This window comes from Osmia bicornis, chromosome 11, assembly GCF_907164935.1.
Source record: "Osmia bicornis bicornis chromosome 11, iOsmBic2.1, whole genome shotgun sequence".
Taxonomy (NCBI): Eukaryota; Metazoa; Arthropoda; class Insecta; order Hymenoptera; family Megachilidae; genus Osmia; species Osmia bicornis.
Window position 1 is genome coordinate 6384213 of NC_060226.1, and position 487587 is coordinate 6871799.

Genomic DNA, 487587 nt, shown 5'->3' on the forward strand with positions numbered 1-487587 from the left:
CCTTGCCGGGACTCGTTCCTCACACCGGCGAACCATTGACTTCTTCACCCGACGAACAGGCTGGTAACCTTTCCGGGACGAGGTTGTTCCACGATAAAAGTCGAAGGGACGTTGGACGTCGATACAGGGCTGAATGCGGACAATAGGGAGACGGTTCGTGGCAGCAGCTAACTCTTCGTACAGATGTAATCGCCTGGGAATCCGCGAGCGACCGTCGCACCGCTTCTTCTTCGACTTTTTATCCCGCACGGGGGTGGAATGTGGAAGAAATCGAAGAAGGGGGCGTACAATGCGCGTGTCCAACCCCGTCGCGGCGGCCACGTTTAGTGATCTATCATACGACTGCGTGAAGAAGAAAAGAAATGGGAAGCCTGCTAACTTTTTCGTCGACCTCGATCCCACATTAATCTGTCTGGAAAACACCTCGTCGGATAAGAATTTTTCGTCGAGCGTTGAAAATGTGCGCAAGAAGGTGATAGAATGTAAATGACTTTTTCCAATCGATCGATAGAAGAATCTTTCTATATATTTGGTATTTATAATAAGGCATTTAATCAACGTGGACGTAATTGTCTCGACCGGACGCTTGTCCAGTCACGGTGATCAATAAAGAGGCGGAGGAGCTTGTTCCGTGGAAGGAAGAATACGATTATCTCCGTGATTCCCGATGCTCGTAAGATTAACGTCTTTGAGAATCAAGGACTCATGTGCGACCTTCGCTTTTGCAGTTGATTTTTTCGAAGAAAATTTTAATAATGTCCAGGTTTTTAATTCCTTAGACATCAGTATTAAAATTTAATCCTCAACGTCGTTTATATACAAAACATTTTCTTCTCTCTGGAATTCATCGAAATAATCGATATTCCTCTCGAAAGCTGTCGATTTCTCTCCCACCCTTCTGTCGAACCCTCATGCCCTTAGAAAGCGACACGCGTTCCTCGAGTGTCCCGAGATCTTAATTGCGATCAGACATGCCGCAACGCTCGAAAAACAGCCTATTGTCCGTCTCGCTGCTGCTGGCTCTAAAAGGATTTTCATTGCCTTCCAAAAGGGTTTCCCGAATTTCGAGACGTCAAACCCATTGTGACCAGGCCTTAATGTCGTTACGTGGCTTCACATTTTCGGAACAACGGGCCGGATTACAATACCTATTGCATCGATATTCATGCGAATCTGTCCTTCCTTTCGGCTGGCGGGATCAGAGGCGCGTGCTCTTCGTCCAGGTGATGCCAGACTCACTGTCTGCCTGCTCGTCCATTCGTTTTCCTTCGACCTGGTTCGTGCTCTTTCTCTCTTCCTCTTGACGCACGCCCACCAGAACATATGTTTACGAACAATGGTGCGGTACGCTGTCGAAAAACCAACAAACATAAAGGAACAGCGACTCCGCGATTCGACAGACTCCTCTGACCCAGGATCCGTTCGAGGATTTCTGTAGAGTCCTTGCGTCAATCGATATGCGATTCGGTTTCCCTCATTGTCGATGTTCCTCTGCTCTGGTTGCTTGCCGATTCTTCACGAATTAATTATAATTCAGGCGACCATTTATATATTTCCCCAGAAACACGCGCGACTCGGAAAATCCAGAAGCTTCGTTATCTCGTGATGTCCCAAAGAACGATCAACGAGGTCTCGCAGGTTTATCAGGAACCGTTCACCTCTTATCGAGGCGGCAATGATCCTCAGGGTCAGCCAATAGCTTTTCATTCCTCACGGTTAATCCCCTCTTAAGCCACGATAAAGACCGCCCTCGGGGATCGAAAGGTTCGTGGGTGTTCTCGACGCCTGGTCGCTTAATTATTGCAACCCCAAATTGTCTCCCCCGCTAAGTAGAGTATAATCTTGTGCCTCTCCCTTTGTATACGTTGCTAAACGAAGAAACGTTGAATTTCTTTTTTTTCTTATTTTCAAAATATTATTCCTATCCTATGTTGAGACATTGTAAAGAGAAAAGGATATTATTTGAATTTTCATTTTATTTATTTATTTTCTAAATTATTAAATCGATCGAGAAAAAAATGCAGACGATTGGTAAAGTTGTTCGCGGGGTGAAAGGTGAGTCAGGGATAAGGTAGCAATCTACCGATTGAAAGGCAGCGGTTGTAATCCTTCTAGGCGGGGAACGTTGAAGCGGAAAGCAGTGAGAAAGGTAGGAGACACGCGAAAAAGAATCGCACATCTCATCGAGGAAGCATCTGCTCGGCTCGGAATCGCGAAAAATCCGCGAGTAAAAATCCGGCAGCTGCAAACTGTCCCGTCACGCGACACGCGCCAAAGAAATTTTTCAAACACCGCCTCGTCTGGCAGTTACCAAGTGAATGTTACTACCTCGGGATCAATGTTAACACGTTCAGAAGGGTACATTTTATTGGCAATCGTATCCAGTAGCCAGCTATTACTTTCCATGAGATAGATATGTAAAATACTTATCGTTTTTCATTTCAATAAATATTTCAAGGAAAGATCGATCGTTTTAATTAATCGATATCTGGTCGTGTTAAAGAAATTCTTCTTATGATTTTGGTATTATTCTTCGTGTGCCTCTGATTTACATAGAAATTATTTGTCGATTCTTATCGATCGCTAGATTTACTTCTGAAACGTGCAAGTTACCTGCTGTTGCAATTGACAATGGATTAATGCGCACCGTTGTGCACTGAGTTCAAGTCGGTATATAAATCTCTTTCACTTCTGGCGCAAACCTTGAGAAAAAAAGAAAAAAGAAAAACAGTTTTGCAGTGTCTGTAAACGAAGGAACGGATACCGAAGAAGCCAGTGATGTTCATGGAATAATTTACGAAATGTCGATGGTTAATCAATCACCTGGAATTGGAGGTAATAGAAACAATGAAGTATCGTGAAAATAATAGAGAAGATTGATTAGAAATGCAACGAGATTTTCAGTGAACGTGTTAACGGTGAAATGTATAAAAGCGAGTGTTAGAAAGACATTAGAAAAATTAGAGGGGAATTTGTGGAAGAAAAACTGATGACCAAATTATCGAGATTGCAATAATTCCTCTCAGCTGGTTTCTTTTTTTCTTTAACACAAAGAATCTAAGATGACGTTCGCTCGATTCAGTGGTCAAAGATGAATAATTCAAGAAGGCTTTATAAACTGCGTCGTTTTATCAGGATGATGGCCGCCGGAATCGAGTAATTTGAAAGCAAACGACATGAGCCAAGGCCTATTTCACGATTCTCGTTATCAGTGTTTTTCACTAAAACGAGACACTTATTATTAAATTGATAGAGGTTACTTTAGACGTTCTACACGTCTGTTTAACTTATTTGCAATAGGAAAAGGAGGTGAAAAATTCGTCGAATGCATTGCGTTTCGAGTGCTAATATTTCCGAATGCTGACCAGGGGATGTCGAAAGGAAAAGTGGAGTACGCGCGTGGCAAGCAGCTCAAACGAAGAGTCGCGCGCGTCAAAGATACCGCGTTTGAGATCTCTATCGAAGCTGTCCTCCTCGATGGCCGAGCGTAAAAAGGATCCGCGAGGAGAGGCAAGGCGAGAACGACGTCGACCTTCTGCGAGCATCAGAAGCGTGTCGGGAAATAACAGGTTGTTGGTTTCCATTTAATTGGCAGTCGATCGGCAGACCAGTCGGTCTGGTATAACTGACCTACACTTAAGAAACTGGACACGCCTGCAGCATGTTTCACTCTTCTCCAGGATGGCGCGCGATCTCGTCGAAAAGTTGTTCGATCAAGGCGACACGATCTATGTACAATTAGTTTTGGAAACGTAGCGCGATTCGGGAAGTAGCCTTTTAGCTTCGGCTCCAAAATTTCGAGTCTTTCTATCAGGTCCGCGCTTATATGGTCCTGGGTATAAGATAAGCGCTTTTTTTTCCAATTTTTATTCATTACCTTACTATATTTTCGAGGGCAACTATACCTTTGTACTTTATCAGAAACAGCCACCGAATCAGAGATCAACGAACCTGTTCGATTGGTTCGATCGGGCTCGTTTGCCGTCCTTGTTGTTACTTCTTTTTCTCCCTTTCTCTTGTTACTTTTATTTTCACTCTTTTCCTGTAGTTTTCGTCATGTTCTCTTTTCCACGCCGCGGATAGGATCCTTGAGAAAATACTTAAGGTGCAACCGATAGCTGGCTCGGACTAGTTGGAGGTCTTGGCCCGAGATGTTGCTCTGTTATTAAGGATTCCTTGGCTTAAAGGGTACCGCAGAGTGGTCGTTAAGTGATTATGACCGAAAGTTCGATCAAATTGCCGTGAATCGTTCCGAGGTTTATCGGGTGCGAACGTTCCGGACATGATTGCCTCGTTGTTGCTTCATTAACCTCTCGCGAGCGAAACGATTCGAAAATGAAGCGAGCCGTAAAATCGAAGCAGAGATGATCAATTGAAGAGAGATATCGATTAATTATTCGGTAAATTATATATTCATTTATGCTCGAGTATTTATTAATATCTGTAACTGGTTTGTCGTGGGTCTGGGGATTGTGCATGTTCGTCGGGTAAATGGAATAATGATAATCATGATGATATTAATAACGATATCCGTATTGATAATCGATGAGATAATTATCCAACATCTTCTGCCTCGGGAAATTTACCGTTTAAGGTGACAGATTTTCCCAAGCTCACGATTCTTCTCAACCACTCGGCGACACACCCTCTGTGCGAACACAGCGGTAGCTACAATAACATCCCTCGGTCCCCTCAGAATTATGTTCAAGTGACCCAGATAAGTGCACTTGGGGAATTTCGTCGAACAACCGATTTCGACCGCGCGCTGTCGAGAAAATTAGGGAATCCGCACTTCGAACGAGTCGAAAAGTCGAGTCCCATCTATCGCGTTGCTACAGTCAAGTTAGAGTTGGAATATTTTCAATCGTCGAATAATTACCTCGTGAATTTTTTTATTTAATGAAATATTTACAAGAGAGCCCCTATAGAAACCGATCGTTTCCTGTCGAAACGTAAATTCAATCGCGAAAGGAAAAATTTGCGAAAGCAAACGGAAATTTACCGTTTGAAAATTTTTATGCAAGAAAAAGAGAATCGGTTATAAATACATGATTAATTTCTTCGCGTCAGCGAGCAATGTTCAACGACGAGAGGCTCGCGTTTCTTTATCCCGGGTACGTTATGCAACCCCTGCGTCTTCGGCTGCAACCCCCACTGTTTGGACAAATTCGATGTTATCTGTTTTCACCTTATGAGGCAGGAGAAACTGCGTGCGATCGAAGCGGTTCAGATTCGAATCTGAACGAAACGACGCGACAGATTCACAAAAGATCGATCGTCGAATTTAACGCAGCGTTTCTTTTCTACTCGTCTATTTGCCATTTTTATTATTTTCCAAAAATACTTGAAAATATGTTAAGCCAAATTTCTCGAGAAACAATTCGACGCCTTTGATTAACAACCGTCTGTCTCTAAAAGGGTTTGAAAAGAAAATGCTTAACCTTGAAGCGAGTTGATCTAAAACTTGTGGCAGGTAGTGTATCTCTCGAGCTGTTACAAATTTATTCGTCAACAACACGCCAGATTTTTCCTTTCTTTTCTCTTTTTTCTTTGCTCTTGGACACGCTAAAATATTCCCCCGGTTCCGTCGCGATTGTGTGTAACCATCGTCGTGTTCGTCGTCGCCGTGCGCAGACGAATATTTTTGACGGATTTGACGGATCGTGGTGAATCGGACAGGTACCTCGTCATTCATCGTGGCTCGATCATGCGGACAGGGATGTTTGAATGCGATCAGAAGGCAAAGCGTTCGATTTACCGAGGATTAAGCACAGGTATTTCCATAGGGTTGCTTTCGGTAAGCCACGATTATTCCGTTTTTAAGCAAAATAGCTGGATCCAGTTACGAATTCTCTGCCACCGGAAGCGGAGAAAAGAAGGGCAACCGAAATTCACGCGTTCCATCGATGTGTCGTACAAGGAATTATATTCGTTGAATGTCACGGGATTTATAAGATGTTTTCTTCTTCTTTTTTTTCTCCTTCCGATCTTCCAAGCTCGATTATAACCGATATTTTGAGGAGGACTCGGTTCGCATATACGGGCTATTTGAGGGTTGAAGAGCACATTCTCAGGGTTGTTTCTCGAACGCACTCGTTGCACAATGTAACACTATCCCCTTCTGGAGGAACACAGTCCTTGGAGTGTCTTTACCGCGAAACCGAGCTTCGTTCCTCTATTATTTTGTCGTGAGTGATCCCTTTATTCTCGTTAAAGAGGCCGATCGCTGCCCTTAGGTATTTCTCCGTTTGCTCGGTCGCCCGGATAAGCACGCGAATGATTCTACAGCCCCGAGTTACCGCAATGTGTATACATATGCATTTCGAACTTCTACAACTCCTTATCCATTACCCTATGAGCGATTTATTATTCGATCCATCTATTTGGAAATTCAATTCCTCTTCTTTATTTTGCATTTCAATTGTCCTTGGAAAGAAACTTCGCTCCATAATTGTGTACCGAAATAAAAAGGATAATGAATGTGATTTTTTGCGATATCACGCGAACCAACCATAAATTTCATAGATATTCATAGATACTTTCAGGGCGAGGGATGCTTTCGGTCACCCTAAAATGTTTTGGCACGCGTCGCAAACATCGATGGTCGCTCGTTAGTATTCATTGTCCCTTCAAGTCCGTTTTCGGACGAACAGTTAGGATATTTATTTCCGCATCTGCGAAAGTATCCGCATTCTTTTTCGAGCCGATTTTTCGAAGTTCGACAAATTTGTTTATCGAGCATCGCGTTGGTTTGCAGCGGGACTAACGGGATCCCCGACGAATTTCGTTACAATCGAGCGTTTTGCAACTTGGCCCAGTGTTTTGTGCCGTACAATGAGGTCCTCAAGTGTCTTTTAGTGCGTTCGGTAGCGCGGCGTTCAATGCTCGCCGCTCACAAATGCGCAGCGGGGTGTCCGGCTCACTCGAGATTCGCTACTCGATACGAACGTCGTTCGACCGCCGGGAAAATCATTGTCGATTATCCGGCAACCAGTTCAACTAGCCAACGATCAATATTTCTCCGTTCGCTGTGCAGCTTAATATGTTTATTGCTGTGAGAATGTTACGTTCGGAGATTTTTATCTAGCCTCGTTGCCTTCTAAGCTTCGAACGATCGAACATGCCAACTCTTGGATCGTTATCCATCTTTTTCACTTTTTATATCGGCCTACTTCTTTTATATTGAAGCCTCATTTTCTTTTTAACGTAAATATTGGATTATTTGAAGATTTCAGAGAATTGAAAAAACTGGATTCTTCTTTCCAATTTTTCGTTCACATTTTGGATTGACAACGTTTAAAATACTTTTTTCAATTCTATCTCATTTCGCGCTTTGATCACTCTGCCACCATCTGGCGGTGAATATCAAAACTGATGAAATAGAAAATTGCTTTTTTTAAATAAAATAAGCAAATCCTGATATTGTCGAAGGAAGTGAAACATTCTCTGGTGTTATCTTGCTTCAAATAATGGTGTAAGTTATTAAATTCTGTTATTTAAGAAATTGCGCCCAGTGGATACTGAAACTTTATAACCATCTATCGGTAACACCTCAGAACTGACGAAACTAAACCTTATTGATCGTTTTTAGACTTGTTAAATCATCTTTGCCGATAATATTCTTCAAATAAAGGCATTAAAGTGTACTCAACATGTTAAAAATAATATAATAGAAAAATGAATTAGAGTTTGAATATCGTTTTAATTATAGTTCAATGATTTACCGTCAGATACCGTTTGTTTGGCGCTTTTTTTTTAAAGAGAACCAGGTGGCGCTAGCAGTACCATTTTTATAGCGGTATGTTTAAATTCTTCGTACATAAAAATTCATAATTTCAGAAAGGATATCAAGAATTATTAAGAAATATGAACGGAGAGGAATACAGATTGCCAAAGGGTATATCAAAGAATAAAGAAATAAAAATTGATATACCTGTAGTGGACAATACAGAATCAAGGTGAATATTGTATCACCTACAAAATCATTCTGGAAAAGTGATATAGTGTAGCTGAATCATTTGTAATTGTCCTTAGGGCACGATTAATATCTCGCATTGAAAGTGTAACGTCGACCATCATCCAACAAATATGTTCTGGTCAATTACCAAAAATTTCCTATTCGGAACCACAAAATTTTGCAAGAATGGACACTCAGACATCATCGCAAAATGAGTCGTCAAACGCCGAATTACGTTCCTCCTCTGAGGAGCAAAGCGACGAAGAAACAGAACCGACTGAGAAAAAAGTGGTAACGAACTTCGCTGCGAGTCGAAGCAAAGAGAAATTCGCCTTGATGATGACGGTGATGGCAACTGCCCATCGTTTGTTAATTACCAACACCACAGCCACGAGAAGGTCCCTTTACTACGGTTTAAAAACGAGGAAGACGTCAAGTTTGTCTTTGGGACAAGGACACGTGGACCGAGCTGTGAACCATGTTGCTAATTTGCTAAATTGCGCCCCGTGGGAACTCAGTGAGTCATTTTCGTCGAACAAATTTTCAAGAAATTTCCTTTATGAAGCTCAGCCCCTTAATATCAAATATTCACGTGAGAAACACTTATCCAGATATTTTGCCAACATCGAAAGGATTAGCGGCAGGTGAATTGACCCTCACGCTAATCGATAATCGTAGCATCGATTGCTCGGTACCAGGTGGTGCTCTCATCCCTCAGATCGTATCAAACGTAACTTCCGTTCGCACCACTGCGAAGATGGTGTTGGTCGTCGAAAAGGATGCCGTCTTTCAAAAGTTGTTGGAAGATGATTGCACCGGTTCGTTGAATTGTATTCTGTTAACGGGAAAGGGATATCCGGACGTGGCCACGAGAATGCTGGTCAAACTGTTGGCCGAGAAATTAGGACTTCCGGTTTACGTGGTCGTCGATGCTGACCCTTTTGGCGTGGACATCATGTGTGTTTATCGGTAAACAAATAATACAAACAAAATACATTTTTTTTTCTTAATAATAATAATCAGAGATTTTAATAATCCTTGAATTGGTGTTTCATTTGATGATTAGATATTAATTTGGTGATGCATCGATAGAAACATTTTAGATTCATTTAATTTCATTTCAATGATTTATTTATTCGTGTATGCTTTGATGGATTAAATTTTAGTTTATATATGGTATTGTACGATATACGAGGGGAAATTGGCAATTTCCACAGTGTAATTAGTACGTGTTGCGGTTGATACGAATAGGATGGTGGTGACGTAAAAAGCCACATATCAGTGTCACCGGTGAGTTATACCAAGCCCTCGTATTTATCATTCAGTATGAATTTATGACAGAAATTTGTAATCTGAATGAAATTGAAGCTTACTAAGATCGTGGAAGTTATTCATCAGAATTTAATAATAAATAAATGTCTATTATCAAAAGATTCAGTTGAGATATAAAATGTAATAAAAAGAGGGAATATTATATTTTCATTTATAAAAATTGAACCAATTATTAAATTATTAAAAAAGAATTACCATAAGTAATAATCCAAAAAAAAATCGTTAACAAGAAAATAAACAGTAATAAAACGGAATTTCTTTCGTTTGTTTGATTCAGCTTTGGCTCAGCAACGTTGTCCAAAGAAAATGAGAGTCTGGTATGTTCAAACGTGCGCTGGTTAGGAATTCTTCCGTCGGAATTGCACTGTTTAGGGGTGAACACCCTTCCTCTCACCGAATTCGATCGATCGAAATTGGCGTCCATTGAAACTCGACCTTATATGACCGATGCTTTTCTCAAAGAACTTGAAATCATGCGTAAAGGAAAAGCTGAGATCGAGAGCGTGTCTTCGTTCTCAAGGAAATTTCTAACTTCTACCTATTTGCCTTGCAAGATCAAAGGTCACGATTACATTTAATCATCGATATTGAATACAAAAAATAATAAGTACCTGTTAAGTATCGGATGAATTATTCATTTGTCATGGATTGTTTCTGTAAAAAAATCATACATTTCCTGTGTCAATCAGTTACAAATAAAAGTTAATTAATTTTTTGTTACCGCAAACCTCTTCAAATTTCGGAGATTTCGTTTTTAGTTTCTCTTCGTAACTATCGCAGCTATCCTCCAAATCGATCAATTCAGGGATCTTACGATAAGATCCTAAATAAACAACACTGCTATCGGAGGACCGTCGGGATAAAACGATCGGTTCCTTTAAATCTTCCGCCGATGCCGCATTTCGTACGGTTTTTGATCGAGTTCTATAAAAATAATAATATAACCTTAAACCAAAAAATTAGCCGTCATCATTTACCGAAAAATTCATGCAGTTTTCAATTTATCGTTACCGAGTAACTGTGATCGATGGAAGGGACTTCCGTTTACCATTTCCTCCTACATTTAATATTTTCGGGAAGGATTTCTTCCTTCGCGATCGACGTAGAGACATAATTTAAATAAAATAAATCTTCGATATGAAATTATCACTGTCAACGGAGATTTTGTTTTTCTATTATTATCGATTTGGAGAATCGCATCAAGTTGCTCTTATGTTTCTCTTGAAAATATTAATCGTGTTCTTATTTACAGGTAACAAGGAGACGAGATGATGTACAGAGGGTCAGGAAAACAGCTGAACTTCAGGTAATGTAACAGTTTATTGAAAACACTTTTTGTCCGACCGTGGTACGGGTCGAAGTCTCGCTGATATTAAAAAACGCAGAGTCTTAGTAACATGATTATCTCGTGGGTGTTACGTGGAATTAGAACTTTGAACGATATCCACGAAATCATCGGTTTCGTGACAATGGTGTTCATTTGTTAATCAATGTTAAAGTTAGAGAGCTGTTCAAAATAGATATACACTATATTAAATTAAAAGTACTACGCTTAACAAAATGGATCATCTAATTTGTTTCATACTTTGATGGGAAAAAATAATGTTTCGATACAGAGCTGTTGAAAACGTATGGATATTATATGAAATTTTTTAAAGATCGTGTCATTTTTTGAAACAATCGCTCGTCACGACAGCTGATTTCGTGGATGTTCGGTCTCCAGGTCCGTGCGAATATCGTAAAAAACCGAGTGGAAACAATCCGCGTGTCCTTGTTTCCCCACGAGACGCTATCGAGAACGCCTGTCTTTCGAACGATAATTCGCGCCACTCGAGCGAATAATTATTATAAAAAACAATTGTCCGAGCGTGTCGAGCACGCCCGCGGAACACGATCGAATCAACGAGTTATCGGGCAATCTTCGATACAACGTTTCACGTCGATTCACACGCGTCGTATCGAATCCGCCACGACGTTCTTTCAATTTTCTTTAAACGATACCTTATCTTAAATATAATAGCCTCGATGTTCGAGTGTACAGCGCCGAGCATGGTGGGCTTCGCCAGGGAAAACGGCGATAACTGTACATATTCATTTACGTTAAAAACAACACACCGTGTCCCGGATAAATCCGCCAAATAATCGATAATAATCGTCAATCTGAATATCACAGATTATTCAAAGAATTTTCAAACAGACGCATTATCGTTATTAATGATTCATCGTACCCCCTCATTCGTCGTTGATAATTATAAATGCTCGTGATTTAATCGTCTCTTTCTCTCTCGTTTGGAAAAACGTTCGGAACTAAAACGAATCTCGTCGACAATTATTCGCGCGAATTTTTTTCGAAATTTTTCATTTTATCTTTTTTTTTTCTTTTTCTTTTCGCACGGGCCCGATTCGTGAACTCGATGTCCGCGTGAATTCGCATCTTCTGATGTGTCTTCTCCCTTTTCTCCCTTCTGTGTATCGCGTTATTTTCTCTTTATTGTATAATATATATATATATATCTTTTTTTTATTTTCTTATTATAATTCTCTTTAGCCTAGCGGCGATAATACGTTTACCAAAAGCTTATAAGATACCCTTATGCGCTTCTACCAAGGTTTCTTTTATTTTATTTTAATTTTTTTTTTTCTGTTACGATTAATTTCTCGTAATTTGCATGCTTGTATTTTGTTGTTGTTATTGTTGTTCTTGTTGTTGTTACTGTCTGCGTGCCTGCCGTTCGAGATCTATGCCTATAGTTTAAATTCGCCGCACTTTCTGCCGTTTCGTTTTTTTTTCATTAATTTTTTTTTTTTTTTTTTTTTTAATTATAATTAATAATTGATTGCGATTGCACACTTACGCGCGCTCACACTCTTGTTCGCACTTGTTTCAACACACGCATTCATACGACTTTCGCTTTGATTCATTCATTCTCTTCGATTCGTTCGTTTCTTACGAAAGAAAGGTGTTTCCGATAACACCAACGAAGATGAACAACTTTTTTCCTCTTTATTTTGCACAAACGTGAAACAACAACGTGTCCGTCCTTGTCACGAGGCTAAAGAATCGAGGCTACGGGGATACCGGGGATATTTTCTCTCGTTCCACGACCAGTTAGTGAACGTTGAACCGAGGCACGATAATTTTATTACAAGGTTTTCACTTCCGTGGAAAAACGCCGAGACAACGTTGATTCGAATTGATTGATCCGGCTGAAACGAGGTCAAACATACCCTAGGAATCCGCGAACTCGGATAAATAATTCTGCTGGACGATTCTTTGGCCACGTGATTCGCCTTTGTACTCTCTACAAATCGACATCAAGCACGTAATCATCGGTCTAACGATTCTATGTATTCGTCCATGTGTCAACGATACCCATTAGAATTATTCCATAGAAGTGGACCAACCCTTCGTGTATAAAACTGTTCTTACTTTTTGTCCCTCGAGAAACTCGACGTTTCCAACATAAACCGTGACAGCGAAAATGTTGGAATCTAATTAATGATAAACTAATCAAAGGATGGATCAGAAGCGTGTTTATCGCAGTCCAACATGGACGAACCGCAACGATCGTTCAACTAAGGTTCATTAATATTATTAGGTAATATCTTCATCCTCTCCGTTCTATTTATTATCGTTTGATTAGTTGCACTAGCCTTGATTGTCGGCATTTAAGGGCTGCTGGGCAGGCAGCGTTTATGGCGACGTGCGACTCTATTCCGTTCGTTCGATCGATCGAGCCGAAAATTGTTGAACGCAACAATTTTCGAACTCTTTTCATCCCTCTCGTTACCTCGATAATGTAGAATTTTCCCATGAACGCAATCGTTCTCATCATGATCGTCATTGGGCGAAAGGATGAAGAGTTCGCAGGCTCGATCGATCTCGAACGATTCTTCAACATCGTCTGAACGAACGTCGATCATCAGAAATATCTAAAATCGCTCTTACACCGTATCGTCAACTTCTCCAGGACGTTGAACGCGATGGTTGATGGTGAAAAGGTGTTCGTTGCCCGCGACGAGGTCCGTTCATTTCGAACTTCGCTCTAAGCTGAATCCCGAAGGTTATCCTAAAGCCTCGAGCTGCTTGCTTAATCAATTATTTAATCTGAAAATCTGTGTGTCTGTGTGTGTATATGTGTGTATAGTACAACTTAGCGATATATAGGTACAACAAACGATCAACGACAAACGGGAACACATGGTAACCTCGTCGAGGGTGGGCACCCTTTGATCAAGGTTGCGTACAGATATATACAAATATCGAAAAGGATCGTAAATGGGGTGAATTCGGGTGGAGGGAATAAGGGTTGAGAAAAATCTGTTATTCCGTTTCTTTACGTGTAAACATTACGGTACACATACTAGGCGCCAAGCTGTACAACACAAAACCTTAAAACTAGGCGTCCGTTTCTAAAACGTTCAGTGTATTGATAATCCTGGACGAACCTCATCGCATAGGCGTAGCCGTTTTTGGTTGTCGAGAAAATCAGAGAGGCACCGATATAGCGTAGCTGCAATTACTTGTAATTAGCAGAAATGAAGCGACGAGATCATTAAGTCCGGCCTTGTCAGCTCGGACGGTCCATGGATCATGGCTCGATCTCTGATAGAAAGAGCAGAAAGAGAGAGAGAGAGAGAGAGAGAGAGAGAGAGTTGTAAGCTTCGAAAAGCTTGATACTTTTGAAAGCGGAACGCGGCCTATGAACGACTAGTGCGTGCAAGTTCGATATAAAAAAGAGGGAAGGCGAACCTGCAAGCTCGCGCTAAGCTCGATGCGTTGGATCGTCGCTCGCGGTTCTCCATCTTCTCCTCTCACTCATCTCTATCGGATTCTCAAGGTGTATAAAAAGTGGTGAGAGCTTGCAAGCTCGCCAAATCCAACGAGCTCGTTCGTCGATAGGCTATGGGAGGGCAAGAAACGAGAGCTTGCGAAGCTGCTTGAACACGATTCCGTCGACTAGACACTACGCCTCGGGATGTTGGAGTAAATCTACCACGAGCTCTATCGGTGAACCAGTTTCTTCGTAGCAAAGAGGAATCCGCTTGATATACAACGTTATCAACGATATTTACTTATACAAACGCTAGCTTTACCTCATCCCTGTCATCACCGTTTTTGTTTTTCTTTATTTTTATTCTACTCGCTTCCCGATAAGACCGTAGCAGATGCGCGTTCTTCATCTTCGAGTCTTCTTTCGTAACGAGAAGGTGCTTCCGAGAATACGTTCGAAGAACTAGTCTAAAATGCTGAACGGTGAGCCTCGTCGACGACGATTATCCAGGCCCATCCGGGATGTATCAGAAGTAGGCGAACTAGAGAGAACGAGGGAGTGTTCGGCTTGAGGCACTAGGACGCGTCCAGGGAGAGGCACTCGGCGAGGAAGTCCTCCATGGAACGATAAACGTGCTCCAACACGCCCGATAAGGCGTGGTCTTCGTCCGCGTAGCTCTGTCAAAGCGAAACGATCGTTAAATTATTGATAAGGAGAGGAATTAAGGAAGAGGGAAAAAGGAACCACGTACCTGGTACCTAAAAATGATACCCGCTTCGGACAGAGCCTTGGCGAAGGCGACGCTGTGCGTGAAAGGTGCTGTCAGGTCAGCCATACCATGAAGAAGATAAAGACTGTGACTCGGCACCAACCTTGCCCTTTGGGTTAGGTCAGCCTCCACGTAACCTTTGTAGTTCTCAGCTGGAGCACCGAGTACCCGTTCCGTGAACGCGGAATCTACGTAAGGAAAAATGAATTTCTCCTCAAGTTTAGAGAAAGGATTCGTTCACTTACTGTAATACAACCAATCAGCGATGGGATTCACAGCGACTCCGCACTTGAACACGTTCTCCTGGCTACCCAACACCATGGCTGTCACGTAGCCACCGTATCCCCAACCCCACACACCGACCCTCGTCACGTCGAGGTACTTCAAGGTCTTCAACAGATGCCTCAACACGGTCAGTTGATCTTGAACCTCGACACCGCCGATCCTCCTGAACAAGTCTCTCTTCCCCTGACCTCTCGCCCCGCGAACGTCCAATCTGACGTACACCACGTCGTTGTGACTGGACATGTAGGTGCCCCAGTCGATCTTGAATCGATCGGTGACCGCTTCGCTTCCGGGACGACCGTTCACCTCGACCAGTACCGGGAAAGCCGCGTCTCTGAGCTCCTCTCGCCACGAGGGGGGCAATAGAAGTTGCACCTGGGCTTTCCAGCCTTGAGGCAAAGGTACCTGAAGAATTTTCATCGCTTAGTTAGTTACGAGCGAATCCCGTTGATTCGGGATGAAAATCTGATTAGAATAATCAAGTAACCTCGAAACTCCTTCGTGTCGGTAGAGCTAACTGCGATAGCTTATCCCCTCGCTGGATTCTGGTGTCGTACAGTACACGGATCATCTTGTGGGAGCCCATCAGATGCACACCGGCCAACGGAAGACCCGGACCTTCGCAGTAAAGAACGTAGTAACCCTGAGTTTCGTCGTTGATCGCTGGACTGACGGATGCGCCAAAGTGCGTGCAGTTGGTGTAATAAAACCTGCCACGATATTCGTAGGAACGTAAAGTTCACAAAGATGATTGAGCCTCGTGTAAACGTTACTTACCTACTGCTCCATAGAACCTCGCCGAGGTCACACGTGACGCAGAGCGGTTCCAATCGTCGTGGATCATCGGCAGTGGGATCGCGCACCATGTACAAGTGTCTCTGTCCTGGCCTTCTCTCTCTGGTACCCAAGTAATACACCTGGTGTGCCTTGGTGTCCCACGCTAAGATCTCGCTCACCTAACGATCAATCATTGCATATAAAATGAATCCAAATTGAAAATTGAAAATTCCGAGTGTAAGTCGTGTCCAACAAAAAGCATCTTCCAGTTGAACACGGTTTACCATCCGAAAGCCTCGAACAGCAAAATGAATGGAACAGTAACAGAAACAATTCGTTCAGTTGCTCACCTCGTAACGACCATGCGAAAGAACCGCTATCCTCTGCTGAGTCAACGTCACATGCTTGATGTGGGTGAAATGTTCCTTGTCACCTTCCTGAACGGTAGCCAACAACAAGAAACTGTCGCCGTCAGGCGCGAACAGAGGATGAGGCTGCGCGTCCAGCCATTGTCCCTCCGGTGCTCGTTCCGAATGAGTCTCTTCGCACTCCCATAGGGGTGCGCGACACGCCGAGACCACTGACAGATTCTGCGACCTCGTCATCCACACGATGGCAACGTGGCTGGAATCGTCGCCCACCCAACCGGCCGATATCAGATAATACTCCCTAGAATAATAAAGGAACACCCTAATCTTCGTACCTGGATCAACCTAAACAAAAGGATAGCTAATCGGATAGCTAACTTCTATTATGATTCTCCCACTTACTGCCCGTCCAAAGCTGGCGGTGGTTTCAGCTTGGTCCTGGAGACGATGGTGCTATTCGCGGTACCGTTCCCATTCGTAGGGTTGGTCACGTTAGCGAGTTCCAAGAGCCATAGATCGACCTCTGGGTTAGGGGAACCAGGAGTTGGATATCTGACCGATTTTGAACGCGGAAAGGAACCTCTCCTGGTCGCGGTCAGCGGACTCGAACTGGCTCCGTCTTGACCAGGCTGCGTGCTGAACCAGGGAAACTCGAGGGCAGTGACTTTGGTATCGTTGAAGGTAGCGAAAAGAAGATGAGTGCCATCGGGGCTGGGCCAGGCTGCCTCCGGTCGAGGTAACACTTCCTCCTGGTACAGCCAGTCGGGCACACCGTTGTAGATCACCCCCGGTACACCCGTGTCGGTCAGTCGGGCATCCTCGGGAGCAGATGGTGCCATTCTCACGAAGATGTCGTTATCGGATACCATCAGGAGACCCGAGGTGTTACCCAACCAGGCGGCGTGTTGCAGTCGCGTTTGCTGCATCCTTCGCGACGTGTGCAGACGAAGAGGAGTGTGATGACTGGAAACACGGAAGAGGTAGCCTTTGCGATAACCCAATTACCATTAAACCATGGAGGATTTTTATTTTCCAAGAGAAATTTACTCACTCGTTCGTGACGTCGTAGACGGTATAGTAAGCTGTGAAGGTGTTTCTGAATACCTGAAAGGATCGAATTGATCGCATAAATAATTCGAGGCTATAAGTTTAAATAATATAATGAAAAGTATAACGAGAAATTGTTTAACGAACGTTCTTCTATCGCGAACGTTTCTTTTTACCTGTTATTGCGATCATCGATTAGTTCTTTTAAACGACTCGCACGAAGGCCGACGAAAATTGTTTTCACCCTCGTATTACTCACCGGCTTGACATTGTGCTTGAACAACACGTAACGTAGATCGGCGCTGCACTGGTAGCCTTGAACATTCAGCTGCCTCTGAAAATAAAGCCCGGCAAAGATTTACGGTTTTATGTATTTTCTATTTCCCGGCTGCAAACTTTACGGCCCCGTAAAACCTATCCCCGTGGAATTTTCGAGGTTTCGACGCGTCGAGTTTTCAACGGACACGTTTACGACACGCTCGTCCGCGTATAATATTCACGACATTGCAGTATCATTGGGAGAATCGATCCCGACGCTTTTTATCACTCGCTGCTTTAATGGACGATCATGATTATGACGTACTTACGAATCACCGTGAGTGCGTCGGGTTTTGATTAAATTTTCGAGACCGCACAGGTTTTGACAAAACAAGAGGGTTGATATCGAGAGAGATAATTATTCAATTCCGTCTATTACCGTCTTCTGAGGATACTAACACAAATTATTCATGAATTCCTAAGGTTCTACCGTCGCTACGGTTCACGTTATCAGCCGGGTACTCATTTATTCTGTACATATAATCTTTTCTGACACGTACGAGCGTGTGATTGGAGACCAGAAGAGACACGGAATTGTTGCTGGTGTCCAGGAGGGTGAGGGATCCGTCGTCAGCCTGGTAGATAAACTTGTCGTGTGAAATCCAGGTCGGTGTTAGCCTGTGAGGCGTCAGATCATCGCGAAGGCACTCGTCTAACGTCAGCCGTCTGCCGCTCCAGTACAACAACTCGTCGACGTACCTGTAAATTGTTACACCGTGTCCATCGAAATTTAATAACAACCACTATGCTTGAAATTTGTAAAAGAAATGCCGGCGAAGCCTCGTAAGAAAGCTCGCAGACATTCTCGGTTCCGAGGTGGATTTAAACCGCGATAAAAGGCGGGATTTTCTGGCGCAGTGAAAGCCGAGAGGATTTCTCGTAAAAACGAGCGTGCTCGAAAGTAAAAAGCGAAAGTCAGACTCGTAGACGTTGTAAGCTCGATGTTTCTAAAGTCCGATCAAAGTTCGTGCTCAGCTTGCCGACGCGATCGTAAACTGAAGAATCAATCGCTATCTATTGATCTCGTTAACAAGTTGGCTATTAAAAAAAATCTAACAATACGCGCGAAATGCACGATGGACGAAGAGAAATCTTTCTTATCGAATTGCTCCATTTTATCCTGGAGAAATGAAGGCTGATAAAGGGAGCAGTGAAAGAGGGTTGAAGAGGGTTGAATACTCACCCGAGGAGGTAAATGGCCGTAACGATGCCGGCGATAACAAAACCGATGACCAGCAGCGAGAAGATTATGCTGCGCCAATTGTGGCCGCTCTCCGCGTACGTTAGATCCTGTGGACGAAGCAGATACCCTTTTGTGAGTAATCGATCGATCGGTCGAAATCGTGGATCTACGATGCAGAAGCTCGGCATGCAATTCGCGATTTCCTCGAGGGTAACATCGAACGGGTATTCGCGACAGATACACTCATGCTGCTTCGTCGTTTCTTCGTCTCGCTCGATCCTATTCAATGCGTTACGGTGTTTGTACGTCGTGTAACCGTTTCTCTGATCGGTAATTGAATTTTTAACGCGTCTCTCGTGCCAGCTGGGCTAATCAACGAGCTGATAAACTCGTATGTTTATCGGGAACAGAGCCGAGTAGAAAGGAGTGGAATATCAAAACGTTTCCGACCCAATGACCGCATGCATATTGCATTCAGCTTGCGAATCCTATTCTGTTCGGAGGGCTAAGCCGGATAACACGTCCCCGAGCGTGTAATACACGGGAGGCGAACGGATTTTCCAGACCTGTTAGAATTCGCCACGCACACCACCGACAGCGCAACCCTTTCCACGCTAAGGGCGCACGCAAACTTCCGCCAAGCGTATCGATTCAGCGCGTAAACGCCGGCTGATCCGCTCGTTGTTTGCTCAACGCCAACTACACCGACCAGTGATCGTGTTACCCGGGTCGTATCCATGATCCTGGTGTCCCTTCTATTTCACCGGAATATTGTTGCGATACCGATGATCATCGAGCGTATCGCTTTCAAGATAAACTCCCCTCGACATTCCTTCGAACGAGGGTTCATTTTTTAAACATACAGAAGGTACCCTTAACACCGTGGAAGCATCGTCGTCATCCGTCGATTGTGGTTCGACGTTGCTCGTAGGAATTAGGATACTCCTAATATTTTCGAGCTACTAGCAAACGTGTTAACTCGAGTATTCTACTTTTACGAAAGTATCATCTTCTCGACTCCCACCTAGCTTTTTTTTTGTCGCGTTATTCGGCCAGGGGTGGCACCCTACTCGCTAAAAGCTCGCACCTAGTTCCTCCTAACGCGATGAAAGAATCAAGTTCACAGGGGTTACAACTTCTTTTATTTACTCGAACGAACAGTCCGACTATTTCGGGATCGAACAGCATCCCTTTGATACTCGAAGCTCTTGAAAGTTCCTCGACCGCGAACGTGGTGTGTTTAAAACACCATTGGAATGCGGTAACAGCGTACAAATCGATCGACGTCACGATCCTCTCCGCGTCGATTAATGGACATCGTAGAGTTGACAATCGCTTCTGAACTTGTTCGTCGTGACAAACAATCGTCAATCTCCTTCTGGCCTCGTTCTATGCTACCTACTCCGTCCGTTCGCGCCACGTCTCTTTCCAATCGGCCGGCTTGATCGATTCGTCGCCTTTGAATTCCAACCGCGTAACGCGGCGCACGTGCGCCTCCATCAGGATGTATAATGTTTCAGATAACGGGAAGAACGGGCACGCGGGATACATAGGGGATGCGACGGGATCTCGTGCACGCTTGTTTCGTCCTAGCCAGTTGTCTAGCTGATTTTCAGGAAAATCCGAGTGGAATTCAAAGCTTTCGAGGGTGGTTCGTCGCGTTCGAACGCTAAACTGATCGACCGTTCACGCGAGCGGCTGGCTTAACGATGCTTGTATATCTCGTTGTGTATCGAACGATTTTCTCTGTCGATTGTATCCTTTTTACGTCGATGGAACACGCTTTTCAATGTTTCACCACGGTCATTTACTTTCGCACCTTTTTCAATTTCCATGGTAATTTTGAATTTGTTTCATTCGTGAATTTATCGTTTTTTGAAGATTTAGAAAATGAACCCTCCTGTGCATTTTACAAGGAGAATATTCTAAGGGTCTCTCTACCCAACGAGCGATGTTTCGAAACATGTTTCGAAGTTCTTGTTAGACGATTCGGAACACGCTTCACGACGATGCTTCTGCCTTGCGGAATAGTAAAATAGCGGTGTTACAATGCCGCGCTACGATGGTATTAGTACGATAGGGGATGCCGCGAACACGGAGGGTAGGTTGCGAGGAAAATATAATATTCTCTATAGGATGATCGTGGGAGGAAAGTATCAGCTACACCACTTCGTTCCACAGAGTTTCAGACTTTTTTTCGGTCTACAAATAACATGAAAAAGAAAGTCTGATTTTTGTATAAAAAATTTCAACTAACGCTGAAACGTGACGCTACATTTTACGATTATTAAAAATGTCTGAAACGACGATGCATTAAGATACTATTTTCCCTTCGTTTTCGTTCCATCGATTCTCGATACCCGTTCCGTCTCCGAGACGACTCTTCCAGAGGATTTCGAACGTTTCCCACGTAGGAAACGTTGCACTGGAGACCGTCGGCGTCGGCTGGTTTATATTCCAGCAACAATGCCCTTCCTGCGGGGGCCTTCGAATGGAAATTGCCGACTCGGCAATGGAATATCTGGTTGCGTTGCGACGGATTCAACCCTATTGTGCCGGTTCGCGTGAATCGAACGTTGGAAAAGTGAGCGAGCAAAATCGAGCTTACAGTCGATCAGCTCGATTGATGTATCGGTTAGAAATTAATCGAGCGTGGAGATAATGGGCCGGTGTTTCGGTACCGGATCGGGTGTTTCGATAATGAAACGCGGAATAATTCTGCCGTGATTACAGCCCCGCAACGGCATCGTGTCTTCGATAATGAATTCTTTAATTCCGATGAATCGTCGATGAGAAAATAAAAATTGATATTTTTTTCTGTTACAAAATATATGGGTTAATCTCTTTGACCACATTTCTGGTAAATGTTAATATTTGTTGGAGCCTTCGAATCGCATGACCCGTGATGTTACTGTGAATCGCAAGTTGCATTAGAGCGTGGGTGGTTTGAATGGGCGTAGGAGTACGGTTACTGGCAAACGTTCTCGCGACCAAGAAAATTGAGCAATAATACGAGGCGAGAATCTTGGAAGGTTTTCCTCTTTGCCACGTTTCACGACCTCGCAGGTGTGTTTCCAACTCGAATCCGGAATAACAGATTTGAGGCTTTCGCGGCCTCGTTTCCGCTAACCAAGAAACAACCTTTCAACCTTTTGTCAGCTTTTTCTTGGCTAGCTTTATCGAGAGCACCTCTGATACGTACACGTGTTCCTTTTTATTCACTTCTTCGAGAAGGTGTTCGTTAAGATTTCATTGAATGCCGCCAGTGCAAATGAGCATCTTTAGTAGAACGCATCAAAGCACTAATTATTCAAATTATTTTCCCTTTCATATCTTTCAGAAGGTATGATTTAAATCACGATGCATTGTGCATGTCGGTTATAAGGGTTAGAATAAAAAGAACATGGCGACAGTTGTAAGGGTGAGGGGAAATACGACAGAGAAACACATCGGTATAATTAACTGTACAGAGGTCGGTGTAAAAATCACAAAGGGCTTTGAAAAATAAAACGATCGCATTCCGAATAATTGAAATTACTATGCGCTCGATTACACAGGGAGGTTTCCACTGCACCAGTCAAGGCGTTCGATGATAAAGAAGTAATAGTATTATTTGAAATCCCTCTGGTGGTTTTTACACGGGTAAAATTAATCGCGGAAGAAACGTTTCAACTTCAAAGTTTGCTTATCTTCTGACACATTCATCGGCGTATTGGCCATCGCAGCGGTTCGTTTAGCTCAACCTTCCAGAAATAGCAATATGCGACGATGCTCTTCACCGTGTTTCGCCGTCGAACACATCACATTTTCGCGCACCGCTGACACTGTATTCGTCACGTATCTCTGTTAATTTCGCGAACATCGAAGAACGAGCGTAATCCTTCGTCAACGACCAGCTAGCCTCGACTGAACAAGAGAGAGAGAGAGTAATCTTTCTGCCAGACTTTCTGGCTCATTGCCCTCCACACCTCAGTGTTCTCTTTGTACCTTGGCGTGCCTCTATCTCTCTCTTAACGTGTTATAAATTATTTAGCCGCGCGATAGGTCGTGTAGTGTAAATCGTTGACAGCGAACGCGTCCCCCCTTTGTACTCGCTGATGAATGCAGAGGGTAGACAGAAAGAAAGAGAGAGGGATATAAATCGATTCGTTTACGTACCATGATCGCGCTTTACTTTGATAGAATGCAGTTCCGAGCTATGCATTTAACGAAGAATAACGATGATGTCATTGTTTCTTATTGAATCTGTATCCGATGCACATTCGTGTAACTAGACAGGGAACGGAGGGTGCATAGATCATCCTCGATAAATCTTATCTTTATAAAAATGAATATTCGGAAGAAAATTCGATATGAAACATACAATGATATGCTTCGAACAAAATTATCACCGTCAACAGAGTTACTGATACAAATGATCAGATATTTATCAAATCAATAATCGCATTCGGAGAAATGAGCTTACCAGAGTTCCTTTAATTCGCGCGCAAGTTTTCATTTCCGCGAAAGGAAGAAAGAAAAAAAAAAAGATGAACAAAGCTGTCTCTGATAACTCGGATCAGGACCGTTCAACACGAAAGACAATGTCTAACTGGCTTGCCTTTTCGTGCCTCGAGAAGACCCTTCTTCTCCGCTCTATCGCGCCACTCTTTTCGTCACAGTAGAAAATTCAAAGGGGTAACATATGCCGATTCGTCGCTCGCGCGGCTGACCCTTCAGGGGTCAGGAGAGCACTTGGTGAAAGGGGTCGATAATCGAAGAGAGGAAGCTTCATCGCGACGCGAAAAAAATACTTACACGTTCATTTTATACAGACAGAATATATCGTGAAACTTTGAATCGCAATTTGGATCCTTGATTAAATTATTTAATCGAAGATTCGATTAATAATTAACTATCGAAATTCTATTTTCGTCTTGGAATCAATCGAAGAAAATTAAAGGGGGTTAATTGCAATTTTTCAATAATAAACGTATGAAAAGTATTTTTAGAAATACTCTGTAGAGAAGCAAACTGTTTCGTCGAGTTTTCATCGTCTCGCCGCTGATATCGAATAATTTAAACTTTCAAGCGGTTCCAAATTTATCCAGACAAGCAGTGTCCCGGGTTTGTCCTCGAATCAGAGATTATCCCGTGGATAATGTGCCGAAGAAACGGCGGTAGAATATCTTGGACAGGCATTATCGACCAAAACAGAGGGCAGCACCGTGGCCGTTTGTTAAGGTAGACATTTGTTATCCAGAAGAAAGGTGGCAAGGGTTCCTTGTATCCTGTTAGACGCGTGTTCGACGTTTCCATGAAACTAGAGCAGAGAAGGCTTCCGTTCCCACTGTTTCGTCGTCCTCCCTTGATTATCCGGCCTTCAATTATCCCGTGGATGTTCAAAGTGGACATCAAAGTGTTCACGGAGGCTCCTCATCAACGAAAGCCGCAGATAACACGCAACAGAGACGATGTGAAACGAACAGGATGACGGCCATTGTTGCTTTTGCGGTGCCAGTTTGACCAGAGCGAAAGGGCTCTTCAATCTCAAAGGGATCGCACGTAAACTAACCCCTGAAAATATTTCATCAAACGTCAGATCAGCTAAATAATTATTTGTTTGAAATGAAACAAGACAGTAATCGAACCACGTCGAGGAGAGATGGAGAAATCGACGAAAATCAAGGACAAAGACCAGCCCTGTTACTCTAATTGGTCGACGGCTGCAATCACTTCGAGTTTTCTTTTCTCATCGAAAACCTAACGACTGGCAACTCGCGACAACCCATTAATGACGATACAATCACCTCCCCTCGAAACATCTTTTTCGCCAACTTTCGCCAACCAGTCGATCCTTCCGCGATAATGAGAATCCTCGCCTTACTCGAAACTGTCATCGAATGCCGGAGCAAACTTGCCTGGAGAAAATGTACCTGACACCAGGGAATTGTTATCCTGTCGATAAGAGGAGCTCGATGCAGCGAGACGATAGTCCACTGGGAGATCGGTCTCTACAGAAGATTAAGATAGCTTCTTGTAGACTGATTTTACCGAACAAAGGATTCAGATGATTTCGCTGTTGTTATCGACAGAAGTTTCCGAGTGGAGATGATAGCTAGATTAAATGCTGACGAAGATTCGGAGAACGACGTCGACCGATGAATTTTTGAAATTTCGAATAAAACTTGAAAGAAGATTGGTACTTTTGCACGAAGTAATCATCCGACGCTAGGCGGTAACATCGTTGCGGTTACACGCCAGGTCTGAAACAATCCGGGCAGAGGAAACCGATGAAAATTATTTTGGCTAACCGGCCCCTCCGATTATGGGCACAGTTTGCGGCCTACAAAGTGCGGTGGCGGTCCGCTCGAGCCGTGACTGGCGAGCTTTCATGAATAAATCTGCATGCGTCTGAAAATTTACACGCTCGCAGGACACACTTGCTGCTGTGTCGCGCGGCATGTAAATGTTATCCAAACACGCGGCTGTATATCCGACAGTCGGTATAAATTTAGACTTTCCCTGGCCGCGGAGGCTTCGCTTCTATCGATCCGGACATTCCAACGCCTCGGATACTCGTCTATGGGAATCGCACCACCTTCGCGACACTTCGTTTTTTGTAAATAATGTCATCGACGAGAGTTATATACCGTTTCAACGTCCAGGACATTCCACCCCTATCAAGTATTTCCTAACTTCTCCTTTCGTGATAGGAATTTCTCGTTGGGCATCCCTTAAAGGCATTCTTCTTGGCGCTTGACTTCGGGTTGAGCTGCGTCATTTAATAAGCGTGTAGATGCCACGACAGTAGATGTACCATATTGATTTCTTTTATCCCTTTCAACATTTATACGAGTCCATGTTTCACTGACCATTTTAATTTTACTCTTTGATCGTGAACTTACCAGAGGTTCATTAATTTATAAATAAAGGATAATGTTCATCGTTCTAAGTTTATTAAAAAATGTTTTTCAATACGATCTAATTGGTAATTAAATGGTGAGCTCGAATAGCTACTTGTTGGAAGGAATGCGTGGCACCCATCGCTGATCCGACAAGTGGTACAGGTCAACGGGAGTCAGACTCGACGAGTCGAACGTTACTTTCGAACGGACACATTTATCGGCACGCTAGGATCTTATTTCACATTGGTATTCATGAATTTTCATAGAAACGTTCGCTGTTGCTCGTCTTTACTTCCTGCTCATCCACTTACTCGCGGCTCTTTAAACGCAAGGAGTTACAATCCTCCCCAAGAAGCAATCAACGAACGAATACTCCTGCGCGAGAATGGAAAGGAACCTAAGAGTGAACGCGCGTCCCGACGATACTCGATTACCAGCGAGAATTACGACGAGAAAATCGGTTCTCGCTTATCAGCAGCTCGCACTCCTTTTCGAACGCAACTGTTCTCCATCTCGAGATGGCGCGGCTAGGTCCGTTCGATGGTACCTTCTTCTCTCGGCTTTGCATAATTAAATCGAAGCCATTTTCGCTGAATACATCCGAGAATCGATCGCTAACAAAGACGAAATCGTTGAAATTTTTATTAATTCCCAATGGGTTCGGTAGAACCAATCGAAGAGCTTAAAGTTTCAAGCTTTGGTAATTAATAAGTTTATTATGAAATTCGGTAACATTTATCGATCAGATCAGCCTAGCTCCTCTGCTCGTTTAACGCCCTTTACTACTTGTCTGACCATTCGCGTACCTGTTCCACTAGCCTGAACAGCCACGATCCAATTCCACTTGTCTGACCACTTATGGACCTCTGCCATTTGTCTGACTGTTCGCGATCCTATTTCAGTTATCTGACCAATTACCGGTCCATTGTACTTGCCTAACCGCGTACGATCCTATTTCATTTGCCCGATCACTTACACGTCTATTCCACTTGTCCGCGTACCTACAGACCTTATTATATTAATTAGAACCGTCTCACCGCTAATTGACCTATTCTACTTACTGTCCCTGTTTGTTGATCTACAGCAGTGTTCCATTTGTCTGACTAGTTATGAACCTGTACTACTTGTCTAACAATCTATCATTCCATTCCACTTGTCAGATCGCTTATTAACAAGACGCGTCTGACCACCCATTGACCTACTCTACTTCGGTTAATAATATCGTTACTTCTTTAGCCATTTGCGAACTTCCAATGTAACTAATTAACGATCTCAATTGTTCAAACTATTCAGCGACTATCTGGAAGACTCGAGAGCGAATTTTTGCGGTGTCAGGCAAAGTGACGAAACAAAGGGAAGAAAGGTGATCTGCATAATGAATCGAAGTCTTCTGACGATTCGGCTCTAATTAACTCGTCTTTGGACCCTCTAAACGAGACGGTCTTTCAAATCTTCGTTTCAAGTTTCTGGTCATTCCTTTAGTTGTAAAAAATATTTGTTCGTTCTTTAAGAAATTCATGGATTCATAATCCTCTCGCTACCATAGTTTCTACAGACTAGTTCCTAACGAATCGTGTAATTAACAGCGAAACTTAATTCTCGGTATCGTCCGAGAAGAAGGACCGACTCGCGTTCGTTCGCGCTCGTTTACTTTAATTGCATTAATCGTTCCGTTAATTCGAAGTTAAAGAATCCAGCGTTCTATCTCGAAAACCTTACAGTGGACCGCGTTCGAAGCGGAAAAGTGCTCGTATAAACTGAAGTCAGATCACGGAGACAAAGTAGGTAATGAAACTCGGTTAAAGACTCGTGCCTTTTAACTCCCCGGTGTTACGATCTATTTAAAATGATCTTAAAACGTAATTCGATTGTTTTAATCCAGCTGAAAGTGTCCCTGCAAAATTTTACGATCGATCCTTACTTTGCCGATCGCTCTTCGAAAACTTTTAATCGAACCTGCTATCACCAGATAGCTGTGCAACAATGATTCATCGGTGGTTGGTGAAATTTCACCAGATGTCAATGTATCAATCTATAATGTGTTCGGAGTGTTCGGATGTCACGAATCAATTCTGTACAGTGTTCTATGTAATGTAACGCTATATTCCATACCGATTAATTTCTGTGAAACGTAAACTCCCTCGTATCAACATGCTGTTCCATTATCAATCCGATACAACGCGAATCGGTTCCAATAATTACATTACAATAAACATCGTATCCGTGTGTAGAGAGGTACGCTAAACCCTTTCTCTCCTATCGTAATTACACTTCATGCAAGGTTACACAGGATAACGATCTATACGTTTTAAAAAAACATTCAACACCCAGCATAAACCATCCTCCATGCGCAGACACACGGACACCGTGTCACCGTGCACTATCCTAGGTGTCATGGATCACAGAAAGACACCGACGACAGCAGTGAGAAACGAATACGAACGGGAGACACGAGACAACAGAGATTTCATGCTTCGATATCTCACGGATTAAATCGTTTTCTCGACGAGACGCTGATTTAATCGACGGGGGATTAGACGCACGATGGTCCGCTGGAGCGATTTACCTCTTTTACCTGGGCTGACTTTGAACGGGGATCGGCGACCTGGACGGTCTCGTCGGGAGGCAGCCGCCAGGAGTTCCTCTCGATGTTGACGCTGGCGTTCATAGCGGCCTCCTCCGCCTCCCGTATCCTTCGTCCTTCTCAGCAGCCTCGTCGTCGCTCGTACAGCTCCCCGAGGTCCCCAGGGTAACCCCCGGGCCACTCCTGGGGCCGAACTCCTACACCGGCAATCCACAATTCTTCACCTGAAACGTGATTCGTACATTATTAAACCTCTGCAAACGAAACTACTTCCCTTCTAAGGGAGAAACAACATTCCCCATTGGAAATATCAATCGGACGTAGAAGCAAGGATTCTTAATTAATTGAAAAGGAATCAGTTGATTCCGTGTTTAAACAAACGCAGGGATTGAACCAATTACGCTTTCGAAAGGAGGATAAAGAAACAGTTTCCAAGTGGTTGAAGATTCCAGTGCGAGGAAGAGGAGACGGAAGTCGAAGGATAACAGGAAACAGTGGAAATTCAGTCCGACTGCGGCAATCGTTAACTCAAACACGCTAAACGAACGTAAACGACGAATCGAAGCATCGTTGATCAGATTCCAGCTGAACCTTTCTAAACATTCGTTTCTACGATGGTTAATTATTTCGATTAATTGATTAGAGTTCGGTACAGTTGCAAGTAAAAAGGTTAAGGGTGAATTTCCCGTAATGGATTCTAATTAAAGCTTCCCGACGTACGCGACGATCGAAATGTTAATAGCTTCTTAAATTCGTAGACAAAGGGGTGAATAGATTGTCGAGTCGTCGTTAGCGAAGGGACGAAGGATAATTACGAATTCCACGAGAAATTAATCCCGAATAAAGGATTACACAGCCCTTACGTTCGAGTCGTCGCTCTTTCTCTATGAATAATTTAATTAAAGTCCGAAATTCTTGGTCCCAGTGAACGCGACAGGGTAGGCCATCAGTTTATTTTTCATTTAAATTTCAAATTCGTCCCTTGTCCAGACATGCAAATTCAAAACGTACACGGGAGGCCGGTGAATGATTTACGCGACAATTAACAAATTTAAAAATGATTTATTCTGAAGAAAAAAAAAATATGAAATGCTAAAGAGACGAACACATCGTTTAAATGGATTGAATATTTAAAATCAAACGTGATCTTCGTTTCATATAGGGTTTGAAGGATTAAGGACTGTTCCACGTTTATAGCTGAACCATGCATGCTTCAAAATTGACCCAAAACGGATCAGCATTAATATACGATCCTTCACGAACCGAATCTTCAGTCAATTTCCCAGTTTCTTGTCGCACGGTTACGTCTTGCGGTTAATCGAATGCAACCTCACGAACCCTTGGAAACTTTGAGGTACACCTCGAGGAGAAACGCTTGCGAAGCAGCTAACCGAGATTTTGATGAAACTTCGGGGTTATACGAAAACTGTTGGGTCATAGCACCCGGTTTAACCGTAGCGACCCTGAAGTTATGAGTCCTGAAAAGACGAGATATTAGATTATTTTCAAAAAATCGCTACAATAAACCTGAAGGAAATTTTAAACAACGAAGAGCAAATGCAGCGATTAACCCAAGAATATATTTCCTCTCTGTACGATAGCATTTTTTCTTTGCCTTGAAAAACGGAAAAATCAGAAAAATGAAAATTTGATGAACCTGAAATCCGGACGGATACTCCCACGGCGGGGAATATGAAAAATGCGATTGGTATGTAGCTGCACGCCTCGGTATGGTGTCAGATCGAGGCTCGCGATGGGGGGTTGAAAGTCACGAAACAGCAGTAACGCGTATTTGAGGGTTGCGAGGGGGGTGAATATATCGGTGGAAACGGGGCAGAAACGGAATTACCGTGAAATATGCAGCAGACTGTAGTGCACGCGATATTCTTCGGCCCGGTGATAAATCATCCGCGTCGAAAACGCGAATCGTTTCGAGTCGTGTACCTAGCTGCTGGGTTAACTCGGTTACATACAGGCCTGGCTAGAATGTTACGTGGCACGATAAAACCTGTGTAATCGTTAATTTCCTGCTGTGTACAGCGTAGATAAAATTTCACCCGATATCGTGTACTTAAACGGGAGTTGTGCATAACGAGAATTGTTGCCCGTTCGTTTCCAGATGTTACAGGAAAAGGCGAATAAAGGAATAACATTTAATTTTATTTTTAATACGTCCAATACATCGTCCAATAATTATATGGTACATATACAGTCGAAGAAACAAGTAGAATATCTAGTTTTTTAAAAATTCAGGCTTTGTCTGACCATACGTCGACTCGTACTACTTGTACTCCTTTCATTCGCTTTCGAATCGTTTATCGAACGCGAGTAGATACTTAACACCATTTTTTTTCGATAAATGCAAGATTCTTCGCAAGAATAAATTTACAGAAACGATTTAACGCTAGATGATTGGCGAACGAAAGAAAATCTACGGAGTTCCGGGTAAAAAAGAAAAGCTGATCTTGAAGAAACCATTCGCGACGCCGCCGCGCCCGCGTGAAAATTCGATTACCGTAAGAAGCTTTCGTTTCTTCCTCGTTCCGTTGTAAATGTTTTTCCTGGGGACGTTTAACGAAGGCTCGATGCAAGAACCGTGAACCGCAGCTGAGAAATCTCGATTTAAGAGATTCCATCGTTGAATCCGAAACCGATGCCAAAGAAATAATACGAGAATCATGGCAAAGAACGAAGCGTTGGATTTTCCCGAGTACATCTTTCTATCTTTCCTTTTTTAAGAAAGAATTTTATGGTATCGGTGCAATAGTGTTATTCAATCTTCCAAAATTCTTATTTTATATAACGTCCTTTTTTTCATTTCAACCCCTAAGATTAATTATCCCGATTCATCAAGTCGAATCTATAGTACTGTTTTCTAAACTAGCATTTTAAGCAACACGCATTCGAATTTTCGATTTTGTAGTTCGGACAGGCTTGACAACTGCGAAGGATTAAAGCAGTTAGCCCGTGAACCACCGTGGACGGTGACTGATGAATGAAATCCGGGGTGGCCGACCTTATTTCGCGTCGACCCTTGCCTCAACCCCTCTCCAGACCTCCTGCATTCCCTTTGCAACCCTCCACCGCCCAACCCCATCGAAGCTTCGGGTCCACACAGTCTGCCGCACTACTGACGTAACATACCCCTCTTCTGACGTCACGAGCGAGGGAGTAACGTGGTAACTCTTCCACGAGGACAACGTCCTGTTTCCCCTCTTCCGCTCGTGGCCCGCTTCCATCCTATTTTATGCTGCTTCTTTCTTCCTCACGAGTTAGGTGCTTTCGACAATTTTCCAGGATTATTAGATCAACATGGCTCAAATTGCTTTAATTATTCCTCTTTTATTTTCTACGATGACGAGGCTAATTATTCCTTTGCTTAAGTCAATCATGCCCTAAAGTTAGAAAAAATATACAATTACCAATCTAAAGGGTTTAATATATTGAAAAAATAATTTTTAAAGGGGCAGTGTAAAATTTAGAAATGAAATTGTGCCTCTCTCCATGGTCCGTCATCGGAAGGTTAAGCAGGACATACACAATTTTTTCGAAAAAGGAGCGACTTGTGATTCTTTTACAAAATCATTAAACTTTCCGTTGAAGGTTAATATTTGCGGACTCGAAGCAGCTACGGTTCGTTGCTCGTTTAAGCTAGAAACAAGACGATACCGCGAGTATTTAAAGCGGAATCAAAGGAATAATCGAGGAACTTTAATTAAGGTTAATTCGCGTTGAAGCAGGAGAGACAGGCTGGTTTGCCTCGCGAACGTTGGAAACTTCAAAGTGCCTCGCGCCGACCTCGTCCACCTTTATCGACTTCCTGACGAATGAAAAGAACCTTGGCTCTGATGTAATTAAACGATTCCTTCGGGCAATATAGCTTTCGGCCACCCATTCTCATTATCTGACTCCCTCCCTCCGAAGGCACAATCCCTTTCGTCACGAGGAGAGATCTTCAAGCGATTCAGTTTAAAGAGGATGAATCTCTCTTAAGTTTTCCAACAGTCTCAGGGAACATACATCGCTCTGCGATGGAAACTTTCTTCGGTTCGAAAGCGTTTTAAAATGTTGAACGACAAAATGGTGGAATAGAAACTGATAAATAATTTAAAAATTATTAAAAATTCTTCTTTCAATTTAACACGAAATCGACGAAAATTTGTCAAAGTATCGAAAGAGGGTAAAAACAGAGGAGTTCCAATATCAAGATCTTATTTCATTTTCAACGATTGGAAATCTGTCAAATCTAATAGCGAGCGCAATTTTTCAAACGATATTTGACATCGATTCTAACGCGTCTATCTCGATATAGCTCGTAGCAACGGCGTCTGTTTTCGTTTCCACGGTATCGAGTTCGTCGGTTCCTGTCGAGCACCGGAAGCGAGGTTAGCGTAAACGGATATTAAGGCACTTGGTTCCGTGGCTTGGTTCGACTGTTTATTGGAGGGCACGTCGCGGAACGCGCGATAATATTTCTCATGAAACTCGATAAATACGCGCGAGACATTTATACGGGAATAATCGTGCCCGAAACGTTACTGTGTTATATTTTCTCAGTGTTCGCCATTGTTTGTTAACCTTTCATCGAGTCAGTTTATCGCAACATTTCTGAAACCGTGTTCAGTTCGTTAATGATAGAATCACTGTTGGAAAATACGAAAGGGATGAAATTGCAAAAGAATCCCAGAGAAATTATTTCTGTTTATATCGAAACGGCGTGTTGCTAAATATACAAAACGGTTGTTCCAACGATCCGTTCGCAATTCAAAGAAGATTCATCGTGGCATTTCCAGCACGATGCAGCTACTTTATCAGCGCGAGTAAGCCGATTATAGTTTCCACTAACTCGACCTGTACCAGTTTACGTTAGGATGCTCACAGAACCGACATGTCGTTTCAGTTGCCGGAAGTTTTCACGAGCATTTCTACGAGCTCGTTTCGCAGTTTACACGTTCAATGATATTCCTAGTACGACGATTTCCGTTCCACTTATCTTTTCAATAAAATTGATCGTTCCACTCCTCGGTCTTACACTGTGCAAAACGAATTTATAATCTTACGTTCTGATCGTTATTTTAATTCGTATTCGTAGACGAAAGGGTTCGAGCACACGCGGCGTCAGGTGTGTACAGTTTTAAACGGGTTGAACGGATGTTCTCTTTTCCGGAAACGAAACGGTTGTGCCATTTAATGCCACTCTAAACGCAACACGCCGGCTGACGAACAATAGAGAGGCGGAGATGCCCGATTCGATTGCGATCCGTAAAATTGCGATCGCTGACGCGGCTGGGATCGTTAAATCCGCTTTGCTCGTCAGCAAACGGGAAAGGTGGAAAAAGCGACGAGGGTGATCCGCGACGAAACGATCCTCCGCAAGTTGGCTGATTCAGCTCGTTCGCCGCATCCGTCATCGTTTTTCATCCAGCGGACACGTTGGGCTTCCTACTTCAGACAAATGAGTTTGTTTTCCTCGTACGTACAGGAACAATTGATTGGCGGCCCATTGATTGGAAGGGGTTAACTTCGCGGACAACTATTTACGGCGTTGATCGCGTCGGGATATTTTTTCAAGCAAAACGGCCAATGAAATTCCGTTTCGACACGGATGAGCAAAGTTCTCGTAATTCTAGCAGGAAGAAACTTCTTGGGTATCCCCTTTGTGGTCGTTAAACGTGCCGGAGCGTGCGGTATTCCTTTTAATTAGAAGGGCACTGAGGAGGGAGAGAGCGTGGTAAGGTGTTGGGATACGATAATGGACGATAATTTAATGTAATAGCTGGTGTTGGTGAAAAAAGAGAGGAAATTGCGGCTATAGATCGTTCGAAGGCTTTGAAAATCTCTTCCGCTGTAGTATTATATATTGCTGTTGTACCGTAATGATTGAAATTGATTTCCAATAGCGTTACAGAGAAGAGATTGATGAAACAGGAGTTAGGGATCTTAAGTACCGTGCGTCGCCGACTTTCCGGACGGATCCTTGGTACTTATAGGAAAGTATAGTCTTAAGAAATGAGCTGACATGATTCCACAACGCCGTAATTGAATAAAGAGTAGAAAATTTTAAAACTATTATATCTTTTGCCAAGGGATCACAGTACATAGATGTGATTCCAGATTATCCGGAAAGTTCATCCACGAACCATCGTAAAACGATTTTATGTCCTGTCACGAAAACTTGCCCCGTTGAAAAACTTCGTAACTTCTAAACACTTTTCTTTCGGAGAGCGTCGCTTAAAATTTGAAATCTATAGAGTCCAACATCCGTTCCAAGACGAGAACAATGGAGTTTCTTCATCTTTTCCGGTATACAAATGATGTTGTCTATCGTAGGACACAATAGTTGAACTTTTCACTGTTTTTCTTTCGATGAAATTCCTTTCGCAGAATGCATTTCATCTGGAAGAAAATTCCAGTGCAGGGGGATCGTGTTCGGTGTCGTGGCGTCTTAATTAATCCATAAAGCTCCTGTTTTCATTAGCTTCGTAAGGTCTGGTTTAGCGGTGTCGTTCGTCGCGTTGCTTTTAATTACGAGCAAGCCCGACTGCTTTCGAGTTTCCCGTGCTTATTTCACCATCAAAATGTCAAGTAAATACTGACTGAACGAATTTTCTTCGAAATTAGAGGACGGTAATGTATGCTGTTCGTCGTAATTGTACAAGTAACGGATAGACTGAAAGATGACGATGTGGTTTGTCTTTCAAGCAGGATATCTTCTCACGCTTCTCTTCGGTGTCTCGCGAGTATTTCTAGAAAATCAGCTACTCGTTTCGTGCGATGCACTCGACTAGTATGTCGGAGTCTCGATCGAATTAGTTCCCTGTGAATCCGGGACGATCGTCAGCTTGCACGGTCTAATCGGTTTATTAATTCGCAGAGCTACCTGTTGTTCCATTCACCGACGATTCAGTACCTTATCTCGAGGATTAATCGATGGAACGCGATTCGTTCTGTCGCGACAATCCGCTTCGTTCCTCGTCCCATGTGTCATGGGATGATTTGAATTTTAATAAATAGGTGTTCTTGGAAAAAGCCGGTGTGAACGAACAGCTGTGAGTTAATTAAACTGTCCTTTCATCGATAAAACTGGAGAACAATGTTCCAGCTAATATTCTTTTGCTTCTATTTCAGTTTAGGTATTCAAAGATTTTCAATTTCATTAAATTATAAATAAAATCAGCAATTATTATTTAACAATTCTTTTCAAATGAATAATTCGTAAAAAAAAATCTCTACGAAAATAAACCCGTCAGTGTATTTGGCCTGAAGAAAGAATGACCCATTTCTTTCTCGACCATCCAGCAGTCGAAACGACATCCGTCATGGACGAGGCTCGTCCGGGAGAACGATGCTTCGTCACGCTCGCGTAATTATGGCTTCTTAACCGGGCGAAATTTAATCCGGGAATGTGGGACGGCCGGAAGTACACCGGTTTCGTTTCCAGACGAACGGGAAAATTTGGTCGAACGACGGCTTATTTCGCCGAAGCGAAATGCACTGGAATTCCATGAATTCTTCAACGATTCGCTTCGTCAGAATTCAACGTTGAATCTCGCGGATCCTCGTTGAAGCGAGGCTTTTTCAACGCACAGCGAAACATTCTTCCGATTCAGATGGAAATCGAGCGGAACGGAATAAGAAGCTCTCGTTGCTGTCTCGAAACAATTTTCAAATGAAAACTAGAAATTTCAATGATCGCGTTGAATAAAGTATGCGTGAGACACCTGGGACGTTTGTCCGGCAACAACTTCCTGGTTACCTGCGCGTATCCTGTCCCGAATTATCTCGAAAGGCTTCCGATTTCACTCGACAGCAATCGATGCGCCGCTGGTTCTTCTTTGATTCATCGCTGTCTGCCGTCGCCGGATTAATTTGTTACCGTGAAAATGACTTGAATGGAAGAAGGGAAACGTCGAACGCGGCTGACTTGACGAATTTCGGGCTAGTTTGACCGAACGACGCCGTCGATCGGATTTCCCCGCATTGTTCGAGAACCTAGTTCCGCGTTTGTTCGATGAATATGAACGTAGATGGGGTGGAATTTTATCCGCGATGGCGTGGAACAATTTAGCCGATGGATGGATCGAAGGGACAGCTTTCATGAAACTCGGATTACGATGGGAATTATTTATGCTGTCAGAAATCTTGAATTTCTTTTTAACGCGCGTTATTCGTAGACAAGATTTTATTTGAAAAACTCGCTGATGTTTGAAATCTATATATAACTTTCGACAGACGTTTATCCAACGATTCATTTGCGATTCTGAAACTGGCGCAGTTGCAAAGTGGACAGCAGGTGTTCGATGTGTCAACGATATTGCAAAGCGAAGCATGCGCAACAGTTCATCGGTGCAAATTAACCGGTGCGATGTTGTAAGTTACGCCACAAGAGGATGCGGGAGATGCATCGTAGCCACGGGGATGAAAATTACAGGCTAATAATTGGGTGATTAACGAGAAAGTGTGAAAAGCGAAAGCGATTGCGGTCTCGCTGGTGCATTCGACGAATCGCGTGTAATCCGAGGGACCGAGGGAAATTGAAATGCATCTATCCATCGATCTCGTTAATCGATTGCAATTATGCCAGTTGTATCAGAATTGAAAAATCGAATTCAAAATTCCATGCATTTTCAAACTGGACCACTAGGGAAACTTAAAAACATGATATGCAATTTGGATAATTTTTTCAAATAATCAACAATGACGCATTTAGTAGCAAAAGTGTCACATAATAAAAAGGATTGTAGAAAAGGTGTTTTCCCTAGAAACAAGAAATATGTAGACGAAGTCGGAGTTCACCTAGCTGGAGAATGTTCACCTAGCCAGTGCTGGCAATGCGATAAAACAAGAGGAGGTCGAGGCAACGGTGGGACAACGAAGCCAATAAACGGGGCCGCGCGATGAAAGAAAGATTAACGATCGAGCGAAGCGAGGCGAAGTTCGCTCGTTCGGCGGGACGCTGTTTTCCTCCGCCATCCAGTCCGACGTCGAACAGACAGAAAGAGGAGGAGCTGGCGCGAGTTAGCCAGGGCGTATGGATCCCTCCGCTTTGGCAGAAGGCCATTTCACCGAGGAAAATCGAAGTAACACCGCCCTCGGTGCATCCATCCTGGTTTCGCGCGCCAGAAACGCGTAAACATACGAGGATGCTCCCTTGAGGTATGGAAGGAAGAAGCTGCTTTTGCTCGTGAAAGGATAGGTCAAATATACCAACGAATTGATGAAACATTACGTTTCTGTATCGCGAGAGAGCTTGTTGAAACGCGGAGAGAATTCTTCCGACCGGCTGACTTTACGTAAACTATATCACTTTTTCCCTTGAAAGGAGTACAGCTTTTCGGTTTCCAGAAAAAACAACCAGACAAATGAAAAAATAGCTACTATATTTAAAATAATATTTTTTGAATAGTGAAAATAATTTTCTTATCGTGCTTAGTTCTGAAAATTTCGAGGAGAATCGTACGATTCTTCCGTGCGGCTGACTATACGCAAACTCTACTACTTTGATCTGAAATAAGAACACCGTTTGGGTATCTAAAGAAGAAATCCACAAGGGATCGTGGTATCCGTTTGATGTCGAATGTTTGCTTTCCGATTACCGATGTTTATCTGACTCCAGACATGACGGGTGTTTACATTGTAGTACACTTCATTTTGCAATTTTATGATGCGCTTCCGCTTTGCACTCCGCGTACGCGGGCTCCGGTGGATTTTATTCTTATTTAAGAGGGAGAGGCGATGCAGTGTATGCTCGTTCGAAAGAAATCTTTGATAAGTTTAGAAAATACACGTTCGTGCTCGATATTTTTTTCAATAAATTCTGCGCGTTTGAAAGGTACAAAGGGGATACCTTTATAAAGACGTAAAGTGTATTCGAGAGTATTCCTCGTGATGCGTTTTAGCGGCAAGGAAACGAAGTTTTACGCGTCGATAAAACCTGACGCCCGATAAAATATGAAGAACAGAGTCTAATGGAGACGTACACCATCGTGAAAGAAGGCTAACGCGTACAATAGATGGCGATAAGTTTGTTTAGCCCGGCGACGCGGTGAGCTTGTTAAAAAAAAAAATATGCTCCGGGGTTGGTGCGCTGTTTTATTCCGTTCCTCGGTGAACATTCCACCCTGCCATCCCCGATAATTGAATTCCGTCGTAGTCATTTTATTAAGCGCCACGCTGAAACGTGACCGACCGTACGACGAAAAAAAAAGAGAGACACTTTCGAAGTCGTCCTAAAAAATATCGGCAAACGCATCGAAACGATCGAACGGTATCGGTGATTTTCCTTGAAAAATTATTCTCCACGTTTTATCGGTACTAATTCAATTCGAAATTGATAAAGCCACCCTGTAAATCTTGAAGGGGTCATTAACAATTTTCATTGAAAATTTAAAGGCAATTCGAAATTGCTGGACACACCGAACGCTCATTAATGTAATCTCCAAACGCTCGTTAATACTTTCTAATGAGCCTTTGAAACCAATTCGAAACTGCTAGGACAATTTACTAGTCTCCAAACGCTCGTTAATACTTTCCAATGAAATTTGATCTACTCCGAATAAGCGGTTAACAAGACGAGTTTCTCTTTCTTTTCTTGGTTGTTTTTTAAAAACAAAGCCACCGCCGGTACGTCTACTTTCTTCAAAGCCACTCGTTGGAAATTGTTTCGTAAACACCTGAACGTTAAGAACACTCTACAATTGTTCTTTCAACAATTTCAATTAACAATATTGAAACAGTTTCTCTTCTTCCGAAACGTTATATTTCGAAGGCGGATCGTTACGCGTAAAAACCAAGAGAACACGCATGAACTCTATGTTTGTCGACGTTTCGAGTTCGGCTCGTTCATCTTTTCTTCGCCTTCTTCTTTCCCGTCGTAAAACGAGCAAGGAGGCGGTGAGGAGCACTCGAGTTCTCAACGAGCGTCAGTTCTGTCGCGTGCACACGTGCTCCACTTCTCTGCTTGTTTCTGCGACGACGACGTGGGACAATCGACTTCCGGCGGAGGATTTTTTTTTTTTTTCTTCTCTAGCCTCCTTCTATATTTTTTTTCTTCTTCGCTCCTCTCCTTTTCTTTGCGTTCCTCAACGAGAATGAAACGAGGATAATTATCGCGCGGCTTGGAAACGTTTAGCTTGGCCTCGCTCGTTTCTGAAGCCACCCCCTCCTACTCGTTTCCGCTTTTGTCGAGCTTCAATTTGCGGAAGGTTTCGTCGCCGAGATGAAATATGTGCGTTTCTGTTTAAAATGACGAGCAGTTTTGTTTGAAATAGAGAGTCGATACTGGAACGATATTGAAACCATTCAAAGTTCTGAGACGTTCAATTAAAATGTGAAAAAAATAATTGATCATTCTCGCTAGTTTAAGGATGGAATCGGTGTCAGATTTCCTTGTTCATAGAAAATCGCTGACGCGGTTTCTCGACAGATGACGATGAAAGACGGTGAAAAGGCAGCCGGTTGGCCATCCGCCTCTCCTCGAATGCCTCTTTTTACGCGGCTTCGTTATTAATATCGTGGTTTCGAGCCTAGCGGGCTGACGCGACTGCTAGGCACATCCCTTTAGTCAGCGTTTCGAGGGAATCGAGCAATTAATCACGTGCTCGACCGTGCTCGAATCTACGTCGGATACGACGATATTCGAGTTCCTCTTGCTCGAGAGATCCCTTTTGTCATCGATACGACGCTTCAATTAAGAGGTATCGGTGCTTAGAGGCACTTGGGACACTTCTGTCGCACGTTGAAGCAAATCCCCTTTGCTATATCACCTGAACTAGATCGTTATTTCCGGCTTAAATTTGTGTATTCGAACGAAGAATAATTTCTCTAAGATTTATTCTCGATCGAATTTCAATGGGGCCAATAAGGGAGACTCGCAGAAATCCGGCAGTTCGTTACACATCATCGGGAATTCAGGGAATTCAATTCACGTTTCGGTGTCGAGAGGAAGTAGTGAAGTCGGCGAATGCCGCGACGACGGTGCATTTTATTGCAAGGCACGCGTGTATACCGAGATTCCGAGGTAACACGTGACCGTCAGCCTATCTGGAACACCATAATTCATTTTTCCTGCCTGGCAGATGGCCAGAGGTAGCTCGGAAAGAAATTTCATCAGCCTTCCTACTAAATCGTTTTTTACTTTGCTGTCGCTGTGCAATCGGCAACTATCGCGGCTCCTAAACGATGTACCATTCGCATATTTACGAATTCTGTTCACTGGTATGTGTATTTTATTTCTGGACGTATCGATATGTAAATGGAATTCGATTTTTGTTCCTTCCAAAGATGAAGTACCCACGCGTTATGGTGGCTGGTCGTCGTAGAGTCAACCGATCGCGGTGGAAAAAGAATAAGAGAAGGAAAAACGATCAAAAGCGTTTCGTTTTCAAAGAACTATTTCCTCGAGGCGCATTTAATGGGAAGAGTTTCGAGCTGCCTCTTTTGCGAGGACGTCGAGAGGGGTTGAAAGGAAGCGAGGGTAGGAGAAAAAAATGGATGGGAATTGGAATGAAAAGGGGACGGTGGAACGATAAACGGCGAAAGCGATCGTGCCGTATAGGAAGCCAGTAATCCTCCATTTCGAATTTCGATCCCTCTTCTTGCGATACTTATATCGCAGAAATGTTCGACGAATCTTTTTTCTATCGTCGAATATCGTCTGGACTTTTCCTCGACGTATGGAATAAAAGAAGAGACACTCGGTTTATCCAGTTTCCTAGAAACGATCATACGTGTACCGAAATGATACGAAGATGGTATCCTTCTCTATTTTCAGCGTAATTTTTTATATAATCGAATAATTTCACTGGCGCAAGTAACTAATCGAACCATATCAATCTTCGCGCGATTTCGAGCCGAGAATTTTCACCTGGAGGAAATCGCTTTTCAACCGGTGTTCCGTTGCTCGTTTATACTCGGATGGAATTGCTTTCATCGTCGCCGCTCTCCGGCCGCGATAATAGAGATTTTCAGCTGGTCTTTGCGCCGGTTTTTATCCGCGAAAGTATTTGTTTCTGTTCCCTGGATCGGTGCTGGTGGCCAGAGTATTCGTTGCCAACTGAAAAGTACTTTTTATTTCACCGACATCGTCGCAGGCGTTCGTTTCGCGACCAGGGACTTGGCAACGCTCGCCGTCGTTGAAATTTGCTCGCCAGATAGAGGGAAAGAAAGGACGGACGAACGGGGGAAAAAAAGAAAAGGGAAAGAGAGAGAGAGAAGGAAAGAAAATTAACGGCGAGTTACAACCGCTCTCGACGTCGCTGAAAGTTTTCCCATTTTGTTGGAAATCGCGCTTCCGTTTCTGTCCGATGCCGTTCGAAATCGACGCGGAAAATGGGTCGCGTAAATAAGTTAACGCGATAACCCGTGGATTTCCCGCCGATATTCATCGTTCAACAACAACGAAACGTCGCACGGAATTTCGTTAGAAAGTTTACGAGTCGACTACGGCTTTTCGTCTGTCCATCGAAACGATTCTTTCCTTTTTATTATCAGAAAAGCAGAGAATCAAAGCGTGCAATTTTTTTCCTCGAAAATCCTTTTCGAGATGAGAAAACTGCCTGTAACCGTGTCGCTGGTAAATTGACAGGGAACAGCGGAAAATTGCGAGTGCGGATCGAAAACTCGCGACGAGTGTGAAATTTCACGGTGAATAATGGAAACACGCTCGGACCGCGAGCTTGAGTCCGCATTCTCCACCAGACCAGGCTGTATCGTTCGCCTTTTTTTCCACTCTCCGCCACGTGGCATTCTCGGCAAAAACAGAGCGACGAGATATCGCGTGAAAGCATGTGTTCCACTCGACTTCCATCCCCTTGTTCACCCTCTCGCATCCCCTGTTTCGAGAGCTCGATTCTTCCGCGCTGGTCGAGCCACGACACAAACGGGCTGTCGGCTTGAATGCCGTTTCTGCTGCTCGTCTCGCTGACAATTCTGCCTTTTACCGGTGGTTCGTGGCTCGATATGACCGCCCGCTTTTCTACGCACGCAACGAAAAGAGCCACGATTTTTCATTGGAAACATTTGAATTCCTCGCTGAATCAAAGAGGAATAAAATGGGTAAAATAAATTTCATTTCAGATGATAATTTAAAAAAACAGAAATCGAAATGTTTCGTTAATCGTACACGTGTTTTACCATCGCGATTGGTTATTAATAACCAAGATCAGATTCGCCATCGCGTGCCTTCTATTAATATCCCGGCTATATCTATTTCCGGGTCTTTGGAGGAACGTTTCTATGTGTAACCAGTAGTTGAACGGCTCGATTCAATGGTAACTTTATCTTTGTTGAAAATTCCTTTAGCCGGGAGAATTTCAATTTCTCTTCGACGGAGCCTCATTTTTCCCACCGTTCACCTCGAACTTTGCTTTCTCCGCTTCGTTTCGCTTCGCGATCGCGAGCTTCCCAGGCGGAACAAGTTTTCCACCGACGACGACCCCGTTCGACGCGAACTTTCCGAAAAATCTGACCCGTAAGTCAAATTTCGAAACGGTGAAATCCGACGTGCCGCTTGTCCCGAAACAACGAGGGGACGGCCTCGAAACTGGGCTACGAAGTTGGAGATTATATTACGGCGAACAGGAAAACTGATTCCGTTTCGTGGCTTTTTCAATCCTTGTTACCCGTTTAGCTGCGCGCAATTAGCGAATTGCAACTCGCGACAAATTACTTTTTCCTTGAATTTTGAATTCAATTCTCCGCGCTTATTCTTTTGTCAAGGATTCCTCGTATCCGGAAAAGGCTTGACGTCTTCTTTTTTTCTAAGAAAAATTTGCAAAAACGTTGAGAATCGACGAGATTCGTTGATGGCAAAGCTCGATTAATAGACTGGAGGTTCGGTAACGATCATTTCCAACGGAATCGCGAGGTAATTGGCGAGTTCTAACCGAGGCCAGCAAGGAAGAGGGCTCCGCGGGTATTTATGCAAATGTGTCGCGTTCTATCTTCGGCCAGCAGCAAGTGGTGGCTCGATAACGACTGTTATAGCCGTAGCTCTTCGTGCAACGTATTCGTTCCACTGGTGAACGTAATTTACGAGCGAAAACTTGGACAAAAACCTTGGATAGAGAAAGCGTATGCAGATAAACCATCCACACGATCGTCCAACGTTTCTTGTATATTAATTCAGCGTTAAAAATGTTCGCATCGATGAGAAAATTGGAAGAATCAAGGAAGAATATTTCAAAAACCGCAGGTAGACCTGTTATCGATAAGAAAGCTGAGAGTTCTTTGAAACGCTTCGATTTGCGGCAAGGATTCGAAAGTTCCTCTAAATATACACGCTCGATCTATCTCTGTCGGAATGGCACAGAGGGACACGTGTTAGCGAGCAAAGCGGACCGAGTATTTTCTCCATTGAGAAAAGAAACGTGGAAAAATTACAGCGGAATACGGTTCTGTAGTTCGGCTCGTGTCTGCTCGTTTAGCCGTGACATTCTTGGCACCGTGGACCTATCAATATTTCCGTCGCGACTGTCGTTCTATTCTAAACTCGACTGCTTTTAGATGAATAGAGGGGAAAAATGAAACAATCGAATTAGAAACGTATGTTCGTATTAATAATAATAAAATGATCGAGATCACTTACTTCTGGTTCAATGATAAATTCAAGTGAAAAATTGATCCCGCTGGAACATCTGAATCGAAAATAGATGTTCGGAAAAGCGATATCATCGGATAGAGTCGTGTCTTTTCATTCCTCATTGGAAGGTTCGCCTCCGCACGGAAACTCGAGACACGCGTTTCTCGCGGCTACATTTTTCACTGTCACCCCGATCTTAACGCGCGACACGGCAGCCGAGAAATAAAACAAGGGGATGCCGTGCGGGCGAATAAAGACGAACGAGGACGGCGAAGAGAGAGAGAAAAAAAGGTAACGATAGCCTCGGGAGAAAAATTGTTTTCCGCGTCAGCGAGCTGGCGGAATTAAAAGCAACGTTCCTCGATTTTCCACCGTGGAAATACTGTTTCGTTTCGACGGTTGCTTGCTCTCGAACCGTAGCGGACCGTACCGTGCTCGTGACTGAATAAACAGCCGTCCACTGTCTCATTCTGCTCTTCTCCTTCATCCCTTCTCTTCGTCACCGTTTCCTTAGATAAACTGTGACCAGCACGCTTTTGGTCGTCTTATTTCACAAGGAACCGAGGGAAATTAGCGAGCAGCCAAGACGGACGGAGAATTATTACGATACGCCTCGACGTTTCTTGGCCGGTCTATTAATTGTCGCGAGCACCTTTATAGCCGGTATTTCGAGAACGAAATTAAACCAATATCGTGATTATTCAGTTGAGAGAGCCTCGAGAAGCTGGCAGCTTCTTTGAATTCCTTATTTTTTACTTGGAATTTATCGCGAGCAATGTAATGAAGCTTGATGATGCGGAAAGTGGAATGGAAATGCGGTTTCAACGCTCGTTTGGCATTTAAGTGAAACAACGGTAGGTAAAATTAAGATGAAATCAAGAAACCTGTTATCGTGAAATCTTGCACACTGTTCGAAATCGTAAAAGGCAAACATTTCGCGAATCGTAACCGTTTGGAAAACGTAACCGAGTTCTCTAACGTTGTTTCGTAAGTCGAATGGATTCGAAAACGTTTATCTGGTCGCGTTAAACGGCACAATTCGATTTTCCTTCTTGTTTACCTTTGTTATCCAGCAACGTCGAATTTAATCGGTCAGCAGTATGTATGGTCTCGAGGCAAACAGACGAGCCCCGAAGCGGCATATTAATATGCTAATTACCGTGTCGTTAAGGATAGGAAAGTCGAGTTATCTAATTAATATTCGCGAATTCGGTAGAGCAAGGGCGGCCGAGTGGATGCTTCGTGGTCGACGATAATGCTGAAGTTAATTATACTCCTGTTCTACTCGCTGTTTCCTCAAATAATTCATCCCCCCCCACTGACGAGGGATGGTTCGTAGGGTGGAAATGATCCATAGAGTCGATCGAAATTTTGTTATGCTGGCTTGCAATATTTTCCCTTCCAATTAATTACACGGAAAATATACGATTTCATCTTAAATTGAAACACGCCGTTAACCTTTGACGGTAATCTAATAACGCCAGAATAATAATGGGAATTCAGAACGCCTGGTGTTGTCTCATTCTCTAATTACTTGTCCGGATGAAATACGTGGCGTTATGGTGACCACGGAAACACTCAACGTGTTACGAGCCGCAGGTCTGTTACGTCTGTCGCAGTGAAAATTGTCATGTGCATTCCGGTGCATCGCGATGACGATGATTAAGGGTGAAATAGAAGGACGAAACGAGTAAAAAAGAAAAAATCAATGAGTTGGTTCAATCAGGAAACGATGAATGGATCGACATGCACCATTCAATCAAGTGCACCAGGTGTCACCGGGTCAAAGATCGATGCCCGGTGTACATTGATGATGCGGCGCAGCAGGAAATCGTCTTCCAGGTGAGGGTTCCCGGTTCCCATGGAAACCGGGCTTGTCCCGGTTCTCCCCTAGGTCAGGGCCAGCCTCGACCCTTCGTGTTGCATGCTGTCTCGTGAATCTCCTGCTCGTATAACAGGTGTGTGTTTGTTTACCTTTCTATTTTTACCCGCTCATTAACGATGCAATTAAAAAATAAAAAAAAAAAAAAGAAAAAGAAATTATCATTAATCATGAAACATAAAGAATGTTTATACTGTTCTCGTGCTAGATAAATAATTTATCAAAGAATTAATGCGATACCAATATCTGGAAAGGGAATTTACAGTAACGAAAAGTTATTGATTACTTTATTCCTCAAAGACGAGAGAAATCCGACACCAGGCACGTAGCCAGAACGTAATAGTTCGAGGGAAAGGTGGTCTCTTCGATATTTCAATATACCAGGAAAAATGGAACTTCCAGCGATGCTACTTTTAGTGGATATAGTAACAAGAAACATGTACAGTTTTTGGCAACGGTGAAGTTTGAAATATAATACTTGCCGTAAAAAGGAGATACCGCAGACGGGGAATGAAAATGTTATTACACGCAAAGATAATAAAACAAGAAAGTTCAATTTCAACAGAAGCGTCCGTCTTTTAGGAAAATAATACGTTCCAAAGAAATACCGAAAAGGGTAAATGGAATGAAAATCTTTATGACCCATCCAGAGGGGTAATTCACGTAGCGATTTCAAACGTTCCATCGTGATAAGTATCGGATTAATTGGAAAGCCGCGCCACTTAACGCCGTGGTTATCTGCTAATTAAACATCTTCGAGCCTCCGGACATGCCGAGACTCTCGACATTAACGAGTTCCTTCGAAAAACACTGCCAATAAACAGCGTCAAGATCATCGAGTCGAATTAGCTACCAGGTAGCTCGTTTGCCTATCCGACCGAAAGTCACCCTCGATTTACGAAGTTCCCAAGGGTGAACTTTCTCAGTCACGATGCCTGATTCATTAGGGCTTTAATGGTACTTAGAGCCCGTTATGCACGGACTCGTAATAATTTTCGTTTGAAGATTTACGATCGTTGGGAATGTTTAATAGAAAATGATTAAATATGTTCCAAGTATACCATGAAAAATTGAAGATATAAAATAACAACGTACAGTGAAGAATTTAAGACTAGTTAAACATATTTTTTAACGTATCCATTATAAACGACAAGGGATGAAAAAGCGACAAGGATTCGAACCGTCCAGCAGGAAAACGGGTAGAACGGACATTCCTTTTCCAGCTTGCGCCAAGTATCTCCGTCGTAAAAGTCCCGTGCAATATTCGTAGCTGACTGTAGCCAGCAATCCGTCCCTTTACGAGCAACTCTAGACCCTGGCCAACATCCGCGACGCCGTAACTCATGGTTTCCCGTCTCGTGTCGCTGAGACGCTAATTTCGCGAGCTGCCACTTTCCTCGGCTACCATTTCGCCACCATCGGTAACGCAACACCGGTACTCCGATAAGCGTTGCTTCGAGTACCTAATTCGCGACGGTAAGGTGTGTAGAAGAGGTCACCGGGTCGTGGGAGTTAAAGGGAACGAGAAGTCGTTTCGCGATACGAGCTGGTAATCCTCATGGTCATTAAGCGAGTAACGTCGTCTCTGCTGGTGACGCGAGCGGAAATCCTTTTTTCGTTTCGACTAACCTCTCGACCAGACCTTATCTGCGCTCTTTCTCTTTCCCTCGATTGGCTGCTGACTTTAAAGAGTAGCTGAGTTCGCCGTTTCGCTCTTCGTGTTACAACTGCGATCTGAGATGTTTCGCTATCGCTCTAGATGTTCTGTAGATGGAAAGAGCTGCGAAGGAGATGAAAAGTAAAAGCCAATGGGAAGAGATTGGTAGGATGATTGGGTGAAACGTGGTCGAGGCAGAAGTTATATCGAACGGAGGATGAGTGGTATTTCGTTTAAATATTCATCTGGTTGCGGACTGTCGAGCTTTGAGAATCTACTCGAAACACGCGACGAGATATGAATATTAATGGGGGGATAGGTAAAAAGTGTCGTCGGTGTACGTGTCGATTTTCATTTCTGTTAGTTATGCTTCTCGTTACGATACCGTTGATTCGGATACGGCAATTTCGTTTTATTATTCCGTTAGTTGGGACATGGTTCTCAGTCGTTCGGGAAACATGCGCTGTTTCCGTTCGAACGAAACTGTCAATTGGTGCGAGCTTGTTTTTAACCGTGAATAATTTGTCTTATTTATCTAGTGAATGTTAGTAGAGATAAAACAGACCCCTGAGATTGTGATCGATTATATATTGGAAATTTCAAAACCGATCAGACCGATGGCTTTAGGATTCGGATCAGTGTAATAGTCGATATGCGATAAAACTAGTAGTATAGGTCTATAAACAGTCAGACGAGCGCGTCGGAGCCGTGGACGGCTAGACAAGTAGAGAAGGACTATAGATAATCAGACAAGTAGACTATGGAATGACTCCATACTATTTTATTTAATACGGAGTTTTATTGATTTAAAATTAGAAAATATAAATAATTATCACAGGGATCGTGCAAAATTTTAAAAATGAAAATAATATGAAGTACAGAATTAATTTGGAATTGTGACAAGAGAGGGGATCTCTCCATGGTCCGCCGAAATATGTTACATTTCTTACATTTTTAGAAAAACGGTCAATCATTTTGTAGAGGTCAATAATTGTATAGTATAAAATAAATGATACCGCAGCTTTCTAATGAAGGCTAAAACAATACACTGAAACATATGACGTGCGGGTTGAAAATTAGCGTTAATGTTGTAGCAACATTAACGAGAACGAGTCTGCCACTAGGGAGAGATCGCAGGTCTCGAAGATGGTAATGTCGAAAGAGGGATTGTTCGAAGTTACGAGTGAAAGGCGAGAGGGAAGTGGAAATGAGAGAGGTTGCACCTGAATGTGGAATGTATGTAAATCAGGGAGGCGCGGTGATAAAAATTCACCGCTGGAAACGGCGAGTTTCTGTAATCAGCGTTATGAATCTTCATGGCAAGGTCGAAAAACCGGCTTCCCAACAGTCTTTTGAAAGCTCGAAACTTCCGTCGTTTGCATATATTAAAACGACCTCCTCGAATCACTGTTATTATTTGCTTCGAAGAAAGAAAGGAATCCCGTCGCGTTTTAATCAATGTCGAATTCTTCTAGAAATTCCAAATATTCACCACCGATAGAAAGTTGAGACTCGTTAACATTACATCAAACTTTCTTTCTTCCAATTATCATTCAGTTTCGTATCTTTGTAAAATAAAACTCCGCGCACAATCAACCACCCGTAGCTATTTTCCAATTTTCGTTTCATTTATACGATATTCACTTTCAGCTGTTGAAATTCTTCGAGGAAGTATGAACTTTCACTGAACTTCGAAATGAAGAACAGAGTTGGCTAGGAAGATTGTTTGAAAACTCAACACGACTGCGAATTAAAGAGTTTCGAGAGAAACGCTTCAAGTCAAAATGAAAATTTCAATTGAAATTTAAAAGTAGTAACGATAACACTTACGAAGGAAAGTCTGAAAATTTTTAGAATTTCCGGGAAACTGGTATGTATATTTCGACTCAGGTTTTGTTCCACCGGTACTATTAATAAACTGGGACGAAGCAATATCCATAAATTAGCATGGCCAGCGATTTTCGGCGACGATTCTTCTCTGGAGATGTGATAACAGTAGGGAGGATTGAATGGTCTCTCGGCATTTGAAACGAGGCACGAAGAACGGTGAAGGAAAGAGTGGCTTTTAGTCCGGCATAGAATCGGGGGTTGAAAAGGGGACTCGGCCAACAGAGGGCTACCAATTGAATATTCCAAGCTAGTAGATGGATGCAGGAATCGGGCTGTGCACTCCGATTGGCCGGAATTCTCGCCACCCTTGCGTTCGACCCTCCTAATCTGCATATCGAGATTTCCGTCTTGGCGAAAAGGGGGGGAGGCACCGTTCTGCCAACCCCCTCGGTACGCGTCTTTCGTGAATTGTGGAGAATCCTCGGTGGAATTACCAAGCTGGGAAAAGCGTTTCCACGGTGTTACGTTAACCTATTTGCATGAATCGCTAAAATAGTTCAACGTCGACGATTAGGTAACGATCGTTTCTTGTAGTCACTTCTAAATGGCCAAACAGATTGAGAAAAACGATATTAAAAACCGTAATAGATTTGTACAAATTTATGACTCGGTCGAATACAAGTTTTAAACAAGCGAAAACCACCCTAAGTTCACATGATGATTATTTAGGGTTCAGCTACCCTATTGAACGTTTCTGTCTACCGTGATTTATAGTTCACAGTATTGATAACATTACTTCATAAACACATCCCTATAAACCATCCCCACTTTATGTATACACAATATTGCCAATATAGATTTACCAAACTACCCTCTTAAGAATCATTGCCCGAATGCCACTTTTCAACCGCAAGGGGTAGCTCTTCGATAGTTTACGAGTTGCACAACGATGGTCAAATGATTTTCCTTATACCCTGGCAAGATTGATAAAAGGAAGTTCTATGTTGTGTTTGAATTCAAGGAACATAAACAATTGTTTTCATTTTTTATTTTTATTTTATTTTCAGACTCTGCGTAATTATTCTAAAATATACAAACTAAGGAAGACAAGTTAACTCGTGAACCCATCCAATTTACGATGAAATCACGAACTCCTGTCACGTAGTTGAAAACGTTCCCCCATGGTTTCTGTCCCCTGCCTGTACAGAATTCGTCGATTCCCTTGAATTTCTAGGTGATCGTTCTTTGCGTATGTATGAACGTAGGCCGGCTATATTTCTCCAGCCTCCACGGGATTTTAAAGATGCAGAATATCCTTCTTTCCCCGGAGCGTACGTGGTTTCACGTCGAACGTGAATATCCATCGGATAACGCCCCTTTTCAATTTCTTTTTTCTTATCATTCGTAGCAGATGTCTGATTCGATGTGTCTTTCAACCGTAGGTAACGAATCATTATATTGGAAAAAAAAGGGGTACAAAATATTTTTGTAAGTTTCTACAGATTTGCAAAGTATTTTCTCTACGTTTTCTCCTCTAAATTAATCATTTTCACATAGCTCGTTTATAACGACCCACGCTTCATTTAATTGGTTTGATATTTTCTAAAAACGAGAACGAGAATACCTTTTTACTCGAATTTCCGCAGACAGGGTCGTTCGTTTTCCATCGGACGACGGCAGTATTTCCAGCCAACTTTTCCAGGAATTCATTTTTCGTCGCATCAAAATTTTAAAGAATCCCCCGACCAGTGAACACTCCCTGCCGAAAGCTGTACGTTCCCGTAGGGATTTCTGTCCTTCGCGTCGAAGCGTCAAACCTCTCGTCAATTTGTCCCTGACTCTTCCTGCAAGGACGTCCTTCGGTTTACCACCGTGGAAGGTTGAGCTGGAAGAGCGAGATAGGAGAAAACTGCTTTCACGTGTAACGAGCTTCTCAGACGTTTCCTCCACGAGTCCCTCGTTGACCACCAGATGAAGGATAGCATTATACTTTGATCGGGCTGCTCCTCGAACACGTTTACTGTAAACGTTTCGCAACATTGGCCGCCATAAATCTTTCTTGAAATATCTCGATACGTTGACAATATTTTCGCAAAGTATTCCTCTTATATTTGCAATTAATAATTCAACCTCGGAGAGGCCGAATTTTAATTTAATTTTACATTTCATATTGTTCCCATTTTCTAAATTTTACATTGACATCAGCAATTAATTTCAAGATTCGGATTAATTACAAATTTCCACCCGTAAAACGATCGCGTTGAAGGGAAACCGGAAGTAAAATGAGACCGTTTCAAATCGACTGGATCGCGATCTCATTTCCCTTACTCGATAGGAGGGCATATCGAGGAGAGGAAAAAAAAAAAGATATTATCTTCACGAGAGGCGATGAAAACGGACAAGCGAAGGTGAGGGATGCTGAAATTGGTCCCGTGTCCTCTTCCGGTTTCAAGTATTCCACGTAATTACGAGAGCAACCTGTTCCCTTTGACGGCGCCAGTTCCCTGCCCATTCATCCTGTATGCTTTTCAATTCTCGTCACGAGGCCACTCATTTTCCTCCGTTCCTCGCTCGCCTCGCCTCGCTTCGGTTCCGCTTCCCTTTTTCGCCGGGGCTATTTTCGAACCAACCGATCCGTTCCATGGAGAACGACGATGCACGTTGGTTTCATCGAAAACGGGGCGATCGAGCATTTTTCGTACGCCTTCGTTCGAAGCAAACCCCTTTGTTGCAGTATTTTACAATCGTACAGGAAACGGTGAATTTATTTTCTCCCTTCTCTTCAATTTCGATCAGTAGCTTTTTCCATATCGATACTTTATTTCCTATCAATTTTCATTACTCGTACGCGTAAAGAACGATTCAATTATTTCCATCGAACGCGTAAATTTCGAATACAAAATGAACCTTTATCACCCTCGTTGGATGGTTTAATTAGGAAAATTTATTCAATACCTTTATATTAAATTTAATAATATTACAATGTAGAACCCAGCGTGTTCTGTACTGTACACAGAGGCGAATCGAGTAACGCGGGCACGTCGCAGCGTAGCAAGAACGCGGAAGCGGGATTGGTATACTAAATTCCCTCGGGTTGACACGTCTCGTCTTGGCCTGGTGGTGTTGGTTGCCGCATTAGCCGCGGGGGTGGAGCGTAAGCATCGCTGGGAAATGCGGCAACGTTTCTGCATTAACACACACGTACGTGTGTAGAAGCGCGCGTGATGCTTACACCGGCCGGCACCATTCTTGCGCTGCTAGCCAGTGTCCACGGTGTTCGGCGTTTTGTGGGATTAAGCTGAAGAGCTATAGGGGTCGGAATAAGCCGATTTCGAGCGCGATTGCGTATATCCTTCTTTTTCCCTCCCTCTCTGTGGGAAATTGCGAGCCAAAAGGGGTCTATTCTCTTTTTTTTTTTTTTTTATTTTGTATGGAAACTCGTACGTTCGCATCGTATATATTTTCGAACGCTTCGTATATTACCCCTGCGAATGCTCAGGAATGTTTTTGAAACAACAGTTAACTGCGATTTATGGAAGCAAACGGTCGGAATTTTTCCACGAATTATCGCCTTTCTTTTCTGCCAAGCGCAGCGAGTTAATTTCAATCCCCTGTGGATTCAGCGCGGACACGAAACCGGAGATGAGGGTTGCGGTTCGCGGATCGATCGAGAATTGTTTGCCGAATACTCGCGCGAGCCCAGTCGCGGGCTTCATTCGCTCTCTAAATATGTTGGCTAATATCGTACCCCCGTGTACCCACCATTCGCTGACTCGACCGCGAGATAGCTTGCACTTCGTTAACGTATTCACTTTTACAATTCATTTTCACAAATTGCCCCGAAACATTCGTGATTTTTCAATGAAACGTTTCGAGAGAAACGAATCAGGGTGGAAACGTTTAGTTTCTATTAGCTCGGCTGTAGAATATTACAACTACGGTCATTTACCTTCTGCAGGAAGCAACGGCTGGTTCTACTAACGCGATCCTGTTAATCAAACCTCGTTTAACTTGTATAGGTGCTCAGAAATTGAGTATCTTCGTCGCAGGCCGTTCCAACTGCATCCGCGTCTGACTTTCCGTCTTACTCTACTCGCTTGAGCGGGCGCGAGATGCCGTTTCCACCGTACTCGTCTGACAGGGCACGGTCTCGTTTCACTTAACCGAGGAAGGATCACCGCGCTACGCTTGTCTGACTAACCATTGTCTCATTCTCCTTCGCTGATCGTATTATTGTCCTCTTCCGCTTGTCTGGCCATGAATTGTCTCGTTCCACTTGATTAATTACCAATTGCCTGCTTCTACCTGATTAATCGCGCCGTTGTCTTCGACCACGATCGAAACTATTCAACTATCTTTTCAACCGGAACTGGTGTAAGTTAAATCGTATAACGAATCAACGGGAATTTCGTGAAAAGCAATTCGTCAAGCTGTACGTGTTACAACCCTGTTCTCGAAGGAGAACTCATTTCAACAAATTGCACGCTGTTATTAGAGAAACGCAGAAGTCGTTCATCACAGGATGAAGAAGGTTTAATGGCTGCTGGACGCCGGCCGCTGCCGTAATCGTCTCTTCCTGTTAACACTGCAGGGGGGTGGGCACCTCCTCCTCAGCCGGGGGCTGTTTTCTCTGGCAAAGTTTCCAGAAAGCCTGGCCACCCGTTTATATCGCGTTTGCGGTCCACCGTTGACCCCGGAACGCAGGGATGCAAAGGGCGTAAACTTAGAACCGTCAAAGTTTAACGAAGGTATTTGATAGAGCTACCGGGTCAAAATAAGCCGTTCCTCCCCTCTAATTAAGCCACGAGTGATTCGGTGCAGGATAGCCAACCCTGGGTAATTATCATTATTACCAGCCACGGAGATCTTCGAAGGGTTAAAGCTGTTTTCTAAAAAAATAATTCTTCACTCCGATACAATATATTGAAATCTTTCGAATTTCAAATGCAAATTTAGTTCTCCATGGGTGTTCGTAGAATTTTTAGTTCACCATGTGTCTGACTTAACTCGTAGACTTTAATTTCACGCTCTTGAATGTTCCTGGAAAATAGGAGGGACCAGGAAGATTCTCTTGGATAACACGCTGAATTTTACATGTAATCCACCGCAAGATTACACGCTTCTTTAACTCTAACGAAGATGGCTGACTGTTTTACATTCGAAACACTAAGAAAGTCATTTAGACGTTGAAAATCCTGATACAAGTAAATTATGTAAATGACTGTATGACTGGCTCGAGGGTAACTAAAAAGACGAATTCTTTTATCATTTTTATGCTGAAGATTCAAATTGAAGGGTGCCAATTCGTGTACGAAAAGACGATGTATATCTGGGGCCATTAGGCTACCTGAGAAACCGTTACAGTCGATGCCGCGCTCAAGAGAAAGATAATCCCTTTTGATAAACACTCGGATTATCGGCGAGCGCCGACAGACGTGTCGAAGCGCAACCTCGTCTTCAGTCGTTCTTGAGCCTTCCTCAAGACAGCACACGATCGGAAAGCCATCTAAACGGGGTTTATTATATTCTAGGAGTTTAATTACAGAATTTATTATACGTATACTGCAAATCGATTGGATATATAACGTATTCATCTCCCCCTGACACACATAGACTAAAAAATTTACCACCAAAAAGAAGAAAGAGTTTCCTATGTTCTCGCGTTAAATAATTATTTATAAAATCAAACGAGAAACAATATTTCTTACGCGAGTTAATGAAGCTTGTATTTGTTCGTTAGAGGCGCGAGGGTTGGGAAAAAGTAATAATAATAATAAAAAAAAAAGAAAGCGAAAACTGTTTTCAGCAGCTGCGCCTGTGGACGTTGGCGAGGTTCGTTGGTACGAGGGGGCGTCAGGGTAAATCACCCTCTCCTAATTAACCTTTTCACTCGACGATGAGCACTCGACTTCGAACGGTGGTGAAACAGTGAAATTCCTCGGCGAAAAATTCACTCGTCGGCCAGGCTGTTATTCAAATGAGAAGGGTCGGAATTAAGCTAACCCCCGGCTGCCACCCCTCGTAATTAACCCTTCCACCGTGCTACGAAGAAGAAAGTTCTTACCTTCAAAGGGAAACCGGTGAGTTTGCCTCGATACATATGCATCAGCGGGTGAACTTCACGTGTTTCAGTCAATTTTTAACAGAAAATAAAAAAAGAAATAAAAACACCATCCCCTACCGAGGGGGTTTTAAAGCAGGTTTAAAAAGGCGGCTAAGAAAATTCGCACAGAGAGAGAAACGAGTTTTCTCGCGTTGCATTTGAAATTAGGACTGTAAACTCGCGGAATTAACGCCTTTGTAAACTAGCAACACCATTCTTCCTATTGTCCGTGTCTCTTTCTTTTCGTACGGGGGTGTGATTGCGATGCTTTATTCCCGGTCGGTAGAAAGAATATCAACGAAGGATTTTCTTTTTCTGGTAACAGCTTCGCGTCGCTAGAATTATTATTTCTCATTTTTTCCCCCCTCTACCTTGACAATTTATCACGTAACATCGTATCCACAGCATCAGTTTCATACGTTCAGTGAGTAATTTCAGGTGGTTCTCGTTACATCGATCATCGTCTATAATATCTCAAATTCAATGACGATGTGAAAATTTCAGTATTTTCTTATTAATCCCTCAGACAGTTAAGTCGGATGAATCGTAATGTGAATCGGTATCTCAATTAAAGTTTGATCTACCGGTGTTTAATTGAAAAGAATTTGATACGCTAGAAAATAATATTTAAAGAAATACTGTAAATATATAATAATTGTCGCAGTGATCGAAGGTTAAATAATGTCAGATTAAATTCAATATTATTTCACTCGTTTACTCTGATCTCATCCCAGTTATTTGTTTGCTTACAAGCGACTATACTCTACTTCCGTGGAAAGTGTTTCAACCTTCCTGTCTGATTCTACTTATCAGATCACCCCTCGCTGTTGCTTCTTGGCGGGCCTGTTGCAATCCTCTCCTATTTCCAAGGATCCAATTATCCATTTCATAATATCCTTTATCATCGAATCGTATAAATGACGAATAAAATCTGAGCTACATTGACGATACAAAAATTTCACTTCACTGTTAGGCCGCGTCTGATTTGATTCGTTCTTATTACGCTCGTTTAGCTGAGAATCAACTCAGCCGGTTCTCTGCTTATATTCAGTTATGCTCTACTTCCTTGGAAAGTTTTCCAACCTTCCTGCCAGGCAAATACTATCTAATTCTAGTTATCAGATCAGCAAGCTCGTTAATGTTTCTTGACGAACAAATTGCAGACCCGTATTAGCTTCTGTAGATTTCGTTTAATTTTATCATCAAATTAATCTTCGTATCAACGATTCGTCGAAACGTTATCCTCACCTTTTCTACGACCGTCTAGACTAATTATCGACACGAAAATTCCGCTTGCGAGGTGGCAAACGAATGCAAGACGTTGCGCAAACTTAAAAAGCAGTTCGCCAGCCGAGAAACCTTGCCAATCTAAATAACCACAATGGTGGCGCGACAAGTTTCCCATCAGATTCAATTATTTGCGTTATGCCGATGTATTCTAGAGCGGCTGTGTACCCTGCTATGCAAATGCGTAACTCGTGGGAGCATGCAGGGTAAACGGAATTACGTCTTCGGCTCGGATTAGCACACGCGTTCTCTGTTACGGGATTGCTTTCGGTTACTCGCATTTCGCTACCCGATTAAAAAGTAATCAAAATTTTGGTCCGCCGGAATTTTCGTAGTCGTCAAATAGTTGCTGCCCCTATCCTCAAATTTTGAAAAGAGAAGAATGTCAATTGGAACGATGGATTCATTTAACGATAGCCGTAAAGAGTGTGGAATGCCAGAATGATGTCGCAGGCGAGAGACACTAATTCCTGGTGAAATTCAGGGCGTTCCTTCTGCGACTACGACGACGACGGCTGGGCTGGGGTATAAGTAAATTACAGGCTTACAATTAGTGTTAGAATTAGAGTTGTACCGGGGTGAAACAACAAAGTCGACACCCTAAGTCACGTGTTTTCCCCGAAATGAACAACTACATTTCTTATCTTTAGCTGAAATACGATGGGAGATTTATTTTTCTTTGAAAAAAAAATTGTTTTCATAAAAGTCTGTTTAATTCACTGACGAAACATGATGAATCTCAATGAAATTGAGCTTTAGTATCCGTGGATTTTGTAGAGTAGACGGGATATCCGTGAGGGAAATTAATTTTATACCCTCAAGCTTTTTCCAACCCCTATCGTTCCGACACGACCGACCATCAACCCTCTAATTTCTCCGTTCATCTGGGCCGCTGCACCTTGCTGAAGATTCTTAAGAAATATCGGAACTTATTAAGCGAAAAGCTCCTCGGTATGAATCTGATACAGAGCCCCCGACGAAGATTATAAACCGAGAACTGGCGAAAAAAATGTGCGACAAAAAAGTGAAAGACGAGATAAAAGTTCGTTTCATCTTTGTCGTACATTCAAGAGGGGGGTACTTTAATATAAATTCAAATATTGATTCGAACAGGGAGGATTCGAGATTAAAAGAGGTTTCTCTGTGAGAAATAAAGATGACGACTTCCGGTACCTGGGGGCTCGGGGGAGAAGGAATTTCAGGTAAGAAACAAGCGTTCCAGAAATGGGTGCTTGATACCGCCTTCGGTTAGTCGAGTAATTCCAGCGTTATTTAAATCAGGAAGGTGCAAAATAGAGAGAACGGAAGAGCCATTTCCCAGGATACGGAAGAGCGTTTCTTTCGACGAAAGAAAAAATTAATGAGACTTTCTTCTTCCTCTCCTCGACGACTTACCTTTTTCATTCGTTAAAACGTAACGAAGAAGGTAGAATTATTGATTACGATTTTGTTCGACTAATAAATCTTTGGGAAAGTTGGAAATTAGACCGGGGGGTTAGAAGGTCTCCGCTCGATTTCGTGTCCGGTGAGAATCGTTAGGTGATAAATCAGAAATAAGAAGAGGAAGAGGAAAATGTGGATGCGGCCAAGGAGAACATAGGCGTGTAATAGGATTTGTGGTTAGCCTGGTCGGCTTGTGGCCACACACCGACCGGCACACAGGGACAAAGTTAGCCCTGTTTTAACCGCAACAATCTACCTTCCTTCCCTTTTCCGCCCAGTAATTGCTTGAACAATAATAATTCTCTCCTTAAACGTCGTCACGCCTCTCTTTAACGAATGTCATCTACTTTCCTTCGAAAAACGATCGTTCCGTTTGTTGCGGCTCGAACGAGTGAAAATAAGGAAGATTTATCAGAGGGTGAACCTGTCGCAGTAGTAATACTCGTTTTTGCTCGGGCAAGCAGAATTTTGATTTTTCCCGTGTTCGAAATTGAAATCGAACGATTTCTGAAGTCGACTGGCTAGGTTTCGCTGACGAGTCCTATTTCATGCTAGAACGTCTAACGTGTCTGACCAAGCATCGATGTATTCCACTCGAACTGCAACACTTGAGAGTTCTCCAAGAAAACTAGCCAAGTGCTTTCGCCTTTTGGCTGTTGACTAAGCTTCGAGCAACATCTTGACAGCGACAGAAGTGTGTCACGTTTATGGAATCAGCATCGAATCGATGCAACCAGACGATTGCCTTCGAAGTTGTTGGTATTTCTTAGAAGGAAACTGTCGAGCACGATTTCAACGAAATAATATTTTAATAATTATTAATACTCTTGGAGAATAAAGCTTTCCATTCCTTTATCATTACAGTGAGGAAATTTTCAATCCGTTATTTTGATAAAATTTCGACGGAAATTGTCGGTGAACGAAAGAGGGAGTGAAATGAAAAACGTGTACAGAAAATTTCTATAGAAAAGCGTACATAGCCGGCAACTGGTGGTCCGTAATCCGGGTCGCGATATAATCCTTTGAAAAACAGGTGGACGAATTGCAAATTGCAATAGAAAGGTGATCAGCAGGATGAGTCACGGGAATTTTACTGATTTTTTGTACGCGGACAGACGTGTCCCTTGATGAATGCGTTCAATCGTGTCCGATTCAGGTGCAACGGACTCATTTCACACGCGTTCCATTCGATCGTTAATTAAACATGAACAATTCGCTTCGTTTAACACCTTTTGTTCTATTTTCAAACGAATCATTTCGCGACTCGCCATGGAAAATATCTCTTTAAATTTTGCAACTTTTGAAGAAATCTAGAAATCGGTAAAAAAGTTAGAGATTCAATCACTGTAGAAAGTGAGGAAAGGAGAAAGTTAGATTGTCCTGGAACCACCGGCTGCACGTTTAAGCTAATCGGATCATCCGCGATAAAACCATTCGAATAACTCCTATCTTCATTAGAAATCTGTCTAATGTAATTAGAAAAAGAACAATCAATTTGAATGCAGATTTCCAAAAATAATGGAAACCAGAAATTTGATTCGCTGTTCATGAAACATAGATTTTTAACAAACTCGCGGACTCTGCTTCGGATCGTTGGATTTGTGGAAATAGGTTCCCCGACAATTTTGAGCTCGATAAAGGAGCAGTGGAATGCGATTAATACCGCGCCGATTAAAAGAGACGAAACACGAGTCAGAGGAGTAATAGATCACGCACGGTTGGCCAATTTTAATAACCGGTGCACCGCCGTTTGAGGTGTTCCATGGAAATATCCCCTTGGCACCGATTAAAATTGTCCACGAGTCAGCTCGAAAATCGTCGAGTTTTCGATGGGTGAAGAGCGCCGGTCTCTTTGGAAGACGAGTTTATTGGACAACGCGTGGCAGACTCGAAATATTAAATCGAAATTCGATTATCAAACCGGCGTCGTTCGGCTTCCGGTCTTCCCTCGATCGGTTCCATTGTCCAAAACAGCAGGAGGAGAGCATACTTTCTTTCTTCTTTTTATTCGATTCTTCCGGGAGGCTCCAGCTCCTTTGTACCCGTGTTTACGTTTGTTCGAGCCTTTGTACGATCCTCGGTGGGCCACTTTTTCATAGTACCCATGTTTGAGAGTAATTTATTTTTGAATTGGTTAAATTTGCAGTTCAAAGAAGGAGGGTTGTCGCTTTCGAAGAGATGCTGCAGGTGGTCGATGTACTTCGTAGAATTTGGTCAGACGTACAAACAAGGGTGGATCGGTACGATTAAAAAAACTGGGATGGAAATAAAAATGGAAGGGGGTTGAAATTCTAGTCCGAGGAGAGAATGGATGGTCGCGTTATTGTTGACCGACTAAAAAATGACCACCTCGTGTTTTCGGTAATAATGCGCGATGCCGCCGTGTCAATTTGCAGTAAATCATCGTTAATTAAATCGTATCGTGGTTCGGTAATTAACGAAGCTACGACTGTACGGTTAACTTGAACGAAGTTTTCCAATACATTGTTCCTTTCCTCGAAAAAGAAGTAACAAATATGTAGAAGGGAATGTTAAGAAAAATTTCAATTGATAAACAAAATCATTGGGTGAGCCACACCCAGTGAAATTATGAATGATTTTTCTCAACGAACATGAAGAATAACGATATAAGGGGGGAGGAGTAAAATAAAAGGTATAGACAACGTTGGCCTCGGATAAGATTTTCCTGCGGGAAAAATTGAATCGTTATCATGAAACCGCAACCGGCTAAGGCTGACGCGTGCGGTTTTGTTGCTCGTGCTGGCTTATGACAGAACTATCGATCCCACTACTGGTCCAACTCGAACTTTTCCTCTTCGTATTCACCCCCTCTGGCCCCCTTCCTCTATCCTAAATTCCACCCTCTCCCTTGTTCCACCCTGATCTCGTGCGTGAAATACACTCGGAAAGGATGGAAAGGGATTTCGTTACGCGGCTGAAACCGCGTCTCTCTCCGATGAATCGCGTTATTTCGATAATCGATTCCCTTCTCCCGCGACGACCTATTATTTCGAAGTTTGATCGAGTTCGGGATTAATGATTTCATCGATGGCCGGGGGTGCACGGGTGGCCGAAAAATCGAACATTCATTAAACTTACATCGTCGCGCGATTCAAAATGATAATCCCGTTTCGAAGGAACTAGCTGAAAATTGTACATTAGGAAAATGGTTCGCCAGTTAGCGAGATTCATCGCTTTGCGAGGTGTACTTGAAGACTGTACGTGAGATACATAAATGTTTCGATACGCCGGATGCATTGAAACTAATGAAGCGACGGTACGTTAACGTTAATTGCCTTGCATCGATGATACTGCAATCGGTGTGGAATAAATTAACACCTTCTCTAACGGTGTCACGCGTGGATCACGATGATATGATTTCTGATCTGTGACAACCGTTTCACCTAGAAAGGGGTGAAAATTGAACTGAAATCACCGTACGATTTTCTATTATAATTTATTAGAAAATGGTGTTGTTAAGTTTCACGAATTTTTCATCTGGTAACAGCGAAAAATTATTCAGATCTGAAGTAATTTTTTGGAACATCGATCGGATCAGTGATATCGGGCAAAATGCCTGATCGCTTTTGCATCCGCGGTGAAACGAACGAAATCAACATAGCCCAGCTCTCTCTCTCCGCCAGATAACACCGCGTTAACGAGCTCTAATTCGCTGTAATCCTGAAAGCAGCAAATTGAAAGCGAGCAGAGACGGCTATCTTCTATTCAGGAGCTTTTCCACCCAGGATTCTCGGCTAGGGCACCCGGACAATGAGGACAAGGCGGAAAAAGTAAAACGAGAAATGGAATCGAGCTAGGGTATGCAAAAAAACGCACGGCTAATTTGCAAAACAGTCAGCAACCGTCTCATTCCGACGGTAAAATAAATTCCTTTTTCAATTCTGAAACGACGACAAGAAACTTGATCATATTTTAAACTGCAACCTATGATACCCGGGTCTCGGTTTTGTTTCCTTGACAATTTTTACAAACATTTCAACCTTACCCTGAATACATTTTCAAATATATTTATAATGGATTAAGTCGAAATTGAATTTGAGGAATGAATAACCCGATGTTGTTAGTCGAACAGAAACTTGGTTAATTTTTCATTTCCTGATCGCAGGGATAGCTCGTTAAGGTTCGATCTTATTTCTGAAGCGCAGAGGAGCTTGGAAAATGACTATGGTGTTCGATTAATCGACGTACTTGTACGACTAATCGAATGAAACCATCGATAGATGCAACCTTGTTATCCCCTTGTTTCCCTCATTTTTATCCTCGCCTCGTTATAAAGTAAGTGTTATCAGGAAATTTTCGAGCGATTATAATATCGTTCGAAGCTATGGTATTTACTAAATAACATTTATTTTTTATTTTCAACTATTTCAAACGAAATTGACGAATCGTATCGTCGTTCGGTTGGGGAGCGATTCGTCGCGGGTTTCTTTAAATTCACGAATTAACCTGGCTACCGTTGCCTACGGCCTCAAATTTAATTAGAGTTTTACTTGGTCGCCGACTTTAAATTCCATTCGAATTCCATTAGCCGCTTGAAAACAACTTTACGCGCTATTGTCGTTGTGTTTGGTTGTATTAAATTCCACGGGTTCCGACTCGAAACTTTGCGCGAATTGTGTATGAATTTGTTGTTATTCGTTGGATACGAGGAATCCTTTCGAGCTCGAAACTTCAACCTAGGAAAATATTATTTCTCGAAGAAGAAACTCGCCGAACTTTTTCTCGTTTGATCCATTCGAGTGCAGGAATCGTTGAGGATACTAAGGCAAAGAAACATCGAAAGCCTAAACGCGGTGCGTTGTACGAGATACAATTCTCAAGATCGTGAACGGCAAATCGGGCGTAAAATTAGCACGGAACACGCTCGGTTCATTCGCTAAAAACCTTTTAAACACCGGCTGGATACCGAGAATGCTTTTCTCCGCCGACTGAATCGATCCCTGGCCTCTGTTGAATGGCCGCGAAACGGTAATCTGCTCGTAAATGCTGGAAGTTCGCGATCAAAACAGAAAAGGGATAGCAGCGTGAACGGAAATGCTGGAACTTCTGTTACCAGAACAAAGAGAGAGAAAATGTATACGGGGATGAAAAGGGGTGGATGCGTATAAAGCTGCTGCTTCGGTTCGGTTTTTATACCTCCGTATAAAAGAATAATTTATCGATAAAACGATAATTCGTGACACAATGGATCGTTCGATCAAAAACGTCGGAAAACAAATTCCTGATTCCTGAAATATATATTCGGTGACTTATAAATAGCAACGTCTCCTCGTGTGTATCTTGATCGTAGGACACAAACACGATGAGTCGTTAAAAATAAATTCACGGTCTGTTGCGTGAACGAGGAGGATTTTCGTTAGGGCCGCGAGTAGGTCGACCGGAAGCGATTTTTCCATGCTCATCGCCGACTCTTCCGCTTCGAAATCCCTTACGAAATCGCTTCGTAAACTGGCTAACCTGCTTACGTGTCCCTCGAGAATCTAAAACTAAAATCTACATTTCGTATCATTCTTCTGTTATGTAAACTCGGATCCGGGAAATGTGTCACTCGAACGCGATTGAAAAATGTTTGAAATATAATTAGAGGATTCTTCCTGTTATATAAACGTGGATCGAAGAAATTTTCGTTTAAGAGCCACGGAAGGATGTTTGAATACGGGGAAATCAATAACCGAGTTCATTGTCGATAGATTTTGTTTACTATTGATGATTTTTCAAGACAGCTATCTTCACTGTGGAACTTCGGTCATTACGAATCACTTTGTTACCACGTCGGAATATAAAAATTCTACGCGTGTCTCGCTGTAAAAGGGAAGCGAGTATATCCACTTGAAGCGTGAGATCCTGAAGTCTTAACAGAGCAACGAATACTCTTGATGGTATTCAGTGAAATTCAGTCTGCGATGTCGCGTTGATTCCAGGTTAAAAAGTAATCGAATTTTCCAAACAACACAGTCATTGGAAAGGCACACGTGTTTGAAAATAGATACATCGATAGAAGGAGAAAGGTAGAGAAAGGTAGACCGAAAGGTTCGAGATCCTTCAAGAACCTTTGAAGAAACTCTAACCTCGCACGAGGACATCAGGAACGTTTCATCGATCTTATTAATTATCTTCGAGCGGTCATCTTCTGCATTGTCGAAGCAGATCGACCGTGTCCTGTAGGAGGCGTAACGAAAACACTGACCCAGGATACCCATTCGTACATCGGTATCCATCGAGATGGGTGGGTAGAGGAAGTGAAATAAGAAAATTGCTTCTCTTACCTCAACAGAGGCGACCAGAAGGACAGGGATGCTGGACGATCCTGGCTACCTCGAGGGAAGCTCGCCCGGGCGGCATGGCTCCCACCTCTTCGCTCTGTGATCCTCCCGGTTGCTGCCCGGCAGGGTGTCCTTCCTCTTCCGTTCGTCCTGTCTGTTTCCCGCTCGATTCACACCTTAGTCACGATCAAAAATAACGATCGTCCACGTGAAATGGGTACACCAGTTGGATAAGTCGCACCAATTGAGAGGTCCTACGCGGCAGGACCTCGCCGAGTGTCACGACAACGCATCACATCCGTCGAGGACGATTCTCATCCCGAGTCAACGATCACTTGGGTCGAACGAAGGCTTTCGGTGAGGTCGTTGGGATTACCGGGTCGGTGACTAGTACACTGCTGGATCGTGGATAGAGAGAGAGAGAGAGAGAGAGAGAAAAAAAAGGACGATGGTCTCTGGGGGATATCGTGGTCGACTGTCGAACAGGATCGGAGAAAAGAGAGCAGAGAAAGCTAGGCACAGGACACGATGGCCCGGCCACTGCGCCGGCACTGAGGCTACGCCGCAGCCTCGCTCTCCTGCTACCCTCCCGAACCCCTCTTCCGCTATCTCTCTCGCTCCAACCCCTTCTGCTGCCTTTTCTTTCTTACTCCTCGCGATCGAATCTCTCTTTCTCTTTCCAATCGCCCTGTACGCATCTGTCTCACCCGTTACACCCCTCCGACCGTACCTTTCTCTTTCTCTCTCTCTGTTTTGGGACCTCCGCTGGCAACCACCTAACCTCTCCCTCTCGTGACACGCGCCCTCTTCGTCGACGCAGTTTCACATCCTTCTCTTTCCGCCCGTTGCATCCCTCTCGCTTTCTCGATGCTTCTTTCTTGATCGGGATAGAGGTGCTCGTGTTTTCGAACACCCTCCTCTACCACCTCTCCTCTGCCCTTTTCTTGAGTACTCCGCTTTCTATTCCAAATACTGCGCTACTTTCATCTGGTGGTGGGGGTGCTTTCTTTGATCGTCATCTCCCTTGTTCTTTGGTATTCCGTTTGGGTTGTCGGTTTCGAAGGACTGTTTCTAATTCCGTTCCTTCGCGAGAGTCTGATTTTCTCCAACGGTGTTTGCTTACGTTGAATGGGGTGTAATGGTCCCACGCGAAACCCTGCGACCCCCTATCAACCATCGAGCGAAGAAGGGTAGTTAACATTTGAACCAGTTAAAAGGATCAAGTATTTAGAATTTAAAAGAAAATACATTTTCCTTCTCTTTTCTTTCTTTTTTAATCAAATCCTGAAAGTTCAGTACTGAATCATCCCCCTCGCAGCATAATTCCATTTCTCAATGTCGACTGTTATTGACTTAATTTTTCCTTATTAATGCTCCACATATTGTTCATTGTCAGTGGGAATATTAAAATTTACATACTCGGTAATGTATTCGGTGGACCTTGAGGTTGCGACAGAGTCTCATTTTCATTTTCTTATATTCTTCTTTGGATACTGAATTTTCTTTCCACAAAGTGTACCCGCTTTTTCAACAATTTCCAAAATGCGTCCTTCACCCTTCAGCCATTGCTGCCTCCCCTTTCCTTTCCGTCTTCCTCCCATCTTTGATCTCTGTTCCTTTCTTTTTGTATTCAAACTGTTCGCGATTTCTTCCCGATATGTACTCGGCACACAACTGCCACCGTTTATTTCTGCGTTTCAACGTTCCTTCGAATTTTATTTTTACCCCGGCTTCTCGATTTCGCTCGACACTCGAACGGTTGACCACACTGTTTACAATGGAACAAGGTATTTCTGTCCGACGATTTTCTCCTTGTTTTTGATCGGACCTCTTTTTTATCACCGCACTCGTGATGTTTATGCGAATGGACGCGAATGCTGAAAGAGAAAATACTCTCCGGTTGACATTCCGATGTTCATATAACTGAAGCAGATCGATTGAGATCGTGGACGATGAAAAATAAAATAAAATAAAATAGAAGAAGAATGGAAGAAAAAAAATAGAAGGATGTAGTCAAAAAAGGGGTGGCCTTCGGGGGGTGGCGATATACACGTAGCATAGAAATCTTGATTTGCGGCACGGTCGCATTGTTATGCTAATAATATTCCGCCGCGGGCTGCGATAAAGGTTTTCACGAGTCGAGCCGCGAGTTTCCTGGCAATCGCATCACAGATGACAATAAAGATAGACGATGGGCGAAAATAGGGAATCCGTGCTTCATCGAAACAGCTAGCAACCGAAATGTCGGGCCCAACAGTCACGTAAATCGAACTTGAACCCTCTCTGCCAGTGCAATTTATGGTGATTCGAAGTGGTATCTGTCCGTCAATTTCCACGGTTAAATTGTCCCCTTCGTTCGTCGTAATTACATTCCTTTTTATCCTCGAGGATCAAAAAATACCGATTTTCGAAGGAAACATTTTCATTCGCCTTTCTAACTTGCGAGCCTCGAACTCGATTGCCCACGCGTGAGAATATCAATTTATTCATGAACTTTTGAATACGAGCGTCGGAGCTTGGACGTTTTCACCGGTTCGCTTGTTCGGTCACGCAAAATGAAAAGTCGAGGCATCGATTCCTGTACACCGGCAATCTGGAGACGTTGCATGCGAATCCTTGACTCCGACGACCTTTCCGCTTCCGAGGTCAAGGACGTCAGGTGCGAAGGATTAATCGCGCGCGAAAGTTCGCGGCCGAAGGTTCCAGCGATATCGCTGGAAGGTTGTAGATCGAGCAACGAGATCAAGGAAAAAGGTCTCGATGATAATTATTCTGCGAAAGTTTTCTTTTATTCGGAGAGAAGATAGAAAGAGTTTCAAATGACTTTGGCAACTTTTTCTTTTTTTTTCCAACGATCCATTTTTCACCAGCGGAAATCGAACGGGGCGTCGAATTTCCGTGACGAGGATCGAGCCTCGATTCTCCATGGGATTAAATTTCAATGGGATCCGTGTCGCGGTTATTCGAAACTCGCGTGTGTTTTCGCGAGAACGGAAAGCCAACCCTGGAATTTCACTCCCTTAACGCTCGGAGAATTCGCCAATGGAACGGCTGCTTCGTTAACCCAAAAGTTGTATATTCGAAAAAAATTTATAACGGAATTATTCAACTAAGACAGAAAACATCTTACGCTTTGAAAATTATTAATGTTAAAGAGGCTGTAGTGAGAAATAGTTGACTGTAAGTCTGCCACGTTTAAGATATTTCGCGACGCTCTTTTCGGGGAAGAAAATAACATCTTCAAGGGGTTGAATTCCCGCACGAAGATGGAAATAGGTAGAAATATTTGCGGGGAGAGAAAAGATGAAAGCGCAGAAAGCAGAGAAACGGTGAAACAAAGAACCTCATCTTTCTTTCCCCGGTTGCTCGCCTTATTTTATTTTCGCCTGAAACAAGGTACACGAAGGTTTAGCGAGGAAACGTCTAATCCGTCTTTTTTCTCTTCGTCGACGGCCGTTTTTGACGATGGACGGCGTGCAGGCAAGTGGAAGTAAATTTGCAAAAATCGCTGGGTAAACCACACCGGAAATGCGATTTCGTTGCTGCGAATCTACGGGGTTTAACGATGACAAAAAAAAAAGATAATGGAGGTCAGTGAGAAATTAACGAGAACAATAGAATGGGTGGATTCGCGTTACGAGATCGTCCTGTCGAAGCTGACTGTAAAATATATATTTTACAATCGGCCGCTAAAATGTTCGCCCCGAACGATTTTTCAATTAATCCGTCGACCGTTGTCGGCGTTGACCTTTTCCGCTATCTCCAGCCAGCGATGAAAAAAAAAAGAATTCATGCACTGAATTCGACAAAATTTTTTCGACTGCTTTTCATACCGTGACGAACATTTTTGAGTGAATTTCGTATATGGAGATGTTGCTCGTGGAAAAAATAACTTTTCTCCCATACACGCCTGTGAACCCTCCGTTTTCGTTTCAATCTATATTTTGTAATAAATACGTTAGATCAATAATTTCATTAATTACAATGGTTCGCTCGGAGTCTTTAAATCTTAATGGCGAACGTGTATCTTCTAAACTGGATCGACCTTTATTTTCCAATGGAATAAATCGAGCACGGTCTCTCAAGATAAAATGTTTCCATTCCGCTCGGGATCGTAGTTCGTATTCCGAAGAAAAGGAAAAAAATAAAGGAAAGAAAGAAACTCTCGTTCTGTGGCCAGATCGATCTTTCGGTCCAGACAAATTCGGTCAAGAAACGCGGAGGTCAACGACGAGGAACGATTCGCGGAAAGTTTTTCCTGGAATTTCACCCCCGTAGTTCGGCCAGAAAGAACGTAATTTAAGAATCGAACGATATCTGGCCGGGTATTTTGTCACGGCCGATAATTTACAACGATTAAGGTTAGAAGGAGAATTTATTAGATACCGATATTTTGCGGGGTAAATCGAAATTTAAAGGGGAATCGTTTGTACATCATGAGAATTAATGAAGAACGTTTAAAGTGGATGAGACGTAGGAAAATTATCGAGTAGCAGTCGAGAGGCGTCGTTAAATCGCGTTACCAAATTTCTTTTTCTTTTTTTTTTTCTTTAATCTCCTGAGTGGCTCCACCCAGATGGTTTTCAATCTTGCGAAACTTTCGAACCCGTTCAACTTTATTCCACCCTTTCAAAACAGTCGAACTCTTCGACATTGATCCCGGAACAAACAACGTTCGATGATTAGCTTTGGAACGTTCAGCATCGAGCTACTTTTCGACATTTGCCAACTAATTTAATTAAGAATTTCACCAGTTACGAATTACAATCATAAGTAATGATGCGAGGTAATTAACACTTAAGGATTCCTTAACACTTTGATGGGAAATTTAGAAAAGATAAGAAAGTAATCTTTTTTCAATTTTATTTATTACGTGAAAGTTACACAAGTGAAGTGTTAATTAGTAAAGGGTAAAAAATTCTTCCTCTTCGAAAGTGGAAATCACGAAGGAGGAACGCGTGTTCTTCGAGGGTTGCACGGAAGTCTAAGCCGTAGGGTTTATAGTTCAAGGTTGGCTATCTCTGTTCCAGGATAAAGGAATCGTTGTAATTGATGGCTCGCTATCACGCCATTCGCGATAATTCGTGATCCAGGTGAATTTTACTCGTCACCTAGATCCCCTTCGGTGTGTTCGCTCGGGCTGGAACAGGAACTTCCGGTCTGTCACGCGATCTCCTTTCTTCCCCGATCGACGATCTTCAAGAAAATAATCAAAAGCATTCTTCTGAAATTTTTTTGAAATTAATTATTTTTCAGAAATTAAAATTTCTAGAATTAATTAATATTTGAGGACGTCTAAAAGCCTTGAAGCATCATTTTTAAATTCCCCCTAACTCTGTAACCACGAAATCTCATTAAAATTTATTAAAATCGTACAAAAATCCAGTTATATTTCCTCGCGGACGCAATCAGGACATAAAATATAAAAATTCGATAGCGAGAAACGGAACGAAGAGTAATATATAAAGGAGAGCCGAAAACTCGTACAAAAAGCGCTCTATTAAAACGAAAAGAAATAGCATAGAGGTTGACAATGTGATAGGGGGTTTGGGGGGCAAGGATGAAAAGGTACGAGTTAACAGAGACTGTAGGAACTAGACAAAAGGGAGCCGAGTCTATTTCCCGCGTGGAAAGTGTTCCTGTTGGAGTCGGCCAGTAACGCGGCGACACAGGGTGCGAGCTATTGTCATACCCTCAGCCCAGGGGGTTGTTTAACAATAGCCCTCCACTGTCGGCGATGCTTTTCATCGCGCGTAAACGCTATCGGTGACGCGAATACCGATCTTCGTGTTCCGTGAAATGAGAGAAAGAGAGTGGCTACCGGATACCATCTCTGGTTTCCTTCCACCCTTACCCGTGCACCAAGAGGGATGACAAATCGTTGCTTGTTTCGTTGATCGTTCAGATTTGCATGAGACTGGATTGTTTAACGCGGCTGCTCGACGTTAGAAAAGTGAGACACATTTGGGAGGAATTTTTCTACTCCTCCTTTCTTGTCCCTTGTCGAATGATTCTTCGAACATCGGGGATGTATTTGTTATTGAAAAATGGTTAAGGAGTGCGTTCGAGTTATCGTATGAATTTGTAGCTCAGAAGTTTTCCAAGCTGTTCGATGAATCTTTATAAAATGATTTATTTTCCACAAACAAAAATTATGTTTGTACCATAAATAGCACACCGTGCGACGAAGAGTTAATTACAAAGTAAAACGATCAATTTTCTACGAGGGTTGACATTTCAAAGTAGCTCCCATTTAATGACAAAATTTACGATTGCCCTCGTATTCAGAGCACAGACGGATTTATATTCGTCGTTATAAACGTGTTACACCGAACCGCGTGGAAACGTTAAATGTAAGTGGACTTAACGCGTTCCAAGTCGTTCGTTCCCATTGGACGACGGTCAAAGAATTTTTGAATCGGCCTCGACAATCTCGCGGAACAATTCACGTCCGTAAATCAGTCGGAACGTTAGCGATCGCGTGCCAACTCGTCCTTTGCGATGTTCGCCGGTTATTAAAGCAGCGTTCGAGCCGTCAGGATGTAGAGGGATAACAAGCAGTCCTTAGCCCAGTTCACCCAGGGATCGTTGGATAACCTCGCGTGGGTAAAACGATGTTGTCCGGCGATAAAAACGTCGAGAAACACTCGGCAATTTTGATGATCGACCAATTTCTCGTTCGTTTTAACACTTTGACCGTCGCGTCGTGTCATCAAATATCTGGGGAACCATCGGTTATTGTTACAAATTTTTTTCAATTAATTTTATATCCTTGAAATTTAAAATAATAAAAATATCGTGATATTGCGAAGCGCACTGAATGCGATTTTATTTTCAAAGAAGACAAATTTCTTTGTGGCCACGCTCGGCTGGTGTTGAACCCCCTTTCGATGTATCAAACCCTCGTACCCGTCTATTGCATGCAAGAGAAACTAGAATCGCGAAGGAATTCGGGAGAAACTTTCCACGGTGTAACACGCGTTCTTCGTCCGTTGAATTTTTCTTCCCTCGGGCTCGAGATTCCAGGTCAGCGAGCTAGAGGACCGTGGGGACAGGGTCGGTGGACGTTCGCCAGTGCCGGAAACCAGCGTTCACCGGATGCGGAGGAACGACACGGACCAGCTGATTAAATTTCACAAAAGTCCCTTTGACCGGAACGGCTGATCGAGCTGGCATCGAACGCGTAGACTGGCCATGCGGAAGGCTAACAAATTGACGGAGAAAGGAAAATATAAAAGCAATATGGAATCTTTTGAATATCTATACCTTGTTTCGCCTTTACGAGAAATTGAATGAAATTAGATTTTTTAGAAACTAGAAATATGATACAAAAATCCGTTAAAGGATTTATAGAAGAAATTTATTAAATGGAAATGAGTAATGATCGTTCAGCTAAATTGAACATAAAAGCAAAACAAATTTTCAATTTATTTTCTCTTTCTTTCTTTCAATTTTTTATTTCGTATATATTCCGAAGGGGTAATTGAAAGAAATTCCAGTTGAAAATTCACGGTATCGCGAAAACAAAAATGGTCCCCCGAGCGTTGAATTTTCGATGATAGTTCTGTCCGACGAACGGCTGCTAACGGGTTTTGCGTTTCGTTTTCGATGTTAACTCAATTCGACCAAAAAATGCGGACAACTGCTGTTGGCGGATGCGAAAATACTGTTGGAAAGAGAGCAGGTCGAATCAGCAATCGTGAAATCTGCTGTTTAATCGTTGCCCGATGTATTATTCGATACGAACCGATAAAAATTCGCATCGTTGAGTAATTTCATTTTTGCATACAGTAGCATAGCATTAACTCTCGACAACTTCGATTTCATTTCGCACTTCTTTATTTTCACATTCGAATTTCGTTAACTGTTTATTTTTAATAAATTACATCGTGGTAATTTCAGGTACAATTTACAACAACCGTGTTTACTTTAACAACGAAGTGAAATTTAACGAGCCGTGGGCAATTTCACTGGTGTTTAAACTGCATTAAAATGAACCTCACTGTTTTCAGAAACAACTTGGGAGTTTAGAGAGGTTCTGAACAACCGAACAACTCGTAGGGATGTTTCGAAAATTAAATTTATCAAAAATATGAGTCGTTTGGTAAGTGGAACACGAATTAACCCTCTTAGACGAGTACGACAGACGACTCGATTTTTATTCAACGTCTGCGATTGCTCGAATATCCCAGACACTTGCTAAGAAAACGATCTATAGTGTGATAAAGATGAGGAGTGACACTGGCTAAATCGTGCGCCTGGTCAGGGTAACTCTGCTGTTCGAACATAATATCCTTCTCCTCCAGCACTTTGGCTAAGGCCATCGATTGTTGATAGTGGACGTTATCGTCCCCGGTTCCATGTATCAGCATGTATTTCTTCCCTCGCATTCCTTCCACCTTCTTTGTCACATCCGAATAATTAAAATAACCTTCCTGATTGTCTTCGAGGGTGGGCAAACCCATGAATCGTTCGGTATAAATAGAATCTGTGATCAGAAAATCGCGATGCTCTAGATTAAGAGGGATTCAATTATTCTCCAAGGTGTCAGAAGAATCAAAATTACCATAATAGATCCAAGAAGTGACGGGTGCGACTGATATACCGCACTTGAACACCGATTGTTCGTCAGTGGCCATCGCCATGGCGGTGGCAAAACCACCGTAGCTCCACCCCCATATCGCTGTTTTGTTCCCGTCGAGCCATGGGTAGACTGCCAACAGCGTCCTATCCGTCGATGGATTAAAATTTTTATTTTTAACTTTGATAAAAAAACAAATACCAAGTCTTGAAAAAAAATTAACAAAAGACACAATACTCAGTGACTTCGATCTGGTCGTCGATCTCCGCGGTCCCCAGTCGTCGGTAAACTGCATGCAGCATTTTACTTCCCTTATTAGCCGATCCTCTGCCATCGATGTAACCGTAGACGACGCTTCTGTTGGTCGCCATATACGCCTCGAATCCGTACGAGAATTCGTCCGTGTATTTCGCTGTATTCGGTCCTGCATAACTACGAGAAAAGGAGGGAAAACCTTTCGGGATCATTGCAAACGTCGATTTAAGGGCATCCAGATAGTATTCGATTCCGGTCGAAAATTTGATTTCAAGATTAAAAGAAACACTTACACGTTTATTAACAGAGGATACGATTTCGATTCGTCGAAATCAGCTGGCAAGACTAATTTCACCCTATTCTCACCCTTCACAACGAGCATCTTGACGATCGGTCGGAGACGCGTGGCGAGTTTCCCTCTGAGATACCGATTTTCTTCCCAGGGATACAGGAACTTGTGGTCTGCGTTGAAGATCCGTACTGTCAACGGATCTGGTCCCGAACAAGACAACGCGTAGTTCGAAGCGCTTGTAGAAAAATACGCGTACGCGTAGCGGCAGAGGTTTCCTGATCGAAAATACGCTCGTTATAATTTTCATATTCTAATTGGTTCGATTTGCAATCTGAAGAAACTCACCTTCGGGAGAAAATTGAGTACAAGACACGCAAAATGGTTCTCCAGTACCGTCTATTTGCACCGAATACAAATGTCTTTGCGAAGGTGTATCCTGCATCGTCGTTAAATAATAAAGTCTCCCTCTGATATGATCGACGGCTAACATAGCATTAACCTCGCCGCTTTTAGGGGTTAAATCTTTCTCATCGGTCAATATTCCATTATTATACACGTATCTGGTCGGATGAAGAAATCGTCCAGCCTGTGTTCCGATATCCTGGGGCTTCAGGATGATAACGTACTCGTTGTGGTAGAGAGGTGAGTGAACGCGAATCCAACCCTCGGTTTCTTCTTCGTAGTGGATGTGACTAGCTTTACCCTGAGTATCGTACAACACCAAGACTGCCTTGTTTTGTACACGGTTTGTCCAAGTAGCTACCACCTGCTCCTTGTTCCTCCAATTTACCGTGTAGATAATATTGTCTCTGTTAAACAGAGGTCTTCTTTAATGCTTGCAATTGGTTCCCAACATTTTTTTATTTTAATGATAATTTGTCTCTTTTTGAATAACTATTACATAAAAATTATCATAGAAAAAAAAAAAATTTTTTTTGGGAACCAAGGATTTGAACCGAGGACCTTCAGATTGCGAGTCATAGATCCGCTCCGTGGTTAAACACACGACTCGCAATCTAAAGGTCCTCGGTTCAAATCCTTGGTTCCCATTTTTTTTTTTTTTTTTTAAATGATAATTTGTCTCTTTTTGAATAACTAAAATTCTATATAATTCTAAACTGAAATTCTGTATTCTATTTTGAATAACTTTAATTCTATAAAAATTGCAGTAACACTTGGGTAGTTCTCCGTATTAGACCTCCGATCTTTGATTGTTTCGTTTGAAAATTATAATAAGAAAAGTCTGAATCGTCAGAGATACTCACACGCCAACAGTGTCGATAGGTGGTTGAAGATTAATTAATTCAGAGGATGGATCAGTCAGATCAACGAGTGTTAATGATACTACTGGATTCGGACTGCCAGCCTGTGAAATGATAATTGATTCTTCATTTTCCATCATTTCAAACCATTAAGGATTTTCATGCAAGTTGAGAAATTCAATTGCTTCGATTGCAAATGGATAGCTTCGTGAAAGGGTTGAAATTTAAAGACGAATGTATCGAATAAAGATATCAGTGATCGTGTCGATAGAAGAAAATGGCTATTCGACGAGAAAGACTGAGGTTAAACGCGAGATAACCTTTTCCATCCCCCATTTAAAACCGCAACAGTGCCATAAGGGTAGGTTTCCTAATCTGTTCCTTTAACGACTCTGCCGTCGGACAAATTGGTTAAAGCAAAGAAACCCTCTTTTATCGTTTTATTTTTTTATCACCTTTGGATACTTGATCTTCTGTTCCGAAGGATACTGGTTCTCGATGCTTCCCGGTGTCCCATATTTCGGGATTACAATTTCCTTCACATTCGTGTCGTTGAAAGTAGCAAAAGCAAGATGTTTGCCATCGGGTGAGAACCACATAGCCCAAGGGGAAGCTAATACCTCCTCTACAAATATAAGTTTTCGTATTTTAATAAGGGTGCGCGGGTACCTGAAGATTTGCTTCCAAAATCTTTTTCGAGTTAGGGCAGATCTCGAAATTACGGGTATCCGAATAATTTTAATTAATTTAACTTTTGGGGTCCCAATCCGACTCACCTTCGTAAACCCAATCAGGTATACCATTAAACACAACACCAGGTATACCAGTATACGTCAATCTACGTTCGATGCTACCCGTGTCAGAGAATATTTTATAATAAATATCATTCTCACGAACGTAAACTAAAGCGTTCTCGGCTGGCGACCATTTGGCCAGGTGTAATCGTTCACCATTTGAAATTCTCGTGAAACTCCTACGAACGATAAGTCGATAAATGTTAATTCGATTGAAAATTAATCTTCAATTAAAGATAGAAAAAGAAACTCACCTGCTTGCGATGTCGTACACGTCAAACCTCTGGTACATGGAGTACCTGAACCCCTAGAAATCATCTCTCTTTTACAAATCTGTTCGAAGAACATGGCGGTGCTTGTTATAAATTGATACTTACTTTGACGTAATCATAACCGATCAGAACTAGAGAATTATCGTAGGAGAAGACAACCGTAGGTTTGGTATAGTCGCTCTGGAAAGAACATTGTTTCAGATCCAAATGAAATTACGAGCGAGCGGATTACTTTCTATCGCAGTTGAATAGATTTAGGGATTACGTAGGTGATAAAGGAGACATTTTGTGAGTCAAATACAGATCAAGCGCGCGATGTATTACTACGAAAGATAAGAAACTCGATTCGATTTGATATCAATTGATACTTTTGATAACATACGTTGTATCTATGCGTTCACCAATTTCCAAATATTTATTCGAAGAAAATTCTATACCATTTGTCTCTTACCATCAATGATGAGTCAAGAAGGAGTCTGCTTTCGTTCGTCCTGACATCGAACAGATAGACGTCACCGGTATAGTTATCTGCATAAAGGATGCCATTGTCCGTCTTCCAGGTACCGTTGAAGTTGTACGGACGGAAACTTTGATCGTACGTCTCTTCCAAAGCTGCTGGAACTTCTGCGTTCGAAAAACGATCGTGTTTTCAATGATGAACGCGACAGAGAGAGTAAATTAAGACGAATTTTCCCCCCGTGTAGACGGATCTCGTCGCTCCTTCGATCGTTTATCCGAAAATCGCAGTTGGTACGATCTTATCGATCAGAAACGATGGAAGGAGATCCAAAGTACAATTAAACTTATCTCGAGGAGGGCGAACAACGGACAATCGTCGAACAGTATTAGCCTGGTTCCCCTAGATCTCGACAAGGTCCACCCTCTAAGCAGCTTAACCTAAGCACGATTATCTCTTCCGAGACAAAGAGAGAGATAGAGAAAAATAAAGGAGGAAAAAACTCAGCTTACTTACTGGATTTCTGAGCAACAAGGACGATGAAGGATCCATGCAGCAGCAACAGCAGCTGTAGTAGTAGCTGAAAAAGATTTCGTTGGCGTTGAAAAGCGACGCGTAAAGAAAAACAAATTCTTCACGTGTCTAGAATTCTATCCCTCTTCGTTTATTTTATTTTATTTTTTTTTCCTTAAACCATCCAGAGAAAGAGGAGGGCACAAGAAACGTTTCTAGAAAGGTACGTTCCTTTTTCAACGGATGAAAGAAGAGAACACGTGAGAGGCATAAAAGTTTTGCAGAATCGCGATGGTAATTCCTTTGGCCGGCTGTAAAATCCTCGGGAATTGCTGTCGCGAAATTACCAGCTGACTCCTGACCAGCCTCGTTAAGATTGCGTCGGGTCTGGGAAAATCGCCGCGTGCCAGGGAAACTTTACGCTGTTTCAGCGCTGAAAAACTGGCATTTCTCAAGCTACCAGAGTTCGAGAGGCTGCAGGGAGGAGATCAACGACTCTCGGATTCGTAAATTAAGGAACTGCTCCCTAGCGTTCGTGAGAAATGGAGAATTCTCGATGGATCGAGAGTCCAAGTTGGATCTGACACGGTTTTCGTTTGAATCTTTTGAATGATAACTTGGTGAACTAGGATCGAGCTTGGGTGAACGAATTTATGTGCAAAAGTGTCTTATGAATGGTACAAGGTTCCCCTCTATTTTAATATCCCCTTTGGATAAACTATCTGCATTATCAGTCTTCTCTTTTTTTATGAAATTATTAAAATCTACAAGAAAAATTCACCCATGCCATTTACTTTGCAATTAAAATTTCTAAATGCATTTGAAAATATTTGCAAACGAAATCGATAATGCAAATTTTGTTTGTGCATCCTGAAGTGCAATCCGCAAGAAAACGTACGTTTTATGGAGGTTAATTGAAGAGTAAATTTTTGTTCAAAATTTTGAGGGAAGACAACGATCAGGATTTATTTTGAAAGAAATTCGTTTCTATTGATTCGTTGTTCTACTAATTGCAGGTGGTTTGACGATCAATTAAACGACTTAATCTCCTAAACGTTTTCACCTGGATTTTCCGCACACATTGAAACGATGAAATTCCTCGAAAACTTTTCGAAAGTTTCCTGGACAGGGTCATTAGAGTCGCTGCGATAGAAACAATTTAGTGGTCGTGGAACAATTACGAGGCAACGTTTTCGATTTACCGCTGCTTCTTCTCACGAATTCCTCGTATTTTCGCGTTTCACGGGCCGGTTCTTTGCCGAGTTTTCCTCGACGTGTGCATTGTCGGCGATAAATCGACGCGCTTCGAACCTTCGAAACTTCTCCATCGGCGAGGAAGCGCACCGGAAAACTTGTCGAATCGATACCAGCTACCGATCGTACGAAATGAAAGAGCCTCCAAGATGAAAAAAGATACGATTCAGTGCATTATCGTGTTAACTTCCGAAATATTACGTCAAACGTTAATCCAACTGTTACGAAATGTTCGCTGTTGAAACACATTTACACCTTTTATTATTAGAACACGAGCGATTGGCGTAAACGCGTTTGCGTGCTGAATTTACAACACGATAAATAGATTATCACCCAAAAAGAGTATAATTTTGGAATACTTTTAGGCAGTAAAAGAGTTGAAACAAAAAGTTGCAGTTCTTCAAATTTAAAATTCCAAAGAAACAAATAATAAATTCGAAGGAATTTTCTTTTGTCGCTTTGAAAAATCCTCGGTTAAGTGTAAATAACTGAGAAAACAAAGAAAAGTAACTTAGAGCAAGAAATAGGTAGAATGGTACAGTGATCCGGTGACATAAGATCGCGAGGGGTGAATTCATTCTCCATCCAGTGACCTCTGAAAGATCAATTTTGTACCAGTGAAAGAAATTAAATGAAAAATAAAATAGGCTGTTATTGTGATAACCTACCGCGATCCCCGGCATGGCGTTCACGTGGCAGCCTCCGTCGACGATGATCCCGTGTTCTGATTCAGTGACGATCGAAAGATCGACGGGACCCGATTGATATCGCGGCTACGTCGCACGTCGACTGATCCATCACGTACTTTTCCGACGTGCTGGAAGCGACCAACACTCCCACCTCTTACGACGACCACGGGACATACCCGTATCTCATCGTTTTCCTCATTTCTAGCTTGATTCATACCATGCGGACGATAAGACGCGAAGAAACGATCCCGGGGATCCCGGTCCCCTATAAACAATCCACCTGAAATGAGCGCGAAAATAGTGGGTGTGATTTTTGTCTGTGCTGTGCAGGCTGTTTCCTCTTTCGCATTGTCGAACAATTGTGTCAATTCGTTTCTTTCCGAGGTGTTTCGAGGGTGGTAGGCATTCGTAGAGAAAAAATGTTGAGAAAAGTAACGAAATTATTTATTTACAAATACATTGTAACGATAACGTACAATAATTTGTAAATAAATAGAGTCCGAGGTGTGACACAGAAAAACGATAAGAAGATAACGAAAGAGAATCTTTTATTATTCCGATCCTGTTTATCTCGCTGTTATCACCCTTCTTGTTCTCTATTTGCCACTTTTTATCGTATCGACGCGTTTAATTACGATCCGATTATCGAATAATCCGTGATAACGTAAAAGTAATAAAAAGTAAACGTTTCGTATCAACGGAGAAAGAAAGATGAATGAGATTTTGAGTACACGTGTGCGGGGCAAGGTCGTAAAATTTTCAGAGAGATTACCTACTTTGGTAGATATATTTTATAGCTAATTATTTATGCAAAGAGAGATGAGGTTTCGTCGCGTGTAGGTGGAGCGAAGGACGCATCATTGATAACTGGTTTGGGTCAATGTCGCGTGAACCTTTGTACGTAAGAGTACGTGGAGCAAAGTCGAGTCGCGAAATGTTGAGACGATTGCACGAAACCTGCTGGGTACACATCATCATCTTTTCTGTAACACGACACGTGACGTGACTCCGGAGAGGATACAAAACGTGACGCTCGCATCGTTAACCACGACCAGTCCGAAACCAATCAGGAAATCATCGTTGAATGCCCACTGTTCCGGTATTCTAAACCCGGTCGCGATAACAGACAGCCGGGGAATATTGCTAATAGAGATCGTTCGAACGTTTCTGCGAAGAGGTCGAACGCAATGACGAACTTGTTTTCACCGGCATATCAGTTCGGACGTTGAATCAGGAAGCAGGAAGTTGGATGTTGCCCGTAGAAAGTTATGGCAATTGACAATTGGCAACTTTGGTAAAGAATTAAGAATTGACGATTAATTGTTGGCAGCTCAAACTTGGAAATTGAATCCTGGAAGTGAAATGGCAAAGGATTTGAAAATATTAGATGAATAATATTTATCTCTCAGATTTGACGGAATGACGTCACAACTGCACCTGCAACAGCTGCAGTAAGCTAAACAAGCTCCGATAGCACTTTGTTTCCTTAATCAGTAGTGTCACCTTTCGTTGATAGCGTAGGGCTTGATAAGTTCTAAAATAGGGGAATTCCAGAGCGCCTACAAGTATGCAACCAAGCCATCTTTGTTGTTTATCTCACTAGATGGCAGTAGTATGATATTCACTAGGGAGGATAGGAAAAACTTACCAGCGATCGTGTTTATCATTTATTCAAAACTTTCGAAACAACATTGTTCGAGTCAATTATTTCTTTTTCATCTAAATTATCTCGATTAATATTGAATTAAACCTCGATACAATATATTAATATATTGTTCGATTAATTGAATTTTGAGATGGAGTCCTAAAGAAAGTCCACAAGATGGCCGTACCTTTACCATTCCCAACGAGTCAAGGTAATTTTTAAAAACGATTTACATCTGTAAATCAATTAAGAATATTGAATCTACAAATAAGTAGAGAAAAAGGCAGCATCAATTCTTCTAGTACTTGGTTTTCAAATACTGTTCAAATTCTTCGCGCTTAATTAATTGTCTTGGTATAAACGAATAGAGGCATGTGGTATAAACAAATGTATTTTAAAATTAATTTAACGACCTTACGTTTGCAATAAGTAAATTATTACTAAATTCACTTCAAGGAAGGTTTAACCGATTTATCCTCAATATATAACGGATAGACGAACGATAAGCTTATCAAATTAGATTTATGGATTAAGGAAGTTTTGGTTAAACTGTTATTTTAGTTAGGATTTAAAAAACGTAAAGTTTCAGAGTTGCAACATTGAAAATTTACCTATCTATTTTATCACGATTTCTCGTGACATTTATCATGAACGTGCCCTTTGGCGCCCTGATCCAAAGGCGCCCCAGTTCTGTTGTGTTCGTAATCCAGAATATTTCAGCCCTTTCGTCGGCGCCTTAACTATCGATCGATAACTCGTTGCCACGAGTCGCGAAATCGCTAAGCGAAAGAGAGAGAGAGAGAAAGAGAGAGAGAAAAAGGGAGAAAGAGAGAGGGTGCAAAAACCCACCACCCTCGCGACCAAGCTATAAGTACCGGACACGAAGCGAGCACAAGCTTATAGGTCCCGTTGCGGTCTTCATCGTTCGGTACTCTAGATCGCCATCTTTTTCGTTTGATCTATGAATAGATTCCCGGATCTTCGACTGCCATTTTGATTTCGTCTCGTCAATCGATCGCGACCGTTTCATTGACGGCTCGCGACAACACGTGGAAATTTCGTACAGGACAGATAGTATGATAAAGTCGACGATCGATCGGGGATTCAGGCAACCGGAAGTTAAACCTCGCTGCTCGAATAGACGGGGTTGGGATCCGTGCTGATCGTGATGCCGATCGATGATCATGATGTTGAAGAACAGCAAATCGTTGATGGACATCGAGGACATCTGCGGATGCTCGATAATCCCGAAAAAAGAACTACCGCATCTGAAGTCCACTTCCGGTAAGTTTGAAACCTTACACTGTGGACTTGTTTCTTTTACTTTCGAGTTTTTTCATGGATTTTCTTGATACTCGAGTGATTTCTTCTTTTTTTTTTTCTATTGTTGTTATTAAATTCATTTAATTGGACGGGAAAGTGTCCTTTCCACTTTTCCTTCGAAAATTTCCCAATTACCAAACTTGTTGAACTCTATGCACCTAAGTAAAATTAACGAAGTGAAACTTTCCTCTTCTCGTTCCAACGAATTATCCTGAAAATTAGTTTTCCTTAACTTGAACGAAACTCCATCAAGCCTCGCAAATTCTTAGCAAATTCTTTTCACCGTTTCCACAAATTGTTCGAAAAATTTCTTTCACCTTGATTCTCGATGAAGAAGCTTCATTGAGAATATTGATTCGATCTTTTCAAACCAACATTCACCGGTGAACTTTTCGTTCTCCACGAGTTTCGTTCAACCTTTTCCTGAAGATACTTACCTGTAGGTGGTTGTGATCTTGTTAAATTTAACGTGATTTCTGCGGAAGCACCTTCGATGCTGTCTCACGTTCTAATTTCCGCTTCGTGGTTGGGACACGTGTTAGAACGAGTCTCCGATGGAATATGATTAACTCGATGTCTACACCTGTTCGTGGCAATATTTTCATCTCGAACATCACCTTTTAAATGGCTTCGCGTTAATTAATTTCTTACAGAAATTTTGGAAATTCTTTCAAAATAATATTCACCTTCTGCGTTCAATTTTCACGTTATGGAAAAAGTCGTCGTTGAAAAAAGGATCGATATTATTACAGGTACTAGGGAAACTCGAGCGATCGATTCAACTTGTAACAAATACTGTACATCTTTCGACGTTGAGTGCAAAATGGAAGAAAATCTTGTAATATTCGAATATCTAAAATCAAAAAACTTAACACCACTGATTTGATTATGGTCTTAATTTTCAAATTAAAATCTTCCATTTCGCTAGCTCAATATTTTGCAAGTTTTCCCTTCTCTTCTTCGACTACCAACTCGAGGATTCCATTCTATTTTATTTCGTTTCAAAATTTGAAGAAATTCCCAATCTTCGACGATGGTTCTTTTAAAAAATTTCTTATTCATACCGTCGTAATTTCCTTTCCGAAATAACTTCCATATCTCCGTAGAATTATTTTCCTTAACGTTATTACTTTCCTCGTAAAGCAAATTCCGCTCATCCTTCTCAAATGATTATTTTTCCTTTCTTTTTTTTTCACTAACAACTTTCACCTTCGTTCGCATCCTCCTTCCTCGGAACTGAACCTCTTTTATATCAAGCTTTTACTACTTTTCTTCCGAAACGGTTGATGAAGAATCGTCGGAACTGCCAGTCACTCGTTTCAGCTATTTCTTCGTTCTTGGACGTGGAACAGATGTTTCGCGTCAGAATTTTACGACTGGTCCGATAAGAAGCAGTTTCTCCTCTTCGAAACGGCGAGCCATCGTTAAAGGAGTGTATTTAAAAAAAAGAAAAAGAATTACTCTTAAACGTCCCGGGACCGTATGTTTCTCTGATGAACGACAAAATAAACGTCGATTAAATCGTCGTTTTTTATGTGCTTGGACCAACGATCATCGGCTGTCGACGATCATTTCTATTGGATGTTGATTAACTTCCGTGAAAATGATCCAAACTGTATAGATGATTCTAACGATATTGCTCTTTTGATGCATCGATTTATTTTACCCGTTGGAACTTCAAACGCGATGCTATTTTTATTATATTAAGGGTAGAAAGCAATGATCTTCAAATTAAACTAGGATATTAGTAAAATAGTAACGCAAAATAGTTACAATTACAGCAGCAATTTAAAGTGTTAATAGAGTTTCTACATGTCTGACTATGCGCGTCCTTTTTCACTGCACCAATCAACCCGTTAAGTGAACATACATATTTCGGCGTAAACGAACGTTTTTCGTTATTAACATTTGAAATTTTCCCGACAATAAATATATGCAAGTTAGTATTCTCTTCTTTGCTTCACTGCTACCTTCTTCACCCTTCTTCTGGTACCAACTGCTATATTTCTGAACCCTTCAGATTCTGGTGGGCAGTTCTTAGTCGGTGATGCTTACGTTTCCTCGTGCTCTTCTTTCTCTTTCTCCCTCGTTCGGCTGTCTGGAAAAAATAAGAATAGCTCTCCTCTCCCTTTGATCAGCGTTCCGCGACGAAATCTCTCGTGAACGCCAGTTACGATCACTCCACGGCGAGGACAGCACGCGTTTTCGTCGAATTTCGGTGAAAAATTAATTTCCACGAATTTACATTGCACGTTTTTCATCTGCGTCCAACAGTCATACAAGATTTTTTCTTTTTTAATTTTAACTTCGAGGGCAATTTTCACACCCCTTCATAGACGTTTGATGATAAAAATAACAAGAATCAAATATTTTTTTTCGAATTTTATATAATAAACTAAAGTTGTACAAAAAGAACAAAGAAAAATTTATACGAGCCTGTAATCATTAAAACGCGCTATTCTTGATGTCATTGAATTTCGTTAAAAATTTTCCGAAAACGATTCAATACAATTTTCTCGTCGATGAAAAGTCAGAGTGTGGACGTGTAAAGCCTGTTGTTCCGTCACCTCCACAGGGTGTCGCTTTCAGTCCCCGAACAAGGCCCACGGGACAGGTGTAAGACAACACGTTTCCATTCACCACTGCGTGGTGTCGTCGAACGCATCGCGCTCGCGTTCGTTTCCACCGCAAAACCTTTCCGATACGTGAAATGACGAACAGTGCGAAGAAAATTAGCGAAAATCGAAGTAGAATTAGTGTCATGTGATGAGAGTAGAGGAAAGGAAAACTGGGACAGTGAAAAATGTGAATACTATTGGTGAAACAATATTATGCAATTATATTTGCAGTTAATTGAATAGATAAATATCAAGGGTAAAAAAAACTTAACAAAACAAGGTGAAATATTGTAGGAAAAGAAACGGTGAAGAATGTGCATTTTATCGATGAAATGATACTGTAAATCGAGGATCGGGTAATTGGTGAGCTAATTGGTGGAAGAAATAAATTGAGACCGTGAAAATGGTTTTCTTCGGAAGAAAAGAGAAACTGGAAGATCGTCGTCTGCTGGAGAGCATCGACGCGATGAACGGTGCAAAGATATATCAAATAGAAAACGGTAAACTATTCTACTTCTATTTTTAATCGAATATCCTTGTAGACAATGAAAAACAAAAGACGACGTATGTAAATGATTCGTGTCGAGGTTTCTTCTTCGAGCATCAATCGTCGAAAGAATTTCAAGAATTTCTTCAAATTAACCCTTTCAATGTTTAATCACTGGAGAAATGCTTCTTTCGGATAAATATTATTACAACGGTTTGCCATTGTCTTTGCTTTTCTATTCTTCGCGCGTAAACGATGGGTGCAGCTTGCAACGAGGAGAAAGGAAAAAGGAAATAAAAAACAGCAATACAGTGCGTTCCTTTCTTAATACGATTTTTATTTAATACCAGCAACAACGTGACATTTTATTTTTCGTTATTTAAAGAACATTTCCGTCGAGTTTAAACACGTGAGAAAATAGGTCGAGGCGTACTGGAAACACGATATGACATGATCGCTATAATGCTCGTTGCAAGTCTATGCACCGTGGCTCGGTGCATCGATATCTTGGTAAAGTGCACGCATTTATCATTCAACCATTCCATCGTCGACGTCGCTTATGGTCGATTATGTTTATCGAGACCACTCGAAACTCGAGAGCTGTGTGCCATAGATAATTATTAACCCCTTTGGTTACGAATGGTGTACATACAGGGGGTTTCAAAAAAAATTACACTTCGTATCATTTCCTGCAATCCGACTTCGTTTTCGAAATACAAATGATTAGAAATTGGTCGCTCGACTTCTAGAGTGATCTGTTTAAATATAAAACAATTAAATTATAACTGTTCAAATTGTCCACTGCCAAAATTGAATTGCAGTTAAATTTCAAATTTTTCTAAAATCTAGTAACTAGGTAACTCGGCCAGCTGAGATTGAAAACACGAAACAAAGCGTGGCAATGGTGTTCTAATTAGTCCTATGACTTGTGAATAGATTCAATGTTAATTGGCACAGCTTAGACACTGTCGTTAGCACTGTTCTTAAGACTCTTTAGTCCTTGAGTGTATACTCCTCATTATTGTTTAGGATAATTTTTCCCCCACTGGTCGAATAGTTTACCGACCGTTGTATTTTCGATTATTCCCACGGAAATGTCCTCGTGCTCCTGTCAGCCACCTGTAGCTGGCCGAATATTGATCCACCCGGAAGATGGCCACACCCGGCTTCCCCTCGTCGCTCGGTTCCCACCTCTTTTACACCCTCGTCCCGACGCTTCGTACGATCTAGTGTCGTTGCCCTACCCGATCGTCGAGCTTGCACAGTGTAATGGAAAAGTGCGTGATCGCTGTTCCAGCTGCCTTCATGCACGTTCGCGACAACCTGGAGGAGTTGGGCAACGTGGCCGATGATACGGACCTGCTGTTCCTCAAGGGTCTGCTGGACAGTCCTGTTGTCACGTCTCTGGTCAAGGTGAGTGAACATTTCTACGTTTCTCATAAAAAAAAAAAAATAAAAATTCGACAAATGACATACACTAATTTTCATGTAACTTTGCATAATTATTTATGGAATTAATTTTAAATTGTTAACTATAGTATTTGATTAGTGCTACTTTGATACTTGAACTCTTTAACGAATTATCGATGTCGCCGAAAATTTGTTAATTGGGCCTGGGTCAGATGGTACCCAGACGATATTTTTCGATAGCGTATATCTACCCAGTAAAGGTTGATTAATTGCAAGTACTTACTGGAGGTCTTCTTGTGTATTGTTTTTGGCCGAGATGAAACAAATAATGGTCAGAGTCGTCGAATGGCCCACGTGTTTCCTACGATCGTTCGATTTTACGAGGGAAAAAGAGCCCCATCGTCATCATTTCATCGTTTCGTAAAATAGAAATTCGAAATCGAAACACGGAGATATGACATCAATTTTCAATAGAAATCTGTTCGGTGCCGTTGAACCCGTTTTCTCTTGCTTCTTTCCAATTCTATCAGGGGTCAGTTTCGAAATGGCTCGCTTTTAAAAATAGAAGATATACAATTGGAGCAACCGTTTATTACGATTTTGCATTTTATCGACGGTCTGTTTATTTGATACCCGTCGAGATAGAATTTTTATTTTGTCTACTCGGTTGATCAGGCCGTTTTTTTAATGAAACTATTTATCATTGTTTATTCGAATCGAAATATCGAGGATTCCCGCGAAGCAGGAATGCAGGACGCACTTCTGCAGAAAACGGCTCCTGCAGAAATTTTCAAAAGATGAGCTATTTTTGTATGTTATTTTTTTTAAGCACCGCTTGCATCACAGTCTCCGTGTAAAACGCCCACGTTATTTTCGTCACGACACACATTTTAAACGAACGTCTTCGTTCTCGACCTTCGGTGAAAAGATTACGCTATAGTTTCGTGACGCAACGCGTGCGTCACGCTTTCGTCGATTCTTACGCAACCAAGTGATAACACGTGTGTATATAGACATTTTGATTTTAAACAATTGTGAAATTTAAATCTAGGAAAAAGGAAGGAAAAATACTTTTGGTGGTTGAACCGTTTTACAATGAAAGAAGTGCCTCGAATATCCGGTTTTCTTTTATCTGAAGACGCCTGACTTTGTGACCTAAAACGGTTCCAAATTATCTTGTCCCGATCACCGAGCAAGCATATACGTGCCTTCCTGTGAGACTTTAGGGCCCACTTGCTCGTTCCCCTCACCTGGCAGCAGCCACATTCCATCCCTGCTGTTCGGGGCCAACAGGTAGAAAACGCGTCTGGTGTCGAAAAGTCGTTGAGAAGCCGGTGTACGTTTCCTGTTTCGAAGGTAACAATGGAGATCGCTGATAAATGCGGGGAGGTGTTTGTCGAAAAGCTTCGCAAACGAGCGTGAAAAGCCACCGTGGTAACCTTGGAAAATTAGCCGATTGATTTAGGTCAACGTGTCGAAAGAGAAACAGCGTGGAAATTTCAGGATCTGTTTGACTTTCCACGCTGATTGTTTTTTTCTTTCCACACCTTTTCAGAATAACGAAAAGAAATTTAATTGCTTGGATTAGGAGAACACGTGCGAGAAATTAAAATAAAATCATGTCTTCTTAAACCGAGTTCTAGGAAGGTTGTGAGAAAGTAAACAAAAGAAGAATTAATTAAATTTTACTTCTGATGAGATCTCGCTAATTTGGATTAATTGTCTCGTGGGGATCAAAAATTCAGGGCGGAAGATCTCGTGATGCTATCAATCTTTCCAGCACGTGGAATTCGTTCATCAGGAATTAACGTTTTAACCTAAACACTTAACCACTTGAGTCTCGTTTAAAAGAAAAACAACTAATTTTCTGAAAAGTAAGCAAATCTAACCATTGAAGAAAGACCATTTTTACTTTTTCTTCGCTTTCACACTACCTTGCCAGCCATCCATCACTTTCTCATCCGCTTTTATTCCTCGCTATTGACCAAATATGACCACACCATCCCCGAAGAACCGGAAATCCCAGAGAGTCTCTCCCGGAGAGAACAAAGGCGTTTCCTGCGGTGGGGGATGAATCAAGCGAGTGAATCAGGCGGTGGCGCGCGACCGACACAGGAAGTCAGTGACAAATGGCATTCTGAGTTTTTATGAATAATTCTGGAGCCGGTTAATTGACAAATCATTGTCGCACGACTCCTCTGATATCTTGGTTAATTGGCGCTGACCTCAGGGAACCCGGCCAATTGACTCGAGGTCAGCAGCGTTGTCTCGCTTGTCTCGGCCAGAATTATGGGGATTGTTATGTTGCAAAAGATGGACAAAGTAAGAATGAATTTATCGATTTTCGGTTTTTGAAACATTCGCGAGTACTTGCGAGAAAGTAGGGTTAATATAAAATGGTAAATCTAACCATTGACTGTCGTCATAAGATGGCAAATCCGACGACCGGCTGTCGTCATAAGACGTCACGCTCGACGCGACGAAATCGTGATCGATTAATTGTTCAATTTAACCAGCTTAGCATCGAAAGATCGATCGGCACAGCTTTTGAACGCTTCAATTTACGATCTCACGGTATCGTGATCGCGAAAAATTTGTCACTCGGTTTCTTTTACCGGTCCTCAAAGATAATTAACGTCCCTCTGGTGACGAGAGGTAAGAGGTAAAAGTCAGAGTCATCGGCACTGTCTCAGAAATCGCGAAGCCTCGTCGCGTGTAGCCGTGTACACGGCACGATGTAATTTCAACCGGCTTTGTAATCGCGCGCAGGAACGAGGAGGTGGAGTACGCGTGTGCGACATCCGCGCACGTGTATGTGACAGTGACGTAGCTATCTCGAGAGGGTGCCACGCGTTTCTCGGATACGAAATTCGTAACCCTTTCGCATTCCAAGTACATCCGCCCGAAATTATGCCCTGATTTTCAAACGGCCCTTCACTTGCCTGTCATTATCATTGATCGGTAATAAAACGAAGGCTAACGATTCTCTTCTGATTATACTTAACACCGGAGCCATACGATCCCGTTGTATCGCGTAACGGATTATCGTGTATCTTGAGAAGGCTGGTCTACCCGAGATCGCGAGATCGACAAACGGATCGGTGTCGACGACTGGGAGTATTTTTCCATCTCAACTTATTTCCAATGGATAACGGAATGAAAGTCCTATTCGCGAGCGTGCGGGCACAGACATTCGGTACGCGAGAATAGTGTGCGCAATCGGAATGCTAAGTACTAAAAGAAACACCCCCTCCTTTCTTATAAATACTTGAGATATTCAACATTCCTTGCCAGAAGGCATGCTCGTATTTACACGTTCAAATCATCGTTACTTTCCTCGATGCAAGTCGACACCTTTTCGGGTCCCTTCTCTTTCCACAGAAGTTTCTTCTTTTTCACATGAAATACAACGAAATACAATGGCACGAAAATTTAAATTTAAAAAGAAAAGGTGCCATTTGCGTCATAAAATGAAAAATTGTACCCCTCATAAGTGTACAAAGCTGGATAGCGAAGGTGTTATATTTATACATCCGACTGGGTCAAAATGACCCCGAATCGGTTGAAAGGTACACGTCCCTGCAACTGAACGTAGCGTAGCGTCGAAGAAGGGCCCCCACCTGTTTCGTTTGAAACAGCCTGAACGGAGCGTGTCCACGAAGAGGTGGGGACGAAAGAAACGTCAGTAGGCGCGGCAGTTTTCTGACGCCGCTTACCTAAGCAACACGCACCGTGTACCCTGTGTTCCTCTATATTTTAATCAATTCCCTCAGTCGATTTTCATTTCTCCCCCCGTGTATTCCCTTTGACCCCGAGTTTCCCGTACAATCGACGGCCCTGCGGTGTTACCTCGGCGCTGATCGATACACCAAGACCACTCGAGCCAGCAGGCCATAGTTGCAGCAGTTCCACAGGACTTCTCTCCAAGGTTCCATTTAATTCGTTCTCCAGAACAGGGTCCCAGAGAGACGGGCGACCTCTGCTTCAGCGTTTCTTCAGCCACGAAGTAAGTCACTCTCTTCTGTTTTTCTTCGATGGGTGTACCTGGGAGATAACGTTTCCTCGATTAGACACCGTTCCTCTCCATCGGGAGATCACTTTTTCTAATCTCTGCACTTTAGATCCTTCGAATCCGATAGTCAGGATCTTCGAATATTTATCAATTAAATGGATTTGGGAATTTATTGGCGCCACTGTTGCACTGGCTACACGTGAGCTACGGAGAAAGCGCGAATTCCTCAGCATGGATCTTCATGGCGTCCATCGATGCTTGATCTCTGTTTAAACGTACCTTTATAGGTTTTCCGCGGGTGGTCGAGTGGTTTATGGAACAGGTCACTGCACCTCTGTCTACAGTTTCTGTAATTCATCGTCGATACGATCATGGTATTCAAATTTCGTATGGTTAACACCATGAGGATCCATGAACACCATGGATATAGATCATCGTACGTGTAATTAATATGAAATTATCAATTTTTCTTCAATTTCAATTGGTATCTTCTACGGGCGTTGAAAATTCATTGGACACACTGTATAAATTATATACACCACGGTCGATCGATCTTGTAAATATCGTTTGATCGACGCGTAACGAACGAGAACCTGGTTGTTCTTCGAATGTAACAATCTTCGTACGGTTGGTGTGTTTCGTGAGAGCTTTTCAGGGACGTCACGGAAGAACGAGGGAATTTATTATACACCACGGATACGTACATACGTTGAACGCCAGCTGTTCTAGCATTGTCGTTTTCCGTGACAAATGAGGTGCAATTAATGCGTACGATAATGTGCTGAAATACCTGGATATTCGTTATCTGTTTCAGCTTTCACATTTTATCCTACGAAATCTATACGATATTTACATTCATCCGAAATAAAAATTTAAGTTAAACGAACCTTTCGATCGTCAGCCAAAACCAGCTGACGAATTTCAACATCTGCGGTAGATTTTCATAAATTCATTTTCGCGTTTGATACGACCGGAAATGCGGATCCTCGATGTTTCGCGAGGAAAATATCAAACGTGTCGCAATCGGTGGGATCGATGTTGCAACCTGGAATCATGAAAATTGCTGTTGCATCTGCGATGCACGTGTATCGAATTGAATGATTCAAAGTTGAGTCATCTTCCGTCGTATGTCGTATAATTTCGATAATTTTTAAATGTTTCTTCTTATGAATTATTTTCAACGTTGTTCGAATCGTTGTTCCCGATCGACGCGTTCAGGTATCGGCGTTCTCGAAGGTGGCTCTGAAACGCCGAGAATGACCCACTTTCGTAATTACTCCCTCATTGTTGTAGCATTGCATTCGCTGATTCAACGTAGCGTACGCTGGCCTTACGTGCTCGGCTAATCGAATCAGACCTCGTTGACGCCGGGTCATCGTTGCTCAATGATAATTCGACACTTGGTAGCCGATGAATCGACGAAAATTTTGCTCCAAAGAAACGATCGATAGATTTTGTCAACTCTGCGTCGAAAGTTTTTCAAACGTCCCAAAAGCGATCGGAAATTTCTTCATAGACAGTAAACTAATCCATCGTGTAACGATGTACGAGGTTGTGAAATCGTTGCTTCGAGTAGGTTGAAAGATTCTGTTTCTCTCGAGTTCTTCGAGGAAGACAAAGAACAAATAAGGTTCCTCGTGCGGTGAATTTAATGCGGAAACCCGTTTCGACTTTCACAAGCAACGACTGCTAAGCCGTTCGCTGTTGATGGCTTTGAACAGCTTCTACTTTGATCAATGGAAATCAATGAATTAATTGTAAAGGAAATTAGAAAATCTGAAAACCTTAGAAATCGTGAATCTTTTTCGTGATAAATAAATAATTTCATTATCGAGTTTGCCGAAAATGTCGAAAAGAGAACCCTTTAACGGAATCTGGAAACAAAATCGGATACTCGAAACGTTATCCAGTGAAAGGATCCGAGGGAAGATGTTCCAAACGAAAACCTGTTTCCGATGAATCCTCTCGACTGACAGAGGTGTTTAATTATTTTCCAGGTGCAAGAGCGTCTGGAGGATCCGCCGGTGCACGTGGAACCGGTATGCTCGTCCGTTTGTGACATCGTTGACGAGGTTTGCTACGTTCTCCGCTCCTGCAGGGACGAGAACGCTCGCGAGCTCGTTCGATTGTTGAGGAGTTCTCACCTGAAGGCGCTTCTCGAGACCCACGACGCGGTTGTCGAACGAAAGGAAGCACCTCCGAAGCTCGAACCGTCGCCGACGACGATGCCCACCAACGAGAGGACAGAGGCCGTCAGGATGGTTGGCCTAAGACGACAACCCGACGAACCTTTGGTAAGATTCAAGATTTAATAACTCCGGGTATATTGGAATATTTTTCAGGCGGATAAATAATAATTTTCCACTGGTGTTCTCGGAATAACAATTTAGAAATTCCTGTGCTCGAAAACATTTTGTATCTTTCTTACCGAAGATATTTTTACATCCCTGATGGTTTGCTCCCGTTCGCTCTTGACTGACGAAGAAAGTGGCAAACAAGAGTCGGAGGCACGTTCTTCGCGGTTCAACAAAGATGTAAAACCGTTCGTTGCCCGATGCTGGATCTACTTTTAGAGGTTTACCATTCCGTCACGCGAGAGAGAATTCCCATTCTGAAATCGCTGCGAGCAAGCTGACTGAAAGGAAAGACGGAAATGCCACTCGCAGTTCATAAATAATTCGGAACGTTTATTATCGTCGCGATCGCCACGTGGCCTCTTCGACTAATCCTCGGGAAATCTCGAATCTCGAAAAAGATTGATGGCTCTCGAACAGCAAACGTTTGGATAATTATCATTTAATAGCGTAACGTGTCGCTTCCAGTAATCGTATGTTTCTTCTTTCCATTTCATTTAGAAGTTTCGGCAGATTAATTTCAAAATACCTTGTCCTTTTGCCGATAAACAAAGCGTCCGAGGCTTACGATTTCGACCATACCGCGTGTCTTAACTGTTCCTTCGCGATTGCACAAAGAACAGCGGGGTTTTCTTTGGCCCGGAGCAAGAAGAACAAACAGCGAGATTCAAAGACAGATGGTGTCAAAGAAACGCGCGTTGCAACGAGAATCGTTCGTTCATCACCGGAGTTAAACAGGGATAATGGAGATCCCGGTTGTCCGAATCGTAAAACACGATTTGTTTTCACTTTTCACGATTTCATTGTTCGCAGGGCTTAACGGTGCAAGTCGACGAATCTGGTAATTTGATAATCGCCAGGATCCTCGGTGGTAGCACAGCAGCGCGTCAAGGATTGTTGAGAACCGGCGAGGTGATCCTCGAAGTGAACGGAAAGGAAGTTCATAATCCGGAGGAGCTTCAGGAAGCCATTCACGAGGCGAAGGAGAATCTGACGCTGAAATTGGCCCCGGGTATTGCGAGTGACGGCAATCGACCTCTGAAATCCACGGTGAGTAGAACAGAAATTCTTTAAACAAAGATGGATAAGTTCAGAAAACGCGATCTTGTCTTTTTTTCTTCTTTCGAAATGGATCTTTACGCGAGCGATCACTTGGCAAGACTCGTTTAAAATATTATTTCCTTATTTTCTGAGTGTCCAATGTTCAACGATGCTTAGCATCTGTTTTCACAAGTGATTCTTTCCGATTCATCTCATTTTTTTTGGTGAACTTTTATCAGGAAAGTTGTAAAATTTTTATAGTTCCGATTCTGGTAGCGTTAAGAGCTGAACGGCGAATATAACCGCGTGTGTTCTAGACAGGCGTCATTAAAAGTAGTCGTAAAAACTTGAAGAGGATAGAACAGATTCCATTAATCCCCGATCAGAGTCTATCCAAACATACAATATCGAGAGTATCTTCCGAGCCATTACTATTTATATATTTGACCATGGGTCAAAAGTGAGTCAGTATCGACTAGACGAAAATGAAGAAACGAATGCCTCAAAAATTAACTACAATCTTGAAAACTACTGTTCGGTTCCAGTGTTACATGAGAGCGTTGTTCGACTACGACCCCTCGGAGGACAGTCTGCTACCATGCAGAGAGATAGGACTTCCGTTCCAGAAGGGCGACGTGTTACAAATCGTGGACCAAGCTGACCCGAATTGGTGGCAAGCCCGTCGCGTGGAGGGCGAAGGTCTCAGTCAACCCGGTTTGATCCCTTCGTTGGAACTCGAGGAACGTAGGAAGGCGTTCGTTCCGCCGGAAGCTGACTTCGTGCACAAGATCAGCATCTGCGGCACCAGGATCTCGAAGAAGAAGAAGAGGAAGATGTACCAGTCGAAATCGAACGGCGAGTTCGACGGTGCTGAATTGCTTTTGTACGAAGAAGTTGCCAGGATGCCACCGTTCAGACGTAAAACACTGGCCTTCGTTGGTCCCAGAGGCGTTGGTCGAAGGACCCTGAAGAACAGGTTGATAAACAGCGATCCAGAGAAATTCGGTACCATCGTTCCGTGTAAGTGTTTCTCATTTTTGTATGAAAATAAAAGTAATTTCCTGAAAAATTTTCAGAAATGTTATCTTTATTTCTTCAGTTACTTCGCGACCGCCAAGGGTGCTCGAAGAAGATGGTAAAAGTTACTGGTTCACCGAACGGGAAATGATGGAAACCGATATCAGAGAGCACCGATATCTCGAATACGGAGAACACGGGGGGCATTTGTACGGTACGAAGCTCGATTCTGTACGAGAATTGATAAGAGCTGGTAAAATGTGCGTGCTGGACTGCAGCCCGGCTGCTCTGAAGATCCTCCACAACAGCACGGAATTCATGCCGTATGTGATCTTCATCGCAGCACCGGGAATGGAACAGTTGAAGTGTTTGTACGACCTGGGAAGGTCTACCGGCGCGAGCAGTCGAAACTTGACGGTAATTTTCTACGCTCCTCGAACTCCTCTTTTCCCCATTTTTATTTAACGCTTTCACTGTCACGCAAAGAATAGTTTCCTAACGAACCGGTGCCTGTTATGAAATTAATTAATATATGAAAATATAGAAATTACTTGGAAGTGAATTTAACGTGGCAGTCAAAGTGAAAGTTATTTCTTTCTTTTTTTATACGAATTACGTGAACAATGATATGGAGAATGCTTTGATGTTCTATGAATGAAAATTTCTGTTACGTGGTTTCAATTGCGGTGTTCGTAACAGCCCTAATTTTAATATCGCTTCCATAGAAGTTACATTCCCAGTTCCAACGATTCTATTTAAAGAATGATTTATTATTGCAAAATGTATCCTTTCGATACTTTGACACTTTTGAAGTTTGCAGCTGCAAAGCTTTGCGGTCAAAGAAGAAAAAAAAGATGAGTTCTGTAAATTTGTTTTCCAAGATCATACGCTATCGCCTCTGCCCGTCAATAAACGTAAACGCGAGAAATTAGAAATTTCTAAAATAAAATTTGAAGAATTCCGAGCCGACTTAAGGATTTTACGTGCACGCCAATGTTTCTTTCATCCATTATAATTTGAAATATCATTGTTGGTTCGTAGCAAATTTATAATATCCAACGAATGGCTAAACATGTATTGTATATATAAAAGAGGGAAAAGAAAAATTGAATTAAACGAAGGCTTCGAAACACATTGATTCGAAGAATCAACGCTCGTATAATCGGAATCACCGCAACGAGTTGAACGAAGAATAAAACATGCCTGCTTGATTGAAAGTAGCCCAAACAAACAATCACCGTTGTGTAACTAAAAGCCTCGATTCGATAATTTAAGTTATTATTACGAGAAACTCATGGATATACTTCGAAAAACGATATTTAAATTCGTTCGCGCGAATTGTTATATTCGGAATTTAGTTTTCAACAAAAAAGAATTAAAGTATCTCTTTTTTAACATTCACCCAAAAAAGAAAAAAGAAATGGAGTCCATTCGCGATGAAACGATTCGAAATTTTTGCGTGAAGAAGATACACGAGTACAGACGTCGAAATTGAAAACAAACACAGCCATGAAATCTTTTACGATTCGCAGCCTTTCGAACCCCTGCCTGCCAGTCTCTGTTTACCCTTTTCATGTAAATGCGTATATAAATTGCCTACTGTAAATGTATCGCATGCACTTTCGTTCGAATTACAACAGGACCGATGCATTAGTTTGCCCCGTGAAATTCATCGTACCTTGCATAACGTTGTTTTCGTTTTATCCAGACCATCTACGTTGATACTGAATATTCATATGAGCCTTATTTTTCTTTTTACAAGCGATCCAAGTCGGCTTTATTTGCAAACGTATTGCAACTCAAATAAAAAAGAAACTGGTTTATAGTAGTTTTAAAAGAAAAAGAAAAAATGGCTCGTATATTGCTGTTATAAAGGTGTCTCAGGTTTTTGATATAATTCACTGGGCGCTTAAGTTTACCAAGAAAAACCCGGGACACCGTATATATTCACCCTATCCCTCATAATTTACGTAGTACTGTTTATTTAATCTTTTGTATTTGTATTTGATGTTGGCTTTGCTAGTTTGACCGCCAGAGTTCCATCAGGTACAGCTCGAGAAGAGCCAGGACGCTGGAGTCCCTTGCTTCCTTATACGAGGTTTGTATCGCATGCCCTTTCGATGTTGTAGCGTAGTAAATTTGCTAGCAGTCTCTTACCTGACCATTATTGTCTATAAAAGCAATTAGCTAAATATAATACCTAAGGAGGTCCAAAGGTGTCTTTGTAAAAAAATAAAACATAGACAGTATTGTTCAGAAATTTTATTTTCTTCATTTATTACATTTAAAATTTTAATGAGTAAAATTTATTTAGTATATTTAGAGATTATAGGTGAATCTATCCCAAAGATAGCACTGAAGAACACCCAGAGTTTTACTTGAAAATTAAATCTTATGTATTGTCGAATAACAGGAGGACGATCTGAAGTCGACGTTAGAGGAATCGGCGGCTCTGCAACGTGCCTACGAGAAGTACATCGACCTGGTGATCGTGAACGAGGACTTTGACAATACATTCAGACAAGTTGTCGCCGCGTTGGACGCGTTAGCCACCGAGCACCAATGGGTACCAGTGAACTGGATCTACTGAACACGATTCGCGCCAAATCGTGTGGAGTTCAAATATCGCGACGGGAACTCGATGTTCCGATCGAAAAACGAAACCGCGTTTAATATCTGGGGAACACGCGCGATGTCAACTCTTTGTAGACGTCGCAGAACGTGCTCGTCAGAAATCGACCATCGTCGAGCGTGTCGTTATTACGTTTCCATTCGTATCATTGTATCGTCGTGCAATATACAGCAATCTTGAGCTATTGCTACATGTATCATAAAGTTCTTTTAGCGTACAAGGACGCGCTCGACCCCGGTAAAACGGCTATGCAAGGTATTCTATTTTATTGAACGAACAGAAGGAGCTTAGTGATTTTTAAAAAGGATAATGTATCTTTTATTTTGAGAAACACACGAACAACGATGGTCGACAGAGGAAACTGTCCGGTGAAACGGCCTCGCGTTTCAGTGCGCCCTTTATTCTAGCAAGTACAATCGTAGCATTTATGTTCTATCGTTTTAAGTTTACACAAGGAGCCGTTCTCTCTCCAAATTTTCACTAACCAGAGGTAAACACATTGTAACAATGAATCAGGTAGGATCTTTATAATTTCATCGGTGATCCTTTCGTTACATTCCCTCGAACAGCTCAAGGCCAACGATGAAGAACGGGCTCGATTAATGTTGTAAGCGTTAAACACCGCCGTCCAATTGCGTACTTTTTATTAGAGTTAGCCGTCTAGGTTTTTCATTTTCTTCGAACCACGAGCCTGTAATCACGCGTATACATACATTTCTTTATTTTATGATAACACTTATCGTAAGAATGTACTTTTCGTTCTTTTATTAATATATTATTGTGTACACTCGAGTGCAGCATAGGCCTTATTTAGTTAAGAGTGAGCGTAGGGGACTAAAGAATGTGAAGAAATCAGGGGAGTGATAAAACACTCCTTCCCCTAAAATTCTTTTTAATTAAAATTAGTCTAAATTGCACGCGACTGTACTTCCGTTTGTATCGCTCGTGCACGCTGAACGTATTCCTGGCATAGAGTGCCTTATAAGCGCAAGCCTGCACCTCTTAAATCGGCTTGCGGGTGAAGACCTACTATGTCGAGACGAGATTTTCTCTTATGCTCGAGAGTTTTACGTAAGACACGTATTTTCTAATGATCTGAAACACATGTGCACGTGGAAACATGATGGGCACGTGGAAATAAAGTTTATCGAGCGTTTGTTACGAAGCTGAATTATCGCTACCCTCGTTTCCATTATCCTTGTTCTTCTTTCGTATAGTTTTCAGAAATTGAAGCTTTATCTGTTGTTGATAAAGAAGTATTGAGAAATAATAGTTTCTGAGACATTCGTTCCAAAATTATTGGCAGTTTAAATGTCATTATAAAAGGGAATTTTTTACCGATATATTAGAAGCCATAAATAATAAGATTCTATCCTTGTATTTCATTCAATTCTAACCATTTCATGTATACACGTCCGCTTAGTTTTATAAGGATCTTCCAGGAATGAAATTCGAATGCATTTAATGAATAAACTCGCAAGCTGATTGGTCAACGGATGCATCTGATGCACCGGGAGCAACCAATCGTGTTCTGCGGTCTGCCACGTTTCCGGGTTTGTCGCGTTGTCACATATGAGTTGCGGGAAAAGTTAGCACGCCGTGCACAGTTCGGTCACGGTTCCATCCGTGTTAGAAAGTTTATTTCGTTGATCAAGTATGCAAATATTGCGGCAATTAGATGTGCACCCGAAGGTGCGCGAAGAAGCTGATATTCTCGTGCGAACTTTCAGTGGTGCCATCGGTAATGTGTTTCACTTGTCAAAATTAACACAAGTACCGCCTTCCCGTTTTGTTGCGAACAGCTTGTAATAAATTCTTTCACAAGTAGACTGGCTTCCCGAGGATTCTTTTTATGCTGTAAAAAATTTCACATAATTTCATTGATTATGTTCTCGGTCGTTTTTGTTGAGAACGAGTTGACTAGACCCGATTAACCTCAATTCTCGACGATAATTCAAGGAATTGAGTATCGCTCGTTATTTCTTTTTATTTTTTTATTCAAACAATATCGTTTATTAGTATTTGACGAGGTATCATTTAAATTTTTTCACATATCACAAATTGATTGGTAGAATTTGTGACTACTTCATACCTATTGTTTACATTTGACATCAATGGTAAATAAAAGTTCATAACCTATGCTCAGTATTTGTGAACGCTTGTGTATGTGATTTCAGTGACGATTATTAGTACCATTATCATGGCCATTTTGTTTCTAACTGAACTGAATTATTATCTTACACCAACCCTTAGTGAAGAACTGTTTGTAGACACGTCAAGGGGTTCTAAATTGAGAATTAACTTGGACATAGTGGTTCCTACAATATCCTGTGATCGTAAGTGCATTTTGTCTTGTGTATACAATTATTAATACTAAACAGGTATTACATTGCGTGTACTTCAGTTCTATCAATAGATGCAATGGACACAACAGGTGAACAACATTTGCAAATAGAACATAATATATTTAAAAGACGGTTAGACTTGCATGGTAAACCTATAGAAGATCCACAAAGAACAGGTGTGTGCTAAGGACATATAATAGTTGAAGCAAATAACAAAATCATTTCATTTTCTGTCTATTTTATTATAGATATTACTGACACTAAAGCACTTAGCAAAACAACAACAAAGGTAATTAAACTAAGTACTATTTTTATACATAATACTTTGTACCTTAATTTGTAAAAACTATTCTTTAAAAAAAAAAATCTAATTTTACACAGTCAGTGGAAAGTACTACTGTTGAAACATGTGGGGATTGCTATGGAGCTGCTACTGATAAACTCAAGTACTATATTACAAATATTTATGTATCATTTTATAGAAAACTTTCATACATTTGAATTAACCCTGTAGGTGTTGTAATACTTGTGATGATGTAAGAGAAGCTTATAGTCATAAGAATTGGGCTTTTCCTGATCCAGCAACAATTAAACAATGTCAGAATGATAAATCAGTAGAGAAAATGAAAACTGCCTTTACTCAAGGGTGTCAGATCTACGGTTATATGGAAGTAAATAGAGTAGGAGGAAGCTTCCACATTGCACCAGGCAGTAGTTTCTCTGTTAACCATGTACATGGTAAATTAAAAACATGTCTTCCTTCCTCCTACATGAACTAAATTTATAAAAAACAGTATATGATAATATGTTTTAAATTGTGCTTACAGTCCATGATGTTCAGCCATATACATCAACTCAATTCAATATGACCCATAAAATTCGCCACTTAAGCTTTGGGCTAAACATTCCAGGAAAAACAAATCCCATAGATGATACCACTGTAGTTGCAATGGAAGGTATGCCCTTATTCTATAGAAACATTTTATTAACAAATTAACAGAATTCTCTTGCATTATACAATCCATTGTGTCCTAAATTTGAAGCACAAGTCTTCAAGTACTAGCATCGTATTCCAGTTCCTATAGCCATAAATGTACCAAATGTTCCGCCACCTTGGAGCATCACTTTTCCAACGTTGTTTATCAGTTCCCTCCCTCTTAATCCATATCTAACAATAAATATTCCGTTATAATTTCGACCAAAGATATCCTGTGATATTACTTATGATGAATAAATTTATACCTAAGTGCAGAAAATCCCCCGAACAAAGCACCAGATGCCATGCCAACACAAAATCCAATCATGAAACCCAATTTCATCCTATCCCAGCACGAAGGAGCTTGTTGATACATACCTCCCGATACGACCGGCATTTTCTTCTACGAATATAATTTCCGATAAGGACATACAATTTTAACCTATTTAGTATACATATCGTACACTTAAAACTTACGATTCTTTTGCATGAATATAAAACATAAAATTAAATTTTGTTGATAATTTAATAGAAAATGTGTTAATTTAACTTCAACATACTGTAAAATTGCTTCATTAATGTGCTCCCGGTATAATCAGAAACTGTTTTATTCGTAAAGGAATATGTAAATATGTTTTTTTAGTTATTGTTACTCACAATTTATTTATCCGTCGTTGAAAATTATATTTCACTTTTGTATCGTTCTTTCTTTTTTTATATTACAACTTATAAATCTCTTGCACGATACATTCAACACATCGCACCATTGAATAAGAAGGACGCCATGTTTCTTCATATGTATATGATAAAAAACTACTGCTTCGACGCTTCCGTTTGTTCTGAATGGCGGAACATTCAATTTACGCTAAAGTATTTCTATTCAATAACGTTTGAATGCCTTATCGAAAGAACATTCACTTTCAATTTTAAAATACTAAATCGTTAGGTCAGTCTCATGCAATCCTCGTGATACCACGTGTCACTGCAGTTGAAGCTCTACATTAATGTTTCATTGTTTTTTTTTTTGTTTCAGGTGCGATGATGTTTTATCATTACATCAAAATTGTGCCTACAACTTATGTGCGTGCCGATGGTTCCACGTTATTAACAAATCAGTTCTCGGTAACTCGACACGCCAGACAAGTGCCCCTATTCAGTGGTGAATCTGGTATGCCCGGAATATTCTTTAGCTATGAACTAAGCCCGTTGATGGTAAAATATACGGAAAAAGCAAAATCATTCGGTCATTTCGCCACAAACTTGTGTGCGATTATTGGCGGTGTATTCACTGTTGCTGGGTTGATCGATTCGTTGTTGTATCACTCGGTTAGAGCGATACAAAAGAAAATAGAACTAGGAAAGTACAGTTAAAACTTAGATCGATTTGCTAATATGAAAAGTATTGTAAAATTTCTAATGATATTTTTCATAACGACGGATAATTTAAGCGATGAATACCTGCTGTAAAGTAGCATGATCTTTTTATTCAGTAATCGGGCGTATTGACAAGAAAAAAAGACTAATGTAATAACATAAGATTTATTGATCTTTTGTATTACCTCAAATAATACTGGCACATTTCTGTGTAAAATATGTAATGCTGTACATAAAGATTTATAGAAGTATTTAAGAGTCTTTAATATTTAAGTAAAAATGACAAATACAATAAAGATTATGTTATTACTTTAAAAGAAAACTATAATACAACTGTATATGCATTACTATTTCTTTATATATTAAAAGCTTTTTAAGAACAAATTGTAAGTATCAATAGAACATTTTGCAACATTATTACAAAAATCAACATCTGTACCAGTAACCAAGACCTTAGGTGAAACATACAATGGTTTCAAAGGATCATATTGATCTTTTTGTAAGTGTACTAAAAATTCATGCCTCCGTTGAAGTCTATGTTGTCTACATAGTAAGATTATTGGCTGTACAGCAATAGTTTTGTGGGACAATTTCATTTTGTTATGAGCATAATCAAAAGTTTTTACCACTTCAACCTTAGCTGCAATTAAAATGAAAAATCATATAAAACAAACAATGGATCACTGAGATATTTTCAATTTGTTTTTATCTTATTTACCTCGAATCCACACTCTAGGTGTTTGGAGTAAAATAAGTTGTGCTTCAATCAAATTAAAACCCATTTCTTCTTTAACAGCAAAACTACTATTTCTTATTCTATTCATATCATATGTTATAAGTTTTGGACATGTTACAGTTAAATGTCTTACTTGTTCTCCTGATAGTTTATAAGCATTCTGGAAATGACCTAATCTGTAATCTATAATCTTTGTTTTAAAAGACAACCAAGGAGGATGTTTGTTTACTATCGATTTTATCATGTCAGGTGAAAACTTATGAGCTCTTAAGTATCTTATTCTTGTATGAAGATCATCCATATTTTCCTTGAAGATTTTAGGATTTCTGGTAATGAAGTAACCAAGTCTTTCTGGCATTACACCACAGTCATGTAAAAACTGTATGTATGGTTTGATGTCTTTCTCAAAATCTAAAGTCAGCAACATTTCTGTTACATCTCTATCACTTTCTAATTTATATAATTCAACACCTAATTTAACTAACTGCTGAAGTGTATATGAATTATCTGCAAATTTTGCAAGATTGTAAGTTGCTGTAATATGAGGTCCAATATGAGAAAGATCTTCATTACAAGGATCCAATGGTCCTGATAGTTTTTCATCTATATCCTCTAAAGCATCAGTCAATTTATGTTTATGTGTATCTAACAAATTAACGTTATGAGCATCATATTTATTATCCTCGTTGTTTTTCTCAGAAATGTCACTCGTTAACCCTCTAACATAACTTTTACCATTAGACGTAATATTTTCCGCGAAGCGACAATCATTAGGAATTTTATTAGGAGCTTTATCCTTTAAATTATCAATTGAAGAGCACAGAGTAAGTTTAGAACTTGTTGAAATATTTCGAAAAATAAAATTGGTTACTTCACTGGTCTTGCAGCGCGCAAGCCGTAAAATAGTATATGAATGTAAAAATACCATGTTAAATAAGAAAATGCAATTATATAATTATGTAAGTACAATAAAATTTTGATAACAAATCATAAAGTAAACTTTTCATTACTCACAATGTTAAACAACATTGTAATATGTTCGTCCAGTGACTACAGATGTAGAAAACTGGACATGCCTTTGTTTTCATTATTAATGGGGTTCCAGACACCCCAGATGACAACGGGTCGGTATGTAGAGCGCAACGGGGTCCCTGACACCCCAGTACGAAATCAGGTCGGTATGCAGAGAGGGTCATCTATCTACAGGGGTCCTTGGTACCCCAAGATGATAACACGTCGGTATGTAAATAGGGTCATCGCGGGGTCCCTGACACCCCGGATGCCGTGCAAAGAGCGTTTTCGGCGTTGAGGGGTTCCTAACACCCCAAGATAATATCCAACGCATCGCTGCAGCGGGGTCCCTGACACCCCAGATGCTGTAAGGTCGGTATGCAGAGTGCCGCCACCGGTTCGAAGGGGTCTCTAACACCCCAGCATGAAATCAGGTCCATATGCTGGGAGCGTTACATCCCTACATCGCTTCTTCCCTTACATCCCTACATTGTTTCCATCCCTACATTCCTTATATTGCTTCTTCCCTTACATCCCTACATTCTTTTCATCCCTACATTCTTTTCATCCCTACATTCTTTTCATCCCTACATTCCTTTCATCCCTACATCCCTTTCATCCCTACATCCCTTTCATCCCTACATCCCTTTCATCCCTACATCCCTTTCATCCCTCCATTCCTTACATTTCTGCATCCCTTATAATAAATATATTATCAAGACTGCTTCGAGTAAAGGTAAGTACAGGTAAGTTCGAGAATTTGGCGAAAATTTCGAAAAAACAGCGCCCCCTAGCGGCAAAAATGCGAACTAAAATTTAAATGTCGAATCAGCGCCCTCTGGTTTTTGAAAAAGGAACTATATCATGCTCAATTTCTGGCCCTCTGGCGGGAAAAATGCGAACTAAAATTTCGATGTTGAATCAGCGCCCTCTGGTTTTTGAAAAAGGAACTAAATCAAGCAGAGATTTTGGCCCTCTAGCGGCAAAAATGTGAACTAAAATCTCGACCTCGAATCAGCGCCATCTGGTTTCTGAAAAAGGAACTAAATCAAGCAGAGATTTTGGCCCTCTAGCGGCAAAAATGTGAACTAAAATCTCGACCTCGAATCAGCGCCATCTGGTTTCTGAAAAAGGAACTAAATCAAGCAGAGATTTTGGCCCTCTAGCGGGAAAAATGTGGACTAAAATTTCAATGTCGGGCCAGCGCCCTCTGGCGGTGAAAAAAGGAACTAACTTACCTTTACTTACCTTTGCTCGAAGACGCCTTTATACTATATTTATTATAAGGAATGTAGGGATTAAAAGAAGGCAGGTATGAAAGGAATGTAGGGATGATAAGAATGTAGGGATGATAAGAATGTAGGGATGATAAGAATGCAGGGATTTAAGGGATGAAGTGATGTAAGGAATGTAGGGATGAAAAGAATGTTGCGATGAAAAGAATGTAGGGGTGAAAAGAATGCAGGGATGTAAGGGATGAAGAGATGTAAGGAATGTTCGGATGTATGGGATAAAGATATGTAAGGAATGTTGGGATATAAGGGATGAAGCGATGTAAGGAATGTAGGGATGAAAAGAATGTAGGAATGAAAAGAGTGCAGAGATGTAAGGGATGCAGAGATGTTAGGAATACCGAGATGTAAGGGGTGCTGGGATGTAAGGAATGCAGTGATATAAGGATGCACAGATATAATGGAATCAGAGATATAAAGGGTGCAGGCGGAAGTAATAAAATCAACACGTTCGTCCTCCTAAGGAGTTTATTCAATAAGCCGCCGGAGGGTCAAAATTTTTGCAAAATTTAATTCCTCTTTTACCGACAGAGATTGTCAATACATACTACTACGAATTTTCTCTAGATGGCAACAATGTATGTTTTACAGTTAAATTATCGATAAAAAGGGGACACAATAATGAACTCAGTTTTGACGGATGATTTTGGATTATACTTACAGCAACAGCTGGGCGTGATTATCGTAATATAGATGACCGGTACTATTATCTGGATCATAGTTCATTTATTGTAATGTGCAACTATGGCTCGAGTGATATTTAATACATCAAACAACCGTAAGTTCGTTAATTATACCATTGTTTAAGGTAATATTGTATGTTTTATTTAATAAAGATTGTTTTAAGTGTTTGGAGAAATAATAAGTAAGTTTAGGTATTTAACTCTTAAACAACTGATTTGTATGTTCAATCGAAGAATGACAAGTTTCTTTATTATAATTTATAACATTAATAAAAGTGTTTTATATGTTGAGTATAGTCTATATTAATTTAGTAATGAATTAAATGATTCAAATGAAGTGTACACCTTTTCTTTTTAATGCAAATTTTATATAATGTACATTGAGTTTAGAAGAAAAAATTCTACTAAATGTTTTTACAACGTTAAAGCATTTATAAACGCATTATAATATTGGAATGATTATATCATGTATATAGAAGATACATATTGCACCATCACTTTTGTATGGAAGTGAACTTTACTCTCATAATATACATATATACACATACATAGCGATAAAAATAAACTTTATTTCGATGGACCAATTACCGACTTATGATATGCGACATAGGGTTTTTAGAGCGTGACGTACTTACGAAAACACAAGTAGAAATGTATTGTTTTAATCAGACAAATTCATAAGAATTATATTGATAGGCTAGATTCATTTCTTCACTAATATCTTTATCTTTCGATTTGACAAGATTGTAATTACGCAAGACGAATAAAAAATTAAACAGATTCATTATATTCTTGTTATATTTACCTATCTGTTAATATTCATTGTAATCCATCAGAAATATTTTAAAATTTTCAAATATGAGAATGATTTATGTCATTTATAAATTGTAAAAAATTATATGTTAAGTACTAATATTCTCCTTTAATCATGTCTCTTGATAGTACAGAAATTGAAATGGACTTTTCAAAGAGCCTATTCACAAGAAAAGTTTCCAAAAATCACAACTCATTACACTATTGTACCCAGGGAAACAGATCCAAGATGGAAAGGTATGTGATCCATGAATATTAATCTAACATACAGGTATATTAACAAATTTGAGAAGATATATTCATTAATTTTATTTATAAACACATGTTACAGGTATGAACATGGAAAGATATGTAGATGAAACTGATATTTTAATTGTGGGAGCTGGTCCAGCTGGGCTATCTGCTGCAATCCAAGCACGTAAATTAGCAGAAAAGCATGGAAAAGAACTCAGAGTTACAGTCGTTGAAAAGGCTGCTACTATTGGTGGTCATATCCTTAGTGGAGCTTGTATAGACCCTATTGCTTTGAATGAATTAATTCCAAATTGGAAGGAATTGGGTGCACCATTAAAAACTCCTGTTACAAAAGATAAATTTGCATTTCTCACTGAAAAAGGCAGAATATCAGTACCTATTTTGAAAGGAATGCCAATGCATAATCATGGAAATTATATTGTTAGGTAATAAATTAAATGTACACATTTTTGTTTATATATTGAAAATAATTTTTTTTTTTGTTTAATTGCTATCTTTTGTAGATTAGGTCACGTTGTAACTTGGCTTGGAGAACAAGCAGAAGCTGCAGGAGTAGAATTATATCCTGGATATGCTGCAGCAGAAGTACTTTATCATGAGGATGGATCTGTTAAGGGAATTGCTACAAATGATGTTGGTATTGCTAAGGATGGTTCTCCAAAGGAAACCTTTGAACGTGGAATGGAACTGCATGCAAAATGTACGATTTTTGCAGAAGGATGCCATGGTCACCTTACAAAACAAGTATCAAAGAAACTAAATCTTAGAAAGGATTGCGAACCTCAAACTTATGGCATAGGATTGAAAGAGGTAATTAGCATAAGATTTTCATGTACTTACTTTTAATCGGAGCGATAAATGTGAGACAAAAAGCATTGTTAATAGATCTGGGAAATTAGTCCGGAGAAACATGCGCCTGGAACTATCGAGCATACTGTTGGCTGGCCACTGAAAAAAGATACTTATGGCGGTTCCTTTTTGTATCACCTCAACGAAGATACACCTCTTATAGCCATTGGTTTTGTTATTGGCTTAGATTATGCTAACCCTTACTTACATCCATTTAAAGAATTTCAAAGATTTAAACATCATCCAAGTATTAGATCGGTACTCGAAGGAGGAAAGAGGTGAATTTGAATACAAGTACTTTTATAATTATGAAAGTCTAGTCATTGGTTTTGCAAATCTTTAATTGCTATTTTAGAATTGCGTATGGGGCAAGAGCATTAGTAGAAGGTGGTTTTCAATCTATTCCTAAACTTCAGTTTCCTGGCGGCTGCCTTATTGGTTGTACGGCGGGATTTCTTAACGTTCCCAAAATTAAAGGAACGCATAATGCCATGAAAAGTGGAATGCTTGCAGCAGAAAGTGTAATTGAATCTATTATAGACGCGGAAAATAATCCCTCACCGACAAAAGGTTTAGAACCAAAAACTTATACTGAAAAAGTCAAGAATAGTTGGATTTATAAGGAATTAAAAGCTGTAAGAAATATAAGACCAAGTTTTCACACGAGTCTTGGTCTTTACGGTGGTTTGTTATATTCTGGATTTTCGATGTTAGTTGGTGGACGAGAGCCATGGACCTTCTCTCACGGGGGTACAACAGCTTATAGATCAATTAATTGATAAAATATAAGAAATGTATTCGTTACTATCAACGGCAATTTTTTAGGTCTCGATTGCAAAAGATTAAAACCAGCTGCTGAGTGTACACCAATTGAGTATCCAAAACCAGATAATGTAATATCTTTTGATTTACTATCTTCTGTGGCTCTCACTGGTACAAATCATGAAGATGATCAACCTCCTCATCTTACCTTGGCAGATGATACTATACCAGTGAAAAGAAATTTAGAAATATTTGCTGGACCAGAAAGTCGATTTTGTCCTGCAGGTAAGTCATAAATGTATTTAATACCTGTACATATAGTTGATTATAAGCTTTTTGTCCATTTCTCAGACTTAGGAAGAATGCTTTTGCAGAAGGTGATAGTGGATTATGAACTTAATACTTTTTACTTTTACAGAAATATAAAAATAAATTCATAATTCATATTAAACTGTTTGTGATTTTAAATATAGTAATCAAGTAGCTGAATCTGCATTTAATAACTAAAATATTATCTAGGTTCCTTTCTCTTACTTATTTCTTATAAAAATATGCTTTTGCACGAACATCTGTAGCCTGATAATAATTTCATCATTCCCAATTTTTTTTTTTCTATATACTTATGCATTTACCTTATGATAAAAATTGCTTCCTTTTCTCCACATTTTTTTCTCTTCTTTTCTTTCCGTTTCCAATCTTTCATCTCTGTTTTCTCCCTCTCTGAGTTTCGTCTGGGTTTATCGAGCGATGTGTCCTTGAACTTGGGCCATCCGGGCACCCCTCACGGCTAGACTACCCTCAACCAAGCTCACTTCTCGAATTCAAAGTGCTGCGGCCAACAACCTTGCCATAGAATACCATTTTGTTCGTGCCTATAAATTCAGACATTGATTTTGATACACACATGAATCACTCACAAATCATAAATCAATTAATTTGAATTTTTTTTAAATTTTAGAGCTAAAGCACTTGATTTATGTTTAACTTTTTATATTTTATCAATTTTTCTACTTATCGCATTATAAACTTTGGAACCTTGAAATTTTGAAACACTAATTTAAAGTAGCAGTATTTTATAATTTTTATTTTTACTTTCTTCTTGATAGGAACAGGAAGTTCGAATAACATTTACTTGAATAACGTTATCTAGTTCTTTGTAGAGAAACTATAATTTTAACAGAATCAAATCTGATCCTATCATGGTACTTAAGGGTTGAATAAAATTATTAGGATTTGTAAGAGAAAAAATATAAAGTTTCAATGTGCCTGTTGCTCTCATACTCAGTATTTTTTCTTTCTCTGTTACGAACCGAGTTTTCATTTCCCTAAATGGTAGTCGGGGAAATAGGGAGGAGTCTGATAGGGAGTTGTTTTCCTACAGGATACGGCTAGAACGTCTGGATTATGGTGGGGGCAGTTTATCGACTGTCTGGCGGAGGGTATGGATTTGACCTTCGAAATGAAACTCTTGGTGGGTTTTCTTTGGGGTCATTCCATGTTAAATCGATCATTTTTTGACTATGATGTCGCAGGTTTTTTTCCCAATGAAATATGAAAAGATAAAAGTTAGGGAAGGCTTAAGTCAACATTTTAGAACATGTTCCATTTGTTGTTTTTTTCTAGGTGTATATGAATTCGTACCACTAGAATCTGGAGATGGAGAACGGCTACAAATCAACGCTCAAAATTGTATTCATTGCAAAACGTGTGACATTAAGGATCCAAGTCAAAATATTAACTGGGTTGTACCGGAAGGTGGGGGTGGTCCAGCTTATAACGGAATGTAAATAACACTTACATAGTCAATTGTTATAGTTTGTATGATCTTATATGCGCAAACTATATTTTTTTACGGTAAATAAAACTAAATCGTAACAGATACTGAAAAGTTCAACAATGAAATCATTAGCCCGTACAATTAAGTTTTTTACTTTGCACTGTATCAAATTATAAAAAAATTTACAAACAACGAGAAATTATTTAATGCGTGAAAAATATAAGGAAAATATTTTTGTATCGTGATAAAGCAGGATATTAGAAGTGATTTCCTTTGATTTTATAACTACGTTCACTGCCATTATGTAATTTGCGCTATTTGTTATTTAATTTATTCACTCATGTGAAAAGTATAACACAAGACGAAGTCAGTTTTAAAAATATATATCTTCCATGCGATTTATAGAAATATTTTTTATACAATTTTTCTGAATGGGAAAGAAATTGTTATGTACATGTGTCGACAAATTTATAAGATTATTGCTTGAAATTAAAGATTTTTACATGTAACAACGTTTTATAACAAATAAATAATATGTCTGTTATTTTAATGATAGTGTATGTTACAACAAATTTCAATAAATGTATTTATTGATACTACCTCGAAACGAAATCTTATTTCAATTTCCTTTTCTTCTTTTTCAACGTAAGTTTAATGTCACCTACAGCTGCCATCATTTTCTAGTATAATATAGAGTTCCTGGATTAATTTGATTAGTCGATTACTCATGTTTTTATTTTTAGTTGTCACTTTTTCGATTTGCTCTCTTTTTATTATTTAAAAAATTTTTTATATCCGTTTCTGCAGTAAGAAATTCTAAATGGATGTGCAGACTAAACTATTGATTTACCATTTTGTCAATCCTTATCACGTGCCAATAATTTAATACTACATTCATAGTAGTTGCATCTCACGTATGTTAGCTTATTCGATTCGTAAGTATTGCGGACTTGATTTTAAGTTTTCTTCGAGTTTTATGGAAGAAAGAACATTTTATCTGTTAATAATAATTTCTTTTAAAACAATTGAATAAATGCCTCATAAAAATTTAAAATTATGGTAACCCGTGTCGCTACAATCTCCTCTGAGACTTAGAAACCCTAACAATGATGGACGTAAGAAGTTGTACTACGCGTATAAATTTTGTTATACGAAAGACTGTTCGTTTGAAAAAGTGTCTTTCCAAAGGGAGCAAATAAATATAGATATACCAACTATCATTGTAACCTATCAGTTTGTATTTTTAATGTAAATAGCTCATAATATGGCCTGTGGGAAGGTCTACAATGCCACCTTTACTTCTTCTTCTTCTTTTTCTTCTTTTGTTAGCAGTGTAATTGCTAAGATAACTATAAATTGTGTGAGCATTAAGCACTTTATGATACAGCACAGATAATTGTATTCGATCGATAAAGGATGTTTTATTTCTATGAAAGTTCAGTCTTTATTTCCAGCAAAATGTTCTCCAGTACGCAGTAAACTGTCGAATATGATTCAATTCAACTAAGACAAATTTTCGTGTAAGTAGACTCATAAATTTAACACGTTGGATGCCACAGTGAAAACTACTTAATTTTAATATTTCTTCATTTTTTATTCATAATGTCAATAAGGACATTAGCTTCAATAAATATTATTATCGTACGTTTTGGTTTCAATTGTATTGCACATTGCGTTTTGAGTGAAATATTTATTTCTATTGATATAAAATTTTACGAGAGACGTTTAGAATTTTAGAATCTCAGTCTAAAAATTTTAGAATGATTAAGGGGTCAGTCTACATTTTTAGAGGACCAGGCCCAACCTGACACCTACATAATTACAATAAATTAAATTAATTTTACTTCCATAAATTACTAAGTTTCCTAATAACTGAAACGAGTATAAGTGAGGTTTCATTAGTCGAATTTAACAAGATTTTACTTCCTACAAGGTACACCTAAATCTTTGAGTGGCAGTGTAGGATAAAAATCAAATATTTATGACGGCGAAAAGTATGATCACTCACCCGGTTGAATTCAGCCTACGTTTGATTGGGGCCTGGCCAAATTCTTCCTATCCAATTTTAAAACATATCGTTTGGTCAGCAACGATGACAACGATCTTGATATTTCAATATTGGTACTGCATTACCCATGTCAAAACAGATTCCTTAACGGACCTATTGGATGGCTTAAGCATCACTTTTTCGAACACTCTTCTTCTTCTGAAGTTTATTATTATTTGGTCCCACCGACGGTAAGACATACATTTCGATTTCTTTTCCTGATTAATTACCGAATTAAAATTACATATTTCAATTTGAATTTGAAATTCAAACACCTTCCTCGAATAGATACTTTCTATTTTTCTTATTATTTCTCTTTTAAACAAATAAAAATTGCAAGAAGAAACTGATTCTAGTTTAATATCCCCTTCACAGATTATTCAACATCTATTTATAAATGTACGAAAACTATATGACTGTGGATATTATTTTATGCAGAGTTTTTTCGGAAACTTTGACAATAATGGCAGAAGATTGGGATAATTGTAAATCTGAATGGAATATGGAAGTAATGATAAACAAAGCCACGTTATCGTATCGTATTACGAAGATTATGATTGTATCATTCACATTCAGCATCACTTTATATTCTATAAGTGTATTTTTTGGTCCCGACGACAACGATGGAACGTTACGTCCCAACGAAAGGAAATTCTTATTAAGAATGGAACTTCCTTTTGAAGCAAGCGTCTCACCAATTTACGAAATTATTGTTACGCTGCAAATCATCGCACAGTCAACATTTACCCTAATGGCAGGAATGTTAATGACTCTTATTGCAACCCTTGTGAGTTGATTTTTGTATTTTATGAAGTTCTGTTACCACAAAAATAGCAAAATATAAAAATGAATTGAATTTTAAATAGTAACAATAATATGATAAATTGTAACATAAAGAAACAATTATTTAAGATGCGACCGGTGGCGCTAGGATGCCTTAAGCCACTGCCACGGGGGTTGATTTAAAGAAGTTCTGCAGAAAACAATTAGAACTTCTTATAAATTTTTAAAATTTTATTTCACTGGTTATAGGTACTTCATCTAGCCAGTCAAATCGAGATGGTATGCGAAAGATTGACGAAAATACTGAACGATGATAATGAAGAAGAATCACGTGTACCTGTAATTAATAATATCATTATGAAACACCAGAGAATTTTAAATTTATCCGACAATATAGATGATGTGTTCACGTTCATATCAATGATACAATTTTTCTTTAACACCGTGGTCATTTGTTTCGTAAGCTTCATTCTTGTAACTGTTAGTATATTCAATTATTGTATAATTATATCATACCCCGTGAAAGTTCATATCTATAACATTTTTCTATTATTTTAGTCATTAGATACCGATGAAGCAGCAACAACCATATCAAAATGTTTTCCTTACTACGTTATCGTTCATTTGGAGGCACTTATTCTTTGTTACACTGGCGAATACCTTACCACGAAAGTAAGATAATATTTTTAATAACAATGTTTCACCGTTATTATCATTTAAGATTATTGTTTCTTCTTATAGAGTAAGAACATAGGTTGGATCGCATACAATTCTAACTGGTATCGGTTAAGCATTCGTGAATGCCGTACTCTTTTATTATTAATATTACGTTCTCAGAGGCCTTTAACCCTAACCATTGGAAAATTCATCAATCTTTCCTTAGAGACTTTTGCTAATGTAAGTAAATTTGTCTCCTGTATGTAATGCCACATCCACGCTGGCGTTCGCCAACATACTAGTGTGGAGGTGGCTCTAGAATCTAGAGTCTAGATGGGAGAATAAGTGAAGATAACAATGAGAAGATCTATTTTCCTTATTTCACTTATGTATCTTTGATTCTAATTACCTCGTGTCTCTTCAATGTCCACTGAACACAATCCTCTGAAAAATATCTTATTTATTGTTACATACTCTATTTTGTTTTATAGATGTTGAAAACTTCTGCCTCGTACGTTTCGGTACTTTACGCAATGGAATAAAATCCGAAGGAAAGTATTTCCTAGTTGCAGCAATAGATATAGCACGAATTTGCAACTCAACAATAGTGTAAATAAAATATTACCAAAGAGAAATCCCCGAAGAGAGAATTCATTTTTGAAAACCTAAAGTGTATGTTTCAGTTGCATGCACTTTAACTCACTATGCACTTATGAAACTAGTATTTCCAAGCTTCCAAAACTTTGAAACCTCCAACCTGTGATTCGAGTATCTATTATGCACTCGCGTGTCGTATATGTACCATGTATTATTAATAGAAATTATACATGATTGTCGGAAGTAGTAGTAACATTGTCTTCGAGTGTTTCTATTTCCTACAACCCGATGATCATTGCATAATATTATTTATAATGTTCATGTGAGCTTAGATTTTCGATACAGGATATTTTTTTAACAGTTCAGTATCTTGTAAGGTATTAACCAAGCATTTCTTCTGGCGACAGTGGTGAAACAATTAACGCGACGATTTAGGTTTAACGCTATTTTCTTAAACAAAACGAAAATTTTTACAGCAAATTAATACGAAATGACGTTTCCGAGTACGCTTAGCCCATCAGTTAGATATGGTCTTCATTTTGTTGGTGTTTGGCCTGGAACTCCGTTGCCAGGGCTGCGTAAAATGTGTTGGGTAATAGCCATGGGTTTACTTCAAACTTACCAATACAAATACATTATCCAACATTACTATACCGACAGTCTTTTGGAAATGATAGATAACTTAAGCATCACTATGCCATTCAGTCTTGTGTGCATTAAACTGATTGTTGCTTGGACCAATCAGGAGTGAGTTATATTCTTCTGAAAAAAAAAATATATAATTAGTAACGAATTTTATAAATTCAACAATAGGCACTTGACGCGTTTAGTAAAGCTAGGGAACCCTAGCCGAAAGTCCTAGTTACCTGAATACTGATAGCTTGAAAATATTATTTCACAGTCTACTTCGCGACATTTTATCAACAATGGACGAAGATTGCCAAAAATACGCTGCTATCGATACGAATAATCTGATATCGAAAACTGCGCGTATTTCTTTATATTTTACAACTATAGTTATGTCAGCTTACGTTTTTTCTGCAATTTTGTACCTAACGGGAACATTGACAATGAACGTTGGTGACAATTCAACACGACGGCTTCTCTTCCAAATGGATTTACCTTTTGAGACCAACGAATCACCCGCTTACGAGCTCGTGGTATCCGCACAAATTCTTCATCTTGTAACATCGGGATTTACGTTTGGCCTGTTTAACGCTGTTCTCTTAATGGTGGTGGGTATAAATATAATTCTGTACAAAGGTAATCCTGACCGGAGTACCTTTCTCCTTTGATTTTAGAAAAGCTTACTTATCAAAGAAGAAAGAAATTTCATCTTAACATTGTTTAGAATTAAATTTATCATTTGCAGATACTTCATCTAGATTGTCATATCGACGTTATGTGTAAAGTGATATTGGATGATCCTCTCAAAAATAAGGAACAAATAAACTTTTTTATCAGCAGGCATAAAGAAATTATTCTATTTGCAGACAGAATTGAGAAACTTTTTACATATATAACTCTTAGCCAACTTACGTCGAACACTCTGATCACTTGCTGTTTGGGATACCTTATTGTAATGGTAAATAATCTCTATAAAGTGCATATTCCGGTCTAGCACGGTCGAGTCTGGGGTAACAGGTGCACCTCGGCTGAGATAAGGAGAGGTTGTAAATTAAACTTCGGCACTCTTTTGATGACGCTGGTGCTCAGTTTCGCCATACTGTTTTATAGTTACATTTTGATATACTGTATAGAGCACGCTGACACTTTACTCGGTATTTGTTTATACGGTACTGATCTGGTGGTCCGGATCCCTATCTTCCCTTTGGGGATCGAATTTTGTATTTTGTCACGCTTGTGCGATTTTACAACCCCATTTAATCTCGTTGCCTCTCCGGTATGGATAGATTTACCTAACCCGACCTGAACGTATTAAGTGCATACGTGTTAGGGATATCAATATTTTTCTGGTTATTGATAAGCTTTTCGAATCTTTAATAGTTTCCAAAGATAATTCTACCAGACACTTTATATTTCATTGTATAAATATAAATAAGTTACTTTTGTGTTCTAATTTGTGTAAAATTCGTATTACAGTCGGTACATACTGAGAACGGACTGTTTCTACTAATTAGATCTGTATTTTTCTACGTTGTTATTTGTTTGGAAATATTCATATACTGTTTTTCTGGAGAACATCTGAATACGAAGGTAATTCAATCATGCATACATATTACGAAAAAATATAACTACCGAAAGAGTCGGATTATTCGAATGTATGTATGTGTCGGGTACCCGTCCGAACCCGACCCGACACGTTCGATTGTCCGCACAACCCTGGCGAATAAGCAGATGCGCCGGGTACTCGAGCTTCGGGTAAGATCGGAGAATTTCGGGTAGGTTTGGGTGAAAGTCCGAAGGATACCGAATATTCGGCCGATTTCGCCCGACTTTCTCCGACTCGACCCGACCCGAGTTCGTAATCTCGGGTACCCGCCCATCCCTAATATATATATAATATTTGATTTACCTAATGTCAAAATTAAAATTCTCTTCATTTTTAGAGTAAACTAATTGGGGATACAATATACGAAACTGACTGGTATGATTTGCATCCGAGTGAAAGGCGACTTTTGGTACTTTTGATTTTAAGATCTCAAAAAGGATTTATGTTTACTTGTGGAAAATTTACCACTCTTTCATTGGAAAGCTTTACGAGCGTAAGCTACTTACATTGTCATTTAATAATTTTAATCATTTATATCTATAACAGTTTTTCACGAGTAAGTACTAAACATATCGCTGAAATATTTAAAGAATTTCTTTTTATGTACTGATACATAAAACATCGAATATGTGAAATCAGTACCTATATTATTGATATTTTATACATAGAATATAAATACAGTAAAATAAATAATAGTACCATTTTTTTGTTTATAGATTATGAAAATTTCGGCATCCTATGTGTCATTTCTTCTTGCAATGTCCTGAAATGTGAAATTCACAAATAGTATATGCATAGTTTTCTTTCATATAGATAAATCTATAAATACTTCACCTGGTAAAATTTCATTTAATAAACATTTACTATGATGTAAATCCACTTACATATAAATGAAACTAAGCTTATCATCTGTAAGACGATAATTAACCACAATAAACTACACACGCGCATATATCAAACAGATAGACGTTTCACTGTCTTCAGTTTGGTAAAGTATTAAGTGACACTTAGGTATTCAAGTTTAAGTTTCCTAATACGACGTTTCCACTAGCGATCTAATAAATTGTTGATCCCTCTGATTTACTATGCAGTTGCGTGTCGTATGCACATGGTACCCTATATTTTTCACGGAAATCATTTATCATTGCAACAAAGTTCAAATTGTGATTTCAACAATTCAGCCCTCGATTTCTGCTGTACCCACGGAATCGGTACTTTATTATTTGCAAAATTTATGTGGAAAATGCAATTGCAACGCGACAGCTGCCATAAGCATGTGCATCACGCAATAAGTTTTTTCGAAGCGTTCAGTTTATCGCAGATCGTTGTTCAAGCACGTTGATCGTTCAAGAATCCGCTACTGGTGACAGTAGTGATACCAGTGAAAGAAAAACAGAAGATGGTTCGTGTTTAATATGGGCCAGTGAATTGTAAAGGAAAATTTGAGAGGATAAAGGCAACGTAAGAACAGTTTTGTGTAAAATGAAAGTAACGAGTACAATTAGCCCGTCTGTTAAATATGGTCTTCACTTCATCGGTGTCTGGCCAGGAACACCATTTCCAATGTTTCATAAAATTTACTGGATATTATTCTTGTCTTTGTTTCAAACGTATGCGTACAAATATATTATCCAGCATTTTCAATCTGCAAGCCTTATAGAAACGATTGACAATATCTGTATCACCCTGGCGTTTACTCAGACGAATATCAAATTGATTATTGCATGGATAAATCAAGAGTGAGTTTTTTTGGTTTTATTAATTTAAATAAAATTAATATTATATTTTATATGCTTTGATACATAGAGAACCTATATTTTTATTTATAAAATGTATTTCATTTGTTTACTCGTTTTCTAAATACCTTAAATTAAGTGAACCATCAATCCGAAGCCGTCAGATCCATTTACTGTCATAAGAATACGAAAAAGAAAATAAGATTATCTTGAATAATATTTTATAGTGTACTTTGTAAACTTTTATCAACTATGGAAGAGGGATGTAAGAAATATGCTTCTATGGATACTAATAATTTGCTGTTGAAGACAGCTGGTTTCTCTTATCGTTTGACAACTACAATAGTTACTCTCTACGCGCTGTCTGTAGTTTTTTATGTTGCTGGTACTGCGGCAAGTTTTAGCAGTATCGAAGGGAACGAATCGCTACCTTTGTTATTGAAAATGGATTTGCCTTTCGAAACCAACACGTCACCAACTTACGAGCTCTTGTTAATTGCACAATTTCTTCATCAAACGTCTTGCGCCTTTTCGTTTGGTGTTTTCAATGCCCTCGTTTTAATGGTGGTGAGTGTAAAATAAATCTGATTCGTTTCTAAAATTTTGTATCTAATAAAATTACTAATTGCAGGTACTTCATGCCGGCTACCAAATCGACATCATGTGCCAGACGATAATGGATGTTTCTCTCCAAGATAAAAAACAATTAAAGCTTTTTATTATCCGTCATCAGGATGTCATCGTATTTACCGAAAGAATAGAAAAATACTTTACTTACATAGCACTCAGCCAACTTCTATTCAATACGCTGACTACTTGCTGTTTGGGCTTTCTTATCGTAATTGTAAGTAAAAATATGTATTTATAATTTGTCAGTTTATGAACAATTAATTATTCGTTTAGTTATATTACAGTCGGTCAGTGCTGGTGGAGGAGTTCCTTTATTAATTAAATCCCTCTTGTTCTACGTTGTTATGTGGATGGAAGCGTACACATATTGCTTTGCTGGAGAATATCTCAGCGCCAAGGTTAATAAGTAACATATTACCTATGTAAAATAGTATGGTTTATCGCTTGATAATTTTCAAACTGGAATTTTTCTACTTTGTAATGCATCAATCGAAGCGTTTCTTAATTCCTTACAAAAAACTATGAAGATACTTGAGTGGAAAATTGATTAGTTCAAAAGATATCTTAAGTAGAGACCACTAGGCTTTTTCTGTCTCTCTCTTTAGAAATAATCCATTTTTTATCCAAGTGTTACATATTTTTTTGTAGAGAATAAAAAGACGCTTCGTTTGATGTATCACGAAGTGCGCAACTCCATTTAAAGAAATGAAGATGATTCTGAAGAGTGAAACGCCTCCACTTCCGGTGTCTACATATTACATCACTTGGTGCTCCAATCGACACTATTTAATTCTTTTCAATCACGTTTTTCTTCTGTCGTCTTAAAGCTATTTCTTTCTATTTTTAGAGTCAAATGATTTGTGAAACAGCATACAAATGTCTTTGGTACAATTTACATCCGAACGATAGCCAACTTTTAATACCTGTGATATTAAGATCTCAAAAGGGGTTCACGTTCACTTTTGGTAAATTTTCACGTCTCTCCTTCGAGAACTTTACGAGCGTAAGTTTCTCTTGTTCTATGTTTAATCACCTGCATTATTTATCTAACAATATGACTTCCAATGAAGTTTTATGAATTTGTTGTATCAATATTATCACAACATGTTTGCGATCAATTTTTTAATAATAATATTAAATTAACAATTTTATCATTCCATTTGTAGATCATAAGAGCTTCAGCATCGTATATGTCAGTTCTCCTTGCGATGTCTTAATAAGCGAAAAGTCGTGAGTATGAAAACACAAGTTGGTAAATATATTTACAGGTTTTGGATTAAGTACTACTTTTTTACTGGCACCAAAATATAGTTCAATATGTAGTTCTTTTACTCAATTTAATAATTAGCAAAAAAAAAAAAAATAGTGAAAACTGAGTTACGAGGCTTTTCAAGTGATGCTACAAAGATATGAGATATAGGGTTTATAATCGTTTCCCTAGTGATAATGGTTCCTTATTAAGATCCATCGATTATTCGTCATTCTTTCGTCGATAATCTTCATATGGCACGAATTGCAACACTGTGCCATTATAATGATAAACATTTGCTGTTGACACATGCATATTGATGATAGGATTGACGCAAATTCCATATTTTACGCTCAATGAACATCAACATCACGCTCAATCAACGTCAACATTGCCATCATTCGATAACTTAGTCTCATTCAGTGTACTTTGGTATTATGCACCCCTTTAAAACTCGGAGCACGGTTATGTGCATGGAAATGAAATTGGAAGATTACAGAATTAATATTATCTAATAATTTCGTACTTTCCATACTGCAAAATTAGCTCATTCGGTTGAAATGTAACTGCTTTTACATGTACGTAGTAGGATCAATAGAAAAAATGCTTGTGAAAGAGGATCGTGATGCACTTTTACAGGTTTCGCGCATCCAATTCCCGGTAGACGGTGGTTAACGTTTTAAAAATTAAAAGTTAAACGCCCTTGAGAATCCATTATCTCTGGTTCGTTAGTGGTGCTTCAGCAGGAAATAAACCGCACGAGCGACAGCAACGGGAATAAAACATTCAGAAAACGAACACTTGTTATATCTGACGACAGAACGGTACCACATCTATTGCAATTATGCATATTTAGCGTTCTTTCCCCTGTGCCAATTTATTTGCAAATCACTTTAGATAAACATTTATTTATAAAATGAAGAAAGAATTGAATCGTTTTTATTATCAAATAATTTATTTATAATTTGGTAGTCCAATGATAAAAAAATAAATGCAGTTGAAGATCTCATTGTTTTTTTATTTATTTATAATCGTGTCAATTAGATTAATTTTTAATATAAATGTTGAAAATAAATAAAAGAAACAATGTGATTCATAACTATTTTTGTTTCCTTATAATTGGATCTAAGAATTATAAGTCAAATTGCTGTCGATTAATTAATGCTTAATCAACATAAAATCAAAATGACATTTTAATGGAAAAAGAAATTCTTCGTTAAATCAGCTTCTATTTATATCGGTATTGAGATAAATCTCATTAGGGCGAGCCTTTTCAAAGCGACGTCTATTCGAAACCCTTACCTCTCTTTCTTTGCTGAGTAGTTTAGAACCAATAAATTCAGGAATAAAACATTCTTTCAGTAACAAAGCGTCAGTACTTAAAAACCCTCGAGACGTCGGTGACAAAAGAGCGCAATCGGACGGAGGGTTATTCAATAACAAGATTCAACTTTCCATGAAATAGCAGAGACTTAGATTGCTTGTTCGCTCATTGTCAAGAAAAAGCAGATAAATTACTAAGACAAAGAGTTTACACCTATTTCGTGAGTCGGGAATAAAGCGATTAATGTGCTTAACCTGTGTGTGTTTTGTGTACGATTCAATTAAAGAAGTTTTTCACGCTGTGAATAACGAGTTTCATGAAAAGAAACTTTTCAATTTTAGAATTTTTGTTCTGGAACACGAATCTCGTTTCTATTCCAAAATACGGTGATATTTTATTATTAGAGAAAACTAAAATAATCTTTCTCAAATTATATTATAAATCAGTCAATTTTCCTGGAAAATCTCAGGAAACAGAGAAAGTGATATACTAGTCAAGGTAGAAGGCTGTTTCATCTTTTGAGGATGGAATTATCGAGGAGAAAAACGAAACGGATACATTTCCGAAAAAAAAAAGAAATAAAATGAAAGTGACGGGTTTATCAAATGTGATAGAAGCCATTTTCGGCGTCAGTCTCTCGATTAAACGCTCGGCGTCGAGCAATCAGACACGCAACAGCGTCTGTAAGGCTGCATCGTGCCAGGCAATCCGCTCGACGCCAATAAGGCGTCCCCGGCGTCAGAAATTGGTGAAAAAGAAGAAATGAACGGCATAGACACCGAAGTGAGAAAAGAAGTTGCAAGAAAAAAGTATGTGAAAGAAGTCGATTGGTGAAAATTGAGAACAGCAAATGAGACTAAAAAAAAAAAAAAATGAAAAGCAATTGTTATTAACAATGTTTCCAATTGATGTGACACTGATACATAAACGAAAAAAAGGACAGATATTTATAGCTCGCCATTTTTTTTTTTATGGATCTCTTTATTCTCCATCGAAAATAGCGATTTATGTCACTTTAGACCTGTCACTAGCAGAAACACTCTATCGAGTGAATGTACGGTTGCTAACTTTGAAATATTTGAAAATTGGATTTGTATCACCTTACAAATGTGGTTCGTTAAAATTTTCGGTACATTTCTACTGCAAATATTATACAATATATTAAGAATGAAACGGAAGGGTAATAACAATGTAAAACAAGGAGTGGAAGGGAGAATATGGAAATGAGCGCTGGCTGTATTTAAAGTAGCAGAAGGAACAGAACTAAAATAAAAAAGAGTGAATGTATATTAGTATACGTATAAAAGGAAGTACAGAAATTTCTATGTAGTTCGTTCTGTTTTCGGTTAGAATAATTTTTTAGAAAGGTTTTAAAAGATAAATCATTACGCTTTGAATAGGGGTTGAAAATACAAAGAAAGTTAGGAATATAGGCCATGATAAAAAGAATCCAGACGAATTAAATGGAAAACGAAAAAGAATGTTAAAAAACGATCCCCTAAAAATTAAATTGAAACTGAAAGACAAATGGAAGATAAAGGTTCTCTTTGGATCGTGTGAAGAATAGAAAAGTTACGAGAGCGAAGATATCGAATATGAGAATTATAGCGAGAAGAAGAGAGAGACGTAAGGAAGAAATGAAATAAAATGAAAAAAAAGGGGGGAATAAGGTGGTGAATATCAAAGAGGAAAAGATAGCTCGAGACGAACAGAAGGGGAACAATACGGAAGAGATGAGAGTAGGAGAGGTAGGGGTAGCAAGTTTGCGAAGAGAGAAGGGAATGAGGGAGGGGTGCTGCAGACGCACCTCGACAAGGGTAAATGTACGTACGAATGCACCCCGGATTGGCTTTGGGGTGGTTTCCATGGAGACCAATTCGCTCAGCCCGGGGAAGTTGGCGTCGCCGTCACGGCTTTCCTGGAAAATCGCATTGCGTTCAAACTCCAAAAAGTTTCAACCACCCATTCGGCGCGTGTATTCGCCTTGATTTAACCCTCTCTCTTTCCCTGCCACCCCATCCCCTTAACCGACCAATAATCCACGTAAATACAAATATTTAACGAGACGGATCGGTAAATAGTAAACAGAAGAAAACGAGTATCCGAGTTGAAATTTAAATCCTGGTTTCGATTCATCAATTGCAGACGAGATGCTGCTATCGATAATTCAATAGATCGATAATATCGTTAAGATGAATGGGAGCATTGTTGTTTCGGACTGGGCGATTTATAGAAATTTCTGCAGTTTTTTTATTTTTGTTTTTCAAAGACATCACAAGTTGCAAATTGGACGATTCAGAATTTTCAATACTCTCGATTATTTATATTGGTAGCAGAATTTGTAAGATTTATGAAAAGGTACAGCATGGAGCAAAAGTACTCGTTGTACATCGTAGGGAAAAGAGGGCAAGAAAAAGTTACCTCAGAATATTATATTTATCGATAATACTAGATGTACTATCAATACTACCAAAGTACACTGAAATAAACTGCCTAAGTTGAACACAGAATAAAAAAAAAATGATCTTTGAAATATTTCTTATCGTCCAATGTATGGGGTAAGATCTCGTTTTCTTAGCAGTGAAAGGACGAATGACTATTGTGGCAAAAATTTGGTTACAATTTCTTGAATGCTTATGAAAAATTCAAGCACACATTTGCAAGTTAACCCCTCGACCAGTTGCAAGCTGGGGAGCAAGATAAGGGAGGGGATGATGAAGAATAACTTTTCTTGACAACGTCCACAGCTACGGCTGAGAACAGTTGAATGGGAATTAGTGATCCATCTATTGTTGCAACTCCTATGTCGCGTGCCGGCTGCGTGCCCTAAACCCCTAACTCTCACTACGTCCAATGCCTGTTATGGAAATTTTTGTGCAACTCCCGTGACAAGATTGTAAGTGAAGTTCGTTGCGTAAAAATGATCACAATGAATACGATTTTCAGCTGCTATTGTCATAGATTGAACAACCGTGAATGCATTAAAATTTGCGATGAATACGCTTGTTAGGCTAGTTCTGGACTTAAAAAACGGGGTTCATTTCAACATGTTGACCGCTGCAGTGGAAAAGTACATTTGTTACAAGACGTAGTGAAATTTTAACTAGTAAAAATACAAGTATAACCAATTCTCAAACTTCAAGCTTTCAGTTTGCTGCCTTACATTACCAGTGGATATTGAAAACCATTTTTCTATTGTTTGCTTTTAATTAATTGGAAATTTGCTATCTATTTTTTATGCTATCGGGTGTTTAAAATGTTCAGCTAGTTCTCCTGTTCTCGCACAGATGGCACGTATAATAATTCAAGAAGGAATCCTACTATGACATATTTTCATTTCATCATAGCAGTTAAAGGTTAATGATATTAACTATTAATAACACGAAATCGTTCCTACTAGTAAACACCATGTGATTAGGTAGATAAGATAAAAACAGTTGACCTTCCTTAAGAACATGATGAAAGATCTATCAGGAATATAATATTTGCTTAATAATTTATAAATATTTATAATCAATATTTATATAATATTTTTAAAATTTTTATCTGCAGATTATACTTCACCCTGTCAAACAAATAATAAGCAGGATTATTGGTAAAGATAATGTGATGTAAACAATTTATAATAGAAGTGGCGTAACAAATTTAAGAACCTCTTATGCAGATACCCTAATTTGCATACACTTCGTACCTTTACAAATAGGATCGAATAACAGATAAGAACGAAAGTACACGTGTAATTTCAGCAGTGTGTTAACTTTCAAATACCCTCGCATTACTACCTTAAGTACTGTGGGGGTTCATACCTGTGGTGTTAATTTTTATAAATAAATATTGGTGAAAATTTTGGTACACCCAGTATTGCAAAGCCATTACGAATCTTGGGGTCTTGTTAGAGGCGCGTGTGCATGTGTAGCCTTTAATGGCAGATGGCGTGGGGCCCGTGTGCCAAGCAGCTGCAGCTGAAAAAGAGGGTAAACGCCAGACGAACTGGAGGGAAGAAGATAGAATGGGGCGAAAGGCCATGGAACGTACTACTCGTGTCGCGAGGACCACCCAACCCTTTTGATTCAGCAGAAAGAAAGCCCCCATGCGTAGCTTTTATCGTTGGGGAAGTCCTACGAAAAGGAACCTGTCCATAACAAAACTCGTATTATAATTTTAATGATGATCCTGCGCCCCAAAAGTTTTGAGGAAAACAGAAATGAGCTATCGTTTCACGTGAAAAAAGATCTCTACTTCTGATCAAAAACTTAAGTAATTGGAGTGGGCATAGAAAATAATTAACTTGACGAAAAGGACGTTACCTTTTTTACATTTTTCAGAAAATTTAGAAAAATATGAAAAATGGAAAAATTCAGAACAGTTTAATAATACTTTGAAGAAAAATTGATAATACCGATTCATTTTATTCGAAAGCAGTAAGAGTTACCTGAACTTGAAATATCGACGTTGTCAGTTTTATTTTACCGTTATGGAGAACCGTTCAAGACAAACCTTACGGGTGGTTATATTTTATTTTGAGAATGCGTTTCCTGGAACGTATATACGAGGCCACTCAAAAAGAGTCCATCCATATGGTGCAAGAGACACGAAAAGCAGAACCTGAACCAGAACTCGAATCGTGATTCGGAAGCGGCAAAAGAGAACAGCTGCTCTCACTTCGATCGAGGAGAGTCCTGCAGCTGCTGTCACTGTTGTTGCTACTGCTATAACCACTTCAACCTTTGAAGATACCAAATGACGTGGATAAACGTATATGTACGCTTGTAACTTTACCAGGCCCCGTTATGTAATAGAGCATTGTTTTATCAGCTGTATGCATTTGTGTAACTAGGACTTTTGTCTGGAATGGGGTAGGTATCTTAGCTTTACTGAAAGTGTCAAGTGTCTAATGTTGCTTAACGCGTCGAGACCGTATACGGTAGATTTACCCCCTGCAAGACGAACCGTAAGTCCTGATAACGTAGATTCACCACCTTAGACACTGTACAAATAATGAAGTTGTTGACCAATCTAGTGGACAGACAGCGAAGGGATTAACAGGTTTACCCTGGATGACATCACAAGATGCCAAGCTCATCGAATCTTATTTGTATCTTATCATGGCATCGCTTAATACGCAGAAGTTCAGTAAAAGTATCGACAATCTGTTGTACCCATCTCTCCTGGATTAGGACAACACAGGAGTTAAGGACCTGCAGGGTCTTAAGGACCTATAGCTGCAAAAATTTTGTCACTCACTTTTCCTCAGGACGCCAGGGGAGGGTGCAATTTTTTTGCCGAATTGAAAGTGTTAACCCTCGAACGGCAGACCATAAATTAAGCCACAATTTTAATTTAATTTTGCATTTCATATTATTTTCTTTTGCTTAAAAATTATACATTTAGATTTAGGTTAACGTCTTTGTACGTGTTTTGTAAATGTGGGTTGATCCAGGTTCCGGTGTTCAAGGGTTAAGCGAGGTAATACCTTCCTGTGAGACAGACAATTAACTCCATCTCCATCTCTCCGTTCCTTCCCGTAGCAGAAGACTAGTTTGAATCATTCTCGATGCGTCGGTTTCATTGAAAAGGGGCGTCATTAACGATATTCCACCCCTCCGACACAAGTGGTCCCCGATTATATAATATAGCTGGATAATCGCAATGCGAACGCGTGCACGCCATGTGTCGATTGGAACGCGTCAGTACAGAGGCACGGGGCAAAGAAGGGTGATTTTAGCCCCCTGTATCGAGCTCTCATTGTGCTCGTCGCTCGATTCTCGTCCCGGTGCCAGCTGTTGCTATTTTTTTTTTCTTCTTCCTTCTCATTCTTGCCCATCCCACGGACAAAGCTTTTTCCCGATGCTTTCCTTTGTCGAGCATCATCCATGTTCGTGCCAGTCGATCCGTACCGAAATTAATCAAAAGGGAACGATCGCGAGCACGTGGGCAAACCACCCTGCTGCTCAAACGAAACGCAGACGCTTCTCCACGATCAAAATATTAAATAGCGCGACCAACCCTCGGGGCCATCGGATCCCCGACAATAAGAGGTGGCAGGGTTTTTCGTTATAAAGGGGGATTCGGCTGTATATACCGTCGTAAGGCCACGTGCCAGCCATGGGAATATAACGCCATGATGGCCACGTGCCCACCACCTAACGGGTGTACGTTGAGAAAACGACCACCGGTTGCTTTTTCAACCACACAGATGTATCATACATACGTGTCGTCGTTCCCTCCCATTTCTTTCTCTCCTTCGTTCACACGTTCTCGGTTAATGGTTTTATTTGGAATTTATTATGGACAATACTCTCTGCATTATTTGTATGATACGTAGTTTGATTTAGTTTATACAAGATGTAATATTCAAAATAATTCCCTTTTGGAAACTGAACATTTTAATATTAAAGGGTTAAAACGAACATTTCAATCGATATTGGTTATTTGTAAAAAGTAACGTACGTAGGTGTAAGTGTTTAGAAAATTTTAGTCGATCAATTAGCGTTGGAAATAAAATTCGACACAGTCGCTGACAATCTTGTACGGGTACAGTATAATGTACCGCAGTTAGGGTCGAATGATGAAAAGAGGGAGACCACACTAGGTAGTCATCTGGTGGATAGGGTGGCTACAAAACCCAAACTCCCTTCACCCCTCGTTGCGTTAACGAACTGCCGATAAATTACTTTTCTTTGCATACTAATCGAGTTTTCGGAGCATAGATAACAAAGCGTTTGTTAAACTTCCTTGCCAAATTACTGTTAAAGCCTATTTTATGGAATCACGTTTCCGGAATTAAATGTGGTATGCTAATTAGAAAAGTTGAACAATTTTTTTTAACGATGAACTTTAAAGAAAAAAGAAGTTAAATTGCTTGTTGTAAGGAAAGTTGATTAGTTTGATTTAAAAAGGCAACTGATACGGATTGTTAAATCTCAAAAATTAAGTTATCAGATTTCTACTATGTGATTAGCATCAATTGTAATAGTAATGCTAACCAATTTTTTTTACTTTTATTTTCTTTCCTACATTATTTAAATACAATTACATCTGAGGTACCGCGATGTATCAGCTATCATGTAATCGGAACTTTAATACGTTTTACCACGTGTCTATTTCCACTATGAAATATGTGAAGGGTGCGAACGGAAGCTAGGTTGGCCGAGCGGTCTAAGGCGCCAGATTTAAGCTCTGGTTCCCGTCTGGGAGCGTGGGTTCGAACCCCACACTTAGCAAAACTTTTTTTCAATTTTCCATTTCTTACACTCCTTTCAATTGATAGACATAGTGCTTTGTCTTATGCAAAAAGATTTACTTTTCCATGAACATTTGCTTACTTCATCTGACATACCCCATAATAAGTAATATTAATTTTTTATTTTAAAGGGCAAATAATTTTTAATATTTCAAAAAGTATTTTACCCAGAATTTTTCAACTGATAGGTCGATGTGAGTTATGATTAAAAGGGCACGCTTTTCTATTCCCCTAATTCTATCGATATATACCGTCGACAAATAAATTATTAGAAGCGAGCTGGCAGGATGTGTAATTAACCCTGGTCACGCCTGATCGCAGAACAACAGAGAAATTAATTTGGACGAGTATGATCGAGTGTATTACATGGCAAATAAGGGGCAGCTAACATTGGATCGTTCGCACGTGAAGAATGATAGCAATCGATATCGAAACGACGATAAAAGGGAGAAAAAGGGTCAGTGGAATATCATTTTTATTCCCTACGATGTTACATGAAAAATGAATTCGAATAGAAGATAACACTTTACGTTTTTTGGTACACGATGGCTATACAGGGTGACTTCTAAGATGATAGAAGATAGAGAAAAATTTCATTAAGTAAATGTCTATCAGTACCGGAAGTGGAGATGTTTTAACAATTTCAAGGTCGCCTTCACTTTATCAAATCGAACTATATACCTTTTTACACGTCAATCGAAGTGCTTTTTTTTATTCTCTATAAAAAAGTATTAAGGTTCTTGGATCGAAAATTGATTAGTTCAGAATATATTTTAGGGAGCCGATGATGTTTCACTCAGAAAAAGAAAATCTTTTTGGAATATTGAACATTGACTCGCTGTCACTCAATAATTGTTTTTGCAGCTTGCAATTATCCACCAAACACGGTGTTTTTGCTCATTTAAGAGGGCTTCATTTTCTACCTATCTACGTTCGCGTTATGCACTTGACATTACATTACCGCTGCGTGAACTGTTATTCTATATTAAATCCGGAATGTATGAAATATTTGGAACAATCTGAAATTCAAACAATTTAAATACTCGGATTATCCAAATACAGAATTATCATTCCTGATGGCAATTATAATTAAAATTAAAATCAAAAAACATAGAAGTATGCATCCTAAAATTATTAAAAACTTGCAATATTCTTTGGATCCCATCTTTAACTATAGTTACACTATGCAGTGTATTAAAATGAAACTTCAAATACTAGAAACCCATCAGTGTCCCCGAAGTCTGTGCATGATATTTAGTTTGAAGTAGGATGATTCATCACTTTCTGCTAGGATGTACCGAACAGAGGGGGATGATATTGCTAAGGGAGTAGAGAGACATTGAACCGGGCATCATGGAAAAGACAAACGTGACATCTTTGGTTTGACGTAGTCCTCTTGAACGAAGGCGAAAGGATAGAAAAGAAAGTGGTCGACGTGGATGAAACAAAGGGAAAAGTAGCTGAAGATTCGTCTGTGTGTTTCTCTTGTTCGAGTATGCCCGCCACGCGGCACGCCGCGCGGCGTGACGTCCCGAAGTTTCTGGCACGTTGGAGGGGTTTGAATCCGGCATGGCGATGGATCGATACAGCACCAAGGGGTAGCGTTATGGGGGTGGCTTGCTCGTAATACACGGGGGTTGCTGCCATTGCCCTGATGGTGGAGAGAATGTACGTGTATTCTGCTCCACCCCAATGTTAGAGCTAACGGTAGCACCCTATTCGTCAATCCTCGTCCCTCGTTCTAGAGGCCCTTTTTCTTTGTTCGAGTTCGTTAAACTTCCAGCCGGTCGACGGAACCCTCCAGACTTCGCCGTCGTTTTCTCTTTTCACCGATGTCTTACTTCTTCTCGCGAATTACTGTTTTTCTTATTCTTCTTTATATACCCTTTTTGGTAACACCGATGCCTTATCTTTGTCCGCCGCTTCAACTACTTGCCTTATGATTTTTCTTGCCCGTTGCATCCGACAGAGCGTTGCAATATTTGTAAGAACGAAGAAAGTTCAAATATTATGCGTACCTTGACAAATATCATGCAATGTATTAGAGAATGGGAGAAAATTCTATGATAATTTTCAGTAATTAATCAAAGACGATTGCGGGATTTAATTGAATCCTTTAAAAAGAAGCAATGTTGAGTGAACCGAGTTCAGGACTCGCATATTCTCATCGTTTCTAGTGATCATTACTTCCATTTCTTTCGTACCGTGAAGTTCTATTGTTCTTTGAGGTGACTAACAAAGAGAAGAACCGACGTTCTGGTACACTTACCTCAAAGTGCGCTCTAACAATAGAATAAACTCGAAGCGATAAAAGAGGAGGAGTAAGTGAGCGAGACTTCGAGAAAGGTGCATGACGCCGTAACGATGAATATTTTTTATACTTCTTTAACTGCGAAATTAGAAAATTACCATCTTTACAAGCGTTACAAACTCTTCTTCCTTCTTCCACTTGTTGGCGTTTGATATCATTTATAAACGCATCAATAAGTCTAAATGTAAGTATTTCTGTCTTTTTCAGAGAACTTTCCTTTCTTAAAACTTTTTCTGTAGTGATCCTATTCCAATTTCCTAAATTACTAAAAGTTACTTTTATCTACAAGAAATAGAATCTTGGAATTTTAGAATGGTGAGAGACGTTCACATTTGGGATCAAACTTTTCTCACTTTGAAAAAGTAATTACAGGCAAAAGTGGAGGTAGTATCTTTAATTTGAACTCCGTTGTAATTATTGAAATAGATACATCTAGGCGACTTAATTACTCGAGGGGACTGGAGAACTGTTAATGTACTGGTGGTATTAACTATGCAGCAGGAACTTAGATTACTGCTATTAAAATGTTAGATGTAATCTGATGGTGATGTGAAAAAATTGCTGAAACTTGCTGAAACTTACACGTTTCTTGGCATTGTGTTCAACTTTTAATAAGAGATCTAGATCAGAACATAGTATAACATTACTAGGAAGATTTTTTTGCAAATAAACAAAGCAAGAAATCTCAATAAAAAGTTTGGAAATTATTTCTTTTTCGATCGTTAGCCAAGAAACTCTGTCGTTGAGAAGTAGAAATCCTCTAACTGTGGCCATTGGTGCGAAATTTCATTAATTAATGTACAACGTTCTTCGATAAACATGGAGTTACTTAAAAGGCAAATAAATACATAAATCAGATGTTTTCCTTGGAAGCATTCCATTAACCGAAAGAGAAGATTTTATTGACTCTAACAGGCTGCGCGGGTAAAGGTAGCTTGGCACCGAAGACGTCGGCAAAGCAGTTAAGGAGAGGAGGAAGAAACGAGGAGAATAATTCTGGTGAACGCCCTCACTGCCTTGACCTCGATGACCTCTGCTTCCACTCACAAGCCTGAGACCAGATTCCTTCGAAGCTCCGAGAAGGTGTACGTATCCATGGATGCATGCACTTACTTCTTCGTACAATATTCAGATAACAAACTAACCCTTTGAACATCATGCTTTAGCATGAATTTTTCATCATTGATATCTTTATTTTATGACATTTTCTACATAACTGTTATCATTTAAAATATTCTCTATAGATAACTTCAAATAGCCATTTTGTATTTTATATTTATCAAATATTTGCATAGTAATTTTCATCAAATTTTAAATTATAATATTGATACACCACAAGAGTTATTTTAAAATACTTTTATGCCACGAAATCATTTCAGACATAATTTTAGTATATTAATTTAGAACCTACAATGTATCAAAAGACCTTCGGGTTGATAACGACCAACGTTCGAATAGATTGTCAGTATGCACGTAATACCGATTTGTGTGTATCTCAGGTGGTGCGTGAGGAGTCTAATTAGATCGTCGAATGATGCATGATGGAGTGACCGCTATTAGATCATGCCTCATGGGATGTCCTCTAATCCTATGAAATCACCCCTTACTAGACCAGAACGCTCTATTGCGTTACTGTTACAATTATTCTGTCCTCGCTATACTATGAACCCTTATCACAACCCGTTTGTAAAGAAAATTCTGCGAAGACTAATCTAGAGCCACAAATTTCGCTGGGCGTTAAAGGAGCGCCACTTTATTATTCGGAGAGATGGCATTTGAATGAAAAAGAAAGCGGCGGAAGGCTGGTGCATACAGAAGAAGATGGCAACAGAAGTAGATTGAAGCAGAGGAGTAGAAAAAAGAAAAAGTAAATGCAAGGAGAGAAAAGTTAGGGTACATAAACATCTGTCTCAGCAATATGCAAATTAGTTGAACCTGCCTCCAGAAGTTTTACTTCCTTTTTTTCTTTTTCATTTATGAATTATGCCAGGAGAGATTCTAGATTAGCGATTTCGAAAAATTGCTTCTTTTATTTTTCAAGAGAGTTCTTTCAGAAGACTTTGCGAAATTTGAAAAAAGCTTTCATAGTTTTTACGTTTCATAATTTCTATTTTCAAAGAAATTGTTTATGATAAAAATAGTTAATAAAAATAGGTATACGCATGGAGTAATAATTATTTGAATATCACAGCGTCGAAATATTAATGCGGCACACTGTATTATATGTATTATAGTTTCAAGTGAAAATGTCATGCTGCGATGTTTCGTGCTGTTGGCGATAATCCCCCCTAAGCTTCTGCTCGCACCCTCGGAACCCTCGTAGCCAACTTACAGTAGATGCCGACCCCATCATGAAACCAATAAATCCGTTCGAAATTGTATCCTGTATCTTCGGGCTCATTGATGCGGCCAAAAACGGGGGAATACTTTGACCTGGGGGGAGAAATCATGGCGCGTGAAATTTTCTAAAATCATCCCGCTTTTACGATACCCCATATGCTATAGAAAAATGTGCCATATTTAACTATTTTAAGGGGAAATTCTATTATAACACATTTTTTTCTTCAATTCTATTACCGTACATTCTATTTTAACTTATTTTGAACAAATCAACTTTAATTAGATAAAAATATAATGTACATGTAAATAATTTATCGTTTAAAAGCGTACAACGTAAAGGATATTATTTTAACACCTTTTACGTGCAAGATACTTATTTAGAAGATCGAAATATCCGCTGATATTGCTTTAAATAGAGTTTGACGTTTAATATAAACTTAACGAAGATACATTAACGCCCGAGGAAATTTCAAGCTATCGTGCCGAGGAAATTCTTTCAGTGCTAGACTGAAACTGTAGAAATAAATCACCGGTTGTTTAAAATAGCCTTATAATTCACTCTTGTTGCTTTCAGTGCACGGCAAATTGCCGTGGAAACTTCCAAATTACTTCGATCGGATGAGCCGTTGTTCGACTGTTCTCTTCATTTTACGTCTATACAACGATACCTTAGGAAAAAAGGTACACGAAGAAATTGAGATTGCAATTTTTCCGTCGGAGCTTTCTTCTTAAGGAAGAAAATTAAAGACACAATTAAAGTAAGCTGCAGTCATTTTTGACCTAGACCGATTTCCCCAATTCAATTGAATCGTTTGGATAATTACTTATTTCGATTGATAACACTGACGGAAAAAATGTAACTCATCTTAATGAGTGTCCTTAATAAGCCCTAACATTTATCCCAGGAACAAATGGTACAACATAAACACGATGTGCCTGGGTTAGGTTACGTGAAACTGGTGGAGAGTGAAAGTCTCGTCTGAACCGGTTAAATGCGATACCGATGGTGCCTAAGAGATCGAATGCTCCAGTCTTGCTCGATCTTACGGAATACTTCTGCACGCCTACAAAAACAAAGTCTTATTGTACCTTTCCGATCAATAGGAATTTCGTAGGTTGCAGTGAACCGTTGTGTTCGATTGGCTACCCTAATTTAGAAATCAACGCGTTGATTATATCGAAGGTCTGATACTTTCTGAATCTACTTGGGCAACCGTGTGAGGTCTACCTTAACCATCGAACAGCTGACCATCAAACAGCGACGCGGGCGGTCGATACAGGATCAATTTTGACCCATACCAAAATTTGTATTGTACGAAGAATAACACAGTATCTAGTATGCAATTTTCGTTTGATACTTTGAGCATCTTAGATTAGATATACTCTTTCATTTGAATTAAAATTTTCATTCACTTTAAAACAAGTTGATTCCACGTCTTCTCAGTGGCAAAAAGAAGACGAGCACTCTACATTGCGAAAATTATTAATGCCCCGATTAAAATATCTCTGTAAAATGACACGTTACTTTTTCGTGGGCGACGTGAAATTTCTGAAGTGCATGACTGAAAAAATAGGAGAAGAAAAGAGGACAAGGAACGGTCACTTTTATCCTCTCCTGGTGATTACCAGCGAAGGGTTCCGACTCACACGCTCCCTCTGTTCATCTTCCTTCCTCTTTGTCCGTCGATATTGCACTACACTGTGCCACTTTACAGGGAATATGCTCTTAAAGATAATGGCGCCACACTGTCCCTCTGGATATTATTAAGTCTTTCTTCCTTCCTTTTCTTGCGACATACGCTTCCGTCTGGACATCGACGACCTGATATCGCGTTATCAGGAAATTTATCAAATTTCAAGCTAGTAATTATCTGAGACAAATGTGAGGGAAATGACCCCTTTAGAAAATTAATACCTATAGGTATTAACACGTTCGGTGTACTATTTAATTTTAATTTTAATTTTTCGAAAGAAAAGCATAATGTATTGTTCAGTAAAAAATTACTCTTTGAATCTTTTTTTTTTTTAATAAAATTAACTGACAACGAGTGATAGAATTGCTTCAATTTTAGTGTAACGGGTAAATGCGTGTACCATTTTGCTGTTCAGAATGAAAATTGCATGGTTCTGTAATTATATTATACATGATAGAATTACATTGGAATGCTACGAATTACGCAAATTGAAAGCTAACGGGTTATAGATTCTTGAAATTGAAGGGTTTAAATTCAGAGAATTGATGGTGGATTATTAATGGCGCGTATCGACCACAGAAACCAATTCATAACACTTTTTTATCGAACTCCAATGTCACAGCCTTCAATTATGTATCGTTTCAAAATTATGAAATATTTCCATAATGTAAAATGGTAAACTAATGCGAGAGGATTTTATTTGTTTCATTTAATTTCATAGTTTTTCTTCAAATAAGCTTTCTAGTTGGTAACTTTTGAATCGTAAGGATCATAACCATTATCCGTTCCAATTAAAAGAAACAGAAAACGTAGGACAAAAATTCTCGTTAGAGTTGGGAATAGCTGGTTAAATTAACGCGATCTAAACTACGGAAATGTTCTGTTTAAGTTCCTTAAGACTCTTAAAATTTTTTATCAACATTGATATATCCTCTGTTATCGTATTTGCAAACGTGTTGAATCATAGCCGAATTTTGCAATCGATAAGTAAATGAAATGTTTCTTAATCAGTGAATAAACAGAAAGATCCATCGAATCTTTCAAAACATCAAAGTAATCTGGTAAACAAGATTTAGTGATTTACAGGTACTTTTATATGTTTATACAAAAAAAAAAATATTTTAGTTTAATGGAAATTCAAACATTAAATGAAACATTTAAAAATTTTCTCATCAGTTTATACAAAATTTCATTATAAAGGATAAAATAGCAATGAGAGACAGACGGAAAATTTTTGTTCAGTTTTCTCATTTTCATGATTAAACAGAAATGGATTTGAATTAAAGGCGGTGTATTTTACTTTTTAATGCCGGCTCTCGTTAAGTCGGCCAATGCATTCAAGGCAAAAATCAGAAATGCAGGTGATATCGAACGAAATGCAGTTCTTTCCGCAGTACAACGATAACTATGTGGATCCATGTATTCATGACATACACAAATGAGCGTCATCACTGGAAACGCTTTTCAGGTGGTTACCTAAGATTAAAAAATTGTATGACCACTTCTTCTTTCTGTCAGCCTTCATATTTTTCTCTATTTACGTGATTAAAACCTTTTTAACGTACTTGTGCAACAAAAACCCTGCCATTACTTTAATATCAGGTCATCCCGTAAAGTAATGTCGTTACTCATCTTGGATAAAGTAAACGTCCACATACAATATCACTTATCAAAAAATTTTTTTAATTAAATTTCATGCAATAATTATTTATGTAAATATAAATATTAATTTATACAAGTAGCTATATAGAAATATATATTATATAACTCACAACGATTCATAGTGGCATAGAGGATGTGAATATTACATAATAATTCATTGTCTTAATTTGGTCGCATTAACAAAAGAATTTTTAGCGACCACTCGACCCAATGAACAAGTTCGCGAATTTGTAGGTCAAGGTTCAAATGGTTGTTTCTTACTTCGGTAGATTAAACGATTGAATAATTTCAAGAAAATTTCTTCTACTAAATACATCTCAACTCTTAGAATAGAGGGTGAATTTTTCTGTTTTTTAACAAGATGATCACCTGTTTTCTCATAGAAATTCAGGCAACAAAACCTTGTAAGTAGATAAAGGTTTGAGATACCTAGATGTTGTCCTCTGTAGGATCCCTTTTGCAAAACGTAGCCGATCTCAGTACAACGCACGAGAATCGGCTCAATTAATGGTGTAACCATGCTCCATTGTCTGTGTAGCCTATGCTACTTTAGTACAGGGTGCATGGAGTATTCTCTATGTTCACGGTGGTATGTACTCTGTACTGGACCGCCATGAGAGAACACGCGTCGTGCCAATAGGGTGCCCTCTAATTTCTAATACGCTATTTGACGATGGTATTTTAGCTAACAAGAGAAACAATTTATTTCCGAATTTTTAATATTACACTACCCTTTATTTTGAAATAATCTGTTGCTAATATAGTCTCAGAAAGAAGTGCAAGAAAATTTCTATTATAATTACTAAACGAATCCCTTGAAAATCTTTCGTAGCTCAGAAAATTGAAAATTGACTAATTTTTACCACTATTTCTTTCGTGAAAAATCATTGCTAATAATTCGTCAAATATTTAACAAAAGTCCGTGTACTTTTCCATTCGTTGGAAGAAATTCTTGCCCTCACCGGTACGAGTAATTCAATTCAATTCGGTCTGTGTCGGTCGGATTCGAAGGGTGGCCTGATTAAATTCCTTCCGGAACAAGAGCACAGCGATAGAACGAGGGAGGAGCGTGAAAAGATGGCCAACGAACCCTCGAAATCACCAGAACAACCGGCTCTTTTTGACTCGTGGCTTGTTCGATCGATTCGTTCGCGACGAACGGACCAGCGTCGTTTCCGGCTTTTCATTATGTTTCCGCGATTTAAACTACCTTTCCGTTATAATTAGACCGCGGAAGTTTGTACAAGTGTGCACTGAACGATTGAGACATTTGACAGAAATAGAAAATTTGTTTAATTAGAACTTAATTGGGTATCTCATTTGAAGATTTAATTGTAACGAAAATATAATTATTGAAGTCTAGAACGTTTTGACTATTCGTTTAAATCGTATTCAAGTTTTTTTCGCGTTAAATTCTTGGAATCTAAAAGTGCCTAAACGTGCAGTTTGAAACGGCGCAAAATCTAATTTACGTTCACCACCGCCATAGGAGTTTTCAAATTGCAATATTTGCTGGATTTTTCGTGGCTCTTCCGACCCCGATGGGATTCGAATGAAATTTCGTTGGGTAATTGCGAATCTTCGATGCTCTCATTTCGTGCAAACTGCGCTTTAAATCAATTTCACTGATGATTCGGTGTAGGACCACTTCTAAACAGGGAATCTCTTCAAATACGTTTCTCAAAATAGAAAAAAAAATCAAACCCGAGATTTCTCGAACAAAAATCTTCTACACAATTTATCGTTATTGATACTTCAATATTCTATTTTTTACTTGACGCGAGAGGGTATAATTAAATGTACACAGAATGGCTGCAATTACTAACCGTTATCTTTCCCAGATTAATTATGTTAGTTATCGTAAAACATGTAAATTGTCGTTTTAAATTAGCAACTACGTACAGATTGCATACAACAATTCATTACTATTGCTTCATGAATTTAACATCCATATAGCTCTTTAATTTTGATAGAATTGTAATTGCAGCTGTTGGTAGTTACAACAACTTTAACGTTATCCAACTATTTCTCCCACCATAAAATTAAAATTTATTTTAATAAAAGCTTGCTTAACAAGAAAAGAAGCACATTACCCTAATTAATTACATTCATAAATCTATTTTATACAACTGCTTACTTCATTAATACAGTATCTGTATTTAAATGATTGCACATAATCCGTTAAATTGCCTATGACACTGCTTTAATTTATACAATGTTCGTTGTACGTTCGAAATAACGACAGTTTAATATTATACCATACATAATCCATGCATAGCTAATTGTTATATGCATTACGTAATTAAATATTATTAGACGAAATTATATGTACACAGTACGATCTGTTGCATTAAATACGCGGAATTGATCGTGGGTGTACAATGAACGAATAAATATGCATTTCACATATAAAATAGTTGAAAAATGTAGACAGTATTGGTCAAGTGAAATTGATAAAGTTAACCTTTAAAGTTCTTCTTTCTGAACGAATATAACGGATCGCATATAATAATTACACAAATCATAAATTAAATATGATTCGTTAGTTAAGCGCATGAAAATGTAAATGTCTCATTTGCTATTCCATGTTCTAAATCCTTGTCATGTTGTATGGTACAATAATGCGCAACTATGCAGTATGTGCATATAGAATTACGCGTCTGGCTTATTCCATGCTGCGTTAACCCGAGCTTTTGAAGTTGCGTTTCATTCGCTAGTGCCGCAATAATTTAACTGTTTAACGCAGCATCAGATGCAACACGTAACCAGCAAATGTTTAAGTACCAGAAGAATTAGCAAAAGTGGATACCGTGTACATTAAATGAATTTAACGATTTAACAAATTATTTTCATTTTTATCGATTCTAACTGATGATAATTGAAATTTAAAAAATAGTAATTTCTCAAGTTCGATGAGATAATTGTGTCGATAATTTTGATTAAAATAGTAGAATTGTAAGACACCCTGTATGTACGCACGTGTACGGTATAGGTGTATATACACATGTATATTTTCAGCAGGGTGAATTTGATCTTGACGTATTCTCGAGGGTATGGCCGGTAAAATTCGATAAACCACCCCACCGAATACGAATCTTCGATCTCATGGGAATCGATGTCGTTTGGTACACCCTCAGAGCACTTCTAATTGCTTTATCGAATATCGATCGATGTTAGCGAAATCAAGATTTTTTCCGTATCCCCCCCTGTGTGTTTTATTACCATCAATCTACGTTCATCACAGAGAATTCAATATTTGTTCTGCTGCAATTGTTCCTTCGTTTAATCATAAGTAATACGTTGATTCTCCATAAACTTGATTATATTTGTATCAAATTAGGGAGAATTTCAGAAAATAATCAAAGTATAATAGATTTTTGTCACTGGATTTTGGAATAGTTCCAAAAATTCGAAGTATTTTCCACGATTTTACTTATTCACTTTTCAATCGTGCAGTCCGCTCGAGGATTCGAACACCAAAGAAAATCTTCTTTCCTTTCAAAACCAACCCCGCCGTTCTCCGTGGGGAGTTAAATCCATTAGACGTTCATCTTTTTTTTCTGGAGAAAAACGAGGCATAGGTAGGAAAGAATCGAAAGAAGCAGTAGGTCGTTGACGAAAAGGAAAAGGGGAAGTGTAATCTATCCGTTTTCCGGTCGAAAGCATATCTCTCTATAAATGTGCCATCGGTCTCGCTTATATTGAAAAATTCTGCAATACTTAAGTGAGAAGGATTGTGCCTGTTTCGCTTTGCACTTCAAAGATGCGAAATTTATCATAGTGATACTGTATTTATCGAGGAAAATGAATAGTAATGTCCCGGGTTCCCGCCTTTCATCTTAGGCGTTCCTAAGGAAAATGATGATGTGGAGATTGAAGCCCTTATGTTATTATTGGTACAGTAACAATTTTATTCAAAATAATATTTTTCTATTGGTTTCTTTTAATTATTTGGGCACAATTCACGATGCAAATCACCAGTGACCCCCACAGTGTTCAACTTTTTAATGAATATTTTCATGAAACATCATCGATTCGAGTAAATGCACAGTCGAGTGTAAGTTGTTCGTGTAACAGGTTCGCTTTAGATCACGATAAGGGCGGTCTGATAATTTCACCCTTGCGCCACTTTGGCCAAGGTCATTGTCTCCAAAAGATCGTCACGGAGAGATTCGACGACCTTGCAATGCTCGGTGCCTGCAAAACCTCGAGTTCGATGTCCTCCCCTTCCTGACCTACGCCGTCCATGTACGCGTGCGCGATGCTCGATCATGCACCATAATATCGTCAATTATGCTAATTAAACTGTCGTGGTAACTCTGTCGTTAAAATCGATCATCTGCTTTTAAGAGAAGCCTGCTCTTATACCTTCGTTTCAACCTTCGGACAGCGAATAGCCTGATAATTGCTGGCACCACGGATGTCGGGTCAAGCATGGTTAATAGGAATTATGCATAATTGAATTATTTAGATCTTTTATATTAAATATGTTTTTTCTGATTTCCTTCGAAATGAACGTTCCGGATTCTATGGACATATCTTGACCCTCCCTTAAACGTCCTACGATTCATAAACGTAGAAATCATCATTCACGCGAAACCTTAAGCTTCGAATTGATGTAATATTAGTGCTATTGTACGACTTCGAGCGAAGACACATCAACGTTATATAATCGTGAGGTAATTCGTACAAATTAACGTTTAGTTTCGAAGAAAACGAAGGAGAAGATGAGAACGGAAATGCGGAGGACTAGGGTCGTTGAATGTGGAAACAAGAAAAGGGTCGACATCGATCATGGTCGGATGATTTGCTCGAGCTATATTCGTGTGCGTATACTGCACACGTTGAATTTTTCGGAGGGTGGCTTTCTGCGAGTGACAGCTCGTTACGAGAATTCGGGCTTGTCCACTGCGCCAACGGATCATTTTCGCACGTATTTTGTAAGGTCGATGGTAAACTACCAACCGTCCAAAGATAACATCTTTCTACTTTCTAAAAATATTTTCTCCCCTTGTATAGCAACCCTTTCTTCGAAGCTGGTAAAAAAATTAATTTCTACTTTTCAAGCGCTTAACATAGAATGTCTATTTTTCGGAAACCCTGTAACCGTATTTATTTCTTACTTCTTTGGAGAGATTATATCTTTGCTGAGATTGACGTGAGAATCTCGGCGAGAGGAGAGTTGATCGGTCGATCTCAGAATGGTAATCGAGCTTTGAGTTTCTCAAAGGCACGAAAGGGTAAGGTACGAGAAGAAGAATCCACTTTCTGCGGATATCAACACGTGTACAGATCAGAGTATATGAGACATATGCTCTTCCGCAATCTGCATCCACCAATCTGATATATCGTTGAACAACGTAATTCCATCGGCAAAATACATAAACGTAATATCAATAAAACCGATTCGTTCATTCGTACGAATTAACAGTTTATATTTTCCTATAGAAATCTAATTCCAGTTACGGATACCGCGAGCGCAATTGTACTAATAATAATTAATGATTACCGTCACACTGCTTGCATCTACAGAGTATTTTAAGGACGTATCCTGGTAATGTATAAATATTAATTTCATGAATTCTGTTTACAACAACAAATCTGTTATTTATTTTTCAAAATAATTATTGATAGAATAAACCAGTTGGAAAATGTTTCTTATCAAATTTTGAAACCTTATATTTTCATGCTAAATGAACATTTCATGTGTAATTATAGAGAAACATGATTTAATCATTTATTATTATTTTGTAATAGCATTAAGAGATTTGCAAGCAAACAGGAAAGAGGAAACTCTTCATAATAACGGTAGATACATGTTTTTCATAATATTAATTTTGCAGAGAGCACGAGTCATAAATTAATAAAACTGTGATATATCGTTCAATATATCTTGTACCTTAAGTACACAGTGAAATTAATCCAAGCGCGCCACTTGGAGCTAATAGGTTCGGAATGGAAACTCGACGTTTAATAACATTTTAATAAAACAATCAGTTTACATGAAATTTCCTGAATCTTACTGAAAGTATTGAATTGGTAGATGAAAACATACTTGTCCTGCAGCGTTTCGAAACTCGATAAGATAATAGAAGAATACAAGAATCTTTGAATAATTACATTAGCCCGGTTTAAGCGATGCTTCGTTTAAAGATTTTCAAAGGCCATAATCCATAGCAGGGTAAAAGGGGATTCTTTCATGGCTTGTATTCAACCCCGTTAGCGGTGGTAAAATCGAACGGGAAGAAAAGGTAAGATTGAGGAACATCCGGAATGCTTTGTAGAGGAAGAAAATAGTGGTAATGTGGAGTGGAGTTAGGTCGAGGAGATGATAGGGCGCTTGCGCAGGATTTCGCACGGGGTTGCACCAGGGAGGTCGTATTTGGAGGGTGGTCGGCGAATATTGACGCGTCGCAGGCGAGCCAGGGGTTAGCAGGTGGCAGGAGCTTGCCGAGGCCAAGGGCTCCTGTGGGAGGGGTCAGGAGGGGAATCACCCACGGGATTGAAACACGCTCGAGGAAGCTGTGCTTCTTCTTCTCGATAGGACTAAATCCCTTTTCCATTTTCCTACACGAACATGGGACAAGATCAAAGTTTCAAGATCGTTCAAGTTGTCACTCTTATTTTATCATTCGCATACACCCACCTCAGGGTTATTTTGACCCAGTACATATATCGACTAAAAATTTCATAAGCTTCATCCTGATATATCATGGGTGCGATTTTGCAATACCTTTATGTCATCGAATCATGTCAGACTTTCTATGCTTCAAGATTAGCTGTTTGATATTCAACAACCTAATATTAAACTGTAAGTTCTAGTTTAAGAAAACATTATTTTTTCTTTTTGTGAAACTACATCTCCAACACTTTGCGCTGTCAGTATCAGGCACGACTAGTTATTAACGCGTTGACAGCCAGAATGAAAAAGAACGTGTCTAGTAAGACACGTTGAAGATTATTAACACGTTGAACGTCATAGTGAAAACGAACGTACATGTGTAATATGGCACGCTGTAATTATAATTATTCAGCACTCAACAGTTTCACTTTTCAATTTAAAATTTTCACTTGTCATCTTGCAAAATTAATGCATATACCTAATATTGATACTACTTACAATTTTTTTAAACGATTAATTTAGTGTCTGTATTTTATTGATTAAAATAAGATTTTATAATTTCAGTGACCTTAAGTAATCCGATGTGTGTATTAATTCTCAGACTCGTTATATAAATCAGAGTGGATGATAAGAATAAAAAAAATCTCAAGTTTCCCTTTTTACTAGTGTAAGAATAATAAAAGGGGAGAAAGAAAGATCGTTACGGTGTGTTATTAGCTAAAAACATCGCGATGGCGACGCCGTAAAAACAAATTAAGGAAGTTGCTACAATATTGCGATGTACACTCGATGTTACGCCGTGACGCTTGCGTAATCTTTTACGCTTAAACGGAAGTACTTCCGGAAAATTGTTTAAAAGCGCGACGCCGCGCCGTCGACAGAAATTCTTCCGTAGAAATTGTTCGTCCCGTGAAAGAAAACTTTCAAATTCTTTTGTAACGAAACTGAATAAAGTGTCGTACAAACGACAAGATCAACTTGTTTAATGACTTTAAATTGCATTTGTTGCATTCGCGCATATTTCTTATCCTTCAACAATAAACGACAAACTTTATAGCCGTTGGTGTTCGTTTAATAAACGCGATCATTTCATATTTCCTCTGATGAGATCAGATTCAACCAAGTATTTAACAGAACCTCTTCATAAAACAATCTCGTATAATTTGCATGGAGGAAAAACGAAGCAACACGTTTCTGTTGTTGCAAACATATACCCGTACCACAAGAAGGTATATTCGATAGACAAGTGTACAGTACTTGAGCGTACGAACCTGCGCTTAGGTTCACGACACTTCGAACCCCCTCTTCGACGTTTCCACCATCCCCTAGGTTCACCCTCCTCAGAGTCCTCTAGCCCTGCCGAGCATCCGCGCTTCGTCGGTTGGCGTCGTCAGCATCGTCGTTGACACGATACCGCTTCGGCAAAAGAAAAAAGAAGGGAAATAAAGTTTAACAGTTAACGAATCTGGATGTTAAAAACGTGGTCAGTGACGTTTGCCTTTGGAATAAAAAAAGGCACCTGTGCCCGTGGTTAAACGATTCGAGTACCTTGCGCGTGTTCTAAAGAAGTATTTTTTTAAATTTCCACGTTATTGTTGAACGAGCCAGTATATCTCTTGTTCCCCAGATATTTTTCTAGTGCGTCCATTGTTTTCATCTGGTCAAATCTGACTTGATCGTGATCGGTGCCTCGATCCTTCCGGTTACAACGTTCGTACACCGAATTTTTCTAAACACCACTTCTTGGACTATCGTCACGTGGCGAATGTGAAGAAGAAAGATCATCGCATGGCCAGGCCGAGGTAAGCAAGTTCAAGGTCCTTTTAAAATCGTCCGATCAATTTTTGAAACTTTCTGACTGACGCTTGCTTCGAAGATTTATTTTGATCGGTTTAATTTTCTTCTTATCCGATCGATGGATGATTTTGTCAGATTATTGTAGTAATAGAAATTCAATTGAATTTTATTTAAGAATCAATATTACGTTGGGAATATTATCTAATATTAAGTAATATTTCAGTATTACTAAGATTTGAAAGGGACAATTTGAGGGGTTTCCTTTTTAGTTTATGTAGTTACTTTAACAATACGACCTCGTAACTTGTTATTTCGCTTGAGAAGGTTTGAATAGCGACATATCAATATAGATTACCCGCGGCGACGGTAGATAATTGCTTGTTTTCGAACGTTAATTCGGTTAATTGTTTCTTTACAATTATTCAATGAAAGTTTGATCAAAACTTCGTGAATCTGAATTGTTATTGCAATATGATCTTACATAAACATTAATATAATGAGGCTTACGTAAAATTTATATAATGATTTATATTTGCGATAAGAGATCTTTTACTCCATTGGAGTTTTATGTATATCCTGTTCATTCTGAGATTCTAAAGAGTGCACCCTTTCAAATTATTCTAATTATATTTGAAAAATAATAATCTGTGAAAACGAACTTAATACCATAAATAAATAGCAATTTTAATTATAATATTGAATTTGTTAACTAGCTAGAAATTTTTCCTTTCCACGTTTCCCTTATCAAATTATAGTAACTTCTACGAAATTAGAAACTTAAATCATTCCCAGAAGCCTTGCTTAAAAGGAAGTAAAATATACAAAATTATAATTTTGAATCCTTTGAGCACTATTTGAAATGTCTTCCAAAGAAAATACTAACAAAAACAATTTTACTTCAGAACATAAATTAAACTTCTATTAAATTCCATAACTTCTGCAATAGCCCCCCTCCCCCCATTTGCCCTCATCTAGATACGCCACTGCTGGGTTTCTGATCCAACTTAAGGTGCTCCTTCTCGTAGTTTGCCCACTTTCCTCTAGATGCATCTTGGGACGAGCTATTAATATGTAAACCCTATTTCGGTCCGTGATGTGTTTACAAGTTCGAACTGTACATATGCACGGTTAATGGAAGTACGATGAATCACCAGTACTTCCAGCTGGACCGTGCACCCTATGAAAGTCAAAATACTTTGATCAAAGTATACGTTGTTCCGACTTCATTGAATATTACGATATGTGACACAGTGAAACCATTTCTACTTTGATAAAATCGTTTGACATTCCTAAAGAGACACCTTTATGAGATACCCCACTGTGATAGTGAATTTATTCTCACCGAAATCGATGGTTAATTAGTTTCACCACCGTAACGGTAGCTCGGGACCAAATGTAATTACATATCACCTATCTCATAAAAGCGATCATTAACGTTATTTAGCCGTTAAAAGTACTCTAAAGTTGTAGTATGAAAAATTTGTTCTATAAATAGATAAAATAAAAATAAACATAGATAGTAGCTATTTTCCAAGGTAAATTCAACCCTAGGCTCTTCTTAATTTTTCCCCGGATTTTCCCAAATCAAGGGGTGGAAATCTCCTTTCCCCAGTGTTTGTTCTTCTTAATAGAAAGTCTGCATCGCATTCGAATATATCATCCCTAGCCATCTCTACTCGCGATTGCACGAACCCTAATTGTGCACGAGGCTGTACATTTCGCAGTGCAAGCGTGAGCGAACACGAGCGTGGATGATGAAAACAGGCCTGACCAACGGCTCTCCGTGTTTGCAGCAGAGTAAAAGGTACGAAGAGCGTGGTTGCGTAATGCCGCCTTATTGCTCGCCGGAGGAGAAAGTCGGCCTTATGTCTGCAACTCTTTATGCACACACACATGTACGTGAACTTACACGGGAACCAGTCAGATCGTACCGATCACGATCCAACCGAGTCCGACTGTTCTGCGAACAAGAGATCATTGAATCATTACGGGGATACTTGAATTTCCATCTTGACACGAATTTCCTGTCGTAAGAATGTTGAAAAAGTTGATAAGGCTTTCGTGTTTAACCTTTGCACTGCGAAATTCTATTATAGTCAAATACCACTGCGCACCCCTCCACTGATGGGACCATTTTACCGAATCGATAAGTATAAATTAATTCGTTTCACAAATTATAAAGACTAAATGATACGAATTCTCATATGATTATATCGACGCAACGTTAAATTTTGATAGAGTTATGCATATTCATAATTATTTTTCATTGTGAAAATGAACTAGACCAATACCTCTGTATTATTAGAGTAGATAAATAAATTTCAAAGTACACTCGCGATCAAATCAGACTTCCTCAGGATAAAATGATATCCCGGGCTCTCGCCCTTCCTCATTTACATCCCCGGGGAAAATGACGTAGGGAAAGAGCCCCTGTATATAGGAGTCCGACAAATTTGATTTGATACTTATTTATATACTAAATTTCATAATATCTAAATTATTTTTAATATTAATTTGAGAATCCCTGCTTCATCGCCGAACGTAATAAATTCCGCGAAAAAATTGACACGAATTAGAACGCAGATCACTTTCATTCGTGGTCATCTAGAAGATTATGACATGTTGCAATAGTGAATGTAGCATATTTCCTTCCTAAGTTCGCAGCTGCATAAGAAAGTGAAACAACATCGATCTCTGTGCAAGTTAACCTTATTCCATGCCACGAGATGTGAGCCATAGAAGCGCATCTGCATTCCAACCGTAACAAATCACGTTAGAAAGATCTTGAATCCTCCATAGAATACATACCAACGTTTCACATGTAGCAACAGATGAAACGATCAATTCACCGCCGAAGGAATTCAAGACGCAATGCGGGTTAGTTGAAACCACTTACATTCGATGTAACATCACTCAGACCGCTTAAAATTAATACTATACATCATTCTAAGTGAGACGTTTAAATATCTTCAGAATATTCGTGAGAATTTTAGTTAATCGATTTTAAACACTGTACCATATTAAATGAAGTATTTCGAAATCACATCTATGAAGTATCAATTTTAAGCTTATACTTTGATTAAAATGACAGTATAAACGTTTTATTATTATTTTGAAATAAACGATTGAAAATTGAATATTAACCAATACTGACGATCAAAAATAAATTGGATGATTTATTGTTTATTCCAACGAAGAATCAGCTATTTCAAATTAAAAATATTAATAAAACGTTTATGTAGTCGTTAAATTGATATGCTACCACAGTTATTTTAAGATACTTTTATGTCACGAATCTCTATCAGATTTTTTCCAATTTATTTCGAAATTCGCTATTCGATATGCAACAATGTAATGGATAATTAGAATTACGTTTGCCAAATACTATCGATCAAATGAGAAGAGCAAGCAGTTTAAAATCTCTCTATTCGATACATAGCATTTAGTTGAAAGACAAAGGATGCTTTCTCATGCTGTAATTAGTGTATATTCAGCTTCTTGTGTAGACAATTACAGAAGCTGTCGTCACTGCACGAGAAAACTGTCCTTTCCCACGAAACTGACTCATTAAACGTCTTTTTCTCTGTTGACCGGAATTCTGGAATTCATAGTAGAGAAATTAATCTTATTACCGTGAAATATGACGCTAACTTCACTTGAAAATTGTTTATACGATTTCAAACGTAGTTGACAATGAAACGATAGAAGATTTTGCTTTATTTCCTGTTTAGAATTCTCATATGATTCGAAATATTTATACAAATGGGTGTAGAATGTAAATAATTATCCAACGTCAGTTCATTATTCGCATGGAAGTACAATTGCTGTTAGTTCTTAGATCCTTATCGTACTGAAAATTTCTACTTTCACATTCATTTCGTAATACGAAACGCACAGTTACGATAGAAAAGTTTTATGTTATTCTAATGGAAATATAAAGAGACAAATATTACTTTCGCGTTTTAAATTGAGATAGAAAAATTAGGCAATATTTATAAATAACATTTCATTGTAAAAATAACGTATATTATTAAAATTTTTCAATTTTAACATTTTAATATACGAAAGTAATTAACATGATTTGAAATGAACTACACCTATTTTTCATTTCAACTTTTCCTACCCTACGTCTCGTTGATTTTGCAAGTAATATACGATAATGTAGCCATCGGTGCCCATAAGAAAGAGCAACTGGTTGGCTTTGTCTCAGCGACGCGACGTCTAGATAAGACGGTCGTAATAGCCTCTGTTGTAGCGCATGACATAAGGCCGTGGATGGATTCGCCGTAAAAATGGCATTTTCTCATGAAAGCCGAATGAATCATGGTACTGGAGTAAGAGTACGCATACAACGGCTCTTCTCGTCTCCGCGTACTTGCAGTTACTACTTTCCGTTCAGCTCCATACCGGCACGTTTTGTTGCAGAACGTAATAAGGTTTCGCTGTTACGTTTACAAGCGATCCTCCGAAAGAAAAGATAGCTATATCGTGAGAAAGGAACTGCCACGGTTTTTTACGAATCCGATCCAGTCACTTGTAATTTTGACATTTCATCGTCGTTCGTTCGTTTTCAACGATCGTGGTGAAAAATATTTTTGCTTTTAGAAATACATATTCTTTGAGTACTATTATTGAAACACCGTGGATTTCTTATAAATAGAAGGTTTTGTTGAGAAATTATTATATTGGAGCAAGCGTATAGTTTCGATTTAAAGTCGACGCGGTCTACTGATCAAAAGTTGCTTAATGTAAACGGCCGCTTTACCGTGACAGTGAAATTTTACATAAATTGTTCCAGAATTTAGCCGCTTTTTATTTCAATTACGAATAAGAAATAACGTTGTTTTTAATAAAAATATTTCTTATTCACCGGAACATTGCGATTTCTGATTAAAGCATTGTAAACTGAAGTTTCTTCTTTTTACAACCCCCACACTAGGGATATGCGGGTACCCGATATATGTGTGCAGTCGGGAATTCGACATTAATAATTTTAATTTTAAGTTTATAAATTTCTTATGGGTAATGAATTTGAAAACACTGACGAAACTACGGATAGCTAACACAAAGTTGGCATCAAGTAAGAATAATTAAAAATATGTTTTTCACACATCCTTGCGGTTATGTTACTCATCATCTTGTACGAAGTATAATAAGGTTTCGTTGTTATAAATGATCCTTCAACAGAAAAGGCGAGTGCATCGTGAGAAAAGAGCTGCAAGTATTCTGAAATTAACTTCTCAAGGAAACAGTAAACTGACCTTATTTCATGAATTCTTTTTCCGAGAACAAAATCTAAAAGCACGAAGTAAGAATATACCTTCACAGGTTCCAAGGAAACTTTTTCCTTTTTTTTCTTAACTTTTAGAGCGAATTTCTATGAAATATGCTTTGGAAAGTTCCTACTATTGAACCAAAAATGAGGTAATTTTAGATAAACTAAGACCAGACACGCATTTAACTAATAAATTGTAATTTTGCAGTTGTGTCATTGTTCTTCCGGAGTTACGATACTTATATCAAAGACTCGTTAAATTCTTCTCGATTTAATGTTAGGTCATATTATTAATCGATACGATACGAAATGGAGTAAGATTTTCCTGTTACGCTTTCAATAGATTGCTGCGAAACGATTGCATGAATATTACACAAAAGGAGTCAGATTTGCTGAAAGTAACATTTCACGTACAGCAGTTACAAAACTGACCTAGTTCTACAAATGACTGCTTTCAATTTAATTTATCCTGCAATTACATCATACATTTTTTTAATTCATCATCAACTTTCAATTTAATTATTCAAAGTTACATGAATCCACATAACTTTGAAACAAAGATGTCACAAATTTGTAAATCTGAAAAATAATTAAATTTGTGTTTAATTATATCAGTAGAATTGCTCTGAAAAAAATTTTAGTTTCAGTAAAAAGATATGAAAAGGCATTACTCTTTACGGTGAGAAATATTTGAGAAGTACACATTTTCGTTTTTCTACAGCAAAGTTTTTATGAAAGCTGTAAATTCCTACTAGAACTTTGCTATGACTTATGGAAAGATTTCTTCTAAAGTAAACGTAGAAGCGTGGGAAACAAGAAGCTCCTTCAGGAAGTTAGCTTTCCGAAAGGTTTAACAAATATTTACTAATGCTCTGAAGATTACACAACGAAGAAATATAAGTATCTCGATTTGAATCAAGTAATTTTTTTTCAAAAATGAAAATATATTTTAAATTTTGTACAAAAAATATTTAATTTAAATTTCGTACAATTAATATTTGCTTGGACCAACCGAAATAAAATAAATATTAGGATAATTCCATTTTTCATTTTCACAAATGAAATATACCTTTCATTTGCTTATATAACATAACATGATGCAACTGCGTTTTTATATTCATTCACGTTCTTTTATTAAAATCAATATATCGTTCCTCCGGTATTCTGCATTTTCTACATTCGTACATATCTTCAACAATGCTCAATATTCGAGATTTATAACAGTCCGAGAATTTGTTACGTAAGATATGGAATTGTCACGAAGAAAATGCTCGTAACGGAGTGTGTATGACAATTGAAAACTTCTTTCAAAGAGCTTTTCAAATAGATATTACTAGTTACCCCAGTAAGTTCGTTCGGTTTTCCCTACGGTTACTTGATCCTTTAGGGTAAAGGTGAGTTTATTGTTTCAAATATAATACTCCTATGTAGAGTCTGTCACGAGAAAGTGAAGAAAGTTTCTTTGAAATTATCATAAAAGATTTTGTCGTTTCAAAATTATTGGAAAATAATAGAAAATTAATGTACTGCATTTGCAACAATATAAAGTGTTTAGTGTTAAATTTCAAGTGAAATTGTAAAAGGTTGATTTAACGTAGCTTTCTGTTCTGTGTCGCATTATCTTCGAAACTACAACAAAGAAACATTGGAAAGGAGACAACCGGAATGAACAGATTCCTAGAGAAACTACCCCAGCGAGATGAGACATCTTTGTTAGCTTTCATAAACTAAATTTGTCCCACGAGGGGATGTCAGGTATGCTTATATTTGGAAGGTTCGCTCAGCTTTGTCATTTCGTTTCTAGGAATCTTCTAAGAAATGTCAATCGTTACACAACACCTTCGTTCGATCAAACAAGGGATACTTATGTGTGTTTTCATTTACAACGTTGTTCATGTTATTTAATAATTTTTTCGATACCTTTGGACGATTTGAAATTTTGAAAAATTAATTTTTTGAAATTTAGTCATTAGAGCAGAGGTCTTTACGCGAACAGCTAAGATTAAAAGGTAGGTAAACGCTCTCATAAATCTAAGGAATATGAAAGCTCATAAATAGCTCGTAATTTTCATGTATTTGGTTTTTTATTTTTGCAAGATGGAGTGAACTAGCTCGACAGACGTTTCGCTACGATTCTGGTCGTAATTGTAACAATGAAACGCAAAGATTCATAATAAATCGTGTCAGTAGTAAAACAGCGTTATGTGTAATGCGCGAAGGCGAAAACACACGTTTCCCTTTGTGTTTCATAAACGGTGTTGAACTCGGCCAGGGAAACCAACGACTTCAAGAACCACGAGGAAGTTTGAATTAATAAAGCAAAGCTTATGCCAGCGGCTCGTATTTATAGATCGACTTGCAAGTAAGCCTTGTTGGTCGCACTCAATTACTCTCCTTCCGCGTTGTTCCGATTATGTTCGTTTAATCTTTGCTTTTCCTAACCATCACTGTTTAACTCGATTCTACATACTAAATCTGAAATTTATTAATCACATCAGTCTATCAGACCCCAAATATCTTTACTTTTCCGGTTTTTACATAAAGTAATAATAAATAAAAACCCATTCTTAGTTGAAGTGTAAACATATATTTTTTACTTCTAAAATAAAATTAATTAGGATAATTAATTAATAAGCTAATAAGCTCAGACGTTCAATAATAATTATTGACGGTAATCAAAAGTGGTCTCCTAATTATAAAACAATAGAAATAATATAACAAAATAGATGATAATTATTTCGTAATGAAAAAACAAATGTAAAATTGTAAGTGTGTATAGAAAAGCAACGATCAACTTAACAATAGAGATTTTCGATGATAAAGGAACAAAGAGTTGTCATGTTGTAATCCCATCTGAAAATCCTCTTGTGGCAAATACCAAAGTCTAATGCACTTGACGAGCAACCGATGGTGGTTGGAGAAATAACGGCATGCTCGTTCATCCGCATGCTAGTAGCTACTTGTATAGTAGCCGATGTTCAAACTATCCGCTCTCTGAACTCTCGAGCATCGAGTCAAGTACCATACACGTGTATCGTTAAGTGTGCTTGCATAGTTATGTACATGAAAACTGAAAGAAACCTGAGAAACGATCAAGACGTGAAACAGATGAACACGAAGCTCAGGGAAAAGGAAAAGAGTAGTTTGTACGGGAAGAGGAAACATCGTTGTTGATGGAAAAATTGTGTAACTCGATCCATTTTACACGGAGCTTTAAATTAACAAGAAACAAAAGTATTTGAAATATTGGTATTTAGTATTCGAACATCCAAATAATACTAAATATTCGAATTTTTCCAACAGTTCTACTCGGAAACGTTAATTTCTCTCAGAAATAATGAGAAGGAAGAAGAAATGATGTAACGTAACTCGGTAATATGACTGTAAGGGGCTGGAAATTGAAACGAGGCCAATGACGGTGTTCGATTGGCAAGTTGTGTCGAAGGCACCGGAAATGCAATTAGAGAGCCATGAAATTCTGGTAGAAGGGAAGCTGTAAGAATGAAAGGCGATGCTTAGTGAGAAGCCTGGCAAGGCCGGAGGTGGCGACAGGATTTTTCAAAGACTTTCCTGCGAAAAGGAAGCGGGGAACACGTTTCGAGCAATAGGTTCGGCTTAACCGCAACCGGAAGAAATGGTTACATGTGATGTAGAGGTTTGCTACGCATGGTCAGAATCGAACGTAATCCGATACTTTAGTTTCCTGGCCCCCTGTCAGGTCACTTCCTTTTTCATTCCCTAGATTCTTGTGGAAAGTCACCAGGGAGTATGCAAAAAATTAATTTCCTTTTTTTTCCCTGCTTTTTACATCCAATGCGCTATATACTATTACTTTTTATTTCCTGTTGAATAAATTTTGTGCCTCGTTAAAATGATACGAAGTCTTTAAACTAGCATACTAGAATGAAAAAAATTATTCCGCGAAACGAACGAATACCCATTTATTTAAATGTCAAGGCTGTGAAAGAGTTCTCAAGCTTTATACCGAAATAAAGTTGATAATGAAACAATTTCAGGAAAGTTCTAATCCAGTGCCTCGTAAAAGAAATTAAGTAGAAGTTTCTATTGAATAATGCTATTTAAACCATTATACTTGTTAGATTTTTATATAGTTTCGAAGGTAATATAGTGTGGCCGTAACAACTCTTTTACTCGGTTAACATTTCAATATTCTTTCTTTATGGGCTACAGAAATAATTATTTTGTTTATCATGTATTCCATAAAAATTTGAAAGGTACCTCCTTTTTATTAATTGTTCATTAAAATGTACGAATATTATATTTACATATTTGCACAATTTTCACGTAGTACGTTTATATCCAATCCTGCGTACTGATCCAAATAGTGAGCGCTGACACAGCGCAGGTAGAAGTATCATCGAACCATGAATAAATACATACAATGGCTATGGAACACAAATTCGATGAAATCTACACGACAAAGTGCATCAGAAGAGTAACGTAAACGTCGTTTAAAGTGCAGTATGTACGTCATAGACGATGTGCAAACATGGTGCCAAGTGTGATGCAGGTGTACCATAGTTGGTGCACGTGCACCACGATGATATCATTACCGGTACTTATCTTTCCACTGATATTTCCATGTATGGTACTCTATCACGATGTATTTACTTATATCGACATGTTGTGACTTACTATACATTTTTTAATTGAATTTGTACCAAGAAAATTTTATTTTCATAAAAAAATTCAACGGCATAAATAAGCATACTGTGAAATATTAATAGAAATTTTCAGGGATCGAATGTTAATTTAATAACTGCAATGGAGTTATTGTTACTTTTCGGATTGAAATATTTTCTGAGAAGAGAATTTGTAAATTTGAAAATTTATAGAATTATTTCGAAGAAAAGAATTGTTACGTCTGACACTTATTATTCCTCGATTATCTCGCGACGATAATGGTAACCTTCAGAAATAAATCCGCATTAGAAGAAACTATGCCAAGGTTTCACAGCGATTTATGATTAATCCAGACAGATTTCTTTGTCGATACATCCGAAAGAGTTTGATTTATTCTGTTTGCATGGCGGTCGTCTAGCATACCCGTTGAAACACAACGTTGTCGTCCTGGACACGTTCGAATTACCCGAACCACCAGCCGGAATGCCGTCCACGCCTCTTGAGATTCCAGTCTAAACAATCGGCCACCCTCGTCGAGCTACGAAAACGAAACGGTACCGTTCCATTCGGCTCTCGGACCTGGCCAAGGATTTAACCCACGATAAGAATTTCCTTTCCAAGAAGATTGTTGCTCTCGAAAAGGCTTAAGGATTTACCGGTAATACGTGTCAAAGATGACAAACACGTCTTCCCAAAAGATCCGAAACTTCAATACAGGGGTTTCTCGAAATTAATTCAAGAAAAAACAGAATTCATTTTATATCTTCAACTCTACCATCAATTATGGAACGCCCTATATAACTCGTTCAATTTCCTCAAAATTCCATCCTTCGTTTTATAAAAGCCTCGACAACCTTCGGAGAAAACTGCTTCGGTAAAAAGAAAAAAACGTGTTTCGAGCCAGACAAAGAGCGTAGTTGGCCGAAGGAAATGGCCAATTTTTACGGGCATTCCAGTTGAAACAGGTGAAAACGGCATAAGGTGAGAATAAAAGGGAATAACCGGTGGTAAAATGGAAATGTCAGCGTCGTGTAATATTAAAAATGGCAATGGAACGGTTAATTGTTTGGATATCCCATAGACTGTTGGACGGTCTGTCCGTGGCACGTACACCTGTTCGAAACGGAAACGAAGCGAAGGGAAGAATCTCGAAGAAGCCTTCGAAACACGGTTCGCTGTTGGCGCGGACCTCGACAGTCGGTTGGCAGACTGTCGCGGCCAGGGTCAACCACTTGTAGGATCGTGGCAATTGCACCGGCAAACTACAACCGCAAAACGTCTAGCTCGGAATACCAGCCACGTCGTCCGCATAGAAGAGAACACCGAGACCCCGGACACGTATACAACTACATACACGCGTCCACCAAACAGACTCGGAGCAAAGATAACCTCGAATCGAAATTCCTCTAGCGGCGTGCCAAAATTCCTGACGATTCCGAGCTTTTGTTTCACCGTCGATGACCCGTCGCCTCTGTTCCCCCTGTTACCATGCTCCCTCATTTACTCCTCTTGCACTGTTCAAATTTTTATCAACCCCTTCGTTACTACAGACGATTATAGTTCTTCGATGAACGTGTAAATACCATACAGGGTGTTATGCAAACTGCAATAAAATGAATATGCCATTCGTTATACTAGTTGGCTACTTCAGAGAGAAGCTTGTATTACACGGAAATCCGAAACCGAGAAATTTCAACCTGATGGTCGATGTATGTTCCATTGACGAAACTAAGGATCAAAGGTGGTTGAACGAAGAACAGAGAAAGATAAAACCGGAAAATACGTACACGCGTGGTTGAACGCGGCTTACAGCTGACGCTCTGAAAATGACCTCGAAATTCGTCTGCTCTTCATTCAAGTTTTCATTAATCCTCGACCGGGTGAATGCACGGACATTTTCACTCGCCCGTAAGAGTAAAAAATATATTAATATATATTATAGTGAATCCACGTGAATAAACTAAATAATTTTCACGATTAATTAAATATTCCGAATAATTGATAAACCGGCGCAATTATGTCGAAATAAATTAAACATAGAGTCAATAAACTGCACTATCCATCGCATAGGTACAAAATCAAACTGCAGTTTTTATTAACCAAGAAACCTTCCCTCGTTTTTTTTGCTGTTACACGTTTAATCGTAGGTGACGAAGCGAGAAGAGAAAAGAAGAGGAAAGAAGAAGGTAAACCAGTTCTTTCTTGCACAGAGGACCCGATGGTCCTCTGCCTGGGTCGTGGTTCTTCGCGTCTACCCTCAGGTTCAGGGATTCCCATGGTTCGTTCGAGCCTCTAGCCTTAACCCATGGCACGTCTAACGGTCTTCTATTGTCCATGGCGGGAGCTCAATAGCGATCAGGAGGGGCTTCAAGGCCCACCGTTAGCGGTGTTCTGGTGTTCTTTTCCAATCAAGGGGGGTCCGGACCGGCTACCGCCTCGAAAAACCTCGAGGAACCTTCCTCGAATCGTTACCTTCTACTTTGTGACAAACTACGTCCTCTATGGTGCAAGTAGAAACGGGGAAGCCTGATCTCACGATCTCGCGATTCGCCGCCATGGGGTGTCGATGGAACTTTTTGTAACATTCCACAGAAGAATCGAACTAATAAATTACTATTGTGATGATTATCGCTAGGAAAATTTGTACTTTCAGATCCTACGAGGGGACGAAAATCGATAGATATCTTTGTGTATTATTGAGGGGTTTTATAATTTTCGTCATTTTATATCCTAATCCCTTTCGAAGAACGAGCAAAGTCAGTATATGGACGACTGGCAAGAAGCACGAAAGAGAAGGTCGGGAGAAAGAAAGAAAGAATAATATCCAGAGAAGAGTGAAAAGAAACGAAAGGGAATCGGAGGGACGCGGTGACCGAAGGAGATCACCGACGTAAAGGAATACACATCCGAAGAGAGATAGGGAACAAACGCGAAGAAAAGGAAATGAAACGAAACGAGAAAAGAGATCACCGAGAAACGAGAAAGAAAGGAAATGGGATAAAAGGAAGGAAAAGAAAGAAGAAACATGAACCTACGGGTTAGTGCGATGAGGATACCCGCTGAAGAAGAATATTCGCGAGAGGAAACAGAAGAAGAATGGCGAAAAGAAAGATGAAAGACAAGGATGAGAAAGAGATGAAGATGAGTTGAGGATGGGGAATGGGAAGAAACGGATTACTTGCTACTCTTCTACTGCAGCGGTGCGGGTCTTCCACGAACCGGGACCTCCGCGGTCATCTTCTTTTACCCCATCGAAAGAGCTCAGAGTACAAATCTGAATTCCAAGACATTATGATGGTTTCATTTCTTAATATCGAGGAACCAAAGGTAAATTCCTCCATTTCATTACACGATTAGTATCTGGGGAGGGAGAAGGGCACCCTATCTAGGTTACACCAATGTAGATAAAATATTGAATTTTAAATTAATGATAATTAATATCATTAGCTCAAAAGACTTTTCGCCAGTATGTATTGCATCAACCATAAATTTTGTTTAATAAAAAATATTTGATGAATTTTTGTCTTTGAGCTCGATCTGAAATATGGTTATAAATTGAAACCTGGATAATTTCTATGGTGTAAAAAATGTGATCAGAAATTAACGTTAGATCGCAGATCTGCACCAAGGGTAAATCCCTGACAAGGTCAAAACCAGTTTGGTCATCTTCCAAAAGAAAAGCAGCCACGTTGGGGCAAGGCTTTTCCATAACCAGTTTTACTTGGCCCAGATACTCTGCTGATATATTAGTCTTTGCACCTAAATGTACAACATTCTCAAAGTTGATACATTTTTATAAACTTTAGTTGTTTTCATTCTTACAAAAATTTCGCTCATTTTTGTAAAAATTTTTTTATTTGATAATTCATTCGATCATTAAATGTAATTAGTCTCTCAACTAACGTTCACTTGCTTTAATAATACAAAGTGGTGGTACATTGATGGATTTCATTCCGAAACTTATCGACGCGAAGATATTTTAATGAATCAAATGTATTTCAGGCGATTTTCATTAGTTTCTTATTACACCAAGTGGTAGAAATTCCGGTATGACGTTGCAGAGATTGCATAACGACCTTGGATCATAAATTCCATCATACTCAAAGGGTTAAAAGGACTAGAGTGTCAGCTCGTGACCTCCTTTACAACCACCGGTTGCTTCTATCTATCTATCTATCTAGATATGTACCTATATACACTTTGAGCATTCGTACTGAACTCGAGCAGCAGTTTGCAAATTGAAAGAAAATTTCTGGTCATATTTTAAACGTGTTTGAATTAACCAAATTTCTTCTATGCAAACTAGACTTAGGTACAGTGAATTAATAACACTATCTTGGAAGATGATCTCAGCTTAATAAATAATTAATGCTTGAAATTTATTATTTTCAGTTTGTTAGTTATGATAAATATGTTATAAATATTATATAAATTATATTTTAGCAAAAAGTGTAAAAAAGTTAATTAATGAACATCTTAAGTTGAATTTAATTCACAATCCTACAACTACATTTTAAAATTAAAAAATTAGAGTTACGTTGGTTGAAGACTGAATTAGAGTGAACATTGAAATATCTACTTCCCCGATCCCAGTCGTTTCACTTCTGTCATTTCCGGGGATAGAAATTTTACGTATCTACTGAACAACTTCCGGCTTCTTACGTAGCCGATGCATTAGACGATATACTAATACACCTCCATCAAGGAAATTATTAAACCAGAATACAGGTTACACCGTGGTAACCTGCTTCCGTAAGTTTTTAACATTGATACCCGAACGATTGATGACTAAAACGTGATTTATGTTCAATTCATAAATGCTTTAACACTTCAGCTACGAAATGCCATTTATTATGGCTTCCTTATAAGCGACTTTCTACAGAAATTATTCACTGTTATAGTACTAACATTTTCTAAACTCCAAATAGTTTTCATATTATAAGAAGAAATATTTATTTCTTCATCTTCAAATATCTCCATATTTCTATTAAGATAAAATTTCCTAAATTCACTTACTTGGTACAATATTTCTTATTGTGTAGGATGTAGTCAACATTTTAGGTCACCGGATCCATTTTGGTTCCTACGTGGTTGCACCAATGGCGGCCACAGCTATCCCACAGTTCCTTTCAGAATCACACTAAAACAGAAAAAAGGTGTTTATTATTACAGTAATATTCGCGTGAACACCTTTTATATGATCAATTAAGGTCTCGATTGAAACGCTATATTATCTTCTGTCGTATCTATAAGGGTTCACTTTCGTATCTCGTGGTACTAACCTCTTTTCTTGATCGAAACCTTTCACCACGAGAACACTGATTCGGATTACGATACAAGAGTTATATTTATGACATCACGAGGCCGAACGAGTGCAAATGAAAGTTGCAGGATTACCCTTACTCTCGCTGAGTATGAAAGTAAAACCCGTTTGTCCCGTGTATTATACTAACGTTGATCAAAAATTCTTTTACTCCAAAATTTCGTTTCACTTTTTCTTATTTATATGTAGGATGTTTGGAAAAATTGACTCACGTATTTTTATTTTGAAGAGTGGAGATGACCCTGAAATGTTTGAAACGCCTTCGTTTTCGGAGCCGATACATAAATATGTACTATCCTATTTCCGTACATCATATACATAATTGTTTGTCAATCTTATAGAGTTATAGGTTAACTCGTTTGTATGGTATTTTGTTGTTTTAAAAATAATTAAGAGTGTATAGAACATTAAAATTAGGACGCGATTTTAATAGATTACTAATTTCAACGACACATGAAAACGTAAGTAAATATTTACTTATTTACTATTTACGAGTTATTTGTAGAAAGTACAATAATCATGGCGTTCGACCAACCGTTAAATCGTTGCAATCTTGACAAAGAGTCCTTGAAAGGTTTGATTAAAGTGAAACGACCCGACCCATAATACACGACGGATTAATATTATCCAACATTTTGCATAAAATTATATAATATCGTAACGTTAATATCACTTCTTATAACCTATTATAATAACAAATTCACAGTCTCAAAATGATACATACCTGTCTGCCGCTACAACTTATGATTCACTGTGTGTGTAATGTGTGTGTTCGCGAAGGTACGATCGTGCCCGAGACGCGACGAAGTTACACGAGTCTGGCACGAGAGCTTGTAACATCGAGTGGTACGTAGTACGAATCAAACTCTTATATTTACATATTTTTATAATTAAAGTGAATATTACTTGTATACAACACCACTATCGGTTTGTCCAGTGAGTTCAGTGAACAATTTGTGACATAGTAAATTAGTAAAACGTGAACTGAAAGAAATATTCGCTTGTACATACGAACCGGCAAAAACCTAACCTTCAAACACATCAAATGCGAGTTTGGCAATTGTTGCAACGCACATGAGGTAAGAAATAAATTCTTCCCTATGATAAAAACCTAGGGTAATAATGTACAATAACGTGAATTTCAATTAATTTGTAATTCATAAGTTAAAGACTTCCATCAAGTTCATGTATTTCTTTCGTGATTCTTTAAAATGTGATTTTAGACCGCGAAAAAAAAGTAGATTCAAATAGGTCCATTTGACGTAATGTACATTTCGCCATTTTCGAAACAATCTGGTGCTCGCATCTCTTGTTAAAGTCCGCTGATCGAGTAATTGAAGAGCGGAAGTGCATCGACGGTTAAGGCGTGATTGGGCGATTGTTTTCGGCCCGGAAATACGTCAATTGCAATTCTCCGGGAAAACCGCGATTTATTGTTTCGTACTTTATGTTCGTGAAATGTGTAACGCGTTTCTGTCGCATTGGTCTGAAATTATTTAAAAGCGAAACGAATTTATGAAGTTAGATTCGCTTGTGCAACCATTTCATAGTTTAGACTTTACCTATATATTTATATAACGATGAAACTTCGTTTTTATGAGTACATTTATTTCTATGATTGTACGAGACGTAATTTGAATTTCCAAACTTTAACATATTTCCTGTTTGCTTGCAGGTACGTATACACTGCATGTGCCGTCATTCCAATTTCCGGTAATAAAGAGAAATGGTGGTCGGATACAGCGATTCCGGTGAGTAGAATTTTCGTTAAAGAATTTTTGAGAGGATCATCGCGCGTCCAACGTATCTGGCGTCGAACGTCTTCTCGTTTTCGAATTTTTTTGCTCTCTTTTTGTCGGGCTCCCACGACTGCCTGCCGCGGATGGTGACTGGTAGTTCGTTCGAGGAAATGGGCAAAAAATTTTAATTTCTTCAGCATGTGCGCGAGAGGTGACGGATCGGGGCGATAAACGTTGCTCTCGTTATTCTTGTCAGCTTTTGACCTCGTGTGCATGTCCGAAGGCAAAAACGTTCGATTCTCTGAAACTGTATCTCACAGTTCATTCTTCTTCTAAATTGAAGAATTTTATAAATATTATTTATATTAAAAACAGCTAGGTATTAATCCATTTAGAATCAGATTTTTATTTGACACCGTATGTCTCATGGTGCATTTGAAACGATACAAGAAACTGGAATGGTATAATAATATAGTTAGTTAAATTAGTTTGTTTTTCGAAATTACGTAAAATCTGTCCAATGGCAGTTGCACAAGAAATCGTGAACGAATGACAGAGCAGTAAAGCGTTATAACCTTGGCTTGTTTTCACCATCAGAAAAATCGTCAAAGCGACACGGCCACTCTCACTCTCACTACCGGTAGTCCCACTTCCTTTTTATCTCTTTTTCTTGTGCCTCTTCTTTGCAAGCATAACAGCCTTGACAGCTGGGAAATAAGCTTATGTATACCTATCTAACCGTCCATACGGAACGGTCGTAAGATCAGTGAAATTGCAATTGATTAAAGTGCTCTGCAAAGAAGAGCGCATCGAAAATAAGATTTGCTATGAGAAGAATATTGCAATAATGCCCAAATCTGTTCTAATTTCTGTAATGTATAAAATGAACTTTTCTAATTTTTGGGGGATGTGTTAAATCAAAATGGTTCTGTATAAAACAGTTTGAGGAAATTGAGCGTCAGGTGTTGCATTAGCATGTCGTAACAATACAGCGGATTTTCAAATTTCATTTCCTCGGAAACTAAGCCGTAAATCAATAAATTTTATTCTATATTTTTTTCTCATTTTTTCATAAAAAATCAGGCACACGACTAAGTGCCGTAATTGTTTCTTACCGCATATATTTTTCTAACACCCACGCGCGTTAACGTCATTCACGTTTTGATGTATCATTATCCTCCTGCTCTTCGTTCCTACAGCCAATGATTTGCAACTAAACAAGACAGTAATTTCTTTTTCTCCGTTGTGCATATTCCGCCTACTTACTTCCCCTTGGTCCTCGGTAAATACCGAGTCCCTTAAACCCAGTAAAAAGAAAAGAAAATCCCTTTCCAACGTTCTTAGATGCCTTTTTGAAGGTCCTTATTTACAGTGGTCCCTGCAAGGTTTTTATTATCTTTACCTCTGTCCTTCAAGAACTAAGTAAATAAAATAATTCTGATAGCTTGGAAGATTACGATAATACTGACAAATAAACAGCACAGCTTCGCAAGTTTTTATAAGCTAAAAATTGTACTTTGTATTTAATTTTATTTTTTTGCCGTTGTAATTTTTTCGTTTCAGCAGAATGTCCCCTGTTTAATTCTTTTTCATCCCTTTTCGCCTGTATCGTAATTCCACTCCACTTCTGTTTTACTTCTTTGAATTTTTTATCAGAGAGTGGAACGCAGCCGTTTAAATTTCATGCAATACAGAAAGTATTAACTTTCAGTATATAGATATGTATAAAAAATATACAAAATCAGTTTTAATTTTTGCTATTTATGCTATTCAATTTTTGGAAGTTTTTGCCAAGAAGGAGAGGGTAGTTTATAAGTGGGCATGATCAGTGGATAAGTTTATTGCCTGATTTTTATTACCCGGTAAAATCGCAACGAATCGTAACATTCATTACCTGCGGATGACTATAAATCTTGCATGGTCAAAGTTGTCCCATTAGGGATTTCCAAAACCTAAGGTATCGATATACAGTTATACCGACGTTACAACCATAGTCATAAACGAAATTGACGTATAAAACTATTTTAGAAGATCCTGATTTATTGATGCACGATGAGTCGAAATGAAACTGAAATTTTTATTTCTAACTCCAATGCGCTGTGTAAATGTAACGAAAATCTTTTTCTCATTTATGATATAAAATTAATCTGTTTGTGCAGAAAATTTCGTTTTTAAGGAAATTAATTTTGCACGTGTACTTTTAATTAAATTTTTGCATAACCAAATGAATTGAAATATTTTTCCACTTTTAAGTTAAAAAAAATATGAAAGAACTTTTGCATACCCTTAATATCAAATGTATTCGTGACTGAATACAGAAAAATGAAAGTTGGTAAACGAAGAAATAGTAGTAAAACGAAATTACGAGAGAACCTGTAATTTATCATTCATTTTTATGATACGTTATGCATGCAATTGCAACAGTGTACTTCTTTATATTAATTCAGGTCGTAATTATACTTTCTCGTTCGGCTTAACGCGCGTGAAGTCGATCATGTAATAGCGAATTCCCTATCGATGTCTTCTCTTCGCACTTAAACAGACCTCGAGGAGAATAAGTAAAAGGTTTCCGTGCACAGAAGTAAGGATTGGAAGTGTGAAACTTCTGTAATTACCGGCAAGCCAAACGGTACTTTTATTGCTTCCCCCTTTCCTTTCTATGCACACAAAGTTTTCAACTTTTCGCTATGGGAATAATAGGTAACTTGAACGTTCAAATTGAGTGGGTAGGTTTCTAGTTGCATTTGAATAACGGTACGTCCACCCTCCTACGGTGTTATATCACGTTACTTGCCTAATAATTCAATAGAATTTAAATTACAAGCAAAATCTTCACTTCGTTAACTCTACGAGATCAAAATACGAAATTCCTTTAATACGAAAATACACATTTTACAGCCGTATCTGTAATATTTATCAATCGGTATATCGATAAATATCGATAAATTCCACTGTCAACTAGAGGAGCACCCGGTATAAGGAACGCAGACGGCTCTTGGCCCACGGGCCGGGAGGCCAGCTGCTTCTCTAACGAAAAAGTACAAGTCAGCTGTTTTCCGGCGTGGCACACGCCGACACGATTGCTCGCCTCCAGACGTCCCGATCGATCAGAAAGCCCACCAAAGGGATGACTGGAGTGTATATCGTGGATCAAGGTACCGAGCGGAAGAGAGAATCTTTGATGGATCAATGAGTCGCGCGATCGACGATTTCGATAAGCTGTAGCTATGAATATTAAGCTGATTGTACCGTGAAAGTGAAATTCCAAAGTTTGGGCCTTAGTTGATACGACAAATGATATAATCGCGTTTCAACGTTGGGAAATTCCAAAAATATTTAAAATTATAGCTATTAACGTTTTATGGAAATTTGGAAATATTTCAATCGGGAAATAAATAATTACATTTTGGAAAACAGTCCTGGTGTGCTTTATAGTTTTTCGATAACGGGTACTTGCGTCATTCACTTTTCTTATCGGGGAATGTCAATAAATGGCCGGGAACATATGTCCGTACTAAAAACGCCTGGATCACCGTTTCATACATTTTTACAGTTTAAAATTATCGCTAATGTAAATTTTATTGAATGCGTGTAATATATGAATGTATCTTTGCCATGTGTAGTAAGCATGATATAAATCTAGATATATGATATGAGTACAGTGAATGAAGAAAGTATAGGCACACCCGAGTACATTGTAACATTTAAAATGGGGGTTTAGTGCGGTTTTACGATGTTCTCCTAAAAACATAAAGTATTATGAAAAAGAAATGGGTGCTCAGGTATGTACCCGGTTGCCCACCTGAGGATTAAAGGGGTAAACTACCTTGAAACATCTGAAAATAGCTAAAATTTCCCAATTTCTCCTAGTTATTTCGTGGTAGGGAATACATTCATATCCGTTTTATGATTCGATTTCTTGATATTTTTCGATCGACTGATAATTGAGAACCTCTGGCCTTTGTATTCGGTTGGCCGGAACGAAACGGAACGTAACCGACCAGAGAAAATACACAGGGTACGTTGGTTGCATGTAACGTCTCTTGGTCTGGGAGCAGGTGCTCCTTGTTGGGTCGGTTGTGGTTCAGGACCGTCGTATTTCCTTTGGCAGCCTTAAAATTTTCGTAAACCTTTTCATCGTATCGTCGACGAGTAGTGTCGAAGAAAACGTTAATAATTCTTCTTCTTCTTCGAATGCCCCGGGTGTCCATAAAAGTTTGAGTCAAACTTCGGGAGGCATGTAATACCTTAAAACGGAGATAATAGAAACACTTGTTATTCTGAATGTCTTCAATTCTTAATCTATTCTGTTTAATGGCACAACTTTTTAACTTAACTTTATATTTGTGTACTTTTTCTCTGAATTTTTTAGACACCCTATATTATTCGTATGAAGTAAGGTAGTATAGAGTTTTGAAATATTGAAAACAGGTGAAAGTAGAGTGGTGCAAAGTGGAATAAACTTAATGGCGATTTTTTCAAGAAAATAAGCTGTTAGGTAACTACCCTTCGTAAAGTAAAATAAAATATCTTCGTAGATACCTACTTATACATGCGATGGAAAAAATATTTAAAATTCAATACATGAAACTTAGGTCTATAGGAATATGTGCGTGAAAGGAAGACAAGTCCGACGTACATATAGCTTAGAGGAAAGAAGTTGCTTAAAATATCGAATTTTACAAAATCATCTATAAGTTAACCATTAATTTGCATTTTATGAAAGTTTCCGTTTAATTAATGATTGAAATTATACAAAATGCCATTAGAGTACTCTTTCCTTGTAAATTAATTCAATGGCCGGTGTTTCATTTTTTGAATAAAATTAAACATTTTTTGTAAATAAATTAGGTTTACGAAAGTATAGGAGGCTATATTTTTAGACGATTTGATCATAGATCGTTATCAATATCCTCGAGAATAGTAGATATAAGAATTTAAAAAAAAGCGGTTTTATTTCGTCTTTCCAAGATAAATGAATTGCGACGAATTTTTAGTTATTAATTTCGACATAATTATTACTTTCAATTGCATACGGACAGTTTCAGGATCATTTATCTTAGTCGCTTTAACGAATGCGTTCATGTAATTTGTATACGAAGCAATTAAGGAGAAGAGACGGTGTTATACTCTCAATGAAATTAAAAAGCATACATTTAAAATGTTAGCCAGAAAAGTGTCTGCTCGTTAGAGCGGACTTATTACTTTTGATATACAATTTTTTCAGTCTTCTAAATCCTTCATACGAATAACCATTTTGGAGACATTCTTCTCAAAAGAATATTTAAATAAAGGATTTCATCCTTTGACCCGCAAAGCCCTACAAAACGTATAATATTTAACCCTTTACAAAAAAGGAAGATTCGCATTCTACTGATCCAATCGATAACATTTAAAGTTTTATAAAAAGCATCCAATTGCATTCAAGTCGAATGACTAACTTTCAACCAATTTCTTCGGATTCACGCATTCATTACGAGAACGAGCCGCCATTGGACGGGTAGGGTGACGCGCGAGGGAAAAGTATCGGCAGGGTGCAGAGGATGCCGGATGGCATCCCGAAGGGCGACACGAGGGGAATAGTAACCAGTGGTGGTGGTTACGTTTGTATATCCCCCCCACCAAGGTTCGTTGCGACGAGGAGGGACGCCGCCGACGCCGCCGACGCCGTCGCCGCCGACGCCATCACCCACCACCGCAGCCATCGTCACCGACGTCAGGATACCGTGTGTGAATTCACTTTCCACCGTCGTCTCTATCTCAGTTACCAACAGACCGTGCGATCGTTCGCATCGGAGACTTTGTGAAACGAGCGAGAGAGAAAGAGACAAAAAGGGAACTAGGCAGTGTGTGTATGAATGTGCGGGAGAGAAAGAGAGATTGAAATAAAAGTGGAGAAAAAGGAAAAGAACGTGAAAAAGAGAAAGAGAGAGAAAGAGAGAAACGTTACAAGCCATGCCGCACAGTCTCGCCTGAACAAAGGAAGGCTCCCTCAACCGAGGGTCGTTTCCGATCGACGAACCGTCGGTTCCCCTTCGTTCGCCTTCGGCGCGCCTCGTGCGGCACAAGCGTTTACGAAGCGGTCAGTCACGTAGCAGCGGCCGAGCTGTGAGGAACAAAGAACGGAAGGAACAGAAAGAGAGAGAGAGTACGTCAAAAGAGCGAAAAGGAAGCGTACGTCTGTGAACCGGCTCGCCGGCGAATAAAAAAAAAAAAAGAACACAAAACAAAGGAAAAAAGAAGAGGCAAATTGACCAGTATTATTGTCCTTGTTTCACGGAGTTTCGTTCGTCAAAGAATACGATAGTCGACTGTCATATATCAAATTTTTCCATCGAAAGAGGCTCAGTTTGTACACGATACACATCGTTCCGTTTCGCGTTGTGTCGTGCAAGAATACGTTACAAACCGAAGTTGACTGGAATACCGAAGAGGCGCCCTTCTCGCGTGTGTGCTTTCATTTTCGTGTTCCGCGAGCCCTCTTCGTGGATTGAAGCAAGTCACCGAAAGCGGCATACACAAGTTGGATTTTTAATTGGCAGTCCTGTGCGTGCGTGTGCGAGTAATATTCGACGAACCGGCGACCTAACCTCCAACGACCGCTCTCCAAAGGGTAGACGCATAATAACCGACGGTGATCATTGTGCGGACGCGTTATAAACCGATCTTCACGTGCGTGGTAAAACAACGTCCACAGTGACACGTAGCAGCCAAATAAAGACATATAAGTGACTAGAAGACACGATCTCTGTTCAATCAACTACATAAGATATCTTTTTCTACTCGCCTTTACTTTTACTCTTCGATTCGCTTTAATGTGACATGTTGTGCTACAAATACACAGTGTACGCTTGAATACTAGAGGATTGTTTGATCGAAAAGCAGCGTTCTTCCGTTCGACTACGTACGGATTATCCTCGTATTTACGGTGAGTTTATATACAATTTGTTTTTCTTTTAACTACGAAGAACCAGTCGTAAACAAAGAAAGAAACCTATGTGTAATGAAAAGTTTATAAAAATAACTTACGTTAAGGAAGCGAGAATTTCAAAGGTTCTAGAATAATCTTGTACGGTAGACGATTATTATGGGAAACGTGACTTATTTCAGGCTCGTTAGGTAGGAGTGGTTCTGTTTATTGTCCTTCTGACATTTCGTGTGTCAATAACAAAATTATGTTTCTCAAACGTGTAATAGACTTTGATTTTGAATTTTTTTTTTAAACTATAATAATATTAAACAATTTTAACGTAATTTACGAGCGCTAGAGTTTGACACGTTTAGAAATAAAATTTCACTCTACAAATTCTTATTTATTATTTTCATAAATGGTTACAAGTATTGTTTTGTAAAACGATCTCCAACTGTTAACCGTTCTATCTGCAACTGATTCATAAAACTGATGCTTTTGTTGTTTTGAAAGCTACGTATATATCGCTAAGTTGCTTATACATACCAACGGATAAGTCCGTCGTGTTGCGAGAAGAGGTTAATTAGACGTCGTTCGAGTAATTCGAGAGTACGTGACGTTTACCGCCTGTCGGTGACAGCAGATAATTACTCAAAAGCGTAGCTGTTAATTATACACTTTGACGCGATAATACAAAATTTCAGGTGATCCCGTGATTTCGTCAATCTAATTACTCCAAGTTTAATTAATATCAGACAGATTAATTTTTAATTATATTATACACGACGCACACTGTCGAAATAAAATTCGTTCAATAGTTCACCCTAGGAAGGTGGATTATTTGATTAAAAACAGAGGAGAGTGGCCCTAATAAATTCATTACAAAAACCTTCTTTTAGTTATCACAATTTATCTGATGAATTTTTCAAGCGTTTCTAATTGTTATTTTCTATCTTTTTAATTATACAGAGAAATTTTATTCTCTTATTGCATGCATGTCAGATACAAATGCACGTCGCACAGCAGTAAAAATCCTGGAAATGCGGCAGATCATTTCTGGGAAAATTATTTCACAAATAGCTTATCCGTGCCTAATAAAACCATCCGTAAGCGGATGAAAGTACAAGCAAATAACTTGTTTTAATCTAAAGATTAAACACACGCGAACAAGGATTTGATTAAAAAGAATTTCCCTGCTGTGCAGCAGGAAAAATTGAGATTTTATATTTTCACGTTTCTCTATTATATTCTCTTAATTATTCGAGTATATCTAATGCGCAGTGCCGGTGATTAATGACCCCCGAAATTTAAAACGTTAATACAATTTTTTCTCACAAAAATTCATACATTTGTAAATTGATTTGTTTAAAAAACTAGAAGGATTATTAGATAAATATTCACAACGCTTGGAACTCGATATAAGAAAGATTCAAGACCGGGTCTTAAGCGACCCAGCATCCGTGGTTCGAGGATTAATCGACCTGTTGTGCGCTCGGACTCCGCGTTTATGCATTCTGCTCGGAAGTAAATCGGATTTCAGTATAAACGGGTTGAAGAGAAGCGGCAATAAAGATCCATCGAGATCAAGAGGGTTTTGGTGAAACTGATTTTATACCTACAAACTGTCGAGTGTCTTCCACTCGCGTCGATGATTCATTCTCCAATGAAATAATGCGCATTCGTCGACAAAGGTCGCGCATTGATTTCTCCGGCAACGAGATTCCCAACAGTGTACGGTAGCTCGTTAAAAAAGATTAGGTGAAGGATTGAAATGAAAGGGAATAAGGGAAGAATCTCTAAGCCTTGAATAACTTCAATTTCTGTACGATCAGAGTTCGATTGAAATTGATATTACATTAATTTTGTAAGATGGTAAATGAACAATTTAAATTTGAAACTAAAATTAAATACAGTAATGCTTCGAAATAAGCAAGTGGCTCGGGACCGAACAGTTGCTTATTTCGAAGCAGGTTGCTATTCGGCTTGACTTTGTTCTCGAAACGGGACGATAGAGAACGCGAGAAACGAGTGAGAGATCCGAGGTAGCGGCAAATCATAAAGTGATCGGCCGAGCAGCGATGTTATTTTTTGAACAAGGATAGAAAGCATTATATACATATATTCCATCCTTCTTCTACTAACCGATGTCACTGCTCAGTCGAGCGTGAAATTTATTACCCTAAACATCGGCTTCGCGCTTTCATGGACCTCTCCCTCATTTCTCGTACCTCTCACTTTGCGGGCGACTTCAAACAAAGAAGAGGGGATAGCGAGTTGCTTATTTCGAAGCAGAGACCACTTGCTTATTTCGAAGCATTACTGTATAATTTCAATCGTCTTCAATTTCGATTCAGGAAATTGCAGTTTGTTTTCTTCTTATCAGATCCCACTGGTATGTTCTTCTTATTGTCATATTGTTCTTGATCATCTGGATATAATAGTGGTATTGTAATCTTCCATTTCATTTCCCATATCGTTGTTACAGTTAACCCTTTTAAAGTGTTATAAACGTGTTTACGCGTCCAATAAATGACACAGTATGAACGATATGGACATGGTTACATGTTCGGTGCGTTCACCCGTTAAGTCAATGTGTATTTATGTATATGTTTTTCGAGATGTTCCTCGAGCTTTGAAATTCAGCTGCCTAGGATTACTAACAAGGCTGTTCGAATGTAATGTTTGGAGACCTTTACAGAGGAAATCAAAGTCGGCGAAACCTGAACGCGTTTCGGCTCGAGCGAGATTTAATGCTTACATTAATTATAAGTCATTTCGATTACACTATACATGAGTATCGTTTCAAAGTTCCACCGAAAAATACTTCTTTCCTACTTTATTAAACACTCTGGGTCACCGGTACGTGTTAACACTCGACGTGTTAATTTTGTAGGAATTTGACACGTGTTGTGTCACCATACACAGCCACTGGTGAAATATACTCTGTACTAAAAGGATTAATTAAACGCTTGATTAATATTAAGCTATTGCATGGTGGATTATACATATAGTAGATTTTGGAACATAGGAAATTGAACCTGATTTGATGACATAAAACTATCATAAAATATCACTTATGATATATCAATTTAAAGCTTTTAATCTAAAAAAAAAAAAAAGAATGATTGTACAATCGTTTCATCGATGGAACATTTGTTATTTTCCTGAAATCTTAAGCTTTAAATTAATATACTATAAGTACTATTTTATGGTACTTTTTTGTCATGAAATTGTTTTATTATTAGACTCGGCACGTTTTGAAATCTGGCACTGTTTGCTGCAATTAATAATCAACTATTTTATATTTAAAATGTTAATGAAGAGTTTGTTTATTCATGTTAATGAAATTTTAATTTCCGGATTTTATTAGTATTTTTTCAACGTGTCGTCCCGATTAATTTATTGTCGCTACGGTGTTATGTAAGCCCGTTCAATCAGTTTCCATTACATTAAAGATTCGTTGAACCACCAGCCGGGGGAATGTTTAATCGATCCATGAATGTGTGATAATTGGAATATCGGTATTTAGTTTTTATCGAGTTCCTTTTAAAAATTGATTTCCATTTAATTTATTCGTATGTTTAACGGATCTTCAATTGCGCAGACCTTTCCATCCATCGTTTCTGTTTCGTTTAGCAATTAAGTCATTAAACCGTAATTTGCATGTGCTTCTATCGCTATTTCATAATGTTCTTAATGAGATAAGTAAAGCACACTGTAATTATTGACACTACTCAAATGAATTTCAGTTATTTTAAACAGGACTGAACATACTGTTTAACAGGTTTGCTATCGTTCTATTGAAAAATATTTCTTTTTTATCTAAAATATACCTTTATGTCTGCATTTTTGATATCTTTTCTCGTGAATGAATTTTCTGTATTTTACACTTTGTACTTCTACGTATTATTGCATCCGCTATGCAAGGTTCGAGCATGATAAACTTTTAAATGTTAGTATAATTTCATGGCCACAACATTGAAACTCCATTGCAGCGATAAAGAAAGTAATAACGAAGCTGTTATCGATTTAATTTCCATATGTAAATCATAATAGTTGTTTGGAAAATGATTTCATCGTTGAAAGGTGTTAGTTAATGAAGATACAAGATAATATCGTAAATCCTGGAAATGTTACTTGGCGCTAGTTCACCGTCGAAATTCTTCTGGAAATTCGAAGAAATGTTTTATAACAGCCCTTCCCAACTTTTTCTGTACCTTTTCCCTCGGGGTAGGGCCTCGCATTCCTCGGTGACGCGCAGAATACTCGTGCCTAAGTTTCCAGGCTTCTTCTATTACGAGAGAAACCGGTTTTTCTCGGAACTGAAACAGCCAGTTTTCCAAAATGCATCAGCTGCATTAGAAGTGGCTTACTCGAAAGCCAGTATTCTTTTCTGTATCATGTATCGGTTCTACTTTAAGACTAATCCGCTCTCTTTTTCATCAAATATTATTCCATTTCGTTGAGATTTTACATTCGCGATTGATATATTAAAAGTAAGTTTAGAAACAAGATAAGATAAGTGAGAAATACGAATTCAAATTTTCCTGCTTAAACGGTCGCTAGTGATAGGGCCACCCAAGGGCGCCCAGGAGGAAGGACAAGAATCCAGAACGTTACCATTTTTCTTGCATTTTATTATATTTCATAGTTAAATTAAAAAAGCAAATGCAATCAAATTCTATAAATCTGTAGTCACTTTATATGAAAATATGAACGTGCTTCGAAAATTGATGTCGGTAGTATACAATCTGAAGTAAATAGTAGAATATGTAATACTTATCGAGCACTTATAATTTACCATTTCTATGCTTCGAATGCTGTTGAATTCTTTTTTCTTTTTATCAAACAGACAAATACCGTGGTGTCGGACGAAAATGTTTGTACTATGTAAATCGTATGATTGTTTTGAAGCGAGAAGAAAATAAGAGAAAGTAGGATGAAAATGTATAACCGTAGGAGAAGGAGAACACATCGACGAAGCGATCTAGAAAGAGTTACCGAAGAAGCGAAATCACATTCTTGTCCTTACATAAGCGGCTGAAATTCATAATCCTTTCGCCGTTGAGCAAAGCATACAGTGCTTTACAAAATTATACATCGTGGCTGAAAAATCGTGTTACAGTTGATAAGAAAGATAAAAGAAAATTTTCGCTTGCAAGTTTGGAAAAATTCACCGATTTTATGAACGTACAATTTTATTGATCACTATTCTATTATACCTGTCGCTCGAATTACATTTCTTGCGTGTTTCATAAACGTCTGATCAATTTGTTCCTATCCATTCGTTTGAAAATCGTGCTGGTTACGCAATCTCTGCAGAATTGTTCCCTTTTGAATCGTAGAAATTCAATCAATTGCTACGCGTTTTACCCTTGAAGATGAAAAAAGAATGGTCAGAAGAAGAAAAGCCGACAGGAACAGAATGACACGATACCACGTGCACAGATACGAGCCATGGCATATTTAATTAACGAGATTACTTTGCGGGAAACCCGTTTCTCTACCGATCGCGCCTTATTTAGAAACAGAGTAGCATACACGGATCTTAAGCAATGAAAGTAAACGGTTGTCAGCGAAGAGTTGTTGCTTCGGGTTATCTGCTCGCAGAAACGAAAGTGTCTCACGATTCTGCTTCAAAATCCAGTTACCGGTTCCCTTCGCGTCTTACATAATCGCACGTTGGCGGTAAGAAAGGTAATTACGTATCATTTTAACCCGATACAAGTGGCATCATTTACTTACCACTTACGCGTGGGATCCAAGTATAAAGGGTGGTCCAGAAAAGAAGTCATACGAAAGAATGAACCAAAGAATCTATCTGCATTTTTACCTTTTTTTTTGTACTTTCAAATGTATTTTGTACTTACGTTTAACGCTGGTTCTGATGTTATAATCGCGATCCGATCCAATTTGATACGACTGTGAGAAAGTTACCACGGTTACGTACTCCGTCTATCTTTTACGCTGATCATGTATGCTCGAAAACGCGTCGTCATACAAGTGTTTCGAATTTCACATATTGCCAGATTTATATTGAATATGTTTAATATTGAAAGTTCGCCTGTACCGGCATTGAACGGTTTTATCTTCCCTCGGAATAATACTTGAAAGGAATAAGTCTTTAATTACCTTTCGTCAATTATAATAACCCTTCTTTTGATTAATTTTTCTGTGGGTTCAGAAAGTGGTTGAAATTTTTAATATTTAACGTAAGAATTATTTTTAACTATATACCTATGATAAATAACTGAAATATAGTTGATTGTCAGGTATTTACGGTTAAGAATAATAATCTTATATGATTAAGAATAAAATTTCTGATCCGCAGAGATAATTGGTATAAGATTGTTGAAAAATTGTACGCGTTAAAGATGTTCAGGTACCTGGTTACAGCTTGTGTTCCGTAATCACTTTTTACACTTTCGCTGGTTGTCAGCTCGTGCCATCTCAGCAGCCTCTCTCGGTTTTTGCGAGAGTGAAATGCCAAAGTGAAAGGGTATGTCTTCCCATGCGTGCTGTTACCTCATAACTTGTGTTGCTTGTAACGCGACTTGGGACTCAAGTAAAGTTATGCTCACAGCAAGACCTTACTATCAAATTTATTTGCCACTTACAATTTATATCAAACTAACTTTTTTGTTTTATGAACCAAACGCGTGCTCATTGTGTAACGTTATAAGTATTAAAATAATTATTCGCAGATTATTAAAAAAATTTTCAATCAATTTTTAATCGACTAGTAATTATAAGATTTCTCAAATATCGTTCGTAATTAATTATACATCTTTTTATTTATTTTCCTTGTAATTGATCGAGAAACAAAAAAGAGAACGGATAATAAAAAAGAAAGAAGAAAATGAAAGAAACCTTCATAATCACGCGTGATATACCCACGTATCAGCTTGAACTTTTCCATCGCCCTAGATAAAGTAGAAATAAAGTTTAACCGCGCGTTCTTTCACACTGGGAACGTGTGTAACGCCGTGATTATTTTCTTTTTTTTCTATCGCGAAAAGTATTACGTGTGAAAACGTTACGATTCGCCATATGCAACGATTCGTTTTCAACTTCCGTATGATTGATGCACCGTAAGTCAACTATATTGCAGAGATTTTCGTGTATCTCTTAGGAGGGATTTGCAATTAAAGGCGTACTGTGTCGATAACGCATCCTATATTCGTTAACAAATATCATGCATAAATTCTGTTTGTAGAGTCTTACAGAGCTCTTTCCATTCGTATTTGAAACTTTCACGATAATTTGAATTAGTCATTAGAATGAAAATTCCAGCGAACCTAATATTCAATAATAGCGCGTGATTACATCGAAATTATATTGTTACGATGAAAAAAAAGTAATTCGTGTTATTTCGAAATACTTATTTAAACGTTTCGAAGAAAGGAAATGGTCTTTCGAGCGATTACGATAGACGGTGGGTTTCATGTTTTACGTATGTCCGTGGCAGCACCGAATCCCTTTCCTTCCGTCAAAATTTCTACGAACATTTACGTGATCCCGCGACGTTTAACTTTAACTTTCATTTCCTCTTGCCAGCGTAATCTTGGAATTCGACGGTAACCGCGTGGCTCCGTTAAAAAGTGAAAGTATATACCTGTGCTACGATTAAGAAGTTTCCGATTTATTCCCCGCTTTCCATGCCCGGTAACCACCGCGCGTTCCCGTCTAATTTTATCATTCACGCGGAATCGTGCCGGATCAACGACGGAGAAACGTAATTTTATGAGTGACGGCGACGAGAATGTAGGTTAAGGACGGCACACGAACTCCAGTTTAGTGGATCGATTAATTGCGAACCGGTCCTTTTTGATCGGACAACCTGTGGCGACCATTGCTATATGTAATACACTACCGGTCAAAAGTTTCGGTACACCAATCGCCCTTGTGTCGTTACATTTCCATATAAACACCAATATTCCATTATATCTTGATTTTTGCATATTTTTATAAAAATGCATAACCTTTCAATTGCAAGTAGCCAATTTTTATACCATTTGGTCCTCTAGGACTGGCCTTGTGAATATTTTTTTCCAAACTTCGCGTTCTGAAATTTCAAAATTTTGAAATTTGAGTTTAGAACTTTCTTTGTCGTTTTCCCTCGGGAATACGACTTATTAATTAAAGCTTTGTTTCTCCTTTCTTGGCAATACGAGTAGGAATCCGTCGCCTTCCATGGCTCGTTTTTATGCTTCTGACGCAGATGAAAAGTTCTGAACGATAACTACAGATGCCAGAAGGATGCCAGATGTGGACTTAAAATGCTATCTTGTCAAGATTATCAAATGCCACAAAAACGGATCTTCGTGGAACCCGAGTTCCTCTTTCGTTTAAGCATTTTCACAGTGAGAGAATTTCTGTTTCTTCGATACTGTACATTTAAGAGTACATTTAATTAAGGACGGTATTTTTACTTTCTGTTCGATTCAATTGATTCACCTGCTTATCCTCGTAATACTTTGTCAACCTTTGTTTCCAAATTTGTGGCCTTGACACGCTTTCTCTTCATTATCGTTTGTCTCTTCGTTCCTGTCGCATTACTCGCATCAAGTACATAACGTAATGTCTATTTTGTTTACACAAATTTTTCGTAAAAGTTATTCTATATTATAAAAATATATATAAAGTTTCGTTAAAAATAGAATTAAAAAAAAAAAGATCAAAGTTGATGGTGTAATCCGTCCCATTTAATACCCTTCAACTTTCTCTTGAAATATTTGTATTTTTTATATTTTCCGAAATATTTCCCCGAGGAAATTGAAATAGAACCATCCTGCATATGGAACCGAGTCTATCAAACGATCAATGCCAATTTGTTTCAACACCGGCGTTGAAAAGATGAAAGAAAATGCAGAAATGATCCATTCATCGCAGCGTATATCCGTTTTATTCGTGCCCGATACCTTGCGTCACGTTCGTAGGCATTTACAATTGTATTATTGGATTTAGACCGACAAGATCGCGATGTTTGTTCGCAGAAAAAATCATACGTCACGAGTTTGAATTGCCACGATAATGCGGGTCAAAACGAGATCGCAAACAACCGTAGCTTGATGATCGTTTCTTTCGTAAAAAGCAACTTGAACGGATACAAATGGGTCTAGTTAGTCTCTCGTATTTGACGATCGAATCTCTGGTGTTATATGTATATATGTTTTTTTTTTTTTTCGTTCTAGTTTCACCCAGATAACGTAGCTATCTGTGAAACGAATCGGATGATCCTTGAAAATGAAAAATTAAGAAAGACAATAACGCTATCTGTTTGCCGGTGATAACTCGGAGAGAATAATAATTGAAAATACAGCGGGTGAACAGAGCATTTGTAGATCGATTGATTTTAGTTTATTAAATAATTTTTATGCACTTTTAGAGATTGTATGCAAAATCGGACGAACTTAATGAAAAACAAATTGAAGAATCGATGGAAATATACTAGCAATCAATATTTGTGCCATGGTTGCGAATGTACGTTAAACGGAAACTCACAGCTTGAAATTGTTGCTAAACAATGAACTGTCATGATAAATACGCGAAGCTACGTAAATACGATTCGTGTTAATGATTAATGAACTAAATAGAAGCTACGGTTGACTGATAATGAGTCAGTGCATTGTTTCGGAATAAGTAACACAGTTGTGTGTGTTTTGCATTTCGCGATGCAATGATAAAAGGATAATTGCAGGGTCAGATTTGAGCTTGCAAAAAAATATGCAAACTAAAGGATACTTAGAAAAGGAAACTAAGAAATGAAGTTGTATATGTAGGGTTCATCTGTGTCCAAGGAGGTGCGGCGTCGGAACATGAGCGACATTATCACCGGAAGTGGCCTGCGCGTTTCCCAAGTCCTTACTTGGTTATTATCAATTAGGCCATACACGCAACCATGATACGTATCGTTTGTTATTCCACTATCTTCGTTTCTTTGACAGTTTCACGTGATATTTCAAACGAGCTATTTACGAAAATTATTATTTAACATACAAATTAACAAATTGGAGACAGAATAACAAGAAATCTTTTTTTTTAAATTGGTCTGCAAATCATTTTAAAAATGTACACAGTTCTTTTCTCTTCCTGGCCTTCACTGTTATGTTTATCATAATAAAGCCTTGATGAATGAAGCAATTAGAACATAGGAATTTTACGTAGATAACAAATTTTTAATCGCAGCTTGCAAACAAATTCTTGTAAACAAAGAGACATTATTTCTGTCTTTTTATGAACATTTACTGTGTTTACTTGGGTCTTTGAGTTATTTATCTTCAAGATTTTTCTTATATTCTTGGTAAAACAAGATAGGTGTTTTGTAATATTGAATTAGAATATAGTAGGGAATTAATAAATTAGGCATGTTTCATACCTATATTGAAATACAAAGTTTCAACACATATTTTTAAGCAAAACGATTGTTTTGATGTAAAAGTTATTATATAGCGTCTTTAGTTACTTATCCTTATTTTTTACGAATCGAAAGGCAAAACACAAGTTATCTCGTGATTCACTCGCGGCGTGTTAATATTTGGTTAATTACTTTGTAAAAAACACGAGTTCGGATATATCTTGTCACACGATGGTCTCGCGCTTAGTTACTTTTTGTTCGTTGATTAAATAACTTTCAGTTTTTAGTTCGTATACGAATAGCCTTTGGAAATCAATAGATCGTTTCGACGCCAATTTCAACGTGGGAAAGTTGATAAAAACGTGCGTTTTAAAATTGCCCATATTTCCTGTTTGAAATTTACCGTGAAAATGGTTTTGCTTCAAAATTACCAACATCGATCAGTGTTTTGTTTTCGGTGGTCCTTGCGCATACAGCTCTCCGCTATTTGCTCGAAATCTAATATTAGATGAGAATCTAACAGCCCGTAGGAAAATTAAACGCTAGAATAGATTCTCGAATTATGTTTCAAAAATCTATTCTCCTTCACTCACGGTAATATTACTATATAAATCAGAGGTGTTTAGGTTGTTGTTTCGCGAGAGTAAATTTCGAAAGTTGGCTAGATATGACAGATAACCTTTTAATATAATTTCACGAGGTTTATTGTTTTGATAATTAAAAAAAACATTGTATGCTATGTTATTTCAAGAAGAATTGAAAACATGCAACGGTATATTATCATCGCTTGTCAAGCAATTAGACGCGGCATATTTCTAGCTGTTTATCGTTCATTCATCTGTCGTGTAAGAAATTGCTGGTACGTGAGTGGTCATCGCTTCAAATACATACAGTGTATTCATTAGAGTCACGGTTATCACGAACTCACCTATTTTCTTTGTTTACTTAAATCTTTCATTCGTATTGCGAAGATTTAAGTTCAAGGATATTTCAAGCTAATAAAGTAGTATACGCATTACTGAACTTGTGTGTTTTGGCAATTAGACAGAATAAGACATTTAAAACGTTCGGTTGAATAACCCTGACATAGCAGACAGGTGATATATTTTGAAATTTTTTACTCAATTATGTGATCCAGTCCATATGTTTATCTTAACAAAAAAAAGAAATTGGACGGGATTTGAACTCGAGGCAAAAAAATTTTAGAGCTAAACTTGCTAACTATAATTGTTTCATATTTAAATTTAAACTTTCCATGTATTATCTTATCAAATTAATATAATATTGATCTCCCTGGTCCTTGAAATTTAATGTGTTGAAGGATAAATGTAAAAAAGAAAGAAGGATCCCAGTGTCCTACGATCATTCTTGCGTCTAACATAGAACTTAATAAGTTAACAATAAATTATCCGTATGCCATCGAATTTCTTGAAAACATACAAAATATAATTCTACACAAATAATACGTAATATAAATGTGCTGTATAAGTTGTAAAACCTAAGAGATGACACATCGTGTCGTATAAATTCATTGTTGGATTCATTCGGATAACCGGAAATGTAGAGCGAAGCGAAACTTCCTGCGAAGCGACCACCTACTGGTAACTACGAATGAATTTCGATTATGTTACGGCCTTGTTATCATTTTTGTCGTAAGGAAAAAAGGCAAAAAGATTAAATAAACGTGGTGTATCATTTATCAACGATACAAATAAAAGTCGCAATATTTATGCACAGTTATATTGATATTTTATTATTTTTCAATTAAATCAGTTATTTTTATTCGAAAAATGTTCGTTGATCTTTTCTCTGCGCGGTATCAGAATACCCTTATCGTTTCGAAGACTCCTTTGCCGTTCGATGAAACGTTTCGAATGAACCGAGAGATAACGATAACTTCACGAGGAAGGAACACAATGTATAGTATTCGTAAGAATAGACCACCGTCACCTTCCGCTTCCTGTTGCGATATCGCGAGAAACTTGCCTGTTTCTCGTGTCATTGGCCAATTAACCGGTTTAAGGGTTACTATCTGAACGCCTCGTTAATTTGTAACTTCGAGCCTGTTTAATTCTTACAAAGCGTATCCTCAAAGATCCTTCAAAAATTCAAACGCGACACGAATTAACTATTTCAGAATGAATAATAGAAAATGATAGAGTTTGTCTTTTGATTACAGGTGAGTCCTGTGGTATTTTCGAGTGGTGCTGCATCGAAACGATAAATCTGTGAGAGGCCATTGCAAGGTTTACCAGAATTACACATTGAGGGTAAAGTATAGGCCTTTTCGATATGTTTATGTACATCGTCAGTCAAAAGTATGGAACCATTAATATTTTTTTATGATATATGAATGTAAATTTGTAAATATTAGGCTAATTTATTAATGAGCATGACAGAATTATGAAACGCGATGCTGTAAAACGAAACGAATTGCCGGTAAATTATTAACACAAAAAACAGCTGTACAAAACACTCATTAAATGAAATACGACATAATTACACGTCGACTAATCAACAGGTGTATAAAAATGGAACTTGGTACGCGTTAAATATGTGCCTACCTTTGTTAATGTAATCGGATAAGAACGGTTGATTTTTCTTAATCTGCATATTTATGTACTAACCCTTGTACACTGTTCTAATGTTTAAATAGAGTCAAATAATATATTTTATTTTGATTTAAAGTTACATTTTTAACAACATTTGGTTCCATACTTTTGAACGATAGTGTATATTGAAAATATATCGATTAACAAATCACAGCAGATTTTTCTGAAATAAAAAAAAAACTATGCTACTGTTTTTTTCCCCTCTTAAAATACACAGTAGATCTATTACGTGAATCAATCGATGAACTTACCGTTTTCCGACAATGCGAGCAATTTCCTTTTCAAATCATTTCCTTCGTTAGTAAATAGATAATGGTTAAGAACGGTTGAAAACAAAGAAGCTGAAATTCAATGAAACCCTTCGTGCCGACTATGTTAATCGTAGTGGCACATCCTCCAGGATGGTCAACCACGCGTTCCTTTTTGCATCGTAGCACAATGACCCATTGTGTTCCGTTTCATCGACCAGGCAAAACAGAGTTTCGCGAAACCGTGTGCATTTTTCAAGGGAGAAAAGCAATAGTCGCCGCTTGTACACGCGGACGTTTTATTACGTCAGGGGTACGTGCGTGGCATGTTGGGTGTTTTCGACCAGGCGCCTTAGGGTTCATTCACACTATAATTCAGTGATAAAACGTACCGTGTCACGGAACAATGTAATGGGTACTGTAATCCAAATAAATCAGGTCAATCACGCGATGTGTTGATTTAAGGATACGTTTTTCCTGTGACGGTAAATCACGATTTTTACCGACACGACACGATATATCATTACTTCAATTTGTGATAGTATCAGTTTTCATTTTATAGTACTCCTATTATGTCCGTGAAATTTTATATCTTGGATTCGTTACGACATTGTAGCGTCAGTGTGAAAGGAGCTTAACACTCCCGTATACGTGTACTGCAGCAGCAATTATTCGATGCGCGTTGTGCACTCTCCCGCCTGCATTTCTCACCGTGCGCATTTCTTACTCTCCTTAATCACTGTAGGGCGGGTCAGTGCACCTGGCGAAGATTTTACGACCTTGCCTGACATGCTATTTAATCGACGCTACTTTACGCACATCTCGAACCCCATAAACCGGAAGATTGATTAATCTCCCGACTAAAACCAGATGATGGTTACCTTTGATGACAAAGACAAAGCATCGCTTTCAATACAATAGGTAGATGTCACATTGTTACGATCAAAGTGTTATTTCTCAAAACATCTTAACAAATTCTGTAACTTTAAGATTAAGGAACTTGATGCTTCAGTTTAATTGACGTTTAGTAAATTTACGGTCAATTAAAATCCAGTTTGGTTGATTTTTTTGCGGATAAAAGTTAGACGTTCCCGTTTGATCGGTACTTGACAAATTAAGAGATAAATATAGCATCGACGAGGGTGAAGTGTTAAAATGAGAATAGCCTAGTATGGCTTGACATTTAATTGGGAGTTTCTGTAAAACTTATTTACGACGATGGTGCAACGGTAGCGCCCGGCTATACGATGCACCGATGCTGAAACTTCTATGGAAGAATTAGAGTGGAAGAAATTCCCTTGTGAAACGGACCAGCCCTTTCGTATATTCTCGTGAACGATATCCGGCAAATGGTATGTAACTTTGCACATTTGAATGTCGAATTTTCATCTTGCTTTGTCGCGTCGACCCGGTGTTTTTATTATGATAAATCATTTTTTATCGATTAATCGATTCGAATGCTATAAATTTGTTTACGTCGCATACAATAAAAAGTCACAAAATATGCATATTTAAGGAGTTATAATAATTTCTTAATAATTTGTTTTGAACAAAATTTCGAGTGCTGCTGATGAATGTATTAAATTTTTTTTAAAAAAAGGCAAAAATTGTTTCCTTTGTAAGGAATATAGAATCGTATAGCTAGACATAATGGGTCACCGATGACCCAGTATTATATATATTTAACGCATTAACTATCGTCAGACAAGATCTAACTTCGAAAAAGAATCGTGTAGGTCGCCGAGTCTGCGTTCTCAGGGCTCGAGGAATGCAAAACGTTAGAAAAGAGGATGACCGAGGGTTCGCAGGGCAACAACCAAGTTTCCATGAGGCGAAACAGGATGAGAAGCAGAAGAGGTAGAGGAGAAAAGCAAAGTAAAAGAGCTAGTCTTGCTATAGTGGGTAGGGAAGGGTCAGGGGCGTCCCTAGAAATCGTTACTTCTTTTACTATATAAAAAATTTGATTTTTCCGAAAATTTTTTTTCAATTAGATTGTTGCATATCAAATGGTAGATTTCGGAACGTAGAAATTCAATGACATAGAAGTACTGCAAAATAGTTGTCAAGTGTAACGATTTTTAGATATCATTGATATTTGCATCCAATTAAATATTAAAACAATTTGATAACCAAGTATGTTTGCCTTAACGATACACACTTCTTTGTCTATCGAAGCTCTTGAGCTGTTTAGCAATCTCCATCAATAATGTTGAAGTACGTAAGGATGTTTGGAGCACTTTGCGAAACGAGAGATGGTGTTTGCAAGTGGACAAAGTAAGAAAGATCGAAGGTCGAAGGTAAGGTGAATATACCTCCAGACGCGTCGCGTGCAAAGAGATAAAGCAGCACCTACGCGATACACGCGGCTATTCTAAAAATACGGGTTTATTTTAGCCGCAACGATATGCGCCACAGTCTATCACGAAAACGAGATACACACCGACCAAACGTTCTAACGTCTGTGTGCTTCGCGATCGAGTGTTGGTTGCTTTTCGAAATTTTATCATTGAAAGTTAGGATGTCCAAAATCACAGATAATATTAATATTACAGTAGACTCTCGTTATATTGCCGCGGTTTCTCTTTAATTCGGTTCTTACAACACCGATGACGAGCCTTCGTTTGACAATAGGCTAGAATCAAATTCTGAATCGAAAAGTTTCTTTCATTGAACTTTAAATTTCAAATTGATATGACGTAAGCGCTATTTTGCAGTACTTTTATGTCATGAAATCGTGACAGAGTTTCACCGTTTCGAAATCGACCATTTGATATGATACAACCTAATACAAACTGTGTTTCTGTGACCTACATACCAGCCATGTCCACATTCAGTGTCCTACCAGTTCTACACACATCGACGAATTTTTTATATTAGAAGAACGTATATACAGGGTGTCTCATGTAACTGGGTTGTTGCTCTAAAATGATCTAACACAGAAAGAAATGTCATTAGAAAATTAAATGGTATCGAATGGAGCATCATCTGAGAGAGACTTCAGCTATCATAATTTGAACAGAATTTAGTCGAATTTTATATTTTCTTCAATGTTATTTGGTACATCTTGTTATTCTCCACAAAAAAGTATGAAAGTACTTGGATGGAAAATTGATTAGTTCAAGAGATATCTTAGGGAGAGACAAGGAGAACCTAAAGAACTCTCCCCAAGATATCTTCTGAACTAATCAATTTTCGACACAAGTGCTTCAGTACTTGTTTGTAAAGAATTAAAAGACGCTTCGATTGATATGTCGCTAAAATTCCAACATTGATCATTTTTTTGCCATAGACTCTACCAGAGTCAGTTAAGCACGCGAAATTGCGTGGGCGGAACCTTAACGGTGAACCACATCGAATCGTGCGACAGTATTAAGATATTGATAAAAAAAGTCCGATTATTGAATATAAAATTGATTAAGTACAACGCGTATAGTACGCATAGATAGATGATAGCGCAATAAGTCACGTTCTTGTTGGGTTTGTACGAACGACATTCATAGGGGGATTGAAGAAGGGGTAGATAGCGACGCAAAAAGGAAAGTATACTTATTCATAGCGTATATGCAGATACCTCGGGTTAAGTAGAGTCGAGGTGAATAACGGAGGGGGAAGTAGTTCTCATGACTAAAGTTGATGCTGTACTGTGACGTAGACACAAATGTGCCAAGCATGCTTAACTCACCGTACCTAAGAAATCTACTTAACACGTTCGTTACCATACTGGATTAGAGAAAAACATTCATCAGAGATCATAGATACTTGCAGCTTTTCATTTGTATGTACTTACATGAAAGCATATTTGTTAATACGACCTCAAACTGTGTGAAAAATTATTTTTGTTCTCTCAATCAATCGAATCTTAATTATACACGAGTACATCCATTATTCCAAATTCGCTTTGAAAAAATTGTTCTTCTGCATAATAATTTGATAGGGTGGTTATTATCACTGTTGTGACTTCTTTTTCCCTGTGTTTCTTTCTCTTTGTCGTATGCCATCGTTCACACATAACTCGCGTAAAACGTCGGTGCGTGCGGCGCCAAGCGTCGAGACGCTCTTTGCAAAGGAAGAAAAAAAAGAGGAACGAATGCGATTCAATTAGCTCGAAATTACAGTGTTCACAGTTCTTAGAATTGTCAGTTGTTGCCAATCGAATCCATGAATAAAATGACCCTAGTGTAAAACCCTTGTTCTACACAGTGTCAGACATAATGCATAGATGATATTTTAATTCAGAAACTTTTCAAAATAATAATAATATTTTAATAAGAATCCTTGGAGTGCTTACTAAGTTTTACAATCTTTCCACCCTGTAAGTTGGTCTTTCTGCCTTCAAAGTTTGTTCTCTTGGTAACTTTGCACTTTACTTTATCTTGCACGTTTGTACCATCTCTGTAATACTGTACTTTGATGAAATTAAAATAGCAAAGAAATATCAAAATTTGAAAAGAACCATATTCTAAATGATTATTAAAATCGTTTACAGAAGAATTTGTCTTAGAACATTTCAAGATTTTACATAATTTTTTTTGGTCCTTGTATAAAATTGAACAGATTTAATGGACACTGATATCATAATTAAATTACTCATAAATAAGTAAATTGCCACGACTGATTGCAACAATAGCAGGCTGCTATCTTTGGAAGACGTCAGACACATCTTTTCAATTTCTGTTGACGTATATCAACATAATGGATATCAAAAACGAACATCCATTTCCTGATACAGGAATACATTTCGTTATTGTTCAGATTTACAATACATCTAACAAAATTAATATGTCCTTTACGAACAGTAAACCTAGCCGATACTTGCTTACTTTTGACCCATATCTTAACACGTTGAGCTAGAAAATTTTTGTCTCAGGAAGTAATTAGAATCTATGAGTCGAAGTTAAATAATATGTTAAAGAAAAAATTAATTCTATGATCTGAAACATGAGATCCACTAATTAATATTGTTTCGCAATTAAATTGGAAAGAGCAGCTGATTCATATGAAAAGTAAAATCGTCTTAACTGCAATACATCTAAATTTTATTAGTTCGATTAAATTAACGATCAAAGAGTTATAAATTGATTCTCAGTCAATAACCGCAAGCATCAAAAAGACTATTAATAGACTTACCATGGTCGATAAGGTATTAAAACGGTAAAAGCAGCTTGGAGGCTTCGACAGAATATTATTATGTAATTAAATTTACAAAATACGAATGTTTTATTCAACATGATTATTCATTGAATTATGAAAAATACCATGCTGTTTGTGAAGTTAGTTACAGTCAATTAATATTCAATATTTAAATGAAACACAAATAATTGCCTTCTTAAGAATATTTTTCAGAAACAGCTGTGTGTATTTGTTTAATATAATCATTTAGTAATTTAAATTAACCTGATATTTATCTTTTATAAAGGAGCAAATGATTTTATTTACATTATATGGAAATAAGAGATAAAATAGAGCTGTTATCTTCGAAAATTTTAATTACTCGGATAATTTGCATATTTAAAACTTATTCATATTCAAATAGTTCAACTATTCGAAGCTTCGTGGTCTTGAGATATAAGCATATTGACGTCATTTTGGAAAAAAAAATTGCACTGCATGTAAAAGGGTGATACAGGAGGGTGAGCTGTAGAGATCTCTTCTTGTAAGAGAAGAGGGCGTTCAGGCCTCCTCCATGCCGGAAGTAGGATGGTCTTTAACGTCGACGAGAGTGCATATATGGTCGGAAAGCTTCTTCCATAATTTTCCAGATTTCAAGTTTTTTTAAAAACAAATTACACCCATTAAGATTAAATAGTTGTAAAATATAAATCTACCAATAGTAATATCAAATTACAAGAGTAATAAATATTATGAAATATGTAATCGTGAAAATGTTACAGAAAATAATTAAGCGGTCTATTTGAGCGTGTAACGAAAAAGAAAGTAAAACTACGATACCCTTTGTAAGAGTATTACCACACTTGAGATGCGTCGTGAGAAAGCATTCTTATGACGAACCGCATCGTAATCAGAAATTAGCTTCGGCAGACGATGTGTACGTTAATTAGTGATCGTAATGAGACGAGAACTCGTAAAGTCAAAGTAAACCGCGGCGTTTCGAAGGATTGAAAAAGCGCGGCGGTCTCCAAAGCGGATCGTTAACCGTGGATGGAATAAGAAAATGAAATAGCTTTGCCTGGTGTTCGCGAATTCATTAATATTAATGTTCACGAGAAAAACATGGTCAAAGGATAATCACCAGATCTGATTGCATCGTATGTTTAGTAGGTATATTGCGGAAGAGGGTTCGTTATTTCCTTGTCAATTAATGCAATAATTTGATCATTAAAACAAATGGATCGCTGATTTTTTATTTGTTATTACTCTGTGAATGAAATTGAATATGTCATTAGATTAAAATTTAGTAAATTGACAAATTTTAATTGAAGTAAAAATTAGAATAAAATATTTTTATTGGAACAATGATCAACTCATTATCAGCTAATTGATAACGATGGAGATGAAAGTTTTTTGAGAGAATTGCTAGGAGAAGTTTAACGGACGATGATATTATCGATTTGCCAACGAAGTCGAGGGTTAAGCCTGAGGATTCAGTTTCTATGACACCTTCGTAACCGGCTGAAGTAATTTGTATTATCCACCCTCGCTTTCTCCTATATCTTCTTACATTTCCACTCGCCTGAACTCCTCCTGTGTCTATTTTATTTGCTCACTGTGGCAGCAATAAAGTTAATACAAATTTACGAAAATGAAAATAATCAATTTGTTACGTGATACCTTTATCCAAACCCACGAACCCGCATTGTTTCTTAATTACTGTCAATATAAGTGTGCATCTATTTCAACTACTCTAACTCTTTTCTTCTTTTATGGATTCAAGTTTTTACGCATCTCTGCCTTTTCAATAGCCACTTTTTTTTAATTTTATTGTTCTGTTACCTACTCGTTTTGTATATACATTATCATTGAAGTTCATGCGCCCGTGAACAAGTGCGTAAGAAAGAACACACATGCGGGTGCACCAACAATGTTCCCTCATGTTTCCGTATTACGTTTCTCCCGCCATTAAACGGGCCAATGTTCTTTGCAGTGCTCTTGTCTCTTCTTTCGTTTCAGTAAGAAGCAGGAGACATTTGACCTTTGCAAAGAATAAGTATGTGTAGTATACTAAGCGATCTTAGAAATGGCAACTAATGCCAAAATAAAACAATTAGGATTGTAGAATTTGAAAATTTTGTAATTTGAGAATTTTTAGAATTTTAAAAGTTTAGAATCTTAGAATTTTAGAAATTGAAATTTTTTAACCTTAGACCCTTCTAATGGACACGACCTAACGCTGACAAATGCGTCCGAATATACAGACGATTCTTACTCGGAATAATTGAAATAAAAAATATTATACAACTTCCTCGTTACAAGCGAATAGCTACTTCTTTGTAAGCATTGTTTCATTGTGGAATAAATGAGGGTACCTTGAGCGATATATCGCGTTTCTGTCGAGACACAAACTGTAGAGGCTTCTTGTAAAGCCTCTTTTGTCGGTATACGTATAATCGTTAGGCGCGCTACAGGTGTGCGCTTTTCGTCAATGCCTCTTATAAAACTTACCGCTCCTAACCCTTTCTACTGGCTCTTTTGTATCCAGACGACTAAAGACACACCACGGTATGTTCTTTGACACAATCCTTTTCACGTTGCTAGGACGTGAAAACCTAATGTCAGATCGTACCAGGTTCTTTTCTTTTTTATCATCTCTTTGACGTACGGTACAAAGGAAAGTTACATTGAAATTTTTTCTTTTTTTCTCCTTTCAAATCCGTACACGATATTTTGGTTATGAGAAATTAAAGAAATAAATTTATGTATAAAAATTTTATTGCCATTTAGGTACAATTACATATTTCAAAATTTAATGTAATTTGAATTAATGTATGTTACATCAATTTAAAGTTTCATAAAAATGATTATATAAGTGTATCATTAATATTTTCATTACAAAATGATTAAGGACTCTTCCTTTGGGTCAAAGAAATATAAGAGTGAAAATCTTGTAACAAGTGAGTCATACGACGAAATTTTTCGGAACGATGAACTCGTGTCAAAGGAACATCAATTAATTGATCTTAATTGAAATTCTACTCGAGTAGGCAATTCCAAGCTTGTTTCTGAAATTAATCATTTCCGCTCTTCTCCCTACTGTATCCTCGCGTGCCCCATTGACACGCGTCTTTATGCACCGCAATTGATTCGACCGAAGGAATTGTATGTTACAAGAATTCTTGTGAAAATTACACACCGATTATGTTAATACGAAAATTTCCATACTTACACAAAATATCGTGTACCATGAATAACGTATATTGTTATCTACTTTTCTTGAACATATTTATTTTATTGAAAATTCTTTAGATTTTTGTTGATAACAATCCTCGCGTCGTAGGTCGCCCGTGCAATTCTTACAAACAATTCTCCAAAAGTATTGTTCTAACCGTGCGAATCATCTGACCCACCCACATTACGATACGATTTAACGAGCCGTCGTGTAACGGTCGCTTAACGATGATTCAGAGACTGGTCAAATGGTGCTTGAACCTTTCTCTTCTTTTTCTTTTCCTCTCTTCTCTTCTACTACTTCTCTCAATAATACTTTTCTCGATAGCTCTCTTTTCATTTCTCTCTTTTATACTATCAGCCTTGCTCCATAGAACGTTCTCATTATATTGTTTATTTATTTATATAGTCGGTAATAAATTGAATAAAAAGGAGGAAAAATAGGAATTGTGCTTCCCTCCTTTAGTATTTTCAGGCTTAAACCCTTCAAAGATAGCAAATGATAGCAATCACCCCCATTAGTCAGCATCTTAATTAATGATTAAGGTGACCATACTTTTCCCTTGAAAATGTAATATACGAAATGAAAGTTGGTTTTGAAAAGGATTAGAATTATTAAAATATTTTTTACATTATAGCTTTAATATTGACAGGGTCAAATTTGTCCGTACCATGGTACCATGATCAATGAAGTCTGTGGAAAAATTATAGAATTTAAAGTACGAGTCAATATTTTCCTTGTTATTTTCATGAAAATCGTAATGTACGAGGAGCATCGGAGCGGAACGACTGGTTGGTTGCTCAGAGATGGTTGCGCACGAGTTATCGAGAGAGAATCGGAGCCTAGAATCGATTTTCCGTATCGCGTGGTGTGTTACAGCGACCTTCCGGCATCGCGAAGTTCATCGGGTACAGTGACCTCCGGAATACGTTCAGCTCACAGCCGGTGCTCTCAGCGTCGTAACAGCGTCGCTCGTAAACCGTTCCACGGTTCAAACGAGCGCCACTTCCGGAAAGACGTGCTCTCGCGAGCGATATATCGGCGTCATGCTCGCGCGAGTTCGACGACGCGGAAAGCATGCACCCGGACTCGGAGATCTTATCTTCGACAGTTCTCACGGTTAAGAAATCTTTACAGCTTACCGACCAGTCATTTTCAAATTCCTCGAACGTTCTATATTAACCCTTGAAGGCTACCACGGGTGAAATTTCACCTTAAGCTAATTTGATTTTACGGGACTATTAAAAGAAATTAAGAAAATTATTTAGATATTTGTTTAGAGTAGCACGAGTGATACTGTGTTATCAGAAAATTAATAATTCTCTCGTGTGCTTTATGTATTGCTAAATAATTATTTCAAGTTTTTGCTGAAAATACACAGACGTTTCGCAATTAATATGAAAATAATTAATTACTTCTTAATAATGATTAAAAATTAATCAATGTAACAGAATTTGGAAAATAATCTCTGCAAGTATTTTATTTATTGGGAGTGAAATAATGGTAAAACAAAGTCGAGCAGCGTAATATACGCGGTGATATTTTTTTATCACCCTGTAAACGAGAAATACGCATTGCCGTGTTGCGTCGAAGGACGATGCACCGGCAGTTACCGTCCTCCAGGGGCGGTTACTCCTTCCTCGACAGTTCCACCACCATCGGTGACGGACTCGACCCTCGTCGGAATACAGCTCGAAGGGTTGGGGTGGTCGATGCAGTGTTTCCATAGAAACCAGACGCGCCGTCCGCCACCCCTTCCTACAGTGCATTCAACCGACGACGGTTGCAGTCTTCCCTCGAAAACATATCGTTCCCGGCAACTATAATCATCGATAAAAATTGATCATCTGTCTCTTTCTTTATGTCAAACATATTTCTAAAAATTCTCCTGACTAATGTAATTTATTCTGGCAAAAGTAAAATCATCCCTTAAAGTTTGCCAAATTTTTCATTTATATATTTGATTAAGAAGGATAATACTGTTTAACATAAAGTTAAGTCAATCATTCAAATGCTTCATACTAATCTTTACAGTTCGTTTAAATCCTGTAATTGAACCGTTACGAGGGTCATCGATGACCTACACTTCATGCAATTGAATAATTAACTTTTGCAGTCGAAGATTCTTTGATCGAAAATTAATTAGCACACATTTAATTAATTTCCACTGTTACAGAATTTGTAACATTTATTCGATTCAAATGATTTTCTGCAATTTAGTGAAATATAACGAGACTGGTCTAATATGTGGTAATTTAATAAAATTAATTAGGTCATTGCATATTAAATGATAGATTTCGAAGTTTAGAAATTTAGTGAGATAAAAGTATCAATAAAAAAGGGTATCTATGGCATATCAATTAGAAGCATAAAATATAATAAAAATGATGCAGGTATTGGAAAAAGATTTATGCAGTCATTTTCATAAAACCTTAAGCTTCCAATCGATATTCCATAAGTGCCATTTTACGCTATATACTTTTATATACAACCACCTAATATGAATCATTTTGTCTCCTCCCACAATTTTCTCGATGCAGTTAGCCGTGATTGGTTGGCATACAAAGGTGACCTGGCAAGGAACGACAAGATTTATGAATCGCCCTTGAGTTTTTTCTTTTCTTTTTTTTTAGAGGATCCGGTCTTCTAGCCGGTAGGATTAATGTTGTTACCGTGCATATAAGCACTGGTTTGTACCTTTATAAAAACCTTCGAGGTAGAATGCAAGACTATTTTCTTGGTTGCAAGGAAGAGGGAATAAAAAGAAATTTCACTTACTACATTTTTCAGGATCTTGCATCCACTTACCTTTCGTTAACAAAAAAATAAAAAATAAAAGATAAATAATTTTTCTTTCAAAAAGTTACTATCCTTATGGAATAAATTATAAAATAAATTTACAATTGGTCATTTTATCGACCAAACGAAGGGTTAATCGAACGTCGTTAAATTATAAAAATAGAAGCAATTGTTAAATTGACGGTAAAGAAGGTAGTCATCGTTGACGAGTAAGGGATTTTCCCCTTACTTTGCGGACCGATTCGAGACCTTTCTCGTCCAAGGTCGTAGTTCGTAGCGGATGTGCTATAGGTATACTCTTTTCGTCTCTGTCCCCTCTTTCGTTTTCAAGTTGGCAGGCTGTGGACGAGGAACGTAGTGGGGAGGAACAGCGTGACCCCTGAACGACGTTCATCGATCGGGGTGCACGCACTCTACCTTCGGCACCGCGTTCTTCTGTCTCCACTTCCCTCTCTTCTTCTTCGTCTCTCCCGAGTCTCTCCCACCACTTCCTCGCTCCTCTCTCTCTCTCTCTCTCTTCTTCTCTTCGTCTTCTCCCTGTTGTTACCCTGCCACTTCCTCTCGTTCCCATAACAATTTCTCATCGTTATTCCCTTCAAATCTTTTGCATTCTCGGATATCAAGATGATTTTATTAGAAATTATGTTTCCCCGAAAATATTTGTATCCTAACTCTTTGCACTTGGTCGCTGTTACCAGAAAATTTAAAAATTCTAATCCATTTCAATATCCTCAAATGGTGCATCGTATGATATTCGCCATGTTAAATGTAAGGTAGCTTCCTTGCGGCCTCGAACCTGCAAGTCCTTAGAAGCATTCACCTTTTATCTCGGGGCTCGATCGAAATTCCTACACGAAGGTATATACCGCGTACCAAAGAGAAGAGTAACTTAGCCTGACTTCAAGAACGTTTCCTAGACCGATAAGACTCTCCTTATTCTACCCTTACAGTTATTCTCTTTTCTCCTTTATTATTCGCTTTCCTATGTTTTCCTCTATCCTTCGTTCTGTTAGCATATCATTGTACTTTATTGTGTCGTTTTAATGAATATTTAGAAAAACAAACATTCTGTCGCTAAAGGAATTTTTTTCACGTAACGAAAAGAATCATAACTTCGGTATTAGTGACCTTGGAATCACAAGATGGCAGTATTTTTTCTGTCTGGGAGTTGGTTCTTTATCCTCCTTCCTCTATCTGTGTCCATCTGCTGGAGAACCCTCAGATGAAACACTACCGTCCAATCGAGACGATTTAATTAGAGGGATCACTTCCTTTCGTCGTGAACTGTCCACGAGCACTGAAAGAGAAGGTCATGCTAGTCCCGCGTGGGTGTTAAGTCGTAAGGACAGTTCTACGTTAACATGAAAACAGTTTCCGGCATGTATCACTGTGGGCGAAGTGTTAGCGAGTAACAGACGGCCACACCGATCGTCGTTCCTGACTATCGTTCAGGAGAAATAGGACGTTAAACTTTTGTCCGCTTTAAACGAATTTCCATTTCAATGCATTTCAGTTATACGGTCAATTGCAATCCATTCGACGATATCTGATTTTGGAAAAGAAACTTGCTCATCCGTTATTATATTTATCGTGTAAAGAAAAAGTAAGTAACCTATCCACGGAGAGCAGTTACTAAGAGTAGTTGTTTTTTTGTTAACAGGGATGCCGGTTGACTGAAGATGGCCTCGCCGACACTCTCGCTGGAATCGCGCGCGAATTCCATCGGATCCCTGGCCTCGCTGTCCCCGGTTACAGTGAGCGGCAGTTCTCCGCCTGCGAGCGACTCGGCGATCTGCGACGTCGACAGCTGCGATCTTTGCCTGGATTCACAGAAACCTGGAGAGGCGCCCTGCCCACGGTGCCGATTAGGAAGCGCCGGGGGCGTACGCTGCACCGGCTGCAAATCCACCGAATCCGACGCTGTAGCACGTTGTTTCGATTGCGCGAACTTTCTCTGTCCTAACTGCGTAATGGCACATCAATTCATGCACTGTTTCGAGGGCCATCGGGTCCTCAATTTGGGGGATTCGAAGCTGGAGACGGTCACCAGTTCAACCAGCAACAACGAGATCCCGAAGAACAACTTGGTGGTTAACGGTGGCGGCAACAACGGCGAGAAAGTCCTTTTCTGTTCTCGTCACAAACAAGAACTACTGAAATACTTTTGTCGCACTTGTACCGTACTAGTCTGCAAGGAGTGCACCATTACCGATCATCCAGGCCCGTTGCACGATTGCGCGCACATATCCGAGGTAGGAAACCAGCAGCTCGAAGCGATGGCAAGAGTGGTCCAAGAGTGCAGAGCCAAAGCGGCGGATGTTAGAGCCGCAGTGAAGGCGGCCGATCACGGGGCCGCACGGCTGCAAGTGCAATATCACAAAGCGCAGAACGAAATCAACGACACGTTCCAGTTTTACAGATCCATGCTCGAAGAGCGCAAGCAAGAATTGTTGAAAGAGCTCGAATCGGTATTCTCTACTAAACAAATATCATTGGGCGTGTTGACGCAAAAGGCAAACGACATGGCCGATAAGATGCTTCAGACATGTGAATGTGTTGAGCGACTGACCAAATACACAACTGTCACCGAAGTACTAATGGTTAAAAAGCTTCTCGACTCAAAGCTTCAGTTACTGTTGAATTACACACCGGATATCGCTAATCAAACCGTCGACCTTGAGTTTGTCAGTAATTATCAAGCTATTCAAGTAGGCGTGCGAAACACGTTCGGCTATGTCCGAAGCAACAACGAGAACAACGCAGGACCGATCGGGAAACAGCCGCCCATTGCTCGACCAACGGCACTCACGAGTAATGGCAATGGCGGAAACAATGTTAACAATGGACCAACTAACGCCGGCTCTTTGGGCGGTCTTCTTTTAGACCGACCCTATAGCAACGGCTTGATATCATCTAACTCGACCTGCACCTCCACTTCGCCTTCGTCGTTTGACACCAACAGCAGTGTCATCACGAAACGTTTTAGTTCGGCCAACAGCCTTGGCCCGTTTTCGACGACGATTAGCGATCTTAATTTGAACGGCATGAACGCGAATCCTTACGAAAAATGGAGCAACGGAGGTAGCGACGCTTATCCGGTCGTTACCACGAACGATCACTTTCCGATGCCAGCATCCGTCGCTGTTGCAGCAAACGCCGCGTCCGGCGATTCCGTTCTCGATCTGACCTCGAAATTAATGTCCGCCGCCGCGATATTTCCACCTAAATCACAGATCAAACGGCAAAAAATGATCTATCATTGTAAATTCGGGGAGTTTGGTGTCATGGAGGGTCAATTTACCGAACCATCGGGAGTCGCTGTGAATGCACAGAACGACATCATCGTCGCGGACACGAACAATCATCGCATTCAGATCTTTGATAAAGAAGGCAGGTTTAAGTTCCAGTTCGGAGAGTGCGGCAAACGAGACGGCCAGCTGCTCTATCCGAACCGAGTAGCTGTGGTGAAAACGTCTGGCGACATAATCGTTACCGAACGTTCGCCGACTCATCAGATACAAATCTACAACCAGTACGGTCAATTTGTGCGTAAATTTGGAGCGAACATTCTGCAGCATCCACGAGGTGTGACGGTCGACTCGAAGGGGCGCATCGTCGTCGTCGAGTGTAAAGTGATGCGCGTGATCATCTTCGACCAAGCCGGCAACGTGCTTCAGAAATTCGGATGCTCGAAGCATCTCGAGTTCCCGAACGGTGTGGTCGTGAACGACAAACAGGAGATATTCATCAGCGACAATCGTGCCCACTGCGTGAAAGTGTTCAACTACGAAGGCGCCTATCTTCGGCAGATCGGCGGGGAAGGGATCACGAACTACCCGATCGGGGTAGGGATTAACGCAGTTGGCGAGATACTGATAGCAGACAATCACAACAACTTTAATCTGACGATCTTCACGCAAGACGGTCAACTGGTATCGGCTCTTGAGAGCAAGGTCAAGCACGCCCAGTGCTTCGACGTAGCTTTGATGGACGATGGATCGGTCGTGTTGGCCAGCAAGGATTACCGACTTTACATTTATCGTTACGTACAAGTACCGCCGATCGGCATGTAGAGCATCGACAAACCGCGACGCCGACGATGATCGTCGATCGTCGTTAGCATCGGTGTCGTTGTTGCCAGAGTTACAACGGCCACCAGACCAGGATCTCATCGATCATTTTTAATATTACACTTGCCTATCTTCTTCTTTGCCCACCTACCATCACCGCTCGTGCTCACTTTACCTATCTACCTTCGCCCGCTCGACCCACCTTACTCCCGTTTAACGAGACGCCGATTACGAGGACCGATCTGTAAGCGCACACGAGCGAAACCAAGTGTTAATCGAGTTATCGAGACTCCATACGACAGGTTTTACACGGATACGCCCGCGTCTGTAGAAAATGCGCGGCAAGGAGGTAAAACAGGTTGCTACCTTAACGATTGGAAGACCTGCGAGAAGGGTCTGGCAACCGGTGATCCGGACTTATCGGTTAATTTCGCGCACTTGGCTTTGTCGCGAGTCCTCGGCAGGAGGATGCATTGCGTTGAACGATTTCCTGGAACAACGGAGAAACAAATATGAGGGAAAAAAGGAGAGAAAAGGAAAGTACCCGATGGTGAATTAACGCTCGCGTGACTCGTACGCATGCGTACGTGCACGCGCGTGCGCACGATAAGTTTATAGAGAAAAAGGATAAAAAAGTACCAGGCGATTTCGGGAACGCCAATTTTGTTGCGTGCGTTGGACGTACGGTCGCACGCGCCAATACTGAAAGCCACACGAGACGCGTAAGCGCGTACACGCGGAAAAACTTACTTGTTAATGTTGTTATATCTGAAAATACTGTTGTTGTTGTTTAGTTGTAGAGCTCGCCGCCGCTAGTCACTCCACCCTATCCTCCTTACCTCTCTCGTGCCTCCGTCCCCGTCCCTCGACAATCCTTTCCTAATCCGACCATTTTTCCACCCAGTTTTTTCTTTTTTACTTTCGTGCAAAACCTTCCTTTTTTTCCTTTTCGATCGAAAGCAAACCGCGAGGGGCGTATATACACATATATTTTTCTTCTCATACGTCTCGGATGTATCACGTTCCTACACGTATTTTCCTGAAGTCGTGAAAACGAATGTATACCCGTCCGCTTCTGACACGGTTCTTCTGACTGTCGATTCTTTCGATTTGGCTTGGGACTTAAACTCGGCTTACTTATCGCTCGAACAAGAACAGCCTTCGTTCGTTTAACTCTGATCCAAAGCGAAAGAATTTTACCAATTTGACGTCGCTGGATCGCAGAGAAACGAGGCGCGCGAGAGCTTGTTTCGTCGCTCTCTCTCTGTCTCTTCCTCTCACGTACGAGTATACGAGTTCGAACAAACAAAAATAAAGATAGCACGAAGTAAGTACTCGATCGAACGACGGTGGTCATTTTTCAGGAACAGTATCTATCGGCGTCGTCCGTTTCACGACGTTTGTTTCAGATTCTCGAAGGATATTTCCAGTTAACGGACATCGGTGGTCCTTTCTCCTGAATCCTTTTCCTTTCTCCTCACACGTCGTTTTATTATTATTATTATTATTATTTCTTTTTTAAGTGGTTAAGCGAATATACATATACGTACGTGTTTTTTTCTTCTTAAGAATCAATGGAGATCCTTCTTGACGAAGCGTTTAGAAACTATGACAGTGACACAACAGTCCAGCATCGTTTTGTCCGTTTACTTTGACCTCTTCTTAGTTTCCTTTCATTTCATTTTCTTTTGTTTTGTCTTTGACAGATGCTTAAGTTTGTTTCTATCTTCGTACGCGCGTGATTTTTTTAATACGCCTGTTGTTTGTTCCGTTTCCTTGACGATCGGTGACACAGAGACTTGTAGTCCTCGTCACGAGAGAATGTTATATTTATTAATTATAAGAGGATCTTTACCACTTTGTGGTGCCCTTTGACCACTCCGTTGATCATATATAGGGTAGAAAAAGATACATGAATAACGAAAAGAAAGCCTATAAAATGAAAGGATTATTGTATACGCATGCTTGGTTTCCCGAACATCGTTAGAACGCATGCGCGAGTCAGAGCCAATCAGAGCTAGCATACGCGTGTTTGAGCCAATCAGCGCCACTCTGCGCGGAACGAACGAAAACTCGTCCTTCGAGTAATACATTCTCTCGTAGTGAGGATTATATATGCCGTGAAGACTGATGAGAAACACAAACACGTTGATTTTTTATTCAAATATGAATCTTTCTTATAGGAGTTGACTTTCTCTTCTTTTGCTCATCTTCTTCGACCGATCTTCGGGGTAACTTAACAAAAATGTTTGATCGATGATTTAAAAAAAAGGATCAACCTCGCTCATCGATCAAACATTTTGTTTCTATTATTCCTTTGATCCGATCTTTAATCGTAGTGGTGTTAACGTAGCGAGTAGTCGTAGTGAGTTACAGTAACGACGTAAGGAATTTTAGTTTTCCTGTGCCTGCTCTCTTCATTCTTTATTTTTTTTTTTTTTTTTTTTAATTTGCATATCTACTGTAATTTTGAGTACCATCTTGCCCTGTCAAAATTACATCAACACTACCACCACCACCATCTCCGCCTTCATCCAAATTGTCACTATTATTATTTACTTTGCTATTTTAAATATCCAAAATTGTGTATAATTTCTTTAGTACCATTGAGTAAAAACAATTTGTGTTAGGATCTTTTTGAATTTGATTGTATATTATTAATATATATTTTGTTGGATGAGTCGACGATGAAAGGAGCCACGATAGCTCCATGCATGTTTGCTATTAAATTTTTTTAATAGTAAAATTTATTATTATATTATATTATTATTTTTTATTATTATCATCGTCATTATCATCATTACCATCAACGACATTATTATTATTGTATGTATGTGTGTATGTATGTAGGTATTATTATGATTTTTATATATTCATTTATTAAGTGCCTCGTCACCAGGGGTCACAGAAGCGTTACAATGTTTTTTAAAGCATATCTCTGATAAAACCAGAACTATTCTGAAGAAAGTGTTGTTTGGTATATAACAAGGCTAGCTGGCGTTCGTTCGTGTTAACAAACTAAATTCGCGAATTATACGAGGATGTTTCAGGATAGTAGAAAGTTTTCTAGCAAGTCGAAATTTAACCCTTGAACGACGGCTCACCGAGTCACTGACAATCCAAGGACGGATTCTAGAAACTTTGCTTGGAGGAGAGGGCAAAATATTTGAAATTTATTTATAACTTATTTAGTAACATTATCTGATAGTAGAAATTTGGAATTTTAGGAAGCGTGGAAATTGTAAATTATATTTGCAATGTTTTCACAAAAGTGTGAGAAATTGTTAAAAGCAAATTTGAAAATTATTCATGGGTCACGATTGACCCGGCTCCGTCGTTCGAAGGTTAACTAACGTACCTTTGGACTACCCGGAAGTTCTGGAAAGTCTTCCAGCCGGTCCACAACTTCCGGGTGACAGAAGTAATATTTGATATCAAATTCATTGGATTGTTGAATCGACAGTTGCTGTTACAGTTTACGAACCGTTGTTATATTTTTTCCTCTTTTCGACGCCTTTTATTTTTTATCCCGTTTAACGATAATAGATGTTTTATTTGTTGAAATGGCGAGTCGCTCATAAACTGAATCGGCAACTATCTTTTCCGACAAAACGAATTGAACAGGATTAAATAAAAATATATATATTTTGTACAAATACTTCGAGAAGATAAATCAACGATTAGGAAAGATTTTTGACGAGGTTTCATTCGTGGAATTTAGATCGTTCGCATTAGATATTAATAAATTAAATTAGGGTAGGTGATTAATAAACGAAAGATCGAGCCTCAGTCTGATAATTGACTGATTCTATTACATACTCTTTACAAGTAAACATTCTAATTGAAAAAAAAAAAATGGACTAATGCTATATGGAGTGACAAGGAAATAGATATCCAAACTTTGGTAGTGTATTAGAACCTCCTGAGAATGGGAAAAGCTCTATATAAACGTGCATTTAATCCAAGGGTAATGAAACTCTCTATCTTCTCAAAAGTGATCTTCAAAGTAGTTTCATTGAAAAAAGAATTCAGAATCCCTTGTGACTTTCATTCCATCTAAACGACCAGTTTTCATTCTTAGAAGAAAACTACACTACCAAAATTTACTCACCCCTTTTCTTGTCATTCTATGTACTTCCGTGCTGTGAAATAAGTTTTAAGCTAATTTTTTTTACACTCTACCCACTCTCACAAGGCAAACATGAAAATCGTAGAAAGATCCTCGATAATTCATCGTTAATTAAAAATATTTAATCGAGGTTCTCAAATATCATTTGTCATAATCTTTCGCTTATTCATTCGAAACTAGGAGACAATGATACTGGTTTCTTTCGTTGTTTCTTCTTGAGAAAAAAAATATGGAATCGTTCGGTTAAACGATGCCAATTTGATTCTTCAGAAAGCAACGAAGATATCAGTTCATTAACATCAAGGAGATTACAATTAAGATCCTGTAATCTTGTAGTAATTATGTAGTAATATGCAGTATTCTAGCTAGATTTCGAAAGAACGTCAGAAAGAATGATCGAGGAAAGGGATCATCCACTGGAAACTCATTTTTGGAAACAATTTCACTGCCAACTATAATACTTAATTTTTTCGTCGGTCCTAGTAAATTTTTCTGTATCTAGAGAATGATAGAAAATTTCGAACCCTCTCCTCCGAATAATGTACATAATCGCATCACGACGTATCTGTCCATTAGTATTTAAAAATCGCGTATTGCTGTGTTGATTCAGTTATTAATATTATTATTCGTATTATTATTAGTATTTTATTTTTATTAACTTCACTATTATTATTATTACTTACTATTACTATTATTAAGGATTAATTACTGTATTATTAATATTATTTACGTTCAGTATAATTTTATATCGTTAGGACAAGTGAAGAAGAAGCTGAAGAGAAATGATGATGATGCTACCTTGCCAGCTAGCCAATCAATTACATTGTTGACAGAAAATTTGGGAGCATTTTGTCAAAATTTAATATTTATCATACACTGCTGCTCGAAAATCATTTCAATATTAGTTGAATAAATCAAATGCTTTAATGAAAAACATATTTAATAGAGAAATTATAAAGAAGGTAGTTGCTAGAATGCCAAAATTAATAGAAGCTTTAATTATTATTAACAATTTTGGTAACGTTTTGAATAAATTATTGCATATGAGTAATTGTGCAAAATATATATGAAAAAGACTGTTTCCTTTTAAATATTTTCAATTCTTTTAGCCTTTATGAAATTTTAACAACTGTTATATGATTTTTGAGCTGAAGTGTATTCTTTTTGGTAAAATTTCAACTATCTTTTTAATTTCTTGCTGTAATGTACAAATCCATAGACTCAAATTTTCGTTAAAATAACAATAGATCATAATTTAATTTCGCTTCCATTGCAATGTCTGAATGTTAAGAGCCTAGCCCGCGATATCGCGTGATGGCGTACTGATGATCGAATCAGCAACAAACCTGCAGTTGCTTTATCTGAAAATAATATGGAGGTGCTTCTAAAATTTCTGTCCATATTGTACATCGCTACCATCTTTTTTTTTATTTTCTTTGCCACTCGCAGTGTTTATTTTTTTTTCTCAAGAGACGCGCAAAGAAAATGAACAAACGGTACCACTTTGATATGCATTATTTCCAAAGTAAGGAACGAGGTGTACATGTGTGTGTCTGAGTGTTTCTTTATTTTTTTCTTGATATGCGCGCGCTCGAAACACAAAATGAAACGAACATGCGACTATCTCTCTCCTCTATTATTTTTTTTATACTGGTTTGTTATGTTATTATTTTTAGACGATACAACCCAATTGTTCTTAATTTAAATGTAAATCGTATTTTTGTTTGTTTTTTTAGTTATTTTTTGTTGTAAAATGCTTTTTAATAATATTTTCAGTTCACACTATATTACATCGTTTGGTTTTCGTCTTGTTTTATTTATTTCTTTTCTTCTGTTTCTTTCTTTATTTTGCTTTCTTCTCTCATCCGTCATTCGTCCTCTTCCATAAGCCTTAAAGTTCCTATTCTGAATGTTTGTTACCATAGTTAAATTTGGAAATATTTTTTTTTTTACAGATCAAATAGTGAATAATTATGCAGCTCTGAAATTCAAATAGAATTTTGAAAATTCGTTGTTTCATAAATTTAATTACAGGGTTTTAATTACTTTTAAAGCATCGAATTAGAATTTTTCGCACGATCTAGAAATTTAATTAGTGCTATGTTTTGTTTTATCATAGTTTGTTAATTAATGCATTGACTGTCATGAAGAGAATTGTAATATTTAGAATATATTTGAAGGAATAGTGTACAATTTTGCAAAAGAACAGAAAATTAAATTTCAATGCATGTGTCTCGTTATCAGTGATTCAAGAGTTAAAATTTAGTTTTAATTCTATCATTCTCATGGCAGTCAGTGTATTATAATAACAGCCTTCCGACTTATTGTTTGTAACACCTTTCTTGTAAATTGGATTGCCATTGTTCAAATGTTACATTCTTGTTTTGACTTTTTCAGTGTAGAATAGTACTACAAAACCTCGAATGTTGCAACTGAAAATACATGTTACGGGTATGCAAAAGTTTCCATTGTATTCAGAATACAAGTGTTTTATTCTGTAATTTAAACTTTCCACTCGATTCTTTTGTTTTATTGATGAAAGAATTACAGATTTTTTTGAAAATATAAGAAATTGAAAACTGTACCAACGAACCCCTACCCCTTCAGGGTTCTATCTAAGCCTCAACATAAACATAGTAAAGTGAGTTGAAATGAGTTAATAATGTGGAAACTTCTTCATACCTATAATTTTGTGTAAAAGCATCACGAATGACTTAAATAGCGAGAAAGGGAACGTAAAGAATTCGTTTTGATGCTTATTACGATAGTTGAGACCCTTTGGAATTTCAAATGGACACGTCGCTGAGCTCTCACAGTCAGCCTTATTTCACGCTTGGTTACCATTGGTTGGATCTCCCAGGAAAAGGAATGCACGTCGTGAACGGAGAACAACGACGATCCAGAAACGCGAAATGAGACACTAGAATGCTTCCAAAAAGAATCATTTGTTCCCTTTCAATTTTTCATTTTTTTTCCTAATTGACAGACTGATTCATTTAAATAGTATCAACGCGTTAACCCTTTCAGGGATGTAACATAAGCATATACAATCACCTATTATGCTTCCATTATTATTTCTCCAAGACATTAAATCTCATTCCTACCCAGTCAAGTTTACCCGTATAATTTATAAAATACAAAAGGCAGAAAAAAATGTTTCGAATAAAAGTTTGCAGAAATTTTTATTCCAAATATTTCTTCACTTATTAGAAGTTATGTATCCGCAATAAGGTACGATAAACGTTCACTGGAATTTGAGGGTAGTTTTTATAAAAATTTACTCCTCAAGACTTACAAAAATTGTTCATCGCTGAAAGGGTTAAATACTGCATTGGAAAAATAACTTTTCCAGTTTTATTTGTTCAATTGAAACTATAGTCGAATCGAAAAAAGATAAGCAATTTGCCCGAAATTTCACGACGCTCGGTGTCAATTGCCGGAGAATTAATGATAACGAAAAAAAGAAAAAGAAAAAAGACGAGTTTTTAGAAACCTATAGCGGATTATAGATGTTGCATAATATATTTTTGTACATTCGCAATGTGCGTTATTTATGGCGGCGTCATTGAGTGTCGTCGAAGATCGGGCAACGTACCGAACCGGAAACGGAGGGAAGAGAAAGAGGGACGCGACGAAGGGTGACACAAAAGAACATTTTTTTCTGCGATAACGAAACAAGGAACTTGCCATACGAACGAGATACCATCCGATAAAAAACCATCTTTCAATTTTCCAAGAAAGAAATTAATTTTCGCTTTTTGAATGATATTAGCGGCGCGCGGCGACTCTGTATGTAATCAAGAAGAAAAAAAAAATGAAAACAATGAAAGCAAAAAGTTAATACTATCCCCGGGCCCAAGTAATGTTACTTTATGAAGAAAAAAAAAAACGAACAACAGAGAGACGATTAAAGTGAGATGATGTGGAAGAGACATTGTCGAATGAAAGAAACGCGTGTCTGTCGGGTGCATGTGTTAATAATTAAACGAATGAATGAGTGAAAGAACGACTGTGCATAAATAAAAGAAAAAAAAACGGAAGAAAAAGGAAGGGAATATCAGAAAGTCAGATTGTGTGATTGCAAGACGCTATTTTTAACTTGGAAACGAACAAAAAAAAAAAATAATCATTCCAGATATTGTTGCATGCCTAGTTATCGTATTATATAGTCGATGAACGACATTTTAAACACTGGTGAAATATTACACGATTGTAACGAACTAATGATTAAAAAATAATAAAGAAAGAACCGACGAAGCCCTTCGTGTTACAAGTACGGTTTCAACGGTGCCAATCGGTTGTTTCTTAGGACGTTAAGTGGTATACACGTATTAATTACTATTGTACACGTATATCATTGTGATTGTCATTATTATTATTATTGCTCTCGCAATTAAAATTAATACGATGATATATGAATACACATACACACAGACACGTACACAGGAAGTGTATTGATTAAAAATAACCGAGGTAGAGATTGAGGAAGTTTCGAAATGATCAGTCCTGCTCTTTGATTCTGTGAATCTTTCTAATTGAATGATCACGATAGTCATCTTTGTTAATATTGATCCTTACTATGTAAACGTGGGTCATACGTGTTTGACGAAAAAATTCTAATTAAAATTTGTAATAGCATTGGCGTAATTAGAGTGGGTGTAATCAAAGGAGACCCAATCCCATCTTTCTTATCAGAGATCATTAGAATATGTAATAAAACAGTCAGTTCTTCAAATAAAATTTTAAATTAATAGAAATGGATGTCTGGGTCAAAATACGATATGCAATGTAATTATGTGATAAACATAATATCTTTGGGATTAACTTAGACAAAATTGACCCCCGTTTACAGACGGATTTCCGAGGAAATCGTGAAACTGATCATCTATTCTAACAATAAGACAAGTTGCGTACCATTCCAAACGATCGATGGGATATTTTTTATTATGTCGAACTACCGAGCTAAAAACGGTATCACGACGATGCAGGATACATTTCTTGTGTGTTTTGCACGTTTTAGTAAGTACATTTTACGTTCTGAACGATCGTGAAATCGTTGCAAAATACATTTCGTTGAAAATATTGCATTCTTGTACATAGAAATATCAGATGACGTTCGTTGATTGGTAAATAGAATAAGATTCGCGGATAAATAGGATGTTTTAAAAGACATACCGAGTTGAAATTTAAACTTTTACACCTTGCTAGATTTTCTTAATTGTCTTCATGACCTCAAGAATTAACAAATTGATTTATCCTCCAAAGCGCTTATATTTGAAAATAAAAAGTATGCAATGAAAATTTTCATATGGCAATTAGAAAATTATATAAAATTTTACTTCGAGTTTTAACTCATTCAGAGCGAACGCAAACCCTTGAGATCATAACGAAATTTAAATCTCTAAAAATTTCACTCTATATCTAAAACATTTCATCTGCAATTTACAGATTCAAACTAAAATGTGTAATTTAAATTTCGACTCGATAAGGATCAGAGAAAACGTACAGCGATCTGTTTTTTCTCGATAAATCTGCCTATCTGCCTGTCTGTGTCTGTCTGTTTGTCCATCTGTCAGACAGTGTGACAAGAGTATAAATCTTTCCTTTTTTTTTTTATACATATATATTCTTTCCCGTTGAAAATCAAACTCGTATTGACCGAGATTGCTCGACTGAGCAGCGAACAATACGATCGCTATTTTCTTGGAACAAAACACGTTGGGATCCTGACGTCCAGGGAATTTAACGATGATGGCTCCTGGTTTCGATTAAGATTAAACTATTCGCTGAGAGCACGCAGCGTTATTTTTCTCAAGCTCGAGTTGAGAAAATTTGTCTGCTTTTCGGCGGACGGAAGTGAAAGATAAAGGCGACGACTCTCGTTTTTAGTGGTACGTTCGTCTTTTAACTCGGTCCTTTCTCGTAAACAGGATGCGTGTAACAGAGATGAAAGGGTTGTAAGAAGGGTCGAATAGGGTTTTATCGTAAGATCCGTTGATTTGTATAGCCACGTAGCACGGTGTGTGTCGTAAGTTAAGGTAATATTTCGTAGTTATAATGTCCGTTTTTAATACGTAGCTTACGAAAGTGGGGATGAAAGAGTGTTAATAAGGGTTTAATTGGCTCTCGTTTCTGAGCAAATGTACGAAACGCGTTATACACACGTTATTAATTACGGTAGTCATAATCAGTCTCCAGTATTCCATGATGTTTATATGATATCGTAATCGTTAATCGCATCACCCCTCTCCCCCTAACCCCCCCCCGCCCCACGTGACGATTTTTTATTTTTATCAAAAAGGGTAAAGAAAAAAAACGGAGAAGGCTAGTTGTAGGTGTATCGAAGTTTATAATTGAAAGTAAGGTAGACACGACATTAAGGAGGGGCTTTCGGCCGATTTTTTATGACGTCGCTCTATCGTCTTGTTATTTATTATGCCATAAGTCGTGAATAAGGGAAAAGGTAAAAAAACATTGTACGCGCTGTATCTGATATACGATTTCAAACATCTAGTCATGGCCTCTTTATAATTTAAATATTGATTCGCGTTGAACGCTGTGGTTGAACGTCTTAAGTCATCGAATAATAGGACGTTTCCATGCGGAATGAATAGTTTATCGACGGGGAGCAATTCTGTTAAAAGTTGATGCACCGTTTTTTAAACATTTCGCGCATCGTTGTCACGTCATCGTTCTCACTGATATAACTATTATTTATTTATTTATTTATTTATTTATTAAGGTCTGTGCTAAAGTTCTACACGCTTTCGTCTTAGTACTTAATCCGGTTACCCATTGATATTTTATTTTGAAAACGTATGTAGTACAAGAGTGAGGATCTCGCAATATTTTTACAAAAATATGAAAAATTGTTGAACGAATTATAGAAATGGGTAGCCGGGTAATCACGTAAGGATAACATATCTTTTTTTGTGTGATAATGTTTGTTTTGACGTCATTGGTCATTGTTTCGTTTGTTTTTCCGGCTTTCTTTGACGAGACGCACGTGGTGTGTCAAGGGACTTGGCTGTCGACGCAGCACGTGCGTCACTGAGTAATGTGTATTTATTTCATAAATGAGGATAATATTTAAATAAATTTTAGTTTATTGATATACTATATTAACAGTATTAACAGAGAGGAAACCAAATTAATGGAATAAATAACATGACATTGTTAACATTGTTTTACATAATTACCATTAGTATCTATGACATCTTGCCATCTTCCATTTTCTAGTCAAAAAATTCTTTTTAAGGCAAAAAGCACAGAATGTCTAATGTTAGCCATATTGCTTGCCATATTATTCGTTTACTTGGTGCTCTTTTATTTTATTTACTTCTCAAAACATTTAAGACATCGCATTGTCATCTGTTATTGCACTAATTATTATTGATAATTTTTATTTGGAATTTCCATAATGAAAAAACGGGTAGAACTTATGCACACACCTCCTACTATTATTAAGTTATCAAGTTACTTTTATTGTCATTATTGTCATTCTCATTTTTATACTCATTATTATTATTATTGCTATTACTATTTAATATAATCGTATGACAAGAAGAAGTCAGCAATGATATTTGCCAAATGCTATTTTAATATTTTATTATTATCGTGATTATTATTGCTTGTATTACAAATATTATTATTATTAATATAATATTTATGAATTTCTATTTATTTAGTAATAACTTGGGGTAATGTTTTTAATAATACCTCGCGATTGTACTTATTTACCTTATAATGTATATTTATTATTGATTATTGGTGATTATTATTGCTATTACTATTACTATTATTATTATATGATTATCATAATTCATCGTCGTGGTCGTCATTATTGCTACTACTACTATCATTATCATTACTATTGCTACTACTATTATTGCTACAACTATCATCATTAATACTATTATTATTACAGGGATGGATCGAGAAACTTTGAAATTTCTTTATGGTTTGTTCTATTAACAATTTTAATAAAAACTGATCACTTACAGTGGGTAAGATTAAATAATTAATTTTATTTCAAAAACAAAAAATAATTGTACAAATTATATAGGTACTGCATTAAGGGGTGTAATTTTCTGTTCTTTTATAAATTAATTTTGTTAAAATTTCACAACTCCCTGGATCTGTCCTTGTATTATTATTAATTACCATTGTGATCACATCAAGTTGCTATCATGATTGCAGTTGCCAGTCATTCTCATTAATGTCGCCATATATCAAATATTTACTTATATGTATATATATACATTTGCTGATTGACATAAAGCAGCTATAACTACAATGTATGATATATAATATCATGTATATAATGTGTATGCTCGTGCATCCGCATACCTATTATATAAAAATCTTCATTAATTAGTATTATACATATACATATATACGTACGTACATGAATAATATTATTAATATTGCTATTATTTTATCATTATCATCATCATTCGTCATTATTATTACTAATATTACAACTACTATCATTATTATTAATTATTATCATTAACGCATTGATGTCGTATTTTATCAAGAAAGTTGAATGCGAGAGGCACATGTGGAAGGTGATGCATTGTTTAATAAGTTACATAAAAAACTGATATAAAAAAATGAAAAATACCAAAAAATTACGATTAAGAAGCGGAACAAAGTAAGAAATAATAGTTAGGGTCGTTTAAACGCGGTTCGGTTGAGAAGATATATATGTATTTTTTTAAATTTTAACGCTAATTAATGTATAGGAATGAGAAACGTGAGCTGTGCGGGAATCGAGTGTAAGGTGTAATTAGGGGAGGGGGGTCGGGGAGGGGGAGGGCAGGATAATTTATTTATAAACAAATATTAAAGTCTGGGAACAGAAATCTATTTGTAGGTTATACATATATGTTTTTCTTTTATTTTTTCTACAATTACTATTACCATTCTTATTATCGTTATTAAACTGAGGTATTTTTTACCGTGTATCGACGATGTTGCATGCGAAAGAGTTGATGACACAAACGTTTCAATAAAACAGCCAATGATATTTGGCGTCCTCCTACTGTCTTCAACGTGCTAGTCCACCGATGATGCGATATCGAATTTATTTCTTTCCAAAATATTGGACAGTTGTGATCGTAGAGATACATATAAGAATAGAGTACGTGAGCCAACTGCAAAAGCGATATACAGATAAAAAGAGAATGTCCAGCATTCTTTTTCTATTCCTCTGTCGAATGCTTCAAATGGATAACGAATTTATATTTGCATCCTTCAAATGTACCGTCTCAAAAATCGTCTCTATTCCCATCTGAAAGAACTTCCCACAAGAAACTTATTAATTAAGTCGATTCTAAGCACAACAATTTTTGGGTCGGTATTCCTTATCATATTTTGTGTAGAGTTACTAACAATAAAAGGATTTATTTTCTAAAAATTATTCATATTAATTGTTTCTTTCTTTTCGTTTTCATTCGAATTGTTTCACTTTAATTATTCATATCAATATCGACAATTAACCCTTCATCAGCTGTAATAATCTGTTGGACCAATTATTAAGATGGACCAAATATAACTTGTGGGTGACATGACAGATTTTGTTAAAAATTTATTTTGCAGATTATTCAAGTGCGCTCATAATGAAAATATCTGTTGTAAATTTCTTTTCTCTTAATTTATCGCTTCCACGATTGAAAGATCAAATCTGAATTGAAAAATGGTTCAAATTATTTATATATTTTTCCATATTTCGTTCTATTTTATCTATCTATCGTCATGGTTAATAAAATAGACTGACAAGCAAAGAAATTTTTTAAAAAGTTTCTTTTATTACAATCAACTGCCATAAAAATAAACAATCAAAAAATTGTTGAACCATTTATAGAACATTTGTATTCGTTTGATAAAAGAATTATCGGTGGACGTTTTGGTAGAAGAACGGAAGGAGGGCATAAACGAATCGAAAAATGAAAAAAAAAGAAAGACACAAGTACTATTATACATGGTAAACGGTGTGGAGGCCAATTTTTTCGACTAAGAAGGACGATTGTTGTTAAGATTCATTCTTCTTTCATAAAAGTAATCTTTCAGGATTACTGCGACTTGACCTCCTGTTGTACTCGATCTCTGCTTCTTTCGATTGTTCTTCTGCATTTTTATTTGTAAATTCATCCAGAAGAAATCGTGAGGTTTGTCGTAGTAAAGAGAGAGAGAAGGTGTAAGGTATAAGTATCTTCATGTCAATTACTCTAGGGAACATCAAAGACAAAGGTAACACTTGCATACCTTTGCACCACTGAGATAACATTTTATTCCAGAAGTGTTTTTTCTACCACCTTAAACGTACTTTCTAACTTACAAAAATCATTCGTCCACTGCTTCTGCTTCTTCTTGGCAGAGAGTGAATACACGAGAGCAAGAAAACTTAAAAGAATGTATGCATTTGTGTACGTCTATATATACATGTATGTATTATGCACAAGTGTGTATGTCGTGCGTCCATTTTGTGAGAAAGAGGAAAAACGAACGAGAAAGATTGTTTGTACGAGGAGAGTGACCTTTTAATTCCATGGTATACTGGTTTGAATTTACACATTGAGAAATAACGAGGTGATCTGAAATGTCTAAACCCTCATAGAAACTTGAAACATATTTTTTGAAGAAACTTTATGAATAAATTATTTTACCTTAGCTTCTTTTCTTCTAATTATAATTTAAGAAATTCTGAGGAAATAGGAAGAATTTTCTTTATTAAGAAATAAGAAACATTCGTATCAATTAATGCGTTGAGCTTCTACAAAATAGAATTATTTTTTATAAGTGTGACAAATAAAATTTGTTTTCCAATATTGTAATTTGTTTAACCTTTTTTTATTTATGAATGTATACATTTACTAATCTGGCAAGCAATAAAATTTCAAATTTTATTAGTACAAAAATAGATTGTTACATCTGGTTTAGTAAAAGCGTGTCATTTTTAAATATCGAAATTATTTATATTTTCAATATTTATTTATTTTGTTTTTTATGTAAGCAATTGAAGTGTATACATTTATTAAATTTCACGATTTTATTATAACTTATACATAATTCAGGCATACACACAAAATAAATTGGGTCATTTTATACCCAGAGCACATTCTTATGAGGGTTAACAGCTATAAATTTGTAAAAATAAATCATTTTACGATCCTTTAAAATTATGCAAAATTGAATCCAAATCTTTCAATCTTAATTCTTACATTTTCATTATGATCCAATAATGAAGATATCCCAAAGAACATTTTTATTTCAATAACACCATTTGTTATTTCCTTGGCGTATTTAATTTTTTGTGTTTCTCTAATAAACTTAGTGATGTGTGTGCGTTGTAAAAGACATTTAAGTTTGAATCAAAACTTTGAGATCATACCTAAACTATGGAAAAACCTATTGACATCCTTGAAGGATACAAATTGTCCGTGTCGATACATTTAACACGAAGATAAACCATTTATAATGAACTTACAAAATTTCTTTCATTTCTTACATTTACAAATACTTAAACTAGTGTAAGGAAAATGAAAAGAAAAAAAAAAAATCCCATAAAAATCTAAACTGTTATTATACAACATTCTTTTTACTAGAAATCACGAGAGAAAAAGTTTGTCTTTACTGTTTACGATGTTGTAAAATTAATGTTGTGCAAATTATATATTTTCTTTTTCAATTAAACCATCGACAGTGTTAATACCGTGAACCTTTAACATTTTCCTACAAAATTTTATTTCCGACATTTCTACCCTATTGTGTGCTTCTGAAAATTCATCCAACTTGCAATTTGACTGTAAATGTAAATAACTGCATTCTTAATAGACTGTTAGAATTAATATGAATGTTAGGTGTTCAAACTGTATAAATAAAAACGCATTCAGATGGCATCGTTACTTGTGTCCCCATAATATTGTTCCAATGAAAATACAATTTTTTAAATCATTATTAACAGAATAATAATGATAATTTATTGTTAGACAAAAATAACAATAAAAATGTAATAATATTAAGATAACGATAATATGGGGACACAAGAAAAAAAGAAACAAAATTGCTGAATAACTTAATAGGTATAGATCCTAATATTTGAATAGACAGTAGTAGATATATAAAGCTTTAAAATATGCAATGAAACGTTACAAATAATATAAGTGAACAACAAAATGAAAGAAGTTCTGTGTTGAAAATTTTTAGAAACATTTAAAGATTTGTTTAAATTCCAAAAAGTGAAATCCTACAAAATTCTTTTTTTTGGGATTTGAATGTAACTATTCTTTTTTTCAATGCAACATTTATAACTGCAATAATTAGGTATCAGTGTACTGTAAAATTTCTTCTAGAAGAACAGAAGGGTGTTGAGCTTCGAGGATTCTCTTATGGAAATTTCAGTCACGAAATAGTCTTGGTGAAGCAACAACCGCTAGGTTTCTAGTGCACTACAAGTTCTTTAATAGGCCTAAAAATTCTTCAGTGAACCTCAAGGGTTCTAGTAGGTTGTAAGGAGTTCTAGTGGCTTTTAATGGATCATAAAAAGTTGCGGTGAATCATGAAAGTTCGTCTGATGAATCACGAGGCAACATCTTGGCGATTCTTTAGAATTCTTCTGAAATAAGCTGCATCAGTTTTAATAGTGGACCATACGAAACCTCCGTCAGGTTATTGCACACTCAAATGGTAGATTTCGAGATGTAGAATGTCTGAGGCGAATTGATGACATAAAAGTTATTCTCAAAATACCACTTATGGTATATCAATTTAAAGCTAATCAATTAATAAAAATGATTATGCAAACGTTTTATCATTTTAATGAAATCGTATTGGACTTGATGTGTTTCGAGGGTTGTTGCTTGATGTAATTAGCTACCAGCTATTGCATAAAATTTCAAGCTTCAAATTAATACGTTGTTAACACCATTTTACATCACTTTTATGTCATCAAATAATATCCAACAAATCTAATCTATAAATTAAGAAAAATTTCCAGTGCTATGAAATCATTATTGCTATGCAAAAACAATTAGAACTATATGTTTCTTAGTAATCCAGCAATATTTATTAATAATTGACACAATTTATATTCTTCAGGCGATCTGATCGCTAAGCACAAAATATGTAACTGGCTATTAATTTGATCATAAAGTGATCATAAATAACTTACATTAATCAATCTTAAATGTAAACAATAATCGTAACAATAACAATAGTAACGTCAACAATAATGATAATATAGTGTGACAAGTAGTGTGAAGATAATAGTAATAGTAATAAGAACAATAATAATAATTTATAAATGCACGAATTACATGTATTTTTCAAAATACATGATTTTGTATCATCTTGAAAATTACATAAGCATGGTGTTCCAATTCAAGGTGCCATATGAAACGACTTAAACTTATTCATTTTTCAAGCTGTTAATATATAAATTGAATTACAATCTAGGTTTTAAAATGATTTTAAAAAATTGTTACTATGGATAGGACTCTTCAATTTTTGATAACACTTCCAGCAAAAATCTTTACATACCTTATAACAATTTCAAATATTATTTCATAGATTTTTTCGATAATCGTTTTGGGCTAGACTTAGAGGAGGTGGTAGTAGTATGCAGTAACTGAGGGCCAGGGTAGACCTGATAAAATAAATAAATATTTGATCCAAATTCAGTATGTAATGCAATTAAAAATAAAATACACGACAGTAAATTTAGCGAATGTGTCTCATCCCAGAAAAAAGTTCTGATTACGCCAATGTAAATCACTGTTGAAGAGAAGCGTTGACAAACTTTTCATTGCAGTAGCAAAAACAGGCATTAATCACGCGACAGAACTCTAACGTAAATGGCGTCAGTTGTTTTAAAATGTCGTAAACATAACAAGTGCTTCCCAAAAGTTTTCATATCTGTCACTATTGCTGGTAGCTGAAAGTGATGAGCCATGTTGCTACCATCTTCTCTGTAACGCATCCATTCAATTCTCAAAATTAACACTTTTCATCCCTTTCCTCTTCTAGAAGATATTCTGCATACCCCCCAGGTTGAATATTTGCTGAATTTATAATCCTGCTGCAACATTATTGCAATAAGATATTTGCGCCTTAAAATTTAATCGACCGTATGAATAATCTGTACACGTATATCATTAATAAGCAGTAATCATTACAAGCTGACAATTAATCTCATTGATCATTGACATTAAGCATTACAATTTCTATTTAAAAGTAAATATTATTATGTGTTTCTATATACAATTAATATTAGTGTTTTTAAATAAACATATATAATCATTCTAATAATGGATAGATATGTACTCGGATCAGCATGCACGATCAAATCAATTTAACGATTAATTGTTAAGTAAATATAGTTAAAAGATGAAAATTTTGTCGGGATTATAAAATACAAATGTAAATATTCAGAAGAATGAAAGTAACACCATACGATATTCACGATTCGTATTCGTCTCCGTTGATGTACATTCAGGTGCAATGTGGACCTTCCTTGTTTAGGGGACATGAAGGTGATGGAAATCCTAAAGTTAAGAAAATCCTAACTGTAGAAGAAAAATTGGAAAATTGAAAATTTGAAAACTTGGAAATATAACAATTTGGAAACTTGAAAACTTGAAGAACCTCCTGTAGAATCGGGCACCTTCTAAACAAGGCAAGCCTACGTTGCGCACAGCTGTACAATAAATTAATACTTTTACAGAAATTTGCAATTTTTAACGGCATAAAATACAACCGAGAAAAGAAAAGAATTACAATAACTGGACAACCTTTCCATTTATTTGTTGTTAAAAATTTCAATTTCTGAAAAGACAATTCTAAAAACTACAGTTAACTGACATTGATTAGGAATGTGTTTTAGTGGTAAAAGACCGAATTAATCAGCCACATTAATTAATTGAATAGAGACAAAGGAAGTCAGGTAACGAAGAACGAATGAAAAAAGTTTTGAACTGTAATTGAACACCAATATTAATAATAATACAAAATCTTGTTGACCGTAATCATAAAGCCATATTCATAGGCGAATAAAACCCGATCGTTATGACTGTTCGATGAGATTAAATTGCACTGTTAATGTTGCACGAACATCTGGTAATCGTATCTTTTGTGAGGGTTGCGCGTTGTATACCTTCCAAGCCTGTAATTATTCATCTGATAAATTCAAATTGAGACTAATCGAGTAAGTCGGTAAATTAAAATTAATGGAATAGTATCGAATCAAGAGAAATCTGTCTTAGGAAAAGTATAATATTCGAAGAATACATTTCTTTAGGTATTTACTATTTCTTATAGAAACTATTCTCCATAGTTTTTTCTATACCTAATATGAAATTAATATTTCCACTTATATTTAACACTTTAATGGCCGTACATTTTGTCAAGTTTATCATTTTTGTAATTTCAAAGAATTGTTAATAGAAAATTATTTTTGACTGCTTCGTTTAATATACACTGGAAAATTGCTCATTTTCAAATTTCAATTTTCATATAATGGAGTTGATAGAATTCGTGACAGCGGTGATTAAAGTGTTAATATAAATAAAATACACAACTACAGCTCTTATAATTGTGTATCAAACAATTCTTATTACTAATAATTAACACATTGATTAATAGAAATTACATGACCAACGCTATAAATGTAATTCAGTCAAATAATTAAGCAAATTAATAATAATTGACAGTACTATGTCCTCTATTGAATATAGGAATTTTTATTCTATCAATCAACGTGTTAATTACAATACATTTCACGATACACATTCATTATCCTTCCATCGCTATAGATCGTTTAGTAAATAATTGAAATGCAACGCACAGCTTTCAAAGATCTACCTTCCATATTTAAAATGCACTTTGTCATACCGATTACATCTTGAAATCGTTTGTCATCGTTACCGATATTTTTATTCTTCAATTTAATCGTAAGTGAAGAGGAACGATGATATCGGTATTGATTAAATATTTCATGATGATCGTTGTGTATGTTATATTGTTACACGAAATTGCACACATGCACCCTTTAAAAGAGGTTCGTAATACTAATGTAACAAAAATTTGAGCTGAATATTTAATTTAACCCCTTTGAAAAAATTAATTAAGTATTTTAATCATTCGTTGCTGTAATTACTCCATCTAATTAAATCTCTAGTTTCATTAATCAGTGGAATTTTAAAGGATGTACGGCGAACCTCTTTTAAATTCGAGCCAACATGTATGAAGTGCTCGATATTTTATTAACAGACGCAGTAAAATATAACCAATTAGATACGTGATAGTTAATTGTTCGATTTCTTCTTGATTTTAGGTGGTTTCACCCTTAGGACGACCACAGTCACGTGTGTAGATTAGCAATAGTGAGTCGTAGTATTAGGATCTTATATTTGGAAACCCTACAGTTGAACAAGAAAGAAATTTTCTCGATTCTATTCGTGTATATTTCAAACGAATTTCCAACATATACGCATGAAGAGTCGAATCGCGAAACGAGAAATACATTTCTCTAGAATTACGAGTAATCGTAGTAAGAATATTTTTGAAAGAAATAAAAAGAATAACATCATTTGCATCGTTGATTGTTATCGTGTTGTCGCGTTGTTAAGATTACTATTTATACAAATAGCAGAACACAGTTCCACAAAAAAAAAAATGGATTAAAACAATGAAATTGTAATGCAGTTCCGGTGAAAGAGCTGTTATCGGGATTGACGGATAGTGTTTTAATTAATTGCTCGCTAATTACTTATTAATTAAAATATTTATGATATTGCGTTTCAATAATCCTACGGATTTACTGCTTAATATGCAAAGAAATAATTAATCACTTAAAGACTTTTCTACAATTAAAATAACATTTCATCGCTAATTGAAACAAGTTATTACAAAGTATTAATTAATATCATTAGATTTTCTGCTAAAGCAAACAATTAAGGAAAGTAGCAATCTGTTCTTTAAAAAAATAGTATATTCCTCGCACAACAGAAACAAATTTTTGAAATAATTTCTCTCGTCTTTCGTGCAATTCCCATGAAATAATTCAAACGGTATGCGAATAATATTGTTAATACATCAGAAAAGGAGTTTGTTAATATGTAACAACGCGTGTTAACCTTGCGAAATATTTTATAACTCTCGTCCTCGATTAACAGTTGGAAATGCTCTGAAAACTTTGTAAACTTTCTTGTTTTTCACGTTTCTTCGCTCAACGCACAATATCCTATCAATTTAAATACTAACTTGTAATTATATTTCTTGCTGATTCACTTGTTGCTTACTCGGTCTGTTTTCTTTTCTATTTATTATACCATCAAATAAATGAATAATTTCATTCGAAAGATTGTAAATTCAAATAACAATTTTTATATTTAACCCTTGCACGGTGGATGCAGAGTTATTTTGAAATGATGAAAAATTGTCAATAGTCACAGGACAATGACTAAACTCACAAAATATCAAATCACAAAATTTTGTAATGCAAAGGTACTTCTGTTCAATAATTTGTCAAAAAGATTATTTTTATTATCATATGAATCTTTATGAACTTTTTCAAAAAATCCTTACTATGGGGCAAAATAACTCAGTATCCCTCTTTCAAGGGTGATTAAATAAAATGTTGAGAAATTAATAATTGGGAAAAATTTGAATAGAATTACTAAACTGTTAATGCTCTGCGTTAAATAAATTTCATTCAAAAACGCCATAATGTATATCAGAATGAGCAACGAATGAATTTTGGTTGAAATTCTTTATCCGTATATAGTACAAACATGTTTGTTAAACGCAATATAAACAACAAAATGTTAACACAGTACAAAAACGAGGGCTAGTTAGTCGTCAAGTGTATTCATTGAATTTTTTTTTTAAGCGGTGTGTTAATATGGTTAATATTGTTGCTCGACATATTTTTAACTAACACTTTTTTCGTTTTCTGTTATTTTTCTCTCGGTTTGTTAATAACAAACATGTATGAACAATCATATTACTGTCTGACGAAACTGTTAAAATATCCATGCCTGTTATTATAGTATTAAAGAAAAAGAGAAAACAATCACGTATCCAAAATACAATGAGAATATTATAACCTGTTGAAAAAGAAAAGTTGAATTTCACAGAAAATTGAAAATTAATCTCTGTTGAATTCGTGAAAATATAACAACGTGTTTCAGTTCTGTTTGAAACTGACGAGGGAAAATTTTAAAGGCGAAAATTTCAAAAATTATGAAATTTTGAACATGTAGATGTATTCCTGAGTAAAACAGAAGTTTTCAAAAGTTGGAGTTTTTCTTGTAAAAAACGAATAAAAATATTTTCAAATTAACATCCGACCACGCAGTATCGCGTACTCAATTATCAATGTATAAACCTTACAGAAGCGAACATGTTAAGGCAAACAAGTATCTATTTATAATACTAAATTAAATTATGTTTTAATCAGAACATCTTATAGAGGTTCACAAAATTTCATAATTTTTGAAATTTCGGGATTCCGAGTAACGTAAGAAAATCGTCAACAATTCGAAAAAGGATATTGTTAAAAATATTGTTGTACGTTGACAATTAATTATTTTCTATCGACAGCGCAAATGATTTACATCCTTCCGTTAATTATCTGAGAGTAATCTAACCCAGATAAAAAGAAGTCCAAAGAAATTTTCGATTTTCTTTTTCACTTTATTTCTTTTTTTATATTGAAGAAAAGTGACCTTCGACTTTACTCATAATTAAAGAAATTCACTAGTTAATAATTTTTTTAACTAAAGTGTAATTTCTGATTTTCTGATAAATATCTGGCCAGGGTTTGAATATCGAATAAATCATATAAATTATCTTAACATCTTTAGTGAAACAATTGTTTATCATATTAAATTAAAAAGGAGACGAAATTGGATTTTAATCACCAGCTTCCATATAATATACACAGTTACGAGTAATGAAAATATTTAAATGAAAAGTTGAATTAACAATTGAAATTGCACGATTATTAATGAAGATTAAAAATGAAGATAATTGTTTATACCCTTTCAATTCTTCCACACAATAATTTTACAACTGAACAAAATAAAACGATGAAATGTATATTTTTTACATGTCAAATGATCCTGAGAAAATATTGAAATCGTGTGAATTCAGATGGCTTAAGAAAACAATCTTTTTTTACCGCAAAAAACATCAAAATTTGATTGATCTATAAAACGAGTAGCAACGAGTGATACGCGTTTTTAAATGTTCGTATGTTCCATCAAAAAAGAAAAAAGAGAAGAATGAAATAGAAGGGATAAAAATAAAAGAAAGAACATTGTAAAAAATTCATTTGAGTGAGAGTCAACGTGTGAATGTTATAGGTATTAACGTGTACACTTAATTACCACGTAGTTTAATAATTTTTTTAAGACAAGACTTAGACATTCCAGTGAAAACGTAGTAGGTGAAAGGGGTTGGGGGTGGAGAGATATTGATACTTAATCAATAACAAAAAAAAAAAATCATTAATTCTAACTCTATTCTATCTCTATATTCTTCTACCGATTATATTTTTCTAATTATATTTGTACGTTGAATTGTAAGCTCTAATTGACCAAACGCTGTTTCATGTTTGCAGAAGAAAAAACAGAAACCAAAAATCCAAAAAAAAAGAGAAAAAAATCATAAAGGTTGTCAACGAGAAAATAAACGGTAAACAGTGACACATACGTGCGTACGTTCAAAATACAAAAAAGAAAAAAAAGAGAGAAATGAAGAGATCCAATAAAAAAAAAAGATTGATCTGGGTTATTTTTTTAACGTTGGAATTACGTTGCTCGTTTTTCCATGAAATATCTAGTCTATTTTTTTATTGATCTTAATTTGTCGAGTTTTTCACGCTCGTGTACGAGAGTGCGTGTATTACTTAAAAAGGTAAAAAGAGAAATTTAAAAAAAAAAAAGAGGAGAGGAAAAGAACTATGAGAATGGGAGGTTACATAGAGAAAAGATTTTCATAAAAAAAAAAGTGAGGAAATAGAAAAATATTGCGTTTCCATAAATCTAACTGCGATACTCGTGCATGATAGAAGCGTAAGGTTATACAATATCGAGTTATTAATTAATGTCTCGTACACGGCATGTTATGGATGTACTTTTATATATTAACTTATACTGTGTATGCACAAAACTCCAACTCGAAATCGAATTTATCAGGCCCATTTCGAAAACGTGAGCGCTATACTTTGCTCTCGGTGTTCCAAGTGAAATGACGTTACACGGTTCGTTCCCCTATTACTTGGTCAATCTACTTGCAGTAGTGGTTCTCAGCGAATACGTCGACATCACTAATAGCATTCTCCTTTTACTTTCCATAGTACAGAAACTTCAATGTAACAATAGTAAAATTTACACTAAATTTTTGCTAAATTTTATTACTTTAGTGTGTAATAGTGATAATAAAATTTAGTGTAAGTTTAGTGTAAATGTTACTACTTTTATATTGAAGTTTACATAAATTTTATTATTCTATTTTCACTATTTTTAGTGTTTAATGGTAATAATAAAATTTGTTCCAAATTAACGCTAAATTTTACTAATTCAAACCTTATATTAAAATAGTGATTCTCCGATAGAAAAATGATGCTAATAGATAAATTGTCAATGAGAACCATTATGAATAAATAAAAAGATAACCGTTCCGTGTCCAGATTCAGAATCTCAGATCTCGCAGTTTTAGACGAATCGGAATGGGTAAACGATTACTATTAATATTTTCTGAAATAATATTTGCGATACACTCGTTACGACTAAACGTTCCACAATAAATGATGTTGCACGTAGAACTTCGTCAATTAGCGGACATAGAAAGCAAAGATAGTATTCAAACAGGGGCACAAAGGGAGGAAAACCGATCGATTAGCCACTTCAAAACGATATACAAGGTTTTAAAAGACACTAATCATTGGGGCATCACTGTCCCGAGTAATTAGTCGAAAGCACAGACAATTCTTTTGTATCGTGTTTATCTAACGTTGTTAAGCCTTAGCGTTAAAATATCGGCCGGAAATGATGCACACACATCACTATACAAACACTATCAGGCGTGTAAACCTATTTTATATACACGTAAACATAGAAATTAATGACACATACATACAGAATGTTACACATTAAATTATACAGTATTGGGTGTCGTAGCTGCAGACATTTTTCAAATTTTAAAGGAGCCTTTCATAGGAAAAATAGGATTCGCTAAAAATCCTTAGAATTCCTTAATTCTATTTTTACAACAATAATAATAAATTGAAAGACCTACAAACTTTAACACACTTCGGTTGATATGTACTTAAAACAATAAGGTTGAAACGATTATGTGTCGACCTCTTTTCACCTGTTCTCACAAAACTTAAACGTTTAATAATTTATGAAGTACTTAACCCAGGAACGTAAGCTCGAAAAAACAAAGTCCGTAACTCGGAAATCCAATATTGTATAATGTAACGTGGAATGACCCATACGTTCATACGACACAGAGCATAAACACTTTCAGTCTTGTCTCAGAACTTAAACGAATTTGACGTTTAATAAAGCAATTACGCATACATACCGTGCGCTGATGAAGCGCACGAAAAAATAATCAAAACGAGTTAAACACACTGAATAAAATACATATACATAACATCGATATCTACATGAACCTATATAAAGTATCTACATAATATTTACTTAATTATTTTACATAATCATGGGACACATGCATGTGTACGCGTTCAAACGTACATACCATACATACATAAATGCAGACACACATAATTGCATATATGTAAATGTACAGGGTGTATCATTTTAATCTATCAGCATAAGTATCTTTTAAACCATTCTCTTTTCAAAAGATCTGTCAATGAACATATTACCATGGTTACGAGTCTTCTTTTTGACTTACTGTTTGAAATATTTTGTGAAGGGGGAATCATTTGAAAGATACATATGGACACTCTGTATACAGGTACATTATCAAAAGAAAACAATGACAGAAGTAGATTGTAAGTTGATTGTGACTACTTCAAGGAATCAAACTTGCATGTTACGACGATAAACAAGAATGAAGGGATTTAAAAAAAAAAAAGATTGATCGAAGAGAAAGAGAATGAATAAAAAGAAAAGATAAACATGAAAAGAAAGTGAAAGAAGGAAGTTACGAGTAATAATAACGATGATATACTATAGGGGGTTAAGAAAGCGTTAAAGGGGTGCGAATCGATACGCGTGCAGTATTAACGTTAGCTCAAAGCTAATCACTTTGAATAATAAATAAATTCGTGACATTCGAAATGCCAGTAATATGTATTCGAATCTTACGAAAATTTTGGATAAATGAGAGAACTCGGAGGATGAAATTGAAGCGGTTACTTCGAAATACATACAGTAGCTCTCGTTAATATTTCGACATCATGATATTTAAATAAATATTCCTCGATTTATTGATTTATAATTATGCTGAAACAATGATTGTTAGTTTGAATTTACAGAAAATCCTCGGATTAAATGCTTTTGTAAGTTACAAACAATTTATTTCTTTAACATAATAAATATAAAAATATCGAACGACGATTAGTTAAATATCATGATATCAAAATATTAATACGAACCACTATAGATAAACTTTTCTATTTCGATAAAAAAAAAATGATCTCCAAAGTGCACGTCTACGAAACGTTCACCCCTTTGATCGCAGATTCACGTTTGTTTGGTTTTTATTGTCAGAAGTTTCTATTTTTCCATAATACGATAAGGAACGATAATATTTACTATTAAATATGTGTAAGCATATAGGTGTGCGAGAGAAAAAGTGTTGGATGCATGAATGAAGGAAATAAAAAACCGTAAGACAGGGATGAAAAATCAATGAGGAAGGGTGGGAAGGAAGAGGAGAGTGAACGATAACGAAAGAAAAATGTTGAAGTTGAGAAAGCTTAGGAATAATTGTTTTCCATGTTAAGTACGTTAAATGGTGTACGTGATATCGATAATTATTAATTAATATTATTAGTTACTAATGCTCGAATAGAAGAAATAGCGACAGAAAAAAAAAATGGCAAATTTGTATTGAAATTACAAGTCCATAGAAGGGGATGGATCTTGCTTGGGGATCATAATATTTTTCGCATGATTAGTCTATTATAATAAACAAAAAATTCAATAAAATTAATTCATTCTTTGTCATTTGAAAATCTAAATGCTTAACAAAATATCGATCAATAATCAGCTAAGATATCAGCAGAAATAATTATCTTTTTAATTTTATAATTCACCCCTTGTGGATCCACCCCTTGTCCATATGATGTGCAAAAATACGAAAAGAGAAAGGGACGTGTATTTCCATACATACATCAATATAAGCGCTAAAAAAGTTGAAAGAGAGAAAGAAACAATTTTTTTCTTGTTATAACTAAGTGTGCCTAGTCAATAGAATATATCTGGTCAATTTTAATATTATATATATTATATATTATATATTATTTAAACTTGATACCGTAATTATAATGTAAAACCTTATGGACATGACAAAATCATACGACAATGATTGTGCTGTGTTGTATTACGAAATGTTGGCCTGTGACTATATTTGTAGCTATTATACATACACGTATTAAAAGAAACACATACACACAAGTTACACATGCGTACATATGTAGAGTGGATCGAAAAAGTATTGGCACCCATTACTTTATTGCGATCATTTATTCAGAAGATATGTACATCGTATTTTATTGCATTTGTTATTTATTACATTATTTATTATTATATCATAGGTATTGCTCATGCGTTTTATAATAATATTTATGCCAATACTTTTTCATTCATTATATATAATTATTTATATATGTAGGATGTGAAACTTTTGTGAACCGTCGTGAAACATAATAAAACCGCCGAAGATTATGAAAATGCCGAAGAATTGTATCGTAAATTGTACACAATAGCGTTATCATTTTTAATTATTTATCAATTAATAATTTCATCGCAAAAATTTAATCACGATACTTGCTTATTTAGCGAGCTGTGATCCCATAATTTGAAGAAGCCTTTATTTCTTTTAATGAAGAAATTAAACTTCATCTAATTATTTTATTAAAGAAAAATTAATTGTTTACCCGATTTCATTGCTTATGATCGTTAATTTTACTACATTATATATTTCATTGCAAGTGTAGAATTTACGATCAAAAATCAAAACGACATAAGCGAGGGAAGAAAAAGGGTGGAGAACAAAATTTCAGCAGATAACTAAATCAATTACTTTTCGTTACCGTCCTTCGGACACGTTTTCTAAAAAGCATGCACAAATACCAGAATTTTCCGAACGACGATAAAATGATTTGATAGTAGATTGAATTTCAAATGACATCAAATAAAGTCGTGGAATTTTACTTTAAATCGAATCGTTTTTACCGCCGTTCCATCTTCACGAATCTTTTCGACGACGCTCCCTTTCTACTTACGAAAAAAGCGCTTTTGAAAATATAACGACACGATGAAACGTATCGTAGAACGTGTGAGAGTGATAAAGAGAAGGAAAAGAAAACAAAAAAAAAGCGTACCGAACGAAAATTATTTTTTCTAACGAAAACTCGTCCCACCCTCCCCTGACCCTGTTGCACATGAGTTCATGCTGTTAACAATTGGCTTGGTAACAGTGTTTTAGAAAGCGAGGAGGTAAAGGCGGGATTTGAGAGATAACATAGGGATACGAAATGGAATGAAAGAAAGAGAAGTTAATGGGTCATATCATGGTTGGTTATAAAGCAAGAAGGCTATTTATTTAGAATATAACTAAATAGTCTGTTTTAATGTGCGACGGGCTACACGTATTGTAACATAATATCTAACAATAAAGTATTTTGTTTGCTTCAAAAATACATATATTTATTAAATATCAATAATTCATTTAACAGACTATTATATTATGTGGAAGGAAGGGAGAATAATACTGTATTTTCTTCTTATCTTAATATTTTATTTTTTCATACTATTACTTACAATTTATTTGTTTTAACTCATCTTTCCTTTACTTTATCTCTTTTTATCATATCTATCTCTGTTACTCTTCATTTCCCCCTGTTGAACATAAAATACACCCTCTAAGAGCAACCATTGCAGGGTTGAACCTCGACATGGGGCAACTTCTCTGTCTGGCTTTAGTGTTCTTTCTTCCTCTATCATTGTCTCTGCCCATGGTTCCACTGGTCGCAAGCAACGCGATCGATGGAGCGTCATCCGCGGTGAGTAACCCATCAATGGGTTCCCTTGCTTGTCGGTTAACACGCACGTACGGACCAAATAAAAATTCACTAACGAAAATAGAAGATAGGTTTCCTGTGAGTCAATTTCACGCAAAAGATTGTTCTATTTCCTGTTTATTTCATTCAAGAAACTCGATGATTTGTCATTATTTCCGCCCTTTGAAATGAGTCATAATTAACTTCATCACGGTAGAAAATCAATTTCACTTATTCTGGAATTATACATACATACTATCTACTAGTATTCTTATATTTGTACTGTATCGAGCATGGTAGGCTTTCCCAGGCTCTCCCGGGTTCTCGAACTTTCCAGGGGTTCCCGGCCACCCTTGAAGGCCTCCCCCAGGGATCCCGGCCTTCTTTGAAGGCCTTCACCCGGGTTCTCGGATTCCCGGCCATCCCCGGAAGCCTCCCCGGTTCCCGGGTTTCCGCTACTCTACATAGGCGGTCCCATAGAGAATGACAATAACAGGGGAGGCGCTTACCCACGAAAATTTTATTTGATATTTATTTTATTATCTATATTTCTTAATTATGTACTAAACCTTATATATATATAAAACGCAAAGACATCCGTCCGTGTCACTTTTCAACTTGTACGTCTAAGAGGTTCAATTTTTCTATAGGAAATCTATGGGTTGTACATTTTAGCTTTCGGGGTCCCTGACACCCCGGATGCCATAATGTGAATATGTAGAATATTGCCGGTGCTTCGGGGTCCTGGATACCCCAATACGTATCTGGTCGGTATGCAGAGAGCGCCACCGAATGCATCGGGGTCCCTGACACCCCGATGCCATAATGTCAGTATGCAAAGAGTGTCGTCAATACTACGGGGTCCCTAACACCCCAAGATGATTGCTTCGGGGTCTCTGACACCCCACAGTGATATGTTGATATACAGTGTTATCGGTGCCTCGGGGTCCTGAACACCCCAATATGATTTCCGATCGGTATTGAGAAAGCGCCACCTATGCATTGGGGTCCCTGACGCCCCGGATGCCATAATGTCGGTATACAAAGAGTGTTACCCGTGCTTCGGGGTCCCCGACACCCCAAGATGAAGTCATGTCGGTATTTAGAGGGCGCCATTGGTGCCGCGGGGTCCCTGATACCCCTGGATGAACTCAGGTCCACATGAAGAGGGCACAACCAGTATAATAATCGTCCTTTAATTTTTTTCCGGAGTTTATTTAATTTACTTTATTTATTTTCTTTGCTTATTAAATAAGCTCATCGAAGAGGATTATGATTGTATCCCTCTTCTGGGCCTCGGCCGAGGACCCCTTTTATTTCCCTTTTTCCAATTATCTCTCTTTATAGGCCAAGGCCACCCCTTTCAGTTATTAATTATTTTATGCTTCTTTATGGGCGAAGACCTACGCTCCCTAACTATTTATTATCCTACGCCTCTTTATGGACCAGGACCTCCCTTGGCAGATTTTCTACATTACTTTTAACATTAATATCGTCAAAATTAATACAATAAAATACTTTCAGTATTTTGCATAACATTGCTTTAAATAGTGTATACAATATCATAGAATCCGTTCTTATTTATTTAAAGTATTTATTGAAATATTTAAAGTATTGTACTTAATCTTTTCTAAGAGTTAAATGATTATACATCAGGAGCGTTTAAAAATAATATTTTTATATATATAAATGTATTTCTTATGTTCTTCATTCACGTGGATAACCTCAGTTTTACAACAGGAACTCGAGTTTATCCTGTTCTTCACCGAATAACATAAAAATGTATAGTAATATGAGATGTATATTTTAAATGATATTGTGTTTATTTTGAGTTTGTTATACTAACTTTGATCAACATGAATTACGTTAAATTCATCCAGTTTCGGAATTATAAATTTACATCAAAAATAGTAAACAAAACTAATGATATTTTGTATAAAGTTCAGAATTTTGAAACACCAGAAAAATTAAAAGGGACATTTGTCGAACGATGGGGTAAATTGACAACTGTAATTATATTAGATCAAGTATTTTCATTTGAATTTATTTGTTGTTTCTATTTACAGGTAAATATTGGAAGAATCTTTTCACAGATTACAAGGAAGTAGCAGTGAGTGTTGTGAATGATTGTAAAGAACGTCCAATAAAAGCTTCCGTATATGCTTCAGGTATATTTGTATTTAATTAAATAAAAATTGATACTTTATAATTTTATATTTTTCATAACTGTTAAAAATTTTCTTTACTTAGTTCTAGCATTCTGTATATATTTAAACAAACATAATCCAGATGAAAGTTCCTTCAGGGAACAGTTATTACAAAACACTATAAAGATAATGCAAGTGGGAGAAACTGTACGTAATCCAGTATCTGAATATCATGTGAAATGGTTAGGACAATGCTACAATGAAGGAATTGTACGAAGAATGAACTTGGGTATAGTTTCTTTGATTTGGTTAGATGACTATGATGAAACATGTTCTTTGTATAAAGCTGCTTGTCCTTATTTAGATGTACAATATGCAACATTTTACCAAAGAATAGTAGATTTTGGAATATTAGATAAGTGGTGGGTTTTAGAAAGTAAAATGAAAGACTATGATGTAAATGAAACAGAATTTAGTGATTTGAAAACTGAATAAACTATTTAATTTAGGAAGAATTAAAAAAATACTTGTCCTATTTCCATAGATTAACAATTACTTTCATATATTTAATAATAGCAATTATATTAAATTCAAAATCACTTTAATATTTTCGAAAGTACAAGTTACATAAAGAAACAAATACTTCCTTCAAAAGAAGTTTTTGAAACCTTTCTGTATAGTACAAATATCTTCTTTTAAAATCTAACAAACAAGTACTATCCTTAGTAATATTTATAGCTTAAGTATTTATATTTTTTCGACCTCACAAAATAATTACTACTTAAAGTAGAAAACATGCTTTTATTTCAAATATGTGTAGATTCCTAAAATATAGTATCAAAACATATATCAACCGAGTGTAGCTGCTAATACAAACATTATTTAATATACATATATCAAATATATAATTATTTTAACATTTAAATATCATTTGGTAATGTACAAAAATTGATTTTTTTTAAATTTCACATATGAATATTTTATTAATTTCTTTCTTTTCTTTTCTTTATATAGGATACATTAAAATCAGTCCTTATTTTGGCCATGTCCATGACTCATGTTTCTAAAATTAAAAAACTGTTAGCTATCTAACAACCATAAGAAATATAAAGTAACAAGTTAATGTAATAATCTTACCTCGAACATAGATAATAGCTGTGCGACAGGGAATATAAATCAACATTTTATTTGAGTAGTTGGAAAATGACTCTGGTATGGTAAAATGTTGTACACTGGTATCAACACGATTTTCTCCACCAAAATCCTTGTTATCGCTACATAAAAGGATTTTATAAGTTCCTGGAGTCTTTACTCCGACAGGATAATCCGGAAATGACTTTACCGGATGAAAATTAAAAACAAATATAAGCTCTGCTCGGTCAAAAACAACTACTTTGTCATCCTCGTGCTTCCAACTTACATATGCCTGTAAAAACCCCATATCTTTATTAATTACAGTACACAGTATGTAAACGAATTTCAAATATAAATTTAAGTATATAAGTACAGGAGGAGCATGTAGCCATCCATATTTTTCTTCGAGGGTATTTACAGCACGATCCCAATTATTCATGAATTTATATTTTAGTAATTCATCGTCTACTAAATTCCATTGCCTTCTGGCATAATGGTAGCTATCTCCATTGCCAGCTCGAGGAAAATCCAACCATTCAGGATGACCGAATTCATTACCTAAGTTTATATGTATATCAACAAATATATTTAAAATTCTATAAGAAAGTAATTTAGTAACTAACCCATAAAATTTAAATACGCTTCTCCTCCTAATACATGTGTAATTAACGTAATAAGATTATGAAGAGCAATTCCACGATTTATGATTGGATTTGGCGGACTTATTACGCTCATGTGAGTATACATTTCCTTGTCCATAAGCCAAAATGCAATTGTTTTATCACCTACGAGAGCCTGGTCGTGAGATTCTGAATAAGCTACCGTTTTCTCCATCCATCTTCGATTACTTAATGTCCAACAAATTTCTCCGACTTTCCAATCTTCATCTTTTACTTCTTTTAAAAGTTTAATCCACTTATCAGGAATAGACATAGCTAATCGGTAATCAAATCCTATACCACCTTCAAAAACAGGCCTTAAAGATCCATACAAAGAAATTAATAATTTTAATTTGTACTTAAATATATGATTACGAAAACGATTTATGACGATATTTTTTTTTCAAAATCATACCTGCAAGCTGCAGGCATTCCACTAACATCTTCCGCTATTGTAATAATTTCTGGATATAAATGATGCAACATATAGTTTGCAAGCATCAAATATACCACACCTTCAACATCAACATTCAGACCGAAATATTCATCATAATGACCAGTGAAACCTTGTCCAGCTCCTCTTGAATGATACAACATTGATGTAACACCATCAAATCTGTATAAATATATTATATGTAAGTAAACGATGTAAATTTTGCATTTTGATACACATTTTGGTATATAAATACCTAAATCCATCAAAGCCATATTCTTCGATATACCAACGTAAATTCGAAAGTAAAAATCGCAATACTTCGTATTCTCCGTAATTAAAAAGTCGACTGTCCCAAAGAGGATGTTGGCCGCGATTACCAGAATGGAAGAAACAACTATCGGTACCATCGAACATATTTAATCCATCCAAAGTATTCTTTGATGCATGCGAATGCACCATATCCAATAAAACATATAGACCATGTTGATGCGCTACATCTATTAACTGTTTTAGTTCTTCTGGCGTACCATAACGGGATGAAACCGCATAAAAGGAAGTCACCTTAATGAGTTTAATTATACGAGATATTGAAATATTTTTTGCTATTGTTGAGATACATATGCATACTATTAATTCTGACAATAAGTATTTTCAAATCATCTGTTCTAGATACATACCTGATACCCAAAACTGGCATAATAAGCATGTTCCATAATAGCCATTAATTGTATCGCATTGTAACCCTGTTTTACAATGCGAGGGATTATATTTGTAGCAAATTCTAAATATGTACCAACTTTGAATTCTTGAGTTGCAATACCCACATGACATTCATAAATTCTAAGACTGTCTGGTTTCTTTGGTTTTGGATACTTAAATTTATAAATCTGAACAAGAATATATTACCTTACATTATTAACAATTACTGTGAAACAAAATTAATTCAAGCTAGTATACATATGCTTCAATATGATTATATACATATATATACATTTTTAGATAATGGATACCATATACGTTGCTTGTATGTAGCACTTTCAGAACGATTTTGTGTAACATAGCTAGCCCAAGGACTTAACCGTTCTAGCAATTCATTATTATGGTCTTTTACAATTACTTTAACTTCTGAAAGATGTTTTATTGGACAAGTGCCATCAGCATTGGGAGGTAAATGTAATTCCCATTTTCCATAATCTAATCTTTTATAAGAGTTAGCTGTTGTATTCCAATTGTCTATTAATAAAAATGAGGAATAAAATTAAAATATTTATGTTTAAAAATATATAATATTATATGTATCTCTATAATAAACAATTGTAATTTACTTACTAAAATCTCCTGTTAAAAATAATTCTTGTGCACCAGGTGCCCATTCTTTTGCAGTAACACTATTATCTTCATTTATATGAATTCCAAAAGTTTTATATCCTGTTGAAAATTTTTCTAAACTGCCATCACCAGTTTCTAATCTTTCCAAATAATCCTTGTATAATGCGTACCTAATAAACAAAACGATTATGGAAAATGATGGTTTATTGAAACTGAGGATACGTACATTTGTATATACAATTTTGTAACAAAATAAATGGCAACTGATTACAGAAAAAGAACTTTAGATAACTATGCATTAAGTTATACTATTAAAGGAATTATAAATTATTAATGATGACTGAATTAAATAACATATTTTTACATATTGCATATAAAATACCTTTTACGAATTTCATTTTCATAAGGTTTCAAATACGGATCTCTTTCTAATAAAACATTTATTTCTGGTACTTCAACTTGAGAAGGATCCATGCTTGACCATTTCCCCCCCATATTTATTTCTTTGTTCACTTACAATCAAAAACACCTTAAAATTATAACTTTATTAAATTTTATATGACATTTCAAGGTGACCTCCTTTAGTATTTGCGGTATCAATGACCACAGATACAAAAAGACTGAACATACTTTTGTCTTTGAAGGGTCATGATTTTAGGGGATCCCAGGTACCCTCTGTCGAGAAACAAAGGCATGTCTAGTCTTTTGCATTTGTAGTCACTGGTCATATGAACTTATACAGTATTTTTATGATTCCACAAGATGGTCAGGTTAGGACGTGTTTACTTGTCAGATGCTTTAAAGCAAAGGATGAAACGTAAAGACTGTTTAAACATAACAGGAATGTGTACATAAAAAGTGGATAATCTTAAGAAGAAATCATGTTTTTCCCTATTGGATGGCCCCGGGTTCTAAACACAATCGAACCGGAAAACATAACGGCCGTTGTTTGCAATAGGGATAAAATACTTTTCGCTATTTTGACAACGGATGCTCTAACCATCTGGTATTGCAAGGCACGTGTTATAATTATAACATTGTTATTATATGTTTAAGTGAAGTTTAGTATTCACTAATGAAATAAAACCAATTCCTTTCCCTGTTTAGTACTTTCCCAGATGTTAAGGATGTTATCGATTCAGATTTAAATAATAGTTTTACTTTATTCATATTCCTAATATTTTCCTTTCAAATGATATTGTTTCTTATGCTATTACATGAATTTATAAAAAGCAACTTTTGTTATAGCCATGTGTACCTATTGTATTCATCAGAAGAACACCAGATTCATTAAGAAAGCATGGAGACAATATTTTATTACAGTGGAGACCAGATTCCAGTATGCTGGTTATTGGGGTATAACAGATCATATATTATATTAAATTATAACAAAACACATTAAAATTACTACATTAATTTTAATGTTTTCAGACATCAGATAGCTACCTTCTATTTTATAAATTATCGGATACTAGTCCAGAAGAAAGAGGACTTTATGAACAAAGAGACTCCCCAGTTACTAGTTTAAAAAGAGATAGTGCTGAACTATTTATTAAGGAAGTTATCCCTTCTTTAGTTTTAACATTTGTAAGTTAATGTTGAAAATACATTCTTGAAAGTTATGCAAACTAATGGAAATTGCAAGTTTTCAAACAATTTAAACACGCCCGAGCTTCGAATTACTTGGAATTTTATTTGAACCCTAAAAGTCTTGAAACTAAGGCTCTGTTGATAATACCGCTGCTAACATCACTTAATTTGTTTTTTTAGGAGAAATCAGTATGGATAGATGATGGTATTAGTTCTTTGGTTTGTATACGCGATGAACTTATGGTCGCTACAAAAACCAGTCATGTAATACGCCAAAAATGGGACGGTACGGCAAATAGAGATTACTCTCTTGACTTAAGGAGAATACCATTTAGTATAGATCAACAGATATCTACCGTAGCTGTACCATTAACTGAGAATAATGTATATATTACCGACATTGAATATTCTCCCTTAGTCGGTGGATTTGCAATTGTACTCAACACCGGCAAAGCAGCATTCCTCACAGCTCAGTCACTGAAATTTGATCCTAATGTATGTCAATTTATTTTCCTTTATGTAGATAACAAATTTATAGCAATCATATTTTTCAGCAAGTTCAAGGAATTTGGGCTAAAGATATTGAAGATGCTACGTGTGCAGCTGTAAATCACAAATATCGTCTTATTGCGATTGGAAGACAAAAGTATACTACACGTTTTATAAATCTATATGGGAACATAGTTTTATACGAGTCTATAATATATATTTTATTACTAGTTCTGAAGGGGTAGTATACTATGTCGACGAAACAACAGGAGGGCTAGAGATGTCACATACGTTGAGTTTATCTTCGAAAGATTATCCAGGAAGACCAGGTCGTGTAAGATGTTTAAAATGGACTCCCGATAGCTGTGCTATTGCATTGGCTTGGGAAGGTGGTGGCCTAGCGATATGGAGTACATTCGGTGCTCTTTTACTTTGTACTTTAAAGTGGGATTATGGTTTAAGAGTAGACCTGGCGCGTGATAATCCTTTGCATATTCATACGATGGTTGGTAGATTTATTAATATCGATTTTATTTCTAGTCCACCTCACCTTTTATATATTCCAGGAATGGTCTGCAGAAGGTTATCAGCTTTGGATGTTAAGAGAATCTCCAGATCCTTCCTTGATTGAAGAAAACGGAAACGAAAAAACTAATTTAAGGCGATCTTTGATACAATTAGATTTTGTAAAAAGTCCTTTAACTATCAATCCTTGCATGGTAACTATAAAAACAAGTATATAGATAACGATTTGTTATACTTATTACTGACCATGAGTTGGTATGTAGGGTCATCATGGACATTTGTATTTGCAAGGTGAAGACAGATTATATTTAAATCTTGGTGGTGGAGTTTCTACAAATGCTCCGACCTTTCATCTTGGTAGTGAAATTCCTAATGATTCTATCACGCAAACACTTGCGAGTTCCAAACAATGGCTAGTTGTTCCTATTCCCAGCGTGTATAGCGGTTCCAATTGGCCCATAAGAGTACGTGATGTTTGCTGTATTACATAAAATTTTACACCAGAATAATATGATGAAACAAATCTTTTTTTTTAGTACACTGCTATTGATAACGAAGGTATGAGTATAGCTGTAGCCGGGAGGACAGGATTGGCCCATTATTCTTTGCCTTCGCGTAAATGGAAATTGTTTGGTAATGAAACTCAAGAGCGGGATTTTATCGTTACTGGAGGACTATTATGGCATAAGGGTTTCTTGATAGCTAGCAGCTATTCAATATTAGACGACAAGGATGAAGTTAGAATATATCCTCGGGATACTCGTCTGGATAATAATTACGTTAGAACCGTTAGAATGCCATCCCAGGTATTATTGCTCAATACACTAAAAGACAGGCTCTTAACATTTTGTGCCAATGCACAAATAAGCATTTATGATATGATATTAGAAAGCAATAATGGTAAGTAAATGAAGGAAGCTAGTTTATTAAGTGTATAGAATCGCGCTTAAAATGTTTTTATTTCAGACGCAGGAAATGTAGAATTAACAAGATTGCAAACTGTAGATATTAGTGGACTTTGTGTTCATCCTGCTTGCGTTGTAAGTGCCACCTTGACTACTATACGTGCAGAAACGGCCGGAAGTCATCCGCATCCTGAAAGTCTTCTGTTAAATGTATCCGGACGTCTTCTTATGGTTCAACGAGAACATTGCACCGATAATCCAGAGGTGGTATGTAAATAATATCTTTATTGTTAATATAAATTAATCTAATATTCGTTATATTTTACAGCTATTTACATGTAGCGCTCCAACAGTATTAGCTTCTTACGTAGAAAATGTTTGGGTACCTTGGAGATCGAGGCGAGATAAACCTCATTTAACAGAAGCCTTATGGTTATTTTGTGGTGCTCACGGCATGCGTGTTTGGCTACCATTGTTTCCCAGAAATCATCAAGAGAAAACACATACATTTATGAGCAAGAGAATAATGTTGCCTTTTCATTTACGCATTTATCCCTTAGCTATACTGTTTGAGGATGCTATTCTACTCGGGGCAGAAAATGACACCGTACTTTTTACATCGGACACTAATTCCCCGTTCTCATTGCCATTTAGTTTACTAGAACTTACAGTAAGTATTTTTGTGAAATGTTAAGATGTTTCGTTAAACAATTGAAAATTTATTTATATTACTTCTAGAGTCAAGTTTACCTTCATCAAATATTACGGCAACTTATTCACCGTAATTTAGGATATCATGCTTGGGAAATAGCTCGCTCGTGTTCCGCATTGCCATATTTTCCCCATTCGTTAGAACTTTTGTTACACGAGGTACTAGAGGAAGAAGCAACTAGCAAAGAACCAATTCCAGATGCTCAGTTACCTTCCGTGGTGGAATTCATCCGTGAATTTCCAGGAGTTTGGGCTAGAGCAGTTGTACAGTGCGCTAGGAAGACTGAAATAGCACTTTGGCCTTATTTATTCTCTGTTGCTGGACCACCGAAAAAGCTGTTGCAGGATTGTTTACAACGCCAGGAACTCGATACTGCTGCTAGTTACTTAATAATTTTACAGAATTTAGAACCCTCTTCCGTTAGCCGGCAACATGCTACTTTATTACTAGACGCCGCTCTCGAACAAGGAAGATGGGAATTGTCAAAGGATCTTGTTCGTTTTCTTAGAGCAATTGGTAACATATAAAATACTTTTAAATACATTTTGCTTACACCATTTTCATATGTTTTCTTTTCCATAAGATCCAAACGACGTGGAATCGCCAAGAACATCTTGGGGTGGAACATCAAAATTAGGAGGACCTACGCAAACACCACCGCTTTCACCTCACGAAGATGACTTATCTCTGGTGTTAGGAACTATGCAAGTTTCACGAAGTCGAAGTTACAGTACTACAGTAACGCCTAAAGTACAATCTGATTCAGTGGCCAAAGATATAGCTCCGTCTTCAATGTTAGAGAAAACTAGAAATGTAGTTATGAGACGAAAGAAGTCTGTACCGACAAACACTTCTAAAATCGAGAAACCTGACAGCAAGTAAGTTCAGATTAACATTCATAAAAATGAATGAAGTGGTGTTCTTTAAAATTAAAATGAAATATTTATATTTTTCAGGGAGGGTTCGGCTGAAGAATTCTTTATCGACGTGATACTACAACGTCACGCTCGTCGGCTACTTTCGGCAAAGAGACTTGCCGATTTAGGCAGATTTGCTGCTCGATTAGATTTTCATTTAGTTACATGGTTCGGAAGAGAACGCGATAGAGCAGCGAAAATAGATGATTATATCGCAGCATTGAAAGCAGTACACGAAGATTTTGCATTTGCTTACCCCGTGTTATCACTTCCAACTTTACAAAAGTATCGAAGATCTAGCCTTACCTCTCTGCGTTCTATAAAATCAATTAGTTTAGAAACCCCGGAGGATGAACCAGTGCAATCCAATTTTGCCGTTGATTTACCTGATAGCGGTTATACTAGTTTACCAAGTGGAAGACCACCTTACACTACATTAGTTTCTCCTGTTGCGAGTTTAGAAACACAGTTCCCTGCTGTTGAAACCAAATTAACGACAAATATGTTACATGGTATTTATATCTCCTTACTATACGCAAGGAATATAACGAGTGATTATATTAATTGAAATTGTATAAGTATATTGTTATTGTATTTTCAGATGCTAATAGTATTCTTAGTGATAGCAGTACTATTTGGAGAGATGATACTGAATCCATTGTTGGAACTGGAGTCGGAACAGTGTGTTGGGTTTCACCAGAGCCGGTGGAACAAACAGAGGTCCATAATGCTTCGCCCTGTGCACCGATAAGTCGTGCAGAAGTACAACTTAGATATCTTTTACAATTATTTTTGGAGGGTGGTTGCTTAGGGTGGGCTGCGGTACTGGCAACAGTTCTATGCGATGCACCTGCTATGGCTAGAACTATTCGAGCTGCACATGCTCCCATGCAGACTTTTGATTCTGTAATTAATTTAAGAGATGGTCTCCTTACGTTAACCAGATGGTCGCATTCTGAATGGTACGTATTAAAAAGAAAGTAAAATATAAATTGTATAAAAGTAATTTATTTGTATTTCAGTTTGGGATATAGACCATTTATGTCAGGAATCCAGGGTCAAATTTCTTTGTTGAACAGGCTAATTGTAACTAAGCAACAACAAGAACAAGAGCAGATACCGGAGAGTCCTTCTCCCAGTCCAGCTCCATCAGCTAATAGTAATCAACGGGGAAATTTATCTAGATCTCGACATTCGTCCATTAGTCATACTTCAACAACTACACCATTAGAGGAAGAACGATCCCATGAACTATCTTTAAATGCTGAACAGACTTTCCGAGGTAACTATAGCAATCTCAATACCGTGGAGAATACTAATTCACAGTCTTCGTGTATCATCTCCTAAAACAATACTGTCTTCATGAAATTGGAATACATTGTATTATTATGCTGTTGAGTAGGTACAAAAATTTTTCTAGAATTTTTCAGCTTTTTATGGAACATGTTTAAGTACTGTTGGCTGAAAACGAAACTCGTCAAATTACTATTTGATATTAAGTATCTCTTAAAGTAACGTGAGATAGATGTGATTAGCATCAAACCCCACTGTTAAAGAGATAAGTGACAATGAAAGCTAATAATTTTCATATTTTCAATCGTGATAACAAATATATTGGTTGATCGTTGTACCATAATTATGTATACAGTAATATCTTTGAAAATTTTAATATATAAGAAACAAATGTTACAAAATTAATATTTCTCATTTTTTAAGCATTTCTACGCATGTAAATATGTTATTCAAATCGTAGAAAGAGTGTTGTTGAAATATTTTTAGAGTCATTCTAATAACAAGCAAGCAATTCTGTACAAGAAACAATATAGTTTAATGATACTGCAATACGTGACTGATATCACTTCTTCCTCTACTCATAGACAATATATATTAAATAATGAATATTGACATATATGCAATTGATGTTAGTAGATTCCGAACTTAATTGTGAAGAAAATAAAAAAAAAATGTACTCTGATATTTTATGTATTACGGTATCATATTGACTGAATTGTGATTATTATTAAAAAAAAAAAAAAAAATTGCACTAACTGTCATCTATTTCAATATTAATCATACATTTCAGAAGAGTTATACAAAATTAATGTTGGTAATATATTGTGTTTGAATAGTAGTGAGCTAAACAAAATGACCGTCCTGTAATCCAAATTTCTTTAACATAGACAAAGAACTGAATTTTATATAATCAAATTAAAAGGATAACTATATAAATTTGATGTAACTCTACCTAACTTTATAATCGATATTATTATAGATATCGATTTTCTATTAAAAGAACTGGTGTGTCAAATAATATATATACGAAGATGGATAACGTTTAACGAATTGTAATTTATATAATATACATTTTTTATTGAACGAATTAATAATTAATACTTCGATTCAACGATAATTGTAAATAATGCAAAACGGTTTAGTGGTGATCTGTATCGTTTAAGAATTAATCACTCTTACAGAAGACACTAATACTCATGTAAATTGGGCAAGGAAAGTAGTGGATTTATATTACAAGCAATTAAGAAAAATAATTTAATTATTTCATTTACAAATTCAAGTTTTTATTGAAATAATTTTTAATAATAAAACGATATTATATCTTTTAATAGTATAAGTTTTACTAAAGAATAGAAATAGACCAATATACTGATGTATGTAATATTTTATTCATAAAAAGATGGAACTAATATTTATTTTGTTTTCTTATAGGCAGTAACATAATTTTTCAATTATAATTATGTTTACTAAGTCTTTAATTTCAGTTGATAAATACACAGGATGTCCCATATAACTGAATCAAGCTTAAACCGGGTAGTAGATAGATCAAAATTTCATTAAACAAAATTAAATAGCATGGAATGGAGCATCTCGTTATTTCCTACAAAAAAGTATTAAGGTACTTGGATTGAAAATTAATTAGTTCAAAAGATATCTGAGGGAGAAATAGGGAGATCTTGATGGTCATTCCCGAAGATTGAAACATCTCCACTTCCGGTTCTGGCGCATGCTATTTAATTTTTCCTAATATTTTGTTCAATATCTTACCTTGCTAGAGTTATAGCTTGGTCCAGTTGCATGAGATACCCGTACTGTAAACATATTAATACTACGTATTATAATTTTGCAATGCAAATACTGAAAAACAATTTTACTCGTTACAAACAGTCAAAAAACAATAATCAAAATTATTTGTAAGCCTCCATGTAAAATTAATGTAAACCTGCTATTGGGAAATGATTAATTGATAAAAATAATTCATATCTAAGTAAAAATAATTGTAGATTGATTGTTTCACAGTTTTTATAATTGAAAAATATACTTCGTTTTACTCGATGTGCAACACAATAGCATGATTTTCTTTAATCTAGTTGCTGATTAACCACGGGACTTAGTTTTACTATCACATTAAGTAATATATGAAAAAACTGTGAAACAGTAATAACAAACGGTTTATATACATACATACACACGTACATACTGTAACATAGATATTCAGAAATATATATTTTCCCATAAGTTATGTGATTTTCTAAAATTTATAAACGTGGCACAGCGTATTTCTAAACAACATATAAAAAATATCAAGGGTTCTTCTAAGCATAAGAGTTCAGATACTACATTCTTATATTTATTTATACTAATTTAAAAGCATGTATAATTTCATATATAATTCGGTAAGCATGTATAAATTCAGATTCAATATACTTCAATAATGTAAACGCTGACTTTATACTGATTCTTTTATAAATTGACTGTCTTAGGTTTACTCAGATATTTTTCTTTAACACTAGGTATATTTCTTCTTAAATATAAAAAGAGTTTAAGTTTTATCAAAACGATATGGCAACAATTTTATTTTGATGCTGAACATGTAAAAAATTAAATTAAGTTCTCTTAAGTGTATTCAAAAAGAAGTTATACAAATTCAAAGGATCCACATAGTAGAATTTGATGTTACAAAATAAAAATGTGTACCCAATATCTAAACGTATTTTCTCAATATAAAATTGGTTTTGCATCCATGGATAATAATTTACTAATTTAAATAAAGTTAAAATTTGAGCATAGTGTGCTTTTTCGTCATTATGTAAAAAACGTCATTGTAAACACGCGACTTCGAGTTTCTAACATTCACTGAACGGAAGACGTTCGTTTGTAATAACTAAGCTTCTTAACGGAAGCTCCAAAATGCAGGCACCGTTAGGAACAAAATAAAAAAGAGAACAAGAGTATAATAGTATTGGAACTTTCATAAACTATCAATATCATTCAACATCGTTACTGTTGGTGTGAAGTAACGTAAGTTGGATTGTACGCTGCCTGTTTTTCGTACACAACTTCCGCATATGGTGGTGGTTGTGACATTTCTGAAAAAGATAGTAATATTAATTTTAACAATAAAAAATGTCCATTTTCACAGTGGCGTTCAACGTGTTAATATTGAACTATAATATTTGCAATAATCACCTGCTGAACTTGTAGCATTCATAGCAGTTACATGAGGTTGAGTCGATTGTGGGACACTCGCGGGTGATTGAATTACATGTACGACAGTAGGTACCTGTACTTCTGGAACAAATGTACCCACAAAAAAGGCTTAACTCTTGAGAGACAATAAATTAACATTTCAAGGAGTTCAATCAAGGAAATAATATTTATGCACTTATGATTAACATCAATATAGTATTTCCTGGGAAAGTGTTATTAGTTTAAGACTTGACGGTGATCTTGCAAAAGAGAAAGATATTATGTGACTCGATCTTGTTCATTTTTAAATGCGTCAGGAAAAGGGGTAAGATGAACTACGAAACGTTTCTTCCTGCGGCCCTGGAAGAAGTTTCAGATTTCAGTTCTTATCTCTTCTAAACTATTGTTACGTCGATCGGATTGTATGTATTTTGGTTTCTAAAATATTTTGCGACTTCGCTACATCCCCTACTTCCTTCGACATCTCTCTTCCGGTTTCTTTATCACGCTGTTTGCGGCTACGCATTGGAAACCGCATTCTCGTTTACCACCGCCACACATGCATCTTTTTTGGAACATTCTACGTATCACTTGTAAAATTGCTAATTGTAATTACTTACTAGTAACTAAACGGTTAAAAAATGAAAGAAGAAAATTAGAATCGTGTTAATGTTATATTAAAAATATAAACTTACTGTCTTAATAATGAAACAAAAATATAAAATTCAATTGTCTTTGATGTGATAGTGGAAGGAAAGTGTTTGTTCACACTGATAGATCACAAAAATATTTATTATATAACGTTACAATGAGAAGCGCTTATCTATATGTCATATTGTGCACCTTAAGTTTATATTATTACATAAATTTGTCAGTAGCTGAATCGGCGATGTAAAATAGATCACAAATATAATTAACAAAATACTTTCTGTGCGTTATGTTAATATAAAAATATAAATTAGCTGCCTTGTTTTATTTGCACTGACAAAATAGACTCTATTAATTCGCAGGTATAAAATTTCAATATGATATATAACAAGTAACCATCATACGTTGTTTCTACACATTCCAGCGCGTGTGTAAATCTTGAAATTTTTAATTGAACGCAAAATATATTAAGTATTTTTTTCCGAATCGCTTTAACTTAATGATATATATTTCTTATTACAATATAAATAAAATAAAAAAAATAAAGCACTAATGGAATGTTAATGATCCTTTGCTCAATTGAGAACTTTATTTTGCAACTAAATTCTAATTATTTTTGCAAAGGATTAAATGCAAGCACGCGAGAGCTATAAAAATATTGTTTCTTTTTATAATACAAAATACTGACATTTTAGTAAACAACCTATTACTACTGATCTATCGATCGTATTATATTTTTAAATAACAAAATGCCGAAGCTTTCATATGATTCTCAATTCGTTACTTTTAGAAAAATTGAACACTAGTTCATTATTGAACTGCTGATATAGCTTACGCGTTTGTATATATTAAAAATGTTTTTAGTGTTGTTTAGTAGTATATAACACTAGAAGCAGTAATGTATGATGCAAAAATATTATATAGAATATATAGAAAAATATGTATAGAGTAATATATAAAAAGCAAAGTAAGAATTAATAATTTAAAAAATACTTATTCCCTGACACACATAAGTTTCATTTCATGTGTAATACAATGTCAGGAAGTAAGAAGATGTGATGAAATGGATTCAGGCCATGGCTGGTCCTATAAAAAATTACACCTAATTAAGTCCTGCAAACTTACGTATTTCCATAAGCTTCCACTCTAATAATGAATAGGGATGTAATCAACCCACTGGTAAATTTTCAAAATTTTTAATCAGGTAATTAAATTTTTAATGCTACCAATTTCCTCCGTAGAAATTCAGATAATTTGAACGGAAACGATAAAGTGTGCGTGACGTGAACTGTATCTGCAGCAAAATGCAGACACAATTCATTCTTTCATAAAGCGGTAGCGGTATTTGATCAGCTTTGTCATTGCCAAACGATTAATTACAGTTGTCTTCAAGAATTATGACTCATTCACAGATAAGCGTACTAAACGTGCAACGGTTAAATGCATAATCAATCTTTTGGCAATCTAACAAAATTTCTAATAAAATGTATATTTTTTGTTCCAAAGTACTTCCACTCGTGATAAAAGGTACAATCAAACTTACATTACGAGTACTCTTTTGATAATTGTATCATGTAAATCATTATCAAATACTTCTGATTAAATTCTTCGTTGTATGATAAATTATTAGATGGTCGATGAAAAAAAATGAAGTAAACTTAAATTCATGATATCTATGAAAATGTTCTGACATTGTTAAACGAAGGGGTTATAGAAAAATATTCTTACTTCCATAAACTGTTCCTCGATGACGTCTGCGATACCATGGACAGCAACTACAGCATAAACATGATATGCAACATACTATCAATGAAACTCCAATCACTGCTGCCGCAATCACTGTGAGAAGAAGCCTGTAATAGAATGACACACATTTTAAATTAATCACTGCTTCCTGTCGCCAAAATTCACTGTAAAATTAAGATGCGTAACAAGATCGTTCTTTTATTTTTCTTCAAATTTTCATCTAGATTCAACATTCGAAAATGTGCTGTTTAATATTTGTTCTAGTTATATGATATGAAAGTACAAAGTTATAACTTAAGTGAAGTATCGATAATATAATCTATCGGTAGAATCAGATAGCGTTGTCTGAGCTATTATATTACACTAATACCTAATGCTATTTTAAATGCTGTTTAATTTTATATTAAATAAATTTCAGTTATCGAACCAAGGGGTACCACGAATATCCGCGGTGAAATTATTATAAATAAATATTGTAATGTACTACCATGTTGTTTTCGTCATGAATTCCGCCGCGTCGCAACAATACATTCGGTTATTCTCAATATCCACGCAGCAATAGGATTTGTCTGAGGAGTCCAATAATCCTGGACAAGAATCTAGTATTTCTGACAGAACATTTTTGTGTCCGTACGAGCATTGCATTCCTAAAAACATAATGAACATCAATCTTATTAACAGAAATGTACAGTGCAAGATAGTACAGGCATCGTCCGAACGTTTACACGGCAGGGGTTAAATAATGAAACAAAACGTATCCGAATAAAATGACCTTGAAATCCAAAAAAAGAACAGTCTCCGAAGAGTTGATCTTCACCGTGATATTTGTATCCTTGAATCAGATATTGACACGGACTGTTGGGAGGATGTAAATCACCAGTGAATGGTCCACGACGAGACGTTTTATAAAATGTTGTCAAGGTTTGCAGACCCACCGGTGGGTCAAGGCGAACCGTGAATATGCGTGAACTCGATGAAGGTGTTTTGTTAAAGGTGACGTTGGTTTCTATTTTTTCGAATGGATAGAGGTGTCCAGATATAGAGCGGACCATCTAATCCTAATTTTTTTTTTTTAATTAAACGAGATAAGGGGGCAAACTATTTGGTACGTAATGTAAGAAGAGTCAAAGGTGCGGTTTTAAATAAAACTCAGCCCGGAGATTTAAATAAATCTCAAACGTATATTTGAGTCGCGATCGACTAATAGGGCAGCCCAAACAGGACTTTCCTGGCTCGGAAAAGTCCTCTTGTTCCGAAGAACCCAAAATCCTTCCGTACCACTTGGGACTCTGTCCTGTAAAATCGGCCAACATCGGCCGTGCAATTAGGCGTTGGGTCGTTTAGCCTTCGGTCGTCGTCACCGGATTTCCTAACAGTAACTGAAAAGTTTGGGGATTTTCTGTGGTCGTTAAGTTCCCTGCATGCAAAGTTCAACGCAGGTGTCGATCCAAAGTCCCTTTCAATTTCGACATTTGAATCAACTCGGATTACGTCTTTAAGAGTTAAGGCTTAAACGATTACTTTATCGGGTTTATACTGTGATGAATTTATAATTTATAATTTATAATTTCTAGATAATATTGTTAAAAAATTTCTTTGCATCGACTACGTCAGTTCGTGCTTAATTGTATAGACATAACAGTGATTCTAGATAATCAGTTTCCGCTTCTAGATTTGAACGACGTTGAACTTACAACGTCGCCATTGTCAGATAAATCAAACGGAAGTTTCATCTTACATTGTAGATAAAACAAATTTGAATGAGGAAACTGTTAGCTAGCTATTTCGTAGAAATGAACGAAATTCGTGTATGTAGAAATACGTTTTAATAATGAAGTTTTTAATTAATTCCATTGAATCATTGTTACTTATACAATATTGAAAAGTAATCACCGGTTATTTAAAATATTACTTTGTGAATTTGTATTTCTATCCCTTTACGATCAGTAAATCTACGTGTGATTTCGATGTAAACGTGTATCGGTATAGATGATAAATTCAGATATGCGTTCGGCGAAAACAGTCATCGTTAAGCTAACTCTGCCGACAGACGCAGCAATTATAAAGTCTGCAATAGATATATGTATGTAAAATAATATTCAGATTAATTTTTGATTTATTATAAAATCAAGTCAACAATTAATAAGAAATAAGTTTTTATTGATAAACTTATATTTTAATATAGGATTCCCTTTTTTTTTTGTACTAATAAAATTCATTTCACATTTATATATTCACTTAATGCAATAGAAATTTAACGATTACCTATTAGCTTAAAAAAATAATTCCAAGTATCGATGACACTTGGTGTTTATGATCTCTATGAAAGGTAAGCACGAGGGAGTTAAGTAAACATAATCTAAGCTTGTTTATACACACAGTAAATGTGTGAAAATCGGCGACTTATATGACGTAACGAACCAATGAACGATTAAAAACAGCCGGAAATACCGGAAAAGATTGTAAATTATTTGCATTTATCAGCTATTGTTCGCAAATATTATGCAAAGGCAGAACTTAATCCTTATTTAGATCAATGTAATAGCAATATATTAATTAGAGTTAAATAGAAATTATTTTATTGCCCATAATTACTTATTTCATTTGGGAAATCAATCTATGTAGCAAATCATGATTATTATTATAATAAAATACGAGATTTATTGAATAACGATTAGATACTTACCGTAGGATAACCCCATGTTCAGGCAAAGAAGTGCCAGCAAGGTGGTAGCACGCAACATTTTAAAAGACTTCAAAGTATCAAAGTAAAAATCTCAAAAATATTAAGTATTAAAGTATTAAACACAGCTTCTAACACTTAATAAATATGAATATAATTAATACACAAATTCAATATTCAAACACGTCGAACAGAGCCTGAAAGCTGCAGGTTGAAGACTGAAATATTGTCAAGTATTAGTATGACTCAAAAGATGTCATCCACATCGTTTACGTTAGTCGATCAGTAACGAAAAAAGCCGAAGATTTGGCGGTTAATTTAATTCAACCGTTATTTTAGTAACTTGCATTAGTATTCGAAAGTTGTACTTGTACTTTGTGGTTATTCATTTGATTTGTGTATAATTCAGGTATAGTAAAGAACAACTGTTAGTTTATTCTCAACAAGGTTAAACATTTTACTATTTATTTAATACAATATTAAAAGCCATAAAAAAATAAACAAATATTTGTATTGCTTGTAACTTGTACATTATCATCTATATTTCTAAAACAAATTAAAAAACATTGTGGTTTATTAGTGTTTAGTATGATAATCTAAAACATTCCTATAACAGTTAGTTTAAACAGCTACCATAACCTATTAAGTTCATAAACTTAGTATTGCATATAGATAACCTTTTTTATTCATGCAGATCATGTACTGATCTTGAAGCAATGTTAATTATTAGTATATCAATATAAGCACTAATAAATTGCAGAATCCTAATAAAAAAATTATTTTAAAGAACATCTAAAATTAAAGATTAGTTACCATTTAGGATTATGATATATTCTCATTGATTGCATCTCCAACAATGTGACCCATTTCTTTATCATATTGTAAAACAAAACTGTGGTGATAACCACGTTTACATAGAATCGCATCGACAGAAGGATGCGTAAATTTCAAATGATTGAAATATTTAACTGGAGCCCAGCCATCACAATTACCATAATAGAACCATAATTTATCACCATACTTGGAAATTATATCATCGTCTCGATCTTTCACAACTTCCATTTCTTCTTCTGCCATTTTAATTACTTTTTTCAAACTATGAGGGTTTAACAATTGAAGTGTTGCCTTATTATACTTTCCGGGAATGCTGTATGCCATCACACTAATTATAAAAAGTTGTAAAAACTGTGGAAGGCAGAACAAAATCCAACAAAGGAAAATCAATAAACTTTGAATTTTTGTAATCTGAAAGAAGAGAACAATGATATAATTGACATCTTATGGTACTATATATGGTTCAATGTTAATAGAACTTACAAATTTAGTAAAGAATTGTCCATTTCGACTTTTGGCCATGTGTTCTATAGTTGGAAACAATAGATAACATTTAGCTACTTTTTTAGCAATGAGATCATCTTTTAACATATTCAAAATCATCCAACAGCCTATGGAATGACCAACAAGATGCAATCTTGCGTCTTCTGGTACATACTTTCTAATAAATTCTTTCTGTAATGAAATTATAGCAAATAACAGGGTCTTGTTTCTTGAAAGAGGACTAACATTTAATAAATAAAAGGAACCTTATGCTGCAACTGTGCCATTAAACTATAATGTTCATTCCAGGTTGAATCATTTGGCATTGTAACACTTAAGTTGCTTGGTGGTTGTACATGTCCTGCGTGTCCAATTACCCAAACTGGCACTTCAGTTGGAAGCCTTAACTTTAAAGTTCTTGCAAATCCTTCATAAAATTCTGGAATGCCAGGATTCCCTGGAATAACAACTACCACATCTTTTTTACCATTTTCTGCAACACCTTCTTCTACCCAACGACCTTCTGCAATAACTTGGGTAGGCACGCTACTCCATCTTAGCATGGCACGCTGCATATTGTATTTTACTGTAATCAATTTGAACAGCATATTGGAATTACAATCACAATTATAGACCAGAGCTAATGATATGGATTCCTAACCATTAAATACGGTTAAAATATTGTAAAGTACTATAAATTTTAATATAAAATTTCTTATTGTTACCTTTTAATATTACAAATTTATCATTTAAATATATCACATATATGATAAATGTTTAATAATTTTATGAATAATAATTATTTCAACAGCGTACGAACCTGCTTGAAGTACGAATTACAATTGCTGCTTTAATTAAGAAAAATGAATGAATTAATGCTATTAATTAAGTAATAAGTCTAATAAATATAGAGAAACATTTACTGTATTACTGTTGCATCCAATGCTGCTTTGAATGTGTATTACATTCAAAGTACTTTAACGGTAATGCATTTCATATGACAAATAAACCTTATGACACTTACATATAGACTTTATTACAAACATAAGAAGTTTTATATTAACAACATAGATAATATAATCATAATACAATATAGATTATATTTTGAAGAGTTTTGTAAAAATTTGAAATTGTGGAACTACCATTATGGCAGACCTTACCGACACGTGCCGAAATAGCTCAGCTGGGAGAGCGTTAGACTGAAGATCTAAAGGTCCCTGGTTCGATCCCGGGTTTCGGCAGGGTTTAATTTTTATTTTTATTAACATATGTATTAAATACGATCCATACTTAATTTTGTTCTATAAATCATTTAAAGCAATATTTATCATAGTATCTCTAATAAGCAAGCAATTACTACATCTAAAATTTGACACGATTGATTGAAATATTAATCATATACATGTATTTTATGATTTATATTCTGTGCCTTTTAATAACAAACATGTTTACTTTATATCAATAGGAAAAATGAATTATATCAATTTTTCATATAATAATTGACCGTAATTCTAAGTCGAGTCAATAATTATATTGTATTGAAAGAAAAAGGTTTAATGACATTTCAGTTATTAATAAAGTAAATTAACTTTTACGAATTTAACAATAATGTATACAAATATTTTGCAAGTCTTTATCTTTTCAACAAATATCCAAGTATATGCAATTACAGCAATCTAAATCTTAAGAATCGCATAAAACATTATTGAGTGTTTCAGTAGATAACCATCACAGAGTTTTGAAGTTTATACTTAAAGAATTAATTCATTTTTCCTCAAATTGAGGAATTCCACAATGAGTTTGAAATCCCTTTTCATCGCTTATTTGTATTATTTTCAATTTGCGCTTAATCACAATTGATTGACTATTTCTCTTATGACGCAGTCAGCGAAAGTATCATCAAGTAGGGACCGGAATTGGACGCTTAAACGCAGCAACAACCATTATTTTGCTATAAAAATTCGTTTTAAATTTTGATAGGCGGCCGAAGTTGGTGGTCCGCCATTTTGGTAGCTCCTCTGGCACAATATTTCCCACGGTACGGGCAAGTGATCGAGAGAAAGAGAGAGGCGTTGAGTTGTACCACTGATTCTGGCTCATGGAAAGATGGCGGAAGGTAATTTGGATACGCGTCATATTGCCTCTTGTTTAGGGCGCATGCGCAAACCAAGTGTGTGTGGCTGCGATGGTGTCGGTAGGCGGAGCGATATCCAGAAGCAGCTTGTACCGGGTGGTACCGCATCACTGTCAGCAAAAACCGCATAAAACGGTACCACTCGCTCCTCTGCTATACCAGGCGGCAAGAGGAGGTTTGAGTGGTTCGTGGGGCAGGGCGGAAGTTCAAGGTAGTCACCGAGCCACAAGGGAAACGCCATATTGACGATGACGCGTACGCATCGTCAGGTATGATCAAATGACTGTTTTTCCGTATCGTTTCGAACTCGATCGCTGCAAAAACATTTGTATTTTATTCGATCATTGTCTATTACGCTCCTGCAGTGTGAGCAATTCCTCCTTTTATATAGAAATGATCAGTATTCATGTCTATACGACTGATCTTCGCGCGATGACGATACGGTAGGGTACTCGATAATTTTGGGCATTTAAGGCTTTGAGAGCGGGCACTTCCAAGAAACAGGGCATCATTGAGTATCGATGGCTGTGTGCATTCTTCACAGTCCATTTTTGTACGTAGGACAGCTATTAATTTATTGGCTATTTGTTTGTTTCAGATGACAGCTATATATTCATTGACTGTCTGGGCGAGGGAGTCGACTGCACGAACGTACGTGAGTGATGCGTGTGACCAAAAGGCGTTTTTAACAGGTAATTAACGAGTACCTACCGTAATATTCACGCATTGAAGTATATTTTGAAAGTCCGTTTTCCGAGGTTTAAATGGAAGACAATTAATGCTCCATCTTCATAAGCACATTATTACACTTTCACTATCATAACACCACTGTTAGCAATTAGAATATCATATCCAGTCTTCAGCTCATGGCTCCCCATATAGGGTTTTACTAACGGTCCAGTTTGGTCCCAAACTGATTACCAAGTCACCAAGTTATTAGCGCAATAATGGTGTCTACAGTAATAACTAGCATAATAGTGGGACTTTTCTGGAATGATAATTTTGGTCCAGTTGTGGCTATGGGCCATGAATGCTTAATCTATCCTTCCAATACTGGACCATTACTATCTTAATTATTACGCCAATATTAATGGCGTTTTACGATGTCGGGCTTGGCCGAATTATTCTTTCAGCCATGTTCACATTTTTATCATACTATTACGATTCGGAAAAGGAAATAAACACACAAGTATTTAATCATGTTTTTACAATTGTAATGTTACAAATATGGACATGAGTACATATAAAGGCTTCTCGTTCAAGTCTATATTTTTTGCCGTTGTTTCCGATCGTCTTCTCTATCAACATCTTGGGACATCCAATCTTAATTGATTTATTACATAACACTGATATTGTGAGTACATAATATTGCTGATGGCGCGCACTTATATGCTAAGTATAGGTCAGTATAGAGGTTAGGTTGACATTCATACAGGGTTACCTCCACTTTTAGAGCCGACTAATGCAATTGGTAATGTACCAATTGAAATTATCTAATGAAATTTTTTTCTAATCAAACGTCTCCTGTAGATATCTTACCATCTTTGAGGTATCTATAACAGGCCATTTGAATATCTCGGCAGTTATTAATGATAGAAAAGAATTGCATTAGGGCATAAGTGGACATTGTAGGGAACATCGGAAGGTACTGTGCGTTTCTGACAAAGTGCGTGTGGCCATTCCAAGGTAAGGGGGGAAATATGATCGCTCCGCCCAGATCGATCGATTTCCAGTAGATGTGCGTTGGTTTATTAGTAAATGTGATCATTTTGACAAATGACAAAATAGCGTGAATCATGTTGCTGCAGTTGTATTAGAGAAAGGTGGGTTCTACGGCAAGCCAATAGAACCCGCATTTCTTTTGCGCGACTTTGTCAGCGGTGCACAGTATGTGGGACATCCTGTATACGAGCTGTGTTCGCTTGGACATCTGAAAAGGGATAAAGCATTTGCTCCATAAATCCCCGCTTTCGAGGCTTCAAAGGTGTGCCGTTCTAAGAAACGGGGAGTTATCGAGCGTTAGTGGCATGCGTGCTTTTTTCATAGTCTTCACGTGACGTAGGTGTATATTCATTAGGTGTTGAGTACTTTGCCCGGAAAATAAAATAACACTTAAGCGATTGTAAAAATTTTCAACATTTTTTATTTACTGTAAGTTTTATATTACATTTGCAAGCAGTAGATAACTAAAAAAGTTAGGTTCTTCCTCGATGTAAGTCCTCAAATACGTTTATCACAAAGGTTTCATTCACTCCATCAATCAAACGTTATCTAGATGTTGAGATATCACACGTTGCATGCAAAAAGTTAAATAAAGATTGTCTGATAACAGATTTATATTAATAGAAAATCTCTAAACATCAACAAAATTTATTGATGATGTTTATTCCTTATAAAATATTAACGCTTGAGAAGATAAACCGAAAATATCTTTTCTTGTATATTTATCATTAGTTTATGTAACGTGTTGGATATCTAATTCAGCGATAAAGCAGTGGTTTCAATTTCCCGCGCGAATGGCGATATAAAGATCGATTGATCGATACGATATAACTAACCTAATTTCTTCTTGAGTATTTTCGTACTCTTATGGTGTCACAAATAATAAGACGTATATCGTATATAATTTATCAAAAAGTGTCTTTATTATACCAAAAATTACAAAATTTATAATCAGTATTTGACAAAACAAACAAATATAATAACGTCGTAGAGAGTTAAACGTCAAAATCACGAGTACCTACCTGATACTTACCGTCAAACTGTTAAGTTTAATCCCTCTCTTCCCCGCAAAGTACATTACACTTTGAGAAAACGCGGGAAAAGATTCAAGTTTCATGATAGGTTCCGTGGGAGTAACGACGGTAGGTGTTATTCACGGGGTAGGATGTGTTCGAGGGCGTGGCTTCCGCGAGATTCTCAACCCCGGTTGGGCGTTTCCTCGGTTAACCGGTAATGCCGGTAGTGGGGGTGACTTCATCGAACCCCGTCAGCCGCAGTCACAATTCAACCGTTCGATGGTGAGCATGCTATAATGTGACGCGTTACGGGTGGATCTCTTTTTACCGGAAGTAAAGATTATTCACTCGTCTATTGAATCTCAACGTACACACAGTATTTCGAAACAAGTTGTTTCTCGTTTGACTCGTATAAAAACATTGTTCAGTGATAACTTTACCCAGTGAGCGATTGATACGAATCAAAGACGCTCGGATACAAACTCCTGCTGAATACGAGTGGATTAAACGTTCGTAAAAGTGATCCAGTGTTTCCGTGTGAAAAGTAAATCGTTTTATTTATGTTCATAAAGTTCTCTGGTTATTCGATCGGTTACAAACGTTTCGTTTGTTGCATCGTACCTTTAAGCCGGCCGGCACCCGCATTAAAGGGAATATAGCGGAAGCGTTCAAGTCACGTACACCATTTCTGACTCTATCCCCGGCGTGATTTTCTTTTCATATTTAATTCCTCGATCGATTTCTGAGTTAAATTGTCAAATACTGACTCGACGATCAATCTTGTTTCCGTGAAACTTCTAAAAACTCCATAACGTCGAGATGAACGCTTATTTGCTACGATACCGTCAGAAATACTCTGAAAAACTGTAGAAATTATTATCCACTGGATATTTCAAGATACTCGTTGAAAATGTAGCTTATTACTACCCGTACTTCGAGTACCTTCCTTCTGAAGAAGGACGTTATGGTAAACGGAATTCATCGTCCATCGATTTCGTTCTGTATTCCGTTTTACTGAACGAGAATCGGTTGAAGCTCCGCTTTTCGCTTTAAAGAAAGGAACATTTTTTTCTTATTGTTTGGTTGTAACGGTTCAGTGCCCTCGGGAAGCCATGAGCGATATACCGCGTTTCGGAGTGAATATTATTCAACGTTTCGCGAACTTTGTTCAACAGTTTTAAAGTGATCTCTCTATTGTGTGTATTTCTTAGTGAAATTTAACGTTTCACGGTGGATAAGTGAAGAAACAAGTGGATTATTGTGGCATGGAGTAACTATCCGACGGCTAGTTGTCGTTTCTTCGCCCCCATCAAAGGATTATGATTCTGTGAACGGATATTTATCAGCCGCTTGGAGAATTTCCTCCAGGATGATCGAAACTTATCTTCACGTCGGATTCGCATAGTCGCCACAGTGGAGTTCTGCTTAATCGCAGGTAAATATTGTCATGCCTTAAGACCGCGTACACGCAAAACGGGTCCGTGAATCGAGCTTGTCCATTCGTGCTTGCCTCGTTTTTCTGAACGCAAAAACATACATATTTACGTTTGCAATTCGTGGTGTCGAGAACGTTCGACATTGCAGGAGAATGCGTTTCTACGCGTCTCGGGTAATTGGAATTATTGCAATTTTTCGAAAAGCATTCTTTCATATTCTTCGCATTCTTTTAATTATAATATTTCTTTGCTATTTACTAAAGCCTTATCGCACTTTCGCGCCTTCTCGTAATATATTACCATTCCGTAGAGTTTTAAGTATTTTTAGTTCAATCACCTTATCAACGGATTATGCAACACGAAGTTGCCGTTTCTTTTTAAATCATCGACGGCTGAACTGTTTACAATTGAGATTGTTATTTCGCTTCCAACAATAGGCGTATATAACACTATCAGAATTGTTTGTGTACTGGACGTAATAAGCTGATTGTAACAAACAGTCAAACGGTATTCTTGATCGTCGACCCAACGCGGTTGCCTTCAGAAATTGTACAAAAGGCATTGTCTTAATTTGGAACAGTTACTTTTGCTATATCTCGTTACGGTATTCATCGCGGTAGCACTCCGATTAATTTAACTTAACATTGGTTAGTTACGCATGTTTTTTTATGGAAGATTATAAAATAAGAAGTCTTGATTATCAAACTATGTTTATGTATAAAAATATTTACTTCATACCTTATCAAGTGTATCGTTCGTCCGATACGTTTGTTTTGAGGTTAATAGTGGTTTTATCGTATCAGAATTTGAACGCCTTCGAAAAGCAGCAAAATCATTTGGTATGCGTGCCATGCGTTTTACCGATAAACAGAAGAGTGTCATACAACTTGATCGTACATTGTCACGTGTACCCCCGGACAAAAAAGATCGCACAATGTAGGGGTGATACAACAAAAGTACTTTTCCAATGAAAAAAAATCAACTTATTCACCCTTTACACTTCAAATGACGATCTAACTGTTCTTGGAAGGGTTCTATTGTTTTATACTTTCACACAGTTGGTATTAATTATAAAATGCACAATGTTAGATCACATATAGTAGTCTGTAGTAAATGTATTGCATAAATAGCATCAGAGGGATAGAAAGAACTAAAGCTTCGAGGAATATTCTTTAATTTGAAAATTATTCTAAGTTTAAGACAGTTTTCACGCATACGTATGAGAATTAAAACAGTCTGTTAAGAATGGGCAGAATTGAAAATCCAAACAAATGATAATTACAATGAAAGAAGGATGAAACGCTCCACAAAATATTAACCCTTTGCATTCTTTACATTTCTTTGTATTCGCTCAACAAAAACTCTTGTGTTTCATTATTTTCCTGTTAGAAATAATATATGTTAAAGCATTCATGAGAAATAAACTATATTTGTTTTTGTTTACTACATACATATGTTTACTATGATAAGAAAATGTCAAGCCAACTTGACACAGAAGTTCAAAGGTTTAAATATTAATTTATGTTTATAAATGAGGAAAACTTTGATTTTTTCTTAGTAAAACTGAACTTCTGTAAATGTAACAGAACACTTGTATTTTTAAAGTGTTTGATTTAATATTTAGAAACAGTTATATGCGATACATTATTCTTTTCTCTTGTACTTTTGTTTATTATTGATCAACATAGTAATAGACACACCCCATGCATTAATTGCATAGGGAGTTCAGTTTTTTCATATAAAATACGAGTAATAGTAATAGTCTATTACTCAGGATTTTGTGATAATTCTGCCCATACTTATAAACAGATGAATTATTCGCAATATATAACATCTTTCTTGCTAATCTTCGTTAAGTACTCATCTGAAAACGTGTACATAACCTAACTTCAACTACCTTAGACACAGACCCCTTAAATATTATAGTCGAATTTTAATGATAAATTTTTAATCAGGCTCAAGTTGAATGGCGCTTTTTTCTGTTTCTTTTCTTTTGCAATATTAATATTTACAACAAATTTATTGCGATAAGCAATAGCTGATCTTATCTCATGGGGGGTTCCATGTGCAAAAAATGAAAGCGTTATTTCAATCTTCTAAATTATTTCTAATAGGATGGAAACTTGAATAGAATCGGTATGTGTAATTTTTGTGGAGCACAGTTGTTGTTTTCTGTAACGATAGAATTTCGTAACAGGCACAGAAATATAAAAGATTACACTCGATCGTATAGACGTAATATCTAACAAACACGTTTATTTTCTACCGTATCTCGTGAAATCGCTCGTTTCTTATATACGAATAACGTTTCGTGTATCGATCATGGATTTCTTTCACATTTTTCACCACATTTAGTGGATTCCCTGCGCTCTCCTGTTGTAACATTTCTGTCGGTATGATTTCATGATTGCTCGTATTACCGACAACGACAAATCGAAAAATGGCGCTTTTTATTCGGATATTAAAATACGTCCTCCGTCGATAAGAACTACGTTAGCAGTTTAGTTTTTCCAACATCAAATTCCGGAAATTCGTTTTATTTTTTGTTATTTCACTCTTTTTTGCAAGCTAAGATTATTTAAAACGAAATTTCTCTAAAATATTCGTTTTGGTAAATTACGTAAGTTTCAATTAATTTCAAGAAAAAATCCGAAGGCTTATGTTAAATTTTGAATTAAATAAAATGTGGTGGCGCCCTATTCGCATCGTACCCTATGTACAGTCAGTTTAATTTCCGGTCATAAAGCACAAAGTTGTATACTTGAAGCGTGGGATTAAGATTAAAATAACAGTATAAATGTATTCCGTACAACGGAATAAACGAAGTTCTCGTTTCGCAGAAGATAGAACCGCACACCTCGCAGGTCAGTTTTCTCAAACTTTCTCTTACACGGTTTAGTCTCGGCTGACCCTTTTCCTAAATGCATTCTATTGCCCATCTTTTATGAGCACGTACAGAGGCAAACCATAGTTTCTACAAACTAGAATTAACGTACAGTTCGAACGTTTAGAACCAAGCAGTGTAAGTTTGAAATTACTGGTTTAGAATTATATCTTCAATTGTTAATAAATTTGTATAATCAATTAAATTTATTTAGTATTTTATATGCATCTTTATTTCGGTTTGTTTTCACGTTGCAATTTTTATGGAAAAAAAAAATTAAAATTATTCAGAAACCATATACAATAATTATGCCATCTGCTAGTAAGAAATAAATTTATGGAAATAAGTTATTTGGTTTTTCAACGATCGAGTACTTATCAGGTGTCCAAATAATGAAATTAAAAAAATTGATTAAAAGTTGAGTTGATCAGGGTAGTTACTGAGTAAATCAAATTAAACCTATACAAAATCGTGAGAATGCATAAAACACGTCGAAGTGAATAATAAACAATTCTCGCGTAGCAATTTAAAGCCTTTTCTCTGTTTTCTCTGATCTAATAAACAATACATAACAGAGAGTATTCGGTTCTTTTATTCGACGGGAACTGGCGTCTCTCGGAAGCGACGGTGCCAAACGTACGGTCGAAATATTTAGCGTTATGGGCAAACGAATCTCGTTTATTCTATAGATTACGAATTCCGGTACTTATTCCAATCGATTTAGGCAGTTTTTCAAGCGTTAAACGATCGTTGCTTCCTAAAGTTATCGTTGAATAGACGACGTTTAGTTACCATCATTCAAACCGGAAACTGTACGATCTACCCAAGTATAAAAAATACATATATTTTACAGTAACGTGGTAAAAATTGGGTAATATTTTCCGATCAATCTTGTTCTCCATGGAAGATCATTTTACCGATTAATCCGTTACTCGTTAACTTTAATCGCTTTCATTTTAGTGTCGCCCTAGTAGTTGTAGGTTAAGCAAGCGTTAAGTGATAATTTTTGGTGGAGGATCGGTAGGTTAATGTAACGCGGGGGAATATTTAACGAATTTTCGTTTGGTGCAGCTGGGAGTTGGAAGTGAGGTTAGGTTAGATGAAGCTAGGCGAGGCGTGGTAAGGTGAGGCGAGACGAAGCGAGCCAACATCGAACGTGTGTTCCAAAGGTTATAAAAACCGGTCCTTGGTTTTGCCAGACGAAACATCGTGGCGAGCAAAGGCGGGTAGAAGCGAGCAGAGGCAATGTTCCGGCTGCTTCGCCAAAGGAACGCTCGGAAATGACGAGGTTTAGCAAAGTCGCCTGCGAATCACACGTGTTTAACCATATTTACCCTTTTCTCCGTGGTGACAGTTTCGATAGGGAGGTGCAAGACTTTTCCAAAGATTCTCCTTAAGTTCTTCCAAGACCAAAAGCAAGTGGTAGGCAATTCCTTCCCTTTAACCTCTTCCTTAACCAAGAGAAGCCTTCGTTGCACCCAGGTGTACAATCTACGGTAGAATATTAGCGATATCCATCGATAACCCATCACTGTTGTGTACCAAGGTGGGTGGAGGGGCTGTAGTGACTTGGTACTTGGTACTAGAGGCGCGGTTGATATTTTATTGATACATAACGATAAATCGCTAATATAATTAAGATATACTTAAGGCTAATGGAAATGGACCGAGGTAGAATATAACGAATAATTTTATCATTGAAATTTATTTTTATTCGAGCTTCAAGGAAGTGTTCGTTCGAACGTGTACAACATCGAAGTTCATATTTAAAAACTCGATAAGATAATAGCGGATTACATACATTTTCAAATAATTATATAAACACGTGTTAAAGCACGGTTAATTAAAAATTTAGAAGGCCACCGCGGCCTCCGTAATCCGAACAAGGATTAATAATCCACGCTCGCTAAATTTATAATTGAAAATCACTAAATTAAATAACGATTGCGAAAGAGAGTTTAATAAACGCAAGATACACTATTATCAGTAGCATAAACCAGTATGTTCATCGTGATTCTGACAAAATAGTCGGGGTCAGAGTTGAGTTGGCTCCGCTGGCAGATTGTTAACCTTTCTGATACGGCGATGTAACGTTACGCGGAAATCACAGACATTTTTGTGTAATGAGTGGTCCCTGATAAAATTAGTATTGATCTTCGTACAAACGGAGGAAAAGAGCATGAATGAAAAATCAAAATATATATTTTTTTTTAATTTATTTATTGGTCTGTCGTTTTTCTTCATTTTGCATAAGATACCGCTTGGTGTTACAATTGGAACAGTATTACGATTAAATACTGTATGTCCAGCGATTATAACGATACGGTAACACGAATATGTTGGTAAAAAAATGCCTGTCGACGAAAGTCGACGCTGGTACACCGAGAAGGTTAACGCCTGCCTGTGCACGTTGTTGAAGCTTTGTGAAATACGAGAATAAGGGGCGTCCGAGGTGGAGACCGACCGATTACTCCGTCGATTAATGACGAATGGTTAACGAACCATGAAAATCATTCGACGCGTGTACGGGCAACTTGCCTGGAAAAGATGAGGCTTCGCTTTTCGTCGATACGTATTTTTCCCGTGCTTTTAACACACTTTTTTCTCTGACAAGCTCATTCGTAGATTAAGATCTTTAGCGAAATGACGATGAAAAAATAATCCACCCCTTTGCTGCTTACATTTGGGTAAATAGGTAAGGGTCGAAGGGGGAGGGGGGTTGGCTCTTCAAAAAGAAAGACTGGAATTCCTATATTATCAGAAATAAAAGAATTTAGACTGAAATGCACCATTTAATGCAATAGATTATTGATATAGTTTTAGAGAAAAGCTAGAGGATTCATCTTATTGTTAGTCGAAGGTTTCAGTTTCATGACATAAAAGTGCAGCAAAGTAGCATTCATGGCATACCAATTTAAAGCTTAAGATTTGACGAAAATGACTACATCAATTTTTCATTAATATTTTTCATACAGAATGGCTGGGTCTTCATTGGAACACGTAATGGATTAACAAATTTATGATTTATCATTAGTGTTGCCAATTAGCGTTTCGACAAATGATTAGCTTATGTACATCAAGAATATTGACGAAACTCTTTTATGCTCATTTTCATGAAATCTCAAGCTTTAATTCGATATGTCACAAGTGTTATTCTGCAATACTTTTATGTCATCAAATTGTGTCAGACTTTCTGCATTTCGAAATTTCTATGATACAATCTAATAATCACCTAAATTTGTTTCTTTCATTTTTCATGTCTCAAAAAAAAAAAAAGAAAAGGATAAATAGATAGAATTTTGAAACGTTTAAATACTATTTCAGAGGAACCATATTTTATACGAAACTCATTCCTCTTTATTACGAATGATATTTTTGAATCAGACTAAAAACGCGGAAATGCACGAAGTGTGCACATGCAGATAATTTTTCGAGCCTCTCCGTTCGATAATTAAAATGGAAGGCAACGTTGTACGCAATACCACGTTGAAACAATGGAAAGTGTGCGTTACAAAAGAAACAGTATGCGTGAGTTATATCCTTTCGACGATCTAAACGTTGTACATGCTCTGGAAACTTGGCACATTTTTTAATTTCAAATAAGCTAATTTGTGTTAGACCGTTATGAAACTTCTGTCTGCTGATAAACATAGAATAGAAATTTAATTTTTGAGAGAATCTACCGTAATGAATAACGTGTAACCGTGTCCCATGAACTATGGAAAGAACGCTCGATAATTCCTCGCCTCTAGTTGCCGAAAAGGCGGGAAATTATCGTATGGCCACTGTACAAGGTTTTACTGTATTATCAGTATCGTGCAGTTTCGCAGTGACGTAAATAAATGAATAAATCATGTTCGTAAAGAACGGCCGAGGAGGAAGAGCCGCGATGTTGATTGGACAAAATTTCGCAATACGGCGCTAAGATTGACGGGGAACCGGTTCCCCTTTGGCGCGAAGGAAAGAAGAGGATCCTTTATGTCCTTTTCATCCTCTTTCTATCTTTGGCGCGCGCGCACGCGCAACCTCTCATTGGTCTGTTTTCGTACGCTTCGCTCCGACCGTTTGTTTTCTCTCTTTTCGTCGTCTTCCCTTTGGCTTTTACCAGTCACGTCCTCCAACAGGTACCAGCACGTAAAATGTACTCACGACATTAGTCCTACGCGAAACATGATTCGTGCTAGCCAACGAGGTTCTACCGTATTCTATGCACACGTGTACGCTTCATTCCGTTTTCGCAGGATACATAATTTTTCTTGTGAAAATCGTGTGTGCGTATCGAATAATAGAAGATTACTTCCTCGTCCAATAAGGAAACCGTACCAAGTGTTCTTAGATTTTAATGAGCATTTTCATATCGGTAGATGATACGAGTTTCCTTGTGTATGGTTTTGAGCATACAGGTGCATCTCAACCGAAATAAGACGAATTGGTTAATTAAATCATTAAGAGGTAGCATAATTGATGCCGCGACGCTTAGGGATAATTTGCGTCGCAACATCAATCGCTGCTAATTTCGTGTATTTTCACAGAGAAAAGTGTAAAAGTAACAGAATATAAAATTGCAAAGTCGTTTTAACCACGGTTGTACCGGAGACCGTGACGTAAGTCCCGTTTCCTGTTTGGCCGGTATGACCCGACCCTGCTACGACCGTCGACCTGAGGTCTTTTTCTTCCATCGATATCGTCTCCTGGCATATACCGTAGCTATAATTAAATTTACCCTATTTAACTACCTTTACACGGATAACTATTGATCCTCGAGTGACCTGAATGTGCGAACATTTTGGAGAATGCATAAAAGAGAAATAATCAACAGGCAATTCTGGTCGAACGTTTTTCTAACGTTTATTGCTGATAAATTAGAGTTGAATTGTTATTGGATGTTGTTAAACCTTCTTTATTATTATGGTAATATAGTTTCATTGACATAGAATGATGACAAGTGTTATTCATTTTACGACTTCTGCAATTTTATCTTCCTTTTTCTACTCAATTGAAAGTTATTAATTGAATTATATTTAAGTGCTTCGTAATATAGGCTGCAAAACGACTATTTTTCAAATTGTAATTAGCAGTTAATAAAATAGATAAAAAAACTTAGGCTTCCACTACCTGCCTTGTTTCTCTTGTTTCTCCCGACTTTCCCGACTCTTCTTAGATTTTTCTGAAATCTCCCCGCTTTCTTCCAAGATCGAAGGCAAGTGGTGGAAATCTCCTCCCTTAACCAAGGGAGCCTATGTTGCACCCAGGTGTACATACAGTTGTCCTAAGTCTTAAAATAAAGAAAAAAGACTATGCACATTTGGGGTGCACGACGACTGCTGAGGACACATATTTCTATGACCTGAATAGACAATTAAAAATGCTCGTGTATCAATGCTCGAATCGAAGAAAATTAACGTTTAACCCTTTGACCGCGTACAGCGCCTGAAGGCGTCTAACGAGAAGTGCTCGTTTAGGGCGCACGATGCCGAAGGGCGTCCAACACGAGGTGCTCACTTGGGTGCCTACAGGCGGTTTTCGTTTGTTACCAAAAATTACTCCTTCTTCAATTCGCCTTTCTTCTACTCAATAATACTCCCACTGGTATTTCGTATAATCAATGAGAAACTAATTAAACAAGGAACCACGTTGCCACCGCTCCACAATGAAAGGGTTAATGAATGATTCATAGAATTTTTTTTCGTTTCGTTCGCTTGTCTGTAGACGTACTTACGTAAACAGAAAGTGTAAAAGCACCTTCAAGGCTCGTAGCAGCACTGAGTCATAACAGTGCTGTCCAGGAGAGGAATCCCTGAAGTTTAGTCTGACCATCGCTTTCTAACACAGTAACAGCATCCATACACTTATCGAACCTACTCTTTGACTTAGAGGCAAGTGCGTAACGTATACTCGCATAAGAAGACAGCGAGTGTAGTGTTCATTCGGCCCCGAAAATTTTTTCACTCTGTCGAGGTCTCTTCCTTCCCTACAGTTTAGTCTCCCATCACTCGTCTCTTCCTGTGTTTTCGTAACACACAGACAATCTAATACACAGAAGAAGCGTGGAGCTGTGCGGCTCCGAAATCGGCTCTGCTGGACAGAGCACCGCTCTGACCTCCCTCTTGTCAGAGGGAGGAGCCTCTAATGCGCTATGCTCTGCCACTATTCCTGCTGTCTCTCTTCGGTCTAACACAGTTACACCCTTGCGGGGTAGCGATGGATATTTTGAAGCTTCTTCTTACAACTTTCCAAGCAAACTTTACATATTACAATAGCTACCCCTTATACGATAGCGATCCCTTCGAGGTATCGTCGAACATCGATTCTAACAGGGAATTCTGTGGTAAGAAAATTATCGTGTGACTCTACTGCGTCAACGGATAACTGGGAAAATTATTGTTCGTAAGGCTACTAAATTGTACGCGTAGTCTTTGGTGCGTCGCGAGACGACGCGTTAGCGTGATGCCAAGAATCTAAATGCGTATTCCGAGTGTGTTCGTATGTCGTTGTATGGCCTTGACCCTCACAGACACGGAAGAGACACGCGACGCAATGCCGGAATGTTCTCCACTTTTACGCGCTGGTAGATTTATATTAGCCGCGCGGACACGGAACTTATCCGTTCGGACAAGTATTCTTTAAACCTTTCATAAAGGATGCGCAATCGTTCCGATAATTTAAACCTTCTCCCTTCGACGGACGGATATATACCCTCTCTAAAAATGATCCGTCATTCAAGGGAGGCGTATATATACGCCCATTACAAGTAGTCAGTCGTTTACGGAAGGCGTATACATATATCCGCCCATTACAAGCAGTCAGTCATTTACGAAAGGCTGGTTCACTAACTTTATTTTATAATAAAGATAAAAAAGGCAAAGAACATAACGTAGCAGAGATCTCAGAGAATTCCAAGTCCACTCTGTTTTTTGTCTATCTGAGAATGATAGATCTTTAGGCGATTTCAATGACCTATTACAGAAGGTCATTCCATCTTAAATAAAGGATTAAAACGACGACTATTACGTCATAAGAGATCCTCGAATTGACGTAACATTGCAATCGTTGAACTCCTGGTCATCGGTTTAGGATATTGTTTCTTGGAAGAGTCCCAAACTGAGGACATCATCGAGTGGCTACTTGTAGATGGGACCGTCCTGGCAAATGATAAGAATACCTGTATCTTATCTCTACGACAATATTATAGAAAGTATCTAGTCTAAACTAGTCTACAATTTCTCCTTCAATCACAATTATCAGCTTTATCTCGGTAATCCTAACGCTATAGAGAACATTTGGGAACCACTGGCCCATCTCCTGACCGCTTGTGGCCTAACCGTCCGTCAATCATTTAAGGGACATCCTTCTGCCATCCCCAACCTTAACTTCTCCCTCGCTTCTATTCTACGTACGGCCCTTGACGCGGATTTTTTCCTTGAAAAATTTCGGAGCCGCGTTTGCCAGGGTCGAAGCACGTGTCATCCATAAGTAATTTGGTTGTAGCCATATTTGACAGATTCAACGATACCCAGGCGTACGTCGCCGAGTTCATTAGGGGATTTGCGCTGGATCGAACAGATACGTTCATAATAACGGATGTACCGAGTAGTAATTTCTCAGTGGTTGACTGAAACTTTTGGATCCTTATGTAAGAAGACGAGTCTAGCAGGTTGGCAGATCCTCAGCGAATCTACTGCAAGATAGTTCAGTACCAAGACACCGTATTGCCTCTCTATGTGGCAAGATTCCTGCCTCTCCGAGTAATAGGTCGTCATCCCCCGCCAGTCCATAAAGGCAGTATCACGCTATTTCTCACTCAGCGACGTGGAAGGGGATAGATAACAGCGTGAAATCCTAAAACGAGTAGTTTTGCCAAGCTAGAACGAAGGCTGAAGGCGGAGCCTCGTATGGTAGAGGTGAATCGGTGGGGATAAAGTGGGGGGATAGAGAAATCATCACCAACACAACTGTAACCACACTTCGGCTTTACTTAATAGTGGAAAACACACCAGCCAGAGACGCGACAAAACACCGACTACCGTGCCACGTTTGTCGCGCTTAACAAAATGTGGCTAACCTGAAACGGGCTTAAAATTGCATGCTATATAAACTCTAAACAGAGAAGTGGTAGGGGAATACCCCTACGCGTTCTTTCTCCCCACTACTCTGCACGCGCATGCGCGTTGCGAGCGTCGCTCTTGCCCGGTACAGCTATGCACTGTAAAAAGGCATTTATTTTTATACAGATTAATGAATTGCGGCTCGTTTCGCTCCAGAAACCTAGGCGGGAAAGGGATGATTCTTGATGGTTATTTTGTAGGAGATGACATTTGTAACTTTGCTTGATTATTATATAATCAACAGATACAAATTCATTTTTTATTTCGCAGGAATTCGCATTATGATTTTGCAAAAATTATTCATTTTGAAAGTCAATATAATTTAAAAAAAAAGTCAAATTGGTGAGTTTCATAATATTGTGCTCTTCTTGTAAAGAAGATGCACTCTGGACTGCATTGTAGGCATTTCAAAGCGGACCTGTAGACGTATTTTTTTTTCGCGTAGAACCGTTGCTTTTATTTCGCAGAATCAAACTTTATAATCATCTTTCTCACGAGATACCAGACTGACGCGTATCGGTTGAACCTTGCGAACTCTAGAACACATTTAAGTCTCTCTACCTCTTTCTTCCTCTTCGCTATTCGAACGTGTTCGCGCGAAGTAACGAGCGTTTTTAAATTCAGGAAGGAGATTGTTGGAAGATTGCGAGAGAAGACAAGAAATATGGTTTTCTTCTTTTCACTTCCTGTCGGAGTGATACAGCGAGTTTTTCCTCTATCGACGGATATTAAGACGATGATATACGCGCCATAGTTACGGTAGTAATTTAACAATTTCCTACCTCCGGAGCCACGAAAGCGCGAAATTATCGAGCAGCTACTGTATTAACGTTGCGTTACGTCCCTCTCGATGTATATTTCGCTATCGTCAGAAACGAGCAAGTTATTCAGGTAGCCTGTGTCAGATGTCCCATCTCGGCTAGTGATAACATGGAAGGAACGTAAAGGTCTGAAACGTTGGACGGAGCCAACCCAACAGGCTCCTCGCAGAGAGCCACAAGAAAAGCATCGCGTTACTTTCGGTTCTGCGGTAGCATTATCCTAGTAAAACAAGTTCGACAAAGTGTTGTCTGGCCAGTGTTAGCCGTCACATTGTATCACTACGTATCGAATTTCTAAAGAAGTAGCGAGGACTCAAAGAAGAAGTTGGATCACAAGATGATCGGGCACTGTCCCTAGACTTCTCTTTGCAAATCGTTTCTTTCGATTGTTTATTGAATTATTCCTGAATATTCTCAGAATGACTCGATAACACACCAATCGTAAATCGTTTCTTTTATATCCGATCGTTAGTTTCTATCAAGAATTCGATATTCCGAACGTTATCGTTCACGACGATCGGTGAACGATGCTCGAAAGATCGTTCCGTGGAATCTTGAGGAGATAGAAATTTGGGACATCGCTGTGTGTGTGGCGAAACGGGCCACAGACATTCAACGACCGTTGAAAATCGATCGAGATTGGCATAGCAATTACCGCCTCGATTGCGCTTCCATTCGTGATAGCGATCACGCGCAGAATGCCGTCAGCTAACCCTTCAAACAGAGGGTGGCCGGCTCGTTCTTGACCCATACTAAGGTTTCACCAACACGTATTCCGAGTTAGTTTCATTATTTAGAGGAATTTCCATATTTCCTAGATGGCAGATTTTTATTTCTCCTGTGGTTTGCCTTCATTCCTTGCATCGTCATTTTCTCTAGAGGAAGTTAGTAGTACATCCTACGCCGGTATTCCTGCGATAACCCCAAAGGTTGAAAGGGTACCGGCGGCCCACACTGGGGAGGGGTTTTAGCGGGTAGGGTGCGACTCCGAATTTTTTTCGCGTGGGCGCTACGAGTCCCATACTGCCCGGGCGCTCCCTAGCCGAATAGTGCAACGGGGGTCAACCTGCGCGTACGTAACAGTATTTCTCCTCCAGCATTACAAAAAAAAGTTAGTAGTACATCCCTTCCCGAAGATGCGAAGAATGCGAAGAGGGTGAATGATGGATCGAGTTAACAAAAGAGTACTAAACGGGAAAGAAGCAGCACGAGTGGGTAAATGACTTGAGCAAAGAAAGGAAGAATGTGCGAAATAGGGGGGATATTTATGAAGGGTAAGAGAAATTAGAGCGTGCACGATGTGCTCCAGTCAGTCTCCCATAGCGTCGCGTAATCATTCCCAGCATTTCCTAGAATCATTGATAAACAAAGCAACGAGGTGCAGAAACTAGATCCCTAGGAGTCATCGCTGCTCGGCGGTGTACAATAAAATGGTAACAATTTAAAATATAAAATTATCCTTCGAATCTAATTTCATAACCATTACATCATCTATAAAATGGCATGGATCTCTGATTATGACAGTTTGCAAGGGAATATCGTGGAATAGAGGGAAAGACCGAGGTTGATAGAGCGAGGAAGAACGACGAGGGAAACGGTACGTGACCGAGTAAGATAAAGCGTTCAGAGAGGCGCAAGATACGACGTAAACGACACAGAGAAAGATCCCCGTATGTGTGACATGTGTGCTTGTGACCGCGTGGGTGCGTACATTGCCGTCCAGAAGTATAAGGACACTTGCAACTTTTCTTGATTATGTAATAATTTGTCTGAGTTATTGGAACAAGTACACTCTTCATCTTTCGTACATATATTGGTAATCGGGGAACATTATCGCGAAATGATGAATTAATTTGATCAACGTCCGAGTAATTAGAAAGGATATATTCGTTGTTCCATTTATAACCGACTGGAAGAATACGAAAGGGTACCATCGAATTTGGTGACAAATTTTCTACGCGCCCTAATACTTATGGAGGACAGTGTACGCGTACACGCCCGCGGTGAATTCTTCGCTCGCCGCTTTCTTAAGTGTAGGAGGGCTCGGATTCAAGCGTCACCTACCATATACGACACGCTACTCGTGTACAAAACGAGCGCGCACGGTACGTGCGTGGATACACTCCTCCTACTCTTGCTCTCCCTTCCTTCGTCTTTTCACTCTTTCCTCCCCCTCCTTGTTTTTTCAGCAACACTCTTTTCCACTTTTTTCCCCCTCTACATATTTCGCTCTTTTTTCCCGCCTTTTTTCTTCGCTCCGCCGTGCCTCACGCTGAGGCAGAATTTTAAGAAATAATCGAAAAAAGAAGGGAATCAAAATTTAAAGGTAATAGAATCTTGAATGTATATACTAGATTCCAAGATTTTCTGATAAAAACTTAGTACCCTAAGTCATAGGGGAACGCTAAAGGTCTGACCGATCGCACACTATTTTTCTAAAGTAGTTCAATAAGATTCGATATTTCGAGTGGATAAAAAAATGGCACGTTGAATTTTTTCCCCATTGGGATTTTCTGGCGCACGGTGGCGATGTATGCCCGCGTATTCGGTTCCACGGACTCGCTTCCAAGCGCATGCGTGTACACGTTTGCGCGCGCATACAAAGACGCGATATCGTACTATGGTATCTCTGCTTTAGCTGCATGCCTGCGCTATCTCCCTCTTCTTTCTTCCTCTTCATCCTACTCTACGCTTTTTCTTCTCGCCACTTTTTACTCCACCTCTTCCCCGTGGTCTTTTCATTTCCCTGTCTCTTTGTAACTCTTGTTGTGCAGTTTCTCCCTCCCTTTCCCGTCCGCGAAAGCGCGACAACGATACTTATCGTTTTAATTCAATTCCATCCCACCGCGTACCCTTAGAATCAGAGAAACAGGGGGGAGAGAATGTTTGACGATCTTTGTTTTTATTTCTCTATGGATAAAATAAGGGAAAGGTGGGCGGGTGAGGTAGTAAAGTTGTAGAATTATTTGTCGGAGCTATGATGGAAAGATAATGACGTTTCATACGATTCAATTTTGGTAGGATTAGTGGCGAGTGCTGCTTAAGGAAGTACTTGGGCTAAAATTGATCTCATGTGCAGGGAGCATAGGATTATAAGGGAGACAAAGTTTTCAAACCGTCTGAGCATTATTGGATTATCAGAGTAAACGTTACTGAGGGAATTTAGCCTCTCTACGTTCGCTTCTCTCTTCTTTGCACATTTATTTCAGCAATGTAGCGTAATCCTCTCTTCTCGTCTTAAAATGTTAGTGTTTAACAATTTTATTCATTATTTGACACCCTTATTTCCCTCGTATTCGGGAAAAATAGTCGATATCGATGACACGAATTCTTGGGGCTGTTGCATTTTTCTTTGACAATAATTAATCTAATAAATAAAATTAACAGCGTTTTGCAATGAAATCGAACGAAGAAATTCTTGTTCTGTTCCATAATTTGATGGCGCGCCATCAAAGTGCGATACAGGTCGCGTACAGAATGAAATAGTAGCAGCCCCATAAGGTTCATCAATTAACGAAGCTAACTAGTCTGCTACGAGGCGTCATCGATACCTTTTCGCCGACAAATTTTTTGTCCGGCCAGATAAATACTAGCCACGACCGACCAAAGGACTGAGTCCTTTCGAAGCGACACTAACGAACGTTTGTAGGCTACTAACGAAGGTAGAAAGGAGCCTAATCGACGAGGATCTTTACTACTGCCTTCCCTCTCTCTTTCGCCCTCTTACCAGTTTGATTTCTTTGTGAAGAGTACCGAAAGATAGACCGTACCACCTTCGTTCGCGTTGCAAAAGGCAATAATCCTATTATGGCGAAGGCTAGAGCGAGGTAAAATAAAAAAAAAAAAATGGCGAGTACTTCTTCAGGGCCTGTGAAATTACCTAGCAGGCCTCTTAGAAGGAAAGGGTTGGTGTCAGGTCAGGGGGTGTAGATGGTCACTGTAGTAATGAAACTTCTAGGGGTACATGGGTATTTTGGGACTAAAAGAAAGGGTTTCTTTTGAACTACGTTAACACGTTCAGGTCGTCTTGGGTAGATTTATTCGTTGCACTGGGATAAGTAGCTTTAAAAGGCTCGAAGGTGCTGAAATATGATTAATAACTTAAGATGTCTCTAGTTTGTATGACGTGTCATAAAATCACAACCCTAAAATTATTAGAAATTTAATGAAACAGAACGCGTTGAAGCGAACGCTGCAGGTGGTGAACACCATTCCGATCGAATGACGCATTAGAAAGTAAAACCATCAGAATCGAGTACTCTTCAACTAAAAATGTACAGAGCGAAGGTTGAAAGTTAGTTCTATTAAAAATTTACGAAATTCTATAAAAAAAATTTTAACTCCTTAGCATTCTATGCAACTTTAACGGTGTTTAGATGTGTTTACCGAAAAAGAAACGCTGAAAACTTCTTTGCGTACACCTGATATTAAAAATTCCGCCAATACACAGTCAAATTGATTTCTTTTTCCTCTCGTGACACATGTCTGTTGGCCTGAATGTGTGGCTGGTAAATATTTCACGCGCGTTTTATCATTATCTTTTCTCATGGCAGATGTACGAGTTACGCGATCAGTATTTTTTACATGTCGCGGCTGTATAATCATGGCTTTCAATGGGATCGTTTGTTCTCGTGATACTCGATTCCTAGGAACCAATTGCGTTATTTCTTTCGTAATGTTCTTAGAAGAGGTGCTGGTTAGTTTAATCACTGCCTGCCGTTTCTACGTCGCTCCTTTACTTTGTTCTGCATCCTGTTATCCCGGAATTTTTCTGGACATACTCCGCTCCGCGCAAGCGCTCAATTCTTTTACACGTTTTGGAATTCATTTCGTACGAGGTACAAAAGGCATGTAATTTAAAACTGAACTCTGATTTCTTTGCTCGTGTATCTCGTTCCTGAGCCACACTGTCACAGAGTTCCAAATGTTCGGGAAAACATTCAGTCGTCGAACCTCGAATGAAATTTTAGCGAGTAGAAAGTCTATAAGAAGATGAAGTGTTATGAATAATTTAGGAAATCTTCGTTATTTGAAATTGTTATCGATTACCAAGGTATGAGTTAGCCCCTTACTTCACCCTATTTTTACTTCCAACTGTATTAATTATGCAGAGGTGTCCTAATTCACGTCCATATCCGTTTTTATCCTCGACGAAAGAACTGAAGTTCCTGAATTTAGGTAATTTATTTAAACTAATTTTAAAACAAATTATAAGGTCATCCTAAGAGATCTCTGCTCTATTTTAACACTAGAACTACCAAACCGGTTAAAATGAGTGGCTTCAAGTTTCTTATTTTAAATTATAAGTTTTACCAAGGTATTTAATTTTCTGCATCAAACGTTGGTAGTTCTAGTGCTACCACCTTTTCTGCATAAATAACGACAGAAAACGCAGGCAAATAGATATGCTTGCAAAGTTAAATTTAAAAATTGTATAAATAAATGTCTTCAAAAAGAAAAAAAAACATTTTCCCCCAAAGGGGTTGCATCGGCCGGGAATCGAACCCGGGTCGCCCGCGTGGCAGGCGAGCATTCTACCACTGAACCACCGATGCTGGTAACATACCACTAATAGGAAGGCTTCGAGCGAAATATTCTAATCTCAACCCTTTCGTATCTAACGAAGCACTTGTAACATAAAAAAGCCTATTACAGGAAAAGTTGGATATATGCAACAGAGATTGGGATCCAAACGTTGCAGAGAGTGCGCCCTGTACAGGATGTCTTATGCGATTGGACTACTTTAGAGTTCCATAACAATAGAAGATAAAAGACGATGTCAAAATTAAGAAAGAAAATGAAAAATGAAAAAAAGAGCATTGTCTTCAAATTAGAATTAAATGTGCACCAAGATTATGAAGGATTAATTAAGGACTTAGATGATTTTTCAGTTTTTTTATCTTTCCGAATTTGTCATTCTTTCATTTTTGATTTTACCTCACGAACCGAGATTCGATAAAATTCTGGAAATAAAATCGATTTCAGAATTGACCGATGGCATTGTTGATAATCGTTAACGAATGCCATTCAACCGGGCGGTATCAACGAAAGAGACGTTAGCTGGGACGTGAAATTCTCATTGAACGCATTATGCATGTGCTCGTTGAAGTGAATTAAGAACGAAGCTGATTGTTATCTGTCGTCAATTATTCATCCACTTTTAATGCATATGGAACGGCGTGTGCCCTTTGTTCCCTTCGAAAGTCCAACAACTTGAAACGAGATCACGTTATGTGACACGCTCGTTCTCAATCATTTTTGAACGACGTTAACGATCTTCTTTTCTTTTTATCTGAAAATATTTGACGATAATATTATCGTCATTATAATAATACGAGATTAGATAATCCGTTGCTTTTGGTTATTATCAGAAAAATTAGCGGATTTGTGAAAAAATCACATCGTCTTAACTGACCATGGTATTCCTTTATCTTTTTCTTTAATTTTCTTTCGATAATTTTCGACCTCACCGCGCAGGGGTGTACCGTATGAACGTTTCTCGCACCTGTGCTTAACCGGTGATCTGATAACGACTAACCACCCCGTGGCAAGGGCGTCAGATAGGGTGGTAATGCGCGTGGCTGGATGCTCCTTTAGAGGCGACCCTAAAGGCGCCTTTCCGTTTCGTCGACACGACACACGAGCTGCCTCGTTTCGAGGAAGCATCGCGGGTGGAGTTGTTTCCTATTCGAGCGTGATAAAGGCATCGGTATGCCGACTGTTAACTTTAGAATCAGAAGATCTTGAACTGTTACAAGAAAGTCTGACATTTACTGAATCCACCAAAATTTGTCATATTTTCATTTGAAAAAGATTTCGACTCTTAATCCTCGGACTCTTTTATGTATGATCTTTATTTTTAAAATTTTACACTGTTCCTTTAAAAATTATATAAATTGTAATAAGTACAGGGAAAAGAATAAAAGTAATGGTCCTCCGATCTTAGGTCCTCCGTCCTGGTTGATCGATCACTTCCAAGAAAGCTCGAATTATTTAACTGGCGATCTCGAGATGTAGAGAGTCTGCGAATGCTGCCAACTAGCCTTCTCGAAAATCCTCGAAATAGATTGCCGTTTTTCTTCTGGTGCAGCTCGTTTTCGCGAGCACCGTAGCAGAAGTGGAGGGAAAAGAGCTCACCTTTCCTTGGACACCCTCTTTGTTTCCCTTCGGCTCCTATCTGCGTGAAATCGTGCGGGATCAAAGCGTATTTTACGTATTTCGTATCCAGAAGAAGTTGAAAATTAAAAAGAAGGAAAAAAAAGAAGAACCATCGCGAAACTGCATTATTGTATTTCAAGAGAATTTTAAATTATGTTAGTTTTTATAACGAGTTTTAAAACGAATTTCTCTTTCTTTTGTTTCAGGTAAGACAGATCCCTTGGCAAGTACCTGAAAGTTAATTAAATTTTGGAGAACAAGGTTGACAGAGGTAGAATTATAAAATATACTAACTTCTAATTAACAGCCGAATGGTAAAATTGAAATTCAATTATTTTTATCTTATGAAATCGTGTCAGAAGTTAACGATTAAATTATGACACGATTGTGACGAACTCCTTTTTTGCTTTGGTTTGAATTCATAAAATCTCACGGCGAATTCGCGTTTCTGCGTCGAATTAGACCCAGCGTGATTCGAAAATCGTCAAAGACGGGTTTCGCTAGTTTCGAAGGGGTGCGTCGCGAGAAACGCGCGTGGGATAGATAAAATTTTGAACAAGAGTTACCATGAGGGACGTTTGACGAGTGGTCGACCTTCGCTGTCTGCTTCCCTCTCTCTTCTTCTCTTTATTTAACAGTCAGACGGCTGAAGGTTCAATAGTTAGGCGATGCTCTATCTTGGCCATGAGTGAAACTTTTTATTTATATAATACATCAAAAGATAAACTTCTTTACGGTATTACAATCCCACTGTTTTAACAAAAAAGGGATTGTTATAATACACAAAAATAAATCATCATAGTAATAATAAAACAAAATTTGAACTATATACAGGATGTTCAGTGAAACGGGGTTCATTTTCAATTTTCTCGACTGATATATAATTTTTTACAAGTTCTTCAAGTTGTATTTCAATTCAGATAAAATCATTGCAAAATGATGTCACTGTAAACAAAAAATAAATTAGTACAGTGTATAAAAAGTTAATTCCCAGGTGTTTCTTCTAGTATATTCTCTTCTTTTTGCTTCAGTTTGAATTCACGAAATTTCCTGGTGAAATTATCTCGTATTCGGGATTATCCAGTTTATAGTTCGATACAATAACATTATTTTTGTATAATAATCGAAAAATAGAAAGAATCGAAGTAAATGAAAGGAAGAGGTGGTATAGGAGAAGAGAAAAAATCAGAGTACGGAGATACAGGAGGAGACGAGTGGAGCGTGGCGTAAAAGGAGTAATAAGAGAAAGATGAGAGGGAAAAGAGGAATAAGAAGAATAAGAGTATCCAACCCTGCCGAGAGACCCTCCAAGCGAAGGCATACAAAAAACTTTGTCTCTCTTCTTCTTTTCTTTCTTACGTATTTACTCGCTCGCTCAGTCACTTAGCGAGTCTCGTTCCTCAACTTCTTTCTTTTTTCTTTTTTTTTTCTTCATCTTCTTCTTCTTCCTCTTCAGAGCCTCGATAGTGACGTACATAGGAAGAAGTTAAGCGCAAATCGTCGACAGATGATCGCGGCGCCGGTAAAAACGATGCTTACCGCGAAAGAAACACCCTGATAGCTTCTCAGACAATCTCCACTTCCGGTTTCGATCACTGTCAGCGTAATATGAAAACCTCTTTCCCTTTCTTTCTTTATCTTGCTTATCGTCCGTCACTGTTCCGTCTTTGATACGGCGATAAATTATAAATTAAATAAATTCGTAAGGGGATGGGGTAGGTCGAGTCGTACGTAAAATGCTTTTAACTTTATCCCGGCGATGAGACGAGATCTTGATACCGCGTTAAACGCGACGTACGTATAGGTAGCACACGTTGATGAGAATTAAAAGTAAATTGTGCAGCGGCTCGGCGATGACTGTCGGCGACTATTGTAAGTGGAAGCACGTCTAGACGTGAAAATGCGATGGGAAAGAGAGAGTTTTTTGATGTACACGAAAACTCGTGTACCCGCGAGCGAACGCGAAAGAACGTTTGCGAATTTCCCTGCACGGAGACCACGGTCTGCGAACTCTCAAAGAATTACGGGAAACGTGAATTTCGAAAAAAATAAAAGAACACTTGAATCCATCGACTCGCGATACGATCGATGAATTTCATTTCAATACGAAATTTTCCTTGTTTTCTGATGCCTTGTCGCGAGGTTCGTTGCAAAATCGATGGACACCGGAGAGATATTCCACGTGGCAAAGACAGAATACGCTTAACGATTATTTTTTTCACTGTCACAAATTTTGCTGCACCCCGTGCATTAACGAGAATTTGTGGTTTGAAAGTGGAAGATTTGAAGAAAGGTGGAAGGAAAGTCACGCGAATGGCATTTCTCGACGTTATTTATCGGTGAGGCGTGCTGGAAATTCGACGATAACTCGAACTCCTGATTATAAAGGACAACAAGGCATTAAGGTGGAAACTATCGTAATCACTGGACCCCTTGTAATTACCGTACTTCCACTTCCGTGCAATGACACGCACGATTCAGGCATTCCTGAAGCATGGAATCATTGAAACCGCGCTAGCCTGACTTTCAACGCGGACATTGTTTCGTTTTCAGTACGGTGAAAAGTCATCCTATTATACAGGGTGCTTCTAAACTAACCACCCGTTTCAGTAGAATACCGAAAAATATCCGATAGAATAATATTAAAGAAAACGGAACCCTTTTTCTTGTCGCAAATTTTCAGGGATGATTTTACCCCTTAAATTAGAATTTTTAATTTAGAAAGATTTTCCATTTTTTAATTTTGGAATTTCGAATAGTACCCTGAATCTCTACGGTAACGTGACGAATTGAGTTATAGCGTTACTTTATGGAATGATCCAATACACGACTTTAGCCATTTTCATAATCACCGACACGGATAAAGTTTGAAGGAAACGACCAACGGATAAGAAAATGAAGGAGCGAGAGGGTGGAGGGACGGGATAGAGAGGTAGCGAGGAAAACAGACGTGGAGCATCGAGCGAGAAAGGAAAAAGGAGGGAGAACACCGGTTTAAAGGGGGAGATGAGTGAAAAATTCGGAAAGACCCCGAAGAGGTGGCTGAGAAGACGAGGCAAAAGCACAAGGCGGAGGTGGAGATAGAGGCAGAGCGACGAAGAAACTAGAGGTGGAAAAGAAGGAGGTGGATAAGGAGGAGGAGAAAGCGCCTCTCGCGCTCTGAAACTCGTCGTTAAAGCGGATAGAATACTGCCACGACCACGTCTCTTCCTTTCCTCTGCCTCTGTTCGCTTACCTCGCCGTCTATCCCCTTTATACTCGTTGGAACAGCTCTTTCTTTTTCATTTTCTATACAGGGTGTTACAGAAATAACAGGTCGAACATTGTTTTGTCTCATAATTCACCGGTGTCCATGGGTATGTCCCCCTGGCGATAGTCCAGATATGAAAAGTTGGCTAGCAGAAGAAATGCGGGCTCGATTACTTATAGAGAGCGTTAGGTTCGCCTTTTTCGATAAAAATATATGAACAGGGTACGCGTTAATAAGTTCGAGTCTAGGGTAGCAGGTGCAGCACGCCGGTGATAAGGCGAAGTCGTAAATCGAACCGTGGAGAAATGACACGATTGATGCATTTAAGAATGCATATTATTGCTACATTAATCGGCATCGTGTAACAAAGAATTTTTTATTTCTAACAATTAACCCTTGAACAGCGGAGTCTGGGTCAATCGAGAGCGAAACTTGGGATTGGGAAATTGAAATCGGGTCTCTCTCCATGGTCCGCCGCGCCGTCCGAGGATTAAAGCACTAGCGTAGGGCTTTAAATCATTAAATCCTTACGAGTTTATCAAGAAATCAAAATGCAACCCATTAGTTTTTCTAATGGAATCGAAAAGTGTGCGTTTCGCGTTTGTTGGTTCATCGCTGATAGTTTCTTACCTCTCGTTCCCGGTGCGTACCATGAAAAAGTATCGAAGGCAGCTAGTTCTAAGCTGGTTATACATTACCGTTCGTCATCTATATGCAAATGCGAGGACTAGCCGATTAAGAAGGCGGAATTCGTAATGGTTTGGTGAGCAGAGGCCGAAAATGGGCGACCGGTCATTCGTTAGCTAACGATAAACAGGTAGATTTGTTGCTACTCTTTTCTTCTTTTCTTTTTTTCAACGCGCAAATTGCGTCGAGCTTGATACTACATTCGAGTCCATCCTTTTTTTTTCTTTTCTTTTTCATGTCATTCATTCCCGACACATATTTTTAGCTACCTATTTCTTATTTGTCTGTGTAATCGATCATTCATCATTTTTCTACCGAATTAAGATCGCATAGCATTTAATAAAAATAGAATTCTCGAGTTAATGACTATACCGAGCGATAAAAGTCACTCAAAGTTCATCACTTATGTAAAATTCAAATATTCCAACACTTTTTATATGGCAAATAACATATGATTTCCAGGCTTTTTTCTTGTTGCCGATCGTTGGAGGAAAAAACAAAAATGATTTATTATGTGAAACCGGTAAGGTGACGCATTTCCGCACGGTAATCAATGCAACGCGAATGAAATCGTGATTTGAAGTCAATCGAGCGGAACGAGTTACGCGATTGAAACTGCTTATCTAAAAGCGATAAAGCCTTTGAAACATTTATAATTCAACGTGCAAAACTTTGCGCGGTTTGATCGCGCTATTGAAAAGGAAGTTTTTCGTTTCTTCCGCAACTTTGTGTTTCGTTTAACAATTTCTAGTCTCTTCTGTGTAGGTTCTGACAAGTTAACTCGTCATTTGTACTACTGGCGTACTACTAGTTAAAAGTATAGAACTATGCCATTTAAAATAGTTCAAGTTAATAATTTTGTTGGTTAAAAAAATATTTAAAAACGGTGGAATTAGACACCCTCTACATTGAGCGACCCAAGAGGCAGATTTGACCATTTTTCAATTCGTAGCTTTGTTTTCGAAATATAAGCGATTGAAAATTCAGTGTTTTACTATTGGATGTGTATGCCATTCAACTGGCAAATGGTTGAGAGAAAAGCACACATGAGGCCACGTACACACACCGAATATCCACTTTTCAATCGCTTTCATTTCGAAAACGGAGCTGCAGATCGGAAAATGGTCAAGGATTTTTCCATTTATTTTATCGCAGAGAAGCTGCGGTTGTCGGTCATGGTATACTTTTAATTTTTCTTAAAATGAAAAAAAAAGAAATGCTGGGAAAACGTTCTACGTTTCAAATAAATCTAAAATCGGGATTCGTGAAAGGAAACCGCCTGCGAAGAAGGACCCGTTAACGAGCAACAATAACAATCAATGATTTCCTTGAAGTCCTTCAATCATCATTTAACGAAAACCTTCTAATTAACTTTGGTTACCTATTTTTCTCAGAATTTCTCCACAACATTCTCTCCTCGTGTCACTTATCTTCATTTTACCGACCAGCGAATATCATCCCGCGGGTATTACGTTGATAAGGTACTATAATTGAAGGGGATTAGATAAGAGGAAAGTGCAGTAGGCGTGTGGGCAATGTTTAATTAAATAGTAAGGAAAAGTTGCTGTTTCACGTTCCCTAATGAAATTTAACTCTTTAATCGGATGTAAACACGCTTTTCCACGAGTTACACGATCATTTTTCTTTTACCATAAATAGGAATAACTGAAAGGAAAAAAGTACAGGACATTTTAACGTGTTAATTGCAAAGGACTTTTCAGTTTCTTTTCCTCTCTATAATTTATCAGTTTCTCTGCGTGCATTTCCTTTGAGACAACCTGTACAAGCGAAATTGTGTTAGAAGCTTCAGTCTGGACTAAAGCGAGCACAAGTGTGCTTTTTCCAAATTAATGAACCTAAACATTGGACGTCGGTTCGTTACACGATTCGAATGGCACGAAGCGTCGTTCTGTGCTGAGTTCATCGTATAATAGCGATGATGTAATTCTCAGATGCGTGCGTATCTCTGATCCAGGGGGATATGCGTTGTTTTTCCGCTGTTAAATTGTTTAACAAATAAATTTGTATTTTTCATTTAGAAATTTTTGCTGAAATTTTAGTTAACAGGATCAATACCATATTCTTTTCAAACAGCCACGATGGGTCTGCAACTTTGTGAAAATTTTTAACGTCTCACAGGGTTATTATTAAGAACACGTACTACCCTGTAAAGAACACAAAATTTAGCGCAAATGATTTATTGCGGTATAAGAAAATTTCGTATATGGCCGGTTAATGTCATCTGCACGACCACTGTAGGGTTTAGCCGTGTAATTACGGAAGCCCCCCGATAATTCGCCGAATTCGGGGCTTTAGAGGTAGGGCCTTTCTAAGAAATGGGAAATTATCGTGTTCTCTTCGTAGTTTGTACGTGAAACGACGACGGTGTGACATTTTTCTCGCAACTACCCCGGCATTGCATTTGACGTTAAATTCTTTTTTGTAATCAACCCGATACAAACGTTTGTAAATATAAACTTTCTGACTGAAAGCTATACTGTAGCAACGAGAGGTGTAGGTGAAAGAAAAAATTTCAGTCTTCCGCGAGAAAGGGCTCGTAGGGATTAATGAATCGTGGGGAGGATCAGTAAAACGAGTGGACGCTGTCAAAGTTCTGGGGGGTGATTTTGACTAGTGTGCGGATGCACGCGAAACAGCGGGGGTGTTGCAGCAGCGATTATAAGAATCGTGAGCGATGGATATAAGGGTGGGGACCGGTGAGAAAGAAAGAAAGAGCAAAGGGGTGGGGAGAACGGTGAAGGTGAATGCGAATGGGCAGCACAGGGTGTGACGCGAATGAATGCGAACCAGCGCCATTTTGAAAGGTTACACGGTAGGAAAAGTGGTTTGCAAAAATATACCTAGGGATCGGTCGTATCCGTAAAAGGGGCGATCCTTTTTGCTCAAATAAATTGAAAATTAACATATATTTTTATATCGGACGAAATTTCGCGACTTCTCCCTGTCGGGGAAAACGGTGACGAACACATTTGTATGTCTAGGCTACAACTTTTCCAGCCAGACTTTAGACAGATTTTACTGTCGTTGTTATTCGAGACGGCGTGCGAACGGCGACGACTAAAAATGGCGAGAAACGTAAACGCAGCTACGATACAAATGCAAAACGAACTCGATTTACATAATGAGCAATGTAATTAGCGCGTGTCGGTGAATACGGTAAGATGACCAGTGTAAACGGGAAGATGTTCCACCGTTTTCCTTGATGAAACTTTCGGCGTTTTCCATGATACATGGTGTCGATTATAGATTTCAAGTATCCATTAACCCTTTTGCTTATTCAGCTTTTCAGTTATTTCACTTCGTAGGTTTATTCTTAGTTGTTTGAAGAATATTGCGTTTTTGTAAGGGGTAGTAGCAGATCTCTCAGACTCGTTTGAACTAAACAGCTTTTTAAAACATATTTAAACGACAAATTGAATAAATGTTTATTGCATATCAGATAACGGTAAAAACTAGCCTTGCATGAAAAACGCGACTTCCTGGTTGAGAGGATCCGGGTCAAGTGGCCATTTTGAAACAGAAAAAGAGAAAATCTGTCGATCGATCAAGAGTTTATAACAGTCGTGCGATTTTTTTGAATTTTTTTTGAAAATTGACAGAGGATATTAAAGTAAAAAATTCCTGATCTTTTGAAAATTTTCAACAAACAAATAATGTCAGATTTTAGATATTTCGAAATTTTTCATTTAATAATGTAACAACCTCTAACAGTTTCCTGTGTGAAATCTTTGGGAAATTCGTAGGAAAGACGCAAAAAATTCTGGTTGCAATTTAATTGCAACGCGGAGTAGGTGGTGGTGTTACAACTAGTTAATTGGTACTTCGCTGAGAAAAGGAAGGTATTTCGCTGGTATGAATGAAAACAAGGAGAGTTCGTTGTTCTCAGACTTTCTCTGAATCTAACAGCTATTCGTTTAAGTAATCGAAATGTATTAACGAGCGAAATTGAAACCATTTATTTAGGGCATTCGTGAAATTTCATGAAATCTCTTCTCTCGATGCATACTATTTTCTCAAACGTGAAAATACTTCGTGATAGTTCTAGAAGCTTATCAATACAATTACATTTGTCGGAAATATATGCAGCATTCTGTAAACGTTTGTCTATTATTTGCAAAATATGAGCTATCTGAAAGTCAGTAGCAGTTTTTCCTTCCACCTCGCTGGAAAACACCCTTAAGCGGCAATAGAATGTTCCATCGACGATCAAACTTGCTTTTCAAACTTCTTTGTATTGTAAAGGACCATAAAAAAGTGGTTTTTCCTTCAAGGAGAAGAAAATTGATCGTAAATTGAAAATCGTTCGCGTTTGACGAGGAATAAAGACCTGAAAAACGTGCCTTTGAATTTGGATCATTTTGCATAAAAAAAAAATCAAAAAAATTCAACAAATCATGAGATGTTCTCAATTTTTTTATGAAACATTTCACCACGTAGTAAAAGGGAAAATAATGCAGACCATAATCTGATAACATTATATTTCGTACTTATCATATCGTGTTCTTATAAAACATTGAGAATGTTTGTCACGTGGGCGATGAAATCGTAAGAAAAAAAGATAGTATTTTTGACGAATCACCCCGTAGACAAGGGTAGCATGGAAACGCACGTTGTCCTTAGAGGGTTGGGGCGCCAGTTGCCTAGCGACCGCTTCTGGGAACCCCCGTAATCCCCTCGGGGCGTACCCTGTGCAACAACCGTCAAGCATTTACTCGAAAACGCTTCGAGTCGAATCTTTTCCACTCATACGACAAAACGTTACTCTAAATCCAGCCTAATTGACCTAATTTTTTACACGATAAATCGCTTGAAACATTTCGAGCTGTGGAAATCTTTATCTACGCCCAGACGTTCCAGTGGAGTACTTAAAACCGAAAAGCTGGCTAAAAGTTTGTTGAAATTAAAACCAGTTTTCATAACAGTTTAAGATTCAGTCTTTTTTTTTTTTTAATAAAATTATAAACAAAAATCAGTCTTATTATTTTTGTATATCATCTCTGTTTCGAGGCAAAGCGGTTTTATAAAATAGCACAAATCGTTCTTTACGTAATCTTGATTAGAACTTTTCGTTCGTGATAGGGTCACTGTGATAACGTTAGTCAACCACCCACCGGTTGACCCAGAAATGACCCCTGACCGGTGGTTAAATAACGAACGAGCACTGCAGCGAGTATAATATCTGTTACCTTTATGTATAATCTGAACATTCATTACGAACATTCTCTGTAGATGAAATTTGACCATACTAGAGACCACTGTACTTAAGAGTTAGATCACCAATGTGTGACATTGACAATCAATGTGTTAAAAAAATGATTTTTACACTTGGGTAAGAATTGCCACTGCAATTCATTGGCTTGCATTTGAATAATGATGTGTCGGTGTTCAAACGCACGATCACGACTTTTCCATTCACATTGTACCTGTTTTCTTGCTGGCTGAGACCTTTCAAGGATCAAGGATCAAGGATACAGCTGCCTGGTTTTCCTTAGGGAAACTTTCACTTGGCCAGGCGGAAAAAGGAACGGCCAGATAGCTCGAGCTATCGCCCCTGATCGTTGTCCAATAATTATCTTTATCTTGCTCGATCCTTGTCATTATCGTTGCTAGGCGCGATCGTCGAAGCAGCACACCTAGTCTCTCTTTCGCTGTCTGGAACGTCGATAAGATCTTGTTTATCGCTTGTTGGAAAACAGCCGGCTGAAAATCCTCTGACAACGCCTCAAACGTTGATGGAAGAAGAATTATCGCGAATACACACGGTGTATTAGAAAATGAAATTGAATTTGAATTCTTCTGTCGAACCTAGTAGAGCCATTTCAGGTTTCAACGTTCACTCGAGTATCGAAACTCTAATTATTAACAATAATTAAATTTCCAATCTCAAATTTCAAGTAAACGAAGGCATATTGATTGCTTTCGTGGAATATTTTGATGATCTTTTGAGCGCACCGTCGTACTCGTATCAAAGCTTAACAGTTTTTCTCTTTTTTAGAAAACTCCACTCGAGGTGCAACGTGTTTCGTTATCGAGAACTCGTAACCAAGGTTTGCCGTAAAGCGATATACATCCTGGCAATAGAACCGCGTTTTATATCCGAACTTCCTGAACATGAAATTATATTGTTCGCAGTTTCGTTTTCAGTAAGGGTATCTAGTAAAGCAAGTAGAAAGTTTAAAATATAAATTAAATAATTATATTTTTAATAATCAGCACTTGAACAGAGGAGTCTGAATTAACCGAGATCGAAATTTACAAAATTAAATTAAAATTTAGTCTTTCTCCATGGTCCGCCGTTCGAGGGTTAAAATTATAACGCGTCATATTAACATACATTTATTATACTAGAAACGTATATCGAATCGTGGCAAAATAAAATATTTGCTGAAATCGTAGAAATGGAATTGGACCCGCATCGGGCTATTTGTATGGTCGATGCAGCCGCGAGGGGGATGCTTAAAGGTTCGCCTGTCCATTGAACGATCCTGATGTTGACCCTGATCCTGGCAAAGGGATAAACAGAGGACTGGGTCCAGGAATGCTGTATCCATATAGGGTGTCCCATGCAATTGGACCAAGTTACATCTCTAAAACGTTTTATAGTTACAGCTTGGCCGAAGTAGATGAGACACCCTGTATACCTTCGAACAGCTATCTCCCTCTCTTCTTCTCTTTTGCTTTCGTTCTATTCATTCATTTCTATCTCTTTCCCTCCCACTCGTTTTCTTTGTCCCTTTTTATCTTACGTTTTCATCCCTCGTTCTTTATCTCTCTCATTCTTCCGCTGCCTTATCAGTGAATCTTACAAGGGAAGCTCATAAACTTTAGGACCCCCATTAGCTGTAAACTTTGCGCAATTATAAGGTCACAGGAAAGTAATAATTCCACGGGATCATAGGGTGCGTTTTTTTGAAATAAGGGCGAAATTTACGTCTCGTTAACTGGTTTGATATAAAGAAAAATTTTGTTTCGCCTTTGAATTCGCTGATTCGCGTAGAGAGGAGGAATGAGCACCCCTGATGGACACAGGAACCGTGACCACGGGGCGAGTAAACAGGCAAGATGGAGAGAGTAGCCAAGGGTAAAAGCGAGAAACAGGATAAGCAGTTAGAGAGAAATGGAGAATGGTGTTTCGGTGGATAGGTAGGTACAGCGGACCTGGTCTGGGTCCCTGTAGGCCCCTGGTTAGGTCTCGGCTTAAGGACCGACCATTCCAGCAACGTGTTCCCTCCTCGTCAGTGGCAGACCACGTATTTTCTGACCAGTCTCTTTGTCCACGGAGGAAAAATTCCTCGAGTGGTTTTCCATTATTGAGACGTAATCGGATTTCTTTGGGGCGTGGAAGGTCGTTCCAGTGTACCTCGTACGAATGCTTCCCTTCGCGTTTCTTAACGCATTCCTGTGCGAGCCATTCCGCGTCAAAACGCCCCGACCGTCGCGGTCATTGTCACCGATTTTCTTCCAACTCCTAGCGTTTCGTTTGAAAATCATATTTCAATCGTTTTTAATCATTTTAGCACGAAGAACGACTATCGAATTGAGAATCTGCCTGCTACATCGACTGTATATCGTTATTAGATTACACTGGCCTAATTATGTTAAAAGGTACTCTCTCCTTCGTTAACGAAGGGAAGGTAAACATTAAAGCAATTTTAATGAGATTTTCTTGCACCCAATTCCCTTATTAAAGTAATAATTTTATTATGCTACGTGGACTATCTATAGTTTCCTATAGTTCGAAACTTAAGCGTATTACAAGTTACATTCATTTACTCTGTTTTTCTCAAAAAAGAAAGTAAAAATAAGAATTTAATAAGAGTTTATTTCTCGTAAAATTTGTCTGTTCAAGTAATATAAACATGAGTTGATTAAATGATTAGATTAATTTGTGTGAATTTCGAGCGTTAGTCGTTGTTTGGACACTCGTACTTTGCATAAATTTCTCGATTGTTTCTCGATAATTTATCGAGCGGACAGGGGATTCGACTAGTGTTCCGGATTTATCGTTCAACCGATAAGAGAATCGATGGTTGAATTTGCTGTGTGGTAGAGAAAAAATTTCTGCCTGGACTGCCCTTTTTAAAAATTAATGTAAACAAGATACGTATCAATTGGTTGCATGCAAATGTCAGAGCTGGAAGTACAGAAGGTCTGACATAATTTTATGAAATAAAAATACCTAATGACCTAACACTTTCGAAAACTGACCAGAGTTTCTTCGAGTCATTTGACGATAAGGCTGGTGGATGATCCACGAAGGGAGACACCCAAAGATAGAAGAGACTCGTAGGATCGTGGCAGTGTATGTTTGCCTTAACAATCAGTCGTCTGTTGACTCAAGTGGACTGTTAGCGAGACATCGCTAACATAGCAACGTGCCAACATTACGAGAACCGTCGACCATTTTCCCTTTCTCGATCATACAACGCCGTTGGCAAAGACCGCGACGACTGGAATGTAATAACTAGACTGTAGTTTCGTACAGGTTGTATCACAATGCAAGGGCAAAAGCAATCCAGCTATTGGCAACACTTAATCCACAAAATTTAATTGCTCCCAGTTTAGGGAACAAGTTGTATTACCCGTCGTAAATAAAAATAGAGGTATCCTCTTTACGAGCCAGGCTCTCTTCACAAAGAAAAGTTGACCTTCTTGAAACAATAGCTAACTGTACAACAGAAGAAATGTCGATTTCTTGAATTTAGTGGTCTGTCCGCATTTCGAAGAGCCCAGTACCACCCTGGCTCCTATTTAGTTAGGGTGCGACCATCGGAGTATTAATTTTCGGGAACACCCCAAATTTCTTCAGCATCGCAATCGAATTACTATCGAACAACGCCATCTGGAATAATCCCGTGTCAGTACCACCTGTTCTCTCGTGAAGAGCCAGGAGAATCCATGGTCGAAGAGGAAGACAGTCAGAACTTTGGCCACGATCGATTTCGTTGCAGCCGCGTGACTCATCTTCCTAGCAGCGAATCGTCAGTCAAGGTTCTTCCTCGTAAGGAACTTCTTCTGGCCAAGGTCTCTTCTAACCGCAACAATGAACGAAGAGAAAGAAAGAGATCCTTGAACGTTTTTACGCTTGTTCTCCAAGAGGTATTCGTCTATTTTGTACGCCGACAGAAAATGGAATGGTTTCCTCAATTTTATTACCGTCATTCGGGTCGCGTATACTTCGGCACAGTGGGAGGGTTTAATTATTAAGTATAATTTGGAATACTTTTACGAAACTCTGAACCCACTCGCCCTCTTCATAATTTGCTTGATCGCGATCTCACGGAAGGTTCATAATCCAGTCGCTTTTATTTCTTCCGGAGTTGCTTGTTTTCTTCTCTCTCTCTCCTCTCATAGTCCGTCTTTCCATCTCATTGACACTATTCATTAGGTTTCCTTCTTTCGCGTCTCATCTTTTATTCATACCCCCGCGTGTACAGGAAGTTCAAAAAATGGTCGCGCCAAACTTTTCAGGCGTACTGCATTCGTCAGAATTCCATTTATACGTTTAAATATCTTATAAATATAATTTTTGTATCAGTTTAACCCTTTCCCTCCGATCCACCGAGGCGACATCGCGTGATTCATTGTCAACGCTTCATTTTTATTTCAATCCCCGAATGGCGGACCATGGAGAGAGCCCCTTGGCACAAGTTAGCGAGTTTGTAATTTAGTTCCTTCTCCAAACTATTGAAATACACTTTATATAAAATGCAGTTTAACCTCGTCTCATTATTCAAATTCCACGTTTAATGGTGTCTGTATCACATTTCGTTTCTTCTCACTCTTTCCCTCGAAAAATTGAATACTTCAAATAGAAATATCGGGGAAATATGTACGTTCAAATACTGGAGTTTGATTTATCGTTACCTGATACCTTTTATAGAAGTTTTCTTTTTATTTTTTTGTTTGCCAGTTTCCTCCGGTTATTTAGTATCCGTAGCAGTTCGTGTTGGACCATTTTTCCGGACAACTGTGGTTCGGTAGTTTAAAACTGATCTGTCGGAAACTTTTTATTCGGAATGCACTGTTGTACTCCTTTTCTCTTTGCAATCGATTCGATAATACCGTATTATTCCCTTGCTTTCAGATTTTATGCACGTTCCATTGGGTCCAGTGCATTTTTATTGAGAATTCTTTTCGAAAGCAATCGGTTATCTTATATATCGTAATAATTTTAATCAATCGTTTCGGTGATTTTTTTAAACAAATATCCTAGATTTGAAAATGACACCGTCGAAATAATGCCAGATGATTTTACTAGTAATTTATATGTTTCACTGACCTTCTCTTCCAAAATCACCCTATTTCGTGTTATATTAGTCGTTTCGGGACATTGTATATTGCACATAGAGAAATGCTGGGACATTCAGCGCAGAGGGTGGCGGTGGCAGGGAATAGAATATCATTCGGTGCACACCAAGGGGTGGCTGGAAGTTTATCGAGATAGACTCTCTCTTTCCAGGACACCGTTCCCCGGGGACGTTTCTTTTCGGAACGGGGAATAAAATGAAAAGGTTTCGTTGATAAAGGAAAGAAGAAAAAAAGAAACAGTGTCATCGAACTGGTAATTTCTGTTCAAAAATAAAAAGCAATATTTATTACATTTCTAAAATTCCTCTTAAAAGTTTGACAACAATTCTGTTCTAACCCTTCTCGATCGAGTAATGTCGACTACGACATCCACGTGTGCGTATACGTGTACTCACCGTGTTAATTAAATGTAAATGCGGGTTATTTGCTCTGCGTTACCTGGTATTTGTACATTTTCACGTCTACTTAAAAAAGTGGAGTATTTTTCTTTTTCTGTAAAAAATTCATTTACATCAGAGTTTCGTTCGTATGTAAATGCGATCGTTGAAACCGGATGTATCAGTGCTGATCTAGCTTTCATTTGAAAATTTTATTTCTAATGAAATTATGTTACTTATAAAGTAGATGCTATACAGGGTGTTCAGAATCATCCTAGCTACTCTCCCTTCAAAGGATGCTCAACCCTAGCCGAACACCCTGTATATTATATTTCTAAGTCATGATAATTAAAAATAATGTCCATTTACATTTTTAACCAGAAACTCGCAAGGCAAAGAGAGAGAGAGGAACGGGGAGCATAAAATATAATCGGAGGTGCAGTACCGTCTCCATCAGATCGGTGGGAATTTAAAGAATCTTGGGAAAAAGGAAAGAAAGATCGTTTCTGATCGATTTTCTGATTTCTGGTGAGTCCATTTTACTATCAACGGTTTGCGCATCGTTGCTAGCTGAAGAAACGCGACGCTTTTCATCATCTTCTTTTTCTTTTTCTTTTTTTTTTTTTCTTTCAAAGTTCCTTAGCCATTTGCGTGTTTCTTTTCAGCGGTTAAAAAAGTTCATGAGAACGTAGCAGCTTGTCTTTTACACGCTAACAAGATTTTTGCACGTTTGCACGATCGTCCGCAGCATTATTATATCTATTTTTCGTTTTTACTTTCTAGAAATTGCGATCTGTGTCTGTGTGTGTTTGCATTTTTATTTCTCTTAGAATTTCTTACAAAAGTTTGTCCTCTGTTATAGAATAGTTGAACGATGGAACGAGTAGTACAACGAGACGATTAATTATGAAATTTCAGAGAAATTGATTCGATTAAATTTCTATAGCTTCCGGATCGATGATATGATTAGGTTAATGAGGGGATACGCATCATTCGAGCCGCACCGTTTTCACTATTTCCAATTTAGGATAATATAATGATCATCGACGCTAATTCTAGCTTCGATCGTTACGAGTAGCGTTGAAACGTTTAATGTTTCTTCTGTCGCGAATCGAATTCTATATTTTTGGACCATTTTTTTACGTAAAGACACATTTATCCCCATTTCCATACGATGTACGTTTTGAAAGAACTGGCATCTTGCGACAGGATCGAGCAAATCGCGAGCATCTACACCGTCTGTTTTATTGCGGATGCAATAAAAGTTTGCTGCACCCTCCCACGGTTGCAACGTTGCAACCGCCTTCCTTTCCTATCGGTCGTTTCACAAACGGTATCTTTTATGCTAAGGAAAACACTCGTTTCCGGGATGTTTGGCGAATCGTATTCCTCCAGTAACGGAAGTTGATACCGCAATAATGACATAAAATATTTGTCATTTGTTATTTCAGTTACTAGGATGGTAAAAATATCCTCTTCCCATTGGATAAACGTTGAAATACACTTGTCGCTTGTTGTGCGATAATTTGTTTTTTTTTGTTTAAAAATTGTGGGAAGTAAGAGGAATAAATTGGTACGGTGGAGGCAGCCCAGAGCCTGTATACACAATCGATAGCGGAGGAAATTGGCCAGGTGCGCGAGGTACAGGGAAATTGTGCCAAAAATTTCAATCGTATTCCATTAAACAGCGTCCAATAGGGAGCAATTATTCATCGACGCGGGATATAATGAAACGAGGCTCGGAAAGAAACAATCTAGTCTGCGGTAATTAAAAATCGAAACGCCATTTCGTCCTACACACGAACCTACCGCTCCTTGCTTTTTGTGTCGATCAAAAGGAAACGAAGAGGCAGAATTAGCGTGATAAGTAGGTAAATGCTAAAAATACATTTATATTTTTTTCCAAAATTTGTTGCATACAAAGCTCGCGCGTTCCGTGCTCTCCATCTAATTTATTCCAATAAGCAAAAGTCAGAGGTCTCGTTTTTCTTCTCCTTAGATTCCTTAGATTTCAAATTCACCCTTGTCACGCAAGTATTTTTCACGCGAAGGATTTTCAAACATCGTTTGATCTTAATTCCTCCGGCTATGCGAGAAACGCGACGAAGGTTCGCATTTTTTTTTTTTTTCAAACCGTATGCTATTTTTTCATACCGTTTATCTGATCGACTGAAAATATGTCATCAAACATCACGCGAGAACCTACCTAGTCGGCCAAAGGCATAAAACCACTTCTTCGATAAAGGTATAAAGTGATTATTTTATAAACGAGCAATAATCAGTACTATAGATACATGTTTGAAAATAAAGCGAAGGTTACAATATTGAGAAAAAAAAGAAAAGAAGAAGAAACGTGCTTTACAGAGAAAAGGTGTGGTTTTTCCTGAAGATAATGCTCGTTCGCGTACGGTATAGTTAATTCTTGAAAGTTCTTGAAGAATTATTATTTATTAATTTGATCTTCTAACTTATCGTAAACTTCGTTTGAGCTACCTGTAACTTATCTATTACCTAACGGGTTAAGTGCATCCCTTTGCTCTGGATTATTAACGTTTCGAGTCAAGTACTCACAATTTTCCTTTTCACTCGCAGAAAGCGAATCAAGTATCTGTAATCGGAAGCTTTTGATCTATGAAGAGTGTCAACACATTTCCTCGATTTCGTCGATTCTGCGTGTATCGTTGCTCGACGGCCTCTTTATGATCGAAGAAAGAGAAACGTAGTCGAGTCTTTGCCGCCGTAGATGGAGAACGGTCTTTGGATCTGAAGTAGGAGGAAAGAGAAGGAGAAGAGAGACAACTGTCTAAGCGAGTCTATTGTTGTGTCGGGGACTTAATGTGCATTTCTCTCAGGGGCGGACCACGGTTCTCCAAGGCTCTCCGCCTCCAGTCTTTCCTTTCAAACGAGGAATAAACGTGAAAACTTAGCGTTTCTTTATCACTTGATACCTTCTCTACTTTACCGAACCTGGATATATAATAATCATTAAGGATACAATCATTTAATCTCGGAGCACACATATTAGGATGAAAACTACCCCCCATACGAATCAGAGAAAATATTGAAATAATTTCCTCTGTTTATAAAAAAAAACAATTTAGCACCAGTCGTTCTAAAATGGTATAAAATGGAATTAATCAGTGAAGTCGATAGGAACAACCCTCTTCCCTATTCCTCTCTCTCTCTCTCTCGATAAGTTAACCCCGTTTCTGCCGAAATTTCAGCCGAAGCACCGCTGCTCTACCAAAAATCGATATGTGTGTACACACAGGCACACGTATAGCCGTATGTGGAACTCGGTATTGGTGAGTATACAGAGCCGGGTGGAGGCACGTGTTTGAGAATAGGGTTGCACAGGATTGCGCAAGCGACGCGACCTGGCAAATTGAGCAAAAGGGAGCATACGAAGTCAGAAAGTCTGAATTAGGGGAAAGAAGTAGGTATACCGGGTCATTTTTACACAGTCTTACCGATCACTGACACTTTTCATTCTTATTGTTGAAGAGATTTGGAAAAAAAAGGAAAGAAAGAAAGGAGTATCAAGGAAGAGAACGAAAAGTTTCAAGTCCCGACAGCGGCTTAATTTTGTAATTTCTCTCGCTTCTGGCGCTGCAAGGAAGTAGTTGAAGATGGGCAAAGGACCATGGGGGTGTTGGAGGGATAGGAGAACAGGTTTTCAGGTCGGTAGGGTACGAGAAGGATCGCTAGGAATCGTGACTACCTGACGACGTGGAACTGGTCTCTTTATGGCTGGAAAATGGTGAACACGTGCTTGTAGAAACCTGATTCGTCCACTAATTTTTCTTATTTTTTCTGCAAAGGTGTAGAAACGAATATGTACACCGTTTAAATTAAAATTCGGGCTCTCTCCATGGTCCGTCGTTCGAGGGTTAATACACGAGAGCGTATAGGTACGCTTTTCATAGACAAAGATTTAATACAACTTTGATTTTATTTTATTAAAAAGTCAAAAATATTACATTTCTAAACCTAATAATAAATCTTGTGTTGCTCGAAGACGAAACTTTCTGGCTGGCTTAATATGTATGTGTACAAAACACGAACGCGTGTGTGTGTAGGTGTATCTAAGAGTCCACATTATGCTTGCCGACCTGTTGCTACCCCTTCTTCGTTTCCACTGCTTCTCAACCCTCCGTGGCCATCCCTTCTGTAACTCCCCCTCCTAGCAAGGAAATGGAACACTCTCGCTTCGTTCAACACATTGAAAAGGTTCTATATTCTAAATCCACCTTTATCTATCGCTGTCTCCTCTTTTCCTTTCTTCTTCTCAGTGACGATACATTGCAGCTTCCTTCTTCCCTGATCCCTGTTTTACTCATCCTTTTCCTTTTCCTTCTATTTCGTTTCTTCTAGAGACGAAGGAAAATTGTGATTTCTTTTATTTTTTTCTTAGTTCGTTTCTCTATGCTAATGTAAAGTTAATTATAGTTCATTATAGTACTACCTTGTTTTGACGCATGAAAAAATCATCAGTGTTCTAACTGACCACAGGCTTATGTGATTCATATTTGAGTAGATTCGTGTTCCTGTCAGCCATGTCCTGTTCCTAGCAAGAATTTACGTTCAGAGAACTAAGCACTCGAGGGGTTAATGCGCTTAACCCTTTCGCTGCGTGCGACGTGTATATGCCTGGTCGGGAATCGAGAATTAATGGTATAAAGTGAATGTAGAGGAAAATAAAGTAAAACAGGAAATCAAATATATATGTAATTTTTTTTTTTTTTATGTAGAAAAAGAAACTGTGGATCGGAATTAATCAAAGTTTACACGCATCAAATCTACCACGGAAGTTAGAACAGGTATTAATTTATTTATCTTTTTGTTTTCAGCCTCGGGAGGGGGAGGTTCGATGTTGGTCCCTCCCGTAGCCCAAAGTGGGACTCCGGATCGTCCCGTGGGCGATACGGGTGCCCGGGCTCAACAGACGTCCGGCCCTGCCGCGGCAGCAACCCTATGGCCCTTGGCGCCCGCGCAGTCCAATCAAATTCCGAGTCAACAGTCTCAGGGCATTCCACCCTTGGCTGCCACCCCCGCGCCGGCTCACAGTCAAGGTACGTACACTCAGGTCCAATGTAACTTAGCTGCAATAGAAACTTATCTAACGTTATCACAAGTTTCTTTATACCCTTCTTTATATTTGATCGATTCATGAATAGAGAAACGATCTTCGTTTAGTAAAAAAGAATAAGTGATTATTTTAATTAGAATTTTTCAATTCTGAAATTGTTATACATTGTATAGGCGGATATTTATAAATTGATATTTGCACGATCAGTTATTATTGATAGCACTACACGAAAATTATGGAAATCCTATTAAACAGAGTACAAATTATAATTTCGAAGAAAATGGTAATTCAGAATGTTCAATTTGACGCATCGTAAATTCCATAATTTATAAAACTCATTATCTATTCATATTCGTTTGCGTATACGCGTGTACACGTTACATAATTCATACTTTTCCAAATGGAAAAAGGGAAATATTATTCATCGTAAAAATACATTTTAATTTTATGTTTCAATTATTTTTGTTTTAAATGCTATAATAATGAAATTACAGATCATATAATGTAGCAATTTTACATTGAATTATTTTCAAAATTGTTTCCCAAACAATTTTATAAAATAATATTATTTTAATAGGAAGAATACAAATTTTTTTTATTAATTAATTAATTGTTCCATATTTTATTAAATAGTTAGTGTAGTATCAGTTATAAAATAGAATTGTAGAAGGGTAGTTTCCATCGGCCAAAATAGCTCAGTTGGGAGAGCGTTAGACTGAAGATCTAAATGTCCCCGGTTCAATCCCGGGTTTTGGCAAGCGGTGTTTTTTATAATTTTTCTCCTTTTGTGGACGTCTCCGTAGAAGTACGGTAGGGAAGACTGGATAACCAAGAGCCGAAATAGCTCAGTTGGGAGAGCGTTAGACTGAAGATCTAAATGTCCCTGGTTCGATCCCGGGTTTCGGCAAATATTTTTTTTCCATTTCCTTGCTTTTATTTTTTCTTATTTCTATTACAAATAAATAATTCAACAATTTCAATATTTTAAAAAACATATTTTTTCGATTAATTTTAAATAATTGTTTGGTAATTACCTGTATTGAATTATTACTTTAATACATAAATTTGTGCATAAACAATGAAAGGATTTTCACGTTTTCATTCGATGCATTTTGAAAAATTGTTTTTTGGAAATTTTTATAAAACAATATTAAAGATAGAATGATCACATTTCAAGTATTTCAATGAATCTTATTATACAACACAGTAATTCATTATGCAATATTATTCTGTATTATTAATAAAAATAAATATTGCTCATTAATTCTCTTCAAAAATCAAAATATCTACACGCAAGAAAATATAATTTCATTGATTATGTCAAGGTAGAATGCGGATTTGATGCACTGAGCGTATTGCATGGTGTGAATAACCTTCATCTTAATGATGTTACAGGTGTGAATCGTTACGGGCTGTACTCGTTATTCCCTGGGGGTGGCGGGGGTAGTTACGTCGCGGCGACTCCCGCCACCCCTGGGCCACCCACACCTGCACGAGCTTATCACGCGACAACACATAAGGGTAAGTTTGCAACGATTTCTATTTTCTCCTATTTCTCTCAAAGAATACAAAATAAAGTAAGCCCCAAATTCAAGTATATTAGAAGTAATTTGAAAAATGATTTAACATTAGATAAAATTCATATATTTACAAATTCACGCGCCCGACGCAGGGTCGAAGCACAGTTGTCAGTTCTTCGAACGCTTCGGTCGAGGTCTGTGTACCGTGAGCCGGGCCTGCTTCGAGCACGTAAATTAGTACACATTTACTGTCTCGTCTCGTTGGATGGACTATAGTTTGCTTCAAATAACACAGGTTTTTCATAATTTGTTCTCCAAGTTTCCTGAATCTCTTTTTTTCTCTCCGCCTTCCGCATTTCCATTGCGTCCGCAGAGACTTTTTTCTTTGCACGTTGATTTCCGTACATTTAACTGGACGGTCAACTGAAAAATCAATTCTTCCAAACGTCTCGTGTTTTTCAATAATTATTTGATAAGGTGAACGACTAGGTAGTTGAGACAAACGAATTCCGGGAAAGGATAAATTCGAGTTACAGTAGAGGGCAGCTGTTCGCTCGATATTGGAACCTTCGGAAAGCCTCGAAACGGCTTTATATCCGGGCGACTTTTCAAACACGTGCGTGCCGATAATTTGTCCGGCAAGATGTGATCTAAATGAAATAATACGCGCTCGGCATTAATGATTGTCCGACGCGTACTGCGGCTCACCTGCTGCAGCTGCTTACAAATAATGGGAAATTTCGGGTGTAGATTAAGGGCAACGGAAACATTTCAGGTATTCCCTTGATAGTACAAACGTACAAACTCTTTGCTTACAGTAATTACGAGAGGGATACCGCATATTTTGAAAATAAAGCCATCGTTGAATGCAATACGTGGAAAGTACGGTGAAACATACGTGGAAAGTAGAAGGGTTAAACATGGAATTCTCAATTTAGCAGGTGTTCATTCACCTTTGACTCGGAGTACACGCGTTATCTCCGAAGCTAAAGAAATGATAATAGTTGAATCGCGGATATCGAGAAGCGAGGGAATCGATTGATTAGGTTTTGTCCGCTATTCGACTAATTAGATCGGCGAGTGTAAAATGCGAGTGGTACGCGTCGAATTCCTCGCTACCTGACGGACTCGTTCAGGTTCAAAGGGGTCCCATTCGACGTTTTTTCTCATCTCGAGAGGCTGTACCCCACGCCGTCGGTAGGGCTGCCCTTTCACGGGCCCCTACGCACCGGTACAATGGCGCAATTATGCAATTAAACCGGGTGAATAAGGGGCCCAAGCTCCTCTACGGGCAACATCGAAAGGGGACGAGAAACGCTTGACCAAATGCTGATTGTGAAGCTCTCCTCTGGCTAGTTTCTCGTTCGATAGAGAAGGACGAGGAAATTTCACGTGGAGGGGCTCGAAACGCGCGAGGGTGGCGAGCTTCGTCTTTCTACTTTCCATCGCTTCCTTCGCACGCCTCTAACGACCTCATTGTCCGAAGTGTAATCCAAAACGCGGTTCGCGACGAGCCTGTGTCTACACGTGCAGGAAAAAGAACGAACGCGAAAGAATACGTGCGAGGTTGAAGGTTCTAGCTTGACCCTTTACTAAAACTTCTTCTTATTTAGGGGTAAAACTGCAAACTTCTTTTTGATAACTTTCAATCGTACTTTTCTATTAATAACCCTTCGGGTCATCGAGACTTTATCTTACAAAACATACGAAGAGTTTCGTATATTGAAAGAATCATTTTTCAAAGAACAGTGAAAAATTTAGAAAAATTAAAATTGTGGATATTCTTTTGAATTTTCTTCTTAATTTGTTACATCTGATAGTAAATTTCGATAAATCTTAGTTGTCTCTCATTTTTTCATGCTGCGGATTGTTTGCAGAACGAACAGGTAGGGAATTGTACATTTACTAATTACTTCTGAAAAAAATTTCCAAGCTTCGCCTTATCGATTTAATAAAACAGAAAAATATAAATATAAATTCATCGATATCTATATTGTTACACGTTGCACGATAGCAAACAGAAATACAAATAAATTTGTTATAAACATTGGGAGGCCGTGAGTAGCGGCAGGGTAGTGTACATTGGCGAAATAATTGGCTTCACTTCAGCGTCAGCCATTGTGACTGGAAAAGAGGAACAGATCGATTAATCGTCGGATTCTGTAGTTTCAGAGAGCGTGTTCTCTGCTGCTGTGGGGGTCGGCGTGGGTGGCTACACCTGGGGTGCTCCCACACCACCCCCAGGATCACCGTACAGTCCTGTTCCGGTTACGCAGCTCGAGCTGTTGGCTAAGAATTTGGCCAATTTAGCTCCTCCTGGTCAACAAGCGCTGAGTCTTCAGGGTGTCGGGGTGAACGTTGGTAGTTTGCATCACGCACAACACACACAGCATACCCAGCACACGCAGCACACCCTCAATTTGACCGGTCTTCATCATCTTCATCACGGTGAGTGGTTTGAATTTTTCTGAAATAACGAAGGCAACGCATAGGAAAAACAAATTTACCAACGTTTCTCGACTAACAAGGGATACGAATTAAATGTAGCGTGTCAATTTTAACGAAGTTTACCTACGAGATGGTTTTCTTTTCTTTTTTTTAAATACATTTAATACATTTGAGACGAATCGTTTTCGTCAACAGGAGGACTTCATCAGAACACATTCTCACCGCAACTGTCTCTGGTGACCGGAAACGCGCCGACGTTGACGATCAACAGTTTCTCGTCGCCGAATTCGACAGGGAACGTGGTGCCAACCACGGGAGTATTGCTGCAGGAATATCAATCGCCGACAGGTTCGACTACCGGATGCTCGGTCACCGTGAACGGAACCTCGTGCCCCACGAGCTCGACCACGAGCACGATGGTGGTACAGGGTGGACAGACTGGCAACCAAGTTGTCCAGGCTAGCGGGAAGAAACGAGAGGCCTTCCTATCCAGTCAAGGTCAGCCGGTGAAATTGGAGAACAAATCGACTAGACAGCCCTGTGTTTGCAGAAACAGCAACGGTATGTACATATTTTCTAAGGGGATGCGTACACGGTTATATTGAAAAGTTTTCAGTGCTCTTTTCTTTTTGGATAAAACTTCACGGTTGTTGTTTCAATGATACGTTCTTCATTACTTCACGTTCTTATATAAGAATTTGCGTTTGATTCCTATGCCCTCGCGTCAGCTTCTTAGCGAATGGTTTATTCGTAGTGACAGTTTCAAGTTGCACCGAGAAGTAAATGACGTGTTTTCATAATTAAGCAGCTATTCTAAAATTCTAATTTCTTGAAGTTATACAGATTTAAACGTAGTTTAATTTTTTTTTTAAATTAAAAAACAAAGTTACAACGATAAGGTATGAAGAAAAGAAGTCGTAGAGGTTGGATAAGAAAATGGGGTAAATAAAGAGAAAAACAGGCTTAGGAGGAAGAGCAGAGGCGAAAATGAAAAAAAAAAAAATAAATAAAAAAAGAAGAAGAAGAAGGATGAAGAGCTTACGCAAGATTCTCTCTCTTCTATATTTATTGCAAGAGTCGACTGGCTTCTCTGCCAGTTTCTCCTTGGCGTCTCCTCGACCAAGTCAGTTTTACGCTTCGTTTTCATGATTCATTCCTGTCCACCACGTGGCGGCAGTCGTCTCTTCCCACGACTTTTGTAGGCCACAATTCGTTACCCGAACGTTGCATGGTAAATTACACGGAATACCGAGAAACGATGCTTACCCAGTGACTTTGATCCAGGATAGCCAACTTTTCTTTGACGTTTTGCAAATACCGACCTAAAGAGATTATGCTCGTTATTGGTATTATGAAAAACACAGGGACACGCTGTGTTTTCGCCAGAGGAATCGAATATTTTAGAATACTTTCACAGTAAAGAAAATAAAAAAGAAAAGGAAGGATCCACATCGTTAAGTACGGTGACCTAATAACGGGTATGGGGGGATGAATACTTCTGGGAGTCAGTATAATTGTTCTGACATAGCCACGCTTGGTGGCACAAATGTTCATGGCACAAATGATAAGATCAAGATTGCCCTTTTTTTTCACGATACACACCGTTGCCTACGGAATTAATGTTGGCGTTATTCACGCAATTGTTAATTTCGTGAAGAATTTATCTTTTGGCTCGTTCGCGGCATTATTGTTCGGTAAACATTTTCAAACGATTTATTCTAATCGATTATTAAAAGCTTTGCGTTAAAGTTTAACTAAAGTATATTTTTTTTTTCCATTTGATTTCGCGAATTTCAGGAAAAACGAAAACTGTGCATTCCGATGCAGGTTGCAGCAGGACACTGCCGGTCGCATCGTCCTGGAACGGGCAGGATGCAAATTGCAACGGGAACAACAATGGAGGTAACAATATGGTGAAAAGGGAACCTTTGGCTTCGGTACCCTGCCAGGTAGCTGAAGTCTCGACGTCCCTTCACGCGACCACCACCTCTGTGAAAATTGAGCCCGTCTCCTCGAAATCTGAAAACGGTGAGTCAACTTATTCAGATTTTTTCGACCGTACAGCGTGTCATAAAAACTGATCTGCAATTTCTACCGTTTTTATTTCATCAAATTTGTACGGGACTTCCGTTATTTAATATACAACAACCTCGTACTTATTATTTAGTATAATTTACATATTTTCGAATATTCAGTGTAGAGATCTTCTTGTCTGAACAGTCTTGTATTAAACGGATCTGTTGTTTTAATGTCATTACTAATTGTTAACGTTATCGATCGGCTGCAATTAAATCGTGGACACCCGTGTAATTGGATAACAGCGACTTCTTCAAATTGGGAAAATTTCCGGCGACGTCGTCGAGCATGTAATTAAGCGATTTACATTTTAACCGGAGGTCGAGTTGTTTGCACTTATCCAGAGGCTTGTTCCCCCTTTCTTAACCATGTATAATACCGTCAAAATTCACGGTTCTGAAATTTTTTAATATAAAACTTTCATATTCAATGATCGTTCCTCTGATAAACATCCAAAAATAATTGGAAGCTAAAGCAACGAATCTTTCACTATGGCAACACACTTTGCCGACCTTAAGGGTTAAATATACCACCCGGTTACTAAAATCCGAAGAATTCGTGGGTCATTAATTATTCGAGGCACAAGGTGAACACCGTTGACGTTGATTAGTAAGAAGATAAATATGAGATACAAACCGGGTAACCTGACGTATTGCAAATAGAACGTTTCTAGAGATAGTTATACTTCGAAAGTTGAAGGCATAGTTAGAGGGTTGTCTTCGTGGTCGGTCTAATCACTTAAATTCATGGATGTTGCGTTTTCTTATCTATACAGACAGTTTTTAATAATAATTTTGGTAAGGTTGAAAAATTTTCTATTCGTATGCAATTATCATTTGACGATCGAGGGATGGACTCATTCGTTAGAGGAAGGTCTTGAAAGAACGAGTCGAAGAAAAAAATTCTTAGGGCGAAGATTGGGACGGTGAAAAAGAGCACCGCCCAGACGCATCGAGACTGCTGTGTGTCGATTAATTTCTGCGGCGGATACACAATTAGGGGGAGGAAACGAAGGGTTGAATGTTAACCGCAGCCGACCAATGAGAGATCGAGTCCGTCGAGTGGAAGCTACTCGAGGTTCCCTTCAAACATCTGTACAAGTATACGTGTGCGTGAACTTGCGGACAAAAGGGGTGCCCGTGACACGAAAGAAAAAGAGAATCCAAGTAGATGTAATCAGATTGCAATATGAAAATTTTCCCGGCAATATATCGTAACTGTTTCGATGATAATAAGAACGGCAGATAGAAAATGTCGAAAAGACGGAGGGAACGGAGGAACGGTCAAAAGTACTTTGCAAAGGGTGGAGGAAAGAGAGTAGAAGAAAAAAAAACGGAAAGGAGAGGGATGAAGGTAGACGTTGGAAGGGTCGAGAAAGATGTGGGAAAGTAATGATAGAAGAGAGAGAAGCGACGAGGATTGAAGAGGGAGAGAAACGATCTTGTTAAGTAGGAGGTGCGTGGCATGCATGGCGACACAAACACAAGGCGTGGCTCGAAAGAGTCTCGACCCTACCATCTATCCCATTGGGTGTACCTAACTTTTTAATTACACTGTCCAACAAATTTTTATTTTCTTCTTTCATACATTTCGATATCAATTATTCTACGAACGATTTTTTCAAAATGATTATCTTGATCTATTTTCATTACTTCGATGCTGTACTTAACACTAACATCTTAATTAAACATTTAACACTCCCAATACGTCGGCGTGAGAATGCACATTCGGTAGATCTGATTCCAATTGGTCGCGGAAATCGATCGTCGACGTCGCGTTAAGGGGTTCGCTCCTTTTTCTTTCCTCTGCATTTTATTTTTCTTTATCATTCCTCTCGGGTTTGATGGTTTTTCGTCGTCGCGGATGAGTCAATGGTGATCGCGATGAAAAGTTGCGTCGATGATGAAACGAACGGATACGTCGATAGGTGAGCCTGTACACCCTCCGTCAGAGAGATCGCAAGGTGTACAATACTGAGCATAGTAGGCTTCTCACAGGAAAATGGCGCTTAAGGAGAATTTACCGTGTACGAGGACTTTTTTCTAACAGTCTGTCTGACCACAATGTGTACCTTTGTGTTTCAGGGATCGTGGTGTCGAATGCAGGAGCCGGTGGTGTCCCAGTTGGTATCGCGGTGGCCAGACAAAGATTACAGCATCAAGAAACTTCGACTTCCATGAGAAATGTTTCACTGAGTCATCACACCTCGCATCACGCGAGCTATCATCACTTCCAACCCGACAATCTGGGTAAGTTAACGATCTTTAGTTCCGTTTTGAAGTGAACGCGTGCCCTCTTTCCTTCTTCATCTCTCATTTTATTAACGGAGAGTTGCCAAAATCTGAGAGTACCACTTGACTCGTTGAAGTTAGATGATGTCTCCGACTCGTCATGTATTTATCATGCCAAATTGTACAGTGACTTGCCCGAGAGGTCGTGCGATTTGAACAGCTACTTGAAATTCAATTTGCAAAAATTTAGTCTGTTTCAGTAGAGATTAGGATCAGGGTTAGGTACATGCAGAGTTAGGCATTGTTTGAATAATATTAGAGTAATAATTTTAAAGAAAAGAAAGATGTTTGAGAATAAGGAACGATTTTTTATTCGAATAAAATATAATATTCTTATAAAATTGAACAATCACGTACGCTTCAAAACTATATCTCCTTCTCTGATGTATTTATGTGATTTTCGTTATTATTTTCTCATACAATGACATACCGTGAAATCTACGAATTATAAAATTAAATGTGTTCTCTTCCTTTATGACTATATAGGTGGAGATATACATCAATATTAAATAGACTTTATAGGGAAAATTAATCCCTTAATCGCTTCTCTTTTATGGCGATAAATTAATAAATTCATTAATAAATTAAAATTCCTGAGGTTGCTAAAAATAACATTACTTTTCAGTCAATGTGTAAGCCGAATTAAAGAATCTCGGTCAGGAATGTTTTTCCCCGTGGCTTTTATCCGCTTTTGATACGTAATAACGTTCAGGGACAACTACATTCGCGTATATGAAACCCGCCAAGAAAAATTCATTCTAGGCTAATTACTTTTCATACCTGTTCTAACGTGTATCGATATTGTTTCACGCTTAAGGCGCATTCATTACGTCATCTAACGATACTTTTCCCATTGACACCGATGTTTTAGAACCGACCTACGACAAGTTACTCCGATCGATCATTTGAAATTCATAGAAAGCATATGACATTGGATCAACTAGGCAATTTCATTACAATAATTAGAGGATAACTACTTTTGTATTATACTTACTTTCGCTCACTTTCCTCCCACTTTGCTTCGAAGTTAAACAGGAAAAGCGTTTTTCTTTGCTACATTCAAATTATAAAATAGTTAATTAACATTAGAACTACTAAGCCCGTTAAAATGACGTTTTTCACATTTGTATAGGTGTATAATTATCCATTATATCATTTTATATTCGTATCCAACTTTCATTGAGAAAAATGTACGGTCGGAGGATTACCATAGTTTTTTCCAAGTATTATGCAACTCGGATGCGTGTGGCGTATTTTTACGTGGTTATGTTATCAAATATACGGTTGTTTGAACCCATGGCGCAGTCATCGACATTCTTAAAGCGATCTGAAACATCTGGACGGAATATTAACGAGGGTCGGTGAAGGGCTGGCAGCGTTCTTCGGAAATTCCTCTTCCGTCGTTCGAGGGTACGAAACCGATCATCCTTCCATTCGTCGCGATCGAAACGTTCCGACTAAATTCCTCTCGTCTCTTCCTCTCTTTCTTCCATTAATTTTACCGATAATTTCATTCACGGTACATAATAATTTGGAAAGTTTGATAACATCAAATTTTTGTATTTTTGTTTGACAATCGGATTAAATTCGAATCTGTCAGGGTGTATTATCTAATTTTTTTTATACAGACACGTAGTTGCGTGAAGGATTCGCGCGTTGTACCGTAAAACTTAGGCGAAGAGCTTCCATTTTTACAGCAGGTGCATGATTCGAGAAGATAACTGGTGCACGCATATGCGTGGAACAGATAATGTACAAGGTGCTGTTCATAACGGCGAGGAAGCCGCGATAAACGTGTAAAAAGGAAGCTTTGGTAGCTTAAAAGAGGAAGGTGCCGATAAGAACTCTTGACTTGATAAATTAATTAACGTTTCTTAGAATGAGCCTCTTCCTTTCGGTAATTTTTAACGTTATTACAAACACTGATATGTCTAAAGTCGTCGGAAGTCTCATCAGGAAGTAATTTTATTTTTAATTATATTAAGGATATTTCGCTGGCTCGGTTATTCCTTAACAAAATAATTTGTCATCTGTTATCGTCACCTATGAAACAGGTGACAGTTCGATAAAGATTAGGATTCTCTCCATGGTCCGCTAAAAAGATACATGCCTACTGTAATTCTTTTATTGTGTTTTTCAAAAGTTATTGAATATACCGGATTCATATCGTTACCAATGTAAAGGGTTAAAGATGGAGATTCAATGGATCGTCGTATGCATTTTATGCATCTATCGAGAAACATGCAACACACTGTATAACGAATACGGATGACTTGAACTACCAGTGTTTCCTCTCAGATTCTCTTCTCGTTTCGTCTTTCTCCCTGATCGGACCTGCTCTCTTGTAATTATCGAGCTTCTGGTGTTTCTCTCTTGATTGTTTTTCTTCTCTATCAGACGATATTCAATCGCTACCTGTGGAATATCGATAGTTTTTCGCGCGACTGACTCGTGAAATAGGAAACGGACGATGGGTGAATGCTTTGAACGCGAATAATTTTTCACTGAAAATCGCGACGATATCCTCTTCCACGGACTAGAAATATTTTCCTTCGAAGAAGATAATATAGGCAAGGTAGAAACGGAGGTCCGAAGTTATTAATTTTTCTTTTTAATAAAATTTTAATGTATAATTTGTACAGTACTGTATGGTACTTTTGTTAATTATTCGTATTAATTGCGGATATCGCTGTTTTTGTAATTCGTATACGTACCCTAAAGGTAGACAAAGATGGATGAGGATGAGGACCGGTGTATTTGACAGGAAGACAGGAATCTTCGTCGTAGCCGTCACTTATTCCCTCTAGTACAATGCTGAAATAGTATACTTGGTACACTACTCCATTGTTACGAGCCAGATAAAATGGCAACTTGTATAGAGATGAGAATAAGCTTGACAGCAGTAAACATACTACATATTAGCTCTTAGGAAAAGTTCCATGTTTTCTTCTCTCGAAAATATCATTTCCTCGCGCATAAAAAAAGAAAAAAGATAAGAAAAAACTATAGAATAAAATTTGCTCATGCACGATTTTCATTGGCTTCAATAATAATAAAGATTTATAAAATATTTTAATAACATCCCCGAACGCGTAAGTGTCCAGATCCTTTCGAATAGTAACGTACACCAGCGTCATGAAATGTTCTACAAATATTGTATTGCATTAAATTTTAATTCATATTACGTTACAGAAATTAAATGAGAGTTGCAAATCGTTGAGCTCATAGTTTGCAGGATTAAAGTAATTTATTGTTAAACAGTAAATGTGTGTAAATTTTCAATAGACACGTGATGCAGTTTCGCCAATTATTCCATAAAATAATAATGAATCGTAATTGGAACGTACGATCGTTTCGATCAAAGTTAACCTGGCTCTGCTAGTGAGCTATTTATGCTCTGGCCATTTGTTTAAAGCTTGATTTTGAGATTTCAGTTAATCCTTGCAATGCAACGCGAACGAGCTGTTTGCCAGGTACGTTCATTTTTCTTATCGATCATTCGTCGAAAAGAAATACCGCCTTTTCTAATCATTGTTTATCATTATTAAGTTTTCCTCTCTAATAAAATGGCGGAATCAATAGAATCGTTCATTTTTTGATTTTATTGTTCTTACAATTAGTTAAAATAGTCCAAATGTGTCACTATATCGTTTTGAACCTTATAGTCAAAGTATCTAAAGCAGACTTCATCCATTCAACTTTGGTGTACTGCATCAACACATAGATCCTTGGCTTATAAAATTCATTCCAATCTCTTAAGACGTAATAAGGGACTATTTTGACACTGTTATTGGGTAAAGTTCGAAATCGGAGGTACAGTAAGAACTTGTTATACGTTCGCGAGATGGTACCGTTCGGGATGCTACAGTCGCTCGCAGTAAAAATGGTACCGGGTGAATCTATGCATATAGTAATATTTGTTAAACCGAAGTAATTTCATTTAATGCAATACACTATGATTAATACTCTCATTAATCGCCCATTTGAAAAGTCTCCCACTACTTATCTACTCTTCTAAGTCATCGCTCGATAACTTCCCACCTTTCGGTCCTTAGAGAAGAACGTACCTCAGTGTTAATCACAATCCCTATTTTATTATTAAATTAACCGTAGGCAATTTGCATAGATGCACACTATACAATTTTAACTGTTAAAAGGGTTTCGAGAGTTTGAGAAAGGAAGCCATCATCTAATCATTACCCACCCAAAATTCATTATCATATCTACTGTTACATATTCGTCTGTAATTTTCGGTTAGGACAATTCTCGAGCGTATAAGCAGATTTTACTGTATTCTAGAAGCGATTACAAGTTCTTGTTAAAGAGAAGCAGAAAATGCATATCATTGGGCCTTGTTATTAGGTACGAGCACAGCCATGGCAGTAGGCGGTGCGACCCTGGTGCATTGCGGAGGAGCTGGAGGGGAGGAGCGATCGGCCCACCTCGCCATTCCCTCGGGAGCCCTGGCGCCCTCGTTGAACGCTGCTCTTGGCTCCAGCCTGAATTCCAGCTTGAATTCCAGCCTGAATTCCACGCTGGGCAGCATCGGTGCCGCGGCGAGCGCCGCCACCGCTGCCACGGCTGCGGCCACAGCCGCATGGCCGCCAACCTTATGGCAGTACCCCGCGGCAGCCGCGGCTGCTGCAGCTGCAGCTGCAGGTGAGACTTCGTTCTCTATTTCTCTTCCGCCCTCTTCTTTTTTTTCCCCCTTCCAACCGTGGGGTATTTGTGTCAAAAATTGACCGAAATTATTTTTCTATCATCATCGGTTGTTCTTTCAACTTACGTCTTTCGGAAATATTGAAATTATTTTAATAAATGTTCAAGAAGGCGTTTGGATATTCTTTTGGAACATAACAGTTGAAGTGTTATAGAGGCATGTAAAGCTCGTGTTTTTATATCTTTTTTTATAGATGACGCACTGGCTATCACTTCTTGTTTTATGTGATCCCATAAAAAAAATACTGCACTTGTAAAATCTGAAGGCATGCTTATATTCCAACTATATTGATCTTTAAATATTTTATTTTCAGCCGCTTTCAATGTTCTTCGAGCAGGGCATAATTTTTAATATATTTCGTTAATTATACAAAATAGGAAGAAATATTTGCATAGATTTGCAGCTTTTATATTCGTTTCAAAACGTTTTGAAGATATTCAAAACGGATCTGGGGTAAATTCGTTTCATTTTTTTTTGCGAGATTTGAACTTCCTCTGGTTTCCACCGAGTTTCTGCATTCAGTTCTTTTTCTACGTTTATTTTGACCGTCTGTCAATTTTTTTGATCGCAATTGAAAAGACGTCAGCGTGAAAATCCTTTCCCGTGTTCCAGATCTGATAAAAAAAAATGCAGGTTTTAATCTGGAACGATAACGATTGCGAAGAAGTATGAAAAAAGATAAAAATTTGCAAATAAAAATAATATTTCTCTTCAGTTTTTGAAATAAAATCATTTTATTAAGTTGTAAAAAATCGACGTATTCGAGAGATAGATTTCAAATTATCGAAAGCATCGAAATCTTAACGCTTAATTAGATTCACTATCAACAAGGTGGCATTTAATTACAGCAGGTTAATAAAAAAGTCCATTCCAACTTAATTTCATGATTAATTAAACCGTGTTGCAGCAATGCCGATGGAACCAGTTGGTTTTCCACAAATGGGTGTCGGGCTTCAAGGTGGTTTGCAATTGGTCAGAGATCCAACGACGGGTCACCTTCTTCTCATTCACGCTGCAGGTACAGCTTCCTTTATTGAAAACCGTCTTACAAAAAAGAAGCTACTTGAATAACAACTATATTATTACGCAACGCAATCTCAAACAATATTTACAATGCTTCGTCGACAGAGCAAATGCAACAAGCTGTAGTGTGGCCAAATTATTCGAATCATAACAATGGGAACGTTGCACCGCCACCCCTTCTACTCCCACCACCCCCGCCGTCTCTTCAACTGTTGAGCGACATCGGTGGAGCAAGGTTGGTCCTTACCGAAAGTAAAAGGAAGCAGCAGAGTACCCTACCTATCGTGAAGATAGAGGCAGATTGTGGTGCCAGCCCTACCACAATAATCAGTGAGTATCATCTAATTGATCTTTGTATAATAATTAAATAATGTTATACGAGGTGGAGATAAAGGATAGAGTTAATGTCATGGAATTTTTGAAATACATAAAAGGGACTTTAGGCCTGGACAAATTTAACCCTAGCAGAGAATATTAACAGAGAAGAAGAAGAAGAAAAATGATTCTTTAGATAATATTGAAATTCTAAATTCCATAGCATCGACAGAATCAACGAAGGCGTTGCAGACCGTGACTTCGATGACCGGCACCCTGGTTCCGGATACACCCTTGGTAACGACGTTGCACTATTACCCCCATACGCCAGCATTGGTTCAAATCAGCCAGGCCGAACCGACACACTGTAGATCACAGGTAAGTTCACTCTTCCAGCTTTTCCCTTCCCTCCTGTCAAACAGGACAGGATGTCCCTAGTGACAGAATGGAAGAGCAAACTCAGACTAATTATTCCAAGCCCTGGCCGCATTCTAACCGTTCGCATAATCGCATATTGTGTATTAATCATGCGCAAACCCATTTGCATCGCCATCTGCATAGATATTGCTGACCGGCTCATTGTTGAACCCGTGATTCCTGTTTGACGTTGAAAACGTCGGAGTTTTCCTGGAATTTTTATTTTCTATTTTTCTTTAAAAAAATCGAGTAATTTTATCATTGTCCTTGGAATAAAATACATTCTTTATGCTTGAGGCTTCGCAGAAGACATAGAAATTAATTGTTGCTTGCATTGCGGCAGATTTCAATCAAGTTGGACAAAGTAATTATGTTCACTGTCGGTTAAAATGATAATTCGTAAAGTGTTTAAAATTTTTGGTATAAAACTGTTTATAAGAAGAAAAAAAAAAAGAAAATCTGTACGGTCCAACTTCGTCGAACCTGCCGTAGCTTTGGTCACGCCACGACACCTGATCCTCGAATATCCTGCGTTGCAGCAGCGAAATTCGTTCTTATTAAAGGCGACGTCTCCCGTGTCCTGTCTGACGCCACCGCCCGAAGTGACGACCATCCACGCGATCGAGCCACCGGAAGTGGCGCCGATGGTGGGCGTACAGGACGCATCGAACCAGACTGACGCGCCCGAGCCGGAGGACCAAGAGGCTGGAACGGTAGCGGAAGCGTGCGTGAAACAGGAGCAAAATCTGAGCACCTGTCAGCTACAGGGTTCCGGTAATCTGACAACGACCACCACGAACCTGACGAATCTAACGAACTTCGAGATCGTCGCTGCATCGCCGGAGAAGGTCTGCAATGTCGTACGAATAACCACGACCACGACCACGGTGAACCCGGCGGTCTGCAGCATTGTCGGCAAGGTCGACAAAGCTGAGAACACGGTCATCAATATGGCCGACTGTCCCAAATACGCGATCACGAAGGAGTGCCGAAGTGTCACCTCCATCGACAGAACGATCGAGCACGTGGTCTCCAGACAGATTGATAGGGAATACGACGACAAGACTCGCGTCGATGAAGAAGACGACGAGGCGATCGTGGAGGATAGAATGTCGCGCAGAGACCTGAAGAGCGGGCCAAGGATCATCGAAATTACCGAGGAAAATTGTGATAGTTTTCATGAGAATTTAGAGTTCTTTGGAAGAAGGAGGAATCCTTTCAGGGATCATTCCGTGGATCGGCAAAAGGACAGGAAGAGGTACTATGCTGCGGAGTTCGCCGAGAGAGAACGGGATAGAGAGACTGATCCTAAGGAGAATTACGAGGTAAGCATCTAGTGAATATATTTTCTTTCTCCTTCCGCTTTAATTTCATACATGCGTATATTAATTATTATCGTGTCAAGGTAAAGTGATCGATATTTTTTTTCTTCTTTTGCCAAATGAGGTTTCCATAAGCCTCTATGGGTTTTAATGTTAATTTAAAATTCATGGATGTTTAAGTGTCTGAATTTGTATAAATTGGTGCAGTTAAATGTTTATACTCTTAGAATGAGCTCTAACATCTGTTAATGGTACGATAATTATATTTTTAACGAAACAGAAGTTAGAACTTATTCCAATTGCATAATTTAACTAAGTAGTTTTATATTTTCAGCTGGTTACAAAAATTTCATCGCATACTCTCTCATTATATTTTTAACAAATAGTAACTACGGTTTAAATAGCTACATTTAAAAATTGTTGCCTTAAAGTTTTGTTTATTTCAAGAGAGTCTATTTATTTCAAAGTATCAACGTATCGATTTTTCATTTCTTACAGAAACAGACTATTGTGTATTTAAACTGTCTAAAAAAGTAAAAGAGAATGTAACAATTAAAACTTGTTATGTTTATCGGTGAGAGAAAAGTGCGAATTTTACAGTAAAGAGAAAAAGAAAAGAAGAGTCACAATGCTTCAGCTTTAATACACCACTGGCCATTAGTGTTTGGATACCTGTAGAGTTTGAGATTAATTTAAAATAAAATTATAGATTTATTAAAGAAGAATTCAAAATCATACTGTTGTATAGTTTAACTCCTTATAATTATCTCTGTGTAATAATAATAATCATTGAAATTGAAAACGTAAAGTTCACGTTTGCTGTTTTTAACATTCTAGTCGATGTCTCTATAAATTTCAATAAAAATACTCATAAAAATTCTGGTTATTACTTTAAATATGTCTGACTATAAATACATAATGTCAAATAAATCAATGTTAAATAAATCCTCAAAAATGATAATTCAAATAAGGATACCCCTTTAAACTTGAGTTATTGCAAATAAAGAAATATATACGCGTTATTTTTGGCTGTTCTACAAGCCTATAAAGCTTCATCCAAATAGGACCGTTCGTGACCCTTCCTTGTTAGATAAGCTTAACATACATAAAAATTTGAGATAAAGTTTTTACAGTCCTTGCTACATTCCAAATGTCGTACATTCGAAACGTTTAAAAGGTCTGAAATATACTTGGTCTGCATTTACAATTAAATTATTAATTCATCTACATATTTACATAAAAATATATCAAAACTAAAAGGTGTGCATAATATAATATAACAGTAGAAGTATAATCATTCGACAGTTCATACATTTCATGTTAGTTGCAAGTGTCCAAATACTTATGGCCGATGGTGTACGTATTTTTACATTAGGTATTTTCAACAGCTACGTAAAAAAAAAAAAAGTAAAACATATGCAATGAAAATTTAAAAAAAAAAAAAAAAATGAAGATATTAACAAAAGACTTGAATATACCACACGTGGGAGAGAAGTAAAATTGTGCTAGTTCCTCCAGAAACGAGCTTGCAAGCAAACAATTCTAATTAATCTACCAAACGACTAATTCAAAACCAATTGTCACACGACGACTCCAAAGAAAGAATCAACAGTTGATAATATGCACTAGTGCACAAATCGTAAATTCAATCAAAAGGATAATAATAAGAAGAAGAAAACCATTTTTTCAGGCCGAGGATGTCGCGAAAATGACGGATAATCATAGGCAAGTAGCCACCGCGACAGAGGACCTTGAAAGGAACGTTAAAGCGCAGACAAAAGAGTGCAATGAATCGAAAATCGGGGTCAATTGCAACGCTGATCCTGAACCGTTGCCGCGTCCACAGATCACAGTGAAATCGTTCGACATGCCGAGCATCGACTGCGACGAGCAGGTGGAACAAGTGGTGATTAAACAGGAAGCCGACGATGGTGCGTTCGAGGATTGTTCGTACAGATGCGAGGCCGCGTCGATGGCCGAGAGGCCGAGATGTCTGGAATCGTCGAAGAAGCACATGGCCGAGAAGTCTCATCCCGGTATCGAGAACGTGGTGGAGAAGCTGAAGAAGAACGCGGTCGCTGCGCTGCAGGAGTCGGCGCCGAAAGTGGACGATTCTAAAGAGAAGAACGTGAGAAGACAGCCGGAGGTAATACCAAGGAAGCTGGAGAACGGCTTGAAGAAGCATCTGCTGAGGTTCTGCGAGAATGCCCAATTAGCCGAGAAGCAGGAATCGTCGAAAGAACCAGAGTCACCTCAGAAGTCGCAGGATGTCCGCAAATGTCCACCCACGACAGAGCCTTTCGATTCGCTGTTGAATTATCCTAGAGACTGTTATCTAAACAACAATAACGTCGCCAGAAACGGCAACAATAACGTGAAAGGAGCGGAAGAAAAACAGTCTCTCATCGTCAAGGAAGAGAAGACATCTCCAGATGCCTATGAGGTGTCCGAAATGAACTGTACAAACAGCGTCACGCCTAAAAAGTTCAGAAAAATGGAAGTAACGAAGGAGACGAACGTTCCAACCGCGGATAATCAAAGCATTAAATCCAGGGTCATTGTCGGTTCCAAACAGAAGCCTACGGTTGACATAAGCGGTCTGGAGCTGCTGTCGAACAGCATCGAGCAACTGGAGCAGTTGAAGCCGGAAGTTCAGGGCACGGTTCCGGCTGAACTGGAGAAATCACCCGTCAAGAGTAAACTGATGTCTCCACAGACGGAACGCAACAACAACAACGTCGACAGCCCGTTAGGTCTGCTGTGTGCCTTAGCTGAGCAAAGGTTCATGGAAGAAGTGGGCGACAAGGTTCCGCGGAAGTTGAATCTGGACAGTTCCGAGGAAATATCTCATGCCGGAAGGTTGTTGCTGAACTTGGGCAGGGCTGCGATGCCGGATAGGCAGGAAAAGATGTCGGAGAAGAGGAAATACGCCGAGGAGGAGGATTACGAAGGCGCGAAGAAGTTCAAGACGAACGAATTCGAGGAGGAAGAATCTTGTCGAAAGGCTGACAATGATAAAGGTACGGTGTTTAGGATGAAGGAGAAGACAAGGAGGGGCTTGGAGTTCTGCGAACGATACAGGGTGGAAGGTGATCCAGTTCTATTATTGAACAACACTGACGTGGCGAACAACGATCCTTACAAGAACTCAGATTACGAGAAAATGGAAGGTTTTCAACAGTATCCAACGAACAATGGCGCGTATAGTGAAAAAGAATCCATGGACGATAACGACTATTCCGATGCTGATATGTATTGCGAGAAAATGTCTGAGATGACCGAGGAAGGTCGCGAAGGTATTGAGAGAAGACTTTCCGTTGGTGACCATCGCGACTGCCACGATTATAGCAACCTGCAGGCTAAATTGGTCGCGAAGAAATTCATCGCTAGAAAAGGTCACATCGACGACGATGCAGACTGGCCGAACATGGACGCCATGGAACTGGATATGAGAGTGCGGTTGGCTGATATTCAGAGGCAATACAGGGAGAAACAAAGAGAACTGTCCAAACTGACGCCGAAAAAGGACGAGAAGAAGAGTCCTGGTAGACCTAGGAAGAAAAGCCATTCTTCGAGGTAAATTTTCAATATTTTTATACCATCGGCTTGGCTTGCTGGTAATGGTGGAGGTGAGTAAATACGAGTCCTGACAAGTCGCTGTTTTATTAAAATTATACCATAGGGGTACTTGATACATTGAATGTTGCGGGGGTCTGAATAGGAAGTCAAATTTACATTTTACTTTGAAAATCTACTAGCTTGAATTTTGAAAATTAATATATTTTATAAAGATCATTATCACCGCGACAGTCAATGTGTTAAGATTGATTCGCACTACAGCTCACACTTTAGAGACATGCTTAAAATCACGTCGTGTCTTTGGTATTCGCATTTATATCGCAAAATTAAATTCTTAGATATGCATTCGTATTAATGTATCATTTATTTCATAATTCCGCATATTCCGTTTAACAATCTTACACAAGTTCTCCATTGTATTAAGATTCGGTAATTGTACGTCGGTATCCGCTATTGTATATCATCCGCTGTGAATTTGTTGAAGAAAACTTTCAAGGAAAAATGAATATTTATTGAAAAATATTTGCAGCTCTGATCACGGCCCTCTCGCATCACCGCCAATGTTGGAGGCAATGTCTTCTCCGCACAAATCTCCAGTGCAGTCTCCGGATGGAACTTCACCGCCAATGACCTCGGCTGTACTGGCTATGCCAAGGTGTAACGTGAACTTGGTGAAACTGGGTGAACCGAGAAGTCATATTAAACTATTGGACAGTATACCGAGCATTCCAATCCCAGTTCCACCGGTGGCTTCGCCTATCACCGTCTTACCATCGAGCAAAGCGTCGCAGGACGACGATGAAAAGAGTTCTGGAGGGGTGAGTTTAATATTCCGATCCTTGAATTTAATTAAAAACTGTGCCAGCCAAGACACAATCGAAAGAACCAGAAAGAAAATCAGAATCAGTTCTTTCTTTCCAAAAAATAAGAGTCTCATCCAGAATTCCAAATCTGTCCCAAGTTAAATGAGTGAACCACTTACAGAAATGGAGACAACGTGGCATACCTGGAGGCTTCGACTCTTGCAACAATATATCGCGGTAGTCAATGTCAAAAAAATCAACAATTCGTAAGATATTTCAAATTTCACTTACGAGGTATCTCTCTCTCTCTTTCAAACTTAAAATATCTCACGAAGTATAGATTTTTTTAACATTATGCCTTAAACAAATTTCGAATTAGGCAGAGGAAGATTTAAAAGTATATTTCGTCTCCTTGAAACGAGACTTCCGCGTTCGTCCCTGAACAGTAGCGAATCTTGAAAATTTGATCGGGGTTCCTGGTACTCCAGTATAGCAGGAAAAGGGTTAAATAAAAATCTTCATAGATCATATTGGAATGTTCATAGATGGGATACGATACATCGTCACCAGCACCTACGGTTGCAAGTTCAAGTTCCGCTTCGAAGAAACGGAAGGTCGGTCGACCCAGGAAGTTGATGTGTACGTCAGGAAGTGTCAGACATCTGACGGAAACGATAGTCGCGAAGAAACCTAAAAGCAAAAGTTCTCTCGTTGGCTATTTGTTGTCGTCGAAAAATAGACACCTTCAGGCGAAAGTGAGTAATTTTACTAACAACGGGCCATCGTCCAATTAACACACCCTTAATTTTTATCCAATTTTCGTATAATTTGTAACTCGACAAAAATATTCCACGCATAGTCATTTTTCATTGGCAATCGTCTGTACCGAAGAGACGAGAGCAATCCTTATAAATTTGGGTCGAAGGGTTTGTCTACTTTTTAATTCTAAATAAATATTAATGAATTTTCATGAACTTTTGCTGCCCATTTCCGTCAGATACAAAGTATCCCAAGAATCTCATCGTGGCCAAACAATTCTAAAATTCTTTCACTTTTGAGATACAGCGAGGGAATTGATTACGAATTGTTGATTTTTCTAACATTGTACCCCGATACCGTGAAAAGTAAATCAGTTTACGTAAAGAAATACAACGATTACCTTTACGGTACATTTACCATGTAACATTATTATTAATTGTAATGTTATGTTTGTAAATAGTACGTGGGTAAAACTGGGTATACTCCGCTGCCCTTCAAGTCCGGGCTATCCTCCATGAGATCTTCCTCCAAGAGTCACAAATCCGCGAAATCAAAGCCCAAACCCGCCAAACAGACGCCGTTGCATAATAAGAACGTGATCAGTTCGATCATCGCGGAAAAAGCGAAGTTGAGCCAAGAGGTGAAGTTGGAGAAACAGAGTAAGATGAAGCCGAAGCTGAAGGCGGAGGCAAAGGTGAAAACCTGGGAGGACGATGAATCGAGCAGTGTTGCCGAAACTCCGATACCAGAATTTACCGTACAGGAACCTGTACAGGTAATTAGTGCTAATCTTCCTCGGTACTAATCTTGATCTCGTTATTATGACAACTTATACAGTGCATCGTCATTTCGTACGAGTAGATTCTCCTGAGCGTTGTATCGAAGGGACTGCTGTTGCCATTTCAAAGAATCTTCTTCTATTATTACGCTACTTTTCCTAATTATTCTCATACATTCTATTCGAGGCGTCAGTCGTCAGTGACCCCTCAAAAGTACTAACACATCTGATACTTGCTATGGCTCAGAAATCTTCATTTAATATGCAACAATCTAATAATATTCCTACAAACCAGTCCCAAGGATCATCAACATAGTGTCTCTTGATCTAACTAAAAGCCATTTTAATTAAGCGTTTCTTGATCAATTAGGAGATTCCCGTGGACACATCGGAGAGCGTTGAGACGGAACCGGAGAAGATCAGGCACGAGAAATCGAAGAAGAAGAAACGGAAGTCCAGCTCGTCGTCACCGTCTAGGCATAAGTCGAGCGATCGGGAGAAGAAGGAGTCGAAGCGTAGGAAATCGCTCGAGTGCCAAGAGTGCGCTAAAGCGGCTAGGGCCGAGAAGACGGAAATCGTGAACAGATGCAAATTAACGTCGGCACACTTGGCCATTGACCAGCTGAGGGTCTTGACTGCGATGGGCGGTCTATTTTACGCCGGAAGGCTCAGTGCCGTCCAAGCGCCTGACGTTTATGCCATCACATTGGACGGGGAACGTGGCAACAGACCTCACATCCATTCCAGAGAGGAGATCCTACGAGATGCGGTAAATTAATGTTGATTTACACGATACGTTGCAAAATTATTCGGACGTCGTTAAACCGAGTTGTCGTAACTAACAGATTCATCCAAAAATTCTCCAGTCCTAAGTCATAAATTCATCTTACAGAGTATTTAAATAAATAAGTGTTATCGAAGAAGAAAAGAGAGAGAGGTTTCTGACTTGTAATTTTCATTTCCACAGATAGTAGAAGTTTGTCCAAGCTCGACGAAGGAATTACCGCCTGGTACCAGACTGTGCGCATATTGGAGCCAACAGTATCGATGCTTGTATCCAGGTACCTCTGTTGAACCTTCAGAACCAGATCCAGAACTTGACGAGAAATTTGTCAGCGTTGAATTCGACGATGGGGACAGTGGAAGAATCGCTTTGGATGATATCAGGTTGTTACAACCTGATTACCCTGTCGTTGGTACGTTTCCTTGTTTTCCTGAAGCACAAATAACGAAATAATTAACGCTTTGAGTTAATTATATTAATTCTCTTTGAAATTGTACAGAGTACGACCCAAATCCGCTGTTGTCGCTGGGCAAACGCCGCCGGCAAACGTCAGTCTCGACGGAAGACAAACGTTCGACGAATAGTCAGTCGGTTGTTCCGTCGAATACAAACACCGCGGTAACTGCTGTTACGTCCACGACGAATTGTTACGTTACATCGTCCGATGCACAGCCGTTGGAACGGCATAAGTCTGAGGAAATGGACAGCAAGGAGTTAGAGGAGTATCGCGAGAGGAAACGTATGAAGAAGAGAAGAAAAGACAAGTTGAAGAGGTTGCAGGAGGCTCAGGAAGGGAAGAAGAAGCACAGGAGGCACAAGTGTTGCGAGGAACACAGGAAACATAAGCACAGAAAACATAGGAAGCATAAACATAAGCACAGCCATCACAGTAGTCACAGTGATGGAAGTCACATCAGGTTTGTTCCATAATTAAACGATCCTGTAGATATTTAATCGAGTGGAACTGAAAAACGTGTTTCTCGACTTTAATACTGACAATATTTTCTTTCCATTTTTCAGCAGCGGGGAGAGCTGTTGCGGTCAAAAAAGCGAGGAGGAAGTGACGAAGGAGACAGTGCCCAAGGTGGAAGAGGAGGTCGAGGAGGAACCGATCAGAGAGGAAGAAATAATCCCGGAACCGGTGAAAGAACCGGTTCGCGAAGAGAAGCCCGAGAAACCGAAGAAATCAGACAAGAAGTCAAAAATGCGGGAGCGACAAGAGTCTGTGGAAAGTCGTAGTAAAATGGCCGCGTTCCTTCCAGCCAGACAATTATGGGGCTGGGCTGGGAAAGGTTACAGACGACCCGGTGCTAAGGGTAGAGCCAAGAAGCAATTCTTCCGAGCTATCCAGCGCGGAAGCGAAACGATCCAAATCGGCGACAGTGCTGTCTTTTTATCCACTGGCCGACCGGATCGTCCTTACATTGGACGCATCGAATCCATGTGGGAAACTTCCAGTTCCAACATGATCGTTAAAGTCAAATGGTTCTATCATCCTGAAGAGACTGTTGGGTGCCCGACGAACCTGAAGTATCCGGTAAGAATTTCAATTTCCAGTAGATTTTTTACGAACGATCCAGCAGGCTGTGTCTTCTACGGCCATAGAATAGAGATAAAAAAATGTATTAATATGAAATATTTCTGTACGAATGTCTTCAGGGTGCTCTGTTCGAGTCACCGCACATGGATGAGAACGACGTGCAAACAATTTCTCACAAATGCGAGGTGTTACCCCTTCAAGAGTACACAGAGAAGCTGGGCAAAGAGCCGCACAGATACCTGACCATCTACGACAACAACGATATTTACTATTTGGCTGGCTACTACGACCCAACCACGTACTTGTTGACTATGCAACCAGGGGTTGTTTGAGAACAGCTTAAGCTGACGATTAAGTTAACAGGTGTTACTTAATTGTCGTCAGCCAAGAAATTACTGCGAAATTAACTAAACGCCGTGGTCGTACCGTTAGGTTTTGACGTACGCCAGGTTGAAAGTGTGGATCGAAGGGGCGGACTGAAAATCCAGCGAGTTGGATGATATTCAAAAGCGAACTGAACATTCGTGGATCAAAGACAATTAGGATCGTACTTTTTAATACGATCTTATGCTTTCTCAGAGGACGTTCGGGGTTCAGCGTCGCAAGACACAAGCGTTATTTGTTATCGGCACTGAGCAACATACATTTCTTTCAGTTTCCTCGGTGGTTATTATAATTGTTACAGTCGTCGTTGAGTTTTCTCCTTAATCGAGCACAGTTGTTGAACGATCGTTGCACCGTATTTTCGCTTCGGTCAAGCCAGTACCTATGAACTTTTCCCAAGACATGTGCAATGACACGTTGTTTCATTTTTGTTTTGCGAATTCGAGGATTCGTAAAGAATTATTTCAAGGCTTGTGTCCTTGTATAACGAAAGAGCGATCGAACGACGGTTCTCTTTCTTTCCGAAGCTCATTTATCGTCGAATAGAAATCGACGACTAAATAAAGGAACAAATACATTAATATTATATACACAGGAGAGATGCAATATGTATTCCGAGTGGCATTACGAAGACGCCAATAAAAAAGAAAGAAAGAAGTTTTATTGATTGTACATATTGAGAAGTAGTATTCCGTAAATTGTACATAAACCGTTAAGCGTGTATAATCTGTAAGCGTAAATCAGATTACAATCTGATCGTTAATCGTTAGACCGGTGTTAAATATTGTTGTCTAATCGCGAAAAAACACAAACACACATGCATACACATTGAAGATATGGTTGAGATATTTTCCCGCGTACCTTGTATTTTCATCAAATCGAAGTAAATGGCCTGTTCTTTGACACAGTCCTCGAGCTTTTAGCTAATCTTTCGAAATACTCTTGAAACGTACTTAGATCGACGCTTTGACGGCCTCACGTTTCATTCCTTCTCAAACTCTCAGCAACTTTTTCAGCTGCCCCCTTTTTCTATTTAACATCTTGCCTTATAACGAGCCCGATTTTTAAACGACTAATAAATCTTACTCGTAGGATAGTTAATCTATCGTTCTGTTTTCATTCAGATAGAATTTTATTTCGTGGAAACCGTATTCGAATTAGGAGGGTACAGATCAACCCTGTTCACACTCTTCGAGATTCTCTCCAATCTACAGCGGTAAATTGAGAAATTGTAATTAGTAGGATAATTGACTGATAGCCGTCAGGGTGTTAACAGAGTGTCTCTTTACGTTTCCTTTTCTTCTCTCTTTAAGTTTATCGACGACACGGTCGCTGGTGATACGAGACAAGGTGCTACACGATCTTTTTTCTTTGCTACGCGCTCGTTACTGTTTCCAACTATTGATATTCGCGAATGCTGTTTCGGATTAAGACGTTTTTCTACCCGATCATTTTACTATTTCTTCGCTGTAAGTTCGTCAGCGAGAAGAAAGCCGGCCCACTTTCGATTTCATCGAAAGTAACCAATCGTAGACGGATGTATGTACAATCACCGCTCGACTTTTCCGCCGACTACACGTATACTCATTATCGAGTCGAGATCACGACGAGTGTTTCTCAGCCCTGTTTCCGTCTTACCGCGAGACGAGGCACGATTTTAGTACAAACTGCAAATACAATAAATAGCCATGCGTTCTTCTCGGTAGATTTTCATCTCGGCGATAACTCTTTGAAAGAGACGAAGGAACAAAAGAGAAAAATGAAAAAAAAAAAAAAGACAAAAAAAGAAACAGAACAAAACGGAGTACTTATTATTATGACGCGTACGATTGTCGTCGTCGTGTAAATAGAAGATTCGTAAGTGTACGCGATCGACGAGCGGCATGTCTTAGACACCCTCGTCGATACCCATAGAATTCTATTTCTACTTCTATTTCTATTTCTAGCCTTTACGTAGATTATCCTCTGAGGTCGATCGATTCGATCGCGCACAGTGCGTACAATCTGTACATGACATAGTATTTTTTCAATTTAAGATGCAAAGAAAATCGAGACCGGGGTTTAAAAGAGGACGAATATAAATAACGAGGGAAGTATAATCGAGAGATTCGTCGGTCACAGTGGTTCAATTTCTTCTCTCGAGCCACGTCCCTTTGGCGTGGAAATGATTTTCTTCGGAAACGTTGCGCTGAAAAATGTTTAATATCGCGCGCAAAAAAAAAAGTGTCGTTTTGATACGCTTCGATTCTGTGCAGCCTACTGATAGAGACAATGTAGACGAGGCACATTCGCTTGTAGATTTGTAAATATATTAGCGATTAGGTGGATGGAGATAAGTGTCAGTGTCCCTGGCCCTTTTTTTTATACCTTTCTCGATCCGTCGTCGACACTACGTTTCGCGACAGAAAAATGAAAAATACAAAAAAAATAAGAAGTAATTCGAGCGTACGTCATTGTACATATAAGCATGATGAATACTAAGGAGACACCGACATTTCGCGACGAAGCTTTTCTTCTGCCATTCGAAAGTATTAGAGTGCTTGATTGATTTAGAACCTATATGTTAATTACATTCGGTAAATATTATACATTTTTAACATCCTCTAAATTATATTTCGAAGACCTCTGTTAATGTTGCCGAAAATTTTGTGAATAATTTTGCCAATTTTCCAAAGTATAAAATTTGTATGTCTAAGGGGGTAGATCTACGGCGTCAGGATCTATGGTCTGTTTCCTAGAGCGTAGATCTATGGCCTAGATAAACCTAATAATATAAGTAAATAATAAAATGAATCATGTTTATGATTATTTGGCAATAAATAAAATTTATCAAGTGTCCTAATACTTTTGAGTGGTGGTATACATACATTGGTGAAGAAGGGTGAAAAATAGTATGTAGGACGTTTCTTTCGATAAGTTTATCAACTTTGAGGACGATAAATAAAGTAGTCTCCGTACATTTCATTAGAACTTACTTTAACATTGTATCATTTCTGTCTCAGACGTAAAGGAATTGATTGTTTCAAAATTTGTGAAATTCTTAAGATTGAAACGATCAAACTTCAAGTGACGGATATTAGATTTTTTTTAAGTTACGGAAATTATTAACGTGCTTTCGTCGAAATATATATCGACTTTTGTCGATAATAAATAATAACTCTATATGTTAACTTATTTTCCATCCTTCATTTATTTATTCTTCCAATTTACTTTCTACTCAAAAGTAGGTATACGATATTAAAAATTTTATATGAGCAATATTAGCTATATTATCCATAAGATATTAAAGTTTCATTTTGAAAATTCGGCTTCGTTATTTTTGCGACAGATAACGTACTAATGAATTTAATATAATATTTATTATTGATATGAACGAGGATAATCCATCAAAATATTAACAATTAAATTAACGGATGACCGAATATTATTTTCATTTGTATATTACGTATTTGTCATTTTCTGCGTTCAAAATGTACAATGTCAAACAAGTTTCAATTAAATGTACGGAGACATTTTTGATAGATTTATGCAGGGTGTAAAAAATGTTTAACCCTTTTGGTAATATGGACGACCATAGCCAGTCCACGTTTAAATGTGGAAATAACAAATATGAGAAAATGCTAAAGAAATTAATTTTCAAGGACTATTATAATATAAAATTATACTGACTAGATTCAAAGGTATAAAAATATTTGTTACATATTTCCTTTATCACTTTTTTTTAACTTTATGTAAGTCGAGCAAAATCTTATAAAACGAAGGAAGTTCGACCCTGCATCATTTTCTTACACCCTGTATATTTATCAAAAGGGAAAACTGTAAGCGTGAACAGTATATAAAATTGATAAAAGATAAGCGTACACTGTTCGAGCTAGTCCAGCAGCTACATAAGGGTAGTTTTTAAGCTTACAAATGAAGGTAATGGATAGACGATGGGTTCTCTTTTTTGAAGGAACGATACGAGCAAAACTATTACGCTACTATTATCAATATTACATTTATTAGTATCATTACTACTACTATCATTATCATCATCACTATTATTAACATTATTACTATTATAATAATTGCTCGTAGCCTTTGTTTATTTTTTTTATTGAAACATAAATGCCTCGTGTATCTATTACCATAAAACAAAGTATCCCTTTTTCGTCAAGTTGCATACTCGATTGCCATTTTCATTCGCGCGAGAGGAAAAATGAGAAAATATAAAATTCGTGATAAGATAAGGATGGACGAGAGATTATTTGCGAACTTGTATATTTTGCGTGAATAATCGAACGCGTGGATGACTGGTGACAGAAAGAGATAGGGAGAGAAAGGTGAACAAAACAAAAGAAGATAATATTTTATTCTAAAGAATCGAAATTATATTATATTTTAATAACGGAGCCGCGGGTAGCCGATTTAACGAAGTAGTTCGAGCAAGCGTGTGCGAACGAACGAAAAATAAAAAAAATAAAAATAAAAAAGATTACAAAAAAAAAAGAAAGAAAGAAATGGTACGAAGATAAGACGGTGAGAATGAGAAATCTTTTAAGTAGACGAGCGACGTGTTTTTGAACTCAAAAGTCTGAGAACAAGGTTTCAGGATAAGCAAAGAGACAACAATTGAATTTCATTTATATTTTCTTATGCGACACTTTTTTGTATGCTGTATGACGTGTGTGCGTGTGGATGCAAGGCAAGTCTCGGTTGACGTTTCATTTGTAAAAATAAAAAGATGCAAAAAAGAAGAAAAAAAGAAAGGAGAAATGACACGAAATTCGAAGATTTCAATGAAACGTGCTGAAAAAAGAAGACACATATTGAGCTATCGTGTAAATAAGTATTATCTATTTTGTTTCGTTTTTATTCCTTTTTTTTCTGCAGATCAGTTGCAGATTTCTTTTTCTACTCGGTATAAGACTCGTATTTATGTTGGGGACATTTTTAATAAATACAGTTCTTACGGGAGTTGGCAACAAAATCGATGAAAATTTACCTGTCTTCTTAGTATTATTATTTTCTCTTTTCGTAACACTTCTAAAGGCTTTGGTAGCTTTCTTACGGTTGTCAGGGAACGGAGTTGTAAAATAGAATAGTAACTTTGCAATATCTTCAAGTTTTTCGAAGGCGAAGCTGGGTCAATCGTGTCCCATGCTTATGAAAAATACTCACCGGTATTTCCTCTAAAATAATATTTGCAAAAATTTAAATGTCGGTTCATTTCCTTGATCGTATGAAAGCTTAGCCTATTTTTCAATGATTTTCCTGAGAACCAAGCGAATCACGTGGTGCCCAAATTATTGAAAAAAGAAAAAGGAAAATTCTGTGATAAAATTATCTCGTTGACGACGACGCTTCGAGTGAAAGCGAAATTGACAGTTAACGACAGGAACACTTGCAGGAAAATTCGGCAGGAAGATTGTTCCTCATTTCTATCGAAATAAACGACACGAAGGGTCGATGAACTTCGCCTGCTTCGTTAACCGTAGTCGAGTGTTTGCTCGTTTAAGAACGAATCGAAACGATAATTGTTTAACACAGTAATGAACAGCGACAGTTTCTGATTTTTAAAAACATTCTTATTCACCAGAATTAGTATTTTTATTACGAACGAATAATAAATTTAAAAATTAAATTCTAAATATTAATAAATTTATATCTGACAGTTTGTAAGATTACTAATTATTTTCTTTTAATTGGTAAACTGAATCTGAAGAAAAATTTATTAGCATTTCATCCCCTTTGTGATTTCTGAGCCACCCTGTACGTTTAAAAGCACGTAAAATGTAGAACGAGAAATACTATAAAAGCGTAAGAGCATTATATATTTTCCCTCTATTTTTTCGTGTACGAAGAAGAATAATGAATCTGTCGCACGAGATCGATGTTCAAAGTCGTTTACGATAGAGTTGTAAGAAGTATAGCGAGCGTTCATCGATCGTTTCCAAGAGAATATCCTCGTCGATTCGAAGCCAGCTGGGCAAAGTGTAGGACAAAATCGAATCGATCGACAAAAGACCATCCCGACGATCAGAAAGAAAGGGTTCGTACACACAAAACGAGGAGGGTGTGAAGGTGTGCTTGTGCGAGTGATCGAACAGAATGCAAAGCGAAAAATCTAGGATGTATTAAGAAAAGGTGCACACCGTGAAAACCGTGGATAATTCTTGATAAATAAAATTGATAAATCATTTCCAATTTCACAATTTGAAATTTCGTTTTCGAGATATAAGTAATTAAAAGTCAGCTGTTTGATTCTTTCGCCATCTTTAGATCTTTGATCCAACAGCTGATCGAGTTGCTGCAGATGGTAGCAATTCAAATTGAATCTCTATACAATTCAAAATTAATAACAAAAATTTGAAACAAATTTTGTGTTAATTTAAATCCTTCTTTATATTTCGAAAATGAAATTCGAAATTTCAAAGCTGCACTTTTCATGGTGTACACATTTTTTTTGAGACAGCCAGTACAATACTGAAATAGAAGTGGTCTTCGTACTATGCTTTTAGAAAAGTCAGCCAGCCATTTATAAAATAGAACTTACTACCGGTGTATTATTCATTGTCTCAATGTTACATGATTGATTAACAATCAATTAGTTGTCCAGTTTAACACACCTATGACAAAGATACATGGATCAGTCGAGAACTTAATGCGCACACACGTTTGTTAACACGATTATGGATAAAAGCAAGACGAAAGGAGAGATAGACATATACCGGGTGTTTCAAAAATGTTGTACGCATATAAAAGACAAAAACGAAAAATCCTTTATCATTTTGCAGTCGTTTACCTAAGAGATTCGATACCCAATTTGGAATTGTTTTTATCTTAAAAACGAAGCTACGGTTTGGAAAATGATTAATCGTATCCTTGTACTTTTTATTGTGTACAACAATTTTGAATCGTCCTGTATAACCGCGGCATATTTATATTGTACACGTGCACGCAGATTTGATGGGAAGTGATGTAAGTCGGAGATGCGTGATCATTGTAATATCTATCATCATTGATTTTGTACATATAATATCGATGATAGGGGTAAAATTCGAAAGAGATGTAAGGTAACGAGAGAAAGACGATAGACAGAACTTTTGTTCGAACGGAGAGAAGGAATACAGATTCTTGTTTACTTCTGTTAGCTAAGTACTTGGCCAACAATAAAATGCATATTAGATATAAAATAAAATAATGGAATGATTTCATTTCAACACCTGGCAGAATTTCTTGGGAAGGTTTAACTTGTTAACATGTTCGATACCAGGCCACGGTAACAGGTGCAGTTCAGGACCGTATGCTGTGGTCTATTTTATAGTTCCATTTCGGTATGCTACGTAGAACACGTTGACACTTTACGAAACATTTGTTTATGGATATGGCCCTGGCCTAAAAGTTTCCGCTTCTAAACTCCCCTTTACTGATTGGTATCATTTTTTCCACGTTTGAGTGACGTTATGACTTTCTAACACTTTCAGCCCGGACGGCATCATAAGATGCAAAACTGGCGGAACTGCTAGGGCAATAATTTAAAGATTTTAGCTTAGAATTATAGTTTCTTTATTGTATAGTTCTTCGTTATATTGTTTCTATATAATATTTATTATTTATTGTTTCTATATCTTATATATGTCAAACGCAAAGGCCTCCGCAAAAGTTACAGAGATTTCAATTTTTCTATAAAAAGTCTATGGATCGTACATTGTAGCTACGGGGTCCTCGACACCCCAAGATGATATTAAGTCGGCGCGTAGAGATAGTCACCGGGGTCCCTGACACCCCAACATGATATTTTGTCGGTGCGCAGAGAGTCGCCGGGGTCCCCGACACCCCAAGATGATATTTTATCGGTGCGAACAGATAGTCACCGGGGTCCCTGACACCCCAACATGATATTTTGTCGGTGCGCAGAGAGTCGCCGGGGTCCCTGACACCCCAAGATGATATTTTGCTGGCGGGCAGAGTGTCGCTGGGGTCTTTGACACCCCGGATGCCAAAATGTTTTTGCTCTCTTTGCTCACCGACAAAATATCATCATGGGGTACCGGGGACCCCGGCGACTCTCTGTGCACCGATAAAACATCATCTTGGGGTGTCGGGGACCCCGGAGATTCTCTCTGCGCACCGATAAAACATCATCTTGGGGTGTCGGGGACCCCGACGATTCTCTCTCCGCACCGATAAAATATCACCTTGGGGTTTCGGGGACCCCGGCGACTCTCTCCGCGCACCAACAAAATATAATCTTGGGGTGTCGGAGACCCCGGCGACTCTCTGTACGTACTGACAAAATGTCATCATGGGGTGCCGGGGACCCCGGCGACTCTCTCTGCGCACCGACAAAATATCACATTGGGGCGCCGGGGACCCCGGCGACTCCCTGTGCGCACCGATAAAATATCATCTTGGGGTGTCGGGGACCCCAACGACTCTTTCTGCGCACCGACAAAATATTTTGCGATTACCCCCTGTGGCTCGGGGGGCTCAGAATACGGTCACGGTAACCCCTGCCTGTCGTAAGAGGCGACTAAAAGGGGGAACAGAAACACACACACACACACACACACACAAGTGAGTGAAACGTATAAGTATCGAATGCGAGCGAGAATTAAAAGTATCGAAAATGGTAATGGGGAATAGAAATAACAGTAAAGCGTGAATGAGACGTTTGATGTAATGCGTGTAATAGAAGAGTAATGTTGTAAAAGGCGCGTAATGATTGAAATTTTCAAATCAATCATCTTGGGGTGTCGGGGGCCCCGTCAACTCTCTTTGCGCACGAATTTAAAGTCGTCTTGGGGTGTTAGGGACCCCTACGCACGGTTGATGCTCTGCATACCGACTTTAGTGAGAACAAACATTGATGAAAAGATTGATAATAAATCCGCTAAAAATCGTGTGAAACGTTATATTAATCTTTAAAGTTGCTGTTATAAAATTCATTTTATCTAACAATTTAAAAAAAAAATTAATTATAACAATATTATAACAGAGAAATGTAATCAGAAACTGCTTCCAACAGATAATTAATTTTTATGAAGCTGTAGCTACTATGCTTAAACGCTTGTGAAGTAACTCTTTCCTGGTTAACAATTTAATTAAAATTTTTTAATCTGCTATGTTTCATTACAAACCTCGAATAAAGGTGTAATGTAATAAAATGTTCAATTAGTAATGTTTAAATTTATTAATTTCAAAACGCAAATCGTTGAATTTCGAATATATCTGTGGAACATTATTACGTGAAGTTATTTCAAGTATAACGTTAAAGTTGAAAGAACAAAAGAAGAGTCCTCTCTGTATCTATTACAAAGACACAAAGGAAGGTTGATGAAAAATAAAACGAAGCTCGAGTCGTTAATTCGTAAGAACATTTCAAAGAAAATTGGAAGCAAAATCAGAAAGAGAAAATGGAGGTAATAAAAGGTACCTCCTTTAGCAGGCAATGGCCGACAAAAATGGCCCATAAGAGAAACCATTTCGAAGCTCTGCTTTCAATATCTTCGCAATATAGGAAATCCTACTGCTCCGTTCAATTCTTAGTTCCTTTTTTCTTATTTTATCCGTTTTATAGATATTTCCAATTTCCAGTAAAATGTCAAAATAAAAGGTTGTAATAATTTATTCTACGAAGAATCTCTGTTGAGACCTTTCTCAATTAATTTGCCATATCATTTGACAGGACGTTTAGGCGAACGTTTGATGCAAAAGGTAGCAAGTTGGAGATTAAAGATATTTCTTCATCTCTTACTAAACAGAACTCATAATTAATTCCACACGATTATATATGTAAAATGGTAACTTTGATTATTTTATGTCGTTTGTCAAATATTTCTCTCACGTTTGAACGATTCAAAGAATAAAAATGCTTTGAAAATAGCGATGGAATCGGAGAGTGGACGATGAGACAAATATTTAGAAGGAATTCGAACAATAAGTAATTTGAGGATCTCCTGATTTCAATGTTCGTCGTCGAAAGCGGAAAATACTCGACGAACATCGAGCTAATTTTTGCGACATCCTCTTCCTCTTCGCGAGTGAATAAGGTTCGTTTGCAAAGAACTATACCCGCATCGCTGTCTGAGAAAGATATACGTCAGTGGTTCCCAAACTGTGCACCCCAAGGCGTCGCGACGCGTTTCAATAGATCCATTGAAACGACGTCGTTATTAAATACTAATTTCATTCGCAACATCACGGTTGTGCGAAAATTTCTCTATTGCTATATCAAAGAAGTCTGCGATCTGATTTTGAAAAATAAATAATGGCACAAAAAGGGTACCTAAAATGGCAAAATTTGGAAACCACTGGTGTACGAAGTTATTCAACTCGCGTCGATAATTTCACAGCTTTGAATGAACGTAAATCACTTCATTTTGACTTGAAAATAGTTTGATACATTACGAGAACGAGTAGAGAAGATTTAACTAAAATTTTAGCCAACTGTTTCTCGTTCCTTTTCTTCGAAAATAAAATTTATTAAATTGGTATTCAAATATGAATCATTGTCTTCTTATTAATTTTCAAACTTTCAATTAGTATAATAGCAGTGCTATTAGTCTTTTCAATTATTCAAATATATCTGATCCGTAATGGCAGCGATCGGTAATCCCAGCACTAATTGGGATCATTAGTAACTTCTAATAGAAAAGATAAGTCACCGATAGCTCTATGTCCAACCAAAGAAGTCACATTAAGCGTATTTAGTTATGATCCCTAATCATGCTCATTACATGGTCCTGTATAATTTCAAAGCGATATACATAAGCTATCCGATAAATTTATCTTCTACTCTCTCTAATATTAGTTCACGTTATGATAATTGCGTGTTTAAATCATTGAAACATATTCTAATTCGGAATCAAATTAATTAAACGTACAGTAATTTAATCATGAGCTTAATGTAGGATAAAAAAATACTCACAGATGGTCCATAGATATAATTAATTATTACATTATTATTTCAAATTGAAAGAGAAATAAATAAATTAGAATTCATAAGGTGTTCACTGACAACTATGAATGAGATCTGAAACAAAGGCGTTTCTATAGGTATCTGGTTAATTAAAATTCCATCAAGAGCATTGGATTACAAGCAACAGAGTGAATTGAATTATTTGATTGTTGCTCGAATGAAAGGTAACCAATCATGTAATCAAGGGAAGTTGATCGAATAAAAGGAGGTCTATCGAAGAGGAAAGCATTATCTCGAGGATGTCCATTTTCGGACATCCGAAGAGGCTTTCTCTTGGTCCTGGAAAGGGAGGGTTGGTTTCCCAGGAATTTTTCCAGGCACGTTCGTACCCTCTTTGAGCTTCCGTACGAAAGCAGCAAAGGCGATAAGGGTGAATGGAAAGAGACAAAGATAAGGAAGTAGTCGAATGGAGAAGAGATAGATGGGTGGCCGGTCGGTCGAGAAACTTTCACAGGAAGTTGTCTCTCGCTTCTCTGCCAACTGCAAATCCGTTCTTCTGGCAACGACATCGACGCCTGCGTTCCCCTGGACGCTTCGAATTATTATTCCGTCGAGTCGAAAGTCGCCTGCTTGATCGAAAGAACATTCCGCGCGCGAATATAAGTTGGTGGTTTGCTTGGGAAAAGAAATTCTTATTTTACCTTACAGGATCAACTCTGACCGCCTTAAGTTACAAATTAATACACTACAAGTACCATTTTTCGTTACCTTTGTGTTATTTTTATCTTTTAGAAATAAATTGTGACGGATTGATTAAACGGACAGTCAAACCGAGGACTGTAACTGAGTTAAAAGTTCGACGGACTTTTAAAAAAGAGATAAATCGAACAGGCCATCGGTAATATTTTTACGAAATAACTCTTTCAGGCAGTAATAGTAATTTACATCTTCGACGTGCCACCAGTTATCTGACACTGTCCATAAATTTTGCCTGTCAATATTGAAAATTTAGTTCAAGAATGTTGTCCCACTTTTCTACCACCTCATCCGTCGAATATATTCCCAGAAATTTCCATAAAGATTTTCCCCGCGACCGTGTAAAATTGAATCATTCGTTTTACAATCGATCGTTTTTTCGTAACAAACAGCATTTCCCTCGGAAATCCTGTGGTAAATTGAACTCTTTTCTTCTTCGTTAAATCCAAAAAGAAATTAGCCTAGTTTGCCTTTGAAACAGTCTCTCTGTGACTAAAAAATTTCGGTCCAATAAAACGTATCGTTGTTAACGATATTTGACCGAATATAGTTTTTAGTGATATTTTACAAAGGCTTCGATTTTGTCAAAGAATAATTAGCGAAGGGACCATGTAGGGAAAATGGCACTGTATGTATATTTAATTTTAATTTTATTTTGTTGAAATTTAAATAAGAACCAAGACTGACTCACTGACGGGGACAATGTTTGTGAACATGGAAAAGGAAAAGCGGGTGTAAACGACTCTATCAGAAAGTACATACACTTACGAGGGTGCCTTAATTTCATTGAAGAATAGGTGAGCGTGGACTAGTACGTTCGAAAAAGGAGATTGAAAAAAGTGTAAGTAAAAAACGAATGAAAACAAATACACTCAATGTAGGAAAGGGGAAAAAGAGAGATTGAAACAAACGAGAACCGTGAAAATACCTCTTTTCCGACAATCGAATGGATTTCATTTCGCGTTCAATCCCATTAACGAACGGAAATTACGAAATTGTTTATGCTGCGGATTATAACAACGACTGTAGTAATTAGTTCCTTCCGTTGGTCAGTGACTATGATTTTAATTACAAATTCAACATAATTTTAGTTGAACCTTCATATGTATGAAGCAGGAACATTTACTTTGCACTTTGTTTAATTATGATTTTTCAAAGCGGTGTATGAATATTTCTGTTTCACTGAATCGATTTCTTTGTATTGCTTATAAAAATTCTACTCTTTAATGATGGTAGAAATAAATTCATTAAAATTTCGCAAAATTGCGAAAATTACAGTGCGAAACTGAACACACACAAACCTTGAGAGCCATTTTTTGGTACCATATTTTCCTGCAGAATGGATCAATATTTTTTTGCTCAAATTTTTACCGAACCTGTGTTTACATTACTCCACTACATGAAACTAATTCGTGAAAAATGTAATGACAAAGTAAACCTTCTTCCATGACTCGAATCATTTCAAAAACGTCCTCTATAAATAATGGTACTACAAAACCATGGCAATTTAAGAAAACCAGGTAAAGGATATGTGTCGTTAAGGAAATTGCTGTCCCATCCTTTCCACAGTAACGGTAACGAATTGGCCCGATATTGGCAAACCGTGTTTTCAATATCATCAAAGTATAGTTCGATTGTAAGAGAGCCAAATTTCATAAGCTCTCGGAATTTCACATGATACTCGACTAGATTCGAGGAATATTTTGAGCGGAGACAAAATCGATGTACCAGTTGAAATTGCAATAAGTAATACGATATCTCTACAGTAGATTAGTATTTAATTAATGGAAATCCATACTTGGTTCATTCGTCCTTACTTTTGATGATTAAAAATTAAAAATATGATAGTTTAATATTCAACTTCAATCCACGGTGGCTTTGACCACATTCCAAAAATACAAAAAAGCTTTCAAAGAGAAGTTCTTTACAGAGAGCAACTATGTAACTAATTAGGTGGTGTACCGTTATTCAGTTTCTAAAACAAAAGAATCAAAGCGTCTCTACTAGCTTTGAAGAGTAATTAAAATCCAATATTTCATGTCCACCCATCTAATAAAATAAAGGAGACTTTATTTCTAGGTAACGTTGTTAATACACTACATTCAGGAAAGATTACAAATTTTTGTCTCTTATTCGTGTTCTTCTCACACATTACAGATAGTTAAATTCCCTTTCGTTATTTCTTATTCATGGAAACGATGCGTCAGAAACACGTGTCGCAGAATTACCATCGTCAAAGTTGAATCGTTCGATTTTATTGAAAGATAATTTTACGTTAATGCTGATAACAGATATTACGAGGGTAACAGGGGAGCCAATATCGTTAACCGTTATCGTAACAGAACCAAAGCAACCCTGTAAAACGTTATTGGTCCAGATTGTATGCTGCGTAAAATTGCTATGGAATATTTCGAATTTTCTGTTGAGTTATCAGCGACGATGCAGTGAAACAAGTTTGCGAGATTAGAACAGTATCGGAAATGACATTTCAGATAAATCGGTTCTTTTTTTTTTTTGGTAATTATCAACACGTGTATATCGTTCTTTCGTGTCAGGCTGAAAATATTATAAAATGAAGGATGCTTTTAAAAAAATACTATTATGAAAAATTTTCAAACTTTACAGCTGGGACGAATATGTGATAAGGGGTGCTTCTGACAAGGACAAATATCAGTTTGCAGCTGAATATGCACTGATGAAATTTCTAGAAGCTCTAGACAGAAGATCTATCATTCATGATATAGATCCGCGAAAATAGGTATGGAATTTTAAGAAGGCACATCCCATTTCATCGAAGATAACGAAATTTCAAACACGATCTTCTGAAATGATTAGTGACATTAAGAGTAAAGCCATGCATCGTACACCTGTGATTTAATAAAGTGCATTTCTTGCCACGAATGTTAATTTCGCCTTAAATTCGACCAGAAAAGTGAACATTATTGATAGGATTTAGTGTGCGGATTCTCTTGTCCATTTGTGTACATCTCCGATTGTGTGTTCTGCTGCTTTCGTTTGTCCATCGTGTACCGTCCTGATTACCTATTCCGTATGCTTATGCAGTCGCAAATGTGTGCACTTGATGCATCTTCTATTTTGTCCCTCCGTTCTCTAATTGCTTAAATCAGGTAATCGATACCGTGACGTGGTTTTTTTTAGTAACCAGAGTGTGGATGCCTTAGCTCTCAATTAAACACTTAAAATTTTTTGTTTAATTAGTTTCAATTGTTTGATTATAAGGACGATTAAATGAAAATTTAATTTATTATCTTTAACTAAACTTTAATTATTATTTAAATACAGGAGAATTCAAAGCAGGTATAAATTAAGATTGTTGCATTTTAGAAATTAATTTTTCTTCTTTTTATTCGTTCAATTTTGTGTTGCTATATTGCTGGGAATATAAACCAAGCTTTCATAAGATGTCTTATTACATGGTGCATCAGCGTTCATTGCTAGATCCTTCGGTACATACACTCAATTCTAATAGAGATCGGATCAAAGGGAATCAAGGGTCTAACTACAGCATCGAACAACGTGTTCTTATTACACCAAAACCAATCTCTGCTACTTCGACAAATCGATGCCTGGTATAATGGGAAAAGAGGGATCATTAATCTCCCTTGTCGTAGGCATCAAAGCTGCAGGTACTCTTTCCCAAACAAAGGAAGGATTAGACATGGAAATAGAATCTTCATCGAACGTTAATATTTTTTCTTTTCATTATTGTCAATTAATTCAGCTAGTTTGTATAAATTTTCTTTGGAGAATTCTATAGATTACAGGGTGTACAGTGCTAAGCATATTATACTTCCTTAGGGAAGATAGCAATTTAGGAAAAGGGGATCCCATCATTTCAGAGTTGCCACTAATTATGAATAAATTTCCTTAATCACAGAAATATTATTTAATGAAATTTTCAACATTTTCAACTTGAAGGAAGGAAGAAATAATAATTCACAAGATTTTAATCTTCAAAGTAGTAATATTATGATTAATTTATGATTTTTAATTATCTAATCAGATTTAAGATCACTTAGATCTGTTTGCAGCTGCAGTTTAAATTAAAAAAAGTGTTATGAATTAATATTGCAGCGATATTTCAAACTGACAAGTTTTATTTGGCGTTGAAATTGTTTCGTTTATAACTTCCAAGAGAAATAAAGAACTGAATGCGACTGAAACGAGTTGATGAAGTTTCGCCCAAGTTGGACAGTGAAACTTTACGACAAAGGGATGGAAATTGCAGTGAGAAAGGAATTTCGAAGAAATCGAAACCATTTACGGAATAACAAGTGACAATGAAGTTTCCACGAAAGAAAACAAACGCGCATGTTAAGTTACGAAAAGCGATGAAGTTAGAAACACAAACTTTTGTTGCCTAAAGGTTTCCTAAATACGAATTGGAGCTACGTGCTCTACAATGCAGCGTTTTATACCACAGGTAAAAACTTGTTCCTCTTAATTCTAAACGAACCTTGTCATTCATTTCTTCTTGATTTCAATTTGTTTCTCTCAGTGGATAATTTGCAATGTTTAATTTCAAATTATTTCCCAATGGCTGTTCAACATCCTACGTTCTGAGGGTCTCACTAGTGGAAATTAAGAAACTCCAGAGACAGGTCGGTGATTACAGATACAAAAAGACTGGACATGCCTTTATTCTCGAGGGGTCATAATTTTGGAAGTTCCAGACATCCCGAAACGGCGTTATGACAGTGATGCCTGTTTTACCAGTCCACCTTTTATCACACCTTTTATCATTCACAACTAAAAAGACGATTTTTACACTATTTTTGATTCTATTTTTTTTAAATCAGTTAAATCAACACAAATTATTAAAATAATTGTTTTACAAAATAGTATTCACTTCATGTACCTTGGTGAATAAATTATTTTAAAACAGAAACTGAATTATTATTTAATTTATCTAACTTCCGGAACGTCATTCCTGATTGGGTATCGCTGTTCTCAGCTTGATCCAGAGTCAGATGAGACCTCTTCAGTATTATAGCGACCGCCGAAGAGTGCGGACGTACCTGTTAAACCCACATGTATACTTATTTTATTTCCTGCGCTTATTTAATTCTTTTATTTATTATTTTATCTCTCTTCATGGGCCCAGGCTCACCCATCTCAGTTATTTATTTTTGTTTGTCTTTAAGAGCCCCCCTGGAAGCAACCTTATATCCCTCATATCCCTGCATCGCTTACATCTCTACATCTCTTACATCCCTGCATCCCTTACATTCATGCATCTATTACATCTTTGCATTCCTTACATCTCTGCTTTCCTTATACCCATGCATCCCTTTACTATATTTTACTATATCCTTTACGTCTCTGTCCTCCTGACATGCCTACATCCCTTACGTCATTGTATCCTTTACATCTTTGCATCTCTTACATCTGTACATCCTTTACATCCCTATATTCCTTACCCCACTCCATTCCTTATATTCCGGCACACTTTACATCCCTGTAACACTTATATTGCTCTATTTCTTACATTTTTACATCCTTTATATCTCTGTATTCCTTACATCCCTGCAAAATTTAGTTCCTTTTGCAAAAACCAGATGGCGCTGATTCGAGGTCGAGATTTTAGTTCACATTTTTGCCGCTAGAGGGCCAAAAATGCTACATGATTTAGTTCCTTTTTCAAAAACCAGATGGCGCTGACTCGAGGTCGAGATTTTAGTTCACATTTTTGCCGCCAGAGGGCCAAAAAGTCTGCATGATTTAGTTCCTTTTTCAAAAACCAGATGGCGCTGACTCGAGGTCGAGATTTTAGTTCACATTTTTGCCGCCAGAGGGCCAAAAAGTCTGCATGATTTAGTTCCTTTTTCAAAAACCAGATGGCGCTGACTCGAGGTCGAGATTTTAGTTCACATTTTTGCCGCTAGAGGGCCAAAAAGTATGCGTGATTTAGTTCCTTTTTCAAAAACCAGATGGCGCTGATTCGACATTGAAAATTTAGTTCAAATTTTTGCCGCTAGAGGGCCAAAATTTGGACATGATTTAGTTCCTTTTTCAAAAACCAGATGGCGCTGATTCGACATTGAAAATTTAGTTCAAATTTTTGCCGCTAGAGGGCGCTGACTTTTTGTTTTTTGATTAAATAATTCTATCAGGGAAGAAACTGAACGCATTTAATTAATAATTCAGAAAGGAAATTGGGTAATTTGAATAAAAAGTCATTTGCTATTTTAAAGTGATTTATTTACCAAGACGTATGAAGTAAATACAAGTTTGTTAAACAATTATTTTAATAATATTTCGGTCTAGTGCCGATTTTGACTGATTTGTATAAGGAAGAAAATTAAAGAATGTAAAACTTGTGTTTTTCAGTTGTCAAGGCGAGGTGGAGTAGGTCTGGTGAAATAGGAAGGACTGGTCATACCGTCTAACGTCACCGGGGTGTCTGGGACCTCCAAAATCCCTCGAAAACAAAGGAATGTCCAGTCTTCTTTTATCTGTAATCACCGCAAGGATAGAGATGATTTCTGCATGTTCTCCTGTAACAGAAACAAGGACAACATTGAAGCAGTGTTTGATCATTTTCAACAATCCTTAAGTTTTAAATTGATGTGTCATAAGTGATATTTTATAGCACCTTTATACCATAAAATCATATCTGTATTTTGACATACAATAAAGTAATATAAATATTTTATAAATACTGAGTTGTTTATTAAAAATCAAAAAACTCCCAAATATCAAAGGAAGAAAAAGAACTGACCGAGTCACGAAGGATCTCGAATGAAAATGAAAGAATGAAGTATGAGCTCCTCATAATCTTTACTTTCTAACCTCGAGAAAGGAAATTGTAGCTGTGTCAATAGAGTTTTGCGGTAGGTCAGGTAAAGTGGAAACTACGGTAATCCCGATGGAAGACTTAACTGTCGCTGGAAATAGTTGGCCGTTCTCCGTGGAAACTTCCTCTTGTCGTTTGCTTCTCTGATCCCCAAAGGAAATTATAAATTGAACAGCTTGCGACCTCCTTCATCTCTGAGAACGGATACATGCCCTACAGTATGCAAAACTCCCTAAAAAATTGCAATTATCAATTAGTATTTAACTTGGAAATTAATTTATTAACTGTTCATTGTTATCTGTGGTCAAATATAATCGCCACATGATTGATTTATTGTAAACTAACTGATAAATTCTATTTTTGTTCAAAAATATTTATTTTGAGAATAGATACGATTTTATTTTCAAACGAAGAAATATAAAGAATAGTAAAAAACAATAAAACTATTCTAGAGCTTGCTCTAAAAGTTTGAAATAATTTTCAATATTTCCTGATACCTCAATTTTTATCGATCCAACAGACACAGCTTACTTTCATACAGGAAACTCTGTTCAAAATCGAGATTTCATTTTTCCAATAATTATTCCAGAAAAAGGTAAGCCGTTTCACAAATACAGTGAAACATTAAAGAGAAAGAGAATACAGAATTTAGTCGCTTCGACGTTTTGATAAAAAATTGGAACAGTTTCGAACGGTTGCTGAAAATCTACCCCTTGCGTAAAACAGAAAATGGAAGTTTTCTGCGGATTAGCAATTTCTCGTCGATTCTACCATGTACAAAATTGAGATTTCGTCTTTGCAAACGTACCAATCGTTTGCATAAGCAACGATATAACATTGGAGAGGATGGGGGGAGAAAAAAAAATAGGAAAGGGCAGAAATGGTAGTCGACTTTCATATTTCAGTTGGCCTTTTACCGGGCACGTGAAAGTACAGAGTCAAAGGCGATGTTCGTTCAATTTTCCTCGACGGAAAATCGTCATAGGTGGCCCGATTTCATCGTACTATAAGCAAATACGATCGAGTAAACGGCAGAAAATCCCGTGGCAGGGATTTATACCTTTTCGATATTTATCCGTTGTATTTATTCGTCCGAGCGACAAAAGCGTGCGGTCAAAATTCAATTTTAATGGACTCTCGATGAGTTACGGCTGACATACAGAGTACAATACCCATCTGAATATCAACTGCTATTAATTAAAGAAAATAAAGTACAATATAAAAGGATACGAGACCATCCTGTATATGAGAAAAGGTCTCGTTTTCCCTTTCGTCTTTCTTTGTTTCCCTCTGTTATACATTTTTTTTTTGTATCCTATGCAACGAAGAGAAGCTTTTATCCTATTTTGGTCCTCTGAATATTTTCCTTGCGTACACTCCTGCTCAAAAGTTCCACGACATTTGTTAAACTTTATATAAAAATTATGATAAAATTGTTTTAAAATTAAAAGTAAATAAATTGATTGCATAGAAATCATAAAATTGAATTTGCGAGATTTTCATAGAATGTATGTGAGAACCCTTTCATTATCCGTCAAGTTGCAAATTAAATTTATTCACGAAACACGCCATTGTGCAACGATCCATATTTTTCACGAGTCCCTACAAGATGCTACAAATTGGTTCAGTGCTCTTTCCCCTAATTAAAACTTTTCTTCTTTGGTTTTATTGAAGGATAAGTATCACTACAGATTCTTATTATCTGAGAACCCTGTGTTCATCTACTCTTCTACCCCCTTCTTTTCAACTTACTTCTGACGTCCTTTAGCGAGTGCTCAAGAGAAAAATTACTGTAAATTTTCACTGTAAAAAGTCGTTCTCTATAATCAAACTCGACATCTTCCTGAAACGTTCTCTCAAGAAGCAACGAAAGACATTTATTTTCGGATATTCTGATATCTTACGGAGAAACTTTGCTTGCGAAAGAATCCGTTTGGCGAAACCATCTACAGTGGCTCCTGGTAAGTATGTCAGCAGGAATTGAAGTATTTTTATAACGATGAAGAAACAAACGCAAGAAGCACGAATGCAACATAAATTAATAGTATTCTTCGAGGGACGATTTGATCCCCTAAAATCCACGACGATTTGATCCACGACACCAAGAAAAATAAGTTAGCTCTAGGGGCTAATTACTAAGCTTAGACGGAAAGTTTCGTAATTTTCTGAATTTCCGGGTTACCTAACTTTCCTTGTTAAGTGTGACACGAACGAGTTATAAACAATGACTAGTGCATTATCTGTTTGCTAAGAGGCTTGTACGACATAAGATAGCAGTATCGTGTTCAATTAATTAGTCACTATCTCCCCATCCCTATACCAGGTAAGCTGAAAATTGTAGTACAACCCCCAAGAGATTTATTCTGCATTAAAAAATAAGGACAACTCTTTCAAATATAAGTAACAGAATATTTTGTCAAATTTTATTTGCAATAAGAAATTTTTTAATACGAGTGATTTTATTTCTAATTGTGATACGAAAAATTTAATTACATACTAATTAGTTTACGTGCTTTGCGTTTGATAATTATAGTCTATAATATTAAGGGTGTTCAATATCAATGTCTTTTTCTTCGCTTTGTTACCAATCGATAAATACTCCGAGGGTAGATCTGTTTTCACGTCAGGTGTTCACGACGACCGCTCTTTTCAATTAAAAAAAGGTCAAAGAAATGCCGCGAACGAGGAAGCAACGTAGAAGCAAGGGGAGCGGGATTTTCTCGGAAGTAGACTAGATGGGGAATAGGTGTCAACAAAAGGAAGAAAAGTAAAATCCGAGACAGGGTGTTTGTAGTGGAGGGCTGATCGAACGAGGAAAACAATGGTAGGAAATCAAAGAGAGGAACAGAGCGTGACAAGGATAGAAAAGATTGAATTAATTGCAGCTGCAGTTTCCTGTGATCCAATGAAATGTAATCAACAAAATGTTTCCAGACTCCAATATCGTGTACCTCTCTTTCAGCTAACGTTTTAAAGTACTTCAGCTATCAATTTGGAGAACTTGGCCGTCAATTTTTGACTACTCCACAGTTTAAAGGTTCATTTTATCAAATCACTTTGCTCCACTCCCGAGTTAGTTGTTTGATTATCAATAGAAAACTGCATATCAGCGACTAATTAACCGTGAAACGCAGACTTCAGGTAATATAGGAAATGCTTCGATAAACTTCAAAGGGTTGCGTTCTCAATCGAATAAATAAACGTTGGGCAAACATAGGCATGCATAAATTGCTTCATTTATTAGGGGTTCTTTTACTTCGATCTTATCGATGACCGTCTATTTATTTGACAAATATTCCCTTAAAGTCGATGCAAAGTTTAAGATATACACACTAATTAATTAAATTTATCAGTCAAATGGTAATTTGCAAACCATTACTCTAATTAGATAATTCTTATTAGTGAGATAGTACAACGTTTCATTTGATTAAAAGGAAACCGCACCTATAATTTTTAGCAGAATATTATCTCAATATCTAATAGCGTTTAAATTTTAAGTAATATTACGTTTGCCTGAAGGTTGAATCTACACGGGAAAAAAGAAATAAATGATAATTTTATTCTTACATTGAAATTCAAATTTATCGGTAAAGTGTGTGTGTAGGGAAACACGAGTTTTACATACACTGAGTTTTATTCACGAATTAATAATAACGGAGTATGTATTATATACAAATCGAAACTTGAATTTTCATTAAAATTAATTTTCCCCAGTTGTGATAATATTTTAACAGGCGCACGATATCTGCACCTCTCTATACAAACAAAATGTTTGAAGCGGTGAATTAGAAGTTGATGGTGTATAATCAGCGCGGAGAATCGTGGAACTTTCACGTTTCATTGAGAATGTTTAAAAACAATTTAAACGAAAATCACTGATAAACAGTTAAAATTAAAATCCTTATAATGTTATAGAAGTATTCGTTTTATTTAAGTGAATATACTCCGGTAAATAGATTAACTCTTCAGGAATATAGAATGGAAGGAAGAGCTTAATTCATAAGTTATTCCAGAAAGCAGTTATATGCATTCAACTCTTATTGATTAAAATATGATTACTTTCTGTTAAATGCATTAGACACTTTTATCGCTTGCTGCAGGAAGTTCCAAATGTTAAGTATAGAATTGTTCCAGTTTCTGATAAAGATATTCAATTGAAGCAAACCACTGTATGACAAAATTTGATTTTTATATTTTCATCACGAATAATTTCGTTCCAATTATTTTGACCGGAAATTTTGATTTGGAATCTATTTTAATTAAGAAGTATTTCAATTTACTTTAAATGATTCAGAGACAAGTAAAAATTAGTATCATACGTTCAGACGGCGATACCTAATTCAGAAGCGTACGATGGCATGGCAGGGTGACAGTTAATGGTTCACTGTCCCTCGAAGCGCACAAGCGAGCTAATCTTGTTACAACTGATCAATAATTAATAAACTCGATTAAGTCTGAGCTTTCGGGAGACGAGTTGTAGTTGCAAGATGAGTGTCGAAGCAACATCAGCTTTGATGCCCAAACATTATATATTCGTTGAACGTGCTGGTTGTACGTGAACGGGGTAATTCGGGACACAATTTTTTCAGAAGCAATCGGAATTTCATATTTTCCAAGCGTTTTATATATAGTAAGATCTTCTGAGAAAATTAATAATCTCGGTGCTTATATTAACTGAGAAGACTAGAAGAATGAAATTCGTTGAATAGCACAAGACTATGGAATGTGTCGAAGGTGCAATAGGTTCTTACATTTGACAGTGTAATTTACGGAATGTTCCGTAACCGGTGGTGCAAAATGCTGAATTTCCAACAAAAGCGTTCATTGCCGTGTGTAAGACTGAAGATCGGAGGGAACTACGTAAATTACAATACGCGATGGGATGAGACAGGAGAACAATTCAACTGTTCGTACAAAGGTACTTGAATTCGTTATAACGCGAATTATGAAATGAAAATTACAACTACTGCGCGTAATTCGTGTAGAGGAATATTTTTGTTAAATAGAATTATTAAATTTAAGAAGAAAAAAAAAGCCAACAACACGCGGAGTTCCCAGGTGGTCACCCATCCAAGTACTATCCGCGCCCGACTTAGCTTGACTTCGGTGATCAGACGAGAACCGGTATTTCCTAAGTAGTATGGTCGTTGACTTATCAGACACAACCCCTCAATTCGAACGACTATCAGAAATTTAAACGTATGCTCTGATTCTTTGTTGCGATAAAAAATATATTAGGTATTTCATTTTGCTCTACTTTCCTTTAGACTTTGCAAGAAGGAAGTAATTCGATGGTAGTTCTCGAATATTATTTCCTTCGTTCGTTCGAATAATAGGGTCGGTCGTTTTAAACGCCTGAAACGTTTCTCTTCCCCTTATATCATCCGCTCCCTTTGTACCGGTTAAAGTAATGAGTGCTTTGTCGTGTCACATGGTTCGCGGTTAAACGGGGCTTTTCTTTCGCTGGGACCGCGTAAATTACATTCCCTGTGTAAACAAGTGGCTACTCTCTAAGATTCAATTCCTCGGTATGTTCTTCGCGATTAATTACATTTCTTTTAACCCGGTTCCTCTGTTGCGAAATTGAGGACGCTTCGAGAGGGGAGGGAACCTTCCTTGACCGTACTCTTGAAAACTTTTCACCCGGAATAGAATTTTGCTTGAATGGAGAAAATGATATCTGCAAGGTTCTTCGATCCTTTCGTTCTTACAATAAGGGTATAATTTTTGCAAATTAGTGGCGACGATATAATTATCATTACTCTCGTCCCTTCTACCCTCTAACAATTTTTCATTGAAAATTAATAGAAATCTTGGGAATATTTCAAATTCGTTGGAGTGAAGTTTCTTGATAAAAGGGGTGAGCGATAGTTAAGACGGAAGTTAGGCGAAGGAGAGGGTGAATGGTACTTCCATTCACGATACCATCTTCTGTCGAGTCGACAAAGGTGAATTGCGTATTATCGTAATTATATCTCTATGTAATAGAGGTTGGATGGAGGCGATAATTAGGTGCGAAGGTGGAACGAGGACTTTCCCGTGTTTAGAATAATTTACGATTAATTAAGGATTATTACGATACACTGATCTGTAAAATGACTATCTATTGAAATAATATTTGTCAGTTTGAGAATTAATATTTCTTAACTTGAAACGCTTGAAACGTCTTTCCCGGGATTTAGCAGGAAGTGACAAAAATCCTGACATTTGCAGCGTATCCGATATCGAATGTCAACGCGTAAAGTGGAAATTCATATTTCTGCGGGCGCAAATAAAAAGTAACTTTCGCCGCGAGCTTTATCCGCTGCTCGAGCCCAAGAGACGGTGCCTCGTAAAGGAGGAATCGTGTATGCTATTCTGCTCGAGGAATATAGATAGAAGTTGTTCGTCGCCCTTTATTTTTCTGATAGTACCTAACGGGCTGCATTGGATCGACGAGGCTCGAAGAATATGAAAGTAGACGCGTGGCTGCGTTGACATTCCGTTCCTGTTTGTTCTCCAACGTATACGTGTCCCCGGCACTTTGGTCGACCTTTTCATTTCTACCGAACAGCCAGAGTTTGTAACCGAGAATTGAATCTGAATTTTCCGAAGCAATCGAATCATTTGTAAGGCTGAAACTTTGATAAAAGAATTTCGGAAGTTGATAGTCAAATAGACCGCTCGCGATATTTCTATTTTAATTCTAAAAATCTGGTACACCTCCGGGGGCATATTGAAACGTTTCTAAAAACAGTCTTCACACATAGAGAGTTTTATGAAAACCCAGCTTCTTGGATATTGCTGCAAGGGTAGTTTCTCGTGTAAACACACAAGGACGATGTTTCATCATTTCTTTTCTCATATTTGCTTTCTACCATCGTTCTCTTCTTTCGCTCTTCTCGCAAGGGACTTCGATGTGAATTGTTTCAACAAAGCTAGTATATCTCTCGATGAATAAACTCGTACTAAAAATTCGTAAATCCTTTAGCGCTGTTAAAAATGCACAGCGAATCGCAAAGATATGCACGCGTGCACAATACCGAGTTGCTTAACAAGGAAACCGTCTAATGGATTCGAGGAAATCGTAATTGTAATAGCGTCACGACGATTGTCGTTTCACGCCGATTCCGTCGTCAATTTATCGCGAATTATTATGTGTAAATTACCGCGTCGATATGAAATTCACTCCATTGTAAGTAACAAATGGATTCTCTTCCCGTACATTTTATCCGGTATATCCTAGCTGGTATATACCGAAGAAAGGGTTTTCAGCTGGTCAAAGGCGGTGCAATCGAAATAACCTAGCCAAACCCAACCTACCAATCTTGCTGCTATGTTATCTCAAGTGGCTTCTGTCCAGTACCATAGTACATAAGTACACATCTCAAAAGTATTTCATAATACATTGTAGCTAGAAAATGCAGTTTCTTGTTAAAAACAGACCAACGTTCACGTAGACAGAATGCACTATCAAGGTACAAGAACGGAATACAAAGAGGACAGCGTCTTACAGCCTCTTTCTGTCCAACAGACTTTTTCATAGGTACGTTTCACAGGGGTGAAGAAGGTTGAAAGAGGCATCGGTTGCTGTCGGGAGGTGTGAAAAACGGGCATCCACACTGGAAAAGGAACCAACGGAATAATGGCAATGGTATAGAGAGGATGAAGTGTGCTGGGCAACAGATCTATGAGGATGAAAGGGCAAGGGACACGCGAACGCTATTGTGATTCCGGATATAATGATGCACCTATACGAAAGTGTATTTCCGTTGGAAAATAATGGCACGCTATCGCTTTCACGATCAAGATTTTTTATGGAAAGAAATATCCCTTGTATTTAAAGGACGAAGAAAAATGTGGTTGTTACGAGATGGATGACAGCCTTTTTTGAATAGCCATTTTCACAGGAAGATGGATAGCAAGATACTCTGGCATGGATACCTCGGTGCATAAAATTATCAAACCGGAAACAGGAGAGCTAAAGATATATACGATCTTGGCAGGAGGTTCTCAATTTGAAGAATACTAGATTATATTACGTTCAGAAGAAAAATCAAATTCAACGGTTTAAAGGAAAAAAATAAAGAATGATAAAGAGTAGATGATTAGCGAGGTTTCAAGAAAAAAGGATATTCTGTTGTACAAAGCAATTTACGTCGCACGTAGTAAAAGTCTGAACGTAATCGACGATTTCTCGACGGAGGAAACGATCTTTCCTTTTTCTCGATGCAATCGCGGTTGTTATCTATGTGGCTTCATCGTGGAAGCTTAAAACTTCACTAGACCTGAAGTCCCATAACGATCTCAGATGCCTGAGCAAGACTTTAGAGCGGCTTAACTCGATGGTTTCGTCGAAGAAACTGCGACGAGGTTGTTGGAGCAGAAAGGAGAAGAAAAGACGAATCTTCGCAGATTTATGTTACCGGTCTACTTATTTTCAAAGAAACGATATCGAGTAAATGTTTGAAATTTTATCTGCTCTTAATTCATTTTAAGTTTCCTTCCAACACTTTCACAGATCCTCTTTTCATTTTTTACACCGTACTAATTAAACTCTGAACGGCGGACCATGGAGAGAGTCCCGATTTTAATTTCATTTTCTATTTTCCTAAAACAATAGAAATAATAAAGACGAATTGATAGAAAGAGAAAACCTCGAAATTCCAGATATTGCTGCGAGCTTCGTTAAGACGTTCAAACCTGGAGCGAATCGCGGTATTTCTGTCGTTGGTTTCTCTTTAGAGGATAAACGAGGCTCCAGGAACTACGGTTCCAACCTAATTTTATAAGATAACGTACATATAGGTGCAACGGCTGCCGTATTTCGCGAGAAACCTCGAAATGAATCGATTTTCCGCTGGCGGATGTTGCGATAAACGAGGTCAGTCTTAAAATTCAAATTACGATTTCTGCCAGAAAATAGAATTCTCGAAAGCTATCGTCATTTCTTGTCGCATCTGGCTTACGAATTTCTTCGGTACGTCCAATAAAAAAATTTTTTTATTACAAAAATAGTGTCAAGTACTAAAATTGTAGTTCATAAATTAACGCTGCGCGAATACTTTAAATAACGTCCTTTGGAACGAACTGAATCGAAGATTTAAACGATGAGAAACGGGGGAGAGGATATAAATTCAGGACGAACGATTATGTTCTAGGGGGAGCATAAAATTTTCGTCGAAATTTTATAGGGACAAGCCATCCATTTGATTTCCATGCGAAATACAGATACACACGTCCATACGGATTTCCGTGAACACGGTGAAGATACAAAGAGTCACATTTCGACGGGCACGAGTGCGAGCAATCTCTGAACGAATTTGTACGTCGGATACGTCATGTATCGGCAGAAAAATCAATATCCATTTGAAAGAGTATAGTTTGTTTTACATGACTACGCGGAGACTCGTTTATACAAACCCTAAAGAGAAAATATTACTCGCCCTGTTTGTTTCCATTTGCATCACATCTAACCCTCGATTTACAAGGTAGATTGCTTCTGCAAAAGTATTCGTGTAAATTGAAACTCGCATCTGTGTTCAGAGTTTAAATCGACAAATAAAAGTTTACAATTTTTTAATAAAATAATACGAATTTTTTCGTACAAATTGAAAAATAAATTTCCAACTAAGAGATCTTTGATGATTTCAATAATAGGAGGGAAAGGAACAGATTAAATTGTTCAAATAAAAATTTTTAAAGAAGTTCATTAATTCTCTACAACGGGTCGATCACGGGTTATTAAATTCAATCGATAAATAAACGATGTTGCCAGCAACGAAAGGAGAATTTAGATCGTCGTTGTGGTAATAGCGATCGAGCTGGGCTAGCAGTACCGAGGAGGGTAACAATAGTTGGCTATTATGCAGAACCTTCTCGTTTTCTATGCTCCGCTTCTTCACAATATGCTGCCGTCCACGAAACTTAAGCGTGTATGTAAACGATTCCTAATTATCGGTGCGGACGACCTGGCCTATGGCAACATGAACCTCTTACAGGACTCTCCTTACCTCCAACGAATCGTTGCGAAGCACGCGATAAACGAAACGGGAGTTCCTTCTACCCCGTAACCTTCAGAAAATTGCTTGCTACCGGAAGAGAATAAAGGAAGAATTGTTGAACAATGAAAAAGTGGAAAAAAAGGAAGAGATACAATTTGTTGCTCGAATGGCACATTATTAATTCGGAAAAGAAATCATGAAGAACATGTTACTTCGTTATCTGAAAAATATCTAAATTTCAGCTATTTTATATTAACATAGATGCTCGCGTAATAGCACAAAGTAGTCGAGAAGAAAAATAGATACGTATTTTTCATTAAAGAAATATGATAGGTACTTTTGCATAGATTTAATATAATAGATGAATGAACGTTGTTTTTATCGTATAGCAAGAATTTCTACGTGCTTTTGAACGATAGGGTAGGTGCTATATGAGATGGCTTGGTCACACGCAATATAATGAAATGTAGATATATGGAAAGTGTATTTGGGAGTTTGCTGCTCCCAGCGATTCGTCGTATGCGTTAGGTATGCCACGAATATTGCATGGAGAGGGATGGAATTGGTGACTGGAAATTAATCAGGCAAACGTGATAGCTTAAGTTGTGTACACCTGTACGGTGTTACAACTTCAATTATCAACTGGGAATACGGAAATCTTGTAATTCTTGAAATTAACTTAAACGATAAATTAATTTATCACGCGTCTTAATTCAAGATGTGTATCATCATTTTCTTGCAAAGTACCGTAAATGAATAGCTCGAATGAAAATGTTATACATTTTAAAATCGAATCAAAGATTGACTAAACATATATGATTTACTTCAACGAAATAATAATCTTAATTTTTATGAACCAGTCCATGAAACGTAATTATAGCTGCATGCTGGTTACATTGCATGCTTGAAAAACATATTTCATTAAACTCACGTATGCTCGTTATTTCGGCCGATAAGGAATGATGAAATGTTACTCTTAATTATACGAAATTTAAATAAGAATAATAATGTACTACCACTTGATAACGAGTTTTGCCGGTTATGTGTGTATTGAAGATAAGGTATATTAAACATGAAGTGCTGCAAGACTGATTAGTGCCCTCTGCTTATTTGTTAATCAATTTTACAGATATTATAGCACAAATTTCCAAGGATTTAAACACCCTACAATCTTTTAGTTAAGCACAGCAAGTATGCAAATACAGCGAGATGTAATTAACACTAATGTAACTCATTTGAATGTGGAGTGACATTTGAGTGACGTTTACCTCTCGAGATGCAGGTCCATCTCTCCTGGAAGCTTATCTCTCGTGGTCAAAATCTGCCCATACAACGATCTACCGGACACGTAGAGAATTCCTCATTAGCTGTTACAGTAGTCTTTTAAAATTTCGCAAATTCTGTCCTTTGAAACGTTGCTTTACATATTTTTCAGGCTGCAGTCCACGGCAATTGAATTAGGACATCGTGCAAAAATTTCATTTCATTTTTTCTTCTCAACCCAAATAAAATGGTCACGTCTCTTCAATTTTTTATCGTCTCCTATAAAAGAAAACAAAGTCGTTAATACTTGAGGATCGAGAATGTCCTATTTCAATCACTCTCTGTGGGTTTTCACGAGGCCGAAAAATTGGGTCGGCCTGTCGGTGTCGGTACCGTGACGGTGTCACGTCAAACAGCAGACATTACACGGTCCATCGAGCACAAATGGAAATTCGGGGATCGAGCGTGGTGGTCGTTGACCATAGAGCAAACAGTTTTCACGTGTAAACAAATCGTCACGCGAATTGTAACCGCGGCTTCATGTCGGTTCGACAATGTAAAAGTCTGATTCGTTTCAAAGTGGGAAAACGACACCTCTGCCAGCGTGATTTTTGCGCATTCCATTCGAAGAGAGAAAGAAATGACAATTGAAATAACAAAATGACACTTTTTGATATTGCAATTAACTTAGATCTGTTCTTCGAGTATCTGAAAAATTCAGATAATATTTCCATAATTATTGCATTTAAATATAAACATTTCTACGATGGGAATATCGAGGTGTTTAATAGTTCCTTTTCTACAACACAGAGTGTTTTATTTTACGTACTCTTATTTTGCATACGCCATATTTTTTGTGATCTTTCTCGCACTCCATTCGCTACCATTTCGCAGCATCCCTTTTTTCTACTTGTACATTTATTCTCGTATTCCACTCGTCTCTGCTCCTTCCCCATTTTTATCTGCTCCCTTTCTTCTCTGTCCGCAAAACTCTTCCGCTTAACGCTACATTTCCGCACGGTTTAGCTTTCTGAACGGCGGCAGCTGAAGCGCTCTTATTTCAAGCAATCGAACCGCGGTATGAAACGCTCGAATAAAAACGACAGAACCACTTGCTAATGCATAAAGACGAGCTATTTATTGGTTTACGACTTTTATCAGTTAATTCAGCCGCATGAAAACTCATTACAGAAACGATTACCACACTTAATATCCCGCGGGGCGTTTAACAACTTGAATTCGATGCGAATCGTTGAGGACTGACATCACGAATTGAACGAAAATGTGTTTTTGTATTTCTACTTATTCAATTTTCTGCCTCATTTTCATATTTCATGATAATATACGAGAGTTCCGTAATAATTGCACTATCTACTGAAACGAAATTTCAGCTCTGGATTTATAACTTTATAATACTCCTGAGAAACGGATTCGAAAACAATCTGCTTGAGATCAAACATAAACAACAGTGATAAGTAATCGAGTTTTCAGTTCTCAACGTCTCGTAGGAATTCTTTTTGGGGTCGTTTAATTCTCTGGAGAGCGCCAGCTATCCGAAACGTTACCCTGTATTTTACATTATTATAATTTACCTTCTGTGAAGGCTAACATATTCGATCTCAATTATTTGGAATAGTCGAAGTATACTCTCTAATTACAGTAATCATTGTACAAATAACAAAACTGAAGAAACTTCTTTCCCTATCCCCTTTTCTCTGTTAAAAATATATTTCATTATCGATCCATGTTTCTTTCGTTCGGTATAATAATACTTGAAACATTTTATTCAGCCTTCAATTTTTCAGCAAGACCAATAAAGCTTCCTGAACGAATGAAATTCCTTCGCTGTGACTTCCTTTGGGAGTCGAAATATTGTAGCTCGTCTGCAGGAAGCCGTAGAACGGAAACGACGGGTTCTATTGTGAGGTTTTGGACAGCGTGGTGGTAGTAGATAATTAAAAAGAGATCCGACAGTAACGTGGCAGCCTGCGCAGGGCCAGGAATTTAAAAGTATTTGATTTGTCAATGAAGGAAGAAAAATCAAATTGTCCTCTTGTTCCTTCGTTCACGCTTTGTCCATTCGCGTCTTCTCAATAATGGTCAGAATTATTAATAACAGTTACTGCCGCAATGCGCACAAGTTGAAACTGATCCAAAAGAAGGATTAAGTTAACGATCCTTTCTATCCGTAGTGCTAACTTCAAGTTTAGTAATAGGTGGTTGGAAGAAACTTTTTACGTACATGCAGTACTTTTAAACAAGGCTTAACCTTGTATATGCTCTTCCGATCTCTTCAAACTAACGTATTTTGGAAAACAGAAACTTTTATTTACTACTCCTTTATGTTTCTTCGAAGCATTATACAGGAAACTGTATTTTTAACAGGTTGAACCCTGTGATTGATGCTTCCAGGCAGTTTTATTTCCAAGTCTCAACAGCAGATAAAATTGAAATACTTGAGAAATACTCTCTAATTACAGCGATCATTGTATAAATAAGAAAACTGAAGAAACTTCTTTCCCTACCCCTTTTTCTCTGTTAAAAATATTTCATCATCGATTCATGTTTCTTTCATTCGTATAATAATACTTGCAACATAATAATATTGATAATTTAAATTTGATAATTAAGTATCCGTATTTCTAATAAGTCAAATTTTGTCTATGTCTGACTATACGTACTGATTTTCACTGTAGCACTCAACGTGATTCCTGTTTTATTACATTTACAATGTTTCCCCTCAAAATTGGAATACATTTATCGTACTATAATTTAATAAGAACATTCTGTCGTGCACAGTTAGTTCTAGCAATTAGACAGAAATATATGATAAGTGAATCATGATACGTCGTATCGTGACAAGGTCTCTCGAGAACAGGGATATGAGCATAGCAAATAAGATACCTTCGTTCCGTCCAATTTCTAGTATAAACAAATTAGCTTCGCGATGAGTAATATTGTCAATAATTTTCTCCTACAATATCTAATTACTTTTATTGAATTTGATTAGGAGTTAATCTCTTTCATTGCGTAAGATTTTGATAGGACTTTTTTTTACTAATCATACTTTATATAAAAACTTTGTTTCTTTAAAAGATTTTGCCAGATAAAATGTTGATCATTTCGATAACGAGACTCGAACGAAAGTTTTAATAAAAGAGTTCACTTCACAATTGTTTCCGCTCTATATGTTTATTGCCTACGCTATAAGCTACTTATAGAAACTCCGATACTTTTTCATACTAATTAAGAGAGAATTTCAATCGATGATAATACTGTTCTATTAGGAATACGCAACAGTTAGAATAGTAAAAACTTTAAAAAAATATTTCTTTTTTAATTTGATTTTAACAAATTAGAAATCAAAGGCAACTTGTTCCTTCAATAGAAAGTACTTCGGTAAAACTTCATATTCTTTTTTTTTCTTCTCGCTTTCAATTATAAGCTTCCTCGCTGCTCAGAAATATAGCTGTATCACATAAACTGCTTCCAGCAAAGTTAGCCATTGCTTACGGGAATCATTTTCTCACAGTAATAATTACCGTAATTAAATACTTTGCATTTGGCTAATTTCTCTCTACACCGAGCGCGTGGGAAATAAAAAGTACCACTGGAAAATTAGAATTTTATACCAGGAGCAGACAAAAAAAGAAATTAATTATTTCCCTTCAACATTTTCGTCAAAGACGAAATTTCCAATACATTTTAATACTTAAATATTCCATTCAAGGGGAAGGAATCTGAATGTTAATATTATTAATTTAAACATAAATCTAGTGAATATCTCATAAATCATTGACAACAGTGTAAGTCTATTTACAATGTTGATTCATATAGAATCATAGTATTAAGTCGCACAGTCCACGTTTGGTAGTGGGAACAAAGCAAAGATGAAAGTGGAACATAGTGATGTCTCTTGTATAGCAAGAAGAAGAAGAAGGAGTTGTAGAGGAAAGGTAAAGCTTCCGGTATCCCTGGGGTGGATTTGTCATAGGGAATCCGGTAGAAAAAAGGAACAAAGTAGAAAAACAGTAGAAGGTGGAAGCAAGATGAAAGGATGAGAGGAAGCACGTAGCTTGTTACCACTTGTTTATCCAGCCACGGTGTAGGGTTGTTCTCTACCAACCTTAGAAAACCAGAAGCACCCTCCCTCGTTCTCTCCGCCCTCGGCTTCTATCTTTACCCACGAATGCTGGGGACATACTAAACGTACGTTGTACGTGCACTCATTAAGCTTTCTCGAAGCTACTCTATTTCCTCTTCTCGTCTCCCTCCTTCTTTCTCGCTCGTACCGCTCTTTTGTTTCTTTCTCCAGTGTCGATCCACGTATCCATTTGTATCCCTTGTCCCTTTGCCCTCGCGTCGCTTCTGGTCTTACGGGTTTCTTCCTTCGTCAGTGTCTCCTCTTCGGTAACTCCATTTCTCCAACTGTTCCATCCATTCCTCTCGTTACTGCCTCCTTTCTGCCAGCAAATCACGAGACACGGAATCCGGGCACACTCGATTCGTTCCGCGACAGGTATTTTCCGGAGAAGGTCGTTTCAGAAGAAACAAGATAAGTCCGATTCCTCGTACCGTGTCCCCTTTTGCGAGGAGAATTTTAATCACCGACTAAAAGCTTCTCTATTTTTTATTAAAAATGCATTCGGGTTTCTGGACGCTCGGGTGGTATGCAAGAATGGTAGAGAAACTGGCGGTGAGAAAGAAAAATATATATATATAAGCTACGTCCGGTTGTAACAGCAACGGCGACCTATTTTTGTTAGCACTGCCGGTATACGACACCGCAAAAGTCCACAGTTCACCATGGAAATACAGTGGAACTAACGTAACACGGTTAAATACCAGACGGTGGTCGTTTATAAAATTCTAACCCCGGAATGGTCGTTGCTCGATTCTCGATGCAACGATAAATTCGTAAACTGCAACACCGGGCTCGTTCCGTTTATTAAGCTTTCGAAAGCAACTTCCTTATAATGGTGTTTTCGTGTTACAGTAATTTTTGAACAACCCTCCCTTTGTCTAATTTCGTTCAAATTGTTTCGTCATTTTATATGCGGAATTTAATTGTATTACACTGGAGACGAGCGAAAATATTTAATATATCAAAAATGAATTATTTTCTGGTATTCACATTGGCTTTTACAGTTAACTTCGTTCAGATGTTGTATCTGAATATTTATTAAACCGTGGTAAATTTATCATCGATGCATAACTAAATAATCCTTTCACGGTGGTAGAGGAAAACATCGACGTATTATACGAAACAAATGGGTACTTTTTTTAAATATGCAGATTACAACATTTGTTTAAGAACAATTTTATATGGTTTCGAATTTTGCATTATCGGGAATATGTAAACTACGGTTTATGGAAGTATATGTTGCGAATATGCAAACTATATGTAAAACATATATAAGTGTGTACTATGAATATCGAAGCTGGCACAATTACTATGGAAGAATGGACAGACTATTAATATTTATCGCAACAAGAATAATGCAATGTTATAAAGAGAAAAGATACCGTCGCCGTTGTAATGAATAGAAAGAGGTCTGGAAGAAAGAAATGTATCTCATAACAGAAGGACAGGTACATTACAATAATTACTAAGCGTAACAGAAGATTAATGACTTCAAAAATTACCAGGAAACTTTATAACGGAGGAGACAGAACTGTGTCAGTTTCAGCAGTGAAATGGCTCTTAAATAAAGCAGCCCTTGAAAGGAAACCGCGTTTACATGCTCTAAATAAATAACGCCACGTTACATTAGGTAAGAGAATACGAAAATTGGACACGAGAAGTGAGAAATGTTGTGTGAAGACAGGTTCAAATTCGAAATATATGCAATATACTGCAATATATGCAAATATAGCACATGAAATAAAATTATAAAGGTAAGAAGAATTTAATTTTACTTGGAAAAATTGTTACTCAAAAATTATAGTAGCCTAATGTAAATCTAATGTAGCAAATTAAATGTTTTTTGTGATACTCGAAATTGGTATTGTTGAAAAAGCAGATTTTCGAGGACAAAAAATTGCATTTAAAATCGTTGGGATGTTATTTTATAGAACTATTTATTTAGTTAATACAGGAATTAGTCAAGCAATTGAGACGAGTTATATGTGCCATTTAGTTGAAGATAAAAAAAATGGTAGAGAGAAAAGTTGAATTGTACTACAGATTCCATTTTTTATGAACTCAATTTTTTGCTTAAATGCAACAATATAGATGAAGTTCTCTTTTTAAATGAGACCATGCTTTTTAGATAAATGTTCAATAATATTTTATTATTCTAAAAGTCCAAAAAATGGCACTCATAGCTTATCATTCAGTAGCTAAATATTTTATAAAAATAACTGCATAAATATTTAATCGAAATTAATATAAACTGGCTTAAAATAAAGAATCAATCAATTTGCAACTTACAATAGACGCAACAAACAATAAATAGAAAAAAAGAATAAACCATGGAAGTGTGTAGTACGCTATTCGGAACAAGTTGAAGTTTCAAAAAACCTTTGTACAATACTTTTCATGCAGAAAAAATTCCTGTGCAATTGGTATCTGATACGCTTCAGTATTTTTTATGAAATCAAAATAAAAGAACTGCCAATCCTATAGCACAGATATGTAGATGTTAAAAAAAATCGTGTAGGAAAAAAAGCTCGCGCCGAAACAATCAATCGATACTTAACTTGTATTATTTTATAAGTTTCCCTATTTTTTCCTTCTAATGGAAATTCCTAATTAAATTTCACAATACGCTGAAAGACTTTCTCTATAGATTTTTGTTAAATTCGAAGAAGTACAAAAGACCTACGATATTCATATTCGATATCGCTGAAATTCGACGGAAGACTTCCATGAACGTAGCATAGCTTTCAATTTATTCCAAAGGTTGGCATTCAAATAAGGTTCGGATCATAACCCCGTTTCCCGTTTGAATCCTATCTCGGACTTTGATCGAAATCCAGAATACAACGATGTGATTATTTGAATGAGGATGTCGGACATTCCCCGAACTAGTTAAGTTCCTTAATTCGACTAACAAGTGAACTCAAAGGCATTGTGAAAACTACTACTGAATTTTTAAGATGATGCTAATTATTTAACATCATCATTTATCTTTTGCAATCTAATACAACTGACTGGTTTTGGAGAATATCTCTTCTATTTCTCTGGATTTCCAGTATACGTACACTTTCGGAAAACTAACTGTCGCCAGTTAGACCAATTAGCGTTTAGAAATGGTCGTACTCAGCACACTGTCCGCGTCGCATCCGATAACTTGGGGTAGAGACGAACATCAGGGTAGTTTCTCGGAGTAATGTAATACATTGTAGCCTAAACAAACCAGGTCGGAAATCTGACGTAATAGTTTAGTACTAGAGCACTTGAATAAACACTTTAAAATTAAAAGAAATTGAAAATTATAGGAAATAATACTAATCATTATTCGATGCCTTCTAAATTGATAATAATGATTTAAATTGATACTTTCATCGGAAGAAGATTAATTTTGTATGTTGAAACTGTTCGTTCAATAATATAGAATGAATTACGTCGTCCTATTTATACTTTTTCCAATTTCCTGCTGTCAATCACTAATTGCATTATTTAGAAAATAATTAATTTTAGAAGTTTCATGGAATCCTGCATTTTTTATACAGTTCCAGCAATTTCAGTCACAGGTTTATGCACACTTGACACTCAACTATTCTTGTAATTTCAAGTGATTAATTTTTTAATTACAATATACACTGCAGTTAGTGTATTTTCTTAAATAAATTGAATTTGCCAAGTTCTTATTAGAGACTAATGAATAAGTATCAAGGACTAAGCAAAGTTTACCCTATGTCAATTTAGTATTTGACAGGATACAAATAGTTATGCGACTCGATGCAAGAGAGTACGAACGAGAAGAATAAAAGCTAATCCGAGCAATGTTCTACCGCTAATAAACTATTCAAGCGCTCTTGGAGCGGATTCTCGAGCGACGAGAGCCACTAAAGCCATTTCCGCGTTACAACGAGCCAGTTGACACGCGTTCAGCGTCGCGAAAGTGAATTGGTTATTCATGATTATCTGGTGGCTTTCATGTTGCAAAGACGGCTTACACCGATGCCCGGAAAACGCATCGACCAATGCCTTACGAAAGAAAGAACCTCTCAGGATTTTCTCGTACTTGTTCGAGTCTGAAAGACACTCGGATCCTGAATAATCCAGTCGCCAGTCAAAGAGATCCTAAATCCCTTAGTGTTTTGGTATCGACAGATCATACAATAGTTTTATAAACATAAAGTATAATTAAATTTTTCAGATAGTACCATGATTTTTCTTTCAAGCGAAAGAAGTTTATATCGGTCTTAATAAGATGGAACTAACTAAAGTTTGAGTTTTAATTTCATATAAAATACCTCTTAAAATTATTTATGAAACTTCTTTAATAAGCATCAAACTTTCTTACCGTACCCTGTAACTCTTTCTAAACGTCTTGGGTATATTGAATCCACTGTGAGAGATGAAATTAAAAATTCGTGATTATATCTTTTTACTTTTTAAAGTTATATTAACAGCCATTACGATTCAAAAATTTTTAGTGAAAACTGATTTTTATCAACATCAATTCACAAATTTTTTACGGCAAAGAAGAATATAGTAAAAGAGCTGAAATTAAAGTACTCCAGTTTAGAGTTCGAGTAAAGCTACCATAAAGAACGGTGCTCGAAGTGGCAGAGATAGCGGAGAATAAATGTATCCAAGTTATGAAGATAACGGATAATTTAAGGTGGCCAAAGAGGCAGGAAAATAAAATAATTCCTAGTTTCGTTCACTCTGATTTTATGATATCAAAAAGAATAATATTTAGGTAATACGAAATAAACTTCAAAGCCGCATAAACGATACCTACATATGTCAAGTTCCAAAAATTCATCCATCCTCTTATTCTGCAAAAGTTTATTATAAAGTAAGAAAAAAAAAATTTCCTAAAGTCTTTGAATATAATTTTCCAAATAAGAGAACAAGCGTGAAAAAGAAGCTAAGGTAAAATGCAACCCTTTCTGTGGCGCTACAGGGTCAACGGTCTAATAAACGGAGAGTACAAGCAGGAGGATGTACCCGGGCAAGCGAAGTCTATCCTGTAGCTAGAAAGTTTCAGCCGTATCGGTTAAACAAAACAGAAAGGCTGGACCCGAATGCATGCATCCTTAACAAATTATTCCACCCCCAAGTTCTCGAGGCACGCGCGGCAAACGTCCCTTTCTCGGCAACGTCCTGCATAAATCTACAAGAGAGTACAACACAACGTACACGACAGACCCCTGTCGCCGCGAATCAATCTTCTCGACCTGTTCTTCGTCAAAGGGAACAGGGTTCGCAAAGTCTCGTTCTCGAGAAAACATTCTCAATTGGTACACAACTTCTACCCTCTGAAGACTTGCAGCTTTGTTCCGGACAGGTTTATTGGGATTCAATTGCTTTCGGATGATTCCGGGTGACTGCAAACTGATTTTAATTGTACGAAAAAGAAACACGAACGCGGTAGGGTTTACCAAAAATTGGTACTACAATTTTAACGTGATTCAATAACTGTAAAGTGTTAAATAAAATTTTGAGTATACTCTGAGTCGTACGCACCTAAACCTTAAAAATTTGTATTAGGACGATCATAATTCGTTTTACGACCTAATATCGTGTAAAGAAAATTAATGTTAAGGAACTATTCGCACGTACTCTCGTATATTCCTTTATGACTCTTGTTCGTCTAACGTCATCATTTCAAAGAGTCAGCTGAAACGTGTAGCGAATGACGATTTCCTGGTTATTATGTTTCGTAAAGCGAAAGATTGAACGAAAATAATCAAAGTTTCTGGCAGAAGAATATAAAATGTTATCGCTAATTATAATCTTATAATTAATTTTATCCAGTAAATCAATAGGATTCATTGATAAGGTGAAGTCCATTATACAGTATTGTTTCATTTGCAATTCCTATTCCTTCTTGGAATTTTTCTTTCAGAAGTTCTACTGAAAAGTTTGATACGCTGAGACCAAGAAGAGCATTTGACAAAGTAGATTCGCATATTTTAATTGCATTAGCAACTCAATGATTAGTAACCAATTACAATGGAATTGAAGAGACAGATTTCAAGCTTCTTCGTGATTAACAATATTTTAACCAGCAAATCTGTGATTCATTCGTTTGTTTCCTTTACTCCGCCAACTTTAACGAGTTTTCGCTTTTCTAACTTTTTTCTTCTTTACACTTTTATAATTCCATCATTCCTCATTGATGAGTACACATGGCCGAAACTCGCGTTGAAACTTTCAACGAAGCGAGTTTCTATGGTGTACAACTTTTCGATTTCAAACGTGACCCGTGTATAACGCCACGGCTACTCGATGGTATATACCCTGTCGTCGTGTTCAGCTTGTATTTCGAAAAACTTTCGAACTATACGAACTTTTAACAGGACAGCAACTTTTCATGCACTTTTAGACGCTCCCATCTTTTTTAAACTGTTCCCATGCAAACTTGGAGCCGATCAAAAAATTTCGTGGCTAGGAAAACCTATGGCCTTCTGAACGAGCAAAGGACAATATTAACCCTTTAAAGCCAGGGTTATTCGACGAAATTGAAATTCAAACGACTCGTTTACTAGAATTCAATAAATAATAATATCACGCGTTGAGGAATCTTTCTCGGTGATTCCTGTGCCTTTGTACAAACGACGAAACTACAAATTAATGAATATTAACTCGAAAATTTATGGAACGCGAAGAGAAATGTCATTTGACGACGAAAATATTTCCACGTTATACATTGTAAAATTGTTTGCATTCTGCGTCAGGTTGTTCGCACAGGTAATTAGACTCGTGTTGTTAATTAAATCTGATGTGTCTGTGTAAGTTTATACGTGTGACACGTGTTTTATTTCGTTTCATTTTTGTTGAGAAATATATGAGCATCAACAAATCTAATAATATTATTAAATTGTAGGATTTCCATGAAATTATTAAAAGAATATAGTACTGTACAAGTGAAATGGAAAATCTATACTTCAATTAATTACCGTTTTTGCTTGTCGAGAAGAAATTGCATTCCTGTTTTTGTATATTTTATTCCACTCCATCCATATTTCATAATATGAATATATACAATAGAGAACTTGACGAATATTTGAAGAAGCAAACACAGTGATAGTGATCCAATTCTCCTGTTCGACAAACATCGAGAAACCCTCTATCTGAATCATGTCGAGTGAAATTCATCGACACCAGCTACAGAGTGAATTTGCGATGCAAATGTTCAAGTGTATCTCTGTCTTTTGCAATAAAGATGACCCAAAACGAATGGTACAAGGTGTGACAGAAGTAATTAAACAACTTCGATTAGTTACCATTTCTGTCATGGATTGTCGTGTCAATATTTCGTTAATAAAATACGAATAGTTTTTTATTCATTATTTGACACCTTTCCAATAACAAGAATAAATTTTTAGGTCATATCAATACTCTTCTTTATTTCAAGACATTTCTTATTCATACAGTTAATGATGATCCGCTTTTGTGTCGAGCCCATACTAATTAGTGGACTGGTAATGAGAAATGAAATATATATAGAGCAATAATTATTTAAAATAATTTGAGCGTAGAAAATCACCCATTTACAAAGTTGATAATATAATTCGCCACAACGTCAATTATGTTACACTTCCATTTATAATTATTGAATTGATCACTGACTATCAAGGATCACTTAAATGATAACCCTTCGAAAGAAAAAAAATAAGGATCTTATCTATAGACTCAATTTAATTGAACTATCAGATGGAAAGTTCTGATCACCGCTATATTTGTTTAATATTTTTTTATAACTAACGTGTGTTCATTAAAACTTTGAACATTTTTCGAAATTACTTTTAGTAATAACGAGGAAAGAAAAGGGCAGATAGCAAACATGATACCAACATGAAAGAAAATTCTTGTAGGGAAAAGAAGCTTAAAAAATCTGCTATCATTAAAAGAAACCTTAGACAATCAAGACTTATTGAAAGAAAAACATATTCTATCTAATGAATGGATCGCGATAATTTACACCGAATAGAAAGGAAAAACAAGAAAAACTGTTTGAATGAACTTTGGTAGATGAGGTTATTAATTTTCCATCGGAACTGATAATACTTCCCCTTTTCATTAATACATCTGCTTTCAGACTACCCTTGCAATACCAAACAAGTGTTTTTAACATCCAAAGGAAACGAACACGGACACTCTTTCTCCACCATTTTCGATCTTTAATTACGACTTCCGATGAAGTCTGCGAACAATTACGAAGCCAAACAACATTTCCTGACATTCGTTTCGTAGGTCCATCCTTCTTTCGCTTCTTCTTTTATGGCTTGTCATCGTTTCAATGCTATTCATTGGATCGACAATACGTGTGAATCCAATGGCGCTTTTCTCTTCAACAACGTTCTAACTATAGAAACTTCTCTTTTTAAAAGCAAGAACGAGTGTCTTGTTTTCGTACTAACGAACGTCCCGATGAAGATGGAACATCGATTTCCTCTTCTTATTATTGGTGGTTGCGAAAGAGGTTTACATAGACACGTTAATTTAGAGAAAAATAATTTTGTTTCAAAAATTCGATTTGCAATGAGAAATTTTTTACTGCGGGTATCGCACACGGGGAAAGGGTTAAAATAATTTATTGGAATAGTTTACGTCCTCGGTAAAAATGAACCATTAGAATCTGAAAGATTCATCGAAAGCATCGACTGTTCGTATAAAAAATTAAAGAAGAAGCTGACCCATTGAATATAAAAAGAAAATTGCTAATCGATTGCCCAATATGATACGGTTAAATTTTAATCGTTACGGTCGTACGAAAAAATATTCCAGAATTATTCTTAACTGAAAATATGTTTGAAACTCACACGGTGGTACTTTTCAATAAGCAAATCGATAAAGAAGCCGCGATATATTGCCTACGAGGCATGTATAACGAATGAACAACCTTTTGCAAGATGGATGAGCGCGAATGTAATTTAAAAAGGCATCAGTTGTGAATGGAGTTTTCAGCAACCGAAAGGTTTTTTGCAAAAAAAAAAAAAATACTTCTTATTTCATATGCATTCTGAATTATACGCGATCGAAAAATGCTTTAAATTATCTACGTTCAGAAGCATCATTTTTTAAAGTAACCGAGCAAAATATGTTTCACCTAGAAGTGCCTAGATTTAATTATTTCGATCATTAACGTACGTTATCATAGTTAAAATTAAAAAATTACCTTACCAGCCTTCCTCGCGTAATAGAGCTGCGGCTGCAGAGGTGACGGTGCACGCAATTGCAGTGATGCATGGCGAGCATTAGGCAGACTTTGCATAGACGCGGAGAAGCATACGTATACGTTGAAGGTTCGAAGCTGAGTCCTACAGAATTTCGGTTCCATACGCCAGGGTGTGTACACACGTTGCTAACACCACTTACCCAACTTACACGTAACATTTCAACCCTTCCACAAGCCTATGACCTCCCAAGAGGCTCATACTTCAAGGAACGCGAAAGCTTTCGCTTATGGATACTGGCACAACGCATTCGATATCGAGCTGTCTTCGAACCTGTGCATAACGAGAAGAAAATTCACGTTAATTATAAATTACAATGTAATTTGTATCAGTCTAAGAACTTTTTATTTGGAACAGAACATTTTGGATGAAGTTATAAAACAAATTCGAATACCTTCCATGAACCAGTGTAGGTGTAAGAAAGTCATAAATAACCGAGGAAAAATAAAGCTTCAAATGATAAGGTTATCAGAATAAGAAAGTGCGAGGGAGAATGATCAAAAACAGTTGCGTTTGATGAAGTGCCAGGAAGAGAATAAATACAACCAAGAGGTGTAGACAATGTTTTAAAGAAATGGTGTAAGAAATTAAAGAAGAGGAATGAATAGGAGGTAAGGTTTCATAAATTGCACCCGGTGGAAATTAAGTTGCAACAGATCATAGTCTCCAGGGAACAAAGAAAGCAGATGAATGCTATTCAGAATGTACAATTTTATGGAAAATATTCTGTTACCGTGAAAAACTTTCGTACGACGTTCTTAATATTTTATTACTAGAAATCATTTTTCATTTATTAATTTATAAACGATTAATGATATTCCCAAATAAATATTATTTGGCTATTAGATACTGCAACCGATGATTCATTGATGCAACAAGGCTCTCGAGGAAATATTTCATTTAACAGTTAAGGCGGTAGAATGAAATTAACGTTAAAATTAATATCTTCGTTGGTTAGCAAGACATTAGCGTCTCTTGTATCACGTAATTCTGTTTATAACTTCCCCTCTTCGTACTAATTTACGTCATTTTAAGTCGCAGAGAGAACGGATGTAAGCTGAATCAGGTATGTAGAATGCAGATCGGGTGTAACTTTCTTGAAGTAGAATTAATTATAATAAAATACAGTCAACTTGAAAATGTTTTTATAGTATAACGTTTGGAACGTGACAAAATCACTATAATTGGTAAGAACAGGTCTACTTTGCACAATCCTATAATTCATCTTCAAGAACTTCATCCCTGCTTTTTAATTTTTTAAGCCACTTTTGCCCTGTCTGTTCGCTTACATTATTGCACTCGAAAGGTGTATAAATTTTTCTGACACCCTCCGAAGCTTTGCTACCAAGTTTATACACGAACGAATTATGATTCTCGACTTACGTAGATATTCTGAAGTGACTTCAGGCACAAGGGACAAAATGTAGAGAACAAATTTAGAAAAATAAAGGTACTCAATTTAAAAAATTAAAAATTATAGTCTACGATGCTGTTCCTTACCGTTCAACTAGAAAATCTCTTGAAATACATCTTTCGAAGTAGACCGGTATTATTGAAATCCGATAAAGTTTTGCCCATTCAACATGTGTAAAGTTTCCTGTTGCAGCCACAAGCTCCCACGAGTCAGCTTAGGCAAGTATTTACGAAGTTCATAAAATTCTATTGAGTTTCTTTAAGCGTTGAACGCGATCGCGGATACTGTTGACGATGTACTTTATACGACTCCCATTGCGCTCGCTTTAACTGCCAAATTATAAGCTGCCTAGATGTATAAGTTAAAACCGCGAATAAAATATTTATCCGTTAGAAACTCTGATATTCTCCCTTCGTTTTTGCATTCGAAAGAGAATGAAAAATCAGGATAACGTAAGAAGAACACAGAGAATAACTTTTCCAAAAATATGAAATCTTCTTGCATAAATAACACATCTATTTGTGAATATTATAACGAGGAAAATGTTCAGTGTGAAATTAAACAACATTGAATAAACTTCAATGAAATGTACAGAGGTGAGAACCTCTATTTAACCAAACAAGCTCGATTTTGATAAGCCGTGAGCGCAATGCAGTTTATACTGTCCACAAGAACTGATGCTCATTTACATTTTTATTAGGCAAATCGCGATTATTCCGCGTAATTAACGTTCCAACGTTTATCTAAGGTATATAATTTCGCGGAAATGTAAATTTAATCCCCTCCTCGTTTTATAAACAGTATAATTATTCCTCGTACGTGCACGTTTCATATCGCGGATTAATGGGTGACAATCTTCGCAGAAATGAATCCAATGAACGTAAAAGGATAAAAATTCATACATCTGTCGTTTCAACGTCTCCTTTCTATCAGAATAATTTTTCAACTTATACGAAACATAAATCGTGCGTATAAATAATGCGAAATGGTATCGATTGCATGTCGTAAATAATGCGAAACGTTGCAGTGTCGTGTTTATGCTTCATCGTCTCGTTTCTACGCGATGCTTTTATTTCCATCCTATCTGAGAGTGTTTTATCGCGTGCTTCGTTAGGTATATCGTTCGAATGAAATTCATTTATTGGTGGCCGAATAAACGGTATTGACCCTTTGTACTAAGATCGATTTTTACATTATGGAGCCTGGAATACATTTACTTCGATTAAGGCTAAAACCATCCGAACCGAGTGTATATTTAATTTTACTGTGCCTTTAAATTGAAGTCGAAATAAAGTTTTACTTTATCACTGTAATAATTAATTAAATGAAATACCTTTCGAAGCGTTCCCCGAAGAAGATTTTTTCAAATTTTTGCAAAATTAATTTATTCAAATTATCTAACTTTCGACTGCAGGTCATAAAAGTCAATCCACTTAAGTATTACGATAACAATTAACAGTTTTGCAATTTTGCAGCAGGTGATATTGCGCCTGGTTAACTCTCCTCGTAAAGGAGTATGGCAGACTTAAGCAAATTTCGTTTGAATTATTCATATCCAAATTACAAGTGCAATTGAACAGAATCTTTGGTAGATTGTTTTAACGCTAGAACAACTAGCATTGAAGTTTCAAGACTCTTCGTATTATTTTGAATAATTAAAGAATTCCAAAACGCAGCTATTAAATCTACTTCCACTACTATTTAATTTTGTATTTCATATTATTTTCAATTTTCAATATAAATATAAAATTATTCTTCCAATATATGATGTTCAAGGGTTAACAGAACACCCTGTTTACTATTTTCATTGAAAGACATTAAAGAGCGGCTGATTTTATTATTATCCAACCGAGTAAATGGTTCGAGGATTCGCAATAGAAGGCTAAACGAATACTAAACATTCTAGAAGGAAATACGTGCATCTGTTGACCTTACGAGTTTAACGAAATGAAAAGGTTTGTTGATGGCTGTGCAGCCTCGTCACCCATCGACGACCTCTCCTATTGCACAATGCTGCTCAGGAGGCTCGTCTGAACGAAGAGCATTCCCATTGGTGGAAACGTACATCGTACGATCATCGTGACACTTAACACCACTTGACATCGTTGAATATCAGTGGGAATTGACTGGATGGAACGAGGACACGACCGCTAATTCGTCTGCTTACAGAATTCCCGCTTCCCACAATGAAATTCCTGCTCAATTCCGCAGCAGCGAAACGATCGTCTTCGACGTACGCGTTCTATTTTTGCTTATCGTTTAATCTATCCCTATCGATCGGTTACGTAAGTTTTTTTCTAATGCAAGGTACGCGAAAAGAAAACAGAAGAATTGTTTAAACTAGTTTTGTCACCGACAGATTTTGAAATAAATTTCATCGCTCGTCGAACTGTTCGCAAAACATCCCAATTAAGATGGTGGAAATTAAATCAATTTCAATAATTCAGTTTCATGGAATTTCCAACAGAACGTGTACATTTAATTTTCCGTGGTAACAATCGTTTTTCGTGAACATACATCTACCTCTTTCGTAGCGAAAGGGTTAATTGGATTGACCTAGAGGAGATATGAAATGCAGGGAACAAAATCAACTTGCGATAATGAATAATTTTCGTTCTATCCACTGGCTATCGTGTACCTTGCAAATGATTCACCTACGTTTTTGATCATTTATTCAGCAGGAAATTAATAATGGCGCGAGCAATGAAATATTCAATGATCGTCGCGAACACGATTCTCTCGTGTATGCTCATAAAACAGACGTTACTTCAATTCAATTGTATGTATCGAAGTGATTGCACCTGGAAACGCTCATTAAAATAAACATAGCTCAGACTACAAAAGAAAACTTTTAATTATGCCGCGCTCCTGATGCAATTCAATTTCCCTGAAATCGCTTATAATTTGATTGGAACGGTAAAAATGTCTCTGTCATAAAATGATAATAAATCTCAGTTATTCGTTCAAATAGTTTTAACAAGAGTAACTTTATAATTATTTATTTAATATCTTTTAAGTTTTTATTTATTTATTTATAATAACTAAAGGAAAACTAGTAGCCTTTGATCTTGTTAAATAATTCTTTTGCAAAGAACGAAAGATTGCATTCTAATTACATTCTAAATATTAGCAAATATTTTTTTCAATTATGGTTTCATTCCGGTGTGGAGTCAGTAATGAACATTTAACATGAAATATGAAACCACGATACATTGAAATGTATCTAAATCACGTAATTAGTTAATGAGAAATACGGGATTGATTATAATCAACAGCTTTGCAATTTAAACATACCCTCGTATAGACTTCAATTTGTATCATAAACGATATCTTTATTAAATTAAAATTATTCTATTTGCGTTGCATTATTTTACTTTCATATGGTTTGCCAATTAAGCGATTACTAAATTCTTTCGAGCCGAGTGCCGATGAAAGGGGCATTAAAATTATGACAGTTTAATTCACTAATTTACCGAATTAGCAGAATGGAACAGCCGGATCTGGGTTACGATTCCGCCTTGAAGAAGATATTGAAGATGCGTGGTTTTACGAATCTCATCCCAATTTGATTAATTCATCATAGTTCTCGGCAAAGTTTTAAGACGATCCATAGACCAGCACAGGCCGTCTTCAATTTGTAAATACGATTCACAGACACTCCGTATCTAGGGCATCACGGGCGACGACGACAATATCAACGACGAGAAAGTTAATATCGAATTCGCGACGCGCCGCAGAAATGTTGTCGAAACTTGCGACCGTGTTTTCTTCATTGTCGTGACGCTGCCAATTAATTTAGATCCCAATTTAACAGGGTAACTTCTAATACCTTGTTCCTTGCCCCAATCAAACGAACACCGGTCTCACGATTTTCTTCAAACGTTCAATTAATTTCTCGAACTTGGTTGCAATCATTTTGATGTATTGTACAAATAATTTCAAATAAAATTTCATAAAATAATTCCTTCTTTTCTTTTGCAACCACCTCCTCTGTATTAACACATTTCCTAATATTCTTCAATTTTCTACAATGTTAGGTACACAAATAGAAAGCTTCTAAGAAAGTAAATACTTCCATCGTACTTTCAGAGGTAACGTTATAGGTAAATTTATGCAAAATCTTGGAAAGAAGGAAGAAAGAAACTTTATTTGTACATTCTTGGTGTACTTTTTTCTACTACCTTGGCTGAATACGAAAGTAACGAGGATAAGTTTCTAATAACTAGGTCGCCGGGTCACAAAATCAATTATTTTACGTATTTATTGCTCTGTTTATAAAATAGAAAGTAAATAGAACAACTGAAGTGAACGAAATGGCAATAAAAATATACACCTAAAAGGAGTAGTTAATTAAAAAAGTATTCAATTACTTTGAACCGATCACTTAAAACAACTCAAGGAAAAGAACTTCCAGGATGAAATGAGTGTTTAAAAAAAGAATCACTTTAAAGGAAACCACTTTGCTGTGGAGGGAAAGAGAAAAGGAAATGAAAGAAGCAAGCCAACAGTCCACACAGAAGTACGCAGAATACAAAATAACGAGTCTACACTTGAAACACCATTTTGAAGAGTAGCCATTGAAAGTATGATCTCTGTATAATGCCCGGAAAGAAAAGAATAAACCTTACCCAGCCTGCAAGAAAGTTCTGAACGAAAGTGCCATTATTTTTAAGGTAGAATCGCGGTTCACCCTCTACGTGTTACGTCTACATATCAGTTACTCTTAAAGGGGTGTTTCGTCTTCAAAATTTACTTAGGTATATGGCTGTCTGTTTTCAAGAGAGCTGTACGAGCGACATAGGTAGCGTGTTAATGTTCTCACGAAACAGCCGCATTAATTATACAGGCACGTTTCATAGACTAACGTGGCAGTACTCTCAAGAAACAACGTAAGACAAGAGCGGCACACTATTCGAAAACACAAGTTTCGCGGGTGGATTTTTAGATCGTACGAGGATTGATTTGCTGAAAATGTAAACGATGTTTCCAAACAGACACGCTTGTCTGACGAACAACGAGACACGACGAGTAGCCTGTATCAAAAACTAACTTCCGTTTATATTTTTTTCATGGCAGCAAACCCTCTGTCAGGATTTTATAACGCCGTGTTTCGCGTCCGTCGAATCTGGATGCATCCTCCAGCTACAACCAAACTTTCCTTACCTCGGTATATTTTCGCGAACCGACACGGTCCGAGCTCGTGCATCGTTTGTCGATTCAACTGTTCTCATTTACTTTTTAAATCGCGCCCATTGTTCGTTCGATACTCTCTTCGTGTTCCCGTATAACACCGTTCAGGTAACGCGAAATTTTCCCGAGCTCAATTTGATGAAAAGATACGAGGATTTCGAAGATTTCCAATGGAAGGATCTGTCGCGAAGCGTGGCGGTCGAGTAAATGAAAATAAAGTATACATCCCCTTTGCGGGGACGCTAGCTCCTCGGGGATAAGTAACTGCGGCCAACAATGTTTTTCATTGCCGAAAAGTTGGAGGATTCGCGAGCCTAGGAACGTTGAAAAGCCCATAAATCAGAGCTTATCGCGAAAGAGGAGAGATTATCGAACTCGTAAGCTCAGCGCTCGGTCTGCTAGTCGCGCGAGGAGAGGGTGGATCCTGCTGATGGGGTGGCAGTCTCTTGGAAACTATAGGGATAATTAGCAGCTCGCCAGAGGAGAAAGAACTCACTGGTTAACGAGCCAACTAAGAAATCGAGCATCCCTTTTTTATTTTCTAACTATTCTCACTGAAAGTAACATCATAAAGGACGAAAAGAAAATATAGATGAAAGAAAATACCAGTGTAGACGTTCCAATTATAAATAAACAAATTGAGTATACTTTTTATTTTAACCCGAGAATTATGGAAATTTTTAAAAGTATAATAAATTTCGATGAGGTTCGTCTTTTTTTTTGTTTTTTAAAGGAACAATTTATTCTGTCAGATAAATGACAGAATAAATGTACTCGTACAGTCGGTTCGAAGTTAGCGGGATAAAAAATTATGTAAAATTTGTGAGTCGTTAGAAATATTAATATCCCAAGGAATTAATAACTTTCCCAGGCTCTTCGAAGTAAGAAGAGACCGTAAACGATCTTTTAGTACGCCATGGACCCGTTTTATTCGCTGTGAACGCTATTCCCAGTGTTTTATATCGTGCTCCTGGGAATCTTCTAAAGCCACGATTTTTCTTCTCACCTGTATCAACCGGGTGGCTTGTAAAACATCGTTACTTACTTGCTTACCTCGCCACTTTGATTTTTATCATCGCTAGACCAACAATAGCCTCACTCGTTATACCTATATTCACCGTATTCGCGTGTTACCGTAAAATAGACCGAATGCAACGAAAGGTATAAATAGAAGTAAATGATTCATTGGAAATTCTTAACCCGACACTTTGCGTGGCTAAAAGCAATTTCGTGTACACAATCATAACCGAAAATATGTATTTATAATATTGGATTGTAATGCTCCCCATTAAACTCTCGCAAATTTTGATGTAATTTCATTGTTCAATTTTTCAAATGTCTCGTATACTTAAGATTCTTAAATTAATGTCTAGAGAAATGATTTTAGATGAAAATAAAAATATAGCAAAAGGTAGCAGGTGACGAAATTGCCTTACACCATATTACACAATCTCCCCATGATGTAGAGAATTTATATACGAAATTCGTTGCAAACTTGTATCCGGGTTACACGAAAGGTGTACGTGATATTATGAAATATGAAAAATTTATGTTTATTGTATACCCCATTCGTTGAGGAAGGGTTAATGGTTTAACGAAAGAAAAAACTAGAAAATGCTTCATGAAGAGCGATATTTCAACGTTCTACCAGATAGTAGCACAGCAAAGAATTGGATTTTTTATCGTTCTCTTAGGTGCCAGGAGAAAAAAGTTAAATGGGACGTATATGTCTCGCCAGTCACGGAAGGGTTAAATGCAAACGAGTTGTTCGCCGGTGTATATCATGGTTACGAGCCGCGTAAAATGAAACCAAGGATCGTATCAAATAGCATCTACAGAATAAATTCTGTTTCTCGATAGTACTGTGAAATTCGAAGCTTGTAAAGTCAGTAATCGCTCCGACGCGATAAATCCTGATTTATCGACTACTCATTTTGCAACACGTCCCGTAACGATTACTTCTCGTTCCTCCACCACTATTTCTCGAATTTCTCTATCACTTTCAATTATTTTTTTTTTTTCAGACTTTCATAGGAACGCGTCGCCGCGTTTGATTCTTCCGCACGGAAATACGATTACCGTCGGCTGCATTGCAATATTTTGCGCGACGGAAGCGATAAATTATTAACACGTTTATGAACACGTGGTTTCCTTCGTTGCCAGTTGAGCTTGCCAAAATTAATTTCTATATTTGTCGATGTACCCGCACGTTTTGCGTTTGAAGTATAAAATTCCAGTTTTAAATTGAATATTTCACGAAAATACCTTTTAACTGTCAAGCTGAATTTTAGCGTTCGCACCACCACCCCGACATCGACGGAATAATTACGCGAATAGTCATCGCTCGGTCTTTTTAATAATATCTTTACTATTTGAACAAATAAAATAAATGAAAAGAAAATTAATTTCTTCGTTCGAAATAAAATCTATCCACAGTCATGTAAGTGTCAGACACATTTACGGATAATTTCAATGGTTTCTGTCCGACCACCAATTTACCTGTGCTACGCGTTTCATCGCACACCGATCCTATTCTACTTATTCGACCGCATAGTGTTCTTGCTCTACTCGTCTGACACCAACCGCTCCTATTCCACTCGTCTTACCAAACAACGGCCCTATTCTACTTGTGTGGTCACGTACCTACGGTATTGGTCTTGTCTATCCACTTCAAGTATGCATAGAGAGTAGCAAAGGAAGTTTAAGAGGCCGCGGCTGTTCGCAAGCAAAGTATCGAATTAACGCGTCGAGGATTACAATAAAAATAATCGTATGTAATGCTATTAAAAATTACCCTCGTCGTTGATGAAATTATTTAACTAAATTAAACTCGTATCATCGAGAAAACATAGAAATTCTATTCTCATTGTGCACGGATTCAAGTTGATCATCCAGAGACATAAAACTTAATCTCATGATTTGGGAATAAAGGGTACTGGTGAATCCTCTATCTAGTAAATCCGTAGAGTTAAAAAAAAAAATGGGGGGAGAATAAAAAGAGATAGCAATCACGAATTCGTCCGAAGTGCATTGTTCTTCGCGTTATATGCACCGTGATTCATCGACGCTGGTGCATTAGGTGTATTAGCCGAAATCACGCTACAGAAAAGCGGCGTGAAGTAACTCGCGCTTGAATAGAGGCAGCCCGTTGTAGCAGCTGCAGAATCCCGTGCTTTCGAGTCGCTTTCAAAGGGAAATCGTACCTACTTCGGCTGTCCCAGCTGTAGATATTTTCCAATTCAACTACTGCTAGTTACATTACGAGACGGGTATAGTGCCCCGGCATCTTTTATTCTCTTACAAAGGATATACTACATGGAGAGACTGATATTGTCCTAAAGTCGAGAATACCCGAACAGGGAGCAGAGCATTACTCATGTAACGATAGAAAGTTTTATTAACGTGCTCGCTACCCTTATTCAGTTGGAATTTATTTTACTTTATAATATGAAATCAAATAACTTTCTAAGAATCTATTTGAAAATTTTTTATTTCATCCCTGTAATAAATATACGCGCAAAATCCTTCAATTTTAACGCACTAGTCGGTTGTAATTTACTTTTTAATAGTTAGTTTAAAAATAAATTGATAACCTCGATATTCTAAAAGAATTAGTATCCTTATGGTATAAAGGCAGGGTAGAAGGGTTGTTGGTATATTTTACAGAATAATTTATCGAGTAAACAGTCAACAGTTATTGATCACGAATGAAACATCAAACACTCTAGAAATTAGCAGGCTTCCAATGTTGGTTAGTTGCAATTAATTAATCTTGGAAGCAATTAAGCCTTCAATAGTCTCTTAACAGCCAAAGCATCGAGGCTTCCATCAAATTAGCAAGTAATCAAGCACAATTTACATTGCCGATGAGGAGAACAGCAACCGATCAATTATTAATAATTACTTAAGTACAGGGTGTCCTAAGGTACCAAGAAACAAAATCCTATTTTCGAACGAGAAGAGACATGTATATTTTTTGGGACGCGATCGTTAATTGTCCGTGATTTCGGTAGTTAATCGAGTCTGATAATAGATAATGAGTTGGCGTAACCGCAGCATGCATCGTATTGTTTGATCGCAATGGAGAATTTATCGCAGCTTGTTCGCGTGCCCCATTAAATCCTGCTCTTTACGTTTACACGCTGCCCAATATCAAATATATTTTCACACGTTTGCATGAATTAGGAGAGTTCAATGATGTGCACCCCACCGTTCGAAATTGTTGGAGCGCTTATTAAAATTTTAGATTAATCGAATAATTTGAGAAATTCCTTCATTTTTCAAAATTACTCTTTCAGAACCATTCGGTGAATAAAAGCTCTTTGTACGGGAAAATTTGTATGGGTGTCAAATCATTCATGAAATAATAACGCGTATAAAGCAAAAGGTTCAAAGGTCAAAGTGAAATGTTAGGGCATACATTTATCGATTAATAAATCAAAGTGGCGAGGCTCATTTCGGATAGAAACTCGTCAACTATATGAATGATTTCGAGCTTTAGCGATTAGAGTGACGCCCTTTGATTCGGCCAGAACCAATCGATTATATTTAATTGAGTCATTTTGAAAAGTTAAACGATTCAACCTATGCAAACGTGTTTTCCAATTACAGTGCGTAAAGGTCTGCACCGTTTTCAATCCTCTTAATGATAAACCGCACGCTTGTAATTAACCGGTGCGATTAATTAAAGGGGATACGGGGAAAATCATTTTCCCTTCGTTATTCATCCTTTTGGGAGAGTTGTAATTTACCATTGACCGTACACGAGCGAACGTACATTTTTTTTCCTTTTTAACTTACAATTTACAGAAAGTAGAGTACAGTAGATTTTAGAGATATACCAAATCTACTTTTATTTTTGAATAAATATAGAGATATATTTTTGAAACCTTTTCTGCAAATATAACAATATCATTACCTTACAACCTCATACTACTAAAAAGTGTTCCATATGCATGTTACCTTCAGGATTAATCTCAGTAAAAGGATACTAAGAATTTTCGGTAAATCTAGACCTGTGGAAACATGGAGGTGCACTTAGACCACACGTTGCCCTAATTTCTTATACTCTGGATTATACTCGCAGAATAATACTGGAAATGACAGCTCTGAGATTAATACTTAAAAATAATGAAAGGCAGATTTATAGAATAAATTCGCCACTAAAATTGTGCCCACATATCATGAAATATCCTGTATATACTTATCACTCGATTTGCCTTCAAGAGAATTATGATATTTTTATTTTGCAATGGAATTTTACACCTGTTTTATGATATTTAAAAAATATTCTAATTTTAATATTTTGATATCGCTTCGAGGTAGTCGTTAACATAATCAAAGTAAATATTCACGTTTACATTGAACGATGTGTCTTCAATCCCACCAGTTCAATCTTATTTGAACGAGCTGGTCAATATTAATTTGGCTGGTGATCAAAGTAGAGTTAGATTTTAACGGAGTTTACGTAAGAGGTATCGGCATACTTCCGATCCTGTTAGAAACTTAGACCCTTGTACCCTTACGACGGGATTGTATAGCGCTTTGTTACATAGCTCTCTTAGAACCTTAAAATACTTGATCGAGAAACACCAAGGTACTTGAGAAACTTTGTAAAATGTTTCACAGCGTGGAATAGAAATCACTGTCGTTCAAGTAATATTTTATTCAAACGAGTATTCAAATAAAATTTTTATTCTATTTATTATTTGAGTTAAAAGATGCGTAAGAAGCGATGTGAATTTTATTTGCTTCAATTTTGTATCGCCACGTTGGAATGTTTTTCAAATTCTACTTCATCACTTCCTGCTATCTTCGAAAATAAAACAAATTTTACACGAATACTTTAAAAATGTTTCGCTTTTAAAAGTTATAAATATTTATTTTCACCCGGTGACTTTTTTATGATTTAAAAAGCGTTTCTATCGTTTTTAGTAATAAAAATTTTGAAAGATATTTTAAACAATTTCAGACAAGAATAAAATATCATAGTGTAAAAGATATCTTGCCAGTGTACCTAGACAAGCGAAACTATCTACCTGTCCCCTATTGTATGTATATTATTACATTGTTCGTGCTCATGTTTAAATTTTAAAAATTTTCTTTTATGAAAGCAGTGCTGTTACGCGTTCAACACGAAGCTTTACGAAGTTTTACAGCGAAGCAGAGTGCCGAAAAATAGAAAAGATAAAATAAAAATTTAAAAGCTTCGAGATTGGCTGAAAAATTGATCCTCTAAATCCTAATGGCTCCTTAAATAATTTTACGAAATACCGCAATAACATCATGAATAGAGAATAATTTTAGTAATTTTAGATGATATCCATTGAAGAACAATTTCTAATGAATTATTTACTTGAACCGAAAATTTCGTTTCTATTCACCTCATTTTACGGCACACTGGGGTGATCGTCGATGTAGCTGGCACGCTTCGTTTTATCGTTCCCTCTTGACGTTAATAACTCCCGTATAACCCATTTTATAACGCTAGTCACGTGAACAAAACGATTCATTTTGCACTCTGCAACCCAATTTTTTTTCACGACAAAAAAGAAAATTATACGACACGAAATCACGATAGTAAACATTAATCTCCACCTATGCGCTAATAATTGATCTATAATTTTTAAATGGCTTACCTCTCGTTTACCCTTTTTTCAAAAACAGCAGGGAATAGCTTTTTTGAAAAATCCAGAAAATTCAGATACGTAAATTTGTACCAGCAGTCGAATTTTTCAAATTGAAATTCCAATAAAACATAAAAGCGTAAAAAATTGAAACACGATGGTAGTTGATATTTCGAACACCAAAGAATCGAAATGTTTATGAATAATTACTCGTTTTGAAGCTAAATGAAACGGCTGATCGAGTTACATCGCGCAGACCTCGAAAACGAGGGCATAAAGTAGCGGCTGTCTGCAACCTAATTCCTGTATATGAGTCCACAGGAAGAAGCAAGGCTCCTAACAGTGTTTATTGTCGGTTTATACGTCTCTGTGGCGAGTTCAGGCCACGAGGTAGCCCTCGAGGTGGGTGTGAAATGTTGCGTTGTAGTTTACTTGGCTACAACACGAAATTTCCAAGCTGAATTAGGGAGAATAGTCTTATGCGTCAACGAGAAGTTCAACAGGGGGGAATTTTAAGCCAGGCTATGCTGCCTCCAAGATGACAGAATCATTTGTATTTGTCTAACTTTGAGCTCCTCAAATTTATTATTTCTTATATTTTTACAATGCTCCTTTGACTTTAGTCGAATTTATAATATTGCTTAATTTTGCATTTTCGTTAACACTTCCTGGTAAAGACAAAGTATCGTGTAAGCGTTAAGCAGACTTTAGCCTATTTACAGGAAATATATCGTACGAAGAGCTGGTACAATCTGGTTTCCTTCCGATCATAACGATTTTCGAAGTCGTAATGCATCTCTGGCCGAGAAACGCGCATTCTTCACCGAACGAAGCTCTACTATAATTCCTAATCCGCACGGTATTTCAAAACTCCATCCGGGATCCGTAGAAATATCTGCTCGTTTCGCGTAATTTATCGACATCACGAAGTCGTGGGAGCAGTATCGTCGGGAGTAATCTTCTCGCAAAAATCGCCTCGTATTTCAATTTCTCATGCAAATAACTGACATTAATCGGAACAACGTTGCTCGATCGCGTGTTCCACTCTCGAGCACAACCCCCTCCTTCTCCTGTATTTATTATGGAATATAGAATGCTTCATCCCTTAGACGAAACGTTACCTTTAGAAATGTATTTCGTTCACCAAATAATCTCGGTTATTAGGAATTTTAATTTAATGAAATATGAAGGGATTTCGAATTCAATTAAACTTCGTTTCTAAAATAGTCTTTTTTTCAGAAGGCAATGTAAAATTTCAACTAGATTTATCGATATTAATATTCCGATATAATATTGCCAATTTTCCTCAAAGGGTTGATGACGTAAGTAATGAAATCGAGGACGTTGATTGATTCGTACGGAATTGTTACAACAGAGAAAGAAGGAGAAATAGAAGGAGTTGTCTTGCCAGCATTTATTCATCGAACAATTTCCCGAACTTATATCGAGGCGGTCCGTTTTCAGACACGGGCATAAATATTATTCCTGCGTACGACTTGATGCTGCACCAGCAACGATAACTCATCGTAGAACGTTTCGGTTTCAGATAAATTTCCAAACTTTCCTCGCTACACTTCCCTATCGCAAAACTTTCTCGCAGCTTTGCCTGATCCACGTGAACCTTTCTTCTGTCAGATGTTTCCGTGATATTTGAAGCGAGCAACGATAAGAATGTGGAATAAACGGACTCTCTTAGATTGACAGAAAATTCGCTACTGTTCCTTGTAAACTATAATAACTGATAGCGAATTCGAACTTCTTTCAACTCCTCTCCAATCGTTTCTTACAATACGTACAATATATCTTGTATTTTCAATAAAATATTTCAACTTGAACTATTGAAATTTTTTGAAAATTAAACGAAACTCCAGCAATCCTTAAATTCCCAGAGAACGTTCTGTAGAAACGTTCTGGATCTATTTCAGAAGGTAACAAAGTATCTGAAACAATTTATTTGTTACGATTCCTCTCTGTCCAAACAGCGTGGACCTTCAATTTCTTTGAGAGAAGAGCGAAGGAAAGCGGAAAACTGCATGGCCCTCGTAAATCTGAGACTGGTACAAGGTCGCCATTGTTTGTCCTGGAATTAAGCGTTCTTTGTTGCTTCTTGATGCGAGCAAATGCGCTCTTTCCAGCGAGCAAGACTGGCATTTGTCCTACTACCTTACTCCACCAGTTGGGGAGAAAAGCAATGAAAATGGAGAGGGTTCGAGGAACAAAGGTATTGTAGCTGTAACGAGTATTTGAAACGTTAACGTACAGGTGCACGCAACTTGCTTTCTATCCGTAGAATCTAGAATGTTGCGCTAGTTTTATGATGCGGACTAAAAAGAAGCAATGATGCATAACGTAAGGTCATGCAATATCGCAAAAGGATGGAAAGTAGTGTAAATTATAAAATAGTTGGCACCCTCAAGTCGAATCTTTATTTTTGACGCATTAAGCTTTGGAGACAACTGAAAACTATTCTCGAGGAGCAAAAGAAGCGAGAAAATATTTTTCACAAACTGGGAGTACGAGTCCATTGGGCTCACCTTGACCGGATAAGGATTAATCTCCTGTGTGGCTCGACGTGGTGCTCGGACCACAATCCATATGAGAGAAATGGGCACAAAGAGGAGGAAGCCCGCAGCAACCTAGGACATTTCTACCATAGACAAAAGTAATATTTTACCGACGAAGAAATCTCGTACCTCCAGAAGAGATCATTTTCCATTTCGATAATGTTGAATAAAATTTCTTCCTAACGGTTTGCATTAAAAAATCGGCAGTGTCGATTCTTCCATTTCGCTACTTTTCAGCTTTTTTTTTTCTATTCCTCCTGGTTCCTTAAAAAAAAATGGAAAAATGGCCGATCGAACGAACAAGCAATGAAAAGCCAATTAAAAACCTTTCCCAGGGAAAATTCGTGGAACGTGAAAATGCGGATGGATCCAATAGAGAATCTGACACGTACGACTCGCCATATTTCTCTCCTATTCGATGGTCGAATCGATGGAAAAGGGACGAAATCGTTTCGCGAGCAAATATAAAAGAGAAAAGAAGTACAAAAGCAGCTGTGATCGGTAGGAAAAGGGATACCAAGAGGGCTCACGAAATATTTAACAGGATACGATAAATCAAATTCCATTCGTTCGTTGAGCAACCAGCTTTTTCCATCGGAACAGGAATGAAAAATCACCGGGAATGGAACAACACTAATTGCCAGAGAATTCGTGACGCTTAAATGAACGAGGCTGAAGGACAGAAATAGGGTCGTATGGGGGGAAGAATCAGCGAAATAGAAAAATTGGAGGGAAAAAAAAAGAGAGAGAAGCGAGTGGTGGGTAACTCTGACTGTGACAGTTGGACGATTAAAAATGTCTTTCCCTTCTTCTTCTGGCTCTCGTGACCCTTCGAATGCCACTCGGGCCATGTACGTCCATTCTGATTTGTCAGGTCTCGATCAGGAGCAGCGGATATCAATCGACAACCGTTTAGAGGAATCGCTACGGGCGCTTCGTTTCAATTAAATTACATCCCGTCTGTTTTTCCGGCTTCCAAATCTCCGTATACTTTCTTTTTTCCCTCCCGCTAATTATTCAATTAAAGAAACACGTTTTACAAGTGTCAAATTTTTGAAATTTGCCTTCAAATTATAAATGAATGTTTACAGTTGATTAAAACATACCGTTTGATAGTTACTCTGTTTACATGCGAAACAATATTGAACGACATAAATATTAATTTCACGTTCGTTTGATGCTAGTAGCATGTTAATTTGTAAATTAATTGCTCTCACGATAATTATAAGCGTCAATTGGATCGCTTTTAAAGCTTGACTTATGTGATAATTTTCTATAATCAAAAATTTCATTTATTTTCTAGCCTTGGCTAATAATATTTAATCAAATACCGGAGTTAAACTTCAAAAATTATATTTTTTCTAATTATTGACCCACGCAACTAATTATGGGTTAAAATATAAAACACACCGAAAGTCTGACACTTAATAGCTCAATATCGAAGGCTCAAATTGCAAAACGGTAAAGGATCACAAAATTTGTGTATTTGTGAAACAACCTATAGTTTCTTCACAGCGAAAAGGGTTAACAGGATATATCGGCGGACGAACGAGACCGGATTTTCGTGTTCGTCCATTGCCACTCATCCGATTCGTGTAACCGGGCGTCGGTCTGCGGCTTCGGTGCTTCGGTGACGATTCCGAAACGTCGATCACTGCTGATCGAATCAAATGTATTTTTCCGACTTTATCGCCACGAACCTCGCACCCTTCGTGTTCGTCGGTTCATTCGCGCGTACCATTTTGCACGGACTATTGATTCTCTGCTTTCAGTTTTACCATTGTGCGCGAACGTGTCTGGCCATGCGACTTTCCTTTCCATCATCTGCGATGCTAACTCATCGAGAAGTAAACACGTTATCTAACAAATTATAATACGAGGAATGAATTTTCAAGAAATGACCATTACTTTTTGTACGTCCTGTACAATAATAAACGGATCGAAAGGAGAAGCAAAAGAAACGTTGTAACTTTAACGAATCCTTTGAAAAATCTTCGGTAACATGTCTGCACTTGTGGTGCAGTTCCCGTTCGAATCGCTTTTGTCCGTATGTTTCCATTCGCAAATGAACCAACCGTTCAACCGCAACCCACGAACCACCCGTAAAAGTGGACCTCGGCAAAGTTCCTGACCAATCGCTGGTTTCGACTCGAATTTCGATTTCGCCGCAGACCGACCATCCCATTCGATTGTACCCTTTGCCGTTGCACTCTTACGGCGAACACCAGGACATCCTACTTCTGATCACCACGTAATCCGAAATTACCGTCTACGAATTTTGTCGGGATCCGAACAGTTTGATAAATTGTCAGAAGATATTTTCGTATGGGTGCATCATAATGAGCATCCAAGAAGCGATATAAATAGATGTCTATCTAAAAGTGGTGGTAAATTATAATTGAACCACCTTCGTTAATGTTAATGATACCGAATATGAAAGTTCACATCGTCATTTTAATATTACTATGTAATTTATAAGAATCGATATCACTGAGACGAAGGATCACAGCTTTTAAATAATTCGAACAAATGAATAGAGAATAAGGTGAAATTTCAGAACGAAATTTTCTGTAAAACGTGTAATATCGATTTTCCGATAATCTAAATTTGTTTGACGATACAACGACTGAAATATTTATACGTTTCTGGTGCACAGTTTCGTGCCAGGTGGTTAATGACCTCCTGAAGCAAGAAATTTTTTCACAGCTGCAAGAAATAACGATTATTTCATCTGTATATACCTAACGATAGCTACTCGTATTTCCTTGATTCGTCGTGACTTTTTCTCTCTCGCAGATTAAAAGGAAGTTCAACGCGAAGGCGTTTATCTCTACCTTTCCACTTGCTGATCTCTTAATTGAAACTGTAATTTTATCCTGCAGCCGTTCTTGATAATACCTACTTTTCCTGCTTCTGTTCATATAAGATTGGAACAAAAACAAAGAAAGAAGCCGACAAATTATTAATTTCCGAATGATGTGCTTTGTATGATCAGCTGGAGTAAATTAAAAAAAATTTTTGAATACAATTTTCATTATAGAGAGGAATGATAAAAGCACTACCTATTATTAGAGGATTTACAATTTGAATAGAAAAATCGCTGAGGTAGCGAGTATTTTTATGTCATCGCCGTGTCACTAGAAGAATACCGGAATTTTTGGTTAACCAGTCGAACGAATTTGTCGTAATTTAACATGAAATTGCCGCCTCGTTAAGCACTTTTCAACGGGAGTAAACTGATAAACACTGCGAAAGCGTTTTAAAAATGTTTTCGGCTGATCGATCCCGATAATCGACGTATAAAAGCGCAAGTTTTATGAATTATTGAGACCACGAATAATAGACTTTCCCCCGTAAATCGTTCGATTTCACGCTTAACTAATAACAATGTTCAGCGTCATTACGATTCTCGGTGATTCTATTATTCCCAAGAATAATGCAACGCGTGATGTTAATCTTAAAATATTACGTATTTGCATAAATATTTGCAGTCCTCTAATAACCCTGTTACCTATTGTACTCCATTACCGTTACTGTCGCGTCGTAGCAAAAGGATCGTACTTTTACGTCCATTTAATTCGACACCATTTGAAATGCTCTTTCCTTGCTTCTGTTTATTCATTTATTCGCAAGTCGACACCTTCTTCGACCTTTGAGAATCAGCGAGAAGACTAAGAGGGAAGTCAAGGAGTAACGGGAACTTAAGAGAATTTGTTAGCGAGTTTGTAGCTCGTTGACGGTGGCCTTGTTAATATTTATATAAGTTGTTTTCATTTGTTTATACCGAGGCGACACCGTGAATATTTATTATTAAAATAGGTTGGAAATTGTAGAACTACCAGAGAATGGAAATGGTAATAGGAAAGTTCAATTTGTCACTGGTACAATTTCAATTACAGCAAAGAGTTATAGGATAAACGAAGCTGAACGCTTTAATTTAGAAAATTTACATTTCGTCGCGAGCTTCTGTATTCGAAACTTTTCCTAACACGTAGCAACCAGCATTTCCCGTAGTACCCGCGAGATAAATAATAAATGAATTAATTCGAGATGTTCGCCAAAGCACGGTAGATCGCTAGCCGCGAGCCCAGTTTCTTTTCAATAAATAATAAATGGCTGAGTTGTAAAGATACCGAAAAACAAATATTTCGTCTACTGTTTTAATCTTTCCAAAATTTAAACCTGTACTGAAATGAATACTTTAAGAAAAGGAACTTTCCTGTGCAAATGTCACGATTAAATTCGAGAAGAAATAATAAATTCCCTGCCAAAATTATTAAAATTAATGTTCAATGTAGAATAAATAAACAGAACGATAGACCAAAACGTACAACAAATGAAACATTAATTGTTTTTAAGAAGAAAGTGCAATGTAAAGGAACTCAGGTATAGGTCGCAGTAGTACGAATCAGGCATTAGTCAGACCTAAGGAGGCACGGTATACGCGCCAGTAGTATAAGTCAATCGTTCGTCAGACAACCTCTTCCTATTACAAAATTTCCGTTTTGATCAAATTAATGAAACTTTCTATTACTTTGTATGGCATTAAATAATCAATTTTAAAGTATTAAAAATATAATATACGATTAAATAGTTGAATGATCGAGAGCTGTTAACTTTCGATTCGTCGAAAATCGCCACATTGTTCAAGCTAAAGGCATTCCTGCGATTAGACACGTACAAGCGTTATAATTCGTGGCACACATGTGTTCTCGATGCGTTTCAAAATTATGCAACGTTTGCTATAATAACGCCGCTAATTGCGATAACGAATGTCGCGCTATAATTCAACTTGGTGCACTATATACGATCTATGAAAGGTAAAGTACATATTAACGATGTACTACATTCACGATATTTCTTCTACGCATATTCATACGTTCGCTTTAGAGCATTACCATAAATGAAATAGAAACGATTTAACATCGTTATGCTTAGGCATTATTCGAACGTTAGAATGAAATGAAAATTTCTAATTTAACAACGTATCACCGAAAACGTATCGAATAGAAACGAAAATTAATTATATGGTAGAATCGATATTGAAATAGAATTTAGGTATTTAACGTTCGAACGGTAATAGATGCTGGGTTAGAATGCTCATTGCCCGTTAAAATAACATGCGGAATTAACGTACCGGGTAATGGTATTTACGCTTGCGCAAACAATTAATATTCGTTAAACTGATTATCTAGAAACTCGTTATAATAATTGCGATCTCGATTTATTATATGTTATCGGTGCTGGATCGTTTATTCAGCTAATCAACGTTAAAATTGTTGAAAGAATATAAAAAAGTACAAATAACGAAGTATGAAGCTAATTAAAAAATTTGTTAAATAATACAATCAATTGCGTTCCTATATTTCCACTTCAACCCCTGCTATCCCTTCGTTCAGAGTTTCGTACTCAAGATGTAAGAGGACAAGAAGATCGAGTATCGCAAATATTAAGAAAATCATTCGATAATAGAACGATCAACGAGTTGACAAACGATTTCTATTGAGCGCTCACAAACACTTTGAGCATCTTTGCGCTGAAAGTGAAAAACACATCGATCGTCTTGATATCGTCCTGAAACGAGAGAAGGTAAAGGAAAAGGGGATTCTTTTCGAACGTTTCAACATCCTTCAGTAACAATAACGAACGTTTTTCGCGTCGAATTGATCCCGATCAACGAGCAGATGGCAAGACTGGAAGGATCGTTCGGTAAAAGATAAAGAAAGAGAGAAACTAAAGAGAAACGTGAAAGAGGAGATAAATCGAGGGACGAAGTGGCTAGGTTTGGCGGTAAAATGTGAACGAAAAGGGACAGCAGAATCGGAATGACGTAGGTAGTAGCGGGGACACGAATGGAAGATAAATTGTCAGATGAAAGTAGTGGAAAAAGAAGTAGAAATTGGAAGGAAAGAGATTTAAAAGTGTAAAGCAAGGTAAGAGATGGAAGTTGAAATTTATCTCCTTGAGAAAACAGAAAGAATAAAGAAATAAATATAAAGGAATCAAGGCAAGTCCAGAGAGATGGTGGGTGCAATAAAATAACCCGAATGCCTTACATTCTACAGGATGTTCAACGTAACGATCGCCATAATTCTTCGGATATTTCCGATAGTCTGATAAGAAAAATGTTGGACAAAAACAAAAATTATCCAATATATTGATAATATGTGCATCACTGTTAACTCGCTACCCAGCGATACTTTTCTAACTAATCATCGTTCTACGTTTACAGAAGCGGAAGTGATAAAGGAATGATCGTACCATAAATCGTAATGAAGCAAACGAGTAAACGTCAAGCGGATTTCTGGATGGAGCCGAGCGTCGACAGTCGGTGACCGTAAATTCCAAATTAGCGGTCGTACTGCCATGGGATTCATTTGTCTTCATCCAAAGTTATCGTACAGTACTTTTGTGAACACGATACAACGGCATACTGGCCACCGATATGCGAACCATCAATAAAATCAAATGACAGGTATTAATTCACTTTGAAATCCGATTGAGTTTAACAAGTTAAAGAATAGATTGGTAGACGAATTTCATTTATATTTTTAATTTTTTCAGGGAACATTTTAAAAATACCCCTTTTGTATTCGAAGATCAATAGATACCTTATGAATTCAATCATGATTCAGGCTCGGATTGCAAAATTATTGCAATCAATAAAATGGAAGGAATTGAAAAAATAAATAAAAATTACCTAAAATATCGTTCCAATAACTGGAGGGATAATTTTTGTAATCTAAAGTAAAGAATCTAAAATACCGATAGATTTAATATTTTCTTCTGACTTCATTTACTCAATTTAGGTAGCAAGAAGAAATTTAGAAACGACTCGAGTGATAATATTACGCGAATAATATTGTAGGAAGCAGGTAGTGTGAAATTAACACGTCGGACGGATGATTGGTTGACAGAGTAGCGACGTTTGTCATAACGGATCACGTATCCCGTGTCTTCGTAAGTTTCGATCTTGATGTACGGCTTTAGAGAACTTTGAAGAGCTCCGGTTCAAGGAACCCTTCATAACGCAACTTCAGAAGGCAGAGGATGCGTTCAATCTCAAGAAGATGACGCTTTAATTATTCCTCTAGTGCACTTTAGGCGTGTAAATTTGTTCATCTTACGTATATTAAAGACCCATGTAATATATACATTCATTAGGATCCAATATATCTAACAAGGGTAAATGTCTACAATTAAGGCCCCAAAGACAAATCAATTGAAAAGAGGTAAATTCTATGTATTTTTGCCCCTCGAATCCAAAACTGTTGATAAAATTTGGGGGTCGCTTGTATTTTTTAAAATACATAGGTTAGGTTAGGTTAGGTTATCAGAAGAAATATAACTTACCTCGCGGCAAAAACTTGACCAGTCAACAATAGTCTCCTTAAAAAGAATAACTTCAAAGTGTGAATTTAAACGAAGTGTTAAAATTAGTACGTAGCTAGTCAATTCTAATTTTGATATCGCGACCTCCGCGCTACGCACTCTATGAACAGGAATTAGAACTAAGCAAGGGGAGTATTGTTAACTGGTCAAGTTTTTGGCGCGAAGTAAGTTATATTTTTTCTGATAACTTAACCTAACCTATGTAAATTAGTGATGCACTTTAAAAATATTGTCTACTCCACAAAGTCATTAACTTTTGAAAATAATAATTTTATCCAAGATATTAAATGACATTAATTAATACAAAAGAAAATCAATTAAATAAAAGGATTTCTGAACATCTTTTCTTTGAAAATAAATTTCAGCTATGCAAATATAGAACGTGTACCACGTTGCGAATTTAGTTGGCTTTCTCATTTGAAAGTCATGCTTAGTTTGAATAATCTGGTACACGTGAAATGTAAGATAAGTAACTTCTGCAAATGTTTTAAACATATTAAACGACCAACTATATTATACTTTATAAAATTGGGACCTTAAATTATATGTAAGATAAAACCATTAATTTGTTCGCAATAGTATTAATAATACTATAGTTGATAAAAATGTACTTACATAGTTGGTGTAGAAGTATTCCAACCTGTATATTGCCATTCAAAAGTTTAGAGCAGGCCCGAATGACACGACGCGACGCATGTACCGATACGACTTCGTTCCCCACTCTCGAGCGACTACCGGCATGCGCACTGCGCACCCGAAGCGTGGAAGAAGAGGTGGGAGAAGGATACGGAGTGGGGGTATCGGCAGTAGTGGGGAGCGCTTGAAGCCTAATTAAAAGCATATTATAATTGCAAAAGACATAATATCTTGTTTAATTAAATAAACATTTTACTAAGAATATTTTTTCCTTAATAATCGAACTATAATTGCATCGAATCAATTTTACGAATAAGTTACTTATGAGCAGTCTGATACAATATGTTTGATTTTGAAAATTCAATGGACATATCATGGTTCTCGTATAAAAGCCATACATAAACGGGATAAATCGAATGAAAAGATTGATTTTTGAGATCAGTACCATTCATTGGTGAAAACAAATTTAATCTTTTTGAATCGAACGAACGATGAATGGTGTAGCATAAAACAAATAAAGAATTTCAATTCAAAAACATGAAGCCGACAATGAAAACCTCCAAAGTGTAATTGCCTGTGTATGTACATATATGAAGGATGCAAAACCATAAAAATGCAGGCGTTTATTCAATTTCTTTTTTTTTACGTGGTTTTGGTTGTTTCGTAACCACAATTAGTATACTGTGGACATTTTCCAAGTGAATAAAATAAAATTATTTAAAAATACCAATCTTATCTTTCACTACGAATTGAGCCTCGCCATAGTGTCTGCGTGACAAAGTAACCAACATGCTAGGTAGATACGTGTTCCTTGTAAATCCTCTGGTTTCGAGCGAAATCCCTATAAAAAGTAACGTTCGGATAGCCATGAAGTGAATTCGTTCACGGTCAGAATCACGTACTTCGTTTTTCCGTGTAACGACGGATTAAATCAATCGAGTGAGGTGGTCACCACTATTTTGCAGGCCGTCAATGACCGTTACGGCACAGTAACGAACTGCAGGCCGGATCGTTAGGGTGATGAATCGGTACGCGAAGGGTTAGCTGCACTGGATACAGGCTGACACACCGGATGACGAAGGACGTGTGTAAATCACACACGTACCAGGTGACTCGAACGATGACTTCCTGGAGTCTGGCCAAACATGGACGAACACCGACGAGAAAAAGACGGAAATAGAGTGGAAAAGACACCGCGATACATGGCCATCGACTTTTCGTGTTCAAGAGAAAGAAAGAAATATTCAGTAGAAACCCTAACATAGAAACATGGCTGCTTTGTAAGGCAAAAGTACAGAGTGATTAAAGAAATGTTTTGCACTCGTTACATATCATAGTACAATATGTAAATGAAGAGAAGCAAGTAAAAATGTTGAGGATTCAGAAGGCTCATGTTTTATGCCTCTTTTTCCTGGAACATTTCATTGGTACGGCTAGTTGGCTCTTTGACGAAGACGATTTTACCACCGCTGAAGCCTAATTGTAATTGCAGATTCTCCTTTTTCTTACGCTTCCGAGTTTGATAAGGAGATTTCGTCCCGAAAAGACACGACGCGTTCGGAAACCAAGGATGCTTTAGTTCTCTATCCTGCTTTCGAAGTCTGCTTCCGAACTATTCTCGACGATTTTGTAAAAGACTTCTGCGGGATTTCAACTCCTCGCTTGTCATGAACACTGACGAATAAGATGAATATTGATGGTTGCAGATGGTGCTGAATTTGTCTTTGAAGCCACCCTCGAAAATGGTGTACAGAATAATTTTCAAATTGTTCAGTTGAAATAAAAACTGATACTAGACTATTAAGAGTTACGCTATTTTTCGTTATAACATCCTGAAATTTATGACGATGGATTATTTAAGATGTAGAATTGTTTCTAAGAAGCGTAGACACGAAGGCTAAGTTACAATCAACTAAGATAACTCAGTGACAGTGAACGATCAGACCGAGTTGTAAGTAAAAGGATGATCGGAGAAACCAAATTCGGATCCGTCGTGGTCTGTTTAGATGGGTGGATACTGTACGTGCTGGTAACGTCTCCGATACCGTTTCAGCCAGCACGTACGCGTGAATCTAACCACGGTAAACACGTATACGAAATTTCCTCCGACCTCTGTCTACGTGTTTCCCTGTACGTTGAAAATCCTTTTTCCCAGTGAAAATCCGACCACTGTACTTTGCGATACGCTTCACCGCTGCGTCGTCTATACAGGAGGTCTCAAAAATAAATATCAGTACTTCATATCCCAAATATGAACCATTCAAAATGAATAAGAGTGCAACTAAAATTAAGAATGAGTAATAATTAGGTATGATATAGTAAACTAAAGATAGAGAATTTTTACTTTTCCCAGAGTATATCTATTTTGAGACGACCTGTACATTTGCACCATTGCAATTTGAGACCGAACGATTCGACAACTACAAGATTTCCAGGCGTTCCCACTTTTCCTATTGCTTTACCTTCGCAAAACGCGTTTCTCCTTTCCCGGTAGATTCATTCAATTTGTATTCGTATCAATCGAGTGGTTTCGAATTATCCCAATTTTTTTATGCGTTACGAATTGTACAAATATTATATAGATTTAAAAAGTCAGCTGATATGATAGATTCCAAAGAAGCTAATTAACCCTTCAATTAATATGGGCAACTATAGTCGTTCAATAAAAAGTATTTACGTTAGTGTACTTACGTTATTCGCTTCGGTTAATAAATTAGTTTCTTCTTTCTTAATCGACCGAATTCATTCTCTTATCGAATTTTCGTTATCCAAAGGCTCCCATCCGATGCACCGCAATTTCCTACTATGATTTACGATCTCCAACATTCTGCAGCTAAATCGCCATCTTCCATCCTCCTGGAACTTGGCTCGTTTCGCCACCGCGAGCCATCTTCTCTTAGATGATTTTCCCTCTGTCCTCAACAGTACCACCGATCCTTCTGCCAGCCAGGTACTTCCTGAAACGAGAAATTAGGTCAGCTTTGGGAAGACAGTAATCGGTGCTTTGTCGCGTTGCTGTTTTCCTCCATGACGAACGAAATATTCTGGCTCCTAATAAGGCTTCGGAAAATGAAGGAAAATTATGTTCGGTTCGAAAAGCTTCTTCGTTATCCCATCAAAGTGAAACTGATGACAGCGGACAATGAGACAAATCTTCTCCTAAACCACTTAAGAGTTTAATTATAAACGATTCAGAGATATAAATTTAATTGAAAGAAAAAATGTCTGAAATTGACGGTAGAAAGTTGGATAAGGATAATACAATTATTTTCCAGAATTTTATAACAAAGTTTCACGATCTGAAATATCACACAATTTACGTGTCATGAATTTATCCTATTTCCCATTTTCTTTCAACCAGCCCCCATTCTTCTCTCTTTTCTCTGTTCCTCGTACCAGAGTCGTTACTTTCTCCCATAAGGGTTGAAGTTGCAGCTCGTTACGGGGTTATTCGTAAGTGTACGTGGCCAATAAAAGCCTTGCAAGGATCGCAGTTGGCAAGCTTCCTGAACTTCCGCGCCCAGTCTTAGGCTACGGCCTTACCTTTCACGACATTTGCTCCATTTATACACATAGATCTGTGCAACTCTTGTACCCGTTCTTCCGTGGATTTCCAGCCCGCGAAACACGAGCGTGCACGCGTTCCGCCTGCTGAATAGACCCTTAAAGAGGAGTTTGTCGAATTATCCTGTTCCTCCGTTTTTCCTCGAACAATTTCCAGCTACGTTACACGGATCTCAAAAATGCCTTGAAACAGACAAAATTGCGATAATGTAACCTGAATTTTTCGTTGGTGAACGCTAAGGATGCAGACTTGTCGTTGGAAGAAATTTCACACCCAAGACGTTGAATGCCATGAACCGGTGACCTGAAAAAAAAATAGAAAAATTAGAACAAAAAGCCTTATTGTGTATTTAATTTTATCAGGAAGACTGTCAACATTGAACATCCTCGAAGCAAAAGTTCTTTCTGGTAATTTGCTCCACATGAATTTCCCAGGCAGACAGAATATTTCAGAGGGTTTGTACACGTTTCTTCCTCTTTTCCTTATCAATAATTCCAGCGTTTTCTTTTTACCGTGGCTGAATTGCAGACGAAACACGTCGAAGCCAGGGTGTTTCACTTTTTGCATTATTAATGATTTTTAGCCAGAGGAAAAACAGAGACAAGGTTCGAATGAAATTTCAGTAGTTAAACATCGTTCATCGTTAAACGTTATTAATTGCTGCCACGTAATTTGACGTAATGCATAATAATAGAGCGTAATGTGTGTGTGTTTAACACGACAGCTTGATAATTAACGCAAGCGAAAATTCGGAAAATTTCGGAAACGAAGCAAATATTTTCGATTCAATCTCTTGGTGTACAATTTAATTATATATCGCAGTAGAAATAATATTATTATTGAATTAATAGGTTTTATATCAAAGCTCATTTTCCTTCAACGTTTTGCACCGTTTCTTCGGAATCGAATAGGTGCACGACGGCACCGTATTCAAACAGAAATGTAAATAAGACAGGTAAGCATGGTAAAAGCAACAAAACTTTGCTTGTGAAACTTCTCTTACACGTAGAAGTTTCGTTCTAAAGGAAAAAATAAAGAGGTACTATAATGAAAATTACACCGTCACCGGTTAAACCTTGCCAGCGTTACTTGCAGAATGAATTTTCTCATTTTTCTACAAAATTAGAAACAGCGTTTCTTGCATTCCTGCAATTGCATACGGTTCTTAAAAATAAAAAGAACTAAACGTTTCGAGAGTCGAAATCTCATTGCGTTCCTACCTAATTTCAGTTTTAATTTTCTTTTTTGTAATAATATAATTTCCGTTCCTTTTTAAAAGTTCAATTATTTCAAGCCTCTTGAGATGAAAAAAGAAATTTAAAAATTCAGTGGCGTTAAAAAGGAATCGCAACACCGAGCATTAAATCTAGTTAAGGCTTCTTACTCGTCGCGTACGAGTACGTAAAGATTCACGTAAAGAACCAAAACAGCATTACATTTGCGGTGAAAAATATAAAGATCAAAGGAACCGAGTTTTCATAACGCGAAACTAGAATATACATATAAATCAACTCATGAAAAACAGCATCGCGTCGCAGATATCATTGACATACATCACTGCCATCAATGTTCAACCGTGATATTTATTATCGTACCTTAAACTACCCTCCTAACAGGAATTACTACGCTATTATATAGGAATTTTCTCGCAAAAAACGCTATTCAGAAAGTTAGAACTATAGCTGTGACATGAAAAAAAAAATTCATTAATGCTGCCATTATTCGTTCATTTATCAGTAGCGTACACTAAACTGCCGTTTAACAAAAATGACTACGCTATTGTATAGGAATTTCCTCGTATAAAAACCGTTTCAAAAAGTTGGAACGATAGTTGTGAGATGGAAAAAAAAAAAATAGAACATTGAAAATGTTGCTATTGTTCTTGACTCTCTTCAACTTTCGACATTAACGCAACTCACGGTATCTCAAGAGAGCAGTAATCACGCTGATTAATTCATCTTCGAATATTAGTAGGATTTTTGCTTTTGTTCCCAGCTCGATCGATGGATTCGTTGCAATACCATGGGGAAGCTCGTAAATTAACGACTTACCTCGACTTTCGAACGGTGTCACATGCGACAGCATAACGCCGGATAAACAGAGATACGTGTCAAATGAAACGAGAGGAGGAAAAAAAGAATTGTATGTAACGGGAGAAAAAAAAAAGCGATTCCCGTGTACGGGAGCGTATTTTATCGGGTGGCGTTTACGGTTTCTTCCTTTGTCCTCTATTCTCCCTCACGGATATTGTTTTTTAATACCGGCGCAGGGAAATGCGTTTTTCAAGAAGATTTAAATCGAGCAACGTAATCGTTTGAGAAATTACTAGGTCGTATGCTTCATTTCAGCGGGTTTTAGACCTCTGTTATCCCACTGGAAATTTTATCCTTCTTTTTTTTGACTATCCACGCCCAGTGATTAAATTCCGGTGTCCTTAGATCTTTTAGATTCTTTAATTCAAATTCCAGTTATTAATACAAATTTTTTATCATTAATTTAATATATTTCTCTCTATTCACTTCGTCGGATAAAAGATTTATTTCCATTCTGTCATAACATTCAATACCGGTTCATATCTCATATCCATTCGATGTCATAATTAATCAAGCATTTGACAAGACATTTGTTCGAAATTCGTTTAATAAATAAAGGATTAGAGAGAGAGAGAGAGGAATAGAGGACAGAACACGGAATTAAAAAAAAATAATTGCCTTTTATTACGAACGTATTGAATTATTTTACATTCCAATCCGAGATTGGAACTTTATTATTTACACAATTTTAGTCGATTATATTACAAATAAATATTCGTCTTGTTCCTCGAACGCGTTCTCTCTTTTTATACAATCCTTTTCATTTCTTTTTTATTATTAACATTATTAACGTTAACACGTTGACGCGCACGTACCATTTCTTCCCTCCTCTATTAATTACTATTATCTATTTTTATAAATAGGTACACGGATACGTACACTTAATCAAATCAAGCTTCCCCAGGAAATATGCTGATATCCCGGTTTCTCGTCTTTCTCCACGAACGTTCGTGAGGAGAATGACAATACAAGGGAGGAGAGCTTCTACATATACAACGCTGAAAAACATATCTACTGTGAAAATATTTCCTAAGAATCAGAACCTGAACTAATACAAGATCAACAACGATATCTTTTAATAAATTCGTTTATTTAACTTATAAATAAATAAATAATGAGCTATGCGATACAGAGCACGAACATCGTGAACGCCAATAAGAATAAATATTTCAATAAGAAGACGCATACACCTTGCACGCTGAAACGATTAAAATAATACTTGCATTTCATTAATTAACTACCACAAAAAAAAAACGTATCTAACACTCACAAAATTTCGCTTAACAATTTTATTCACCCTTACACAGATACTTTCAAATGACAAAATATTCGACTTTCATCTTGGTGTGTCCCTGTGTATCGCTGCAGGGTCACACGATACTTCCTAAATTGGCGTTTAATAACTACTATGTACAAATCCATTAACGATTGATTAATGGTCGAGCTTTATTCGTCGGGGCTAAACAATGGCGCTGATGATGACTACGAACGGTGTAGTCGTCGGGAAAAATCTCGTCCCCTATCGAGCGCAGGACCACGATACAAGTGGCCACAAAAAAAAGGAACGTTAAATCATGAAAACGGCCAAGATCAAAAAGTACCCGAGTCAGCATTCTCCGGAAGACATCGGCGAGCAGATCCGAGAGACAGGTAATTGTTAATCTTCGCCCGGTAGAAAAATAGAGTAACTGCGATCGTTTTCGACGTCAAAGGACTACCGCCAACTTTTACATCATTTTTCGCGATTTTCTAATCTTTCACTAATGCTTCGTCGATCGAAAATTGCCGACTAGAATTTATTTTCCAAGTCTTAACCCATTACGATCCATCAGAGTGGAACTCTGTTTCGATTACGAATTTCTTTCCATTTCCACGTAAAATCGGTAAGCACAGTTACTCACTAAACGTAGAATGTATCGCGAAATGCATGCTTCTCTATTTCTTTTTCTTTTTTCCTTCATTTTCTCTTCTTGTGTAATTCATAATCGATCGCTATGCGAGCACTCATACAGGAACAACTTTAAATTATGGAATAAAATCCATGGTATATCTGTAATTACAAATGATCCACTGATTTGTTGCTGTATGAACTAACTCTGCGAACATGTTACGAAATATTATCGTTCAATTGAACACGAGTATTCGGTGGGTTGTATCTCGATAACGATCAACTAAAACAGCGTATTTATTCTTTGTTTGTAATCTCTTGTAAACGTTTGAGTGTTGGTTAGAAAATTCAATTCGATTTTATTCAACACGATTAATTGATTTCCTATAAAATAAACAGTTCATTTTGGTCGTGTTGCCTCATATTAGAAGCAGAAAGGAGAGAATTATATGCACGTTTGAACATATTGATAGATCAACGCACGTGACATTATTTTTTTTTTTAAATTAGCAAACACGTTTCAAAATGAACGATTTAAATATCCGTGATCGCGAAAATTTTATAAAACATTCATGTAGTTTAAATATCACGTACATCGATACATCAAATAAAATAGTAGGTATTCTAAAAAGGCCGATCTAAGACAGAAAATTTAACAACGCCTGACTAGTTGTATTTAGAGAAACAATTTAAGGTAATAAATAAATAAAAATACGTAATATATCTTACAAAATTAACAGAAAGTTATAAAAATTAATAATCTTGCGGATAAAGGTGACCGTTCTATCGAAAGGAAAATGGGAAAATGTCCTTTTTTCTTTTTCAGTGAATTCTTATTTCGAATGAAAAATTTTGTTGCAAATTATTATCTATTAAATTAGATTTTTTCTTCGAACCTGGAGCAACAACTTCGTGGGGGAGTGTACAGTATCGAGCAAAGTAGGCTTCCCTAGGGAAACACCTCCACCCTCCACATAGGCTTACTCGGTTCCCGGATTTCCCCGTAGGTTTGCCAGCATGAGAAACAGTATGGAATATCGTGAAACGTTCTGTTGCATCGAACTTCCATTGATTCTCGATAGAAACAGAATTCGAAAAGGTCTAATGATGAAACCTGCGGGTTTCAACGCACAGGCCACCCATTGACCGTGTCAATTAACTGGCACGGTAATTACTCTGCAATGTCCATGAATGTGAATACTAAATTACAACTCTGACGAGCGAATGAAAGGCCAACCACGACCCTTTCTTTTCCCCTTTCATTCTCTAGCTTTTATTTCTCCCGTGACATTCCAGTACGCGCACAGTTGGACAAATAAAACTGAATCACCATGCCTGTTATTGCTATATACCTTGTCTCTGTATTCAATCTGCATGTTTTTCTTTATTTTATTTTTTTCACCACTTTATTTTCGCAAGATAACTTGTTCGATTTCTTAGGAACTTCATTTCTGAGAACAATAATTTTCTGTAAAATAATCCATAATGCTTTTTTTTGATTGATTATTATTGTCCAAGGCTTTCCTTTCATATCGATTTCTCAGAAATTCAATTTCATTCAAGAACCTTGCAAACCAATCTATAGATTAATGAAAATAATTAGGAAATTTCTTAAAGAGCTTCAATTGTTATTGAATGTTAATTTTTTTACCATATCTTTCTTCGATACAATGATTCTTTCTGAAAATCTACCGCGTCGTACTTTTATGAGAAATCATGAAAACATAAAACATTTTTCAATAAAGGTTCCCCGGACAGAGATTTATATTTTCGTTCAGTTTCGAGCTCGATATTTCAGTGGTGCAGAATCGTAACCCACCAAGTCCTTTACTCATAGACAGCACAGTCGGCATACACGTGCAAACTTACTATTTACCAACAGTATTTCCTTTACTATGGTCTAAAGATAAACTGGTAACATTTTGTTGACAGGGAAACTAATATTGAGCATCTATCTTTGAAACGATACCGAACTATACGGGTTTGCTACCAGGAAACTAAATTACGTAAGGTATTTATTTAATCTATCTCATAGATTATTAATCTTTGATATTTTTAATGAATTTTTAAAGAAAAATTAATGATCAATAATATACTCGATGCGAATAGTTTCGAATCGAAGCGATGGAATACTGTTTCTCGATTCAACTGAATGATCTTTAGGTCCGAATTCGAGTCGCCTAATCAACAATAGCATTGTAACGATCTATTTGTCACGCGTTACAAGATATATCATGAAGCTTATCGCGTGATGGAAATGTGCATAAATTACACACATCAACCCCGTATCCGTATCTTCCTGAGACATCCGTATTCTATCGAATCCTAGTATACCGGGTGTCTCAACGAGAGAAACCTTTTTAAAATAAGAGATTATAAAAATAATTTTAAAAAATTAATTACCAAGATTCGAAGGAATAATTAATTCTAAACTTTATCATTTAAATGATTAAGTTCCAACACTCGACGTATAGAAAATAAAAAGGATAAAAAAAATTTACAATTTTTTAAATTGAATATGCCTACGTGTTATCGTTCGAAGCTGCTGCAACAGGTTGTTCAGATGAATCGAATAAATGGAATAATATTCAAAGAAAAGAATGGAACAACGTACATATATCGAGGACGACAGTTCCCACGTTAAGATAGAAAACGGCACATACCAAAAAGAGCGAAATCCTCTTCTGGCAGTGATTTTTCCGTGATCGTGGCACGTGTGACACGCGATCACAGAAGGAAAATCATTTTTCTCGGCTCTCTCGCAGGCTGCTTGCTATTTAGAGCGGGTTTCGAAACGGTACGTGCGCGAAAATCACACCTCGTCGAAGCAGCTGACACACGATCCATTTCCTCTCCGTTTTCCATTACACCCTGTCCTTTTTCAACCCTTCTCCTATCCAACCTACCTTCACCTTCCTCGTGCAAACATTTCGAAGAAAACGATCGTTTTTCCCGCCCAAAACGTATCCTGCTCTAGCATTCACTCTGCGTGAACACCTTCTCCGTTTTTCCTTCTCCGAATTTTTAACAGCCTTTTCCGATATTTTCGGAAATGGATTCGCTAGTTCTTGAAAAAGTCTTCGAGCAAAGGTGAAGACACAAAACTAACATAAATTTCATTTCAAAAAGAGACTCGCCATACACCTGCTCCTTGTCTCAGTTTCTCATTTATCGCCGAAGCAATGTAATATCTGGTCGATCCTGATAACTGATTGCCTTCTTCTCTCCAGGGAAAACCGAAGTCCCTTCGAAACAACAAACTTCAGAATTCTGTCTTTCTTCTCCGGTCTTCTTACACCTGTCTAGGCACATCGCTATCGAAAATTTCTTTACTGAAAAAGACGGTCAATGCCGCAGCCCTGTCTCCATGTAACTTTCTTTCACCCACTACGCTGGAAGTAATTCCTTTTCAGTGGAAGAATCAACCGTTTGAAAGACTCGTCCCGCCATCTTTTCGCGTTCACACCGATAGCCGAGACGCTACCGGAAGCATCCTCTTCTCGCCGCTTTTCAACCCCGTGTCGCCTCCTTTCCTCTTTCCAGTTCACTTGAGTGCATAGAGAATGCCACTCGTTCACACTGTTCTGTACATTCTGATCATGACATTTCATCTTCTGAAATAACAGCTAGCATTCCTTTAGAAAACTTCAGGCGATCAGTTTTTCATTTTAAAATGATTCATTCATGTTTTTCGACGCCTATCCCCCAGTTACGAGTTTCTTTGATTTTTTCTTCTTTTTCAGCGGCCAACATTCCACCTGGTTCCGCGAACATTTTCCGAGCACTGTACACGAAACAACCCTTGTAACGAGCGCTCCACTTGTCGCGAGACAAGATAGAAAGATGCTCGTCGCGATGATACCGAGCTTGGCTCGTCGATTCTGTTCGAGGCGTATGGATGTGAAGCAAGTTTATTTATTTGCAGGTTGTTGCTTCTGAAAATATTTCATTTAATTCCTCTTTTCGTTGGAAATACACGTGCTAGTGGCTGGTGTTTCTAGCAAAATATACGGTATTTGTACTTTTAGTGACTACCTCGTCAATTCTCTGTCGATTCGGTATGAATAAAACTGATAGTTCCAAGCAATCAAAACATAGTTAACTCGCTAATTGATGAAAATTCGAATTTCTTTACTCTAAATCTGATTTCTTCTGATATTTCTAATGGAAGTAATTTCAACTTAATTCTCTCTGAATTCTTAGATCATTTTTCGGTGTCTGTCTTGAGCTTTTCACAGTTCATGGGTGAGAATTGAATGCATACTCGATCGATCGGTTCGAGATGTCTGGAGTATTGGTTGACAGTGGTACTTGATAACACCGAGATAAAAATAGAACTTATTTCGACCGGTAATCACGGCCTTTTCTAAACGCTTATCCGATGCTCTCTTCCCAGATTGCAACTCTGTTCTTTCCTTCACGCGACACGCGAGACGTATCGTTCCAGATCATCTTTGATCATCCACTGGCCACGATTCTTCGTGGCGAACTGTCCTCTACCCTCTCTGTTATTATCCTCCTTCGATCTTTTATTATTATTTTTTTTTTTTTATTCATAGTAAAGAGTACTCGAGAAGCTCGCGTGTGCGTGCCTCGTCAATTTTCCTCATTTGATATAATGAAAAAAATACACTCTGGCAAATCTGAAGAACGGAGAACGAACGGAGGGCTTCAGTTTCAGCAGGGTGCTCGCGGTGCACGGAAATCGTCCCCTCTTTCCGGCTACGAGTGCTGCTTGATCGCCTTACGTGAAGTACCTCGCGAGCACCGCCAACACCACCGCAACCATCGTCGACGCTCTCAACGTATTTGCATCGCTGCCGATCGAGCACACCTTTTCCGTGTAAGCCCCGCAATGTTCCTGGAATCAAACCAAATTACGCGATGCTCAATCACTGGATTTACTTTGTCCTCGGCGAGAAACGTTAACCAATCGTCCGGTCTCTCCTTCATATTTTTTTTTTTTTTTTTTTTTTTGGCAAACTTGAATATGTAACAGTATCGAGCAACCGAGCATTATTCGAATGTAAATTACATTTAATATTTTATCTTATTATTAATATCTTGTAAACGATCATTTTAAAGAGTAACTGTTGAACAATTTTGCGAGATATGCAATGGTACACAGCGATGGCTGTGCATCCGACTGTGGTAGCAACGATATCCAGCTAACCGGAAGTGGCAAATATTTACCTTCAGAAGCGAGATCGACATTCTATCAAGGAACTCCTTTGCAAATTGAGCCGTGTCATCGCCACATTGCCGACGAACCGTGTGATGGGAGCATTCCAAAAATTCCTTGAACCCACTGCAACAGACACATCCCACCTTCCTTAATTCCATCATATTATTCAACTTCTAATTTCTCTATGAAACACAGAAATTTTATCTAAAAATTCTAAATTGTATAAAAAGAAAAATTTTTTTCTACACCAGCGACAATAAAAAGTTTAAAATTTGAAAAAAGTTAATTTATATTATAGTGTACCATTTCCAAAGGCACTTTTTGCTGCACCGATGTTTAAAAAAAAAGACATAAAGGAAAATGTAACACGTATAACGTTCGATATGCGTTCAGCCTCATTGTGGAAACGCGTTCGTGACTACTTTTTCTCCGCGTTTGTGTTTTTGACCGAACCGTGCAAACACGACGCGAGGGTGAATGCTTTTCACGGTGATGGTTGTACGTATACACAGGACCTAATGACATTAGCTTATCTCCGCCACGGTCTGTTGCAGCTTTTGAAATTGTGCATCGTTCGATAGGAAAAAAAATCCAAGGTGTGAGCGCGGATAAATGCGAAGGGGACGGAGATAGTAAACTGGAATCAGAGCGACGAAAGAAAATGTACAAATGAAACTGTAGAAAAAGGAATTATTACATAATCAAATCTGTGAATCGAAGAGCAGTAAACGATAGTTTTATGAAATAAATAATAATTAACCTTTGTAACTGGAGGAAAAAGGGAACTACTACTTCAAATATTGTCAACAAAGTCCTTTTACATAGCTTTGAGAAGGATAATAAAGTCGCAGGTGCGTACGTACATAGAATAAAAGGGAAGGATGCTAACAAACAATATTTGCAGATAGAGATGACAGAGAAGTAAAATAACAAAGAGATGAAAAACAGTAAAATAGAGAAAAGATCGGGATGGCGGAGAGAGAGGAAAATAGGAAAGGGAGGGCAGGTATTAAAGAGAGTCAAAGTGGAAGCTAGTAAAGGAGGGAAAACGTTGGGAACAGAAGGAAACAAAACAGAGATAGAAAAGTAGAAAATGAAAAAAACAGCGGGCATAAAGGGAAAAGTGGCAGATGCGGTAGAAAGTGAACTGAGCCGGAGTAAGAGTGGCAAAGGCTGAGACAGGCGAGAGGTAAAAAACGATTTCAAACACGTGGGACTGTGTATGAGCCAGCCTCCTTTAGCACTCTTATTCCATAAATTCAATTGCACCCTTCGCTGTGCATTTTTACATTAAATCTTTTTCTATGCTTCCTATCGCGTTTAACGTGCTTAACGGAATAAATTCGTTCAAAGGGAATGCTTTCAAGCTTCGCCCACTACCCTCGCCAATTTTTTTTTTTTTATATATAATATCCTTTGTACTCTTTTGCGTTCACAAGAAATTTTGAAAAATAATAAAAATGATACGCAGGAGATTATAATCAAGAATGACATCGGATTATTTAATTGAAGATATTAATTTTCCTAATTTCATTAAATAAGATTATAATGAAATTTTCAGCATGCGAAAGAGAGTTTGCCTAATTCTACGTTAAACACTCGAGCGGCCAATATGGATCGTATAATATCGATTATACGTCCACTGGCTTCGCTATTCATAAGAGAAATACGAAAATGGAAAGTAAAAGTTTAATCACTCTACGCGAAACCGTCAAAGCAACGAAGACCACGAGTTTCGACCGTGGTTCATGCTAAATAATTCCCAAAGCGTTCTCTACCTCTTTAGCTAACAAAACTTTTTAATCACCTTCGGGAAACACATATTATCGATCACTTTCGTTAAATAAATCGAAACTATATCGTTTATTCTTGAATATAGAAAGTTAATCAACCGGAATGTCTGACGTATTAATCATAAGTGATTGATGATAATTAGAAATACCAGTATTTTAATGCAACTGTTTGTGAAATTGAAGCTCGCAGGGTAATTTTACATGCAGAAAAGGGGTATTGTGATGGAACTTATTTTGGAAAGTACAAAATAGTGTATAACACTGGGAAACTGAACAAACTTTTTGGAGTAGGGAAAAGTTTCAGATATTTCAAAAAGCTGTAGTGAGATAATTAACCCCAGGGTACTTTTGACAAGCATCCCTTCGTTATTCAGTTCCAAGCACTGTTTAGCAAGTTCAAACCTGCACCAATTTGTTCCCTTTAGGGTAATTAAGCTGAAGATTAATATCAGTTTCGATACAATAAGCAGCGACGGTAGGTACTTTCGTATCCTTACTCGGTAAAACATATTTCTTCCTAACAAAATATTAACGTGAAATGTTTGCAACTGCAAAAAAACGGTGCTTATATCGCGTGGAAATTAACGGCGGATACAGTCGAGACATTAACAGAAGTCAAGGTTAGTCTGTAACTTTGTTCCACTACACACATTCGATACAGATCCATTAATATTAATCACGATTTGCATACTATAGTACTGTATGTGTGATAGACAAACGTGCGTCATTAGCAAGCTTCACGAAAAATATCCTAACCGTGTCGGAAACGGCTGATTTTCAAATGTAAAAATGGTAAAAGCATATCAAACGAAATCTGAAGTCAAACTCATTAACTTCGTAAAAAAAAAAAAAAGAATAATGATGAAATATCGAATTTATTATTTAACCGATTATAACATTTCTGATTACCTTCATTTTTTTCTTAAAATTGAAATAAAACAGTTTACATTAAATCCAGATATTGCCTATTTTAAAGGAATGAGAGAGAAACATTTTTTTTTTCATTCAAACTAATTGTAAGTCAAATGGTTCGCGCTTAACATGAAAGGAAGAAAAGAAAATACTGATGGCAATAGTTTCTCCCTCGATAATGTCTGTACAGAAAGTGTTTTCGTCCGAGAAATTAGCCGTTTAAGAGATGAAAGAAGAACCCTTGAGGGATTATAATTTTCACTCACCAGCAAAGAGACTTGAGAGACGCGTTCAGGCTCACCGTGTGATTGCTTCTTTCAATCTCCTGTGTGGTTCTGTGATATTTCTTCGAGCAAAGCTCGTACTCGGGCTGCACCTTTTGCATGCAAGGCGCGTGCTTCAGGAATTCTGCAAACAGACAGAAAAGCGGACGATGAAGTTGCTGCGCCGAGGACACGGAAAATTGAAAAAGTTTCACCACAGAAACGCGGCAAACATTTTAACACGTATCCTTTCTACATATGGGCATTTGTATTTTAAATTTCATTAAGAAAGTTTTTCAAAAAACCTTCTTTCAAAATAGATTTTCCTAATTATAATAATAATAATATTAATAATAATAATACCGCAGAGTTTCGCTCGTCGTTCACGTATCGTCAGGTTATTAATATTCCTGGGGTTCTCTCTTGGCGGATCGAGGGAAAACTTGAATAAACATAATAACATTAATAGCAGAGGCGGCGCCAGAGGTAAATCGAACGGGTCCATCGTTTTTGAAGTCCATTACCAATATTGACCAACGTGGGGGAGCGAAAAACTGTACACACCCCGGCAGGAATCGCTTTTACATCTTTTTCATTCGGTTCGATCGATTCCCGATACTCTACCGTCTGGACGTTGCAATTAAAAACGAAAGGATTAACCGGTCGTTGGGGATGGTAGGCGCGATATCGCCAAGGTGGCAGCGCGATTCGACGTCAACGAATAAACTGAGGCCATTCGACGTCGATAATCGGCCTCGTTACCGGTATTGCTCTCTTAACGAGGCGTTAATCGCGTAACCGATTTCCAGATACGCTGTACAGATCGAGCGGGTAGAACTCGATCACCCTTCAAACTCAATAACGCATCCACCCCCTAGCTCTAGGGACTCGGAAACTATTCTCTGTAACGCGTGCATCGCTTGCGAAACAATAACTGGCTAACGCGGCATTTTACATTGGAAAAACTAGGACGTACTGCAATTGATCGGGAACAAGTTGAAACACCTATTAAGCCACGAAAGTGCTAACAAAATTGGTTACAGTTAAAATAAAATTAACGTAAGTTTTCCTAAGTGAACAGACAAAATAGGTATTTTTATTTTAATAATATACCGTGCAAAAGAAATAATACACTGGAACTCCGCTTTTTCCCTACTTAATAAAAACATAAAATCGATTATTTTAAAAAAGAAAAAATTTCAACGCAGTTTGCAAGTACATTCGGTTTGAAATGTTCAGTATTTTTTCGAAACTTTTTACACGATTCGTGGGAAGTTGAAGCAACAGAATGTATTTTCTATCCGACGATTCAACGTTGCGACGGAATTGTAGAATACGACGGACACGATAACGAGCTTCGAACATAGTGCACGTACTCCTAAATATCTCGGGGGATTCGGCCGAATCTAGGAGTAATTGGGCAAACAAACGAATGGCCACGAGCAAGGATGCATTATTTCGTTTTCTTCTATGCAAAACGATGGGAAGATCGGAATGCAGTAAAATTTGGATGAAATTATTCAAGAGCAAAGGGACCGGTGGTTGGAACAGTAAATATTCATGGAATATGTGCTCCTCTGATCACTGAAGAGAATAATCTGTACAACCTAGTCATTGGGACATTAGGATTGTTATAACAGTAATCTCAAGATTACTAAACCAGCTAAATCAGGACCGTTTCTGTATTAAGGGTTCTTGAGATTCTCGAAGACAATCGGACAGATTTCGAGATATCGACGAGTTAAGGAACAAGGGTCAACCACGAGGTATTCGATCCAATAACGCATTCTGTACCTTCGAGATTACCGGAATATCGTAGCTGTGTCCGGTCTCGGATTCTGATCGATTCGAACGTTTCGGAATTTCAACAGTGTAATCTGAATTGAAATGTTAAGTTGTTATTTGGTACGGTCAACTTTAAAGGAAAGACACCCTTAAAAAACCGTAAATCTAGCACAAGGGTTGACTTCGTAACATTTAGAAATCTTCTAATTGTAGTGTATAACGTAATGGTACAACAATGGAGTTGTTCTACTTACCGTCCTGATAAGGGCCATCTTGACACAGCTCCATGACCACCTTGTTGGTACCAGCATACAGGGAGCTGAAGTGTTCCCTTTGTTTCTCCTTCATGCAGTCGAACGTGTACGTCTGAATACACTTTATACCAGCCTCGAAGTCTCTGCAACAGCAAAGAGAAATTATTCATGGTAATTATCCATGAAATTTTCGCTATTTAACTTGTTAACATTTATTTATGAAAGATTTGTTGACTTTATTAAAGAAGACTCTATCTTTTGTAATATATTAGTTATTTATTATTAAAGTGGAGTAACTCCATTTTTTTTTTCTTTTAATTTCATTTCATATTGCATTAGCTTTTATGGTAATAATTAAAACGATTCAATCACTGACAATGAAACATTAAAACGTTACATTTTAATTATAGAATACAAGATATAAATGTGTGATTGATATTTTGAAACGTCCACAGCACAGGAAATTCATCTATAATAATAAAATAAAATTAAAACGTCCATACAATATGTAATTCTATCTGAAACATTTTAATTTTTAATCGACAGTGATTGAATTATTGAAATTTTTATGATTTATACCTTTGAAAATAATTCATTTGTTTCAATTCCTATTATACATGCAAACGACGTTTCAATCATTATTTTAAAATATATTCTGTTCAACGTTAAATCTTTTTAAAATATGAAATATTTCACAGCAATTACAACTTGTAATATCTTCCCTTGCATTCCTTTCCTAATAAAAAAAAATCAATTTAAGGGGTAGTTTTTCTTGAATAAATTCTTGAATAAGGTCTTTCCTCTTGCATTTTTGAAGACACAACATTGGAAATTCAACAGCTCGTGAAATTATCGAAATAGAAACGACACTTTTCAAATATTGGAACTGCTACGAAAATCTATAATAGAACGTCCATCATTTTTAATCGAGTGAAACAATTGAAACCAGGTTACGTGGGAATCCAACGTTCTTCCCGAGGCGACAATTTCATTATCACCAATAACAGGTACAATAAGAAAAGAAAAGGAAGAAAGAAAGGTTCCAATAACGGAAGCCGGAAGCAATTATCTTGCTGTTGCTTATTGGAGAGATCCCCGACAGTTTCCCTTTTATTCCCTTTAACCTTCCGTCCGTGGTCGAGTATCACACCCCTATCTGGAAAGGTACATTTAAATTTCAGATTTCAATTTCAATTTCACGGAGCCAGGAAATTGAAGAAACGGTGGAAGAACGGTGCATACACGAGTCGATGCTTTCAAAATTTAAGATTATCGCTGGATCACCACTCCTTAGGGGGAAACCGAGTTCCACGAGGAATACAAATTTAACCATTTAACTTCTTCTTACCGATAACAATGACAAGAAAATTTTCTCAATTCGAAGAAAAAAAAAAGCACAAATATTTAAACCTGATAATACTACAATTCGCACCTAAGTAAATTATTTCAACGCTTAAAATTGTATAAACTACAGGATTATTCAAGAAAGATCCACTCTCAAAGTGCAAAGCTGTTTAAATATTTTCGAGATATTTAATAAGATTATCAATTTAAGTTTCGGTCGATTTTGCCACCCAGGCCAGGATTCCGTAATCTCATACCCACGGAAAGAAATCGCGGTATAATTTCCCGAGTGCGGAAATTTATGGCTTATCGAAGCGGTCTACCGTCGCTACTTGGAAAATCACTTCGGCGGTTTACATACGAGCGTGTATGCGTGCATTATTGTTCCACGATATTTTCGGCCGGTATTTTCGAATAATTCTACACGAACGAAACTACGGTTTCATATTAATATTTCGAGAATTGTATCAATAAAGAAATATACCAGTTGATTTCGATATTCCATAAAAATATCCCCGAGCTTTGTGCTGTTATTGAATTTTTGTTCAGATAATTTAGTGCGGTATACCTGTCGTTAAATGTTTTTTTCAGCTAAGCTGCAAAGAAATGGACAAATATAATACTTGCTGTCATAAAAACATCGACGATTTTATTGGATTTTTTTCCACGCGTAAAGTTTGATTTCCCGCTAACAAAAATTGATTACAAATGAAATTTTTGCCTTCTTCACTTGGGGCAATGATTTTGAAAAAAACCCAGATCGATGTGGATTAATAAAATTCATCTGGCACGAAATGAGAAATGAGAGATTATACTTGCAAAGTATGACCATCGATGTTTTTTGAAAATTAAACGAAAACTCTTAAGAGGCTATTTGAAACTCCAAGGAAATCTCAAGTCCTTCCTTCCTGAAACTTTCGGCAAATTAGTAGGATGGCCTATTAGAATTCTCTTTCAATCTTCGCAACTCGTTTCTCAAGTGGTTTCAACGAGAAAATAAACGAACAGTCGATCAATTCGGACGAGCGTACACGTGTAAAAAATGCAAATCGTATTAAAGTTTCGTCGATTGATCCAACAATTATCTCGACCACCGGTGAAAATCCGTTCCCATCGAAATTCTAACGAGCTTTGGGTAAGCAGAAATGTTGGAATACCCTGTCAAAGTTCAACAATTACTTGATAAACATCTTTCTCCAGTTTCTTGCGTTCGACAGATGCCGCGAACTCGAGGAAAAAGCAGAAAATGAATTCATCACTAATGCAAAAACAAACGAACAAATGTAATTCGATTAAAGTAGAGCAAGTTCTAATGTACTTTATCTACTTGTCCAATCTCAAGTTTGAATCAAGGTATTTCAGATTCTTTTTTAAATTCCAACATTTTTTCCATTTATTTCCTTTTTTAAATAAGATAAAATATTACTATAATTGTTTTCTTTTCGTGAATTTGATTGTTTAGATTATTGTCGGATAAAATGTTAATAAACGAAGTGAAAACAAATATTGAATCATTCAAGAGGAGATTCAGAAGTGCATTTCTGAATCTGTCTCTGATAGCAGGTAATTTAATTGGTCCTTCTCTATCTATCCACCGTTCGGCGTAATTATTATTGACAAATTCTCGAGCAATATTGCTGGGGTGTGCTCGAGCTCTGTCATGCATAAACCAAATTCGATAGCGAGTCTCTAGAACGGAATATCTTTTAATAATACAGATACTCCCACAAAATTGATGGTAAATTTCTGGCACGAAGCATAGACGGAAGCGAAACTGGTTCAGTAAGGAACTTTATACTAATAATAGGCAAAATTTACAAAGTTATAACCAATGACACGAGTCTTCTTGAAATAAAATTTTAACGCTCGTAACATCGGTTATAATTTGGGAAATTAACAAGTTTTAGAATACAAATATAAAACGTTACGAGTGTTATAGTTCTTACTAAATAAATTTGCTAAACAAACATTTTCACTTCTACAAAAATTAGAAAATCACAAGGAAAACATAAATTCCCTCTGTGTCCCCAGATTAATACGAGCAGACAGTGTCATTAAAATTTCATCGACTATTTCCGAAACATCCTGTATACAAATTCGTCGAGGAAACTTACGGGCATAATCGTTGCAGATCCTCTTTCTTCGTTGCAAAGCTCAGGTCGCTGTTGCTAATCCTCTCGAAAGGCCTCCCACACTTCACCAATCTTTCGTGCCCGCACTCTTGGCTTCGACAACTGCCGAGCACTAAAACAGAATAATAACAACGAATCAGTAAAAAATTTGTCTGAAAATAAAAAAATAAAAAAAAATGATCCTTTAAACGCGGTACCGTAACTTCTATACGATTGTAATCCCTTCAACTTTCCATGCTTGAAAGAAGTTTTAATCCGTTGCATACACTTCAACTTGTCTCGCGAGTTTTTCATTTAAACTGTTAATCAACGCGATTTAAAGTACCTTCTACAAATATAAATTCTAAATAAACTGTACGACTGTCCCTTCATTTGCAAGTACAAACGAGACGATGCTGAATGAAACAAAAAAATTTGCCAACAAGAGAGAAACAACGGTTCCGGTGGACTTTTGCTAATAAATTACTCAGCAGACATTTTAAATGAGAAACGTCGTGAGAGACGTCTGGGTCATGATTTAACCGGCGTATTTTTAACGAAAATTAAGCGACGATTGAACGTAATCAGACGTAAAGTGTTTGATTACGGTAGCAAAGGACACCTGCACCCACACACCGTGACAAATCGACGTTTGAGTCTGTTATATCGAGGAGTCGAGTAACGGGGGCGTTGGTACGGATGCACTACTGCACGTCCGAGCAATACCAGCTTGATCCACTTGAGCCACGGCTCGTCTTTTTGCAAGGATTAAAGGAGATTACGCGTGGCCAACAGCCGCCAAGCTAACGAGAATTTAGCTAACGTTGCACAAACTGGCTGCCATGCACACCTGCTCGGTTGCTTACGCGCCTGTTACATATTCGCAACTCGTGTAATGCCTCTGCTCAAAGATCCTGTCACCTGCTCTTCGTATCGAGCACCATATACGATTATTCTTACAAAATATCATAATTTTCCTTTTAAAATAATTTTGTAAACCTATTTGGTAATCCTTGGTAAAGCTTTCCTTTTTGAAGTGAAATAAATAAAAATAAAAATCGAGGTGTCATATACAGGTCAGTTTCGCTTTGGTTCAGTGTCACGGGTCGTAATACGTGAAAAATAGTGCGAGAAGAATGGTATTGCGAAAGGGCATGGAAAGGAAAACGTGTCCACCTGTTCCGACCGACCAAACGAAACACCATTAAATCCGAATTAACTTTCTTAATTTAAACGAATGGTTTTTTACCCGTCGTTGTTACACCGTCATAATAACTCCACTCATTCGTCATCGTTAAGTATCCAGAAAATGCATTTTCTGTGTTTCGTATCTAAAATCTACAAATTTTTCCGGTTACACGAACGGTAGGGAAAAGTTTATCTAGACGTTCAGAAATCATTTTGATAGAAGAGATCCTAACAATTTTGTGTAAAAAAAGTATGAAGGTATAATGTTATAAAAAAAATAAACCGTAGTTTGTGAGATATTTTAAATTCGGAAGCGAAATATTCCATACATATTTTAATAAAAATTACTGATTTTTCGATACTCGGTTGGTATAAATACACTTCCGTTGAAAATACACCCACAGAGAAGACACACGATACGTTGAAAATAAATCTGATTCAACTGCGTTACGCGTATTGGTATTCAAAAATATTCTTGAGGAACAAGGAAAAAGTAAAATGTGTTTAACCGTAAACACACACGCAAGTAATCTGGGTGTAATTTTCAATCTTCTTGGAAAAGAGACACGCCGTGAAATTTGAATGTAAATTTCACCTCTCTTATTTTCCACGAGATTGACTATTATCGAATCACTGGCTATATCATCGGGAGGGAAAAACAGAGCACGCTGTCGGATGCAGGCAAGCACTGAAAATACATAGACCGATGTATCTCTACGATAACTTTTCATCGATCTGTATCTTCGATTCGCTGAAATTCGTCGTTTTCGAAACGGCATTCAATTTAGGAACAAAGGAAAAACTATTTTTCCTAGAAAATAATTTGTACGGTAAGGCACGGAATAAAATGAAAATTAGAAAATTAATCTATTCAAAGAATATTAGTACAAATGACTTTTCCTTTCATCCATTTCTCTTCCCGGACTATAATTTATTCGGCACGAAATATTCTCCAAATTGCATTAGCATTTCCTCGGCTGAAATGTTGAACAGAAATCGATATTCTAAATGAATGAAGCAAACCGGTTCACACGTCGAACGTATGTCACTTGATCGGGATTGAAAAATTCGATCAGAAAAATGGTTTATTTTAAGGAAAAAAGCGTTAATTAACTGGGAGTGGATGAAAACTTGGTTAATTAATCGACAATCGCTTAACCAATTTGAATGGTTAAACGGTTAACCATGCAGCATTGCTTCCTATCATTGCGTGGCAAACGAGATTACACGCACAAGCACTTACCAACGAGTATCGATTCAACGATATACGAGACAATTTCGGCTAGAATTTGAATTCGACCACGTAATCCTTTCGCCAGATCGATTGTTCAGTGGTGTACCGTTAAATCTGGATCTCCTTCGATAAGGAACTTATTTCTATCATAACACGTCCCATATAAAAACCTCGATTCCTGTACATTTCACAGGGTGAATGTAATTAATTAAAATAACGTTAATAACGTTAATAGCAAGAATTCTCCAGAGGGTAGATAAACAAGATAGATAAGCAAAGATAGATCATCAAGTGTTTCACCCCGAATTCAGAATCTTCTCTATGTTTTTATGAAGCGTGGATCGGAAACAAAATGAACGATCTCTTTTTTCAATAACTTTTTTTTTTCGCTCACGGCGTGCGAGTCAATTCCCGTTTTCAACGCCGAATACAGGCTGATGTACATCGCAACACGATACTGACATCACACCTGCATCACAGGAAAATACAGTGGCAAACAGAAAACTCGAAAGACAGATCAATTCCGACCAACAGGATTATTTTTCTCTTCTATTTCACGTTCAATGTACGATCCTGAACGGTTCAACACTATGCGATAATGTAACTTTAAAAGACGGACAAATTTTATTTGAAATTCATATAAAGGCGGACCATGGAGAGAGCCTCAATTTTCATTTTCTAAATTTCACACTGTTCCTTTAAAAAGTATTCTCTCAATGTATAAGACTTTTTCTCATACTCAAAATGATATTTAATTTCAACGAGCCTTGATAACCACCAATCAGATGCGAACAGAAAAGAGATACCCCGGAAGCTGACTTCCCACCCCCCGGTTCTGCAGATTACCCGAACCGTCCTTGATTATTAGAAGTCTCATCTAACGTATATCTTTGCTTCCATAGCCCCCCGGAAGTACATCGCGACGATACAAATTTCTATTTCCCCAGCATTTCCCTTCGAGTTCGCCTTCGAGGGTGCCCTACCCCTCTTCGGAATAATCCTTTCACTCGTTATTTTAATGATCGTAGCCGAGCTGAAATCCAGCGCACTTCGATCCTCCAAGGCCTACGGAGGAATTAATGTTTGCCAGCTCCGGCTGTGTTCGTCGAGGCAAAGAAGAGTGAAACGAGAACGGAAGATGAAGAGCAGCGGTGAAAACGAGGAATTGAGAGATATTTGTCCAAGCACGAATCGCACGATCGAATCCTCTTTTTCCTCGCTGCTCGATAATTTCCGCCCCTCGACATCATTAATCCATCTATTTCTTCTGTTTCTCTTTTTTTTCCCTTCCCTTCGCGAGAGAACTTTGTCTCGACAGCGTTGGAGAGAATAAAATTGATTCTCGAGCAAATTCGTATGGGAACGTCGATTCGGCAGGAGAAGTAATTATCTGTCGACGTAATGCGCTAAACGTGAAACGAAGCGACTCTGCGATCATAAAAGCACGGGCTAAGGGATTGAACGATTAAAAGTTTTCCCAAAGTTATCCAACTACAAGTTGCTGCTGGCTCGCTCGAAATACGTTGCTTTCCTACGATATACTTTCAAGAGCAATTTCTACTTGAACAAATTAATCTTGGAATTTTATCGTGATGGAACGTTTGTGCAGTATCGAGGGAGGAAAAGTAGGGTAAAACTGGATAGATGGATGAAACTTGGTATTCCTGTTTTTCGGTGATAAGTAGTGGTATTACTTAATAAACTCTTGATCAACCATTTAGAAATTTAGTTAGTTTATGCTTTAAACAATTGAACACAGATAGGGTTAAAATTGAATTTTGCTTGAATAAAGATCCTTTGATTAAAATGAATATTTACTTAGAAAAGTGGTCTTTCGAAAGCATTTTCTAGTAGGGAAAATTTTCAGAGATTTCAAATTGATCCAGATACGATTAAAATCATTTTGAAATTACGAAAATAGAATTGCTTTGATAACACTGGCAGCGTTATTTAATAACATATCGAACTATCGAATGCAGAGTCAACATTAAGAAGCACAGCTTTAATTAATTCCAATTTCAATTCGCTTTTAGAGTTACCTATGCAAACAATCCTGACGAGAAGATACTCGCCAACGATTCTACGTGTCTTCGTTTAATTTCTACATTCTCCTGGATTTCCACTTTAACAGGCGCCCAACGCACCATCCATAGAGTATACGTGCATGGATCTTCAACGTCGCTATCACTTTGATAAAATTTCATTTGGAATAAACGAATCGAAAACTATCTACACTTTGCGCAATTTACTCTCGAATGGCGGAGCACTTCTACTGCACTTCTGCACTTCTACTCGTAGTGTACAAAAATTCTATCGGCAATTCTTTCTGAAGAAAATTCTGTGAAAGATAAAAGGAAAATGTTGAACACCTCGAATTGGCAGGAAAAGTAATTCTCTCAGCTTCGAATGTATCTCTGTGTCGATCAGTCACGAGTAGACGAACACTCGCGTTCTCAGCTTCAAGCTTAGCATGTATTATGCGTCAAAGACAAAACGGATAAACCGACGATAGTAATTTCGCGCAGTGTACACTAAACGTGCACACACGGAACTTTGGATTGGCACGATTTACTCGAGACAATGGAACACATCCCTCTCGTTCGTCCTTTCAAGTCAGCCCCTAAACGAACTCCCCCACATTTTCCAACGAACAGGTGAAAATTTTCTTTCCAACGATTAATACTAATGTTCCGAATAATTCTAAATAAAAATATGATGGTTTTAGAAATATTTAAGATCTTCGATATTTAGAAATAAATTTCCCAAAATAATGAAAATATTTGTTAAATTTCTGAACTGAGAGAATACGAATATTTTTACTAGTCATCGTAAGTAATCGACGAGTTTTGAAGCAGTATGCTAAAGCATCGATACGTTAGACTGTTTTCTATGCTGAATCTACAACGCGGTCGATCGGGTTTCTTCCTCTAGCGATATCGCTTACGGGAAAAATGTTCGCATCATCTCGGAAAAATAGAGTGACGTCTACGATCCTATCGTGATGTAACTTTACTCGGTTATACAGTGGTGCTCGATTCCCGGAACAGCTTGCTTCTATATTTCAAAAACACTGTTTACGACGCTCGTATTTCGGGGATGAATAAGGTATCTCGAAACGACTTTATCTGGTAGAATAAAACATAAGATGGCCTTAATAAAATGCTTCCACAACGGTTATTTCATCTCTGTTAACTGTAACTGGAAATGTACATTTTTCTGGTTGGTTCCAGTTGAAAATGAAGCGAACGACAACGTCAGCTCTCCGAGAATTAAGTCAACCGACAAAACCTCAAACAGGATGTTCCCTAAAATTTCCTTCGCGCAGCGGAATAATTAGTCGCTGCTCCCCGAAGATAGGAGTCAGTGTCAATGGAATACGGGACCATGATTCGCGGCGATGTTCTTTGTGCACACAGATCCGGGAAGACGCTCGAACAAACTTAACAAGCACAACTTTCCTTCGCTGGCGTATTTCTCCCTTCGGACCAGCGCAACGAGAATTTCGTAAGGTGAACGTTTCATCGTGAGAACCACCAGAATATTCTGTTAATTGCTCGAATTCTACGCCTCTTGCGATTAATTCAACCGCGACTCGTAAATGCATCGTCACCGAGTTGAATTTTTTCAACAATTAAACGCGAATCTCTTCTCTAACCGTGACTCTCTCCATGGTCCGCCGTCCGAGGGTTGAAGTACATCAATTTTCCTGCCCGTTGCAAATCGAATTTGCATCCTCCAGCTGCGCACTTACCTTAAATTCATTCTTACTTTGTTTACTACGATGCACCGAGTCGTAACCAGTGATTAAATGCTACGTATCAACACCGCGCACGACTTCGTAATCATCTCGAAGGACATCTTCCATCACGTTTACGTTCCCGCACGTGCAGTTTGCATTTCTGCAAGATGCAAAAGCTTTAGTTATCGGAAGAACTAACGCGGTCACAGATGGGAAACTCTAAAAAGATCCTTCTTTTAAAAACTGTTAAGCACCTACGTGGAATATTAGAGTGGGTCAAGGCCTAAAATAACGCTAAGTCAAATTGTAACGAAACCTTGTCCATTCGGTAACCGTATGACGTGTCGTGAATCGAAAATTGCATCATCGATACTGACCCCAAAATTAAATGAAACGAAAAGGAACCATCAAATCTGTACAGTAATAGACATTATAATTCCTACGTTAAAAATCCCCATATATTTGTAACCTTCTCGATAAAAGTGAACGTATTATACTCGTTGCATTCGGTTCAACGCCCTAAGCGGTAATTATGCAGAACAGGGTACACCTCACCGATTTCAATGATCTTGACATATGTTATAAAGGTCAATGTATTGAATAATTTCATACACAAACAGTCTCGTTTTCTATGTCTAAAGAGATGTAAAAAGAAAAATCCAAAGAAATAAAATTTAAAAAAAGGAGAAGTTTGATGAATTCAGTCATCAACCATTTAATGAACCAGCAGCTTTCATTCATGAATCCTCTCAAAGTATAAATACTCGTTTTCTCATCGAAATAAAATAAGAAAAGGAAGTTACTAGGAATCCATCGTGCCACCTTTATTCTAGGAATGCCTTACTCGAAATCGAGGTGCAGTGATATACAGACGGTACGCCCGCCCACGTGTGCAGGCGTACAGGTGAGTAGTGGAACGGCACGCTTTGCTGGCGTCGCGTCACTGGCGTCGCTGAATCGCGCGATTCACACGTATGCGTGTAAAGCGGTCCGCAAGGCCAGACCACGGGATGCTTTGCGATTGGTTGTGCCGGCATCGTACGATGGTCCCGTCTCGTTATAAATAAGATCCGTTTCCTTGCCCCTCTGTACGCAATCACCATGCTGGCCCCGTATCGCTGCGTCAGCACATACGTTAAATGCTCACACATACATTGCGTGTCACACCTACGGAGAATAGTATTTCGGTGTACGAACGGGTACCCGAAATTTTCTCAACCGAATCCAGGGCACCCTTAAACCCTTCGATCGGGACCGTTGAAAAAGGATCCGCTAATTTTCATTCCGTCCTTACAAGACTGCGAATATTTCATTGTTTATAACGATATCAAATTCCTATCCTATCTTAGATATAATCACCTGTGATCCTATAATACTCGATTTTATTTCGCGGATACGATACGGATTACCGTCCAAAGAAAAAATTAATCTTCCGACGAAACTACCACCGATCATTTGTCACTCTTCATTATAAAAATAAGCTTTGTTCTTTTTTTAAATTCTGGATAGGGACATCGCTACAAATCAAACCGTAAAAACAATTTTGTTTTTTAAGATCTGCGTCACCAGCTGCAACTTTGTAAATTTTTAATAGAATGACTTACGGAAATTCTGGTTATCGGTTTAAACGTATCTGAAGATAAATACAAAATAGCACGTATGTTAAGCTTAATTTTTGCTGATGATAATGAAAACAGCTGGTATAGGAATGATTTTAATTCGACGTGCAGATTGCTGAATTTTCTAATTTACATTTTAAAATAATATTTCTGTACCTTTTTTTTTTACAATTTATTCAAATAATCTGAGCGTTGCTTATGAGGCCAGAAGTTTCTGACGTAGAATAACAGGAATGTTAAAATCGAAAGTATTATTCATTATGACGCGGTATTTATGTACGATTAATTCACATTTCCAAATATTTTATTATAAAGAAAGGAATTTAATCTTTGAAATCACGGTGGAACGAAGCATGTTGGTACTGACAGGCATTGTAATTTCTTAAAATACACCTTTCCGTGTAACGATCAAAGAATTCTTTTTTCCAGAACACAGTTTTCCAGGAAATTTATTTTAACACGTTAACAATCACGTTACACACATGTGGACGATGCATTTCACTGAATACTCATATTAAGTACTCCAAATCTTTGGTATTAAAAGCAATGAAAAATTGTTAAAATAATAAATGAGATTTATCAAAAATATTACCTAACGAAACCATATATTTTCTTTCTTTAATAGAGATTCGGGAATAGATTTATTACCACTATCAAAAATATTTATAGGACATCTAGCGGACAATATTGATTGCTTTTCACCCGAGTGAAAATTTAACAAAAAATCACCAGATTTATAGCGACTAATATTTCTTAGTTTGTTACTTCAATTTCCTGCTTTGATAAATGCTTCAGTTTCATATATGTCCATTTCGTGGACAATTTTCATTGCCCAAATTTTGGACGATACTAAGGACAGTAGAGTCATTTCCCTTTTGAGCTTTAGGTTTTTTTCGAAATTTTTTCTAAATCAAAAACAAATGGTGTGGAGTTGATTCCTAGATCGTTGGCCTTATCCAAAAAAAACCTACGTTGCACCTAAGTGTATAATACACATCTAGCAATGAATGTGCGTACACTACTACCGATTGCTAAGTTGCGGCCCAGACGGTAACACCGTGAAAGTGTATCGGGTTAATGAAACTTTCTAGCCGAAGCGATTCTCTCCTCCACCTCTTCAACCTCCTCCTTATCGCAGCTTCGATAAGTTTCGTGACTTCCTTACCTGGTTGATAAGCTTCGCAAGAAAAGATCACACTGTTGCTAAGGTGGTTGCATCGCGGAAATCATACGACAGATGAACCAATCAAACATTACGATTAGAGCGTATATAATTTTTAATATGAAATTGATGCGTCATGAAAAGGTATCAATCTATTAAAAAGATAACGCGTAATAAATCATAATGTAATGCGATCCTTCAGGGAATTTAATAACTCAGATAAGATAATTAGATGATGCTTGGAATTTAATTCTTATTATTCGTGATAACTGTGACACCTAATTTACTCAATTCACAATAACAAATTAATTGCAAACAAATCATTTTGAGAAATGTAATGTATCTTCTACTGTTTACATAATAATCGCAAAGAAAATCCATAGGTATTTAATGGATTTATGTCAGAATTTATAACTCGCTCTGATGATTTTCTTGGTACGTACTCATATATGGGTTGATCGGCCGAGGAAGGTTAATTAATCCTGTCATCAATTGCGATCGTGTATATTCACTGTGCAGACTGGAGAATAATTTAAGTTAATAGATTCGATAATTATATAATTTCTCGGATAAACTTCCTTGAGTTAATCGATGCAATTGATACCGGCTAAACACAACTATGCAACCGTTGTGCATAAAACTAAATCACGATGTTAGACCAACTTGTAAACAACAATCCATGATAATACCGTGAAAACTTATAAGAGCAATGAAATCGCGTACGAGGCAATGAATGTCTTTTATCACACGAACCGAGCAGACTAAACACAGACGACAGTTCTAGATACACGTAATCGACGTCACGTAAGAGTTTATCTATTCAGCTGCTGCAACATTTATAAGTGTTTTTCATTTTTTTTCTCCTATTCGTGAAAATTAAATAATACCGATAACCGATTATAGAAACAACATCTCTGAATTTTAATAGAGGTACAGATGAATAAACTTTTCTATGTTATGCAAATTACGATCAAACATTATTTCTACCTATATTATTCTTGAGTAAAGATTTGAATTGCTAAATACTTCAATGAATACTTGAAATACAATTACCAATGTTAATAAATGTTTACATACACAAATGGTGAAATCTTCTTCCTTTGCATTGCTATGTCCCTACTCCCACGATTCCTTTTATTATTAGCCCTGCAGATCCCACAACAGTAATAAAGCTAGTTACGAACAGACATTGCATACTTGAGTACGCTGAACAACACCACCAAGGGTGCATTGGGTTAATGAAATCCGTTAATGACCTCGTAATAGATTGTCTGAGATCGTAACGTGTCACAGATAAGATATCTTGCAATGTCACAAACAAGAATGCCATACGTTACATATTTTTATGATGATAGAATACAATGGTGCAATAATTTAGTGAAAATATACATTTCGAAATAACTTATTGATAACAAACGATCGTTTAAATGGATAATTCCCATGAAACATTTTCCGAGTTAGTTGAAATACCTGAAATATTTGACTACGAATTAAAAGCAATCCCCAGCGTGACGACCGAACAACAATGCCCGATGGATTAAAATTTAAATACCTGTCGATGAAATGTGAATTAATCAAGGTATCTGACAATATCTGATACGCTTGTCAAACCTGTACTACTAAAAGAAACATAATATTTCCATCGACCGATGAAACGGCTGTAAACGGGACAACACTATCGTGCGTCACAAAACCGTTTCAGTTTCCTCTTTACGTAATCCTATCAACAAATGATTGATCATAGCTAAATAAAATTACCAATTTATTTTAAGAGAACTAATGTAAACTGGTAAACAAAGCTGGTGCGGTTATTTAAACAAATTGAATTCGAAATTAAAACTTTCCGATAACCGATGTAAATAAATTTATAATTAAAGAATCGTCGCATTTCTGAGTAACCGAATACGATTAAAATATGCTAGACAGAGTGACATTAGCGACAAAGGTTCGTTGTCCAGTAATCAGCCTCTGTTATCTTCGTCAGACAAAACGACGATGATAACGTTGTCATCGTACGTTGTCAGCCTCGCTTCGTCTGCACGAATTTCATCACAGTGAGAATGACAATAATGAAGATAACGCGCGCACATGGACCGGATACGGAATGACCTTTTCATCGAGCAAATTACAATCCGTCCGTGAGAGATAATGGCCCGTTACGCGTTTGCGTTTTCACAAGAGGGTGGAGGAAAAAAAAAAAAAATTGTGAAAAATCAAATGTCATTCGAGGGCACAGAAGTGTATCAGCATCATTAAATTAAGCTCTCAAACAGCGATTGTGTAAAATGGAGCGACAAGTTGTTTTTATCGTCATTGTTTCCGGTACAAAACGAGACCGCTGTTAATTAAAATCGAGAGCATTCGCAATGATCATGACTATTCTTTCCCTCTCTTCTTTTTATTAATTTTACCTTTTCAATGTTTTTTTCTCATGAACATAGAAAAGCACAATTTATGAAGATCGATAAATCGATATTTATCCCGATCGATGCGTGTTCTTTCGTACGTTTTCATCAACTCCCACCGTTCCGAAAAATAATTGCATTACAGGGGTGATGAAAAATTAATCGCGACAAATAATTCATCCGCTATACGTTATTCAATTATCCCGGTAGGAATTTTGAAACGTTTCAGATATTCACAGGCGAGCAATTATGTTTGTAAATACACGTTATCATTGATTATGTGAAAGCGTTATAGACATCAGTTTCCAAGTCAACAACGCATTTCCAACGATTCATTACCCAATCAATTTCACCGTAATAGTTTCGACACAGTTTCCACCTATTTTCCTCGTTAAAATACGAAAACAGTGCACGAATCAGGAGTTTCAACCGCGAGATAGGAAATTAATCAATTGATTAAAAAGTTTATGGAATTGTGATAATACGATAAGAAGGATATCTGATCATCTTATCATCGAAGAAGTTGCAAATTGATAGTCAATCAATGCGCATAATGTTGCATAATAAATCTAACTTTCTGTCTCCTATAAGTAAAACGACCGACATTTGAACGAGTCTCCTCGTTGTTTTTGGCTCTCGTCGATATCTTGACGAAGTACTTAAGATGGATGACCCTGCCAACAGGCGACCCCTGTTCCTCGCGTGCCAAATTTTTCCTGGTCATGAGACTTTCCCGAGAAAACGGTCCTTTTACGTACAGAATTAATAGTACGAGACACATATTACCATGGAACTTATTATTACTATTATCGATCAAATCTCGCGCTGAATTCGATACTTTGAAAATTCTATTTAATTATTTCACTCTTATCGGAGACTGATGAAACGCGAACAAAATTAATAGCTCGGATTAATTTTAAAACGATAGAATTTCATGAAAACTGAAACGTGCATCGGGCTTTATTAAAGGAACGCATCGGAATAAATCGGAGGTAGATTTTAAGCGAAAATCCGTGATTTTACAAACGTTTCGAGAAATTTTCTTCGTCTACATAATAACTACCTATCAAACTGAACATTTAAATGATATATTAAATCTCCGAACGGTGAAGCTGGCTCTTTGCTGGCTCAAATTCCTTTTCCTTCTCATTTTTTTTAAATTATGCATACCATTTCTCTAGAGAAAATCTTTCCTCTATAAATTTGAGTATCTATTCTTGACGACGTTTCAGATATCATATCGGCCGAATTTTCGTAGACTTTATTATCGAAAAAATTTGCAAGTAAAATTGTAAAATTTCCACCGAATCGAATAAATATTTCGATTCGTAAGAATTCGGTCGTTTCGAACGTGTAATCCAATAAAGCAGCAACCCAGAGCAAACGTAGCCTGATTTTCCGTTCAATCGAAAAAAAGCAAAAAGAGAATAGAGACGCGAACAGAATCAGCAATACAATCGATGCACGCCGAAATCATGATCGAATGCCGCAGAGTTTCGAGTTTATTGTTTTCCATATTCGCTCGAGGATTACTCGGCAGGCATTGATTACGAATTGCTCGAAAGAAAAAAAAAAGAAACAAACAAACAAATAAATAAATAAAGAAAATATGGAGAGAGAGGGAGAGAGAGGGAGAGAAAAAGGAAGTTACTCTAACGAAATAGAGATCAGCGATGAAGCAGCGAATGTTCCACCATTCTTGTTGCATCGTTATTTGTAACAATAGTTAAAGGGAAAAAAGTTTCGATGGCTCGTGCGAACTTTGAGAGTCGAGATTAAGGTATAAAGCCGAGTGTACAGTCGACGAATGAAACGCGAAAGAACCGACCAAAGTACTGACCTATCCCAATATCTTCCCTTAACGAACAGCTTGTTGGGAATCCTCTCAACGTGATTAAATTCTGCCCACTTTACCTTATCCTTTCGCCGTTTCGCCAAAAAAGGAATACTACTTATGCCCGCAGCCAACCTTCTACTCCCTTGCTCGATACCAGTTTCTTTCTCTCGTTCCTCTTCCGAACAAATTATTATTCCACCGAGATATTACTAATTTGGTCATTTGAACCGCGCTGAAAGGATCGATACCGCTTTTTGTTCGTCTCCTCGGTTGTAAGATTGGATCAAGGGAGGATCTAAGGACAGCCAGTACCTCGTTGCACATATCTGTGCGGCCCATTTATACTGATGGGAAAAGGCTTCTCAAAATGAAAAGAAGCGAAGAAAATGTAGAAATTTTTGTCTCTTTCAAAAACTAACAGAAGCTTCGAAGAAGACTAGTTTGTTTCATCCTGTGTTTACCGGCTTTGAAAAGATCAATGCCTCCGTTTTCGATAATTTCTCGAGTTTATTCTAAAGGGAACACCCGCTGGAAGTAATTATGCGAGGAGGTTCTTAAGAAAATCTTCTTTTTGTAACGTACACAATGGCTACCTTTTTTGAAAAGAATCTCTCTAGTTAAGAGCTAAACGATTCGTAAACGAACTTGTAGAACTAGTTATATTATGCAAAGTATCTAGTAATGAATACCAGACGAATACCGCTTCTCTGTTCTTTTGTCCGTGTTTGTGAAAAATTCAACAATATTTTAATGGTATTCCATATTCAACAATTTTCAAGAATCCAGTTAACTCCACCGAGAGCGGACCATGGAGAGAGCCCATATTATTTTCATATATGAAACCCTTTCGAACGAGTTAACAAATGGAAAATAAAATATTTACAGAGTTTTTTACATAATAAATTACATAATTATGTTGTTAACAGTATGGATGATGAATTCAAGGATACAGTAGGCGAATTTGAATATCGCGTGATCCCAGTTCGCATTCCGGGAATAGCAAGTATCTGCGGAAGAAGAAAGAGACTGATGACCGGACATCCGTCTATCTTGGCTGCTCGCGTGTATAACTATACGTACGGTCGGTTACGAAAGGTGGAGAACTAAAACTCGATGGAATGCATTGCAAGAAACCGGCTCTCCTCGCGAGAGAGAACGAGCCACGGAGAAAAAGAAGGCAAGAATGTTTTTGAGGCTTGAATGCAACCATCCTTTACGCGGATCGAAGAAAACCTTGACGTGTCTCGTTTCGTGTTTATGCTCATTGCTAATATAGCGATGGAACTGAGACCGATTAAAGCAAATTACTATTTTTATTGCTACGTTGACCCCGCGGACAATTCATTTTCCTCTTTCTTTATCTCGAGTCTTTATTGACTCGATGCAAATACCTATTAGGTCATCGACATCAGATATTGTTTCCCTTAATCGATACGAATTAATTTATCGAGCGGCTTTTCCTGTTAATGTAACTTCATTCAAATACAAATGCGCTTATTAAGTCAATGACTAGTCTTTCCTTCAGACGCTAATTTTATGATCCTAGTATGAAATAAGAAATACGATTGATATATTTTAAGTAGAAAATATTAAAATTCGTCTAGAAAAACTTATTTTTGAACAGTTTGTTTTAATGTGACATCACCTAACTAAGAATTTAAAAAGTATGTTAAAATCTATGAATCTATCAAGAAATTTGCCTAAAATAAAGTTTTTTTTTAATAAAAAATAAAATAAATTTAATATTATTTTTACGTAGAGCTATAAGACGCATTCATGCTGTCATGTATACTTGTTTTTATAGCAAAAAAAGTTAAATAATTAAATTGTTCAAAATGTCTGATCAAGATTAAATCTATCACTAGTTGGTCTTAAGGTAAGGCCAGGCGCACGCCCATCCAGTCGTCCAATCAACGATCGCGACGTCATCTCGTACGATGTAACGGAGAGACTCACCCACGTGGTAAGTATCGTGTTATTTTAGTATCGCACTGCAAGAAAATCTACCGATCGCACGTTCTTGTTCTCAAACGACCATTCTAGAATTTCGCGATCCTTTTTCTTCGCCCGCAACAATTATCAACACGCCCGCAACAATGTTTCTTTTTTTTTATTTAAATTATATTATTGTCAGGGATGCTAGAAAGACTCCGTTACAGTTGGACATAAAAACATATGGTATGAAACGAGAGTAACTGTGCGTTATATTCCGACTAATTGAACAATTAACCGCTAGACAAAAACATTTCCGTCCGTGTTTAATGAAGCTACTGTTTACAACATTTTTTAAAGGGAAATTTTCTGCGGGCACTTGTCAACGTAGCTCAACGTAACGTACACCGAAGCTGTATAATCGAAGTGGTTATTGAAACTGGTAAATCAGACTGTTTATACGGCTGTTATGTTGCGCATCAGATGCGGCTGATTGAATGAAATCAAGGACAGGCGAATGCTGTGTAGGTCAGTTAATCGTTAGTCACCGAGACGCCACGGAAGACGTAAACAGATATACAATTTCACAATTTCAGTTGATCCGCGAGAACCAATGTCTAGCTATCAAGAATACAGTCGCAAAACGCGCTAAGAATAGGCCGAAAATAGCTAAAGATAGATCACACACTAACGATGCTTCCAATACTCGGCTACCAGTTCGAACTGTTGCACTTTAAACGGATTCTTAACCTCGCGAAATCGCTCCGATTCGATGAATATTATACCGCCGTCGCTTCTAGCGCCACATACACACGACCTTACAGAAAACTGTTCTTATAACGCCTGTGTCTTATCCAAACTCTAAGGACATTCGGTTCAACGACTCTATTCGAAAGTTAATACATAGAAATCATGAAAAATTACTTACAAGAGTAGAATGCAGTCATCAAGAGTGCAAGCCAGGACAGCTGTTTCTCCATAAGTTTTCTCATTTCTGGAGTCTCTTGAGCGACGTTTCTGTCACAGATTCAGCTCACTTCGACAAAGTCGCGATATGCAAAACTCGAATTAGTATCGCGCACTAGTAGTCAGCGGACCGTTTTTCTCGATCACTGTGTTGATCGCTGCTAAACGACCGTGTTGTTTCCTTGTAAAGAAACGTTAGAAGAAAGCAAAGACCGCGTCACCACGCGTGTCGTTCGGTTTCTCGGTATGGCAAACGTACGAGAGTTATTCAATGTACCCAACACCGCATAGTCCGCCGTTCGCGACCGGTTGAGCACAACTGACTCATGGGAATGCTTTTTGGCGGCACGAAGCTTTAAAGGCGTGCGCCGAGTGCGCGTGTGCGGATCGCTCACGCCACTGGACTCTGGTGGGGAACGCTCCCTACTTCTTTCTCTTTCGCTATAACTACGAACGTTCTCTGTTAGCCGCTGTTTTATGCCGAACTACCGCTGGCGCCGCTATCATTACAGCTTTCGTTCGTACAACGCGCGAGATCATTAATTGAAAGCCTTCGCAGAACAGCGACAGTAAGACCTTCTGTTGCCTCGCGAATGGAATTTAATTAAGAACAGGGTTTCATTGTTAATGGACAATAGTGACAGGTAATTAACGGATTTAGACAGAATACCGACACGCCTGGTTATTCGTGTGACGCAACACGCGCCGTTCCTGATCGCACTGATACAATACGTCACACGGAATGTCGTGTCGACGAAAATCGGTCATATTCGAGCCTTAATTACGTTTCCCTCGATTATAAGCAAGAGTAATATTTCGTTAATATTTTATGCCGTGAAATAATTACATTAGGCCTGGAAAATTTTTCAGATCTGAATCGCGGCCATAATATTATAGTGAGGTCGTACACATTGCGTTTAGAAGCCGTACCAATTGATCGCGGCACTATTGTGACAATCTCATACTGCATTCGATTTTGATATATTGCACACGGTAAATGAACAAATCAAGAGCAAATATTATTTATTCGAAGTAAATGACGTCGTGTATTGCAATATTTCATAATGTGAAATGCATTGATAAGATATGATTTTATGTTAAATATTCAAGAATTGTTATTTACTTAAGTAGATGCTCTAAATTAGTATGCACGTCTAGTATATGTACCATCTATGTATTTGTAAATTTTCATTAAAATAAATATCTTTTTCAAATATTATGCTACATTGGTTATTCATTGCACTCCCGGTAGTCAATTTCAGTTACCAATCATAGCAATTGTACTTGCGGTGACTCATTTATTATTTATTCGAACGCTAAATGGAATTTTACAACGAAAGATGCTGCTTTAGAATTTTTTTAAGTACACGCGATGGAATAACCAGCTGAACTGTACGTAACAAATACGTAATTCGAATCGATACAGAGATAGAGGTTGTAACAGTGACGTGATAAGAGGATTTCCCTTGTAAGTAGATTATGTTTACCAGCTAAACGGGAATACGTTGCAGTGACTTGTATGCAACGGTATGTGGTACAAAATGTTACAAAAGAGGAAGTTTTTGCTAACTTAGCGACAGACATTAATCACCAGCTACAAATTTTGACTAATTATCAAATTTAAAAAAAAAATTCTCATTAAGTTAAATTGAAATTTTCCTAATCTAGGATTCTCTCCTAATAACTTCTTTAAAAGTGGATAATAATTTTTCTAATTATCTACCCTTGAAGAAGCAAACGTAGGTGGTATTTTTTTGAAAGATACCTGTACACAATATTTTTCTTTTCCCTGATTCTACGTTTCAGTGCCCTTTTAATTGAGCATAAAAATTCCCGTAAATACACGATGAGCCCACTTTGCTGGCACGTTCATGTTTCTATGCAACTTCAACACTCGCTGTTTTTCTAGTTCGTCGAATTTGGAGCATGCAAATTTCCAATTTGATTACATCAAACCGGTGGCCGAGGCGGGGCTTAATTGAGAATTCTGTCCGCAAGGGAACAGAATAATTTCGGGAAATAATTCAGGCAAATCGCAACATAAATTTATTCATTATTTACAGATTATTTACCGGTTATCGTCTGCAGTTTGAGATTCCCAATACGCAGTCACGCAAAAAAAGAAATAAAAAGAAAACTCTGAATAAGAAAAAAAAAAATTCCATGTTACACCTTTGTCTGACTCCTTCGGTGCATTTAATCATTTACTTTCATTCAAATTACTTTTTTTTCAAAGGTTTTCCAAGGACTCTCTAGTAAATACGATAAAAAATAAAGGTTCAAGTTCCTCTTGCGTTTTTACAAGAGCTCAAATAAAAGATAGAATTTGAATCAAACAACAGAACTGCGCGAAATTCATACAATTCGGCCAAAAGTAACAATAACAATGTACCATCGTTGCGAGCACTTGTAGGTCAGACGAAAAAAGAATAAAATAAATAAATGTAAACGCGGTGTGCTGAAAACGACGAGGGTTTCGCATCAGAAAGCTGGCGTGGATCGACCCAAAAGCGAAACTCGTAAAGTTTTACGATCGTACGCGAATTTTGTCCCGTCCACGAAAAAAAAGCGGACGCTTTATCTGCGAGAAATATATGAAGTTCAAAATTCGAGAGAGCACCAGGAAAATATCCAATAGTAGGAACTGAGGAATGTAATTTTCCTTTTTAAAGGAGATGACTTGTACGAATACTAAAAGATAGCCATAAATCTACTTGTAATGAAAAGAAGAAAAAAGGATGTCAGATAAGGTGTATAAGGTGGAAGATCCATATCGATGTTCATGTCGAGCAGACATGTTTTTCTTTAATTTATGCATTTCACGATGTAACAGAAATTCGTGTATCCAGAATGAATTGTTTTTTTGACAATAAAAGGTAATAAAGTATATGTGATTCAAAAGAATGCCCCTTTGACAAATTGCTTTCGTTCAATGAAAGTCAATTTTCCACTTTGCAAAGTAACTTAGCAACTGACGATATCAATGAATTGACAAGTTGTAACATGTACACTTTCATTATTAATTTTTTGTAATAAAAAATGTGTTTTGTGTACGTCATTTGTATCTTTAATATCCCTTTCCTACGTCTCATAATGAAAAAGTTAATGAGTCAATTTATCATAATTAAGCAATGTTAAGATATCTATGATAAACGATCAATTTTTTACTTATTCGAGTGCAAAATGTTGCCTGACAAGATAAAATTATATAAATATTCATTAATGTACTAGGTAATCAGTGACTGTTTAAAAAAGTGAATTTTCCAAAGGAAGCACATTATACTATTAGTGGCACTTGCAGTAACCACTAAACATGTTTAATTAGAATTTACAATACACGTGTGGTAGGAATTTTAACTTTCCCAGGATCTATCACCTAATCTTGTAAAACTAATATTTCTGTTATTTTGAGCCGGAACATTTTCCACTTTTTCTGTGTTCCGGACTCTCTAATTTTCCGTTCTATACATCCCTTGAAACGAGAAACGATGCGGTGAAAAGGACATTCGTTTTGCAGCCTTCGATACGAACGCATCCATCAAAACTTTTCCATCACGTTCTGGACGTACACGGTTTGCTTGAAAAGTTACCCATTCTCTACCATTATCCTTTACGTCGCGAAGGGAATGAACTTACGAATAACATTCATCGCTCTACCCAGGCAACAAATCATTTACGTAAAATATTGTATGTTCCTGACGCTACTAGTTCGTTGTTATCTCGTTATACCAGACACAAGTGTTTCTTTTTTTTCACGTGAAACGTCATTTGAATTTACATCTGAAAGATTTAGCTATTACTGAATGGCATAAATCAACTTTTCTTCGGCACGTTAGTTGAGGCATATTTATGTTTCTAATTTGACACAGAAAAACATGTGACGTGAATTTGACATTATTTTAAAACGGTCACTGTTTATTCACAAATCAAACAACTTCAATGGTACACGTATGTAGTATTCATAAGAATATATTGAAAATATTGATTTTACGTTTAAATAAATCTGTAAGCTAATTTCTTTGGAGTAAAATAAAAATTGCTAAAGGTACTCTCTTCTTTTGTTTTCAAGTGATTCTCGTATTAATTAAAAATAAATAAATTAAAGCTCCATGTCAAACAGGAATTTACTGTTCAATCATCGGACCCTATATTGCCATGCGGTATTAAAATCAGAAATCAGCACATGAAAGGCTGAAAATGGCGAGGTAATTACTTGATTGTTTGGGTGTGTCAATCGAAATCGATACACATTGTAAAAAGGACGAATTAAAACGAAACAACGAACGAAATGGTTTCGCGCAACTAGCAAATATTTGACGACCCCGGAATAAATTAATTTAACAAAACTAATTTTATATTGCGCTCCTGATGGACATGTTTTTCGACAGCCAAGCATTCGTTGTTATCAGTAGTAAACATTGACATGGAAATGTTTTTTGTTTGACACTGCAATGCACAACTGCTATGGAACAAGAACGATTTACATCCATTTCACCTCATTTTCGAGAAATTAACGTTTAATGAGAATTCGTATGGTACGTATACAGGGAAATACAATAGTAGATAGATTCGTACAACGAGGCTGTGAAAATTCAAAGGTGTGTATCTAATACTTTGAACGAAACGATAGAACGAAAATAGAACAGCACGAAAATGATAAAAAGGAACAAGGGGGTTGATTGCAAATTGTTTAAAATTTCAATGAAGAGAAAATCGAAACAATCTTTCCTCATCGTCGCTTCGACCTATTCTAGACCGCAATATTTGAACGGTATTATCGATGCACGTCATTCGACATCGCCGTCTTGTCGGCGACGCCATGGCGCCTCTCAACCCTTTGAATCTCTACTTATTTGTGTCACTTCCTCTCTTTTGCAGAATGACCGACCTATTTCTAAAAGTCGTACTATATTTTCAAGGAAAAATACACGATACATAATACGTTCCTTTAGAGTAACACGTAAGAATATCTGAAGAATGTCTAAATAACAAGTAACCAATTTGTCGAATGTTGTGCAATTCCATATAAATGGCTCTCTCTATCATTCCATTTTCATCATTTATTTTCTCTCCCTGAATCATCACGGTTTGTCTTTTTGACAGATAATCATTCTTTCCTCCTATCAGATCTTCGATAAGTCTTTCACAGTGAAAAAGGACGATGTATAAGAAAAAAAAATTAGAGGAATAAAGTTTCTTGTACGACGAGATGTAACCCAGTTTTCTCGGGAACATTTCATCGTGCTGAATACTTGAAGATATACTTTGCCTAAGTGAAATGTAAACAGCCGGTAATGGATTCGGGGCAAACCTTTGGATAATTGCATCTGATTTTCTGTACATACAGTTTTACACGTCTTCGATTACCTCTGGGGCCGTTTGAAAATATCATTTCTGGAGGAGAGTTATATCGCGGATTTCACCGTGTAAATATCTGGGAATTTAATTACGAAGGATATTGCACAGTTGCTTGGCAAATGGAACGCGATAAGAAATGAAGAATCGGTTTCGAAGGATGTTCTTAACCCACTGAAATTAAAACGATCCCTCCCCGACAAAAAGGTTGGATACGCGAAACCGATCGAAACCGCCGAATTTTATTTCCACAAGTCAAAATCAATTACACGGTAAATAAATATAAATTGCAAATACGCGGGTCCGGTAATTTCCCTGGGTATAGAATTTCATGTGCCATCATGGTTGACGTCAGCCAAGTTATTTGTTAGTTTCACGGTCGGTGTGAGAGCTATTGTGTACTATGTAAAGAAACATTTTGAAATGCGTCAAATTTCAACAATGGTCGATTGTTAATTAAACGGAAAACGTCGTGACAGAACTTTTATTATTACCGTTTCAATTGTCTAAAAGAAAGGTGCCTATAATAAAAATGAAAAGTAATATTATATTTGGAAATTATTGCAGTAATAAAGGAAAAAAGTATACATTTTTTCTTCTTTTGTTTCTCAGAATATTTCTTTCCTATCCTGATTCACCCTCCTGACACAAGGGTCTGATTACAACGAACTGATTACATTGCAGACGCAACATCTTATTCACGCTATCATTTGCACCATGTGTATCATTCGGAAACCTTGGTTTTTTTCGTGACGTGGGCACGGTGAACGCGTAATCATTAAATATGCACGAATCGCGATGCAGACATTATCAGGTGACCGCTGACGCGAAACCGCGATATCAAAGACGTATTTATGTACACACATCTGATTCGATGTTTCGTCACGATAATTTCGTTGATTGGATTTGAATGGTGTGATCGGTTGCCGTGGGGCAAGTATATTACTACCATTAGCGGTAAACTATCATTTATCAATGAATATGTCGTTAAATAGTCATTAATCTCTGAATAATTGTAATGGAACTGTCAAGAATTAATATTATTGTAATAGCAACACGAAAGTACCAATATTTACCACCTTTCTGGTATGGATAAATCTATTTAAATAGATTCGAAGCTTTTTAAATCACTAATGAAACGTTTTGTGTTAATAAAGAATGAATTAACAAGAATATTTCAAATACCATGTATGTTGAAAATTGTATCGAAACTGAAAGCAGTGACTCTGGTGAAATGAAATGAGATATTGGAACAATTGCAAAGAATTCTGATTAGAAGCGTGTTAAACTGAATGTGAATTTACTACATACAAAGGAAGCCTTTCGTATCATTTGAATGAGAAAAGTTAAAATGAGATTTTTTAGGCCTTAACCTCTGTCCCTACCAATTCTAATATTATTCAAATCCTTGTTTATTAATTTTCATTTCTAAGAAAAGTTTATCTATATTGCGTCTATAACTACGTATTTTAGATAAGGATTGCTGTGTGCACTCTCTTTACGATAAAACTAACTTGTTATTAATTTACTTTACTTTTTACACAATTATTATGTTAATGCTGAATTATCACGCCACTTGTGTTTATTAACATCCTACTTACGCACACACAGTTTACCATAATCACCGTGTTTTCACATACCGTTTGGATTGCATAACACTCGAACGCAAGTTCATTGTCAGAACGAAAAGTTCTGTGGAAGATTATCGTATAGAAGTCAGGGGTGGCTTATATCCAAGGTTTTTCATAGACAAGCCAGTGTGCTCGTCACGCAAAGAAAACCAACCCAGTCATAAAGTTTCAGTTAATTCCAACTTGTGAACTTTTTTAAAGAGCTACACGGTTACATCTCCTTGAGATATTGTCTTGAAAGTTTTTTGATATCCAGCCCCAGCTTCATTAAATCATTTCGAGTGTCACAAACAGGGGAAACTTTTTCTTGGGACGGGAACCAAGTTTCGCGTCATAAAATCTTTTGTCTTTAAATAGTTACGTATCGTATGTATATAAACAATGAATAGATCTCTATTTCAAATTCTTCCATTCGTTGTAAAATATATGTCATTGTAGATTAAGTTTCTCAATTGGCGCAAAACCGACTACGCTGGAGGACAGAAGACGTTTGGGTTGAAAACGCGGTTTGGCCTAACTCCCAGGGAATCTCGACTGGAAACTATCTTTGAACCAGCGGCAAGACAGTTTGCCTGGAACTGGATTTCTCTCTCTCCAGGGACGTTATCTATTTCGTTCCTTCGTTTCCTCTACGTCGCCCAGTTTGTTTGCTTCGCTCCTATCCATCATAATTGTAAACTGAAATTCGCGACTCGCATGGCTTTCGCAACTTCCTTTCGGACTTGCAAATTATCGATTAGTGTCATTGTTATACATCTTGACAATTTGGTTCGCGTAGAAAAGGAGAACGGGCGCTACGCCGTAAATAAACGTTTCATAAACTTCATCTTTTATAACGAAAGTTTTCGTTAGTATTTTTAGGTAGCTATTTTTTCGACATTTTTCTCCGTCAAGGTATAAAAAGGATATTACTAAATTATTTTTCCGCAACTCTGCGTTTACTCCCCTAGCTTTCCACTTTCGACGTTGAAGCCCGGGAAAACACAAAACGTTTCGTCGGTTTTCTTGGCAACGAGTCCGCTAACTTGGCGAAAATTGAATAGATAGCAGAGACGAATGGAAAATGGTGCCAAGTGTTCCAGCAGGATGGAAAAAGAGGAAAATGATCAGGATGAAATGTCGACAGTGAAATCAGTGCGCTTACAGATTTTTCCTTCCGTAATACTATCGTTAGAATTTTGTACTACCATTCTATTTTCTATTTCGTAAACTCTACTTTCAAATGAAAATATAACTAGAGATTTGCATCGCAAATGCGTTCACGCTTTTACGTGTATTCTAAATGTAGACCTTGGCCTTAAGATACGGTGTACGCAAGTACTTCTTCAAGTTGATAGACGTAATTAAATCATTCTTCCGGGTTTATTCTCAAATTTGATTGAATAACAACCCGTGGGAGTGTATTTTGGCAATTTATCAATAAACATAAAACGCAGGTGAATATCCCAGTAAATATGTCAGATTCTAATCGCGTACAATTTCTACATTACAAGACATCAATATTTCTTTCCCTTTTTAATTTTTCTTTTTGTCTAATTTTTCAAAATTTTTTTCAAAATTTGACAAACTAAAAGACCCAAGTATCTAATTTTTATTTTACGAGATTTGCAAGTGATTAATCGTGAGTCAGTTTTCCAGATACGTTGCGAACGCAGTAGTATAAGTCAACGATTAGTGAGCCGCATGCTTTTCATGCTTTTCTTATTTATTAATTAAAGTTTACTTTATTATTTACTTACCTTAATTTTGAAGATTGGAAGAAGGAGAGATGAGGATCAGTCTGCATACACAGAACGCAGGTGGTAAGATAGTCGTGCCAGTTTTACCAGTCCCTCTTTTACCATACCTCGCAATCACAACTGAAAAGACACAGTTTTTACTCCCTTTAAATCTATTTTTTTAGAAATCATTTAAAATTAGCACAACTAAGAAATTATTAAAATAACTGTTTGACAAACTTGTATTTTAGAAAGACTACCATAAATTAAATTCTTTAAAATTCGATCCAAGAGCCATCTATACTCAAACTACTCAACAACTTATCGATCGATTTTTTTAAACGAGGGTATACTAGCGCTACCTGTCAGAAAGCAGCGGAAGTTCCTCGCCAACTTACCGACGAAAGGGTAACATTCAAAAAGTTTCTTAATTCTTAATTCACATATCCGCAACAACTGTCACATACAGGTTTTGTAAGGATATAAGGTTTTGTCAACGAGTCGAATTTACAGGAGCGATCACTCTAAAAATTGCTAGTAATTAATTAATTACAAAGCTAAGATGATATTCTTTATTATTTAATCGTTGAAATACGGAAATCGATCACCGGAAAGCAGAAAACTATGAAAGTTACCCAGCTCAGATAAACGGGGATCGAGCAATGGATCTTAAATTTATTATAATTAACTAATTAATAGTTGGATCCTCACAAAACCTATCTTAGAAAGTTGCCGCCGGCCATTAACATTTTGTACGCTACCGAATATTGTAGGTTTCCGCAGCTTTAACGTTGGTTTAATAACGATAAAAATAAAAGAATTTAATAAATATAACATGAAAACTACAAAGTGTGGTAGGTACCTTATTTTTCCTAGCTTGCATTAGTATCTGAAACGCATATATTTTAACATACAACACTATTTACAAACATTTATGTGTACGTATGTTTAAATACATCGTAAATTTAATTTATGAGCAACCAGGATACGGATCAACTCTGTTTTTTCTTAAAATAAATTGAATTTTTCTTTCCATGTCTTCGTGATAAATAGCTTTACATTTTTCGTAATTTATTCTCCTTCTTGTGGCCGTAGGTTTTTCATAATATCTAGTACGTCTAAATTGGGTAAAAATTCCTTCTCTCGATAGTATGGAATTCAATAAACGAGCTGCTTTTTCAATATTGTTGTTTTGGACCATAACTGTACGAGCCAAAAATTGAGCATGTTTTGGCATACCCATCTGAAACAGTGTCCAGTATTAGTTTTGCATTATAGTTATTTCAATGTTGAAATTAATCATAACCAACCATTAAGATGTTTAGAGGTTAGATACTTTTCAAAAGCGTAACACAAATAATTCAACAATTTCATACGTTCCTAATCGAAATAAATAAAGATGTTAAATAAAGAATCAATTATAATACCTTATACTTTAATTAATGCGTGTACAATTCTCTTAATAAACTTTAAATAAACGCAGACGTCCAACCACTAACAAACGCAGCAGAACACTGTTTCGATAGATAAATCGATTATTTCAAAGCGCGGGTTACTTGAATGATCCATCTTTTAGACAAGAACCGAAATAATAATTTATTAATGTGTACTTACCACTAATTTTTAATTTCTTTTGGGATAATCGCAATAAAATTGCATGTGGCCCAAGAAAAGCATGTTCAATAAAGTAATTACGATGTAGTACGTTATCAAGCACGACAGGATCTGAATTACAGTTATTAAGATATGAAACCAAAATTAGTAAAGTCAAACTTAAAAGTTTAAATTACCACGAAATATCATTAAAATTTTAATTAAATTATACAACTCCTAGCCATCGTGTTATACTTTTCTTTTTTTTTTTAAATTTTACTAAGAAAATGAAAAATGTTTGAAAATGTCAAGTAGATAATTCGATGACCAGGTCCTGTAATTATCAGGAATATTTTTAATGATTACTTCTCGATCTTTCAAGTTATACCGAAATCCCCAGCGACATATGCAAAGCCAAACTGATAAGGATATCAAAAGCAAAACCACTGAAAATGGAGTAGCATATATGTGTATGCGGAACATTTGACTTTAGCAATTTTACTAATCACTTTTACATGTTCTTTACATCCACCTTTTTGAATTAAGTTCCACGTTCTACAATGATCAATATCATTTATTCTTCTCTCGAACATTTTCAAATTGTAATTTAACGTTTAAATATCGATTTACCAGTATGAAAGAAAACTGGAATTTGCTGATCTTAATTGTATAAGCACATATTTCATTAATAACTCTTTTCATCTATTATTTGCTGAATTTTATTTCGACACGGTTTCATAAATCAACTGAAATTTTGTACACTTTTAACCAAAAATTTAGAACCGAGGATTATTAACGTTTGTACTTCCTCCCTGACATTTGTAAATGTCAATTAGTTCGGTGAACAAAGAGAATCTCGATAGAAATATCATTTACTAAAATGTAACTACATTCAGAATATTTCATATGATTTTTTTCTTGAAAAAAAAAATATGTAACAATGTATTCAATAAATCATCCTTCTAAACAAGTCAATGACAATAAACTCTTTTAACTGATAATGTAGTTGCCAGTTAAGTCCCGTATTCTAAACGACTGTTTGATCGATATCTTCATATTCGACGAGGAGGTTAAATAATATCACAGGTTTTTGTCTGAAGAAAATAAAGTTCAAGTTCGAAGAAAACTATGCCGCCTAAAAAACGAAAGAAGGAAGTTAAGCAGATATCTATAGAGCAACTACCAACGTAAGTTTCAAATAACGAGACATTCTTGAAGCTAAGAAAGATGTTTAAAGAAATTCACTTTGAATTTCAAAGAATTTCTCAAATTCTTCGTTAAACTGTTCGATAATCTCCAAGTCGATTCCAATGTAAAAAGGATAGAACCAGATATTCCCGAGGTGTTGGAACCGGAAGAGCCACCGAAGCCTCTGATATCAGTGGTAACAGGGGAACCATACGGTCCCCGCGTTCGTTGCATCAGCGAAAAGAAAGAAGAAGAAAGTTCTGATGACGAGCCTGAATCCGAAAGCGACGACGAACTTAAACACGACGATGTACCGCAAGTGCCTTCAGAATTTTGGCACATACAGAAGCTTATCAGGTACATGAAGGCCGGAAATCAAACAGCGACCATGGTGGCTCTTTGCCTTCTGAAGGATTACGACCTTCAGAGCAAGGTAATTTTATTCTTTTCATATTTTCTTTCTCTATAGCTTAATCAAAATTTTCGATTTTCTAAGTAACAGATTATACAAAAAGCGATTCAAGGAATGGGAGGCCTAGAAATCTTAGTGAACCTGCTCGAAACGAAAGATTTAAAATGTCAGAATGGTTCTCTGACAGTTTTACTTCGGATTGCATCTTCCACGGATATGCGACGATACCTGATTGATCTTGGAATCGTAACACCGTTGATTGAAATGTTGAGGCATCCAGCTAGAAATATTCAGGTTAATTAGCATCTGTTTCTTTAAAAAAAAAAAATTAAATTCATTCATTTGACCGTCGCTTTATTGGTACGAAGGTTTTGGCTACCGAGACCATGGCTATCATCGCGAAAATCAGAAAAGCGAGAAAGCAAATACGTATACGAGGTGGTATACCTCTCATAGTGAGTATTTTTCTACAAACTAAAGACCAAAAGAAGAGTCCAAGTCAATTATAAGTTTAATCTATTCCATCTATAAAAATTCGAACAGTTGGACGTAATGGACGTGCCAGACAATATTCTAAAACGTCCTTTCGATGACTTAAACGAAACCAATCAGGAGTTAGTCGCAGTTGCGATTGGTTGTGCCAAGGTTTTGGATTCTGTGAGCAGTAGCCCGAAAGTGAAGGAGGAGCTTTACAAATACGGAGTGGTGAAGCTTATGGAACGTTTCTTGAAATCTACGTGCACATCTCTGATAATACCCATGATGGGTACTGTTCAACAATGTGCAATCCTGGTATGTAAAATACTTAAATATATTAAACTTACTGTTGATCTCGCCGATACTCCGAGTGTTTACTCAAAAGGATTAATAGTTTATTACCTAATCAATTATTTTATATTAATCATAAATCTGCAATTTATTTGCACGTTTACAGAACGTATTTCAGAAAGCCTTCGAACAGACGGACATCATGCCCAATGTGGTAAGGCATTTGAAGAAGACCGACGATGTTAAATTGAAGGAAAATTGCGCATTGGCTATATTCAATTGCGGTACGAACAAAGTAGCAAGGGATATAGTTCGAGAAGCATCTGGTCTAGATATGCTGTGCAAGCTTTTACAGGACAAAAGTGTTTGCGCTAACAAGCATCTGCTAGCTGCCGTCACGGGTGGAATTTGGAAATGCGCTATAAGCGCAGAAAATATAATAAGATTCAATCAGAATGGTCTGGTGGCATTATTGGTGCCATTTTTAGAAGAGCACGAAGATGAGGAAGTACTGGCGCATGTAGTAGGAGCCCTAGCTGAATGTTGCAAAGATCCAACTAACAGAAATATTTTAAGAGTCAATGAAGGTTTACCAAAGTTGGTAATTATGCAATTTATCGCTATTCCATTTCCAGAGAATTTTCATTACAATTGCAATCTTTATATAATTACAATTTACTCAGATAAAATTATTAAGTTCAACGTATGAACCTCTATTGGAGAACATACCCCTGGTGATCAAAGAGTGCGCTCAAAACGAGGAATGTATGGACATTATTAACGACCCTGAACACATCCTGGATGGTGTACGTTTAGTATGGTCCTTACTGAAACATCCCAGTGATGCGATCAAAAGAAACGCTTGCCTCGCATTGGTACCTTGTATCAAATACGCAAAAGATTCCCCGGAAATGGTACGGGCATTCGTGGGTGGATTGGAATTAACTGTTAGCCTTCTTCAGAGCACCGACACCGCAGTGCTGAGCGCGGTATGCGCCACCATTGCTGAGATCGCCACAGATCCAGAAAATCTTGGTATTCTCAGTGATCACGGTGTTGTGGAGGAATTGTCGAAATTAGTAGGAACGGTGATTGTTGCAAAAATTCGAAATAATTCTACCAATCACTCGTGTATCTGATGAAATGTTTTATATTTCCATAGGAAGATGAAAATCTGCGGGCTAATTTGACTTTAGCGATAGCTCACTGTAGCGAATGGGGTGAAAACAGTTATAAATTTGGCGACCTGAATGCAGTCGGACCACTTATTGCTTACATGACCAGTAAAAATAAAAAGGTTCTTAGGGGAGTTTGTATAGCTGCCTATCATTTAAGCAAAAATCCTACAAACTGCATCACCATGCACTCTTCTGGGATCATAAAGGTATAATAATCCTAATAATCCGAATTCTACTCAACAGTTGTTTAATATCTCTTAATATCGGGGGTGTATTAAAAATTGTTGCAGCACGTACTGCGGTTGATAGGATCAGATGATCCGGAAGTGCAAATTGCTGCTGCATCCACAATTCGAAACATTCGTAAACTTGCATTAACAGCAGAAAAATTACACTTTAAAGAGATGTACGTATCTCGTTTTATGCGTATCTATTTCATACTAAAGTATAATGTTCCTATCTATTGTTGTATAATCTCTAGAAACACACTGGAGGAGACAGATTTCCTTCTGTAACAATAACCCTCGACATATTCAACAGAAGAATAAGATTAAACTGAAGAGCATATAATTGAAGCAATTCATTAGGATTACATCGATACGTATGATTATTCTTATTTATTAACATATTTACATCTGTGTATAAAATAACAGAACAAATAAAACGTTACTAATAAAAATCTTAAGATCTCTTCGGACAAAACGAAGTAGAATTATTCCAGGGCCAAACCAATTACCTTTTTCCCTTCGATATCTCGCATTCTGTTCAAAATGGGACATAATATTGGAAGATATTGAAATTTTTAGAGAAGTTTATTTTAAACAAACTTCAATTCGAACACGAACAATTATACAGTAGCAAGACATCAACACAAACATTATCATTTTGTGCAAGTTGCATAGAAGAAAATGCAATACTAACTGTACAACGTTAAATATCCCAAATAATTAAATAATTATTTTTTTAATTTAATCAATGTATATTTACAAATATAATATACAATAAACTTACCGAAATTGAAATAGTATATATGACTGAAATCAACATAGTAATAAATATCATATCAGAAACATAAAAAAATGAACACGCGCGATCAAATATTTCACATAAATATTGAAATTAACAAAGTGGGTCTATGTAAAAATATTTTTTTACATAGTTTCAAGATAACAAAGATAAATAACTTACGTTAATTATAGGTGTCACGCGACAATCGTAGTTAATCGTTCAACACAGTAGAGTTAATCCACAGCAGCAGTTACACAAATAAGCTTTAATAGACAAATAATTCGGGAAAATGTATTTCGTAAGCCGGCGCTTGACTTGGCTTGGTATCTGTCGGTGGTCCTCCTTGAGTTGTATTTCGTGGATCGACAGACAATGTATTGAATATTTCAGACAGTTTACTTTGTAAAACGTCATGCTAGAAAATCACTTATTATTAGCTACATCAATGTGATACCCGATATATACATATGACGTATCGTACCTTTGGTTGTGTCTTTGATACCAAGTCTTGGAATGGTGCGTTTCTAAAGAAGTGCGATAATTGTATCCGTTTTTCTTCCGCTATTATGTGATTGTTATTATTTTCCGTCAGAATTCTCTTCATACTTTCGAAAGTCAATTCTTCGCCTTGTAATTTCTGTGAAAGAAATATACAAAAATGGTTAATAAACGATTGAAAAATTCGAAATGCAACATACCTTCTGAACGCCAGGAGATGATCCGCCGCTGTCCAATTCCGTGGCACCAGAATTAATATCAGCTAACGAGTTTCGTCCAGCACTATCAACCCATGAATGTCTGAGACATTTTACATGATTAAAATTAAGCAGTATTATAAAGGAAATAATATTTGAAACATTTTTCATAATATTACCGATGTTGTAGCGAAACCGTACTATAACCAGATCCATGTTGCAATTTTCCACTGTCGAGACCAGCTCCTTTCAAACATTCGCTTAAAACAGTTTGATCAACTAATAAAGCCGGGGTTAATCTAGTAGATAAACCAGTATCATACTGAGACTGCAAATCAGGTAAAAGATGCGGTGCTTCCTTTCGTCGTATTTCTACAATCTTGAAATATAAAGATTACACAGCTTAGAGTGTACTGTTATAAATGATTAACAAATCAGTTGAATTGTATCTCACTTTGTTTGCATAATCCATGAGCGAAGTAATATTACAAACGTATGATATTAGTACCAACAAATTGATTACAATGGCGTGCAAGTTAAATTTCAGCGAAATACTGATTTGGCCACTTGTTAAAGCTAAATCTTGAAGACTGAGTACTAATCTTAGCAGCTCTAATACTGTTTCCTCCGAAGCCAATTCCACGGCAAGCAATGCCAACGTTGTATATATGGACTCCACGTTTTCAACTTTGTTGCTTGCCAATTCTAATGATTCGTATAACGCTAAATAAATTTCAGGGCCATGTTTACGAATAAAGATAACATCTGGTCGTGATGCTTTTTCGATTGTCAAATCAAGTTGCGCAATATTTACTCTGTTTAAAAAATATGATAAATATATATTTCAGATTATCAAAATAATCTGGAAAAAAAAGTGTATTATTAAAGACTTACGTAGGTTTGGCAAGTTTTGTAATATTCTGATGCCTGTCGATCAAAGTATGAAAGATTTTTTGTACTAAAAGTCGCATTTCAGCATCCGCTGCCAACGACATCCTTAACAGCGGTTCCAGAAAACTTGGTGGAAATGTTGTATTCAGATGTATAGTCTGATATTTTGTACCGACCTGGACACAATTATATTACGCTAAACGAATTTATTTTAACAGAATTATTCAAGTAAATAATACACAATCTACCTTTAATAGAGATTTCAAAAGGATACTTTGAAGTAATACATCTCCCTTCCCAACCGAAACAATACGATCCGGTTGACTGTATGGGACTTTACTCATAATAAACATCATAATTTCAATTTTCTGATAATCCGGAAGATGATTTGCGAATTCTCCAAGGGCATTAATAAGTGCTTCCTGATATAACTGTTCGTCATTACTAGACGACTGATTTCTTGTTACGCTAACTCGAAGATGAGATAATAAAGAGTTTATTATCTCCAACACAGACGGACCTTACAATAGAAATGAATTTAATTAACTTATCCTTTTGACCAACGTTTTTCCCTTAATTTTATTAAACTTACCGACACTTTCGCCAGCTGCTATCGAAATAATTTTAGATAATGTATCCGCGATACTCGTCCGAATCTTTGGGGATGATTTTGAATGATCATCGAGATGAATCATCAGCGCTTCTACAACCGTATAAGAATATTGGGACTAAAAAGAAATCAATCTGTTATTCTGTAACATGAGAGTTGTAATTTATCGTATTTTTACTTACCTGAATAGAAAACATAATTATCCTAAACGTGTGGATCGCAAAATAATTAGGAACCCATAATTGGTGATTATCTAAATGCCTACGAATAATGTAATTGTCAATACTTGCATCGAAATAGCCTGCATATATTTTATTGAAATAAAAAAGAAAGCTGTATATTAATTAAAAATCAAACATATTATATTATCAACCTTAGAACTGGTCTAATAACACATCTAATGTGACCAAACGATGCTCGTCCAACGAGTTCACGCATACAAGTTTCGGCAAACTGTGGTGGATCAGTTCTTTCTTCCGTTGGACTGTCTGGTGTTGCATCTTCTTTATTTGAATATCTAGTAGATCATAATTATCAATATGTACATGATAATTCTAATAATGAACACGTACACCTACCAAGCTGTTTATTTATATTACCTTGAATTTTGCATGTTATATAACAACGACGGAACGATCTTATCCATGTGAACAGGTTCCCAAATATTTTCTACCAAATCGTCGGAAAGCGTTTTTCTTACGACACCCTACATTAAAATCGTTTTAATTTGTAACAGGAACATCTGTTGAATCATTATTTAAGTTACATAAATATATGAAGAGAAATCATACTTGTAATCCCTGAATTCCAGCAAGCCGGATTTGTTTGCAGATTGCAGGGTCATTGTTATTGGAGTGGCACATCGCAGAGTATTTTGATACAAAGAAATCGTAACGTGTGTGATAAGACGGCGTATCCTGCTCGATGTTGGCAAACCGGACAAACTGGAAGAAGCCAGGACTTTGTTCAACTGAATCGAAAGATGTCAAAAATACCATTACTTTTCATGTCAATGAGAAATAAAATAATATACTGTATAAAACAATCACAATATAATAATTTATTTAAAATTCGATAACATGTTTGTAATGTATGGCATCATTTATTGAAACTTACAGACTGAGTTGCCAATATTTGTAACTGGGGATCCGTTGATTCTAACAGCTTCTGTACCATTTTTAAAAAACTTTCAACAAATAAATTCAATGTCTGTGCGTGGCATGCTACTAAAAGTTGATCCATTGCTTCCATAGCAATAACAACGAATCCATTTCTTCTCCTATCAATGGAAATACATTTTCCTTAAATTTCATGATCATATACTAAAATACTTAGCATATCTTAAACACAACAAGTAATTACTCATATGATTGACATAAAACAGACATAAACAAAAGTTTGCATCAATCACATGAGTGTGCATGTTCCACAGTTGTTAGATTAATTGTGTGTAATTATCTATCATTAGCCTTGTTTATATTATACCTGTAAATATCCCTGGAAGCCCTTTGAAACAAATATTCCCCAATTCTGTCTAGTTTTTCAGGACTGCTTAAGGAATAAAAGGTCAATTTTTCCATATTATTTTTGACCAAGCCATCCTAATTATAGAAATACAAATTTATATCATCAGAAATATCGGTACCAATTTATTTTATTACACAGTACAGTTAATATTTGAAACTTGGCATGTTTAATTCTCTAATACTATAAGAAAATCTATACGGTATCAAAAAAATACTCTGAAACCATACATATGAAGTCACAAGTTAATCCTAATAATTTTTCACATGTATTTACAATCAATTATACCATACACAGTTTTCATTTAATCCCTCCAATATATCCATAATTAATAATCTTGATGATGTTTAATATTACACAGTTTTATAATTTGAGATTTGATAATGTAATCTGCATTACATGATGTATCTTAATAACTATATATTAATACATTGATGTTAAACATTTAGCATTAGCTTCAGTACTGAAAATCAATATTAGCTTACATGTAATTGATTATGGAGCGCTGTAAGAATTGGTATAAGCAAAAACTTAAAGCTAATTTTAATGAAAGGGCATACAACATAAATCTCTTAGTATTTTAATTAATATTTGTGATCATACAATTACATTTAATTGTCACAATACACTATTTAGAGTTATCACTATCATTAATACTAATTACTATACATATGACATAAGAGATAATTATAGAATAAAACTGCAACATACAGGAACTTTAACTAAACAATGTAGAAAAAAAATCATAGGGAATTGGTAGTTTAAAAAATGTAAAGCTCACCTGAGGGTTGACTGGGAAGATATTGTCGACAAGTCTTTTATATCGTGGGCGTAATGCAGAACAGCACCAGCAACAGCCTAAGAAAAATATCAAGGAAACATTATAGAAGGAAAATAGATATTTCTAAAATGTATAAATTTATTCGTGAACAATAATAAAACTTGAGCACCAAGAATCATTTAAGGGATAAAGTGTATATGACAGAATCATTAATATTTACCAAGCATTTCGTTAAAACCAAGCAACCACTGCACAGAACAAACTTCGATCGTCTAAGGTTATCGCGAGAGTGAAATTTTAAACACCTACACGGACAAGTGGTAACTTCAAAAAGCTCTGTACAATTTTGATTTATCTACAGAGCGTTGAGGAAATATTAACAATTAAATAAACTAAATTGCAAATAAACCAATAGTCTACGTTCCATGATAAATAAATTTCTCTTTTCAAAAGGCAAAGATTTTAGATTATAAAAACTACTGTTGATAATACCATTTTCTTTTGTACCAATTCATGAAACTTATACTCAGAGTGTAGGGAACAAGTATCAGATGGCAGCACGGCTCACTTTCCCTTTTTGGAGAAGAAATCTCTTTAAAAAATCATTTTCTCCTAAAAAAAATGATTTGAAAGTTTCTCAAGTAATTTATTTTAATAAAAAAAAAATATATAAAAAATATTTTAAGATGCTACCGAAAGCAATCTTATTTTACAATATGAATTAATTTTGTTAAAGTCCTATTATACTTGGGGGAGGATTATCTCACCCCCTGCCTCTGGAAATGTTTATCAAAGGAATTGCGTTTCCACAAGTTATTTAATTTCTATTTTAAACGCGAATAAAACGAAATGTAATCTCTTTGCGGTGAAATGCGAGAATTCTTGTCGGTTGAAGTAGCTCAGGAAGACAAGACATGCTGGATATTGACACAGGTCTTCGGAAATCAATAATAATGGCATTTTACCACGTATGAACATGGAAGAAGATTCATCATCGTTCACTATATTAAATGTAGTAGTAAAAGAATATTTTTATACAACTCTGATGTCCATGTATCGAAAAAGATATAAATTAGAGTAGAGGTAGATACACGTGAAGACTTACACAGATACTCGAATATTTGAAGACACATCGATCGAACCATGAATACGTTTAATATATTTATACACGTGTATTTAAATTACACGCGAAATAGAGATCTCTAGTAAATGTGCCAAACTCTGAAGACACGTATCAACTGTAGCAAGTGGTGATAAGAAGCGCGTAGAAGCACGTGTGTATCAGCTTTAATCAGTTCTCTGTGTGCTTATAGAAAAACGATAAAAAAGTTTGTAGATCAATATATATATTATAGAAAAATGTTACCTGAATATCGTGCAAAAATTTTATACTTTAACCGATATACGATAAAGCAATTGTTTTATCGTTAATTTTCTTTTCTTTGTGTATCAGATATTCATTTAATCAAAAGATTAACTTATATTACAACATTTTAATTTATTAATTTCGATAAGAGACTTGCGAAGCTACCAGTTCGTGACTTTTAGGCGTAAACTGTATCATCTTTTCCGAGCTTCATTAATTAAGACCCTTGGCCTTTGAAAAGATGAAGTATCGCACAATGTTAAATGGCACGATGGTACTCGAAAGAAAAATAATACAAAGAATAATAATTTCTTCTAAGAATAAAACGAGTACTCACAGCCAGGGTCAGTGCACTTCCGTAAAGATTTGAAGACGTCAGGTACTTCCGCCTCCAGGCAACATCTGATCAGTGCCATTTTCTCGTAATTAAGTATCCCATGAGTACATAAGAAAAATAGTCTTCAAGTCTTAATTTTCCCGAAAAAAAAAAAATGTTTCACTAAAGTTAGTCACTTTGTATGCTTTAAAAGGTTTCCCAAGCGAAGAACATTCCGAGAGGCCGAGCGGGTAAGTAACGACGCGACGTCGACGCCTGGCGTCGCGACGTCCGTGCTCCACTGACCCGCATTTCGCGCACGAGGCTACCCTTGACAATACTTTCCCCAACTACGTCATGTGTCGAGTACGCGCCTGTGCCGAGGGTTCGGGAATCAAAAGGGTGCCGAAGGGTGCAGAGGGAGGATACCCTGGTAGCTATGTTAATAAAGGCCATCTTCGGGGCTGCGATCCTCGTGAATCAATGGCAAAAGGGTGTAGAATGTTTCTTTGTTGGCTAAATAAACGGGTCAGCTGGTAAGAAAAATTTTTTTATTACATCTCTCTAAATGGACGACTTTTAGTCTAGCTAGTCGCGTAATAGTGTAATGCTGCCAAAGCATAGAAAAATAACGTTAACCCATTTGGAACAGGTCACGAAGATACATTCGATAAGAAGTAAAATTTTAACAAATTGATCGATTTATACGAAACACCCTGGATAAATGAATACAATTTTATGGGTTATTTTATTTTGACAAGCTTTCAGTAATAACGCATGCGACTTCATGTGCACGCGTGAGTCAATAATATACGGTAGAAGTTCCATAATGGGCGTCGCAGACGAGTGGGCCTATCTGACTGACCTACACGTTTTGCCATACCAAAGACGGCGAGGACAGTGGAGCAGTGTCGATGACGTCATTGCTCACTGACAACGGTAATTAATCTTATTATGTTCTCGTGCTCATCGAGCGAGTATATCGTACACGACTACGCTTTATTTTCAAGATTCGACGATGAAATAAGGATTTAAACGATTTCAACAGGGTGGAGGGTTAAGTCATCGTTTCAAAAATAGAAATTTCTGAATTTTCTGATTTTTCTCCCATTTTCGATTTGAATTACCTCGAAATAAAGAAATACCGTTTGCAAGCAGAATAATTCTACAAATGTGATCGTCAACTTAACAATGTTCGCGCACACCGTTGCAATGATCCATCTTGAAGCACTTGTCTTTGGAATATCATTGCCGGTACGCGATAGCGAACAAGGTGCCAGCCCAAATCGTGTCGTCATAACTAGTTTCGCTACACGTGTATTTCTCTATTGTAGACACTGAGTGAGCACAATGTCATCGTTATCATTGTTGCCGTTCAACCTAATGCCAAGGATAAATTATCGATGACTAAGACCGTTCGCGTCCTCCTACCACGGAGGAGTCTACCGTTTCACGGTCGAGTCGTTTTATGCTTCGAGATCATTAGACTCGATTGGCAGACAGCGAAAGAGGAAAAATCGAGAATGAACATAAAACGCGAGGGTCAAGTGAGACGATGATGAGAGCGGGACAAAGAAGATTTCTATCGGCAAAAAAAGTGAATAGCGCGAAGCTTAAGAAAGGAAACGCATCGATTTACATGCTACTTAAACGATGTTAATACACGTCGATTTTAACGACTTGATCTTACGAAGGACCGAGCGTGGTTAAATGAAATTTTATCGTACACGCCAGGGTATTAATTCATAATAAATTTGAACTCGAGTCAACGCCGAGTATCCGTTTCGAGGTTCGAAGAACGACTCACGAGCGCGGCTTAGTCATGGGGGTGCCTTCGAACATCGTGGCCAGCGTCGTTTGTTACACCACGGATGGGTATCAATTACGCGAATACAGGCGATTGATTGAACATTGGAACCATTCGAACGTGAAGCAGAAAACGCCGGAGGGAGGATGTTATGCTCGAGGGCACCGATCAACGATAGTTCAGCAACGTTCCCATGCTGTCTAAACACAATCTTTCTACGTCGACACCGAAGCATCGGCTGCCAGTTGATTCAGATGGACATCCAACGATGAAAGCCAGCTTCGGTGTATTAATCTCCTCTGATACTGAACCAATGGCCTTTGCAAAATCAACTATTGCTTTTAATATCTTCTTTACTGCAGCTGGTAGGATCATTCTTTTCTTTATTTTACCATTCTTCCGATTCAATATCTTCGTGCGAACGAAGTGCTAGTTTATTTCTAATAAAATTGTTGTGGACGTAAAAAGGTTGTAGAAATCTAGAAATGATATAACCGGACAGCTGATGATTCTATATGCAGAAATAAGTCGAAAAGAAACTAACATGTTTTTCATTCGCACCTTCCTTTTCGATAAAATCAAATTTGAAGATCAGTATTGAATAGATTGACAGTACAGTACGGTTGGCATGGAAGAACACTGAACCTTAGTCCATTGGCCTCTCGCAGTCATGTAAAACAAAATGATGACTTCAGAGTCCCTACCATTCTCTGCCTAGTCGCGCCCGGGTAGTTAGCGCCACTTAGAGGGCGTTGTGAACTGTTCGACAGCGCTAGCGTCGCTTAGCGTGTTAATTAAGATGGCTTTCCCAAATGTGAAGAAACATTGTCTACCTCGCATTTAACGCTTCATTGTTCATTAATGAAGGCGATTGAAGTTGTAGAACGATCAAACTCCTATAAACTATCTATTCTTCGATCCAATCCTATTACAGATTACACATGTTTCGAAAATATGGTTAAAAGCATATTGAGCCTTACCTGTAATAGCATCGTTCAATTCATCTTTGTACCGTGTTGGGAGATATTGATTTATATCGGACAACTACTTGTGCCTCTATCTTCCACTGAACATCGAACGAATCATATTATCTCGTGTAGTTTGCAACCACTTTCTCTGCTGTTAAACGAGTCTGATAGGACGTGACGAAGTAATTAACGCTAACAGACTATTCAACGTTCACTGAACAAGTTAAGGTAGTCACCAGACGGATCGAACGAAACTTGAAATCGCTCGTTTAAGCGAAGCTCCGTCTTATTAAGATGATCGATTGTCAAAATTATTTATACCAAATTATTTGTTCAGAGTAAATTTATTCAAGTGGTACCGAATATACTAAGGATGAGTGAGTTAGACAGGAATCTGTAAATTGGGTTAAATCCTTAATTGCATGGGATAGTAAATCCTCTATGGTAAAATAATTCTATATTTAATGACGTATAAATGAGTCATATAATCCGTTTACAGCTTACAGTAAGCGCCATAAGAAACGCGAGTATTCCGAAAATAAACCAGAAATTAATAAGAGAATTCCGTGGTTGATCGACTGGAACTTAACGAGACATTTCGAGCAAACGGAAATAAGACGAAATTTAAACGAATGAAACTAAAACGAAGGAAATTTAAGGTATACTTGTAAATTTAATGGGTTTGACTAGAATTCGTTCGCGTGCATCGAATCCGTGAAGCTTTCAATTTCGTTCGGTTGCTTTGAAAGTTAATCTCTAATTTATCGCCAATAACACTAAATCCAAGAACTACATCCGGCTATTATTCTTCATTCGAAGACCTCTCCCATCCTTTCTCATATTCTTTCCTAATTGCATTCGTGGCTCCGGTTAATTACCCTTCTTCTTTTTCTTCGTACATCAACATTGAAGTAGGTACCTCGAGAAGGTGCCAACTGGGAGCTCTCATAGTTAACATTCCTTGTTAGCATTTTCTTACAAAAAGTTTGCTTTTTCTTAAAACTAATTAACTAACTGATAGTAAGATTTTCTAGTTCACTATAATGAAACACGAATAATAAATACATGGAATGTGAACGTTGTTCGATGGGAGGTTCTGCGACGATGCACGTCGTTCACGACGCAATTCGTATTAATTATTCATGATGATATGCGTTCAAAATGATATTATAATCGATTACTCATACCTCACTCCATCAAATTGGATCCTTACAGACGAGCGGACAGTGTGCGAAACGGAAATGCCGTCCGCGATTTCGAGACGCAAGGAATAGAAGAGTGAGCAAAAAAATAAATTCACAAAATTATTAGATTTATGAGTAGAAGATTATGAATCCTGGGGGGAGGATTTAAAAGATCAAACGTGTATCGAAGGATTTTCGTAGAAGGGATTCTATTATACTGAATTTAGCGACGAGTGTACCCTTTGTGGAACACAATGGGGTTACAGAACCTCTGATACGGCGTCAGTTGATTAGCAATGGAAAACTACGCAGTAGCGTGGGTCGGAAGGTTGTCCTTTTTGAATTTGCAATCCTACGATCATCTGCGTATGCTTATGTCTCCTTGTCTGTTATGCGTGCACTTAAAGGAAAAATCGCTATTACAGTCTTGCTCGTCATCTGTAGGTATCGCGAAGCATCAACCTCGCGTAAGAAACACGAAGAAGAAACAATTTATCTAGCAATTCAGAAATTTGGAAGCTTAAAAAATGTTTACCCTCACCGCGGCAATATAACAAGGGTCTAATTTTTCTAATACATCGTCTAATTTTTCTTAGTAGTTTAAGAATAAATCTATTTAGTGTTACCAGATGATAAAGATGACCTCGTATCAGCCACCCGTGATGATGTCTGGTGGTCGACCATTTGAGGGTTAATAACAGCGTTCAAACAGTATAGTTTAAGCGCGGGTACAAACATGTCTTCCTCCTACCGATTTATGCTCTCGTGGGCTTAAACATCTGCATCCCGATGCCGTGATATCACGCCAGTCTCCCTTTTATATGTACGGTTCTACCTACGTAGGTAGGTGGGTCGATGGGTAGGCTGTTTGCGTATTAAGTGCATTTCGCGGCTACGACCCGATGAACACGCGCACTGGCTAGAAACCGAACAGATTCCCTTTTCTTTCGAGAATTTCATCGCCCTCGAACGCCTCTCTTCCTTTCTCCTCGAACGTTTCGCGATTGCCTGCAGAGAGAGACACGTACCAATGGAATTGAAACCTCTTTTGACAGCGTTGATTACGTTTGAAATTGGTACCTGTGCATCATAGTTGCATAGATGCACATGCAACGTTCCGAACGGGGAGGGAAAGATTGCAGTTGCGCAAGGAAAGGAATTTTTGTTACATCCCTTCGATACCTTTAGTATCCGGTTAATCCTCTCAGCGACAAATCTCGAATGGTGCAGGACGGCACTATCTTGATAGCAAGGTTGCTGCAATAAAATTAGGCTACCACGCATCATAATGCATTTGGACGTACGTCGGGAATTTCTCATCCCTCTGCGAATTATCCCTGATAATTCTCGACCACGGGCAACGCATTAGTCATTCTCCTGGGGGGTTGACTTATATTCATCCACGTAATCCTTTTCGAATGATCAAAGATTCCCGACCATGGTAGTGCATATGTAGCAGGGAGGAAAGAATCATCGGCGACGAAAATAGGACGAGAATAATCTTCGTGATATACCACGACTGACTAAGATGTACATAATCTATGGTTGACTTTATTAACTGTGTATCTTATTTTCACCTCTGGTTTTATTACACAGACCGATCCGTACGAGTGTTATAAATTTTTTCTTTTCTTTTCAGGTGTATCCATTATTGAAAAATATTTGATAATTTTCAATCTTCCAACTCAAAGTTTTATGATTCGTACCAAAATTCGGCTACCTTCGACACTGTCTGTTCGACTTGGATAGAATAAAAGATATTGCAGCAAGTACCGGCACGCCTAGTAGTCGAAAGAATATCAGGGTGTGACAGGCAAGCAATAATCGTACGGTATCTTGAGTACCCATTATTCTTAAGCTTTTCCAAGGTAACCGGTTAAGACGTTCAACGGAGCATTGCACTTTGTCGTTGTCCTTATTGCGAATTGTGGCTCGAAAGAAAGGGGGATCATGATGCAACCTGTGAAAGAAAAGAAGCCAGAGCTACTGTTTCCTGACTACGATACTTCTATACCACCGAAACTAGAATCACCTAAATGGAATTTATCCGACAGTTTAATTTCTTATCAAAAGAAATTTCGATTCGACCAATTAATTAAGAAACCTCCCCTTCTGTCTGCATCGATTACCCAGCTCGAATGGCATCTATGCAGATTCGTTCAACAGAATCGAGCTAACGAATCGCACGTCAAACCGGCCTACAAGGTTTTATCCCCGGTTCGACACGGGAAACGACATACGTCCAGTATCACGGAAGGAAATCAGGCTAACAAAGATAAATATTTCCTGATCCGGGCGTCCATTAAGACCGGCAAAGCTTAAGTCTACCCTCGGCTCTATGCAGCAGCCACGAAGTAGATTTAGGTAGGTCTTGCAAATGAGCCTCTGCCGTGCACTTGCCATTTTGTTTCCTGGGTAATAAATATGCTGGAACCTAACATTCGACGGGGAAGAGGAAGGAGGAGGAGGAAGGGGAAAGGGGGTCGTGGAAGGGTTGGCCGAGGGGAACGATACAGCATCGTATTTTCTGCCCGTTCATGCGGAATCGGCATGTCGTAGATATCGTTCGCGACCTTCTTCTCCTTCTATCTCTTTTCTCCTCTCTCACCAAGGTAAAAGAGAGTCGGGTGTTGGGTTGGGTTGGGTTAACGGTGTACCGGTGACCGTGTCGATGCTATTTCTTCGTTTCGTCCGCGGTAAGGATGCACATTCTTTTGCAACGCGGAGGGTTCAACGTCGGGACGCGTCTTCGATTGAAAAAAGGCGATAAGTTGATGGAACCAATAGCGAAGGAGGGAAAAGAGGAAATTGAAGAAGGGAAGATCTTCGTTGAGACCCAGGGAGATTAGGAATAAAATAATTATATATAAATGCTACTTTTATATTATCAAATTGTGTCCGACTTCATTGCTAACAAACGCCACCCTCGACTTGGAGCACGATATTACCGTTGCCACTTCGCGAGCGTGACTAACGTTCACGAGCGTACTGAATGCTTTTCTCTGCATTATTCACCTTCAAGATATACTCGTCAAGGTAATACCGATCGTTATTATAATCCGCTCGGTTCGTCAAGCCGTGCGGCAATGGGATTAACGGTTGTCAGAATTGTCTGGGAATTGCGATAAGCCGTACCTAAAAGCACTTGCATCGAAACTGTGGTGACTCTCGATGTACTGGCAGCGCGAAACGTTGCCGGACAAAGACAAGTTACCACAGCCTGCGGCCACAATGCTTTTCAAAGTCGCTTTGGGAGGCGCGACGCAATCGCAACTCGCGCAGTCCACTGTCTACGGCTTTCTGGTAGCATCCCTGAATACCGTGTGACCGTGGCTAATGTGATCTACGTTCGCGTACTGTACATACTCGCGATGGACAAAAATCGTTTAAGGGTTTGCTGTAGGTAGCGAGATTTGCTGATCGCATTAAGAGCAAACAAGTGCAACGGTCGTTTAATCTTTCATAGTCGAATCGTGCTGTTGGACGAGAGAATGGCCTCGGTTTACTTAGCTTACAAAGAAGCTCGCTAATGAGGCGCGAGATTATACGAAACGAAAGACAAATATCGAGAAGTTGGTATATTTTTGAAACGTACTGTAGTACTAGTAGTTTGTCGGCTAGTAGTGGTAGTAGCAGCACTAGTGCTTGTAATGGTGGAGTAGTAGGGTGTACCTTACTCCGGTGAACGGAGGCCACTGTCAGTTCTCTTGAGACCATAGGCTGGATGCATCGCGAGAACTTCCTCTGATGATCACCATTTAACTACCTTTACTATCGATCTTTACGTGAATTCCGCGAGTTTTTACAGGACAATCGAGAAGGGACACCCCAATCGGCACCACCCCATCGCCACATTTCCAATTCTATCGTTTTCTCTCTAGCTTCAATCCAACCTTAGACATCACCTGCCGGATTTCGAGATTCTTGCGAGCAGATTTTGTTTAACAGATTTACGCGACGTTATAGTGCACCGTGTATATTGTCCTATTCGTGTAAGGAATATAGACTGACCGTTCGTTGCACGTCGAAGGAACAGTTGCAGCTTTTTACGAGGAACGTTGGACACGTGATGATCATGAATGGAAAGTGTTTAGTGGGATCTTGAACGAGGTTTCCGCGGACGAACTGATGGTTCTTCCTGACTTCTCATTGCCTTCAGACTGAACTTAAGGATTAAGGTAGGAAATGTTTAATTTAAACCTGTCATTACTGTTTTGCTTGTTTAGTATCTCTCGAAAGTCTTCATTGGTAGCCATTAATCCCGTGCAATTCGTCGCACTCTTCCTTCGCGATCGTGTTTATTAAGAATCGAAAGCGAAAGTTAGCGGGAGACGATACTCTTCTTAAAAAATATCGGGCGTACGCGAGTGATTCCGCGTGTTAATTGCAAAAAGATAGCCTAATACCCGAGGCGAGCGTGGCCGGTATCCGAGCAATGACGAAGCACCAGCTGACATTAAGGTTTACTCTCTCTTTCCGCCACTCGCAGATGTTAAACCAGTGATTGCAGGTGACGGTGCGGTTGTGTGGGTGCGTATCCCGCTGGAGAATGGCGATTTGTCAGTCAATTTCTTATCGGATTAGAGGCATTTAACGTATGATTATGCGTGTACCTTTTCTAGGCACAGGTGCAGCGTTTCTAATCTCCCTTCGTTTAACATCCTGCCCTTCACTACGCACAATCAAGATGATTCTCTTCTGGATATTCCACGATTAGGCGTAAAATTTTAAATTATTGCAAAAGTTTCCTGCAAACGGATGAATAGACACGAATTTATTCGCTTGATTCGGCGCAAGGTTTAACTCGCGATTTACTTGCGCCCTTCGTTCTGTTACCAAAAGAAAATACCAATCGCATGACTAACAATAATGTTTGTCAATCGTATCGCGTGGGTCCGAAGCTTGCGAATCAATCTTCTGGTAAGATTCTCGCGGACTGTTCGCAGTTAGTTAACACGGTAGGCGAACGAACGAACGACAATTTACGGGCTTGACCTTCGTGTCGGTGTTGCATTGTGACACGTACGGTATTTAACCGATGAACCAGCTATACTAGTTCTTCCGTGCAATTCCGAGACGAGGAAAAGCGAGCCGTCCGTTCTGATCGTGTTTCCTCGTTGCCCGTTGACCGTGTCTCAAGAGCAACACGCGTATCCACATTCCATCGATCCTCGTCGGTTCGCTCCTGAACGCGATCGGCTCCCTGCCACTGGCTGAATGATGTAACACGTTTTGTTAGGTTAGCTAACTCTTTCTGATATCCTGGTATGCCGCGTACACAGACACGGCATACGGTATCCTGATTCAAGTGCATCTCCTATACGGTATCCTGATGCAGCAAGAAAGTGGAAATAAAAAAGACTGCATCTTCTGCATTGTTAACCGAACGGTTAGTCTAATACCGAAAAGTGTCAGGTAATGTTGGGTTAATGAACTGAAAAAGCCTGAAGTAATGTTCCTGTACGAAGAAGTCGCGCGAGGTTCTACCTTAAGAAAATTCAATTATTTCGTTCCTTGTTCACTTACGAGGCAAGATCGTTGCTTTTCAAATGCCGAACAATACGCACTTTTTTTCGAGGTGTTCACCCTGTCGCTTTCCTGAATCGGCGATTTCACCGAAGAATCTTGTTTTCTCGTGCAGCTCAGCGAACTCGGTTACTCGTTATGGGTGCGTCTTTGCGCTCGTTGATGTCATAGTCGTTTGAAATGCTAGTGATTTAGTACCTCGGCAAAAAGCAACACTGTGCACTCCCAACCGTATCGCATTCCTTTCCTTAGTCACCATTTCGTTATCAACAGTTCCATCGAGGCGATATCACGGGTTGCAATTCGGTTATAAACTTCTCCAAACGAAGAATTTCAATTTGAAATGATATCTGGAATGATATCGACGGAAAGTCTTGATTCCCATAAATTATCTGCCTTACGAAAAATAATATTTAGCAGACAGTTGACATTGTCGAAGGTAATCGTGTCAATTGTTCTTTGTTACATCCCCCGACGTTTCTGTACATGCCATTTCATTGAAGGCAGAAAAAAGAACAGATTCCATTGTTCCATCAGGGAGAAAGTAAAAGTGACGTAGCTTGACGTAAGATTTAAGAGGTACATCCTTCGAAGGATATTCATTCCAAGCAATAACAAAGACAATGGAATATTCCATCTACAGGTGACCTATTGATCGAAAGTATTTAGCACCGAAGGGGTTAATAATAATTACAGATGGTATCATCAGTATTGAATCGAACGTTTCGTATTGTTCAGTGGTTCTATCAAATCGCTGAAAATTTTGTCATTTCACGAGGCGACTGGTTTCCAGGAAACGACGAATTCCACGGTTAAACGCGAACCTGTTCCCTCGAAAACGACCTTCCTACGCGGAACAATGGGTGTAGGCACGGGCGTGGGTGATCGACGAAGGATGCGAAGCAGCTCTGACCTTATACGATTCGATGCTGGGCTTGAGGACGCGGAACAGGGACAGGATCTTGGATGATGCCTCGTTATTTTCGGTCTATTTTAAGAAATTCGCCTGCTCGAACCTTCTACCATTTCGATAAATTATATTGCCCAATAAATTTCAATATTTTTCTATGTCCCCCTATCGATTGTGTATTTCTTCTTCTTTGATATATTTGTCTTCTCGAGGGCTCTTTGATACTTCGACCATAAAGAAAAAAGAAAAAAACAGATGATCTTGAAACGATGATGAACACGTCTCGTCCAAATGGAACGATAATACTCTTTCTACTCTAGACCGATGCTACCACGTCGCTAGGCCCTTAAAACCGCGTAAATCACTAGCCGGCCAATAAACGTCTACCCTTTACAATCTTGTTAACTGTAATTACACAGTGAGCAAGCGAACAGCGGCTCCGTAAGATTGGAACGTACGGTGGTCGAAAAATCGGTCTCTTCAAAAGGAATCATTCCATTCCGGAGGCGTTATGGTGTGTAGAATAGCTCGCAATTAAGCTAATAGGCTGAAAGGGAATTAAAAGTCGCTCATATTTGTACTGTCCTGTTCCGACGAACAAAGAGGTGGAAGGATAGATTCCGAGAAAACTTAATAATCGTTCGAAGACGGCCGTGTTGGTGCGGGTCGAAGTAGCCTACCGTCGCGAGAATCGCCGCTAATAGCCGCTTAAACGCGAAAGTAGTAAAGGAACAAGTATCTCGTAGCTTCCCCCTCGCATAGAGGGAGGAGACGGCGAAAGAAGTGGAGCAAACTATCCTAGCCTCGACTACTCTGTCCGACGTAGTCGTAAAAATTCCTGGAGAACATTGACGATAGCGAAGAAAACAGAGCGGTGGATGTTCCGGTTCGTTCCTTCTTTCCAAGTCGAGGGTACGGAAAGCGCCTTCGTTGGATAAAGCTTTGAAAGATCAAAAATTCGTCTTGTGGGTGTAGTTTCTTCGATCCAAAAACAAAATTCCTTGGATTGACGAAGAGTTAAGCGTGGAGTCTTCCGGAACCGACAATGATTAATAGAAATCATCCACACCCGGCGCCACTTGGAGGGTGATCGCTCCTGGGGGGTGGATATTTATCTAGCGCTATCGCGCCCTTAAACACCGCCGGTATAAGCGAAAGCTTGGGATTGAGCGAGTTCTCAACCCCACAAGGCTCGCTTAAACAATGATCCGTCAAGATATTCTAAGTTCGTTGGCTCGGTTCGACGTTCTTTAACCGTGGCCGTATCTACCTCTTCGGGATCTCTCGCGTCGTTATCATAATAATCGGCAATAAGAGGCAGACCGGGAGGAGCGGCGTAGATAGAAATGCAGTTGGCGTTAATTGCAAAACGCCTATATTGGGCCAAGTGGAATCTACCATTCAGATGGAGTGTAATTGAGCGGAGGGAGTTGCAATTCCTTGACGCGCTATCGTCTGCGCCTCTTCGATCCAGAAAAATATCATTCGACGCTTTATTATTGTAAACAGTTGCGGACTGTGTTATTACCGTCTCAGCAGTCTACGAAATCAAAAAATTACCGAAGAAAAATGACGGGTCCGATCGTGTGCTTGTCTAATAAATAACAGGAATAATCGTTACAAAGATTCTACACGAATGATATATGCGAACGAGAGTATCGTCGAGTTGTATATAATCTTCCTAACGAGTTCCTTCGTTTGCCACCTCGTCGGCTTTGTCTTCACTCGTGCGATTCGTTAAAAACAGAATAACCTCGCCTTAAATGGCCAAGTTTCTCTGTCAGTCGTTGACAGTGAGATAGTGGTGGTTGCCATTTTTTTTTTCGATCTTGAGAAAAGGAAACATAACGGGAAATTTACGGGAAACACGAGGGCCAAGACGCAACGATATTAATCTCCAAACTCGTATCGTTTCTCAATGCTCGGCGACAATATCGTCGTAAATTTGTGGCAAATCGAATTCAGATTTATTCTCACCGCGGAGGCATGTTTATGCGCGAGCCCAGCTCTCCAGCGTACAGGTGTCTACTTTCAAATCGGAGAGCCGCTACTTCGTTTGAATGTCAATTCGTTTCGCTGCACGCGGTGCCCTTCAAGGAGAACCAGACGATTTTTACGGGAAATCTTTTATTTCAATTCCACGAATACACTTTTCTTCCTCCCTTTCGATACGATAGACAGCTCTTGAAAAGTCCTAGCCGATGCTCGAGCGTACAAAATCGAAACGAGGAGACTTTCCTACCTTCTCGTCACTTCGCTTCAACGATGAACGTTCCGCTTGGCATTTCGCGCGATCAGTCGCTTTGTGAATAAAGTTATTATTGCTCAGTGAATCTACGTAGATTGTCGATCGTTGATTATAATTGACGCGCGACTAGGTATCAATCATGATACGATAGTGATGGGTTAAATAGCGAAAGGGTTAAAGAGAATTGAAGTGTGACAACTTGTATTATTTCTCGATAAATATTATCCTAAAGTCTCGAAGATGTCGGGTGATTGTTATTACGAAGAAATCAATAGTATTAAAATATTAGTATCTATGCTTCCGTATAGTTGCAGTCGCGTGCATGTGCAAGCTGCACGTGCTGCATCCGCGAAGAACACACGTTCCTCCTGCGCTATCTGTGACCGGTTACGCGCAGAAATCCACTTTCGATTTTTAACAGTTATCTTCAACGACTCGTTAGAATGTTCTTTTCAATCTCGTTTTCTCAATTTCCTCGTGCAGGAAAGAAGCAAGATCGACGCGACGGTTTCCTTTGAATAGAATATACGTATCATTAGAATTCTTTCGAGGCAGACGATGAATGCTTAGGGTTTTATTGAGACGAAAGCTTTTCAGAGCGATACAATCGGTGATGTTCGAAACGTGAGAAGCTTAGGGATAATAATGTGTAAAATTTTTAAAAAGCTGTCGTTTGATATTCTTAACGTGCTCTAAGAGAATAGTGCATTTAGACGATGACTGTTTTATTGTACGGTTGCACATGGAGATGTACTCAATTATTTCAGTCACGCCGATTTAAAATGAATTAAATGAGTCGTTCGGTATCGTGCTCTTCCTGCATTACAATGATTTAACGAAGTATGATTTTTATACCGAATAAAGATCAAATATACATAGAGTAAACAACGGAGAATTCTAATTTAGGAATTTGAAACAATCTTATTGAAATTTCAAGATATTATTAATTTTATCCCCTCCAGTAACAACCCCTTTGGATTCACTTTTTACACCTGAAGAATTTTGCGCGAAATGTTTCGTAAATCCGTTCGCGTTTTAATCGGTATTCATACGACAGCGATGCACGAAGTATATCACGTACTTTGAGCATTACAGCGCAGCGGTGCGAATATCGTTAATCTCGACGGGTCCGCTAAGATTTCCTCAGTGCATAATGCACTCACGCCGGCGGCGCGTGATTTAAGCGGACAGCTTTGAGAATCGAGGATTCGTAAGGGTGGGCTGAAACGCTATTTATAAGATATGGGATGCCCGATAACAATAGCCGAATTTCGTATGCCACTCGACTAAGCGCCGTTCCAGCGCCACAAAGGGAGTTTCATTCTGACCACGTACCATTTGCGGCCGGTTAAACAAGCATTGAATTCCTCCTTCGAAGTGTCGATTGATTCTGAATTGATTCGATAGTTTTAGCCATCTCTGAATTGCCAAGTAGCTATTCTGTTTTCGATGTTCGATTTTTAAGAATTCAATTCAAAATGAAACGAAATCAGTGGCGAAAAAAAAGTGGTAAGCAGGATGAAAAAGAAATCTAATAAGAGCATGCAAATATCAGATAAAGATTGTAAGGGTGGGGGAGAGAAAAAGTTTGGATAAGGAGAGTATGGTGGAGCGGTGGATCGAGGTCGGCGGGCGCCAGTCCTCTGAAGTTTCGAAAGTCATCTCGCTGTGAGTTTTTGTTTCATAAAAGTGTAGGCTATGTAAAGGTCGTTTTACACCGGCGAATCAATGGGGACGGTGAAAAAGTAGCAGGGCCGAGGGGCCAAGCGGCAATGGATTGCCAGCACTGATCACTCCTGCCACTTTGTGTGGTCCACGATGGTTACCCGATGTATATAGGTGTGACCGCAACGAACATCGTGAACAGGCAGTTCCGACCCTTCTCAGAAGGAGGAAGCCAACCTGACGAGTAGAAAACGCGAAATCTGACGGCGAACCGATATTATTGCCGCCCTTTTTCTCGCCTCCTCGGTCAAGAGTTGAAAACAGTTACGAGTTATCGAATTCTATTCTTGAAACGTTTACGAAGAACCTTTATCTCGGATACCTGTTACAAGGAATTAAGGGTTTTAGGGGGTAGACTGACCTACTCGTGAAACGATGTTACTTGAAAATCTTAAATAGAAATAGCTGTTCGAAAAGTACAGGCGTGTTTTTCCAAACCTGCAGAATAAAGTTAAAGTGTTTTATTATTTCGATCAGCCATTTCCAAATAGTAAACTTAGGAGATCGTTTCCTAGGAGATCCGATGTCGAGACTGATCAACGTTTGGAGCGTAGTCGGCGTGTGTAATGGATCACGGAAAGGGCGGAGAAAAGGTAGCTGCTACCAGACAGCTCCCGACGATTTTCGTGCGGCCAGCAGGATCCCGAACAAAAAGCAGACGTCCGTTCAACTTTACATCACGGTTAAACTTTTTACCGCCCCGATCCTTCGATCGGTAGTGTATCTCTCCTGGTCACGCTTGATTTCGTCAGGACCCTCGCTCCCGTATCCTCCAGTTTCCTTCCCTCCATAACCCCGTTCCTTCCTTTTCCAGCTCGCTCGACTACATTGCTTCTGCTTATCTAATCATTTTTTCTTTTATTCGTAATCTATGCTCGATGATCGGAATTTCCTCCCCAAGTTAAATATCAAAAAGATAAAAGAATTATTGAAAAAAAAATAGTGTCAAATACATTAGAATTTATATCAATTTCGTTCTGTAATATTTCTTATAACGCGAAACATGATGCTCCTAACGAGTCTTATTAATAAGAAAAGAAAGGTTAAATTGGCCGAGATGCGATTTAAAAGAGCCCATTTATAAGGAGATGCGTTGTTATACAAACATATTACCGTGATCCAGGACAAATTTCTTTATTCCCAGAAGCACTTATTGGTACTATTATCGCTAACGGCGCACCTCAAGTACAAATCATTACAATTTCCTGTACTATTTTTCAACGCTATGCTCGCCGTTGCATGTAACTTCCGATGGCAACTCGTTTTTCCGATAAAACTTTAATGAGCCGTTTGCGAGACACTTTGCCGGTTAATCGTCATCCGACAACTAACAACTACGTATTCTCTTTTTTAAACAATCCCTTTACATCGATTCTCTCCAACAGAGAGAGATTTCAGTGCGTGACAACGCATCGTACCAACTATTTTCATCGGACTTTCACATGCTGCTTCTATATAATTCTCAAATGGTCATAGGCTACGTATCGTTTCGCTATCTAATCATCATTGAAAGCAAAATAAATAATAGATTATCGGCTATAATTATCTTCACGTCCATGTAATGGCGCTATAAGATCAGTCTCTGTGAAAGACGTCTTCATAAAAATTTCGTCGATTGACAGATCGCGAAAAATCGTAGGAAATGGTAGAGTTAATTAAAAAATCCACTTCCAAACGGAAACGCGTATCATTTCCGACGTGGTCTGAAAATAGTATCGACAATTTCTCTTCTGATTCGTCGAAGCATACCGGCCGTTTCCCAGTAAGCAACTACGCGCCACTTAGGATATGCATTTAGGAAGTATCGAGAACCGGATACATTTGCCAGCTGCCGAGAAATCACGAGTATTCCGCGATCGTTTTCATCCGTACCGTTTGATTGCGATGAACGCGTCAGACAGTACGTAAGCGATTAGCGATCGGTAATTATTGTAATAGGACATTTCGCCCGAGCACCGATCGAGGCAACGTGGAAACGGGAGGAGGCTAGCCTTTCGTTTCAGCCGGCATTACGGAATTTTTCTGAACGACTAATAACAGAGCTCGGGTCCCAGGGCGACATGCGTTTACCCATGGTCGCGAACGCATCGATCTTGAAAGCCCACGCCGATTCTCCATGGTGCGAGCAAGCAGAAAGAGAGGAGAATGAGAAGCGAAGAAACAAAGTTGTGCTCGAAGAAAAAGCACGCTCGCACCGGAGCCGTTAAACACCGGGGCAAATGGAAAGAATCGCCCGGAGTGAGAAGCGAGTTCTCATCTCGTCATTGTACGCGAAACATAGCTGGGAGGTCTCTCTTCCTTTCACCCTATCTCTCTTTCTCTCCTTCGCTCATTGATCCTGTCCCCTGCTCCTAAAACAACGATAACCGTAATGATTACGAGAAACGGGGAAAAGAACGACGAACCATGCTGAAAAGAGTCCAGAAGGATGGTAATAATTCTAAAGATGGCCACTTGCTAACGATTTCCTTTTTTCACACCAAAAATCGACCGCCCGAAGCATTCTGATACGAACTATGATTTTTGGTACTTAGCGTTCCTTCAAAAATTTTCAAAATTACGTTTATCATTATTACAATCTCTGTCGTTTTAAGATTCGTTTCGAGCTCGAAAACTAAAATAATTATTTTAGTGAACGTCGGGGATGACGGAAACGAGCGCGAGGGCAGATGCGAAGCCAGCTGAGAATTATTAGTTAGGTTTCCCGGTATCGAGGAAGGATGTCCGCGCAAGGAGAGACACACCAGTTCACTTGCCATCCTCTGATTCCCTCGATCCTCTGGTTGGCGGCGTGTTCCGTGCGGTGGAAACGAGTGTCATCGGATGTGCGCCGGTTGCGGATCGGCAATAACGGCCCGTAAAAACGGCCTCGAAGAAAGCGCTAATGTCAGCAGATTCCTGAAGGAGGGTTCGCTTCTTGCCGGGAATGGTGGTACGCACCAGGTCGACGATGGGGACTGTACGAAACTGGTATATCATCACCGGCATTCTTTCCTCGGCCAGCGACGAGCAGAGAGCACGAAAACACGACCAGGACGAAGACGAGGGCGAGGACGACGAGGACGAACGTAAATTTCTGTACTTCTTTATGCCTGGCGGACGTTTAAAATCCACTTTAGCTTCTCCCATCTCACAATGGGACCACCCAGTACCACTGGCGTTCACCACCTTTCCTCTGTCTTTGATATTAAAACCGAGAAGTAATAAAAGGTGCGATGGAATGACCAATATCAAGGATTAAGTCGAGCCTATCCTTAAAATATCGCGGTTACCTCCTTTCGACAAGTATCCGCCAACAATGTGCAGTAAATATAAATTTTTCCACGACGTATAATCGTCGATGCCCCCGAGAAGTAACACTCGACTTTCAGATGCTAGGGCATCGTTACGCACCCTAGGTGGGAAGATAACGCGCTTTTAATGGGCATAGCCCAGTCGGATAAAACTCCGCGCCGTATTTTATGGGCGTTCCCGTTGGACGCGTGTCCGGACTACTTATACACAGGGCCGACGCGGAGCTTGCTTTATTATAAGATCATAACGCGAGCTTAATTATCCTCGTGACCCTGGTCTAATGAAGGGAATCAATCTTGAGAGGCGCGGCATTCGTCTTCGTTCCACGTCCTACGAATCCTTTCCTTCAACCTTGGCTACCTTCATTCAGAAGGGTCATTCATGGCAAGAGAGCCCACGGATGTCTTTAATACCTGACGATCGCTCGATGGAAACCCGCTAACCCTACAATATCCAGCTTCTACCGTACAATAAAAAGGGCCAAAGGATTTTCAATACGACGAGCAGCAACTCGAAGGAGGAATACGAGTTTGTCGTGACACCCATATGCTCTTACAAGCACGATCTTAGATATCTACGCGGTTCTATACCGTATTGCGCCGTCCTTGCACTTTCCCACATGGAGGACGTTTTATAGAGGCACTAGTCGGTTTGCGATACAGCACCCGTTATGCTTTCGTTCACCACCATGTACCCACTACCTTCTATCCCACCTGATCATCTTTACGGTTGACCGATGTTAACATTTTGTAATTATACTATGCGTACACCTCGCGTACAGATAATCGTGCCAACCATAGATTCTAATCACCGACTAATCTGATTAAAAATCCAGTTAATCCTGATTACGGTATGGAAACCCCTCGGTAACCCCTGTTTTCGATAGGTTAGAGAGTTAACTGCAAGCTTCGCGTGAAATAGTTTTCGTGAAATAAAGTATAACAGAACTGTTGCATCGTAATCAGCTGAAAAATTGCTAAGGCAAGATTTAGAAGAGCAGTACGTCACAGGCGACTTTCTCCATACAATCACGCGTGTCAGATAGCAGGTTCCACTATCGACCTAAGCTGGTAAACGTTCTTTTCAGTGCCGGACAAGAAATTTTCTCGTTTGTTTCGCGAAAACCAGAAGCGCGTAACGTTACATAACCCGACCACTGTATCCCGCACACTTGGCGTTTGCGTTCTGTATGCAAGCACTATATGCATATTCACCGGCATTATAGCGTGGCGAACTTACAACGTTGGAGAAAAGAATCCGGCTGTGTGCTCACTCGTTACCCATTTCCTAGGATCGTCGTGAGCTTACTTTACGACTGACGTAAGAAGGTACTTGAGCTGCCAGTGCGCATGTGCGGTAGATCATGGGCTTGCGCATGCGCGGCTCGCGACACACGTTCGACCAAGCCGTGGATCCGTAACCGCGCGTGTCCACTCGGCCGTACGGGAACAGAGGATTATTCATTATTTTACGACGTTACTTCCCTCTCGCAGCATTTGCGCTAGCATCGGCTAAACGAAACGGCGTACATCTACACGCGACGTCATTTTCCTTGCTCTAATCGGGGTAGAACCGTGATCCGCGGCCGCGCTTGGTCATAGACTATAAATACCTAAGTAGCGATTTCTAACTGCGCTTAACCGGGCTCCCTGTAATTCCTGGCGAAGGGGAAAAAGTCAGCGGGCGAGGATGCCGGGTGAAAAAGTGCAGTCCGGTTTATCGCTGGCCGGGTAGACTGGAAAAACGGGGAAACAGGGAAACGGGAATGTCGAGCCGAGAGAGTTGCGCAAAGGCAAACCGGGGGCCTTGTATAATTCGAGCATCTTACGTATTATCGAAAGAAATTCTGTCACGGTTGATTCACAGTTAAATGGATCATGGAATTTTCATCGAGAGATGATCGATCTTCGAATTGTTTCAAGGATCAAAGTACGTAGATACGGGCTAGACTTTAGATTACGTAAATTCAGTCGATAAAATCAAGAAATTTACCGTGTTCCAATCGTACGTTCGTATCTTAACCGATCGTCGCCGCTTGTTGCTCGATAAATTGTTCATCGGTGATTGTCTAAGTACATACACCACGATTATTTGTCGAGACGAGTAAAAAATACCCGACGCGATAAATTCTATGTTGCTCGATAGCGACAATCGGCTAACGATATATCGGTACGCATCGATCGTGAAACTGTGTCACAAACGCCGTGTTCCGTCGACACGTAACCTGCCCATTGTATTCGCGAGGACGAATAGACGATAAAAATCTAAGTGACAGACACGACGGGATTTATGCTTGTCTACGTGCAGGTGCTGCACAAGTGTATTTTCATACAGTGTATTCCCCTGATAACGCAACCGGCTGTTATACAATTTTTCTTACGTCGAAAATTGATTGCATTCGCTTTTACGCTGTTGACATTTATCGTCCAGTATTGTCTTTGATTTATATTAAATCCTACAGGATATTGAGCGTATAGCATGGAATTATGAATTTCTTATAGTCTTCTTGAAACTGATTAGTAGAAGGAAAATGGTAGAGATTTCGCTAGAGGTTCACGAAAGAGCGATAGGATTTGAGAAACACATTTGCAGCGACAATTTTCGAACATGACTAGGCTGCTACCGGTTATCGTGTACCAATATGGTATAAATTGTGCAATGAATTATCGTTCGGTGTCGGTGAACAGCGTGAAATGTAGGCTAGAGCATTGTACGATCACCGTTGTACACCGTCTGTCGACGTATCGTGCACGATGTCAAAACAAATCGAGTACTTTTACCAGCTATCCTAGTCATTAAAGACATAACTTACTCCTAGATCGTGCGTTCTTTGGGCGCTGATTTACACGGTTCAGTCGCTTGTCGTATACACCTTGTGGGATAGATTTATTTTCACTCTGAACGTTTGACTTTTCCTTCCTTAGCTTGGTTACACTCGCTTCTAAGCCACAGTTGGACTTTATTATCAATTGTTTCATAGAAATTTCGAAAAATACACAAAGATAATTTTTAAGTTCAGCAGGTGTTAAGGGCCAACAGGTGTGACATTAGAAAGGAAAGTAAGTACGATTACATTTCGTTGTTAATATTTATATCAGTTGATTTGCTAATTCCACCCAAGTGATTGATAGAACGATTATGAAAGAAAAACGGAAATTAATTCATTACGAATTGATTGCCACGTTCCAATCTCTCGTGTAAATAACTCTGCATAAAGACGGTTGAAGGTCGTCCTTTCAACGCAAAATGGAGTGGCCGACAGTGTCGTTTTCGAAAGAAATGTCAGGCTATTCGACATAGGTCAAGGATCACGTTCATACTGAAAGCAAAGTTTGATTCCGCATGGATAATACTTTTTTTTTCATTTTAACCTTTGTTCGTGAATTTTATATGATCCCAGAAGAATGTCAGTCGAGTATATTAGCTTGTCACAGAAGAACAGAAACGATTAATGAATATGTATAATTTATCCTATGTTTTATAGACTGGTGAATTCGTGACAATTATACCGTGATTAAAATACAGGGTCTTTCCTAAAAAATTAAAAGTTAAGAAATGAATAATGTAACAGATGTTTTGGAAAAAAAAATATTCATACCCCAAGAGAGAATTACTTAGTCAAAAGTACAATTCTTCGTTCGAATACCCTGTTCTACTTCGTCTGGTGAGAAACATTATGATTATGATTAATAAGCTGTAGCGTATGGTTCAGTTAAGAGCCTGGTACCGGATCAAGTATACACACGAGGTCTTAGAGAGAAAGGGAGAAAGGGGGAAGAAGATTCCGCGGTGCAAAGTCATAGGTTAACCATTGTGGTGTGTATACATGGTAGAGACACGACTACCACGAGTACAAGGGTGAAAGTTTACCCCGTGAGTTGCTTCTCTCTCTCTCTCTCTCTCTCGAGCTTGATCGTGCGATTCACCATAAGCTGCGATATAACTTTCCGAAGATGCGCCTGAAGGCTAGTTTCTATGCAGGATACAGTATCGTCGATCGTTCTTGTTTCTGATAATTCATTAAATCGGTATCTTAATGCGGTTGCATCGCGATAGTCAATATTTTATGCAGTCGTGTTCATCGAACTGAGCTACAAATTGATACGGCACAGACTTATTTTGAAATGATCCATTTACCATGCGACAGCCTGATAAAATTGAAAAGGAAGACGTAAAGGTTGAAAAGGGGGCTGAAAAAGTTGAAGGACTCTATCCGGCACGAGAGGTGAAAATTTATAAGCGAATCACGCGCAAGGAATCTTTACGTAAATCTATTCAATTAAAGACCCCACGTCGTGACTAGCCAGCATCCGAGGATAAAATCATCTCGTTTTCCCACAAACTCCGAACTTTCCCAGAGGAATTCACCGACATCACCTCCGATCGCTATCGATCCGAACGATCGTACGAGATCTAATCACGGTAACAATCAGAGCTTCGTTCAGCTAGCGAATGGTCGAAAGCGCACCTGCGCTGGCTGGTCATTGTGTGGAAATGATTACACGGAAGACACCTGGTACATCTACATCATATTAACGCGCACCGCGGGTAAACGGTTGAGCGGTATCAGCATCTGATTGCCGCGGCAGGAGCGAACGCTTCTGCCAAACGTTTTATCGGTTAATTACACCGAGGTGCCTAATTAATTACGTGCCATCGTCCCCGTGGCACATTTGCTTAATTGCGCGCGGCTCAGTTCGCCGATTAACGAACGTTTCATACACGATCCTCTAATCACGGCGGCCTGGCCGGTAACTCGCCAACAGGAGGAGGTGCACGCACGTGCACGATCCTCGATTGAGACGGATCAGCCTGTTTCTTCCCATGTACCTTTTATCGTAACCACGCATTAACAACCTATTACTCTTTCCTTTCTTATCCAATTTGCACACTGCTTTCAATGAAATTTTCCACCTTAATTGGACTCCAAGTAAGTAAGTAGGGGGGAAAGTTGAATGAAACGGGGCGACGTTAGATTCGGATCGTTTCCATCAACTCTTTGACTATGTTTCGAACACTCGCGCGAATGTCTCCCAACGGGGCAGGGGGGAATAGTATCGAGGGGAAAAAAGTAAACCAAGAATGTTCCGTGCTGTGGGATATGTGTACCGGTCGCGGATACGTATCGCACGAAGGCCACGGTTTTAATCTTACTTATACCGGGATTCGATGGAATTAATGGCCACGCCTCGTAGCCAAGCAATCCTCTCGATTTCCGGGACCACGGCCCCGGAAAGGATTCTTCCTACGTGTTGCAGGCAGGGCCGACGCACTCGTGACCACTGGATATATCCAGGCTGGAATGTGGCGGGCAAGGCGAACAGCAGATGGCGATCGCGAGCATCTACGGGGAAAGAGAACGAAAAGATGGGAGTGGAAAGAGGGACAGGATAGTTAAAATCGAAGTTAATTACCGGCTCTCGATGCCGATGGTGTTCAATGGGATCGTTCGGCAGTCGCGTATCTCGAATCGTACGAGTGAAACGATCCTTTTTAAAAAAAAAAAAGTTCTCATTTTTTATACCTATATTTTGCAACAGTTATGCGATCGCTGATAAATATATAATTATGCATAAGAGAAAGTAGCTGTTTCAAGAAAGCGGTCGTCCGATTTTTCAGACGAATCGATGCTTTCGCGATTCCATCGAACCAGGTGGAACTTTTACGTAACCACGAAATATGTAATTAAGTAATTCGGCTTGCAGTCCAATTGCAATGGAGAACAAGCGAATCGAAAGGTTTCTCGTCGAATATTCTCGTCGGATTATGTAAACGATTGAATAACGAACACTGTATGAATAAACTTTTGATCTTTCAAAGGACACTGATAGCGTTCGATGAACACATGTTTCAAATTACGCGATGTTATCCAAAAGTTCAATTTCTATCACATTTTTATTTTCATTTAACGATACCGTAGCTACATTTGCCAGTCTAGTCGCTTCGAACGGTAATAAAACAGGAACACGTATCGAAACTGGTTTGATTAGTGAAAACAGTTTTCACTACTGGTCGTTGATGTCTCGATTCTTTTACACGTTGTAATTTGCCATCGTTGAGCTATCGGTTACAACCGATCGTTTGACACCGATGATTTATAAGGGAAGCTAGGAAAGAAAGTTCCTCGTTAAGAATCGCAAAAAAAAAAATAGTGAATCTTTCGAAATGTACACGAAACACGTTTTAATAAATAACATACAGCTTGTGTTATCTGTCTGATTCTATATCGCCTTCGATTATGACCGTTGCGTATTAAATGATCGATCTCGAAACATCGAAAGTCCTACACGAGTGGATGATATAAAAGAATCGTAACGCGCGCTTATCCATGATGTTATATCAAGAGAAATAGTTTGCGAATTTGATTATTTGTGATGCTGTTCGAATACTTCCGTTAGCCATTGATTCTAAGGACATCGAGATCTAGCAGTATAGGTAAACGTTTAATCGCAATCGTCCACCCGGAAGGCACTGTTTCTCGATTGCTTCTTTGAAAAGCTGAGCAACCTGCTGGGACTTGCATATGTTGCACATAAATTTGCAGCGGACGTTGGGCAGCCACCTGCGATACGCGTGACCGCGTGACGAAGCACGCGTGAAACCGCGTCGATCGGGAAATTATCGAACGATGAAACGGTTCTCTTCCGGGTATCGCGTGCTACGGCACGGACCCTTTGCCGAACCATTTGATTTATTTGACAGATTCATGAGACATTTTCTTAGGACTGCTTGGAGGATATGCACTGGGAAATGCGGCTGTTTCTACACCATATTAGGTATTCGAGTATTTGAATAGTAAATTAATAGGAAAAACGATATATAACAAGAAGATAATGTGACGTGATCAAACAATTAAGAAAGAAAAATTCTGCTAATTAAATGATTTTTACCGAAGGTATTTTCCTAGTATGAATAAGATCATTGGAAACAAGGAAATCGTAAGTCGGTCATAATGTCGGGATCTTTTATATTGTGGAACAATGTCGGGCTTGCTTCACAGTTCACCGTTAGTTATTTTCTCTGAGAGGTGATTCTCTGAACTGTCCTTTGTCACTGGCTGCCTGCTGTGAGATCTTTTATTGATTCCACGAAGAAATCTCGGAATGACCTTAATATGGAGGTATAAAAAGTGGGAAAATAATGGCGAGATAATTACTGCACCGTTGTACTAGACTACTCGTCAGTATAATATTAAACGATAATACTTGAGGGTGAGTCCGATGAGTCTGTCAGGGTGCCGCTGCGCACCCTGTTTCCTTCTCTCCTATTCCTTCCCCTGCTTGCGGCATTACTTTCAGAATAAGCTTTTCGAATATCAGTGTATGACATATCGTTGACAGAATTCCCTGATGGAACGCGAGGTAAATGGAACAAGGCCGGTCCTACCTGCGTTTACTATTCCTACATAGCAGCAATGTGTAACATTCTATCTTATGGCGTTACGGGGTGTTCGCAAAGTATTGCCAACGCCCACTCGACCTTTAAAGGATGATCTTTTGGCGCGTTCGTGACCGTATACGACAGACGACAAGCAGGTCGTTGCTTCGTGCCATTGTGCTCTTTTGTGGGATCGAATGGACTCGTATTTATAGGGTAGGCCACAGCACCGAACGCCTACAGGTGTCAAAAATACATATATGGCTGTGTTAAGTTTCACTGAATATCCTCACAGTAGATTGGGGACAAGTGAACACTTTATCGATCAAATTAGATAAATCATGTGTGACGATTTCATAAATTTTAACACCTTATTAATTCTATCCTAGATTATTTTTAATGAGTATCAGCGTGTTTAGATAAAAATTTTCATTTTCTCTTCATTCCGTTGTAATTTATGATAAAAATCAAAGGAAAATGCTTATTACTTGAGGTTAACTAGCTGATACGTTTATCACGACGGTGTACGCTCTAGATAAAACAGTAAAGCCATCGTAAAAGTGATTGTAGCCGGTCCCGCGAAATTTATACGACGCTTTTGCAGCGATGAGTTATTGGCTTTTGCAAAATGATCCTCTGAGCCGAGAGTCCCCGGTTCGCTTCGATGTTCCACGAGGTTCTACGCTTTACGACGTGCCGGGTTTCAAGCCGGTGATACCTGTTCCGGCTACACCTTGGTGCTATCCTTGGTCTTTGTAGAGGTTACGGTCTAACGGATTTTTCCTCGAAATCTTTTGAGCTCCACGACCGTGTGCCGATGCACGTGAACACGTTGGGCCCCGTAGCAACCCGTAATGCTTGCATTATACGAAGTAATACACGAATGAAGATTCGAGAATGGGGAAGTAGCTTCTGTCCGCCTCTGTATAGCCGTTACTGCTTGTTGTTATCGTTGGCCCGAGGTGCAATGCCTCCATCATTCTTTACCCATGCATTTCCTACTTCTGCCCCTTTCGTTTCAACGCTATTTTAACAATCGCACCTGTTGCCCACCCGTTTTTCAATAATAATTCAAACTTTGGTTCGAATTTAAAATTTACTTGGTCACGTTTTACTCGAATCTTAAGGACCCCATGAAATTGATTCAAAAAAAAAGCGAAAGTAATTAATATCTGTAATATCGAAAATATGCTAAATTTTAAGTAAAATAATTTCCTTCAACAGAAACTCGTTTCACGCGCTATATCTATAAAATATGAAACGTAAAAATTTTGATAGAATAAAAAATTGGACAAGCTGGAATGTCGTGTATAAAGATTTACCAAGTTATAATCTGTACAGTCATTTAAATATCGAACTATTGAGTATTTACCAAAGGATTACGTTATCAGTATCATATGCTTCGGTTTAATGTAGCACTGGTAGAACTATCAATATGGAGGTGTAGGTATATCTAAATAGCAGTTTCCAGATAGCTATAAAAGAAGCTTGTAGAATGTGTTCGCTGTTCATTCCAGTTATGAGATCGCGTGTCTAAATGCAGATATCCAGGAATTAATCCAAGATCCAAGATTGTCGATATATTTTTACTCTACTTGTTTCAAAGGGAACAGGCCAAAAAAGAGGGAAATGCAATTTGCAACATATTATGTGTACCTAATGATTGATGTACACGATATGCATCATACAGGAGTATCTTCTGAATTGAATTAAACACCGTCAAAGGGAACTACATTACAGAAATTCTGGAGAGAAACATGTTGCTAACTTAATATCATACACAATGGTCTTTTTTGTTATTCGCGTAACTAACCCTTAATTACTACTGTGGGTACCAGGAGTATTTTTTCAGTATGTTCATTAGTTTATCCATCTTTTGTAAATTAATTTCAGTTCAATATATATCCGCATCGGAATTCCTTGATGTTAATAACTTTGAAGCTTTAAAATCGCTCGTGGTGAATAGTGTATTTCAATTAAGTTGAAATTGTGTTTCATTGAAAAAAATGTGCTCTGTATATATACTAGCAGTTGTTCAATATCAACGCCTAATGAACTGGAACGAATGGTATTATGGAAATTCAATAATTGGTGTTTAAATTCTCTCGCGACGATCGAGGGGATTCTGTTTTTAATTAAAGGGTAGTTTATATTGATTGGTGAATAAAGATATTCACCGATATTACGGTTAAAATAAATAAAATTTTCATTTTGGCAGGCATGAAAAAATGAATACTTATGAATTAAATTATTAATTTGGGATTGCACCGAAAATTATTCGGTAAATAGGAGGCTTGCCAAATTGGTCGAAAAGAAAATCAGAAACTGAATACTATAGCGGTTCATTATTTATGCATTACGCAAAACTGTACAACGTATAGTTTGTCATTTATCTCACTTTAAGTAAGATGCATTTAATTAGATTACACAACTAGTGCAACGCCAGGATATAATATATTAACGATAAGTGCTCTGAACGGTAATTATACCACATGAAATTAAATAGCATGTAACATTTGCCACGTTCGGATGAGGCAGGAAATATATGATTACGTTTTAATTGAACTGGAATGTACAAAGTGTTTAGCCAAACAGTTATCATGATTTTCGAAACAATTTCAGTTCTTAGAGAGTTTTAATTTTCCACTTGCCACCTAAGTAGATCCGTATGTTAATTAAAATTTCTAGCCGAAGAAAATGGCCCGTTAAGATTAACGATAAAAATGAGGAAGCAACTTGTTTAATAACATCGCGAACTCTAGTCTAGCCCCAGGCTTTATATCAATTACCAACCGGTAGACCATAACCCTGGTAGTTCGGCTTATTAAAAAGGCGAACAACTCTATCAGTTTCTCTGATAGAAAGTTTCTTACTAATCGATCGATAGGAAATCGATTAATACTACCGATAAAAATGGAAAAGCAATTTGCTTAAATCCTTGTATATTCTCTACCTTGTGTATTCTGAATAGATATTTTATGAACATATGCTGATGTTTCAAACAAATTATATTTCTTTGCTCTCCAATATCTCTACACTTGTAGCAACATAGTATTAAGAGATTCGTTGATGATAAATCGGTATTGATTAGGAATAAAGTAGATTTTATGTGGTAGTTCTTGGTTGCAAGATACCGTAGGCTATTTTTGTTGTAACTTATTTGTGAACTTAGTTTCTCGCGTGGAATGTACCAGAGGTATCCGACAGCGATTTAAGTACCGCAATATATTCTAGTAGGGCAAGAAATAATTTTCAGTTGCAGAAGAAATAGGTAAGCAGGGTTAAAGATCCATCGGTCTTTAAGGTCCGATTTCCTGCGGGTCGCTTAGCTTTAGAGGCGTGAGTCCCTAGACTGATCTATCGCCTTGAAGAGAGCCAAGATCGGTAAGGGAACGTTGTTCGCTCATCGGCGTAGATGCTAACACAATCGCCGCCGATGATCACGGCGATGATGTTAATCAAGTTACCAACGCACACGGTAGCTCACTGTCTCGTAGGCGCATGCCACGCACGTAGACGCCTGCCCGATGAGAAACTTATCGATAATTACTGGTATTCGCTACGTATTATCCCGTCAACTTTATTTTATGAATATAAAAATTGCATACGATGCAGAGTAACCGTGGAGTCAGATCGAGAGGCAAAGTACGAGAGACTATAAAAATGATGAAACAATTTATTAGATGCGAGGGCTGAAAATAGCTTCCAGTATTTAGTAATCATAGCTTTGAAACGATTCACACTGTACAAATAATGTTGGATTCTCGCTTTCTTCTTTGTTTATCCACGATCGAGTGTTTGAACAGCCTTTCGAAAAGAATTGCACCATTTTGGGTTGATCAATTCCGTGGAATTATTTGTTCAGTTAATCAATAGTTTAAATGTGCATAGAATAAATCAAAGTGATGTAGGATCGGAAATTCTGCTGTTAATTTGAAACGGTAGAAAGAGAAGTAACTCGTCAAAGGCTGCTATTAAAATAAGACATTATGGACTTGTCCTTTATTGGATGCTCATTACGATGTCCAACGTGTCCACGTTATAGTCTGATTTTTTTTCGATCCACTGATTTATACCAGGAAGCTCTTCATGGCGTGAATACCTGAGTATCCAGCTGGAATAGAGGGATACGCCTTGCTTCGATTTACGTTCGAACAGGATTAATAGTCGATAAAAGGATCAACTAATTTATGTTGATCTACTGCTCTTGCAATTTTCTTAATACACAGTCGTTCAGGAAAGTATTTGAACGAGTCTGGTGTATCGCGTCATTCCAGGTCGAAGGGTTAATAGCTGGTACGTCTGGTAACCGTAGAATTACGCAGATTGTTACCTCGAGTAATGTCAGGTGTGAATGTCAAGCGAAACACAGTTAAAAGCAATGGCACAGGTTTTCCTTGATAGAACGTTATCCGTATGAAAACAGAGAAACCATCGCGACTGCCACGTGTCGGCAATTACGCAAAAGCTCTCGTATGATTTAATCACACGTTTAATTTTCTTCCTTTCCTGAGAAAAAAACACTCATCGCTGATTTCCACGCCGACCAACCGCGAATCCCAGCTGTATTACTGTATTCTGTATATTCGCAACGACTTCCTGCGACGACAGAAGATGATGACATAACTGTACACGTCGAGTTCTGCAGATAAGTCACCGGTCTGTACCGGAGGTTATTCCTTTCTGTTCTTTCGAAGGGGCACACGTAACCACGCGTAATCATAATTTCCCTCTTCGAGCGAAAGGTTTCAACGTAAACGCAGGAAGTACCTGCCACTGAATTGTATAATTAAGAATAATTCATTTGTCTGGTTAGAACCCTGCTAAACTTAACATTTATTTTCGAAACGAAATCGAATTGCTTTTTGTCGGATCATAGCCCGAGATATTTAATTACACGAGACGATCGTAATTATAAGAATTCGCGGTAAAGGGTTAAAGTTCAGTCGTCGGCAGCCGACACCTTGATCCTGTTGCCGAGATACGTCCGATTAACGGGCGTCAGCATTTTCACTGTACGCATTCCTCGCGTCTACCTTCGTGCTCTTTCATCCGATATGCACGGTTGCATAACGCACGATGAAATACGTAATAATGCTCGGTGCATCGCGCCGCGCCGGGTCGATTGGATATCGAGCGTTGCACCGAACACGTGCATACACGTAGGTATACCACTGCATTATTCCCGGCAGGTTCAACGTCGTACTTGGTCGTTGACGGTTAACCGTTTTCATTGCTCGTCAAGAATAGAGAAAGAACGGAATCCACTTGAAGGCACGGAGGCCTGGCACGAATGCCCACGCCCTTCCGACAGAACCGATTTCCTATCGGACATGCAAACTCTGACTTACGTGTCAGCCCGATGGACAGGTTTCCGCAATAAGGAAGCGAACGTTATGATCGATCTCTCAGCCCTGACAATGCACGTAGATTATTTCCAATGATCGTCCCTTTTCTACTTTCCTCCTTCGTTTTCTATTTTCAAGTTCAACCAGCTGTGACCAGCCGTACCGGTGAAGAAAAATAAAAGAAAATATCCGTTCGCAATCTGTAACTATGCGTACATCGTAACGATCGGTGTCTCCTATTCGAAACGATTAGGTTTAGCCGTGTTTCGCACGTCTCGATGAGCCACGGTAGATTAATCGCGCAACCTCGTCCGCCTCTCGATGCATCCGCGCCGCGATCATATCAATTCGAAAGCGGCCACGATTCGCATCGCGTTGCGTTTATTTCCTCCTCTTGTTGCTCGAATTTCATCTATGTTCATCTTCGAGCTCACGTGAGAGGAACATCTCGCGGTTACGTAAAACGAGAAAGCATGGAAAATGCGCAGGTAGTACTCGAATCTACCTCCTTCGTTTCACGGAAGGCTAATGCGTTCGCTCGTTTGAAACAACATTTTCTGTTTGAAAAGAAAAAAAGAAACAAAGGAAAAGAAAATCCTCGGTCCTGAATCATTCGTGCAATCTACGGGCAGGCGGAGCAGGAACGTTGAGAATGCAAGGAATTTTCGGCGCGTCCTAAAATACTTGGCACACTTGCATTCGCAACAGTTGCCTCGCGTCTTATCGAGATCCTGCATGTCGATAATCTCGCAAAGCCGAGAAGACCTGACAGAAGCACTGACCCTCGCGTTCTTGTCCGCGGGGCGTGCACAGTTATCGGGCGCGCATCCTCGCCAGGATTCACCGGGATTCGCCGCTTCCTTGACGCGTATTACATACACGTAACTCCGTACACGAACCACATATACACGGATGCAGCTCACCGTGGTAAAGAGTTACGCGAACCGCGTTCAGGAAGAGGACACTCGCGGTTACGTAACGGAGGTAAAGAAAGAAGTTGACGGAAAAACGCGTGCATCCCATTACGTAGCGAGAAACGCATATATCCCCCCTCGGTTGCAAGAGCGTAATCGTACGTACCCTACGTGCAGCTTGATTCGCGTAAAGGACACGTTAGTACGCGTATGGACATGTACACCGTACATGGGATGACACGGTGCACTCGTGTTTGTATTCGCTTACGCACGCATGCACGCACGGATAACATGTGCTCGTAACGTGAGAACTTTGTCTTCTTTTCGATCTCACCTCCCGTTTTAGTCGCGATTCCCTTGGCCGGACGCGATCCCGACCGATGTAACAGGACTTTCGGGGACGCATGCTATTTATGACATCGGCGAGTAATGTGTTGAATAAAATGAAATGGAATTCGCACGGCATTCGGCAATGTCCTTTGTGCGTATTGTCCTCCCGGTATAAAAGGGGTAATTGTTTTTCGATGAATTATACGGCGCACCTGGGCTTGATGGAAATATCTCTACCTGGTTTTGCATATCAGCCTTAGAAAACGCGGATGCTACATAACCATTCGTTTTTAACGCTTCTGTTTGTTTTTTCTCACTGTTCTCTTTGATTTGACACCGTCATTTCCGGTGACGCAAATTAGCACAGACGTCTAGCAGAAACACGAAAGTCGACATCGCTGAATCTTATCTCGCTATTTGACTATGAAACGGGCAAAGTTTTCAGAAAATTTCAAGGAACAAAGTTACGTAACGTGTGACTATCTTAGAATAAAAATGGAGTAACTAAAAAACACTTTTATACAAGTTTTTTATATCAATTAGAAAATAAATATTACTCCCGTTCTGAATATCTTAAAACCCAGGTATCATAAAAATGCAGTAATCCAAGCGAATCATTACATAATCAGCAGAAGTTCCAAGTGCCTCGATATTTATATCTAGCATATAATATTAATTCATCTTATAAATAACGCTCATGGAATACGAAAAGACCGGGGAATTGCAAAATATTGCACGATCTCGCCATTCACGAGTTCATTTTAATTTGAGACACGTTTCTGTTACAAAATGATCCCAGAAAAATTGCACAACTACCCGAAAGGATATTCGACTATTTCTATAAAATTCGCAAATTACTAAACTCGGCTAGCCTGCAAGAATATAAATTGAAAATCATGGAAGTTGAGAGTTGAAAAAAACGTGGCTGCACCTTTCTTCTCCCCCGCAGCTCACCGATCGTTCCAAGTTCTCGTTAACAAATATTCGAGTCATTTATTCCTGTACCGTGCACTGTCATCTGCTTCCATTACAATTTCATGCTTTTAAGACAAATGGAGATATTTAGGTCGTTCGCCACGTAGGTGTAGAGACAGGCTTGCATCGTTCGGATCTCTGTTCAGAGGCGAGGTAGCCGCCTAAAGGTTTCGTTAACGCGATCGTTCCTTCAAGGACAAGGTGGAAATGAGGTAGTTTGTATTCTTCGACAATCGCCGTGCGTGCGTCAGCTACCCTTTTTCGAAACAAAACGTCGAAAAGCATCAACCTTCGAGCAATTCTGCTTCTCTCTCTTCCTTCGTCTCGTCATTGGACAATACGAAAATAAGATCGAGATCGTGTAGTACATCGTTGCGCTTTTAAGATCGTCCTCGGGACCAGAGATTTTTCTTGGATCCTCGAAAGGTCATTCGCGACACAACGCGTCCCTGTCGACCTCGCGGTCTTACGTAATTTTTTCCTTTTCCCTTTTCCCTTCCGATGAAATATCGAGCAATTCCCGTCGGTGGACGCACTCTGAAATGTTGTAACGTAGGATGACGCCGATGGATAACCTTGTTGGCATCATTATGCAGTGACTCGTGAGGGGCTTCGCGATGTTTGCTTACCGCCTCATTGTGCATCGTTGCTAGCTTGAATGGAAGGCAGTTTAAATAACGTTCGAGTGCCTGTTGCCTGGTCATTAATCATTCGTAGAGAAGAATCACTTGGATATCTGTTTGTAATTAATTGACGATTGATGGTAATTTGACCTTGCACGGATTAAGCTGGTAGATTCGTGTCGTATTTGATCCGATGGAAAAATCATTTGATCTGTTTGTATAATTTGTAGAATTAATTAAACAATTTCCAAGTCAATCATTCTATAGTGTATCTCCCAACCCTTAAATAGCGGAATCGGGCTCTCTCCATGGTCCGTCGTCCGAAGGGTTAATGGATTGTACAAGTGAGAACACTGATTATCGGACAAAGCCCTTTTAAATTTATATTACAAAAATACAATTTGTTTCAATTAGTCCGTTAGTATGTCGTTCGAATACTTTCCTTTACCCAGTGTACGTAGCCCAGAATCCGGTGGACAAGATATTTAATTACAACAGCGACACGGATTCCGGCACGAACGATCGGGTTTCATTTAGAGGAGTTACGTTAACGTATTATAAAGGTGCTCGCACACGTGTGTAGGCGTTATCGATCGAGCCCTCCGGGTGTCGGTGCTTTTTACATCGACTATTACTCCGACCGTATTTCATTCGGCGTATTCGCGGTTGTCGTTGATAAACGATACAGTTGTATTATCCCCCTTAAAGTACGACGAGACTTGCGCTTCTCGTCCGTGCCCGACGATGCAACAATATTAATAACTGGTTGCACCATCGGCGTGGCCGTGCGGACCCGTAACAATTGCGTAACGCAAGAATCAACCGAACGCGAACGGTAGTAAGGGATACGTTGGTTTGGTAGTTGCAATTTCACGGGTATCCTTCATTTTTATTGCTCCCCTGCTGACTATCGACTGCACCCACTTTCCGCAGGGATCGCAAAGTTCGCGATTTATCGGTTTAACGCGTTCGTTGCGGACATCGTGCGATCTTGGTAAATTCGTGTTACACTTAACGCTAGAACTACCGACTTTCCAAGTACACTAATTTTTAAGTCAAAAATAATTGTTTCAAAATTCGAAGTAGACGAACGGTTCAGACAGGCCATGCGCACCCTTCCTTAAGGGTTGGACACCCCTCTTTCTTGCTAAATAGTACGAACGTGTGACAAGAATATGTAGCTCGTTTCGCGGCTTCTAATTCACTCGGTTACACGTTTCCAGAGCAGACATTCCGATCCGTATTCCGGAGGATCGTGCTTTAATCCTGTACATGCGAGTACGCGTGCGATCGTACGATCGTTTCGATCGTTCAGCCGTAATTGCATCGCGTGCATTGGCCACCGTAAGAGGCTGGGAAACGTGTGTTCGATAGGGATGGTCGGTGGTGTGTTTGAAAGTGTTATCAAGAAATTTACAGGTGCACTTGTGCCGTGCTCGAATCTCGTCGAAAGGTACTGCGAGTAAACGAGTATCGTCATCAATTAACTCATTCACCGGCGAGCGATTTCGTCAGACGATATCTCGATGGTTTTCACGGCCACGGGATTCTTTACGATGGTTGTTCTCCGAGATTTCCGGGTTTCAGAATTGTACAGCACTTCGGCTAAATTTAGCCGAGGACGCAATGAAGTTCCATACGTTTTAAGAGAATTTCTTTTCTTTCCTTATTTGCAAGCATCGAATAAAATCTCGATCGAATTCAGCCGCAGAAGAATGTATTTTTCCGCGAGTGATTTGGAGAAATCGAAATACCGTACCCTTGATTGCACAGGACAAAAGAAGCCACCGTTTCGCATGCCCGCCCCTGATTGCGAATTTCGCGCTATTTACGCTTTCAACGTTCGCCGGTAACACCGAGATAGATGCAAAGATACGGTTCTCGATTTTTCTTGCTCGAAAGTAAACTGACTCACTCGGCGGAATCGTAATTTCGCGTTTCGTAAGCCTCTAAACAGTAGATTTTCAACGATAAATTTTATCGGTTTATCAAGGATAACCCAGTAGGAAATGCCTGTTTATCGGGTCGCGAATGCGGAAAAGTTGGCACGACAAATGCTTAGGTAAAACAATACGTATAACTATTTCTACGGAACTGAAGTGACGTATACTTCTGGAGAATTGCACGATATAAATTGCTAGGAAGATATGTATCGTTAGATGAAATTGCGCGACAATAATGCAAGTACGAGGCAAAAAATATGTGATCCATCATCGCTTTGTTTCTTTATCATTCAGCGTTCTTGTATTAAAAAAAAAAAGAAATGAATATCAGGAAGGCTAATTGTAAAAAATATTAAGCTTTTCTAATTAATGATGCCATCAATATTTCTCTATCTCCCCCTACGATATTTCAAAAATAATTTACAATTACCATATTTCAACTAATTAAAAATTGAGTAAAAGAACGAATGCCTTCATTTATTCTATAAAATTTGAAAGTTGTATGATCGTTCGTTCGGAAACACTGTAATCCATATCTGTGAATTGCTTTCTCACTTGCAACAGGTGACCTGTATAACGCAATTGATTTTTAAAAAAAAGTGAGAACAATATACCTAAAGTAATGAACTATAAACATGAACGTTCGAAGGAATCTCAGATGAATATCACGGTTGCATAATTTTAACAACCCTCCTCGATGAGAAGGACGATTACCAATGGGAAAGTGTGCAAGTGCAAAGTAAAAGAACGTTATTGCACGATGTCATTCGAGCAACAATAAATACGAAAGTATACTCCCTTGACCAGTCTTATGTTACTAGGCGTGGGCATTGAAGAAAGGTCATTCTCCACATGACACCATCGACGAAGTATAATACATATAAATACTTCAGCCATCAACTGGAAGACTCTCGTGGCCTGATTCTCAAGATCCTCTCACCATCCTTCAACGACACAGGAACAGGAGAATGTATAATTTACCATTTTTCTTCTCCACCTACACCTATCCTCCAAACGATGCCACTATACTGTTTGTTTCAGATTTATCTAATTCTAAGAAAATTCTAAGAAATTTTCCAAACAACTCTATGCAACCATTGATTAACACTAGAACCACCGACGTTTGATGTACATTTATTTTTAAATTGAAAATAATGTAGATTACTAACAATAAGTAGATAAAGGATGAAACATATTCTTTCGCTCGATAACAGCCAACATACATTTAACTAATGAAAATACCTTGATAACATTTATAATTTATAAAATAAGAAACTGGTAACCAGTCACTTTGATGGTTCTAGTGTTAATTAAATTCTTCTTCTACTTCAGTGTTTTGCCTGAAATCGTCATAGGTGAAAACTCACACATCTCCCTTGTATTGCTTAATCACCGGACACTTAAGTACGTCAACTGCTAAGAATAGTCGTGTTATTAAAGTCCCCCGAACGGAAGTCGTAATGGCCTCTGAATAAATCACAGTTCATGGCGTTGCATCATTGAGTAACTAAAAAGAACTTCGATAAAGAGAGTTTTTCCACCGAGATAGGGACGAAGGTCAGGGTCTCCTTCTGAGGGAAACCAGGTAGAAATGAAAGAGAATAGAAAATCATCGGTCTGAGTTAAGTATACTTGGGGGATTTCTCTTTCTAAATAGTAGCCACTTTTAATTTCGTTCAAATAACCGATGCAATTGGTGAGAAAACAGTCGGTTACAGTTGACAGCGGCTACCGTTTACGATTCCGCGTAATAAGCGTACAAGGTGAAACGTGGAAGGAAGATGATAAAAGAAAGGATAGAAGCGACCTCAACGCGAAGGTCAGGGCGTATGTGTGAACAGGTAATTCGAGGCGTGTGGGTGCTGCACCCGTTTCCTTCTTGTTTGCACTCAAGGCTGTCTTTGACGAGGAACGTTCGGCTAATATTTGGTCGAGGTCGATTTCAGAAAACGTTGAAAATTCACGCGAAGACGATCGTAAAGCAAACAATAAAAAGTAACGTTCCGCAATTTCAACTACCGACCAGATTATAAGATAAATCCAGGATATAGAGTCGAAAAGGACCCTCTTCAATTTTTTCAAACAGAATGACACGCGAATGTCTCGCGTTTCGCAAGCAATTTCATTTATAAACGATTGGACGAAGCGAAAGCGGAAACTGGTTGGGAAAGAATATGCAATAAGTCTGAAAAATGTTGCTCAATATTCAAGAATCCAGTTCGTCGAAGGTTAATAATAAAAGGTGGTATTCTCAAAATTAGCGATTTAATTTATGTAAATGTACGCGAAACATTAAACATTTATTTCGAAAATGTCAATGCTGATACTGTCGCTGATATTGAAAACAAAAAATTGTTTAATCGTCGAAGTGAAAGATTTTAATATTTACCGTGACATTTGTTGAAAGATTCAAAGTATAAATCCCTGAATTATTAGCCATATATTTTCAAGTGTCCTTCGTAAAATGGCTAGTTCGCTCTGGTTCTGGACAGTTCGCATCGCTTAGTTCGAATTTAAAAAAAAAGGCCATTTTTTATACTACAAACTATGTTTCGTGTTCAATTACCTCCCTTCGGGATCGCGACAATACCCTGATAAATCCAACAATTATCATTCTCGTGATTTGTGAATTCGTTTCTGATTCATCTAGACTGTTCAGAGGATTGGTAAAAGGTTAATCCGATACAGTGTTTCTATCAATCGTGATACCGAACGCCGCTTGAAAAGTCTCGGATAAAGAGCAAGAAAGAGATACAGCCGGCAGGAAGAGGTATACTTAACCTTCTGGGTTAAAGTCAGGCTGGATCGAGCGCGTGTCCCTGATTACGGTGTAAAGATCTGGCTGATCCTAAATGCAACACTCTGGCGGCTCGCCATTTTCACGGAATGCGGCATGCCCGCGTCTAGGAAGTCTCTTCTGTTCCTTGTGCTTTCTAGACGAGAAAGCGACCGGCGTCCCACGATTCCACGGAATCTTCACGGAAACCGTTGCCAGATCAGGCAACGATCGCTTCGAGTACTTTTTTTACTTGAACGGATTCATCCGGAACGAATGGATCGCTTGACGTTCGATCGTTGTGTTCTGATTTCGTTACCAAGGAACATAAGATACAATTACGCGGTGAAAAAGTTTCTACCGCTTATATAATCAGGGACATCCGACTTTAATCCAAGGCACCATCTTGAACGTCTTTTTTCAAGAGGAAAGGATTTATGGTCCTCTGTGTGACAGAAGACCTTGAAGATCCTTTAATATCTTCATCCTCGAAGGTGTCCGGTCTAACACGAAAATTTTTATTTGCAAATGAAAGGATCATTCTATAGAATATATCGCTAACAAGCGAGATAATTAGCGGCTGATCGTATTAAGGTTGGATTAGGAATTAAGATTGGTTTCGGTTTCCACGGGGATTGTTAAATAATACCTTCTATCGTTAGATTTATAGGTCTACGTCGTTAATTCGATAAATTATTCGAACCGCTTCTGACAAAGCAATGCAAAAGTTATTCGCCTTCTTTAGGAAATGATTCATGAGTTTCGTTCATCCTTTCGGAACATGTTCATCCCCGGGTGGATTTCGTTCGAGGGTTTGGATTACAATCAAGTCAGCCGAAAATGACTTTAATCGAGGCCCTGTCGCACCCGTCGGATCGGCACGATTTACGAATCCCCGGTACACTGAATTTTTGGGAAACGATTAAGACGATCGAATAGCCGGAGTTAATGGTGATTGATGATTACTTTTTGGGCGTTAACTCGACAATTCCGGGGCTAACGAGGCACCTTCTAGCCTTCCGGAGAAAAGCTGAATCACGTAATTGTCTGTTATCATCGACTAAACAATCAAACGATCGGCATTGATTATTTGCGTTACGCGTGGATGAGAAATATAATTTATTTCCGTTCACTTATGCGTACGACTTAATGTAAGACTTATGTTATAATTTATGAATTAAGATCTGTTACAAACCGGTGTGTTATTTTTCTCTTCGCAATTCCCTATAATTTCGTTCGTCGTTCCTTGTAGAAATAAATGTAAGTAAATTATATAAATTACCTTGCAATTAACGTGTTCCCGAGCCCGGCAGCAGTAGGTTCCTTACTCTACGAAGGTTAATACGTGAATGCGAGAAACGATGTCTATTCTAGCCGAGTTGATGTTGATACCGTGCTCGAGCGAGAGATAATCCCTTTGAATAAACACTCGGATCATCGGCGAGGACCGTCGCGTCGGATGTGTTATCATTCGTTCTTGTGCGTTCCTCGAGTCGAGGCACGGAGTTCATTTCTAAACGGAGTGTGCGATTTACAATTTTAACGTCGTTATTCTTCTCAAGTGCCGATAATTAACTATGGGAATGAAAATTCTGGTCGCGTGTGTTTGCTCATTAACCCTTGATAGTGCGCGATCAACCGTGACCCAGATTAAAATTAGATACTCAAATATTTAGTATAAAATACGAATTTAATTTTGCAAAAGATAAAAGTTAAACTTGACAACGAAAAGATAGTCGAAATGAATTCAGACGTTCATCGTAACTAAACCTTCGGTCGTCCCTATTCAATTAACCCTTTCGCAAATTGTTACCGTTGGTATATTAATAGGGGCACAATTTATAACGGCAATTTCGTGATCACGTTCAAGCAATCAAGTAACGCTGCCAGTTTAGAATTGCTCTTCTATGGCGGCTATTCGTTTTATACGGTAACGACGTTCCGCACCACCTAACGAGGGCCCAAATATTCCAGCAGGACGTTACGCCTTGGCCCTAGACAAAAAAGGTGATCGAAAACCGCAGCGCCCTATTGGGCCAGCCAACTCGAACGTCTGAATTCTCTAATCTAGACCCGGGACCCGGGATTTTAAGTGGCGGCATAGAAGTGTATAATAGGGCCCGTGTCTGGCCCTTCGGGCTACTCTAGTTCTTCCCTTGGATACTCTGGACCGGACCATGGATCCCATGGACCAGTACCCTCGTGCAACTTCGGACTTCTATACAGGGTGAGTCACGCAATTGAAAAGAGTATAAGCATGTCTATTTTTTGTAATTAGTTCACAAGTGGCTGACATACTGGAGCGAAACGATTGATTAAGTAATTAAAAGTAGTGTTTAATTGTTGATAATATGGCATGTAAAAAGTAACAGTGAAGAGAAATTTAGTTTATTTGAGAGAAAAATGTTTACCCTCACCGCGGCAATATAACGAGAGTCTACTGTAATATTAATATTAGTTGTAATATCAAAATTGCATAAACTCGAAATTACCACCTCGTCGCTACCTTGAAGGTCTAACAATTGATTCTATAACTAGTTTCAAATATTCTGTTATCCCTTGCCGAGTTTGAAAATACATTTTGCCAGGTCAGGCTCTCCTAAATTTGTTTCTGAACCGTCGTAATACATCATTCGTAGCTGTGTGCTGTTGAATATTAATTGAAACTGAGACGGATTTATGTAGATCATAAATATGGCAAGTTAATCACACGGTATTTAACGCCACGAGTGAAATTACCCTTTTTCATGATTGAGTTTAGCATGGTATTAAAATGCAAATCGGTGGAAAATCGGTTTAGTGTAATCGCAGACGAAAACATTTTAGATAGTTTCAAAGTGATAGCTAATAATTGGATGAATGATAGATAGCAAACGGATGCTCGTAAAATTACCACATCAGATCCTAACAAGTTTCAATGGTACTGTAGCTAGGAAAAAAAGCCGCGAGTCAAGATTCTACCGGGCTTTGGTATAATATGACCGAGATTTTCGAGTGGGGGGGCCGTGGGTTCTTGCCCTCTTTCAGCCCCCCCGCCATCCTCCCGCACATTCTTGACCGAATCTCCTTTTGAATAAAAACACACCCTTTCTTTCTTTCACCCTCGAGTGGGTCATATTCTTTATTCGAGAGTCACCGTTCCATCGTTCTTGATACCACCCTTTTGTCCCTTCTTTTTACGCTAAACACAACTCCTACCCACCGGTTCGCTATTTTCATTATCGCGAACGAGATACTGAGTCAGCGAAACGATATATGTATTTTCAAGTTGATTTATCAGATTTTCAATTTGTACTCATAAAAAGTTTTCATACAAAAGATGGCGATCGAATATTCATTGTTCAGCATTTTATCATGAAGAGGTTAATCGTGCAATAAGTCGTTTGATCACGCAACAATATTTCTAAATTAAACGTATGTTCTAACCTGTTACGATGCGAAGCTTTCTCCAGCGATGAAAAACAAGTCCAAGTTACTTTTTCCACATGATTTTCACTTTCATCCGACAAAACAAACACGAAACACTGACAGTAACTCGCGAACAATGTGAACCTACCCACGTGACGCGACTATATGCGCGCGCATGTTCGCGATTAACTTCACACGAATTCGATATTTTCGATAGATTCAAATCGATCTGTGTTCTCGCGAAGCTGACCGAGTGACGCCATGCGGGTGGAGTCATTTTGTTTCGTGAAAGCAAACAGTAAAGAGTGTTACTTGTTTAACGCGCGAGTGCGGGTGACAATAGTGATTAGAAGTGACTCTTGCGACAGCAGACTCTCGAAAAATAACAACGGGACTCCGGCTCGCAGCAGAGTCATCCATTGCGGTTAAAATCACGCTCTGCCTATGGACGCGTACGGGTAAGTGTAGTTGATGCATATAACCTCACGTGTATTCTTTTACACCCGGCGGCATTGTTATGTCGGTCATAATCACCAATGGCAACGTAAACCTGCATTTATTTAGCAGCTACTAGCCAAAAACGCGATACAATGAAAATATTGTCGCGGTGAGAAAGTACGGTCGCGTCGTGACTCTTTGTACCTTTTGAACGGTTCATTCGTGCGACCGTACTTCGTCACTTGAGAATCTTTCGACGATTTTCATAGAAATTAATATATTAGCATGGAAATTTGCATCTTATTATTCGATTAAGAGAAAATATAATTAAAGAAGGATATTATAAAGTTGGTATCGATCGAATATCAATCCTTTACAATTTTTACATTTGCCATTACACTAGAAGTCGCACGCTCTCTCCAAAATCACAGCTAATATTAATATTACAGTAGTCTCTCGTTTTATTGCCACGGTGAGGGTAAAAATTTGTTAAGCTTCCAAACTCTAATTATCTAATCATTTACAACAGTGCTGTGCAGCTTGACTAATATGTCGGGTTCACGACTATTCGGGTCGGTTTGGAAAACATCGGGCAGACTCGGGAGGGTGTTCGATACATGCAGTCGAGTATGCCGACTTTTATCCTAGTTTATCCCACTTTAATATACTCCTCGACAATATTTCCCTACCAGCAACAATCTCACGTATCCGTTTCATAAATTTAGAAGTAAAGAAAAGAAATAATACCGGTCCGTTCAAAAGTTAGTGCATCTAGACCCTCCCACATCCTTCAAAATCAACTGACAATAAGATAAAACTCTAGGCACCCAGCGACCAGAAGTTGTTTGAGTTATTAAATATATTTTTAATAATTCACAAAAGGGGCATTGTTTATCGGCAGACAGGATGCGTGAAACGCGATGTATCGATACGGATCCTGGGTGAGACCGTAGGAGGCACATTATTCGGTTAACCCGGGCTCACGGAGCGCACCTCGTAAATTCAGCCAAGTGGTTGGTCGCGTCTTAAATAATGCTGTCAGTTTTGTACAATAACGTCGGCGAACTACGTCGTTAGTCGTGCCTCTGCATGGGGCAGGAGTTTTCGTCTGAAAATAGTAGCCTATAAAGAGGCTTGGAAACGACTCTGCCAAAAGATCCCCGATCTTTTTCCAATCCGACAAAGCAAACAGGGTGTCCTTCCTTGTTACAACCTGGACCGATCCTCCCAGCGTCCGTTAAGGGGGCTATAAAAGGGACACTTGGTTTCATCGTGTATTTTTACACCGCTCTTTCTCAAATGGCATCGATTGAAGGGACACTTCGATAGGGTGTTTCCGATGAAAAACAAGAGGATCTTTCTGTCTTGTTTAGATTTTATTCGATGTACAGTATGTTTCATTTGTACTACCCCTGATCATTGAATTAGGGTAGTTTTATACTATTCATTCTTTTAATAAAATTGAAAGATAAATTTTCTTGGTTGTATCGCATTTCAATTATCGATATCTCTAATAAAGTTGAGATGTTAATTTCGCGGAGGGCCAAAGTACAAGGAGCGTCCTGTAGAAAGTAGAATGGTAGCTAGCTAACGACGAACCGCTATGGTCGAAAATAGACCAGGGTATCGTTAAATTGGCTATTGCGGTTCATTAGAGATTCGGCAGAGGAAAAAGATAGAGATGAGCCTGGTAGATACGAACAATCCGGACCGACCTATATATCACCGCGGTGACCAATTAGAAGCAGCGTTTTTTCATTTCGCGAACGGTGCGGCAGTGGTGGTCGTCTAACGAATAGAACTGCCGAAAACGAGGAAGAAATGTGAAAGGAAAAAGAAGCCGAGACGGATTCTATTGTAAGGGAACAAAGGAAGAAAGGGAGCGATCTCGTTTCAATCGGTATACAGGTAGAAGAATAGATGCGTGAGATGGATGATTCGAATCGCCAGGATTGATAGTGTCAGGGCTCGAAAGGTCTCGTTTTTCTTGGTAAACTCATTTTATTTATTATACAAGTATATAAAAAACGCACGGTTTATCAATTTTTCGTAACGATAGTATCAGATTGCTTGATTCAAATCTCAGTCATTGATCAGCGTTGGAATTGGTAACAAATTAAGCTACCCGATCGCACCCGATTTCATAGATAATTAGGATCTAATATTCCGGCATACGATATCGAAGGGGAACAATAGTTAGATCCACCTACTCGTAAAGACGGGAGAATGGGAGACAATAACACGTTCTAACGACAGTGAATCGACACCTGACACTGCCTACGTTGGCGGAAGCAAACAATAGCGTTTGATCCTTATTT

The 487587-nt window shown here is 37.9% G+C and overlaps 22 protein-coding genes, 2 long non-coding RNA genes and 6 other non-coding genes across 72 annotated transcripts; 16 read left to right on the top strand and 14 right to left on the bottom strand.

Moving 5' to 3' along the window:
• Positions 1 to 7469: 7469 nt before the first annotated feature.
• LOC114873766 (meiotic recombination protein SPO11) lies at positions 7470 to 10595 on the top strand. Its single transcript, XM_046287794.1, has 6 exons — positions 7470 to 7474; positions 7762 to 7798; positions 7840 to 7958; positions 8035 to 8474; positions 8569 to 8926; positions 10542 to 10595. Exons 1-6 carry the CDS (start codon positions 7470 to 7472, stop codon positions 10543 to 10545), a joined length of 963 nt encoding a protein of 320 aa, XP_046143750.1. The 3' UTR covers positions 10546 to 10595.
• LOC114873794 (inactive dipeptidyl peptidase 10) lies at positions 10591 to 64874 on the bottom strand. 7 transcript variants are annotated; one of them, XM_029182487.2, is made up of 14 exons: positions 43869 to 44382; positions 29546 to 29760; positions 28265 to 28506; positions 18812 to 18918; positions 18129 to 18327; positions 17570 to 17644; positions 17315 to 17367; positions 16666 to 17226; positions 16246 to 16564; positions 15896 to 16074; positions 15606 to 15828; positions 15079 to 15523; positions 14816 to 15021; positions 10591 to 14741 (listed from the first exon to the last, which is right to left on the bottom strand). In XM_029182487.2, exons 3-14 carry the CDS (start codon positions 28364 to 28366, stop codon positions 14640 to 14642), a joined length of 2571 nt encoding a protein of 856 aa, XP_029038320.1. In that variant the 5' UTR covers positions 28367 to 28506; positions 29546 to 29760; positions 43869 to 44382; the 3' UTR covers positions 10591 to 14639. The 7 variants fall into 7 exon arrangements, with proteins under 7 accessions (XP_029038320.1, XP_046143895.1, XP_029038322.1 ...); XM_046287939.1 differs by lacking the exons at positions 29546 to 29760; positions 43869 to 44382 and adding an exon at positions 64352 to 64874; XM_029182489.2 differs by lacking the exon at positions 29546 to 29760 and having other exon boundaries at positions 44293 to 44396.
• Positions 64875 to 72169: 7295 nt separating this feature from the next.
• LOC114873795 (venom dipeptidyl peptidase 4-like) lies at positions 72170 to 78833 on the bottom strand. The gene is made up of 13 exons (XM_029182493.2): positions 78697 to 78833; positions 76778 to 76841; positions 76256 to 76428; positions 75910 to 75984; positions 75787 to 75839; positions 75515 to 75711; positions 75194 to 75363; positions 74742 to 74842; positions 73822 to 74285; positions 73478 to 73751; positions 73167 to 73361; positions 72915 to 73075; positions 72170 to 72836 (listed from the first exon to the last, which is right to left on the bottom strand). Exons 1-13 carry the CDS (start codon positions 78709 to 78711, stop codon positions 72511 to 72513), a joined length of 2268 nt encoding a protein of 755 aa, XP_029038326.2. The 5' UTR covers positions 78712 to 78833; the 3' UTR covers positions 72170 to 72510.
• A 2443-nt stretch (positions 78834 to 81276) lies between these two features.
• On the top strand, positions 81277 to 98417 carry LOC114873797 (protein PALS2). Of its 4 annotated transcripts, none has more exons than XM_029182495.2 (8): positions 81277 to 81646; positions 86088 to 86203; positions 92210 to 92506; positions 93380 to 93616; positions 94153 to 94627; positions 94707 to 95041; positions 96648 to 96722; positions 97038 to 98417. In XM_029182495.2, exons 1-8 carry the CDS (start codon positions 81541 to 81543, stop codon positions 97212 to 97214), a joined length of 1818 nt encoding a protein of 605 aa, XP_029038328.1. In that variant the 5' UTR covers positions 81277 to 81540; the 3' UTR covers positions 97215 to 98417. The 4 variants fall into 4 exon arrangements, with proteins under 4 accessions (XP_029038328.1, XP_029038330.1, XP_029038329.1 ...); XM_029182496.2 differs by lacking the exon at positions 81277 to 81646 and adding an exon at positions 84155 to 84803; XM_029182497.2 differs by lacking the exon at positions 96648 to 96722.
• A 405-nt stretch (positions 98418 to 98822) lies between these two features.
• LOC114873800 (endoplasmic reticulum-Golgi intermediate compartment protein 3) lies at positions 98823 to 102335 on the top strand. 3 transcript variants are annotated; one of them, XM_029182501.2, is made up of 8 exons: positions 98823 to 98997; positions 99434 to 99592; positions 99661 to 99777; positions 99850 to 99890; positions 99983 to 100047; positions 100116 to 100339; positions 100429 to 100557; positions 101611 to 102335. In XM_029182501.2, the coding sequence occupies exons 1-8, from the start codon at positions 98913 to 98915 to the stop codon at positions 101946 to 101948; spliced, it is 1158 nt and encodes a 385-aa protein (XP_029038334.1). In that variant the 5' UTR covers positions 98823 to 98912; the 3' UTR covers positions 101949 to 102335. The 3 variants fall into 3 exon arrangements, with proteins under 3 accessions (XP_029038334.1, XP_029038336.1, XP_029038337.1); XM_029182503.2 differs by having other exon boundaries at positions 99527 to 99592; XM_029182504.2 differs by lacking the exon at positions 98823 to 98997 and adding an exon at positions 99008 to 99113.
• LOC114873801 (reactive oxygen species modulator 1) lies at positions 100569 to 101384 on the bottom strand. 2 transcript variants are annotated; one of them, XM_029182505.2, is made up of 3 exons: positions 101235 to 101384; positions 100844 to 100980; positions 100569 to 100769 (listed from the first exon to the last, which is right to left on the bottom strand). In XM_029182505.2, exons 2-3 carry the CDS (start codon positions 100972 to 100974, stop codon positions 100661 to 100663), a joined length of 240 nt encoding a protein of 79 aa, XP_029038338.1. In that variant the 5' UTR covers positions 100975 to 100980; positions 101235 to 101384; the 3' UTR covers positions 100569 to 100660. The 2 variants fall into 2 exon arrangements, with proteins under 2 accessions (XP_029038338.1, XP_029038339.1); XM_029182506.2 differs by lacking the exon at positions 101235 to 101384 and adding an exon at positions 101138 to 101200.
• Positions 102296 to 103751, bottom strand: LOC114873799 (transcription termination factor 3, mitochondrial). Its single transcript, XM_029182500.2, has 2 exons — positions 102670 to 103751; positions 102296 to 102591 (listed from the first exon to the last, which is right to left on the bottom strand). The coding sequence occupies exons 1-2, from the start codon at positions 103613 to 103615 to the stop codon at positions 102314 to 102316; spliced, it is 1224 nt and encodes a 407-aa protein (XP_029038333.1). The 5' UTR covers positions 103616 to 103751; the 3' UTR covers positions 102296 to 102313.
• A 1853-nt stretch (positions 103752 to 105604) lies between these two features.
• LOC114873819 (electron transfer flavoprotein-ubiquinone oxidoreductase, mitochondrial) lies at positions 105605 to 110233 on the top strand. Its single transcript, XM_029182550.2, has 8 exons — positions 105605 to 105768; positions 106616 to 106723; positions 106818 to 107166; positions 107245 to 107551; positions 107627 to 107868; positions 107946 to 108340; positions 108416 to 108637; positions 109976 to 110233. The coding sequence occupies exons 1-8, from the start codon at positions 105735 to 105737 to the stop codon at positions 110137 to 110139; spliced, it is 1821 nt and encodes a 606-aa protein (XP_029038383.1). The 5' UTR covers positions 105605 to 105734; the 3' UTR covers positions 110140 to 110233.
• Positions 110234 to 111177: 944 nt separating this feature from the next.
• Positions 111178 to 124930, top strand: LOC114873820. The gene is made up of 15 exons (XM_046287795.1): positions 111178 to 111649; positions 112063 to 112367; positions 112615 to 112963; positions 113209 to 113439; positions 113518 to 113631; positions 113701 to 113856; positions 114108 to 114146; positions 117798 to 117848; positions 117896 to 118185; positions 118410 to 118749; positions 118814 to 119026; positions 119097 to 119210; positions 119660 to 119815; positions 119979 to 120042; positions 121424 to 124930. The coding sequence occupies exons 2-14, from the start codon at positions 112111 to 112113 to the stop codon at positions 120027 to 120029; spliced, it is 2361 nt and encodes a 786-aa protein (XP_046143751.1). The 5' UTR covers positions 111178 to 111649; positions 112063 to 112110; the 3' UTR covers positions 120030 to 120042; positions 121424 to 124930.
• Positions 113898 to 114972, top strand: LOC123988341. The gene has a single exon (XM_046288017.1). The coding sequence runs from the start codon at positions 114704 to 114706 to the stop codon at positions 114962 to 114964; it is 261 nt and encodes an 86-aa protein (XP_046143973.1). The 5' UTR covers positions 113898 to 114703; the 3' UTR covers positions 114965 to 114972.
• LOC114873764 (odorant receptor 13a-like) lies at positions 115512 to 117922 on the top strand. The gene is made up of 4 exons (XM_046288016.1): positions 115512 to 115798; positions 116317 to 116430; positions 116784 to 116939; positions 117163 to 117922. The coding sequence occupies exons 1-4, from the start codon at positions 115616 to 115618 to the stop codon at positions 117211 to 117213; spliced, it is 504 nt and encodes a 167-aa protein (XP_046143972.1). The 5' UTR covers positions 115512 to 115615; the 3' UTR covers positions 117214 to 117922.
• Positions 124931 to 128524: 3594 nt separating the features above from the next.
• Trnal-uaa lies at positions 128525 to 128608 on the top strand. Its single transcript has one exon. It is a non-coding gene; the product is annotated as a tRNA-Leu (tRNA).
• Positions 128609 to 161133: 32525 nt separating this feature from the next.
• LOC114873818 (brain tumor protein) lies at positions 161134 to 199124 on the top strand. Of its 9 annotated transcripts, none has more exons than XM_029182542.2 (4): positions 161134 to 161375; positions 161972 to 162047; positions 181482 to 181572; positions 194966 to 199124. In XM_029182542.2, the coding sequence occupies exon 4, from the start codon at positions 194985 to 194987 to the stop codon at positions 197376 to 197378; it is 2394 nt and encodes a 797-aa protein (XP_029038375.1). In that variant the 5' UTR covers positions 161134 to 161375; positions 161972 to 162047; positions 181482 to 181572; positions 194966 to 194984; the 3' UTR covers positions 197379 to 199124. The 9 variants fall into 9 exon arrangements, with proteins under 9 accessions (XP_029038375.1, XP_029038380.1, XP_029038379.1 ...); XM_029182547.2 differs by having other exon boundaries at positions 181482 to 181548; XM_029182546.2 differs by having other exon boundaries at positions 181482 to 181530.
• Positions 199125 to 227996: 28872 nt separating this feature from the next.
• LOC114873815 (mitochondrial import inner membrane translocase subunit Tim29) lies at positions 227997 to 229853 on the top strand. 2 transcript variants are annotated; one of them, XM_029182537.2, is made up of 4 exons: positions 227997 to 228766; positions 228838 to 228939; positions 229022 to 229207; positions 229283 to 229853. In XM_029182537.2, the coding sequence occupies exons 1-4, from the start codon at positions 228628 to 228630 to the stop codon at positions 229411 to 229413; spliced, it is 558 nt and encodes a 185-aa protein (XP_029038370.1). In that variant the 5' UTR covers positions 227997 to 228627; the 3' UTR covers positions 229414 to 229853. The 2 variants fall into 2 exon arrangements, with proteins under 2 accessions (XP_029038370.1, XP_029038369.1); XM_029182536.2 differs by having other exon boundaries at positions 228003 to 228766; positions 229022 to 229853.
• A 65-nt stretch (positions 229854 to 229918) lies between these two features.
• Positions 229919 to 233069, bottom strand: LOC114873813 (1,4-alpha-glucan-branching enzyme). The gene is made up of 10 exons (XM_029182530.2): positions 232859 to 233069; positions 232477 to 232646; positions 232139 to 232380; positions 231825 to 232034; positions 231401 to 231708; positions 231127 to 231327; positions 230676 to 231028; positions 230426 to 230610; positions 230056 to 230344; positions 229919 to 229981 (listed from the first exon to the last, which is right to left on the bottom strand). The coding sequence occupies exons 1-10, from the start codon at positions 232969 to 232971 to the stop codon at positions 229974 to 229976; spliced, it is 2079 nt and encodes a 692-aa protein (XP_029038363.1). The 5' UTR covers positions 232972 to 233069; the 3' UTR covers positions 229919 to 229973.
• Positions 233070 to 233184: 115 nt separating this feature from the next.
• Positions 233185 to 241145, top strand: LOC114873812 (guanine nucleotide exchange factor subunit Rich). 2 transcript variants are annotated; one of them, XM_029182527.2, is made up of 16 exons: positions 233185 to 233492; positions 233725 to 233832; positions 233908 to 234063; positions 234247 to 234561; positions 234621 to 234712; positions 234787 to 235060; positions 235122 to 235274; positions 235344 to 235544; positions 235617 to 235980; positions 236047 to 236252; positions 236314 to 236655; positions 236724 to 237213; positions 237281 to 237575; positions 237654 to 238126; positions 238216 to 238576; positions 238637 to 241145. In XM_029182527.2, exons 1-16 carry the CDS (start codon positions 233358 to 233360, stop codon positions 238959 to 238961), a joined length of 4290 nt encoding a protein of 1429 aa, XP_029038360.1. In that variant the 5' UTR covers positions 233185 to 233357; the 3' UTR covers positions 238962 to 241145. The 2 variants fall into 2 exon arrangements, with proteins under 2 accessions (XP_029038360.1, XP_029038361.1); XM_029182528.2 differs by having other exon boundaries at positions 236047 to 236249.
• Positions 241146 to 241241: 96 nt separating this feature from the next.
• LOC114873816 lies at positions 241242 to 247421 on the bottom strand. Of its 2 annotated transcripts, none has more exons than XM_029182540.2 (5): positions 247177 to 247421; positions 244978 to 245137; positions 244473 to 244597; positions 242097 to 242195; positions 241242 to 241996 (listed from the first exon to the last, which is right to left on the bottom strand). In XM_029182540.2, exons 1-5 carry the CDS (start codon positions 247232 to 247234, stop codon positions 241908 to 241910), a joined length of 531 nt encoding a protein of 176 aa, XP_029038373.1. In that variant the 5' UTR covers positions 247235 to 247421; the 3' UTR covers positions 241242 to 241907. The 2 variants fall into 2 exon arrangements, with proteins under 2 accessions (XP_029038373.1, XP_029038372.1); XM_029182539.2 differs by having other exon boundaries at positions 242097 to 242198; positions 247177 to 247420.
• Positions 247422 to 247605: 184 nt separating this feature from the next.
• On the bottom strand, positions 247606 to 249636 carry LOC114873814 (lipid droplet-associated hydrolase). 5 transcript variants are annotated; one of them, XM_029182532.2, is made up of 5 exons: positions 249414 to 249508; positions 249311 to 249335; positions 248757 to 249076; positions 248491 to 248682; positions 247606 to 248418 (listed from the first exon to the last, which is right to left on the bottom strand). In XM_029182532.2, the coding sequence occupies exons 3-5, from the start codon at positions 249063 to 249065 to the stop codon at positions 247996 to 247998; spliced, it is 924 nt and encodes a 307-aa protein (XP_029038365.1). In that variant the 5' UTR covers positions 249066 to 249076; positions 249311 to 249335; positions 249414 to 249508; the 3' UTR covers positions 247606 to 247995. The 5 variants fall into 5 exon arrangements, with proteins under 5 accessions (XP_029038365.1, XP_029038366.1, XP_029038364.1 ...); XM_029182533.2 differs by having other exon boundaries at positions 249311 to 249338; positions 249414 to 249497; XM_029182531.2 differs by lacking the exons at positions 249311 to 249335; positions 249414 to 249508 and adding an exon at positions 249515 to 249636.
• Positions 249637 to 249658: 22 nt separating this feature from the next.
• Positions 249659 to 249731, top strand: Trnaf-gaa. Its single transcript has one exon. It is a non-coding gene; the product is annotated as a tRNA-Phe (tRNA).
• A 1057-nt stretch (positions 249732 to 250788) lies between these two features.
• On the top strand, positions 250789 to 323062 carry LOC114873803. 2 transcript variants are annotated; one of them, XM_029182507.2, is made up of 24 exons: positions 250789 to 250893; positions 251223 to 251316; positions 293263 to 293484; positions 294897 to 295022; positions 296899 to 296907; positions 297188 to 297469; positions 297665 to 298030; positions 299267 to 299497; positions 301630 to 301794; positions 305271 to 305309; positions 306199 to 306495; positions 307464 to 307574; positions 307685 to 307909; positions 308118 to 308272; positions 308875 to 309636; positions 311324 to 313209; positions 313742 to 314030; positions 314561 to 314770; positions 315235 to 315549; positions 315923 to 316321; positions 316520 to 316748; positions 316836 to 317253; positions 317357 to 317873; positions 317996 to 323062. In XM_029182507.2, the coding sequence occupies exons 1-24, from the start codon at positions 250873 to 250875 to the stop codon at positions 318206 to 318208; spliced, it is 7581 nt and encodes a 2526-aa protein (XP_029038340.2). In that variant the 5' UTR covers positions 250789 to 250872; the 3' UTR covers positions 318209 to 323062. The 2 variants fall into 2 exon arrangements, with proteins under 2 accessions (XP_029038340.2, XP_029038341.2); XM_029182508.2 differs by lacking the exons at positions 250789 to 250893; positions 251223 to 251316 and adding an exon at positions 253641 to 254797 and having other exon boundaries at positions 308851 to 309636.
• Positions 262567 to 265729, bottom strand: LOC114873804. Its single transcript, XR_003788994.2, has 2 exons — positions 263402 to 265729; positions 262567 to 262957 (listed from the first exon to the last, which is right to left on the bottom strand). It is a non-coding gene; the product is annotated as an uncharacterized LOC114873804 (long non-coding RNA).
• Trnag-gcc lies at positions 272093 to 272163 on the bottom strand. Its single transcript has one exon. It is a non-coding gene; the product is annotated as a tRNA-Gly (tRNA).
• Trnaf-gaa lies at positions 294186 to 294258 on the top strand. The gene has a single exon. It is a non-coding gene; the product is annotated as a tRNA-Phe (tRNA).
• Trnaf-gaa lies at positions 294336 to 294408 on the top strand. Its single transcript has one exon. It is a non-coding gene; the product is annotated as a tRNA-Phe (tRNA).
• Positions 323063 to 336066: 13004 nt separating the features above from the next.
• LOC114873763 lies at positions 336067 to 389028 on the bottom strand. Of its 4 annotated transcripts, XR_003788988.2 has the most exons (7): positions 388710 to 389028; positions 387858 to 388123; positions 361487 to 361617; positions 361287 to 361428; positions 347988 to 348261; positions 336733 to 336968; positions 336067 to 336437 (listed from the first exon to the last, which is right to left on the bottom strand). It is a non-coding gene; the product is annotated as an uncharacterized LOC114873763 (long non-coding RNA). The 4 variants fall into 4 exon arrangements; XR_003788986.2 differs by having other exon boundaries at positions 336068 to 336437; positions 361292 to 361617; XR_003788985.2 differs by having other exon boundaries at positions 336069 to 336437; positions 361287 to 361617.
• LOC114873821 lies at positions 341770 to 341888 on the bottom strand. The gene has a single exon (XR_003788996.1). It is a non-coding gene; the product is annotated as a 5S ribosomal RNA (ribosomal RNA).
• A 2867-nt stretch (positions 389029 to 391895) lies between the features above and the next one.
• On the bottom strand, positions 391896 to 422774 carry LOC114873775. 2 transcript variants are annotated; one of them, XM_029182445.2, is made up of 6 exons: positions 422404 to 422774; positions 406363 to 406492; positions 402905 to 403047; positions 400869 to 401010; positions 397906 to 398020; positions 391896 to 397573 (listed from the first exon to the last, which is right to left on the bottom strand). In XM_029182445.2, exons 1-6 carry the CDS (start codon positions 422465 to 422467, stop codon positions 397457 to 397459), a joined length of 711 nt encoding a protein of 236 aa, XP_029038278.1. In that variant the 5' UTR covers positions 422468 to 422774; the 3' UTR covers positions 391896 to 397456. The 2 variants fall into 2 exon arrangements, with proteins under 2 accessions (XP_029038278.1, XP_029038277.1); XM_029182444.2 differs by lacking the exon at positions 422404 to 422774 and adding an exon at positions 406578 to 406659.
• Positions 422775 to 432027: 9253 nt separating this feature from the next.
• On the bottom strand, positions 432028 to 432848 carry LOC114873777 (28S ribosomal protein S21, mitochondrial). 3 transcript variants are annotated; one of them, XM_029182449.2, is made up of 2 exons: positions 432760 to 432848; positions 432028 to 432388 (listed from the first exon to the last, which is right to left on the bottom strand). In XM_029182449.2, the coding sequence occupies exon 2, from the start codon at positions 432386 to 432388 to the stop codon at positions 432116 to 432118; it is 273 nt and encodes a 90-aa protein (XP_029038282.1). In that variant the 5' UTR covers positions 432760 to 432848; the 3' UTR covers positions 432028 to 432115. The 3 variants fall into 3 exon arrangements, with proteins under 3 accessions (XP_029038282.1, XP_029038281.1, XP_029038280.1); XM_029182448.2 differs by lacking the exon at positions 432760 to 432848 and adding an exon at positions 432573 to 432716; XM_029182447.2 differs by lacking the exon at positions 432760 to 432848 and adding an exon at positions 432456 to 432553.
• A 28-nt stretch (positions 432849 to 432876) lies between these two features.
• On the top strand, positions 432877 to 436846 carry LOC114873770 (armadillo repeat-containing protein gudu). Of its 2 annotated transcripts, XM_029182436.2 has the most exons (10): positions 432877 to 433925; positions 434059 to 434359; positions 434429 to 434632; positions 434707 to 434793; positions 434882 to 435130; positions 435273 to 435707; positions 435790 to 436194; positions 436269 to 436490; positions 436575 to 436690; positions 436766 to 436846. In XM_029182436.2, the coding sequence occupies exons 1-10, from the start codon at positions 433867 to 433869 to the stop codon at positions 436797 to 436799; spliced, it is 2112 nt and encodes a 703-aa protein (XP_029038269.1). In that variant the 5' UTR covers positions 432877 to 433866; the 3' UTR covers positions 436800 to 436846. The 2 variants fall into 2 exon arrangements, with proteins under 2 accessions (XP_029038269.1, XP_029038268.1); XM_029182435.2 differs by having other exon boundaries at positions 436575 to 436846.
• A 231-nt stretch (positions 436847 to 437077) lies between these two features.
• LOC114873769 (protein EFR3 homolog cmp44E) lies at positions 437078 to 482771 on the bottom strand. 8 transcript variants are annotated; one of them, XR_003788989.2, is made up of 17 exons: positions 443497 to 443764; positions 441794 to 441870; positions 440974 to 441089; positions 440605 to 440767; positions 440280 to 440432; positions 440088 to 440194; positions 439862 to 440005; positions 439671 to 439749; positions 439471 to 439606; positions 439127 to 439398; positions 438882 to 439054; positions 438442 to 438802; positions 438167 to 438366; positions 437991 to 438090; positions 437774 to 437929; positions 437473 to 437707; positions 437078 to 437318 (listed from the first exon to the last, which is right to left on the bottom strand). XR_003788989.2 is itself a non-coding variant. In XM_029182432.2 (16 exons), exons 3-16 carry the CDS (start codon positions 441066 to 441068, stop codon positions 437558 to 437560), a joined length of 2289 nt encoding a protein of 762 aa, XP_029038265.2. In that variant the 5' UTR covers positions 441069 to 441089; positions 441794 to 441870; positions 482706 to 482771; the 3' UTR covers positions 437229 to 437557. The 8 variants fall into 8 exon arrangements, 7 of the variants coding, with proteins under 7 accessions (XP_029038265.2, XP_029038262.2, XP_029038259.2 ...); XM_029182432.2 differs by lacking the exon at positions 443497 to 443764 and adding an exon at positions 482706 to 482771 and having other exon boundaries at positions 437229 to 437707; XM_029182429.2 differs by having other exon boundaries at positions 437229 to 437707; positions 437991 to 438072.
• Between the last annotated feature and the right edge of the window lie 4816 nt (positions 482772 to 487587).

Bases quoted from the DNA above. Each gene is read 5' to 3' on its own strand.
- LOC114873766 (XM_046287794.1), top strand. The intron at 7,799-7,839 runs GTATGTTTAAAT...TCATAATTTCAG, and splicing joins GCAGTACCATTTTTATAGCG to AAAGGATATCAAGAATTATT. The intron at 8,475-8,568 runs GTGAGTCATTTT...ACACTTATCCAG, and splicing joins TTGCGCCCCGTGGGAACTCA to ATATTTTGCCAACATCGAAA.
- LOC114873794 (XM_046287939.1), bottom strand. From the start codon at position 28,366: ATGAACGCCAGCGTCAACATCGAGAGGAACTCCTGGCGGCTGCCTCCC. The intron at 17,227-17,314 runs GTGAGTAAATTT...CCGTGTTTCCAG, and splicing joins GTCTACGACGTCACGAACGA to TCATCACACTCCTCTTCGTC. The intron at 15,022-15,078 runs GTAAGTGAACGA...TTCCTTACGTAG, and splicing joins CGCTGATTGGTTGTATTACA to ATTCCGCGTTCACGGAACGG.
- LOC114873795 (XM_029182493.2), bottom strand. The intron at 76,429-76,777 runs GTAAGTAAGCTG...TTTCGAACGCAG, and splicing joins CCTTGTTGCTCAGAAATCCA to AAGTTCCAGCAGCTTTGGAA. The intron at 74,286-74,741 runs GTGAGTATCTCT...TCTGTTTAACAG, and splicing joins CCTATCGACACTGTTGGCGT to AGACAATATTATCTACACGG.
- LOC114873797 (XM_029182495.2), top strand. From the start codon at position 81,541: ATGATCATGATGTTGAAGAACAGCAAATCGTTGATGGACATCGAGGAC. The intron at 93,617-94,152 runs GTGAGTAGAACA...GTTCGGTTCCAG, and splicing joins ATCGACCTCTGAAATCCACG to TGTTACATGAGAGCGTTGTT. The intron at 94,628-94,706 runs GTAAGTGTTTCT...TTATTTCTTCAG, and splicing joins ATTCGGTACCATCGTTCCGT to TTACTTCGCGACCGCCAAGG.
- LOC114873800 (XM_029182501.2), top strand. From the start codon at position 98,913: ATGCAAATATTGCGGCAATTAGATGTGCACCCGAAGGTGCGCGAAGAA. The intron at 100,048-100,115 runs GTACTATATTAC...TTAACCCTGTAG, and splicing joins GCTGCTACTGATAAACTCAA to GTGTTGTAATACTTGTGATG. The intron at 100,340-100,428 runs GTAAATTAAAAA...TTGTGCTTACAG, and splicing joins CTCTGTTAACCATGTACATG to TCCATGATGTTCAGCCATAT.
- LOC114873801 (XM_029182505.2), bottom strand. From the start codon at position 100,974: ATGCCGGTCGTATCGGGAGGTATGTATCAACAAGCTCCTTCGTGCTGG. The intron at 100,770-100,843 runs GTATAAATTTAT...ATTTATTGTTAG, and splicing joins GGGGGATTTTCTGCACTTAG to ATATGGATTAAGAGGGAGGG.
- LOC114873799 (XM_029182500.2), bottom strand. From the start codon at position 103,615: ATGGTATTTTTACATTCATATACTATTTTACGGCTTGCGCGCTGCAAG. The intron at 102,592-102,669 runs GTAAATAAGATA...TTTTAATTGCAG, and splicing joins ACCTAGAGTGTGGATTCGAG to CTAAGGTTGAAGTGGTAAAA.
- LOC114873819 (XM_029182550.2), top strand. From the start codon at position 105,735: ATGGCTCGAGTGATATTTAATACATCAAACAACC. The intron at 107,552-107,626 runs GTAATTAGCATA...CATTGTTAATAG, and splicing joins ATGGCATAGGATTGAAAGAG to ATCTGGGAAATTAGTCCGGA. The intron at 108,638-109,975 runs GTAAGTCATAAA...GTTTTTTTCTAG, and splicing joins AAGTCGATTTTGTCCTGCAG to GTGTATATGAATTCGTACCA.
- LOC114873820 (XM_046287795.1), top strand. From the start codon at position 112,111: ATGACGGCGAAAAGTATGATCACTCACCCGGTTGAATTCAGCCTACGT. The intron at 113,440-113,517 runs GTTAGTATATTC...CTATTATTTTAG, and splicing joins TAAGCTTCATTCTTGTAACT to TCATTAGATACCGATGAAGC. The intron at 119,211-119,659 runs GTTAATAAGTAA...TTCTATTTTTAG, and splicing joins GAGAATATCTCAGCGCCAAG to AGTCAAATGATTTGTGAAAC.
- LOC123988341 (XM_046288017.1), top strand. From the start codon at position 114,704: ATGACGTTTCCGAGTACGCTTAGCCCATCAGTTAGATATGGTCTTCAT.
- LOC114873764 (XM_046288016.1), top strand. From the start codon at position 115,616: ATGTGTAAAGTGATATTGGATGATCCTCTCAAAAATAAGGAACAAATA. The intron at 115,799-116,316 runs GTAAATAATCTC...TTCGTATTACAG, and splicing joins TGGGATACCTTATTGTAATG to TCGGTACATACTGAGAACGG. The intron at 116,431-116,783 runs GTAATTCAATCA...CTTCATTTTTAG, and splicing joins GAGAACATCTGAATACGAAG to AGTAAACTAATTGGGGATAC.
- LOC114873818 (XM_029182542.2), top strand. From the start codon at position 194,985: ATGGCCTCGCCGACACTCTCGCTGGAATCGCGCGCGAATTCCATCGGA.
- LOC114873815 (XM_029182536.2), top strand. From the start codon at position 228,628: ATGAATTACGTTAAATTCATCCAGTTTCGGAATTATAAATTTACATCA. The intron at 228,767-228,837 runs GTAAATTGACAA...TTCTATTTACAG, and splicing joins GACATTTGTCGAACGATGGG to GTAAATATTGGAAGAATCTT. The intron at 228,940-229,021 runs GTATATTTGTAT...TTCTTTACTTAG, and splicing joins AGCTTCCGTATATGCTTCAG to TTCTAGCATTCTGTATATAT.
- LOC114873813 (XM_029182530.2), bottom strand. From the start codon at position 232,971: ATGGGGGGGAAATGGTCAAGCATGGATCCTTCTCAAGTTGAAGTACCA. The intron at 232,647-232,858 runs GTATTTTATATG...TTTGTTTATTAG, and splicing joins GAAAATGAAATTCGTAAAAG to GTACGCATTATACAAGGATT. The intron at 230,345-230,425 runs GTACTTATATAC...GGGTTTTTACAG, and splicing joins GATGGCTACATGCTCCTCCT to GCATATGTAAGTTGGAAGCA.
- LOC114873812 (XM_029182527.2), top strand. From the start codon at position 233,358: ATGTTTTTCCCTATTGGATGGCCCCGGGTTCTAAACACAATCGAACCG. The intron at 235,981-236,046 runs GTAAGTAAATGA...TTTTTATTTCAG, and splicing joins GATATTAGAAAGCAATAATG to ACGCAGGAAATGTAGAATTA. The intron at 236,253-236,313 runs GTATGTAAATAA...TATATTTTACAG, and splicing joins GCACCGATAATCCAGAGGTG to CTATTTACATGTAGCGCTCC.
- LOC114873816 (XM_029182539.2), bottom strand. From the start codon at position 247,234: ATGTTGCGTGCTACCACCTTGCTGGCACTTCTTTGCCTGAACATGGGG. The intron at 244,598-244,977 runs GTAGTACATTAC...ATTCTATTACAG, and splicing joins TTCATGACGAAAACAACATG to GCTTCTTCTCACAGTGATTG. The intron at 242,199-244,472 runs GTAAGAATATTT...CATTTGTTCCAG, and splicing joins TCGAGGAACAGTTTATGGAA to AAGTACAGGTACCTACTGTC.
- LOC114873814 (XM_029182531.2), bottom strand. From the start codon at position 249,536: ATGTTTGTAATAAAGTCTATAT. The intron at 249,077-249,514 runs GTAAGTGTCATA...AATTGATTACAG, and splicing joins GTTTGTAATAAAGTCTATAT to TAAAATACAATATGCAGCGT. The intron at 248,419-248,490 runs GTAAGTTCTATT...CTCTTCTTTCAG, and splicing joins GACAATTCTTTACTAAATTT to ATTACAAAAATTCAAAGTTT.
- LOC114873803 (XM_029182507.2), top strand. From the start codon at position 250,873: ATGACGCGTACGCATCGTCAG. The intron at 297,470-297,664 runs GTGAGTGGTTTG...TTTCGTCAACAG, and splicing joins TCTTCATCATCTTCATCACG to GAGGACTTCATCAGAACACA. The intron at 317,254-317,356 runs GTTTGTTCCATA...TCCATTTTTCAG, and splicing joins AGTGATGGAAGTCACATCAG to CAGCGGGGAGAGCTGTTGCG.
- LOC114873775 (XM_029182444.2), bottom strand. From the start codon at position 406,644: ATGCAACGGATTAAAACTTCTTTCAAGCATGGAAAGTTGAAGGGATTA. The intron at 403,048-406,362 runs GTAAGTTTCCTC...TTGCTGTTGCAG, and splicing joins GATCTGCAACGATTATGCCC to AGACTTCGAGGCTGGTATAA. The intron at 398,021-400,868 runs GTGAGTGAAAAT...TGTCTGTTGCAG, and splicing joins TCTCTCAAGTCTCTTTGCTG to TGGGTTCAAGGAATTTTTGG.
- LOC114873770 (XM_029182435.2), top strand. From the start codon at position 433,867: ATGCCGCCTAAAAAACGAAAGAAGGAAGTTAAGCAGATATCTATAGAG. The intron at 435,131-435,272 runs GTATGTAAAATA...GCACGTTTACAG, and splicing joins TTCAACAATGTGCAATCCTG to AACGTATTTCAGAAAGCCTT. The intron at 436,195-436,268 runs GTGATTGTTGCA...ATATTTCCATAG, and splicing joins TGTCGAAATTAGTAGGAACG to GAAGATGAAAATCTGCGGGC.
- LOC114873769 (XM_029182426.2), bottom strand. From the start codon at position 443,575: ATGGCACTGATCAGATGTTGCCTGGAGGCGGAAGTACCTGACGTCTTC. The intron at 439,607-439,670 runs GTAAGTAAAAAT...ATTTCTTTTTAG, and splicing joins TAATTATGTTTTCTATTCAG to TCCCAATATTCTTATACGGT. The intron at 437,708-437,773 runs GTACGATACGTC...GTGATTTTCTAG, and splicing joins TATCAAAGACACAACCAAAG to CATGACGTTTTACAAAGTAA.